The 494,094-nt window shown below is 41.1% G+C and overlaps 22 protein-coding genes, 1 long non-coding RNA gene and 1 other non-coding gene across 41 annotated transcripts in view; 10 read left to right on the forward strand and 14 right to left on the reverse strand.

The window, feature by feature from the left end:
* The window catches only part of LOC118119198 (inactive rhomboid protein 2), a 28,504-nt gene extending 20,393 nt beyond the window's left edge, over positions 1 to 8,111 (forward strand). For all 4 annotated transcript variants that reach the window (XM_035172942.2, XM_035172951.2, XM_035172959.2 and 1 more), the window contains 2 exons: positions 1 to 16; positions 5,629 to 8,111. The exon at positions 1 to 16 is cut by the window's left edge and continues 138 nt beyond it. In XM_035172942.2, coding sequence (XP_035028833.1) covers positions 1 to 16; positions 5,629 to 6,060 — 448 coding nt within the window. In that variant the 3' untranslated portion in view covers positions 6,061 to 8,111. The remainder of the gene's footprint in view (positions 17 to 5,628) is intronic.
* A 426-nt stretch (positions 8,112 to 8,537) lies between these two features.
* aanat1 (arylalkylamine N-acetyltransferase 1) lies at positions 8,538 to 12,174 on the reverse strand. The gene is made up of 3 exons (XM_035172969.2): positions 11,863 to 12,174; positions 11,218 to 11,372; positions 8,538 to 9,775 (listed from the first exon to the last, which is right to left on the reverse strand). The coding sequence occupies exons 1-3, from the start codon at positions 12,008 to 12,010 to the stop codon at positions 9,470 to 9,472; spliced, it is 609 nt and encodes a 202-aa protein (XP_035028860.1). The 5' UTR covers positions 12,011 to 12,174; the 3' UTR covers positions 8,538 to 9,469.
* Positions 12,175 to 15,171: 2,997 nt separating this feature from the next.
* On the forward strand, positions 15,172 to 49,479 carry ube2o (ubiquitin-conjugating enzyme E2O). Of its 2 annotated transcripts, XM_035183543.2 has the most exons (23): positions 15,172 to 15,660; positions 32,571 to 32,630; positions 33,067 to 33,177; positions 33,463 to 33,560; positions 33,825 to 33,888; positions 34,766 to 34,909; positions 35,512 to 35,621; positions 35,865 to 36,015; positions 36,125 to 36,182; positions 36,498 to 36,657; positions 37,218 to 37,373; positions 38,551 to 38,705; positions 39,053 to 39,165; positions 39,323 to 39,451; positions 40,128 to 40,217; positions 40,315 to 40,627; positions 41,078 to 41,445; positions 41,577 to 41,757; positions 42,239 to 42,375; positions 43,002 to 43,205; positions 44,321 to 44,378; positions 45,010 to 45,844; positions 46,214 to 49,479. In XM_035183543.2, exons 1-23 carry the CDS (start codon positions 15,244 to 15,246, stop codon positions 46,239 to 46,241), a joined length of 4,140 nt encoding a protein of 1,379 aa, XP_035039434.1. In that variant the 5' UTR covers positions 15,172 to 15,243; the 3' UTR covers positions 46,242 to 49,479. The 2 variants fall into 2 exon arrangements, with proteins under 2 accessions (XP_035039434.1, XP_035039443.1); XM_035183552.2 differs by having other exon boundaries at positions 45,010 to 49,479.
* A 5,811-nt stretch (positions 49,480 to 55,290) lies between these two features.
* On the reverse strand, positions 55,291 to 87,579 carry LOC118122090 (sphingosine kinase 1). Its single transcript, XM_035178550.2, has 5 exons — positions 87,062 to 87,579; positions 71,299 to 71,448; positions 61,744 to 61,838; positions 60,825 to 60,940; positions 55,291 to 56,539 (listed from the first exon to the last, which is right to left on the reverse strand). Exons 1-5 carry the CDS (start codon positions 87,483 to 87,485, stop codon positions 55,648 to 55,650), a joined length of 1,677 nt encoding a protein of 558 aa, XP_035034441.2. The 5' UTR covers positions 87,486 to 87,579; the 3' UTR covers positions 55,291 to 55,647.
* LOC118122099 lies at positions 60,592 to 64,565 on the forward strand. Its single transcript, XR_004698431.2, has 4 exons — positions 60,592 to 60,687; positions 61,753 to 61,863; positions 62,627 to 62,808; positions 63,601 to 64,565. It is a non-coding gene; the product is annotated as an uncharacterized LOC118122099 (long non-coding RNA).
* Positions 87,580 to 114,255: 26,676 nt separating the features above from the next.
* cygb2 (cytoglobin 2) lies at positions 114,256 to 133,063 on the reverse strand. The gene is made up of 3 exons (XM_035167063.2): positions 132,381 to 133,063; positions 122,155 to 122,386; positions 114,256 to 119,885 (listed from the first exon to the last, which is right to left on the reverse strand). Exons 1-3 carry the CDS (start codon positions 132,563 to 132,565, stop codon positions 119,721 to 119,723), a joined length of 582 nt encoding a protein of 193 aa, XP_035022954.1. The 5' UTR covers positions 132,566 to 133,063; the 3' UTR covers positions 114,256 to 119,720.
* An 8,253-nt stretch (positions 133,064 to 141,316) lies between these two features.
* LOC118100175 (myosin-10) lies at positions 141,317 to 197,355 on the forward strand. 2 transcript variants are annotated; one of them, XM_035144959.2, is made up of 45 exons: positions 141,317 to 141,478; positions 144,584 to 144,965; positions 150,834 to 150,990; positions 160,955 to 160,982; positions 162,937 to 163,039; positions 163,879 to 163,908; positions 164,145 to 164,159; positions 165,081 to 165,098; positions 167,383 to 167,475; positions 168,462 to 168,525; positions 168,786 to 168,884; positions 169,188 to 169,331; positions 169,414 to 169,509; positions 170,349 to 170,467; positions 171,188 to 171,340; positions 171,491 to 171,664; positions 171,890 to 172,063; positions 173,247 to 173,361; positions 175,805 to 175,998; positions 176,283 to 176,404; positions 176,507 to 176,576; positions 176,996 to 177,156; positions 178,461 to 178,569; positions 182,200 to 182,331; positions 182,420 to 182,626; positions 183,019 to 183,156; positions 183,417 to 183,540; positions 184,054 to 184,225; positions 185,874 to 186,086; positions 186,280 to 186,424; positions 187,277 to 187,483; positions 187,605 to 187,709; positions 188,631 to 188,783; positions 191,024 to 191,272; positions 191,364 to 191,576; positions 191,732 to 191,944; positions 192,063 to 192,224; positions 192,374 to 192,502; positions 192,641 to 192,729; positions 192,871 to 192,994; positions 194,731 to 194,820; positions 195,231 to 195,349; positions 195,559 to 195,667; positions 195,794 to 195,966; positions 196,334 to 197,355. In XM_035144959.2, exons 2-45 carry the CDS (start codon positions 144,621 to 144,623, stop codon positions 196,479 to 196,481), a joined length of 5,997 nt encoding a protein of 1,998 aa, XP_035000850.1. In that variant the 5' UTR covers positions 141,317 to 141,478; positions 144,584 to 144,620; the 3' UTR covers positions 196,482 to 197,355. The 2 variants fall into 2 exon arrangements, with proteins under 2 accessions (XP_035000850.1, XP_035000870.1); XM_035144979.2 differs by lacking the exon at positions 164,145 to 164,159.
* A 2,828-nt stretch (positions 197,356 to 200,183) lies between these two features.
* On the reverse strand, positions 200,184 to 220,412 carry LOC118100191 (ubinuclein-2). Of its 3 annotated transcripts, XM_035144997.2 has the most exons (17): positions 219,781 to 220,412; positions 218,647 to 218,763; positions 218,127 to 218,225; positions 217,223 to 217,333; positions 215,933 to 216,036; positions 213,094 to 213,652; positions 211,191 to 211,261; positions 210,720 to 210,849; positions 209,772 to 209,878; positions 209,307 to 209,417; positions 208,504 to 208,647; positions 207,268 to 207,318; positions 207,087 to 207,129; positions 205,042 to 206,559; positions 204,757 to 204,964; positions 203,893 to 203,961; positions 200,184 to 202,986 (listed from the first exon to the last, which is right to left on the reverse strand). In XM_035144997.2, exons 1-17 carry the CDS (start codon positions 220,108 to 220,110, stop codon positions 202,940 to 202,942), a joined length of 3,819 nt encoding a protein of 1,272 aa, XP_035000888.1. In that variant the 5' UTR covers positions 220,111 to 220,412; the 3' UTR covers positions 200,184 to 202,939. The 3 variants fall into 3 exon arrangements, with proteins under 3 accessions (XP_035000888.1, XP_035000908.1, XP_035000898.1); XM_035145017.2 differs by lacking the exon at positions 218,127 to 218,225; XM_035145007.2 differs by lacking the exon at positions 203,893 to 203,961.
* Positions 220,413 to 223,437: 3,025 nt separating this feature from the next.
* On the reverse strand, positions 223,438 to 233,232 carry ttc26 (tetratricopeptide repeat domain 26). The gene is made up of 18 exons (XM_035145219.2): positions 232,833 to 233,232; positions 232,285 to 232,425; positions 231,561 to 231,653; positions 231,310 to 231,424; positions 230,183 to 230,232; positions 229,716 to 229,861; positions 228,787 to 228,958; positions 228,119 to 228,193; positions 227,911 to 228,013; positions 227,080 to 227,135; positions 226,738 to 226,791; positions 226,577 to 226,640; positions 226,405 to 226,493; positions 226,067 to 226,150; positions 225,890 to 225,959; positions 224,800 to 224,906; positions 224,012 to 224,145; positions 223,438 to 223,796 (listed from the first exon to the last, which is right to left on the reverse strand). Exons 1-18 carry the CDS (start codon positions 232,833 to 232,835, stop codon positions 223,682 to 223,684), a joined length of 1,671 nt encoding a protein of 556 aa, XP_035001110.1. The 5' UTR covers positions 232,836 to 233,232; the 3' UTR covers positions 223,438 to 223,681.
* A 343-nt stretch (positions 233,233 to 233,575) lies between these two features.
* trnar-ccu lies at positions 233,576 to 233,648 on the forward strand. The gene has a single exon. It is a non-coding gene; the product is annotated as a tRNA-Arg (tRNA).
* A 1,636-nt stretch (positions 233,649 to 235,284) lies between these two features.
* On the reverse strand, positions 235,285 to 244,331 carry slc25a38b (solute carrier family 25 member 38b). 5 transcript variants are annotated; one of them, XM_035184501.2, is made up of 8 exons: positions 243,923 to 244,331; positions 243,520 to 243,621; positions 241,035 to 241,159; positions 240,331 to 240,415; positions 239,713 to 239,892; positions 238,615 to 238,783; positions 237,746 to 237,909; positions 235,285 to 237,614 (listed from the first exon to the last, which is right to left on the reverse strand). In XM_035184501.2, the coding sequence occupies exons 2-8, from the start codon at positions 243,532 to 243,534 to the stop codon at positions 237,492 to 237,494; spliced, it is 861 nt and encodes a 286-aa protein (XP_035040392.1). In that variant the 5' UTR covers positions 243,535 to 243,621; positions 243,923 to 244,331; the 3' UTR covers positions 235,285 to 237,491. The 5 variants fall into 5 exon arrangements, with proteins under 5 accessions (XP_035040392.1, XP_035040409.1, XP_035040400.1 ...); XM_035184518.2 differs by having other exon boundaries at positions 241,035 to 241,263; XM_035184509.2 differs by lacking the exon at positions 243,923 to 244,331 and having other exon boundaries at positions 243,462 to 243,591.
* A 572-nt stretch (positions 244,332 to 244,903) lies between these two features.
* Positions 244,904 to 270,772, reverse strand: LOC118120525 (myosin-9). Of its 3 annotated transcripts, none has more exons than XM_035175567.2 (43): positions 270,617 to 270,772; positions 265,285 to 265,475; positions 264,977 to 265,117; positions 264,702 to 264,858; positions 264,330 to 264,357; positions 263,830 to 263,923; positions 263,369 to 263,389; positions 261,988 to 262,080; positions 261,401 to 261,464; positions 260,901 to 260,999; positions 260,501 to 260,644; positions 259,842 to 259,937; positions 259,619 to 259,695; positions 259,228 to 259,422; positions 258,142 to 258,315; positions 257,743 to 257,916; positions 256,714 to 256,828; positions 256,133 to 256,323; positions 255,788 to 255,909; positions 255,268 to 255,337; positions 254,994 to 255,154; positions 254,767 to 254,875; positions 254,325 to 254,456; positions 253,902 to 254,108; positions 253,679 to 253,816; positions 253,428 to 253,551; positions 253,091 to 253,262; positions 252,638 to 252,850; positions 251,820 to 251,964; positions 251,525 to 251,731; positions 251,297 to 251,401; positions 250,565 to 250,717; positions 250,164 to 250,412; positions 249,559 to 249,771; positions 249,232 to 249,444; positions 248,938 to 249,099; positions 248,411 to 248,539; positions 247,775 to 247,863; positions 247,523 to 247,646; positions 247,198 to 247,406; positions 246,997 to 247,105; positions 246,662 to 246,834; positions 244,904 to 246,381 (listed from the first exon to the last, which is right to left on the reverse strand). In XM_035175567.2, the coding sequence occupies exons 2-43, from the start codon at positions 265,468 to 265,470 to the stop codon at positions 246,273 to 246,275; spliced, it is 5,886 nt and encodes a 1,961-aa protein (XP_035031458.1). In that variant the 5' UTR covers positions 265,471 to 265,475; positions 270,617 to 270,772; the 3' UTR covers positions 244,904 to 246,272. The 3 variants fall into 3 exon arrangements, with proteins under 3 accessions (XP_035031458.1, XP_035031467.1, XP_035031477.1); XM_035175576.2 differs by lacking the exon at positions 270,617 to 270,772 and adding an exon at positions 269,213 to 269,423; XM_035175586.2 differs by lacking the exon at positions 263,369 to 263,389.
* Positions 270,773 to 274,925: 4,153 nt separating this feature from the next.
* map2k7 (mitogen-activated protein kinase kinase 7) lies at positions 274,926 to 293,641 on the reverse strand. Of its 2 annotated transcripts, XM_035169177.2 has the most exons (12): positions 293,426 to 293,641; positions 291,101 to 291,148; positions 287,811 to 287,955; positions 286,807 to 286,873; positions 285,201 to 285,314; positions 283,931 to 284,050; positions 283,645 to 283,752; positions 283,366 to 283,545; positions 283,085 to 283,165; positions 282,598 to 282,740; positions 282,469 to 282,514; positions 274,926 to 282,362 (listed from the first exon to the last, which is right to left on the reverse strand). In XM_035169177.2, the coding sequence occupies exons 1-12, from the start codon at positions 293,547 to 293,549 to the stop codon at positions 282,219 to 282,221; spliced, it is 1,320 nt and encodes a 439-aa protein (XP_035025068.1). In that variant the 5' UTR covers positions 293,550 to 293,641; the 3' UTR covers positions 274,926 to 282,218. The 2 variants fall into 2 exon arrangements, with proteins under 2 accessions (XP_035025068.1, XP_035025069.1); XM_035169178.2 differs by lacking the exon at positions 291,101 to 291,148.
* Positions 293,642 to 295,310: 1,669 nt separating this feature from the next.
* pkn1a (protein kinase N1a) lies at positions 295,311 to 345,545 on the reverse strand. 3 transcript variants are annotated; one of them, XM_035174209.1, is made up of 23 exons: positions 344,708 to 345,545; positions 315,553 to 315,747; positions 314,052 to 314,157; positions 312,041 to 312,189; positions 311,566 to 311,686; positions 307,721 to 307,866; positions 306,734 to 306,947; positions 306,162 to 306,356; positions 305,509 to 305,618; positions 305,247 to 305,390; positions 304,799 to 304,874; positions 303,525 to 303,654; positions 303,100 to 303,223; positions 302,323 to 302,402; positions 301,535 to 301,610; positions 300,815 to 300,906; positions 300,416 to 300,592; positions 299,966 to 300,028; positions 299,115 to 299,191; positions 298,879 to 299,021; positions 298,237 to 298,344; positions 298,042 to 298,122; positions 295,311 to 297,214 (listed from the first exon to the last, which is right to left on the reverse strand). In XM_035174209.1, exons 1-23 carry the CDS (start codon positions 344,726 to 344,728, stop codon positions 297,011 to 297,013), a joined length of 2,832 nt encoding a protein of 943 aa, XP_035030100.1. In that variant the 5' UTR covers positions 344,729 to 345,545; the 3' UTR covers positions 295,311 to 297,010. The 3 variants fall into 3 exon arrangements, with proteins under 3 accessions (XP_035030100.1, XP_035030109.1, XP_035030091.1); XM_035174218.1 differs by lacking the exon at positions 344,708 to 345,545 and adding an exon at positions 316,701 to 316,888 and having other exon boundaries at positions 303,142 to 303,223; XM_035174200.1 differs by lacking the exon at positions 344,708 to 345,545 and adding an exon at positions 316,701 to 316,888.
* Positions 345,546 to 347,325: 1,780 nt separating this feature from the next.
* On the forward strand, positions 347,326 to 352,585 carry c2h19orf67 (chromosome 2 C19orf67 homolog). The gene is made up of 8 exons (XM_035172788.2): positions 347,326 to 347,370; positions 347,691 to 347,901; positions 348,052 to 348,250; positions 348,831 to 348,978; positions 349,724 to 349,824; positions 350,401 to 350,619; positions 350,782 to 350,922; positions 352,096 to 352,585. Exons 2-8 carry the CDS (start codon positions 347,703 to 347,705, stop codon positions 352,220 to 352,222), a joined length of 1,134 nt encoding a protein of 377 aa, XP_035028679.2. The 5' UTR covers positions 347,326 to 347,370; positions 347,691 to 347,702; the 3' UTR covers positions 352,223 to 352,585.
* A 46-nt stretch (positions 352,586 to 352,631) lies between these two features.
* si:ch211-214c7.4 (platelet binding protein GspB) lies at positions 352,632 to 383,034 on the reverse strand. Its single transcript, XM_035172777.2, has 6 exons — positions 382,787 to 383,034; positions 368,928 to 369,603; positions 368,685 to 368,778; positions 361,999 to 362,180; positions 359,075 to 361,708; positions 352,632 to 357,127 (listed from the first exon to the last, which is right to left on the reverse strand). The coding sequence occupies exons 2-6, from the start codon at positions 369,502 to 369,504 to the stop codon at positions 355,992 to 355,994; spliced, it is 4,623 nt and encodes a 1,540-aa protein (XP_035028668.2). The 5' UTR covers positions 369,505 to 369,603; positions 382,787 to 383,034; the 3' UTR covers positions 352,632 to 355,991.
* A 4,134-nt stretch (positions 383,035 to 387,168) lies between these two features.
* Positions 387,169 to 402,223, reverse strand: LOC118122579 (mucolipin-1). The gene is made up of 14 exons (XM_035179385.2): positions 402,052 to 402,223; positions 395,673 to 395,941; positions 395,142 to 395,309; positions 394,418 to 394,574; positions 393,716 to 393,797; positions 393,010 to 393,106; positions 392,325 to 392,424; positions 391,782 to 391,888; positions 391,361 to 391,510; positions 390,626 to 390,727; positions 390,373 to 390,495; positions 389,600 to 389,806; positions 389,253 to 389,383; positions 387,169 to 388,797 (listed from the first exon to the last, which is right to left on the reverse strand). The coding sequence occupies exons 1-14, from the start codon at positions 402,080 to 402,082 to the stop codon at positions 388,761 to 388,763; spliced, it is 1,761 nt and encodes a 586-aa protein (XP_035035276.2). The 5' UTR covers positions 402,083 to 402,223; the 3' UTR covers positions 387,169 to 388,760.
* A 3,184-nt stretch (positions 402,224 to 405,407) lies between these two features.
* Positions 405,408 to 409,092, forward strand: LOC118122585 (N-acetylmuramoyl-L-alanine amidase). The gene is made up of 4 exons (XM_035179399.1): positions 405,408 to 405,592; positions 406,057 to 406,917; positions 407,423 to 407,633; positions 408,207 to 409,092. Exons 1-4 carry the CDS (start codon positions 405,520 to 405,522, stop codon positions 408,505 to 408,507), a joined length of 1,446 nt encoding a protein of 481 aa, XP_035035290.1. The 5' UTR covers positions 405,408 to 405,519; the 3' UTR covers positions 408,508 to 409,092.
* Positions 409,093 to 412,843: 3,751 nt separating this feature from the next.
* Positions 412,844 to 414,295, forward strand: LOC118122592 (lysozyme g). The gene is given in 12 exon segments (XM_047342311.1): positions 412,844 to 412,864; positions 412,958 to 413,037; positions 413,437 to 413,471; positions 413,474 to 413,497; positions 413,650 to 413,750; positions 413,752 to 413,781; positions 413,783 to 413,836; positions 413,838 to 413,861; positions 413,939 to 414,000; positions 414,002 to 414,126; positions 414,187 to 414,210; positions 414,213 to 414,295. Coding segments are annotated over 12 exon segments (663 nt in total).
* A 6,261-nt stretch (positions 414,296 to 420,556) lies between these two features.
* On the forward strand, positions 420,557 to 421,224 carry LOC118100433 (lysozyme g). The gene is given in 9 exon segments (XM_047344553.1): positions 420,557 to 420,711; positions 420,713 to 420,766; positions 420,850 to 420,874; positions 420,877 to 420,910; positions 420,912 to 420,975; positions 420,977 to 420,998; positions 421,091 to 421,114; positions 421,117 to 421,181; positions 421,183 to 421,224. Coding segments are annotated over 9 exon segments (471 nt in total). The 5' UTR covers positions 420,557 to 420,570.
* Positions 421,225 to 422,383: 1,159 nt separating this feature from the next.
* Positions 422,384 to 429,587, reverse strand: LOC118100429 (zinc finger protein Gfi-1b). Its single transcript, XM_035145519.2, has 6 exons — positions 429,217 to 429,587; positions 426,758 to 427,047; positions 425,439 to 425,674; positions 424,099 to 424,224; positions 423,461 to 423,626; positions 422,384 to 422,441 (listed from the first exon to the last, which is right to left on the reverse strand). Exons 2-6 carry the CDS (start codon positions 427,020 to 427,022, stop codon positions 422,422 to 422,424), a joined length of 813 nt encoding a protein of 270 aa, XP_035001410.2. The 5' UTR covers positions 427,023 to 427,047; positions 429,217 to 429,587; the 3' UTR covers positions 422,384 to 422,421.
* Positions 429,588 to 430,368: 781 nt separating this feature from the next.
* Positions 430,369 to 463,208, reverse strand: evi5l (ecotropic viral integration site 5 like). Of its 2 annotated transcripts, XM_035145561.2 has the most exons (20): positions 462,825 to 463,208; positions 451,042 to 451,424; positions 448,909 to 449,098; positions 447,613 to 447,837; positions 446,960 to 447,034; positions 446,552 to 446,677; positions 446,239 to 446,382; positions 446,034 to 446,123; positions 445,463 to 445,560; positions 442,576 to 442,636; positions 442,400 to 442,453; positions 441,839 to 441,871; positions 440,661 to 440,801; positions 438,944 to 439,060; positions 438,604 to 438,744; positions 438,354 to 438,521; positions 437,716 to 437,862; positions 437,396 to 437,491; positions 437,206 to 437,301; positions 430,369 to 435,298 (listed from the first exon to the last, which is right to left on the reverse strand). In XM_035145561.2, the coding sequence occupies exons 2-20, from the start codon at positions 451,281 to 451,283 to the stop codon at positions 434,981 to 434,983; spliced, it is 2,562 nt and encodes an 853-aa protein (XP_035001452.1). In that variant the 5' UTR covers positions 451,284 to 451,424; positions 462,825 to 463,208; the 3' UTR covers positions 430,369 to 434,980. The 2 variants fall into 2 exon arrangements, with proteins under 2 accessions (XP_035001452.1, XP_035001462.1); XM_035145571.2 differs by lacking the exon at positions 441,839 to 441,871.
* Positions 463,209 to 465,207: 1,999 nt separating this feature from the next.
* LOC118119898 (ATP-dependent RNA helicase DDX39A) lies at positions 465,208 to 470,556 on the forward strand. The gene is made up of 10 exons (XM_035174355.2): positions 465,208 to 465,342; positions 466,349 to 466,556; positions 466,733 to 466,860; positions 467,128 to 467,404; positions 467,708 to 467,826; positions 468,606 to 468,737; positions 468,948 to 469,057; positions 469,414 to 469,558; positions 469,851 to 469,998; positions 470,299 to 470,556. The coding sequence occupies exons 2-10, from the start codon at positions 466,349 to 466,351 to the stop codon at positions 470,313 to 470,315; spliced, it is 1,284 nt and encodes a 427-aa protein (XP_035030246.1). The 5' UTR covers positions 465,208 to 465,342; the 3' UTR covers positions 470,316 to 470,556.
* Positions 470,557 to 470,814: 258 nt separating this feature from the next.
* Positions 470,815 to 477,193, reverse strand: LOC118119899 (CCN family member 1). Its single transcript, XM_035174371.2, has 6 exons — positions 476,983 to 477,193; positions 475,876 to 476,089; positions 474,847 to 475,094; positions 473,608 to 473,719; positions 473,080 to 473,261; positions 470,815 to 472,110 (listed from the first exon to the last, which is right to left on the reverse strand). Exons 1-6 carry the CDS (start codon positions 477,031 to 477,033, stop codon positions 471,805 to 471,807), a joined length of 1,113 nt encoding a protein of 370 aa, XP_035030262.1. The 5' UTR covers positions 477,034 to 477,193; the 3' UTR covers positions 470,815 to 471,804.
* Positions 477,194 to 494,094: the final 16,901 nt, after the last annotated feature.

The following is a 494,094-nucleotide window of genomic DNA, read 5'->3' on the forward strand; positions in this document are numbered from 1 at the left end:
GCCCTACAGAGCTGAGGTGAGCTCTTCACATGATTAAATGCACCCACAGACCTTTTTTGCATAAGGAAGTGTTAAAGCCCCTACCAGGAGTTTAGGACGGTCAGGCTGGAAAAGACAATGTTTAGGTGGAGGATACAGAAGCGGGGAAGCGAGCCAGGCTACAGGCTAGGCTAAAGGCTAACCCGTACAGACCAGCGCTTTCGAGTCTGTTCCTCGCCAACTTATAAACAAGATGGATGAGAATGAGAATTACGATACATTACCTCATCGCTCTGCATCCTGTAAACAGCTGTGTGTAATGGTGTGGTTGGATATACCAGTCAACTTTAAGGATGGCAGGACATGACGTATGAATTGCGCTGCAGAAACCACGCTTTTGTTAAGAGCACGTTGATATTGGCGTCGACCCTTATCACCAAATTTTCTGCAATCTCGTTGCCTTTCCAAGTTGACATCTTTGTCTACTTCTTCTTTGTGTATAGCACCTCTTTTTCATCCTGAGATATTTGTATTATTTGGGGTACATTTTTTTTGTTTTGCATCCATTGCGTCATCAACATGGCGAGTGAGTGGGCGTTGCTCACTCACCAAGAATTTTTCCGGAAAAGTTCCTGCTGTATTCTCTCATGGACTCCCTCGGACATTGTCCGGACATTTTACTAGGGGGCTGGCAGGGAACGTTCTGGAAAATGTCCAGAAAGCCTCTTCCTCCGAAGATGGTTCTTTAAAGGGCAGAGTAGTGTCCCAAGACACAATTTATAGGGCCCTGAAATTATTATACAGTATTAGCAATTCAACATTATTAATTTCTGTAAATATGTCTTCAAGAAGTGATATTGTCTGGGTTTACACTACCATTTCAGGCGATACTCAATGCGTCATGAAGACAATGATATCTGACATGGTTTGAACCAGGGTCTTTTCTCATAGATGGGTTTAGTTTTGCTTGTAATCACCAAACATGTTTGTGTTACACTGACCTTTGTCAGGATTGCCAGGAAAGCTGATTTATTCTCATTACTTAAGCACTTGCACATACGCACACACTCGTGCTTTCACACGGTCAAATACACACGTCATCCTGATCTGTGAGCTGGTCAAACGTCAGGGGTGGTGACCCGTGAGGGAGAGGTTAGATATTATATCCTTTCATATTCCTTGAATGGATTTAGATCCATCATTTAACAGGCTTTTGATAGATTGATACATCCTCCCTTCTTCTGAACATTACTTATATATATATTCCTTGTTACTTATGATGTGAATATACAACATTTGCAAAAACAACCTTTACCGTTCTGCAGGAGTTTTTTTGATGATGTTTTAAAATGTTGATGAAAAGGAAAAACATCTCAACACTTCCAGTATATATTTCCACTGTATCCATAGTTTGTTTATGTGCTGTTTTCACTCAGTGGCTTAGCTCAGCTTAGCTCAGCTCAGTTACTGAAGGTGTTTCTCTTGCTGGGGATTATTAGAGCCCACCATCTCGAGAAGTCTGGAGGGGGCAAAGAAAACACCTCATGGAGTTAAGTAAGTGGAAAAGCTCAGCTCAAGCTGACAGCACATTATGGGTTTATTGTACCTGAGCCATTCCAATGAAGAGAGCAAGGCAAGTGCACTGTTCATCAAATGGTTTTCAGACCACAACGTAACACTCACGTCACATTTGTGTCAATAGAAAACATTCTTATCCTCCGTTTTTGTTCCTTTTCAGAATATTTGCTGCATTAAAGAGACAAATGGGAACTTTGATTATCAGACTAGAAGATTTCAATGGGAGAAATGTTTCCTTGGTTAACTTCAGTTGTCAGTTTGGTTTAAACGTGGTGGTGTCATGAATCTGTCTTACACTTTCAAAGTTTGATTTGGACATTATAACCATAGTTAATCCACCCCACAATGTCCTCATGGATGTGATTAAGGAAACTTGGAGCAATCAATCCTCTCGGTTTACAAGATTAAGTGTGTGTGTGTGTGGTGTGTGTGCGTACGTGCGTCAACTGCAGTTCCTTACTATCTTCGGTGATGCCTGTAGGTGCTTTTAAAACACAGTTTTTTTCTCTCTTTTCTTTTACATGATATCTTTACATCAGTTTGAGGCAATGTCTGAAAATTTTGTACAAACTTTCACTTTGACTCAAAGATGAACTGATTAGAGTTTGGTGCCTGGAGATCAAAGGTCAAGGTCACAATGACCTCATGCTAATGTGTTTCAGTTGTCAAAGGTAATGGTTACAGTGACCTTTTATATGAAAAAGTATGCAGAAAAATATATACAGAACTGCACTGGTTGGTGGAGGCATACAGAAGCATCACCAGGAGATCCACTGAATATTGTACTTCTGAAGAAGTACGATATTTATAATATTTATAATTCATAATGTAATGTTTGCAGAAAACATCCTGTTGATTTGTTGATACAAACAACTGAGTATGTGAACAGAACACAGTCTGGATTACCTACTTTCTACTGGCACGGCTGTTGTCTTTATTGTGTCTGTAAATCTCACTTTCCCCATTAACAGATTAGCCTAATGCCATTGTACAGGTTAGAAAGGCCACTGCTACAGAGTTTAGTGGAAGGGATTAGTTTTTTCTTTCTTCTAAACAAAGACAATTGTTGCAAAGATTAGATTTGTCGGTTGGCGCTTCCAGTCTGTAAGCCTGAACAACCACTTTAAATTTGTAATCATTTAATTTTCTAAGTTCACAAGTGTATTTAGAGTGACTCAAAATCCATGTTTTAAAAGCTGCACTAGGCACATTGTTCTTGTATTTAATGATGGATGTGTTTCAAGGTGTAGCATGCAATAAACCAATCACAGTATTAACTCTTATTCCCTTTAAAAGCCAGGTGAGCTGACACCTTTCCAGATTGCTATTTTAAAAGGCATTTTCCAGATAGTGAAACGGAATGGATCTGCTCATCTGTTAAAGCTCGGGTTGGCAATCCTGGAAGAGATAGCAGGAGCAGGCTAAACTTTGAAAAAATGCATTGGTAGGTAGCCTCCAATTCATTCCACCCTGCCCTCCCATTGGCCCTCTTGTCAAAGCTATGCCCCGAAAACAGATGAACTCACACTGCCTGTCAACTTCTAGAAGCTGACTTTTCTGTGACTGGCTCGCTAACTTATACATGAGAGCTGGACAGGTAAAACAGAAATACATGTCAGTCTGATACTACCAAAGATATTTGTGTTGCGCTTAGTGCCGCGTTGTGCATTGTGTAGTTTATGCCCTTAAAGGTTCATCCTTTCTCACCTTTGAAAGAGTTGTATTATCATATAATGGTCAATTTTAATGGACATTATATCAAACATTGGCAATGACGAAAAGTATATTTTGTTAGCCTTCTGTATTTTTGTCTTGATGTCATCGAGACATCTATTATCTTCTTCATAAACCGACCCCAGCTGCTCTCATCTGCAAGGTATGACATGAGGTGACTCTCAGATTGACGCACCTTGTCGTGAGAGTCAGAAATCCCACCGCCCAGCTCTCCTTAGCACCAACCAGCTCACAGATCTGAACATAAAGTTTTCTTAAAGCATCTGACAAAATAAATGCCTTTCTTAAGTTTGTGGCAATTTTATAGAATAATAATTGCATTGTAGGTTTTGACACAACAAACAGTTATACCTTATTGTTACATCACTGAGACTAGTGGTTGGTTTAAAAGGTTAACGGCCTCTGAATTCATACTACAGTGATCAAATAACAGATATCAATTTTGATCTTTAAAAAAAAAAAAGCCACAATCTTGGTTGAACATGCGAACAAGTTAAAATCATTCGGTGATCATCGAGGTTTAGTGAGACAAACTATTACTGACAACACAGATATTAGTCAGGAGAAACTACTCATCAAACTATTATTCAGGTATCCAAAAAACATGTAATGAACTACAGTACTATTGTAAAAGATACAATTGTTCTGCACTGTCTTGCATTTCCACTGACTGAGTGGATATATGTAAAAAATAAAACGCTGAAATGTAATCCGTAGCTACTCTGGAAGAAGTCCTGCTTTGGCTAACTAGCTGCAGCAGCAAGTGATTCTCCACTGCTCTTAAGGTTTAGTACAGATACATGCGACCTGGGCATCAGTTTATACACCAGGAATAACCAGAGGAAGCACATGGGAGGCACAACTAAGGGTTTAAGTGGATTATCCTTAACTGTTGAGTAAAGGAGACCCTGTGGTTCCAGCATACATGACTCAAACAGCAGCTGTGAATGGCATCATTATAATTCACAGATCGAAAGAATAATTACAGTACAATAAACTTGAGTTTCTATATCCTTAAAACTCTACAGAAACATAGGTTTCATAGCTGTGAATTCTGGATTTGATTGAAAGTCCTTTGTTGTTGTCTCTTGGTCGACACTCTGTGTGAGTGGTTGGAAATGTGAGCTGACAAGAGGCTGAGCTGTTGTTACCTGGTAATATGTGACTTTATTATGTTAAAGAATGTATTATCTTTACATTAAAGTTTTGTAATCTATAAATAAACATCCTGAAGTAACATTCCAAAAGTTAATCATTACTAACAGGTCGTGACAGGCTCACAGAAGTGCCCCCCCCCCCTGTTTCTGCCCTTTCAATATTTTCCATCTCTGCCAATAGAGAGTGACGACTAGCACATTAGGGACGTGTCAGCCTGTGTGTCTGGGGCGTGTGGGTGCACTGCTGAGCCATGCTCTTCTTCGTTTGCAGGAGTTTAATGTCTTCACAGATTAGCCATCTGTCTCAGACCAGGCCAAGCCTCCAAACTCAGCCCTGACGTCACTCTAATCTGCTCACCTTTACTGCCTGACCCAGGGCTCGTATCGCACCTCTACCCAAGAGTGTATGTCTTCATGTGCGAGCACGGACAACATCAAGCTTCATGTAAACGACATCAAGACAGACTATTCCCAGAACCTGTAATCACTGTGATGATCCTGGGATGATCACCCTACATTAATTAATTAGCAATTGATACGGTTTGCCCAGGTCAGGTTTATTTCTCTAAGCGATGGTCACCATGAGTGACTTAACAGTATCTAAAATAATCGTTTCATGTAACACAATGCTTTGTAAAAATGTGGTGGAGTAGAAAGTTCAGATATTTGCTGATATATGTAGTGGAATAAAAGTCAAAAGTACCTGAAAATAAATCTACTTAACTAAATTACAGACACATGAAAAATGTACTTAAGTACAGTAACTAAGTAAATGTACTTTGTTACTTCCCACCACTGGTTTAAGAAAAACAATTCTTTAATTTGAAGCAAACATAGCTGAACAGCAGTGCTGACAGCTCACATAGAGGTTACCCAGAAGCCCTGTGTCACCGGTAAGCAGGATGTATAATTTGATCTCCAGCACACATCAGAGATTATGTGTGTCAAGCATGTGTCCAGTGCTCGGTCAAACATGTAAGTCAGTTTGCAGGATGTTTTCTATTGGCTATAAAATAATTAATTGATAATAATACATTTTATTTCATGGAGCCTTTACATAAAGAAGAACTCCTTCAGCTTCCTCTCTGGACTAAAACCAACCTGTCCTCTTTTTTAACTTTGTTTTAAATGTAATGAATGTGATAATATGATAATGTACTGCTTGTTTTTCTCCCTCCAGGTGGGTCCAGCAGGGTCTCAGTTTGGTCTCCTCGCCTGCCTGTTCGTCGAATTGTTTCAAGGTTGGCAGATGCTGGAGAAGCCGTGGAAGGCCTTTTACAAGCTGTTGGGTATTGTCCTCTTTCTCTTCATGTGCGGCCTCCTGCCGTGGATTGATAACATCGCCCACATCTTCGGCTTCATCAGTGGCTTGCTGCTCTCCTTCGCCTTCCTGCCCTACATCACCTTCGGGACTTTGGACATGTACCGGAAACGCATCCTCATCGTCGTCTCAATGCTGGCCTACATTGGGCTCTTCTCATCCCTCATCGTTTGGTTTTACATTTACCCCATTAACTGGCACTGGCTGGAGCATCTCACCTGCCTGCCCTTCACAAGCAAGTTCTGTGAAAAGTACGACATAGACCATGACATTAACGATGTGGTGCACTAGTCATAAGGCTCTTGGTGCTGTCTAATACAGGCCCACTAGTTTCTAGCCAATATCCAGGGCAGTTGATTATTCTGAACACATTGCAATCATGTTTTTTACTCTCATTAAAAGACCAGGTCCAAGTCCACGAGAAGGGAAACTGAATCAGTCTCCTCTTGTCAGCCTGCTGATGTGCTTACTTCTGTAAATTTTTTAACCTTAGTCAAGTCTAGCATTTCAATTTACTAATGAGCTTGAAGATTCCCGGAACCAGACGACAGGAAAAGATAGGGTGTCAAAGCTGCATGGAGCTGGGTGGACCGATAGGAAAAGATCAACAGGATGGACAGACTTTTTTCCTGCATCCATCCATCCGTTATCTATCATGTAAGGATACATCAATCGAAAAAAAGCCAAAGGAAAGAAGAAGACATGGTCATCTCAGGTCAGCTTTTCCGTTAATTCTATGGACGGCAAGAAAGTTTGATAAAGGAAGAGCGATGTCATAGGTACGTTTCCTGTTTCCCGGTGAATTTAAATATATCAGTTTCCTCCCTCCAGTGACTCTAGTTATCATCACCACATTAACACATTTGACATGGCCTTGGATGGAGAGATTGAATTAGTCCAGTGTGTCTCAAGGAACGGAAACAGCTCAACACTGGAGAACCACAGCACTTCGGCTGGTACGTCTCCATCACTTCATACATGATCAATGTGAAGACGGAGACTATAACACTTTGAAGACCGTCAGTCACTGCTGCTGCCCCTCCTCGTTTCAAACAGAGTCAAAGCTGTTTTTTATTCCGTCTTTTTGTACGTATGCACTCGGCATGTCAATATTCAAGGGAGTAGTGAAACACTGTGCTACATGTAACAAGTATTAACTGTTGGGCTGGAAATATCAGTGGTCAACTGAGGCAAGATTTCTATCTAAACCCACTAGTTGCCTTAAACAGACTCTGACATTTTAGAGATGTCTGGTTGTTCTTCAGCATACAGCTCGTGATCGGCCTCCTGAATGATGATGAACACGTTTCTGACCCGAACCTACCAAAGCTACTTCACATGCTGCTTGTGTTTGCATGTTGTTGTTCCACAGTCACTTAGTTTGTTTATGTACGTCACCAACACCAACGAAACATTTTCAGTCTAGCTCTTCTCTAAATGCAGTGGTGCCTCAAGCATTTTGTAGATTTATTCTGAAAAGGTCTGAAAGTAGTATTTATTCTATAGGAGCAGTTACCTAAACCAGGTGATTTTTGTTGGATCAGAGCAGGTTTTTCTGCTGTATTTTTTCACTTAGTGAAAACAAACTGTCACAATCGTAACCAGAAGTTAGCGAGCGAGTCAAAAGTTGTCTTCTCGCAGTTGTCAGTCAGTGCACGTTCACCTGTTTTGGGGGCGTATCTTTGAAGAGAGGGGAGATGGGATGCATCATTTGCATTTTTTTCAAAGCGACTCCTGCTCTTGCTAGCTTTTCCCGGATTACCAACAATAGCTTTAATAAGGACATTTTTCTTGTCCCTATAAACATCCACTTTTTCCTCCAGATTTTCTGTCTGAACCCGACACCCAACTTGTTTAGGTTGTGGTCCATAACCCGTGAGTTGGATTTAGGGGCTGACTCACTCATAATCTGGTGTTGAAAACATGAGTTTGTTGGACAATTTAAATATCTTTAACTACTTTTAACACCACTGTGTTCTGACGGTAAAGGTCAAACTGTTTTAAGCCATATGAGTCTGCGCTCATACAGTAAGTCTGACAATGATATGCACTTCTTTCTGTGCCTTTTGACATGTGAGCGTGGGAATGTAATGTTTGCAACAACTCACAGCTTCAATCACAACAGTACTCAGCAGTTACACTACTGTGCCTGCGTCTGCATTGGGACCAAATCATTTCACCCCTTCCTCTATTTTAATGGAATAAAAAGGGAAATTTAATTGTTAAATGAAGTTCAGGGCATGGTGAAGGTACTCTTCTGTTTTGCTTCAGTTTTTTTATGTGAAAATCTATGTGTGCTAAAGCGGTCATGTCAAAATAAAAGCCCCCCTGGTAATGAGGTATGTGTGTCTCTGTGTGAAGCTTAATTTTGTCCATCATCCGTTTCTCTACCCTTTTTAACTATTGATCCACACCAGTGAGAGCGTTAATACTAAAAGAGAATTTAAATATGTGAAAGTTTTGTCTTATGTATCTGTTAAACTATAACATGAAACCCTTATTCATAACATAAAAAGTAAGATCATGTGATATGATAAAAAGTTGTTTTCAGCTGTAAAGAAATCCTTAAACTGCTCCAAAATAAAAATGGAAAACTGGAACATCAGCATTTCCACAATGACAGTGCAAACCGCATCTGCTGATGAAGACCATGTTATGGAACTGAAAGCTCTAGAACAGCTAGTAATGGATCTTGTGGATCTCTACAATGATTGGAATAGCTACTGTTCTGCCAGTAGATAGTAAATAAAAAGACCTAAGAGCAGATGTGCTAAAAAATAAAATCTTTATTATTTTCAGAGCAAAACATTGATAGAAAATCAAAGTCTTGATTCAAGACTGGGAGGCAGAGGTGGTGACGAGAGGAAACTAAAGGAGAGATAATATATTTTCATATATTTAGGATATTGAAACACAATATTACATTCTATTACAGGCTATATTTTGTTCTATAAAATACATGAAAGCACATTACATGCTGTACAACCCATACAAGCTTTTCACTTCAATTCTTCCACTGTTCAAGTTCTTCACTCACGCTCGTGCTGATATCCCTCCATCTGTTTCCATGGTAACTGAAGGTGGATGGGTTACTTTGGCATGTTACTGTGTAGTTGTAAAATCACTATGCATGCTTTAAAAGGCATAATGTTAGAACAAGCTATAATGAAAACATTAATAATGGATATATACCAGTTTTACTGTCTAAAAATGATCCTTGTGGCTTCATGAGTCGGAGACCATGTTATAGACTGGTTAAATAACAAGAATAAAAAACAAGGCAGCTCGTTCTAGTGAATATGATGATAAATGTCCAGCATTTATCATAACAAAGAAAATTGTTTCATATAAAAACATGTTGAGAACTGAAATCAGGGTTTATATTCCTGCTCTAATAATTTGGTTTATATGTCCTAAATAGACTAAAAAGCAAAGAAAGATTTTGTTTTGTTATTTTCCGAAGACTTTTCCAGACAGCTGTTGCCGGCAGTTGGATGGCAGCTCTCTGTTCTCAGCTCTGTGCAGACTCCCAGTGAGAAGACACACCACACCGTGTGCTGAACAAGTCTCTCTCACAGTGACGTTCACAAACACAACCACTGTGTCCACCGCTCACGAACAACATGGCTGCTCAAACATCCCCTCGTCCGGTTCCCGTGGGGATAACCACAGGTGAATCCACGAAACGTCACGTATGTCCTCAACAACCGCTGTTACGTCGCATGAAGGCGTGGCCCCTGACCGGGTACAACATCTCGATGAACGTGAGGGGCCCCACTGTGATCTTACTGGGGCCCTGCACCTTGAAACCCGACTTCTGGTAGAAAGGAACCAGGAAGTCCTCGCACATGAGCACGGCACGGCGGACATAGGGCAGGCACCTGAGGTACTGCAGGTAGCGCCACATCAGGATGGAGCCTTTGCCCTGCTGACGGAAGGTCCGGTGGACGGCCAGGACGTGGATGTGCACGGTGGGGCCGTGAGGCTTATGGAGAGTCAGGGCCTCCTGAAATGTAGATAAGGAGAGCAGAGTTGTGAGATTATTTATATATGGTACTGTTATGTTATTTGTTGGACTTGAAAAGAAATGTTTAAAGCGATAATTCACCCAAAAATGAAAATTCACTCATTATCTACTCGCGACTTTGCCGATGGAGGGGTGGGTGAAGTGTTTGACTTCACAAAATACTTAAAGTCCTTTGTGATCCTCCTCTTGAGCTGCGTTCACACATGGATCACACAGGACATTTAGGCTAAAAATAATTTTTAGTCAGACTTAGATGACACCACAGAAGCAGTATGGAGGCAGAATTGGTCATTTACTTCAATTGTATTGGATTCGGCTGCAACAGTTTACCCCTGAAACTCCAAAAGTGTTTTGTGGACTCAAACATTTCACCCACCCCTCCATCGTGAGTAGTAAGGTAGTGGTGAGTAGATAATGATAATAGATAATAAGAATTTGCAATGATTCCTACTTTATCCAACCCTTGTGAAAAGAAAAGCAATTGAGGCTTGATATTTTACAGTTTGACCAAACTTAAAGGATTAATAACTATATATAAAAGAAAACACAAATACGACAAAATATGTAGAGCTTGAGTTAAGAAATTACATCACATATTTTTATGTACAATTTTAATATACTCATTGTTTATTCTGTAAAATAAAAGTTTTCATCTCATAAACACTGATATTGATATGTCTGTGAAAAGCTAATATCAGCCGATATCAGCAAATTGATATGTGGGTCAGGTTCTCATGACATATTACGAAGTCCTTTAATAATGAAGCTGGTTGAGATCATCTGAACTACTTTAATATAATATATATATTTATAATATATATATATTTAATATAATGCAACATTGCTCAGTTACTTGAAGTGGAGTAAAATATGATATAACACTGAAATGTCACGGACAGGGATAAGAATAGAATACAGTATAAGACACATTTCCAAGTTGTACTTGAGGACTTGAGTAAATATGTGTAGTTACAGACCCCCGGCTGTTTGAGAGTTTGTATTTGTCTCAAAGAAAGACCATGTAACTCTTACAATCAGAGGCAACATATATTGCTTTACCTAAATGATAAAAGTTAATTTCATTGGCATTCATTAGTCGCTAACTCAGGGCGCACCACCCTGCATTTTATTGCATGTTGTGTGAGATAAAATCTTTGAAAAGTTTTGTACAGTTTGTACTTTTGTGACCTGACTTGTTGCACCCTGTTGCAAAAAACAGCTCGAGCCTTTTTAGTTTAACCTTTTCAAAACCACTCCTGAAGTGATATTTGAATCACAGGCCCTAATGTTAAACTTATAGAATTTCCGAATATATTCTACCATAGAAATGCACTTAAAACTCTGCTGTTAATCTCTTTTGAACCGTGTCTTGTATTTTCCGTGGCCAGTCAGCCTGCAGGTAAATCACTAGGTGTCCTCACCGTGGTAAGCCTCTCCTGGTCCCACAGAGAGCCGATGACAAAAGCCACCAGACGTCCCTCCTCGAACCAGCCAAGAGACAGCTCTGGACACAGGGTGAGGAAGTGACGCACCTCATCCAGGTGGAGGGGGCACTCACCGGACACTGAGATGAAGGCTGCGTGGAGGAGGAGGAGGAGGAGGAGGAGAGTCAGTGATCACTACCTCAACTAAATGCCTGGAAGTGAGCAGGATGTTTTCTACTGTACTATCAAATATATTACCTTTTCATAAGGGAAGAAGGTAAATCACCAATCTAACTTAATGGTGGTTGTGGGCCACACAACAAGTAAATGGAAAATGTGAAGAAATGTTCACTGGTAAAGAGAGAATCATCTGGAAATGTAATTTGTGTTCATGACATAATGGATTGACCCATTACCAGAGAGTTGGGGTTATTCATTTTAAATCAAACATGTTCTGAGGCTGCTGATACATGACACTGAATGAGTGAATGAGTGTATGAGTGAATTACTGAATGAATGAATGAATATGAATGAATCTTCCCTGTGTGCGTAGTTGCGCACAACACCTGTCCTAAAGTAAACGTGGAAGTCATATCAAGTGATAAATAACAGGGCAAAATAAAATCCAAACCGTTTTCTTACCTTCTCTCTCTATCTCGAACACGCTGATCGCATCCTCCGGGCTGAGGGAGCGGAACTCGCTGGCCGGTAGCGTGTGGCGGCGGCCCCGCGACACCGAAGAGGGCATGTGGAGAGGCCTCATGAACGGCAACGCGCTGACCACTGACATGGTCTTCTTGTCAAAACGCCTTTTAAAGTGAATTAAAAGCGCAGATACTGAGATTTAAATCTTTAACTTTCTGCTGGTCTGTCCTATAAGTAAAAACGTCTGCTCCTCCAACAGCTTGACTCGTGCGTAACTGGCTCCGCAGCGCGTAAAGACTGAGAGCAGAGAGACGCACGTCCAGTATTTATAGCCTCGGTGCGCGCAGGGGCTGGCTGGGTTATAATCCTGGAGCGAACTGACCACACCATGCACGCCACTCACCCGTGAGCAGGTTAAACAACAATCCACATATTTAGCTAGGGTCAGGCGGGGTGTTTGTGTGTTGAGGATGATCCTCGTCACGCCTCATCAGACCCACAGCAGATTAAGTTTTTACTAATCATGTGTTGGATTTCCCACAACAACAAATCACCAGGTTATTATCATGAGCCTGATTCCAGGTACCTGATAGCACTGAATAAAAGGACTCACCTGGAACCAGTCATGCTCAGATAGTATGAATTATTGTGATTGATTAACTATAATAATGTCAGTATCGATTAATAGTGTTGCTTATGTGTGTGTGTGTGTGTGTGTGTGTGTGTGTGTGGGGGGGGTAGGTCTTAAAGACTGGACCTACCACTCTTCATGTGATTTTCCAACAGTAGTGTTTCCATTGTTCCCATAAATCGAGATCACGCTTTTCCCCACTTTATTTTCCATATGATCTGTAAGAGGATCAGGGCATAGGATGTGTATGGGGTTCGTTTGTCACCTCTTCAGTGTTTAAATAAACTATGTTAAGAATATCAGAGTGTTTTGATCCATGGACATAAGAACATTTATTTCTCCCACTTTTATAATCTCACACAACAGCAGCAGAACTGTTTTAAGGATTGAGTCAGCGCCAACTGATTGAGTCAGCGCCAACTGATACTAAGAGCAGGTAAACTTTGTGTAAGGGTCACAAGACTGGAAATAATCTCCATCTCAGATAAACACGAAAGCTTTTCAAAAGTGCAAAGCCTTTCCTGCATGGTGCACACTTTCATTTCGGTCAGGAATCCCAATAAGTCAGCCAATCCGTTTGCCTCAAAGAAAGTAAGTGTTCATATATACAGTAAATCATCAGACCTTCAATAAACTGACCAAACCACAAATAGTTAATGTGTTTATCTCAAAGAAAGAAACATTTTTTCCACATGGATCATTGCTCATTATCATAATCACATTGGGAGCAAACCATAATTTTCTTTAATGAAATATCCAAATAAGAAACTTTCAGTCTGCTCATGTTGCTTTACAGTCTTCATGACTGGAGAAGATTGGCTCGGGTCTAAATGATCGTCAGTGTCTCCCATGTGTGTGACACCTCTTTCTCCTCCTGAGATATTTGTATTCTTCCAGTATTGCGTCCAGTCCCATGTTTAACATGTCATCAACAACATCTTGCTTGCTGAGAATATTCCTGCTGTATTCTCACAAGGGTTTACCTGGACCTTTTCCGAACAGGGGCTGGCAGAATAAGTTATGGATTTATTCTGGAGCAACTGACTCGAACATTTATGTTGTCACATAAAGCCCCTCTGGAAAGTCTAAGGGAAGGTGTGTAAGCAGCTAATGATTTCTGTAACAGCTAACCTGCAAGTTGATTTGCAACCAGATGTTAAACAGCTTTTAAAGAGTCTCAGTACACATCCTAGTGAACACTTGACTTTTTCTCTTTTGTTTTTAGGTTATTATATCAATGCTAATCTTTATTTATTTATTCAATAAAAATGCATTTCTTATGTAATTATTAGGGCCCGAGCACCTCCGGTGGGAGGCCCTATTGTAATTTGAAGGATTTGTATTTCCCTTTTGGGGCTTTTTCAGGGCCTAGACATGCTCAAATTGTTACTAAAGTTTGCAGGGAATTCAAAACCCCAAAAAGTAATTGTATTCTGGAGTAATTTGAAATGGGCGTGGAAAAATGGCTCAACAGCGCCATCTAAGGCCCTCAGTTAGCTTTCACCGATCTTCACAAAAATCGTAGCCCAGGTGTATCATGACAAGACAAACAAAAAGGGTCAGAGCTGCAATGGGAAAAAAGCAACAGGAAGCCCGCCATTTTGACTTTAGTGGCCATATTGGCCATTTTCCACATTTTTACTTTGATGTACTTGTCCCAGGGCTTTCATCAGATCAACTTCATATGGAGATGCGTGTCATCACAACAAGATGGAGATGAAAACGACCGCAAAGATCGATTTTTCGTCACACGGTGTGACCGTGGCATGGCGTCAAACTTTGATTACACGCTATCAAAACACGAGGTTCTGTATCTCTGACATATTTGGTCGAATCGAGTCCAAACTAGACATGTAAGACAAAAGTCCCGGCCTGATGACATCTACACAGAAATCATGACTTAAAACACAGCGCCCCCTGGTGGCAACAGGAAATGTCTTGTTTTTTGCATGTCTTACACTTGGAAGTATTCCTCCTCATCTACTGACCGCAGCCATGTCAAACCTATGTCAAAAGGGTTTCAAGACATTGATAATGTAGGCATAAGATTACTGTGACTTTTCGTCAAACGCCATATTAATGGCGTGGCGTTAAAGTTCATCGACTCGCTGTGACACACGAAATTGCTGTAACTTCCGTGTTCATGGGTCTATCTCCCTCAAACTACATTTGTGTAGCAACAGCCCCCAAAGGAGACGATGTTGTCATAAGTCCAGTGTGCATTGTCCTATCACCGCCAAACTGATGTCTCATGATCAGAGACCAAGCCTGAACAGCTCTGTGTCAATATTTCTTCAGTACTAAGTACTACTTTTGTACTTTTAGTTACTTTTTAGTTACTTTTGTACTTTTAGTTACTTTTTGGTTACTTTCGTACTTTTAGTTACTTTTTAGTTACTTTTGTACTTTTAGTAACTTTTGGTTACTTTTTAGTTACTTTCGTACTTTTTAGTTTTCTCTTTTGTATAAACACTTACAATGCTTTATTATTATTATTATTATTATTATTATTATTATTATGTGTTTTCTCTCCTTTATAGACACTTTACATGTGCTGCCAACCATATACCTGATTTCACAGCGCCGCTCAGTGGTGAGAGACGATACTGCGTGATGACGCTGTCACACTGCACTAGTTACGCACAGCACGTTAGTTACGCAGCGACGTAAACACGTGCTGCTTCCACTGTTTCTTGTGTCCACCGTCATCCTCGCTCCAGCAGCATCACTCCCTGACAACAGCAGCGATGGCGGAGCCCGTAGCATCGGATGCGGCAGCATCCCCGAGCCCGGGCCTCTCTCCCGCAGCCAGCCCGGTCTCCGAGCCTCCATCCCTGGCTCTCTCCCCTACGGCGGACGGCTCCCAGCGGCTGCTCTTCTCCCACGACCTGGTCACCGGGCGGTACCGCGGCTCAGTCCGGTTCGGCCTCGTACGGATGATCCACGGCGAAGAGGAATTTAACTCCGACTCGGACCTCGACGACGGCGGGGGGAGACGCGGCGATGGTGGCGGCGGCGGTGGAGGAGGTGGAGGAGGAGGACGAGCCCCAGGTGGTTCGGACACTGAGAGCGCCGTGGACTCCCCGAGTCAGCCGCTCGGCAGGGGCTTCGTCCGCGTCCAGTGGTACCCCGAGGGAGGCAAGCAGGACATCAGGGAGACAAAGGTACCACACTGATGTTTCCACGCTGATGTGTCCACGCTGAGGCCGCTGCTCCCACTGTCTCCTGGGCAGAGGACAGCTGTTAGCCACTCGGGGATAAGCTTCATCTAATCCGTCTACCGTAGAACGCACAACCGGCTAACTGGCTAGCATCCAGACGCGCATGCTAACTAGCGGTTTAGCTCGTAGCCCTCATGTCATTGAGCTGGAGCCGGCTAATCAGGCTGGTTGCACCTGTCTGCGTTCAGCTAGCCGCTCTCACGTTCGCTCCACCCGGCTGACAGAGCTGTCTGCTCCGGGGATGGAGCTCCGGGCTGTGGCAGGTGCAGCTCTCTGCTGTCGACCACACACACACACACACACACGCTGGGGTTTGGTCCTCTTGGATTCAGTGTGCGAGCTGGGAGTGACTCTGTCTGAGAATATTGTTAAAGACTTTATCATTAAAACGACTAAATATCACGAACCTAACATCTCGAATACACCTGCCTCCTATTTCAATATTCATCTAAAGCTGTCACCTGAACTCTGAGCCTGCAGAACAAAGGGCTCAAATTCCTCCGTAAAGTATGCAAATGATTTTCTGCTGAATTCAGCCTTAAGCACATTTCAGTAGAAAAGGAACCTGAGGATATTTGCAGCTTATTAGCGATGATCACTTGCTGCTGTTGTTTAGGAACTTTTTCAAACAAAATCAGAAAAATGTAAATAGTGTCTAGGCGAGTTAAGTATTAAAGGTGTATATGTTTAAGAATGGGCTTAGGGTTTTATGGTTATTTCTTATAAAAGACACAGTCGGCGGTTGCTGGCGGGATAAAATAATTCAGATTGTATGCTTGGTAAAGAAATGGGGAACCCTGCCGCCCTGTGAACCCTCTGCCACTTCTCTAGATTTCTCCCGGGCGTTGTTGAAAGAAGGAGTGACAGAGTTTGTAGGAGGACTGATCTGGAACACGCTCATATCAGCTCATTGTAGAGACACAGGATGGGACCAGAAGGAGCCTGGTTCATGGCCCATGTTGCTGCGCTGCTTTGTCCTCTTGGCTCAATGAGTAAAGTTCTGGCCAGAGCTTCATTCAACCTTCCTCACAACAGAGACTTGCGAACAATGACACGGTTGTTTCGACAGAACGTGGACGGTTTTATGCTGCGTCATTGCTAGTTTGTGTCCCTAAAGGATCTAGTTTGTGCCAGTGTGAACAGGTTTGGAGTTCACTCTGTAGCTATGTTTTTGCTTATCTCCGTGCACCACGTCCTGTGTCGACAGGCTTCCTCTTAGTTACGTATATTCCGAGAGCACAGTGATGATTCTGATGAATAATTCAGAATTGCTTCCTGCAGTAATCTTGAAGATGATATTTCCTCAATATATTGACTTGTACTAGGCTTTTTTCTCAGCAGTGATAAGTGGAGGGAGAACAGGTGTTTGAAATCTGCTGCACTTTCTCTTGAGATTAAAAAAACTTGCATTTTCCCTACAAAACCTATGATTGAAGTTTATAGCGCAGCGGCAGCCATTAGATGCAAATTATAAACGATCCAAAACTATAAGTCCAATGAAATCATAATGTTTTTATTGCTTCTTTTGTATTGCATGAAAATCGAGGAAGTCGAGGAAGAATCGAGGAAGTCAGTGCAAATCAGACCCGCAGTGTTAAGAAAGCTCTCACATGAGGTGCAGTGAACCTGCAGCTCATGAGCTATGTAAAATGTATGAAAAAAATACGTCCAGACATTCTCTGGAGTTTGCCTTCCATGCTCAGTGCCTGGCTACATCCACACTACTCCTGAGTTTTAGAGCCACTTGAATTTGAAAACGCTGTTGACCCTGATACGTTTTAATCTACAGGCAGAAACGGCGATGTTTGGAAACGATGATGTAGCCTTTCGGTCACGATGTAGCCTTTGCTGGTTCACCAGGCTCCTATCACATGACCCCCTTCCAGAAGAAAACAACCGACTACCAGCCTCGACTACCAGTGTAGAACGCAATATGAACAATCAGTTACATCATCGCTGACCCTCTTGTCTTTGCGACACAACTGTTTACATGTACAGGAGACAAGCTATTATTTGCGCAATCCGAGACAATTCCCGTGCCCAGCGGGACCTGAGCTAGACGTGCTTGCCTTCCTGTCTACACTGGCATGCGCATGCCCGGTGTACGTGAGTGGTCACGTATTTTCAGGCGTGTTAGTGAGGATGGGGATTCAAACTGATGCAGAGCCAAAACGCTCATGTGCACAGTAATCGTTTTAGTGTGAAACCGTCTGAGCCTCCTGTGTGTTTTAATAGGAAGATATAGAGACATGATCATGTAGGAACAAAGACAATTCGAAGACTCTTCCTCGTCAATGATTGTAGAACAAGGTGATTATTTTCCTGACAGACTTTAAATCTACTGAGTCGCTGCAGGTTATTAGAAGGACTAATGCTGCTGTCCACTCCACACTGACTCCATACATCTACCTGGCACTGTAAAGGATCTCCTAGACAATAGAGACATGAGGAACTCATTCATATTAGGGATGTTAGTCAGGTAGGAACATGCAGTTCCTTCAGCATCATGTGGAGAAATACCTTTAAGTTAAGAGTAGCTTAAACATCACATAAGTGGGCTGACATGACATTTAACAGCTGAAGGTGTTGATGAAGTGGTCTTTAACATGCAGCATGTGTAGCACAGGATTTTCTGTACTTCAGTGCATCGCAGAGCTTTGGTTGCTATGGCACCAGAGCAGATTTTTTTCCCCCCCAGCTTTGGATTTTGATTTAGTTTCTTTTTTTGTTTTCAGTGTTGTTTTTTTTTTACATTGGAAATATATTGATTTGCTTATTAATTATACTAATGATAATTTATACCTATATACCAAGGGGGTTATGTTTTCATTAGCGTTTCTGTTTGTTAGCATTGCACAAAAAACTATTGGACGGATTACCTCAAAAGTTGGTGGAAGGATAAGATGTGGGTCAGGGAAGAAGCCATTATATGTTGGTGCAGGTCTATACATTTTTTTTTTTTACTTTCTTTAACCTTGCAAGATGGGGGTTTTCCTTCTCTTTTGTGGTATTTGTTCTCTGAGTGCCATTGTGGTTAAAATTCTAAATCCATTATTATTAAAAGATTAAAATTGTAACCGTCTCTGAGCATTGAAAACCAACTAACAGACCTTGTGCCTCTGCCTGCTCTGGGCCTGCCACAGTCACCAGTCAGTTACAAACACACAGAGAGCCCTGATGCTGCAGCACAACTGACACATAATTTCCATCCAAGCACAGAGGTGCAGCAGTGGGACACTCTAAGGCAGCAGCAGTTGAGTCTTAGCCTGAGATGTCCCTGCTTCTATCAGTTACTGGGTAACTCAAACACCCATGGGAGCACTGTTAAGTCCCTAAATGTACTTTACGGAAACGCCCGGTAAATATGGTGTGATGAAATGATGCATCAGTTCTTATCTGCTGTGTTAGGTCACAGGGGTCGAGGTGGGCTCTGATGCTCTGGGAGTGTAGGGGTGGAGGAGGAGGCTGGTGTGGTTAAATGATGACAGGGTGGGTGTAGCAAGACCCACTGCTGCTGACTGCCCTGCAGACAAAGATGAGGTTTGGAGGGAGGAGAAGTGAGAAAGGAGGGCAAGGAAATGCACAGTGGGTGGTAAAGATGGAGAAAACAAGTATCGAAAACCAATTTAAATATCACCTTGATGTCAAAACCAAGAGGAGAATGTAAAATGAAATGAAACCACAATCCTGATTGGAAAGGAGGTAATGAGACCAGCAGACAGTTCAGTACCAGCTGGCTGTTATGGTAATGTGCAGGCTCTCAGTCATAGAAATGCTAAATTCCCACCTTCTGCTCTCTAATCCATTTAAAATTCCCAGTCCACTATGGCTTGTCGTCGCAGAGGGAAATCGGCGCTTTGCTGCTATTTTAGTGCACTCGGGTTTGTACTCCTGAAAGAGGCACATTCCTCAATACTGCAACCATCAGACTGACTACCTCCACCAAGGAGGTTATGTTTTCACCCCTGTTGGTTTGTATGTTTGATTGTAACCTAGATTACACAAAAACAACTAGATGGATTACCACGCAACTTGGTGGAAAGATGTGTTATGGGTCAGGGAAGAACCCATAATATTTTGGTTTAGATCTGGATCAGGGGATTGTTATCTGAGTGTTTGCAGTGTGGTGCAGCTTGATTTGAATTTAAGGGGAATGTTGAGCGTTAGTGAAGGTATGCGCTCTCTATTTTTGTTTAGTAAATTCCACTTGCAGGCTATTGACCCAACTGTCAGTGTTTGGGGGAAAGATCATCACAGTTTGTAGCCATGTCACATTGTTCAGTAACACCAAGAGGCTTGGTGAGTTGATTTTTGTTTTTCATATGAGGTTTTATTGTCTGTTTCACCACATCAATGTTTTATTAAGCGAGTAGGAGGCTCCTGTGGTTTTACTGCATTTATCTTTGTCCTGGTCCATAGTTGGACTTTAAAACAAACCAGTTAGTTAGGGAAGCTTTCTGTACAGTTCAATAAAACAGTCAGAACAGTGATGAGAGATGAAATGGCTGCTGTGGTTTTGTAACAGCAGATATGTTGTGCATTGTTGTGTTACTCCCCCACCGTCCTTACCATGCAAAAGCATGATGTCATACATCATCCATCAATCTTTGGCTTTTTATCCTATCTACACTGGAGCAAAATGTTTGTGTGAAGTCATTCTGTAAAAGTGAAAATGTCCATTCTGCTCTGCACATTGTTTTCCTGACTTGACTTACTGATAATATATTTGAGACTGTAAAAATATATCTCTAAATACAAGAGGAAGGAAGTGGGAGAACACTGCAGTTGCTGAGTACTCTGGCGGCAGGGTGACTCCCATCTGTCAGTCCGGCCATGCCTGCCCCCTACCCCCATCCTTCCAACTACAGACCTCTGGTCACAACCCCATTGACCCACAGAATATGACCTCTTTTGTCCAAAAAGGCTTGACTGCTGCATAAATCTTCAAGATACTTCAACACACAGATTTATTTCAGCATCCTCCACCATGCATCCTGCAAGTATGATCACAGAAATGTTTTTTATTCAAATCCAGGCCTTGGCTCTTCAAAAGCATTTTAGCTGGTTGATTAATGCACTTTATGCATTTAATATCCATAGATGGAGGAATCAAGTTGATCAAAAGAATCATCTTAAGAACAAGATTTCAAAGACTAAACGCATCATTTGTCTATATCCTCCATTCCCCTATATTCTCACCCAGATGAGCTTTTAAATGAGCATTTGGTGTGTATGTGGTTTGAAGTGGCTGTCAGCGTTGTGCACTGGCTACTGCAGTTTCCTAAGAGCAGACTAGAGCGAGCACATTAATGATTTCTGTTTCTTTAGTCTGCAAGTTCTAATTAACTTAGCAGCTAAGCCTTTTATTATGTGAGAGTGGATCTGCACACCATTCTCTTTCAAATATTCACACTGCTCTTGTGTTTTCTTGTGTAAACCTGCCACATAGCATCTGATTAGAAATACATTTTATTGTCAGGTGCTTTACTAAAATGCTTGTGGTGGTGGAAAAAAATCAGTGGAATTCACGGGACTAGTGCCTGATGGTGAAAACGGTCACGATTAGATATTTGAAACTGAACATTCTGCCCCAAATCTGCAGCGTCGACGCCCTCAGATAAGGTTGATTGATTTCATACATCGTTCTGCAGGTGCTCAAGGTAGGCTGGCAGACGTTGGTGTAATCTGGGACATGTGGCCATTGCCCAGGCCCGCCCAACTGTGTTTTGCTACGCAGAGCCTTAGTTATGGGTTTGTGCAGGTGCCAGGCAGGCCCAGGAATATACACACAACACAAACACACCAGGACACTTCAGAGGCACTAGGCATTTAGTTTTGTCACCACTGAGCAGCAAACAATGCCTCTAAAAACAAGAAAACCAGCTCCCGTGCTGCATTGCTGTTGTACAATCATGACTGAAGTCTTCACGATCAGAAATGGATTATTAATGCAAACATTGCTCAACACCAGCTGCTGTATAACAACATATTTTGACTGCAGGGAAAGCTCAGGCAACTATAATTGAGGGAAAGACATTAACCTGTATTTTGACACACACAGGTCTAATTTTAGTTCCTGGTTGGCAGCTCTTGCCTGTTGCGATACTTTCCGCCTGCAGACTGTATGACTTCATCTGGTGTACAACATTCATTCAAACTTTAAGAAGTCACAGTTTTTGTTATATTAGAAGTAATGATGCTTATTTAGTTTTGACATGCTGACTTAAAGTTGACAAGCAAGAGAAGGCAAACTGAGTCTCCTCTTTGCTGTTTCATTACAGAAAAACACCAAGTAGATCCCTGCTAACATCCTTTATCCATACAAACAGGGAAATTCAACAACATTATGCACTAATTGCATTAATTTTGATGGTTCTAATTCAGTCATTGCTGGACCACTGATAATAAAAAAATTATATCTTGCAGCAGTTGATTCATATACTTGATGATTTAGTCATGCATTACATTTCATAAGTTTAATGAAACATATTTACTTTCACTTTTAAGGTTATGTTTTCATCTGTTTGTTTTTTAGCAGGATTATACAATAACTACTGGACAGATTAGCATGACATTTGGTGCAAGGGTGTGCTATTGGTCAGGAAAGAACCCATTCAATTTTGGATCAGGAAGCGGATCTTGGGATTTTTCTGCATTGTGAGATGTGTTTTTCAACATCTTTGTGGATTCCTTATGAATTATGTATGAATCTTGATGAAAAAAATTGTGTATCGATTAAGTGTAAAAATCTGGATCTAGTGGATTTAAATGTGGTTTCATACAGGGTGTATGGATATAGTAACAAATAGGGATAGAAACCTGTAACTACCACCAATGTGTAGCTGAGAAACATAATGGGGCCTATAGCTATAAGTCTTGTTTTAATTGAAGGACACTGTTGGGCCTCGTCGGAGGTATGCTCTCTACTGAGTTTTGCATATAGTTTTAAATTGTCCAGTTATTCCACCTCTGCTACTCAATCAGACACATTTGCTACTAAATTTGAGGGTGACTCTGTTGCACCCATGTCGCCTGATTCCTTGCTCCCTCTTGTTGCACGCGCTGCCCTCTTATAGGCAGCTGAGATTGTGTCATTGTCGACTGTGATGAGGTGATGATTCCGCTCAGCGGGTGGAGGAAGAGGCGCGGCAGCGGAAAGATGCAAGATGAAATGCATGTTTTGGCCTTTTAGTCTTTCCTCTCTGGGCTGTTAGAGTGAAATTGACTTCTTATCCAAGTGTGAAATGGGACAAGCTGTGAAACTGGTGTGCTCTCTGTGTACTTGTCACCTCCAGGATCCTATTTTTCCGTTATCCTCCCTCCATTCTCGGGATATCACATTACTCTCACTTTCTTTCACCTCAAATATGTTCATGTTCCTCACTCTTGTTCATGCTTTGACAAGTCCAACCATTCCAGACCGTAAAGGTTGTTTAATGTCCTTTTGTAAAAAAACAACAAACAGATCAATATTTTTTTTGCTGCTAAAAATCATCATCGTTATTAAAGTCATTAAAGTAACCCTGTCCAAATATGAGGGGCTCGAGGCATTGTTCTAAGTTAGCACTCTGGAATTAAAGGACACTTATCTGTGCCTTAATCAATATTTCTAGATTTCTCCAATAATACCTCAGCAATAATAAAACCCAGTGTCATGATTTACAGGAGTAATGAGCTTATGAAAAGAGAGTGGCACACGTGTCATCTGTTGCTACCCTCACACAATTAGGAGATTGGTTTGTCCGTCTGGCTTTTATGTGACACCAACCAATCAACACTCTGTTTTCACTGGGTAGTCCCTGGACGGAACGCGAGAAGATTCCTAAGAGAACAGCAAAGTTTGCTCCTGTTGAAAATCATGTCGGCCACGATTGGATCATTCAGCGTTGCATTTTTTTTTTTTTACCTCAGAGCAGTGTTTTTTTGAGAGATGAGGAAAACTCTACAAAGGGTGAAAATCACTGAAGTCGTTGGGAAAGGATAATTTGCAATGGGATGCGTAGTTTCTTCACTCCTAAAATTATACCTTGTATCTTTGCCTCTTTTGTTTAATGGTCATGATTCATCTCGAAGCTGGTCGGCCTTTATAAGGATTTTCTGAAATGTCAATGGAGAAAACTAACAGGAAATCTTCTTCTGGAACCAGAGCTGTTGCGCTCTAATGATGCTTTTAAACGCATCATTTCACACTTGTTCATGTGGAGGCCAGTTTTCTTGGCCTGAGAGTCGGTCATCTTTATGAGGTGGCCGGGTCTTGATTAAATATGTGTTGAATATTTCATTGATGCACATCTGACATTAAACAAATCCAACGCAATGTATTTCCACTCGTACCACTTGGAGGATGATGTCAGCATCTTCTATTTCCTGTAAATCTGATACGACATGGACATCACATGACTGCACATCAACCCTTGTGTGCTCCTCCTTTAACCTCTATCTTCCCTTTTTCTTATCCCTCTGCTCCTCCTCTCTGCTCCCTTTCTTTCTCCACAGCAAGCTCCACCTTTTCCTCCATCCCATCTCCTCCGCCACCACTGTCGTGTCACTCCTCTCTTACCCTGCTTCATCTTTTCACCCTGCCCCCCACACTCTCCTCTCCTCCGAACCCATCCCGTAAACCTCTTACTCATGACTGGATGGTCGTTCTGTTCCTGGCCTGAGATAATGGATCTCATTTCATCCTCTCTCTGTATAGACCACACACACACACACGGGAATAGACAGACTCTGAAGTGACTTAGCTGCTGGAGCCTGCACCCATCCCACTAGTCAGCTCTCCTTGCATCTCTCCTCTCTCTCTCCCTCTCTCATCTTTTCATCCACCCTTTTTCCTCTGCAGTGTTGGCCCTGCCCAGTTGGGAGATAGTCTCCTCTCTCTCTACTCCTTGTTACTTCCCCTCCTTTCTCTCTATCTGCTGTTTTTTTTTATGGCTCTCGTCTATTTTTGCTCCTGCTTTTGCTTGTTACCTCTCTCTCTCCCCGGGATCTGTCTCTATCTCCCACTTTTTCTGGGTTTCTGATTGCTGTCTCCTCTGTGCCTTGTACACCACTCCTCTTCATTTATTCCCGTTACACCCCGTCTTCCTCTCAATGCACCCTCCACCCTCTTACCATCTTCTCCCCTGACTTGTTTCACTATTTCTTAATCTTCATGATTGCCCCTCTTAAGTATCCGTATTTCCATCTCCTTCTCCTTTTCTCCATCTTATACTCTAAGCCTCTTTGTGACTGCATCTTCTTTACATTTCATATTCTGCTTGTTTATGACTCTTTTCTCCCCCAGTGCACACCTCTCTGTCCTGCAGCCGTCCTTCTTTTTCTGTATCTGTTATCAATCTGTCTTTTGGTGCATCATCCCTCAAACTACACAGTAAGGTAACTGTTCAGTCATAGATCCCTTGTGCTATTCGTTCCGTTGACCTTCCCCCATGGTCTCATTGGATAAAAGGCCATGTGCCTGCTCTCTTTTTAATAGAGCTGTACACACCCTTAAGCATCCCAATCAATAGCCTTCAGTCAGACAGACCGTCCTGCAGCAGCAAGAACAAAGTGTCAGGGTGTGAGGATTGATGCTTCACTTGTTTATCTTCATATCAACCAGGGCTCCAAGGACTTGATATTGATTTAGTATTTTATTTTTTGCTTCCCCACATTTAAGGAAATCTACCTCTCATTTGATTTATTGCAATAATTTTTTTTTAATATATAAAAAAACCTATGTAGTAAGAAACAATATCAGGTATGTCTTTTCAAATGTATTATAATTAAAAATTATAAGGTGCTTGCTTAGATGAAGTCTGGTATACATTTTATTCAGGGAGTGCAGTGTGCAGCACCATTAAAAGAGAAGCAGGTGGGTTAAACTGAAGCACACCCACTCTTGACAGTTTTGTAAATGAGTATTGATTTTGTAACCGTATATATCACCACATTTTTCGTTTGGAGGATGACTACACGGATGAAAAGCAGAGAAGTGCATTGTTCTGCAGTGGTTTAGGGATTTTTAGACCTCCACCAAGTGTCTGTTAGCAGGATTACGCATAAACTACTGGACTGATGACGCTAAAAAGAAGGATGTGATATGGGTCAGGGAATTACCCACTACCTTTTGATGCGGATCCAGACCAGGCGGCGGATCCAAGAATTTGTATGCATCCGTGTGGGCAACAGCCTTTGGCCGGAGGCATTATGTTTTTCGGGTTGTCGCATCCCATTATTGTGAAAGTGATATTTCAAACTGCCTCGTACAAACATTCATTTGGACTCAGATGATCTGATTGTATTTTGGCGGTCAAAGGTCACAGTCTATGAATCTGGGAGAAAAAAATTTAGAAGACAGAAACTGCACTGGTTGTCAAAGGGATATAACTGCAGTGCAATACAAACAAATTTGTGAATTCCACATTTCATCCAAAACAAATACTGTCATCCCTTTTCTTATGCTGCTTATTTAATATTATTTCACTATTAAGCTACTGAAAAAGGATTTAAACAACCAGTAGTTCCTGAATGAGTGATCTCCAACTTGGCTGGAGAGTTTCAGGATTTAGTGTGTCTAAGTTAAATTAGATTCAAATCTGTGTGAAATAGACCGGGCAATTAATGGCTCGCAGCAAATACATCTCGCTCCAGTCCTTTTTTGAAAAGAATTGGTCTGTTCTCCCCTTGGAAAAAAAAAAGGAGAGTAGTGTAGTTTTCATTTCCCCAAAACTGTAGTGGTTCAGCAGAAAGCTGATTTGTCAGAGGTTGAAGGCTGAGGTGCAGGGCGTGGCGCTGTCATCATGACTGCACAGGACAGTATCTGCGAGTGGAATTTCTCATAGGATAAACATTGAGTACAGGCATGTGTGTTTGAGGCGAGAAAACCTTGTATTGCACCTGTTACTTCTGAATCCATTTGACTTGTGTATGTTGATCTGAAGGATTGTCAGTATAGAAATGACGATAATGAGAAAAGGACAGAATCCAGAATGAGAGAGCCTGGCGTAGTGAACTATCAGAGTGGAGAACAGGCGTGGCCCTGAGCTGCAGTCCTCTGCAGTGTCTCTTTCTCCCCCTCTTCCTCTTCCTCCTCGTACAGCACCTGAATAATGACTTGTGTTAATTAGGCCGGGAAGTCCAAGCAAATACCGTCCTCCATCGATTCTTGTTATCAGTCCGGGCCCTTCTACCACTGCAGATTGAATGGAGAAGCGGCCAAGATTGTCTTCCATCACCGCACACAAATAGACACAGACACTCTTGTATCTATGTGTGCAAATAGGCAGGTCTTTTTCTTTTGTTGTCTGACTCCTTGCGCACCACCACCTCACCGCCTCTCTTCTCATCATCACTACATGAGCCATAGCAACAGTCAGCTGCTTTGTTGTTCTCGAGCCGTCTAGTTCTCTCATCATTGTGCAGTATGTGTTTGCAGTAATGCGGTGGGTACGTGTGACGGAGGATGCATGCGGATGAGGAGGGGAAGTGTTTGAGTCCTGTTTTAATGAGGGATGTACTCTGTATAGAGTGCACGTGTCTACAACTCAAGGTGTTTTGAAAATGCATAAATATCTGCCGCTATATAGTCTGGGCATGTGTTTGACAGAGCTTTGTTTCAATGTGCCTTGTATGCGAGTAACATGGAGAAGCCTCCTACATTAGACAAGCATCTGCTTCTTTTGCAGACTGTAAAAACTCAAGAATTTCCCCTTATCTGTGAATCAAAGAGCCCAAGTCAAAGCTATCAAAGGTCACCAGGCTGCTCTCACAGGTTAAACAAAATCTTTTAAATTCTTTACCAAAACCTTTGCACACATGTGTAAATTCCCCCTGAACGAGTGATTCACATAACAAACCCAGATAATGCCTTATCCTGGTTAGATAATCCCTTATTGAGAAGCCTTAATACCTGGCATGTAAACACCCTATTCAGGGTTCTCATCATTATCTACCATGATGGCAGATGCTTCCTCAGCTTGAGTTGTATCAATTAGTTTAGTCACCAAAACCAAAAAATAAGGTCCCACAGAGAGAGCATTCCTCTGCCCAGGCTGATCGGCCATTTTATCACCATGTTGCAAATACATTATATTATTATGATCAGATACATAAACCATGTACACAGAAATGTTCTGCCATCTGCTTAGGTTAAACACAGGCAAAATATCCATGCTATGGTATAGTAATATTTGTTACTCTACAGTAACCCACTAAAAATACTTATTTTGTTACTCAAAATCCAGATCATTATCCAGATATGCACCAAAAGTTCATCTGCATTATTCATTAAGAAATTCACAAAAAAACCTGCATCCTGCAAAGGAAGTGAAAAATATCCTTTATCCACCCTCTTAATCGAATCTTCTCCACAAGTTAATGGTTTCTTCCTCAGCCCTTACCTCCTCCTTTCACCTAGTTTCAATAAAATCGCTTGGACAGTTTTTGCGTAATCATTAACGTTTAGACAATCTTCATTCCAAAGTGAAAGTGAAGTGAAGATACGTAAACGAGCAGTAAATACTCTGGAAATCAACTAAAGCTGATTTCTTCCTGGACTGCTGAGACAATTCGTTAGTGGCAGTAGCCGTCTCTGCTATGGAAGGATCCACATAATGTAAAGACAAATTCCACTGATTACTTTTCACTTATAAATTACAGATTCCTTTAGGGAGCAGGAATTAAACATTTTTCACGATAGCTTATTGTTAATAATACAAGCAAAAAACAGGGTGCTCCCTCCATCTGCATATTGTGAAAAGTACGCAAATGTAGTCAGTCCTCTGTTCAAGCAGCACATTGGACTGCTGACATCCCAAAGAAATCCCTCCCACTATGAAGAAAACTGTAATAGATTTTTTCATCACTATGGTTTGTGGAATAACTGCATTCTCTTCTCGCTCCTTTCTTCCTGGAGAGGAATCACACCCACTGCAGAGACATGTTGCTCTGTAGCAGAATTTGTAATTTACATCATACAATTACAAGATATCCATCATCTCTGTATTAGAAATTAAAATTACACAATATTAGCCAGTAAGGCCATTGTCAACCAGCCACTAACAGCTGTTAGAAAGGTCCTATTGAGGTCCTCAGTAATATAGCTGTTATCTAAGGTGTCGTAATGTTGTATTTATATATTGATTTTAAACAATGTTTTTGATCTGGTGAAGAAATCTGCCCATGTACTGCACTGCAGCATGATGCACTGAGAGAATATTAATGAAGAGATGTGCGTGTGCGTACGTGCACTAACCCCCAGCAGTAGAGACATGGGGAGCAGACAGGCTGCTGTTTAATAGATTACAAGGGAACATGGCGACTCATCGATCGTACACACACTCTTCCTCTTCCAGAATTCAGTGGAGTAGGGTTACAGTGAGGCAAAGCAGAGGCTGCCGTGCGTGCGCGCGTGCGCGTCAATGTGCTCACAGGTCCATCACTCCTATAATTGGATGTCTTCACACAGTCTCATTTCAAGAGTTGATATGACTTTGCAGGAACTTTCTTCTTCTTATAATCGTTTTCACACATTTAGGTAAAATCTGCAAAAAAGGTGATTGACTCCTTTCCCTTTGTCAGTAGAGGAGTTTTTCTTTCTGTTTTTATGTTCTCCTGGTGAATCACGTTATACGTCACAAACAATCCTGAGGTCAAATCATCGAAAACCTTGCTGTCTTGCCAGTGTTGCACCTCTATCTACATCACTCTAGCTCACGTTACCACAAACTACCACGTGCTGGCACTATTTAGTGCTGGTGTTACGTGTTCTTGTGCTATGGTCCATAATATTTTTACCGTCCGTAAAGCAGTTTGAGACCGAACTTTTGGAGGCTCATGCTGCTTGTTTTGTGATTGTTTGTGAAGTATGGTAAAATATTTCCTTCTCTATGAAGTCCAGATTGTGCTTGTGTGGATATGACGGCACAGTTAAAATCTATGATAACAGCTCGACCAGCTAAAACTAAAAACTTCTTCCCCTCATGCTGCTTTATCATTCCTGATTTTAGGATTGAATCATCAGCTGCCCCGCAGTCTGCCAACATGTGCTCCTCCACTTTTCCCAACTTTAGTGACATTTTATTGAAAGTCTCTCCTCTCCAGTCATTACTTAGTCGGCAGCAGGCCCCATGTTTTTAATTTCTTCAATCTCTTTACTCCTAATTACTTTCTCCTCCTCTACCTCCATCTGTCTCTCCCCAAACTCAGAGGCTCTGGCTGCCACTGAGCTGTGAGTGCTCTGCCAATAGAGCAGCTTGTGCTGTAGCTCACAGTGTAGAGGTTGGGCCTCCTACAGGTAGATTCTTGTAAACACTCTTCTGGACAATTTCTTTTTTGCTACTAGTGCAGTGCTCGTTGAAAACCTGCCTGTTTGGAACGGGCTTTTCTCTTGTCCTGTGTTGATGCTCTGGAGCTGCTCCTGAATTATTCCTTGTCATTAGTGAGTCCTCCTCAGTTCTTTAATATACGGTCACATTTTATTGTTCTTGTGCTGGACGTTGTGTGCAGAGCTTTTTTATAAACAGTCTATGTTGCAGAGTCAAGTTAGAAATCATCCTACCTGGTTTATCTGCAGTGAAGATTTTATAGTCAATGTTTTTCATATAATTAAACATCAACCATTATTTTTTTTTCTTATCTTTTGGTAGAAACGAGTTTTAAATGTAATTTATTACTTCATTTGACTAAAGCAAAGTGCTGCAGGGAGTCATCAAGTCTTTACAATTTGTGTAAAGACAAAGTAATGAAACCAAGCTGCAAATCAAGTTAATCACATTAATCAAGGTAATAAAGGGGGGGATCAGTTAATGAACATGTATAACTCTGCCCACATCAATCAGCTGCCTTAATTCATAATATTATAGCTGTTTAAAGTTTAGTTAATCAGGGAACTTATCTTTCAAACACCATAAATTGATATTGATATTGCAGAGGTTGGAAACGCTATATAAGAACATCATGATTTACCTTCCCGTTCAATGATTGATCTCCGTGCTCCTATGACTTTGGTTGCCTGTACATTCTTGGGTAAGATCGTCACTCAGCAGTGAAGACAATAAAAGTTGATGACTTGCAGAGAGGCTGTGAGGAAATAATAGCAGCAGTTATTTGTGCTGAAAAGTAAATGGATGATTTATTGGTGTGAAGGCTGGGTGACTTTCAGTAGAGCTGCGGACCTCACTACTTTTTGTTTAGTAGATCTGTACAACCTGATTCAGCGTTAGAGAAGCAACGCTGTAGTGTGAAAATCTTCCCCTTTCACTCTGTTAAATTTCAAGTAGGTCAAGTAAAGTAGACTCAATATAAATGTGTTAGTGATGGGATTCAGTATTGTCTACACCTTCCTCTGTTGTACATTATATTATATAACTTATACAGAAGTGCTGAGATCAGCAGGATCACTGTATTGGTTGCCTCCACTGAGGAGGTTACTGTTTTATTGCATTTTTTATTATTCTTACAATTATTTTATTGATTTTTGTCTGTTTTGAAAATGTGTGGGGTGGGATATGACCCAATGATGAACCCATTGAATTTTGAAGTGGATCTGGAAAAATGGGTTGATCTTTATTTTCCTGTTTTTTCTTTCTTTTTCATTCTTTCGTTCACTCTCTTCACCATGACTGATGGGGCGTGAGCCTTCGTGTATCATGTAGTTGATGGTTTTGGATGCCAACTCAGGATAGTGCTCATGTACGACATATAGTTTGCTTTCATAGACCTTAAGCTTAATTATTAGCTGAGTGTGAAACTTAAGTATTGACCATGGACACAGAACAAACTGATGAAGACGAGATGATGATATGTGGTTGAAAGTTTGGGAAAATGTCAGGAAGTTCATATTTCAAACTTTTAAAGAAACTAATAGGTGGAACTGGAAAGATTTTTTGTTATGTTGATTATTAGTCTTTATGCTTCACATCATGCAGGTGCATTTCCTCATCTGCCAAATTCAGACAGACTACAGCGCTGCATGAAAATATAAAACAGCTCCCCGTTCCTTTGTAATGAGAACACAAGGCTGCAGGTGTTGACAGGATTTTTGCCAGAAGGCAGTGTGATGCATCCGTCAATCCGACGCTGCTCTGAATAGTTCAATATCTTTATATCCACTCTGGCTCCAAATGAGGTATTGATGCAAGATGGCAGCGTTCGTATCCTGGATATTCTGGCCTCAATTCTGGACACTACGGGGAAGTGAAGATTGTCGTCCATCTCTATATACAGATGGACGGCACTCATGCAGGCCTGTGCATGTTTAAGTTCTGTTTTTTAATTCTGTGTCTTCAGTCTGAACAGTTGCTATCAGGCTTAGTGTGACGCAGTGAAACTTTGCTCACAGGAACAAGGTTTTTTTTCTCAGGGAGCTGAGCTTGTGCCGCGTTCTGCCCTCGTTCTCTCTCTCTCTGGGCTTGTAAATCTTGATCAATACAGGTTTTGGCTTCATCTGTCCCTCAGTCTGCTTTTCCAGATCCTATTTATAGGTCCATGTTGATGAATTATTTATCGTGAAAATGTGTTTGACATCTTCAGTGGTCATCATGCTGCTGGATTCTCATGCTGGCCAGCTCAGTGAAATGTGTCTCTGTTTAGACGACAAAACCATATCATCTCCTCTCGGGGGACATCTTGGCTCTGCTGACTGTGCATGTCGCAGTCCTCATGGCTCTGACAAGGGTGTGACAAATCCGATCAGTTATATCGTCATGGACTGAGTGTGAACAGTTCAGCGCAGGGTCACTGAACTGCAGTGAGGGCCATAATAAGAAATGATGATCCAGTTTCAGTGACAGCAGCTTGTGTTGGTGTAGGACGGCTTAAAGTTGAAGTCATTCAGCATTTCTAAAGTTTCTTCATTCTTTCTTTTACAGCTGAAGCTTGAAGATCGATCCATTGTCATCAGAGACATTGTACGACGGAACCATTCCAATGTAAGTGAAGTCCTCAGTCTGCATCTTTTCTTTGTCTCTAACTCTTCTTTTTTCACTTCACCTTTTCCTTTTTTGTCTTGTTACCTTGTTCGCTCTTTTTCAATCATCTCTCTCCCATTGTCAGTCATGTCACTGTTCATCGCTCCGTTCCATTTGCTGCATCAGACATGACTGGAATACAACTGCAGGTTGAAGCTAACAAAGGACTAAACAGAGGCTATGTGTTAACACAGTGCAACAGCTCAATGTGAATAAAAACACATTACAATTTTTATTTTCTTATGGATCAAAGTGTTGTTTGCTAAAGATGCTGCTTGACACCAACACCAACATTTAATAGCTTACAAGTGATACCTTAAAGTGTCTGTTGATGGACAGGATATTACAATGCAGATAATGATGACACATTGTTGAGCTTGTGTTTGTTGCATTACAGGACAACCAGTGTGGTATTGTGACCAACATTGACATCGAGTGTGCAGTGAAACTAGTGGGAACAAATTGTGTTCTGTATCCAGTTAACAGCAAAGACCTGCAACACATCTGGGTAAGAGACAAACATTTTATTTTGCAACCAATGAGTAACAAGTGTGGCAGTGCTTTATTTTACAGACCTGTCATTTCTAGTTACTTCACTGGAAAAAGTCAGTGTATATGTAAATACATATATATTTTTTATAGGGAAATGGTCAAAGTGTTATAAAGCAATCAGGTGATCAGCCTCGGATGAAACAAAATGCTTGGATTGGAGAAAAGTTATTGTTTTAATGATTGTTGAAGTTTGATAAAAATGTAAAACTGATCATTGTCCTGTTGTGATTGTGTTCTCAAGTCTTTCATGTATGGCGACTACATTGCCTATGACTTCTGGCTGGGGAAAGTGTACGACCTGACTAATCACATCATCCTCAAGCTCTCCAATGGAGCCAGGTAGACTGTGTGTGTGTGTGTGTGTGTGTGTGTGTGTGTGTGTGTGTGTGTGTGTGTGTGTGTGTGTGTGTGTGTGTGTGTGTGTGTGTGTGTGTGTGTGTGTGTGTGTGTGTGTGTGTGTGTGTGTGTGTGTGTGTGTGTGTGTGTGTGTGTGTGTGTGAGATTATAAAACATGCACTGTGACCATGTGTTAGTCTGTCGCAGTGTGTGCATCCTGGCACACGTTCATCACTGGATGTCAACCGGCTGTCTGTCTCTCTGCAGGTGCTCCATGAGTGTGGAGGACGGTGCCAAGCTTTACGACGTCTGTCCACATGTCAGTGATTCGGTACGTAGCCACAAGCTCTTATCTTTCACTTCAGGTATACTCCCCTTTTTAAATTCTCTTCTGCTGCTGCAAGTCAGATCACTGAGACATAGTGGAAATGAGTTGTCTGATAGTAGCTGTTAATAATTGTTCTGCTGGTTTACCCTGGGATACATTTTATTCATCTGTAGTACTTATTTGTAGGTTTAAGTCCCTCTGTCCACTGTGACTAAAACTAACTCCATTGCTTTGCTATTTGTTTACAATCCATGATTTTGTGGTTCTCTCCGAATTTAAATAATAATAAAAATGATTAAAATGTTATTTCAAGGTAGCCAATGCTGCTTTACAAAGTAAGGAAAAATTAATGAAACAAACCAAGGACAGAAAATAATGAGAAATGTTATACAGACTTACTAACACTTAATGTATACAAATGAGTTTTCCCTTTTCTATGAAAAAATATTTCAAAAAGCAACATTATTTCCACATGAAATATCAAACTGTCGTTGAACAGTTTATAATCAGAAATGTTAAATTTCTAGTTTTCTTGACAGGTTTGTGGTTAGCATGTCCTCTCTAATGTTTGTTAATGATATGTAAGACTTTACACTGTCATACAATTCTGGACTGTAATCCTAACTAGCTATTAGAAACAACTAGAATGTGCTCTGTCTAAAGATCAGAGGTTTTTTTTTACAGGTCACTGAATTTTCTCCCAAAAGTTTTTATATAAGGACTTTCTAAACAATAACGTACAGAAGAAGTGCAAGATAGAAATGTATATGCTGCATTGAAATCACATAGGTCCATATGTGTTTAAAGGACTTCTGTTATCAAGTGAAATGTTTAGTTATTCTTTTTTTTGTTATACACTTGTTACTGTGCTGCTTTCCAGGGTCTGTTCTTCGATGAGGCATATGGTTTCTATCCAGGCCAGGTCCTCATTGGTCCCGCCAAAGTCTTCTCTAATGTACAGTGGCTGTCAGGGGTCAAACCTGTCCTCAGCAGGAAGTGCAAGTTCAGGGTGGTGGTAGAAGAGGTAAGACAACAAGATGATAATGATATATCGCACCTTATTTACACCATCATTTATTTGTGTTTGAGAAATGGAACAACCAATTTCAGAGCATCTATTCATTGTATTGAGGTTTCATCACTTCCAGCTGCAGTGGAAGAATTTCCATAATGAATAAATGTGACATTCAATACTACTAAAGGAAACTGTTCGATGCCATTTACGCGCAGAATGTGAATGGCCTACATATCCCACTTTAAAGACTCATCCAAACAATGGTGGCAAATCAGAACTGTGACCACTTAAAATTAGAGCTAGTGTGTCGTGTATTTTGTCCTTTTTTTCCTATTTGTGTATTTGTACACTGGTGTCTGCTCTTGTTGTTTTTGCAAATGACACAGAAGCATTAAAATCACTACAGTGATATCAGGATAATACAATCAGTTTACACTTATTAAATGCTACTGTGCTGACTTGTAGAGCTCTGCGTGGACACACTGGTCTGTGTAAGATGGAGGGAAACAATGAATACATGAAACTCTTTTTGTCTTTGTAAATTTGATGGACTGCTGCGTGCAAAGCTCTTCTCTTGTTGATAAACTGTTGTGTCCTTGTGTTTCCCTCAGGTAAAGGTGGTTGAACTGAAGGTCACGTGGATCACCAAGAGCTACTCCCCGAAAGGCTCTGACAGCGTCTATCCACCTCCCTCCACCATCGCACAGGAGAATCTCTGCAGGTCAGTCAAAATCTCAGTCTGTATTTATGTATACCCTCCTCTAGTCATAGTTGTGAGTTTACGTTTTATTTTCTTGCAGCTTTAAGAATTTAAATAAATTAGACAGCTACAGTATACTTTTGTTTCAGGTATTCCACAATATTGTCAGTGTTGGGTTCAGTTTGAGTTGAGGTCTGAATAACAGAAGAAACTGTTAGTGTGTTGTTCCTCATGGTGTAATACTATTCTCCTGGTTGCGTTTAGGGTGAGACGTCTGGGCTACTACGACCACACCCAGAGGCAGCTGGGAGAGAGGGCCCTCTACGTCTTTCCCGCTAAGGGGGACGCCACACGCATCACCTGTGAGGGACCCGAGGGTGCACCTGTCCTGCCTGAAGACCCTGTGGCCAGAAAGGTGTGGATAGAATGTGTTATCTGTTCATGTGTGTTTAGGTAAATATTTTACTGTGCTTTCTGTTGTAAAACACATTTTATATTTATATGTATATGTGTGTTTCCTGCAGCTGAAAAGGATGTTCAAGAAGGATTCAGGAAAGAAGACGGAGAACGCCGACACAGAAGGTACCAAACAACACACAGCAGAGAAAGCAGTAGAGGCGCGCGCACACACACACACACACACACACACACACACACACACCCCTCTGCTCCCTTAATGTTATCTTTTTCTTGAACTCAGTAAGGCTTTAATGTTACAGAATTTCACTATCTTGTATCAGTGGGACGGACATGAGAGCCAGTGCAGTTGACTAGAGGTTTAAATGAGAAAAGATAAGAATAAAGAGGGTATAAAATGTCTCCGCACGCACAAAGTGCTTGGTCATTTATCATCATTTTTATTATCAGACAAACTTTTTTTTCTCTGTCCATCACAAGCTGAACACAAATCAGAGCAGACAGACTCGTCTCACCCCAACAACAACGGTCCTGTGGTGTCCATCCCAAACCCCCCAGACTCCCAAAACACTGACACCTCAGCTGAGCAGGGGGACCAGGACGCCGATGACGAGGCTGCAGAGGACACTGACGATACCAGGTCTGCTTGATTGTTCCCTGTTCTAAAATGTCGTCATTGTGATTGTAACAATGCAACAAAAACTTTCTTTGTAGAGATTAATGCTAAGCCGTTTCTAAGCTTAGCATGTTTGGCATAAAAAACACAACCACAGACTTGAACCACCATCTCAAAGTGTTCAAGTGAAAAGCTTAATGAGCAGAGTAAATATCACAGGTCCGTTTCTGGATTTCATTATATAACACAGTTTCACAGTTTGTTGTGTCTGTAAGTCGTCATTATCTGGAGACAAATCTTCACTAATGTCCTGAAAATCAAACCAGTAAATCTGATAATTTAAGAATTCCTTGAGGGAATTTCTTCAAACAAACAGTACCACAGGACGCTGAGTCTAGTTTTACAAAATACTTTTAATATAGTCTGTTAATCAAGAAAAAAGAACAGCAATAAATATAAATGTCAGGTTCTGTAGTTTTTGTTCTAACCATCCTTAACCTGCAACATGAAAAACATCCTGTATTTGTATATGTTTTCAATGAGATTTCTGAATAATGACCCTGGCACTCGAACTGTGGTTGCAGCTCTTTGACGTCGTCTGCGAGCTCCACGGCCTCATCTCAGAGCGGCGGGCTGGGAACAAACCGAAAGAAGAGCATCCCTCTCTCCATTCGCAACCTGAAGAGGAAGCACAAGAAGAAGAGAACCAAGTTCTCCCGGGAGTTCAAGCCTGGAGACCGGTGGGTGCACAGCAGAGGAACACACCAGTACAACACATTTCCCTCCGGCCTTTTTTTGGCTCTTTGATGCTTCCTGTATCTATTCAAACTAAAGCTCTTTCATACTGTAATCCTCTGTAGATAAAGATTATACTTTATTGGTCCCGAAGGAAATTTAGGGATAAAATGACTGCGTCTCTGATATAAGGCTGATTGGTAAAGTGACATCACCTGCTGCTCCATGTTCACATTATACCAATGACTTCACCAGTTACCAAATGTTAAATCAACCAATAGCTGCTTTTCCTCTGTTGGTCTTGCACACGCTCAAGCATTCATGCATGCACGCACAAGTCTTTCACAGTGGACTACTGGTCAGGTCATTGCCTCAAGCACAAACTCACACACACAACCTCAGCTCATGAAATAGCGACAACACACACTAACACACTCTTGCTAGTTTTAAGTGTGAGACCATAGTTTGGGCTGGTGACGACAATTTTAGTTGATACTGTGTGAAACATTATATTAAGATTTGAGACTTTCGCACCTTTGCTGCTCTCCTGTGTTCTGTGATTCTGACCTCGCCCTAAACATAAGCATCAGAATACACCTCCACCGGTCTGGTTTGCTGCCAGATTACCAGACAGGGACCACCATTCATAGATGATTCACAAACATCTCCTAGCGGCAGGGCAGTGAACAGGGACGCCTCCCTGACACTCCCAGAGCGAACCTCTCTCGGGAGCTGCTGGCTCCCAAAGTCCTGCCCTCTTAACCATAGCCAGAAGCTGTCTGCCTCTGCCTCTTCTGAGAGCTCACTAGTGGTTTTGTGTAGCTCCTTGCCCTGTAGCCCTAGGTCTGGGAGCAGGTGTAATGTTGAGTGATGTAAAGAGCTGGGTGTCAGTGAGGCAAGCTAAAGTGATGAGAGGAAGAATTGAAGTAGAAAGGGACAATGAGAGGGAAGATTGTGGTTCCAACACGGTCAACACAGAGACATGTAGAGGGAAGATAAATGGTACAGAGGATGAAGAGAAGAAGAGAGGAAAATAGCTTTCTTTTTGTGATGAGTGAACAGAAGGTGAGAGGAGTTGAGGAACATCATTTAAATGGTTTTAAATTGTGTCTAACTCTATAAACTGGAACATCTTGCTGTAGCAACATGCAGGTCTAATGTGTGTCTGTGTGTGCTGTGCAGGGTCGCAGTAGAAGTTGTATCCACTAAGACCACGGCTGATGTGATGTGGAAGGACGGGCGGGTGGAGAAGGGGATCCGATCAAACGACCTCATCCCGATCCAGCACCTCGACGGCCATGAGTTTTGTCCCGGGGACTTTGTCGTAGACAAACGATGTAAGGAAGATTTTATTCAATAAAAAGCTCTGAATTATGAAGTAGGATTCGACTTGTTTAGACCTGTGAAGACGTAGCATGTGTCTGTGAAGTGTGATGAGGTGTTTTATAAAATCTGCTCTGCCACCTAGTACTGACAGTATCTAGGTCATGTGCTGAAACTGTGTGTGTCTGTAAGTTGCTCTGAAAATATTTAAAGGCTGCAGTTTTACAGCCAGATAGATTTTCCATTTTCTTTCAGACAAATCCTTTTTCCAGATAAATCTTTTTTTATTGGTATCTGGTGTGATTTGTTTCCTTTGTGTTGCTCTCTAAACTGTGTACATGTGTTTGGCTGCTCTCCTCAGCCCAAGCCCTCCAGGACCCGGGAGTGTACGGTGTGATCCAGTCGGGTGATCACAAGGGCAGAACATGTGTCGTCAAGTGGATCAAACTCAACACCACGAGTGACGACGTGGAGGTGAGTCGGCAGCACAAGACAATACCGTTTGTGCTCTAATGTCAGAAAATGTTTTAGTTAGAGAAGGTGAAATTGTATGTGGTAACCATAGTAACTTCACTACATGGTATTAGCAGATGGTCTTTGTCTTGATACAAGGTTGTCTGTTTTAATCCAGGTTATCGGTGTGGAGGAGGATGTCAGTGTGTATGATATCGCTGATCACCCAGATTTTCACTTCCGCACCACTGACATCGTCATCAGAATATGGAACTCAGAGAACGGAGAGAACGACTGTGAAAATGAAGTGAGAACAACTGAAAATACAACCTGTTATTTCATGTCTATTTCAGCACAAACTAAACATTATTACATTACAGCAGGGGTGTTGCAACAAGGTCAGTGAAGCAGGCTATTGCGTGGGGCCCCAAGCCGAGAGGGGGGGCCCCCCTGAGAATGGATGATTGTTAGTCCACATAAACGACAATATTGTGAGAACCCCTTTAAATTCTATGATCAACGGTGTACAGGGAACAGCAATGACACCATGGTCAGAAACCTCCTAACGTGGCCCCATTTCACCAACTTTCTGCTAAACGCTTTATAATTTTAGACGTTTGGTTTAAAAGTAAAAACTCTAAATGCTTGTGTATGCACTTTTTAAAAGTTTCATAATACAAGAATAAAGGGGATGGAGGTCAGTTTAGTTACAAGTAGGGCCCCTTGGTCCCTTTTGCCTTAGGCCCCCAAAGTCTTGAAACATTCCTGACTATATTGAAATGTAGGATTGATTAAAGTACTTTTTGTGCTAAATACTTTGATATTCGTCCAAAATGTCAAAGTCATGCTCTTTTAAGCAAAGACTTATTTCTTAGCTGCTTGAGGTAAGACATCATTATTTTCTTTCATTTTACTGTGGGTTATCAACATATAATAAGCTCAAACCTTCTATTTGTTGATTAGTATTGTTTGTCTCCCCCCAGACGTCAGTGGGCCAGGTGTCCAGGGTGGATGTGAGCAGCAAAGTGGAGGTGGTGTGGGCAGACAACTCACTGACCGTCGTCCTGCCACAGGTAAATGTTTATCCTACAAACAATTCAGTGTCCTTTTTGCTTTTAGAAGTTAGATGTCTGTCGCTGATGGTCTCCTAACTCACACACACACACACAGCACCTTTACAATGTGGAATCTGAGATCGAGGAGACGGACTACGACTCCGTGGAGGAAACCAGCAGCGTCCTGTCCACTGAGGAGTGGGAGGACGAGAGCGACAGCTGGGAGACGGATAACGGACTCACCACCGAGGATGATAGCCACATCCACAATGCCGATGCGACCCCAACCCCCACGCCCACTGGCTCCACAAACTTCATCATCCCCCCACAGGAGGGCAGCAAAGGCGGCGTCACCAGCCCCACTAAAGCCGTCTCTGGAGAGGAGGGAGAAGCGGCTGTGGCTGTGGCCAGTCCGTCTTCTGGAGGAGGTGGGATTCTTTTCTTACAGCATTTATTAGTTCTTAATTTCAAGGGATTAGTGTCAACTTTCTCTTCTCAGTCAACAGAAACGCTACAGTGCTTTTACTTTGAAATAGGCGCAGAAGGTGTTGCAAATATTTATATTTATTTGTTTGCGACATATTCAACAGATACACTTTGAAGACAGAGGTCTGTTTTGAGTAAATAGGTGAAACCCCCTGACTCTTTAGAATGAGAGTGGCCCAGACAAAATCTACAGTGTACACTTTTGATATATATTTGTCTTTTCACAGGGATTGTTGTCAACAACAGAATAACATAACTATGTTTTATCATTTGTGTTGTTCACATTGGTTTACCGACAGCACTGACTGTAGGTTTTCTGATGAACCTACTGAGTGATGGTGATGTGGAATTTAATAAAAGACAATAAACACTAATTATTTCTGCCTGCTCAGGAACCACTCCAGCAGGCACTGTCAACGGAGCCGAGAAGCCCAGTAAAGATGGAGCCTGTCGGGGCTTCAGGGAGTTGAAAGAAGCCATGAGAATCCTGGAGAGCCTGAAGAACATGACTGTGGAGCAGCTGTTGACCACCGGCTCGCCAACGTCTCCGACCTCGGCCGAACCGGCCTCCGCAACTAACGTAGCAAGTACAGTGACACCCACTGCCCCGGAGAAGCCCACCAAGGAGAAACGTTTCCTGGATGACATCAAGAAGCTGCAGGAGAACCTGAGAAAGACGCTGGATAACGTGGCCATCGTGGAGGAGGAGAAGATGGAGGCTGTGGTGGAGGCAGGCGGGAGTGGAGGAGCAGGCACAGAGGTCTGTGTTAAATGGAGTTACCACATGGCAAAGTTGATTTATTCCAGTGTAATCACAATAAATAAATAAGTGCAATGTTGTGGTACGTCCTGCCGTTACATTTTTTAACCTGCTGCTGTGTTACTGTGCAGGTGGAGAGAGCTGGAGAGGAGAAGCCCCAACAGGAGCCTCACACACCGGTTGGTGGACAAGACTGGCCCAGCGAGTTTCTCAGTGACACACCAGTACTGTGCCAACAGAGCGGCGGCAAGCCCGGCGTCACATTCACCAGTGCCAAGGGAGAGGTGTTCTCTGTGCTGGAGTGGGCACCAGGTGAGATATCAGGTTTTACAGTATGTCTTAGTGGTTTTATTGAACCTATTAAAACCTAAGGTGCCAAAAAAAACATTCTTTAAAATCTTTATGTTGTTTGAAAAGGTTTCCTTGAAACCTGAGGGTTTTCTGAAGAGGTGACAGAATTGCCAGTGTTTACAAAAACTAAAATCTCTCAGCCTCTTAAGCAGATACAGGCATATGTTGCATATGACTGTCTATGTCTGGATGGCTTTAACTCATGTTTTGTGTAAGCTTCAGTTTCAGCAAACAGACATTTTTCATTGTCAAACAAAAGACCCTACAGCTCTAATTTCTACATTACTATGAGTGACAGCGGCTGCCTCCCATTTCCATTCTGTAATCATATCTGTTCGTCTCAGCTCGATGAATTCCCTGCCCACACAAGTTGAGTTGTATTTGTACAATTATATGATTTCTGTATTGCTTTGGAATCACATTTGTCTCATCTCTGTCTCAGACACTCACTCCTTCAAGAAAATGGAGTTTCAACCGGCCGAGGCCAGGAAGTTCTTCAGCACAGTGAGGAAGGAAATGGCTCTGCTCGCAACGTCACTACCAGACGGCATCATGGTCAAAACATTTGAAGATCGCATGGTGGGTTTCTGCTCAAACTCATTTAAAGTCATAAAAATAAAGAACCAGAATTTATTAATTTGTTAATACTAGAGGCTCAAATAAGTTTTAGTAACATTTTTGAGAATATGAAATTATGTTCACAATCATTCTACACCCTGTGATCGTGTTTTATTCAGTTTAAATGTCTGCTTGAGAGATTCCGGGTTAGAGATGTAAAGAAAAGAATCATGGTTGTTTCAAATAATGACATTGAGGCGACACAAACGGCACATGCACACGGTTTGTTCCTGATTTTACAGGAGAGCATGGGGCCTATTTTATGTGCACAAATTTCCCTTGCTGCATTTCCCCACAGATAAGGGTGATGCAGAAATGATTCCTATACATAATTTCCCAGGTTTTAAATCGTTTTGAATCTCTGTGAATCTGTGAGCTTCTCTGGGTCAGGAAAGTCAGTAGTATCCTCAGTGTGTCAGAAAACATCTGGGATTTATAGTGAATGTAACATACTTCACTATGATGTTCAATTTTTGCTTTATTACCATATTCTCTGACATTAACGTCAGTGTTGTACATCAGATGATCTTTACATAACACTCTTGACACACATCAAGTCAAACGTTTCGTTACTGTCTCCTACACAGGACCTTTTCTCCTCTCTGATCAAAGGGCCGACTCGTACGCCCTATGAGGACGGTCTGTTCCTCTTTGACATCCAGCTGCCCAACATCTACCCAGCTGTGCCACCACTGTTTCGCTACCTGTCGCAGTGCAGCGGCCGCCTCAATCCCAACCTCTACGACAATGGCAAAGTCTGCGTCAGTCTACTCGGCACCTGGATCGGCAAGGTGGGTGTTGACTGAAGTTTAGAGATACAGTGACAACCTGCAGTTCTATAGTGATGGATTTTGATCCAATTTATTTGTCATCAAAAGTTAAAGTGGAAAAGCTGAAGGTACGTTTAGTAATAAAAAATGGGAATGCAGAGCAAATGGTTCGTCACACATATGAATAGCCAATTAATTGATAAGTCGGTGAACAAAAAAACGATTGGACCTGTATTTTCTTCTCGTCTTTGATTATATCGTCATAAACTGAGTATCTTTCAGTTTTAGATCGTAGTTAAATGAAACAAGACATTTGAGGACCTCATCTTGGAAAGTGTGATGGACATAATGATGCTTCCAAAGAGTGGGGGCTGTAATTGCGAAAGCACAATCACCCCTGACTTTTAGTAGTTGTTTTAGTTTGTGCGTGAGTTAATAGTATATAGTAATAGCAGCTGCATTTCAGACAAACTGGAGCCAAAACAAGTGTGTTTCAAGGTTGTGAACAGTGAGTTACAATAATCAGGACGGGAGGAGATAAACATGTTGTTTTTGTCTGATCTTGAAGGGATGGTAAAATTTCGATTATCTCAATGATTGTTATAAAGAGGAAACATAATATGGATTACTTTAAAGTTCATATGTGTTAAGCCTTGCTTAAAATTTGCTGATAAAGAACCAATACAGTGTTCCTTGTAAATGCAGTTGGGGCCTATGATGAGGACTGTCATTTTATCAGGGTTAAGCTGAAGGAAATTAGCTGACATCCAGATTTTGATAGCTGTTAGACAGGGGGAAAATAAAAGGACCAAGGATTAAATCTTGGGGCACACCACATGTAAGTCGAGCAAGAAGAGATACAGTCATCAATGGGCTCAGAAAAACTTTCTGACACATGAGCAAGGGCCATTTAATGAGAAGGGGAAGGGTTTTGAGGAAATGAATGTCTCAAAATGAGAGAGCAGGAGAAAGGATAGAAAAGAAACTCCAGACCGTTCAGTTATGCTTTGAAACTACTTCATTAGAGGCTAAAATGCAGTAGAAACTTTGCTCTGTCAACTCTTTCTTCAAATTAGAAACGTTCCTAAGAATCTGTGCTGATTTGTTTTGATCATTTTTGGTGATGTGATTCACAGGGCACAGAGAGGTGGACCAGCAAGTCCAGTCTGCTGCAAGTCCTCATCTCCATACAAGGTACACACACACACACACACACACACACACACACACACACACACACACACACACACACACACACACACACACACACACACACACACACACACACACACACACACACACACACACACACACACACACACACACACACACACACACACACACACACACACACACACACACACACACACACACACACACACACACACACACACACACCCAGACAGACAAATAAATTGAGTCCAGATTTGGATTCACTCATCACACAGTGAAATAACCTCTCTGATGCTGCGTATGTAGTTTGTTGGTCTGATTTATTTTTGAATTAGCTCAATTAGTCTCGTTCATCTTATTAAGCACATTTAATATGTTTAAATATCTTCGACACACCATCACTGTGGTTTGTACAGTTCAATATGCATGTTAATAAAATCAAACTATATGAATGTATATCTGAAATCTGTACAGGCAAGCCTAGGCAGCTTTATTGATATGGCACATTTTAAACACCTTTTACACAAAATGAAATCAAAATCCTTGACTTTTGTCTTTTACTCTTGTGGTTTTCAGCTCTGCCATGTTTGACACATTAATCGACAGGTGTTGATCTTTCATCTGTGCTCGTACATGTGTATTTTCCCTGCAGGCCTTATCCTGGTGAATGAGCCTTACTATAACGAGGCTGGCTTCGACAGTGACCGAGGTCTTCAGGAAGGGTATGAGAACAGCCGCTGTTACAATGAGATGGCCCTGATCAAGATGGTCCAGTCTATGATGCAACTTCTGCAGCATCCTGTGGAGGTTTTCAAACAGGAAATCCAGGAGCACTTTGTCTGTAACGGCTGGCGCCTCGTCCACCGTCTGGAGACGTGGCTCGAGCTGAGCGAAGCCGCTGAGAGGGGCCATGCAGCACACATGTCCTACAGGGCTTCACATTCTAAAGACCGACCGCCATCAGTGGAGCCTCTTGACGAGCAGCTGCCCCTGGGATCAGGGCCCCTGGTGGTGGCCCACAGCAGCCCCAGTAAGCCTGGTGAGGAGGGGATCACAGGAGGAGGAGTTACCAGTATTATGGAGGAGGAGCTGGAGGATTCAGGGCTCAGTCCCTCCACCACAGCAGCCTCTCAGCAAGAGCTGAGCCAGATCTCAGACTGTGACAGCAGCCAGGGTAACGCCTCTCTGTGTGGTGAAAGCAGGGCCCCCTCCACAGTTCCTGGCCCTGTACGTGGTGGGACATCAGAATCAGGTTCTATCACGGTTAGCGGAGGAGGCGTAGTCTCCACAGTAAGCCAGCCAGTGGTACGACCAAAGAAAAGGAGAAAGAGCTACCGGAGTTTCCTCCCAGAAGGCAGCGGCTACCCGGACATCGGCTTTCCACTCTTCCCACTCTCTAAGGGGTTTGTGAAGAGCGTCCGAGGTGTGCTGCTGCAGTACCGAGCTGCGATGGTCGCTGCCGGCATCCCTGAGCACACAGAGGACAAGTAAGTGCCTCCTCGCTGTTCCCCGACACCTCTGCACTGCTTCCCGCTCTTTTCTTCCTCCATCTCTTCTAACTTTTCATCTGCCTCAAGCTGTAGAGGAGGATCCATTACTTCTCTGGGGGGAGTTTACAATTTTCAATCTCCTGTACTCCTGTCCAGAGCTGCACTGTGCCCCCAGCACTGCCCACATTTTTGACCTTTACCTCCATTTCTAAGTCTGTACTGCTCCTGCTGCCCCAACTCCACAAGGTTGAACCTTTTTTTTCCCCATAAACCCTCTCGATCGAGCCGCGACTGAAGGAGGGGAGCATCTTTGATCAGGATTTTTGGTTTGGATGCAACTTGATGATAATGTTTGTTTTCCCTCAGTATCCCTGCAGATGAGTGGAATGGATAAAGATGGGTGGAGCTACCCTGTCTCATAGAAGCCCTCATCTTTTTATGGACGCAGGTAAAAACACAGAGCTTTTACTGGAGGCGATCAAAGTTTCTCTCAGCCTCAGCAGGACTTTGACTTCAGTGGCAGTGGTGTGGATGCAAAATGGACTAAATGAGATGGAATATCAGTGCCATGAACCCTCTACCACCCCCCTCCTTCACCAAGCCTCTTCCAAGCACCTACCATATGGGCGGGGACTTGACGGATAACCACTCAGCCTGGGAAATATTAAGCAGACTGGTGATCGGCTAGGTTGCACTGAAAAACTGCAAATCCCAGCTCTCCTGGCTGTTGGGCTCACTGCGGCTCTCTGTAGCACTTCTGATATTATTACTGAACCATCCTGCACTACAACCAACAAATGGACAATTTGGTGTGCAAGAGGTGACGTATAAATACACTGACCGAGAGGGTTCCTTTTTTTTTTTAGTAGAATTCACTGGTTGTACGCTTTCTGCCAAATTTCTCTATTCACACAAACACACGTATTCAAGTAGAACGTACTGAATGTCAGTAAAACTGCCAACCACAACAGCTTCACCACTTCGTCCACCACACTTGCTGGTACTTTCCTTCGCCAATCACTCTCGCACAGAACCACGCGGCGAACATCGAGTGACAAAGTTTACATACGAATCCCCTCTGGAGGTCAGACTGCTGCAGCTGTTTGGTGTGTAGAGGAGCCGGTCAGGTGCAGGGCGACAGGGAAGTGGCTGCGTGTGAACGTGTTTGTGCTCTAATTAAAGCTTACAGGGGAATCCTGGTATCTTTCAACCAGAGCCCGATGTTTATAAATGTGGGTGGGTAAATGAGGGGTACTTGCAAAAACTTTTAGAATCAGTTCTTTAGATCGCCAGCTGCCACGTCACATTGGCACTGGCTATAATGTAATCTCACCTGCGACATTTCACAAAATGTTCACTAATAGCGATTTTCTTTTTTCCACTAATAAAGGGATCTTTGCTAAGAGTGTGGTAACCTTATACATGTAAACCGTGAGGCAGCTCATTGTCCCTCCTCTTCATTTTGCCTACCCCCCCCATTCGCTCTTCAATTAGCATGAGCTCTCTGTCCATGTTCTCCGGCTCAAACAAGTAGAGACGACCATTGGAGACAAATGCTTCATGGAGATTGTGCGCATCAGAAAAAGATTCAGTCATAATAGTTTCTCTCTGTAATATCCAAACTCATCTCTCCAACTCTCCCCCTTCCTCAAGTTTCCACCTCTGTCTTCCTGTAACAACCCAAGTCTCGCGTGACTTGGAGTGAGACGTCTCATTGAGTGAGATGTGTGTAACGTTGCCGGACTCTTAGCAAAGTTATTGTTAGTGGACATTCATTGGATTGGCGCATTTACCCCATAAGGTTCTGTTGTAGCCACTGTTGCACACACACATTTACACACACACACATTTATAAACATAGAGCCCAGGTTGGAAAATCCCCAAATTCCCCTTAAACTCAGCTGCCGCCTCAACATACAACAGTAACATTTACTTCCTCTAGAGTTAAGCAAAGCTGTTCACTAAGATGGAATCTGTTTTTTGGTGTTTCGATATGTTCAAGGTTGTTACACTCACAGAGGCTGGACTGTTTCAAAGTGGAGCTTTACCCATGATGCTCCTCTTCTTTGTGACAAAGGTGACGTCACTGCAAATGAAGCAATTTAAAGACTAAATAAAAAATTCAAAAAAACATTCAGCGTCCATTCCGTCATCTCATGTCAACATGTTGCCTTACTTGAAATGTTCTTAATGATCTCAGACCATTGTGTACAGAGCTGCTTGTGTCGTAGTTTAGGCATTAACCTACACAGACAGAACCACATGGTAAAAACCACTAAAACCCTGCTCCAGTGTTTTCCTCCTTTTTAAAAGTGCAGATCTGTGATCAGTTTCCCACTTTTATCAGTTCTTTAACACGAGCGATCTATTCTGATGTTCCTCTTCAGATTGCACATGCAGAGTTTAATGACATCGTGATACCCGCCTCATACAGTGTGATTCTGAGGGTTTGTTCATAATTAACCTGCTTGATTTTTTGGTTATTGTTGGAAAACGACAATTTCAGCGCGAAGGCCAAATGAGAGCATTAGGCTTCTGAGTGAGTGGGCACACTGTGCTGATCTGAAGCTGTGAGTGATGGGAGAGGATGAAAGCTATGAGCCAAGAGTTGCTGCGTTTAACTAAGAAAAAAAAAAAAAGAGGGGTCAATTGTTTTGCTTTGTCTTCCATGAATTGTTTCTCTTTTCCTCTCTGAATATTGGTATTCCTGTATCAGACGTGGTAATTGGGCATCCATGACATTTTGTCCTCTTCTTAGATTTTACCAAACCATCCCTGTTTCTCCGCTGCCTTTAACGCTACAGAGGGAGAATGTGCCGCCGTCTTCACTGGCTGCTGTAGCTGTAGCATGTAGCCTTGTTTGCTTTACTCAATTTTTTTTCTCCCCATACACACACACACACGCGCGCTGCTGTTTGTAAAACGTCCCCTTCACAATTCTCAGAGGAAGGTGTTGTCACTGGTCAGATCTCGGGTAGAAAGTAAGAGCCGCATTGACGGTGTTCTGGAAAAAAAACAACACTCTGCTCCTCCAGGAGTGTAGAGGTGACGTAACTGCTCGGTCTTTCACTCGTTCATTTCATTCATCAACTGTCACACAAAGAGAAAAATGTCAAGCTATTGCGCGAGATCTCGAAAAGCAAAAATCCGACAAGATATCAAGCACATGATGCTATGTACAATTTTCTGTGTGTGTGTATATTATTCAGAATTAAACTATTATTAATATCATTATTATTATTATTATTATTATTATTGCGAGAAGTTTGTTTTACAGCCAAAGCATGTAACATGTTGCTTTAAGCCTTTTGAATGGGCTACACACAAGACTTGACTGTACGATGTCTACATTTCCACAGTGGCCTGTTCTTGATATATATAGAAAAAAAGATTTGTAGCCTGATTCCCTCTGTACAGACGTCATGATTATATTGAAATATATAAATACATACAGTATATATATTTAACACAAACTTGAGTTCTAACAAGTCATGTGGATGCTTGGGGCATATATGTACAAAATGCTGAGTGTGTATTGTACTTATTATTTCTTTCATTTTTTTTAATGGTTTCATTTTGTTGAGTTCAAACAACTGTATAGTGATGTATTAAACTTTGCAAGCAGCACCATAGAGACATTGTGGCTCTTTTCTATTCTCATTCAGTACTTGTATAGACGGCAGCTTTTCATCACAATGACGAGAAGTGACGAGGTGGTATATATCTTTATTTTTTTGAATTATGTTTTCTTGTCAAATCCCAAAAATGAATCCAACATACAAACAAATATCTGTCGAGCCAAAACCTGATGTTCTTTTACTGTGATCAATGTGGACACTACACTTTATTTTGACTCGAGCCAAAACACAGTTTAGGCTGCATTCACATTTCTCACGAGAGCAGCAAAATGTGTATTAATCCACAGATGAAAATAGTCCCGAACAAACCATCTTTCACTTAGATTTTAGTAACATTTTTCAAGGAAATGTGCCTTTTAAACATATTTACCTATACACCAAGGTTTGGTTTTCTGCCCTGTGTGTGTGTTTGTTGGCACCATTATGATAAAACCACGAAACCCATTTCCACAAACTTTAATATTGGAGCAAAATGATTCAGGGATCTTGTTGGGGGGGATTCAGGCACCATAAGAGACTGATGAGTCTAATCAGATCAGATTTTCCTCTGTCATTCTTTAACAACCCGACAGTAAAGTTAGTAAAGCAGTTTTCATGTTTAACACCAGACCAACTCTGCTTTCAGGAAACAAGTCTGTGTCATAGGATGCATTGTCTGCTTGATATCTTTTCTGTTTTAAAGTGGATCTAATTTGATGCACATTGTCTCCTCTATTCGACCCAGGTTCACAATTCACTGAAGAAAAAATGCTCTCAAAAGTTAAATGGGTTTATTGACTTTTTAGTCCGTTGAAACATTATCCTGCATTTGGCCTAAATGATTAGACCTACAACAGTTCAGTGGGTTGAACATTAGGATATAAATGCTCATAAAATGTGGACAAAAAGCATCAAATCCAAAAACTGATAAAATAACTCAACCTCATTTTCATGAACCGAATCTCACTCGGGTTTGTTTGTCATTGTTTATTTCATTTTTCAATCAAGTACACTCCAGCAGAAAGTTCGATTTGATGATCGAAAATTACAGACATTTGTCAAAATGGAAAAATAGATCTCTCTTTGAATAAAGAACCATTCAATATTCAGTGTGCAAGGAAAAAAAACATTCTTCCCTTCCCCATAAACATGTAAACACAAAACGACAACAGTTTTGATGCAGCAGGTAAAGACGAACAGCAAATCAACAGTCAGTCGTGGGTGTGGTCAGAAGAACGTCAGCTCCTTCATCATCATCTTTTATTAGTTTGATGAAAGTTGGACGACCTGACTGTCAATCACACAGAAACCACACTCTGATGAGTTTCATTTATTATCTGACCTGACGACACTTTCTATTCATTCAACTCTTGTCTCTTCCATCTCAAAGTTTTTCAAAAAATGTTGGTGACAAAACTGATGAGCTGATATAAAAGAAATTCAGCTGGTTGCACTTGATGAATCAGTGAAAGCACCACCGTGTTCAAACCACCAGGAGGCAGCACAGTCAAGGCACATGAAATAGTTAAAACAGACCAAACTGAAATCTTTGCATAGACTAAAAAAAAAGTGATAAATGGTCTGTAGCACTCTGTGGTGTAAATGGAAAAAAATATCTTTCTCTTGAGTTTAAAAATCTTCCATCTTTATGGTTCTATTTTTGTCTTATGCAACAATCACAGCAGGAGAAACTTCGAACTTTTGTTGCTACAAACCACATTTGTCCTATAAAACGACGACGTGTAACACGCATGTTTTCAAGTAGTGTTCCATCTCATGTGCTTGTCCATACTCAGCTGTTGTCACAAGCTGTTGTTAAACTAAACTAGTTAATCGGTTGAAGGGGCAACACACTTACACTGTGCAAACATCAAAGAAAAAGTATTAAAAGAAGAACATTTTTTGAGGTTTTGGTCTTTTCATTATTCTGTTGTTTACAGTGTCAAACATAGTCGTGGCATTAAAACACGAGACATGAAAATCATTGCATTTTAACTGCAGCCATGTAGCCTTCTCCTCTCTTACTGTTCACATGGAAAGTGACAGCGATCATTTCCACCAGCAAATGGTTATTTTACATCAGATTTCCTGATGTTACAGTTGCTGCTACCGTGTGTGTGTGTGCGGTGCGTGTGCGTGCGTGCATGCGTGCGTGCGTGCCCGCACGTGTGCGTGTGAGACCCTTGGTTCTCTTCTTTTGGTCAAGCTCCTAAATGATTTCTAGTGTTAAGAATGAGGACGCCCTGTCAGGAGAACCACGCTGTCGACCTCATGCAGCATTTAACAGGCGGATACCCCCCCCCTTCTAAACTTCCACCCCAACCCCCCCACTGTTTAAGACATGAATACATTTAGCTCCTAATAGCAGCATGTATAACAAACTAGTGTCCAGATTGGATATTTTTGGATTTAATTAAAAATAAACCACGAAAATTGTTTGATTTGGATTAAAAACATTTAAAAATCTGTCTTTGCTTTTAAATATTAGTCATCAGTTCCTCAATGTGTAAAGCTCAATGGTAAGGACACCTTGGTGATGTTCATCAACAAAACCCCCACAGGGAAAGCCTCTTTGTGTGTGTGTTAGTGTCTGAAAAGCACCGGTGTGGTAGGACTGCTCTGCACTGCAGTGCTCTTAAAGCAGCAGATGAGAGAAGGATGATGGATGGAGGAAAGCAGCAGGGGAAGAATAAGAAGAAGAGTGGTATGGATGGAGGGATAGGAGGCAGTAAAACATTTCAGACCAGGACCAGAGCTGCCGCCACCAGAACATGATCACATCATCATCAGTGACGTTCAGCTCGTCCTCATTCAGAGCATCACTTTCTTATTTGTGTCGACGTCACTTCAGTGATTTCTTACATTAGTGCCCATGAAGTGGTTGCTGGTGATAAAATGAACCATGTGATTACAATGAGAAGCTGGATTAAAGGCTCAGTTCACCCACTTCTTTCTTTTTCCTCTCCAGTTATCTAGTCGTGCAGTATATGGTTTTGGTTTTATTCGAGCAGCTTTGATATCCGGCTGTGAGATGTCTGTCCAATCTCCAGTGAGGTGGTCAATGGTATTTTGTGGTGAATGGTGAACTGACCCTTTGAATGTGTTGACGTCCCACTGGTCACATTTGTTTCACTGTGCCTGTGTTTGTGCAGCACTCTGGAGACTTTAGACCACAGAATGAAATGGAAATATAAAAGTGGTCTGACGGATGCAGATCTGTTCTGTCACTGTGGTTTGTTTATGAAACAAGGACAAATCTAACAAGACCATAGCAGTGAAGCCAGATGGCTTCACAGGCTGTTCCATTTTTAAGGCTCCTTCAAACGCATCCTCCCATTCCCGACTATCTAAGGATCCAACAAGTGGATGATTCTTGGGCGAAACTGTCCCAGTAATCGTTGTGCGTCAGTGACCATGATAGCTACGTGGTGGCCGAGCGGCAGCGGCTTCATGTCGCTCACAATGCAACAGTCAGGGTGGAACAAGCTGGTGATGCAAAAAAGAAATCCTTCCTGGAGATTCCTGAATGCAGCTTTTAAGGCAACAAATCTGAAACTGTGTCAGTTCATGCTGAGACCATCTCATACAGTCTTAATATGAGGAAATAAATAAAATATAATAAAATATAAATAGTTATGATATATGATGCCATTTGCTTTTTTCACCTTCCTCCACATGACTCAGCAGCACCATCGTCTCAGAAACAGTCACAATGCCTGATCACCTCAGTTCAAACCAGGGTAACGGCTCCATGAGGACATCTGCACTACCACACAATAACTACACATACACACACAAAAACATAGTCTCCATCATAGTGCCAAGGATCCATGAAGGTATAAATTCAATCATTTTCTGTTGCATAAGATGCCGCAATTCAAGCTGAGATGTGGATTCAGGACAGAAGAAACGTACCATGCAGTAATAGACAACATGAGAAACTGGAGGCTAAAGACGTGGCTGGATTTATTACTGCGGAGGATAAACACTTCATCATGATGATGATGAAACGTGTTTGTGTCTGAGGCTGACATTATCTCCGACAGTACGCTCAACTGTCGCTATGGAGACCCCAAAGTGTTCAATGTTAAATAAAAGATTTCAATTAAATAGTGAAATAATCATACTTTTTCTTTTCACAGTAAAAGCATTGAAACAGTAATTTGCGTTGTGAAATTAAAACTTATTTTTGCCAAAAAAATAAAATCCTGCAATAAAACCTCTTATTGTAAAGTAGCGCATACTATATATATATATACACACTACCGTTCAAAAGTTTGGGGTCACTTAGAAATTTCCTTATTTTTCAAAGAAAAGCACTGTTTTTTTCAATGAAGATAACATTAAATTAATCAGAAATACACTCTATACATTGTTAATGTGGTAAATGACTATTCTAGGTGGAAACGTCTGGTTTTTAATGAAATATCTACATAGGTGTATAGAGGCCCATTTCCAACAACTATCACTCCAGTGTTCTAATGCTACATTGTGTTTGCTAATCGCCTTAGAAGACTAATGGATGATTAGAAAACCCTTGAAAACCCTTGTGCAATTATGTTAGCACAGCTGAAAACTGTTTTGCTGGTGAGAGAAGCTATACAACTGGCCTTCCTTTGAGCTAGTTGAGTATCTGGAGCATCACATTTGTGGGTTCGATTATACTCTCAAAATGGCCAGAAAAAGAGAACTTTCATGTGAAACTCGCCAGTCTATTCTTGTTCTTAGAAATGAAGGCTATTCCATGCGAGAAATTGCGAAGAAACTGAAAATTTCCTACAACGGTGTGTACTACTCCCTTCAGAGAACAGCACAAACGGGCTCTAACCAGAGTAGAAAGAGAAGTGGGAGGCCCCAGTCAACTCAGCAAGAAGACAAGTAGATTAGAGTCTCTAGTTTGAGAAATAGACGCCTCACAGGTCCTCAACTGGCAGCTTCTTTAAATGGTACCCCAAAACGCCAGTATCAACGCTTCTACAGTGAAGAGGCGACTCGGGATGCTGGCCTTCTAGGCAGAGTGGCAAAGAAAAGCCATATCTGAGACTGGCCAATAAAAAGAAAAGATTGATATGGGCAAAGAACACAGACATTGGACAGAGGAAGATTGGAAAAAGTGTTATGGACAGACGAATCAAAGTTGGAGGTGTTTGGATCACACAGAAGAACATTTGTGAGACACAGAACAGGTGAAAAGATGCTGGAAGAGTGCCTGACGCCATCTGTCAAGCATGGTGGAGGTAATGTGATGGTCTGGGGCTGCTTTGGTGCTGGTAAAGTGGGAGATTTGTACAAGGTAAAAGGGATTTTAAATAAAGAAGGCTATCACTCCATTTTGCAACGCCATGCCATACCCTGTGGACAGCGCTTGATTGGAGCCAATTTCCTCCTACAACAGGACAATGACCCAAAGCACACCTCCAAATTATGCAAGAACTATTTAGGGAAGAAGCAGGCAGCTGGTATGCTGTCTGTAATGGAGTGGCCAGCGCAGTCACCAGATCTCAACCCCATTGAGCTGTTGTGGGAGCAGCTTGACCGTATGGTACGCAAGAAGTGCCCATCAAGCCAATCCAACTTGTGGGAGGGGCTTCAGGAAGCGTGGGGTGAAATTTCTACAGATTACCTCAACACATTAACAGCTAGAATGCCAAAGGTCTGCAATGCTGTAATTGCTGCAAATGGAGCATTCTTTGACGAAAGCAAAGTTTGAAGAACAAAATTAATATTTCAAATAAAAATCATTATTTCTAACCTTGTCAATGTCTTGACTATATTTTCTATTCATTTTGCAACTCATTTGATAAATAAAAGTGTGAGTTTTCATGGAAAACACGAAATTGTCTGGGTGACCCCAAACTTTTGAACGGTAGTGTATATATATATATTATATTTTTATCTGCATTTATTCAACTGTTTATCTAATATTGGACACTTTGCGTCTCCATACACAGCACGTGTTTGTTGTAATATCCCATCAAACTTCAAAGTATTTTCTTTAAAAAACGATGTACCTGTTTTCTGCGTACCACTGACAGAGAACGTAGCGAATAAAAGTGAACGAGTGTAACATCCATTTGCTCCTGCACCTTTTCCATTTCTGATTTGAAATGGTAAAAATGATCTATTAAACATCATCAGCCTTTAATATCAAAGATAAAAGCTGGTGGTGTTTGTTTCTTCAGTTCATCCAGTGATTAATCTTGCCAGACCTCTGTGCACTTCAGCTTGCATCGGCCCATACTCCACCACTTCTCCATCTACTGTTATTATTCCTTTGGGTGTATACGGCTCCAGCCTGAGCGCCTGCACCTCGGTGTGCACCAGATGTGGACAGTTAGAAGTCAGATGTGTGCCCTTCTCCATGGCTAGGAAGAGCCTCAGCAGAGCGCTGCGGGATATTCCCGCTGTGACGTAGGTAAGATGGATGACGCCGTCGTCCAAGGTGGCGTTCGGTGCTGCCATCAGGTCCTCCGCCAGGTGGGACTGGTATATGGCCAGCATGAGGACAAAGTCTTCCTCCTGGACCACCACCCAGTCACTGGGCAGCGGCTGGTCCAGGGGCAGCAGCCGGGAGTCTGGTGGGCTGGGGAGACCTTTGGTGGCGCTTCTGGGGGGCGTGCTCTCCGCCTGCCGCACTTTGAGGGAGTTGTTGGAGTGGCAGGAGTTGTGAAGGGTGTTCTGACAGGGAGAGTCTCTTGACTGGCGGCGCAGCAGCAGAGAGGCTGGACTCAGAGAGGGAGCCTGATTGTTGCAGTGCTTCGTCATGTTGTTTCTCAAACCTCCCTCTGTGTTGCAGTCCTTGGAGGCTGGCAGGTAAGCCAGCTTACCTTTGTAGATGCGGAGAGAAGCCAGCCTCACCAGCGTGCCCACAGTGAACCTGGCAGCTCCAACGTGACGGTACTTTTCGCTCTCTATGTCCACGTCCGCTACGAAGCCCCAGGCCAGAGAGAGGAAGGAGAAGAGACGAGGGCCGGAGGAGAGCTGGATGGAGACCAGGTCCATACGAGACAGCAGGCCTTTACAGAGCAGGAAACCACAGCTGATCAGGAGCTCTTCACCGAAGACTGGAGAGGCTCTGTAGGAGAAGAGAGGAGAGTTAACGTGTGTGTGCGTGTGTGTGAGCGTCGAGGTCAAAGGTCAACAAAAATATGGTTCAAGTTCAATGAATTAATTAAAAGCCAACTGCAGGTCAGACTGTTTATTCTTTGATCACATATTTTCTTAGCTTTATGAGAAAACTCATCCAAATTTAAACTGCATTTCATTTCAGGGACACAGGAGGAGTTTGGCAAAGCATATTAAATGGAAAAAAGTTTGTTTTAAAATGTATCAGTTCAAATTTTAAAGTTTATTGAGGGCATCAAAAAAAGGAAGAAAGAAAGAAAGATTACATCTGAGTAGTAATGAGTAACATACGAGTACATGAAGATTTATTTTTAAAATAAAATAACAGTCACAATTGAATTAACTCCATCTTTGGGTTGAGTTGATATTTCTGATCAAATGTACTTGCATGTGTAACCGTTTTTTGTATTTATAGCCTCTATATTTTAAAGTAGGTCGTCTTTAAGGCTCTTTAATCAATTGTTCATTTACTCGGCAGAGATAGATGCACCACTGCATGGAACAGCAATTAATGATTAATTAATAATGAGATGAGCTAGTCAGATAAATCAGATGATAAAATTGTCAGATAAAAATGCTCATCACAATGTCCCATCATGTAAATTGATGTCTTTATATTCTGTCAAACCCAAAACCAACAGAAATTGGATTTACAGAAGTATTCACGTATTATCAGAAGCTGGAATAAAAAAATGTCAATCATTTCAGCGTTGCAGAAGGAGACACAGTTAAAAACCCAGATCCAAAAATAAGCTGCAGATCAAAATGAAAACAGGAAGGTGCACTTAATATTTTGGGGTTAGGAAGTGTGTCAAGGTCTGTGTGTGTTTTGGGGGTGAGCTATGAGAGGAGTGTTACACAACACCGGGGTAACTGTGACCTTATAGTGTTACTATATGAAAACAGAGGGAAGAGAGGAGGTGGATGAGAAGGGTGGAGCCCCGTGGGGATGGGGGTGGGGTGAGTGAAAGGGGCCAAGCCTCTAAACCTGGATGGAGGTGGGACACAATCAGCTCACGGGCCCTCAGACATGACAGGTCAGTCAGACAACAAAGACAACCCCATCTGGGAGAATGGAGATAGGGGTGGAGGGTCACTACAACACACACACACACACACACACACACACACACACACACACACACACACACACACTTCCCTGCTGTTACCACCCACAGCCAATTACAGTGATGACTGGGTGTCTCAGTGGAGTTGAGTGGCTGTGGCCCTGCAGATATTTCCATATTCATCATCCTGAATGAATTCAGTCTGGACAGAAACACTTTCATCTCCATTTCCACTGCTCTCTTTCGTTTTAATCATCCACTTGTTAGAAGGTCAACAGGTAATAAGTTCTCCAACTCGCCTCCACTCATAGTTTGTCTGTATCATCACTGATGGAAAGTACATTAAGGTTTAATATTATCCATAAAACAAACATGATGCATTTATAAAACATGACAGATTTCTTCAATGTTTTATTGCGGTCTCCAGCCTTTTTGTGCTATTATAAAAAAGCAGTGTTCATTCTGGGAACCTACTGTTACAGTTGTCTACTGTACGTAGTAATCTTCAGAGGTCAATAAAATCGTTTAATTCTAGAAACATTTTATTAATTAAATCTTAGAAAAATTTAGGGCAGAGGCTTGGGTCCTCCTGCAGCAGACACAGGTTGGGTAATGATCCTTCCCTGCTCTCCATTCTCTCACTCTTTAATGTGAAATACTGCCCCCTCTAATAATAAAAGGCATAAAAAGCCCCAAAATTATCTTAAATTTAAAAACATAATCGAAATGTTTTTAGCAGAACAAACAAATCTCAACTCATTTGGACTTTACATTATTTGGCATCGTCCTGGGTGGATAGTTGATTATCTTTACTTTTGATACTGAAAGGGGCTAAGTGAAGATTAACTCCAGTTTAGAACGACTGTTGCAAGTTGAGCATAAATGTTTATTCCTCTACTCATCAAGACAAGTCTGCAGTGGTGGAAATCAAAAGCATCACCTTCTTTGCTTCTTTGCTTCTACTGAAGTTAACATGCTAACAGCTAGCTAGCGCCCCGGCCTCAAACCTCTTATCTTAAATGGCGGAAGCTGTTCACAACTGACCGTCATCACCACCTGCTTCAAGCAAGAAACCGCATTCTTTCATTTTTTCCGCAGAGAAAACAAAAACCTGTTCTTTCACAATGAACCAGGCCAAGCAAGTTCAAGATTCATGCTGAAGTGTAGATCACTTAAAAAGACTTGGAAGTCACTAAAAAACTGAATTTATTTCCAATATTCAGTCAGGAAACCTTTAAAATGTCAAGAATCCTAAACAGAGTTTTCTGTATTTGTTACCGCAGCAGTTCTTCTGGTTTAGGAATCTCAACCGTTACGTTGTGTTTCATTTCAGTGAGTGGGACTAGACAGTCAGAGCTTTGTTTTTTTTCTCTACATGAAAAGCACGTCATTGCTCGGACACAGACCCCAGAGAGTTAATCCTCACATCTGGCTGCAGAGGGCGCTGTTGCTCAGTAAACGTTACATAGTGTTGCTTTAAGTAAAGGGTGTTTTGCTGTCGAACTAGAAAAGCTTCTTACTGTTTCAGAATCTATCCATCTATTTCCATGTATGTACCTGTAAACCACCAGGTGAGGGAGACCCAGTCACACCTGTCACTTCATAGAGCGTCAGCATTCAGCCTCAAAGATGATGTTTCAGCTCCTGTTCATTATGTTTGTGTAGGGAAACACGTTACAGCCTCACTCAGCGAACCTGTTCACTGCATTACATAATAACAGATACATTCTAGCTGTCACTTGTTTGATCCACGTAGCCTCGGTGAACCCGTTCGGAATAATACCAAACCCACTCTGGCCAGGGCCACTGTAGGGCAGCCAGGACCAACCACACACACACACACACACACACACACACACACACACACACACACACACACACACACACACACACACACACACACACAGAGAGAGAGATGTTTTCTGGATGCCCCGGGAGTGTGAGAGGAGAGTAAACAATACAGAGTCTGGTCTCTTCCTCTCATTGTTGCTGCCGCTGTGGGTGGACGACCATTGTTTGATGAGAAGCTGATTGGCAAATGCACTAAAAGGGATGAATGAACGCAGTGTTTTCCTTCATTTCATCATTCCGTTATTTAAATTAACCTTGTTTCAATCAACTGAGAAAAAAAATCTGCAGCACAAAGGTTTATAGAAAGGTCGTCATCAGTGACACTTTCTTTTCCTCCTTTATGTCAAAGTGTCTGCTGCGAAAAGGCCCATTACTCTGTTATTGTTCATTCATTCATTTGCTCTCCTTTCTGTCCTTTGCTCTGATTGAACAAACTGCAAACAGTCACTGAAATGAGCAAATCATTAATAATTCATTCAGTGGAGATGAGTGTGTTTTACACTGAATAGCAGCAGGAAGCAGGACTGTGTGTGTGTGTGTGTGTGTGTGTGTGTGTGTGTGTGTGTGTGTGTGTGTGTGTGTGTGTGTGTGTGTGTGTGTGTGTGTGTGTGTGTGTGTGTGTGTGTGTGTGTGTATTCAACTTTACTATTGAGAGAGAGACTGTAGAGGGAGAGAAAGAAAAGACAGGAAACAGCCTTGAAGTGATTGATCATCATAATAGTTGCTGATTGTGTGTGTGTGTGTGTTTATGGGGACTTGTCTTCCTTATGAGGACAAAAAGCAAGTCTCGAAAATGTAAATCATTGCATTTTAAGGTGAAGACATTTAAGGTGTAAATTAAGATTAAATTTAGGTTGAGATTAGATTAATGGTTAAGGGTTAGGATTAGGATTAGGCATGTAGAAAGGTTAGAGTAAGTCCCAAGGAAATCAATTGTAAATCAATGTAATTTCCTCTGAAGTCATGGAGACACGAGTTTGTGTGTGTTACCTTCTTGTGATCCCTCATGTTGTGTCATTTCCTGTTTTATTTTGAAACTCTCTTCTGGTCTAGTTTTAGGTCACTTCCTCTTGTTTCCTGCTTCCTAGATTACCTGCACCATGTGTGTTTCCTTCCTGTTTGTCAGTTTAAAAATGGAGTCTCCTCATGCTCCACTTCTGTTTTCCTGCCACCAGAGACAGTGAGTGTGTTGAATTTATTTTTCTCACTTAATTGACCTCCGCCAGCCTCAGCTCCTGTCACCTGTGTTTGGGTCCTCCTAGCTAAAGGTGACCGATACAACCAGAGATCAGATTTTTAGATTCTGCAGTAGCTCACCCAGAGTAGTGATGTATGGACGCAGCCAAGGCGTTGCCTGATCCACCAGGAAGGAAACCCAGCGGCGTCTGAATGGCCTCCTCCCAGTCTGCTCTCTCCAGCAAACCATTTATCACCTGACACACACAGAAGATACAGATTTGATCACTCAGCACGCTGGGTATCCAACATCGATAGTTTTATGCTATTGAGCAAAGAGTTTTTATGGAGAGTAACAAAGACTGACAAGTAGTGAGAGCCGGTGAAATTCAGTCATGTTAACTTATTGATAATCAGCAGCTGGACTCAAATTGTAGCTTCTCTTCACCGGCTTCCAGTAAATTTTACAATTGATTTTATTGCTGACTTTTAAGGCTCAATCTTAACTTGCACCTACGTACATTTCAGATCTTTTGACACCATATGTTTTCCTGTCGTAACGAAAGGTGACCGGGCATTTTCTTAGGAATAATCTCCCTAAGGAGATCTGTAAGTAGAGTCAATTAAATTTCCCAGAAACAAGTTTGTGGATCTTGATTTTAAAAAATGAGGCATATTAAGGGGACTGATATTTATGAGTTTGTGAACTTTGGTGCAGATCCAAATAAAAGTGTGGATCTAGTGAATTTAAATGTGGATTCATAAGGGAACTGTTGGGCCTTAGTGGAGGTGTGTGTTCTACAGAGTGTCATTGTAGTTTATTCATTGTTTCAGCTCTATTTATAAGACTTAATCTAAATTTAGGTTTATACTTTGAACAGGTGTGTAAATTAAAATACCCACAATACATGCTGTTTAGTTTATGGATTTGGTTATCAGGTCAGTTGATGATTTCAAGAACAGAAACTACAACAGTTTTCATAATTGCTGATGTTCATCTTCATATGCAACAGCAGGAGACAGACATTTTGGTTTAAAAGTCATTGTTTTGTCTATTTACCTCGTACAGGAGTCCGTCTCCCGACATGATGACCACAGCGTTCCACTGCGACAGGTCGGCCTCTCTCACCAGCTCTCGGGCGTGATTCTGCCGCTCTGAAAAACAACACACACAGAAAAGGTGAGTGTGTGTGTTCATGCCGGTGTCCTTGCTCTGATTGATAAAAGAGAATCAGTCCTGTCTGGTTCCTCCATCCTCAGTGAGGTCAGAGGTCACGGTCAGCTCTAACACAGATGTGACAAACTGCAGCGCTCTCTCTCAAAACCAATACTTCCATACTCACACTTGATATTGTGACTGTTCACACTGACAAGTAGAGCAACACTCAGTGCACGTTCAGCACCTGGATGGTACAGTCAAAATGGTCAAATGCTTAGTGTCAAACGCTGGCACCTCACCTCTAATGGTCACCACCGCGGCTACACAGTAGAAGGGGAGGGACCACCAACATATTTTAACCCTTCGGAGTCCTGGGCTACATTGTCCATTGTTGAATGCTTTTGATTTTATAAACCACATCTCAAAGGTCTTAACCTCGCCAATATATTGTATTGTTTTCAGTACAACATTGCCTTTATGACCAGACCACAAATTATTCACTTTGACACAGTAAATCAACATATTGGACCCAAAAACACACACATCACATGATTTGATCACACTTGCGTAACTGGCAACTTGATTTTCAAGTAAAGTGAGCAAAGCAGCCAGTAGATCTGACCACAGGTGACAATCACAGTACAAACTGGCCTGTGTGCGTTAAATAGTTACACAGATCCAAGGCTGGAGATAAACTTAGGAAGTCATAACAAATAACGAACATTAAGATCAACAGAAAAGTCCTTGTCCTTCTTACTGTGACCCTTTCTTTTCTTCCCTTCAGTTTCTAAATGAAAGTGTCACCGTGGGACGGAAAGCTGATATATGGTGTTAAATGAGGCGTCTGCCACACTGCCAATAAGATCGGAACAGCTAAATTACCCAGAAGCACTTTGTCAAATTAATCTGGGACGGTGCAGTCTGATGAGGTGGGACAGCACAAGACCGACAACTTTTGACTCGGAGGTAGAGAGGGTGATCCACATTGTGTGTGTGTGTGTGTGTGTGTGTGTGTGTGTGTGTGTGTGTGTGTGTGTGTGTGTGTGTGTGTGTGTGTGTGTGTGTGTGTGTGTGTGTGTGTGTGTGTGTGTGTGTGTGTGTGTGTGTGTGTGTGTGTGTGTGTGTGTGTGTGTTATAAATACAGTCTATGTACCATATTTACTCCAGATTCTGTGTCACCATGAGTCTGCACACGGACTGAGAAACAGCACAAATTAAATGTGAAGCTAAACAGAATATTATAAGGAAACATATAGTAATAATGAAAAGTAAAGGGTAAGAATAGCACTATGTCAGAGCTGGGTTTTGGGTTTTTAGCTGAGCTACCAATTCATAATTCCTTATCATAGACTTCTACTCTGTCTTTAATTTTCAACAGGTTTTCTGGGAAAACTTTGTGAGAGCCTTTAATTTAGTTAATTGTTATTAATAACATGCATATCCTAAAGTCTTCAGTCAGTGGAAAGCAGGTTAGACACATAAATCTGTCCTAAGGCAAGCATTATTAAATTCACATGAAGAAATAAGTGCTCATTAATAATGGATTAATTGATTAATATTTATTTAGAGAAGGAAAAGACCAGTTTCTTTTATAATCATATTTGTGTTTAGGAAGCTACCTCGTCTTATGTACAAATATCAAATAAATACCACTTGCTTATCATATTTTAACATAGTCTTTCTTGCACCAGTCTGTTGTTTTTCTCTGGAATCAGGTATTGAATATTGATTATCCGTGTCTGTTTATTGTGTCTATAGACGGATGTGTTTCTCAGTCTGTGTCGTCTTTCTGAAGGTGAAAGGGCAGTCAGTGCTGTGAGGTGTGAAGAAAAGTGCAACAGCCCATCATGACTTCAGTCACGATTCTCTTTGTTTCTCTCGCTGATGCTCAGTAACACTTTTATACTGTATATGCAGCACCATTCATTCCATACATTCCTCCTTCATTTTCTTTCACTTTTTAAAACATCCAGACGTTTTAATATTATTTTGTTTCTGTTGTCTCTTTGTGAGAGAAGCACACAAGGGAAGGCGGTGTAAGACAATATAGATAATACATGAGAATGAGGAAAACCAGGCCATGAGGTGATGAAGTACTGGAGGTGAAGCAGCTGCAGGTGTTTTTTTTAATTTTAATGTATTAGTCCAATGAAGTAGTGGTTTATCAGAGTGAATGCTCCTCTTGTTTCGTAACCACCAGACTGATCTTTTTGTATCTAGGCTGAGGTTCTCGGATAGCACAGTTCACACAGCTCGAGCAACAAAACCCTTTAGACTATCAGGCTCCTGATGGACAGGTGACCTCTCATAACAGCATTACAGCAGCTTGATCGGTTCTTGACAACTTCCAGGTCCTTGTCCTGATTATTCCCTGAACAGAAGAAAGTTCAGCTACAGAAAAAGTTGATAATTTGCTGTAATATCATCATGGTATTATGACCAGAATCCGAAACTTCAGCCGTTTTGAATTGTTTTTGAATGCGCCAAATACAGCAAAGACGCTTCGGCTTCTTTTTCTTCTATTTTTTAATATTGTCTCAACTTCCTGCAACTGGTCCTAAAGTCAGATCTATTCAAATGTTTTCACACTGCAAACAAACAATGTAGCGGTAACACACTTTAAAGCCTTGCAAGTGGTTGCCAGTGCAATATTTTGTATCCAACATTAAACTGTCTGTAGCTGTAGCTTTGCCAAACCTGGCAAGATAAATTGTAAAAAAGTATTTCATGACTGTTTCGTTTCTTTTTGAGGCCCACAAAAACATTTTTATACTAACCAGACTTCAAAAACCTGTGGGGAAAGGTACCTTAAAACAACTTGTCCTCTTTTGTGTGTCTTTCTACTTTGTTCTCTCCTTTAACGCTGTAATTATGTTAACCTAGAAGAACAGCAATGTTACCCCATCCAACACAGGGCGTCCTCATTCTTAACACTAGAAATCATTTAGGAGCTTGACCAAAAGAGGAGAACCAAGGGTTTCACACACACACACACACACACACACACACACACACACACACACACACACACACACACACACACACACACACACACACACACACACACACACACACATACACACACATACACACACATCTCTGGAGAGGGATCTGATTTCTCCGCCTCTCTTCTTACCTTTTCTTCCCTAAACTCTGCAGGATGAAGGAATCGATTCCTCCTTATCAGTCCAGTCACATCACCTTTACTTCCCTTATCTATGCAGAGACTGAGCACTTAAAAGGATTGAAGGGCCCCAGTCAGCAGCAAAGCAGGAGCACTGCAGTGTGGAGGGAGGAGAGCTAAGAGCAGTTTTAGTATGCAGCTCCCCTCATTAGTTAGATTGATGGTAAAATGGAGCAATGTGGCCAAATAAATAGCAGGGATGCAGGGATGAGGAGAGGATTTTCTTTTGTCCAGCTGAGTTTCTCCCTGTGGGTGAAAGCAGTGGACTGTGACTAAGTCATTACAGTCATGCAGATCTCTGCTTCATTACTGGCCTCTGGTCACAGCTGCAGGACTGTGGTGATTTCAAAATGTCCTCAGAAGGATGCAGAGATGACTAACACTCCCAAGAGAACTCCAGAAAATGTCCAGAGCCTCTGACTCAGACGTTGGACTTCTCGCATAAAGCCCCTTCCGGATAAATTCAGATTTTCCAGGGTTCAGTGCATGTCTGAAAGCAGCTTTATTGTTAATTTAAGGGCAATCTCCTCAAGGCGAGTGTATATAGAGGAGGAATGATTTCAGCCCCAAATGTATTTTCTTCCTACATATTAAATGCTTCATTAGTTAGTCAAGCCAAAGACATTTATACAGCACCAGATCATGGCATAAGTTACTCCAGGACACTTTTTACATAAAGTGGGTTTCGACCCACAATGTGATATCATTTACCTAAATTCCTTCATGAGCAAGACTTTGGTGAGAACTGTGGTGAGGAAAAACTCTTATATGATACGATATGATACGATATACTTTATTGTACCGTAGGGAAATTAGTTTTGGACACAAATGCTTCCATATTTACAAAACAAGTTTAAACGTTTAGAAATCTCGAGCATAACCCGGCTCTGGATGGTCGACATTCTGCCACAGCCGCTTAGGTTGAGTAACATTACATTTTGCAGCTTTCTAATGTTTACATCATGGCAGGTTGAGGACATGTAAGGTAACAAGAAGCTCTGGCCTCATGCTGACCTCACGTCGCTGTGCTAAAGGAAGATCCAGCAAGAACCTCCAACCAGCCGTCACACATCATGGCAGAGGTTCTCTTCAAGCAGCACTCGTCCACCAGCATGACAAGCAGGTGATGACGGTTACGTGTGTGTGTTTTGTGATACACTATAAACACTGACAGCTTACTCAGCTGCTTGGACATGCCTGAGGGCGTAGACTCACAGGTAAACACACACATTTGTATTTGCACACACACATACACACAAACACACCAGGTCTGAATGTGACTCTACGCTGACATTTTCATGATTTTTTTGGGGTATTTACCCAGAATTATTCTGATAAGACTGTAACTTATGTGTTAAGTGATTTTGTACTGTCTCTAACTGAAGCTCAGTCGTCCTCAAAGCTGAAATATCTTTGAGAAAAACCTGAACATCAATTGCATTTAACAAACTCAGACTGGCTTTATTTGGCATTTGAGAGGCTAAATGGTTGGTTTAAAGTAACAAAATATGCCATTCATCCCATGTCTTTCATTTCCTCTGAGCACCAGCTGGCCAGTACACACTTCCACAGTCTCCATGTATTAATCCAGTCTGAGGCTACATCCACAGTATAACATTTTAGTTTTAAAACGCATCACAGTTCCGCTATCATTTTCGAGCGCCTAAAACGGAACGTTTGGATAACTGCTGGCCCTGATTTGGTTTGAAAACTCCAAAAGTGTTATAGTGTGGACAGACAAAAACAGACGTTTGGAAACGAAGATGCAGTCACCTGAATTCGCTTCCTGATTGGTTCACATCAGTCACGCCTTGTCTACCAGCGATGAATGCAAAGCGTTGTAAAGAAGCAAATGTGCCGTTTACGTGAATGGTCATGTGATATTCGTTTTCAGGAGTGTTAGTATGCACGGGGATTACTGAGCTAAAATGTGTAGACAGACGATTTTAAAATCAAAACTTATTAATATGGATGAAGCCTTAATAGGAGTTGTCTTCTCATAAAATTCATGCATAGATTTGTCACAAAAAGGAGGTATACTTTCCCGCCACTAACCTGCTGCTTAAGACTAAAGTAGAAAAAGAAAACTTCAGAGTGAAGTAAAAAAACATCTCCAGTGGGTTGAACTGATAGACACGTCCTGTTCTGACACTGTCCTCAATATGAAAATATTTACTAAGACTTACGAACAATACGAACAAATAAACTAAACACGATCAGTGTTCTTTAGCCTGAGAGTGGGGGAAAGTACCTACGATCACAATATGGTTAAACTTTAGGGAGTATATTTACACAATATGATGTGGTAACAACCACATTAAACAAGCAAGTACTGGAAATTATGATAGTTTTGAGTCACATAGTGGCAGCGGAGAGAAATGCCAGATTTCACAAACCATGTGTCTATAAACACAGCTGTCACATTTATGTTATGTTGGTTTCTTCCTGATTTCAATGCCTGGACTTTAAGTATCGACCAAAACCAAGTACTGATCCAATACCAGTTATATAATCTAACATCTTACACTCACTCCACCTCTTTCTTTGCTCCACATCAGCCTCTTTTTTTAGGTTAAGAAAGAGACATTTTGCTGCCAGGTGCACCATGGGAAATCAGAGTGCTGCTGATCATTTTAGGCCGAACTGTTAGATGTAAAATGTGAAACACGGAGGCAGTGTTTATGCTCCACTGCTGCAGCCTGACCAGAAAACTGACTGGGACAAATATAAAAAATTCATTTGTGGGCCAGATCTAATTTTGCATGAGAGGCCTTATGTTGTCTCATGGGCCACATTTGCCATTGGGCCATGCTGTTTGCTGTAGAATAAACTGTTATCCTGTGTATATACATCTATATGAAATTTTAAAAAAAAACAGGATTAAAAGAGAAGTGCAGAAACTGCTTCATCCGAAGAAAACTGGAAAAGATGTAAAATATTTCTCACTGAACAGCCAGATTTGTACACAAGTGTGATGTGTCAGATTTCTTGTATAACTTTGTTGCTCCAGTGAGTTTTCCTGGACATTTCCTAAACATGATTCTGTTAAATTCATCAGTTGGTAGTGGGACTGAACTATTCTGTCTGTCGAATCAGGTTTTCAATACAAATATTTAATGATTCATTCCTTTGTTTGTCATATAGACTAACAAGTAATACTTTATTGTACTGCTGGGATTTTTAAATGGGGGTCATTGAGACGTTCAGGGTCACAGATAAATTTGCCTAATCTAGTAACAAGCCAAGATATCACTGAGATATTTAACCACCGTAAAAAAATATTAAATATATAATATGTATGCGTATATATAACAACGACTAGACCTGTTATATATTTTGTTGACTTGTGTACTTACATTATCCAAAATGTTTCCAATAAAACAATCAATAATTATCACTATACACAACTGATCAACCTCAGATTTGTTAAATGTTTGGCTCTTTGCCAATTGTTTGTCAATGTCTTCTCATAAAGAAACTTTAATCAGGAGCAAAGATAATAAATGTCACAATAATGTGACATTTATTGTGCTAATTACTTTAAAAATATTTTGTAAAATCTATCTTATTATAATCCTCCAATGGACGGAAAGGGTTTTCAACACCGTATAAGAACCGTGAGTTATTCTTTTAAAGGTTGCATGTGGTCTGTTGACCTGAACAGAAGAATGAAACACATGAGGAAAAAGAGAGTAGCACAGTGAGGTTGTTCGAGGGTATCTGTATCTTGAGGAATCAGGAGGGGAAGACGAGCTTGTTGCTGACGTTCAGATCAATATCAGGATTCTTGAGCATTGAAGTCTATGTGCCCTCTTTACTCAAACAAATACACAAACACACTAACAAACACACACTCTCTCTCTCTCTCTGTCTGTAATGTAATGTAGCCTCTCAGCAGAGCAGTCATTCTTCATCTATCCTCTACTCCTGACACTGCCCACAGCTGCCACACAGCCCAGCATCCAATAATGAGTCTGTCTATTTCTGTTAGCATCCTCCAGTCATACGCCTCACACAGATGCCAATGACACACAACAGAAGACATAGACACGCTGCTTTGGAAATCTATTGCCAATCATATATCATAAAACATATTATTTTAATGTTTTTCACTAATGGAGTGAACCTATCAACATTTGCTAAAACCTTCAGATGGCGACAATGATGACACTCGAATGGTTTCCTCCATTTTGAGAAAAATGTCATCAATAGCTTATAACTAATCAATAACTAACTAATAAGGTGTTATTAAACTAGAATGACACTAAGCAGAGTACATACCTCTGCCAAGGCCCAACAGTCCCCCTATGAAACCACATTTAAATTCAATAAATCCTGAATTTTTATTTTATTTACACTTACAAAATTATTATTTATTTTTTTTATCATAAACATCATGAATTATTCTCTGAGAAATCAATGAAAATGTTGAAAAACCACCAACGATTCTCACAATGTGAAAAATAATTCCTGATCTGGATCCGCACACAAATTTAATAGCTTCTTCATTGGGTTATGCTCAACCCCTCCACAACATTTTGAAATCAACAAACAAACAAAGGCGTGGTCTTCACTGCAGGTTGGAGAAGTGAAGATGGGAAAGACGGGTGTGACCCAACAAACACCATCAACATTTCTCAACAGAAAACATTCCAGACTTTAACACCCACTCAGAGGACATAATACTAATGTGTGCTATTGATCACAAACACTGCAGGTTTCAGATTTAACACAGTTGCTTTAGAACAGATAGATAATTGTGTGATTTCGATCAAACTGTGTAAATATATTTATTTCTTTTGACTGTTAAACTCAGGATTGTTGAGGAGCTATTTAACTACACATAAACCAAACAAACGTGTCTGGTGCGGCATTACTCAGGGATTAAATCATTCTAGAGGGATTAAAGAGAGAGATTTATTTTAGAATAAATAAAATAGTCAAACATAGTCGGAGATTCTCTGACACTGTTAGTGAAACTTCATTCGCAATGGCCGTGCTCTTTCACAGATGTTGATTTGAGGATTAAATCTATTCTTATATATTCTCCAGGATTAACTTGTCAAAAAGTACATCTCAGAAATCTTGTCAAGCACAGGTTTTGTGTTTTTTAGCACAGCACCAGTGAGATGCCTCTTTGTCTGTCTTCCTCTCTGTGATTCTCTCTCTGCCCTCTTTTCTCTGTGTGTTCACTTCCCACTGTGATGAAAGTCGTATTTTCTCTCTGACACTGCAGTGATTTCTGAAAAAACCCAGGCAGAGGGTTAAAATAAAAAAATAAACGACAAGGAGATAAGAAACCTTAAGAGTAACCGACGTGATCCGGCTGCGAGCATTTACATCTGTCCGCCTAACACAGTATGGGATGAGTATGACCAGTGATGCGCTATGTAATCATCACCACCCAGTGTATGTAGATTACAGTTACGACTATGAACACGTCACAAGATTATATCTTTACAATTCCTGGAAAATTGGGATTGTGTGTGAATGTGTGTGTTTGCGGACGCGTCTCTATCCATATGTGTGTCTGACTGTGTGTACACATATTTATTACATAACAGCTCTGCATGCATATGGATCAGAGGCAGTTGATCAGCATAATGACGGTGACAGCAGGAGACCAAGGATTTACACCAGAGGAGGGGGACTGGGACTGGGAGAGAAAATGTGTGGGACATGATGGGAGATGTAACTGTTGGTGTTACTGTAGCCTCTGAACTGTGCATGGCAGTGAGTGAGTGTGATCATTTACAAGATTTGTCTGAGCTGAGCTGAATGTTGCACATAACTCAATAATGTGTGTATTCTTAGTTTGTGTATCGGTGGTCCTGGTCTGACCTGGTATTAACATCTGTCCTGAGAAATCTGATCACCAGTGTTAGGTTGTGTTAGTGTTAAAATGCATTCTGAATGTGTGTCCAGTGACCACTTGTGATCAGGTCTCACTTCCCCGCTCTATATACAAATACACACAAACGTCATTTCTGCCCGTTAAGACCAAATGATGTTCTTACCCAGTCTGAATTTATAGAAGTGTCTGGTGTGTGTGTCGATGCTAGAGAGGACGATAGAGAGCGAGTCAGGAGGGGCTGAATGAATGAACACCCAGCAATGAAGAAAGTTTTCACCAATTAAAGAAAAGTTAAAATTATTATATGGTGATCAGTGTTGATTGTGACGGTGGCTACGAACTACTTACCATATGGTCATTGAGAAGCGCAAAATGACATTGAAACTGGAGTGTGTATGTTGTGAGTACGTCAGCTCACCAGTTATGACCAGAGTGTGTGGGACACCGGCCTCGTTGAGCATCGGTTGAATGTGGTTGTTGTACAGGGTGAGCGCTTGTCCTTTCCCGCTCTGTGGATTCACGAGCAGCATCATTCGGCATGGATGAGATAGCTCCCACAACATCAGCCCTGCAGAGGTGAGAGAGGGAAAAAGCTTGAGACACTCATCTCATTAAATCTGACACCTCGACTAGTCTTACATTTCTTTCACACCTGTGGTGGCAATTTCTGTTTAATAATACACAATTACACATTGTCTCTCGGTAAGTTCAATTCTAACACCTGCAGGTGGGCTCACCCCACACAGCCACCTAGTGTAACGTGTATGGAATGAGCACAGAGAAGAGTAGAATTACTTCAGTTATACAAGAAGAAGCACCTCCCTGCGAGGAAGAAGAAGTTCCTCATCTTCTTCACTGTCTGTCCAGGGTGGGTAGACATCCTGTCTCTATCTCTGTCCCAAAACCCTGGTGTGACTTCTGGTGTGAGACAATCTGTCTCCGAGATCCCTTATCTTCGTTTACAAGACAAAAGACCCCAGTCCTGTATACAATACAGGATCCCCTCACCCATCTATATCAAACACACTGAGTGACTCCTGCCGTGACCATTTGCCCAGTGGGGGCAGCCATAAACATTATTACCTTAAGCAACACTCGTAAAGTTTAAATTTAAACCACGAGAACCACATCTGTTCCTACATTCTTCTACATACATGTCTGTTCTTATATTAAACATTACACAAATGCAAAATCTGCCAGTACACACCAAACTGAGTATACGCTGTTTTTTTTAAACACAGGTAACGCGACTAAAGAAGGGATTAGCTCTTTTCATTGCCAGTAAATTAGTTTACCTCTCTTTTACTCTTTAATTCTTACTCTGTTTAATGCTGTCTTGCCACTTCTACACTTATAAAGATGGATGAGCAGATAAGTGGTCGGGTTAATGCAAATTAAGTTTTTTAAATCTCTTGGGGGCTCGAACAGATTTCAGACGGTTACACAGATCTGACAAATACTGATCTCTTTAAAAACACACACACAGCGAGGGGCCTAAAGAAGAGAGGAAGCCGCTGGGTTTGACTCTCTGTCCCACAGTGTCTGAGGAAGATAAATTAAGACTGTGATTTACCAAAATAATAAAATATAGGAAACACTTTTATATAAAATAGAAATAAAGAAATATACATATAGGAAACTGGTCATTCTGAGAGGGAGGGAAGCAGGAAATTAAGGGGATGGTATCTCATATGTTATGATTCCGGTAATAAATGTTGATTCTTGTGAGAGCAAACTACTTTAACAATGTTCTTTACTTTCTCTGAAACAAGTGTGACAAGAAGCCGTCAGCCACATTTGACTCACAGCAGCAAATCTATGGGGAAAAAGCCTGCTGGATCTTTTTTAACAATCAAACCACAGCGAGGGTGAAGGGAGGTGAACCATCCAAACGAGTTTGACAGCTAATAACTGAGTAACTATGGGCGTGAACCACCTACGTGTAAACGCTCGCGGGATTTAAACATTCCTGACTGGTTTAGAGCCTAAGTGGCAGGTTTTGGGTTTTAATGGATGCTGCACTTCCAGAGATTCTGCTGGAATGCAGTCGGTCAGGTCTGAAAAATGTTAACGCACCTTTAGTCTGTTCGACCTGAGAGGAACTTTTCAGTGTCCCAGGCTTCTTGTTCAATTATGATCCTGAATATATCTGGATAATTTTTTCTAATTATTAGGCTTAACTCCAAATACTTCATCTCAACTTCAAATAATGATGTTTGTCCCTGAGAGCTGCATTTCAGTATTTCAGGTTTTCTATCTCTATGTCTATCTCTCTATTGAGCCTGTTTTTCAGTTCACGTGCCGCGGAATTCATTTCATCATTAAGTAGATTAATGTGATCGTGAGAGAACTGTTGATGTGTTCATGCTAGAACTGACAGTAATTTGAGTGTAAACATGGTGCTAATCTTTCTGATGAGAGGTGAAACATCAGGATGACTGAGAATCTTCAGACATGCAACAGAATATTTTTCTTATCCAGAAATTGTAAATAAAAATATATACTTTTAAAATGCAAAATAAATCAATTCACATTTCCTTGTATGATTTAAACAGGTTCATAGATTCCAATGAATCATCATTTGAAAATCAGAAAGACTGAACTTCCGAGGGGATGCCAACAAAGTGCCCTCATTAATCAGCTGCCATGGCAGCTGGCAAGGCCCTGACCTTGCTGTCCTTGTGCCCAAACACCCACACAACAGCTCTTGTTTGCTATATCTAACCCACGCCACTTCCTGTGTGCTGCCCTCCCCTTCGCAAAACATTCCAGAGGCCACTATCTTTCTACCCGTCTCCGTCTCTCCTCTGGATCAAACATACGGCAGATTAAAGGAAACCAAGAGGAAATCTATTTTACAACCCTACCAGATCTATAACTAGACCTTATCCACCATGCTGGACTTTAAGGCACATAACAGCAGATAATGTGTCTGGTTTGTTTGCATAGGGATGGGTGTAGCCCTGACTGGTGACTGATGATGTTGCTGCTCGTGAACATATAAGGTCACAGACACTTATTTTAGTCAAGTCCTGGTGACAATATTCAGTTTCTAGTTGGTTGTGTTATCATTTTGTTGAGGGAACCAAACATTATGACTAATGGGAACAGAGCTGAGACAGACATAATTACACCCTCAACAAAACTATTGTGGAAAAAAGAGAATTACTGTGAATGAGGTAATAAAGTGGATGACACTGCTATAGATTAAGAAGCCGCTCACTGAATCATCATCATTGTCACAAACAGCAGCCAAGAACAAAGAAAAAAATATGAAATGTGAAAAACAACAAGGCTCAGCTCCGCATCTCAACGACACCCGCTTGATCTGTGACTACAAGACGCCTCATCTGCTCGCACAAACCGAGACCATGGGAACTGTCCCAGATCTTAATGGAATAATCACTACTGAGGTATTTGCCATAGGAAATGACAACTTAAATGAAAGGGGGAAAACCCAGGAGCCGGAAAAAACACACTTTCCGTCTTATAATAGCTATCTGGGTGCATATGGAAAAGACAACTTTCTTTGACTGCTTTGCATAACAACTCTCTAGTAAAACTAGCAGCATGTCAACACACGAAGAAGGTTTAACTATGAACTCTTTTGCAAAAAAAAGTTTGTTCAATTCTCAACACAACAAAAGAAAAAAATTATATTGTTATTCCTATATTTTTCCTCTGCCAAGGACGGATTTGTCTGTTAGTAAAATTACAAAACATCTACTGGACACATAGAACTTTTTGGAAGGATGCTGTATGCACCAGGAAGGAACCCAATACATTTTGGTGCGTGCGTGTGCCCAAATAAAAATCTGGATCTAGTGAATTTAAATTTGGTTTCATAAGGGGACTGTTGGGCCTTGGTGGAGGTATGTGCTCTACTGAGTCCCTTTCTGGTTATATATATATACAGAAATGCTATGATATTAACTCAAGGTTTCTCGCTCGAATCCCTAACTTTAACTTTCTTTCTGTGCAAAGTTTGTACGTTCTCCTTGTGTCTTTCTGCCTTGTGGGTTTTCTCCTAGTACTCTGTCCTCCCCCCCACAAGACATGTAGACTGGGGTTAGGTTAATTGGAGACTCTAAATTTACCATAGATGTTAATATGAGTGTGAATGTTTTTTTGTCTCTGTATGTTGGCCTTGCGATGGACTGGTGATTCTGTCCAGGGTTTACCTTGCCCCTCACCCAATGTCAGCTGGGATTGGTTCCAGCTCATCAACCCTCAGGATAAAAGCTAGAGATAATGGATGGATGGATGATATTTATATTAATGATGTCCAAACATTTTAAGTGAAATAGGACCAGGGTAAAATACAACCATTATAATTCATGAGCTTGTATGGTCACTCATTCTGTCCGAAGCATCATTGTTGCTTGACGACTCACACAGACTCACTGTGACGACCTGTGCATGAATCCATCAGTCACGGTTTTGTGTTTCTCAACTTCCTTTACTGTAAATCAGGTCTACATCAGCAGCACAGCATGACGAAGCATCAACCGTCATTAGGGAACAAAGCAGTGATCTTGGAACAAACTGCCTTTTCTGGAAATCACCAGGCTTTCACAACTCTTCGCTGAGCCCCCGACACACAGCACTCAGCCGGCATAAATTTGCAACACAGATGGGACCAATCCAACTCTGCCCAGATCTGGGGTTATTGCGAAAAAAAAATTGCCACACTGCAGGTTTATGTCTTTGTCAAACAGGATTCAATCTACAAATATTTTTTTCATCTTTCCAAATGATAACTGGTCAAAATTTGAATGAATTCCCTAAAAGCAGACTGGAGATATTATGTTCAAGAGGCCAAAAACCTGTTTTGTGAACCACTGTGACCTTGACCTTTGACCACCCATATCTAATCAGCTAATCCATGAGTCTAAAATAACACATGTACCAAATTTTAAAGGATTCTCTCAAGGCATTATAAAAATAACACATTCACAAGGCAAACAAGGGTTTTTGTGTGGTCACAGTGACCTCGACCTTTGACTTTAAAATTGTAATCCATTCACCTCTGAGTCTAAGTAAACATTTGTGTTACAAGGCAAAAATCTCCTTTGTGAGGTCACGGTGATCTTTGACCTTCAATTCTAATCAGGTAATCCTTGGGTCTTGGGTGCTGGATGTAATAAAATTCCTTATGGCTTTACCTGGTTACATGAAGTCACCGTGACCATGACCTTCAATCTTATAAGTTGTTTTTCTAATTTAATGTTTTTACCAAATTTGAAAATATTCCCTTACGGCGTTCCTGAGATATCGTGTTCACATGAATGAAAAAGACGGACTGACAACCTGAAAACATAATGCCACGTTCCACTGGCTGTTGATGACTTTTAGGCATAAAAAACTCTAAAATGATTATGAAGCTTGCACAATTTTGAAAAATGAGTGAGTGCAAAGATAGTTTTTTTTAAATTGTAAATGGATCTTAAAACACTTTTTTTTCCTCATGTATAAACTAACCTATAGCAGAGCAACAGAGGACCCCCACCTCATGGCCACATACCAACCAACAGATCAGAGTCCCATGAAGACTGCTCCTACATTTCATGTGTTGCTCAGTAGTGATGTGGGCTCTAAGCTTTGACAAACACCCATTAGGAGGAAATCCAGTTTCCACATTAAAGGGATTAATGGATTAACATGTGTTCGACCTGGTACTGGTGTTCTCCCTGTCCTGTGTAACATGACAGATACGTCCCGTCGCTTTGTCACAGGCAAGCTGAGGGCAAAAGCCACACTCTCTAATATACAGCGCTCTGCATCTCATGTATGTGGAGGCACTGAAGAGGACTTAAACTATTGAGCTGTGTCCATGTTATCTTGTAACTGAGCATCTGCATCTGGCCAGCTGTGCTGAATTCCTGAAGACATCTCCCTTTCAGCAGAAATGGGATTGTTGTTTGATAGCAGCACAATGTTTTGCCACTAAACCGAGCTTCATGAGCAAACTGCAGTTAACTACATACCAGCTGTAACCTCATGACGGCAAGAGATGCAGCAACTCATGGTCAAACATTCACACATTTTCAGAGATTAAAGCAAAAAAAATTTGCCTGACTGACAGAGTTGTGATTCAAGTGCTGGGGTAAAGTGAGTGGGGGCTAATTACACTTTTTTTGCTGTGCCAGAACCACAAAGGGTGTGGAAGGAGGAGGAGAGGAGGTGGTGCTGGTGGTTAGCCTGCTGTAGATCTATATAAAGAAAGGCGGAGAGTTTACGACATTGAGGTTTTTATTAAAATCATCCTGCGCGGCCTGTCGTGTTACTGTCCCTGCAGTATCCTAAGCTCTGTGCTGAGAGACAGGAGAGAATGTAACCACCGTCTGCCACTCAGTGAAGCGATGTGCGTCCTTCACGGTTATTTTAGGCTGCAGGGTCAGATCAGGGAGGAGAGGTTAGGCTCCTGCATGAACCAAAATATCCAAAGCAAAAACTTTCCAAAAGTCAGCCACTTAACATCACCACTAATTTAATGTTTGACATAAGATGTATATTAAATTGAACTATATCTTTCTTAACTAAAATCCGATCAGTTGGCATTTTTGACTGTATGTTAATTGGCTTCTGTCTGAAATGTGAATTCTCTCCCGGGTCAAATCAATCTGGAGACATGGGTTCTTATCGGCTCTGGCTGTGTTCAGCAGTGATAAAAAGATGACACCCGGGTGAAGGCGCTGATTTGGCAAGACAGCGAGGTGAGTTTTCGGTGCCTTCATGTTGTTGAACGTGACGCACTGGATAAAAACAGGCAAACTTTCTGCTGGCAATCGGAAAGGAGTTGATCACCTTATTTATTCGGATTTACCCGCGTTTAAAAAGCCCACGTAAACCTGCAAATTTTGGTGTAAAAGTTTGCAGTTTTAAGTACAAACATTTATAAGCTGTGGGAGCAAAATATGAGATTACTGCTGCAAACGTTACACATCAAAAATGCAATAAGTGCCAGTGTGTGTGGAGGAAATGGACTTTCCACCATAAAACAACCACAACCACATGTTCTTCTACCACGGAACCTTCTCTGAAGCAGCTGCTCTATAGGCTGAATGGTCATTTAGTGGTTGTTGCTGTTGTCGGCGTATCATAGAGGCTGTTCCTGAGAACACAAACTGGGTGTGCACTGGGTGTTTTTTATGCTTTGGTGCTATAATGCACAAAAAGTCAGCATAGATTTTCACATGGAGATATTTTGATACAAAAAGCAGAATCTGAACAAAATCTGAGAGGGTTTGCTTCGAGTGTGCAGCTTTCATCCACATCCTCCATTCTTTCAGTTTATTAATGATAGACAGACAGGGCGGGGCATCATCGTTGCAGACACAAAGCTGCAGTGTGCACCCCCAGAGCCAGAAACCGCTCCAGGGAGGCTAAATCCGAGGTCTGGATAGTACGTCAAGCTCCATCTCAGTCTAGTCCAGGAGTCCTCAGGGAGAGGACCGCTGCTATCTGACCACACACACACAACAGCCTCTCGCAAGAAAATGCACATGGCACTGTGCTGCTATTCTTATTGTAACCTGGTTATATCACATATTTTATGGAGAAGAGGTAGGAGGTATTGTAGCCAGGGTATTTGTAGGCAGTTATCAGCTCCACATTGTTTGTAGTTTTACAGCGTGCTGATATATGTCTCTGGGAAAGAAGGAGACATGAAAAAAAAACATGCATGCTGCCAAAACATTAGGAAAAAAAGTTAAAGTGCAACATAATATGCCTAAACCTACCAAGTACTTAATATTTGAACATAATATTTGAACATAATTGGGACTTTTTAAGGCCTAAAGTTCCGATTATTTAAATTTAGACTGTTTAAGACCCTGCAGAAACCCTGGTTGTATGCGAATCGGGAAGTTTCATTGATCATGAAAACTAATGTGATCCTTAATGGGATCAGCTGCATCACTAACCAGATTACTCATCTGTTATTACCTCCTTACACTCACACAGGTAGATTGAAAAAGTAAGTACTATAGGCTGTTGATGAAATTTTATTCTACAGAATTATGTAAATATTTGACAATTCAATCAGGTTCAAACATCCATGAAAAACAGAGAAGGTATTAAAATGTTGCAAGCAAAAAGGTTATTTGGTGTGAGAAATATTAAAAGAATCAAATGATCAGATAATTTAATATAAACTTGCTCTTTCTGCTTGCACTTCTGAGATCGTGTGTAACAAAGCATACATACAATTGTCCCAGTTTCACCTCTCTGTCGGCCAGAGGTAATGTATTAGTAATAGCATGGACTTGGCTGAGAGAAGATTAAGTTTCACTGCCAAAAAGGAGCAACACTGGTCCTCCTGAGGATGTCGAGCAGGTGAATTTATCTTACTTTCATCACTGCCGTTTCCATGGTTTTACACTTTTACTATTAGCACGGTCTCAGAGGGAAGCAAACAAGAAAGGAGCTCATAGCTGCAGCAGAAGTTGAAAGCAGAATTTCAATCGTGCATTGTATTCAAATGGATGAGGAAACTATAAATTTACAGTGTCCCAATCTGAGATGATGAATAGACTGACTGTGTGCTAACTGTGAAAACCCAGCCCAGTTCCAGTATGTCCGATAGAAAATGTAACTGCAGCAAGGAACAACAAGCGGCACCTACAGCTCTCTGACAGCAGGGTGGGGAAGCTTGAATTTTGTCACCACATTGTCCAAAGACAGATTTTCCCACACAAACTGAATCCCAACAACAACTCTTATTGGATAAGGGCACAGGAGTAGCTTTAGATTTTAGAATATATGAGCTTTAACACAACAGAGTGTGCTCGTAAGTTTGGTTTTGAATAGTTAAAGTGGGTGAAACGTCATGATTGACAGCCCCCCCATCCCCTGATCGCAACTGCGCAGACTCACAGATGCACAAGGCGGCAGCGTTTGTGTCAAGGGATATTTTGGCTTCATTTCTGGATAGTCGAGATATCACCAATAATAGAATAGTTTAAAAAGGGGCCTTAACTTCAAATTCATTTCATAATAATGCTGATCATACTGCTACTGAATTCATTGACCCATTAGATGACATAGAACTTACAAAAAATGTCACAGTGGCTCCACATCATAACGGTAGTGTGGCCTTTAAAATGTTAATGATACAGTTTCTTACTAATTGCTAATGCTAATGCTTGACCACAGTGCTTGTGACTGAGCCTGCGTTTGCCAGGTGTTGAGTTACTAATAACATATATACCTGAAATAACTTATTTTCATTATCTGGTCATGTGAATTAATTCATTGTCACTGTCCGTTCTAAAACCAGATGTCAAGCCAGAGTGATTGATTTAATCAGAGCCGGTACTCTCTCTGCCTGGTGCTATCACCTGACACATGATAATGCTGAATCCAATCCAATTATTGACAACCTTGGATCAATGCTGCTTAGGAAATACTAGGCCATGTATCTCAACTGTCAATTGTACTTGTCAAGAGCAGGGGTGAAATTTATGGGGAACTGTGACACACAAGGCGGATCACACAGATGTAGAGCAGGCACAGAGACAGAAGATTGAAGTGAAACCTTCTATCACTTCAAATCTTCTGTTAAAAGCTGCACTCGAACCCATCCCAAGACAGACAGCTGACCCCGACATGCAGTGTAATCTGCAAACAATATTTTAGAGAGACAAAGCTGACACATTAACCATTTTCACACCATTGTCAGTAAAAGCTGTCTTTTAAATGTTCCCATGCTTTGTAATGCATCACCAGTCTGTGGTCTGCGACCTGTCAGTGTGAAAGATTATACAAAAATGGCCGGCCAGAGGAGGCCACGGGCAGCCAAGCCATGCACAAACTGACGGCTTATTTCATCCCAGCCTGAGCAGATGCTTGAAACTGACTGATGCCATGAAGAGAAAGGTTGAGTCGATCCTGCTGTCTAAAGCTTGGAGGTGTCATCTATTAGAGCACAGAGGCCATGCTGGGGGCCACGGTTGAGCACGCGCAAACATACACAAACACACGTTAGCATTTGTTCATTTAATAGCACGACAACCAAATGGTGAACGAAAGACTGGAGTATTAGAAATGGCTTCTTTATATCAGAAATCTCAATCCAAAACTGTAATAGTCTTTTTTTTTTAAGGTCGTGTTAAGAATCAGAAACCATTATCAGCAGGCCTCTACCTGTCAGAAGTCAATGGATCTGGAGAAAACAGATGTATTTGAATCAGGTAAATGGCACACACACCAGTATTGATGGAGAGGTCAGATAGACTGCACTGACCTCATTTAGACTAATGGTTTGAATGGAGAGCTCCTGAACATGATTTTTTTTAAACGGGTCGTCAGCTACAAAAGAGAGGCCTGATTTTGGTGATGCAGACCCTGCATGCACTCTGTATATACCACAATCAGGCAATGCTTTCTTTTTTATATCGTGATGCCATTTCAAAACGACTTCTTGATGACTCCATATGATGAGGAATAATATTCTGGTCCATATAAGCTTTATATTGTGTCTTTATCCCTATTGACTGCAAATATCGAGGGCAATTTGTTTTTCGGACCGTGTGTTAGTTTGTCTTTGATCGATTAGCTCTAAAAGTGGATCGTTTGGAGATACCCTCCTAAGTAATCTGTCCATGCATTGTTGAGTTAATACACACACATACACACAGACAGGTGTGAAAAAAATACTCTAGTTGTGCAACTACGTCGATGTGCAGGGTAACAATAAATAAATAAAATTGTTTCTGCAAAAATGGTTGCAGATGTAAACTGGATTGAGAGTTAGAGGTGTATTACAGAAAAGGTGTTGGGTCATTGTCTGAGGTTAGGTCCCAGGCAGCTGACTCACAACATGTCTCAAAGCAAATAAGACTGTCTCGGGTTACTAAAAGTCTAGTGTTTCTTCTTCTGATACTGACAGGAGGGTATAGAATGGCTGCATATTTTCTCTCGTTAGAAATATTTTTGTGCAAATGAGGAAATGCTATCTGGGTCACAGTGTAGAGGAAATGTTTGTGTGAGGCAAAGAATTGCGTTTTGGGTTGGGTTTTTTTCTCACTCAGTCAGGACAGCTTGGTGAGGTCCACAATTAATGAGAGAACTTATCTTTAGAAATCTCCAATTACAGAAAGTTTCCCAGTGGAATGACTGAACCTCTTGGCACTACATGAACTCAACAGCAGGAATATTGCCCTGTGTCTCAGGTGTCTTTATTGTAAATGCGGTTTGTTTGCTGAAATATGACTCTCTGGACACCACACCAGTGTATTGTTCTATTCAGATAAGCAGCAGGTGAAAGGCAGTTCCATACAGTTCTATACCAGCTATACCACTTGATATGACATGAACTCAGTAGCATTAATACTGCCATGTGTTTTTCACTTGTCTAATGTTGTGTATGCAGATGTATGTAGTCGCTCCTTGTTTAAATCAGACTTTTAGCTCCAAACTGCATTCACACTCTGTAGTTACCATACAGAAATACTAATTCATGACTTTCTCCAGCACAAAAGGTGATCCAAAGGTGGATAGCATTAATATCAAAACTTTAGTAGTAGCTGAATTGGCAATACTGCATTCCTTATCTCAGAATTTGGCTTATTTCAATGACTTATTGCCCATATTGATGCTGTTGGCTAGGAATTCGATTTTGGTGTTTAAAGGTCGAAGTTAATCTGATGTCACAGATTTTTTTTAAGGCTATCATAATGCACTTATTCAAAATCTTGGAAGAAATTTTATAAAACAACATTCGTATCCAAAGGTCGAAGGTCAACCTCATTGTGACAATAATGTTCTGCAAAATACCTTTCTGGCTGTTATTCAACATCATAACTATATTTCCTGCAATCTGATTGGTTGATGGAGGTAATTCTACTTTTCATGCTTTCCCTTTGCAGAAAGAAAAACATACCTATTTCTCTCTTAAAGCCAAACCTCGGGAAACGTCCTGTTCACGTTAGTGTGTTGTTGTTGTTGTGCTGTTGCTTGTGACTTTTGTGATATGTTCGTCGCATAAAATGTGGAAATTTCACATCAAAAGCTTATGATTCGTTAGTGACGAGTGGCTCAGACGTTCCCTCGGAAGTGATTGATAGTACTACAGAGAAGATGAAATGCTGCTTGGAGGATGTTTCACCTGATCCATAGAAGGACGTCAATGTTTTTATTTAACCGGAGAGGACTTTTTTCTGTTACCTAAGCTTGAGGAAATCAAGCACCTCACAGTTATTTCCAAAGCAACTGGGATTGCAGTGTCAATGACATGGCTTGACAGCTCCATTCAAGACGCTGAAATGGAGCTCACCGGTTACTTCATCTACAGGTGTGATCGCAACAGAAATGGAGGTGGGGTATGTTTTTTTTATCAGGAACGAGCTATCATTCAATCCACGAGCTGACCTTTAGGTAGCTGGCATGGAAACAGCATGGATAGAACTCCTGGTCCCTAAAACTAAACCCATTATTGTTGGTGTTTGCTACAGACCCCCTAAGCAAACAGATTGATTAACTTTTAGAAAAGGCTTGTGTTAAAAGTGATATATTATGTATGGAGAAGGAATGGATTGCGATTTTACGGACATGTTATTACATCTAAGTAAGAGTTTACTTTAGTTATTTACTTTAGTTAAATCATTTTCAAATTTTTGTAAAATGTTTGGTTTGAAGCAACTTATAACTGAACCTACGAGAGTGTTGTTTAATAGCCGTTCCATGCTGGACTTATTTTTGGCATCCGAGTGTGAAAAGATCTCCCAATCAGGCGTCCTTGATATTGACTTAGTTGATCATAAATCATTTTTTAAACTAGTACGATTTTTAAATCTCAGGTGAGTGCTGGACATCGCTCTATTAGCTTCAGATGTACAAAACATTATACAACTGAGGGGTTTGAAAATAAGCTTTCTGAGAACGAATAGCAGGGTGTTTTTTGCAGCATAGGTGTTGATAAAGCCTGGACTCTTTTAAAAGAGCCCTTCCTAGCCACACTTGATAACATTGCTCCAACTAATGAACCTAGAATTAAACAGAAGATGACAACAGAGATAATTGATCTTATCAGGCAATATGTATATGTTTAAAATAAAAAAAGTAAAAATTGTCAACGGTCTATGACAGAGGTCACTAACAGGCGGACCGCGGTCCGGGTCCGGATCCAGAAGCCGTCCCGTACGGACCTACAGCCAAAACAGAAGGTTAGGATTTAAAACCTGACGGGGCGCTTCTATATGTAATCAGCGCAGCTTTTGTAGTCTTTACGGTAGTTTAGCGGATGAGGAAACGCACAGACCAATTGCATGCGAGTTAAGCCATCCCACGTGATACTACTCAGCCAATCAAGTCTGTGCATTCCAGGCGGTAAACATTGCGACTCTACAGTGCAGACAGATGAGAGAGCTAGAGGCAAGTTACACATGAAGAGACGGTAGAAAGAAAAAGAAAGATAGAGATACAGGTAGAGAAAACAAAGGGAGAGATACAGAGGAGTGAGACAGAGAAAGGGAGAGAAACAGGAGTGAGACGGAGAAAGTGGAGAAACAGGAGTGAGACGGAGAAAGGGAGAGAAACAGAGGAGTGAGACGGAGAAAGGGAGAGAAACAGGAGTGAGACGGAGAAAGGGAGAGAAACAGAGGAGTGAGACGGAGAAAGGGAGAGAAACAGAGGAGTGAGACGGAGAAAGTTGAGAAACAGAGGAGTGAGACGGAGAAAGTTGAGAAACAGAGGAGTGAGACGGAGAAAGGGAGAGAAACAGAAGGAGGAGAAGGAAACAGAGGGTGAGACGGAGAAAGTGGAGAAACAGGAGTGAGACGGAGAAAGTGGAGAAACAGGAGTGAGAGGAGAAGTGGAGAAACAGAGTGAGACGGAGAAAGGGAGAGAAACAGAGGAGTGAGACGGAGAAAGGGAGAGAAACAGGGTGAGACGGAGAAAGGGAGAGAAACAGAGGAGTGAGACGGAGAAGGGAGAGAAACAGGAGTGAGACGGAGAAAGTGGAGAAACAGGAGTGAGACGGAGAAAGTGGAGAAACAGGAGTGAGACGGAGAAGGGAGAGAAACAGAGGAGTGAGACGGAGAAAGGGAGAGAAACAGGAGTGAGACGGAAAAGGAGAGAAACAGAGGAGTGAGATGGAGAAAGGGAGAGAAACAGAGTGAGACGGAGAAAGTTGAGAAACAGAGGAGTGAGACGGAGAAAGTTGAGAAACAGAGGAGTGAGACGGAGAGAAGGGAGAAACAGGTGAGACGGAGAAAGGGAGAGAAACAGAGGAGTGAGACGGAGAAAGGGAGAGAAACAGGAGTGAGACGGAGAAAGTGGAGAAACAGGAGTGAGACGGAGAAAGTGGAGAAACAGGAGTGGACGAGAAAACAGAGGGGAGATGGAGAAAGGGAGAAACAGAGGAAGACGGAGAAAGTTGAGAAACAGAGGAGTGAGCGGAGAAAGTTAGAAACAGGAAAGGGAGAGAAACAGAGGAGTGAGACGGAGAAAGGAGAGAAACAGGAGTGAGACGGAGAAAGGAGAGAAACAAGGAGTGAGACGGAGAAAGTGGAGAAACAGGAGTGAGACGGAGAAAGTGGAGAAACAGGAGTGAGACGGAGAAAGTGGAGAAACAGGAGTGAGACGGAGAAAGTGGAGAAACAGGAGTGAGACGGAGAAAGTGGAGAAACAGGAGTGAGACGGAGAAAGGGAGAGAAACAGACGAACAAAGTGGGGGAGTGGGATATAAGAGGGGAAGAAAGTGATTCTAAAACTGTTCAATTGTTAAGATGTGTTGAGATTTATTATCTGTAAAATTGGTTGAGACTTTTGAGTCAAGATGTGAAACAGAAAAAGGGAAATTCAAGCTTTTTCTCCCTTTTATTTTATTTTTCTGAAGTTAAGCCCTTTATTTGAACATGCACAATTTTCACATTTTATTTATTTTCTCTTATTTTGAAATGCAGCCCTACTTTTATTTAGTTAATGAGAGAACATTATACATATCTGCAATCATACATATATGTTCAGTTCTATGTTATGTGACAATAAATACGTTTTTGAATCGTACTGAATTCATTTGATTTGACAGTCAGGTATTTAGTACATGCAGATGTTGATAGAACTACTAGGCTACTTAAATATATATCACACTAAATAGTTAGACATTATGATCTTCCGGACCTTTGCTTCAAGAAATTTTCTCTAACTGGACCTCTTGAATACCCCTGGTCTATGATATATATACTTATTTTAGAAATCAAGCCAGGTATAACACAGAGAAATCAAAGTCCCACTTTTATGTTGATGCTATAGCCAAAAATTCCCATCACCCCAAAAAGTTGCAACATTGGACTAGTCACTGAGGATAAGATGTGTTTTGACAAATGGAAGGTTGCTACTTATTTTAATAGTTTTGTACAACCATCGTTGCCTGTTTGGTTTCAAAATGACCTTGTGGTTCAGGGAGATATGGTCGAGCATTTGTGAAATCTTTTTCTAAAGATAAAAATGTTGTCCCTGATATATTTGAGATTAGTCCTGTCTCAGAGGAAAGGGTGAGGACATGTCTATCCACATTACCCAGAAACAAAGCAACTGGCTTGGATCTTATTCCAGCTTCAAGGTGAGTTAAAAAGGGCTAGGGTTATCCCCCTCTATAAGAAAAATTGTAAATCAGATGTTGGTCATTATAGGCCAGTATCAAGCTTGACAACCATGTCTAAGACATATCTATGTCAAACACACCACAGCAAAAGCCATGTATATGTAAACCTACTTGGCGATAAACCAGATTCAGAAACCTGGTTCTGATACTGGTGTGAGTAAGTTAAGGAGTATTTGGTCCTATATGAAACTTTAGCTATGAAACGTCATATATGAAAATTTTGCTATAAAATGTCTTATATGAAACCTCAGCTAGGAAATGTAAAAAATGAAACGTCATACTGTCATAGATGCCAAACAAAACATCAAATCCTTCAATGTGAGAAGTTGGATTTTTGCTCAAAACACAAGTGGAACTATTACTAGACCATGGAAATATCGACTAACCGTTGAATCAACTCATTATTGCGGGTTTACTATTTACAATAAAGTCCCCACATACAACTAACTAATTAATGCAGTGCACATCAAGCAGGAGAAACCATCACACCAGTTGTGTTGTTTTGTGTGTCCTCCGCTCATCGTCCCTGTATTAACAGGAAACTTCTCCCCTCTCGTTGCTAACCAACACTCACCGTCTCTTAGATACTGTTGCCGTCCCGAGCGCTCCCGGACGGTGCGAGCCCACTTCTCCGCCTCCTCCAGGTTAGCGCCGGGGTCCTGGAGCGCGGTGAGACGGAAGCGGTGCTCCGCTCTCTGCCGCGACACCCCGGAGCTCAGCCAGCGCCGCTTCAGCGGGTAGAAGTAGGCTGACAGGTAGGCGGCCGGCTCCCCGCCGCCATCCTCCCGGTAAGCCCGGCAGCCGACACAGTCCTTCAGGCTGAGCACCACCTTGTTCCGCCCGACAGGTGCCAACGGGAGCCTCTGGACGATGAGCTCCTTCTCGGTCAGGTTCACGGCACACCGGACTTTTCGGGTACCGATGGCCGTGAATTCCCCGTAAAGCGTGACCGGGCTGCTGCCGGTGCCTGGGTCCGGTTCAGCGCTCCTCTGGTCCATCCTGAGCGGACTGAGGGAGACCGGGACGCGGCCACACTGTCACATAGCTCCCCGCCTGGAGGACGCGAGCAAAGTGGAGCGGAGCGGACTGACACTGACAGTCTGCTGCTGGGACGGTGACAAGGTGGAGAAATCAACTGCACCTTATCCGGCTACATTTCAAAATAAGAGACGTGTGCGGAGGAACAGTAGTTAGACCTGTGGAATGCCTGTTTTTTTTCATCAAGATCCACGAATCGTTATCTGAGAAATCAGCGAAAATCTGAGTCTTAAAGAAAGGGAAAAATAAATCCACGGTCCACTGGATCTATTCAGATCCTCATCAGAATGTAATAAGCTGTTTCTTGATTCCACCTGATCCTTTCCCTAAATTTCAAGGTAATCCGTCCAGTAGTTTTTGCCTGATCCTGTTAACTAACAGACAAATAAAATGATAATTTGGTGGGGTGTTTTAATAAACTAGAATAGTTAAATAAGATATGATAATACCTTATAAGAATAATAAACTTCACCTGCCAACAATTTGGTATTTTTGCTGCTGTATCCCAATTAAACCAAGTCATTCCTCCCGCTATCTATGTAATCTGTAGCAAGTGGATATTTAGAATTATTGATGCATGTTCCAAAACAAAATTTCAATTAAATTAGTAGAAACTAGTTGATGCAGCGTAAGCCATAGAGTATTTACAGCCACTGGACTCCTGGGGCCTCTCAGAGGTTGCTCATTGGTTGTTGTTCTTGTTATTTCAAAGTCCATTTCCAAACTGTTATTTGTAGATATAGTTAACCTGTACTGCCATAATTCACAGAGATCAATTCGCCAATTGACAAATTCATGCTTTTATTTTCAAGGTCGCCCAATTTTCCAGAATGACTGTTGGTGTCTCTTGGTGGCTTGACGCATTTGCAATGGACTGCAGATGAAACTAAACTTCACTGTGGTTCTATAGCTGCTCTTCCAAAAGTGGCCGTATGCTGCCTCCCTGTGGTAAAAAGGTAAAAACAAAACATTTACCTCACGATGTTAAAGATTGTGAAATAGAATCCTGGATTAGACCCTTTGTCAATCCCAAAATTCAGCAGGTTCTTTCTTTGCCCGTGTTCCATACTTCCACTAAGTTTAATGGAAATCTGTGCGGTAGTTTTTGCATAACCTTGCAAACCAACCAACCAACCAACAAATAACTTGATGGAGAGGATTTTCTTCTGCCATGACATAATACAGTTATGGTTGGTGTTATGGAACCTTTCTGGAAGCTGGTGAAAGGAAAACTCAGACAGCAGCTGATGTCTTATGCTGAAGATTTTAATGTAGACTTGATGCATCAAGGAGAACAGAAGGTGAAACAATATACAAACGGTCACAGAGTAATATGAGCAACTGTCACCCCCAAGTGTCCTTACGTCTTGCCACTGGTGAAATACACAAAAGAGTTGAAGTTGGTGAGAGTTGAAGTTGGTGTCTCCCTGTCTGGGGCATCTGAGTTAGATATGAAAGTCCCTCAACGTAGACACTACAATGCACTGTTGGTTGGCCCTTTATCTATAACTTGACCTTGGGTCCTGCTAAGAGACAGAAGGAAATATCTGTGGAATTGAGCCTGGCACTATTCTCCTGTTCATATATAATGTGTAATATACAATATACATTAATATATAATGGCATTTACAGTAATGTGCGAGGATATTAAAAAAATCCTCAACAGTTGTGTATCGAATGTTATAACAGATGATTCATGGATAGAATTTCACAAAGGGCTTTATTTCCCAGTTGTTCTGGGTTTGTACCCTCATGGTTGAATCCACTTATTGTAAGTCACTTTGGATAAAAGCGTCAGCCAAATGAAATGTAATGTGACAGCAGACACTGACTGTCAGGAAAACACAGGTATCAATAAGAGCAGTAACAGTGGCACTGGGACAATGGCCTCGTTTTGCACAATAAAACTGTCAAATTAAACCTATGGTGATATTCTATCAGCTGTTATAATATGGTGTACCCAATTATGTCATGATAAAATAGTTGCCTACACTAAGTAGGTTATGTATTTCCCCCTGTCCATAGGTGTGTGATTTGTTTGTTTGATTGTCAGCACAATTATACAAAAACTACTGAGCAGATTTCCACGAAACTTGGAGGAAGGATGACACACAGGCCATGAAAGAAACATTTACCAATTTCCCTGCCTATAATCAAAGGCTCTTGATGAAAAAAGTTAATTTAAGGGGACTGATGGGCCTTGGCCGAGGAATGTGCTCTACTGAGAGCTATACTAGTTTATTGTGTGTTGCTATTTTATTGTAAACTTTGGGTTGTTACTTTGTATTGAAGAGGAAGCTGGAACAATTCAATTCAATTTTCTTTGTATAGCGCCAAATCATAATATGCATTATCTCAAGGCACTTTACATAGAAGGTCAACACCTTAAATAGTTTAGAGAAACCCACCAGTTTCCACAATGAGAAGCAGAACAGAAGTGAGATGTTGTACAGACGTCCATCAGACAGGAAAACAGCAGGGCTAAAATTAAAACAAAATGCATTTCCACCTACACTAATGTGGAACTTCTACCTACTGATCTTATAATAATAATAATAATGATTAATATTATTATTATCATTTTATATATTGCCTGTATTTCTTAACAGGACAGTATAAACAAGTCAAAATCAAAATGACATCATTCATGACCTATTTCCAAAATATTCAATTTGAACGTTAACATATTATATCAGAATAGTCAGTAATTAAATTCACTTCAGAAATTAAATGAATGTCACAAGTATGAAAGTATTGCTTTGTCTGAGATGATTGTTGCATATTAAATATAAAATCTTGTCAGAATCTACAGCAACAAATGACCTCAGATGATTAGAGAGTGCGCCTGCCAGTGTTTAATTAGGTTTCCCATATGAATACGAATACACTTTGATTAGTGTGAACTGAGATGAGAAAAAAAGTGTGATAATGCTTTCATTATGTTAGTGTCCTTAAATATGTCATTGAAAATCACTGCACACAGTTTTCCACATAAGCATGCATGCAAGTGGAGAAAAGGGCCCGATGCAAAATGAATGGAAATCATGATTTTATCAAGGGATGATTTACAAAGATTTGCAGCCTAATTATGGTCCAAATGATTTCAGTTGAGTTCATCTTCATCCCTCAGATGGGCATGATGATAAGAGTGTGGGGGGCTCCAGCTGCACAGGATGAATGAATCCAGAAGAACGATTATATGTGCAGCACACAGAAATCATCTCCACACAGCAAATTAATTTCAATAAATCCCATAAATAGGGGCCACTATATATATGCCCCTACATCAGGAGTACCATTGCCATTTTTTGTTACCTATAGGATGATACATTATTATGTTATCACCATATATGTTAATGATGTATAATTAATATAATTAATTAAGAAAGTTATATAAATATGTACTATGCATGTATGTGTAATTTGTATATATACAAATATATATGTATATATATATGTTACAATAGTTTACTGTTTATTTAATTGAATAAAAAGCTCAATACTTCAAGCATATTTTGCTGATCATTTTACTATAGAAAACCAACATAACAGTTATCGTGTAAATGGAGCAGGTGCTTTGGTCAACCAGCAGATGTCGCTGTTGGATTCAGAAAGATGCCGCTCACACGCATCATGCCACAACCTCAGGATGTATTTTCAATTACTCTAACCAAACAGAAATGCAGTACAGCTACACTACAAATGAAGCTTTGCTAAATCTATTGATATAAATTTTATATTTGCCTTAAAAAGCAAAAAGATTTATGTCAGTACAATTTTTTTATATACAATATATTATTGTAACAGACACAATAGCTTGATGAATTTCAGCACATTTCCATAATAATAACTTTTAACCACATGTGACGCCTGACACATGTATGTTCAACAATATCAGGTGTTTTTATTTCTATTCGGCATTTTGTCTGTAATTCTATTAATTCTATTCCTAGTCAAGGATTTGATTACTTTTCCTAAACTGGTACATTGTGCACTACAACCATATCTCTGTGTTTTATCATCAGTGCCACTATCAAATTAATTACTGGTAACATCATTTATCTTCATCACTGAAACAGCGATGTATCAGAGCAGAATATTGCTCAGAGGAAATAATAAGGAAGAAGTTGTCTGACTTCTCCTTGGTCAAATAAAAGTCATCTTTGCATTCTTGTTCACCTCCAGGCAATGGCACACGATCCACAGAGAGGAGGAGGAGGAGGAGGAGGAGGTAAGCATATATGCAGATGGGAATTAGTGGTCCCAGTAAACACCTGGAGCCAGAGGGGAAACAAGATGATCTCATTCACATGCAAGCCTTGTGCGTGTAAAGTGTACTGGCATCCAAATCACACCAGGAGATCGCTAGGTAGGCATCACCTTTATTTCCTGCTTGGGCTGTGAATGCAGCTTTCCTCCAGGCCTCACTTCAAACATGAACACATTATGTAATTTGCTGCAATGGAAGGAAAACGCCTCTGAAAAACATGCACGTTTCTTCAGCGTGCGATCATTCTACACACTGTCAGCTTGGCGACAAAAGAGGCCTTTCATTTCAAACTGCAGGGTAGATGCTGATTACCTAAAAGCTATTGATTGGAAGTGGCACAGCTGAGGAGTGGGAGAGGAGCCATGAATGGAGACAGTAGACTTCCACCGTTCTCCAGCTGTGAGCTCTATTGCTGCCTGGCCATGAAGGGGGGAAAGTGGGCCGTCCCCACATATGGTGTTTTTCATGGGGATTTAGGAGACATTGCTGTCACTCCCCTGTACGTGCTTGAGCGTATAGCTTTGAGAGGTTTCATCTCAGAGGGGCAATGAAAGCAAGCGAATTTTCACTGCATACTTTCTTCACACATGCCCCAGTTTGCACTAATTGCCGTCACTGGCATTCCTCACCATCTGGTTTCATCTCCTGAACATGAGACTATTGACACAAGCTTAATAACTGATGAGCAGCCATTATCTGTTGTTAGGAAGACACAGCGCAGATGTCAACTCAGTGCATATAAATACAGTCACTACATTAACCTCATATTTGCTAATATAGCATAGACACAGGACTTGCTGAGCCCGTTGCCATCCCACACCCTTGACACACGCACACTGACAGATAACTTGAGTGGGAGGAAGGAATGTCATATACCTCAGCATTTAGTTAGCATCGGCATCACAACATGACAGATTCCACATCTGGGTCGCTTAGCACTGATGGCTCGCAGAAAGGTTTCGCCTCTCTGCCCGGCTCTCCTTCAGTTGCCCCTTAATTCTGCTCTGTTTCTTCAGATGCCCACCCCCTGTGTCAAGGCACTGCCATAATTATATAAGAGTTATGCAAACCTGTCTCTTGCTGGCAAACGAAAAAATGTCAAGCTCTGAAAGGAGAGGTCCAATGTTGACGAGCATGACAAATATTCAGCCGCATATTGTCATTTGTCATCTAAAACTAATAAAGTTGTCACTGCCAGGCTGCTTCATGGAGAATTATAGCATTTTCTGTAATTTCATGCAATATCCATCTTTAGAGCTACTATGAAAACTGAAAGTGTGATTCTAAACAAGACTGAACACACAGAATCACAATGTGATACACTGATGTTTAGCTGGTATGTTGTTCTTCATTTAAATTTTTATGTCGCAAGTTAGCATGCTAACATTTGCAGATTGGCACTAAATACCAACCCCTACATATGCAGATTCATTCACACAACAGCACGCTTTGCTCCTTTGTGAAGAACACAAAGATCATAAAGGTTCTGAATTGGCATTGGCAATATGCACGGAGGGCCCTTAAATGCTGCTTGCAGCTTTAATTCAAATGGTTTTGTCTGACTAATCGTCCAGAGCCCAACGTTATCCAATTTGACATCTACCATATATTCACATTTTAAGTGGTTGTACCAGAAAACCTTTAGTACACTGGATTAGAAAATTTGAATGATTCATTCATTCATTAATTGAATTAGACTTTTTTTGTCCATTGATAAACTAATTTGAGAAAGGAATGTCACATATGGGGGAGGGGCTTTTGTCTCTGTATGTTGCCCTGTGATACTTCGGCGATCAGTCCAGGATCAGTACCCTGTCTCTCGCCCAATGTCAGCTGAGATTGGCTCCATCCACCCGACCCATGACCTGAAGCGATATAGATAATGGGTGGATGGATGTTGCATATAAAAACGAACGATTACAAATGTCATGTTAACCGTATGTTGGCGTTATTAAGTGGACAGATATCTTCACAGAGACCTGCAACCTGTTTGACCTGCAGCACAAGAAGCCGCACATTTCAACATCCCAAAAAAAGACTAGCAGCTTGTAGGACCCACCACGCCATCTTTAATTGAACGCTTTCTCAGCTGCCACGCCGCCGCCACGGGACAACCAGAGGGCTGAGTCACTCGTTGAACTGAAGACATACAAAGAGGATGAGACAGGGGTAAATCCCAGGCCTCTCCCTCTGCAGTAGGGGGAATCACTCCTCATTATAAGTAGACGTGGTTTATTAGGTCACCTCCATTCTCATGGCCTGGTTGTCGGAGCATGGTTTGGGGGCCAACTTGATTAGAATGATGATATGAGCACTGATCTGTGTCACAGGGGGCGATACGCACTCTTGCAAAATGACTGAACCAAGTTGCCTGACTCGATTAGAGGGAGTCCATGTAACTCTTGAAATGCCGCGTTGTTGTAGAAATAAACTGAATATTGCTGCCAGTGGGCTTTACTGACGTGTCCTGGGGCTGTGTTTGCTGAGATGTAGTCAAGTGTGCTGTACATGGTGTAATCTGTTGGGATGCAGCAGTCAACTGTCTCCATCTACACTGTCAGACATTTTTGACCAGTAGGCCTATTCATGTGTTATTGCAACATAAAGATGAGGCTCTTGGGAATGTTGTTACAAATTGAAATGTTCACCTGAAGGAGGATCTATTGCACTTCTGTCTAGTTTCCCCCCCTGTGTTTTTTGGTAGTTTGGTGGTAATACTGTGCACTACGGAAACCCTAAACGGACAAGGGATCATACATTTGATTTCCTCTGTTTTCCCGTGATAACTACTTCATTTTTACTCAAAATCGAATTAAGGTTAAAGCATTTATAAAGCACAAAACGAATGAAGAAATAGGCTTACCCGTATACATTAGTGTTCAAATGACCATCAGTCGTTGATTGACAAATATTAGATTGTGATCTCAAATTAATTATCCCGTTATCTCGGGAAAACAAAGGTTCGTTATCTTGAGCTAACGAGTTAATTATCTCGTTAGCACAAGATAACAACTAAAATTAACTCTTTATCACGGGAAAACAGAGGAAATGTAATGTATGATTCCATGTCTGTTTAGGGCTTCCATAGTGCACCAATATTGATGAAGAGATACTTTTTTTTTTTGCTGGTTTTGGAACTTAAACTGTACCACATACGTGTCAGGATGATAGTTTGATAAACTGCTGCAACAGCTGGAACAAAGATCATAGTTTTTTACAGTCGACTGTAGCTTGATCCTAGCTACATTATATCCTTTTGAAGTGACAATATATTAAATAAATCATTTAATAAATCTTATATCAGACTGGAGGAGGAGGAAGTTGTTGTTCTTCTATGACTGCTGCTTCAAGATGTGACGTTGACAACAACACATTCTGATTGGTTAGACGTGTACATGTCAGAGGCACAACCTTGGAAAAATCCACCTCTGTTTGAAAAATTTAAACTGCAATATAACTTCATTTTCCATCGCTGACTGGATACAGGTAAAAAGAATATTAATAACCTGCAAACTACCACTCAAAAAAGCATCTAGTGTGCAAAGGTCTTAAAATGTCGACTGAGTAAGGTTTTCTTCCCTGTGAAAAATCGTTAATGCGGCGTATCAGCTATTTTTGGCAATAATGCATCAGGCGGCTCGCTGCTGTGGCGCCATCATCTCATTTCCTCCACCACAGTGTCAACTGTAGGGTCAGGTCTCATGATGCTTATACATGACATTTCAGAAGTGGCTCCTCTGTATATCACCTCATTTCCTGAAGTGGTGCCCTGCTGGTGTTGAGAGAAGAGAACAAACATACTGTATCATGCTGGCTGAGGGGACACCTTGTTATCCTCACAGCTTCTCCAACCCACTCACCCCCCCGACAAAACCCCAACCTGTAAAAGAAAACTGGAGAAAGCGAGACTGTGTGTATGTGTGCGTGCATGTGCATAGGTGTTTATAACTGTGTATGTCTGAGGGGGCTGCTTGGTAGCTGGGATTGTTGCTGGTGTGTGCTAATTGCCTCTGAGTGGAATCCTGTCAGACTTTTGCTCTCACTGCAGGAGGCTGCTGTATCAACCTGCTGCTGATTATGAGGCGCTCCCATCACTGTGCAGTTTACCTCAGAAGCTCATCTATTTGCAGGCACCAAAAGGAACAGAGATGTTGCTTCGACACAAAGATGAAAAAAATGCCCACACTGCCATCTGACTCTATATTAAATCAAATCTATCAATCACATTGTATTTGTATAGCCCATAGTCACAAATCACTATTTGTCTCATGGTGCGACATCCTCTGTCCTTAACCCTCAACAAGAGTAAGAAAAAACTACCCCCTAAAAAAATCCTTGTAGAAAAAAACGTAGAAACCTCAGAGAGAGCCACATGTGAGGGATCCCTCTCCCTGGACAAACAGAAGTGCAATAGATGCTGCGTGTTCCTGAGAACATCAGCTAAAGAAAAGTATTTACAACACTGATTAGAAGAAACAGTTTGCGAAATAATGGAAAGTAAATTAATTGAGGAGTTATTGTCAGTAATGGTATATGAGTAGACATATTGTATATCAAGCAGTCTGGTTGAAAATAATAGTCTATGATCAACGGCCACCACGATCAGGATCCACCACCACAATCAGATGCCACCATTAACCACAATACATCATCAGGATCCACCATCGTGATCCAACATCAGCTGCCAACACGATCCACGATCCGCCATCACGATCTCTGATTCGCGATCCATGATCATGATCCACGATGTGGCCACAGCTGTGGTCCTGGATCTGCAAACGATAAAGCACAAGGACTCCGGGAAGAAGTCAAGTCAGTAACATGTATTGATGAGGAATTAATGTAATAAAGAGGGAGAAAAGGAAAGAGAAGCTCCATGTGTCGCCGGACATTCTAGACCTAGCAGCATAACTAAGAGCAGGTCCAAGACAAGCCTGAGCCAGCTCCAACTATAAGCTTTATCATAAAGGAAGGTTTTAAGCCTTCTTTAAACGTACAGAGGGTGTCTGCCTCCCGAACTGAAACTGGGAGATGATTCCACAGGAGAGGAGCTTGATAGCTGAAAGCTCTGGCTCCTACTCTGCTTTTCGAGACTTTAGGGACGACAGTGGCTTCTCTAGGGGGGTGATGTGGTACTATGAGTTCTTTAAGGGCCTTGGTGAGGAGGAGAATTTCTATTCTAGATTTAACAGGAAGCCAGTGTAGTGAAGATAATATAGAAGATATTCCACATTTTATTAGGAAAATATGCACAATCATGCAATTATTGCGAGTGATTACAGAGTAGCCATGTGGCTATCACAACAACATTACAGCAATACTATGCACACACTTTACTTTAAGGTACAAAACACATGCCGACAGTGCTGCGTCCTTAAGTAAAGCATAACTCATGCATGAGTCGCCATGATTTGATTACTGCTGGGTGTATCATTAATTCCTGTCGCTCACGCTAACGTTCAAGTCGCTAAGTGTTGATGAGATTAGTTAATGTTAAATTAATGTATTTTATTTCAGTTATTCCCTATATTAATTTACACATCGACAAATTAGTTGTTACACAACAGGGAGAATTAAGATTACAACATTTGAAGAGTGGGCAGAAAAAGTAACTACAGTTTTCTCATGATAAAGATTATTCTGGGGTGACAATGATGGTCCATCCGTTACTTCAGAGGCTATCTCTGGATATCTCTAATAACTATACCTGATAGCGCTGTCACCATTTAGCCAAAATTTTAGCATTCCTTTGAATGTGGGGGGAAATTTTTGAACTGTGAAGACCTGCTCAAATTCAAATAAACCGTATAAAAGCACTCCAGACCGTCTATAAGTAGTTATCCTCGTGATCCAGGAGAGGGCGCTCACTTTCAGCTCGACCTTGCATCAGTAAGCCAGTAATGTTACCTTGTTTTGTAAAGAAAATGGAGGACGCTAGCAAGCAAATCCATCCTTAGCGGACAATCTTGAATATTAAAGCAAGCCACTGTTTATCACGTGTAAAATTACATCAAAACATATCCACGGTGCAACATAGAACATATAACGTAGGCTGTAATTCTGTAAACATTCACTTACTAGGGAAAATTACGCCTGACCTCAGATACTGTCCTAAAACTTTTTTATGACTGTAGATTTTTAATATATCAATATATATGGACAAAATATATAAATTTCCACCATGCCTACATGGCATAACTAACACTGGCAAAACTGACCCATGGTAAAACCTCATTGCTGACGCCTGCTGTATGGCACAGTATCATGAATGCATTCATTAAACAATGCCTGTGGGCTGCGATGATTCATAACAGGTAACTTTAAAACAGGTCACAATATTGACTTGATGTCTAAATGACCTGCATCCATCTGCTTGACTTTAATCAGCTTCTCAAGAGCCAATAAGTTTACTTCTGTTTGTTTGAGTCCTGCCAGTCCTCACTCTGGGTTCTCTCTATATCAAAGCAGTATGACAGTGCTGCCAATGATTGGGGAAGAAAGTGAGCTCTGTATTAGAGTCTCCCTACATCCCTGCTCCTCTGTCTGTCTGAGGCCATTAGGGATCATAGCTCTCTCTCCCCCATCATTAGATTAACTCCCATGCTCTGCCAGAGTGCGCAGGAAGACCATACTCATTACCCAAGCTGCTCTACTTTAGCGAGCACACAAAAGCCCCGCTTTCACCTTGTAATTTGAGTCAGATAGGCACATCAGGGCAGGAGGCAACAGCGAGACATGGAAGTGCTGCCGCCACTATCTGCAGATATTTGTGCCCTATACCGCCTTGATTACACAGGCGGATTCAGAGTGCACACTTGGCAGAGGCAATGTTCCAAAGGACATATTAGGCACATTAGGTCCTCGGCTTCTGCCAGTCGTCTACTGTGGCTGGAGGATTTGGTGCACAGTTATGACAAACAGAGACTTTTACAATAATAGAGATCTTAATAGAGTAGATGCATGACACTCGGCCATATTCCTGTCACAAATCGTGCTTTTGGTCCCTTTTCAAAAATAACCCTGTGTCCTGGTGGCCCCAGTGGAACGTAAATTGAATGCACACACTAGTGTCCCCGGGACAACAAACAGGAAAACAGCCTTAATATCAACAAGGATTCAATCATAGAGGAAATAACAAGATCACATTTGTCGGCAAAGGAAATGATCCAGCTCATAAGAAGACATAAAAAACAGCATCGATTGCAGAAATCCTGCACACAGGGGCCCAATAGTTACTTTATATGACTGTGCTGGTCATTTCATCAGGTGATTAAAGGAATGAAGGTGTCATCAGCATGCACAGAGTAAAATGTCAAATGATATAAAAGAATAACCGTGGTAGCTTGTTTCTTTGTGTGTGGAAGTGGATTTACCTCAAAATAAAGACATAACCAACACAATGAACGATGCAGAGAAAACTTGTTTATTTCTTGTCTGGCAGCAGAGTAATGACAAAATGTTTAACAGCCTGGAGGTGGAAACTACTTTTCATTCTTCATGAGGCAGTTGAGAAATGGTTCACTCTGGTGTGAAGTACCTTCCTTTCTTGAAGGTCAAACAACAGCATAATTACATTCAGCAGAGGAGGTTTTGTTTTCATGGCCATTTGTTTGTCTGACTGTCAATAGGATTACTGGAAACTAAACCGCTTCTCATGATATTTTTTTGAGGGGTGGGGCATACTTCCTGAGAAAGAAACGATTCAATTTTGGAGCAGATCTGTTTACATTTTTGGAACCGAGAATTTATTTGTTTACTTTCTTTAACATGGCGAGTCCCATTAGCCTTGGCAGAAGTGTGCACTCTCCAATCGACCTTCTAGTTCAGAGAAGATCCTCATCCTTGCATGAGTGAGTGAAGCAGTGAGGTTTGCAAAGAAAACTGGCTTCAAATAAAGTTGTCTGTTTCAGTTTCGGTGTTAATGACACAAAGCCAGTGTCGCCCAAACCATTGTCATACCGTTATTTGCTGCATTTAAAACAATTGGACAAAATCAGTGTGTCTGTTTGGGCGTATATACTGTAATTTGTCATGAGTTCTGCTGTAAAATAGTTGATCAACATCTAACAGTGGCTGTGTGGATCATTGGAGCGAGACCTGCTGTGGTGTAGAGATGATGGAGAAGGACGCACTGGACTGTTTCCACTTTCACACTGAGGATATTTGGCCAGAGAAGCATTCTGGGGACAAGAGAAAGTGAGTTAAGGTCATTGCTCATGATAAAATATAAAAATCCCGAAACGCTTTGTGACTTTAGAATAATAAGGTTCTATCTGATAATCTTTTATCAAAAGGATTTTCTACATAACACCAACATGAAATTAGATGCTGTAAATGACACTGTTACAGCTTTCATTCAAGACAATTTTTAAAAATTTATATGATGAAATTATTTTGTGTCTAAAATGAAACATGTTAATGAAATGTTGTCTAAAACTTTTATATCAAAATTTCATTCAGTGTATTGAAACAATGACTAAACTCCTTTGGTCTTTTGTTATTTTTTTTACAATTCTGATATAAATAATACATAACATTATCAAGTGTGATCAAAGGCTGTAGGCTGCCTGTGATCACAGCTAAGTAAGATAACTTTGCTGTACAACTGCTGATATATAATGTGAAAACTTTGAAGCTCACTATCTTTAAACCACATACAGTATATTACAGATAGAAACAATATAATTTAAACGTCATGACTTATACTATATTATAATGCGTTCGGTAATAATTAGTTTCAACAGCTATCATATAGCAAAAGGTTTAAAGGAGACATGTTTTGGGGTTATAACTTGAGAATGTTTACATGCTCTAGTGTTCAGAAACACTGAATCAGAATCACTGTCCTCATACTGTCCATTGCTGCAGCTCCTCTTTACAGTCTCTGTCTGAAACACTTGGTTTTAGCTTCCTCCTGATGAAGCCTAGTCTGCTCTGATGTCATCCTTCACTCTGGCTTTACCTGGCTTTGTTAAGACCCGTGCCACACAAGCCACTAAGCGTGCATAATGCAAATTTGGTCACATGACATCACAATGATGCAGAGCTACTGACAAGGTGTTTTGGGAGCTTCAGTGTTTTCTGTTGTGGAGAAGAGCTCCCTTTATCACAGACTTTGGGTTCTTTAACTTTTCATTACATTACATCTCATTTAGCTGACGCTTTTATCCAAAGCGACTTACAATAAGTGCATTCAACCATGAGGGAACAAACCCAGAACAACAAGAATCAAGAAAGTAAGAAAGCCAAACTGCAAAGTGCTGTAAGTAAGTGCCATTTAAGTGCTACTAAATTGTTAGTTTAAACTTTTATTCAAGGTTTTCAGACCTATTACATTTACTAAAACCTTTATAACACACAAGAGGAAAGCGAAAAAGACATTATATGTCTCCTATAAGGTCTATGTTGGACTTGGATCAACTCACCAGCTGTATTGCCATGGACCTGAGGACACCCTCTACGTCTAAAACCCACATCTGTGTAGAGGAGAGGGGGTAAAAGGAAAGTGACACATGAAGTATTTCATCATTTAGAGAGACATGTTGCAAAGTGGAATTGGCTCATGCTGCTTTTGATCACAGCAGATCTTCTGAGTAAATACGGCCATTTCACACTTTGGTTTGTAAAATATTAACCAAGCCCCCAGGAAGTGGTCAACCTTGCTGCAACAGACTGGAAGATAGTTTAGTTTAGTTGAGTTTAGTCTTTATTAATGAATGTAATAACTATAACCAACAGACTAGCCTAAAAAGGCAGTGAAGACAAATTGTCTTTTACTTCTGGACAGACGCTTATGATGAAGTAGTAGTGCCACATTAAAGCCCCTACAAGAAACTGTAGTGTATTTACAGTCACCTGTTATAAAAACTTTGGTGTAGCCAGAATGTACATTAGCTTTGGAAGGGGTAAAAGAAAAGACAGGCAGCTTTTTGTAGGATGCGTAATGTATCTTTGTGTTGCTGTGTAATTGATAACTGTAATATGACAACCACATCATTTGTTTGAGTATCGTTCATAAACTAACCCTAACCCTGCCGTAAATCATTTTGTTTGGTCCGACCCGACCATTATATTGAGCAATAACAGACAGCAATATTAAAATTAGACCGTTTCATAACCAGGTAAAAACTCCTAGTAGTGCGTTTAAGGAAAAATACTTCTGAGATTTTGAGAATAGTGATATGATATAATATATATTCTATATATTAAAGTAATATTGTGAGTTTATTCTCAAAATCTCTGATTTCTTTTTCCTTCAAGTGGCTCTAATACTTTGTCTTAGATATTTGGTGACACCCTGATTCTGTCATGGAACCCCTTCATCTTTCAGCCAATGTCACTACATGTGATGATGTCTTACATGTAGAATATTTCATGATATTGGTTTTATAAAAGGGACTTTAAAAAAGGGCGGTGGTTTTATATCAATATGTAATAATTTGTGTGGCAGCCATGTCAGCTTATGGATAACATGATCTCTACGTGTCAGCTACTCAGATGGATAGACGTTATGCTATTTTGGGTGTTTACTTTCCAGGAAATAATTAAACACACACCCTGTTGGAGATGAGTCTTTGCCGACGGGCAGATTTGTCCTCCTTTTTGTAATATGTACAGTTAGCAATGCAAGATGAGCTGACGCCTCATAATCACCGTGGTTTAATAAACACAATCATTTGTGCTAATGGGTTCAGTAAGTTTGCTAATTAATATACAATCTAATACATATTATTATGCAAGTTTGATATTAACTATCTGTCACAAAGCATAAGAGAGATAGAGATACATGTATGTTTATTCCTTTGGGTAAGAAAAAATCTATGTGATAAGCAAACATCTTACAACAGTTGCAATTGGACTCAAATGTGAGTGTCAGTGATTATTCATTATGTTTTACTCAAGTCACGTATGATTTTCATTTTTGTAAAAACGTACAAAAACTAAATAGAGCTGTTACACAAGAGATGCAGCAGTTTAGAGATAAGTAAATGTGCACTTCCACTGATTGATCAGCTGGAAATTACCCAGGGGCGCTGTACATAGAATAGCCCATAACAGACTGTCTAAATGACTTAGTATTGACTGCACTCAGAGAAAACGCCACACACCACGCAGCTCTGACTTCAGTCTGTTCGCACTTGAATGTGCACGAGCTGTAAGAAATGCAGTTCCTAGAAAACAAGGCCGCAAAATGTTCGGGCCATTGCGTGTGCAGAAAGCGTCTTACTCTGTGGTCCTGTCTCTTGTCTATGCTCCACTCCCGCACATCCCTCCAATGCTCCGGCAAACATGCATCAGCTGCCCGGCCGTCTCCCCTGCCAGCCATGATATCCCCCCTCCGCCAAGCCTGTGTGCCGGGTCACTACACTGACAACGTCCACCCACTCAAGTGTCCAACTCGGTTTCCTCTAATGAAACTCAACTCTAGTAACTGATACTGTTCAACACAAAGCGGAACTGTGGGTGGTCACTGTGTGCAGGATCAAAATCCCCCTGACTGTAAGATACTGTGTAGGTTAGCAGAGAGTGGTATCACCCTTCAGTCCCATTATCAGTTAAATAAAGGCTGAAAATATAAATTTGTCACTCTCCATGACCTCTCACCGCTGTGCTTCTGATTAATGGGAAATGTTTTTATAGTATTGTGCTGTAGACAAAGGAGGCCTGTGTGCAGGGTGTTGGTTTATTTCACATCATGTCTAAATGGGACGTCAGTATATTTGAGCTATAAGTTCCTCAGTTGTGCATTTGTTATGAATGTGCATGTTGTTATTTTATACCTCAGATGTTTTGTGTAAAACCTAAAGATGTCAGAGACAATGGAGGTGGAAAAATGTACCTTCAGTTTCAAGTCTCAGTTTCAGAGTCTCAGGTTACAGGTTCAAATATCAACGTTAGACAAATAACTACAAGGCTTATAAATACAAACAACCCGTTTGTTTCTATCACTTCAGAGGACATACAGTACTTAACCCTAACCTTAACCACCACTCGCATAACCATTAAACATGCCCTAACTTTAAAGGAGACAGATTTTTTCGTTTTTCTTTCCTCTCATTTGCCATATAGTTTTGTTGTGTCTGTAAAAGGTCTGCAAAATGAAGAAGCCCAAAGTCTGTGGTAAACGGAGCTCCTAAATGCCTCGTCACTAGTCCAGCCGATACTTCCACATCATTGTGATGTCATGTTACAACATGATACCCCTCATCAGCAAAATGTACTCCCAGCAGCTAGTCTGGCACAGCCCCCATCAAAGCCAGGTAAAACGAGAGCAGAGGCCCACAATTTTCCAAATGGGCTAGATGCAGTTGACCAATCACAACAGAGTGGTTCAGCTGGCCAATCAGAGCAGGTTGAGCTTTATCAGGAGGGTGGCCTTAAAGAGACAGGAGCTAAAACCAAGCATTTCAGACAGAGGCTGAAAAGTGCAGCTGCAGCAATACTAGGAAAGTGGTGTGTTTTCTGAACATAAGAGCATGTCAATCTTTTCATGTAATAACACTAATTAAATTAGGAACCTGAATATGAGCATAATGTTTTCAACCTAAACTGATTTAAGTAATGAGGATTTGCTTTTCACCCCCAAAAAACAAGTTAAGTTTGCGCACACACACATTCACAGAAGCAGAATCCCCAAATCAGGTAAAAAATAATAAAGCAAAAGGACTGGACAAAATAATAAAGATCTTACAGTTCTTTTCAATCTAACACCACCAAAAGTTAAAGCCATGAAATTGTCCAAAGACAACACACATAAATTGAATTTCATCTTTTTTTTTTTACCCCTGCAGTGCTGTCTCTTCCTAAATTGGTTTCCAGTTCTTAATTCAAGTAAAGCTGAAAAGTGAGGGGGGCTGTTGTACTGGGTTGCATTAGATTGCCCATAGTGTAAAGTTACCCTATTCACCCATTGCACCAGTATAACTGTACTGACCATATGGATGATGATTTTATTATTTTGCCCAGAATAGAAACTCAATCAAATAAACATAACCAGGTTCTAACATTCACTTTTATGTCTCTATTGCACAGAGGAATCACTTTTATAACTGCATATCATTACATAAAGTGTTGACAGTCTATTTAATGTTTTGAAAAAGCAACCCCCGATCTCTTCAACAATCAAAATTTTTCAGGCTTTAAAAGACCAGAGTGTGATCTGACCAACTGGTTGAAAGAAAAAGGCGTTTTAATCCACAATCAACAGTTCCCAGAGTCGACACTGACATTCCAACCTCATCACAAAAATAGAACAATTTATTTATTATCCCGTATACCTGTGATGGATGCCTGGTAACACACTGAGCCTCATTTCTCAGAGTCTCTGCTGCTCTGCTGCACCCGGGACGCCTCCTTCTCCCCTGAGCCTTTTGGAAAGCTGAGAAGAGAAAGTGATGGAGGTCAGGGAGAGGTCAGCGGAGTGGGGAGTGGGTAGAGCTGAACATTACTAAGATTATGATAATTTAAATATGAGAGACGATAATGAGAAACAATAGGGAAGGTGATGAGGGATGATGGTGGGATAATGATTATCAGCGAGTCAGGGACAGTAATCTGCTGCTGAATAGAGTTATGAGTCACACTTTATCAAAGTGTGTGTGTGTGGGGTGGGGGAGGTTTTGGGGTATGTGTCTTAATTTTCCCTGTTTAGAAGTTGGGTTTTTTGTATTATGACTTTTTTGTAGCAGGACTTGGCTGATTATTACAATTACTCAAAGAGCCCTTTCTATTTTAAATTCACTACAATGTGTCTTTTTGAGAAATTAAATTGAACTCGTTTTTAGAGCTGGACTGATAGCTTGGCCAGGGCGTATATATATATATATATATATATTCAGTTGTAGATGTACATGTCAGCAAACAGGAACATTTTGCAGAAATGCTAAATACACGTTTAAGAATGTTACAAATATCTAGCCAGGATTAAGGACACACTTGTGGCTTGGCTCTATGGGTCATATCCATTCGGTTCATCACTTTGCTCAACCCAAAAGTATCTCAACTATTAAATTAACTTTAACCATGAACAATGTAGACATTCATTGTCCCCAGAGGATGATTTTAATAACATGCATAATCTTTATACCTGGTAATCCCTATACCTGTTGAGCTAACTAGCTGGATGTACCGCAGACTGCTCTCATGATTCCTAGTCTTGTTAATGTAAAAGGTCACATTTATATCATATCTTTGACATTGTTAGCAATCTAAATTAAAGAATATCAAATTATAACCATTGTATTGGTATATATTAAATAGTAAAAATATGATGCCTTGAAAACATAATATGTGCGATCTATTAAGATTACTAAGATTCATAACTTGACACTTGACATTTAAGTTTAAAATGAATAACAATGGAAGAACTCAATGGCCTAATAATATTTTATCCAGCAAACAATATCGGGATGAGAAATATGAAGATGTTGACATTTTGCAGATTCGTTTAACAGCATATATAATTATATTTTCTTCAATGTGAATATTAAATGTTCATTAATTGCGGTCTACAGCCATGCTAATGGAGCTGGAGTCTGTACTTTGAGCTAAATGCTAACTTCAGAAAGCTAACGTGCTGTTTAACATGTGATTATAAGATGGTCATTGTCTTAGTTTGGCGCGTGAGCAACATTTGCTTATTTACAATAAACACAAATCATAGATGAGACCACGTTTTGTTTGATGTGAAAATGTGTCCATGTGTTGTTGAACATTATGTCTGGACTACAATATTCTCAAAGTACATTTAGGTGGTGCAAAAATAGTTAAAGAGTTAGCCTATATATAAATGTAATTAAATTAATTAGGCATTGTTAGCTGAGTGTGGAAAGAATCCATTAAAAAGACAGCAGTGTTATTTTATGGTTGTATGTCTGATAAAGAAAGAAAAGAAATGTTTTTCCATCTCTTCTCTCTCTGAATGTCTGATTCAACCGTTCAGCAACTGAGTACATTACTTATCTGTTATTTAGTTGAATGTTAAACCAAAAGCTTGGCTATTGATGGATGTACCTGTGTAGTATTTGAAAACTATCACTTGGATTCTGTGGAATTTTATTTAAAAAACAAATTGCTCCAGATGGGAAAAAAATCATCACATACATTTTGTTCAATCCGTCATATCATATATTGAACTCTTTTTGAAACAGCATATTTATCTCTGTTTTTGATTATACTGACAGTATGTCATTGTATTTAAAATCCTAAAAATCTGTCATGTGCAGAAGAACCTTTCATAACGAGAATCTTGACTCAGCAGCAGCTTTTTGAGTCCACCAGTGTTTCTGCTGTTCTGAGTCTTGACATCAGTTTGCAGCTCAGAATAACATCCAGTTCTCGGAGATTCCCTTCAGTGACAAAACAGTCACTGTGAGGCTGACGAACCAAGACAGACAAAAACTTTTCACGGTAATCAGCACTCGTTTCCCAGCACAGAGTCACCTCGGAATCAGTTCAAGTCCCAAACCGTGGTGTTATTCACACCGTATAATTGCTTTGTTCGTCTTTAGATGTTTAATGTCATAATGAGGTAAAGATCCAAGGATAGACCCTGCCTGGGGGGTCAGGCAGCTGAAGGCAAGGAGGGCTCTCGGAAAATGACTCACATCATGGTGGTACTTGTCATGCCCTGGCATAAGACCAGATCTCCAGCCGAGGCACAGTACCTCATTACACACAATTACGTGGAGAGGTCAATATCTGACAATCTGAGAGATGATGACATCTAAAGCAATTTATTCTCAAACATGAAAATCCCTGCACATGTAGAGAATCTGAATAAACCAGACGGAAGATAAATAGAAGTTTGCAATGCTACTTAAAGACACTGCAACAGGAAGACAAAGGCCAGAGTGTGTATGCTTATCCATGTGTATGAATTTAGTCAAGAAAAGATTTCAATCTGTTTGTTTTCTTGAGACTACAAGATAATTCTAAATTGTGTAGGATTCCCAACAAAAGAACAACTTACGTCTTGGTTTGGCTGGAGAAGTGCTTGCGCAGTACAAGAGCCAGAGTGGAGAGAAACATGATGGTGGTGCACATTGTCCCTCACAGCCCACCACCCTGCAGCCAAAGACACAGCAGAGTTAACATGAACCCCCCATAGTGAATCCACTCACTGCAGCAGAGGGAAACCTTTTCCAGCAGCCTCCAGGTGTTCTCTCTCTCTCTGCCTGCCTGCCAGCCTGGATCGGGAACGTTAGGGGATTAGTCAATCCCAGATTAGAAAAGATGACATGGTGCATTATTGAGGCACAGCACTGCTGCACGACTAAGCCATACGTATGTGTCTGCCGCATGTTGTCATGTGTGTGTGCAGTTATTGTGTATGATGCAGATATTTATTTCATAATCTCCAGTTGAAAACACCTGCCTACAGGTTGATTTTGTAGCATTTGAGTTATTTTTTGCATATTATCATTTTTGACAATAGACGTCTATGGACTAGTCAGATTGTTTTTTAGCCTCACCTGCTCAACCTCTGTGTCCATGTGGTACAGCAAAAAGGTTTGCGACTGTGATCTTCTAATACCTGTTGATAGTAAATAAAAATCATTGGCCCACAGTGCTAGACATAACTTTTCACTGTTCATTTGCTGTTCATGTGAAAGATATTTCCATGTGAATCTGTGAAATGGTCGAGGATAACCTGCAGGGGCATTTACAGCCACAATAAAAGCTGTTTCCCACTGAGGTACTTTTGTATAATGACCGTTATTAAGGGAAACAAGCCAACAACCTGGCAACACAATGAGGATGGCATAGTGAAAGTAGCTGTAAACACACACAATGGATAAACACACACACACACACACACACACACACACACACACACACACACACACACACACACACACACACACACACACACACACACACACACACACACACACACAAATCAAATCAAATCCTCCCTATTCTCTGTCTCATTCGGCTGAAGTTATGTTTCTTGCAGACAGCAAGACGTGGATATTCTCAAGCCTGTCATGACATTCCCCGCAAGAGCATCTGTGACTCTGCTGTCACCGCTCTGTCAGGGAACCTGTGGTGCGTGGACAGATGGATGTTCACACAAGTCGCTGTCAGGAATGTCAAGTTGCAGTGATGTGGCTGCGCATCTCATCTGCAGCTTTGAGACGAGCTCATGCCGCCTAATTGGAAAAATCTTCAGGCCTCCTCTCGAACTTTGTGTTAAAGGAGAGCTGCTTGGGCTCAGCAGTGCTTACAAAACAGCAGGGTGAAGTGTCACTGAGCTGTTATTTGTGTTGACCTGCATGTACTGGCTGGCTCAGCCGTGCTCTGGCCTTGTTTGATGCAAAGAATTAAGGGATTTATTGCAGCAAATTGGACACCATGTTGAGCTATTAGCTCCCAGGTTCCTGCTACAAACAGACCTGCGGATTTGTCTGTGCACACCTTTGACTGAAATATCTCAGCAACTATTGGTTAGATTGCCATGAAATTTTGTAGCTTAATTTTCTACATAGACTGTAGATAAAAATGTCTGCAGTCTATTAGACTGGAAATCGAAGCCAATGCCGATGTGCCTGAAGCCTGTTGTCTCTTAACCAACAGAGGGTGACTCCACTGGTTGCAAAAAGAAGTTTCTGTAGAAGTGTGTGAGAATATGAAATAGTTTTTTAGTTTAAGGTCTCAATTGGTAGTTTCAAGTCTTCCTCGAAACAGCATGATGTTTATTTTGTAAATTATGGTCCCATTTTGAGTAATTTAGAAAACAAAGTACAGGTTGCATTGAGGCGTGAATACCGTGTTACGGTAACAGCTGGCATTGTCCAATGGGTGCAGGTTGCAGATGTAGGTACACGTGTAGTGTCCTCATGTCTCAGTCATGCTTCCCTTCCACTAAAAATGGTTTCTTCTGGTTTAAATAAACCCAAGAAGGTGCTGACCAGAATGCCAAACCCCAGGCTTCAAATCAGCGGTTCATAATCCAATGGATGGCGTCATGGTGTGTTGCCACTTGGTAACTACATTTCTCTTATGTTTAGTGCGAATAAGTAATTCATGGTGCCAAAATTTACAAAGGTGCGGACAGTATGCAGAACTCTGAGGTTGCACTCATTGATTGCACATGTGCCAGAAAAAATGTAAATAAAAATTGGGCATCATATGTAGTCACTGTGCTCTTTGTCCAACTCAGTGGTCACACAATAGACAACATGACAGCTCTTCAAACATAAAGCCAAATCATCTCAATTGCCCCCTGGTGGCTGGCTGCAATTAGTGGATTTCATGTAGTTGCTATCAAAGTGATAGCAACTTTCAATTGCTAATTTCTTCCGGTAAGTTTAGTTGTAATTAGTTATTTGATGTTATAAAAACAGGGTGAAACATCGTGATTGATAGCTGAGACTGAATTGCACTAGCGCAGGCTCTGGCTCCAAATGAAGTCCCTGCAAGATAGAAGCATTTGTATCAGAGATATTTTGGCTTCATTTTTAGATAGTGGGAGGAAGTGGAGACATGTTGTTCACCTTTATATACGTCTGTGGTTCACACACACAGTTTTCATTTCTCTTTTTTTATGCTTGTTGTCAGGAGTTCATAAAAAGGTTTTCTGGTGTCAGCATGTGTGAAATTCGCTAACTTTGACGCTGTTTATGCTGAGAATTAACCAAATAATAAAATCAAAACAATTAGCTGAAAGATGCTAAAAGGCTCTGTAGCACTGAGAGGCAACTGTTTGTGGGTTTGTTTATGACCACCATCCTCTTTCACATTACAAATCAATATTTGACCCTTTTTCAACATTACAGTTGAAATACATGGCTCACTTCTACCGTTTACCCTGTGCCACCAATGATACAAATGTTATGGCTCAGGAGGGAGAGCGGGTTGCCCACTAACCAGAACGTGGGCTCTGGTTGGATCCCAGTCTCCCCCATTCTGCGTGTCGTAGTGTCATTGGGTACTACTGAACCCCAAATTGCATCACCCCTAAAGACTGTGCAACTAATGTGTCAAAGAGAAAGTGCTGCACATAGATGTACTGTATGAATGTGTATGAATAGTGAATCTGTACTGTCATCAAGACTAGAAAACCTCTTTATAAATACAGACCATTTACAATTTGCAAAGCTTGTGAATTTTCAGAGCTGATCTCCAGCTGATCTCCTCTGTGTCAGTTTCCACTCAGAATAACTGGTTAATCTGAATATCTCATTACCTGCCGAGAGACTCATATACGTGTGAGTGTGTCTGCACTCATTATTAAATGATGATTTTTAATGCATCTTGAAGCTTGAAATATTTCTGGCCTCTGATACTGAGAAATGGGTGAGTCTAGTTCCTTTGCCAGTTTAACCAGTTGTTTGCCTCTGAGTGTGTTTTCAGGTCCGTGTCAAAGCAGAGTTTGTACAGGTGGGTTTGCACATCAGTCCCCGGGGACGTGATGAGACCCTTTTACCGCTCTCCAGAAATGACACTATCTGGCCGCGGGGGAAATATGTCGCCATGGTTACAAGTCAGTGTCCTGTCGACCACGCTGTGCACGGTGGGAGAATGATTATATTTTCTGACTCTCGTAGTGCTGTTTACCTGCTTCCTGTTGCTTAAGCCAGGCTGCAAGAAGGTATAATGGATTCCCTGTGTGACTGTAAATGACTGAAATTGTATTAGCTTGAATAGAAATCAAAACAAAAATATTAAAAAACACTTCCTGCATTCAGAAAGCAGATACAACAAAGTCTTCCTCTCCCATTTGTGACAACATGTACAGTCTGAATAAATTATTGTATAGATTTGAAAAATCAGTGTCTTCCTCCCTGCATGAACCTCCCACTGGAGCCTTAGATAGAGTCTCGCCTGGAGCATCAAGCAGTGAACAGGCAACCATTAATCATTGATTAGGAACATTTACATTTCATTCCTTTTAATTATCTCTTGTTCACCAAACAGTGGGACTGCCAAGCAGAGTATATTTTCGCTGATGATGTGCAGGCAGGAGACTCGTGTGATGCTGGGTTATCTGGGTCAAGTTCACTTTGGTTTGGGAGATTTAAGACAAAAAAAAAGATGTTTTAAAAAACAGGAATAGACCAAGAAAGGCAGAAAATATACTCAGTTGTCCTTGAAGAACAAGAATCATTGTTATTCATCAAAAAGAATATAGGAAAATAATCCATTCTCTTCACTTTTTCACTGCTACAGTCCGCTCAAACACAAGAAATTGGAAAAGGTCATGGTAGTTCTGTGTGTCAAACATTGATTTTAAAATACTACTGGTCTATAGAAAAGCACACAGAGGTTCAGAGCCAAAAAAACGTTTCTCTGCTCTGCTGCTACCCCATGAACCAACCATCCTCCCATGGAGGATCAGCATTCGTTACCTATCAGCCCATATCTGCAACACCCTCCAGCTCTCAGCTCTTTACAATCAAGGCTTACAACTTTTTTCTGTTCGTCACTTTTAGTTCATGTGTCTCAGTGGAAAATTTAATTGTATTGTTCTTTTTTTAAATCTTGTTTTGTTCTTTTCCTTCCCTACATTGTTTTGTCATTTACATTTTTTTGCTGTATTTTTTAACTGTCATGCAGATTAGGGCACCAAGGCCCTAACTTTTCATTTGTTACAAGATACGATATGAGAAGATTAGACAAGATAAGACAAGATAATCCTTTATTATTCTCACTACAGGGAAATTTGTCACAGCAGGAAAGGGGATAGTGAAAATTTCAAACATCATTAAAAGTAACCATACTATATAAACAAAACAATGTCAAATTATATAAAATGAAAAAAATATATATGCAATACAATGTAAAACATTGATTAATTATTAAGGACTAACAAAAGTTTTTATGTTATGATATTGGGGTAAACTGATTTTAAAGGCTAAACCATACCTAGACTGTCTTCCTAAGAAAAACAACAGAATCAATCAACAACCTCAGACTTTAACGGAGGGGGCTGCTGCTCGTTTCCTATCACCATTGTAAATCTATATTTTTCTTTTACGCAGGACAATGATTGTTGCATAACCTTAACTACATAATCAATATGGTCCCCATAACAACAAGGGGCCCTAAACTACATAACAGAGTCATTATTATATCCAAACCACCATCTTTAATTTCTGTGGCTAAAAATATCCACACATTAACCATAATGCTACTTTGTACCAATTTTAGAAGATACAGACGTAGGGTACGTCTGAACAGAAACCTCTACTATGTGTCATGGGTGTATTTTGTTGTTTGATTTGGGGCTCTCAAAACAACAAATACATAGGTTATTACCCAGCAATCTTGTCAGCTGCTTCGTTGCCCTGTTGCTCTGTATGTGGTGAAGTTACAAGACTCTCCGCTGCTGTGTGCGTTGTCATTGGTCATTTGGTCTCACCTAAGCTGGAAAAGAGGGACACCTACCCCGTCAACTTTCCCTAATGCAGGAAGAAAGGACTGAGTGTTTGTGAGCTGTAGTTTCTTGTAGTTTAGTTTTTTAATAGTTTCTAATTTACCTGTGCAGTGCAATCTATATATAAAGATGGACGACATGACAGCTCGCGAAAATGAAGCCAAATCATATCGATTACCCCCTGGTGGCTAGCTGCAGAGCATGGCATATAACCCTGCCTCCTGCAAGTTAGTGGATAGGACATGAGCCAAACTAAAAAGATATACATGTCAAATAATGTATTTCTCAAAGATGTTTTTTCTCATTTTAGTTTTTTTGTCACAATGATGTATAAGTTTGTTTTTAATTAGTTATTTTATGCTATAAAAACAAGGTAAAATGCATGATTGACAGCCGGGACTGACAGGATTGGTCAAGCGCTCGTATCCGAGGTAACTCAATACTGCGGCTCCAGAGTGAAGACATGTTGTTAATCTTTATGTACAGTCTATGGTACAAATGTAATAGCACAATGGGCTCTATCAAATTTTGGCAGTTGTAAATGGACAGACATGGGGGGGGGGGGTTCAAAACCCACTGTATATCAAATTCTTACATGAGTACTTCATGAAAAAGTGGGAAGAAATGTATTAATCAACATATTAGTTTGTTTCCACAAATATTTTCTAAAACAGTTTTATTGTCCTATGAAAATTTGATGTGCACAATGGCTGCAATATCTTTTTAATATTTATTCCATTACAAAAAAGAGAGGATTTTAACTCCTTGCTTTCTGTCAGTTCTCAGAAACAGAAGGTGGGTGAAGTGAGCCATTACGAGGGAACTAAATTGGTGGTTCAGCTTTACACATTTGAAGTGACTCATTTTGGCCTGATCTTTGTAACTTGCAATTATGGTGATCGAGGAGTTGCCAACACTCAAAATCATTCTGGAATTTAGAAAAGGTGGTGTTGAATTTACAAATGCATTTTTTTTTCAGGTGATGTAACCTGAATGTAACATGTTTCTGGCAAGCAGCGACATTTACAACAGCCACACACTTAAATTAAAGAAAACATCACTCAGGATCGGACACAGAGACTCATTTACCAGTATATTTTATTGATGGGTCTTGATCCATTTTCACCAGGTCTGCAAAGACACAAATTTGTGGTAGGCTGTGCAAACATGCTCAAAACACTTAAAAGCCACTGCACTGGCTCCCACCAACAACGCGTATACGATGATATATTCATATACAGTATTCAAATACATAGATTCCATCTCCTAGATATATTTAGAAAAATATAGAGTCCTAACTTTTCAACTGATAGACAGAAACATTTCACAACAAAAACACAGAGTTCCCCTATTATGCTGTGATGCCCTTATGTTGCTGGAAGAGAATGACCGTGTGAAATAAATGAATGACCAAAGGAAAGTTTGTCTGACCATACATTGGATTAAGAGCCGCTGCGGTGCACTTGACATGCGAGGACATGCCCAACCCAACATAGGGTATGCAAGACCAAGTGTGTGCGTGAGAAGAGTGATAAAGAAATTGATTGAGCGTGATCAGGATGTGTCTGCACATAATTGTTTGTGTGTGTGTGTGTGTGTGTGTGTGTGTGTGTGTGTGTGTGTGTGTGTGTGTGTGTGTGTGTGTGTGTGTGTACGTACTTGTATTTCTATCTTTGTAAGGACCAGTGATAAACCTGACAGAGTGAGGACATTTTGGGAAAGTAAGGACATTCTTCTTCTTCTTAGTTCGGTTTATTGGGGGGGGTTCAGTTTTGGGCATTCCTCAATTAATAAGGGTGAAATCCTGGACCATGGTCTGAACCAAGGTTCATGTCTTTGTTACATTGTTTACCTTTGATCCAGTTAGCTTTGGTGTCACAGTGCAATTTAGGTAGCGGACTAAAGAATTGTGAATGACATACATGCATCCTATCATCATTACTTATGTGGGCTGCGTCTGCCTGTACTTGACATTGATAGATTAGCAGACAGGCATGTTACTGACATTGGAGTGTTGTCAATCCCTCTGGTATAGTCTTTCCATTTGTATAGAGTGAATGAATGAACTGGTTCATTTAGTTACAATTGCCACTGTAATAACATTATGGTACAACTATCAGCATCACAAACACGGTACTCATGGTTCTCAAAAGTGTCGAATGAACATCCTTGTCATTTAAAATGTCTATAGTCTGAGAGGAAGACTGCAAGCAATCCTGCGAGCCTCTTCCATGTCGTTTCCTTTTTTTTTTTCTGTCTAAATTTCCTTTAATTTGATGAGCTAAATTTTTGTCTGTTGATCTGGACCATGGTCCGAGGCACCTTTCTCAACTGTTGTTTTGGTTCAGACTAAACCAAAAAGTTCGAAAGTCCGGACGAAGCAAGGTAGGTTTGAAAAATGGGTTTAATGGTTCTGCTTATAATCAGGCTTGCGTTAGCATGAGTTTAGGTATTAGGGTTATGCATGTAGTGTCCTAAGGGATACGAAACCTGCAGCTTCGAAAGAAAAAAGAGTGTCTCCGTCTTGTGTGAGTGTGTTTATAAATTGGCTTCACACCACACACTGTTTAATAAACAAGACGTCAGGAGAACTCTGCTTAACAAAAATATTGCTGAACCTCAGGCTACATGAGGTCTGACCTCAAAAGGAACATGAACGTCAAGAGTCAGGAATGGTGTGTATTTTGAAATGGATCCTGGCCTGAAAACAGCTTTACGGCCTCCAGATGTATTTGAGCCAAAGTGGAAATGGTACAGCTTGAGGTTTGTTTGAGTCCTCTGTAAGTTTTTCTTTCCACTTGTGTCACTTGTCATTGGGTAACACAGGCTTATGACCGTCCAGTTTAACGTGAGTGGCACCTTATCTTAATGGGAACTTCTGTTAAACTTCTGCAAGTGAGTTGGATGCAAGTGGCCAAGTGTTATGCAAAAATCAACAAAAGAAAATGTGACTTAATACAAGTTTATACAAATATTAGAAAAGAAAGTTGATGACAAATACACAAAGTTTTCTACAGCCATATGTAAAGTTTAAAATGGAGAGATAATTTTTGCCCAAATTGTGTGAACAAGACCAGGTAGATGAAAACATACTTTTGATGATGTAACCATTTTGTCTAAGACAGTGGCTATTAATTAAACTCTCAATTAATTAATTTGTGTAAGATAATGAAGCATGCATGCTCAGGGGTCAGGTTAGCAAGATGCATTCAAAACAAAAAGCAAAATACAGAATCAGCAGATGTTTGACAGTGAAGAAAAACCATGGGATCAAGTTTACTGTCAATACAGCAGTATCTCTTTGTGTAAAGACTTTTTTTTGCAAATTTTAAAATACACTTACGCGAAAGGAACAAATCAGTTAAATAAATAGAAAGATGTAGTTCACATTGTTAACTTTAACTTGGCTTCCTTTTTCTTTCTCTTCCTAGTTTCTCCAAAATTCTCCCTGGCTGTTACAAATTCAAGCATTGTTCATAGTGGGGAGAATCTTATTAAGTACTGTTGTGAATGGGTGCCATGGTGTGGTGGCCTTAAGACCATCTGTCCAGTCATAATTGTTGTCAGTGTCGCGCTGGGCCCTGACTGAGGCACTAGGAAGTTACAGTAGATGAATGAGCAAATGAGGAGGAGAGGAGACTCATTACTTCCTCATTAATGCCAGATGCTGATGCCAAGGGGGTTCAGACAGGAGATACAGGACGTCACCGGAGCAGATGCAAACTCGAGATTGGATCAAATGTCCGTCCTAAACAGATTTGCTGCGTATGTTTGGGAATTGACTGGACGGAGAATTGCAGATGGGGACTGCAAACAGCTGCGCACGCAGTCCAAAGACTCTTGATTAGCAAAGTTCTGGTGACAGGAAGGCGAGGTTAAATAAGGTAGGGGAAGTTAGTTTGACAGTGTGCAGCATGCTGGAGGATGGATAAATATGATATCGGGAGAGTTTCCGGATAAATTTGTAAGGAAAAATAATCTTGCACCATTCACCTGGTCAAATATGAAAACAAAACCCATGTGTTAGAGCCAATAACTGCATATAAAGATAAAGATAGCTCGAAAAATTGAAGTATCAAAACATATCAATTACCCCCTGGTGGCTGTAGAGGTCATAAACCCTGCCTGGACCAAACAATTTTTTAAAAATAAACATAAAATAGATTTTGGTTACTATCATTTACGGTCATTCTTATCACAGTGATGTACGTCAGAGTGTTGTTGTTTTTTGATAATTTGGATTTCAATTTGTTAACTGATGTTATAAAACCTCATGATTAACAGCTGAGATTAACTTGCGATAGGTCAGACATTTATAGCAGGACCTCGATACCACAGCTCCACTCCCCAATCAGTACTACTCTGTCTTCAGATGACGTCACCAGCGCAAGATAGCTGCACCCGCATCCGGGGTATTTTAACTTAATTTTTCATCAGTGGGCAGAAGTGTAGAAGCATCATCCATCTTTATATACAATCATTGGTTAGGGTGTAAGCAGCACAATTCAACTTATACATTTCATATATTTGTACGTATTTTGATATCACTGCTAATGATGGACTGGTCACAAGTTTAAAAAACAGACTGATGGCACTTCTAAAGCTGACATGTTTTCCGCAGACCTCTAAAGTGAGATTTTAAAGCCCTTAATGGAGCCTTTAATGCAGCACATCTCTCTGATGGGATTTTGAAGAGGTAAACTAAGTGACAGTCCTGTAAATATTACCACAGAGGTGGTCTCATAGCATGCCTGTGTGTGAATCTGTACATGTATGGTTACTGTCTGTGTCCACCTGCTGATATTTTCCTTGTGTAAGGAAAGTGATAAAGAAAAAACTTTAGCCAAGAAAAAAAAGCCCTCTTCAACACATCAACAGACCCACATGCCAATGAGGTGTAAACAAAGGCAGAAGAGTATGCACACTTGCCCACTGTACACTTATACAAACAACACCCCAGTAAAGTTAAACAAGACATTAAGAGCACGCAATGCATCAATAGAGATTTAAAGGGGTGCAGGTCCCCTAAACATGAGGATATATTCTAGTAGGACACAAAGAGAATCTATTAACAGTCAGCAGCTCCATGGTCCCGTAGCCGGGGCTTCAACAACTAACTGCCCCCGTCCAAAGCTTGAAAATCATTCCTTGTCTAAACATTTCTTAATCTCTCGCCTTCAAATATCATGAGGTGTATTTATCTGTGCGGCTCAGACTGGAGACGCTTCTTTCTCCGCAGATTTCCACAGAAATGAACTCTGTAAAGTAATAATCCGCAAACATTTCTGTTTAAATAAATGTCTGTCTGACATCCTCAAGTGAACATTCAGGAAAACCCTACCCTGAACAGAGATTGTCCAGTCATAGCTTAGGTAGCATGCTTGTCAAGCCTTGGAATGGCTTAACAGTATAGAAACTGCTCTAAACATCAGCATGTCTTCCTAACAAGCCTACTATATACAGTAGTGACCTCAAACAACCATTATTAACCAGTTACAAGTTGTAGTTACATTTTGTAGTATTTTCCAAGTATGGGAGCCAGGTCCTTTTCCATTTTCCTTTAAAATAATTTACTAGAATACAATAGTTTTCCTTTGATTTGTATCTTTCATGCTTCTGCATAATGCTATTGCTCACTTATTTTCATTTCTTCTACATAAATCATGTACCATTAGTTTTAGCTTGATCAAAACCTTTAAGTGGATATGTGAGACCATTTCACAGGGTTTTCTAAACCTTTTAGAAGTCAGTCTGAGACAGCTATTTAAACTGTAAACTTGCAGCTGGCATGGCATGCCAGCAGAAACCTGCTACCAATAATTGTATTACAAATGGCAAAGTCATTTAGCTAATTATTTGCCTGCTTTTGTTTATCTCTGTCTGTAGTCAAGAAATTACAAAGAATTTAAATTGGTAGTCTGTTATCATTGTAACGTTTATGTGCTATGCTAAACTGGAAAGCTTGACAGGCCCAGTAACAGACCAGCCTATTGAAAGGTCTATTGTCAATGAAAGTTACAGACCTGCAAAGAAAAACATCTACTAGTCCATTAAAGCTTTTGTATTTGTCTGAGGACTTCTATTGTTTATGGCGAAGATCCCGTGCTACAGAGGAAGTGAAGTATTACATGGTTTTGGTAGCAGTTTTTAGAGTTTTTAGAATGAAGAGGACAGAACAGGATCGAAGCACTGATCGCCTCAGTGGCTGTAAATACACTCCAAAGCACCACTTACACAAACTAATATTTCATAAGCAAGGTTAAATGACATGTGGCTACATTGTTTGTATTCAAGTGGTTTCTGGGAAGTGCAATGCAGACAAACCACAGCAACGAAGGTTTAGCACCAAATTGTCACCAAAGGAAAGAACAGAGTTGCACGGATTACCACGTTAATCTCATCCATGTCTATGGAACATCATCACACAATCCTTTCAACACACTGGTCTACTTCCGCATTTTACATGATCACCAACACATCATTTAACTTTTTTCATTTCATTAAGTCCATTGGAAACTCCTTTACCCTCCTCTTCTCCTTGATTCTTCAAACCGCTGAGCTGGAGACCTGGAGCCAGCCCACCTCTGTGTAGGCCCCTGTGACGTGCCAGTACACTGCCGCCATCAGTTTGGTCCACACCATCTGCACCTCTGCTGTGAAGAATTCAGGGAAATCTTCAGCCAACACCTCCAGCATCACGCTGCTCAGGATCTGGGAAGAGTGGGGGATCAAAAAGAAACGTGATCAACATTAAAAAAAATAAGGGAAATGGTATGAGAAAGAGAGGAGGTTAGAAAGAGTGAAAACATTTGACGACCAAGATAATGGCAGATGGAGGTAGGAGAGAGTAATGCAGAGAAATAATTCTCAGTAGGTACAGCGGAGGCAATGTGGTGGGAAAAAAAGAATGCAATTTTACCATTACAGAAAAGTGGGCGAGACAGGTGAGAATTGAAAATGATAAAAGTAAAACATGAAAGCAGTGGGTAGGCAGGAAATACAGAGGGAATGAAAAAGGAAAAGTGGAAAGAAAAGGACGACACAGGTGGGCAGAGAAAAAGTAGCAGATATAAAGGGAAAGCAAAGACAATGTTGTTGATGGGCAACAGTCTTCAAACACAGCAATGAAACAGTATCAGTGATGTATGAGGACATGTAAAAACTCCACATGTCTCAATTAAACTGTAAATTCAACTGTGACAAAAACATTTAAAAGAATAACATGCATTTTGGTAAAAGGTCTTCACGCAATATTAATTTCCTATGTATTTCCAAAACTTTTTACTGATTGGGTTAACGACAATGTGTTTTTAAACTGTGATCTACAGGTGCTGGTCGGACTTATTAGGTGAGATTGTAACCGCTGGCAACTGTCAGCTGCCTCCTTCATGTTTTTCAGGCTGTCAAGGATCATCACCATATTTCACCTGTTCATAGATATTAGCACTCTACAAATGCCTGTTATATTTCCTAAAGATCTCTGCAGTATTACTTGAGACATTTTATAAAACTTTCCTATCTCGCTTTGTGAAAGAAATGACTATCTGATTCTACTCCAAAAGTTAATGGGTTCTTCCTTGGCCCAAACCAACTCTTTTACCTAGTTTCAATAAAATCCTTTCCGTAATTTTAAGTAAATTGCAAAGACCAAGGTAACAGGAGGTAAAAAGCACACTTTCATTCAACAGGTGGCCAGAAACACCACTTCAAATGAGTCATAATATTGCTCTGTAACTGCTGGATGCATAACACAGCTTCAGCTTTAACAGTGTCCAGGTTTGTTTCTCCTGCTCCTAAGTGGCAAAGAATATTAACAGTTTGTTATTTTTCTTGTTCGGTCCATAAAATCCAGAATCCAGAAACTATTGTAAGTTGTCCCCTAAACAACTATTTGAAGGTAAAACTAGATTCAACCACCAAAAGTGTTAAATAATTTATATAAACTATCTAAAAATGCCTAATGAATAAGGAGAAAATATTCTCAATTAATACGATAATCGTTTTGAGAGCTACTAATGATATACAGGTAATACATTCACTACCAATGTGATCACCATCATCTTAAGGCAGGTAGTCACCTTTGTACATGAGGGGGTTAAAACTTTAGGAAATACACAGAGGGACTAATTAATTTAATGATTTATTCACAAACCGATCAATTAAATCTTAAAACATATTCTAAAGGCAGTCGGAAGTCGGTGTTTAAATGGTGGCAGCATGTTCTCCTCACAGCTGCATTTATGAACCTACCGCAGATGACATTCAAAACACTTGAAGAGGGGAAGCATCAGCATTCAATCACATGAAGACGGAAGCATATTGGATTTTCACATAGAAAATTGATTTGGTTTAAGAATTAAACGTGGGGTTTTTCTGATTCTACTGGTAACCAGCACTGCTACCTAACCCTGAAATGATTTTAAAATGTAATAACTTGTTTCTGCAATTAGCTGCTGAAAAGTACTTTTTGACATCCTAAATGAACATCACTGTGCTACTGTTCTGTTCACCTTGGCTGAATACAGGTGAGACACATTTTGTGTGTTCATGTGTGTCAGACAATGTCCCACAAGCACAAACTGATTATAACTGAACCATAATAAAGAGATAAGAGCAGTAGAGGAATATGATTTTTGGCTTGACTAGATTCAAATAGGCAGAAGAATCCCCTTGTGACAAGACTGTAATGAGAACATTTCTTTAGGGTGTAAATAGGGTAATTTCAAGGGGCTTCGGAAGCAGGAAAATACTTCCACTATGCTACTTATGCAGGAAAGAGAGAGGCTGATGATTTTCTTTCAGAGAGCAATCTGCTTTATATCATGGGCACTCCAATCAAATTGTTAAAAGAAAAGAAAACAATGCCCATGTGTCAATGTAATCATAGGGATTATTGTTGGCAGCACCAATTCTGTGAAATATAGAAAATCAGAAGCAGAAATGTGGCAGACTAAACTATACCCGAGAGTGGATTTATTACCTTAAAATACATGGGCTCCACCTTGTGTTTGATAGCATGGGCCTTCCCCACCAGGGCCAGCACTGCAGACACTTTCTCTGGGTCATGGAGGTTTTCCACCACAGTATTGATGGCGTTCATCACCCTGCGGGCATGGTGCCGAAGTTGGCTGCTTCGCTCCATCTCCTCTGGGTCATCCATGTCCTGGAACTGGCTGAAGTACTGTTTGGCTGACGGGAAGTTCACAAAGAACCTGAGCAGACCAAAGAAAATCATCCATTTATTATCTATACCGTTTTTCCTTTGAGGGAGACTGGACCCAATCCCTGGTAACATAGGGCAAGAGGCGGGGTGCACCCTCGACAGGTCGCCAGCGCAGAGAAAAACAACCATTCAAGCTCATATTCACACCTATGGAACATTTTGAATCTCCAATAAACTTAACCCCAAGCTGTATGTCTTTGTACTGTGGGAGGAGGCCAGAGTACCTGGAGAAAACCCATAAAGACACAGCAAAGTCCTCGGTCAAACCAATTGAGTTCGACTGACAAACCTAAAAGACGACTTGTCGAGCAGTGTGGATGTTAGGATCGCAGTTTTGGTCGGTCCACTACTTTGGTTCAGACAGACTGATTATCTCCATAGCTACTGAAGCCATGAGATTATTTTTCATTAAAGTCAATTAATCTTAATGCCTTTAATGAACCTCTGAGTCACAGCATGTCAAATGTTTAATTATCCAGTGAAATTTCAGTATCTAGGGATGAATTAGGGAAGAAATTAGAACAAACAGGTTCTGTGAAGAGCTCTGACGTGTTTGATTAACTTCTGACTTTTCCCCTGACTTCAGCTGTCAATGTTTTTTTTCTCTTTTTTCATTCAGAGTGAAACTTGTCTACAACTACTAATAGCAGTGCCATGAAATTTGGTATTAGCATTGCTGTTAACTTGTTATGTGGTTAGCCAGTTTCTATGCCCTAATTCTATTCCTTGTAGTTTTCTCGACCTATTAATTTGCCAAAAGCTTCCAATTCATGAGTTGCAACCGTTTGCAAACATTTCTCGAAATTTTTTTGTTGGCACCGATGGCTATGGTTATATCGCATCCAAGCTGCACCAAAAGACTTGACACCTGGTTCGGTCTAAGGTTTTAAACAAACCCAAATGCATGACAATTTGGCAGCTACATTTTTACCAAACAGACAGAAGCAAGGTAATGTGACAATACACCGTGATAGAAATAATGGATTTAAATTGTAAAAATCTTTTTTAACTATTTGAGCTGATTATTTCTCAATTGGTTTGTAAGTGAAGAAAAGTGAAAGGAGGAAGAAAAAGAAACAACAGAGAGAAAATGTGCCCGCTTCATATAATTTTCTGAACGTTAGAGTGTTAGAGCAGACACACTATAACCTATAAACTCCTGAGTACATCGAGCATTAAAGCCACAAACACTTCACGTGGGCAAGACAGACATCCTCACTTAACATTGTTGTGAGTCTATATTCTTAAATTGTTGTTGGAAATAAAGATGACAGCTATGACATTTGTTAGGCTTAACTGAGACAAATTCCTTCAGAGTCCCATTATAATCCAGAGGAAATCTACTTTAATGGGAATCATGCCTGTGTCACAACATTCGACCAAATGTGGGGAATAATGCTGGAATAAATATTAACCGAGAAATGAATGATGCTGGAATACAATGTCTTTCTATTTCATTTACAAAGAATATGAAGAGTCAAATGATGCAAACAAAGCCTTTAAATGCACAGTATGACATGAATACTGATCAGTTTCTTTCTTTGTAAGCTTTCGAAGTGCACACTGTGAAGTCTGTAATGTCTGTGTGCACTCCACCTCTGCACCATCTGAATCACAGGTGGTGTCTGGCAGGATCCTCAAAAGTGCAGCGGCACCAGTGAGACTCTGATGGTTAAGTTTGATTTGATGCAGGTGTTAATTTTCAAGCATGTCTGGTTCTGTTAATGCTACTGGATCAACCTGAAAAACACCCACTGAAAGGCTCAGATTAAAAAGCCTTACAATGTTATGCATTTATGGGCCTATTATATAATGTGTTTTAGCTTCAACAATGTAATGATCATGAACGTTAGTAAATCTACTTAATCTACTTAAATCCTTCCCATTGAAACCATAGTCTGTGTGACAGCTCCCAAAACTGAAGCCAAAGCATCTTGATCGCCCCCTGGTGGCTGTCTGCAGTATAGGTCATAAACTCTGCCCCGCCATGTAAGAGGATGCGACTTGGACCAATGAAAAAAAATTTAAAAACGTAAAATTAAGTTCTTCTTAAAGTTGATGTCTATCCTTTTAGGTAGTTCTTATCACCACTGTATGTCCAAGTGCAGTTTGTCCAGTAAATTGGTTTTAATTGGTTTATTTGATGCTATAAAAACAGGGTGAAACATCATGATGACAGCTTAGACTGACTCGTGATTGGTCGAGTGCATGTATAAGCAGGACCTCGCTACTCGCAATTGCAGACTTCAAATGGTTGGTGTCATTGTCAAATCATTGATGCTCAATGGCAGCGTTCTCGCATCCAGGATATTTTGGGAGGAAGTGGAGACGCATTGTCATCCCTCTTTATATACAGTCTATGGTCGTCTATGGTCACTAACCAGAGGGCCGGTGGTTTGATCCCTTGCTCCTCCTGTCTGCATGCCTTGGGAAAGATACTGAACCCAAAATTGCTCTAAATTGCAGTGTGATAGAAAAAAAAGGCAGCACAGTAGCACTGTGCCACATAAATATTGTCCTTTTACTATTCATTTTAAATGGCCATACATATATATTTAAATAATACAGTGTTTATCTAAAAAAAATAAAATAAATGTTATGGTCATTTTAGTTCATCTTTGTTGCTAATTGACAGGTTTATGGTAAAATTAAAAAAACGATGTCACTGCATTAAAAGTCAGTAGAATTCCTCTTCTGGGTGCCATGAACGTCTGTACCAAATTACACTGCAGTCCAATAGTTGTTGAGCTGTTGCATTGAGGACCAAAGTGATGGACACTAAGAGTTTGCTTAGGATGAAAAAGGTAGTGCAGCTATCCTGTCCTGATATGCTCCTTATAACTGTTTTTCTGTTAAGAAAAAAACTGGTGCCAAGCTTCACTTTCAAAACTCTGCTCTGCATCAAAGACTCATGATGTGGAAGAACCTGACAGTCGCCTTTGATGTGTCTGGAGTGTGTTTAAGAAGTTATTTTAGCTGCAGATGTGGTGAATTCCATTCTTGAAACCACCATGGTCGATGTTAGCCGAGAGGTAAACAAAGAAAATGTAAATTGACTCGTGGGATTCTAGTTACGAAGATTTGTTTTGGTTCAGGGGGTTTGATGGTTTTCATCGCGGCCGACTATGTGAGCTCATAACAGCTCAGTATGAGAGAGGAACAAGTTTACACCCAAGAAATAAGAAAATGTCCACAAGCTCCGCTGGAGGGGTTTGTGAGGAATGTGTCAGATTAGGAACAATGACAACAATGCGACAACAGTGGAGTTTATAGCTATCACACAGCTTCAGAACTTCACAGACAGCCACTGACTGACGGATTTATGTACACACACACACACACACACACACACACTTGTGCTCTGACCCACTTTAAATCTTGTCAGTCCTCCAGCTGACTAGAATTGCTAGTGCAGTTATTTCCCAGTTGGAGTTTGGCCGTCGGCAGCACTACTACACCACATCCACATCCCTCCAGATCTGATGTCATGCTAGGCCTACAAAGGCTCAACTTGCCCGTAGCACTTCTAGCTTGGCTGTACCAGCTGTCACGATACGTACGCACACTTTTTTCTTGGGTGACAGGAATAACACAGGCTGTCTAGTAGCTCTTGTTCTGCTTAGACAAACATGAAAGTTAACTGCAGCGCTTTAAGAAACAGGGTGCCGCTCTGATGCCTTCTTTGAAGAATACAGAGTTCTTCTTTTTGTGCCTGTCCTCTTGTGTTACAATGAGGAATGTTTAATCCCCTGCTACCTCGGCATGGTTTTACAGAACAGTGAAAGAAAATACTCAACAGGCACATCACAAAGAACAGCTAACCTTGAGGTGACGCTGGAGGAGAAGTCAGAGGAATCTTTGACTGGGAACCATGAATATCTGCAGCAAATTCTATGCCAATCCATTCAATATATGTTGAGATGTTTCACAGGTTGAGTGCAAACTTTGACCTGATGGTGTAGAAGTCACTAGAATCACAAGGAATAACCCTCTGAAAACACTCATTTCAGTCTGGACCTAAGTGGTGGACAGCCCGACTTAGCAATGTCCTCTTTTGGAGTTTTAAATGCTGCTAGCATATCTAAAAGATGGAGGTAGCAGTGACATCAGTGGCAGTTCTAGACCAATTTTACTGAGGGGGCCAGGCTGGGGCCACTTGTTTTATAAGAGAGGCACATTCAATCAGGGACAAAAGAGACAAAGACAGTGTTCAAGCTTTCAACATTTTTAGTTCAGTAGCCTATATACAGTAATAGTGCACACAAAAAAAGCCAACATATAATACTTTGATTTGTATTTGTTACAGTTATGTCTGCAGGCATAACAATATGCAGAGTCCGATAGTTTAGAATATTCAGCCAGGGATGAATGTCTTGAAGCTCCTTTTCCTGTCCCCCATCAAAGTCCTTGGAAACAATTTCAAGTTAGGCTGCATCGGTGGGTCTTCTTTAAATTTGCTGATATCTGTGGAGAAAGGCAAGCCCAAATATATACAAGGCACATATAGCAATCAAAAAACACCAATAGGATATCTATCTTGATTGATTAATGACAATGATGGAGCATTTTATTAATCTCAATCATAAATACAACTATACCAATACTACATGGTTCTACATGTACAACCATTAGAACTCTAATGAAACTGCTTTAAAAGCAGGAAAATATCTTTTCAACATCACAAACCTGATGGTCCAGTGCTTGTGAGTGTGTCTCACACTCTCCTTGCATGTCACCCTCAGCCTCACTCTCAGGATCTTCATCCGTCTCTCCTTACTGCTCTGTGCCCTCACAAAACAGTCTCTCCAACTAATAAGTCGTCTGGCTTTCCCTCTGTCGTGCTCTACACTTTCTCTTCAGCGCTCTCAACTCCAGGATCGTCTGGCTTTGTCTCAATGTCTGCCCCATTATTGTCTGTTTTATTTTTTGGGGGTGAAATAGGACATAATCTCCCTTTTCCTCTTCATTTAGATGATAGCTATTATTTAAAGCAAAAACAATGGAGAGTAGCACACATGCAAGTTAGCAACACAGAGTATTAATATACTGTTGCTGTCTTGTTTGAATTATTTCATGTTGAGGTAGCCTTTAGGCTAACAATTCACAATTAGATTTAAAAAACACGATTGAGACGAATGTAGAGCATGCCATTAACTCAAGCAAACAATTCATGGAGAGATACATTTTCTTCTTAAACACTATCATTAAGCTTATATCGAGTATAACTGCAACCAAACTCAGCTGTTTACACTGGCTGCTATTAAGTTAACTAGGTAACATTTCCTGAGCAGAAGTCTTGCCTTGTAACAATTACATAAATACGATAGTCATGCTCACCTTCAACTCTTTGTGGTAGTCTCACAACGTCTTCTTGCTTCTAGTCAGAGCTGACAGGTGGTAAGCAGCATACTTTTGCATCGTGCCTACATTTTGTCAGACAGCGGCGATGCGGAGCTAAGGGATCTGACTTGGATATAGAGCCACACACATTTGTTCTGCCTTTCGCGTCAGCGTCATATAATCACAAGAGAGTGACCATTTCATTATTATTGTAGTCTTCGGTCGAAGGGGGGCCACAGGGGGTACAAGCTCAGTGTTACAGGGGCACTGGCCCCTGTTGGACCCCCAAAACCGCCAGAGTGAAATCTTGATCCTCAATATGACATGTATTATTGCATGATGGGAAACATGTGGAGAGGAGTGCTGGTGTTAAGTAATTTGGAGATGTCACACTGAGCACATCCCTGCACCTGTCTCTGCATTTAAATGAATTCATCAGAGCCATTAGTGGAGCCTGTTAATCACACTCTGATTAGACTCCTTTTATTATTTTTTGGATAATTCTTTGGAGTATTGTGAACAACCTTGAGCCGTGGTACTAGAACTACTAGAACTACTAGAGTCTTTTTTTTTCTCAAGACAAACTCAATAACTCCATACAGCTGCCTTAATTATTGACAAATAAACACACAACCCACATGATTTTAGAATACGTAAAATCAAATAAGTCATAAAATCAAACTCTAGATGTTGGTCCTGTGAGGCACTTGGATGGATGGATGGACGGATGGATGGATCTGTATAAGTGAAGTGTTTGGATGGTGATTGCCTCATCAGATACCACTAAGCATTTACAGTAAACCAGATCCAGCAGGCAGCTGGTGAGATTTCTTTCAAAATTCACTTTCATTGCGACACTTCAATGTCTTTTCCGCTTCATGAAAATGTGCCTGAATCCTCCCGTCTTCACTATTAGAGTCAAAGTACGCAGAGTTTAATTGTATTCACAAAGCTGCCATATGCACTGTTCCACTGATGCCTGGGGTGTACTCACTCTTTGGTGCAATTGCATTTGCGCGCATTGGTGAGATCAACTGAGGCTAATGTCGCTGTCTATTCTCTCCATGCATCCAGGCAGATGGATCGAGATGAAAATGCAAATCCGTGTGTTCACGTGGGGGATGTTGTGCACTGATCTCAAATATATGATCTCAACCGTGCAAGGCCCTGACCCAGAGTCAGCCTCAGGTTATGTTAGGTAACTGAGGAACTGCCAGCCAACTGTTGATAATTACACCCTTTGTGCATCGCACGTAGACAGAATGATTCAATTGGCATGTGAGGCCTGGAACAATCAGTCAAATCAATAAGAAATTATTCGAAAACACTTTTGATGGCTGATTTGACATTTTGGTTAATTTTACCAAGAAGAAATACGAAGCATTCACTGATATTGGAAAAATATCAGTGATTGCAGCTTTTAGCAACCTGAAAGCATCCCCATGACTCTATATATTGTGATGGACATTTGTACGTTATTCCTTTACCAATCCGCTCAGGGTGGAATGTGGTACATTGGGAACTCAACATATGTAAAGAATTAAAAAGAGCAACAGTGGAGAGGATGGAGAGTGAGTGAAGCGTGGGGGGAGATATTTAGGTGCCAAAGCTGTCATCCACAGATAAGAACACAACACACACACACACACACACACACACACACACACACACACACACACACTAAAGATGCTCTCTGCCCCTTCCACTCACTCCCTTCAGGGATTCTCATTGCCCCCAAACTGAAAATCAGCTTGCCTCGCTCATATCGTTCTCCTTGGCTGTGACTTGCTGTCCATTTTAACAAGCTAGCAACTAGTGGACTTATTAGTGTAACACTGAGGCAGTTTAGCCGGGGACATTCAAACCAAATCAAGTCTTTTTTCTTTGATGAAAACAAGCATGAGAAGAATAAGGAAAAAAACACAGACAAGTTGTGTTACATCTAGTTTGTCTACAGCTCTTTGCAGTGAAGCTTCACAGAGCATTACTCCCTGTTAAAGATTCTGTTTACAATTCAGATTTAAATAAAGACAGCAGCAATGGATGAGTATGAGGGTTATGAAAGCAAGGTGCTTACATGTCCAAAGATGAAAATGTATGTCTCCTAATTTGAGGAACAAATTCAGCATATTAACCATCTCAGAGACCTTGTGGACTGTGGAGTATTTCTTCAGCATTATAATGAGAGGAATGCCATGTTCCTTCCCTTCACTTGTCACATCTCAGTTATTGGTGAGAAGGTGAGGGAATGAGTGCAGAACAGCAGAAAGTGGTGTGTGTGTGTGTGTGTGTGTGTGTGTGTGTGTGTGTGTGTGTGTGTGTGTGTGTGTGTGTGTGTGTGTGCGTGCGTGTGCGTGCGTGCGTGCGTGTGTGTGTGTGTGTGTCCGTGTGTCCGTGTGGTGTGTGTGTCCGTGTGTGTGTATGTGCGTGTATGTCCTATGCAGAATGCAGCATCCGTTAATCGTTATCATTGCATTTCCTACATCTTTCCTACACTGCGTCAGTGTCTCCTTAGAGCCATCACATCAATAAGACACACAAATGACTCAACAGATGCACAGACCATGACCTTCTCTGTCTTACTTTGTTTATGTGTGTGTGTGTGCGCGCGCATATTCGTGTGCAGGTGTTACTCTGCGCTCCTGTCACTGAACAACAAAAAATCCCTAAAGGTGTGGTAACATCATAGACTGAATACAAGAGACACGTCTCCACTTCCTCCCACTATCCAAAAATGAAACCAAAATATCTTGTGCATTTGGAGTCGGAGTTTGGGGGATGGAGCCATGGTGGCAAGATCCCACCAATACCCCAGCTTGACCAATCAATGAGTCAGTCTCAGTGTGCCCCGTGTCCCATCCACTAACATAGAGGATGTGTTTATGACTTATACTGCAGCCATCCAGCAGGTGGCGATAAAGGCTACAGTTTTGGGGCACAGTCATGTCGTCCATCTTGAAATACAGTCTATGGGTAATAAAGGACTATTTCTTCAAAACATGGTGTCAGTAGTGACTCCATCATAATCAAAAAGGTATCAAACTATTTTACAGACTAAGCTCATAAACTCAGTGATTAATGGGGCAACTTTAATTAAATGTATAATATTTATAGCAATATAACTGCCTTCTATGATTAAAAGTTTCAAGTCTGATGTACCTGTAACTCCACCCCACGAGTGAAGACACAGGGTATGACACCAGCACAGTGACCTTTAATACACTGTAGATCTGCTATCAGAGTCGGATTATTAGTCTCATTACTCACAGTTTATAACAGTTCATCACAGTCTCATTTTACACATCTGAAGTCGAGTGAAGGAATGTTTCAAACCATCTTACTCAATTCACCTGAAATTAGTTTTTTTCCCTGAGATTCTCAGATATCTCAAAAAGGATTGCCAAAAAAATTACATCAGTTTATATTAAACCAATGTGGCTCCACCATGACTGGTACAACTGAAACCGACACTTATGATGCACTGCTCAGAGATAGTTTGTTTTTAATTTACATTTTAAATTCTGTATGAACCTGACAGCTACAATTTTATATATGCAAGTGATATCTACAAACAAAACAACCAAAGGAGTGAGGTTGATGAGAAAGTCATTTTACAAGGTTATGCTCCATACAGCACAAAACAAAGTCAAAATGTCTCTCAGCATTTGGTAAACATAATATGTGTCTCATTTCTAAACATAATCATTTATTGTTCTATAAACCTTCTAAAGTTAAGTTTCGTTAAAGATTCTACTTTTTCATCTTCTTCGTTTGGTTTATTGAAGGGTTGCAAGAAACATCTAGGTGCATTACTGCCACCTTCTGCTGTGCCTCTCTTTCCCTTTTCATTACTTTACCTTGGGGTGACAAATTGGCTTCTTCTTCTTCTTTGTTTGGTTTATTGGCGAGTGGCAACCAACATCAAGGTGCATTACTGCCATTTACTGTGTCTTCTTGTTCTTGTTCTTCAAACTTCTTACTCTATCTGTGTTCTCCTTCTTCATATTGGTTTTCAACAGATTTCTACTTCTTCTTCTTTGTTTGGTTTATTGGCAGGTGGCTACCAACGTCAAGGTGCATTACCTTGTTTGTCTTTTGTACCCTTCACGTCGTCTTCATTATGTCTTTGATTCAAAGATAGACAAGATTTCTGAGGACAAGTTACTCCTTTACTTTTCAACCTCTAGTTATTATAAGATGCACTGGATGATGAATTAAAAGAGAGGGGCCCTAGCCCCCTACGGAAATTCACCTTGACTTTGGTTGCCACCCGCCAATAAACCAAACAAAGAAGAAGAAGAAGCCACAGTAGATGGTGGTAATGCACCTGTTGGTTGCCACCCAACCGACTGCCAATAAATGAACAAAGAAGAAGATGAATTAAAGAAAGGGAAGAAGAGAGGACCTGTTGATTGCAGTCAGGAAAAAGAGGCACATCCAGTAAATGGCAGAGTGCACCTTGACGTTAGTTGCCACCCAGCAATGAACCGAACAAAGAAGAAGAAGAATTAAAGAAAGTGCCTCAGTTTTCACTTTGAGAGTAAACACTCAGAATTACAAGATGTGTTCACTCATCTCTTGTTCATCAGTTTACTCGCACTGAGAAACAGATGTTTGAGTCTGCACCTCTTGACCAAACTCACCTTATGAGCACGGACACCCCCACGTCCTCGCAGTTCTTGTACACCAGCCCCCACGTGCCCTGGATGATCTCCCGCTCGGCGTCGGACAGCGGCTCGGCGCGCTCCGGACGGTCCTCCCCCCGCTGCACTCCCAGCAGCTGCGGCGGCGGAGGCGGCGAGGGCGGCGGAGACTCCCGGCGAGACATCCTCCTGCGGCGCAGCAGCCCGGAGGCTCCCAGCAGCGCCCGCGGGAGGTAGGGGATGAGGGAGGGGGGGAGGGAGACGGAGAGCTGAGACCCCACGGCGGGAGCTGGGAGAGGAGAGCCTGGGTGAGAAGAGGAGAGGAGCGGAGAGGAGGAAGAAGAGGAGGAGGAAGAGGAGCGGAGGCAGGCAGCGCTCACAGGCTGAAAGAAACAAGGGGGAAATTGATGGAGCACCCAGTCCCCCACTGCCACCCACCAAGCTCTCTCCCTCCGAGCTCTCCCACACTGGTCCTCCCTCCACCTATAAACTTATTCCTCTCACTGTTCCTCTCTCTCCTTTCTCTTCTCTTCACTCTTCCCACCTCTCTCTCTCCCTCTATCTCTTCCTCCCTCTCTCCCCCAGTGGGAAGATGCTTGTCAGTGATGCTGATGTTGCGCCTCTGTCACTTCAACTCTCCCTCCTTCTGATCCTCTGCTGGAGGAGATGAGGCGTGTGTGTGTGTTGTGAAGACCTGATGGAATGAGGGATGGGGGAGAGAAAGAGAGAGAGGGGAGAGCGGTGGGAGGGATTGGGGGGTGCGAGAGGGTGAGGGAGGGTGTACTAGAGAGAGGGAGAGAGAGAGAGCTAGAGAGACAGGGAGAGAGCGTGTAAGAGAGAGGGGAGTGTGTACCAGAGAGGGTGAGAGAGAGGAAGAGAATGTGAGAGAGAGAGAGAGAGAGAGAGAGAGAGAGACAAGGAGAGAGAGTGAGTGTGAGGAAGTGAGTGCATGTGTAAGGGAGAGAGAGGGGTTGGAGAAATCTCAAGATAAATAGAAGGAGAGAGAGCATTAAGGATCTCTGACAACACACACACACACACACACACACACACACACACACACACACACACACACACACACACACACACACACATACACTGCCTCTGTACATGTGTGTGCAGGCATTGACAGTCAAAGTGTGAGTGTATTCATCATTTAGAGATACGCACTTCAAAACAGTTATCATTATTACTACCATTTTTATAGATTGTCTTTGCATGTGTCCAGGCAGTTTTTTGGTTTATTCCAGCTTTCTGCACACATTACTGTGTTTTGTGTTTCTGATGCTATCCAATTAAAGAAAACTCTAATTAACATTTTAACAAAAGACCCACAATTCTGAGTACAATATGAAATATTTTCTTCCGAGCATCTTTCAGCTCATTGTTTTGGTTTTTGCACTGTTCTGATTCACTCTCACTTGCTCTCATCAGCCTTATTACAGCAGCAGCAGTGGCAGGCAGCTGTTAGAGGTCTGATAAACACAATATGCACCATTCACTCAGAACCTAACAACACAGACACAGTTATAGACTATCTGCTAAATGGAGCATTAAGCAAAGTGGACTCCAGGTATTTTTCTCTGGAGGAGAGCAAAACGTACTGCTTGTGTGGTGGATAAATTGGCAACTGCATCAAAACATGTTATCAATCATTTGATCTTCAATCTCATTATGAGTTGATACGGCCATATTTGTGTATTTACACACCGGGCAGATGTGTAGCAATATTATGTTGTGTTATGGTTTGCAGTCGAGATTCTGGTCACCTGGTGAATATAAATATTTTTGCTCTTCAGCCAGACTAGGTGGGGAAGATGTAGCAGCTTGACGATGTTACTCAGCTGGCGGCTAACTCTGTCTGCAGTTTTCTGTTTAACAAGTTAAGTGGATTTAAGTGAGTGTAAACCAAAAGAGTAAAGTAAGGGGCCAGAAAATGAAAACAATGAGTTGAAAAATGCTGTAAAGCTCCTCGGAGCTGTTTATAACTGCTGGTGAGGTAACCCATTTCATGCACATACTGTGGTCATTTCATCCCATTTGTTGCAAATATTGATTGTAGCTGTATCAACTTTGATATGTGACGTCAATGTTGGCTAAAAATAAATGAATGCAGGTTTAATACACTGAGATGATTGTATTAATTTTTAAATGAGTGATACAAATGTTCTATATATAATGAAAATAAGTGAATTTCTATCTAGACTATAGATCCACAGATATAGATGACAATCAATCGCATTTCATCTCACTAAGATCAACCTATCTTGGTATCTGGTTTAATAAGAAGTTTGCATTTATGTTTAGGGACAAAGCAAAGTAAGTAACACATGTATTTAAGTCCAACATGTTAATGTGCCAGATTTAGCCATGCAGGTTAGTTTTACTCTGCATTCCCTTGCAGGTTGATGGTAAAAAAAACATACAGTGACAGACACAAGTTTACAAAACACAGAAGTGCATACACAGACAGTTATCATGATTGATAAATCAATGGCATATCTGTATGACATGTGAAAACATGGACAGAGGCACATAACACATGTACACAACAAAAATTATAAATTATTTTACAAAGAGTAAAGACATATGAGAATCAAGAATAAATGCAAAAACAATCGAACATACACAAAATTATTAAAATGTGTAGTAATACAGTGACATATCCAAACTAATACTTAATGATGGTATGTCAAATAACCATTGATTTAAAGAATTAAAGAAGGAGTTAGTAGTTCTAATCTCATGTGATGTGCTATTGTGATTTAAGTATTAGCAACTGTGAGCGTGGCCTGTTGTACAGAAACTGAACCAGCCGTCCTCTGACTAGTAAAAAGAAGATTGTTGCATCAGTTTCTCTCTCAGTTCTAAATTCAGGGCGATTTCAACTATCGACACGCTGCTGCCTTCACTCTGAGGCCCCTCCATTTCATTTACCACCCTGCCCTCAGGTTCATCACTGCTGATAATTACAACACACACACCACACCATTTTCTAAATGAGGAAGTTGGCTGGCCCTCCCCGTCTGAGAGATGTAATAACCACTGGTACTGATACTGAAAATTGTCATTTCATATCTCATCTTTTCTGGCTCCTTGGCCCGTGTCTAACCTGCTCCACGAGCCCTGAACCAGAACTGATGTCGGAGAAACTTGTTCATGCAGCATGAAATAACAAACCATGTCGCCTAAAAGTCATAACATTCAGACTTCTCTCTAACTTCAAGAACATACTGGATCTCTGCCCGCCTCTCATTGTTTTCATTGAGACTGTAATAAACAATATCATCAAAGTTTTGAATAAATAATTCCAGACCATGACAGATCATGAAAAATGTCCTTCTCTGTTGTGGTAAGACAGAAACACTTGCAGCTCAGTTTGTCACCTGCTGTCTCAAAGCAACGCAGACGTACTAATAAATAAGCTGTAAAAACATCACCTTAAATGACTTATAATGTGTTTAAAGTTACCATATATGGAGCTTCTGACACAACTGAATGTACAACTGGTGAGCGTAACACAAAATGTTAGAATGCAAGATGTCATATGATTCATATCTGGGGGGGGGGTTTATTCACTGTTTATTTCCTGCACCACTATGTTTTCATTGCTGTTTATCTTTCTGTTTGCAGGATTATGCAAAAAACTACTGAACAGATTTCATTGTAACTTTGAGGAATGGTGGTGTATGACCTAAGGATGAACTCATTAACTTTTGGAGCAGATTCAATTAAGGCGTAGGATCCAAGAATCTTTTTTTGTACTTTTTTTAGTACTGCGAGATATGGTGTTTCTCAACACTTTTGTGGATTTTTACAAGAAATAATATAATATAATAACCAAGAGATCTTTATGAAAAATCGGGCATATATAGCATGCTGACACCTATGAACTAATCTCTATAACCAGACTCTGCATGTGAATATGCAGATTCGTCATGTAGCTGATTGCCTCTCAACAGGTGAAATTTGATGCAGATGTAAGCAGTTTGCAGAATATTTCTTTGTACATGGTTTAGGTAGCTGATCTCAATACATGTATATGCAACATGGTGATGAAGTGGCCAATCAGCCCTGACTGAGGTATTCAGACTCCAAGTGCCCGTCTAGTTAGGGCTGTAATCAATAATTTAAAATGATTACTGTGATTATTAAAACATTAATTACGTAGCACAACAATTACTTTACCCATCAAATGGCACACAATGTGAATAATAATTATACACAGTCAAAAAAAGACAGAAACTCCAACTAGCAACTGCTAGAAAAATAACAGAAAAAGGATTTATCAACATTGTATTTTCTGTTCTTTTTTAGCTAAACATAAATGTATACCCATGATATTCCACTAAATCGATATACCACTAAATACTTGGCATTTCATGTAACCTGGTGCCATGATCAGAGGCCACACGCTCAAATAAGAGACACACAGGCTCCTGGTTTGAGACACAGTGACACAGTCAGACACAATGAGGAGGTTCTGTTTTGCCACAAACTCTCTGTGGACATTGTAACCGACAGTACGCAGGTTAAGTCGCATGCTTAGAGTGACCTGAGGCAGGAGAGGAAATAGATAAAAATGTTGTTACCGTCAGTGCACTGGCTGATACATAAACACAGCAATTTACCCCATAATCTAAGTATAGAAAAACAAACAGTGGCTACAAAAGATCAAATTCGAAACTGTTAATTTCAATTGAGAGGCAGTGCCTGGAATTTTAGAAATACTGAGGTCATGAGTCCAGTGAAGTTGCCTTGACATTTTTCTCCACAGACAAAAAGTACTGTAATGTGTAAATGTTGAAACTATTGGGGTTTGTTGTATTTTTTTTTTTTTTCAATTAACTTGTATTTTCTTTAGATAATGTAGCATAACCTGCTTCATACTGACTGGAATGTTTAAATAAAGCAAAAATAATCAATGTATGAAATAACCCCAAAGAGCAATATAAACTCTCTTCAGAAAGCTAAAATGCCCAAACTCAGTGGTAGCTGCTGAATAAGTCATTGGAGAAATGCTTTGTTGCAAAATCAGGACAGAATAACAGATAATATCACAAGAAATTACATCAATATTTCAGGTAAGATGAATTGTATTGAAACCTGAAAAATCAATTTCAACCCAACGATGGAAATATAAATATGTTTAACCTTGATTGACAGTATTACTCATTGAGATGGAGATTTACCAACACAGAACACCAATCTATACCTGCGCAGAAAGAATAGTGCCCAAGGAGGTCAAACATTTATCTCTATCTAATCTGTCATAGTGGTATTGAAAACGTCACATTTGACATTCCTTATCTGTGTTTCCAAAAAAAAAGAGAAAAAGATAGAGATGTTTGATAAACTGCTGTCTAGACAAAAGCAGGAGAGGGATTGTGGAGGACGGTGCTGATGACAGGTCTATTATGCCACAGAGGCGACTGGAGAAGCCAACAATTGAGGGATGGAGCTGTCACAGCATTTCGCAAAATGGCACATTTCTGCGCCACATAGGGTGTCACTCTGTCACTCGTCAAGGCAAGATGAAATAACTCACTCAGACATTGTGCATCTGTCACTCGAGCTGTGTCAGTGCTCAGTATGCAACATGAAATCTAGATAGAAATATGCTCAGGCTACTAGTTGTGACTGATGAATCTGTGTGACAGTGCATGACTGGTGCTCATATGAAGTTAATGTACACTGAAAAAGAGGATAAATGGGGTTAAAAAAAGAGAGTTCAAACAATTACATGACACATATGCGTCTGTCATGAACAATATGAGTAAAAGATTTACTGTTCAACATACACAACAGTATATCATCATGCTGTATGTGTGAATTCTAACCTTAGATGAATCTTTGTCAAGCTGAAGGTTGGCAAAGTTTTACTGTTGCTGCCCTCTAGTGTCTGCTGTACATCACTAAACATGAGGGAATATAGTCAGATAATTGGAGGCATGTATACAGTGAAACTGTACAATATTGAATATGATATGAAAGCTGATATTAACAGAGGTGGGAGGTTTATACCACATTCTGAAATTTGCTCTTTTAATTTTCCAGCTAAAAAGTTGTCTCTTTGTAATGATGTTTTGTTAGTTACATTACAAGATGAGTCAATAACTGTCAAAATCACCAATACAATGAGACAAACTCCCTTATGGTGAAATTGTACCTGTAATTATGATGGGCATTTATTGAAATGTTCTCAATTTTTACAAATCAATCAAATACTTCAGCAAGGAAATAATAAGCAGATTGCTCCATAATGAAAAGCAGAATTTTAGAAACAGCTCCAACCAACCAAATACAGTAAATCTTTCTTATATACTGTTTTATTATTAATAATAATTAAATACTTAATAGTTCAGTAGTTCAGGAACAATATTCCAACATTAAGGTTTAGGTTCAGCTAAAAAAAATTTGGTAAATAGTTTCATGATTATACTGTGTTGTATTTCCATTGCAGGACTGTTTGTGCAACAGTATTTGAGTATTGATTATTTTTACTGTGTTCTATTAGTAATTTTACCTAAGTCAAGGATATGAACTCTGTACTTTCTTCAGTGGTGCACTTCAGGATCAGTGGGACTCTGGGTCCATCTGGTGACCAGTTAGAATTAGTGCATTTTGACTTGTTCATTTGAAAATACTTAAATAGGGTTAGGAATATTCCAGAGTGAATATGTTATTTTTTCAAGGACATGATTAAACCAAGAATAAAAACTCCACACATCCCTTGTGCTCATATCTGAGTAAATAATAGTCCAAAATGAAAAACTGAACATCCGGAGGCAGAATCTCAGTGCAAGGGGAATCTGGTTTATTACAACATCCATATTTATAGTGTGTGTGTGTGCATGTTTGTACTTATGGGGAGTTTTCTCACAATCTCATATTGTGTGTCTGTGTGTATGTGTTTCCTGGAAACCGTGTGTATAATTAGACATGTTCTTTTGGATTGGACATTGATGAATGTTTAGCTAGATATTAAAGCCAAGTCAACAAGTTTCACAACATCGTTCATTCAGAGATCAAACTAACCCCAATATAATCCTCCCTTTTGGGTCCCTAGTCCCCAAACTATCTGTTTAGCAAATCACTCTTCAATACTTAAAACAACAAAATTTCACTTCAACAATTCAAATTAAATCAACTATCTTAGACTTTTTTCACACTAAGCATGAAAATACATAATGTATACATTCCAAACTTCAACATAACATTGACACAAATGTCAAAAGTTAGGAGAGGAACTAAGCATTAATGAGTGGGTGTGCTGTTATCAGTGGTGTTTGTCTGTCAAAGTAATAACAGCTTTTTTACAATTTGCAAGTTGCTTTGTGTGTAGAGTTATAAATATGGACGACCTGCACATACACAACAAAATAAAAACACAATTTTACAGTGACATTATCAGTGAATTATTATTTTGCTGGCCTGAATGTTGTCAGTAGTCATGTCTGTCTTTAGGCAACAGAGGGCACCATTTATGCGCAGCAAAATATTTAGCTTGAATGAAAAATATTTGCTAAGCTCAAATGCAATATGGCAAAAAAGATGACATAAACTGGGTTTAACAGTTTAATGATTTTCTCGGTGGAAATAAAAGATATACTGTATATGTATACAGATATACATAAATAAAGAAATGAAAAAACGTAGTGAACAGTGAGTATAAAACTACATAAGAAATCGTATATATAGGATCACAGAATGATGAGCAGTAGTATCGGTTAGAGTGGTAAAAAATAACATTACACTGATATGATTGTAGTGGCAGCTGATCGTGGATCATGATGGTGGATCCTGATAGTGGTGGTGGATCATGATGATGGAATGTGGATCATGGTGGCATCTGATTAGGGATTATTATTTACAACAAGACTGCTTGATATACAATATGTCTACTCACATGTTCTACCATTACTCACAATAACTCCTCAATTAGTTTGTCATTACTGCTCCCTTCATCTCTATAAGACATTTTCTTATGTACAAATAATTTAAACATTGACCCACTTCTCCATTATGTTACAAACTGTTTCTTCTAATCAATGTTGTAAATACTGTTAAATTGGTGATATTCTCAATTGCACTTCTGTTTGTCCTGGGAGAGGGGGATCACATGTGGCTCACTCTGAGGTTTCTACGTTTGGTTTTTTTGGTAGATTTTCTTTACTCTTGTTGAGATTAAGGACAGAGGATGTCGACTAATTGTGATTTGTGAATATGGGCTATACACATACAATTTGATTGACTGATGACAGTAAAGTAATTTATGTGGATACTGTAGTTCTAGTTTAATTGATTTCTAAAACCACATGTGTCTATATGGAATCGATGAATACAAATATCGTTATAGATATATTATACAATAGAAGCTTCCTGGTGACACCAGCTCCCTGCAGCAGCAGCAGCAGCAGCAGCAGCAGCAGCAGCAGCAGCAGCAGCAACAACAGCTCCATACAGCAGCAGCAGCAGCAGCAGCAGCTCCATAAGCAGCAGCAGCAGCAGCAGCAGCTCCATGCAGCAGCAGCAGCAGCATCAGCAGCAGCAGCAGCAGCAACAGCTCCATACAGCAGCAGCAGCAGCAGCTCCATACAGCAGCAGAGCAGCAGCAGCTCCATGCAGCAGCAGCAGCAGCAGCAGCAGCAGCAGCAAGGCTCCATGCAGCAGCAGCAGCAGCAGCAGCAGCTCCATGCAGCAGCAGCAGTAGCAGCAGCAGCAGCAGCAGCAGCAGCAGCAGCAGCAGCAGCAGCAGCAGCAGCAGCAGCAGCAGCTCCATGCAGCGGCAGCAGGTGTCGGTATCTTCCTGAAGTTTAGGGATGGAAATAGTTTTTGGACCAATCACGACGAGGCGTCACCCTCCACAGCCAATAGAAGTTTAGATTTGGCGTGTGGGCGTGCACGACCCACCCACCCAGAGAGCGGAGAGAGTGCGGCGGTGCGGCGCAGCTCCGTGTGTGACCGGCAGGAGTTCGGTTGAGAGTGTGATGGTGGGGGAGTACCACTGATGAGAGAGCGGACCCACTGACTCTGCTACATTCACCTACTGGACACTGTTCAACCCCGGGACACGGCTTCTTCTCCCCCTGTGTGCGGTGAGTGCAGCGGGAAGGCCCGGGCCGTCACTCCGGTCAGAGTGTGGTGGTTAGCAACAGTGACCGTTAACGTCGGCTAGCGGATTATTGTGCCGTGACTTTACAATGATGGAGGACCGTCTGCTTCTGCTAATGTTAGCCGGCGCCGCGGGACCTCTGCCCCGCTCCCATTAGCTGTGTTGTGATAGCAGGTGTGTTGGTGTTTGTGTCGCGGTGTTTTTGAAGTTGAACGTGGAAGCGGCTGCTGTGAGACGGTGTGGTCATTGTCCGCCTGCCGTTATCCCCACCCAGACGCCTCGGAGCCACCCACACCCATGATGGGGCTGAGGAGGCTGTGGAACTCCCATCCGACACAGACCCCTTTGATTATATCTCTCAAACTGTGATGGCTCGGAATAACCAAAGCACCGGTGTGGACCTCCAGTGTGTTGCTCCGCTGGCCGCTCGGTGCTGGATCCCTGCGGGCATCGCTTTCGAGCGGGCGGGATGAGAAAGCACAGCACGCCAACTTTGAGCTAAGGCTAGCACGCTAACGTAGCCGCTGCGGCTATTTGGCCTGGCTCGGGGTTTATCAGTCCACGACTAGCTTTTTGTTACACCTAATGTTATCATCCCAACTGGGGGGTGTGGTGTGGCTTATAGACGCATTGGTCTGCGGTCGGATGAAGGCTGGAGAGAGTGTGTTTTCCGGCTCAGAGTGAGGGGATGCGGTGACACGGCAGCCACACTGATTCCCCCATCCCGTGACCTGACCCAGATTCACGTCTCACCAGCGCCTGATTTAAGCACGGGACCCGGTTGTAGGTGAAATAAACGTGAACAATAATCAGCTGAGGTTGTTGTTAACTAATAATAACTATGTATGAATGGTTGTGAGGAGGCTGGAGTGGCGCTCTCTGTCAAACGTGTCTGTGCATCAGCTGTCGAGGGCATCAAGTGCCAAGTTTCACAAAGTTATCCCATGTTTGCGTCCAGAACCGTTTGACTTTTCATTATTGATGGCGTAATTGCGTCCTCCGCAAACATTTATGCATTCGCCATTCATCTTGTGCTACACGTAGGTCTGGAGAAAATTAGAATCTGCTGAATGTTAACTTTTCATGATAAGTTAGATTAATTGTCTCTAACATGCAAGAAAATACTGGAAAATGCCACCTACTGGTTCCTTAAACCCAAGAACACATCTTCAACTGCAACAGTGATTTTCATTATCATTCATAATTAGGTGTTTCTAAGCAGGACTTTGGTTGAAAAAATACCCAAATAAGTTATCAATGATCACAGTCGTTAATATTCTGTCAATTATTGCGTATGTGTGTAGATTATTCGTAATATTTTAATTGTGTAAGTCATTCATTCGACTCACATGAATGGAAGTTGACTGTTAGAGAAGAAAACATGTTCTGTCGATTAGGTATTGATTAGTTATTACAGATTTAATCACATCATCTGGTAGTTAAATCCAAAGTTATTTGTCATGTTAAATACATTGTTGTTTATGAAGTAGATTCCTCTCTCATTTTTATTACGCAACATAGTCAGGGTTTTTGCAGAGGCTCAGATGGTGATGCTATTGTATGTGGGCTGGTTATGCACAGGGATGGGGGTGTAAAGGCCTGACACTTGCACACCAGTCTGTGTGGGCCTTTCGTGCATATATATCTATGAAGATAGGTTTGCACACATTATTTTTGTACCAAAAGGAGGAAATGCTGTGGTTTGTTAGCATTTTTGGAACAATTAGAATTATCTTGGGCAGCACTGAGCCTAGGGTGCAGCGGTGGTGCCCCTAAAAAACTGTGTCTGGGGATTTGAAATTGTCTGCCATCTCAAAAAAACGGCTTGTCTGAGTTTTTATTTCTTGAAGGCAAACACATTCATCTTGGGCAGCACTGAGCCCTGGATGCAGTGACAGTGCTGCTGCAATGTAGTGTTGTCAGGGGGGACTTGTTTAGTTGGAACATTTGCATGTGGGAAGGAGACGAGCATTGTCATTGAAATGGCTACTTCCCTGCAGAGAAAACATGACTAAAAACTGTAAAAGATGTATGTATTACTCAATCTAAATCTTAGTCCAGACCTGCCATTTATAGCTTGTAAGTTTCTAGCTCTGAGGTTGCACTACAGAAAACTCTAGCTAGTTGGAAGTGGAGGAGAATGCTACCTGAAATAGGCACTAGGCTTGTACCTGCAGTCTACATCTGGCGTGTCACTAGTGTGGACCAAACACAGGCAGCAAATAAACACAACCATGAGACAGAATAAACATAATTCACTTTTTTTCTTGAAGCAGCAGCCGCAGCCGACTGTAATAAACAGAGCCACCCATCAGTCAATCAGACATGCCCTAACCCTAATATTTCCTCAGTGATACAATAATAATTGTCAGTCAAACTTGGAAACAATGGCATTAGCTATTGAGACCAAAAATGCATTCTCCAGCATTAAACAGCCATTAGAGTAGCTGCATCATCATGTAAGCACTTACCTGCCGGCTTCAACTTTCAGCTCTATTGGTCGCAGCTATGTTGAATCAATAAACTTACTAGTAATGGTCAAAGTGTAAGTTATTCTCCTACCACCCATTACCTCACCCATCAGAGATTTAGCTATAACGTCTTTTAGGGCTGTGTGATGTTTCTTGATATAGGTCCCTTCATATCCAAATATCATACATTTCTTGTAAATCAGTAAATAAATAGTTTCTATGAATGGCCACATGGAAAGGCACATTTCATTTTACTTTTAATTTTGGCTTGGTATTGTGTACCTTGGGTTGATTCTGTCACTCACAAATCCCCTGAATCTTGACCATGTAAATTGAGGCCACATCTTTGCACATGTATTTTGCAATTGCAGCAATAATCCCTTCCATCTTCACAAATCTTTGCCATATAGTGTGTCGTGGGCAAAAGCCTCTCGCAAATACATCTGAGTCTGGGGTTGTTGCAGAGACTCCATTTGTACTGTTTGATACAATTGGTTTCAAACCCGCTTTAGCACAACAGTCAGTCACACAGACGACTTCCCTACAGGCTGAACTGCTTTACATTAGTCAGCTGCATGAATTGTAAATGTAGCTTCTTTTTTCTCTCCTCACTACAGGTGGCCAAGTGTGTTTTGCCTCTGGTTCCCAGCAGCGATGTCACAGAGGAGTGGGCAGGAGGACCCGGAGCGGTACCTCTTCGTGGACCGTGCCGTGGTCTACAACCCGGCTGCTCAGGCCGACTGGACCGCCAAGAGGCTAGTATGGATCCCGTCAGAACGTCACGGCTTCGAGGGCGCCAGCATTCGCGAGGAGCGTGGGGATGAGGTGGTGGTGGAATTGGCCGAGAATGGGAAGAAGGCTGTGGTCAACAAGGATGACATCCAGAAGATGAACCCACCAAAGTTCAGCAAAGTGGAGGACATGGCAGAACTCACGTGCCTGAACGAGGCATCTGTGCTTCACAACCTCAAAGACCGCTACTATTCTGGCCTCATTTACGTGAGTAGTTCATAAGAAATGCAATTACTTCGAAAGAATTGTAATCATCTTCTTTCACATTCTAGAAACTGTCTGTAAATGATAATTTAATTGATGTATCACTCTGTCAGCCTAAGAATTAATGAAAGCTTTGCCATTAAATTGTTGTTGACAAACAGAGAGATCAAGTATTATAATGCAGTCAATAACATTTTACAATAACACTGCCCCAGTAATAGTTGAGAGCTGAGTGGTGTGTGGTCAGCAACAATAACTTATTCCAGGCATACGTGGCATGTTTATTTAACACATCGTATCCATTCTGAACAAAATCCCTACATATCATATCCATAACATCTCACACTTGTGCCCCCGAAGAGGCTCAGAAACAAATGTTCTTTGATGAACAAGCCGTTATAAGCTGCAGATATCTCCTGTGATTATGCCTCACTTAGTGACATGCATTCCGGGAATAGTCTAGACACAGAGCTTGTGGGACACTTGAGAGCAAGGGAGGAGACATGGGCCGAGGGGTTCACACTTAGAGGCCCAGTCACAAAGACAGACGTGAACTTGGCTAAACTGTATTTTACTTGGCCGAATTTGAGGACGATTAATATTTGCTTATCCAGTCATGTAACTCGATTATATACATGGTGAAAGATATTCGAATATTGACACTACAGATATTATTCATCAGCAGTTTGAGTAAGCAAAGACAATTGTGTTTTTTCTGTGTAAAAATATTCCTAAAAGATTAATTGATTTTGAACATTGATGCAATTATGTTTTTGTTGATTGACTAATGTAGATGGTGCCGCTTTTTAGTTTAAATTATGATTATTTGTGATTATTTGCACAAATATCATACAAATATTAATTCCAGCATAATAAAGGGAAGACAACTCAATAAGAAATAATACATCATCAGTATGTAAGCATTTATCTACCAGACTCATAAACATTCAACAAAAGCAACACAATAGACCCAGAAATCTGAGGTACATTTTCACTGGATGTTCGGTTGCTAAGATTGTAAACATCAACATAGTAAAATGTTAATAAATGTTAATAATTTAGTGTTTGCCTCTCACATTTGTTAAAAAAGTATTAATGACATTATAAGTTGTTGTTTTGTTAATCAAAGGCTTACCCTGTTGACGTCAGCACGGTGTGGGGGATGTTAGGAGCAGACCAGGTGTAGCAGTGTGACCTCTGCCATGTGGTTAACTGTCTACTCAGGGCTCCCTGCCAGAAAAGCAATCGGTTTGCTTGTATCTCCTGAGAGCAGAAGTTGTGAACACAACGTTGACCTTACAAGAGTTTTCTAAGGGAGTTTCTTTGACTTAATTCATTGTTTATCTCACAGCTTATCTCTTTGTAGACATGTTGACAAAAGTTAAAAATCTGTTCCAGTTTCTCACTTGGGGTACAATATGTCCCCTCGCGCCTTTTTGCAACATGAGCTACAACAAAGTTATTATCAATTATCTTTTTTTTTAATTTAATTAAATATACAGCTGGAAGAAGAAGAACATCTGTGTATATTTTTGAGAGTAATAGAGAAATCAATTACCCCAACCCCATCTCTTAGCTCAGGCAGCCCAGTGCTGAGTCACATTGGAACCAAACTGCCTTAAAAGAGTTCTTTGTGTTTGCTGATAAGCAACAGCTGTACACTCAAATAACTGAAATGTTTTTCAGTTTTGTTCTTGGAAATGTCTTTCAGTTTTGTTCTTGGAAATGTCTTTCATGTGTTTATGTTTAATTACAGCTAATCCATGTCAGCATTTGAATGTTTTTCCTGTTCTGCAGGGTCAAAGACATTTTTTTATTCTGGCCCAGTTTGCATACTCATTAATATGTTTTTTATTCTTACTCAAAAACCCTAAGTTTGAAGGTATTGAACCAGGATTTTGAAGAGAATTTAATTTGCATGCATGAAAAACTCTGTTGGTCAGCTGCCTTTGCATTCCCGGCTCTGCATGTTTTCCTGTTCTGTTTTTAAAGATTACATGACCTTTTAAGTCAGAGCAATGTAGCAGAGCCCTGACATAACCTGCTTCATGACTCCCATCCATTCAGAGAGCAGCGGATGGAAATGTGATAATGCTTCAAAACTAATTACATTAGAACATAACTTTGCATTAGAAGATAGGAAATAACCACGTTTATGGATTGGGAGGGATGAGAATGGTTTGGAGCTTGAAAAAAGTTTTTTAATGGAATACAGTCCTTTATCATGCCTGGCTTTTCCGATTAGTGTGGATGATGAAATATGATTCAACCCAGTAGCTGAGGAGAAAGCAGCACTAGATGTAGTAATGATGTCACTATGATGTATTATTGAACGCAGGTCACTATATGCACATCCTTTGTTGCACTGGTTGTTCAGAGTGTACAGAGGACGATGAGTGGCTGCTCCAGGCTGAGCGCCTTGTGGTCATTAAGCCCTGCAGCACCAGTCTTTCTGTCTATTCATGAGAGAAACATGGACAAGATCTGTTCTCTCTCAACTTCAAAAATCAAGCGTGTGCCAGGTTTTGATTTCTTGTCCATATTTAGATAATGTGATAAGTTCCTTATCTTCACATGGTTATGTCACTGGTTACTATTCACATGTAGATCAGGATTCATGATGCTGCAAGGTTTCATCAGTTGAAATTAGAGATGCTCCGATACCATTTTCCCTTTCATATACCGTTTCTGATACCTGCGCATTTGCCTATACTGAGTATTGATCTGAAGCTCTGTCATGTGATGGTTCTTCAAATACTCTATGAGAATGTTAGTGTTGTAATTGGCAGCACTGGTAACCCCCCTCAAAACTGAAGTCATTAGCTAGCTCTGGCTAACGCTACACAACTTGAAATCACTTCTTATTTGCTGCTCAAAAAACTTGCCAGTGGCAGCACAGAACGACTGCTGTTTTGGAGTGCCGAAGAAATTTGCTGTGTTATCTGAGTGAAACTATAAGACCTGGTATCCGATAGCTGCATTTCATATGCAGCTATCGGAACATCTCTTGTAGAACTCATTACTAATAGTCATTACAAATCAATCTCCTCTCTGTCTTGAGAGTAGAGAGTGATTCACACGTCCCAATTTCTGTGCAACATCACACTCCCCTGTGCACACACTAGTAGAGTTATAATTGATGGAGGCATGGCAAGACGCATCACGATTTATTGGCATTCATTCATTGAAGTAATTTGTGTGTGTGCTGTGATGCTGCACCTCCCCAGCAGCGATGAAAGATTTGTCATTTAAATCAAATGACGTTAAGTTATATTAAGATGCAGCTCAAGATTTAAAGTAAATATAGAGCTGTGAGAATCTTCATGGTCCTTCTGGACATGATTGGAAATGACTAAAAGGTTTTGTAAATTTTTGCAAAGGCATGTCTTTATTTGCTTGGGAAATCAATAAAGATACTTGCACTGTTTTCAGGGTTTGAAAAGGCGTTGTAAAGCCCACTTAGCCCAGTTGTGTCAGAATGGAGGGCATTGATTCAGAGATCCCTGAAAATGTTCCCCTCTTTTCCCATTGAGAGAGGCCCTGTTGCTAAGCAAAACACTTATTTGGACATTTCCAGACAGCTGGGAAGCCTTTCAACTGTGTCAGAGATCTTGTCTATTTGCCATAGAGTACTGGGCTCAGGGCCGTTTTACCGCCTCAAACCCATTTATCAGCTAAAAGTAACCTGCAGAGTCATATGTGTTTCCGCTTTTAGATGATGTTGACTGACCAGAGTTTTCATTGTGCAAACTCTGCATTTTGACAAAGGAATGAACCACAACACGCTCGCTGGCTGGTACCTTGTTATGCCTGGTTTTTCAGGCGTCCAGCCCCTTTGCCCTCAGAGTACCACTAATCCCCCCAAATACCTTCTGGGGTCCACCGTCAAGGACAGCCAGCTGAGTCATCCCTCTCCCCCAGTGCCTGTGGCCCATGCTGGGTCAGGAGCACTGATCTGTCTGCCTGGCACTGTGCCCACCGTAGGGGGCCTGGGGCAGGGTTATTATAGCAGCGGCCAGACTGTACATCCTACAAACTGAAGTTGATGTTTACAGTCAATGCCAGTTAGCAAATAGTGAGTATCGTTCCTAGTAAGGTCAGTAGCAAACAGCAATGTAAAGCAATGTAAAGAGTGACTGGAGTTTCCAGGGTAACAAATCTCTGTTGGAGCTGCACAGAGTTGTGTCTAAAGCATCTGCGCACATGGAAGAGGTTGAGAGGGGGTGTGATGGCCATCTGGTGATCTCCCCTCCACCTTCCACACATGAGCTACAGCACCACACACCCTCCACCAGTTACAGCCTTTCTGTGTCACTCTTACAGTTATAATGCCAACCCCTTCCAGTATCTTAAAATCAAACAGTGCTCATTTTAAAGTGGGTTTTGGCTTTAATCGGAATTTGTAAAGTTATACTTTAAGGTTCATTTTGGGAATTGATATCATAATAATTATTTTTATATTTAGCTATATATATACTACAGTTTTCAAAATTATTCTTTTGCTTGTTTATGTCTTACCATAGTAAATGTTTGTGTGTTTTACTTGAATATTTCCCAAACTTCTGTCATGTTATGGTTGCATAGACATTAAGTGATAGGATTGAGATATTGTTCAGTCCAACATTGCAGTAACCGTGAATGTCTAGTGTGAACCTTCAGACAGGTGACAGTTCTATTTTTAGATGTCACTCACTCACTCTCTCACACACACACACACACACACACACACACACACACACACACACACACACACACACACACACACACACACACACACACACACACACACACACACACACACACACACACACACACACACACAAACACACACAATCCACTCTGCTCCCATAGCATGCTTTGGTCATGTCACCATTGTTCCTGTTCAACAACTGTGTTTGCAGGCCCCGGGCCCCCAGCAGTCCACTGGCCAACCACAGACAACATAATTAAAAGAATGTGGCTTTGCAGTCCGGCCTAAAGAGTAAGGGATTCAGTGAAAAGAGGCAAAGAGCTGTAGAAAGTTGGGACCACACCACAGAGAAGAGGATATGTGCAGTAACATGTCAGGCCGGACTTGTTATTAAAGGGAGAAACAAGGAGAAAGATAAAATCCGATAGACATCTTTTATTTATCTTAATTATAAGCATGATCAAGAGTGGCGAGAGAGCTGTGATGTATCCCAAAGTTTTGTCAGTTAAAAAAATAAAGACTTTTGATCTCAGCCATTGATACGTGAGCCTTAATCCGACAGCATCTGCTGTTTACTGTGTCACCCCTCAGTTTGTGCACCAGAAGCAGCAGACATGTCAGGGATTAACCCTGTCCTCCACTCTCTGTCTACATGTCCGTCTGTATTATACAGCTGAGCCACTAATATACTGTTGTGAATGAAAATTTCCAGCCCTTCATCTTGCTTTCAGCTGTTAGTCAAAGGATGTCTGGTTAAATATGAACCAGTTTAATGTTGAGATGGGAAATACTGTACACTGTCACACATACTGTATGTGAGCGGAGTAAGAATCTTAAAGACTGCAGGACGCTTGGCAGTGAGCCAGCTGTCATAAGCCGCTTTCTGGTATGACCCATGAATAAGTGAGCAGAAAAACCAAACATGAGTTGATATTTTGTTCTGGATTCACCATGCTAACTACACCAACTGTAATAGCAGCAATGAAACAATCTTTATAGGTAGTAATAGCTGCACCCAGTAAAGTGCACTGTTTCTATGACAGTCCACTTAAAGCATCTGAGTCTTTTTTGTGCTTAGTCATTGTCCATTTACTGTAATCAATGCATATAAATAATAAAATATTGTAAAGTATGGTCACTAGGCATACTGTGTGACCACCATGTTTTCTGTTCTTTTATAGACATACTCCGGTCTCTTCTGTGTCGTCATAAATCCCTACAAAAACCTGCCTATCTACTCAGAGAATATCATTGAGATGTACAGGGGCAAAAAGAGGCATGAAGTGCCCCCACACATCTACGCTATCTCAGAGTCTGCATACAGATGCATGCTACAAGGTAAGTCCGTGTTACTGTTACTGATTACGTCAGTCCACCACACTTACAGGAATTAGCACTTAACCTGACATTGAAATGTCATTGATTGTCAGTGTATTGGTTTCAAATGTTTTTTGTTAGATTGTAGCCTATTGTTGGTGTTTAATTGTCATTATTAGACTCTGCCTGCTGATCCTCCTTTAAAAGGTTGCTTCAACTCACCATATGTTCAGGTTACACATGATGGGATTATCACTTTTTGAAGGGTTTTCTGTGTCCGTGTTGTGTAAATTGTAAAACCAATGAATGTCTCATTGTCACATGAGGAGACGTTACTTGTGTGTCTCTATCTCCTTGTGACTCAGGCTACATACTATTAAGAGCTGATTGTTTTAATCTGGGATTATCTGTGCTACCGTGTCTGCTTTCTTTGCTGTGCTATTATTTGTGCAGGACATTGCCTTGGGATCTATAAACATCGAAAGATGTTTTACATAGAAAATATATTTATGCAATTTCTGATGATACCTTGACCCTGTTTAAATAATTTCAAATGCATGTTGAGCATTTTTCTCAAAGATGATTTCTATCAATTCAGGTTCTTATGAAAATAAGTATGGATTTTTCCAGTGAGTTTGGTTTGTTTTGGTCAAGTGCATGTATAGTTGGAAGTTCTAACTAGGAACCTCAGTACTGCGGCTCAAACCTCCAATCACTTCTGTGCAGACAGAATTATGACTTCATTTCTGGATATTCTTCATAGATGGTTAATGCCAATCCTCCTGCATGGTCTTATAGAAGACCAAATCGGAATGGCTCCACAGCATTTCTGTCTTCCACATCAAGATTTAGATTGAGTCATTAATTTTAGAAATGCACAGAGCAGCGCCCTAAACTATGTTGAGAAAAGCACTACATGTTGATATTATTTCACTAACCAAAGCATTTGGTTCAATGAAAGTTTGTTTTTTCAGTTCAGGCCACAAACAAACCAGTAATTTTGTTATTTTCAAGCCCCTGTATCAACACATATGACTGGTTTCACTGCTCGGAAGTTTTTACAGATCTTTCTCAGTTACATATTTGGGTTAAATCTTTTGAAGTTACCCATTAACTGTTAGACATTGCTGTTGTCTGTGATGTCCATTCTGCCCTGGTTTTCATATAAATTCATTTTGGAAAATAAAATCTTGTAAGTGAAGGCGGTTCACACTAGATGATGTCTTCAGAGATTCTTGTATCCTGGTAGTTGGCAAACTTCCAGGCTCTACGGGCAGTGACTGACTGGGATCAGACCAGTGAGAACAGAGAGGGTGACCCCATTGCACTCCACAATAGATCTTTTGTGTGATTTGCGAGGGCCGACCAGTGGGTTGGTGACAATCTGGAGAGTCCCGTCATTTCTTTTAGACTTTGCTTTTCCCATGTTGGTACACAGCAGGAAGTTTAAGTACTGTTAACATGTAGTCTTGATGATACCTTGGCCCCATTTAAATGAAAATGTTTTCAATAACTCCCTTTTTACTACTCAGAATTTTTTAATGCCGAGCATTCTTAGTATTATGCTTTCCAAACTTGTAAGTCTAGATATCCTGGTCGTGATGTTGTTTCAGTAGTAGCCTCGCTGGAGCTGTTGTAGAAGTCAGCTCACCATTTTGTCCTGCTAGGTTGTTGTTGTCGCCTCCCCCTCTTTTCTCCACACTCTCTATTCATGTTTTTACAGGGATGATCATGGATGGTCAACATTTTGTTTTTGTTTTCATTTCCACATATTTGTGCATTTTCTTGCATCTTCATCTGGAATGAAGCAATGACCTCTTCCCTCGAGCATTTCAAATACTGCATCCACTTACTATACAATATGTCTCGGAGAGCAGAGGGCTGACCTGTCACTGCTACTCCAATCCTATCAGAATTAAGAGTTGTGGTTGAAAAGGAGGTTTGTAGGTTGGAGATTAGTGGTGGACAGCTGCTGCTTAGCTCTGGCCTTGAGCATTTCAGCAACCTGGTTAATATAAATAAATATCCAGCTGTATAGATCACCACTGGTGTTTTTTTTTTATCTCTGGTTGAAAGTTGAAGTTGCATTTTAAAGCTAAATACTTGTGTCCCTGCTTGGGGTTACAGGATTGTTTATGTTTTGGCTCAATGAGCAAATTAAAGCCCTGACAAATCAAGACAAAATCCTGCATCATTGTCTACTATAGTTTGATATAGTACTGAAACAGTACATCTGTTAATTGATTTGTCAATGACCTAAAAATTTCAATAACTTATCTAATTACTTTAGTCATTTCTCAGTCATTAACCAACATGCGTAATTTTCGTCCACAGAATTTGTTATGATTTGGTTTTGGAGTGGTAGCTGGTCAAAACAAGCTATGACACATGGGTCTCCTGAGATTGTCATGATCATTTTTAACAAACATATTTCATATAGGATAAACAGTTAATTGATAAATTGTAAAAGCAAAAGTAATATTAAGATAGTTATCAGGGTATAAACTGTTGAAAAACAATTATCACCTTATATCATGATATGTCACTGTAATGCCATCTCAGAATGATTCATTTATTTTCACTGATTAACACCAGTCTTTTCACACTCCATGTTCAGACCCTCCAAGAGAGAGAACATTTCGGCCAAATAATTTCTTGCCTCTAATTTACGACCTTTGGATCTGTACAGATGGGCAATTCATACATGAGGCTGAAGGGTGTCTGAACCTTGCAGCAGTCTGTTAATTACTGCAACATTGCTGTGAAGCCAGTCAGTGCTCTGTTGGGAGGTTAAATGAGGTGTTACCTAACAAAGACTGGGTGTGTAGACAGACTTCTAGAACTTGGTGCACATCTGTCATTGATTAGAGGTCCACATACTTTACATTATTTTTCCTCGCTGCTCTGCTGGCGTGAACTCGCTGACGTACAAGAAGCTAATTTGATCATATCTGGAAATGTGTAGTAAGAAAATGCTGCTGCTTGATTGAAAACATGTGTTGACGGAACTGATCATGTCAGCAGTTGTGAGGGATTCCAAAAGTGGACATGCATCAACAGCACTGCAACCGTCCCTAGGTGTGGTTGTGAAAGAGGGGGTCTTTTGTTTTGGTGGAAATGGAAAAATACCTCCTTCTTGAGTCTCTCCCGAGTGTTTAATCAGGGCAATAGGTCAAGTCCAGCTTGGCTTAGTGAAGCCTTCCCCAAAACAGCTCTTTACTTTCCCTTAAAGTAATAAGCAGTTTTCCTTATCTCATTTGTTGATAGTATTAGTATTAGTATGAGTATTAATAAAAGATCAAATTAATTTGTGACTGATGTATCTGGCATATTGCGATTTCTTTTTAATATATTGCAGGAATGTGCATAGCTAAATCAGACACTACCATTGAAATGCAGAGGTCTGCTGGCCTGTCAAGTATGGTAAAAACTTAATGGATGTTTAGATGGTCCATCTATGACAGACTTTTTGTGTTTGTGAGAAAAGGATAGAGACTGAGAGATGACGATAGGGCTGCACATAGCTCTACAATGAAAAGCCAAACAATAAGTTAGAGATCTTTTATGTTATTATGAGATGTTTAAAATTGTTTTTGGATCATAATGAAAATGTGGAGGGACAACTATTCGCAGTCTATGTAAATAATGGGAAATACTGAAAATATAATATTGGCATTATACATCGACCATCAGTCGTCCTACCCTTTAAACATCAGCATTGAAAAATCCATATCGGTCAACCCCTGATATTAATTGTTTCAAGAATGTTAAGTATGTGCCACAAAGTCCTCAGTGAACTGTATAGTGTAAACAATACTGTCAGGAATGTGTGATAAAACAGGCTTGGGAATGTTTATATGGCACGGCCTACGGTCTCAGCAGCCGCTGGCCCACCTGGCATCAATCAGGTACATAGCAAACAATAATAGCTTTTTGAACTGAGGCTTAATACAGGGTTCTCTCAACCGCAAACCTCTTCCTGGGCACACCAGAGCACATTAAGCACACTGGACATTTTTCCTAATCTTTTGAAAAGGTAATCCACCACATTTCAAAAAGAAACCACAAGAAACTAGGGATTGGGTACAGATTTACTGTTACTGAAAGTTGTACCTATAACAATAATTACACTAAAAATGCTTCTGTCCCATTTAAATCGAATCTAATTGGACAGGCTAAAACTACCCAAAGAGGACATCTAAATACAAGTATATCTACACTGTGTCGCTGGAATTAAGTAGTTCATAGAGACGTTGCGTGCGTCAAGATAATCCCTGTTATCAGAGACAGACAGACATGGACAACCAGCTCTTTTAAGAAGGATTTCATGTCATTTAAATTAAATCAACTAATAACCAGAATCCATAACTTAATGTTCCAATAAAATAAAAGATCTGTCCTATTATATGAGTAAGATCAAACATGGTGGTTCACACATCTGAGCAGTGACTGAATATATAAGAATTCTCGGCTCGTTCAGAGGTAGTGTTTTATGTCCATGTAGCATTAAGTCAAGTTGACGGTTGAGCATAAACCTTGTTGACATTTTGTAATGAAATGTCTCTTCAAAGAAAGCCCACCAAGTTAGTTTTGATTGCCAGAGCTGCTAAGTTGAGGGCTGCAGTCAATCAAAGAAAATCTTGGTCGAGCCAAATCATAACTAATCTTCAACCAATCGATTTGAACATACATCATCTGTTAACTAAATCGGTCACAGTGGCTGAGTGCATGGTACCAGGTAGCAATATGAATCTAAAGGAGTTATAACATAAAACTTAAATACTTACTTCATATTAAATCATTTGAAGATAATTATTAGACTTAAAAACAATACAGTCACAGTGTATAGAGTTATACACTAAGTTGACACAGGATCCAAATGCAGATGTTATGTACCTGCAGTTTTTAGATAATGTATCATGTTGGTTATCGCTGTTACCTTTCTCATTTAAGTCCCATGTACAGACATCACCTGGTGTCTTTTTTTGTATCAGCTACTCCAAGGGAGATTGTGTATCAGACCCATATTTTATGATATGATATTATTTTCTTCTTCTTCCTCTTATGTGTATTAAATATATAACCTTCAGTATGGCTTATTTTCACTTTCCCACTCAGGGATTTCCTGGCCTCTTCCCTATACTCACCTTTATTTGGCTGCCACACTCAAGCTGACTTTAATCATTTATTTTTCTGATGTAGACATTAAGTTCAGACTGCCTAAACAATTTACATCACTTGAGTGCGCATGAATATCTTTTATACTAAATCTGTTGTCAGTGTTGCTCACACACAATTAATCTCCAGATCACATTTCATTACTTTCCTTCCAAAATATGCTCTGTGTAAGAAACCGAACTCTCTGGATCTCTACTGCATTTGTTTCCATCTGTAAGTCCTCGGCTGAACTATCAGTCCCAGTTCTGTCCACACCAGAGCTGTTTTCCATTAGAGCCCCAAGAGGAAAGGTTTAAAATCATATTCTAGTTTGACCTAAACTATACTGACAGATACTCCTTTGACCAGGGAAAGTCCCCTCCCTTTTGTCCAGATTTACATGGTTTTCTTATGCAGTAGTAAGAATTGGTTCAAGCCACTGAAAACACATTGTAACCAAAGTCTTTTTAGTCTCTGAAGCCCCTTTGGCACTGTGTCATAAGTGTAACTGCTCTGAGGTGTTAAACTAAGAAACAATCTCAAGCCTATTCTGCCTTATACAGTTTTCTGAATGCTTGAAAAGACACTACAAATCCAGAAACAAAAAATCAACAGTAATTGATATTTTATTTTGATGTTGTTTAGGTTCATTCCAATTCTCCTGCTCCCTCTGTTGTGCTTAGAACCCCATCCCATAATTCTATCAAAGAAATCCACCATGTGCTAGTGCATGCATGGTCATCATGTGACTGTAGCAGTTTTCTGATATTGTTCACCGCAGACTTAAACCAGTGCAGTGACTTCAGATCTGGAAATCATGACAGTGCCACCCTGTTTGATGCTGAACAGGAAATGTGGTCTTTGATTCAATTCATTCATTTTACAGTTGACTAGATGCTCGAACACTGAAAACATTTATAACTGTTGGTTGTTAACTTGGGTAAAGTCTTTCTCTCTGTACTGAAGCAAACATCATGAGTGACAATAAAACACCTTTTTTTTTAATAGACTCCACAAAGACTGAGACTGATTTCCTCCTGTTTACAAGACAGGATCATAATGCTCATTGATTTTACATTATTACCCCAAACATTTAGCTGATGTGCAAACAGCCACGTAGGCATGAAAGACAGGTGTCTGAGGTGAGTGTTTGTAGTTTATTGTCACTCCTAAAGGCATTAGCCGTCGGTGGCAGACACAAGGCCGGCCCAGCGTGCCACAGACTCACAATGAGCTCACTGTTGTGAGCTGAGATCAGCTCCCCCTCTCCCCCCTCTCCCCCTCTCTCCTCTCCCCTCTCCTTATAGGAAGAAACACCACACGCAGAGCTGCTGTGTTTATGTCAAAGCTGCAAGACATCCTCAGATTTTTCACAACTACTCTGCAAAGCTGTTGACGCAGACATTTTCTATTTCAGATCAAAATCAGCTATTAAAAAAGTAATGAAATCTTCTCAGCTGCTAATACAATAATATTATATGTCATAGAGGATTCTTCATTACCCCTCCAGCATGATGGAGTCATGTGAAGCTGGAAAGAGCATTATCAATCATGTGAAACCCCCAAACGAGTCCTTATGACCATCAAGTAAGGTTACGGAAATAACAGCCCCTGTTTCGGTAGTTCTCATCTGCACAGACCAGAGTCCTCTGCTGGTAATCAGCGTTTTACAGTCTGGACAAGAGGTTGTTAAGGTTGCAGCAGTGCTGGCAAGTTGGTGAATGGAATTGAACAGTTCCATCAAAGAGGGGATCATATCTTTCCTCTGTGTCTGCAGCCAGCCTGATAAAGAAGACCCGCTTTCTGAGTCAAAGAGGTGGGGGCTAATGGGGGGGGGCTTGTGCTTGCATGCGTGCTGTCATGCATAAAGCAGCAGTTGACGTCATGGCTGGTGAGATCCTGAAACATCGGAGTAGCCTTGGCGTGCGTGTGCGGCTGCAAGCATGTGTCAATCCTCCTTGTTACAATGCTTAACTGCAGGAAGTGCCTGGTCGAAGCCAAGAAACCCAGGTTGTTCCTAATGAGCCATCCAGCTGTGTTGTCAATCAGATAACCTTCCAGCATTTTGCCCCAAAGGAACACAGTCAGCAGTTCAGTCCAGGAAACCTTCACCTCCAGCAGAACTGTCCAGCCGGGGACATTACGTTTTACGCAATAAGCTGAAATATTTACAGCATTTGGCTTTGAGTAATGATGTGACCCCCCCACGCTAAAGCAATGTTTTCTTCTTAAGTGCCAATGTGAATTGTGAGCAGTTAAACCAGAGTGATTTTTCTCTTTTGGATTGTTTTACTTTTTGTATTTTAAGAATTATCAGATATTTCACAACAAAAAGTCAATATTTGAGAAAAACAGACATACATTCTTGCTCTCTCACTAATTGGTTGTATACATTATATACATTGAGGTAATTCTGCATATTGTGAAGTAATCACGAATGGAACTTAAAAATATGTAAGTGTGAAGAGTAAATCAGGGAGCCATCAGACTGAAAATGCAGAATTTGTACTGTCATAACTTACAACATAAGCATTAGACAAGTTGGTTCTGCTGCTCCACATGGTAAAATAATCAGGTCCCTCATCCAGCCAACTCTGCTTTTGTGTTTTCACCTGCAAATTATATGTACAACGTCCATGCACAATTCCTGGTTTAGAAAGTAACATATTTGAGTAATTTCTTATTTACCCTAACCCTAACCCTAACCCTAACCCATCAATTAATATATTATGAAAATTGTTCCTTACTCAAGTTCAAAAAAGCATAAGAAGCAAATTGGCATATTATATTGTTAGTAGGTGACTACTGACAGGACAGGGGGACTTCAGGGGCCAAACCAGATTTCTGCTGGGGCCAGTGCCCCCTGGTCCTGCCCCTAGATTTGCCCCAGTGCAGGTCTATTTAATCAATTTAGGTTGTTTATTATGCATTAGAGTGGTTTGCATCCATTGATTCATGAACGAATCACAACAAATTATATTTTAATATCTTCAATATTAAGCTAAATTCATTTTCATCATTCACAAGGTCTTGTTGTCTTTCAGCCATTTGTCCCAGGAAATATATGACTACACTAAAAAACTAACTAGAAGGTCTTTTTTGAATACATGCCTGAGTTATTGATGGCTTACCTCTCCTCAGTAACTCTACTTATGTCACAGCTTGCCAATCACTATTCACTGGTAACTGCTGCAATTATCTAACATGCAGACTCTGCAATACAGTATTAATGGCCTGTGAGCTCAGCCCCCTCCATAAACAGACTCTTGCTCATCAGAGATAAAGGAAACTGTCTTCTCTTGAATGAAATGGAGTAGATGCACATGCACAATTAATCTGATTACACGTATGTTCCTTTGCAGCACATTTAGAGGAGCTAATTTCTGCTTCCCTTGCAAGTTTACAAATTAAATCATTTTGTTTTTGGGGATAAATATGTATGATTTATCACATCTCCTATTGGCATCGTTATAATTAAGGATTTTCAGATGAGACTGAGACAATTTTTTAGTTTTTTACTTAATTGAATTTTAAATCATATTTTACCTGAATTGCAGGTGTTTCTAAAGGCGAATAATCTTAATAGATTTCAATATTATCTTAATCACAACATCCCTGATGTTGTTCCTGATTAATTGACACACAGTTGCTGCTCTGATTGACTGAGATAGGAGACAGGGCCACAGTTTTAACTCTGAATATAGAGTTCAGCATCAGGTCTGCAGAGTACAAAGAGTCTGATGACCTTTATCTAGTATTCCAACTTCTTGCTGCTCAGTCAGCCATGTGACTGGACAGGAGGCCTAACCCCTAGGGCGGGGGGCAGTAAAATACAGTTTTCCCATGACACCATCACACTTATTTTCCCCTGTAGGGCCTCTAGATTATCTATTTAATTGCCACATGACCACAAAGTGCGCTCAACACAGAATGATGAGGATTGATGCCATTGATTGATGCTATGTTCCGTTTTAAATTCTATTTATTTTACTAATCAAGCCTATATTTTTATATGTGCTCCATTATAATTGATAAATCCTGTCTATCAAAACAAATAACAAAAGCACAGTTAAGATTTCATTAAACTTCTTCAAATCTTAAATCTATTCAACTCAATGAGACATGCATGGTTGTAATACATATTTTTAATAAAACAGTAGCATAATTTACCTGACATTCATTAACTTATCATATGAAATAAACACATATATGACTGTGTATAAGTGTGTGTGTGTTATCATTTCCACTCACTGAAATGGACCTTTTGTGTTTATTATTTTATGATCCATTTCTGTGTGAATTGGTACTTTAAATGTTTTTTTTCCACCATTGAGTGATCTGAAGTCGAACTTTATTAAATCAGGGATTACGGGCTAGAGACCAAGTCTCAAACTTGCACTCATAATGCTTCTATGTGCCCAAATAAAGCTGACATTATAGTTGCCTTATCTCTCCCATGCAGTGATTTGTCTTCACAGTGCTGCTTTTCTGAGTGATACATTTAAGGAAATACTTGAAATGCTGTGATGTCTGAGCCTTATGAAAAAAAATGCCTTTAGAAAAGTAATTTGGTTTTTCTAATAAAAACTAGTCTCAGGCTGTGAAGAAAAAAAGCTTTACATGGCAAACTGCGATGCACACACTAAGCTCGACTTTGACCTTTAAATCCACAACCTGCTGATAGGCTGTTTAAGATGTACAGCACTGTTTTTTAGTGATGTTGGTGTCACTCAAACCCTGTGACAGCAGAGCCTGAATCAAAGACAAGCTGCTGAGGTTCCACTTTCTTTTCCCTCATCGCCTTTCTTCCCTCTTCTTGTCTCCACAGATCGAGAGGACCAATCCATTCTCTGCACGTGAGTATGAAGACTTATTCCATTGCTGCATGACAAGGCTAGTTTGTGCTCCCAGGTCCCACATTAGGTTCATGCTTCATTCATTATTTGCATTCATGCATCCTTTCCACTCAGTAGCCTTGGAAAAAGCATCATGTGTTGCATTATATTCCACTCAGGCATTTTTGTCTGAATTAAATGAAATGACGATAAAACATTTACCAACTAGTAATTTACCCCTGTGCATTTTTAAAGTTATTTTAAAACGTGTGTCTCACTGACACTGACCAGACTGCAACTACTTGAGAGATAATTGAGAAATACAGGGTCTGAGAAATGTCTGGCATGTCTGCTCCACAAACAGCATCGTCTCAGTGACAAGTGACAACAGATGACAGGAATGTCAACAAGGAGATGCCAGAGATAGAGGAAAGAGATAAGCCATACCAAAGCCTGGTTCTTCATTCTGTGTGAATAGCAAAGTGTTAGCAATATTTTGTTCCATGTTTATACATACAGTCAAAATAACTTGAATATTTCCACCACAGACAAAGGCTTAAAACACATTAAAGTGTATTGTTATTTATCTTGAGACAAGGAGAACTTTCATTTAACCTGTACATCAAATTAATCAAAGCTCAACTCATGTAACCTGATCCTAAACAATGATGTAGTATGGACATTGACATTGTTCCCTTCATTTATGATGTCTTCACTTGGCCACAGCTAAAAGGCAATTTGTTGTTGTGGTAACATTTGCAAACTCCCCATTACCATTATCCACAATTTCTCAAGGATGTTATCAAATCTTTAATGCATCCACACATAATGGTAGTAAGTTTACTACATTTTGCATTTGTGAATAGAACATAAATAACCAGATTACTGAGGGCAACAGGCTATGCAGTACAGTTCCACTCAACACTGGAGGTCAAGACTTCTGCGAATTTTGAGCTTGGATTTATTTAAAGCACTAAAAAGTTAGGAAGTGGTCCATTGAGTTGACATTTATTTTGACGCACACATTTTAATTTTGAATTTAAAGACATTTTTCTGGTAGTCTTTATTTTTGAATGGATTATCCTAAAACTTTTACAAAATTTACATAAAGAGTTAAAAAGTCCCACAATCAGTAAAAATATAGAACTATGTTCATTAGCATTTATTTATTTATTATTTATTGTGTTTCTGTTGGGTTGAATTGTGTAGCACAAAATAAGGATCATGCACATTATCAATGGATTCGGCTCTGAGTTACACAAACTGATTGAACTGGTATCTAAACACAAAATATGAACAAAATGTCTCACAAGACGTGATTAAGTCAGCACTCCCTGTTTTAAATGACTTCTGAAGTGGGGGAGCTGAAGAATGTCACACCCGACAGCCCAATACCAACACCAGAGACATTGACACAATCCCTCCATGATAACCCTCCGTGCACAGCAGCAATGACACTGACACACCACTTTCTCAGTCCTCATTCTCAACCACATCACACTCCCTCAGTCTGAAAGCAAAACAATATTTTGCGCATACTTGGTGTATGTGAGTATGCACTTATTATAAAACCTCAGGTATGCTCTAAATCTAAACTGCTCCCACAAAGATTTTTGCATTTTTTGGAGGATTTGACATGATTGTATTCCTGGATTTTCTATGCCACAGCCACTGTATGGCAGCAGTGATAAGCCGGCTGACTATTCACACGCTCACAACCAATTTGAGTTTACGTTTGTATCTATCATTTTTCTATTTATTTATTTTCTTTGGTGAAAAAGAGGGTAGGGATAGTGTTCTGTGCGCGGTCATAAGCACCTGCAGATCTGTAAAGCTAAGTAAGAGCAGAACATTTTCGATCCAGTATCACCCGGTGGCTTGGGTATAACCTCTAGGGCTCATTATAAAAAGTTTCATGTCTTGTTATTCTCAAGATGCCTGTCTTTTGTTTGTGTTGTCTTCTTTTGTCTCACAGAGGTGAGTCAGGAGCTGGCAAGACTGAAAACACAAAAAAGGTCATTCAGTACCTGGCACACGTTGCCTCTTCCCACAAAGGAAGAAAAGACCACAACAATCCTGTGAGTATTCTTCATATTCATGACTTTAATTCAGACTGAAATAGGAATTACTGTCATAATTCCCTTTTGTATGTCTCTATGCACCTACAACTCCGTAAGGATATTATGAAGCTGCTTTCAGACATGCTCTGGAGCCCACACATTTTCCTGAAATTTTCCAGAGGGGCTGTTTGTGAGAAGGCAAATGTCCAAGTCAGCTGTTCTGGACATTTTCTAGAACTCTTCCTGTCAGCCCCCTAGTAAAATGTCTGGAAAATGTCAGAGTGAGCCCATGTGAGAACACAGCAAGAAAATGACCAGAAAATTCCCAGCGAGAGAGTGGGTGTGTTATAATGTTTCTAACAAGCGATGGACGCTAAAAGAATACAAATAACAGGATGATAAACAGCCATACACATAGAAAACAACCAGATTTGAGAGCTTTTGACGACAAGGGCAGACGCCTGTGTTGATGTGCTGTAAACAAAAAATGTGTGATTTCTCCAGGAGAATTTATTGGTCATGTCCAATTTGCCCAGACACCCCTCACCTGAATGTGCCAGACATTTTCCTTTTGCTGTGAACATGTCTGACTCCTGCTGCGTTCTTCATTTGTCAAACTTTTTCCAGTGTTCATGTCTGAAAACAGCTTAGCTTTTCTATAGAAATAAAAACTCACATGTGGATCATGAGAATGCTGTAAATGGAGTAACAATAATTAGAAATAAGTACTGTTGGGTGGGTTTGTTTCGGGTTTCGCAGTATAAGTATCAATACCTATAGTAGGCAACATGACTTTGTGCACTGGATATGTGTGCGTGCAGTCTAACAATTTGCATTTGTTTATCTGTAACAAACAGCCAGAGTCACCTAACCAAGTGAAACAGCAGGCAAGTCTTTATGCTTTTTTATACACCCATGTTCATGTGCATGCTACACTGACATTTTCCAGTCAAATAAAAAAATGTTATGCCCTTGGCTCATAATATATCTGTTGAGTATGAGCCTTATATGAGATCATCAAATGGTGTCAGTAATTCCAAGGATTACACTAATTAAACTTTATGGTTTATTTAAAGAATCCCGAAAAAGCATAATTAGAAATGACTTTGTCTCTCTCCATCAGGCTCAAAATGCAGTTGTAAGTACATTTTAAAACTGGCATGATTATTCAAATTAAATTGTGTTTCATGTTAATGTGACATACTGTAAATTTGCCTGCTTTTATTGTGATTCACCCTCAATGAAACATAGTCAGCTGTTTGTTTTTTTTAACTGTTGTCACACATTAAGTCTAGGCTGTCATCTTGTGTTGTGTGAAGCATCATTATTTTTATATAGGAAAAATGCTAATTGTATTCAGTGCAGTTGAAAGTGTTATTGATCTGTGTTGTGCACTGTTAAGACAGAACTAGTGGCCACACCTCTCTTTCTTTAAAGCATCAGCTTATCAGGTTATGTTTGAGTTTACCTTCAGTACTGCAGTGATTCTCAGTCCTGGCCCATTAGAACCCAGAGCCCTGCAGGTAGCCCTCACAGCTATCTCACCTGTGACTGAGGCTCTGTCCGCAAGTCACAAGTACACTGGTATTTTTTTTAAACACAGCTTTTTCTGTGAGTTTTGGCTTTTTGTCTACATGCAAACAATGTTTTTTAACGTCACTGAAAATAAGTAAAACATTAGTAAAACAGTTTAACATCCTTTCATGTGGATGGAGATTTTTCATTTTAAGAACAGAGGAGAAAAACCTGTGTTTAGATAGATACCTGTGTACGTGTGGACAAGGCGTGAATACTGGATGCAGACAATGAATTATGTGTTTACCAGCAGGACACCAGCAGTGATCTTGGTCTCGAGGGCCGGGATCATAGACCACAGAAATAGTATAATATCACCTTTTGCTAACTCAATTGACAGACTGCTGTAGGTTGTTGTAGATTGTGACACTAATGTATAATTTTTAGAAATATTCAGCGTAAATTACAGGTTCACTTGTTTCCATGACATTAATGCAGTTTATTATTTTCCATAATAACAATTGAATCTCCCCATATCCTACAGAGTGGATCCCTGTTTTATGTGAGTAGTATGTAGTTTCTCACCTATCTCACCTCACTTACAATATGAAGGGGGCACTTTACCCACTCTGTCGCCACCTACTCTTTAACCTCAGAATAACTCACTAATAACTGTTATATTCACTGACTGTGGGTTTTAGATGCTTTCCATCCACTTTAAGCCTACAGTACAACTTGCTACCAGCTATAGCTATCAATGTGTGTTGATCCAACATGAACATACAGAGAGTTTATTAAACAGGATATGTCCTAAATTTAGTTTTTGTCTTTTTTTGTTTCTCTTTTTTTTTGCAACTCACAGTAATTATGTTAATTAACTACAATAAAATTGCTAAATACACTTATCATTACAGGCAGTGAAATCAACAGCTGCTGGTTTAAACTTTCGCTTGTTAAAGTCTGTTAATTCTGTTAAGAATGTAAGTCACAGAACTTAAGATTTGGGGAAAAAAAATGCTCATCAGCCCTTTATATTTTACACTAACCCTCCAGTTAAAAGAAACTAGATTCACCACAGATTTATTAACCTACATTTATGCTACATATAATTTAAATGGTTTGCTGGTTTTTAAGCAAGCTCAACTTAATCACTTGATGTAGTAGTTGACCTATGTTACATTAAGTAGGAATCAGCCCAAAGAGCATAAATGAGTTCTCTGCATCAGCTTGTTTCCATTTAGATCTAAACACTTCGTGCCCTTTCCCCAAGATATGCCCTAATTTTTCTTAATATTTGCTGCACCTCGTGACCCCTGCAGCAGATGTTGAGCAGTGAAAACAACATCCTCGACTGGCCTCTGCCTCCGAGGATTTAGTGGGACAGTTTTGACTGATCTTCTTTGGCTTCACTCGGCCTGTCCTAAAACACTGCTCTGCTTTGTGGCCTGCCAAACACGCTGCACGTTAATAAGAGACAAACTTGTAGCTATCAAAGTTTACGAAAAAAATCGTTTGAGGGAGATAATTAGGATTCTTTTTTAGCTTCAGAAGCTTTTGGATATTAATAGTGTTGACTTATAATGAGTCAGATTGCTTGCAAAACAATTGGCAGTCTCTGGTGGAGGAGCCGGCTCTGACGCTGTCAGATGTCTGACATATCCACTTTGCTATAGAAATGTGGGTCAAACCTCTAAATGCTGCTGAGCTGGACCCCCCCTGGTGTTTTTAATCTGCACATTGTGTGTACAATAGACCACACAAATGGGCAGAGGTTGCCAATGGATAATTTTAACCACCAAATTGCACCACAGGACTGTGTTTATGTAGAAACAAGGGCTTTTGGGTTAAATCCTCTGGCCTCTGTGGGATTTGCTTCTGCTCTGATAGCTGGAGAAGGTCCAGGTTTATCCAGTTCAGCCCTGCCTCATTCGAGCTGCTCAGAAACTCAATTAAAAGCAGCCCATCATGCTCTCCAGCCAAAGATCACATTACATGTCTCACATACTAACCAAATGCTGATTCCTCAGTTCCTTTTTGTGGAAAATGGCCTCCGCAAACCTCCAGTGAGCACAGCTATTTTTGACGTAATGGGAAAATATTTCACTTAGCCACAAGAAGAGAAATAACGGAGCAGAAAAAATAGTATTCTCTCTCTTTCGTGTTGGATTCTCTGGTCATGACAAAGCCAACAATGAGGCTCAGATGGAAACATAGCGGACCACCTGTTCAAACATCTTTAAAATGTGCTTTTTTTAATTCAACATGTCAAAGAATCCAATTTGACCAAAAATAGTGTTTCTGTTGAGCGTTGTGGACACATTCCCCCTGACATGATAAATTACATGTCTGGCTTTTGTCACAGCAAAAGAAAAATTCCCTAGAGCAGATCCCAGATGGAATTTTCTTTTCCATCTAAACTTTAGATGATAAAAATGTGTTGGCTAGGTTTTTGGAAGGTTTGAGATATAGTTTTACAATATCCATGATCAGATCAAAAGCTTTTCTCTCAATTGTTTAGTCTATAAGCCCCAAGTGAAGTCTCAACATTTGACAGTCAAAAAACAATTAAGTTTCATATCCAATGTTATATAACATAGAAAAAAAGCAACAGTTTTAAAATATTCCAATCAGGTTACTCTTAATATTTCCATAGACTGTCTTTATCTGTGTGCGTGAGTTATGAAACCTTTTCTTTGTTTTCCTGTATAAAACACACAAGTCTTCAGATGTCTGCTGTCTTTGTCTGCATGTATATGCCCTTTTCAGTTGTCAGTGAAAATCAAAATTAATTTCTCTTCTTTTTTAGACTTGATTTTCATATGGTAACGATTCACCCTTTTTTTCAGGGTGAATTGGAACGTCAGCTTTTACAAGCCAACCCCATCCTGGAATCGTTTGGCAACGCGAAGACAGTGAAAAATGACAACTCGTCACGATTTGTAAGTACAGAAAAATGATATTCAAAATGTCTACTGTGGTGTCCTCCTATCTTTATATAAAGTTGAAAGACACTTCCAGAAATGAAGCCAAAATACAAACACTACCATCTTGCAACAATGCTGTTATTTGGAGCCAGAGTCTGTACAGTAGCAATTGGGGGAATAGAGTTGTGGTTCAGATGTCCTGGCGATACATGCGCTCGACCAATCAACAGTTAATCTCAGATGTCAATCATGATGTTTCACCCTGTTTTTATATCATCAAATAATTAATTACAACCAAACTTACTTGAAAATAAGAAGTTGAACAAGTGCGTTGAGAACTACCTTTAATGACAGAAACCATCTCTGAGAAAAAAACCTTAAGTTTGATCCCTCCCCTAACATGGAGAGGGCGGGGTTTATTACCTCTACTGCAGCCAGTAACCAGGGGGCGATCAAAGAGATTTGGCTTCACTCTTGGGGAGCTGTCATATCGTTTATTTTTATATGCCGTCTATGGTCTCAGCACCATCTTGGCTTTTTTTATTTTTTTTAGAACAAGTCAAGAATAAACTGATTGAAAGTAATTGAATCATCTAGTCTTTTCTGTTACCAGTTACACAGGCCATACAGCCAGACACACGTGCCTGTTAGTCATTAATGAGGCCTTTGAAAGTGGAGCCTTTCAGACCAACCGCACTCAGCAGACTTCTGAGAAGGGAAGCAGGACATGAGTAAACCCTCGGCTTACAGTGTCCCTGTGGCAGATAAATCGGTCAAATTCAATAGAGATTATGCTATTATTATGAAGTTACTGCGAATACTGTAAATATAATGTACTGTATGAAATATCATTATCAGTCCTGTAAATCTATATCAGTGTTCATATTAATGGAGGAGGGGCCTCAGTGTGTGTTTAATCAGAGTCATTAAGTTGCAGATTGATTCCTGCTTATCTTGACTTGTGCATTTCCTGAGCATTTATCTTGTGTTGATCTCTGCAGGGGAAATTCATCCGGATCAACTTTGATGTCACCGGATACATTGTTGGAGCCAATATTGAAACTTGTATCCTGTTTTAAAAAGATTTACTAGAACTACTAGGTCAAATATGTATAAGGAGGTTAGTCAGGACTGTTGCTAATGAATCCAACAGGAAATTTTCATCCCTGCATGCCATAGAACTTTGCCGTTTGTAGTGAAGCAGATTTTTTGTTTTGAACCTGTAATCTTAACCAATTTGAACTGTACAGAAGGAATGGAATTTTGTTTCTACATCAAACTAACTGACCAAGAAGATATTTTTGTCCTTGACCAGTCTGTGTTAGACCTACTGGAGAAATCCAGAGCTATTCGTCAAGCCAAAGATGAGCGTACCTTCCACATCTTCTACCAGCTGCTGGTTGGAGCCGGAGAACACCTCAGATGTGAGTAGACGGAGCTTGAACTGTTACACTATATAAGAGCTCTTTATTCTTCTCTGTCTGTCATAACTACAGACTGCAGCTGATCTTTCCAGTGTGATTACTGTATGTGCAAGGGTAACATAATTTATAATATTCAGTGTATGTGTATATGTGAGTGTATATATATATACACACACACAGTAAGTATTAACTATTAACAATGTATACAAATTAAAGTAAGTTAAATCTCATCAGAATCCTCCACAGTGAGTTTGGGCTGATTTAATATCATGGATAACAGTGACTGTGTTGTTTGGTGGACAGCGGACCTGCTTTTGGAAGGATTCAACAACTACCGTTTCCTGTCCAATGGCAACATCTCAATCCCGGGTCAGCAGGACAAAGACAACTTCCAAGAGACAATGGAGGCCATGCACATCATGAGCTTCGGCCATGAGGAGATTCTGGGTATGTAATCTTAAACATTAAAATAACACAGCAAAGGGGAAACTAAACTGATTTGATCTTCTCCGGATTCTTTATCTTATAGGCATGCTGAAGGTCGTGTCTTCGGTGCTTCAGTTTGGAAACATTGTCTTCAAAAAGGAGAGGAACTCTGACCAAGCCTCTATGCCTGATAATACTGGTAAATATACACACACACACACACACACACACACACACACACACACACACACACACACACACACACACACACACACACACACACACACACACACACACACACACACACACACACACACACACACACACAGAAATCCTTTGACATCTGTTTCACAACACTGTAGCTTGGAGATCACAGGTCAAGACACTGCCCTCCTCCTTTCTCTCTTCCTATATAACACTTCAACTTTTCCTGCCTCCCTCACACTGTGCACCTCATCCACTGAACAGAGGGACCAGTGATTTACATCTTTTCTCTCCCCGAGCGTTGTCAACCTGCCATTGAGCCACATCGTTATGAGGATTTACTCCTAAAGGAAATGGGGCACAGCCTTCCAGTTCCTCCACATGTGGCACTCCATATTTGGCACTTAAAGGAGAAAGAGAGAGAGGAGTAAATCTAATGCCAGTGATGCAGCTCAGCCAGATTTCCCCAAATGCGATGAGCAGAAGCGAGGCCTGAAGCGCATGTTTTTTTTAGAAGTGAGACTTGGCGGATCAGTCTAGATCCTGCTTTTCCTCCTTTTCCACAAGCTGCAGCCATGAAAAATAATGACATTTTCCCCATCAAATTTCATATTAAAACTTAACATCTTAGAAAGATTTGTGGTAAGATCAATACGTTTGCAAGAATATCTGTTAAATGACATCATTGTCAGACAGTTGTGTCAAAATAGCACTGGGAAAGCTTTCCTGGGTCGACAAAGCAAATAATATACATAGTCTCAAATCTCTTACTTTGGCATTTTATTCTACTTTGAATTCACTTTATTTTCTGTTTTTCCGTCTCTTGTCTACCAGCTGCTCAGAAGCTGTGTCACTTGCTTGGTATGAATGTAATGGAGTTTACCAGAGCAATCCTGTCACCAAGGATCAAAGTGGGAAGAGACTACGTCCAGAAAGCACAGACTAAAGAGCAGGTCAGTTGGCTGGGCATTTTTTTCTGTGTACGTACAGTAATTATTTAATGAAAAGAAATGGAACTGAAGTTTGTTTAGTTGGAGGCTTTTTTTTATTGTGTCTCCACCATTTAGTTGGCAAACGTTTACAACTCCCAATGTGAATTTGGATAGGAAACACACTGTACAATCAATGAGCATACATTTCAGTTATGTGCTCCACTAACAAGGAGCGGAAACTAAAGATTATGAATGAATCCTGCAACTAAGGTTTTGTATTCTCTTCCCAATGACAACAATATTTAATCTATAACTCTTCATGCTTCTTCGGAACAATTGATGGAAAAAAACCATTATTGCAGAACAATTGATGTTCAAAACAGTGAAGTCATGCTGTCAAAAGGCACAAGGCAAAGTTTAGTGTACTGTCTGTTAAAGCACTCACATGTTTTAGTCATTAATTGCTATTTTAAGTGCAGTACTTTGATGATAATGGTCAAAGCTTTTTGGAGATGGCTGTTGTCCCAAACCATTGACTGAGATATTAATGAAGGTCTGACTCAGAACATTAAAGTTATTCTGTACAGGCTCACCAAGACGAAGAGCCCATCTGTCCAGGGAAGAATAGATTTCATCGTGAGGATCAGGCCGTCTGATGTGTCGTCATTCTCTCTTCCTATATTGTCTTACCATTCATTCTTTTTCCACTCCTCCTTTCCTGTCTCCTCTGGCTCCCTCCAGGCTGACTTTGCTGTCGAGGCCCTGGCTAAAGCAACATATGAGCGTCTGTTCCGCTGGCTGGTCCATCGCATTAACAAAGCTTTGGACAGAACCAAAAGACAGGGTGCCTCCTTCATCGGCATCCTGGACATTGCGGGTTTTGAGATTTTCCAGGTTTGGATTAAAGTCTTGTGTTTCTTAACCTTTGAAGACTATGTCCAGTTGTGGCTAGAGAAAATTAGCTATCTGCATTTGATTTGTGGTCATTGTGGGGAACATTTCCAGTAAAAATATTGTTCTTCCTTTGTTTTTCCCCTTCAACAGTTGAACTCGTTCGAGCAGATGTGTATCAACTACACTAATGAGAAGCTGCAGCAGCTCTTCAACCACACCATGTTCATCCTGGAGCAGGAGGAGTACCAGAGGGAGGGCATCGAGTGGAGCTTCATCGACTTCGGCCTCGACCTGCAGCCCTGCATCGACCTCATTGAGAGGCCGGTCAGTCTGAATCACTACGTTGTAACTGAATAATTGAATCAAGGATATTATTTTATTATGCCTCCCTTAACTATACGTTCACAACAAAATAATACTCACTTAACTTTTTTAAACTCTCTCCTTGAATTGTAAATAAATATTGATTTGTTGATGGGTAAAGATGTATCACATTTATCGTACATACTTTCTGAAGTCTGGCTCTGACCCACAATGTTGTTTCTTCAGGCACACCCTCCAGGTGTGTTGGCTCTGCTGGATGAAGAGTGCTGGTTCCCCAAGGCCACAGACAGGAGCTTTGTAGACAAGCTGATCCAGGAACAGGGCACACACACCAAGTTCCAGAAGCCCCGTCAGCTCAAAGACAAGGCTGACTTCTGCATCATCCACTATGCCGGCAAGGTATGCTGGTTTGCTCACACTATTTGTGTGGATGTGTGTGTGTGCACTTCTTTTCAAACCTGGAAGTCTAATCCTTTTGGGTTTTCAAAGGAAACAATAAATTAGGGCCTTCCTTAGAAATTACAAATTAAGGAAGGATGAAGTTTTAATTTCGTGGAGCTTGTTTTGATCATAGCTGTTAGAACTGATGACTCCATCATGCTAATGTTTCATTATAACTATATACACTCCAATTCAGTTGTTTTAGTTTAAGTATGTCAACACATGCCCTATAGTTAAAGCGCTGATTCACTTCCTTGAAGACTTGCACATGGTATATATAACTTACACTACAATCTTATTTTCCAAGATGTCTCTTTTCCTGCCTGATCTTCTTATGAAATAATAATAACAGTTAGTTAAAAGTTTATATCTGTCAGAGCTCAGGTAAAAGAATGATTTATGGTTCTCTTGTGGTGAGATTTCAGGGAAATACTGAATTCTGGGTAGATTTATATGGCGTTGTATTGGAGTGGATTTGGATGATGTCAAGGGTGTTATGCAATAGAAGAACACAGCATTTGTCTTGCTGTGAGACCTGCTGAATAGCACATCTGCTTACGATTACATGGACTGTGTCGTTTAACTCCTAATCAGTCAGAAGCTCAGAGATTTGAGCTCTAAGAACGAAGCTGTGGAGAAAGTCTGCAGCGCCACAAAACCTGATGTTGCGAATGTTGTCACAGAAACAGAAATAAATAATTTCTACCACTACAACAAGAAGTGTGGCCGCATCCAAGTTGTTAGTTGCAATGATGTGTCAGATATACACTTACAGTTTTAGATATCTTCTATTAAATTAATATTTTCAAAATAAATAATTAATAAGTTCAAAAACATCTTTGTCTGCTGCATTACGCTTGACTGGCCAGTAATTGGTTGCAAACCCTCAAACGTCCTGTTAGAGTCCAACTTCCTGTTTTTCTGTCTTTCAACTGAGCCGTCATAATATACACTGATTGTGATATACAACAATTTTAATGTTGTTTGTTCATGTGTCTTTAGCTGATACTGATATTGTTATCCGATTTTTCAGAATCGTTAATATCAATATCTTATCATATCAAAATTCAGTATCAGACAGAATATACTTATATTATTGTTTTAAATCCTATCACTAAGTTGTACCTCTATGGGTTTACAGGTGGACTACAAGGCAGACGAGTGGTTAATGAAGAACATGGACCCTCTGAACGACAACGTGGCCACTCTTTTGCATCAGTCCACGGAGAAATTTGTAGCTGAGCTTTGGAAAGACGGTAAGCTAGTACCTTTTCATCTCCAAATACTGCAAACACTACAAGGTACTCAAGGGTATCATTTTAAAGACTTATTGTCTGTCCCTCTAGCCTTCTAACAACAGCTGACTGCCTTGTTGTCTCAGGCGCAAACATTTATGGTTTCTAAGGATTATTGTAACACCACCTCCCTCCCTGTCTCTCTCTCTGTGTTGTAGAGATTCAGACCATTCAAAGAGCTTCATTCTATGAAAATGTCACTAGTCTGGATGAGCCAGCAGGTGAATGACTGGGTCGTGCTGTAGCAGACCTGGGCCAAAATAATAATAATAATAATAATAGCTGAAAAAAGTAATGGGTTGTGGAAACATGTTGCTCAAAAGCTTGGGAAACCAAATATACGTGTTCCACAAGCAGGTTAACTTCTTCAAGGTGTATTGGTATATTTTTGCCCAGATCTGGTTGTATGGTTCATGCTTCAGCTAGTGCTGCGTCTGTCATAGCCCCCATTCGCTTTCAAGCTGCATGGCTCGCTCGTCTCAGCCGAAGGCAGTATAGTGCTAAATCCCTAAATACTGTATGTTCAAGTAGGATATAGTCAGTTATCCTCCAACCCATGTGCTTTAATTTGTCTCAGGCTACATCCACACTTCTACTTTTTCGTTTGAAGAGCATCAAAACTGCTACAGATACGCCTGGTTTGGCAGAATTACACAATTACGTAAATGCAATCATTTAATGATTGGGTCTTTTCGGTCACGACATAGCCTTTGCTGATTTGTCAGACTCAGACCACATGACCCCTTCTCTCTAGAAAACAACCAGCATTCTCCTGTGGTGTGCAGTGTAGCCCACAACATAAGATAATCAATTACAAGCATTGCGTACCCTGTTGTCTTTGCTATTGCATTTTACAATACAACTGCATACATGTGTAGGAGACAAGCTATTATTAGAGCATTTCCTGTTTACAATGGCACGCACATGCCCAGTTTACGTGAGTGGTCACGTGATATGCAATTTCAGAAGTGTTATTTTGGGCTGGGATTAAGACTGATACAGAGCAAAAACGCTCTTGTGGACAGATATTGTTTTATTTTGAAAACGCATTTTCCAACGAAAACGTAATAATATGGATGTAGTCTCAGTATTTCTGTGGGCTGACATTGGTCAAATGGTGTTTGTATGGTCGATAACCTTTAGCACGTGTTTTAGATCTAGTGCATCTGTTTGGAGTGTTTGCTTATTTCTGTTTTCGTCCATCTTCTGTGACGTGATACATCCATGAGCAAATTAAGAATTTGAAGCTTGACTGAAAGATATTTAATGACATTAATTCCCCTCTTCCTCCCTCCCAGATAGGATCACAGTAGCAGGGAATTGAAACCAGATGTTATTCTCTGTATTTACTTTGGCTCTGAGCTCAGACATTAGTGCAGAGCGCCCAGACAGCCGGCAGAGCATCTCTTCAGTTAAAACTCCAGTTTTCCATCTCATCAAATACTTACATCTTTAATTTCCTGCTGGGACAAGTGATATTGTATATATTTAATAGTGTTAAGGCATGTGCTGTGTACCCTTGAGTGCTGGGTAATTCTGTGACGCTGTTTTAGAATAATGCTGCTGCTGACATTAAAGCCAGATTATATGAATATGTAATATTAATTGTATAATTCTGGTGATATATTGTATTTTATTGTAAACCAACAATGAACTGATCTTGTTAACTAGTGCTGTCAGAGCTTCGGCCTCAGTGATAGAAGCATAGGAGGGAAGTCAAAGTGTTCGAGTGACGGGCTAAAACATTGTTGATTTTTGTTCTTGTAAATATAATATAAAATAACACCAGTCTTACTGTGTAACTTTTGACAAACCACAAATTCATCAATTCTTCAATAAAAAAATGACTTCAGTTCATTCAGGGGTTTATTCTGGTAAACTGATATGTAAAAACTATTAGCTATTAAGATTAGTATTAGAATATATTGTCTTGTGTTTGTGGTATGTTGCTAAATTTAGTTTGAACAAACCGAATGTAGATTATTTTCTCAGCAGGTTGTGTGTCACGAAAAGTGAAATGTTAAAAAGCTGTCATATATCTGCTAGCAAGCTTTGTCTCTCAATCATTAGGACCAGAGTAGAGCTTTAGTTCTTGCACTTTAACTTAAGTCATTTTGCATAGGTTCCATATAAATGTGCTTCCCTCTCAGTAACAGAACATAGAGCCTTGTATGTAAGAATAGATAATGTGCTCCACCTCCATCGCTGATAGCTACAGAGGCAAGTGTTAGCTCTACACTTTGAATGCTACTTTGTTAGCCTGCTGCTGTTGACAATAGTGTGCAATGTCTCTTTCATCCATGTTCACTTGGTCATGTTGCTACATTACGTTACTGTGCTGCTACAACCCTTCCCCTGTGAAGTCTTCCCACTCTAACCACTTCTCCCCCGTCTCCCCTACCAGTCGACCGCATCGTGGGCCTGGACCAGGTGGCAGGAATGAACGAGACAGCTTTTGGTGCTACCTATAAAACAAAAAAGGGCATGTTTCGTACTGTGGGACAGCTCTACAAGGAGTCGCTCACCAAACTCATGGCCACACTGAGAAACACCAACCCCAACTTTGTCCGCTGCATCATCCCTAACCACGAAAAGAGAGTAAGTACATACTTTAAAATTATATGGGAAAAGCTGAGTTTCAACCTGTGGAAAGTAAAGGACCTGTAACTGTAAAGATTATATTGGACTCACTTGTAGCATATAAAGTGTCAATAGTGTTGCAATAAAGTTATTTTCCCTTTTTCCAAACAAATCCAGTAATTCTACCCTGTCAAACTAAAGAAAAAGAGAGAATAGAAAAGTCAATGGCCTTTGCCCTTTACCCTACTTTATGTATATGTTTCTGTTTCTGTTCTTAATGGTGTATGTGTTTCTTCCTTCAGGCTGGTAAACTGGAGCCTCACCTGGTTCTGGACCAGCTCAGGTGTAATGGAGTCCTGGAGGGGATTCGCATCTGCAGACAGGGCTTCCCCAACCGCATCGTCTTCCAGGAGTTCAGACAGAGGTAACAGACAACAAAGATGTTTTTTAACTCTGTAAATCCATTTTACACAGAGGAAAGATTAGCTTCATTTTCAACAAAATGTCTGTTCCTTTTTGTTTACAGATACGAGATTCTGACACCCAATGCAATCCCCAAGGGATTTATGGACGGAAAACAAGCCTGTGAAAGAATGGTGCTGCTCCTTTTCTGTATTTTATTTTTCATCAGCTATTTGATATAAGAGTTACTAATGCTTTTAATGCTTGCTAATAAGTTAGCCTGGTTTCAGACCGCTGAATTGCCACATCCCAGTTTTCAGGGCAGAATTTAGAAGATGGGATTAAGAATTTGGTTGATATTTACTCCTGTTAATGTAGTAAATAATCCAAATCGAGGATCTAAGAATAGCTGGTGTGGTATGTTGCAGAATTTTAAGTCTCTTGATTTGTGACAACCATATGTTAGATTGATACAGCTGCTCAAGTTGATGGAAGTCCACATTCAGAGAGAACTCTATGATTTGTCATAGAGGAATGCTAAGTTAAACAAAATGTGAATGTAACCCTGTCCACAGAGGTTATTTCTCAGCAACTCTCTGTGTCCAATTTCTAGATATATGCTCTGGAGCTGGACCCCAACCTGTTCCGTATCGGTCAGAGTAAGATCTTCTTCAGAACAGGGGTTCTGGCTCACCTGGAGGAGGAGAGAGACCTGAAGATCACTGACATAATCATCTACTTCCAGTCTGTGTGCCGTGGATACTTGGCACGCAAGTGAGTGTCAGATCCAGTATTTTTGTAGATTTGAACATTTACTGTAAATGTCTGGACAGGTCTGAAACACATCTGTCATGTCTGATCACATGTTTCTACTCCTCTGTGTAGTTCCCATCTTGTTCATACAGTGTGTGATGCTGCAAATGTTTCTGTCATTCTTTAAAGGGGAAATATCTGTTTATTAATTTAAAACATTGAAAAATTCACTAAGATTATCAACTGATTGGGAAGAAATTACATTTTTGGCATTAATGTCAAAGTTGACTTTGTATGTATGTTTGCAGAGTTATCTACTGAAGCATGCTAACGAGCTAGCGCCGGCCCATTCAGTCTCGTCATACCACTTTGTACCTCAAGTGGCGAAAGTGAGTTACTGTAGTGTTCAGCCTGCCCTCAGTCTTATCTGAGAGGATGAAGAAGAAATTAGACTCTAAGGCAGTCATCCTCTCTCTGCCACATTCCTCCACTCTTTCTTCAACACCTTTTTGATCATCAGCGTCTGCCCCGACTGACGTGCAGACCATTTGTGAAATCACTGTCAGTCTAACAATAACTGAAGCAAACTACCAGTTATATAATAAACCTGTAGAAAACATTACTCCTCAGTCCATGTAGATTCTGCAACATCTCAACTGCTGCCCCCTGTTTCTGAGGTTAGGTTGATTCAAGAAAGGCTACCACAATATGTGGGTGAGCCCAAACCCTTAAGACCCACAGAGCATGCTTTCACATGCATCCTGAATGACAGGTACACACAGAGAGAGCCAGTAAAAACGTTACTGTTTTTAATGTCCCTCCAGGACTCCATTACACCTGCCAACTATGGCACAGGGGAAGGAGAGGGAGGAATTTCCTTGTTTCTTACTATTGGCTAATTCTTACAAACTGCCCCTTTTAATGACCTGCAGATTATCACCTAATAATCTTGACTGGATTTTATGGAGCTCCCCTGTGGCGTTCAGTTTATTGTTTAGCTGGGCTGACCACAAATGTACTTCTTTGGCTCCTCACTGAGCAGTTGTTTTTAGTGGAAAAGCTCTTAAAACTGACTGTAAACTACCTACCCAACATCAATTAACCTGCTGGTGAACACAACTGAAGCTAGAGAGCCAGCTTTGACTCTCAGGAGTCACTCAGGACAAACCAGACCTAATGTAGTGTTTAATGGATAATGGAAAATTGAAGTAGCTGCTTGCAAAGTTGGGTTCAGAACTTGCTTCCACTGCCCCAAGTTGCACAAAAATCATAGCAGACTTTTCAAAAACACTGATTCATTATTTGTTATTGTTTTCTTGCTTTAGAGCCTTTGCTAAGAAGCAGCAGCAACTGAGTGCCCTGAAGGTCCTCCAGAGGAACTGTGCTGCTTACTTGAAGCTACGACACTGGCAGTGGTGGAGGCTGTTCACCAAGGTGAGACTCCTGATGACAACAAAGTTCACATGTGCTACACAGATGACGCACAGCTCTACAGCTCTGTCTGTCTTGGAAAAAGCCTTTCAAGAAATACACAATTTAGATGGCCTTAACATTTCAGATAAATAGACAATACCAAAGTCTTTCACACAGTCTGGAGTTTGCTTAGTTGCAGTGGAAATGTAGATAATCTAAATTTGGACATCTACATTTCCTTTGGCAGTTGAGAAAACTCCATCTGCTGGAAAGAAAACCTTCAGGAAAATTCAGGTTTGAAGTAATATTAAATGACACTTGATTAGTTTCTATAAATTTAAATAGCGACTTGGATGCAGCTTATCCCTGCATATAAATCTTATCAGTTATCCCTTTTAATGAGTTTCTAACAAGTGTGCTGAATAGTAGGTTGTCAGACGGGTTTGTAAATTTCACGCTGCTCTGCTCGTCTGTGTTGCTGTTGAGATTCTCTGCTCAGGACGTCTTTACTTATTAGTGACCTCCGTTTTTGTAGTCAACACAACTGGTTTAGTTTACTGATAGGCAATAGGGCATGTCATTTCCCAAGCTGATGGTGAAGTAGTAAGGCGCCCTCTGCTGGATCACAATGTAAAGTTCAAATCTCAACTTTTTTTTAATGTTAGAATTTTGAAAAAAGAGTGGCAGCCCTAATAAAATCTTATAAACTATAAATGAGACTGATCAACAGTGGCTTGTGCTGCAGGAGGTTGATCAGTACACTATCAGTAATAGTAGACTAATAGTAGTCGATTTGAGCACATACTTAAATTAAAATAAGTTTATTACTTTTTTAATTTGTTAATCCATCCATAGATTTTCTGCAGTTTCTCCAGATCACATATACTTATTTATTATATTATATATATAGAAATTGTGGTTAAATGCAGCTGTGAACTGTTAACCTAAATCTTAGATAGATGATGTAGAACAGTGGTCACCAACCTTTTCGAGCCCAAGAGCACTTTTTAATTCCAAACGTAAGCCGAGAGCTACCACCCTGATATCTTCCAAAAAACCCACTCATATTTATTATTTTTTGCAATTTCTGTTAAAGGCTGAATGTACAAGAAATAAATATACACAAAGAGAGGCAGTTGTGCAACTTTTTCTATTCAATGACAATATTCAAATTAATATCAATTCATATTTACAATGCAAAATATGTAGCTTCTCAGTTCCACATCATGTTCTGCAGAGGAGCTGCTACTGCAGCACAATGTTGTTACATATAGGCTTTGATTTTAATATGGCCACAAATATGATTATTGCCTTGTATGAAAGAAGTCCCTTGTACTCAAATAAATACCAGTACTACACAGTATGAAGCCGTGCATCTTTCCGCTCCTGCAAATATTTCACAATAAAAAAACATTTTTAAGCAAGGGAATGGATATCATTAACAAACTCTGGAGTGCTTTTATTTTGAAAAGGCTTACAGAAAGTGTTGCAACCATTTGTTTGTGACATAAATTCATCAGATAAGCATTAAAACTCAGGTGAAAGATCATTTTCTCTGTTTATTCTGCTGTGAACCAAAATGTTTATCTGTCTATGACACAAATGTATTTACAACACTTTACGAACACGTTTCAAAGTAAAAGCACTCCAGCGTTTCACTTTCTGAATCCACTCATTTGTTCCAACGGGGCTTTGATTGTTATCGACAGACCGAAAGATGCGCATCTTCAGACCGTAGAGTCCTGACATCTAGTCTCGTACATAATCCGACTTGTATTGAAGGAAATGCAGGAGATAAACCAGCAGCTCCGCCGCCAGTAACAGACACACAGCGCGTGTGAAAAACAGACAACCGACACACAGACAACCGACACACAGCTGATCTGCGGCGCGACGACAGCCAGTGAGTCCAGAGAGTTCGGGGACCGACAGTGAAGACTGGCAGATCAACCGGTAGATCGCGATCGACGGGTTGGCGACACTGCTCCACATTGTGCCGCTTTGCCGTCGCAACAGTTGCCCCGCAAATGAGACACACACATTTTTCTTTCACTGTCGTAAAAAATAACTCTTCCTCCCAATCATTATGAAAATAGTATGTTTTCTTTCGTACTTTGTTTTCTTTAGTTTGGGGGGTAAAAAACACATCTAGCTCGCCATCGTTGCTGCTCCCGCTAGCTTGTCTCAGCATAGTGAGATGGCGGTTTGACTTTTTTTTTCTTTTGTACTTTTAGTTACTTTTTAGTTACTTTTGTACTTTTAGTTACTTTTTAGTTACTTTCGTACTTTTAGTTACTTTTTAGTTACTTTTGTACTTTTAGTTACTTTTGTACTTTTAGTTACTTTTTAGTTACTTTCGTACTTTTAGTTACTTTTTAGTTACTTTTGTACTTTTAGTTACTTTTTAGTTACTTTTGTACAAACAAATAAGTCTCTTGGATAGATATGCTAGACCAAACAGGAAGCCCGCCATTTTGACTTTAGTGGCCATTTTCCACATTTTTACTTTGACGAACTTGTCGTACGGCTTTCATCAGATCAACTTCAACTTCTGGGAATGTCATCTCAACAAGATGGAGATATAAACTACCTTGGTATATTTGATTTCGTCACACGGTGTGACCGTGGCGTGGCGTCAAAGTTTGATTACACGCCATCAAAACATGAGGTTCTGTATCTCGGACATATTTGGTCCAATCGAGTCCAAACTAGTCATGTAAGACAAGCGTCCCGGCCTGATGACATCAACACAGAAATCATGACTTAAAATCACAGTGCCACCTGCTGGCTTCAGGAAGTGACATGTTTTATACTTTGATGAACTGCTCCTGGCTGCTTTACAATATACAGCTCAAAAGAGCTCAGTCAAGTCATTGGACCATGGTCAGAATTGTGACATTTCCTCAAACCGTGTAAACATTGAGGTGCGGCGAAGGTTCATCCTTCGCCAAAGGAGACGATGTTGTCATAAGTCCAGTGTGCATTGTCCTATCACCGCCAAACTGCTGTCTCATGATCAGAGACCAAGCCTGAACAGCTCTATGTGTCAATATTTCCTCAGTGTCATAGTGATTCGCCATGAAACAGGAAGTCCTTTGTAAATCTACTCTGCACTATCCAACCGGCTCTGAACTACTGACCTATGATCACAATCCTGACCTGAACAGCTCCATATATTAATATTAGTTCAGGGTCATAGCGCCACCTACTGATCAGTGTGATAATTAAGTTGTTGTAACATTGTCCAATTGACACAAAATTGCTCAAGCTACATCAGAGCCCCTACTTGAACAGATATATTAGTCTGTAGGTAATAATAGTGATGGCGCCACCTACTGGCAACAGGAAGTAAGCTTTGTTTTACAACTATCATTCGATTTACATAAAATGTTCACAGTGTGATGTGCAATTGATAGCGTGGACCGTAATGAGCAATTAGCAGGCAAGGATCGACATCGCGTGATGGACGCAGGAAGTGAAGCGTTTACCTTGCCGCAGTGCGCAAAACGCATGCAACGCGGAGACGTGCGCTTGGTCATTGATCGCTCTCTCCACCGACCGCAACAGGCTTCGAAATGCGTGTGCTCGGGCCCGTCAGTGCTACAACGTAGCCCTAGTTTAATTTATGTTCTCTTTCTCCATCTTTCTCAGGTGAAGCCTCTGCTACAGGTCACCAGGCAGGAGGAGGAGATGCAGGCCAAAGACGAGGAGCTGGTAAAGGTGAAGGAGAGACAGCTCAAGGTGGAGAATGAGATGGTGGAGATGGAGAGGAAACACCAACAGGTAATCATGTTGTCTGTTGTGGAGAGTAAATAATTTCATTTTGGTAAGAGGGCTGGGTGCATCTTCTCAAACTGTTCCCTCCCCCCAGCTCGTCGAGGAAAAGAATATTTTAGCAGAGCAACTCCACGCAGAGACGGAGCTGTTCGCCGAAGCCGAGGAGATGAGAGTTCGTCTGCTCTCAAGGAAGCAAGAGTTGGAGGAGATCCTTCATGATCTGGAGTCTCGGGTGGAGGAAGAGGAGGAGAGGAACCAAAGCCTGCAGAATGAGAAGAAGAAGATGCAGTCACACATCCAGGTTTATATCGTATTACCCTCTCCTTACTTGTCCATCAGTAAGGTTCACTCATGTGTGTTACCATTACCTATTTGATTTTTTTTAATATTTGGTATAAAAATGCTCTTTTGCCCTCGTAGTTCTTTCAAAACCAAAATGTCCTCTTTCCTAATGTTATTCTAATCCTGTGCTAATATAACATCTTAATGTTGATTATTTAGTCATAAATATTTGATATTGCAATTAAATCCTGATTACTATTATTATTATTTAAGTGTTCGGGTTCTGTAAAACATTTTCTGTAGATTCTGTATCAAGTTTCATTAGTTTATAAACTTCTGTGTTTAGACTTTGATCTTTGAGCATTAGATCGGTTTTGGATATTTATATGTTTGATGTTTTTCTCTCCACAGGACCTGGAGGAGCAGCTTGATGAGGAGGAAGCTGCACGACAGAAGCTGCAGCTGGACAAAGTGACCGCTGAGTCAAAGATCAAGAAGATAGAGGAGGATATTCTGCTGCTGGAGGACCAAAACTCTAAATACCTCAAGGTGAGGATATTTTCTCTGGAGAGATTATGTCAAATAAGAAGCAATAACCTGTGACACATTTTACACATTGCCTGTTTTCAATTTCAGTGGCAGTATCAAAATAAAACATTGTTTATCAATGGTTTGTGTTTACATAGTTGGTGACTTTAATTTTAATGGTAACAGCAATAGAAACAAAATCTTCATACCTTTTCACCTCCCTATATTAGTCGTGTCTAACCCATACTTCATTTATTATTTTATCTGATTTGATTTAACAGGAAAAGAAGTTGCTAGAGGACAGGATCGGCGAGATGACCTCCCAGCTAACTGAGGAGGAGGAAAAGGCGAAGAACCTCAGCAAAGTCAAGAACAAGCAAGAGCTGATGATGGCTGACCTGGAAGGTAAGAGACCTACAGCTGTGTATGGCACTAATTTTGGTCCAAGAATGTGGAGCATAGGGACGAGGACAGACACAAAGTAGGTTGCTTAAGATGGACAGGCACAGTCACATAATTTGAAACTGGAGACAAGGGTTGAGTGAAGACACTTTCCTTAAACGATCTGTCCTTGCAGCAACAGGAAGAATAAAAGTCTCTATGAAAGAGAAGAAACAAAGGTCAAATATAGGACACACAGTATGACTGTCTATGAGCCTTAATTGGGTGAAATTACTGTTTACGGCTGTACAATGATTTAATGAGCTGCAAAGCAGGTAATCTGATTGCTCTTAGTCGTGTCAGGCTGTCAGCCATTAGGTGTCACTTTCTGTGACCTCTTGAGCTCTGTTTAACCCCTTCAACTTGTGACTTTGCCCTTTTACCTTTTCAGAGAAGGTTATATTTCAACATACAGTTTACATAATACATTTTTATTCGCTTTGCTTTTACGTTTGATTGATTTGTGACTCCGCTCAGAGCGTTTAAAGAAGGAGGAGAAAACCCGTCAGGAGCTCGAGAAGGCCAAGCGCAAACTGGACGGTGAGATGACCGACCTGCAGGACCAGATCGTTGAGCTCCAGCTCCAGGTAGAGGAGCTGAAGATCCAACTGACCAAGAAGGAGGAGGAGCTGCAGGCTGCTCTGTCCAGGTCAGTCATAGTCATAAAGAAAAAAGAAAAACAAACAAGTGAAAACAGGGAGGACTGAAGCAGACATCTTCTGCAAAAAATAAAACTATTAGACAAACTAGCCCGGGACAGATAACTAGCGGATAGGTTCAGGTGGGTGAAATAGGCATCATACATCATTAATGTGGAAAATATTCATTCCATTCTCTAAAATGTTGACAACAAACACAGAGAATCTTGTGCATTCCTGCAATGAGCGCTCATTCAGCGCAGCCGGGTGCATCATTGAGGCCAGATGGAGTCTAACTTTTTGTACAGTTTACAATTAGGCCTCAGAGTCATTGTATACAGTGTGTCAAACTAAACCCATTATATAGGCTACATCATGTGATTAAGTGAAACAGTTCATCTCTCATCCAAGAGGCAGCTTCAGTTCAGTTCACCAGGTCTTAAAGAACAGAAAGTTTCACATCTGAGCCTGGTGCTAAAGCATTCAGTCCACTGGCATATGTTTTTAAAAGTACTACCATCACTACAAACCTAAACTGGTGTGGTAAAATACTGCGTCAGTGTTGTTGCTCATTTCAGTGTGTAACATACACCACACACATCCTCTCACAAGTGCAGTTCATCCCATTTCCATGACAACTGCACTCTACGGTGGTACAGCTAATAGGAGGACCATAAATAGGCACAAGAAAACAGACGAGTCAACCCTGAACTCCGACTTATATCCTTTTCAACAGATGCAGTGCGTGTTTCAGCACACACACAAACACACACAAACACACACACACACACACACACACACACACACACACACACACACACACACACACACACACACACACACACTCTCTTTCTCCTCAGCACTTCCCTGCGTTCCTCTGTTCACTGCTACCAGCTGCAGTGTTTCCCCTCAGCGTCTCTCGCTGAGATCCTTCATCTCGGAGACAGCCGTGTCTGATCACAGGAAAATTGATGATAACTGATGCTCTCAGTACTGTTGTCGCAGTAGTTTTTCCACACTAAGCAATGAAGAGCTGAACTAATTGATGCTGTCATTGCACAGTGGAAGAGAAACTGTTAACAAGCCTTTTTTTTTTCTCGTTAGCCGTTTTTTGTCTCTTGGTTGTAAAAGGCCTGTGTCTTCCCACTCAGAACCATAGACTTTAAATAAAGATGGACGATGCGTCTCCACTTCCACTTACTATGCAGAAATAAAATACCTAATTAAAACTAATCTGAGCGGATAAATTAGACGTGCGCTTGGTCATTGATTGCTCTGTCCACTAACCGCAACAGGCTTCAAAATGCCTGTGCTCGGGCCCGTTAGTGCTACAACGTAGCCCTAGTTTTATTTTATTTTTTTCGTCCGTCTGTCTGTCCGTATTGGTTTTTTTTTTTTTTGGACGGACAGACGGACGGACATCTGTCTGTCTGTCCGTATTTTATGTGCTGCTGTTCAGACAACCAAAATATCCTCGAAGAATCTTCTACCCAAAGTTAAAAATATTGAAACTTGGAAATATTTCCAAGTTTCATTTGTGTAAAAGAAAGTCACATCCTCAGATGAATATGTAAGCTATGGATATTTTCCATAATTAGTAAGTGATGAGATTAGAGTCTGCTCAAAAAAAACTAATTTGTTATTTGTGTCTCCAACCAGGAGTGACGAGGAGATCGTCCAGAAGAACAACGCCTTGAAGCAGGTTCGGGAGCTGCAGGCCCAGCTGTTGGAGCTTCAGGAGGATCTAGAATCAGAGAAGTTGTGTCGAACTAAAGCGGAAAAACTGAAGAGGGACCTGAGTGAGGAGCTCGAGGCTCTGAAGACGGAGCTGGAGGACACGCTGGACACCACCGCCGCCCAGCAGGAGCTCAGGTGCTTGTTTCATCAGTTGAGCTTAACGGATCTCTTGTCTTTCATCACAGAAAGACAAGAGATCCTCTTTGGTGCCTGAGACATACGTGGTCATTACTCAGTTAAGATAATAGACACAATAAATGTGTCTTTATATTATATCCTGATAGTTGTCCCTTTCTCCTTAACCCTCCCCTTTGTGTCTGATCTCCAGGACCAAGCGAGAGCAAGAAGTGGCAGAGCTGAAGAAGGCCATTGATGAGGAGACCAAAAACCACGAGGCTCAGATCCAGGAAATTAGACTGAGGCACGCCACAGCGCTGGAAGAACTCTCTGAACAGCTCGACCAAGCCAAGAGGGTGAGTGGGTCACACCTGATTACCGATCTGATTTTTTTATATTGTGATGTACATGATCTATCCATATCAATATTTATTTATCAAGTGTAGAGTTTATAAAATGTTATGATATCTACCCCATCTACCCTTATAACATATCCATGTTTGGCCTAATTTTATCACCTGCCTCTGTAATGTGTGACATATTTGAAAAGCAATTCAAGATGAGCTAGCAGCATGACATGAGGAGCTGGGGCCGAGAAAGGTCAGAAGTGCAGCAGGTGTTCAGCTACGTACAGTCAGGTGTTCCTCAAAGCCAGGCTACCTTTGAGCTTTGTAAGGTCGGCACTTCCTGAGGTAATACGAGAAAATGTATTGAAACACCAGGAACATGTCAAGAGTGTTTCACTCAAGTCGGGAGAATTGCACTCATCTCTATTTCACAAAGAAACATTTTTCATGACTTTGTGAAATAGAGATGAGTGCAATTCTCCCGACTTGAGTGAAACACTCTTGACATGTTCCTAATACGGACAGTTACCGTCGAAAAATGTGTGTCTTTAATTCTATACTATGTTGCAAGGATGTAAATAGATGACGTTGATTGGCTGGTTCGAATCTTTTTTTTTTTTAAGTTCACCAGCTGCTTCTTGAAAGGCTTTTATTTGCAGACATAAAACTTTATAAATCCGCCTCATGTATTGACACATCTATCAGTACAGAGACAATGGCTGTGTATTGTGATTATAATATATTTTATAATCATATAATATATATATTTCTTGTCTAAATCCAGACCATTCCTCAGAAGCCTCTAAACAGTCCTTCTACTACAAACAAAAATCAATAAAAGCATTTTCTTGTTCCATACAGTTCAAAGCCAACCTGGAGAAGAACAAGCAGAGTCTAGAGACTGACAACAGAGAGTTGGCCTGTGAGATGAAGAGTCTGCAGCAGACAAAGACAGAGTCGGAACACAAGAGGAAGAAACTGGAGTCCCAGCTGCAGGAGTTTACGACCAGAGCCACAGAGGTAGAGAGGACCAAGGGAGAGCTGTCTGAACGCTCACACAAACTCCAGGTAAACTCCTCCATGGCGTGGTTTTCAGATTTTTTTGTCAACATTTGCTCAGTTTCATCTCATACTGTGGATCAGTTTATTGTACTTTAGTCATAATAACCCTGTATTTGTCTTTTATCAGACTGAGCTGGACAACGTTTGTGCATTGCTGGAGGAGGCGGAGAAGAAGGGCGTCAAACTGACCAAAGAAGTTGACAACCTGAACAGTAAACTGCAAGACTCGGAGGTGTGAACGTCAACATTAGCCTTCCTGTTAAAAGTGTAAAGAGAAAGAAAACATGATTTAGAAGTAGGGCTACGTTGTAGCACTGATCGGGCCCGAGCACACGCAACTCGGGACCTGTTGCGGTTGGTGGAGAGAGCGATCGGCGACCGGGCACACGGCTCCGCGTTGCATGTGTTTTGCACACTGCGGGAAGGATAAACGCTTCACTTCCTGCGTCTGTCACGCGACGTCGATCCTTGTCTACTAATTGCGCATTACGGTCCACTCAATCAACGGACAGAAAAAGAAATAAAAATACGGACACAGACGGACGAAAAAAAATTAAACAAATAAAATCCGTCTGTCTGTCCGTCCAAAAAAAATGTATATACGGACAGACAGACGAATGAAAAAGATAAATAAAATAAAATCCGTCCGTCGGTCCGTCCCAAAAAAAATATAATATGGACGGACACGTTGTAGCACTAATGGGCCCGAGCACACGCATTTTGAAGCCTGTTGCGGTTAGTGGAGAGAGCGATCAATGACCAAGCGCACGTCTCCGCGTTGCATGCATTTTGCGCACTGCAGCAAGGATATACGCTTCACTTCCTGCGTCCGTCACGCGATGTCGTTCCTTGCCTGCTAATTGCTCATTACGGTCCACGCTATCAATTGCACATCACACTGTGAAAATTTGTCAATCGAATGACAGTTGTAAAACAAAGCTTACTTCCTGTTGCCAGTAGGTGGCGCCATCACTATTATTACATACAGACATATAGATCTGTTCAAGTAGGGGCGTGAGCAATTTTGTGTCAATTGGACAATGTTACCACAACTTAATTTTCACACTGATCAGTGTTAATAGCAGATTATGGGAATAACACACACAGGTCTCCCTTCTTTTCTCATGCTTTTTGTTTCTGGTGCGGTGTTTAGGAGCTGAGGCAGGAGGAGACACGCCAGAAGCTGAACCTGAGTGGCCAAATCCGGCAGCTGGAGGTGGAGAAGAACACCTTGTTGGAGCAGCAGGAGGAGGAGGAGGAGGCACGACGCAACCTGGAGAAACACCTGCAGTTGGCGCAATCTCAGGTATAGTTCTTCATCTTCACAAACTTGAACTAGCAGGTCGTATATACATACACAGACACAGGTCTGACACACAAACATACATGTTTGAGACAGGCACACCTTTCCCGTTCCTACTGATGCACAACTGAGTGCTGAGAGAAAGACCAGGCAAGAGTTTACAGCTGTGAACATCTGTCCTTGACATGCATAGCAGCTGTAATGCATTGAGGCTGTGCACCAAGTTAAGAAACGCCAAGAAATAAAAAATGTGTTTATGATTTTAGCAAGTGCATGTTTCTCGCTATTTTCCAAAGAGCATTGAGTGTTTAGTAAAATTAAAAGCACTGGAGAAGAAGCAGATTTATGCTTGTTGACTGCAGTGAGCTTATAGACTGTTTGTAAAAATGGACATAGACTATGGCTCCGCAAAGTGAAGCCAATGCAGGATTACCTGAAACCTATATTCTCTCGTCTGTCTGTCTGTCTGTCTGTCTGTCTGTCTGTCCGTCCGTGTGTCCGGACGGAAAGAAATGTGTGAATGAGGTTTGAGGTTTGAGAACAATGCACAGAGGAGTTATAATAAATCCCTCTTTTTTGGGGAATCATCAAAATTCTACGCCACGGTCACCGTGTGATGAAATCATATATACCAAGGTAGTTTATATCTCCATCTTGTTGAGATGACATTCACGGACGGACAGACAGACGGACGGACCGACCGAACTCACAGTAATCTTATGCCTGCATTATCAATGTCTTGAGACCCTTTTGACACAGTTTGACATGGTTGCGGTCAGTGGATGAGGAGAAATACATCCAAGTGTAAGACATGTTAAAAACAAGACATTTCCTTTTGGTCTCTGATCATGAGACAGAAGTTTGGTGGTGATAGGACAATGCACAGTGGAGTTATGACAACATCGTCTCCTTTGGCGAAGGATGAACCTTCGCCGCACTTCAACGGTTTGAGGAAATGTCACAATTCTGACCATGGTCGTATGACTTGTCTCTGCTCATTTGAGCTGTATATTGTAAAGCAGCCAGGAGCAGTGCATCAAAGAATAAAACACTTCCTTTAGCCAGCAGGTGGCGCTGTAATGATGAGTCAATATTGACACATGGATCTGATCAGGGCGCGACTGTCAATGTGTGAATGAGGTTTGAGGCTGATAGAACAATGCACAGAGGAGTTATAATGAATCCCTCTTTTTTGGTTTATCATCAAAATTCTACGCCACGCCACGGTCACACCGTGTTATGAAATCATATATACCGAGGTAGTTTATATCTCCATCTTGTTGAGATGACACTCATCTCAATATGAAGTTGATCTGTTGAGGTGATATAATAAATAGTCATTGTTGATTTTCAATCATGAATACTGACGTCAGTAAATACACACTTAAATACATTTCCCATATTATAACACTCATTCTTGCCAGAAGTGCCTTTTGAGTACTTAAAGCTTTATGTACTAAAAAAATTTCTCGATTTTAATTTCAGTCCGTCCGTCCGTGTGTCAGTCTGTCCGTCCGTCCGTCCACCGTGTGACGAAAACGCGAAATTCGATGTAGTTTATACTCCATCTTGTTTAGATGACATTCACCTCAATATGAAGTTGATCTGATGAAAGCCCTGGGACAAGTTCGTCAAAGTAAAAATGTGGAAAATGTGGAAAATGGCCACTAAATCCAAAATGGCGGGCTTCCACGCCCATTTCAAAATACTCCAGAATACGTACATTTTCACCACTTTCAAATTTTCTGCAAAGTTTGGTAAGTATTTGAGCAAGCCCTCAAAAAGCCCCTTCTTTTGCCTAAAAAATTACCGTCGGTGCTCGGGCCCTAATAAAGCACAGTAAATCCATTTGGCCCTGGATATCGTGTGGTTGACAGCTGCTACCATCCAATTGGTACCATCCCCAATAATAAAATGACAAACTCAAGACTTTAAAATGGCAGTTCATGAACTGCCTTGATTGAGACTGAATTAGGACTCAAGGAATGTCACAAAGATGCAAAGAATTCAAATTCAAGATTGATCGCTAACTGGGTCTAAAATGTGAGTGTGGTTTGTGTGGACTGAGCTGCTGCTGCGACACATAAACAGGAAGGCGATATGTTGCCTTGTTTGCGTTTTGTTACATTGAGTGAAATCATATTTTCATTCTGTTCCCACAACTTTAAACAGTAAAGCAAGATGATGACTTCAGCATGTCTTATCTTTGTTTGTTCATTGATATTAAACAATATTTCCTGCAGCTGTTAGAGACAAAGAAGAAGCTGGACGAGGACGTGGGAGCGATGGAGGGCCTGGAGGAGGCAAAGAAGAAACTTCAGAAGGACATGGAGCTGACCAGCCAGCATCTGGAGGAGAAGACCATGGCCATGGACAAGATGGAGAAGACCAAGAACCGACTGCAACAGGAGCTGGATGACCTGATGGTGGACCTGGACCACCAGAGACATATCGTCTCCAACCTGGAGAAGAAGCAGAAGAAGTTTGATCAGGTACACTGGATCTCTAACAGTCTTTCAGAAATGATAGACAGAGGCTGTAGAGTGTTTTCAGAGGATTAAAGGCCACTGTTTTTCTGCACAGCTGCTGGCGGAGGAGAAGACCATCTCAGCTCGTTACGCTGAGGAGCGTGACCGTGCCGAGGCGGAGGCCAGAGAGAAGGACACCAAGGCTCTGTCTATGGCCAGAGCTCTGGAGGAGGCTTTGGAGGCTAAAGAGGAACTGGAGCGGTTTAATAAGCAGCTCCGTGCTGAAATGGAGGACCTGATGAGCTCCAAGGACGACGTAGGAAAGAATGTGAGTGACCTTTGACCTCCTAAATGACACTGCTGACACCTTTTTAAATTTACATCTCTGTTGTTCTCTGTGAAGAGTGGTTGTTGAAGGACCCTCAGTCTGACTTCATGTGACTTATTTGCTTGACGTATTCTGTGTATCCTCACACTGAACAGGTCCACGAACTGGAGAAGTCCAAGCGTATGCTGGAGCAGCAGGTGGAGGAGATGAGGACTCAGCTGGAGGAGCTGGAGGATGAGCTGCAGGCCACAGAAGATGCCAAACTGCGTCTGGAGGTCAACATGCAGGCTATGAAGGCCCAGTTTGACCGAGACGTGCAGGCCAGAGATGAGCAGGGAGAGGAGAAGAAGAGGGCGCTGGTCAAACAGGTACAAGGGGGGACACAAGGCTGATATAGGATGACATATTAGAATCCTCAAATCAGTATATGGAGTACTGAAACCCAGGATTTAACCTGACGTACTCTGTGTTGTTGTTTCCCTCCAGGTGCGTGAGATGGAGGCAGAGTTGGAGGATGAGAGGAAGCAGAGAACTCTGTCTGGCGCCGCCAAAAAGAAGCTGGAGATGGACCTGAACGAGCTGGAGGGACAGATCGAAGCTGCCAACAAAGGCAGGGATGAGGCCATCAAACAGCTCCGCAAACTACAGGTACAAACACAAACAGACATCCGGTCCCTGCTTCCCTCCTCGTGCATCACAAAATGGGAAATATGTTTCTGATGGTAGAACTGAAAACTGCTTTCACCAGCTCTGTTTGGCTTATCTCTCTGCTCCACACTGTCTGTGTTCTCCTGCAGGCTCAGATGAAGGACTATCAGAGGGAGCTGGAGGATGCTAGAGCCTCCAGAGATGAGATCTTCACCCAGTCCAAAGAGAACGAGAAGAAACTCAAGAGTCTAGAAGCTGAAATCTTACAGCTACAGGAGGTGGAGATCCTGATTTTTATTATATCAACTATTGATCAGCTGATTATATCTGATGTTCTGACTTTAATACCTCACAAGCATGGGAAATATCAAAATGGTGGAATAAATGACTTAGTGTGTTTGTGTGTGTTTGTGTAGGACCATGCAGCATCAGAGAGAGCCCGACGACATGCTGAGCAGGAGAGAGATGAACTTGCTGATGAGATCTCCAACAGCGTCTCTGGAAAGTCAGTGTCACTTTGTTTGTACAAATTTTCACATCAATATTGGACCATTTTTGGGGATGGGCTGGTTATTTGTTTCGGTCTTAGTGTAAATGAGAATTCAGCAGTCAGTAGAGAGATGTAATCTGTGTAACTGTGTGTCAGGTCATCGCTGCTGGAGGAGAAGAGGAGGCTGGAGGCTCGGATCACGCAGCTGGAGGAGGAGCTGGAGGAGGAGCAGGGGAACATGGAGATGCTCAACGACCGCTTCAGAAAAACCACAATGCAGGTAGAGTGACCACTGTTGTGCAATAATGCATTAAACGTGATACCATAAAATGGTGTGCCTTTCGGCATTCAATAAATTTGGTTATCAAAATAAAATATTAAATATTAATATTTTATTATTAATATTAAATAATAACTTTAATTGATTAAAGTTACCTCGGGGCACCACCCTTCAAAGGAAGGGAAAAGATAGCCAATTTATTGATTAAGTCTCATAAAAGTACTAACTACAAATTTGGAACTCTGATTAACAATTAAATTAATAACTATAACCAAAATTACCATATAGATAGTTGAAGGATATAGAGTTCTTGACAGTGTAGAGGTTGGCAAAATTCACTTATGCAACATTAATGAAAAACATTTGTGAAAGGAAAACATTTATTATGAATATAATAAAGTATAAAAACACAAATTACTAACGGTGTAATTACTAAACAAAGATGTGTATATGTCTGTGTGCTTCCAAAATGGCGGCTGGCCACTTTGAAGATAACACCCTTCCCCCCCTATTGGAATGTTTACGACATGTAGCGGGGGCTCAGAGGTAATTAGGTGAAAAGATATGCGTATATCACAACCCCACAAATCAAACTTATAAACATCACACAGAATCGAATAAACAGTCTTGCTTAGCCTAGTATAATTATTAAGCCCAGTGTTACCCGTCCGTGGAAACGGGAAAAAGATTTGCTGTGCTGTTCGCAGTTCTGTGAAGTGGTCTTGCTGGTTTGTGGCTCCTGCCTTAGTGATTCTGTTGAGCTGTGCAGCTCAGTTGCTGGTTGAAGTTCTCCTGCAGGACATTGCGTCGCTGCTAGGACGTTGGTAGAGCTTGCGAGGAGGTTTCCTTGGTGAGATGAGCTGGAAGCTGCAACTCTCCTCCATGAAGTTGCAGGGAAAGAGCGGTGTGCTCCTCTTGAAGAGGTGGATGGAAAGAGGCTGGACAGCCTACTCTCCTTGGAGGGATTGTAGAAAGAGGGGGAGACCTGGCCTTATATTGGCCCGGTGACCTCACAGGTCATGGGGTCCAGAGTGACCAATGGGAGTTGAAACCTGTCTCCCTGGGGGGGTTTTCACACCTCTGTGTGACGTTGATGCCCCCTGGGAGACTGAGTTCCGGAGGGTCTGGTTTTCTCCGGAACAAAGGGACATTTTGACTTCAGGCTTTTGACTGCCCATGTCGGCCGAAGTGTAGAACACAAATACCGTGTCCCAACACCACACATTAAATAACTGTAATCATCTTAATTCTCGTGTGGAAAAAAGATGGTGAACACAGTCAGACAAGCAGAAAACAGAAATGTTAACTGAGACTTTGTCAACACTAATATGTTTTCATTTTAAAATGGTGTTTTAGAAACATCTCCGTCCAGACGAGCGTTTTTGCTCCATATCAGAAACAATCTCCGTGTTTTTGTCTGGATGATTTTTTTCTCATCCAGACTAAAATGAACCATAGAGTTTTCAAATTAAAAAAGGGCAACAGCATTTTCAAAAGTCTTAGTTTTAGTAGCTCAACAAGTGTGGACGCCTGGTATACCTGCAGTAAATGATGTGATTTAAGACTAAAACGTATTAGTGAGGAGGTATTCTGAGTACTGTTGCTCTCAGATCAATCAGTACTCTGCAACATTCACTGACAGTTTGTCTGTGGTTTAGTTAATTTTGTCGCACATTAGGTAGATGACCTTTACATCAACATGCCTCTGTCTCTCACCCCCTTTCTCTCTTTCTCAGGTGGAAAGCCTGAACACTGAGTTGACCGGAGAGCGCGGCACTGCACAGAAGAGTGAGAATGCTCGACAGCAGATGGAAAGGCAGAACAAGGTCCTGTATAGTTTGTTACATTAGAACATATGAATATTCACTCACCAGTTTCTGAGGGTTGCAGAGAAGCTTGCTACCATAGTGAAACATCTCACTCATAATACACAGAGAACATAACCTTAAGTTTCTAATGTTTCCATCTGCATCAATGAGCTTCACCTCAGCAGATGGTCAGCGCTCGTTCTAATTTCTCTTTTATTTCTGGACATAACAGAGGAATTACTGTTGCAGTTCAATATCTTTATTGTTTCTGCTCTGTACATGCACACAATCCTCTGTTCTGTTGCTCACGTTGCTGTTCTCATTTACTGTGGAAGCACTTCACCATGGAGGGATAGCTTCAGATGAAAAGTCAATATTTGATCATATTTAATGCTCTGGATCCTAACAGTTGCATATCATGAATGTAGGATTTGAAAGTGAAGCTGGCCGAGTTGGAAGGGACGGTCAAGTCGAAATTTAAAGCGTCCATCGCTGCCCAGGAGGCCAAGATCCTGCAGCTGGAGGAGCAGCTGGAGCAGGAAGTCAAGTATGTGTCCATGAAGTGATAAAGTCATTGTTAACTTTAATGTTTGTAAAGTGTCTTGGAGTTCTTTGAAAAGCGCTCTATAAATCAATTTATTATTATTTATTATTATTAAGATTTCCTGTTCAGATAGTAGGATACATGATACACTCGTGAGGGAGGAAGATTTAGCATGTTATGCAAGTTATTTAAAGTCTGATTTGAAATTCCAGGGAGAGAGCAGCAGCCAACAAAATCGTCCGTCGCACGGAGAAGAAACTGAAGGAGGTGATGATGCAGGTGGAGGACGAGCGTCGTCATGCCGATCAGTACAAAGAGCAGGTATTAACTCATGATGAGCAGATTGATTTGCATAGAAAGATTCGCTTTTACTTTTTGTTATTCTGTCAGTTGACAGAGTAACTATCCAAAAAGCACGACCTCTCACCACGTTCACCTTCCTGTCAGATGGAGAAAGCCAACTCTCGTATGAAGCAGCTTAAGCGTCAGTTGGAGGAGGCAGAGGAGGAAGCCACCAGGGCCAACGCCTCCCGCAGGAAGCTGCAGAGGGAGCTGGATGACGCCACCGAGGCCAGTGAGGGTCTCACCCGGGAGGTCAACTCCCTCAAGAACCGCCTCAGGTACGAGGAGGACTCTGCTAGCTCTGAAGCAAGATGCATTTATAATAATAACAGGCAACTTTAAAACTGAGTGTGTAATATGCAATTCTGTCTGCGTGTGTATCTACTTTTAATGTGTCGAACTTCTTTAGAGACATATGTATCTTTATTTGATTGATTCCAGTTTGTACTTGGAGCTGGAGCTAGCAGTCGATTAGCTTAGCTAACAGATTACAGATAAGGAAACAGGTTTTCTGGCTCTGTCCAATGTTCAAACATGTGTAACAGCTCCATTGATAGTCCATAGCTTACTGGCATGTAGTTTGAGATGTTCCTCTTCCTTTATGCAGCAGAGGTTTAAGATTTTCAATTGATTTGTCTTGCCCAGGCGTGGAGGTCCAGTCAGCAGCTTCTCCTCCAGCCGCTCAGGCCGCCGCAACCTCAACCTGGACGGTGCCTCTGTCGACATGTCAGACGACGACGCCGACAGTCGCGCCAGCGACTTCAACGAGACTCCAACCCCCAACGCAGAGTGATTCCAGCTACACTCATTCCTCGCTTTTCCCTTGTCACTCCCCACCTCCAGTTCACCTCATTCACCTGTGACCCTTGGCCCACTCCTCCCCCCCACCAAGTGATCCTCGGCAGAGTGCCCCGGCAGTGCGACTCTGCCCTTTTTGTATCAGTTAACACTGCAGGGAAAAACCACCGCCCTCCCCCAAAGTAAAACCTCCAGGCCTGGAGTGTCACAGGGGCAAACGGACATTTCTGCCTTACTCTGCTCTCATTCAGCAAGCTGCTAGTCCTGGTTCATCTGTCAGCCATGTATCTTCTTAGCATCACAACTTCACCCTCTGATGTACGGACTGCAACACTACAGGAACGACTAACATCCCGGGGCTTGCAATAGAACAAAGTGGACTAAATTGAAAATGTATTACTGTGACAAAAAGGTGTTTTATTTTCTCTGTTACTTCATCTCAACGATTAACGAAGGAATGTCTCACTGAGGTTTTAAGTAAGAATCTCACAGCTCATAAGGTTAACTGCTCTGCACTGTTGACCACACTGGTTATCGAGTATCTCATAATCCAGTTTGGACCGACTGGATATGTTGGAAAATGCACAGAACTGCACATGAAGATGTTTGAATTTTTAACTGGAAACCAACAGGGAAAAAAAGCTCTTACTGGAAACACTAAAGTGCTCACTCAGTGACACTAAATGGTTACAGCTTAGATTTACATGTGTACTTTGATTAGAAATTGAGACTGATTAATAATAATGATCTTCTCACTACATTTCAGTGTTTGTGTCCCAGTTTGTATTATTACAATCACGTCACAGAGCTGAGTCAGTCAATAAATCCCCGGCAATCTTTTAAAACTTAAAAGGTTGTTTAGCACTTAACATCTGTTCTGAAGTGTTTTTTTTCTCATTTAACCATCTGGATAAAAATACTCCATCTGTTGCATGATAACATTTAGAACATGAGCCAGCATTGACAAGATGTCTAAAAGCACTCAAAGATTTTTTTTTTTTTTACTTTCAATATTTCATGGAAACTGGTTTTTAACCTTTTCCCGAAGTTGTGACTATTTTCTAATTCAATCAAACAAAGTATGTATATATTTTATGGTAATTTATTTTATGGTAAAGCAACACAATGTAAGAATTGCTCTTGGGTGCACTCGGGGGTAAGGTGTAATTCATGTTTTTATCACTATCATAAATACAAATCTCAGTTTGAGCCTCTCCATACACTGAGGTACACATGTGCATTAGTTGACAAGCTGACGGAAAATTAACTGACAACCTCAGAAGCTAAAGAACCATAACAACTGACAAGGTAGAGTGATGTTACAGGATATTCGAAAAATAGTTTTATTTGATGAAAGCATCAAGGGGGCAATGTATATAGGCTAATACACTCTAGTATATATAATATACTATAATATATATTATAGTATATATGTAGTGCATATGCACTACATATATACTATATTTGTCCCGTTTCATAAATGATAAAAATTGTACACAACATAAAGATCTTAGTGTTGTGGGCTGTTGCTTCAGTGTAGAGCTGTGAACACTTCCTCTCTCTCTCTTTGTGTGTCTCACACACACACACACACACACACACACACACACACACACACACACACACACACACACACACACACACACACACACACACACACACACACACACACACACACACACACACACACACACACACACACACACACACACACACACACAGCACCGGGACAAGGACATGTTAAAACATCCATAATCTTTTTACCATCCTCTGATGATATTTTATTTTGTGTATCTCGCCTGTCGCCCCCTACAGATGATCAACCAGGTTGGCACCTGTCTTGCATTCTTTTGTATCTTTTAGCTCTCGCCACCGAGTAAAAGACCGTATTTTTGTTAGCTGTGCTTTTAAATATCCAGGTTCAACGCGACCATTCACTATTTGTTTGTACCATCATTCTTATCAAAAACCATTTTTGGATTGTACACGACACTGTTACAGGAGTTCTGTTTTCAGCACTACCATGCTGACTTCTTTACCGTGCAGAATACATTTTCATCCAGATGGTTGAATTCAATAACCTTTTGGGTTTTTCAAATTGACCTGGATTTATTTACTTTTTCAGATATTTTGGGGGCATTAAGCCTTTATTGAACGGACAGAGTTGAAATGGTGAGAGAGAGAAAGAGAGAGAGAGGACGGGCCAGAGCCGAACCTGCGGAGGACTCAAGCCTCCATACATGGTTTCCTCCTCCACCAGGTGAGCTGTTTGTGCCCTTGGATGTTAACCTTTAATTTGCAGCTCTGTGACACGTTTGTTATAATAAAACGTAAAGATGAACACAATGGGACTTGTCTGTGCTATGATTGTGCGAGTTGAAGCCTGACTTCAGACTACTGACAGACAGGTGGTGACAGGAAGTTTCTCTTATTCTTTCCTCGCAACTTGAGCCCAAGTTCTCTTTCACTTGCATCGCTACTGAGGTGAAGCAGGCTCTTGTTGAAATACAGCTGCAAAGGGAATCAGTTGAACCACTACAGGGTTTGTGTGGAAGGGGATTCGTACCCGTATCCATCCACCATTCAACTGTTTTATTTCCTGGTTTCATTTTTTTTCTGAATACGCCGATTGGGCCGGTCGACCCTTTGCCCTTCACTCAAATGTTAACAATTAACTATGTTTCTTTAAAAGTGCCTTAGACACTAATTAGGAACATAAAGGGGCAAAATATTTTACTACAGATGTGAAACAAAACTTTGAGATGAAATCGGTACGTCCAAAATATATTCAACACTTAATTTTTTTTTTTTTGTATCGTTGCCGTGCTTCCTATCATATCCGCTGTGTTATGTTCATAAGAACTTCCTTGTTATAACTAGTATTACAGTGCTGTGATTAACTACAGGAGAAGCCAAGCCCTCGGCAGCTGCACGTCCCAAACTTCTTTTTGAACAAAAACATTTATTTTCCTGTAACCACTCTTTTGGGAAGCGGTGCACTACACAGGATTTCATTTGGTTGGAAGCTTTAACATCCACAAGTAGTTAACTCACTTTCATTTTTATTATCCAGCTGGCTGTTGACAACCAGCATTGGATTGCAAATACTCCCCATCTTATTATTTCTTGTTTATCTGTATTTCTAGATGGTAATTTTGTTCTGTTTTGTTTTTGTAAAAGGAAAATAAAACATTCATTGTAGCTGCGATGCTGTTGTCGTTTGTTTTTGGAGCTGAATACTGACGCCTGTGCCAGGAAGCAGAATCTATGCTAGTGAATTTCTGTTATAGAAACAGACAAAAGAGACTTTTAATAAAGTGAAATATAAACAATATGATCACATAACTAAAAAAATAAAAGGAAATTATTTCTGATATTTAAAGCAACACCATGTAACTTTTACCAAGCAACAGCGCCCTCTGCAGCAAGGTGGGATTAATTCTGTCATTTTGTTCAGTGTTAATGTTCTAGAAGCCTTTTCTTCAGTATGAGAAATCATGAAACTAGAAAACATTAAACTGAAATGACAGAAAAAAAAAACCCCCATCAACACTCAAATCCTTTTCCTCTGGCGCCCTCTAAAAGGTGTTTCCAGTTCACCTAGCCCCACCCACCTCATCCAGTCCAGCCAATGAAAAGCATGTAAAAATAGCAGGTGCAGCTCTAAAAGCTTTGAAAAGAAACAAGTCAATAACAGTCGTCGTGAAAACCACCTGTTTTGTTTAATTTCATAATTGACACACAAAAATAATCTACAAAAGACCAAATTAAATTATAATAACCAGTTAACCACGAAATGTCATTTTTATCCTCCCCCACCCCCAAAGAAAGCACAATTTAGAAGACGTCACCCACTGCTCCGGTCACGACTTCACTAGGACACTCATGGGTTTACGGTTATGGGGAGTAAAGTCAAATCACATACACACACACACACACACACACACACACACACTCACATACATACATACTCTCTCACACACACACACACTCACATACATACTCTCACACATGCTGACCAGCAACACCCCATCTAAAAAAAGACAACAGTAGCAATCTTTGGCGTCGTTCTCGGCGCTGCGGGTCGGTCCAACACACATGGGGGAGGTGAGGAAGAAGTAGGAGAGACTCAGGAAGAACGGTTTTGTTAACGGAGGTATTTAACAGAAGGAAGGTTTCTCCATCACGGTGTTCAGACCGACAGCGAGGGGAATTGTTGCTTGGAGTTTGAATGTTAGCATGTTTTTGCAGCCGCCATGACGTTCGCTGTAAGCTAGTCACCAACATACGCAGAGGCCATTTCTGCTGATCTGCGTTTGAATCAGCTGCCAAACTCTGGTTCCTGTTAGCAGTTATCTCTTTTAGTTATTGTTTCTGAATGTTAAAGTATTTTTATAAAGCCCAACGAAAAGGCTTTGCTCATGAAAAACATGTTCACGCATTACTCCAGTTTTAAGCCTCAAATTTCCCTGAACCTTAAGTTAGCTACTTGCGTCATTTTAAGCAGTTCATTATTAAGTGTAACCAGATATAAAATTTTTTAAAAAAAGATGCTAAGCAGTCTGGCTAATGCCGCAGACATCAGGTAGAGTTTACAAGTGACAACTTGTAAAAAACATTAATTACTCGCAGATGTAATTACAAATGTGAAACAAATTTTCTCCTTGAAAGCTCTGATACATCCGAGTCTGCTCCGATATGCAAGAGCCTGAAAACAAACAAATATGGCCGCTTAACATCGCCATTTTTACTCAACCACATTTAATGATACAGTAACATAGTTACTGTCAATGCACAGTATTTTAACACTGCGTAAAACAATAGATTCAATATATCAAAAGAATGCTTATGCATTGTGTAAGCAGTGAGGAGATATAACATATCGACCTCAGATTTGTTTGATGTGACATTTATCGTCACATATTGATATAATCGTAGGCCTTGTCCTGCCCTACATGAAACAGCATCTTGAATTGTGAGCTCATGAAGTCGCAGACATGGCAATATTGGAATAATGCGTGAACACTGCTGCCATTGCGTTAAAGCAGCATTATCATGTCAATGTGGCATAAAGCAGAAACATTTAATTCACACAGACAAAGCCGAATTGCACCTTGTACTTAATCGCATCTTTCCCGCGATCTTGCGTGCAAACAGTCCGCTTCTAAAATTCACTTCCCAGTCCGTCTGAACACACGTGAGAAATGAAGGAGTCTCAAGTGTCACAACAAGATCATCTACACACATTCACAACTTCAACAACAAAAAAAAAAAAAACGTGCTGACAAGTTGAGTAGAGGTTGAAAGCCAAGCGACAACTTGCACTTTTGCATTGAGCGTTTTACAGTCCTGCATAGATCTTTTTCATACTTTATCAATACAAACTAAGGCGTTGTGTTATATTTAGTTGGTTTGAGTCAATAAGCAGAGAAAGTAAATGAAAAATCTTAAATCACAAAAAAAAAGAGAAGAAAAAAATTAAACAATTCAAGTAGGCTACAATCTTGACGTTTCCCCCTCTCTCACAGGGAGCTCATCTCTCCAGAAGAGGAGCCCGAAAATTTTTCAATTCAAGTCTTTTTTCCAGAAAAGGTCCAGTGTGATTAAACAGCACCAAAAACACACTGAGCGAGAGAGGGGCATCAGATACACTCGCTCGTTATTGTGAAAAGGGGGGTTTACACGTCCTTGCCCTTTCATACAGAATTATCTGGAAAGAAATTAACAGTATATTGTGTATTTTTATGTACATACACACACATTCAAATCAACTTCAATGCTCGCTCGCTAGCTCTCTCTATAGCGCACACACACACACACACACACTATAACATGTTGTCCCTGTGTAAATTACAAATAATTTATCAATATTAATTTAAGCTACTACTTAACAGTCATTTGTAGGAGCAGAGGTGACCAACAAAATTTCTACAGACACGACAAAGTCCCACATCTGAGACAAAAGACAGAAAAATAAAAATTCATTACTCAGTCTGTTTTTCTTTTTTTTTTTTGTACTGCAAGAACAAGAGTCCTGTTACTCCGCATAAGCTTAAATACAAATTATATTACGTAGCGTACTACTACTCTTGTCTGTACTGCCACCACCTCGCTCACGCTCATTCCACAGTGATCAAGGTCTGTCATATGTAAACATGTCGACAAAAGAAATTAAACAAAAATAAGCCGAACAAAGGTAAGTGTTCTCGTCATTCACTCCGTCTTGTTCTCATACCCGGTTCATTAGAAAATACAGTTACATTAATTCATCATTGCCACTTGTAGCGAGGATAAACTGATTCTCCTATAGGTCCGTTTTTAAAAGAGACAGTGGAGCTCCGCCCCCCTCATACCACATCATCATGTCACTCAAAGTGAAGATTTCTATTGGTGGAAGTGTCCAGGAGGTGGTGATGTCACCCCACTGGTGTCTGTCTACTGTGCTGCTATTGGTCAGTGGGATTTCCTCTTCACATCTCCTCCCTGGCTTTGGTTCGCATCTGCGTGAAGAAAGACGCAGATTTCATATTAATAACTCTGTAAGAGATCCAACAGCCTGAAGCATCAACTGATTCTGCTACTGGGCAAGTTCACACAGTGCTCCTCCTCATACCACTCAACAAAATTACAAATATAATAACTGATTAATCATTTTAGTCAGACTTGACAAATCCCATTGTCAACATATCACATATTATACCAGTATATAAGTAAATACTTTATACTAGTATACACTATACTGTATGCAGTGTACAATGTTAAGAGGTAATTTAAGGCAATTAGAAATAATGTCTCTGTTACAGTTTGTCCTCCAGAGGGCGATGACAAGTTTATTTTATCTTTAAAGCTTCCCATTCACAACATATTCTTATAAGTGCTCTTAATAAAAACTAATTAAAGTCATCAATAGCTAAAACGTTAATTTATGATATGTGTTCATTATGAAAGAAAATGTATTGATCAATATTTTTTATTGTTATCAATTTGAAACCCTTCAGTATGTGAACGGGTAAAGGGGAAACTGTCCCTGAGGCACAGACAAGTAAAAGGCTCTTAGTGGTTGTTATGAGTCTGTGGGTGTGTTGTTTAACGTTCATTTACATCTGTGGTCATTTATTTCTATTTATTTTGCATCTCTTTGTGCTACTTCTGGCCATTTGTTTGGTATTTTTCAGTGTCTTTGTTGGCATTTTGCATCTATTTTTATTTGTTATATCTTTGTGGTTGTTTGAGTGATTTACCAACTGTAGCCAGAGCTACAGAGGACAAGCCAGAGGCATGGCAACACCAGCAACACTGAAGCAAGAACAAAGACACACAAACAACACAGCAGCTGAGCAGGGGACAACAAGTCGACCTGACACAGACAGATGGAGGTCAGGGCGAGGAGGAGAAATGCAAATTACCTGAGAAAGCAAGCTGCAAGTGAGGAGGTAAGGCAGCCTGCGACCCTGACTGGAGACTTTTATACAGATCTGAGGAGAGATGGAGGGAAGGATGGACAGATGAGGTGAGAACAACAACAATACGGGGGGGGGACATGTTAAAATGGAAGCAACAAAAGAGAGAGGAGGGGATCAAAGTGAAGTGGCAGCAAGGAGCACAAGTACAAAAGGTTGAGATGACGGAGACAGACACAAAAGATGGAGGGAACAAAGGTGAGAGACAGTGGTGCTTCTTGGGGAGCAGTCATGTCGTCCATCTTAATATACTGGCTATGATTAAAACCATCCTGCTTCATACTCAGTATATTCTCATAAATCTTCACAGAAATGTGAAGAAAAAATTGTGAGTTTTTTTTTAAACTGTAAAAGGCCAAAAGAAACAAGTCACAGCAGGATACAGCCCAGAAACAATTCTATTACCAAATATAATCTATTAAACTGTAGTTTATTCCTCTGTGAAATCGAACTCCATTGTTGTACAGAAACAGGTAAAAACTCACTGAGTATGTTTACACCGACATGTTCCCTCATGAAAATGATCATTGTCACTGTCGTTTATTTTCTGTTCTGTTTCTGTAAAAACTCACTAGTGGACCAAAATGTTTAATAATGTGCTGCTGAAAATACTCAAACTAATCTAGTATTAACTCCTGTCTGAAAATACACTGATATAGAACCTCACTAAGCTAATCTTTGATAAAACCAGATTTTTTACCAATATTACATGCGTCTTGTAAAATGTCCATTCACCAATGCTCCTCTCTAGCCTTTTTTACTACGGGACTCCAAGAAAAATCACTACATGTGACTTGTGTGTCTGCTCACCAATTAGGTCGCTCTGTGATAGGGGGTATCCTGAGTTGGAGCTGGGGGCCGAGCCCATGCCAGCAGCCCCTGGGGCTCCAGGAGGGCTGAAATTGAGCAAGGGGGGGAACTGGAAGGGTAGTGAGACAGGCACCAGGCCTCCCAACATGCCAAAGCCCATGGGCAGAGTGGAGGGGCTGCAGAGGAGGGAGGTGCCTGCTGTTGTTACCTGCAGAAACCACATGCGGTCAGATTATGTTCTCTTGTACTTTGGTTCATATTCTTCTCATTAGAATGAACACTAACCTGTGAGAGGTGTGACGTTGTGGAGGATGAGGCCAAAGTTCCTGAAGCCATCCAGCCGTTTCCCGCCTTCGAGCCGGAGTTGACCCCACCTGCCACCCTCTGCCTCGGCCCATGATTGGCTGAGACTGAAGGTGAAGAAGACGGTGGTGTTTTGGCCGGGTGACTGCAGACAACTGACACCACTCCCTTGTTGTTGAAGTTGATGATGCTACTGTTGCTCGTGGAGGACTGAGGTTTCTGACCTCCAACAAAGCTACAACTGCCCTGTGTCTGCTTCATCTGCCCACTGCCCAACACGCTGAAGGGCAGCCTGAAGGTTTTGGGGGAGTACTGGTGGTGTTGCTGTTGACTGGGGATTATCTGATGGGAAAGAGGGAGCGAGGGCGAGGATGAAGGGGAAGGGGAGGAGGAGGGAGGTGGAGTGGGTGCAGGAGGCCGAGGGGTGAGCTTGATGATGGAAGAGGAGTTGCTGCTGTGGGAGGACTTTGTGAGGGTGGCCTGCATGGGCGTGATGAAGTTGGACTGGTGGTGGTGGTGTGTGTGAGATTTAGCTTGAGAGGAGTGTGAGGTATGGGAGATGGGGGATGGCGAGGACACCACTGAGGAGGTGGGGCAGAAGGACTGCAGACTGGGGTGGGAGGTAGAGTTGGAGCGGGACTGGGATGAGGGGGAGGAAGAAGGTGTGATGCTGCTGCTCACGGCGCTGCCGTTGCTGCTGATGCTACCGGCTTTGGCACTGCTCTTAGCCAGTCCTTGAAGAGTTCCCATAGTTCCCAGTATCCCCGCAGGGCTAACGAAGCCCTTCTGATGGGGGGGCAGCAGAGGGGAAGCTGTGGGCGGAGGCCGTTGCCTCTGAGGTGATGGGGAGGGGTGTAGGTGCATTTTGCTACTCCCACCAATCATTGAGCTTGTTCTGTGACTGGGTGATACCAAGGTAACGTGTCTCTGATTCTGGGTTTGACTCACGATGGCGGATCCTTTGATCATACCATAGGCTGCATCTGTAGTCCTGGGGGCCAATGACAGGCCTGTAGCCTGCAACCGAGCCATGGAGGAAACAGCTGAAGACGAGGAAGAGGAGGTAGAAGAGGAGCTTGGTAGCATTGTTATTGTTATTGGCAAATTCCCAGCAGACCCAGCTGCCAGTGGAGCGGCTTCCACCTTAGACAGGGAATGATGCTGAGTCGTGGATGTGACCGAGGCAGAGAGCTGAGACGCTGCAGGGTAGTGAGGGGTGACGGGAGGAGGAGAGGTGGTGGGGATTTGCAGGGGTGGGGGCGACAAGGGGCTGTCTGAGGGCCCAAGGCCCTTGGACGCATTGCTGAGGAGGGCCAGAGCGTGGGAGATGGAGTCCAGAGAGGGAGCGGTCAGATCCTCATCCAGGGAGTCCGACAGACAGATGGGCTCCGAGGGCGAGGAGGAGAGGGGCTGGCGGTTGGAGTTCAAAGCAGATGTGGAGGTGGACAGAGACGGTGTGGACATCATGGTGAAAGGTGGTTTGTGGATCCAGAGACCCTCCTGAAGAACAGAAGCGGTTTGTTGAGCATCAGTAACAAAGAAAACGACCAGTTTATTCTCAAGTTTACCTCAGTTACATCAGAAAAAACTTTTTGTTTCTAATTTCTTTTGTTCATCAGTTAACGAAACTCAAAACAGCATCAACAAGGTTTATCTGTTGCCTTGTTTAAAATGTTATAGCCTTCATTTTATAGTTTGGCTTTTAATGTACAAAAAAACATCCCAAAGTGATGAATTTTGTTGCCAGTAGCATAATATAAATTCAAAGAACAGCAGGTGGAATCATTGGAATTAAAACTTGGAGCAGCAGAATGGTGTGTATAACATGACTCTGCTGAATTACTGATGAAAGTAGTGGAAATGTGCATTATACAAAATGAGCCACATGAGCTGTTGAAGTAGGCTACAGGCCGTCATATTATATGAAATTAATCAGAGTTAGTCTGTATCCAGAACTGAGCCAATGTGATACAATGGTGTGATACTTTTTAGATAACATACAATGCATGGTCTGAGTTATCACTTACCTTGGCTTTGGCCTTGGGCCCAGGCACCATTCTCCTTTTGACACTGTGAAAAAAACATCAGCAGATAAATATTCAGCCTTTTTCATTTACATTTTGAATTCAAGTTCAGTCTCTGAAAAATCCCACAGTGGTTTGTGTGAGTGAGGAAACACAAGCTGTTTGAGATAAAGTTCATACTCACAGGTTTCCAGTGAGGTGACTGTGAACAGCCAGACTCTCCTTAAATAAAATCCTGAGCAGAAGAAACACAAAGAACACTGTTAACTGTTGACTGAACAGACAGTGAGTGCATTCACCTGCGGCTGAGATACTAGTTTACCCATACAACCACAGTATTTCCTACATTATGAATTAGCTACACTGCACATGATAACAGCCACATGTCTCCAGCCCACAGAGGACAGAGTGAGAGTGTTAGATTGACCAGTCATGTATTATGGTTGGTTTTATGTTTTGTGTGTGATATAACAATTTTAATAACTTTTAAACTATTTCTATTAACATCTCAATAAGATCAAAACTATTGGTTGTTGGCGTTTTACTATCGATTGATTCTACCTTCTGATCTCATTACGCTGCATGACTTATGTGTACAAGCTCTGTACTACCTTGGATGGATCCATGTGCTGAACAGTTCATATCTTATACTTCTTCATGTTTCCCTTGCAGGACTTTAACACTGTCTTGTGCAAACGTATTTTGTTGTTTTTGCTGCCATTTCAGTGACTTCCCAAACACCTGCACTTAAGAATCAGCCACTAGGGTAAATGTACATTTTCTTAAAAATGAAACTGTTAATTGAGCTCAACAGTCACAGCCTCTAAATTCAATTTCTAAATGAAACTTCTAAAGCTAATGTTTTTCAGTGTTGCAAGACTTTACTCTTTAACACCTCATCACTCATCATTCAAATCAGTACAACCTAAGCTTAAAGGTTTTGTAAATCAATAAACCTTAATAAATAGGAAAAGCATTGAAATTATATTATAAATTAAAAAGAAAGAATCTAAAAACATGTACAAAATATATCTTAACACTACATTAGTTATTTTAACTATGGTTTGAACAGGATCATGCAAACATTAATCTCCCGTAGGCAGATAAGGGAAATCCCCCGGTGCCACAACCAATTGTTACCAGACTTTACATGACGTGATGAGCATAAAACATGATGAAGACTAAGGCCTTAGCTTTCCAGAAATTTTTTTTTTTGTAGCTATTATATTTCAGATTAATTATAGCAGGATCATACAAACAACCATTAACCACGCCCAGTTAGGGGCCACCTACAAGACATCCATTCTCGGTGGCTTTAAATGTCATATCAACATGCTATAACCCTGTCTTTGGTTGAAATTATTTTCTATAGAAACTAGTGATTGTCTGAGCCAGTAAATACACAGACACACACACAGACCTGGTCTGCATCCAACCCTTGGGCCATAGTGGTTTGACCTCATTCTCTAAGAAGGCCTTGAGGTACTCCTCCACAGACAGAGAGCACTGGTTCTCCATGTCATAGCAGCTCAGCTTCACTCGCACCAGGCTGCACAGTAGGTTCCTGCAAAAAAACACATCTCCAATGAAACACATTCAAGACTATTAAAATCTAAACTAGGCTGCAGGTGCAGAGCACATAATGATGGAGGGAGTCAAGTGTGAGAATCACTGTGTGAAAAAAAATCCTAAAATGTCAACGCTGTTGAGAAAACGGATGATGATTGAAAAGTAGATGTAAGTGAGTGTCAAGGTTTTTGTCTTTTCATTGGCCACTGATTCTTTATTCAATATTTCCACTTTCATGTGGACATAAAATTCCGGAATTGCCTCAGTGACAATAAGGATCCTGTTTGGTGAAGAAATAAATCTGTCATGGATTTATACATAAAAAGTGAAGCAATGCTGTTGAAATATTCAAAAATAATTCTATATACAAACCATAACAGGTTTTCCTGAGGATGTTTATCCTGAGACTTCACCAACTAATACTAACAGATTTACTTAATTTCACCCCTAATTGATTTTCATAACTTTCAAAACCTTATTTTTCTCCATCCCAGTAACTTTGAGGAATCTGAAAGGCCTGTGTAAGTTTACGTGATTCAAACACCAAAGGTGGAGGGCGACAGGAAAGATAAAAGTGAATGGGTTTGAGAGAACACTTCAAAATAGAGTGTCAAATCATCAAGCGCCAAACACAAACTGCAGCTACATCTTTACCTGAGTTTGTCATCCCAGACAAACTTCTTCCTCGGGCCCATCACCCTTTTCCCAGGTTTCTCCTCATCCTCCTCCTCGGAGCCGTTCTTCTCTCCCTCCTCTGACTGCTGCCTGCAGGACCCACACACACCGTCAATAACATACAAACACACATACATAAAACAAATGTTTGAAGAAACTTAATTGGAAATTCTTAACAATAATAATTACATTCTTGTGTTTGTATGGTCTGGTGTCCAGATTAAAAGGAAGAACTATGAAGACACCAAGCTTGCAAAAAACATGTGGGCTAAAATTCGAATACAATTTTTAACTATTCTCTCAACATTTACTTGAACAATTGTCCAACTTTAATTTTTGTATGTGTTTTTTCAACTGGTCAAAAGGAAGGAAGCAGTAGACAATGAAAGTCAAGACAAAGTTGTTTACTCAACCGTTTTCTGAAAGAAAAAATTAGTTACTCACTTTGCAACCTTGGCCATGCAGTCCATGTTGTATTTCGCTATCTGCTCTGGCATCACACTGCACACCGCCAGCTTCAGCTTCAACAGTGGCGCCCGTACTCGGTCATCCTGAGGGAGCCAAGAGGAGGAGGAAGAGTTAGAAGTCAGGGTGAGGAGGAAGTGAAAAGGTAAAAACAGCAACAGTGTGAAAAAAGAAAAAGAACAATGAGATAAACAGAAAGTTAAAAGGAAAACAGAGGGTGTGACAGTATGTTGATGTAATTTGTCAATAATACTTTAATGGTCCATGACAAAAGACATTTGGAAGCCTGTTTGTCAGAGCCAGTCGTTGTCGCACTTGTCTGGCGACACTGAGATCCCTGCACATTAACCACTGAGGCAGAGAAGGTATCCACCTTCTCTGCCTCAGTGGTGGCGATTAAGCTTTATAACAAAATAATGTGGAGACACTAGAGGATCAGATTCGGGGTTTGACCACAGGAGCTAAACAAAGCAACTCAACTGCTCAGAAACATGAAATACAAATCAGAAAATGGAGTGATGCGTTTGTTATGAAAAATTCCCAAAGAGCTGAAATGTTGTGAACAAAGACGAGAATTAATTTGTTACCAAATGAGACAATAAAAAAAACAACACTGGTGTAAATCCAGACATTTTCCTGAAATTTTCTAGAAGGGCTGTCTGTCTGTCATGTCCTGTCTCATGCATGCACTACCCAAGTGTCTCCCCTTGCCTGTCAACATTGTCACACTTTTACTTTTTAGGCAAAATTCCTGAAAAAGAAGTGATTCTATGACTGTTTCTGCCATGACTGACATCAGCACCTACGGTACCTGTGAATGTCTGAATCTGACTTCTAGTGACTAGTGAGCTATCAAACAAACAACCGCAGGAAAGATTTGTTTTCTAGTAACATCCTAAATCAATGTGATGTGGATTCCTCACTCACCTGGATGTTGAGGCTGAGCTTCTTCAGCCGTTTGAGGAGGGCTTCTTTGTTGCACGGCACAAATGCCTCCATGTGCGAGTAGATGTCTGAACGCGCCTCGCGAGGCTGCTCCTGGACCTGCAGCTCGATACTGAGAGGAGGAAGAAGTCAGCATGGTGGGATACACCAGGGAGAGACAAATAAAAGGACGGGATGTGGTGAGGGAGATAAAGAATAAAAGAGGAACTGAGGACTGAAGGGCAGTGACGGAGGAGTGAGGAGGAGGAGGATGAACATAAATAAAGTTGGAGGAACAAGAGACTGGAATGGAAATGAGTAGCATGTCATTAACACAGACAAAGGGAGAAACACAGAGACAGCAGAAGAGGTGATGAGGGAAATCTGCTGAAAATGAGTGAGAAAGACTGAAAGGGAGGAGGAGAGAGTGAGCTGGGATTTGGCTGACTGTGATTTAAAAGCTGTCCTACTCACTCCAGGAGAATGTTATTCATGTCCAGGGTGAAAAATTTCTTCCTGCCCTCCTGATCAAACTGCCTCGAGGCCTGTGGGAGAAAGGGTTGAGTCAGCAAACAGCACTGTTCCATACAGCACATATAAATATACATATATCTGTGGAGCTGAGCCTCTGAGGACATTACCGACAGACACAAATACTTCTTCTCCACCTGCCTGATCCTGACCTTATTCACCAAGTTCTAATTTTAACTATACATCTCATAAATACACTCTGTCCACTCTGCACTGCTGAGAAAGTTCTCCATCACTCAGATTAAATGAGGAAACCAAACGAACAGGGAGGTCTCAGTCCACTTAAAGGGATAGTTCACCCAAAAATGAAAATTCACTCATTATCTACTCACTACTATGCCGATGGATCACAGCAGACATTTAGGCTAAAAACATGGTGTAAATGACGACGTTTCAAGTCAAATTTGAATGTTGGGGCTTACGGACACTTGGATGCAACCACAGGAGCAGTATGGAGGCATTTTATGATGTTTTTCTGTTGTATTTTTTACTTTTGAAGAAGTGGTCACCATTTACTTCAATTGTATTGGATTTGGCTGCAACACTGTTTACCGCTGAAACTCCTAAAGTGTTTTTTGGACTCAAACACTTCACCCACCCCTTCATGGGCATAGTGGGGAGTAGATAATGTGTGAAGTTTCATTTTTAGGCGAACTAGCCCTTTAAGCTGCTTTCAGCATTTTCTTGAAATTTTTGGGAAATTGCTTATGTGAGGACACAAATGTGGGAGTCAGTTAAAATGTATGAGTGAACCCATGGGAGAATACAGCAGGAAAATATCTGGAAAATTCCACACGAGGGAGTGGGCATGTTGATTTCTTAACACGTGATGGCCGCAAAACCGAACATTATGCCCCGTCTCCTGTATGCTCTACCCAGACAACACCCCTTGGCTGAATGTTCTGGACATTATCCTGTTGTTGTGAATGCGCCTGATCCGAACAATCTTCTGTTGCATTGTTCATATGTGAAAGGCAAATTCCAGAAACTACCTTTTCCAGATCTCATGTCTGAAAATGGCTTTAGAGGGAACTCTGTGTGGTTCACTTGTGGTGTGAAGCCACAGGATTTGTTTTTGATAGTAAATTTGTGGTTTTAGCTCATAATCATAAGTCATAATCAAAATTTAAACTACTGTCAAATCCACCTTCTGATCACAGGAAGTGTCCTGATCTGTATAAAACAGTGGTAACATGTGTGCATCATCAAGTGCCTGAAGGGATTTTTTTCTGATTCATCTGAAACAATAAAGGAATTGCAGTTGTTGTGCTTTTGTTCTTCTCTGCATGTCAACAGCTCAAGTAAAAAGTTAATGGAAAAAGCTACACTGTAACAAACAAACCAAAATCTATCAAGATCTAAGAGGAAATATTGGACGAAATAAACCAAACTACAGGTCAAGTGAAGTGATGAATCTCCTTCCTATATGCTACCTACCTATTTCATTCTTTATTTCTCCTCCTCACTCTTCTCTTCATCACCTCAGTAATCCCTCACTTGCATCTCTCTTTTTAATTGCCTCTCTCTGCCGCTCTTTACATTTCTACCAACAACTAGAAGAGATTTCTCAGCTACAGTTTGACTCTGTTGCTTTGAGATATAGGAGCAACAAAAACATGAAAACTTCTTCAAAAGTAGAAATTCCAGCCCTGTTACAGTTACATAAAAACCCTCAGGGTTATGCCTGGAGCCAATACCTAGAAAAGAGACTATTCTCATTGGTCTGAACAATAACAATAACACATTTTATGCCACTTTCTCCTCTGACTGGCATTTGTGTTAAACGTCAATAAAAAGGCTTCGCCGGTAATTGCAGCCACCCACAGCGAGGCTACAGTCGACTCACCGCCCGCAGGTCCTCGATGCGTTTAATAAGAGGAGCAGGCAGTCCGTCAGGAAGCGGGGGCGGAGAAAAAAGTCCGCTGGAGGATCCTAGGCTGCGCCCTTGTCCCCCTCCTCCTGTTGTTGTTGTTTTATGACCCGGAACACCAACTCCCAGAATGCCATTCTCCCTGGCCGCCACCATTGCGTGCTGCTGATCAGAGTCCGACAAGCTGAAGTCCAAGTCGCCTAGGAGATCCTGCAACTCCTTCTCGTTGGCTGAGCCCAGCAGTGACATCACAGCAGGGTCTGAGGTGAGGTCTGTCAGTGAGAGGTCGTTGCTGGCTGCATTGCCCTGCGGGTGGGCAGAGTTAGAGGCTAACAGGTGGTTCGTAGAGTTGGCAGAGTGTGGTTTGTTAGCCAAGCCTCTTGCCAGACTAGGGTGAACCATGGTGGGGTTTCTTTTCTTCATCTCCTCCTTCTCCCGGGTGAAGCGGCGGAGCATGGCTGCCAGATACAGCGAGTCCTTCATCAGCTTCTTCCTCTTCTTTTTCTCCGGTCGATGGAGGTTGAGAGTCGTCACCCTGATGAAGTGAAACACAACAAAGCCTCTTTTTTAGCAAAATGTTAAACGTTCAGTGTGTATGATTTAGGTGAAAGGGATCTATTGGCAGAAATTAAATATAAATAAAATTAATATAAAATAATCCTTGTGATGCTTTCACTAGTGTTTCATCTAAACTGACTGAATTGTTGTTTTCTTTACCCTAGAATTGGCCCTTTATATTTAAATACTTTATATTTACATCGGGAGCGGGTCCTCTCTACGGAGGCCGCCATGTTTGTTACAGAAGTCCAAACTGGACAAACTAAACACGTTTTGAGTTTTTATGACAACTGAAGACTACCACAGGTTCTCTTTCATGTTTGGAAGGGGGGGCATTCAGCTGCAACATTCAAATTCACCACTAGATGTCACTAAATTCTACACACTGAACCTTTAAGACATGTTTTGACCTCAGACTGCATTAGCATTTTGTTTTCAGCCTGAGCTCAGTTTTTTCCTGGTTCGGATCAAATTCAGGATATCTTTACATGGAACATGACAAATATGTTCATCTCCCTCTATACACAATTCTAATCGTATCCACATTATTGATCATCTATATGAAGTTGCATCTTAATTCCTTACCATTCCGCTCATATAAACCATATCCTATGTGACCTACTTCCTGCCAAATTAATATGATCACAAATAAACAACAAATATCAAATAATACTCAAATACAAACCCATTACACCTTGTATCATAACCAAAATAATAATAATAATAATAATAATAATAATAATAATATTCTTATTAGACTTATTCCTGGCACCTACACCCATGTTAGCTGCTTTCTTTTTTGGGAGAAGTTATATCATTTTGTTTTTGCCTCAAGAAATACATCTGTTCTGCTGAAGTGATTTCAGTCAACACAAATGCTGCGCTAGCGGTTGCTATGATCAGTTACATTTTTTCTTTTTTATCAATTTTATGTTGACTAAGTTGATAGTTCTGCAAGTACACTTACGACTAGTTCTTTGAGAATGCAGAGCAATATGAGCGTCAGTCCAGGTCCCTCTGTATTAAACATGTCCCACAGCTTGTCTGCAGTACACCATGCTTTATTATCTCAATTAAAACATGGTGTACTCAACAAGAGTCCTGCAACATGTTACAATCGATTTAATCGACTTGTACACTTAAACTTATACATTAAAATTCATGCAGTCGACAAACTAAGCAGGAAGATGAAGTCCACCTTAACCTCTAACCTATGATCGGTAAACAGGTTCTCTGGCTGCTGTTAACAGTTGTAAATGGGCAGATGTGAGAACTGGAGCCAGACAACTTCACTCTTGTATATTTTTCATAAATCTGCTAGCCCACCTTCAAAATCCCAGGGAGCGAACTAAGACATTTCAAGACGAACAATAAATGAAATTCCTGCTACGAATACAGCAACACACATTTTCAGATGGCAAACTGAGGCATCAACACACGCTGACAAAGACGAGTCAGAAACACGGGAAGAGCATGGAACCGTGGGGATTCTGAGGGATTAACCTGCAGTCTGCTGAGAGAGAGCTGACACACAAACACACACACACACACACACATATATATATATATATATATATATATATATATATATAAAACATCCATTTCATAACAGCACAATAGGAATAGCTGCTGCTATTTTTGGATGTTGTTTTCGTAATGGTGGCATGTTGGAGTATTGGGCTTATTTGAGCGTGGATAATGGACCATTTTCTAGAAGGAGGCTCTGGCTTGTCACAGCAGAAAAGAGCAAGACACAGTCAGCATCCCTGCCTCATGATAGATGTATGAGTGGGTTTGCACAAAGGCAGAGGAGTATAATGTCACACAGGGTGGTGGATTATTAGCGGAGTAAAGAGCGGACGAATGCGTCATCACATATTCACAGTGGCCTACAAATCCATGCCTGTCCAAAAGGTTGACTTTTCAAAAACAGGAGGAAAAACTTGGCTATTTACATAACAGTGTCTGTGCTTTTTTTACATTTTGAAGAGACTCGTTTTCAGTCGCTTCGCTTAATGGAAATGATGCATTTGATTAAGTGAGAGATTTTTTCCCGAAGGTCTATTTTACAGATGCATGGAGAGTGATGACTTTAAGACAAGAACTTACCGACATGGCAGGAGTTTCAGCTTGCTCAGCCACTCAGGAGCCATTAATTCCTCTTTTTAATTAATATAAACCCCAAAACTTAAATGCACAAATCCACTTTCACCAACTGGAACAAGACAACCACAAAAATAGAAGCCATGATTCTTACCCTTGTTTGGGTACTCTGTTCTTTTTCAGGTTCTTCTCTTCCAGATTGTTAACTTCTTTCTTTTTTCTCTTCTTAATCACCTGTTCCTTGTTGTCATTTGGTTTCTGAAACAAGAGCACATAGATTCCGTAAGTCTAAGCAGATGACGACAATGCACAATGGAAAACATTTCTGAAAATCAATTCTGCTTTAGAAACACACACAGTGATGTGTGTGTAGCAATGTATCCATAAAAAAAATACTCTTGATGCTATGAAAGATAATGTCTACCTCTATCTCACTGAAATGAAAATCAATGACAATCAAGCTCTTGTTGAGAAGACAATCGTGTGTCTCAGCAGGACTCAGCAGAGATTCACAGTGCGTTTAGGCATTGAACCAAAAAATGTATAAGTTCTGTGATACATTACAATGTCCTGAACTTGGCACAGGTACAGGTAGCTGTACCTGTACACTTGGCACAGGTAGATCAGGATATATAAATGGGATGTCATGAATTAAAAAGATACACTTCAATATAATTGCATCACCTTACTTTTTGTAACAAAATAAGTTACTTTGGCCGTCAAGAGAAACACTGCTCATTCACTTTGATTTGGATGACGGCATGTGTTACTGAACTGCATTGTGGTTCTGATGTGTGCCGGGGCTTGTGCTGCTTACCGCATACGTTTTCATGCAGCAACAGAGTCATCGCCAATCAAATTGTGCTTAAACTAACTTTCAAGTGCAGCTGCGGGCCAATAGAATAATTTTGATGCAAATAGGAGGCAGCTGGCTAACCTGGTGTGTGGATTCCCCCCGTGTACATCTCTTTAGCACTGAATTGATAGCTATCATGGCACAAAAGCCAGATATGTTGTGTGTCCCAAGCATGACACTGATTTGTCACTATGACAATCGTGCCACCACCAGTTGTTGAGCACAGCCACTATCCGTCATTAACACGGCGCATACGCATGAGTCCAGCATAACTGGCTGCTGAAAACCTTGAGGTGTTAGAAATCCTCCTGTCATGAAGGTTACAATGTGTTGATTCAATTGTATGGTTAGTTTGGAGGCTGCAGTTTGTGGTGCAGATGAATTGTATTGTCTTTCCCTGAAATAATTGTATTTTTATGTGCAACATACTGACATCAGTGAGGATTAGCTAAATGACAGAAACAACTCTATGTATAAAGCAGCAGACTATGTGTAATCCTTATTTCTTATAGATACGTGCTTTCACGAACCCTTTCTCACAATGTCAACATTAAAAAACATGAATAAAAACAAAAGGTGTAGTCTCACCTTGTCCTCCTCGCCCTCTGACTCAGATGCAGCTCTGAACTGAAGCGTGCCAGTGTTGATGTAAAATCCCCCCAGCTTTGTGGTCAGGGAGGCCGGCACCAGCTCATCATACTGAGAAAAATAACAACAGAAGACAGTTTGTGGTATAAGATCACTGGACACCCAGAGACAAGAAAGGCTCTTACATTAAAAAGATATGTGGATATCATCTCCCTATTTCAAAACATGCTGAGTAACTGATAATGTTTTTCATCATGATTTCACAAAGCAGCCCAAGCTCTTCTGCGGGTCAGTGAAAATGGACAACTTAGGCGCCAAAATAAATAATATCACTGAGAAGAATCACAGAGCCTCAGGCCACAGATGAAAACATTTTTCCATCATGGAGCAAATCCAAACAGAAAAAGGGTCAAACAGTCGCTGCCAATGGGAGAGTGCAGAGAGAACAGCTATCAAAACAAAATAACAAATATCGTATTATGGCAGAGAATCAATACAGAGAGCATTATCATAGCTATTATAGACAGATATCCACTGAATACTGAGCAACAAACACTAAAACATAAACAAATACATGTCAGTGTGTGGACGAAGGCTGCACGTATGTTTTCATGAGTCATGAAGACGATTTTAGACTGTAGTTTCAGGTTGGTTTTAATTAGGGACACGTGTCTATCTTTAGAAGTGTCTCTGAATGCACTATTGAAAACAGCAAGCCGGGAAATGAACATTTAACCAGAGGAGAGTCATATCTGCAAATATATCAGCCGGTAATGAGGGAGAAGGGAGATCAAGGTTCGATGTCATTATAAAGACTACATAGAGATATCAGACTAAATGAAAGTGACATCCTGGGAATAAAATACACACATAAGTTAAAAATCATAAAGCAAAGAAGACTCACAGCTTCTGAGTTGTCGATGAAAGGGTCTGTCTCGTCGTAGCCAAAGCCTATATCGATCAAATCTTGCATTCTGTCCTTCTTCTTCTTCCCTATATTACCCTAAAAAAAAAAAACATACCCAAATACTAAGTTTTCAGTTCAAATATAAGTTGATTTAAAGTTTGGCCCTTTTCATTTGGCCCTTTTGTTGCAGCGATTTGGTTTGTGTTTCCTAAAACGTACAAAGAAGACAACTACAACTTGAGCGATATTGGCCAGCCCAATATGTAGGCCGATATCAGTGAGAGACATTATTTATTTATTTATGTATATATATATATATTGCTATCAGCCTAATAATTGAGTGTTAATTTGTCTGAGTTAAATGTCCCAATCTTGCTTTTTGTTATTGTATTTATTTGAAAATAAATATTTATTTGATTTTAAAAGTTAAAGATAGATGTCGATATATCCAGTATTAGTCAGTGTATAATTTTAACACGATCAGATGTTTAACAATTGCAATAAAATAAAAACTCACATATTTGTTTTCAAACTTTTTCGCCATTGCCTCCACCTGGAGCTGCTCTTTCTCGTCGTCGTTGAAGGGGTCGTTAGGATTTTGGACTGAGGTCACTGTCGGAGGTTTCTTCTTTGCCTGGAACAAATATTGAAAATGTTATATTAAAGATCGAATGCATGTTAAACAGGGTTAAACAGTTTCAATGCTGGCCACAGTGAAACACTATCAGCTTCAGCAGGGTGTCACTGAGCATGTGTTTACATCTCAAAGAAAACCAATTATTATATATTATTATTGCCATGAAACCTAAATAACCTGCACATGTGGTATCTTTGTAAAAACGCTGACATCCAGTTTACATGCACAGCATAAAAATGTTAAATCAATTAATTTTACACAGCTGAGTCCATAATTGAAACAATCAATATCATTATTATTATAATTAGTAGTAGTAGTAATAGTATTGCCATGAAACCTAAAATAACCGAATCCAGAAAAAACAAAATATACCAAACATGGTGCAGAAATGATCGTCTTATGAATTCCAATAAGAAATGTTTGATTATGCTGTGGTTCACAAACTTTTCTTTTTGTTTTCTTTAATCCAAATTCCCTTTTGAATAAAACAACATTTCAGCCCTAAACAAAGTGCGCAGGATCCAGAAGGAGCCCGCGTTTGATGCCTGAGCTCTGACATTTGCCATCATGCTACATCCTGGTACTTCCATCATCAGCTATGCTCTCTCATCTATCTATCACCCGCAGCCACAGGGCCAGGCTGCATGTGGCATTCCCAAGTGCAGAAATGGCTGTGACCGGGCTGTTGCTGGGCAAGTCAGCGTGAACAGGACACAGGTAGCGGCACGGGATCCGCTTGATGTCGGCATGAGAAGGAGCAGGAGGCGGTGTTTGGTTAAAAGGCTCCAGTGTGTTAGAGAGCGGCTGAAGTTGGAGAAACACAGCGAGAGTCGACTCTCCGCATGAGTGGAAATAGAACACAACAGTGCCGCTGACTAATGGTCACTTTCAAACCACCTCCTCCTCCTCCTCCTCCTCCTCTTCTTCACTCAGCAATGACAAGTCCTCACACTTCAGCCATTAAACCAGCTCCACTCGGCCTCTTTGACTCCACTTCCACAGGCGGCTTCCTACCTGCAGGTTCTGGATGAGTTCTCCGTAATTAAACTCGACGGAGGAGCGGTCGTCGGGCTCGGACAGCGGCAGGTTGAGTCGCATCGTCGTCCGGCTCTCGGCTCCTCCTGCCTTGTCCATGTCGTCGCCGTCGGTCTTGCCGAGGCGACCGTTGCTGCTGGCAGCGCCGCCGCCACCTCCACCTCCTGCCCCGGTCGCCGCCTCGACCTCCCCGGCTCTGCCGAAGCTGACGTCGGCCCCATCCTCCAGCCGTCGCTTCCTGGACTCCGCGGCTGCCCCGGCTGCGAAGGCCGAGAGGGTGACAAATTGCACTTTTCTCGGTTCGGCCATTTGGATGAGCCGCCTGCCTGAACCTCGCTCCGGACAGACAGCGACAGCGAGGAGACGAGCTACTTCGCGAAACTACTCCGAATTGGTGGATTGAAGACGGAGCTCCGCCGGCTGCTCGGTGCCTACTCACGGCTCAGGGCCTCCTCCGCACCATGCGACCTCTAATCCAGGGGATGCGACGGTGGCGGAAAAGTAGTTTTTTCGGCAGCTCCTCGCATCCTCAATCTGCTATGGGACCGAGACATTCACAGGAGCCATCTTGGGTTTCGGGAGTAAATAAAATATCAGGAGAGAGGGGTCGCTGCGCATGCGCACACGCACCGAACGGAACCATCGTGACACGAGGAAGGGGCGGGGGGAGCGTCGCCTCAGCCAATCAGCGCGTGCCCCGATCTTAAACCCGCCCCCGTCACAACAGGCGATAATAACAACACTATTAGTACTATTATGACCTTTATAAAGTGCACACAGACACACACACACACAGCTCCCACTTCTCTTCTCTTCTCTTCCTGTCTGTCTGCTGGAGAAAATGCAGAGCTGTGCGTTTTTCTGTCCTACAATGGCAGCAGCTCACACGCACCAAATCCTTGAGGGGAAGCACAGGTGACAACACCCTAACACAGCTCATCAACTTCACTTACACTGATCTCCCCCTGCTGATCGACCCCCACCACAACGGTGATCTGCTTGGATTAATGATGGTTGATGGTGCAATTGTCACATAATAACGTTCAAATGCATGGTTAGACTAATGTGGGCCTCTCCATCTCCTCTTCGGAAAAAAAAAATCCCAATCTATGTGAATATATAAATATTTTTGATTCATTTATTTTTCAAGTGTCATCATTGGGTCAAACCTCTCTCCCAATGTATGTGACTTGGTTTCCACATTACACAGAATGATCTGATACTGCCACCAGAGATTGCTGGTTTTTTTTAGGTGAATCTCAGATTGCTCTCTTTTAGAGATAGGATAAAATAGATCAGTAGAGTGAATACCTCCTCCAAGGCACAACAGTCCACTTAAATCCCATCAAACCATACCAAATTGCACACACTCATAGACAGCCGTTACCTCAATGTGCCGTTTGTTTTCCATTGAGATCAATGACGTATTGCTTGAAAAATTCCCTATCTCTCAATACTAAAGAGAGTGAAAAATAAATCCTGGATCTGCCCCCTGATCCAGATCCACACCAAATTCAATGGGTTCTTCCCTGACCCACACCTCACCCTTCCATTAAGTTTCATGGGAATCTGTTCAGTTGTCATATACTTGCTTGCAAACATACAAACCAACAAACAAACAGACAAGGGTGAAAACATAGTCTCCTTGGTGGAGGTTAAAAAAAAAAACTTGACGAGAGTGTGCAGGTTATTGAGAAATCAAATTGAAATCACCTTTAGCACATTTTGAAGGACGGGGCCAAGGACTGATGTGATGTGACACATCATGTTCACTGGTACGCTCATTAAAGTCAGATTTAAAGTGAGCTCAGAGAAAATCTTCACCTCCACTAGATCCAGGGTCAAACTCTGCTCATGCATTTTCTGCACAGTGATGGTCACATCACACCACCAAAATACATATTTTTAAGTGGAAGAACCAGACATGCTCCTATTTACAACAAATGGTGTGAATACATTTAACCGTGACAGTGATATTTAAATTTTCTGTTGTTCTCTGGTAGAAACTGTAACTGGATTAACCTGTTGCCAAGGCCCAGGGCAAAACAATCTATGGTTGGGGCCTGTTGTAATGACCACCTGCCACATACAAGGTGGTAAATCCTGCCCTGTTACCTAGTTTACAATTGAAAGGACATTTCACCAATTTTACACATTAGGACCAGTTCAACCGCCATTGGGTGTGTAATGGAAAATGTTACCATCATACCACACTATATATTATCTCTGCTTATGCATACTATTTCTGTTTGTGTAACTGTCAAGATCAGGGCCACAAATATGAGACTGTTCGTCTCCCCCCACCAAGAGCTCGAAGAGGCCTTCAACCTGTGTCTGTGTCTTATCTCCTGGGATTTTACTATTCACTCAGTTCACACACATAGTTCACATACATACACACACAAGTAGTTCAACTCTTCACACACCTCTTCCCGCATAAAAAGCACACGCCTGCAACTGTTTCTTGGTCATTCCCTCTGCAGAATGCTCTTCGCATGCTGTATGATTGTCTGACCTTCCTTGCATAGAATAAAGAATACTTAAAAGACTATTATTCTCAAATCTCTTTATTTCAGAAGTCTCACCAGGTCAAATTTCCATCACAGGTGTAAAACTCAGCATGAAGAAACGGTTGTATAGTGTTTCTCTGGAGCAGCTCGGTCAAGTATAATGTCATCAGGCCAGGTAAAGGTTGAGGGGGCGTAAAGTTTACACGATTTAAATTGACCTTTAGGTTTTATTGTAGGATGTAACTTTTGCTAAGCCTGAACTTTAGGTACTAAAATTCTGGATTTGTGAAGCTCTGCTGCTTCAACTGTCTCTCCCAAAACCCTGCATTTATGGATGTAAACCACTGAATCAGAGTAGTGTCCTTTAACCTGGTTAAAAACATGTAATCCTTATAGGACACATGGTGCAATTTGTGTGCTAGTGCATGTTACTCAAACTGCAACTTTAACATGTCAATGCCAAGTAAACGTCACTAAGAGAAACACAGTATAGAAATAGTCTTCTAAACATGTACATACTCAAACCTATTGAAGAATACCTTCATCTGGTCATGGTTTCTAAAATCTGTCATGATTGTCTGTTTGGCTGAGGGAAGTTTCTCCACTTCCATCGTTCCATGAAATGTAGGATACTCAAAATCAACAGCCCTCACAGGGTTTTAGTTTGATTACTGACCGCTAACCTTTCCTTTTTTTCCAATGACAACATACTGTTCAGACAGGCATCTAGTAAAGAATTGGGATTTGACTCAGTCATAATTAAACAGTGTGAGGAATTGTATGTTTCCTTTAAAGTTGTCTTTCAAAAATAATCTAGATAAATCACTTCCTTAATCTGATTTATTAAAAATTATGAGTATCAAATACACATTTTTAATTCTTCCTATCAGCTTGATTCTGTTAATTCCATTTGTATCAAAGATTAATACAAAACTGAAAAACATTATATTGACATTAATTTTGAATATAAATATATTTATCTTGCTCATGATAACCTGATTTGTTTGTCATGTTACCTTTCATTTTTCCTACCTCTACAGTTTAGACTCATATCTTGTCTGATTGTAAATTTGTATTAGTTGATAAAATCAGAGGGAAAAGTTTTTAGTCAGTTACTACACTGAAATTCATACAAATTAGTCACTTTAATTTACAAAACATGGTCATATTTTAATGCAAAAATACAAGTACATATTTGCAATTGAAGACATTCAAAAAACAAAACAGTACATTGTCTTCATGATAATAATAATAATAATAATAATGTCTTCATGTGGCAGAGATATCATTCATACAGTTGAATGAAGTTAATGCATAATGTAGCTTCTCTGGATGCAGGACTACAGTGAGGTGGATCCTGCTGACGGTCGTCATGAGAGGAGGACTCGGTTGTCTTTGGCCCACTTCCTCAGAGCTCGGATGATGTATTCAACCTGGGGGTTTCCTGAATTTCGCAGCAAGGGCAAGACCTCTTTAAGTGTCTCCCTAGAGCGCAAACAGGATACGTCAATAAACAAGATTAGATCAAGAATGCACCAACTCTTGTGTGTCTACTCCACACCAACTCAAACAGACCACAGATGTTTGATTTGTGAGTCCAGATGTTACATGGTAATGACAGGGATTATGAAGAAAACGTTTTTAAATGTGTAATCAAGACTTAAACTATTGCACAAGATAAAAAAACAAAGCAAACATACTTGGACTCCTTGTTTGCCAGTATGAGCTGGAAGATTCCAACACAGGCTCCTCTCTTGCCCTCCCAGTAGTTTGACTCTGGGTCCAGCTTCTCCAGAGCATCAAATGCTTTGGCTGCATAGTAGAACTGGCCCATCTGAAACAACATGTTGTAACCGTGACCCACTGCAACATATTGATTTACAAGGCGTAGATGAAACTGCACACATCTGTGACGCCTGCTCACACGTTCGGTTGAGTCTGAACAATATAGAGGTTCTTCTCTAATCTATAATGCATCCTTCAACCAGTAGTTTTTGCGTAATCTTGCTATGGGTAAAAAAATGACCTCTTTGGTGATTGATCAGAAAATCATCTGCAGATTAATAAAAAATGTACATAATAATAAATTTGCAGTGCTAATGTTAAATTCACTGGAAAAAGGAAAATGAAGCTTCATACTAGGGCTGCAACTATCTGAAAGTATTGATTATTTTTATTAATCAATTAATTGTATGCAAATGTTGTACCAATCCAAATTTCCCATTTTGTCTTCAAATTGCTTGTTTTGTCCAGACAAAGTGTCCAAAATCTAAAGTTATTAAAAATGCAACAAGATAAAATAGTCAAACTTACATTGGCAAAGCTCAAACCAGACAATATTTCACATTTTTGCTTGAACACTTAATTGATTGATTGATCAATTGCTGGTGAATCATTTTCTGCCGATCGACAAATATTTCATACATCTACACAGGTATTTCTGAGGTTTTAGGTGATAACCTGAGGTTATACGAGATGGTGGAGTCACCTTGTAGCAGTCGTTGGCGATGAGCTGAAGCAGACTGAAGGAGTCAGAGGAAGTGCCCATCTTCAGATAGAGCTCCCAGGCAAGTCGACCCTTCTGGTTCATTACATCTGACAAGGAAAAGAATCCAATAATCCATCATCACAGCCACTTTCAGCAACCTCAGTAGATTAAGATTTGAAAAAAAAAATGAAATGCCTGTAGGCAGATTTTTATTGATGTAGATTAAGACAGGAAGGGGAATCTTTTAAGGAAGATTTCCATTTCTAAGAGCTTCTGAGTGAAATACTAAGCGAGTGCGAGAGTAACCCTAAATTCTTTACAGGCCTGAGGCAAGAAAATCTGGCAGCGAGGTTTGACTCTGACCTCAGCTTCAGTGAGCGAGAAAATCAAAAGTCTTGTTTTTACCAGCTCGAGGTTTCTGAGAGCACCCACTCTGCTTTTATGCCAACAGCTGTAGAGAACTGGAACTTTTTTCATGTCTACCTGTAAAGGCCTCACCTCTATGAAGCTGCTGCCAAATGTAGCACAAAACTGAGAAACTGGATCATATTCCTCCTGTTTTCACTTCAGTTATAATAAAATGTCAAATCCAAACCCTCCAACACTTCACCTATATTAAACTTTAGGAAAAAATTATCAATCATCCAAACGTTTTAAGACATTTTAAGATGGATCTTAATCCATCTGTGCCTCAGCTGAGCCTCAGATCTGTTCAGAGTTGAAGAAGTAAAGGTGCCTGGTCTATGCTGGGATTTATCAAATCTTGTTTTTTAAACAGATTTAGTTTATTACTTTAATTCATCAATTTATTATATCTGGGCTTTTTAAAAACCCTACTCTGACTTAAATTGTATTTTTCTTGCTTCACAGGATTTTATTAATCATTTCAGTGAACTTCAGCTATTTTTACTGCCTTTAAACACTATTTTGTTTTGTTTTTACAGCTCAATTTTTGTAATCCTTATTTTCATGTAAACATGAGGAATTAGATATGATATATGTTCAGATTTTCTTTTACAGTTTGTTTTTAATTTAGCAACCTAATGTAATGTTCTGTGCAGAAAGATCTTTCAGTCACTATTATACGTACAGCATCGTGCCAGCCAGCTGAGGTAAACATAGTCATTCTTGATCTTTTCACTCTGAATCAGCAGAAAAACCTGAAAGAAACATTATGATTAGTGCAACACAATATTCAGTAACTCCAGTCAGAATGAATTCAAGTTTTAAAAAAGCAGTTCTGTAGATTCTTGCTGAAGTGAGGTACCTCTTCAGCTTCTTTGTAGTTGCCTAGGGCTGCTTTAGCCTGAGCGTAGTTGAAGTTGAATGTATCATCATTGTAGAAGTAACCCTGCAAAAAGAAAAGAACAGTTATATCTGCACGAAAAAGGATGATCGGCTATGTGTCCGGAAATAAAGAGCATGCCAAGTGTCAGGGTTGGTCGTACAAATCACGGGGAAAAACACACAAATACACACCTTCATCTGTGAAGCACCACTTGTCATCTGAAGTGACACTTATCACCCAGTGTGTGGGAGTCTTTTGTTCAGCTCCAGGTTACACACTGATACCACAGTAAAGTAATAACTCTATGCAACACCAACCTTGACTGAGTTTAGATAAATGAGAACATCTTCAAACTGCCGCAAGAGGAAGAAGCAGGAGGCCATGCACTGTCTGCCAGGAATAGTGTCTGAAAGGACAAAACATTTTTTTACATGCTTGCACTGGGTTTCTGTAAAAAGGTCACATTGATTAAACTTTCATTCACTGTACCGCATTCGCTCGCCGAGCCTCCAACCAGCTGAAAGAATTGCTGTGCGATTTTCAAGTGATCCCTCTGTAAAGAGATAAAAGTGCATGTTTGTCTCACACTCTCTGTTCTCATGATCACATCCATTTACATGTAACTCTTCCAGTTTAACACAAATACTCACTGATCCAATTTCTTGTCCCAGTGCGGCATTCACCACTCCTTTCAAGATATACTCCTGAGAGAATACGAAATGATCAGACAATCATTTGATACGCTCTGCTTCTAAAACCTGCTTCAATCCATTGCAACAGGTGAACAGATGAATGGAACATTAAGATGAAGATACGAAAAACTGTTACGAAGAAAGAAAAAGCAATTCATGAACTCTTAAGTGGAACAAGGAGAAGAGGTTTAATAATAGGCGTAATTTCAATGAGCCCGGTTAGTAAAACACACTCTTGTTTAAGCCAAGTAGTTACAACAACATACTCGAAACAATCATTGTGTCACTGAGAATCGTCACCTGAGGTGTGGTTGGTACCAGATCTTGAATGAGGTTGAAAGCTTCTTGGACATCGTCTGGAAGTGAAGAATGGAGCATGTGATTCTATATACTAGAGCAAGTTTTCAATAGAATGTAACACTTAAAACAACTATATATCAAATGAACTGCAGCATGAAAAAGATGCAGAGAGTACATTCATTCTTGTTTGAGTAGAGAAGGATTTGATTACCTTGTTAAGGAGGTTATGTTTTAATAAGCGTTTGTTTGTTTATCTGTTAGTTAGCAGCATTACACAAATACTACTGGGTGGATTACCATGAAACTTGGTGGAAGGATGGTATAGGTCAGGAAAGAACCAAGATCCAGATCAGGGGGAGGATCCGAGTTTTTTCACTGTCTTTAAAATTATGAGATAGCCTGGGTGTTTTTCAAATTGCTTCACATAGAACTTGATTTTAAAAAATCAGGCATGTAATGGGGATGATATAAATTATTGTGTGCAATTTGGTAGATTTGCAGATCCAAATAAAAATCTTTATCTATTGAATTTAAATGTGGTTTCATAAGGGGACTGTTGGCGGAGGATCTAGTTGTGTTGCATATTATTGTATTGTTTACAGTTTGGTTAAAACAGATATAAAACCCATAGACTCATAGAAATAGAAATGTTCTTGTATTATATTTGGGTATTATAAACTCTCTGTGATAAATAGGTGACTCCATAAAAAAAAAGAAGGTCTAAATACACAGCATTTTCAATTCTTTACATATAATTTTACAATAAAACCTTTGAAAAGGAAAAATTAAATATATTTTCCTTGTTTTGAGAACTGCAATGCCGCCACACACCTTGTCTGAGATAGTAGATGACCAGGTTGAGTCTGGCCTCGGGGATCACATCGATCAAAGGAGGCAGCACCTGCAGAGCCCCCTCCCCACCACGAAACACCACCTGCAGTACACGGGAGGAGGGAGAGATTCACATAGTGGAAATCTAGCATATAAGTCACTCGTGTGTGGACACACCTACACACTCACAGTCAGAAGTTGAGCTTACCAGGTTGTGTCGGATAAGCTCCTTAGCAAACTCAAAGGAGCAGGAGGAGATGTCGATTAGGTTCTTCAGCTCAGCCTGAGAGGGAGAGAATGCAAACATCCAGTCCAACCTTACTCTACTTAACCTCCACACAGAAATGACAAGGATGAGCAGAAAATTAACAAGAAATAAAATATTAAAGAAAGATTTCCAATAAATGCGCAAATATTACCATATTTGCGCATTTATTGGAAATATTTTATTGGAAAAATATTGACCCCTAAAAAAGATGTTTGATTTTTATGTTGCTATGTGACATAGGAACAAAAAATTGAAAACAAAAACACAATGACATAAAGACGACAACTTCATTGTAAAATCAACGTAAGCTGTGACTTATGTTTGACATCCAAATAACCAGATCTTGTGTTGTTATCTTTACAACAGATGCAAAGGAGACATATTTTGCTTTTTTCAGTTTCCTTTGTCATCTAGTGTTTTAGAGGTTTTTGTTTATGTAAAATATCTGCAAAGTTAAAAAGCCCCAAGTCTGTGGTTAAGGGAGCTCCTCTCTCCCACAGAAAACACTGAAGCTTCTGAAAACCAGTCAGGCTGATACTTCCGGGGGAATTACCTGCATTTGCAAAATGTACACATAAAACAACCAGCCGTAGTCAGACATTGTTTACCTCTGCTGCTTTGCCATTGTAGAGTCTGAAGTGGTTGCAGGCCTTGAGGTTCAGGGCGATAGTGGAGTCAGGGATGCTCTGCAGGTACACGGCCAGCACCTCTTGAGACACATCGTAGTAATCCAGCTTGTAGTAACACAGAGCCACATACACTTTCAGGGCCAGGAAATCTCTGAAAACACAAGATGTAATATGGACTAAAAATTGATTTCTGGTTTATTTCCTATAGTGGGGGAAATAATGTGATACAATAAAAATTGTATCATGTATTATTTGAAAACCTAACAAATTCTTATTCATGTTACTAGTCACGTCACTATTATCTTATATTGCTTGATATGACATAGTACAATGTCTTAAGAAAACATAACAGATAAGGCAATAAAGATTCATTCTAATATATGACCTGACAAAAGTGAAGATCTGATGGGACGGACTGCTCATATTAAAATGTGATGAGAGGACAATATAGAATGAATTTGCATATCATAATTTTTATATTTTTGCATGGTAGGTAGCAGCAGTTGGCAGCAGTCTAAAGCATTAGTGGTAGCAGTAAAGCTAATTTGGATTTCAACAAGTGTGCCATCAGCTGCTGAGGAGGATTGTAACAGACGCTGTTACATCTGCTGCCATGCTCTTAAAAAAATATATGCCTCTTAGACCAAAGATGCCACAAACCAATGAATAGACCTCTGAGAGAAGTGGCCAGGGCAATTCTGTGATAGGCTTTCCATTTCTTACCCTTGATACTACAGATACAGTATATCAGTGTTAGAAGAAGCCAGCTCAGCAGGTCCGCAGCACTTGAATTATCTTTATGGTTCAACAAGGGGTGAAGCACATAAAATCTCATTCTCCCACATAGACAAAACGAACACCGGTCTAGGTGATGCGCGAATGGTACATGTTCCAGGGAAAGCACAGACCTGTTCTGCAGCAGAAGCCGTTTGTAGATGTCTATAGCCTCCTGGTAGTGGGAACGCATGTAGTGAATGGATGCCAGGCTCAACTGGTCCTCTGTCACATCCTCCAGGTTCTGGTGGAAACCCATCAGCCTCTTCTCATCATTGAACTGAGACACGAGATGAGGACAACGGGAACATTTCAAACAGGGATCTGATCAGGTGGACAAAATGGTAAGAGACTGGAGGGGAAAGCAGGAAGACAAAAACAATGAAATACAATTTGGAAGACATGGATCACAAACAGTGAAAATATACATGTATCTGAAGAAAAAAAGATAGCAGATACTTTACAGTGTACAGACCTCAAAGTTTACCTCATATTAGAGACATAACCTGACCCACACTGTTGCTCAGTGAACTGTTTGTGAGTGAGTGACAGGAGATGAACAAATAAATACATCACAGTAAAACTTCATTTATTTTCTAACCTTGTGAGCCAAGTGGAAGAGGAGCCGGTTTTGGAGCGGGGACGTCGGTGCTAAAAAGTTAGACAGCAAAGCACATGGGAATAAGATGCTAATTTTATTAATGACATAACAGTGTAATAAGAGATTGTAAATTGATCATAGAAATTAGACAGTGATTGATTACATTCTAAAAATGTACAACAGACCTTGTGACCAAAATTTGCTAAACCTACGAAACAGGGTCACACTGACCATGTTGGTAATGGACACCAATGATCAGACTATTGACCTTATTCTGGATGAGAAATAATTTTGATTAAGATCCTTATAGAATATTCCATTCTATTGTCATACACATGCAACTAAGATCAGAATACTCTGCATATCTTCATTTAATTATTGCTTATTCCCAGTATGACCTTATGCGGGTTAAGGTAATCAGAAAATGCTGTTTACATGACAGTCTCTTATTCAGACTTTTGTATTAATCAGGTTAATATCAGAATATTGGTTTCCGTGTAAACATAGTCAATGAGAGATCAAGGTCATAAAAGTCTTCAGAACTCAACCTCCTTCACAATAGAAGAATACAGGTAAATTACTAGACAAGTTAAACAGCAAATGGTGCACAGAGGAAAACTCGGTGGGAAAATTGGGTGTGCATATCAAACCATTGAAGACATTTGGCTTATATTCGGTTGAGTTTTATTTATTTATTATTTTAATGACAACCTATGAGCACTGGACTGAAAAACTGAAGAGATACTCATTGATACTCAGACTCCAGTGAGTCTGTGTCCAGTGTTGCTTTGTTGCCGTAAAACCTCAGACTGCCTTAATGTTATGAAAGTTATAATTTGGCATGTTAAAGTTGATATACATTACATCTGAATGCTGATGAAAAAACTCAAATAATATCCTTAAGTCAAATGGTGAACTTAGAATGAAAGAATTCATACAAAATCCGTATTTGATTCCACTGTGACCAAAAGTATTTCACAAAAATCGGTTCCCTGATTTTATAAAAAATTAACTTAACAGTACCACAGAATACTGATGGTCCTTTCCCCAGATAACATTGTAGAATATTTAGGTTAAGAGGCAAAAATTCAGTACAGAGTACAAATTTATTGGGTTGCCATGCCTACCCTTTGACGCAGCCTCCTCAGCATCTTTATAGAGACCCAAGAAAAACAGGACACAGGCGAGATAGACCCACACATCAACAGGACACTCAGGCTTCATGGTCAGAGACTTGTACTCCTGTCAAGGAAATTATTACAAATATGATCAGAACCTATCCATTCATTAGACAAGCATTCAGAATTTATATACTGCCATCAGGGACCTTTATGTACAGAAAGTGTGCATCTCTACACAAACTCATTCAAGCATCTACCTCCATAGCTTTCTTGTAATCACCCAAGTGAAAGGAGCAGTACCCAATCCAGAGGTCAGCATGCTCCTCTTTCTCTCCGACATTTCTCTGAAACTGGAGATGACAGCAGCACATCAGCAGCAGCACTTCAGTCATAGTGTGTGATAATGTGTGAAAGAGGATTCTCCTTACTCATCTGGTCCCACCCCTTTCCTGTAAAAAATACTTATTAACTATCATGAATATTTCATCTTGTCCACACCTCATATATTTACCTCTATGTTAATGCTCTCTATACTCAAGCTTTATGATATTATCAATATCAGCAGGCGCCATGTTCTTGAGACAAACAAAAAAGAACCATCACTTTGGATATTGAAATTTTAGAAAAATATCTGATGATAGACTGGACTTAATAAATTGGATTCATTTCCCTGAACAACCCTTTTCTGCCTAAATGTTGTGCATTTCTGTTTAGTCACAACTATAATTACATCGCTAACTTCAATTAGAGCTGGGAAATATGGTCAATAATTATATCAAGATAAAAACTCTCATATTAGTTGAAATGTCCCATTTGTGTTTCTTTTGTTTAAAGACAGATTTTTGCTCCTGAGTGAATGTGTTATGTGGTACACGCCTCACTGTGCTTGAACAATGGATAAACATTATAATTATACGGTTAACCACATTAACACTGGAACAGAAACTTGTGATTTGATTGGAGCTGGGGTCGTGTGTGTACCTCCAACAGTGTCAGGGCCCCAAGGTAGTCTCTCTGTTGCAGGTACTCCTCCAGCCGGGGAACCTTGGTCTGGTTCTTCTTCTTCTCACTGATGCTCACCTGTGTCTCTGCTCCCAGCGCTGGTTTCACACGAGAGAGGATCTACAAAGATAAAGTGTGAGCACCGTTTTTGAAGGGTAAGAACTTATGTGACTATAACATTAAGATGAGTCTAAAGCACTGACATAAGTCTAGAGCATAAATATTACTCTATAGCAGTGAAATGACTCTATAACATTAAGATGAGTCTAGAGCATTAAAATGAATCTACAGTATTAAAATGAGCCTATATTATTAAATGAGTATATAACATAAAAAATTGTCGATAGTATTAAATGAGTCTATAACATTAAAATTACTATAGTATTAAAATTAGTCTATAATAGTAAAATGAGTCGATAGTATTGAATGAGTCTATAACATTCAAATGAATCTATAGTATTAAAATGAGTCTATAGCATTAGATTGGTCCTGTGGGTACATGGAAGTGTGCTGAAAGGTTAACTCACCATGTTGACCGGGACCTAGGTGCGACTTGTTTATCGCTAACCAAGGTAACGTGGGGTTTTCCTCGCTAACGCTAGCTTTAGCCCCCTAGTTCCATGTTACAGTGAAACCAGCTGAAAAATCAATGATAATTAAATCATCTTAAGACAAACATGACCGTGATAAATTAGTAAAAGGATGAAGTTTCCCAGGATTCTTTGAGGAGTGTTGCTCAGTAGGATCTCAGTTTGTGTTAGCTAGCTCTGGCTCATAGCGTTCATTTAGTTTACGTGCGGAAAAGATAATGTATTCCGCTCTATTATTTTCAAAATAAAGGCGCAAGCGAAGGACCCGCTAATATAGTGAAGCTTGTATTCACGGTGTTTTGCTAATATGAGCCACAACATGTGTCCTGCGAACAAGCTCTGTACCACGTTTCAGACGGCAGCGGAAATATGAGGAACTGCATGGCAACAGTTTTATTACTCGACATTTATTTTTCAGTAAAATAGATAAACAGGAAGTAGCTTGATTCTTCTATGACGCACTTGACACAGTGGTGTGTTCTTTGTTGCCTGGCAACGACGAGAGAAATGGCCGCGCGCATTAAAGTTTTTTTAATGTCGACATCTGCCAAACAAGAGACAAACAGAAATAACCTCCACACCGGTGACACGCTGCCTTATACAGAATATATATATACTCCAGAAAATGTCATAAAATCCGTTTAATGAAACTGTGAATCGCCGAGTAGATTGCGTCACGCGCCCCAGTGGCCTAATGGATAAGGCATCGGCCTCCTAAGCCGGGGATTGTGGGTTCGAGTCCCATCTGGGGTGGACACTTTTTGAGCTCTGAATGTTAACGACAGCTGATGTCCTTTCAAATATCGAAATTAAGAATTGAATATGATTGATGTCATTCATTCCTGGGTTGTGGTTTGCTGAACACCTTTCATAATAATTACTGTTTTATTATTAAGTACATAAGCTGTTCACATCTGTTATGACTCAAAACCGTACATATACTTTGATTCCTGTTAAGAGGATTGAATGCAGTCCCGGTAGATCAGGTATTTTCAATCTACTTGTTTAATGTTGTTCCATCTTTGTCATGTATCTTTTTTCCCATTGAAATGTACATTTGTATAAAGGTTCATCTTGGGACAAGTGTTGCAAACTATGTTGTAAACGCTGTGTAAACAAACTATGTCTTAACGATGCGTAAACAAACTTTGTCGTAACGATGTGTAAACAATGTTATAAATGCTGTGTAAACAAACTATGTTGTAAATGCTGTGCGCCGGTCTTTTACCAGATGCAGGTGATTGACAGCCCATCCAGCCCTCCCTGAGAAAAGCTTGACAAAAGACGAAATCTTTCGTTATCATCAAAACTTAAATACGTTTTTCATAAATCCACTTTAGAAAACAAGCTATTCACAACAAATGAGCTTCTTTGGGTGTTTGGGACCAAAACTTTTGTAAATTCACTGAAAACCGGCTAAATTAATTGCAAATCACATGTTAGTGGAGAATGAGTGGACACGGCTGTGCAGTGGTGCTATTCATGTGTTATTTTTGGTCAGTTTGTGCTTTACTGTGGACCAGTGACTTTTTTAAAGTCAGCATGCTAAGACCTTACACATGATAGTGTTCAGCATGCTGGGACAGGACTTAGCTGTGTTAGCATGTTGATTAGGTTTTATCTCAGACAGCTCATCCAGACAGAGTAGGACACTGATCTCATGTGGATAACAACTCAGGATTCTCTCTCTTTACTGCCCTCCCCTGGTCATACACACATCTGTTTTGTGGTGTGTAGTAACACTGGGTTCTTGCTCTCTGCCCTGTTCTTTGCAACAAAGCTAATTGGGAGATGTTTGAAATTTCACCCTGACAACCGAGCTTTTCAGATTCAGGTTGACTTTGTGTGAAGCTTTTATGTAAAGATATTTCTGTCTGACATTGTGATTCAGTGTGATTGTGCTTTGAATCCACTGAAGATATTTCCTGACTTGGACATGTGATGATTGTCTGCATTTGTTTGTCTGTTAGTCTGTAGAATTACGCAAAATGTCTGGATAGATTTCTATGAAACCTGGTGGAAGGCTGTGATAAGGGTCTGGGAAAACCCCATAAACTTTTGGTGCGGATCTGGATCAGCGGACAGATCCAGGATTTTTCTTTAACATTGAGAGGGGGTGTTTTTCAAAAAAAAAATTGTTGATTTCTTAGACAATAGCTCATGAATCTTGATAAAAATTAGGCATATTAAGGGGATTTTAAACATTTAAACAATTTTTAACATCTATACACTGGGCCCTGCTCTACTTGATGACGCAGTTCCTGGTGACATCACATATGTAAAAATTACCCATCAGGCTTTATTTTGGAACAAAGCCACACACCCACAAGCACATTTTGAATGGCAAAGTCTAAATCCTCTTGATTTCTGCAACAAAAGTCAAAATTACTTTGAAAAGAAAAGCAAGGGTAACGTTTATTGACGTTAAAATCCAGGCATAGGAAACAAATATCCAAGTATCTACAATCACAATAACCATGTGCGACATTGTCACAAGAAAAAGACGATAATGAGGAGTGGTGCAATGATGAGGATAATCCACGAGGTAAAACATTAATGTGAGAAGTATGGCACATGTAGAGCAGTTAGATACAACGATTATGCTACACAGCAAACACAGGAATTTAGAAATCAATCCTGTCACACTGCATTAACTTTCACATAAAAAAAAATAAACTGCATCGCCTCACATCTATTCTGGAGACAAGCAAAGGCTCAGTCTGAATATACTGAGCCTTTGAATGCCATTAGACCTTTCCAGTGTTGTTTTTTAATATTTTTATGCTGCACAAGTTTCCCTGTTATATCACAGTGCGTTGGGTGCCTCCATTTTATTCACACAATGAAATATCCACCATTTGGTATTGTCTCTATAAAGTTTTATATTTGCAATATATAACCTATCTTTTGCTCATATCAACACTAATAAACATCAAAGAAATCATACACTGTACAATCAACATAAAAATATGGCCTTCGTTGTCTACAACCAATAATTCTGTTTGTAGTCAATTATTTCGAAAGAAGCCAGAAAGAAGGAAGAAGGTGACAGGACCCATGTCTCTTCAACACTATATGGATATGAATGCTGTGTCATTTTTATAAAACCATTAGCAAAATGATTAAGCAATGCTTCACTTGCAAGTGTAATGTCCCAGATATATGCACAGGAGGTAACTGACTTCAACATCTGAAATTTGTAGAAAAGAATTGAACTTATAAAAGAGCAAACATAAACTCTTTGATTGAAGGTGCCCTCTGGAGTTTTCTTCTTTCAGTTTTTGTTACCAATTGTCTGACAAACGTGTTTAATGCATTTCCAACCACATTTGCTAAGTAAACCCTTATGAAAATTTAAACACGTTTGTTGTCATCTTCTTTTCCTTTGCAAGAGCAAAATAGTGTAAATCTGACTTTAACAGAACAGGCTTTGAACCATAGACTGTATTTTAAGATGGACATGACTGATGCAAACTGTCTATAAGAATAGCGTGAACACGGCAGCGTGACTAAGTGCGGTGTTGCTCCTGCTGAGAGCACAATACACAATAAAATGGGATTCATAAAAAGCTGCTCCACAGCGCTACTAGTGGTCAGAACCTCCACAGGGTACCTTAGTAATCCTAAAAAAAAAAATTATATTAAAAACATTTAAAAAAACACAAAATCCTGATGAGACTGAGAGGCCCACACAGGTCTGAATATATTTTAGCTACAGGTGTGACTGTTATTACTTTTAAAAGTATACCACAGTTGTGTATAAATTAATTTAGCGTAGGTTTGAGTAATATGGCAACAAAGGCTTTATTGTGATTGTTGAAGTTAATGCAGATTTGCTTAGCATATTCTAACTGTATTAGAACTTGTGATTGTCTGAGCCTGGAACAAACACATTTCCCCCTTAAATCCACTTGTCAATTAAGATCTATTGGCAAATGAGAAACATTGCTCAATCTTAAGTTTCATAAATATGGCAGAAACCAGAGGTCATCTCTTTCTCTGCAGTGCTTTGTTTTTGGTTACCTCCACAGAGGCACAGTGCACCAGCCTGCTGAATGTCCTGTTTGTCTTGGAGGTTTCTTCAAACACCTTGTCCAAAGCAACTTTGTTGTCGAGCAGGAATACAGGCCCTCTGTCAAGGGCATCTCTTGAGTGGTGGCTGGTCCTCAGGGTGTCCAGGCATAAATTGTAAGATGAGGAATAAGTTCACTTTACAGCACGGAGTGTCACTTCAGTCCAGGACTGATGTAAGAGTGTGTCAGGTGTATTATTGCAATATTACAAACTTACACACACACCAACACCAACAGGCACATTTTCACATTTAAACATTTAAATAACAACACACACAGACACACAGACACACACACACACACACACACACACACACACACACACACTCATACATACATACATACACGCCCACACACATGGCACTTGCACTCTTTTTTCAGACCTCTATCCACCTGGTTCCTCTGCTTAAATCCTATAAGCTCGGCTGCCTTTTCCTCTTGCACGTGTGTCTTTCAGTGAGAAAATAGATTATCGTCCACTTATATTCAATCTTTTTTTTTTTGGTGTCAGCACCGTTGCTCTTCAGGACTTGAGACCCATCTGAGCCATCAACTGCTCATAGACAGTCCAAGCCATAGCAGCCATCAGAGTGCGCCGCAGAGACCTGGGTACGGCTCCACGAAAAAAACCACCCATGCCGTGCTCCTGAGGAAGAGTACAGAGTACAGAGCAGGAAAGTTCAGCATGATTGGCATCGTCATACCCCTCATACCCTTCAAGTGACGTGCACATACAGTAAGACTAAATCTGCTTCCTGCAACTCTACGAGCACTCACCTTGTAGATGTAGCGAATAGCATCTGCCGTGCTCCAGTGAGACGTGCTAACTTGAATGTGGGTCTTCACCACATCTGCAGGCTGTGTGACCAGCGACGCCAGGACACCTGCCACAACTCCACAGCTGAAGTTCGCCAGCGGAGCATAGGGCGACGATGAAACCTCTGAGAAGAGAAAAACAAGAGTAAAGGAAAGTACACGAGCAAAATGATTATTACAGCAGTTTGTATTTTTGATGATCCACAAATCCTTTACCCTAGACATTTAAATCAGTTTTTTTATTTTGCTGTGAGATGATGTAATTAAAATTGTATCAGTCAAACCTAAAACACAGGAAAACTCTGAGCAAAGCTGTGGAAATACCGTATCATCTCAAAAGTGACAAATGACTCTTAAAGGTCCAGTGTGCAAGATTTAGATGAAAGGGATCTATTGGCAGAAATTAAATATAAAATAATCCTAATGATGTTTTCACTAGTGTGAAAATTTTACAAATTGAGAATTGGCCCTTTATATTTAAATACTTTATATTTACATCGGGAGCGGGTCCTCTCTACGGAGGCCGCCATGTTTTTTAAAGAAGTCCAACCTGGACAAACTAAACACCTTTTGAGTTGTTATGACAACTGAAGGCTACCACAGGTTCTCTCTCATGTTTGGAAGGGGAGGATGAGGTGAGGGGTGTTCAGCTGCAACATGCAACTTCACCACTAGATGTCACTAAATTTAAAAAAAAGAATTAACTGAACCTTTAAATCATGTGCTAATAGCTAGAAAATAGGGCTTCACATTTTCATGAACATGTGAAGGAAGATTTGTGCATTGAAAATGAACATCTTTGTGGTTTGCTGATGCAGTGTGGCTCTCACCTTGCGGCAGAGCCTTCTTGGCCTGGCTGTAGAACATGACGTAAATGCCAGAGAATGGAGCGTCTCGGAGCAGCGTGGCCGTCAGCCCCGAGAACAGAGTCCTGAATCCCTCTGTTTCATACACAGTCCTCAGAGCCATGACCACACTCACATAGTTGTAGCAGCCACTCTGAAACACAATATAAATACCTCAATGAACGTGGAACTTGTTCATTCACACCATTCGTTTTATAAACACACAGAGCTGGATACAGATTATTCAGTTGTAAACGGTGGTCATTCATTTATAGAAGCTCAGTGTAAGGATCATGCAGTGTGTACAATGTCCCTAACTCGTGATTTATTCTTCATAGTTCAATAATTTTTGTTATTGTCATTTACTCAGCGTGATATCAGCCAATGAGCAAGATATTAAGAACATATGAATAAGACATTACCTTATCTCCCTCTTTGCTCAATATATACAGTACTTGCAAAGGAAATTAAACAGCTTAAAGAGAAAATGTCATTAAAAATATCCTTGTCAAAACTACTATTAACACCCTCTTCGATTATCTAACCCTGTAGACTGGATTATGGAGAGCAAAGTCATCTGAGTAAAGGTTTATGATTAGTGCCTGAAGACATTAAATAAAAATCACGCAACATATTGGTGAGCCAACAACAAAGGAGCTTCCTTGGATCAATACATTTGTTATTATAGTCACTTGTTTAAAAGCATGTGTCTACTGAAGGCTTATTATTCCAGGACTAATAAAGACTTAACATCCGACAAAGTGACTGATAACAAAGTGGATGCAAATTCAAAAATGGACGACGAGGACAAATCATTAATCATTGCTTAAAACTGCGCCACCAACATAAGTTAGGTAAAATCAATTGTATTCATAAAACACAAACAATTTGACCAAAGTGCTGAAGGTGATCATTAACAACAAATGCTTTTATTTGTAACCTGCTCTGTTAACATGTAAACAACGTTAACTGGAGCATGACGGAGGAGATGATCAAAACAAGTCCACTAATCTAACAAACACATCTCAGGTCAGAATGGCTCTGAGACGTCTCTGTGTCTTACAAACAAAACCTGCCACTCACCTCAAAGCGTGTCTTGATGACAGTGAATGGCAGCATGCAGACGCCAGCCACAGCTCTGGCGCCTGCGCCGAGAAGAACAGCCTCACCAGCGTTGGGTGCGTGGTCCAAGAAGAAGTGCTGCTTCAGGGAGTAGAAGGTGCTAAAATAAATGCCGACCCCCGGGATGCAGCGCACAAATGACTGCAAGAGAGAAATAAAAGTGTTAATTTTATGGGAAAAAAATGAAAAGAGTTTAGAATATTTATCATAAAAATCTGAAAACATTTTTAGTTATTGTATAAGGTTTTAAATTGTCATGTTTAGATTTGTTTGACTTACCAATTAGTCTAGTTTATGTGAAGTGTGAACAGATATAAATGTTTTTTGAATATAAATGATATATACAAAAATAAACAATATAGATAATAATTAATCTACATAAATGTGTATTAGTATAACCTATTAAATATAAATTCTGCATTCTGACAGGACCACAGCTTTGTGATATTTAAAATGAATGGCAGATAAGTGCTGAAGAGGAAAAGCTCTCACTCTCTCCTGCCTACATGTAACAATAGAATTTATAACTGTAGAAATGGTAGTAAAAGATGAAAGTGTTAAACAAAATCAGAAACTCACTGGTGTAACCCCCTTCCACAGACTGAAGAAATTCTCCGTCCTAATAATATTGACGAAAACACTAAACATCCCAACCTTTGGAGCCCTGCAAGATGGAAGAGTCAAGGAATGGTCACAAACACGTTGAAAGGTGCAAGCGTAAAAAAGAAGCAGTCAAAGACTGACGATGATACAGAATTTCAATTTTTATCATGTGAACATGAAACCCTTGAACAATCATTGAATCCTGTACTCCATCTGTGGATCATTTTTTAAAATAAATGTTTATTTTTAACCCTTAACATTTCATGTTTCTGTCTTTAGTGGTGGTAATTGCATCCACGCAGTGTGACAGCATGACTTCATGGTGCTGGTGTGACTAATTGATCTATATGGGTCATAACAGCAGATTTCGACTGGTATTTCCTTGAGATTTTGTTCTGCCATGCTCTGTGTGTGTGTGTGTGTGTGTGTGTGTGTGTGTGTGTGTGTGTGTGTGTGTGTGTGAGTGTGAGTGTGATTGTGTGTGTATGTGTGTGTGTGTTTCATGCCTTGAGAAGATCAAAATGTGTGTGAGTCAGACAGAGAAACGTCAGGGAGTAAAACAAAGATAAGACAGGAGGGATACTGATGTACATGTGTCTGATAGCATACAGGTTGTGTTTGCATGTTTACACACACACACACACACTCAAAATTAGTTTGCATATGTTTGGTCCACACACCCCGGCTTGGCATTGTTCTGCAGAGTCTGGAGACGTGTCTTCACCAGATCCAAAGGCTGGAAGAGCAGCGTTGAGCAGGTGCCACTGAGAGAGCCACACATAAAGGCTTTGAGAGCCGGGTGAGCCTGAGGACGAGGTCGGACAGACAGAGGGACGAGGGAGGAGGGAGACAGAGAGGGATGGAAAGAGAGGGGACATAAAGGAGAGAAGTGACAGGGGAAAGAAATGGCTGACAGAGAGTGGACGGGGAGAGGAAGGGGAGGTTGGATTTACAGACAGAGATGAGGGGGACAGAAGAGGAGGAAGGGGATGAGGCAAAGAGAAATAACAAGCATTAGTCACACTGTAAAAGGTTAAAACAAACCATTCAACAACATTCTCTGTATTGGTCACCTATTGTTGAGCTCCAGGGAAACATTACAAAAACAAATACCTGCATTAAAAACCCTGCCACAGCAGAGACGTGCCCCGAAATAATGAACATTACGTCACACACATACTGGATTAAACAGGCTTGTGTTACATTTCTATCACTACAAAAAAATATAGCTGCAAACAGAGGGGGAGGCCCGGTTCCTACACAGTGGAGATGATGAAGATGTGCAGAGACAGTCCACACACACACACACACACACACACACACACACACACACACACACACACACACACACACACACACACACACACACACACACACACACACACACACACACACACACACACACACACAGAGAGAGAGAGAGAGAGGCTGTAGGGTTGAATTATACTGCGACTCAACATTATCTGTGGTTACATGTCTTATGGACAAACAGGCAGAGATGGCATGACACACATATGTGGACAGACAGAACAGTAAATTTAGCTGCATTTGAGGGTAAAGACAAAAACATAAGACAACAACAATAACCACATTTACAGCGACAATAAGAAACTAAATAAACAGTTATGACACAAATGTCACCTATACACACAACATTTAATATGTACTACAAGCAGCTTCTACACTCACACACACGTCCCTTTAATGCACACATTACTCATAAACACACACTCCTACCTTTCCCAGGATGCTTGTGGCTTGGCTCGGAGAATCCTGTTTTTCCTGCATTTTGCCCTCTTTCAACTCCCTATCTGCATGAGGCTGCTGTTACAAATAGCATAATACAAAATAAACCTCCATCTCTCTCACAACCTTCCCTCTCCCCTCTCTCTTCCGCTCTCCCCTCTCCTGCCAACCCACAATGGCTTTCTCCGGCTTCTCCTCCCCCCCCAACATTTTGCAGCCAAGCCAAGCTTAATCTAGCCAGCGTTTTCTATGGCCTTCTATCTTTATCTTTCAGAGACACACTCACACATCTGTATTTCAGCGACCCCCCTCCCCGCAAAGCTCACTGCTAAATTACATCTTTGTCAAACGGCATGAGTCATAAAGTGGCTGTGTCTGTGTGTGAGTGAGTGTGTGGCGCTTTAAATATGGGTCACTGAACATGTATCTAGCAGGAGTCTATGTGCAGAAGTTAAGTAGCCATCTAAAAATCAGCTGGCAGTCATGTAACTCTGTGAGGTGATAAGAGGGTTCAAGTTCCTCACTGTTATATCTGATCCAAACTCCAAACTCCATCTATCCAGTATCTGTACAACTTGTCCTTTGATGGTCACAATCGCAGACACTGGGAAAACATGCAACTTCTAACAGGAAAACCACGTCTGAGCTGGGATTCAAACCAAGAACCTTCTTGCCATGAGGCGACAGGGCTAATCTTTGCACAACTGTGGCACCTTAACACCAAAATATCCTATGAGAATAAACAAAATTAAACTTTGAGAACAAATGATCACTGCCACTGTGGACAGTAGCTTCTAGCGTGCATGGCTGGGTGAACCAACGATTCAGAAAGATCGACCCTAACTTTCCATAACAGCCTCCTGTTTGTTCAAGTGCTCCCTCTTCCAGTAAGTTTGGTTTTAATAAGTTATTTGATGCTATAGAAACTGGGTGAAACAACACGATTACAAGCTGAGACTGACTCTCAATTGGTCGCCTGCGTGAATCACCTCGACCCGGCTACTGCACAGACGACTCTGGCTCACGATGTCAACATCTTCTCCGACATATTTCTGCTTCATTTCTGGAAAGTGGGAGGAAGTGGAGACGCGTCGTCCATCTATATTTACAGTCTCTGGTCTCAACCAAATGTCACCAGCAACCAGTTAGAAGGCTGATTTTCTCCTTTGGTCTTAACAAGGGTCGGTCAACACTGAGACAATTTGAAATGTTCTCACAGACTGGAACTTTGTCATATTGCTTGTGACATGTTAGGTCAATGTTGTGAAATCAAAGAGCAGGACAATTACATGACGCACGCACGCACACGCACACACACACTTTAACTTAGTGTTCATTCACAGATCCTGGTCATTACCCACCTGTATGACCATGTCACACAGCAGCCAGCAGGTTTGAGTTGATGCTGGACTTACTCACCGCGGCTAACTCCATCTTTGAGCCGGCTGTTGAGCTGGACGAGTCCAGGTTCTCCTCTGCTGCTGCTGCCGTTTTGAAGCTGGTTGATTTCAGCCAACGTCACTAAAGGAGGGAAAAACAAATGGCAGCCACGAGTCACTCATTGAAACGGTGATCGTGTCTCAAGAAGCCGGGTAGCAGCACGCTACTTTCGGCTAGCTGTCAGACTCTGTGATGACGGAGGCAGCGGGACACCAGACTGTCAGTGCGGGACACACCAACACTGACAACCCGGCTGATTAGTCTGCGATTCAAACAATAATCACAGGAAAATACCGTAAAACCTGATGGTTTGTTTTAGAATAAAAACCAGCATCGCACTTCACCAGCTAGCTAACATAGCATGATAGCTGGCTTCTCTTACCAGACTTCGAAGTGTGCTAAGAAGTGATGGAGGAGATGAGCACTCCCGTTGGCTCCATGAACACCATGTTATATATCCAGTGTGACAACCTGCAGATGTGTCCTTACAGTCTGTCTCCGGGAAACACTTCTCCTGTCAGGCTGGACGCAGAACTTCCCCCCACAGCTAGCTAGCTAGCAACAACGTTAGCGACACTCACATAACAACTTTAGTCTGACTCCGTTCTCCAGGAACACGTGACCCAAACAGTATCCTGCTGGGATCCTGCTTTTCTCCTGAGATTTTTAACCGCGGTAAAGTCTGACCTCATAATAACAACTGACTGACCACTGCTGCTACCGGCGACTGTTAGCATCTGGCTAGCTAAGTTCACCTCCAGCAGTGACGCAATACACACGCACACACACCACTCACACGCACACACAGTTAGAACACTGTCTCTTTCAGACACTAAAGGCAAAATCACATTTTCCATGATTTGTTGAATGTTGTTATTGTTGATTTTCTTATTTTTAAAAAGGACATAAAGTCAAAATTAGTATTTTGACAGGAATCAGTTATTTACACCAAACTTTCCACTTTTGTTCTCATCTATATTGTGAAGTTTTTAACATTGGGGTGTGTTCATATATCTTTCACCAGCCTCATTTATCGAACATTGTATTACTAAACACGGTTTTAAAGGCGGTTGATTATATCTTTCTGATTTATGGAGTAATAAAAACGGATATTCAACATTTAGCCCTGATATAAATGTTAGTGGATATACTGCTACAGAGTTGGTCCCTGTTGTGTATATGTAGTAATACATGATGCTGATTGGGGATCAGACCAGGAAACACCATCCTTTGTTCACTTTTTGTTACCAATAATAATTTTAAAAAAAGATGTTGGTGTACTTCAGTGCTTGAGTTTATTAAATGAAAATATAATGCAGATATTTTTTGTAGCGCTTTTACCATAAAAACACGAGATGCAAGATGCCATTAAAATCTTTAATGTAATTTCAGCCAATGCATCACAATTGTAACAATTTTTGATATCCAGATTAAGAAATACAGTACATCTAACATAAAACAGAAAAGGATGATTTGTCGCCTTTTTCCCTCTCCGTGTCAACACAAATCACTCTTGTTTTCAGTGTCTCTAAGTGATCGATTAGAATCGGAATTGTAACATCACTAAGGGAAAATTGGCACAGACGCATAAAAACATTTTTGGAATGAACACATGATTTGTAGTTTTTTTTCTCGGATTACTTTAGAATAAAATCACATAGGGAACTTTTTAACAGCCAATGAGGACAGGAGGAATTACTGCAGTGACTAACAACACATTAGTCAATTCAACGTGAGCATTGGTTTAAGACAGACTTGGAAACAATGTAAACCTCTCCTTCCAGCCTATAACTGTTCAAATTGAGATTATCTACAAAAGAGATGAGGTTGCATTCATTTGATGGTTTTTTCAATTAATTTTATTAAGGCATTTGATAAAATACAGAATAGCCTTAAAATATTGGCATCAATATGTTGTGTCATTTCTTTGATAATACAGTGTTATGGTATCGTATTGGATTTAACATTCACAGGCTAATGTGCCGATAGCAAAGCAAAGCACAGCACAAAAAAAATACAGTACAGTGAGAGCTACTACATGATGACCCACCACCAACAATCAATGAAGTGTAAAACCAGTGAGTAAGGATACATCAACTGTGCTATCATAGATTATGGTTAAAAATAAAAATGTACTAACATTTTCACCAACATTTCTATGATTCAACCATTTTGCAGTGAAGAGGTGAACATTCTCCAATCTCGTGTGTGGCATTGTGCAGTTTTGGTTGAGGTAAGAACATTGAAAGGATAACAGTGAGAGTAACAGCATACAATACAGACTTCTACCGACACTAGCAAATGTGAAAGCACTTTCTAACAGTCATCACATCTAAACTAAACAAAAAAAACAAAAAAATAGACCCAAATTTGTGTGCAAAATAAGCATAAAATGACCAGTGTTTCTCCTCCAAAATGGTCAAGTAACAGCACATAAACCTCAAGCACAAAGGAAACGGCTGGTCAGAGGAGCACCATTTTATAATATACCCATTACATAGAAGAAAAGACCTAGAAAATTATCTGTAAAGCCTGTGGAGAAAAACTTTGCTCACATTCACAAAGTACATTATTTGGCCAAATATAAATGCATTATACAGGAAGTAACAATATGGGTAAAAAGTCTGTTAAGGGGAATAAAAGGATAAATCCTCTCAGGTTGCAAGGCTACTGATTTATTATATCTGCATGTTGACTGTGGTCGTAATATTTCCCTCTTGGTGCTCCTCTGCTCACTCAACTGCATTCTCTGATGTTTCAGTCGGCACGTCCACCTCCTCGTCACTTTCCAGGCCGGTGCGAGAATAGGCACGACGCGTGTTTAAATTCCCATCTCCGCGTCTATAAAATAAACAATGTGTGTGGGACATTAGTACCAAATATAGACTGCTGGCATTTTTTTAAATTTTTCTAACAATGCCACTCACCAAGAGGCACATGTTCAACAGGCATATTTAGAATAACAAGATAGGGAGTTTGGACTTTTTCACTTATTTCACACGGAATCATTTAGGGAACTGACATCTATGAGTGTGAGACTGGGGAGTCTTGCCGGAGGTATGCACTCTACTAAGTTCCACTCTGGTTTATTTTAGTTAAAAGTAAATGTTGAAGACTCTACCTGAGCCTGCTCTTCAAAGTGCTGACTTCACGATTCATAACGTCTGTGGACTCCGTGGCTTCTTCCACCTCCCTCTGCAGCCTCCTGCATTTGGCGTTGACTCGTGTCACCTCCTCCTCGGCCTCCTCCAGCTGACGCTTCAGCTGACGCATGCGGCTGTTAGTCTTCTCCGCCTGCAGACAGAGGGTTCACATTGTGATGATTGACAATTTCCCAAAACATATATTCAGAGGACCAGGAAGGATTCAAGTCAGGATCAACCCACACAATAAATCTTTTGTTCTTTAACAATCTCTAAATTAAGAAGTAACAGGAGGATTCACATCGAGGCTTACCTGGTCTTTGTATTGATCCGTGTTGCGCCTCTCATCATCCACCTGTAGCAAGACCTCTTTCAGCTTCTTCTCCGCCCGTCTGGCCAGCCTGGAGGCCTGCTGACGCTCCCTGGAATAAGCAGAGAAAAGCAAATTCCATAATGTAAACCTTTTCATTTTGTTTTTTGAGAGTCCACAACTGATCTTCACACTGACACTCACTTAGACTCGGTGTCGAGCTGTTCTTCCACCTGAGCGATCTTGGCCTCCAGGACGGTGATGGAGGACTTATACTTAGACTTGATGGTTCCCTCAAGCTCCTGCAGCTTCAGTTTCAGCTCTTTATTCTGGCGATCGAGCTGGGAGCGAGCCCCCTCCAGCCGCTGAGAGTTGCTGCGCTCGCTTGACAGTTCTGTGGTCAACTGTTCAGTCTAATACCAGAGAGAAAGTAGTGATTTTTTGTTCTTATTCTGTTGTTGTTTTGATTAAATTGGGTTTCCTTTATATGTTGCGGTCATTCAACATATGAGATACTGCACGCCCTCACCTGCAGTGTGGTTCTCTTCAGACGGTCATTCATCATCTCTGTGTTGAGCTGCTCTTCCTCCACCTCCTCCTCCAGCTGGGTGATACGAGCATCCAGTCTCCTCTTCTCGTCAGCCAGCAGAGAACTGGCAACAACATGTGAGTAGGAGGAGAAGTGATGACTTACATATACAAACTTATGGATTTGCTTTTAATGCATAAAACGACCATGCATGCAAGTTCAAATCGATGCCGTTAAGTGTCTGGTTCATACTTTTTGGAGTTACTGCCGTTAAGCTCTTCCTGGAGCTCATCTCTCTCTGTCTGGACCTGTCTCTTGAGTTTCTCTGCAGTGGCTATTTCCTGGAGGAAGTAGAAGATACATATTGTATATTAAGACTTCAGATGTTGTTTGTACAGTTTCCAGTAAAAAAAAGAGATATGTGGAAATTTGAGCCAAGTTAAGACAAAGTCAAAAAAGAAACTTGAATGACAGTGTTCTAATGCCATTATAAACACATATCTTGAGATATAAATCATCCATTTACGTGTTTTGTGACCTGTCTGGTTTTAATGCAGCATTTCTTTCAATCCAACACAAGGAAAACAACCTGGAAGCTTGACACCAGATGGCAGTGTTTGATTGTGGCAGTTAGTATTAAATGATGAAGTGCATATAGTTATTGTATATCAATAGGAAATGATGTGCTATGATTGCCATACATCAAACAACAGCTGAAGCAATGCAACCAGTAAATACATTCCTAAATAATTTCCTCCTGAGTCAAATGATTTCATGTCCATGATGGTCATTTTTGTATGTAAACTTAATTGGAAGTAACATACACCGACCTACTACCTTCTACTTTATCCAAATACAGCCAGCTTGTTTCCATAGTTACATACGTACCTCCTGGAAGTGCAGGGCGTCTGCCTCCATGGCCTTGAGCTTCCTCTCAGTCTCTTTGGCTCCATTGATGGCTTCATCTCTGGACATACGCAGCTCCTCCACCTCCCTCATCTGGTCTTTCATCAGGGCCTGGAGAGTGGACATGCACACACTGAAGTTAGACACCAATCACTCTGAAGGGTATTCAATCTGTGTATGTAAGACTTTATTTATACAGGCCAACTGTCCAGTGTTCGCTAGGGAGTTTAGGTTTTCAACCTTGTTTGTCAGCAGCGTAATGCAAAAAAATACAGAACAGTTATGCATCAATTTCTAAGACAATAATGTATGGATGTTAAATTTTACATTTATGGTGTTATAATACAAAAATTCAGCTTTAGTGTGTGAAAATGTTTGGTCTTGGCCGAGGCATGCACGCTACTCTCTGCCATTCTAATAAGGGCTTCTCTTATAGATGATCCATCTTATTTATTTAGTTTAGCTCATGTATGTGTGTTGAAATGCGTAGGCATACGCGTTTATTTTACCTGGAGTTTCTTCAGCTGTTTGAGGGCCTCATCACGACCCTTGTTGGCAGTGTCGATCTGGACCTCAAGTTCTGCCATGTCCAGCTCCAGTTTCTTCTTAGATGAGAGAGCCTGTGAACGCTGCCTACGTTCATCTTCCAGCTCGACCTCCATCTCCCGCACCTGAAAGAGTCAAATCACGATTCACTGCTTCTTGCAAACAATGAAAATGTTATTTACAACCCTTCAAGTATTTGTGGAAAAAGAAAGAAAACTAATAGTGCATGTCAGACAGTATAGGTTCGTGTCCTTTACCTGTTTAACAAGCTGTTTCCTCTTGTCCTCTCCCTGCTCATCTCTGGCCAGCAGGTCTCGGTCAAACTGGGCCTTCATTGCCTGCATGTTGACCTCAAGACGCAGTTTGGCATCTTCTGTGGTCTGCAGCTCATCCTCCAGCTCCTCCAGCTGAACTTTCATCTCCTCCAGCTGCTGCTCATTAGCACGCTTTGACCTTTCCAGCTCATGAACCTGACAAGGATGCATCGTACATATTCAGTATTTTTCTCGGGCAATAACGAGAGGCAGTAATAGAGCAACAACCTACTCTAATTTTTTTTCAAAATTGCTAGTTTTTTCTCTTACGCTCTTGCCGACATCATCCTTGGAAGAGACCAAATCTTCCATCTCAGCTTTGAACGTCTTATTGGCCCGGTCCAACTCGCTCTTCAGGTCTGTCATAGTCTCCAGCTCACGGGCCAGCGTCAGCGCTCGTGTTTCCTTCTCCCTGGCCTCAGCTTCGGCCTTGTCACGCTCCTCAGCGTACTGAGTAGAAATGGTTTTCTCCTCTGCCAGCATCTAAGAGAGGGACCAGATTAGGAGGGGCAGTTAAGAATCTACATGTCAAAATGTACATTTTTGATAAGCAACAATCCATTTTTCTAATAATCGAAGGGGACATATTTTTAAATCCATGTAGGTACACTTATCAAAAACATACAAGGTAATTAGAGATACAGGGTTTTAACTGCCGAACAAAAAATGTGGGATATTTAACTAAACTACAAAAGTTGCTGACTGGTGGTTGAGATCTTAAACCATTACTATAATCTATAATCAAAAAAACAAGACCTCCTTATTGTTTAAAACATCAAACTGGGCTCACGTGGTTAAGAAATGTTACTAGAAACAAAGAAAACATGATATTATCAACATTTTCTATGAACGAAACCACACGGTTGACATGATACCTGGTCAAACTTCCTCTGCTTCTTCTCCAAGTTTGAGACGGTCTGCCTCAGGTGGTCCTGGTCCAATAGGAGATCATCCAGCTCCTGCTGCACACGAGTCTTGGTCTTGTCCAGTTTGTCGTAAGCGGACGACTTCTCCTCCAGCTGCTGCATCATACTGTCCACCTCCCGCTGGACTCGCTTGCGGCCCTCCTCTGTGCCCTCCAGGTTCAAAGCCTCCTGTTCCAGCTTCTTCCTCGTCTCTGCCAACTAAGGACATAAAAGAGGAGGAATCAGAAGGGCTGAAATATGGGAAAGTTAAGCAGCATAGTTGACTCTTGAGGAAAGTATCAAAGCTAATGTGCAATAAGAAGAAGTCCGACAGTTATCCAAAGACTTAAAAGATGACACTGTGGACCAACCTGGGCCTGCAGAGTGGAGACCTGCTTCTCCACGTTCTTCTTGCTCTCCTCCTCTTCCTCCAGCATGTCCCGCAGGCTGTTCTGCTCACTCTCCAGCTGCCTCAGCTGGGTGGAGAGCGCAAGCTTCTGACGAGTCTCCTCTTGGAGCAACTCCTGGAGTTCAGAGAAGAGAAAAGAAGAGTCATGAGAAGCTCCTGTTTGCAGTTTTACCACTGTCTTAAGCCTTAAGGAGCATGGATATTTATCTTCCATGGACACTCAATATATTGAAAGTTATATTGAAAGTGTATGATTAATAATAAAAAAAGAAGCTCTGTATGTTTTTGTATTCAGATTTGACCGAGTTAACACTGTCAGAAAAGTGACTTTTAATGCAAATGCAGTCAATTATGTGTTAAGTATTAGAGCCTGGACACCCAACCTGCAGACAAATTTAGAAATGGTAGTCAAGTTCAGTCATGTTGGCTGAGCTGTCTACCCTTTCGGGTTTGGGTCGGGCTCGGTTAGTTTTCTCTAAAAAATATTCAGTTATTTTCACATGTTGCAAAGTTGTGTCACAATAGTGTGTCCAGTGTTTACAATGTAAAAGAGAGAAACAACAAACCATCTTTTGAACTAATGAATGTTTAGTGTGTTTTGTATATATTTATTCTATTATTACAAGATGTACATGAATGTGTTAAAGAAAATAGTAGCAATAGTAGTGACCACCACATGTGGATGTGTTTGTACCTGTGTGTCCTGCAGCTGAGACTCGAAAGAAGAAAGGTCTTTGCTGGTTTTGACGTTCTTGCCCTCTGCTTCACTCAGGACGCAGTTCACACTGTCCAGCTCCGTCTAGACACCAAACAGAAAAAGACAATTGAATTGGGGAATATCATCACAAACATCACATTTTAAACACCATCACAAGTGCTCACACACTCCTGCACCTGTGAACCACCTCTCAGAGATCAGTACCTGTAACTTTGTCAGCTTGCTGGAGAAATCCTGCCTCTGTCGCTCACTTTCTACAAATTTGACCTGCAGCTCTTGAACCTGGGACTCGGCCTTCTTGCGGCGGTGTTCGGAGTCTCCCTTTCCTTGCGTCAGAGTCTTTAGCTCGATCTGCGCTTCGTTCCACTCGCTCTCCAGGGCCTGCTTGGCTTTATCCACCGATACCTTGTTCTACAGGCACACGTGAGGCATGTTACTGGTGCTGTTCAGAACTGTGTTAAGCTCAGGTATCGTTCTAGTCGGACACAACACTAGTTACCCTTTTAGCCTGTTCCAGCTGCTCGTTGAGCTCGTCAAATGCCTGGTTGTGCTTTTGTCTCATGTCAGCCATCTGCTGCTCGTGGATCTTTGCCTCTTCCTCCACTGTCTTCTTCAGGCTGGTGACCTCTGACTCTCGCTTCGACCTGGAGAGAGAAAATGTCAACGAATAAAGAAAGAGATGAGGACAAAAGAGAAACAAAATCTATGTAGCATGTTGCCCTCAGTCTTTGTAGAACATAGATAGTAAATAAAGATGGACAATGTTTCTCCACTTGTGCCGATGACATCATTAGGAGCCCCGAGTCTGTGCAGTAGAAATTGAGGGATGGAGCAGAGGTATCAATGTCCTGCCGATACACATGCTCCACCAACCATGAGTCCATCCCAGCCGTCGATCATGACGTTTCACCATGTTTTTGTAGGATCAAATATCAAAATAAAACCAAACTTACCAGGAAAGCTGAGCATAAGAAAGCAATTGAACATTCAAAACCATTAGAGAAAAATTTATTAGTTTGGTCCATGTCCCCTCCACTAACATGGAGCAGCCAGTGTTTATGACCTATGCTGCAGCCAGCGACCAGGGGACAATGGAGACTCTTTCGCAACACTTATGGGGAGCTGCCATGTCTCCCATCTTTTTATACAGTCTGTTTATTCCACATGATCACAGTCTGTCCATCTAACTCTGTGTGGAGTAGTATACAGAGCCATACAGTATGGTACTCTATAAATTCAGTCAACTAATCATTTAGGTGTTTTCCAAAACTTGTAAATTGTAAAAATGTAAAATGTCTACATAAGCTTGATGGTTACCTGAGCTCCTGTTGTGCTGCCGTGGAGTCCAACGTGTCCTCCAGCTCAGTCTTGAGAGCCTCCAGCTCCTCTCCCAGGTCCCTGCGGTGTTTCTCAGCCTTGGAGCGTGCCTGCCTCTCCAGCTCCAGATCCTCCTGTAGCTCCGAGATCTGGGCCTCCAGCTCTCTGATGTTCTTCTGGGCTGTGTTCTTGGCCGCAGCCTCCTCCTCTATCCTGCAGGTGAGGAGAGGGAGAGGAGGAAATGAGACTGACTGGCACTTTGAGTGAATGTTGGATGGGATGGGAGATATTCAAATGGAATGATGTTCCCAAACAAGGGATTTTTAAAATGCAAAGTTAACATTTGTAACAGTGGGGGTCATTTTTTTTTTATTCTAAAGTTTGCATCCTGCAACTGAAAGTAGATTTTTCCACTGGAACGTTACCTTACAGTTAAATCAACAGAAAGCTAACCTGGCCAGTGCAGCATGCAGTTCCTCCTCCTTCTTGGCCAGTTGAGCTCGGAGTTCAGCGATCTGAGCCTGCAGGTCTGCAATCTGGTCGTGGAGCTCCGTGGAGTCTCCCTCAAGTTTACGACGGTTCTTCTCCAACTCCTGACGCACTTTCTCCTCTTTCCTCAGACGATCTACAGGAGAGAATACACAGAAACACAAAAGGTTCAATTTACTATTTTAATTTGTAATTATTGCTAGGGTATAATACGAGCATAATACTTTAAAATTTTTAATGTACTGGTGTACTTTGTTGTTCAGTGTCCAAAAATATGAAATAATGAAAAACAGATGCTTGCCTTCCAAATCAGTGATCATGGCTTCATGTTTATTTTTGAGTTTCTGTAAACTTTTAGACTTCTCTTCCTCCTCAGACAAGTTAGTGGTGAACTCAGAGATCCTGTCCTCCAGCAGTTTCTTCTCCTGAGGTCATATAAAAACAAGCAAAATTGCATTTGTTTTCTCAGGTGCAAATATTTGTTTCTGATATTTCTGGTATTCACAGAAATACTCTAAAGCACTGGTTCAGAATTAGTGTGTTGTACAAGACCTTGTTTAGTTTGCCGTTCTGGTCATCCAGCACCATGACTTCCTCCTCAATCTTCTTCAGCTTGGCATCCATGGTGACCTTCTCCAGCTGAAGCTTCTGTCTGGCCGCCTCCTCCTCATCCAGCTGCTGCTCCAGATCCTGGATGAACAACCCAAATAATCGGCATTGTTAATGCATTCAAGAAAAAATAATAAAAATACATTCTGCATCCCAGAGTACTGACCGTGATGTTCTGCTGCATCTTCTTCCTCTCTGTGTGCATCTGAGTGCCTCTCTCCTCCTCCTCCTCCAGGCGAGACTCCAGGTCATGAAGGATCTCCTCCAGCTCCTGCTTCCTGGTGGCCAGACGCGATCTCATCTCCTCAGCCTCGGCACACAGCTCTGTCTCTGCCTGGAGCTGCTCCTGAAGAGCCAACTTCTCAGCACTCAGCTATCAGAGGGGAGTCGAAGTCAGAGAAAGAATGGATTATAACATCAGAATAATCCAACAATTGTCATAATGAGGTGTGTTAGTGACAGATTTTAAGATCTGCCACAATCTCAGAACTCTCGGAAGAAAACCTGCAAGTAAATTGTTCTTCTTCACATAAATCTAGAAAACCAGACTGGATTACGCTCACACGGGCTCGGTTACATGGGCTCCTACCTGTTGCTGCTTGGTTTCAAACTCTTTGAGCTGAACCTCCGAGTGCAGTTGTCTCTCCTTCACCTTCACCAGCTCATCATCTTTGGCCAGCATCTCCTCCTCCTGCCGAGTCACTTGCAGCAGAGGCTTCACCTACAGGAAAAAATAAAAGTTCATCCAACATTACTGAAACAGAGGGATTGTGGGGTTGAAATAGCACTCTCATGGGAAACTATTTAAAAAGACTCAGATAAAAAAAAAGTAGTTTCAGAGGAAAATGTCTTATTTATGTGCTTTTTGTTGTAAAGAGTTTTTAATCTGTGTTTGCAAAATAATTTATCTAACTATCAAAATGCTGTATATTAATGAGATTTGTTATGGTCATGACCATGACACTAGCATGGTCGGATCTACTGCTGCTTGAAATACAATTAAACTGTAACTTCCTTCATTCATCTCTTACCTTAGTGAAAAGCCTCCACCACTGCCAGTTCCGGAGTTTGAGATAAGCTACACAGTTTCTCTGGATAACTTTCATTGCTGTCAGCTGGTGCTGTCTCTTGGCAAAGGCTCTAGAGAAATAAAAAAACAAAACACATCATTTAAACATAATTTAAAAGAGTACAGTATAAAGAATTTACATATGTTGACTGATAAAAATATATTTTGGTGCGAGTTGATTTTTCATACTTGCGGGACACATATCCTCTGCACCAGGCCTGGAAGCTGATGATGACATCAGTGATCTTTATGTCTCTCTCCTCCTCCAGGTGAGCCAGGACTCCAGCTCTGAAGAACACTTTACTCTGACCGATGCGGAACAGATTGGGGTCCAGCTCTAAAGCTTTAACCTGATACGGAGAAGAGAGAGGTGACTTAGCGAAGAGTCCTGACAAGGTAAAGAGAAGAAGTTTCCCCTCATATGATGAGCTGTTCACTTCTGAAAATGAGAAACTGTTATTACCATGAGCACACAGGCCTGCTTGCCGTCCATAAAGCCCTTTGGGATAGCGCTTGGAGTGAGAATTTCATACCTGAGAGACAGACAAGCAGAATTAAATAACAAAGGAGTATTTTTCTACAAAAAGTATACAGACTTTTTTTGTTCATGCTTATTGGGCTGGGTTAAGCATCAGTATGTGTCACTATTAAGTTTTAAGTTATGTAAATGTTTGTTTTACTTTAGAGGGATATAAACTGAAAGTGAAATTCCTTTTAGTGTATTTAAGTCTCTTTCAAAACATTTTTTTTTGACATTTCCTGATGAAACCTAAGTTGCTGTCATGCTGTGTCCGTCTATATGCTGTGTACACTTCTTACATGTCATCTGATATTCTTGCATTTTCCCTCCTATGTGTTTTTGTGTGGTCTCATCTATACCCTTGGAAGAAGGGACAGGTTCTTCTTTCAACTATCAGTGTCAACCAGCAGCCCTGAGCTGCCTCTTTTGCAAAAAGAAAAAGAAAACATCTGCTGTTCGTTACCTCTGTCTGAACTCCTGGAAGACGATGCGGTTGGGGAAGCCCTGTCTGCAGATGCGAATCCCCTCCAGGACTCCATTACACCTCAGCTGGTCCAGAACCAGGTGAGACTCCAGTTTACCAGCCTAGTGGAAGAAACAAACAAAGACAACAATCAAAGATCTGTTAATGTAATGTCTCCTATTGTTTTATTGGTGGATGTTTAAAAATACATTTTCTTTAATACAGTTCATTTTCTGCCTCAGACAGGCAAACGTTCACATTATTAGTTCATCAAATTTAATTTTGCGTCACAGTAGAGCCCGACACTCCTGTATTGATTAGTGAGTGTCGACCTTTGTTCAGTACCTTCTTCTCGTGGTTGGGGATGATGCAGCGCACAAAATTAGGGTTGGTGTTTCTGAGTGTGGTCATCAGGTTACTCAGCTGCTCCTTGTACAGTTGGCCCACAGTGCGGAACATGCCCTTACGGGTTTTTAACGCCCCATGAATGGAGTCTGACATTCCTGCCACTTTGTCCAGGCCCACAATACGGTCCACTGTGAAGACACAACAAAAAGAGCAATTATGTCTTAACCATGTGTTTTATGAAAAAAATCTGTCTTAGTTTCTCAAATAAACATGTTTGAATGTCAAACATGTAGAATATAATCACAGTATGTTCGATCTAGTATTGATATTTTCCTAGCAATAAAATGAGGGACATTTTAAAGTCACGACCTTATGTTGTCTAGTGCACAGTAGAAAAATGCAAAACATCTAGTTAAATTCTTGTACACCGTCAGTAGTAGTCTGGATTTAATAGATACTTTTTAAAAATCATTTAGAACTTAGTTAAGAAATTCAACATTTTCTTTTGTTCGGTGACATTCTCAAACGGTGTGATACCTGAGAATGAGGGTGTGGATAAATTCAGCTACAACACTTACCGTCTCTCCACAGATCAGCAGTAAACTTGTCAGTAGACTGGTTGAGCAAAGAGGCCACACACTCATTCAGTGGATCCATGTTTTTCAGCAGCCACTCGTTTGCTTTGTAGTCCACCTGCAGCAGAGGAGAGCCACGTTCATGATGAAGAACTGGACATAGTGCACAGTGCATGTCAGCATGTGTGAGCCATGTCATTGGAAAAGAAGTTCCTGTTTGAGCCAAATATTGTGTACTTGTTTAGCCATAAGTATGTCATTACTTTTCAGCCATCTAGTGGTGAAAAGTAACCGAGTACTAATACACTATACCACAGAGTATTTCACTTTTATGCCATTTTATACATCTACTCTTACTACATTAGAGTTAAATGCGCAAGATTTACGACAGTTATCAATACTAGTTAAAGCACAGATGCTCAAATAAACAGCTTATTAAATTGTTCTTGCAGATCACACTACTTAAACATATAGAATGTAGTTTGCTTTTTAAATGTTTTTGCACTGGTTTAACGTGTGTATTTTTACACCGTTTCATAACTGCTTTTATGCAAGTAAAACATCTAAGAACCTCTTCGGTTACCATGGAGACAATCGCCAACTCTGGACTTGTAAAAACCAAGATGGTAACTGCGCAACTGAGTAAATTACTAACTTAACCTGCGTTTACTGGCTTAAAATTTGACTTTACATCCACTCCTGACCAGACGTAATATTTACAACTGGTCTAAGTGAAAAGAAGACTTAAGCTTAGATGGTGCAACTGGCGTAACTATGAAGTTAACCTTAGAACGCCAAGTTACACCTGACTTAGCGTGAGACCACGCATGAGACTAGTTGGTGCAAATGGCCTGAGAGATTAATATCAGAGAATCTTTTAAGAGCCCTCACAACAGGGATGAAGGAAGTGTCTCACCCTAGTGTTTTGGGTAGGGGGATGTGTGTATCAAAGTGTAAATGTTCATGTTCAATGTGTTAGAATTTTTCCAAGAAAATATATATTTTTTTTTATAAGAAGTTATCTTCAGTAACCTTTCCAGCATAGTGCATAACGCAGAAATCAGCATCGTCCTTGAGTTTCTTGGGTTTCTGGAACTTGGGGTGCGTTCCCTGCTCCTGAACCACCTTCTCCACAAACGACTTGTCTGTGGCTTTGGGGAACCAACACTCTTCATCCAGCAGAGCCAGGATGCCTGGAGGACCGGCCTGTGAGCATCAGCAGAAAAACAAACAGGAGGACATGTGACATATACGGCAGTTTGCAGTCCATGTGCAGGTTCATGCCTCAGCTTGTGTTACACAACTGTTTTCTGCAGAAAACGAAAGTGACTTCTGCAGAAAGTTTGTAAATCTGAAGTGTAATGACAGGTGAAGACAGATGGGTTATTTGTATCAGCCTTGAGGAGGAACAATAACAGGGGGACATCTTACATGTTTTTCAATGAGGTCGATGCACGGCTGCAGGTCGAGACCAAAGTCGATGAAGCTCCACTCGATGCCCTCCCTCTGGTACTCCTCTTGCTCCAGGATGAACATGGTGTGGTTGAAGAGCTGCTGCAGCTTCTCATTGGTGTAGTTGATGCACAGCTGCTCAAATGAGTTCAACTGTCGGAGAGAATTAGAAAAACAAAAAAGGTTTTTGGACGGTCAGACCAAAATAATGATTTTCAACTGTCATCTTGTTATTCAATTGGCATTTTTGACCATTTTCTCTATTCAATAATGACAATAATTTAGTTGTAAAATTTGTATTTAATATCTGCGATTATCTTTAATTTGCTTAACAAATATCATAATGTACACAATATTAAATACCACACCGAAAATAGATTATTTGTATTTTAAAGAAAGTGATAACTGGATGGAGCTACAGTACAACATGACTGATATACTGTACATCTATGGTAGAAGAGGAATGTTTCTCCTTTTGCTCCAAACTGGGAATCATCTTTAAGTTTTGACCCCTTTCTAACATTTCCTCCTGCTCTCTCTGTTCTGAAATTCATTTAGGGACCAGTATGTTTAGTTGTTCAGGGACCAGTATGTTTATTCACTTCTGTAGTTAAGTGCGCTGTCACAGAGATGGACAAAGCAGCTAAAATGGGCTTGTATTCAAGAGACGTTTAAAAGAAGAGAGCAGCTCAATCTTCTTGACATTATTATCAATGGCTCATCAGAACCACATTATCATAAGTAGGGTTAGGGGTTAATTAAACCTTTTCTTTATTTTATTTTGACTTTAGTCTCATAAAGTCCAACTTTATTCTTGAAATCTCAGAATTGTTTTTCCTCAATATGGATCCAATAATTTGTCTGACCAAAAAATGCACAATGGAATAATTTAAATAAATTGAAGGAGATGGTAAAAGCAGCATTAAAAACAGACTCCATCTTTTCTGGTACAAACACACATAGACAGTGTCTGAGCCATAACAGCCCCACTTAACGGCTCTGTCTATAATCATAGAACCACAGTTATAATTCATAACCAGCAGGGTCAAATCGTGAACACTGTACCTCAAAGATCTCAAATCCAGCAATGTCCAGGATGCCAATGAAGGAGGCTCCCTGTCTCTTGGTCTTGTCCAGGGCTTTGTTGATTCTCATCACCAGCCAGCGGAACATCCTCTCGTACGATGCTTTGGCCAGAGCTTCGACAGCAAACTCAGCCTGCTCCTGAGTCTGGGCCTTCTGCACGTAGTCCCTGCCAACCTGGAGAAAGAAATATACCAGTGTCATACTGTAATACTAAATTTATCATTGCCTGAAAACTTCTGATTACATAGTCTTTGTTTATTTTGAACCAAGAAACAAAGTAAACACCAGGTTGAAACTAAAGTTTGAAAACTATCTTTCAATGTCCAGACAATACCTAAATAACCCTTTGTGTATTGATTAGTGTACAGACCTTGATTCTGGGGGTCAGGATCGCTCGTGTGAAGTCGGTTACATTGATGCTCAGCAGGTGACACACTTTCTGGGCAGCTGGAAGGTAAAACATCGGGGTCACAATGGAGGATGTACAAGAGGGAGATGACTGAATAAGGAAGGTTTTGCAGATGGGGTGAGACAAAGAGCAATGCAGAGAGGAAAAGAAGTTGATCAGTGTATGTCTGTGTAAATGTGTTTACCGGTGTCGTCAGGCATGGACGCCTGGTCAGAGTGACGCTCCTTCTTGAAGGTCATGTTCCCCAACTGCAACACAGCCGACACCACCTTCAACAGACCTGACCAACAAACATAAGAGGTCAGTGTCTTTTTCTCTGCCCCCGGACTCAAGATGATGCATCTTTACATGTTAAGGCGAATTCATAGTCTCCACGGCCTCTGGGGTCCTCCATGGTCCTTGTGACATAATGACGTCATCTACCCATGTCTACTAGGGTACACATGAACCCATATGAGGGCGTCCATGTGCAGCCCAAAATTTGTGACCTTGCTGTCTGTACAATATATCCAACCCAACACAGACCCTCGTTTCAGTATGAATGGACCCTTGGGCACGTACGTGTGACCAGAACGAGTGTGCAACGCTCAGTGGCCATGGAAGTATGGTCAACTCTTCACTGTGACCTGATGATCAGTGTAGAATGAAGCCATTGGCAGAAAAGTGTATTGTGTCATACATTGACATGTGTGTATCATGTACAGGAGATCAACAAAACAGGAGAAAAAACAAGTAATAATAGCTCTAAAGCACCACTAGATGTCACAGGGAACCTTTAAATGACAGCGAAAGTAAATTGTTACTTATATATAAAAAAAAAAAAAGAAAAAAGGAGGAGGTTACCAATTCTTTCCTCCTCTGGGACGCTCATGATCCCAAAGGCGTCCATGGTCTCAGTGAACATGTCCTTGTCCTGCTGTCCTGGAATCGTCACGTTCCCATTCGACATGAAACGGTACTTGCTGTAATCCTCCAGACACAACTCAGCTGGAGAGAGGAACACACCAGATAATCATTTTAATAATATTTTTGTAAAATTAACTTGCTGCTTTGCAGCAGCCACTATAGTAACTGAACAGAGAAAAGGGAACCTCAGTCATATCGGCCCAATCAGTTATTTCACATGCACTTCTACAAGTTTCTCATGGATTCCTGTTTCATAGGTGTGGCTGCTCTTGAATTAGTCTGTCACAAAGCCCAGTTTAATGTGTTTACATTGTAGAGAAAAAGTTTGAGTGCTCACTGCGCAGCTTCTCCCCTGCTCCTGACAACATGTAATAGAAGACATGGAAGCTCCTCTCCTCTTTAGCTTGTCTGATGGCTCGAGACTTCTCCAGCAGATCTGACAACATTTAGTCAAGGACACAAATGCAAATGCAACAACATGTTTAAAGTGCAGTGAGGAGGTCCCTTGATTGTCTGTGTAGCAACTAATTTGTGGTATTTCTTTGGTTATATGGAACACAAGGCATAATCAACAACTAAATAACTTTATACATCCGGAGTGTCAGACACTATTCTTCTTTTACTTTTAATATGTCAGTTCACATCATGGTTACATGGTAAATACTCTATATTTACAGAGTCAAATGAAGTAAACGACAGTAAACATTGGGCAGGAAAGCACTAAAGCTCAAACATACTGAAGGGATGTTCATTTTTGCCCCAGGGTAACCTAGCAACCCCGATGGAAACTGCTGAAAAATTATAAAAGGAATATATATATATTTTTTAAAAGGATACAAGTTTCAATGTTGGCCCCAACAATATATCCATTGACATCAAAGTTGATCCTGATGAATTTTCCCTGTAAAAGAAATTAAAACATGTTGATAGGCAGCACTAAACTTAACCTTTTTTTACGGTTGACCCTTAAAACCTAGTTTCTCAATCAGCTCTTACAGTCCCCCCAAAAAAACTTTCCATGAAACTTAGTAGGATGAGACAAGAGCCAAGAAAGAACACATCAAATTTAGGTACAGATCCAGTTCAGGGAGTGCCTCACAATGTTTCAGTTTCTTTAACTTTGCAAGATGGGGTGCATTTTTACCTTTTCACAGACTTTCCAGAAAATAAACTGGGAAAAAGTCATATTAAGGGGACTGATATTTATAAGCGTGTGCGATTTGGTGCAGTTTAATTGAATTTGAGGGGACTGTTGGTCCATGGCGGATATTAGCGCTCTACTGAGTACCATTCTAGTTTTAATATCAAAGAGGTTTGTAATTGTTTTTCTGCAATTTAAATAAAATGACTCAAATACTTTACTTTAACTTTTTTTTTTTATGCAAGACTTGAAACAAAGATAAGGGGCTTGAAGTCGATCTTACAAATCTTGAGGAGTTGTCGTTCTTGACGGTCTTTGCGTTGCCGAAGGCCTCAAGGATGGGGTTTGCTTGCAGCAGCTGTTTCTCCAGTTCCCCCTGATGGAAAGGAGACAAATCAGAGCAGCAAACTAAAGACTCTAATAGTCCTTTGTCATGACTCTGCAAAGCACAACTTTCAAATCATGCAGTTTCTTGCAGCGCTGCAAATCTTTCATCAGCAAACAGGCATACACCATCAATTCCATGAGCTTATCAAATACAATTCAGGCTTCGGATTAAAAAGAATTACCTCAGGGTACACTATCGTTTCTCAGGCAGCCACACACACACACACACACACACACACACAATCCTGCGCATTCCAACACACATTCCCGCAGCAGAGCAAGCCTACTCAGGCACAAAACCCCTGTAAGACCATCCCTGTCCATGCATGCACAAACAAGAGGACACAAGCAGCACACAGGAAGGTTAGCCAAGATCCCCCAAAGGAAATGCAGGAGTGCACTGTAACACTCCACACGTACGCATAGTACTACATAACAATAACAAAAATCAAGTCTGACCAGATTGAGGAGAAAAAAAACCCATAGCTGCAGGGTAAGTGGGTCACTTTAATCTTTTTCCGACTAAAACTAGGCACAGGTAAGTCCAACCTCAGATAAGGTTACTGCTTTACTACTTCTATTCAGAGCAAACGCCTCTCTTCATTCTCTGAACCCACTTTGATTAATGTGGTGATTTGCATTTTAAAATGATTCATCCAACTCACATCTAAAACAAAAATTAATTTTGAGGGTTTTTTTTTGATTTTAGGAAACGCATTTATTTACTTTCTTGCCAGGAGATGAAAAGATTGACACTATTCTCACCTCTGCACAGAAATAAATAAATAAATAAATAAATAAATAAATAAATAAATATATACTGTGCAGAGAAGTCAGTTGAGTTAACATAGCATAGAGCCTTGGAACATAGGGAAACAAGAACATGCTGCAGATTTACGAGAACGTATGCGAGGACCTATTTCTTCCATTTTCATGTTTGTATGGATTTAACACATTTTGTTAATCATTAAATTTCAGAGAACCAGAATCCACTTTGGATTCACACAGGCTAATGTTTTTTTCTCCATTTCAAGTGTTTATGCTAAGCTTACAGTCAGAAACATCATATACTGCACAAAAATGAGGGTGGTTTCAATCTTCTCATCCCGCTCCCAGCAAGAAGGTGAATAAGCATATTTCTCAAGACAGACTGTTCCTTTGAAGGAATATTCCAGTAATTTGATGCATTTCCTTAAGCACCCAGCTAAGGACAATAAAACCTTTTCTGTTAGTAGAGTCGAGACTCCATGAGTATGGAGTCAGAGAGATGAACTCACGTGTGACAACACTGCGTTACCCTGGAGAAGAGGTGAAAGAAAAGACAAACATAAACACATTTGATACCAATGTCAGAACAGATTAAATACATTACTGCAGAGTAACACCTCCTGTCACCTTATGAATCAATAAGAAATGATTAATGAAACTTTAAATCTTGAGAAACACACACACAGATCTGTGCTCTGCTTCACTTTGAATCATCTGTGACGGAGGTGAGTCAGACACATCGAGGACACGTTGAGGCCTGAAAAAGGAATGTTTAGTAGTCGCCTCACAGCTCGCTCAGATACACACCATTACAGAGACGGACAATCATGGAAATCTACAAACAAGAGAGGAAGAGGAAGGCCGGAGAGAGCAGGAGATTCAGGAGAGGAAACAGAGCGAGGGTTCCGTCGTGATCTGTGGACACTCAGAAAATAAAGAATAATATAAAAAACTGCAGGACTTCACTGACCTGATCTTTCTTAGATTTGACAGATGAGGCAACATGGGCGAGATACTGAATGACTTTCTTTGTGTTTTCCGTTTTTCCTGCTCCAGACTCCCCACTGTAGAAAAATAAGACAATAGTCGCATCAATCAAAGGGATACAATATTATTTAAAAGAGATATTATGTTGAACTTTGTGGCAGGGGCAACATTGATCCTTATTGGGCATTAAAAATTGTATTCATCAAAAAACAAGGTTTCTGTGGTCAATAATAAATTGATTAAAAATCCTGCAAGTGCTCAAAAAACAAATGTCATTAAAATATCTAGAATTTAATGAAAATTAGGCAAATTGTATCTGCTGATAAAAACCAAGTAATGTGATCATTAGCTGCTGAACTGCTAGAAAATGAAGTTGATTGTTTTTCTGGGGAAAATGTGGCTCCCTTGCACAATGAAATTTGACTTATTATACAGGAATATATATATAAATCCGGGCAAAAAAATATGACAGAAAAGACCTACGTGCAAAGGATGGATTGGTCCTCACGATCTGTTGGAGAAAAAGAAAAGAAAAGTCTTAATCAGGACCAAAGATGAAATGAAGTGAAGCTCATTAATTAGTAGAATTGGTGGTATAGTAAAAATGTGTTAATTAACTGCTATTTACTCTATTACGTTATGTACGAAGAAAAGAAAACCTGGATCCAGCAGCTCAAAAAAGAAACAATATTTATTTGTTCCCAAATTTGTGGACTGTTGGTCCCCAAAAAAAATATAAATGGATACAAATTTGGTTGCAGCTTAAAACCATATACAAATTAACATATACACACTCTTAGTCTATCTTAGCATACATTGTCGACGACAGCCAAAGACAAAAAAAGTCTGAGGTACCCTGCATCATGCTCCTGTAGGCGGTGTCTGTGATGGCATAGATGTGGGGGGGCATCTCGTGTCTCTTCTTGCCCTTGTACATATTCACTATGTCATCGGTGTAGATAGGCAAGTACTTGTACGGGTTGATCACCACGCAGAAGAGACCAGAGTACGTCTGGGTGAGACAGAAGACAGTTAATGTCAGGGAGGAGGCAAACATCTTCTTTCTGTTTTGAATGCAAATGCACATTCTTAGTGCAGCTACACAAACACATGCATCCACCCAGACTCACATAGATGAGTCCGGAGTAGTATCTCTCCTTGAGGTTGTGCAGCACCGAGGCCTCGTTCAGGCAGGTGAGCTCGGCCATATCCTCCACCTTGTTGAACTTGGGTGGGTTCATCTTCTGAATGTCGTCCTTGTTGACCTTCACCTGAGATTTACAGGAACATGTCAGAAAATCCCTTTGATCAAGGAAACACTGATTGTTGCTTGTTTTAAGTACTTGAAGCACTGTGTTCCAACAACAATAACTTTTTTAAATCATAACGCTACCATATGAACAAGTTCAGACTCAAAAGAGAAATTCAGCTTTTTCACCTTCTTGCCAGAGTCAGCGAGCTCCACCACACACTCATCTCCATGCTCCTCTTTGAGAGAGCCGACCTCGAAGCCCAGCTTCTCAGAGGGGACCCACACCAGCTTCTTGGTGGCCCAGTCGGCCTGGGCCATTGGGTTGTTTACCCCGCTGCGGTCCCCATACAGGAATTTATCTGCGTCCGTCATGGTAGCTGTAGGCGAGAAAGAGAAACATTAACTAGCTGACAGGATTTAAAAACCTTTCAAGAACATCTCTGATTCACATTATCTACCAATTTGTTTGCAACAGTTATTTAACCACTTCACCAACAATTAATTATCAGCAATAATAATAATACAAAGGTTTACTTTAATAATCCTTAAGAATATTTGCGTTCTTCCATCCCTCTCAACTAATGCTGATTCCTAAAATGTGATCAACATAAAGTGCCCTAAACATTTATTTGGTGAACTGTAAACTGCCAAATGAGATGGTGCAAGAAACACAGATGTGAAAACAGCCCCATGATAAGTTCAAGTGTCCACGACTCACTGCTGAAGGAGTCACCAAAACATTTTGTACATTTCATTCTTGCACAAAATAATTTTATTCTTGGGCAAGAATCAGGATTTGTGTATTTAGAAAAAATATATATTTCACCAGCACCCAGTCCTCACTGCTGTCTTTGACTGTGTGTGCATGTAAAATGATAATTCACTTGAATGATTTCTAAACATGAGGACACTGACAATACAACTGCAACATTTCGACTCCTGCAGGGGAAACTCCTCATCCCTCATTTCCTGGCATCCATCTAGTGTTGAAGTCAAATAAATGTAAAAATATTTCTATCGTTAAAATAGTTTAGTAATATGTAGAGTATTGTGTATCCTTGATGGTGTCATTAGTTTTACTAGTGTTTCTTACACTGCATCATTCTCTATGGTGCTTTGGACTGAGTTATATTGAAGCGAGTTTGCACATCCTCCTCCCACTATCAAGAAATGAAGCCAAAATCTCCTAGATACGAACGCTGCCATCTTGCACATTTGGAGCCAGAGTCTGCGCAGTCGCATTCGGGGGATGCAGCGTTGTATCAAGATCCCACCGATAAATGCGCTCAACCAATCGCAATTCAGTCTCAGCTGTCAATCATGGCATTTCACCGTGTTTTAATAGCATCAAATAACTAATTAAAACCAAACTTTGCGGAAAATAAATGTTTTTGACGTATTCTTTGACTTTTTAGTTCGGTCTATGTCCCATCCACTAACATGGAGGAGGCGTGATTTATGACCAATACTGCAGCCAGTCACCAGGGGGCGATCAGGACACTTTGGCTAATCTTTTGGGTAGCAGTCATGTCGTCCATCTTTATATCCAGTCTATGATTAACATAGAGAAGGAAGACAGAAAACTGTTAACAACTTTCAGTTAATGTGTGAGAAAGTTAAGTGTCAATTTTAGACTGAATAAGCAACTGACATGTCAATATTCTAACTACGGTGTGAGCACTGACACACACACACACACAGACACTGACACACACACAGACACTGACACACACACAGACACTGACACTGACAAAACTTTTCAAGGTGATGAAATGTACTGCACCGTCATGAGGTAAAGCACAGGTTTGGGCACATTACCTCTGCAACAGATGTCACCTCATGTTGTTCAACTGCATCACTATGAGCATCATGCAAATTATTTTCCTATGACCCATACACCTGACTGCACTGAAGCTCTAAAGGGATAGTTCACCGAAAAATTTGAATTTTTTTCGGTGAACTATCCTCATGTTACTTCCTGACCAGGAGAAAAACGCTGTAACCTAAAATATTTTTTATACTTTCAATCCATGCCTGTGTTTATGACCCGTGGCTCAACACAGGCAGACAAAATTAAGTAACTTTTCACCTGAGCGCTACAGTACCACCACTCCATCTCTTCTTCTTCTACCTGTCCATCCTTTATTCCCTGTGCGGCCCACATTCCTTCCTCACTAGCTCATTATACAGAATTCCACAGATTCCAGCCTCCGTCTCCCACCGTTCATCATCATCAATCCTACTATAACATCACCAATTTCCAAACGTGCAGCCATTACATATTCTACTTTAGGATGAAGAGGGCGGTTCTATGCATGTGAAGCCTCTGGTTGTGTAAAGTAAGAGTCCTGATAAGAGGTCGGTGGAGGGAGTCTTTGCAGTGGAGGAATGTCTGGGGCAAGTCTGGGCAGAGAGAGAAATGTCATTATTCCCCAACCACACCCGGGAGAAAGACTCAATGCCTCATCAGAAAGAGTGGAACATGTCCTCAGATAGATGAAATCGACCACCTGGATTCAACAGCATCTTAAATAAAACCATTACAGGATAATCTGCTAAATCATTATGGTTGAATGAAAACAGTCTTCAATGATATTTAAGAAGTCGATGTGTGACAGGATGTTATTCCATAAACCTTTTAAATCCTATCTGTTCAAACTAAGGCAGTGGCTCCAAATCATTTTAGCTTTTGACTCTTTTAAAACAAAGCAGCGTTTGCTTTTGACTCCTTGTCTATAGCTTTCAGTTAGACTCAAACTAATTAAGTTGGTTCCCTCAATGGATTGTTTGATTAACCATGATTTTTACAAAAAAAGGCAAGATGTATACGAGAATTTTTTCTTCTTCTTGACCTCCAGGTTAGGAATCACTAGACTGAGGGAATAGAGAGGGCTGTAGGTCGCTCTCTGAATAAACTGGGCGACTGATATGAAAGCTTTTAATAATGAATATTAATGATGAACTGTTACATTTAAAGACAACCAACTATGCATACGTTACACTTAACCGAAACTAGAAAGTGCATACCTCAACCAAGGCCTAGTCCCCTTATGAAACCACATTTAAACTCCTACTTCCTACTCCTAAACATGTCATGTTCCTCATACAAATCCATGAATCAATCTCTGAGAAATCAACGAATATGTTGAACGCCCCATCTTGCAATGTTAAAGAAAGCAACAAAAAAATAAATCCTAAAATGTTAAATGGGTTCTTTTTAGGGACCTGCCCCACCCTTTCACAAACATGAATGAAAAAAATTACTCAGCTGGGTAATATTTGTATAATCCTACTAACAAACAAACATACAAAAACATAACCTTCAGTCCTAAAGGATTCATATGTGACAAATGTACCCAGCCTCTATCCTCATACCGCCCAGATACTTTATAACAGAGGGGGAAAGAATATATATATGCATGTTTATATATAAATGTTTGTCTAGATAGAGCAGCTGCTTCCTTGTGTGGGTGTGTGTGTGGTGTTTATAGAGCGAGGGATAAAAGGGATCAGTGCACAAGGTGTCATCTGTGTCTCTCCTAAGTTCATTATGAGCTCAGACTCTTGAAGATCAGTGGGGGAGGAGGGAGGACAGACACACCGACGTCTCCCGGTTTCATCATGCAGCACTGAAATCCTGCAGAGTGAAGAAATCGGAAGCTTCTCTGCATGTCAGGGACGAGGAAGAACATCGTGCATTTATCACACTTTAAACGAGGGCATGAACGCAGCATTAATAAGCCAAAACCACTAAAAACAATGACACGCTAAGGCCATACAGAAAACTTGTGACATTCACATGCAATGGGGCTTCACTGCTAAAAGTTAACCATTGGCAAACTTCCTCAGGAAGTTGCACAGTCTCTGCATATTTTGACACTGTGGTTCAAAATGACAAAAACGACTTCTACGTCCACTATCCCTTGAATCCAGAGCAAACAAGAATTAAAATTAAAACAAGCAGTAGAACATCCATCACATCCAGTCAAACCCCAGCTGACATCAGGATGAAAAATTTATTCTTAAGAGGCGTGTGTTTCCATGAGGATTTCAACCAACATGTAAAGACTAGTTCAACCACGTCTGGAGACAGAATCCTCCCAGATCTCCTTACCTTGTTAACACTCATCCACCTTCTAGACTGAGTTTTCGCTGCACATTCGGTCCTATTGTCTGCACCTATCTAAATTCCTCCGTCTTATCCTTCACGTTTATATCCAGCATGTCCACTCTCCTGCTCTCCTGTTCTTGGCTGCCAGTCAATCCCAGCTTTATCCGGCCTTCCATGGCTCTTACCTAACGCAGAGAGCCCAAGCCCTGCCATCTGCAGCCCGTGCTGCTGATACGGGGCTGCTGGGGTGAAGTAAAGAGATAAAGATAAAGGACATGGACATTGTTGTGCCACAGACACCAGGGATTAACCAGACTGTAGAGCAGTGAGGAAGAAGATGTTTGATTTCTTAAATGTTCAGGGTGGGGCCAGGCAGGAAGGGCACAGAACATTTGAAATAGGCAGATAAGTCAACATATTTAAGATGTTTTACTTGTATACAAAGTGACCGGAGGGTGTTATGTTCTCTTTCTAAAGATGCAACAGCGTGCGATTTCAAAAAGAGGAAGACTCCGCTCTTATCACCAAACTATTTTCAAACGTCAAGTTGAAATATGTCTTTCGAAAGATCATGTATAGAAGATAAATCCTCCTCAGAGAATACACAACAATAATGTATCCTCAGGGTACACACACACGCACACACACAGACACACACTGAGCAGGGTGTGTGCAGATTGTATTAAGAGGAAGAGAAAGCTCACCTCACACGAACCACTTGACAAACAATGCAGACAATGTGCACCACAGGATCCAAACTAGTTAAACACGAGCTGAAGTCTAAATGGTGAGTGGCTGAGACGAAAAGTTACATTTCCATAGCACAGGATGGGCCTGTTTTTCCTGCTGAGCTGCTGAACCACCACCACCACCATGTTATTATGATGTCCTTGTAAATATATGCAGCCTGTCCTCGAAGCTGAGGTTAAACATGTGTCCCTGCAGGTAAACTCCACAGAAACACAGGGTAGAGAACAGACTTCGTTTAGCTCTTTAGCTCAAATGAAGTTAGTAATGATTCTGAACTGGTGTTGTTGCTGGTCACACTGGAGGCTGTTTGTCTTGTGAGCATCACAGAGAAAGTTGCTCTGCGCTGTAGCAGATGCCCAACAGGTGGTTGAAGGGTGACACATCTTGTGTGAAGCGTAACGCCTGACAGGAAATAGAAGTGGGAGACTATTCGGAGAGACGATGTAGTGAAGAGGGAACACGCTCAGGTTTAAATGGCCCCTCTCTCTCTCTGATGAGAACATCTGTCCAGGTGCAACAAACTAAACATTCTCCTCTTTCTTCTTCACCCACGACTCACTTTTTAGACTCAACTTTAAAACAACGTTGATTCCTCCATAGCTGGTTGTTGACATTGTACCGTTACCTGTAGAAATGTAATAAAAACAGCGGACTCACCTGGTTCTCAGCTGCAGGCACTGTGGGTGAGTTCGGGTCTACTTCCTGTGTCCGTGGTCTGCTCCGCTGTGTTGACTGCTCAGTGTCCGGCGGAGGGAGTCCGTCATGCGGTCCAGCAGCTGCTCGTCTGCGCTCTGAGGTGTGAACCTCCGCCGCCTTTGATCCGCCCGCTTTTATTTTTTCACAGGTGAGTCCGAGGCCCCGCCCCCTCCGCGTGGCGATGCGTTCAGGGGCTACACGTAAAAACCCGGATTTAAAAGGCGTCTGAATCAAACATAAAGGTCCTACACAGAAATAATAACAATAATAATAATAACAATAATAACAATAATTGTAATATTAATAGTAATAGTGATAATGATAATAATAATACTATTACTACTACTACAACTTCTACTACTACATAAGAGATAAATCAGTAAAAAGGATTAAAACAAACAAAAAAACAGTAAAAAGATATATTTAATTCACTCTTCATTAAACTAAGACTAATTGTCTAGCTTCTTTTAAATCCCTCCTTAAAATATTTCTTGTTATGAAAGCTTTTACAAAATGATACATCGGCTCTTATTTACCCTGGACTAAACCTATTTATTTATTTATATAATTCTATCGTGTTCATTTTTTCTCTGTTATTGTTCCTTTGTTTTATTGTCATTCTTTGCTTGTGGTAGAGCACTTTGTCACATTGTTAAAAAAGTGCCATATAAATACATTTCTACTTCTTCTTCTTCTTTTTCTTCTTCTTCTTCTTCTTCTTCTTCTTCTTCTTCTTCTTCTTCTTCTACCTCTTCTTCATTTTATTATTGTTATTATAAAAGTAGGCCTTTAAAGCAGATAGGTTTATTTATTGTGTAGCTCTTGTGTCATTAAATAAATCATTTGGGATGAATATTTGTCACGCATTAGCCACAGCAATAAATGTCTTTGACTTTTTTCCATAGTGAGAGTGCCTTGATTAATTAAAATGTTTACATCAATAATTTTAAACATTTGAACACAAAATATCAAGAATGAGCTGTTGACCCAATGTCACTTTTACATGGAGTAATCTGTCAGAAAAGTCTCTTAGCATTTTTTTCCAGGCTGTACATGTGTCCCTGAAGGCAGCATTTACAATATGAATCAGAAAGAGCAAGAAGACTTTATTATTGAGATACATTTATAAAGTTCTGATGCCAGTAATGAATGTGCTGTCGACACGTGGAACAATATTCTCTATTTTAAATAGATTTATATATAGAAATAGAGCTACAACTTTTATATTTGAAATGTTTACTCCTACTACTATTCAGTATTTTCTAGTTTTCTGAAAATGGATAATAAAGTTTTGAATCTTGAATCAATCACTAAAGAAATTCAAGTAAAACTCATTGATTCCTCTGTTCTTAGTGAACTTTTTCCGATGAAAAAAACAGAACATATTTCATCTTTCTGACATTTCACAACCAAAACACTTAAGGGATTAATGAAAACAATAAACGGAGATAATAAAAATAGTCATTTATTGCAATGTTGTTCTGAATATCTGCACATAACCTGTAACTTGTCATTTCTACTTTCACATCTGGATACGTAGGTGGCTGTGTTCAGTCTCTAAGCTCTTTTTAACATGGCTTTAAAAATGTTTTCATTTATAAATCTAATAAAACCAAATAAACATTGACATGAGCTGCTCTACTCCTGTTCCTTAAAGTTTCTGAAAAATAATCCGCAGCCTCAGACAGAGGGAGTATGTTGAGATATGTTCATTGTTGTAGCTGCAACAGGAGCAGGGGTGTGGCACCGCTGATGTGTCCGAGGTGGAGATTTGACAAAAAGAAGTTGTGGAGACAGGAAGTAAATCTTAAGAGGATAAATCAACATGTTTATTTGCTGTCTGGGAAATGTTTTTGTATTTTATGTTTCAATTGTTTTATAGTTATCAATCAATGAGTGCAATTGCTGCACAACTACACTTCAGTATATAGACTCCAACTATTCTCCAGTGTTGTAATCTCTCTCTAAACACAAATCAAAACTTACAGAAGCAAAAGAGACCTAAGGAAATCTCCCAAACAAGGAGAGATGGATACCTGCACTCATCCACCAATGAGCTTTTGGTTTAATTTCCTACCATATATGGTCAGAGAGAGCCGACAGAGAGTAACAGATCTGCAGAGAAGAGAGGTGGAGGGAGGCGTGGACTTTTGTTGTGTTTTTTGTTTTTTTTGCTGAGGTGTAAAGTTTCTTTTCAAACCCTGTCATTACCCCCAGTCCTGTTGTAGATCCATCTCACTCACACACACACACACACACACACCAAATATGGGCTGCTCGAAATGTAGGAGCAGCGTGTTGCAGCATGAATGAAACAGAAGGACACACACACACACACACACACACACACACACACACACACACAGAGTTAACATTATAATGTGTAGTGGAGACACACTGCACTTTATGGTGTTGAATGATGTTTATGACTCTTATCAGCTCAAGTTTTATTTCTCCAGATACAAAAGCCTCATTTGTAAAAAAAACATTGATTCAGCCTCTTTCATTACGGACCAGAAAACTTCCTCAGTAGAATCTTTGACCACTTTTACACAGAGGGACCCGTTATACGTCATAAGGGGACTGTTGGGCCTTGGAAGAGGAATGAGCTCTACTGAGTGTCATTCTAGTGGTTTCGGTTTGGTGCAGTTGTGTTTTAACCTCATGTGTTTAAGCATTATTCCTCATTCTTATTTAAGTACTTCATTACATTTACACAGCTCAAGCTGTGGTGAACTTAAAATGAAATTCTCCTTCATACTGCGATGCATATTATTTCAGATAATTTACATCAACAGTAGTTACATCAACTCCCTCTTTCCTACTGAAAAATGCAGAATCTATAAAACATGTTTCACAGTGGAAGGTGTTAAACTTTTTATGCAGCGTCGACTCCCATCTTCCTGTTGGTTCATTTCTGCAGCCACAGGGCACAGACTGTTGTTACACCACTTCATGTAGAAGAAGGCAGCTTCCTGCAGCTGACTTCAGGACTCACACACCTCATAAAGGCCTCAGTGAAGGCTGATCCCATCTTTTTTCTTCTGCAACAGTGTGGATACCCTAACCGCCCCAAATATACCAGAGGAAGTGTTTGAGCTCATTTCAGATCTACATGCTCTGTTGTTGCATAAGGAGCTGCAGCAGAGTCATGTCTTGTCAAGTCATGTAGTTACATTTCAGTGAGGGGGAAAGTGCAGAGGCCACAGCAGAGGAGGAGGGATGGGACTGTGTGTGTGTGTGTGTGTGTGTGTGTGTGTGTGTGTGTGTGTGTGTGTGTGTGTGTGTGTGTGTGTGTGTGTGTGTGTGTGTGTGTGTGTGTGTGTGTGTGTGTGTGTGTGTGTGTTTATCCAGACGTGTTTGAGCACATCAGCCTAGTGTTGAACTGACATGGAGTAGATTCTTATCTTGTTAAGTGTCACCTATTTTAGACGAACGAGGCAGGTAGAAGATCAGGGACTCACACTCACAAACACACTGTTGCTTTTTGCAGATACAACCCAATCAATCTCCACTGGACGAGACATGAAGGATTATTTAACAGAAGTTCGGGAAATGTCAGATGTGAAAACACCAAACTGAAGGCGTCCGCCTCAGGTTACAAAAACAAACAGTGAGTGAAGGAGTGCTGCTCCCTCCTGTGGACAACACTGGAAACTACAAGCTGAGGTGTGAAGAATATTTGAGCTGCATATTCCATTTTTAGTGTTGTCAATCATTTGTATAAAACATTAGAGAAACTCTTCAAGTCAATAGTTTCTACACTTTTCACTTCAAAATTCCAGCAGGTTTTGATTAAGACAGAATTATCATAATCCGGTTTCATCTTTACTGTGCACTCAGCGAATAAAGCTTCATGAGGAGCAGCACCCAGTTCTTTTCTGATGTTTTTGGCCGTTAAGGATTTTCACAGGGGTGACTGCCCTCTCTCTGACTGGTGGAGGTTGTGCAGTCTGAGAGGAAACAACCATTCACACTCAAACCTAGGATTTAGAGTCTCCAGTTAACCTAACCTGCATGTGTTTGGACTGTGGGAGGACGCCGCAGTCCACGGGAAGACATTCAAACTCCAAACAGGAAGGCCCTGGCTGAACCGAGGTTCAAACCCACAACATACTAGCTGCACACCACTGCACCACTTTGTTTTATTAACACATTTATCAGATATTGTCAAATATCAGCTTACTGAAAACTGAACGATTCTTTTGTCCTGAGTTTTTCAGTCTTAATGAAACACCCAGTTGGAAAAGAAAGACCATGACCCATCAACTTTTTTATGAGTTTTTATTTACTTTATTTTTAAGTGTTTTGTTGTTTTTATTCTCCAAAAAATCCTGAGGTATTCACAATATAATGGCATTTATTCTGTTTGAAATGACACTGGGGGGGGAAATAAAATACAGCCAAAAACAAAACAATCAAACAAAATTCATAAAAGAAACGGGCAGTAAAGCTGTGTGGACTGATACAACCGTTGAGACAATATATCTGAGGTGACGTACGCACGAGAAGCCTTTTGGACTGCAACAGCGGTGAATGAAGTCGACCCCCCCCCCCACACCGCTAACTAGCAAATTCATGCAATCTAGACGGAGAACGACATGTTAAAATAACCAAGCAACAAACCTCAATGACACGTCAGAGCAGGTGAGCCCCACATCGCTAACAGAGGGAGTGCAGGTTAATAACAAGCCAATCAGTCCACTATCGTAGTAGTTATCATCAGCTCAAATACATTAAACCTTTTAAAAAAAATAAAAGAAATAAATATAGTCTGCTTTGTAGCCGGTATTCATTCATTACTGATTAAAAACCATCAAAGTTTCAAACAATACAGAGTTCAAACACACCGCGCTGTGGTTTGAAACCATCAGCGCTTTGTGTCAGACCATCTCAGAGGGTGATAATGGAAACGGTGCATCTTAATGTGAAGCAGGTTTCTATTCTCACCTGTTACTCTATAGAAAATATGTTAGTGTGATGACTTTGATTACATTTTGCTTCTCTGTACACAATGGTAAAATGTCAACCAGAGAGACCACTCCTCTACCGTGAGTCTTGTTTGCCCCCCACTTAAAAAAAGCAATACACATAAAAAACCAACCAAACAAACAAACAAAAAACAACATACAAATGACCAATAAATAAATATCAGTGAGAAAAATACACTGTTGAATCATTTTCTTGTTCTGTGCCACAGATCTATATGATTGATAAAATAACTGCTGTGACTAAGTCAATAAGGAAAACACCCGATATTCTCCTCTCTGCACAACAATCCCCCAAATCTGCAACACAAAACAAAAATGAAAATAACAAAATCAAACCCATCACAAGTGCAACATCAGTCACGACAGTCTCAGCATTAAGGAAATAAAAAAGCTCTGGTATTAGACCAATCAGCTCAATACTACAGCATCAGACAAACCAGAAAGAATAGAAAATAATAATTCTCAAAATAAAATCCAAAAAGCAGTGGGCAGGGATGAACGGAGGGGGAAAGCATAAAATAACAGCACACGATTTATGACCCTAACCGGGGTAACAAGAAATAAATTGATCATGATATCTGATCAAAAGGAAAACAATATATAATAATAATAATTATATAAAAAAAATAAAAAAATACTATTAGACTTTCAGTTCAGAGGTTATCTTTACGTGGCGGTTTAAATTCGGTGGAAAAACAGCGTAAAGTGAGAAAATGGTGATGCCACCCCGCCAGTGAAAGAAACCTTTAGACGCTCTCAGCTCTGTCTGGGATCACCCATTAATTTCTTTTTTCAATTTGGTGTCATCTTTGCCCTGAATAATAATAATAATAAAAAATTATAATAATAAAAACAGTTATAATAGTAATCATAAAACAAAAAAATCTACATAACAACAAACAAAATGAAAAGCTAATAATAATAATAATCACCATCAATAAAGACTTTTGGTAAACGAATAAACATCACACACACGCTCTCCGCTTGCTCACACTGCTAAATGAAAAGAAAGACACACGGCACATGAATGAGGGGAAAAAGGACATTTTTCAAACAAACACTGTCTGCTAATAAAGATACAGCTCCTCCTCTTCGTCATCTAGTAACGGGTCCAAAGTGAAAACAAATATAGCAAAATTTGACAGGAAAAAAAAGGCAAAAAAGTGTGTCTTTTCCTAAGAACACAATGAAGTCGACATTTTTGCAAAAAACTACAAACACAGACTATATGTGTAAAAATCATAAATAAGGATAAAGTTTTGTGCATCCCCGCCCCAACCGACCAAAACAAAACAACAACAAAATAGCAGTTACAGCATGACAATAACATGCAATCGATATACTTTACAGCATTGATCTGTATCTCCCAAAAAACTACAAACCCCAGTCTAACCCACATCCCTCCCCGACCCCAGTACAATCCTTAAGTATTTGTCAGTTCATTCAAAACATATCTCTCGCTCTGGCATTTCTCTGTGAGCTAGCTGTGGGCGGTGGGGGCAACAAAACCAAAACACGGCTTCGCTAATTGCGGTTTATCTGTGTATGTACAGGAGGCTTTTTTCCCCCATCCAGGCAAGCTGACATGGTTTGAATGACTGCATAGTGAAAATGATATTTGGTTTACTTACAGATGTGGTGACAACACACGCACACTCTCACACACACACACATTCTCGTTCTGTGCCAAGGCACAGCGCAGGTACACACTATGAACTAGCTGTTTTTATACACCGCTGGCCACACAGCAAGCTAATATACACAACAAGCCACTGTTGGCAGTAGCCAGCATTGCTGTGTAGAATGGGTTGACTTTGTACATTTGGTGTATGTGTGTAGACTGGTTATCAATTTGTTTCCTCACACAAGTCACATAGATGTGTCACAGGCACATCTGGGTTGATTGGTTTTACAGAGGTGTAGCGTGGCACCATCGCCCAGTCAGGTGTTTGGATGGAAACGCACGCTAGCAGCAAAGTCGAGTGAGCGTGTGCGTGTGTTAATAAAATACAACATCAGCTTAATAACAGAGAACCTCAACAGTGGGAGACTGGGTCCATCTTTGTGTCAGGACACTTTAGCCGAGACACACAGACAGAGACTGAACAGTGAACACTACAGTGAGAGTGGGTTGCACCGTCTCTTAGCATGATTAGAGTTAAAATTGCACCAATGATACAACCTCAGGCCGTGCTGCCAGCGCAGCACAGCTGATGGATGCTAAGCACCAGATCCAGATTTATATAACAGTTTGAATTAGAGGAGGCTGAGCAGTGAGCTGTCACTGTCAGCCCCTGTTAGATGGAGAGTTTAAGAGAGCAGAGCAGCCCCGATCACTGCTGAAGGTAAACCGTGGCTTTAGATCAGGTCCAGGGTCACAGCCTGGCCTCCAGATTAAACCAGTCAAAGGCTGAGCTAACGGAGTTGCGCCAACTCTCTGTCCCATCTGCTCAGGGGCCTGTATCACGAAGCTGCATGAGCTATGTGTGGTTTTTAGGGGTAAATCTCCGTGGTAACAGAGAGCGCTATCGGAGCAGGTTAACTTTAACAGGTTAACAGACTGCCCAATCATCAGAGATATATCTGGGAAATGTAGGATCAAGTGATTTTGGAGCTTGACCCATCTTAGGGACTTACAGTCAAAGTGTCTCTGCCTGTAAAGCTTCAAATGGGGCCATTGTAAAAAAGAATCTGTCTTTTAGGGACAGAAAATATTGAATTGCCAGAGTTGCTCTCTAAAAAGAGTGTGATGATATCGTATAGTAGTTTTTTTCTGATTCTATAACATTTGATTGGCTTGTAGCTGAGCACTCCTAAAAGAGAGCTAGCCTAACATCCGGGCGGCACTGGGAGCGTGTTCGCTGTGAAGCTGCTACATGAGGTTTCTGGTATGTTTCTGTATTTGGCTATATACACACACAACTAAATGCCAGGACACTACGGTTTGAGGCTGTGCATCCTCCAGTCCTGCACTAACAATAAAAACCTTGTTAAATCAGATGAATTGATTCAGTCATATGCTTGAGTGCTTTCCTTTTCAACAGGCACAGGAAGTGTTGCAAATATTATTGTTTGTGACATAAACATTGAAACTGTGGTGAAAAGATCATTTTGCTGTGAACCGTGCATGGTATGTGGAGACAATAGAGAAGACTGACTCTCTAGAAGAGCAGCGTGTCTCGGGTGCGTCTCACGCCGGCAACGAGGTTGCTCTAACCTGATAACAAAGCAAGATGCTCTGTGACGTGCACGTGTCGCTCACGCATCCAGTGTGGCCCGGGTGCTAGTCTAGTCTTACTTCCTGACACAGGTCAGTGGCTAGTATCACTCACTGAGCAGAGAGATGAGTTGGCTGCTTTTATTGCTTGGCCCTTGGCGTGTGTTAGCGCTCCAGTCTCCCCCTGTACAGTATATGACACAGACACACAGACACACACACACACACACACACACACACAGTACTGCTATACTACAGCACCCCCACCCCCCCCTCTCCCACTAGCTATAGAGAGATTTCATATATATAATCATAGCTGAGAGTAATCAATTATAATGTCAATAACAATAGTCATAACAATAACAACAACGCTTTCGTATTTTTGTTGAGTTGTGGACACCTTTGGTGTGAACTGTCAAGGTTGTCAAGCTTGCAGGCGACCTGTGGACAGACAGAGGGATGGATGGACTTGACAGAGCATCCGGACAGACAGACATCCCCTCTAATCATATCTACACTGTACAGACATGTAGCGTGACGATGGGATACAGACAATCAACTACTACCATGACACACAAAGCTACATCTGAGGTGAGGTGTGTGTTTATAATGTGTGTGTTAGTTTGTCTTGTGAAGCTAACCTCCCAGCACTTTCTCTTCTAATCCATCTCACAACCTCTCACTTGCCCTCTTCACACTTGCTCTTCAGTATTTGGTAACACGTGTAGACTTTGCATTATTTCATTTATTTGGCTTGAAAGAAAAATTTATAAAGTATTTATGCTTTGGGGAAAAGAGGTGACAGCAGCGTCTAAAGCAATAAAACATAGCAGCAGTAGCAATGTAATAAATAAAATTGTTTCAACAGAACATCATAAACACAAGAAGGTAACTTACTCACTAGCATCAAAATTGGTAGGTTGGTGTAACACAATGAAAGCTTTTTACAAAATCCAGCTGGCCTCAGAGCTCAGCCGCCCTGTGAAACTCAGCCTGATGTTTTCCTTCCCCGTTTCCTGTCTCCATTTTCAAACTCTTACTTCCTGTCTTCCAACTCCAGCCTGTTTCAGACTTTTCTTTAACATCCCTTTCCACTTTCGTAATACTCCCCATCTTCCTTCTCACCTCACTCTGTCCTCTCCGCTCGTTTTCCTGTCCTTTCATTTCCACTCATCTCTTCTGCCATCTTGACAACATTCCTGCATCTCTCATCCTCTCTCTGTCACTTTACAGTTTCCTGTCTCGATCAACGGCGCTCCTCAGGTCTCTGTGTGTGGCAGTGATTTGGTTTGGTGCATGATGGGGGGGTAGGAGGTTGGAGTCTGCACATTTAGCAGGCTTTGGCTATGGCCCTGTACCAGGGGAGGCAGTAGGACTCTAGTCAGTCAGTCTCTGTAAACCAGTGCTCTGAAGTTACGTTAACCAGTTCAGTTCAATTCTTCAGATTCAGTGTCCATGCCAGAGTCAAGTACACTATGCTAAATCTGAGAGCTGTAAATCTCAGCTAATAGTAGGTATGTATCCATAGCTTGATCAATCAGTTTAGGTGATCAACAGAAAACTGAAATTATTTTGATAACAATTACCTCCACCCAGTCCATTTGTTTGTTGGTTATCTTGTTTGTTAATGAGCAAGTTTACACAAAATAACTGATTGGATTTCTGATCGTTTGTCCAGGGGGAGAAACAACAAACAAACAATTATGACCCTGAGAATCTGTAGAACTTTACATTTTTAACTATTTTCCAACACTAAGAAAAAGAGAGGGAAAACAAACCATAGGCCTACAGTGAGAGACTGACACACACAAGAAACTCAGGGAAAGGATAAAACAAAAAAACCCATGATAAATTGGTGGTGTTTAACAATCAATTCTTAACCTGGGCCGGTTAACTGAATCCCCTGCTCTGCAAAAAACACCAAAATATTCTGTCTCAGACTGTGTCTGTGAGGTTGCATAATGTCAGGTCTAAATCTCTCGGCCTCCACCAGCAACAAGCTACGCGCAGCCTTTGGTCTGAAAACACTGTGGAGCAGTACAATACTCTAAACAGCAGAGGCAGGCAGAGAGGTGGACAAAGAGGAAGAGGTAGACAAACAGGGAGTGAAGTCAAGAAATACTCCACAGGTTATAAGATCTGCTCCATTTAGATCCTTTGTACAAGATACGCTCTTGTCCGAATGCCTTCTCAATCAAAATGCACTTCTACACTACCTCCAACCTCTCTCTACTTTCTTGCACCAGTAACAAATATTCATTCCTTCAAATGGTAATCGACGAGCGTACATCTCCCACCCTCATTTTTTTCTCCAGCACTTCTAAAAAGAGTTGGACTCTACCCTCTCCACATCCTCTTCTCTCTTTTAAATATCCCTCCATATCTCTTTAAGTTCTTCTAACTCACAAACGAACACAAAGCAAAACTGGAATGCAACACTAATTTTTTTGTGAGTCTTTTTCGTTGTGTTTTTTCCAATTATGCAGCTAAATACAATGATGATGATTCTAAACATCTTTCATAGCACAGTTAATAAGAATTACTATTGTTATGTGTTAAAAATGAGCCTACAGGTGAATGTGTTAGGGCTGTAGTGTGAAGATGAATAAATGACTAGCAAATATAATCTTATAAAAACAACCAGTGACTGTGTCAGGATATCTCTCACACACGCACACACACATACATGGAAATGCTCACTCACAGACACAAACACACACAGATACAGCCTGAGAGTGTGTGATAGTAGAAACACCTGAAGAGCCATAATTGCACTGCGGTGTCCTCCTTAACGTTTATGTACAAGAGTGACCCGTGAGTGCTAATGTAGCAGATGCTTTGTTCCAGTGTGTAGAGACTACGCTGTTTACTAATCCAATGGCTTGGATCAATGCTGGAGACAGACGTGTAGGTGACAGACTAATGACAAGTGTAGGAAATGTATAAACACATAAAAGACACACACATGTTTGCATTTAAGTGTGTGTGTGTGTGAGAGACATAGTGTAACGAGACGTAACAGTGGGTACATAAAAGAAGCTAACTACAGTGTCGGGCCCTTTTCTGCTCCCTCCTCCCCGTGTCTGCCTGTCCAGATATGATGTCGTTACAAAGAGAACCACCTGTGTCGTCTATCCATCCTTCATTCCATCTCTTTGTCCATCTGTCCATCCAGAGTCCTCCGTTGCTTCCTCCTCTTCTCCAGGCTCTCCGGTGGACAGATGGACTGGTGGGCTGGGTCTAACGCTAGGCTTAGCTGATGACGCTGGACTAGACTAGGACAGACTTGAGTCTGGGCTTGGCAAAGCTAAAGCTAGGCTAGACTAGCGTATGGCTAAGCTAACGTCGGGCTAGGCTACCTACTGAAGAGCGAGTGGAGCTGGTGTTGATGGCTGTAACACTGGCTGCTGCGAGGCGACTCGGTGCACTCCATCACCGTCTGAAACCAACCAGCCACGTCCACCTCCAGCACCTCGTAACGCTGGATGAAACTCAGCTCCTGGACAAGGGAGACAGACAAAGAGTGACACAGACGGTTTAGTTAAAGTGGAGCCTCGAGTAAATCTGGTTATTCTGGAAATTGCTCACTCTGACTGGTGACTTACCAGCAGCTGGTGATATTTTGGCCTTTTTCTGTGATCCTTTGTGAGGCTGTGGATGGACATACACATCAAGCGAGGCGGCAAAAAATACATTTTAAAAATGATCAGCTTTAAGGATAGTTTTGGACTCACCAGTCTTTGACGAAGGCCTGGAAGTCGAGGGAGAAGCCCATGCCGAGAGGCAGCAGAGGAGGATCTTCCTGCAGCACTTTGGTCAGAACCTCGAAGTCTGTCTTGCAGTTCTTGTAGGGAAACTGTCCTGTAGCCAGCTCCACCTACAGCACACAAGGAACCATTAACATCCACTTCTGCTGACAACAAATGCTTGGCTTTTTTGTAAAGAGATTCTGTTTAAATAAACCACACAAAAAGTTACTTTTTACTTGATGAACATATATTTTGGTTTTGTCAATTGTTTGATGAAATAAAGTATCTCACTTTCATGTTCAAACTGCTGTTTTTTAAACCATTGACTGAAACACAGTTATTCTAGTTGCTAGTTTATTTCCTGTGGTCCTATAGTTATTGGAATTATTAAATCGAATAAGTGCTTATTATTGACCTAATATTCACATTTAAGCACTTTTTCTATATGGTAATAAAATGATGGTAGATTTACCAGAGAGATGCCAAGACTCCACACATCTGCTCGGATGTCATAGTCAGGTTTGGTTGGATCTGGAGGGTCTATTCTCTCTGGCTGCAGGTATAAAAAAAAAAAGACAGGCAACATTATTTTTTCAGTAAATCTGTGTCTGTATCATGTGCAATCTATAAATATAAAAAACATTTGTAAGGCTAAAAACACAAACACATATGAAATACATTTCTATGTCTATGCAAGTCTTTAGTGAGCTTGTAGGAGTGTTTTGAATGTATTGTGTGGGGGTTTTCACTCACCGCCATGTAGGCGGCACAGCCAGCACTGCGGGTCTTGGCCTTGGAGTCGACGAGGCGTCCACTGATGCCGAAATCACAAAGTTTGATCTGACCTTTATCATCCAGCAGGATGTTGGAGGGTTTGACGTCCCGGTGAATGACACCGTGTTTCTCTTTTAGGTACTGTAACGCTTTTACTATCTGGAGCAGAAACACACACAAGATTAAACATTAACAATAAAACACTCGAGTGAGCAGTGTGACACTTTCCCCATCTCTATACGAGTTTCTTCCACTTACTGCAACTGTCATCTTTCCTAGAATTCGCTCTGGGATGGGGCCCTGGATTCTCTTCTTCAGCTTCTCCGCACATGTTCCCATTAGCTCCATGGCAATGAAAACATCCGTCTGAACATGCACACAAACACACATACACATGTCCATCATTTACCAGGTCAGGAGGGGAGTTTACTGAGTTATAAGTGTTGTGTAAATTGTATACATGTGCTGCAGTTTCTTTGTCTGTAGCTGTGACTTTAGTTTATTGTTAAGCATACAGACAGTAATGTATTTTGGGGACACCTACGTTGGTAACTATGGCGCCGTAGCATTGGATGATATAAGGGCAGTCGTGACTTTTCAGCACCACGTCCAGGTCCATCAGAATCCTCTTGTTCTCATCTCTGTTTCCTGTACGACGCATTTGCTGGTGACACACACACACACACATTAGGAAAACACAAAACATAGACCCCAGCAGTGAACTGACAGCTAAATTGTTAAATGGCTTGGACGGCTACAATTAAGTCAACTCTTAAATAGGAGGGTTGTTATGTGGGGTTATTAGTGCTGCTGTGTTTGTAAACCAGTCACAATTAAAGCACAACAGAAAATGAGAGCGTGTGACTACGACGGGATGAGCATCGCGCTCCTACCGTGTTTGGATCACACTGACTGAAGGTCCCTGTAGGGACATTTTTGGCTACCTCTTCAAAACAAAGCTCACTGTAGTACTCTAGTACTCAAACTATTCTCTGAAATTTATCTGAAAAACACTGTTCTGATCAGAACCTGTTAACAACCCATCTCAATTATATTACTATAGGTGATATACTTTTTATGTAATATTGTCATCATTCCTCGGGTCGTGTCCTATCTCTCTCTGGGTTACGAACAAATTCAATACATGTTTTAAACTAACTGTGTTACCAATCATTTAATTGGTGATGTATCTCATATTCCTCAGGTTATAATTTTCATCTTTAACTGTTTCCCATTTGTGTGTATTCATGATCCCAGGATGACTGAAGCTAATGGGAATTCATTTAACAATAAACAATCAACTTAAAATGAAAACATTTCCCTGGAGTGCAGAGAATTAATTCCACAGTAAAGAGCTTGACTCATATCAGCAACATCTTAATGTGTATTTGTGACAACCAGCCTGTAGATTTCTGTCTGATTCTTTTCAGCCACACCGGCTCTGTGTTACATTAGCAGAATCCAATCAAGACAAAATATAAAAAGTGGGAGTGCTGGAGAACAACAGAGCATCTGTTCTTCAGCAGCACCATCTATTATGTTGTTCAGAGTTGTTTTGCCAATATCTTTGTTAGGTGTAAAACAAGCGAAATTATAGGTTTGCAGCTGATTTCGTTGTGGTGACTGATGCTCAGCAGCTGTTCTTGAACATGCCAACGGTTTGTTCCATCTAACTTCCTCTGTCATCACTTGAAATAATACATCTGACATAATTACCAACTAAGGAGCCATCATCAGCTTTTGAAGCTGGATCCTGTGCACACTGTACACTGGTTTGTTAACAATGAAAACAGGCAAGAGCAGGTGGGTCTTACTTTGACAGCGATGACATGGCCCGTCTTCTTGAATCGTACTTTGAAAACCTGTCCGCAGGTCCCACTGCCGATCTCCCCCTCACTAATCAGGTCTGTCACCTCGGCTGGATACCGCTGTGGATGCACAAACACAACAAAACATGATTATAGATCCTGCTCAAAATATTTTTACTGACAACAAAGGCCATTCTGATCTGGTATTAATATCCTTCCTGAGAAATCCGATCACAAGTGGACAGCGTTAAGTATGTATGTTCCCACCTGCCATTAAAATGCATCCTGAATGTGTCTCCTGTGACTACTTGTGATGAATGTTTGATTTTTTCCATTGTGAAACTGCAGGGGGTCAGATGATGCCAGCTGAGTAGGTGGTCATTCATATGTGGCCCAGGACCCAAAAAGAACTTGGCGACATGCGTCCCACACCACCTCCCAATGTTGTACCAGTGATCTGATCTCAGGATGCAATGAGGACACATTTGAGTGCATCCAGACCTGAACAGGTCTGGATGCACTCAAAGCTGACCACTTGTGATAGGATTACTCAGGACAGATGTTAACACCAGGTCTGAGCAGGGTCACAGTCAACTGCTTGGTGTTTCTTTGCAAAACACTTCAAGCTGAAAATTGTGCAGAGAGACCAATTCTGACTTTCTGCATCGTAAGGCAACGATAAAACCCTCTGGGTAACTCAGTAAAACATGTTTTGATGTGTAATTAAGATGCTGCCCCACGGGCCATGACTCAGAATACCAGCACTAAGTGGGAAGATGCATCATTTTCCATGCTTTACTAACAACAAATCATCGGTGATTCAGATACTGTGAGTGACATCTCGCTGACAACATTATGTAGCAACCCCCTCAGCTAATGAGAGGAAGTGAAAACTATCTGGAGTGCAGCGATGAGTCACATACTTTTCTCAATCTCCAAACCCCGACTGGCCTTGACTAGGTTACTGAACCTGAAGGCTGAAAGAGATAAAAACTAAACTACTAAATGAGGCCATTGCAGTCAATCTCCTTGATTATATCTCGTTCAAAGAGGGAAAAAATGCAAGGAGGAGGCTGTTGTTCTTCTGTTTGAGAAACCCTCAAGGACACTTGGGGTTTGGATGTTTGCTCTGACAGTGTTTTAACCTTGGCCTATTCAAACAATGGTCTCTGAGCTCACTACACAAACATAAGTCAGAAACATCAGCAGCTGACAAGAAATGTGTGAATGTGTCATGTCCTAACAAACCTGTTAAGTGTTAATGTTTGTCCCCAGTCTCAAGATAACACCAAAGCCAGTATTGTTTTAATTTCTCATTTATATCTTATCTATCTCGTAAGTACCTCCGCCAAGGAGGTGGGGTTTTCGTTGGAACATAATTTAATTTTCTGTGACACAGGATCAAGCGTTTTCAGGATTTGCCTTAACAGACAATTCTTAGTATGATAAGTATTTATTTGTTTTGAATATTTTTGTCTTTTCATTGGATTTGTTCACAATGAGGAAAATAAAGAATATCAACAAACGTATGAACTAACATCCAGGTTTTTAGGTGCAGAGGATTTGAAATTCCAGACCTGAAAAACTTAACGTGTCTGTGTGCACAACTCACCTGACCGTCAATCTTCAGATAACCAGTCTGTTTCATGATCTCCTGCAGTTTCTGATTAATCTCTGCACTGTTAGGACACAAGAAGACACAATGTCACGTGACTCGAATGCATTATGAGGTATGGTTTAGTGTGAAACACCCACAGCGAGATGAGATAATTCTGACTCACAAATGGATGCTGTGGGTTTCTGTGCATCTCTTCAACCCTACTCTCTCCATGTGGATCCATTCGGTGTAAAATAACCTGCTCTAGTTTAAATGATCCCTCATCCTGCTCAGTCCTCAAAACAGAGCTGCTTTCAGACAAGCACATAAGTCTGTACATTTTCCTGAAAATATCTGTATGTAAGAACGTAGTCAGTTGTTTTGGCCATAATCAGGAACTTTTCCAGCCAGTAAAAGGTCAGAGTGAGTCCATGAGAGAATGCGGGAGGAAAATGTCTAGAAAATTCCCATCGAGCGAGTGGGCGTATCAATGACTTATCACACGATGGACTCAAACTGGAGGCGGGAGCCGATGAGCTATAAACAAAAAACACTGCAATTTCCACAGCATAATTTATACGCCATGTCAGGCCTCCTGCATTCTCTAACAAGACGCCCCCTCTCTTGAATGTTCCTGATCGATCTCCTGCTGCGCGCAACACATATGTGAAAGGCAAATGTTCGGACACTATTTCCTGGAATTCACATCTGAAAACAGTTAAATTGTTTTGTCTCCATGTTAAAAAACATTCTTCTCCACTGTACTTAAAAAACGTTTATGACCACAAATCCCTTAATTTTACTTATTATTTAGCTAACAATCCCAGAAAGGTTTTTATTTATTCCCAAAAAAATTTTAATCAAAAATGTTACCACCCTCTTACAAAAGCAGTAAGTCATTCAATTCTATGATTCTACACTTTTTTCCAACAACAAAATCCTTGTGGCTGTTCCAGCATTACAGTGAATGCAGTTTCTCATTACTTATTTCTGACATGGACATCAGCATTTCGACATACTTCTCTAGACTCTTCTGTAGGCCGTACGGGGGTGTGGGCAGGGTGAGCATGTGTCGCGGGCGGCTGGGGTAGGGGTGGTGCTGAGGCGAGCTCTCTGAAGACGATGACCGGCTGCCTCCGTCGTTGGCCAGTGGCAGCTGGAGCGCTGGGTAGGGGGGGCGGGGGGGAGACACGAAACATTAGAGAGAGACAGGAGAGCAGAGGGCAGAGTGGTGTGTTCTACACCAGAGGCCAGCATGCCAGAGGGTATAAGATGGCTTTGTTCATTCATGCATTTACTGACTATCTTATTTTAGTGATTGTATGCAAACAGACAGAGGTAGTGACAATGTATTATTATTTGTGAACTATCTGCTTTAACTTTTTGTGCATCAGTTCCACTTCAATTGTTTCTCACAGTAAAAGTCTGAAGAGAAATGAACGTGATCCACGACATCCTGTGTAGAACTCACTCAAAATTATTTCCCATGAGACAAGAGAAAAACTGGCCTTGGCAAGGTCAGGGAATTCTTTCACTGCAACACTGCTGTCTAGGCCCTGCACAGTATTTTAGCAGCATATTAACTTGTTGGTTTTCTCTGCCCTCAAGGTTACAGCATTGTTTTATTTCCCCTGATGTCCCAACCCACCGCTAAGAAAACAGGACGGTTATCTCAAAAAGCAACACCATTTGCAGTCAGAGAGACGGCACAGGGTTAGCACACAGCTTGGGGGGGATGTGGGTGTCCACAGGTTATTTTTAGTAAAAATATGGTTTAATTTTTAGTTAATAGTTTGTGAGGTTACACATAATGATGTCATAACTCGTTGTAAAAGAAAACTGTAAATGGGCACAACTATGAGACTACAGTGGATCGGAGTTGAACCAAGAAGTGTAATTTTTACTATGGACGGTTTGGCAAATAATTGTACTGCTCAGCTTCCCTTCAAAATACACTTGGCTAACCTCAGTGTCTTTTTTACAACATGTAACAGCTTGCCTTTGTTGCACCACATCTTTTCATAGACAATCAAAACTTAAATCAAAACGATCAAAGAAAATGAAACTGAAATTATAATAAACTGTAATCTGCTGTCAAAGAAAGCCACACGGCCTTACCAAGACACATAGGACTTTATGACACTGTATGGCAAATCGACGGCTCACAAAAGACTGGCACTGAAAATGCCAACAGAAGTCATATGCTTCTGGCCTCTTTAAACGTAGGTGTAAATCATGAGCATCAGAGGACATGTGTTGACCTTGAAACATCAGGCGTGTGTGTGCAGGCACTGGCTCATTTTAAATCAACTTCTCACACAGAGGGTTAGCAGCTATGATGATCAATTACTGACACTGCGTCAATTAAGCTTCAGATCCCTGATTACTTAAGAGTTTAACTCCATACTAATCATCAGTGTCACATCAGCAACTTTTAAAAATGCTCAAAACCAGTTTGAAAAACGTTTCAAGGACCACATAAGTGTTGCTATTATCAGACTTCTGATTGTTTTTGTGGTTCCAGGCTGGCAGCTCCACTGAGACTGTTTGGATCCATGAGTCACCTGTGGATGGACCAGCCTGTAAATGGAGAATCGGTTAGTGAAGGGGACAAGGGGTTAGTGGAGAGAGGAAGGAAGACTCAGGCAGTCGTTGGCACAGATCATATCTCCACAGTTCGGCTGGCTCCAGATGGACGGATGAGAGGATAGACGGGCAGACAGCGAGAAGACGGGGAGACACATAAACACACAAGATATTCACAGGCACTGCCGCACCACCTCCTGCTTGCTGAGTGACGCTGGTAGAGGAAGGAGCAGCGAGGGGATGCCAGGAGATGAATAACAGACAAATAATATCAAACAGTCAGATGTGAGAGAGGAAAGGAGAGGAGAAATCCAGCCAAGACTACATAGCAAAGACTAAGCTGGAAGTCAGACAGTCAGTCAGACGGTCAGACTCGGACAGGAAGTCAAATCTTCAGGCGCCACACAGAGAAAACAGAGAGAGAAGCCCGAGTGTTCACAGCACTCCTGCAGACAGACCAGTGGAGAAGCTGGATTAGAGACTGTTTCAAACAAAAACACAACCCATAACATTGTGCCGTGCAGAAAAGCCACATGCACCGTGATTCTCTGCCTCCAGCAATACAAAGGTTAATGATCTGACACATGTCAACACACGCACATATACACTGTGAAGATCAACACACACCAACACTGCCCTGCCACTGGCAAAGACACACACAGCCAGAGAGAGAGATTGAGAGAGAGAGAGAGAGAGAGAGAGAGAGAGAGAGAGAGAGAGAGAGAGAGAGAGGAGTAGGGATGGAAAGATGGAGAGAGGATGTGATTTGGGAGGAGGTGTGAATAACTGCGCGGCTAAAATATTAGCATCTGGTCATGGACTGGACCTGATTCACAAACATGGATTAAACTTGTGCCCCTGAGCAGTAAAAGTAAAAGGACAAATAATTATTTTGACACTTAGTTTCTCTTTCTAAGACTTAAAATGATGCACCGAATGTTAGGAATTCTCATAATAATGTTAAAAATCAAGCAGGATTCCCACTCTTTTAAAGATATAACATATTTTCCACAAGTTTTTCCTGACACTTCTGGACAGCGGTTGGTCATAAACGGTCATATAGTTTAACGGTAGGTCTAGTATTAACACATTCAACCCTATTTTGATTTTTTACTTTTTCAACAATGCAGGGTTCATGTAATTGAGGCAGGAAGTGTCTCAACTGCAGGCGATGTCTACATCCATCACATAACTCTACAATAAGGTTGTGTGATCTCCTTACGTTGGTTGTAAACATGTTTTTGTTACTTGAAAGACTTGTAACTGAAGTGTGGCCAAACAATATCTTATTCGCAGAGACGTTTACATAGGTCCATTTACATATGGAACTAAAGTACAATACAACTTTTTCCAGGATATTTGGTCATTTTAATCAATTTCAAACTTGTTTCCAAGACTGGGAAAGAACTCCCTATAATTCCAGGTTTTCCAGGATGCGTGGGGACCCTGACAAGCATAATTACAATCAGTGAAGAAGTTCTAGTGAGAGTCTTTCCGGCAATTTGGAGCAAAACAAATGTAACTAAATCGGTGAGAATGTAAAGAACTGCCTGTGTTTTTGATATATTCAGTGACAAACACTGAGGGTTATGGGTGGTATAAGTAAAAAGACTGAGGGAGGAGGGTATCAGAGGTGAAACAGGGGACACAGGTGGTCGGGGAGAGTTGGTTGTGGTGGGGGAGAGAAGTGCAGTGGCAGAGAGAGCGATGGATTGAATGATACCTGCACGCTGGGAAGGGGCTGGAGCAGGACTGAGCTGGATCACGATGACTAGACAGAAGAAAGAAAATATACACACACACGCACATTACTGCACTGTACTACAGAGACGATCACACGTGTGCACACACTCCACCATCATTGCAAAAAAAACAACAACACACAAGCTTTCAGACTTCTATAAATCACACAAATTTGAGCAGTGAATAAAGTATAATTCTGGCGTTACTCTCTTTTTCTCTTATTGTTTGCAAATCCTATGGGAAGACCAAAATCAATGCTTTAGTAGGTGTCTCAGTACCTTCCAGCCTTCCTACCCTGCCTGTGGCACTCGGCCCCAAGCTCACTGGTTCCTACTGAAGTCATTAATCTTTAAAAACAGGTAAGAAACATATCGTTTGTCCTGTAGACCGCTAGAGACTGTGGTTTTTACTCAAACACGAGTGAAGATTTCTTGGGGGCTATTGTCAATTGCATTTGTTGCTCTGGTGGGTATTTATGGCAGTAGGATGGTGTATATGTTTTCCCTAGATATTTTATGTCCAGACAACATTTTGGCAAATCTCTATTAACAGCTGTCTGCATATGAATGAAGATAAATTCAAAAGCTGATATTCGATGCATTTCGGTCAATGTGTTCTGCCTCTTTTGCTTTCCACTTGGACAGTTTACCTGCCGGAAACCAAAGTCTGCTCAAATGTGATTGGTCAAACTAGAAACAGAGAAAGCTTCCTCCCACAAAATCTTGATCCTCCCTCGCCTACAGATTCTGCATATTCATGCAGAGATTATCAAATAACTCATGTAATCATCAGATTTTTTGGAATCTTTTGCTGCTTATCAAGAGTTTGTCATTTTCTGCTGACAAAGAGATTAAAACCACGACCTTCACTCGGGAGCAAAAGTCAGTCTTTGAAACTTAAAAGAATGAATAATGTTACATTTATCGTGACAATTACCGATATCAACTGACAAATGTTTTTATCTTATCCAGCTCTAATGAAAGCACAGATTCACCCAGTGCAGCAGTGTGGCGCACTGGTGTGTTTGTAACAGGGATGTCTCTATTTTTCCCAGATTTATAATGTTATTAATTACATTGGACTTAGTGGAGCAGTAATCTGCAGGGTGAATTGAGGGGAGGGATATGTGCTGCACTAAATATTGAGTCAGCATTCGGCTGTGAGCGAATGAAGGCAGCGAATGTTTCGTTTTTGGTCCATCAGTTCATCCGTTGAGTCTATTCTTGGCTTCTGTTGGCAATAAGAGAGAGAGAGAGAGAGAGAGAGAGAATAACGCCAACCTTACATTTCACTCATCCACACTTTCATTCTCACATGCAGCTAATGTGACCTCTCAATACAGTACATTTAAAAAGACCATGAGGGGAGGAGAACGAAGCATGTTTGAGGGAAATGTCTCTCAAACCTCACATGGATGAGAGAGATGATCTGTGGGAAAGAATGATCGGTGTTCATCAGTGACATTATTGTGCAGATACAATATCACAGGCTGCTAATAACAGTTAAGATGTGTGTGTCTCCATCAACAGTGTTTGTCTGCATGTCCCTGAGAGGCTTCCCTGCTGAACTGTACCTCTGAGTTCTCTCCTCTCACACGGTTCCAGCGTTACCGCTTCACCACTTCCTTTAACACTGAATCCCATGAGAGCTGCGAGGGGCTTTATTCAGAGAGTCGTGTTCGCTGGAAACCGTGTTTACAACGTCGCACCAGCCGACGCTGATGTTTGACGTTAGCTAAACGTTAGATGCGGTAGCTGCTGCCACAAATTAGCGTCTTGTTCGTTAAGGGTCAGAACCGGCAGGAAAAAAACCGGACTGCCGCCAACAGCCATGAACAGACACACCACGTAATACTTGTAGGACACTGTGGAGACGCCTGGGCGGAATGGCACCTCTGTCCTGTCCACATCCACAGTGTAGGGACACCATGCAATGTTCAGACTGACGCTGGGCCTGCCACCGACTATCACTCAGGGTGCTAGCCCGTTAGCCTAGCATGTTTGACAGCCCTGAATCAAAACAGATTTCGGGACGTGACTGGCAGCAACATATTTCATGACAGCTCGCCGGGGGTTTTCGTTTTTGTTTGCACCTCTGCGCGAAACGTCCCTCTGGTTAATTACGGGATTTAACCCCCCAAAGAAATGTAGCGACCCAGTCGGTGTTTGTTTATGTAGCTAGCCTGTTAGCAGGTAGTAGCTAGGAGCACCCCGCACTCCCTCCCCTCCCTCCCTCCGCCTCTGCGATCTTTCCCCGGCTATTCTGGCCGTTACCGACTCCCCGGTCCGCCCCGGTGGACACTCACTGGGCCTGGGACGTGACCGCTGCGGGCTCATGTCGATGTTCAGGTCGATCCTCCGGCGAGCTTCTTCATTCTCCAGCTTGAGCTTCTCCTCGATTCGCGACAGCCTCTGCTCCAGCGACGACATCTTGAAAAATTGAGCACCATGTAGTTCCCAGCAGAGTCTCTACTCCCCCCTCTCTCTCTCTCTACTCCCCCTCTCTCTCCCTGTGGCAGGCAGGGCACGCACACACACGCACACGCGCACACGCACTGCAGTATTGTCACACCTCTGTCCTCACGCACCTTTATTACTCCATATTACACAGTCATTCCTATACAGTCAATAACAGCTTATAGTCGCGTCTTATATATCATAATAGACATGTGTGTTGTATATGATGTTAGTCATGTTGTGTTACATATGATAATAGATATGTTTATTATATTTGATAATAGTTGTTATATATGATAATAGTCTTGTATTATATGATAATAGATGTGTATTATATGATAAGTCATGTTGTGCTACATATGATAATAGTCCTGTGTTATATATGATAATAGATATGTATATTCTATATAATTATAGTCATGATATATTTAAGTCATGTTACATATGATAAGTCATGTGTAATACTGTATATGATAATTGTCATGTGTTATACGCAATAGTCCTGTGTTGTATATGATAATAGCCGTGTTATATATTATAATAGACATGTCTTATATGATAATAGTCAGGTGTTATACTTTATAATTGTCGTGTTATACATTATAGTCCTGTATAATATATGATAATGGTTGTGTGTTATATATGACAAAAGTCATGTGTTATGATAATAATTGTATGTTATATATGATAATAGTCATGTTATATTTGATAATATTTAATATGATAATGTTTGGTGTTTGTTAAATCAAGTATCTATTCATAAATTGAATTTAAAAAAACGGTTATGTACATAATCTCCAGCCCCAGGTGCTCTCATGTCCCCTGCTGAGATCTGAGAGCCAAACCTCAAACAGCTGCTGGGTCGTGGAAGTGAGGAAAAATATCAAATGAATGACATCTCATCACAAATTGATTAGTTGATCAACAAATTAATCCGATTTTTTGATAGTCAAATAAATTGTCTTTTTTTGGTTCCAGCTTCTGAAATGTGAGGACTCTTTTTGACTACAGGTGACCTCTTGGTCAGTGTGTTGTAAGTGGGACATTCAGTAGAGTATGTATCTCTGCATGTGGCATTAACGTAGTATTGGAAACTTTTTCATTATCACAGAGCTGAGACTTTTAGGCGGTCACTTGACTAGTCAATAAATAGATGTGCAAGATGTGCGAAACTGTGCAACTCTTTAACTGACTTGGAATCGGGAGAATGGAGCCTTCTTGCTCTATGTATCTTTGTTGAGTGGGTCCGATCTCCTGTGAGAAGTAACTGACAGATAGCCACAGCTTCAATTGTCAGAAGCACAACCTGCAAGTTCAAGAGTAAGGCTGAACTGTAGATAAGTTAAAAATACCAAGAGGTCATTAAAAAACAGTGTTTATCTCCAATATTCAGCCAGGATACTTTTAAAATATCAACAATTCTGAAAAGAGTTTGGTGTATTTGTTACAGTGGCAGCTTTTCTGGTTCATGAAGCTGAGGATCATGGGTAATATCCACTGTTCAGCTGTGTTTCAGTTCAGTGAGTGGGACTAGAAAGTCAAAAGATTGATAGGCTTTTGGTTGTTTCGCTACATGAAAACCACGTCATAGCTTGGACAAGGAGCCAAACATAATTAATCAGCATGTGAGGCAGCAGGGGGCGCTGTTGCTTGGTACAAAGTGAAAGAGTGTTGCTTTAAAGTTGATCAATTATATCGAGTTATTGTTCAATTCAAATACAAGTCAGTGACCAGTTCAGATCCCAACACATTGATTTAAAATGTATTTCTGCACTCGCAACCATCACAAATACACAGTACACACAAATAGACATTGAGTAGTGTTTTTGTTTTACTGAAATGTATCCGACGTGTTATTGCAGGATTCTGGTCTTCACTCTCCAGTATCTGTACGTGAATGAAGATCTCCCATGAACATCAAACAGCTTCTCTCCAGATTTTCTTTATAAAATGAGTCATCTCATGCTCTCAATTGGTTTTGTATTGTCTTACACAAGAGAAGGTAAAATCGACACCATCATACCAGCTTCACATCAAATGTCTCCTGTACTCAGGAATATTTAAGTGTCCGACATTTATACCACTGGCTCATGTTTCCAACACTTCCCGCAGATGATAGTTTTCATGTAGAAATGTATTGCTAAGGGAACTCGTTTGCTCCGATCTAAGGCTGAGTGCACTACAGCAAACGCTCCAATTCATTCTACTGTGGAAAAGTGGCTGGTGAGGTTTGTTTTGCTTGTGGTGCCACCAAGATTTTTCAAAAACAGTACTAAGATATAAGTAAGTTTCAGTTAGAAGAAAGAATTTTATCGCTCTGATGAAAACCAAACCCTGCAGCAGGCAGATTTTAACCTGTGGTTGGCTAGATTTCTTAAAAACAGTCATTAAAACAAATGCTACAGCCAGTGTTTGATGAGTTTTAAGTCTTCCTTCCTTCATGTTAACAAAAGTCGGTAACATCTAGAAAACAGGATGAATGTGTCTCAAACCCATGAAGGACAAGCTCTTACTTTTTCAAGTCTTAGTGTTCAGTTATTTCTTTTCAATAAAAAAATGTAATAATGTTTGCAACATAGCTCCAACGCCAATGGTTGTGTGTGTGTGTTTGCTACACGTTTATATCAAATGTGTGTAATACCCAAACATCCCCCAAAAATAGCACACATTAAGTAAGTGCAGGGTATTGAACAATGCATTGACTGTCATCAAATATGACGCATGAAAAGTCCACCATCAGACAGTGGTTTTTTTACCCTATAGTTCACTCAAAATACGCAGAGCACGAGTCTGCAGGGATGAAGGTCGTCATGATACGACTGCTGGAAAAGCTCCGAGCATATATTTACTCTGAACATCTCTGATTCCGCTCTGACGAGCAAATTTTCTTTTATAATAAAAGGATCAGAGTATTTCTGCAGCACGTCGCCACCGCTCCGCCACAAAATTAAAACAAAATGCTTTTCCGTGGATAAAACACAAGTACAAATGTAAGGCATCGGTATAAGAGGCCACTGAGTAACCTCCAAACAGTCAACAGTAAAAAGAGCTCGTCCCCTAACAGCTGCACAGGTGACGACACTGACACATAAGAGGATGGGAGGAGGCATGTTTCAAAAATAATGTTTGTAAGATACACAAGTCACTGGTGTGTTGTACAATGATTGTAGAGGGGCTCTTTGTTCATCCTTCATTCATGAGAGAACATTTAACCCCATCAGCTATCTGTCCCAACCTTTACTTCCTCCGTTCTCAATCTTTAAAACCTTCACAAAAAAACAGACTGACTTCTTTCTGTCTCTCCACATTCATTCACAGTGTAATTAATGGCAGACAAACAGTCAGTGGACAGTCAGACTGGACTGTCGGTCCGCTCTGACAGAAGCCGTCATGAAGCTCCAACATTCCTCAAGGTGTGCGAGGCGACAGGTCCACTAGCAGAGGTCTGAGACGTAGTCAAAGTCCCGGAAGCTGTCCTGGTCTTTGCTGGAGAGCACGCGGGGCTCCCGGGGAGGCGTGAGGGTGGGAAGTTCGGTGGTGAACTCCTCATCGAAGTTACTGACGTCTGTTTTGCTGCGGATGGAGGGGACGAAGGGAGGGGGCAGCTTTCTTTGCAGCAACGCCTCCCAGTCCACATTCTGAATGGAGATAGAGAAAAAGAGATGAAAAATGCTTGAGAGATGAAAAAAATGTACTGATCTTTCTTACTTCTTCATACATTTGCTTTCAAGAGCCAAAAAAACAACTGAAGCTGCTAACTCTTTAAGGTCTCTACTCTCAGAACTGACATGTGCACGAGTGGAGTCAGTGACTGTTCCACCAACCTTGCTATTTATGAATGACTTTGCCAACCTCCTGCCTTCTTCACAAATGATAAGATCTGTTACTGTCCCTACAAACTGATAATTTCCTGCTGCTGCTTCACCTGTGAACAGGTCTATACATTAAGATCTCTGCAATTTTTACCTCTGGCTATGTCTGTTAGTTGGCAGGATTACACAAAAACTACAGAACGGATTACCACGAAACCTGATGTGGTACGGTAAGAATCCATCAAATTTTAGTGCAGATCCAGATCAGGCGGTGGTTCGAGGTATTAAAAAAAAAAACTTTAACATTGTGAGATAAGACTTTTTGAACATTTTGGTTGTAGAAAATAATTCATAGATCTTGATTAAAAAAAAAATGTGCGCATTTGGTGCAGACCCAAATCTGGCACTAGAGAATTTAAATGTGGTTTCATGTGGGACTGATGAAACCTTGGTGGAGGTTTGTGCTCTCTGAGTCCTGTTCTAGTTTTGCTCGTAGATTCTAAACCAGAGCACCTGCACCACATCTAGGTAACCACTCTCTTCAACCCTGCCATGCTCCTCTGTGGATAAACCCTTGCACTGGGTTAGCACAGTTTAAATGCTTAGTGCTTCTTCTCATCCATATAAAAAAAAGACAGCATGCGTGGACTTACTCTGAAAAATGGCTGCTTCTTCACCTCCTCTGCATCCTTCTCACCAGAGCCCAGTCTTCTCTCTGGGTTCCTCCTTAATAGCTGCTCGTGACAACACACACACACAGGAATATGAGATTATTGACTTTTTTCCAGTTTGTCAACTTCAAACATGTGATTAAGTTTTTGTTGTGACTGTGTTGTGTGTATTCTCACCCTTCTCATGATGCCGATGGCCTCAGTGGAGAGGAAGCGTGGGTAGCGTACTTCATCATTCACAATGCTGTCAAACACCTCCTCCTCATCGTCTCCTGGGAACGGAGACTACACACACACACAAAAGGATACACAAAGTACACTTAACTCAATAAAATCTACATTACAAATTTTAAATCCACAAATCAGTCTTAACCACAGTGGACATCACATGTGATGTATAGAGAGACTTGTCATATCTTAGACATACTGTATACTTCCATTCCTCCTTGCACATGTATGTGGGAAGAGAACTAAAGCATTTAGATTTAAAAAAAATCTTTTATTTCCCCATTTTAAGATCAAATATAATTTGATAATGAAAATTAAATACCATATTCAAACTTATAAATGTATAAAAGGTTTGACAACAACTATTTGCTCAGGCCAACAGTGAATTCACAACGCTGAAGATATTTGACCTAATTCTTGTCAACAAAACTTTTTTCTTATCTTCACAGTCTCAGCTGCAGTCTCTAACTCAAAATCCCTGTGATATCAACCTCACAACTTTGTAAAGTGTGTTCACATGAACATTTAGTTAGCTATTAGCCCATGGACACTGTAAAAGCTTTATGTATGTGAACGTGAATTAGTTCTCACCTCTCCCACCAACATCTCATAGATGAGGACCCCCAGTCCCCACCAGTCCACTGCTCGGGTGTAGGATGTATCCGTCAGGACCTCAGGGGCCAAAAACTCAGGGGTCCCACAGAAGGTGCTGGTCCGGTCACCGTAACCCATTCCTACACACAGAGGCAGAAAGGTGAAATTGTGGCTGAACCCTTTAAGGCAAACTGAACTCAGACAGTCCATCTGTCAGTGACATCAATATCCACCTTCTTTACACAGTCCAAAGTCAGCGATCTTCACATAACCATCTGTGTCGAGCAGCAGGTTGTCAAGCTTGAGGTCTCTGGAAGAGAAGGGAAGTGAAAAGACGTGGGTGAGGATCAGTGTCTGGTTACAGTATCACACTAAGCACAGCACGGAGTACACAAAGAAGATATGAAAAAATGTAATAACTCTAATTACTTGATGGGAAAAAAGAATCAGACACTGATTCAGATATGAAGTCAAAGGGACAATTGAAGTACAGAGTTTAAGAAGTTATTTGGAAGATTATTTGAGTTTGGTGAAGGTGTTCAAGCTTCTTTACTGTCACAATTTAATATTTGTTTAAGTGAAGGACTTTTTAGCCCCCTCGGTGCATGGGTATAAATTTAGATCTGTGGATGAAGCTCTGCTGGTTATTGCCAGATCACAGTTGGTTACTAACGCTGACTGGGCCTTTTGCTTTTTTAGTCCCTGAAACTGTGGAACTGTTTACTTATTGAGATCAGACAGGCAACATCTTTGGTATCTTTTAAAACATTTCATCACAAAGCTTTTATGAATATTTGACATACGTTGTGTTATATTTGTGTGTAACTTCATTTTATTCCTTTCCATTCTATGAACAGATTATCCTTTTTCTTTTTTAGATTGTTGCTCTTTTAATTTCAATTTTTTAATCCCTTAGTAACTTTGTTAAGAAAGTGTTATATAAATAAAGTTTATTATTAACATTTGAGTAGGTAGGTGTTTTCTTCTTGTAGTCAGAATTTTGCTCCTGGACATAGAAGACGTGAAAGTATTTTTGCACCTCAGCTGTTGAGTGGTCAGCGAGGTATGTTTTGGTTCCACTCACCTGTACACAATCTTATGGTCATGAAGGAACTGCAGTCCAAGAACCACGCAGGCAGAATAAAACCTGAGGTCAAAGCAAAGAAACACTATTAAACAGCTGCACTAACAAAACAACACTAACTTTGCTTTCAGGCCACAACCAAAACTACTGTCTGAAGGCTGCCAACCAGCTGCTTGCCAGCTGCTGCACTGAACTGTTACTGCTTTGAAAAGGGCACTGGTGTTTGAGCTGAGGGGCACTGCTTGTGTGGATGTAGAACAAAAGATGACACACTACTTAAAAACTATTGCTACTATGGTTAACACATGTTTACTGAAAAGAAAATGAGACTCAAAGATTTACAGTTTAATGCACTGCAGTCAAAAACAATACTTTTAAATGTCTGAGTCATTTGCTCTGGATGTTTTTCACAACTTTTCCTGTTAATATATTTTAAAGTCAGTTACGTACACAGCTCTTGGCTCTGTGAAGACGTCTGTGTGGATGTGCATCATCAGGTCGCCTCCTGCTGTGTACTCCATGACAAAACACACGTGTTCTGATGTCTGGAAGCAGGCAAACAGGTTGACCAGGAAGGGATGGTGCGACATGTTCACGGTCTCAAAGATGCGCTTCTCGCACATCAGACTGGGGAGAGAGACAAAAAGGATATTTACATATAATTAGATGGTATTTACTGTGGTCGATGACACACCCACACTCAGCCCACAGATGAACTGTTATCATGGTGATACAAGACACGGCAACACAGATTAATACATTGAAATACAGATGAGGAGAAATGCAGTGAGGATTCAGGATGAAAAACAGGAACCAAACACACACAAACACAGGAAGACAAACACGCACCTCTCCACCTCATCCCGGGATACGATATCTCCCTTCTTCAGGGCTTTGATGGCAAACATTGTGCCGGTTTTCTTGTACTCTGACAACAACACCTAGAGATAGACAGACACGAGCAGCAAAAAGGGACTTAGTTTTTCTCTTTAAAAAATGTACAAAACCTGTAAAGGTGAAACTGACGACGTGTAGATGTACAAGATTTTTGGTTTAGTGACGAGGAGAAACTGAAATCATTAAAAACCTACCAATACTTTTCAAAGAAGTCTGATTTAGATGCATTAAAACCACAACCTTTGTTCTGTTTATAACAGTTTTCGAACCCAATATGATTGATCTGTATGAAAAGATGAATTTCTATCAGTTTTTCAGGCTCTTGCAGCCATGACAGTTTGCACAAAGTTTTTCACAAAAAAGGAAGGAAGCCATTAAATGCAGGGTGGGTGGAAAATATGCTTAATGTGTTAATCAATACAGGAACTTTATGGGATGAAGATCGCAAAAAGGCTATTTTTGTTTTTTACACTTTCTTATGTGTATGAGTTTTCTGGTAATGAGATAATTATTATGCCCCTTTCAGTCCAAAGCTTTTCGTGGCATTAGGTGAATAAATTGGTTACCACATTGAGCAGCTTTCTTCTTTGTCTTAATGCTGACCTGTCTTTTTGATTCCAAGTTACAAAGTCTCATTGATAAAGAAAACAAAGCTCTACTAAAAAAGTGTACCTTCCCAAAGTGTCCCCTGCCCAACACAGCGATCAGCCTGAAGTCCTGCAGGGACAGAGGACCTTTTCTCTGCTTACTGGAGAGATGGACACACACAGTCAACATGATTATTTTACAGTGGCTGATAAAATACAAAAAAGCAAAGACTAGACACATATCGACTGCTCATAATACATGCCAGCATCAATTGTAATGTGAGACATTGGGTCGAGTATTCTGTGCACAAAGTATTTAAATATAACAGTCTCAGGAAAATAGATTGAACTGGTCATAGCATAAAAAGTAGAGGTGTAAATTAGGAACCTTCATGGCTCCCTCATCTGTTAAGTGTCTTAATAAGCCCTGACAGTATGACAGTGAGCAAATATGACCAATCACAGGATCCTGGAACTGGAGGTCAGCCATTACTGATGTTATTTGATTATTTTCTTACAGTGACATGTCAAAACGTTGGCTGTAAAAAGTCCAAATGTGCAACTTGAAAAGTGAAGAACAGACAAACAGAGTATATACAGAAAATATGAGACCTGCGTTTCGACAACTGGAACTATCCCGGAACAAGGATCCTTTGCAGGAACTCCTTGTTCCGGGTAAAACTTTGTACCCCGAAAAAAAAGCCCCTGGTTGGCGCATAGTACTTGACTTTAAGTGCCGGAACCTTTGGATTGGGGCTTGCAGTGGTCAACATACCTGAGTTTGAGTACACCAGCATTCTATTTCAGCCATCATTTTTATATATATATATATATAAAAAAATGAACACATTGTGACTGTGTGCGAGTGTGTACCTGCTAACGGGTGGGGTTCGGACAGGGCACTCAGGGGTGAGGTCTGGGGGGGAGAAGGGCTCAATGACTGGAAGCTGGTCCTGGTGGGAGACATGCGAGGAAAGAAACAAACGAAAAAAGATGCAGAGAGACACAGGGACGGAGAGATGAGAGGACACAAGAAGGAAAACAAGAGACATGGTTTTACAACAGCTTGGATGTGACAGACAAACGTTCACTGATTCACACGTGCTCCGTATTTAAAACCTGACTGGTTAGACCCAAGTGCAGTTTCTGGAGACACTGTGGTCAAGAACATAACTTGAGGACAATCACACCGGAAGTGTTCTGTCATATATGCGTCTCACAGAGGAGATCTAATGTTGTCATCCACCAACCTGCTGTCATATTAACTAAAGGTATGTAATGATCAAGACCCTTTTCAGTTTGGGCTAACTAACATAATTTAACATGTAAATATAACCAATAATACATTTATTTATTTATCAACAGTTTTATTTCTGTATACTCCTCATGGGGCCCACCAGAAAACTATATTTGTCCCTTTCACTTGTAATAATGACAACTTCTTTAAAATGTTTGTACGAACAGAAATCTAAACCACATTTGTTTAACTTTAAAATAAAGTCCAATCTTAAACTGAATTGTTAATAAAAACCTTATTTATATTTTTTTAAATTATGGATTATTATGTTCATCACAGTTAAAAGGGGTTGGATTTTCTTTGTCCCGTTCCACAGTGGCTTTACTACAGTAGACCCAACCTCTCAAACACACCTCCCCCATTTCCTGGGCGTCCTCTGTCTCTGTCTGTCTCACCGGAGTGTGTGTGTCCGTGTCTCTCTTGTAATCGCCTCTTATTGGAGAGTCGTCCAGACTCAACTTCTCCACAGAGATCTCCCTGAAAATTTCACACAGACACACGCACACATGCACAAACAGGCCAACACAGCGAAGCAGACGGACAAATGAACAGACAAGAGCAGAACACAGAGGGGTTGTTAGACACGGGGCAGACAAAGCATCACATGCTTTATTCTCTGCCAGGAAACACAAGGAATAAGGTTCAAGGAAGGCTGTTGCTGTTTGATAGCAAAGTCTTGCTGACAGCTATCAAACGTCACATGTAGATGATGAATGTATGTGTGTGTGTGTGTGTAAACACCTGTGTGGCTTAGGCACGAAGTGCATGTGTATCTCACCCGGAGTTAAGACTGTGCGCGTTGGGACTGTAGGTTCCTGAGTTGTTGACAGTCGGAATGGCGTTTCGAAGCAGCCTCACCCATGTCCCGATATCAACATTCATTTGGCGAGCCCGAAGGAATGCCTTGCCTGAAAGCACGCACGCACACACACACACACACACACACACACACACACACACACACACACACACACACACACACACACACACACACACACACACACACACACACACACACACACACACACACACACACACACACACACACACACAAATGTGTGTCACACAACAGATACCATCAATATATTATTCATTGTTTATTACCTCTGCCAAGAAGGGTATGCTTTCAGCCCTGTCCATTTGTTGGTTGTTTGGTTTGTAAGTTCATTTGTAAGTGAGATTATACAAAAACAACGGAACAGATTCCTATGACACTTGGTGGAATGATGGGATAAGGGCCAAGGAAGAATCAATACAATTTTGATGCCGATCCGGATTATGGGGCAGATCCATGAATTAATTTCCCTTTCTTGAACATTGCGTGACATTTTCATTAATTAATTCATGGATCTTGATCAAAAGAATCAGTCATGTTTAGGGGACTGATGGTGCAGCTCCAAATCAAATGTGGATCTCGTGAATTCAAATGTGGTTTTATAAGGGGACTGTTAAGCTTTGGCAAATATACACTCAACTGAGTGTCATTCTAGATGTCCAAGTTAAAGAAGTCCTAAAAGGGCCAGGATTGCTTATTAAAAAAAAAAAAAAACTACAATGAGATAGTGAAAATGTCACTTTATGCGTAAAAATTGTTGCCCGATATTCACAAGGGAATTTACAATATTCATGCATCATCCCTCTCTGGAATACTCTATCTAAATTAAATGATACCCCCGAAATTTCATGATCGCTGGAAAGCGTCAGTAGTCATCGACCTGATTAGTTTCTGCTTTTAAATATGTCTGTTATTTTTCTTGTTTGAGTGAGGGACTTTATAACTGTGTTTAGACAAATGCTACATAAATAATCATGAAGATACATTGTCAGACACCACTAGAAGGTGCTGTGGTCTAAATGAGAGTACAGTGGACTTAGGGACAAACAGCAGCGTGCTTTGCTTCTGGTCAAGAAGATAAAACCTTATTTGCACTAAATGCTTCACTGTATGAATTTTTCTAATAATGGTGAGCAGAAAAATAAGATGGGAAACCCTGTTATTTCTCAATTCAGATTATTTGTCTTTGTCTTCTGTCTGTTCTGACTAGTCCTCACCTTGCTGTTTAGAAAAGACTTTCTTCTGCCTCTGGAGACGAGGAACTCTGTCAATTACTGGGTTGAAGAAGGTCACCTGGAAACACACACACACACAAACATGAAACGTGGGAACTACACAGCAGCCACGTATCACACTTAGATGGTTGTACCTTTCAAGTAAGCTATATCAAAGCAGTGTTTTTGAGCACAGGTGCATCTGACAGCCTGTGTGTGTGTGTGATTGTGTGTGGGTAGGTGTATATGTGCACATTTGAATATCTTTGTATGTATTTATAGCACTTTCATAGATGGGTGTCATCTATGCAGGGACATCTCATGTGTGTGTGTGTGTGTGTGTGTGTGTGTGTGTGTGTGTGTGTGTGTGTGTGTGTGTGTGTGTGTGTGTGTGTGTGTGTGTGTGTGTGTGTGTGTGTGTGTGTGTGTGTGTGTGTGTTTTGGCGTGTACCTCAGCCAGCAGCAGGCCGTGAGGCTCCAGCTCCAGCTGAACTCTGTGTTTCTGGTTGTCCAGGAACTCCTCCAGCTTCAGGTACTTCAAAGCGCACAGCGAGCGGTAATCCTTCCAGTAAACTGCGATCTCCATCTCTCGCGTCTGAAACATACACAGACACACAACAGTGGGACACAGGTACATACAGACCGACACATGGAAAGAGCAGTCTTACTTTATTGAAAGGACACTCTACTAGTTGATGTGTGTATCTACTAACCCTTTCCAGCTCCACGGTAAAGGTCTGGTCCCAGGCCTGTTCTCCCACAGTCCTCCAGGATGTCTGGCCAACCACTGTGTTATCCAGCTTCAGCACAGCACTCACCTCAGCTGCACGACACACATACACACTTATTTCCTCCATAGGCAACCTTCCTATACAGCCCTTACCAGTATAGAGATAAAAGCTATAGGATGCTTATGCAATTATACATAACACAATTTTAGTATTGATTAATGAGTGTCATTAATATCTCTGGAGAAAACACAGGACGTGCAAGATGTTAAAAACATGGTTTGTGAATTGCCAACTCAGGACATTGAGGTAATCCAGATAAATTTGCTGATGCTGCTGTGCCCTGATGTGTGAGTGCTGAACTGCAGTGGCCAACCTCAGCAACCTAAAGCACGTACTGGCTCAGCCATAATGACATCTACATTTAATGTAGTTACTATGGATTGGTAACGTCGCTATATTGCCCTGAAAAAGACACTGACACAACAGGGTATATATCTGTAAAGGAAAAACTGTTATTTAAATCACCCTAAAATGAATTTAGTATATAAAGATGTACAATATTAAGTAAAATCAAAAGGGCTTATGTATTTTTAAAGCTGTTGAACTGAATGCCCCTCAGATGGAGATACACTTACATGAGAGCTCATCTGTTTTGCTGGGCGTCTTTCCACTGACTGAGCCGCTCCGTCCGTAGAGTCCCTTGCTACCCCTCATGAAAGACCTTGTGTCTCCAGGGCTGTGACAGGGCAGCATGACGGCCATCCCTTTATTGCGACCTGGGACCACCTCCAGCAACCCCACACAGCCCAGCAGCTGCACCTGCAGGGTACCTGGAGACAGAGGAAAACTACTCAGGTGCAACCAACTACGGACCAAAACACCAGCAGATCATAAATGGAAACAAAGAAAGATGTGAAGTCTTTTAATTTGTCAAGACACACTGATAAAATGTATATAAACAGCAATTAGAAAGAATCAGCCTGAAAATCAATGACCAGCCATTACGGACATCTCATACATGAACATATGGGTTCACATAACATACATGGGTTATAATGCTCATTTTTACTGAACTATAAGGCAACATGGCAACTTTATGAATCATACGTTCTCATGCTAGAGTAAAAACAAGTATGAAATTAAATTAGATAAACCTACACACTGAGTCTTAACAGACTGCTGTATAGCTTATTTTTGTGTAACATACCAGTGAGGGGTGAGGGTTTGTTGAGGGTGCTGTACTGGTTGTGGCGGTAGGGGGCACCGTGGCGGGGGCTGAAGGCAGGGGAGGAGGCCAGGACCAGCTCCTCTTTGATGATGTTGGCCTTGGGGTGGTCCTCTGGCAGCTCCGCCAGACGCTGGTCCAGAGCGTCTCTCAGCAGGTCCAACCGCTGAGACGCCTCACTCAGGCGAGACTGCGCCTGCAAAGCATCAACACAGTGTTGGTGTGACACACCTTTACATCCACTGAGTGATGGCTTAAATAGTTGGATGGACCCTCAATGAACTATTAACTCTTCATCCAATCCCACACAATCCATCCCTACCGTCATATTTTAGTCACATTTCACAAAACACATTCAAGAGGAATGGTTTAGACAAGCGATCAATACCAAAGACTAGAACTAATGCCTTGTGGTCGTTTGCTCCGCCAACCAAGTTCCAGCACACAATCATGTCCATCCAGACCTTAAGTCTTTTAATACATATAATTTAATTGTATTTTTTATATAATTATTAACATATGAATCTGTGAGTTATGTCTAAAAAATATGTTTTATGAGTTCACAGTCATCTTTGACCTTTAACCACTAAAATCTAGCCAGTTCATCCTTCATTCCAGTCCAAGAAATTCCCTTATGGCTTTCCTGAGGTCACATTCACGAGAGTTTGATGGGCAGATTAACAGACGGACATATTCAAAACAGAAATACCAGCAGCCATGGCCGTCACAGATGCAGATGCATAATAATTTAAGAACCAATTGGAAGGTAAAGTAGTAAAACTATGAGTACATACACACAAATAGTTGTTGTACAGGGAAACTATGAATTGGTAGAAAAACAACAGAAGGTCATAGGAGTTCAAATGTGTTTGTCCTGAAGTAAAAGTAAAACAAAGAAAAGATTGGAAGTGTATGCTTTGAACTGAGCAGGGTGCGTGTTTGCGTGTGTGCGTGTGTGTCCGGTCTAACCTCAGACAGGGCTTTCTTGTCCTGAACCTTGCTGGCCCCCAGAAGTCTGAGCACATTTTTGGCCCCCTCAGCAACAGCATGTTCCACCCTGTAGTGATGCCTCAGCTCTTCAATTCGCAGCTCCACCCCGCACATGTCCTGGTTACCTGCAACAGTGGAGTGGACAAATACCATTACTGTGGACGGAAGATATTATACAATGCACATTGCAAAGGACTCACTGTTTCATTTCTGGATCTTTTAATCAGTTATGTTCTATAGTTAAATGTTGAAATTCCAGTTGTTTGTTTTGGCAGCAGAGTGTTATAGGGGCACACTAAGTTAGGTTAATGCCTTAATGCATGTCATGCATTACAGAAGAATCAGTCAGAGAAAACATTAGCAGTGCCTGGAGGGAGGTAAACAGCCTCTGACTTCTCTTCAGTAAGCAGCATTAACTTAAGCTCCAGCCTCTGTTTCCAAATGGTTTTCCCCTCTTATCTCCCAACTCGAAAATCAAACAGAGAAAAAAAGATATCTAACTTTCTTGTGAATTTTTATTTTTATAACTTTATCTTTACAAAAATCACTTCCCTCAGTTTATCCAGTAAACACTTATGCCATACTAGAAAAATCTGATCTTGACATCACAGTTAATACAATATATAAATAACAAATTAATCACATACTGGAAACATATAAGGCATTATATAAATCTTCATATATCCAGTGACTTTCCACTGTAAACTAATGCCCTCTCAACAATGCAACTTCTTCCTTAGATGAAACACTGATAATTCTTCATTTCACTAATTTAATAAAAAAGACCTGGTAACATTAAGTAGATTAAAGCAGAATCAACAGAATCGCTAAAAAAGAAAAACACTGGAATTACCGCCCTGTGGTTGTATGCCTCTGCAGACCAGTGCAGTTTCAGGCTTCTTCATACATTTTTTTCCAGAATCACATGAGGTCACAGTGACCTTCACCTTTGACCAATGGAATCTAATCAGTTAATTTTTAAGTCCAAGAGACAACTGGTCAAAAGGGAGATTTGAGATATCATGTTCAAGTGCCCAAAAACATGTTTTGTGAGGAAAACTGTGACCCTTGAAGTTTGACCATCCAAATCTAATCAGTTAATCCATGAGTCTAAGTGAGCATTTGTGACAAATTTGAAAGGATTCGCTCGAGACCTTGTTAAGATAACATCATTCATGATAGACGTTCAAGGTAAAAAGGTTTTTTTTGAGGTCATAGTGAACTTGACCTTTGACCTCGAAATTATAATCGTGTCATCGTTGATTCCACGTGAATGTTTATGCCAAATGTAATGAAATCCCCTATGGCTGTACCATGATTGTGACCTTTGACAACCAAAATCTAATCATTTCATCCTTGAGTCCAACTGAACATTCTTGTCAAATTTGAATAAATTCCCTTAAGATGTTCTTGAGATATCATGTTCACAGGAATGGAATGGATGGACAGACATGGAGGCATCAAAAAAACCGGACAAAAACAACCTAAAACTCTCTCACTTGGAAAGACAGACATGGGGTCAGCCTCAGAGTCGCACCCGCAAAGCAACATAACAGCCAAGTGGTTCGACTAATGGTACGGTAGCAGCCTCTCACAGTGGGCAACACACACAATGGAGAACACACAGATAAGGAGAGGAGGCGTGAGATAAGGTTCAGGAAAATAGGATAAATAATATTCAAAAAGGTGCATTTGACTTTCAAATGACTGGGTTAGTGAGGAGGAAGGACAGAAGGACACTGAGGAGTGATTAAAATGACTTTTATGAGTTATGAGCTGTTCAGAGCGATGCATGAGACAGGAGGAGAAAGAAAGGAAAAGAGAGGGGGGTAGGGGTGGAGAGGGATATGGATGCTTTTATCTCCTAATAAGGTGTTCTGCCTGGAGCCCAGACCCTGCTAGATGACCCCTCCACCGGGTGTGGTGCCTGGAGTCTGTCTGTGTACACTACACACACAACCCTGTCTCTGTGTGTGCTTTAAAAGACAGAGTGAATAATCAAGAAAGATCCAGAGACTATGTAGGACACTGGCACAACATTATTACTTTAAGAAGAACTAAGCTATTATAAGGGCACTCCACTTGCTTTAACATCACAAAAATAAAAACACGATCAAAACTGATGCTGCAGAACTAGAGACATTCACTCTTTTTATTCTACAGATCCTTCTTTCTTTTCAAAACCTGGCACCTAACAAACCTACATCGTTACTTACAATGCAGTTCATAGTTTGCAGCCCCGACCGATGCTAACTGAAGTGACATCGCCTGAGGCTGTTAATCAGATTTCACGCAGCTTCCTCTGGAGTCACAAGTCATGGTACTCTCCAAGAACACAAAACAATTGCCGCTCTCACTGGTCATTTACATCCATACTATTTTTATCAGGTTACAACACAGACAGATACAGTATGGCCTTAAAAGGCCCTAAAATAACTCTTCCAAAATAGCCATTATCTTTTTGGCCTTAAAAGACACCCACTTCCCTCCAGCCATCAGCTCCCTCAGTCTGACATTAGCAGTAGGGTCCCAAAGGGAACACACAATCTTTCAAATCTGTGTTGTACTTCTACCCTCTCCCAGTGCTCCCTCCCTGCTGCAGCTCTCTTGACCGCCAGAGGGGCCATATGGCTCCACAGCCCTACAGAGACTCATTCACCTGTTCTGAAATAACAATGGAGGAGGAACTGGAAGTCACGAGTTTGCTTGTTTGGATATTTGACCAGTTTAAGAATACACTAGTCAAATGAACACATTTGTGCGTTTTGCATATTGTGTTCAATTATATCAAAACTGCACAAGATCACAATCTGTTACAATGTTGCTGCTCTACTTCTAAAAACTGTGTGTGTGTGTCAAAGAGACTATTCAGCAGCTGATCCTTTTGTTGGAAGGTTGTTTTTAAATTAAAGAAAATATATATTCTACATACGTGTGTGGATTTGACTGATGGTGGTGACATGCCAGCTGAGCCATTTCACAGGCCTTAAATAACACACACACACACACACACACACACACACACACACACACACACACACACACACACACACACACACACACACACACACACACACACACACACACACACACACACACACACACACACACACCTTCTTCCCCACAACAACCAGGCTGGGAAATATGAAAACAGTGATACAGCACTTTGAATGATCGGTCTCTGTTATTGTGTGCCTGTGAATTTTGGAGCCACTGCTCAGAACAAAATGTTTGACAAGCAGAGAAAAAGGATGCAAGACTGCAGACTCCACCAGGACATGAACAAGATCCAGTGAGGAGCATCCTGTCAATGCCAGCTGCCCACTGTCATAAACCACACAGGAAAACTTAGCAGTTTTACATGTCTTCTATCACAGGAAGCGTCTGAAATTTACAGTTGCGCTCACTTGACATCTTCAGTCGAGGAATAATTACAACATGTTTGTTTAAGTATATTTTGTAGATATGTCACTTTGTCTGTTCCATGAATTATGTTCAGTATAAATATACAGTATTATGATGGTATGCAGGTATATTTTTCCAAAACGACTGTTTATCTTGGGTACATGCACCTAATTGTACTTTTTGAAAAACTTCAATTTTAAGATCGTAGCCATTTCCCATTGCAACCACATACATTTAAACAAAAATATTTGAATGTTGACTCAAGAATTTACCAGCCACCATGTGAATAACTAAACATGATGTAAACTTGTTGTGCAACACTATGGTCACAAGTGTGTTCAGCTATACTGGTACAACATTATAAATTAAGTGTCAGCAATACTTTGTATTCACTCATTTACCCGGTCACTCAAACTTACTCTGTGTGTCGTCATTGTGCTCGGTGGCCTGCACAGCCTTGCGGATTTGCATGCGGATGATGTCGATTTTGGTCTTACTGTCCTGTAGCATCTGCTGGGCCGTCTGCAACATCTTCTTATCCTGATTAAACCAGGAACAAAACAATGAGCAAATTAGATGACTGGAAGCTAAAAAAAACACCATAAAACTAGAAATATGTGTTTCAATGACAGAGCAATATGTGGTGCAAGGTGAAGTGAAACAGATGCTGCTTAAACAAGGGGGAGGGGAAATTTGAAGTAACCACGTGATGAGGTGCGCACAGGGGGAAGGGTTCCTATGTGTCAGAGGATGTTTGCATTCAGAGATAAACATCTGAGTTAGCAAACTGAAAGGTTGTGGATCATGACTGTAACACATGAACACACACTGGCAGTTAACAGCCACTTGCTGTGTATATTGTAGGTGTGTGTGGACAGAGTCTGAATCCTGTACCTTGGTGCATCCATTGGCGTAGATGGGGATCATGTTCTCGACCCCCTGTTTGACTTTGAGCTCAATGTTGAGCTGTCTCTCCAGGGCAGCGATGCGTACCTTGTGGGCTGACGTTCGGCTCTCTGCCCCGGGAGACTGAGGGCACTCATCTGTGGAGGGAAGAAGTTTGATGATGATATAAAAAGGAACAAGACGAGGATTCACACACATGGGTTTAAAAATGTTAAATGCTCTTGAATGAATCTTATTTAATGTCAAACAATATTGTTTCATTCCAGGTTAATGTCCTTAAGACTGAAGCAATTCTTTGGTCTCTCCAAACGGTGTCCCACCCAGATGGAGCATGTAAAGTCATGAGTTCATTTTATTTTTCGACTACTAATAGGCAGCCAGGATTCATCAAGGATATGTTAGAAAGAATCTGAATTCACTATGAGGTTTTTTTTAAAGACACAACTGTAAATTATCTGCCATGAATTATGTTAAGCAGTATTTATACTTCATGTCTTCAGGTTCAGCAAGTGTCATTTACTAGAAACCATTAAAAAAAAGCCTTCAATGTACAATTTATGATTGGATTGATGCACATGAAATATCGTTTATATTAGGGATGCACCGATATGGAAATTCTTGGCCGATACCGATATTTAAAACAACAATCTAGCCGATAGCCGATACCGATATTTGTTTATTACTTGCATGTGGCCTTCTTGGTGTGTAACGCCGGGTTTACACCGGGCGCTGAAGCGCTGCCCCGCGCCGCGCAGCGTTATTCTCAAGCGCGCAGCCGCCTGGCTGTTCACACCAGACCCGCATTTCTCCGCGTCGGTCAGCCCGTGATTCTCCGCTTGTTGTTGTATGTAACCCGCTCAATATCGGGTGTCGGGGTAAATGACGATTCTCCAAGCAAGACTTTAGCCCTCTCTCTCTTTTTATCTATATGACTGCTTGTGTGGCTGTAGTGGATGGGCAGAGGGGACATTTAATTATGTGATTGGGAAAATTAAAACTCCAGGACAACAGAAGGGAATACAAAGTATGGGATGCATATTTGATCATTTATATCATATCAAATATGTCATTTATATCGCTTAAAATCATTTTTCAGTCTGTTTCCTGGCGCGATACGCTGCCGCACGCCGAAACCATCGGTGAAGGCGCTGGCGCGCGCGGCGCATCGCAGCCCATGTGAACCGCACAAAGGTTTAACAGGGATGGGAGGCGCCTGGCTTTCCTTGGCGCTGCGCTGCGCGGCGCTTCAGCGCCCGGTGTAAACCCGCCGTCAGTGTACCATAATCTGGATGCCAGATTGGCAGGCTGCAGAAAACATACCAATGAATATCGGCCAATGTTATCGGTGAAAGTCAAGTTTATTACCGATACGCCGATAGCAGTAAACGAGGCGAATATCGGCCGCTACCGATATACGGCCGATACATCGGTGCACCACTAGTTTATATATATCAAATTAAGTAGAGGCCCAAAAAACTCCTTGGCAAAAAAGAAAAACTTGGGGCACCCCACACTCAACGTTCAGAGGGGGAAAATGATCCATTTATATTAAGGGCTTGCATTCTTTCAGATAATTGGGAATAAATCCAGTCCAAAGCAGATTTCTGGAATCCAAAATGAGTTTTTTAGAAATCAAACCAATGCACCACAGATTTTCCCAGATCAATTTGTTCTATCCATTGATCTGTCATTTTGAAGAGGCCAGTCCCTGGAGAATGGTCTTTGTGATATGTGATCAACTGACTGACATTAAATCATTAGTTTTCGTAAACAACCAAATCTGTTAACTTATAGTTTTTTTTTTCTAAATGTGGGAATAAGACAAGTTCATATGATGAGCAGCACACCTCAATGACAAATCACAACCTGTAGCTTTACTAACGATGTGATTCTAACGAATTGCGATTTTGTGTATTAATGTGAAACATTAGTGGTTATACCAAACTTAAGGTAACAAAAGGCCATGTTCGATATGATGACAGAAGTTTTTAAAACACACCTTCATTCTCCTCTCCTCCCTTCACCACAATGTGGGCATCCAGTTCCTGCAGCTGAGCATGCAGATCGTCCAGCCTGCGGTTTGAAGACCGTAGCTGACTGTCCACCTGCAGACAATATTTAAATGTTTTACTTCTTTTTAATGAGATTTCAATTATTAAGAGTGCATCTTTTTTTCAGAGTACCAGTAAAGCACCAACCACAACCAGTTCTACAAAAATGCAATAATAATAATAATAATAATAATAATAATAATAATAACATACAAACAAATCAACCAACCAACCAGGACAGGGGTGAAAACAAACCTCCTTGGTGGAGGTAATAAGACAGAGCCCGACCAATCTGGATTTGTGAGGGCTGATATCAAATGCTTACAACAAAAAAATGCAATTGAGGCTTGAATTCATTATAAATAACTATAAATAAAGAGGAACACAAACAACCAAATATATAGAATTTCAATGAAGAAAATAAACACATATTTCACTTTAAATGTTAACATTAGACTTTTCTGCATTGTTTGTGTAAAAAATGTTTTCATATTGGCGCTTAGCAAATATAAAAACTGATGTGAATACAATGTCTATGAAAGGCTCATATTGGCAAATTGTTTGTTGCCAACCGATGCATCAGTCATGCTCGAATAAACATAATGCATTCTGCATTAGGCAAATAGCCTGAGCCTTTTTGAGAAGTTCTCGATGATAAAAATGCTGTACGGTAATTTGTCAAGCAGAGTTTGTCCTTCTGTGTTAATTCACTTTAAATCAAACAAGTTTAATGACACTGGAGTGAATTATTGTGCCTAAACTTTAAACAATCTCTACTTCTAATAGTTTAATGCCAAAACAACCTCAGACTTTCTGGGTAAAGGTTTTTACCTATAAAAATGTGCCACTAGAATGATCACAACATGCCTCTTAAATTCTCAGTGTGCTGTGGCTTAAATCTTTAAATTACATTTCAGACTGCAGGCAGTATTCCGGAAATGCTTTTTATTGGCAATTACAAAATCTAAGTAACTGGCAGAAATTCCTCCCTTAATACCTATAATTGCCTATTAGCCGAGCATTTCATCCTCCAAGTGCTCGAGTGGTGCTGCTCACTTGTAGCAACAGACAGAGGCTGATTGCTGTTGCTGCCCAGCAGTTGTGGTGTGTAGCTCCAGGAAGTAAACATGTGAACCTGTGTGATCATGAGGCAGAGCGCTGTGGGAATATCCCGGCCTCATAATGTGGAAATTTATGCTCTCTGCTCAGTGAGCCTTGTGAAAGATTTCTCATCTGCGGATTTAAAAAAACATTCAGAAAGACCTAACTTTCTGTAGAGACAAACCAGATAAGAACATTCTCGTACATTCTGGTTGATTGTCTTCTTAGAAAAATCCCTGACGATTTCTGATGATACAGAAAACCGCTTCAAACATCATATGTTGGTCACCTTTTGAAAAGAAAAAAAAGAACAGGGATCTGCAGAGAATAAAGTGGCTGTCGGCTGACCTGCTGAACATTCCTCTTGTCAGTTGTCGCCCTGCGCAGGTTCTCAGCTCCTTCCTTGATCTTCAGTTCCTTGCGTATCTCCCTGCGGATCCTTTCGCGCTGCTCGTCCAGTAGTTGCTGCACACTGGAGTCTGAGAAATCTGAGTTCTGGTCCAGACCGAGCTGCTCCAGAACCGACAGCCCACCTGGGTCACTCTAGAGGGTTGGGTAGAGACAGAAGGAGAGAGTGAGGAATGGGGAACATGTGAAGAGAAGTTAAGTCAAAGTGAATATAAACTGAAGGAAAAAAACAATCAGTTCCAAAATTGAATCATCTGGAGATGCCCTCCTAAGTAATATTCACACACGCGCGCGCACACACACACACGCACGCACGCACGCACGCACGCACGCACGCACGCACGCACACACACGCTTCCAGCTACGCCGGCGCACAGGGTAATTAGAACCTTTGTCATAAAAATACAAGGCTTAATTTACAAAAGTCAGCTTGGTAAGAGGCAGTGTTGACAATGAGGCAGACATGAGAGGAAGAGATGTTGAGCAGGATAAGGCAGGAATGGAAGGAAAGCGATACAGAGGGAGAATGGAAACTGATAGGTGGCAGAGGAAAAATGGCAAAGTTGGGTTAAAAAAATAGACAAATGAAGCAAGATGATGAGAAAAGAGAGAACAGGAGCAGTCAGGAATGACAAATCCTGTTCAGTGTTTCTAATAATTCAAAACAAATCTGCAGCGTTAGAGCTTAATACAACAAGAATTGTTTAGAAATACTGAAGTCATCATTAGAGAAGCCATTTTCAGGAAAGTCTCCCTGCCCAATGGGGTAGAACTCAATACTGTACACAAACATTAAAGTCAAATAGAAATTGTCCTCTTTTCAGACATTTCTCATGATCTGGTTCTTCTCTGTGAGAAATGAAAGTCTTAACTTGATAAAATACACAAATGTGTTAGAACTTTCCCCCCCCCCTGCCTTAATCATAATCATGTGCGTTTGTCAAAATCACCTCTAGCAGAGTGTTATCTGGAGACACACAATCAGGAACACAGCAGGATCCTGAACGCTTTAATCACTACAAATCACAGCGACACGGCCACTATTACAGGAACACACAAATCAAACAAACAAGTCAATAACACTTCACCTCCGAGCTGTCCTCATCCTCTTCGTCGCCATGCCAACACATAGTTCCCTCAGATTGTATTCTCCCCCCAAAAAATGACAGAGGAACAGAACAGAAGTCTGTAGTTTGCTCTCGAGCTCAGCCAAAGAGTTAATGCCACACCGAGAGCTAAACGGGTTTGGGGGGACCATAAAGAAGAGATAAAGAGAGGGAGAGTTAAGTGAGGGAGGAGGGGGAACGCCTCCAAAAGAGGATATCCGTCCTAACACCAAGCTTCTCAGGCTTTTCCTGTTTCCTCTGCAATTTTGCTGCTGTCAGTGGAGGCCGAGCGACACAGACTCTCCACATCAAGAGCACATCCTCCCTCTTGAATCCTTCTCAGATCTATGGCACTAAGCCTGTATGATACCAAGTCATCCTCAGCTAATTGTGTTAAACACTTTATCAGATCAGGCTTGAAGAGAATTTGTGACAGATTTTTATTTTTTAATTTGCACTCACTTGGGTTGGTGATAAAATCTTGAGGGCGGAAACATGGGAAGGATGCGTTTTCTAAGTATTGGATCAAAGCCAGAGAGTAACTGCGATGCATTTCTGTTGCCTGCTTGACTTCTTGTTCCCTTTGGGCTCTACATTTACAAATCCCAGTGGTGATTCCCCTTCCCCTATAGAAAGACCTTTGGATTGAAATACACCATCATCTGAAAATATGATAACATCTCTATATAAGCAGCAGTGGGTGGATTTATTGTCCTAAGGCTCGCTTCAAACATCATCCTACAAACTGGTAAATGATTATTCAAATGAAGGCCTCTTTACACTCTAAAATACAAATGAACTTACAGGTGTACTGCAAGTCCCTTCACAACAGTGTACAGGCTGTTTTTTTTGTTCAAAGTTCAATCAAAGTTGTCTAATGGGGGGATGTAACTAAGTACATTTACTTTGTTATTGTACTAAAGTAGTGTCTTTACTAGAATTATCTTCCATTACTTTACACTTTTAATCTGCATATATCAGCAAATATCTACTTTCTACTCCAGTACTCCTGTAGCTTTAGGGAATGGCTACACTCAAGTACTGTTTTACTTTTACTAAAGTAGAAAAGTTATTGTAGTATTTTTACTTGAGTTCTTCCTCCACTGCAGGAATCCCAATTGAGATAGAGGCTGAAAAGGAAACTATGACAGAAATGATGCCGCTTGGACAGAGGGCTAAAAAAAGAAAAAAGAAAAAAAGCTGGAAGAAGTAAACAGCTAACAGCTAGCCTTGTGCTACAGCTACAGCACATTAGCCCAGTTACACCCCGGGCTAATGTCTGCTCTCCTCTGACGGCTGCACAACAGAGGGAAAAGATTAAGGAGTGGTCTGTGACTCCACTAAAGACAAAGACATGACATGACCGGCCATTCATGATAAAAGACCCTTACTGACCACTATGATGACTGGTTGTCTGGTTATATTGTGGAGGAATAAAACGAGATATAGACGAGTTAAACGCATTAAACGCTGACACTACTGACACTGTTGTCATGGTCACAGCCAACTTTTGAGCTTCGGGAAAATAGTCCAAGTTGGTATTTTCTTCACTGCATCAGAATCTGGTCGCACAAAGAATTTGCAAATAATGTCTAATTTTACAGTGGTTTGGTGGTTTGTCCACATGACAGTGACTCATCTCTCTAATCCTCACAGATCTGTGTAAGCCCATAAAAAGAAATGTGACATCAGCTGAAGAGGGAGAGGCTCTGGGACTTTAGGGTGAGCAGAGGCAGACTGTATCTTACTAGTTCCAAGTCCATGGCAGCTCTCACTCTATATTAGAGATACATAACCAATGACAGATAATTATTCTTAGCACCTGTAGTGAAAACTGCAATAATTGTTATTTCAATTAGCATGTATATTGAAAACAGTTAATTTACTGCCTCTCCGGTAAATAAAAAAGTGCTACGTATTTTTTCATTTAAAAAATATAACTGCCAAAATGGAAGGTGGCAGAGATCTTGTTATATGTAAGAAAAAGGGTGATTTAGAAAAAATGTGTGAATTAAATTATATGTGTATTACTGCAGCTATAACAGTAGAACGTGTTACAGTTAGATTTTTTCAATTCAATTTGTTTTATCATTGCTCTTTACATACATTATAGGGGTGTTAGAAATTGCTTCTCAATATGCAGTCCAGTTCAACACCACCAGTAATTAGTACGTCAAACATGTATACACATATACACTATAGGCATCATAATAAATATAATGTAAAAAGTTTGTCTAGTTCGGCCATTTCATTATCATAACTTTTAAGATAGTACGGTGTGATACAATAAAGAAATAAGACACTAGACTTGCAATTTAAAAGTTAAAATAAATTCCCATTAACCCTGTGTATACCTTATTTATGATAAATACTTACTCCCTCAAAAAGTGTTGACAGTTTGATTATTGATCCTATTGAAATGAATGGGATTGTAGGATGCAAACTTCACACAGGATTTACACTTAACATCTTTACCCATAACTGTGGGGCATTACCCTCAATGTTCTGGAAGAGACTTTTCAATAGATAGAAGCAGGATATCTTGCCTGTAGAACAAACTTTGAAAAAAAAAATCTTCCTGGGAAGTTTGTAATTTTTCATCTTGAATACCTGACCAGGCCGTGACCTTTCTTTGATCCAGACTGACAGATGAGAAAAAGCTGACTGCAGCCCAGATGCCACTTTCACTTGACACAGTTACTCCCTCCCCATCCCCATGTCTGTGCAGTGACCTAAACCTGCTACTAAAAGAAACACTGAGGGAGTGACTGATGTTACGTAGAAGAAGTTGGAGTGTATCAGCGTGGCTCTGGATTGTTCTGTTTGTGCTGAGTTACAGTCTCACTGCCAAGTGATTATGTGTCAGATGTTGAATTGATTGTGTAACTGAACTGAAGAGAGGTTGTCCGGGTTCATCAACGTGCTCTTTTCCAGATTCTGACTTCAAGCAGAAATCAAAAGCAACTACTCACTAAATTAATAGCTAGTGGTTCTAGTTTTACTTTCAATTTAGTTTCAATTAACTGAGCTGAGCTGTTTAAGAGAGGAGACGTATACAACACTCAGCCTCATCCCCTCATTGCTGACCTCATGTAACACCACAGAGATGGCGAAAGCTAACAAACAGGAGTGACACATCCCACGCAGCTCGTTAGTGAACTTGCCCTGGAAGGAGCATTCAGCAGCGGTGTCTGCAGAAGTAATGACGGGCTAATTCAATAGATAACAGTGCTGAGCGGGCCTAATTTAATCAGACTGTGTGAGCAGCGTAGAAGAGCCCAGGGCTGGACCGAGAAGGACAAGATAGAACACGGGCAACATGCAGTTTTGTGTGTCAAGTGTGTGTGAGGACTCTGTGGAGATAATGCCTGCAGTTTTTCTGCTGAGTGATAATGACCCGCCAGGACAGAGGCAGTGTCCACACGAAGGTCATGGAAGGCTTGGTTGTAAAAGCGAGTTGGAAAAAATAAGAGATGTACTCGCACGCACACACAAAAACCTCTCTCACTTTTTAGCAAACACATGTCTGGGAAGAAGGCCACAGAGCACAGCCCTTTTCTGAGGGAGGCCTGTGTTATTGTAGGGCAGAGGTCACTAACAGGCAGACCGCGGTCCGGGTCCAGACCCAGAAGCCGTCCCGTACGGACCCGGACCTACAGCCAAAACAGAAGGTTATGATTTAAAACCTGACGGGGCGCTTCTATTTGTAATCAGCGCAGCTTTTGTAGTCTTTACGGTAGTTTAGCGGATGAGGAAACGCACAGACCAATTGCATGCGAGTTAAGCCATCCCACGTGATACTACTCAGCCAATCAAGTCTGTGCATTCCAGGCGGTAAACATTGCGACTCTACAGTGCAGACAGATGAGAGTTAGAGGCAAGTTACACATGAAAGGAGTGAGACGGAGAAAGGGAGAGAAACAGGAGTGAGACGGAGAAAGGGAGAGAAACAGAGGAGTGAGACGGAGAAAGGGAGAGAAACAGGAGTGAGACGGAGAAAGGGAGAGAAACAGAGGAGTGAGACGGAGAAAGTGGAGAAACAGGAGTGAGACGGAGAAAGTGGAGAAACAGGAGTGAGACGGAGAAAGTGGAGAAACAGTCAATTGTTAAGATTAGGGATGCACCGATATGGAAATTCTTGGCCGATACCGATATTTAAAACAACAATCTAGCCGATAGCCGATACTGATATTTGTTTATTACTTGAATAATATGAAAAGTGACAAGTGTAACTTTAGATGCCATGTTGAAATCCTTGGTGGTATTACCCCCTCTTGAAATGTCGGCTGAACATGTCTTGCAAATTGCTAAACGGCGATCTTTCTCTGAGACAGTGAAGAAATCCCACAGAGCCGACGCTGCCGACATTGTCTCTGCTGTTTGTATGTAGTACCTGTTGCGCATGTGCACACCGGACCCGCATTTCTCGCGCCCGGTCAGCCCGCGATTCTCCGCTTGTTGTTGTATGTAACCCGTTCAATGTCGGGTGTCGGGGTAAATGACGTATTCTCCAAGCAAGCCTTTAGCCCCCTCTCTCTTTTTATCTATATGACTGCTTGTGTGGCTGTAGTGGATGGGCAGAGGGGGACATTTAATTGATTGGGAAAATTGGGAAAATTAAAACTCCAGGACAACAGAAGGGAATACAAAGTATGGGATGCATATTTGATCATTTATATCATATAAAATATGTCATTTATATCGTTTAAAATCATTTTCAGTCTGTTTCCTGGCGCGATACGCTGCTGGCACGCCGAAACCATCGGTGAAGGGCGCTGGCGCGTGGCTGTGCCACATGTGAACCGCACAAAGGTTTAACAGGGGGGTGGATGGGAGGCGCCTGGCTTTCCTTGGCGCGGCACTTCAGCGCCCGGTGTAAACCCGCCGTCAGTGTACCATAATCTGGATGCCAGATTGGCAGGCTGCAGAAAACATACCAATGAACATCGGCCAATGTTATCGGTGAAAGTCAAGTTTATTACCGATACGCCGATGGCAGTAAACGAGGCGAATATCGGCCGCTACCGATACACGGCCGATACATCGGTGCACCACTAGTTAAGATGTGTTGAGATTTATTATCTGTAAAATTGGTTGAGACTTTTGAGTCAAGATGTGAAACAGAAAAAGGGAAATTCAAGCTTTTGCTCCCTTTATTTTATTTTTCGGAAGTTAAGCCCTTTATTTGAACATGCACAATTTTCACATTTTATTTATTTTCTCTTATTTTGAAATGCAGCCCTTCTTTTATTTAGTTAATGAGAGAACATTATACATATCTGCAATCGTACATATATGTTCAGTTCTATGTTACGTGACAATAAATATTGTCAAAAAGTTTTTGAATCGTACTGAATTCATTTGATTTGACAGTCAGGTATTTAGTACATGCAGATGTTGATAGAACTACTGGGCTACTTAAATATATATCACACTAAATAGTTAGACATTATGATCTTCCGGACCTTTGCTTCAAGAAATTTTCTCTAACTGGACCTCTTTAAATTTTAGTTGAATATCCCTGTTGTAGAGGGTGTGTCCGGTACAGTCATTTTAAAGTCTACAGTGTCGTGTTCTCGAGAGGCTGAATTTGAAGTTGGGTGAAAATGCCATTATAACTGTCGCTTCAGTCTGGAAAGATGAGGGACAGTAGAGCTTTGACTGTCACAGTTAATGATAGAGAAACAAAAACTAAGGAAGAAAAAGACCTAGTGCTGGAACAAATCAACACTCAACAAAGATACAGGATGAGAGATAGCTCTTTTAAAGCAACAGACGACAGGGGAAAGAGTGCCAGCTTGTTTGAGGATCCAAATTATGTGACCACTTTCAGTAAAAATCCTCTAATCACCCCTGTTTTTTCGGGTTTTTTTCTCCTTTTTGTGTATTCTCTATTCAATATGTGGGCCTTAATTCAGACTCAACATGATTACTGCAGTTCTTTACGTACTAAACTTGGTTAACTTAAAGACTTATTTATTCAAAAAAGGTGCCAGGGACAGTTATTGTGTCAGGTGCTTTATGGAATTATTTCAGAGGAAAATGTACAAATCTCTATATTAGTGATTTGTGGACAAGAGGCCCTAATGCAGAGGAAAAAGTTACAAAATATCCGCAATAGTGTGGACACGGTTTAAGAGGCTGATTCAAAAGGTAGTTCTGCAGGAGGTTGCATTTAATGAATCTCAGGGGAGTAAGAATGTGCAACGATAGCATTGGCATTTTACAGAATATGCAAAATTATGAGAATAAGACCTGGATAGAATAATACCAGAATTTGGCTCTTTTGATAGAAAAGGCTGCCGACCCCTGGTCTAGACCAAAGTTGGTGGATTGACTGATAGTCAAACCAAAATTTCCATGTGTAGAGCTGCTGTCATGGCTAAAAACTGTATGAATGGTAAAACTATCACGTTTCGCTGGCAAATACACTCAGCAGCACATACAGTATGACAGAAGCATGAGTCTCCACCTCTCATATTTTACAGTACCTTGGCACATCATTTCCTGCAAATGTCTTCCACTACCACATGGGCCACTTTGTATTAATTTGCTGAAAAGACAAACCTGCGGGGAAACACAATTTCCTTTCCTCGTCAGATTGACGGACTGCATACATGGCAGAGAGAGGGAGCGAGGGTAAATAGTGCAGTGTGTGAAGCACACGAATGAAGAGTGGACAAGGAGGGAGAAATTAAAAACATTTACAGTTTCCTACAAAGGAAAGGTTGTTTTAACAGTGGCCTTCATGTGTAAGGAAAACACTATGATACTGATTAAATAAATTCCCAGTACACATTGTACAATCATAAGCGAGAGGACCTTTTGCAATGGAGACTGGAAAAAAATATACTGGCGGGAGCAAAAGCCAGTTTGTCCAGTCACGCTCATGAAAAGAGGTTGGTGAGGAGCTGAGAGGGAGAGAGCGATAGACGAGGCAAACAAAGAACGAGCAGCATGGGGACAGGAAGAGAGGGAGGAGAGAGGCCGACGAGGCACAACTGAGAGGGTCACAGGGTTGAAGCAGAAAGCAGACAAATAAGCAGGAAAAGAAAGAAGGAGATAGAAATGGGGCAGAGAACAGCGGTGAATCAGCAACTGTGCCACTTGTGTTCATCAAACAGGACAGAGAAGTAGTAAATGACTATGTCCTTAATATATTCAAACCAATAATATCGCAACATAGGCAAGACATTCAATTTACTATCATATAAAGACAAAGAAAAGCATCAAATCATTGCATTTGTGAAGCTGGGACCATCAAATCGTCTGCATTGTTGCTTGGGAAATGACTACAATTATTAATTAGCTCAATCAATATTAAACAAAACAATCAACTTCATCAAGTAATCGTTTCAGTTTCACGTGATACACAAGTAAGAGGAAACAAATAAATGAAAGAATCATGACCGGGTGACCTGAACCTCTGCAAACACACTCGTGAGAATGAGGGCAGAGACAGCCAGTGTTGGACATTTAACCCCTTCAGCCATGTTAACCACCTCCAGGCTTCTCTCTTGGACTTATCAACTAACCAGCAAATTGTTGCAGCTTTAGTTGACTTATGTTGGACCTGGTAAATGGAGCTGTGATGTAAATTCTGCAAATCCAATGTTACTTATCATCTTCGGTCTTTGAATCTACAACACTTATGTTGTAGATTGAAAGAATAGAAAAAAACATCCCCGCTGCATTCAGACATACAGTGATCAGGATGAAAAAGAGGTGCCATACCACTGAAGACAACAACTTCGACACGATTCGAGGGCTTTTCGGCGATAAAGGTGGACGCTGGTTTTGATGCGTTGTAAACACAAACCATGTGCTTTCATCAGCTGAATTTATACTTTGTGTACTGCTTCCTGCATACCCCTCATCTCAATGTTCCAGAAATGTTCCTGCTGCTGCTTCGCGTTTGACCTGAACAACCTGCTGCTGCATTCTTCATAAGTGAAAGGCACTGGAAAATGTCCGGACCCCGATTTTCATGTCTGAAAACAGCTTATGTTTATCCTCTAAGTAGAGATAGAGTAGATAGAGTTGATCGGAATCAGAAAAAAGAAAAAGAAAAATAATCTCATTCCAACTCTCCTGACATGTGCTGGAGCTGCTGTTTTGTTAAGCAAATCTTGGGTGGAGTACTTAAATTTCACCTGGATTATTGCTCTCACGCTGCAAGAGACACAAACAAAGCCACAGCAGAAATATAACGCGGTTTGGGCAACATCAAGTGCAAAACATTCCAGTAAGAATATTTATCCGATTTCCTCAACGTGACATCTATACTAAAACAATAAAATCACATGATGGAGGTTTGTAAACAGTGAGTGAGTCTGTCTGATAATTGGATCCATTCAATCAGACTGTAATCAATCAGTTCGACCAGAGGAAAAGTACAATGCAGTTCTTCCAAAGCATTCAAAGAATTTAAATTAAAGACACCATTCTATTATTGATTATCGTAGACCAAGTGTAACCCAGAAAACAAGAGGAGTTCAAATCACTGAAATTCTTTTTGGCACATACATCTGCAGGATTCTTTGTTACCCTCCCATGATCCTGATCTCATCTGGGCCTCATACAAATCCCATCACTGTCAAACACACTTCAAGTGCGCACTCTGACCGGACATCACTGTGAAAATCATAATTGGCTTCCTCTAAAAACATTGTCTACTGGGCCTCTGATCTTGGTCAATGGATCAAAACCTGCTCCTTCAGTTTCCCTGACACAACAAGGAGCAGAGTGCATCATTCCGGGTGGATCCCTGCTAATTTAGAGTGATGAAGAATTCAAGTAACCAGAATGCATCAAAAACGAAGTGAGAATATTCACTCGGCTCAATGGTAAGCTACGTACAAGATCAGAGCGAGACTATAAACATAAGAAGGTCCAGAGGATACCCTTATCTGCCCATATATTAAGAATGGATGACACTTCCCTTAGGAAACTTAAAAACCCAAAATACAACCACACTTCACACTAGGTCTTCTTAAGGCGTTTTCACACCTGCAAGTCTTTACCAAGGTCCAAACAAAGGTTCATGTCTGTGTTACATTTTCAAACACCAAACTAACCAAACCATTGTTCAGTTCGATCTGGAATGAGACCCCCTTTTTTGGTCGGACAAAATTTTCCTTGATCTGGACTGTGGCTCGAGGCACCTTTCACACCTGTTATTTTGGTCCAGACAAAACTAAACAGTCAGAGGGTGAAGACCAAACAGGATAGGTTAGATAGCAGAAAAACCTCCAGGGCACCATTACTGCCTTCCACCATGTTTTCAGTGATGCAATGCAAACTCACATTACGCTGCGCTTGAATGACTTTGCAAAGTTTGAAAGAAGCATAATGACAGTATCTAGTTTTCCAAAGCACGGTTTTTAAACATCGTTTTAATTGTAATTAATGTTTGACACAGTAATGGTAACAATATATATTTTTTCCCCTTAGTTTAACATAAAAGCAATAGCCTTTTTTTATACCAAATGAGAATAATTATTAGTAGGAACTCTCCATACAACAGATCTAGAAGTAAGAAGAAAATGTATAAATAAAATGGTGGGCTTGAAAATGTTGAGAGAATGACTTCAGGATGAATCAATCATAAAAGAGACTGTGGTGTACAGAGGTGGATGTTAAATGACAAACATTCCCAGGTGGGAATGTAAACACTGTCGAGGGTGAAGTGGCTCCACATGCATAACCACTGAACCTTTTCCATGAAAGGGAGTGAGCTACTCCAATTTGTTCTCCTGAGAATATACAAACAGAAGCTGACATTCACTTCGGCTGCATTAATCTTTCTCATCAGCAGGGGAGGATCCTCGACACAGCTTGCCACCTGTCGATCACTATACCTGCTCCAGACATGGTAAGTGTTAGGGCCAGACACATGTCAATCATCGCGCAATCCCTGTCTTTGTGAGTAAGTGAAGAGGCTTTAGAGCTGACAATCATCCTCAGACTAATGCCCATAAAAGGCCGACATACAGTGGGAGGGGCTTAGAAACAAACTGCTTTGATTCTGCTGAGCATAGATAACACAGACACAACCTTTTCTGTAATAGGCTAAAAATGAATCCAGGTGGGAATGTAAACTTACTCAGCCTATTTGAAATATTTGGCTTTTACATCATGGCTACATTTTTGGGATCCATTTATTCAGGGAGGATTAACTGAGTATGCAAACTCCCTGCTTCTCATAACACTGGTTCTTAACATACACATCTGCACAGAGATGAACATGAAGACAAGAAGAAGAATATAAGATCACATTAAGGTTAAAAAAAAAAACTGTCAGAAGTTTGTACAGAGACCACACAGACACATGAAATACATGCTGTCATGTCTTCAAAGTGGACTCAAGAGTGATATTTTCTGTGTCATTTCTGATTCAGGGTAACATTTCTGATAGTGAAGTCATTACAAATGTTTCTGGTTATCCTGTTACACTGTCTATCGGACAGGAACAAAAGACAACACACAGACTTATAATGTCACGAGTAACAGAAGTGTATTTATAGCCATAGATGAGGAACTAAAAGCACCAAATCACTCCAGCAATGATTCAGTTTTGAAGTGAAGACAGTTTTAAGTTTTAATGGTTGAAGGATAGATGTTAGTTCAGGGACAGAATGTCAAAATCACACATTAAAACAGAGGTGGGGGATACATTTTTCTATCAAGGGTCATTACAATTTTCATAACATCTTCTGTGGGCCATTCTAGATCATCACACCAACCTCTTCAATGTTATGCCTGGAACTGCTACTGAGGTGCCTGATCATGGGTGTAGATTTGGGTTTATACAGTAATCAAGGTGAATGGTACTTAAGATATACAAAAGATAAAACTAAACCTAAGCCCTTGCACCTGATGTCAAATGGTAGAGGTGATGTTGCTTTTGGCTTAAGCAACTTGCTCAAACAAATTCACACCTTTAGTGCTTCGTATTCCTAGCAAAGTCATTCCTACTTCATGTCAAACTCTGCAGTGAATTTGCACACAGAAATGACTAGTTGAGCAGTATTTGTTACTTTGCTTTTTCATCAGGAGCATGTCCCCATAAACACTAGGTCGTCTTTTACTTCAACAACAAAAAGATCCAATCAATCAATTTCACTTGGAAAGCACAAGATTCTGCATCTACTTTTCTGTTCTTGAGAGTTGTCTTGATGCATGTCAGCAATGACACGTAACAACTATGTGCGTTTCCTTCACACTGACCATGACCTGACAGGCATACAGTTTGAAGGGACCATCGTGAATGACACGTTAGTTTGTAACTTTGTTATTTTCTTTTAATCACATAAAAATGTTTTGCTTTCATGTGAAGTTTTTGCATTGTTGAGTTGCTGAATTTTCGGCTGGATCAAACAGGTTATATACAGCCCAGGGGCCGGATGCTCCCCACCCCTGGGTAAAAGATAAATAAACTAACACAGGATAATCAGTTCTTTGGTGCTATACTGGTTTCTGTAAGAAGTCTGCATGTACTGTCTGTGTATGTGAGCAGCATTAGTAGAGTTGTCTGGGTAATTGTTCTGACAGGTCTGGGGTATCTGCCTAGCTGAGCTTTGTGAAAAGTAAGCACTGCAGAGCTGCACGAACCACACAGATACCACTGTATTTTATGTCTGCGTGTGTGTTTAACTCTAAAGTGAAGAGATGGAAATGGGTCTGCATGGTTGACTTGCTGTGAAGCACTGATCTGATGTCAGTTTGGGCTTGTCATTCCATATGAAAGGCTTGAAAAATAGAAGACACAGGCAGTTCCTGGGTCTGTACACAGCAAAGGGATTTGAGTGCAAAGGTTAGGTACAGACTTCCACCTGAAGTCAAAATAATGGTGTTTCAGGCTGTTTATGTGCAAAAAAGAGGAAATGGCCCCAGAGACTGACTGAGTGTGAGTGTGAGTGTGTGTGTGTGAGAGGCTGAGTCATATAAAGAAAACATCTGGAGGCATTCCTGAGACGCCTGAGCAGTGACAACAGCCAACCTGGCAGGAAAGAAGGGGAGAGAAAAGGGAGGGATGAAGGGAAAGGTAAACTAAAAGCAGGGAGAGACACAGCGAGGCGTTGAAGCGATAAAGTCATTAAGATACAAGTTCTTTCACTGCACTCCTTACAGTATGTCTCCACCGCATCAATCTACACTTACTTGTATATCATTAAATTCCACAAGGGTGATACTGAGACTATTTAAAAGAAGAGTGTTGTGAGGTTATTTTTCTGAAGGTTCAAGGAATGGAATTTGCTCTTATGCACACCCAATGCAAAGTGAGGACACCTGCTTAGAACTGTTTGTTTGTTGCAGAAACTAACAATGTTATGCCAAATTCTGCCTGCCTGTAGACGATGGTAAAGACTTTATGGATGTTTTTTAACTGGCCACTGACATCATCAGAGAAAAAGAGAGCTCAACAGATGGACAAACAGTGCTGCACAAAGCTCTACAATGCAGTACTGGTGCAAAACTGAGGTCTTATTATGAGAAAGGTTAAAAACATAGGTAGATATTGGGATTCACTGTGGCGAGTTACCTGCATTCATGATACATTTAGATGGTTAATTGTAAGTTGACATTAAGATTGACATACATACATACATACATACATATATATATATATATATATATATATATATATATTTCAGTGTGTAAACATTACTACTCTTTGCAACTACTACCACAGTTTCTGCAGCAACTGGGCCTTCATGATACATGATCATTCCCATTTATATACTATATTACACATACCAGTCCTATAAATGTGCCTTTTTTTTCTCCATCATTTCAATCAATAATTCCCTGGGAAATTTGTGAAAATGTCAAATGCCTAATATTGCAATGTTAAAGACAGTAGTTTTTGTGTAATGCTGCTAGGTAACAGATAAACAAACACACACAGATTAAAACATAACCTTCCTGGCAAATGGCGAAAAAAAACCTCAACACTTTTACTCTGAACTCTCCATGTTGCTCCCACTGACAAATCTGCAAGGGGGAAATTTTTCACCATATTGTTCCAAGCAGCTTCAGGTCCCTTGCTAACACTCCTCTTTTTCATCTCTTTCTCTGCAAGCAGAGGGAGGGATGAGACCGCAGGGAAGAGGAGAAAAGAGACAGATCCTTCCCCACGAAACAAAGGCCATGAGAGCAGAGACAGACAGATGGGGTGGACAGTCAGACAGAAGTAGACAGGAGGAATGGGAGAGCAAGAGGGAGAGGTGGTCAGCCAAAACGTGACATGGAAGCAGGTGGACGAGGAAGGGAGGGCGGTTGACCCACAGTGCCGGAGGCGATTGATGGATAAAAGCGCATGTGAGAGCATGCTGGGAGGCCAGACTCACTGCCAAACACACAAATGTCAAACACACGAGGGGAAGGAGGAGGAAAAGGGAGAGAGAGCTTGTGTTCCTGGGTGGAGAAGAGTTCAATGAGAGCAACATTAGGCTATGAACCAGTCAACACAGGGCTGCATATTAAAGCAACTTCCTCAACAGTCAAATCAGTTTCCAATCCAGAAGCTGCCAGAGTTTTCATACATTTTTCTCATCCATGATTTTGACCATTTATAAAGACTTGAATCATCTCAATAACTTGTATTTTGCTAATTTATTATTACACTCACAATAAAGTAATTTGTGCCTTAAGCCTTCCTGAAGCTCTAAGGCAGACACAAGTCACACTTTGTACAGCATATGTGTTGGAAAGCAGCAGGGAGTGTAATGGACACAGAGGGGAGGAGGGGAAGGATGAAGCCCTCAGAGAAGAAAGGAGGAGGAAAAGAATGAGGTCAGAATGATGTTCACAGCTAAGTTTAAAGTCAAAATGAAATTAAAATCATTAATTTCTTTAAAAAAACAATTTCTAACTACTATAAGCTGGAACCTACAAATTTTTGCCATTTTTCCCTTTAAGAAAATAATTATTTGATAATCAAAACAGCTGCAGATTGATTTTCTGTCTCCCCAAATTTGTATATTGTTAGTGTTATGACAAAGTATAGTGATCAATGATGAATGAACACAGGAGTGTTACTATGATGATTTATATAATTTTTTTTAAATACCTAAAATATTCCTTGGGACATTAGTGAAAATGTGAAAAAACACCCCATCCTGCAATGTTAAAGAAAGTGACAAAATATATATAAGTTCGATGGATTCTGTCTTAGCCCATGTCTCAAGTTTCGTTGAAATCAGATAAGTACTTTGTGTATTATCCTGCTGACAAACAAACCAATGGACACGGGTGGAAACACAACCTCCTTGGAGGATGTAATAATGAATGCACATTAGAACGTGTTCAGATCAAATTCTGGTGTGAATGTTGATGCATTTGGGTGGCTGTAAGTCTTTCTTTAAAGAAGTAGTTCAAATGGTTCAGATGTGTTGCACAGTGAAGTGCAAGACAATAGTGCGAGTGTGTAAGAAGCTGGAGTGCTGGTGGTGAGGCAGTGAGTTTAGCTGAGATTAACACACTAAGCGGTCTGATTGCTCGACACAGGGTCTAACACCACTTCTCAACAAACACTGCTTAAATGGCAAAAGTTCGATGAGCTGAAAAACCTTGTCTGACGTATAACTTCAGAGGAAGGTTATTTGTGTTTCATCTTTACCTTATAGGATCAGAGACGGTTAAGTTTCCTGTGGTGTCACATGATGTCTGTATAATGTTTCTACAGTGACTGTACCATATCAGTGGAGTGAGGAGCAGTTGAGACATGGATGTATCATCCGTTAGGTGCACATTAGTGTTGCTCACATAAAGTAAGGATGATATAATCTGCACTCCTAAAAAAACGATCCATCACAAATGTTGTTCATAACAAGACGGCGTCAACAGCCTTACTTCACACTACTGCTCACACTGATGTTTAACAGGTATTGTACGATAGACCCTAGACCCAAGTTCTCAGGATTCACCAGAAATCTCTGCTACAATCCATTTAATAGTATTTTGGACCAGTGCAGTGGACTGACTCATTCCATACAGCCTACTGCTTGTAGTACTGCTAGTGTGGCTAAAAAGTAAAGCCAGCAAAAGATTTCATGCAAGAAATATAGTTTCACTTGGTGTCTCTTATGGTTTCTAGTACCCAGGTAAATGTCAATATTTATGTATTTCTATGTGGCTTTTTTTTCATTTATTAAACTAAATATATATATATTTAGTTTAATAAATGGAAATATATATATTGGTGACAGTACAAAAAGGGGCAGAGAGCGAACAAAAGCCCCTGGCTGAACTTGAGCTAAAAATATTGCAATTACATGGTCAGCATCTTGAACCTCCAGAACACCAGGAAACTCCAGTTTCAGAAACTGAATTATTGTTACTCCGCATTATCTGTAGAAAACACTACTACTACAAACTGCATCAGGACCAGTTCCTGGGTACAATACAATTGTAATTAAAACTGTTGATAGTGATGTAGTTAGACAATAACACAATACACCTTACAAAATATTACTGTATAACTGCCACTGCCCTACTTCACATAATTGTAATATGCAACATGTAATAAAACCCCAAACATATTTTGTGGATATTAATTTGGAACAAGATTAACCTTTGGACTCAAGCAAAATAAGCTAAGCTAAATAAACAGGTTGTCTGCTTGTTCTTTGGTACAGCTGACAGCGAGCAAGTCACACTGCAGCGGAAAAAGATTATGATTGTATGTGCATGTGGATAGAGACAGAAACTGGCTACGAGAATATCATATTTGTGTGTTGAGAGCACCCAGGGGAAACTAAAGGTATGTGGATGTTCATAGAGAATCTAACAGAGAAAGACAGAGCATGGAAGTGCATATTAAAGTGCCACATTCACTGCGTTAACGGTTTTGACAGTTGGGCTCAGGTGGGTTGGCAGCAGCTGAGACTAGTGCAGCAGGTCTGTAGTTCAGGGTGTGTGTGTGTGTGTGTGTGTGTGTGTGTGTGTGTGTGTGTGTGTGTGTGTGTGTGTGTGTGTGTGTGTGTGTGTGTGTGTGTGTGTGTGTGTGTGTGTGTGTGTGTGTGTATATGACTTGCAGAAACACGTTCAGCTCAACAGCAGTGTTTGTGAATATTTGTTATGTAATAATGTTAGCTGGCTTTGGCACAAGACACTGGTGCACTGAATCAGACAGTTAAAATTAAAAAGTAAAAAAATACTTCTATCTTTTAATTTTTATGCTATTTCTATCTTTTTGTTTTGTTAAAATAAGAAATGTGAGAATGAAAAATAAATTTAGTGATAATAAGGTTTAAATGATATCTAATGCATAACATCTTTGCAACATGTTGGCGAGGTTGTGCAAGAGCAGTTTTTGGGTACAATAAACAAGCAGCTGTTTTTATATTAAGATTAAGCTGTTACATCACTCTCGAGCAGATTAATCTGACAAAATGTCCATGCTTAATAATGTAGAACGCACTCAGATTTGCACAGGCTTATATAAAGCAAGAGACAATAACTTTAAAGGTTTGGCTTATGAATAAAGTCATGTTTTTGGAGCCAAGTGTAGGGCGACAGCAACACATTCCTTGAGGCAGCAGAGAAAATGGGTAAATTCTCTAGGAAATTGGTGTGTTGGTTGAAAAGAAACAGAAACCATCTAAGTGAATTAGGTTTATATCTGGGTGGGTTTGAATTAGGTTATACAAAGCAATTGGGGATAATGGCAAAGTCTAGGCCTGATTGAGTAACCACAGTTTAATGTAAGTAACAGCTTAATCTAGTGGGGAGACAAAAAGGCATTTCATCCAATCTCTAATAACATAGCCAAATATAATTTTACAGCCTACGCTCAGTTAATTGTCCTCCCGGAGGCAGCTCTCATCAAAGCTTCCAGAGAAAATTGGTCATATGTATGCAGTGTTGGGAGGAGAACGCTCTGTCTCTCTTTACCTGTGACATTTGTACATAAATACTAAATGCTCTATTGACTGAGCAGGGAACACATCCTGAACTAGACAATCATCTTCCTGGAAATAGGTGCGTGTGTATGTGTCTGTTCTGTGTCCATAAAGCATAAGGGTGGAAAATCTATGACCTCATTCTGCTGCCAGCATTTTCTATGACAGCCCAGCCTGCAGGTAACACACGAGGAAACACCTTTCTCCTCCTTCACCTCAGCTATCCGTTTGTCCAACACTCCCATTGAGTTCAGGCTTGCCAACAGTGCATGAGCTGAATGACAGCTGGATGTCATACGAGTATGAAGTCAAATGAGCAGAGTTATGGAGGTTCTGGACGAAGAAAACACTTTAGAAGTAAACTAAAGCATCCCCCACAGAATTAATTAATTTTATGGAAGAAGCAGGGATGCACAAACATCACTCTCATGTGCAACCGATTTCGAATGACAGGTACACAGACTAAAGAGTAAAAGACAAGTTGTCAAGTGTGAGAGAAGTACATTCCATGCCATTTGCGGGCACATGCACAACCTTTAGCTGAAACTATGACTTTGACTAGTTACTTGGACAGTAACAACTTTATGGACAATAGCTAACCCGCAACCTACCCTGCGACCATCAAAGAATAACCAGCATATAATGGATGGAATGGAAATTACTTTAGACATCAATTAATAATTTCAGTCCTCAACAGGACATCTTTATACCCATAACTTTTTGCCATAATGTCCAGATGTGTAAAAAGCCGATGGAGAAAAACTAATCTCACATCTGTATCAAGGAACTATGTCCTCCCCTCACCTCCTCTGTCTGACTGATGAAACTGTGAGACCTGATGCAAGTAGACATACTACCATGTTTCAATGTAGCTTGTCACAGAAAAATGTTCATAGACTATGATTTCAATGTCAAATCAAGTACTTTTACAAGACTCTGATAAAGTGGTGTAACCATGACAGTATACATTTCCATATTTAAATCAAACCCTTTATTTCTTTGTCTGAGCTCAGGTCACTTCTAAATATTTACGATAAAACATACTTATCAAATCACGAGTAATGACGATACTGATGCAGCATCCACGTTGTATAAATAATGTCTTTTCATGTTTTGGACTGATTTTATTCAAAGTGATTTGACTGCGTCTCCACTCAGCTATCCAACAGCTCAACCATCGAGTTCTCAGCTCAAACTGGTGAACCTCCCAGTAGGCCAAATGTTATCAGTGTAACTTGATCTCCAACCCTTTCTAATGAGAGGGATTGTTTGTGGGGAGACTTTAATAACTCCCATAGCCTATTTATATCTTACAAGTTACACCCTCTGTGTATGACACACACAAAACCACACATGCGAACCTAACACACATCAACTTTCACAAAGACTGTCTGTACTGCTATGGAGGATCAAAAGCAGGCAAGCAAATATTTGGCTACTTGACGCAGTTAATCCAAATATTAAAAAAATACACACAGATCCTTTCTTTCAAATCTAACAGTTTACCTAAGCAATCATGTAGTGACGTATTAATTATTTGTAGATGATGATAGCTGTGGTCTACAACATGAACAAAATGTATTCTGTCTGTGAAGAGGTCTTCAGCCATAAATATTCAGAGACCACGTTTGTAGGGCTACATGACACCAATCGCTTGATGGAGGCAGGATTAAGTTATTTAACAATTTAATCCTAAAAGTGTGTAATCTTGTTTGGTTGTTGACTTAAAAGCAGAATGTTTTCCCTTCTATTTATCCCCTGTAGAGGACAGCCCTTGTGGTCCAACTACACCCAAACAGGAAGACAAGAGGGAAGGCTATGAGGGGGAGAGAAGGGGAGGAGGGGAAGGCAGAGGACGGAGGCAGCAGCTGGTGCGTATAGCCTGGGCAGGAGGGAGGGAGAGATAGCGGGTGAGAGTAGACTGGAGGGAGCAAGATAATAGAAGGGCAACATGGTGGATCACTTTACACTCATGTCTGTTGCTGGTCCACTCCACAACCATCCAGAGCGAGTTTGGTCCGAGACTAGCAAATGTTTCTTTGGAGGTGTGGAGAGACCTCAGGAAGTAAGAGTCACTACACTATACGACACAATAATACGACTAATGACAGGAGCGGTATCTGGTGTGGTACTACACAGTCTGGCAAGTGTTGTGTGAATGCAAACCTGCCTCTGACAAACTGTGAGACACTTGGAACTCAGCCTGGCAGAGAACTGCCAATCATGGATAAAGACTGCTGGGCAACCCTTAAATCACTTGCCCCTGGTAACAACATTTAGACCATGGTAACCGATTCCCTCACTTTCTGTGCAGTGATGTACTTCCGTTTCAGAAACATCCTCTTCTGGCCTCTTCTTACGATCTTCTGTTTTATTGACAAAGCTATTGTCTTAATGATTTACAATACGCTACTCAAAATAGCAAAGCCAAAGAAGCAAAAACAAACAGCACATAAAATAAGAAAACAGAGCTCACAAGTAACTCAACTTCACTGCCTATTGAACATTACTTTGAAAAGTAAAGATATTTCAGAAAATTTGTTACAGTTCAGATTATTTTGTTCCAAGTGTAAGAACCAATTTGAATACACAACCACAGGACTGCAAGGGCTCGCACAACGTACATTTTACCATCTACCCACATCCGTGAGTCTGCGAGGCAGCCCAAAACTTTACAACCATGCAGATCCTAAATGTGAACTGTATGTGCCGACATACATAAACATGTCCATGTGTGTAGACACCCAGGGGAGTATAAACAGAATCCTGTGCATGTCCACATCCAGTTTTGAACTATATCTGCCCTTTGACAGTATTATTTAAATATAATGTGGGGGAAAAAAGTTTGTGTATATTTGAAGACCACCCCTAATTACTCGGTTATAATTATTTAAGGAAACGTAGAAGCTTTGTTAGTAGCTCTATATTTGTTGTGTGCTGCAACATTATGCTGACACACAGACAGATGGCCTCCCACCTAGAACCCCATTCTGCCCAGGGTGTCTTCCTATTAAAAGGGAGTTCTTTCTTGCCAATGTGGCCAAATGTTCGCTCATACGGAAAATCTGGGTCTCTGTAAATAATATAAAGAGCACAATCTAGACCTGCTATATAAGCCTTTATTGATTGGACAGTTGTGAGAAAGGGAGAGATACCCAATGTCTTTCTTTCTTCTTGGTTCCACTCTTAGCTCACTCTACATGCACCATTTAGTTTAAACTATGTCAATTTAAAATCATTGAGGCCACACCCATCACTGACTTTAGAGGACAGAATTTGATTTGACAGAAAATTATTTGGAGGCCAGAATGTGGCACTGGGGAAACTCCATCAATACTGCATCATCTTTTCTAAACAGATTCACCCAAGACTGTAGAGAATCATTCAACAGTTTAGACTTCACTCAAACATTTTTAATGTCAAAGACTACTTTAATGTCAAATGAAGACAAAAATTTAGACACATTTTTCCAACCATCCTTGCGCTCCACAAGGGAAAAAACTATGTTCTAATGGCTATGAAAAAAAAACGTTTTTAAATAAAGAAATGATGGTTTACTACCTGTAAAATCAAAAGCTGTATGCCGAATAAAGTAAAACTTGGCAAGTGTGATATGTGAGGGAGGGGAGTTTCATGAGAAAGGAGGAGCCTGATTGTCTACTGAAGCTTGCAAATATTAGCAATGTGAGCTTCATGCCTAGTTTATCCCACTTACTTAACTGATATTGCTTTGTTCTTGAACTGTTTACCAGCTGACCCCCTGCTGTGGGGGAAATCACAATGCTTGAACCACCACAATGTGTGCAGAAGGATGAGAACATTTTATATTTCAGGAACGGCTTTCAAATCAAAAACACTGAAATACGTCGGAAAATGTCTCCAGTGAACATGTAACCACAGCGCTGATATTTCATCAGCTTCTGTCAACAAATATCTAGAGTACATTTCTCCAAAGTGAGCACCCCTCCCAGAGATTACAGCATAATGCTCTCTCTTCAACTAGTTTTAGTAAAAATGTGTTTGACCTTTTGATGCAAGAACTGAGAGCATGTGACAGCTCAATGTTTTACATGCACTATATTTTGAAGCAGACTAAACAGTTGTTTATTTGCTGGTGAAAACTGGGAGATTCGCCAGAGCATTGAATTAGTTCTTGCAACATGAATACTACCTAGTTATTTAGCTAGAAAGTCTAATTAAAACCAAAAGCAACAATCTCTATAATAAATTATTTGTCCTGTTTGTCTGACTTTACAGTTACAGAAACGCTGTAACTCTATTTTTAGTGTCTTTTTCTCTGTTCCCCATACACGCATTACAAGCTGTCAATTTATGCAGCAATCCCCTGTAATTCCAGAGATAGTTAACCTGACTGAGTGGCTGTTTAAACAGCACGGCAGCGCAGACTGATGGAGCTGGGATCGATGTATGTGGCCCGGGGGCCCTGGGCACTGCCATAATGACGAGGGGGGGGGGGTCAAGGTTCAAGGTAAGTTAAAGTGCAACGCTGCTGGTGTTGACAAGGCCAGGACCTGTTGAAAGGATACGTGAGGATTTACTGGACTAAAAAGGGAGTAATGCCAAATGTGTGTTGCAGCAGAATGATTAAACACTTCATTCTACATTCATGTTTTGTCTGTGACCCACCCTGTCCTACTTGCTCCTGTACATCTTCTCTCTGACCACTCCTACTTTTTCCAGCCCTCCCAGAATGCTGGTAGGGTTCACTGGAGATCAGTGATAGGTGATGTCATGACAGTGTGTGCATTCACTGTGGTTGGCCTCTGAGTGTCTGTGTGTCAGGGGAGAGGGAGGGGTCCTACTAAAGCTGGAATGCAGGGGTACATCACTATGAGGTCATGAGAATGATGGGATGTTTGTGCAGAGGGAAGGCGAGCCGTGAAAGAGATTTTTAAAAAACTGGGGAAAAAAACTGACCAAAATCCAAAAGGTGAAACATTAGCTTGCAACAGCTGCCTGGCTCAAACTATTAAGCATGATTTCAGTTTACACGTAAAATTTTAAAGCTCAAACACTCCCCGTCCACCTAAATCAACCCAATCACCACTGACCAAACTTGATTAAAGGGGCTTGGGTTATGGGTTGGTTGGGTTGGTTAGCGAGGGTGTGGTCACTAACATGCTCCAGCCAGAAAGAGGAAAATGAACTCACAGTGAACTGAATGTGATCTGGGCTGCTAGTGTTAGACAATACAAGCTATTGTACTGCTGCGGCTGTGCAGCCTCATCAACAACATAATGCCCTTTAGATCTCCCCTACCCTCCACCCTCAGACCCCAGCAAAGCCATGCCCACATCCGAACTGATTCTATCAGAGCAGCAACGATCAAACTACAGCAGCGCTTTTCAAATGGCCAGGCCACAGCAATGAGAAAATACAATACTATGGAGAAAACTGCTGAATTGTCACTTATTATGTCGGACAATCACTGACCGACGAACAAACATGTCATGGTTCTTCTGATAGGTTACTGCTTGAACTACTCATCACTAAAGTCATTACACGTGCAGAGATGTGTTTACAGCAATATGAAAGATAGAAAAGGGAATCGGAAACTGTCCATACAAGGGCTGCAACTTTTTGATGTCAAACATCAGAAAATTGTGAATAATGCCATTTATGTCAGTGTCAGGGAAAATAATTTTGGGGCTCAATGTAACGTCATCAAATGTCTTGTTTTGTTCAAGAAACTGTTCAAGACCCAAAAACATGCAGCTTACTTTGATGTAAAAGAAGGCAAAGAACCAAACTACCCAATTTTTCCTTGAAAATTACTTTGAATTAACATAGTAGCTCTACTCAAGAATAAACTAAACTAATTTCCTCTTGTACAAATTAATTCAAATTTTAATTTCACCCATACAGTTATGGCCTATTAGTGGTTTTGGCTGCCCCATAAAAGCAAGCCCTACAAATGTGAATGTCCCTTACTGACTGACAAGTAACATCAATGGTTGGCTGGCTTTTTCCCACTGGCCCTTGTTCTTTCAAAGTGATGACCACATTATGGGGAGTAGGCCTCCTTTTTGGTGGCCACTGATACTCTCAGCTCTAGTGTCAGGCATGAGTAGACTCTGCCTCTCTGCTGCATATCCATCACAGGAACATGAACAGCTGAAGTGGAAACTATTGGTGTTATGCTGCATTCCTTTTTACATCGGAAGTAGGAGCTGGGAATTAGGTTGGTTTTAGTTTTGTTAATTTTATGGGGTGGGGACAGTTTTCTCTGGCCAGCTTAGCCACTGTTAGCAATACCAGTTGATAACAATGCATTAAGCTGTGTTTTGTGTATACAAACACTGTAGCAACTTGTCCACAGATGAAAGACCTTACAGTGTGTATAACTGATATGAGACACAAATAAGACAGAACTGCTACAATCAGTATATTACAACAGCCTACACCACTGTTGGTGTGTGTAGAGCAGCCATCTTGGATTTTAAAAGTGGGGTTGGTGAGGATTCTATGACTTTCTGAGTCAGACTTTCATCCTTTTTTTTTTTTTTTACAACTGGGAACTTTAGAAAAATCCACATTAAAATGTAACGCAACATTGTGCAGGGTTCAGATTGACTGACAGGGGAGAGACACTCTATGGTGTAGCAGGATTTCCTAACCCAGTGATTGTACAAGACCCCAATTTTATGTTGGGAAAAAAGGAACAAACAGACGAGTTTTACATTAATCGAATCAGAGCATCAGACTGATTCCCTCACATCAGTGGATCCTCACCTCCTCTCTGGGATATTATTTGGAAAGTGTCTTCATTTCTTGCAAGTGATCTCCAGGTCGCTCTGTGCGCCTGATGGCTCAGTCATGTTCACTGCAGTGATCTGATGATACATGCACAGTGTTAGAAGATATTATTAAAACCTATTAATGACTCGGCTCCGTAACTCCGCTGTTAAATGGAATCTAAACGTAATTTGCTGTAAATTGACTTATATATATGTTTTAATTAAAAGGTTCGTGGGGAACAGAAATGTCGCGCGATCAAAACTAAGCTGTTGGTTTTAATGTAAATGATGAATTGGATCAATAATCTGGCTTCAGTTCACCACCTCACGCCTGTGTCGCCACTTTCCCGTCTCCAAAACATTCGTACGCATGGGTCAGAGTTTGCGTGGAAATACGCAAATTTTCCCGTCAAGTTTGTTTTTAGAAATCCCAACGTTTGCGTGAGAAGTGGCGTACGCACGTTTCAGGCCCCATTTTGTGCGTATGCAACGGTGATAAATGAGACCCCAGGTCCCTATAGTAATCGTTCATTAATTGTAATCAAGGTAAAAGCTTGAAATCATATCGCCCAGCCCTATACAACATTTTGGTCTCAATGGTTTGAATTTAGTGCAAGCATGACAGACTACAACTGTATTTTCTTGTTGATTCCTCTAGATGTTGTGTTGCAAATCATTTCTCTGAGACAAAATAAAGCACACAGTCAGTTCAGCCAATATGAGGTTATGATCATATGTTACATGCCTAAATATAGCATTATTCATGTGAGAGATAGTCTCACATGATAGGGAGCAAAGGAAGTCATTTTAGACTACATTGCTTTATGAAACTGAGATGCCTACCAGAGAAATTAAAGAGAATATTAGCTCCTTTTCTCTCTCTCTGGTTCTTCAGCTGTTCCTTGATGCATTATTGTGGATTCTGTCTGCCTACATGGCCACAGGGCAGCGCTGAGAAAAGCCTACTTTGGGTGCATAGCTGTCTCCTTACGTCATGGTAAGGCTTATGGGAAGTACTCCTATGCATTCCCTGGAGTGTCTGACTCTGGATGCATTTGTGCTTTTGCAAACATGTCAATTTGTGCTCACGGACATTGTTAAACCAGCGGTGTGTGCCTTGGTTGTCTGGTATATTTTCCACTGAACTTAAAGTGCAAAACATGTTACACAAGCAAACAACCACTGCACAATCCTCCACAAACTGTACAGTGACAACCCCGAAATTGTGACGACAACATAGAGACCCCATGTGGGAAAAAACTGAAATATCAGAGCTGCATTCAAGCACATCATATTTGTCTGCTGATCTTTTCAGTCTCTGCCTCACTTCTGTCCTAATTCAAATGTAAAACTTTCAATCAAGGACAAATCTCTCAAACTGGTGGAGGAGGCACATTATTGAGAAACAACCAAATGTATCTGTTTGGAATAGATTTTCCGACCCTTGTTGTCACAGGCACAGAGCAAGCGTAAAGGCAATTTTACATTTGTTAAGTAACTAAGCCGTCTAGCCAGGGGGACATCAAGGCACCAAGGCTAGAATTAGACCCGGTTGAAGCAGAAAAATAACCAAGCACAAAGCTTTTAAAAGCAGTCAGATAACATGTTGCATTTAAGCAGCATAATTAAACACAGACTGTGGTTCATTTTATTACTGACACGTGCTGGGGTCCCTCATACACGACACAAATTATAAACGAAAAAAAAACAAGATCAAAAGGAGTCAGTAGAGACATTGTGAAATATGTACTGCGGGTGTGGAAAAGATAAATGTTGAATAAAAAAAGTAAAATAATGACTGTCTGCCAATACGTTTTTTGATTAATCTTGTGGTATGTAGTGTCAGTTTGTTCGCTACAATTTACTAAAGCTCCTTTCCTTAACATTATTACTTGATTGTTTTGTTTGACGAACACACTAAACCCCAAAGATGTTCCATTGAGAATGATATAAAACAGATAAAAGCCCCAAATGCTTTAGAAGCCAAGGACCAGTGCGATTTTACGTGAAAATGACTTAAATTCTATGATTATCAAAACACATGCCCATTAATATTTATACTACAAATCTAAAGTGATGAGTCATTAATCCACCAACTAATTAATTCACCCTGAAAGGTTAAATTTCATACAGGACAGAGGCTGTGAGCAGAGCAAATAACAAACACAGGGAGAGCATACTGCTCAACTGAGTCAATAGTGGTGTGCAGATTAAGTCACAGGTAAACTTTAAGTCATCCCCATGTAAGTCCTGTGAGAACAAGAATTTCCATGTGCACCTAAAACAAAAAGGAAACAACATAGCTTACTCATTTATAATGCAGCAGAGGAAAAGGCCAAATACAGGTGAAGAGGGAAAACGAGGACTGTCAAGTGTTCAGCCAGTATTTTATGTTTTCAGATTCACACACAGGTTCTGAAAGTGGCATTTCATCCAACCATTATTCTAATCATGGTGATGATGACTACTCTTTTGTAGTCATTATTACCTATGTCCAAATCCTGCATTTCCATGTGCACCTGCTCCTAACCTGGTTACTTCTTCTAACAGGACATATTTCATTACTGACTTGTCACCCGTTTCACTACCATTCCTTGTCAGCTGAATGACATCACGGTTCCTAAATTGCCAACAGGTATGATCACAGAACAAACAGATCAAACGCATTCACTTACATGACAGCACTAGCTCCTGCATATCTGAACTGTATGCAACTCAACCTGAGTAACAGCTGATACACAACACAGGCTTGGACTTAAATGTCACAAGCTCCACTGGAACAATGGCTCAGCAAGTTTAAAAGCTATGACTTTCATTATGCTCACCTGCCTCCTCATTGCCCTTCAAGTTCCCAGTCATGAGAATATGAAAAAAAACTGCATTTACTGTGGATGTTTTACTTGATAAGGTCACTCTAAGCTTAGTGACTCTTGAGAGCAAAGCAAAGATCAATTACCATAGATAATATATAGCCTACATGCTACATCAGGAAATCCTCTGCCCATTCCCTGTAAGATGCAAAGTAGGAAGTCTTCCTCTTACTAAAGCTTTCATAAAGAAACCAAAGGCATATGGGAGTTGGGAATGTGGCTTGTATGATGTGTTATTTCATAACAAACACCACTGTTGTGTGTTGCATGCACCCTGCATCTGCACACAAAACATGTAGAAGGCAGAAAGCTACAGTTAAAACCAAGGGACCCGCATCATGGAAAATACAACACAATACAGTAAAACAGCAAGGTCACCGAGCCACGCTGGAGCGCTGTGCACGAGCCCTCTCCACAACCAGAAAGAGTCCCGTCATACATTATTAACAAGGGACAAACTATCTGTTTCAATTCTACTGAGTGGTTGGTGGACCCTCACAGTAGGGCCCTGGGGCCACCAGAAAGTCCTTGAGAGGTCTGAGAGTCCCCCCCCTAAAGCTAGCTCCATTAATGCATGTTATTATACCGTTTTTTTAATGGCTGTGCAGCCACGTCATCAACATAATGCCCTTTAGATCTCCCTTACCCTTCACCCTCAGACTCTCAGACCCTCAGACCCTCAGATGCTCTTCTTGTAGATGATTGCTTGAATGTCCCGTCACTAAAAGTACTTTTAATAAACATCTATAGAGATTTATTTAGAACAATTTAAAAAATAGAAATGGGAAAGTTAAACTTTCCATCAAGTTATATTTCTACAGCAGTGGTTCACAATTTGAAGCTTGGGACCCTAAATCAATGTGATCTGGGAAATAAAGCTTGACCCATTTATTGGTTGACCGATAATACCGATATGAGCCTTTCCAGACATGTCGGTATCGGTACGAAATATGTGCAACATTTATTCTGTAAAATAAACGTTGCTCTACAAAATTAGGGAAATTAGGGATCATCGCAAATATTTTTTATATATCTATTCAGTATAATAATTTTTTTTACCCTCCAATATCTGTATCCGCATTGGCCCATCAAAAAACGTATTGATCAGGTTTTACTAATAAGGAAAATTAAGTGTATTTTACAATTTGTTCCTCTAATTTGAGCTTGTTTACTTGTAACATACTAAAAACTTTTACCTCTTCAGTCAATAACAGCAACTGAACTGCTCACAACTAAAGCCATGTGATGAGAGGTCACAAGCACATACCGCTTTATTAAAAGCCACAAAAAAATGGTAACCACTGATCTAATATTTGTATTTTAGTGGTATGTGATGTGGAGAACTTGCTTCACCCAATACACTGTCCAACATAAAAGTCTGCAGGCCACTAGACAGGAAAGTTAAACAGAGTTATAGATGCTGGTTTACAGGACATGCAAATCCATCCACTTACTTGTATAGAGTCGTTCGCCATCGTTGTCTGTGCTGCTCTGATCACAGACAACCTGTGCACATGTGGGGCTCGTCCTTCAGGTCAACGGGCTGTCTCCTCTCCCAGGACAGTAAAATAAGATGGTGGTAGTTGTAAAGGAAGACGGCTATTGCTGAATGTTATCTTCACTTTATACAAACAGGCTGTATAGACACAAAGGCAAACAAGTCAAGAGGTAATCCGCATTGTTGGGTTGCCCGGCCGCGCCTGAACTGATCCTCCCAGCGTTTTCCAATGTGTGAGGTCCTCTCTTCACTCACATTAAAATGCCTTGTGTGTTGCGTTTTTAAAAACAAAGACGAGTCTTCCGCTGCTGAGCTACACACTCATTGTTCATCTTATTCCCTGGAGGTTCGTCATTCAACAGCTAGCAGCAGCAGCAGCAGCTCCATTAAAACACACGCAGCGGCAGCAGCTCCTGCTCACACACACCACATGAAATAAAAGAGAGACCCTTCCTCTTCTTCTTCCTCTTCCTCTTCTTTTCCCGGTAACATCCGTGAAACACGCCTCAGTCTCTGTATCACATGCCACACACACACACACGGAGGAAGGAGAAGAATACGCCGCCTGTCAGTCCTCCAGTGGCCGCTCACACACACAATGACGGACAATGGCCAGCTCCTCTGTCCGGTCAAGGTTCCGCTAACTCCACTCAGACGAGCTCCGGCGACATTGAGCTGAGTCGCGTCTTCCTCGGTGGTTTGTCGCTCAGCATCTCCTCACGTTCAAACTGCGGCCAACTGACGCCACGGGGGCACGCGCACCACACCACTTGTACGACAGACACTGCCGCGCGCCCCCGACGCTCTGGCAATGCCGCCCGGCCGCTCATTGGTCCGGGGCAAGGCGGCGGGGGCGCGCCCGGATGTGCCATGTGACCCGCACTAGCACAGTCGTGGTGAACTGTAACTTATAATGAACCAACTGTTGAATACACGCATGTGAAGGCAGTGACAACAACACAGAGCCATACTCACAGACACACAGTACTCACATCGTGTACTAGTATCACACAATATTTCAATGTTTAAGGTAAAATAATCTGAAATAAGATAAAATGAGATGAGATAAGATAAGATAAGATAAGATAAGATAAGATAAGATGAGATGAGATGAGATGAAATGAAATGAGATAAGATAAGATACGATGAGATAAGATGAGATGAGATAAGATAAAATGAGATAAGATAACATATGAATATGAGTATACGTATATGTATATATGTATTTTTACTTAACATACAGCAATGTTGATTTTAGTTATGGATATGGTTTTAATTCCATGCAAAGCCTAACTGTTGCTGTCTTATGACTTCTTTTATTTTTCTTACATTTTTCCCTTTCAAGTACCATCTGAAGTTCTCGTTTTTGTAGCTTCATCATTTCTCTTCACAGACCGCTACACTTATAAAGACTCACTTGAATACCTTTACCTGCTGTAACATATTATTAAAGATAATCCAGGTACAAAGCGTAGCTAAGTAAACCAATTAAATAGTGTGTTGAAGGCATTAAATGAACCAGGTCCAAGCTTTAAGTCTGAAGTCTAGTACAGGGCATGTCTCTTTTAAATAAAAGAAGCTCCAAAGCACAACTGAGGCTGAACTCATCCGGACACATTCATAACAAGCCTGTGTTCTCATGTGTGGAGGGGAGAAGGTGAGAGAGGAAAGCTCATCACAGGGAAAAGCAATGCCACGGTGGTGTGAGTGGGTAGATTTGATAGAGAAGGTGATCTGGACTACATTTGCATAGCTGATTTGCAAAATGAAAATTTGTCAGCAACAGGATAAGTAGGAAGACAGAACAGAGCGTAACCCAAGTGCTCTGAGATACACACACAGCACATATCCTGTATACTGGCAAATCTGTAAATGTATCCACATGAATTGATTCAGTGTGTGGATGTGTTGAGAGGGGAGTAATGATTTATAACTGGCTGACAAGATGCCCTTCTTCACATTTCCAAACAATCACCACTGTTGTCAAATAAATGTCAAGCTGTAAATTATGTTTTGTTGGGTTACTCACATTTTTATAAAGAAGCTGATTGATCAGTCTTGTCAACAACATGTTTCATATCATAATAATAGTATTTTTTATTTTAAAGTAGTATTTTAGAGACTTGTTTTCATGTATTTCAGTGCACAGGGATTTTTCAACATCTTTTTCTACTGTTGTGACTGTTGTATTTTTCCTGGTACTCACATGTTTTCGTAATGCCATCTTAAAAACTGTCTTTGTAAATCTCAACCCAAAACAGGCTAGTTATGATCATTTATATGGCTAACTACAGATGTACAATTGATTTAGACTATTGCATTGTGCAAATTGTGGAAAACAACATTACACTTCTCCACAGACATTCTTTTACAATTTTGAAGTAAAATCCATCAAATATCTGAATGACAAATAACAAGTATTCAATTATTAAAAATGGTTGTCGATTATTTCACTTATCAATAAAAGGATGTTGGATTATTATCTAATTCGGAATTTGCTCCAACATTTTTTGTTTGTAACGTGAACCTCGAAAAAAATAAAACTTTTTTTTTACTTTATTGTTTTCTTGTTGAGTCGCAGTGACCGTTGACCTTCTGACCGATCCTCCACCAGAGATGGTAAGTTAGCTTAACCGCTAGCTACGCAGCTAGTTAAAGTTCGTTCATCTGTTATTAAAGCATAATAACCTACACTCTGCTTGTGGTTGGATATTTAACTATGGTGGGATGCATTCGGTCAACAAACTAAACACACGATACGTGTACAGTCTTTATATGAAGGTTATTTATCTGCTTTGACTCGGGTGTATGTTAGCATCGGCTAGCATTTTTGGAAATTAGCAAACAGCTTCGTATCAGCTAACTGACTCTAACCGCTCGTGCAGTGCAGGGCAGCGTCCAAACAACCGTTAATGTGGCGTTTTGTTGTTTTTCAACAGATTTCCGTATAAATGCGGACTTTAGCTACAGCAGAAGACATGACAGGTGTCGAGGGTCGAGTTGAGCTCCAGCTGGAAAACTCCCCTCCGGGACATGAAGTGATGGGGGAACGGCCGCAGGAGGACGTGAGCGCGGCTGAGGGGCCGTCAGAGTCCGGGGAGGGCGAGTCCAACTCCGGCCAGAGAGGTCGAGTAAAGTCTCCCATAGCCGGTGGGTGCATGCGTGTCAGATCCTACACATCTTTAAGAGTTTAAATAAAACAGACACATAAGACACGGCCTCTTAAAGGGGCTTGATGCTGTTTGTATTTTTAAAGGATCCACTTTCCTCTTGTTAACATTGATATTGAATGGGTCTCAGAGCTGGAGGAGGAGGATGACGCACCGCTGTCAGTACTGGCTGACGTCGCTCCGGCGCCACCCCGCGGTGATACTGCGACCTGCAGCTGGGACAGTGAGGCCCGCAGCTGTCCTGAGCTCGGACATCAGGAGACATGTGTCCAGTCCATGCGGCTGCAGCTCCAGTTCCTCCTGAGCCAAGCCGATGACTTGATGAATGGGTGAGTGAGGGTCTCAGGTGACCACAATACACTGGCTTTATCTATTTGACTTAAATCTCTGCCTGCTTCTTCCACCTTAAGACTTTCTCCCAAAAATCCCATCAATTGCTGCTTTGCAAAAAGTTGCACATGCTTTCATATCACCTCACCTTGAGTAATGTTCTGCACTTTACTAAGTTTTCAGCCAGTGCTCCCTCCATTGTATTCAGTTAATGCAAAATGCTGCTGCCCGGCTTATCACTTGAAAAGGCATTGACCACATCAACCATGTGCTCTCCCCTTTTGTCAGAGTTCGCTGCCCATCAAACTTAGACAAAGTCATTCTCTTGCTTCTTTTAAATTCCTTCTTTAAAGTTGACTTGATTTTTTCAAATGGTTGAAATTGGCCGTTCTCTTTTCTCTGTGGATGTTACATGGTTTTATTCCCATTTGATCTGTCTGGGATTGTTTATTTCTTGTAAACTTTGTAACATTGTTAAGTAAAGGGCGATATAAATCAAATGTATTGTTTTTTTTATCTATTCATTTATCTGTTTTTAGATTTGACAAGGATTGACATTCTGTCGTTGTGTTCTGACAGGCAGGATGATCGAGAGAGGGAGGCTCATGCTGCTGCCGTACCAAACTTCCTGTGGACCTGTCAGCCTTATTTTAACTATGTGGAATCCACAGCTCAGAGCAGCCTGATGTCCCAGCACACCCCTCTGCCTTATGACATCCACACAAAGGTAAATGCTTCCTTTTCTCCCCTGTAGGATGAAGCCGTTTTGGTAGCTTTGGTTTCATTTAGCTCAGTTAGCAGCTTTTGTATCCAGAGGATGTTGAACTAGTGTTTTGCATTAATCATTCCCTGTCTGGTTTTACACTTTCATAATTTGTTTTATTTTTCTAATCACTTGGCTTCTAATAAAGTTGGTGTACAAAGTTGCGTAAATTGTTTGCAGAGCTTTTCCATGTAATGTAAAGCTACACACTATAAATATTCGGACACTGTGCTGACCGACTAATGTATTTCCCATATTTTTGTTTTCTGTATTTGCCAGTGGAGAAAAATGCTGTCAAGAAGATTGACAGATGATTTGTTCCTTGAATTTCAACTACACATATGACTAAATGTGACACATCCAGCTTCATTTGAATGCTCACACTATACGCCTTACTTTGATTAAAAGAAACAGATGCTCTCAAACATTAAAGACTGGAATCCTGGGAACGTAGAAATTACACTTGGGTGCATGAAACCTATAAACCATAAAAAAAACTTCATTATAAAAGACTAAAGCAATTTACTTGACAGATCACAGAGAATTTTCACTATAACAGACATATTAGCAAACAACAGGTTTAACTGCTACAGCTTGACTCTAAACTTCTACTCTGTGTGTGTGTGTGTGTGTGTGTGTGTGTGTGTGTGTGTGTGTGTGTGTGTGTGTTTTTGTGTGTGTGTGTGTGAGTTTGCTTGTGTGCGTGCAGCTGTTAGACTTCTCTCAGCAGCTGTGTGACAAGTTGGAACAGCTGGTGTTAACCCACGCCAGACACAGTCTCCTCTGTTTGGATGAATCTAATCCTAACAGGTACAAACACACACACACACACACACACACACACAGGAACAAGATCTAGAATTTATGAAATCTTCATACATATATATATATATATACATACACTTTTCTCCTGGAAGATTATTGTCATTCTTATCCTTTAATAAATGTTGTCTGTCCAGGTATCTTGGTCCTCAAGGTACATCACATTACAGTTGTGTTTATTGATTTATGTCCATATAAATACATACAGTATAATAAAACCTTAAATTTATGAGGGCAGGTATATTTTGGTTATAGTTTATAAATATTTAACTTTGTACATTTGCATACCTTCAGAGATTCAAATTCTAGTTAAAGAAGTTGCTTCAAATAACACAAGCCTGTAATCATCTCTGCAGTGCCCACATTATCAACAACACAACAAATAAAACCAAAACATTCACAACTCTTACAGATTGTAGAAAGTATAAATGTTTTTAGCTGTAAATGTTGATTCACCCATTTGTGACTTTCACTACTGTAACCGTCTCATTTCCCAGCAGGGATCAGTCTGTTTTCATTTCTTTTACCGTCTAACTCTCCAATCTCTCCCGTCTGCGGCCCCAGCTTGTCTCACTTCTGCATCGGTCAGACTCAGCTTGGCCAACTGAGGCTGACGGCGTTTCGCTACTGCAAACCCACTCCGTACCTCGCCCAGGTTGACACAGGCTTGTACAAACGGATGCGGTGGAACGTGGAGACGCTCCCAGACAAACCACAGCAGGCAGATGAGAAGCAGGTTGGAGAGAGCGAGGAGGAGGCAGAAACAGTTAGAGAGACAGAGTAGTGAGTTTCTCCATCTTTTATTTCCTATGTCCCTTCAGTTCTCGCTCGGCCGCTCACTGATGAGAATTCTTCTTTTAAAAACCTTCTGCCATGATGACATGATGTTCATTGATCTCTAATTGTCAGCTTACTTTCTTACTGTTGTGTTTGTGTCCCTATTAGTTACTTCCTGTGCTATGAGGATATTCCCAATGCACATGCAGATGCTGAGGATGAGAGCCAAGGGGACGTGGTGAGGATGTGGTCCATCGGTCGGTGGGTGCAGGTGAAGCCAGACCCTGACACAGAGGACATCCATGACTGGTATACTCGTATACATTCTTCCTTTTAAACTGAGAGTTGTTCTCCTAAAGCTGGGCACAGACCACAGGAATTATGGGCCCATTTAACCCTGATTCTGACATCCTGAGAATTGGAGGAGAAATGTGGTCTGGAACCTTGGTTGATACTGATGTTCGGCCCAGATGATGTGAGGGCTTACAGAGCCATTCTTTAACCTGCCAAACTGCCTGCAGAATGATCAGCGCTGCCCCAATTTTACATTCTACTTATCAAACATAGTTGATATTTAGGATTTAAAATCAGGATGATTATGTCAGTTCTTTCTGAGCAGAACCACAACAGCCAATGAGAGAGATAGGGGCAGTAGACGAGGCTGCCAAGCAACAGTAAACAATCTGAGGCTAATGCCAGCTAATCTGCTACCATTGACAGATATTATAACTGAATATTAATATTTTCTCCTTGATCATTTTGTCATCCTGACCCCCCTTCTGCTTCTGTTTATCAACATAAGAGGAAGTTGTCACTCCACGCCACTCTCCAATTTGTTTACATCTGCTTCCCCATGAGGTCACATGAGATGTAAGATGTCGTGTCGCTGCCTGTGGAGCAATAATCGTAATAATATCCTGTACTGTGTGATGCACTGTTATTTTCTAATCTTGTAGCGTGTGCAAAAAACCTACAGGACGGATTAACATGAAACTTGGTGGAAGCATGTGGTATGTGCGTCAAGAAAGAACACATTCAATGTTGGTGCAGATCCACATCAGGGGGCTGATCCAGTATATTTTTTACTTTCCTAACTTAACAAGATAGGGTGTTTTTGAAAATTTTTACTTTTTTGATGGATCTTGATGAAAAAAGCAGGCACATTTTGGGAACAGATATCTGGGAACTTGGTGCAGCTTGATTGAATTTAAGGGGACTTGGCTTTGGCGGAGGTATACGCTCTATTGAGTGCCATTGTAGTGTTTGTTAGGTTTTTAAAAACTCCTGTTGTCTGAACTTAAATACTTGTATTATATATATATATATATATATATATATGTATGATATATATATTGCTAATTGCTACAAAAGAAAGTCCATCACATTCAGGATCCTCATTAATATCTATGACACAGCTTCTCTAAATGAAAACAAACTCTTGATATGTTGTCTGACATTTGTTTGTATGTGTTCATGTGGTAGGATCACGTGTGAGCTCCCTCAGGCCGACTATCACAGGCTGTTGTTCCTGGGCAGTAAGGAGCCGTCCAGCTGCAATGCTACAGAGCTCCTGAAGCAGCTGCTGTTGTCAAAGCAGACAACACAGTGACGCTCGGCTCTGTAGGAGTGTGTGTGCATCTGTGTTATAGTGCACATGACATCTACATTGAGGATTCACACAGCATGTGGAAATGGACTGGACCAGTTTAGTTCACAGAGGTCGTTGAAGGTAAATCCTGGTTTGAAATGTGTGTGGCTGCTGGCACAGACACCTGAGCTGAAATCGCCTCACACAACCTCAAGCCAATTCCATCTCCTCTGTCAGTTTATGTAAAAATAGTTTTATGCTGTGCACCGAGTGTGAGGTTTTTCTGCACAATGTTTGTCACTTTAATCTGTTCAGTGTTCATGTTGTAACCTTCAAAAATATTTGTATAGTTTTTTAAATATTCTACATTTTAAGTGTTCACACTTTTAAGAGCATTTTGTTGTGTTGTAAATAAATACAATATCTTGTATTTTCATTAAAAAAAACATTTTATTTACATTAAAAGTTGCCTTGAAATAATTACACACAATCACAGGTTTTTGTTGTTCAGAAAGTCAAAGACAATAAGGAATTTCTTTACACTTTAAAACGAGCTGCCATGATTTGGGCCCCACAAGTGAGAAAGCCCAGTTAACTCCATCAGGTTCATCATCATCGTCATTTAAATTAGTACACATGAGCCTCATTTCATGTTTAATAAATTAATATCCAAAATGTCAGATTCAACACCTTACACTGAGTAATAAATGACAGTGTTTTCCCCAGAATTCAGCCTGCTGTGTTCAGTTTGACCTTACAACCATTCAGCTCATCAGTTCCAAAGAGAGGGCATAAAAAAAGGCATTTTACTTAGAACAAAGAATAAAATCTACCATTTACAACCAACATCATTCATTCTCTAATTCATTACAAATCTATATCTGACTCTTAAAGGGCTGCTATACTTCTAAATCTCTCAAGTACAAAAGTAAAGTGGAGTTTCCCTTCATTACAGTGATCAGTCTTTAAACAATATACACAAAAAAAAACTACTCGGGCATGTTTGCGTGAGCACATTTCAAAAAGTCCAGCTTTGTCAAAAAATACAGTGAGCGTAATGTTGCCCTGCCTGGAGGAACAGGAAAGCAGTTTTTATAGCTTCTTCACAAGCTCCGATAAAGAGACTGGACAAACTAGCGTGCAATGGTCAGGGGGATTTTTCTTCACAGTGAAAAAAACAAACGGGTATGAATCTGTCTGTTGAGTCATTAAAGATTAAACACTGGATTCCGAATCTTCTCTGTTTTCACTTCAGCTGATAAACAATTCAGCCTTTATACTGTTTAACACCGGAGGGCAAGACAGCAAGTCAGGAAGTGACTGAATACAAAACATGGATGAGACATGGGGGAAAATAAATGTCAAATTTTCTGACACTAGTCGCTTATAGTCTCCAGATTTTAGAGCCCTTCGGTCACATCTAAATTTGTGTTAGGAAATTTGGCTTTAAAGAATTCCCCAGTCTTTAAACCAGTGACCTGAGCCTGTCTTCAACACTGACCGACCAATACACAGACTGACGACGGCATACAGCACAGATAAGAACATTTACAACCAGTGAGAGACAGAGACACACACACAGAACCGTACTGTAGCTCATCACAGTCAACAGTGATACACAAATAATACACAGAATAACCTGATACCAAACCCTTCTCCTCCTCCTGATATGACACAGTGCGCTGACCCCTGACCTTCACACAAGTGTTGGTTCAAACCTAGAGTCTTGTTTAAAGTCTGTGTCCGATAGAATTACAGACTATCATCTGGCCGTTGCCTGTGACTGAAGAAGCGTCATCTATCATGCGGGCGTGAGAATCTAAGGAAGACTACACCTGTGGAAAAAAGTTAACGTGCGGCTACAGAACAGTGACGTCCACCAGAGGAGAAATAACCTTCAGCAGTATAAACCTGATCTCAATCATGTGCTCGTTGACTCCAACCTCAGTAGTGCCTGACTCCAGTGTGTCAGAGGGAAATGCTTGCACGTCCTAATGACCTTTAGTAGGGTGATGATTCTGATTTCCTCGACCTCCAACAGAAAGATGACGACAGGGACTTTGTTTCTGGGCCTTGATCATCAACATATTTGAATCAGTAAATATTGTAAGACTTGAGGAATTCGAATAAGTGCAACTTCATGTAAATCTGTGAGCATCATGTAGTTCTGTTTTAGTAATATTCAGTGGTAAGAAATCTCCAGTGTATTCCCACTTTTAAATAACATGAGATATGAACAGCTCTGGCTTCAGTCAAACAAGCTACAACCAGTGTGTTTACCTTCGACTAAATGTAGCCATTTGGCATCATCAGGATGAGTGCGTGTGACCAACCATGGCACAAAGTTTTGGCATAAAGCAAAGTGACCAGTTACACCCTGATTGGAGTGATGCATCATGGGACTCTTGTCAATAATCACATGGTTTCAGGTGTGTGTGGGTTGAGACCTAATTTCAGTGTGTGTTTGTTTCCATGGTGTCGGATAACGAGTGTGAGGTAAGAGAAGGGCTGAGTTTCAGTGAGGTGTCCTTTTGTGTTCGTCTACTTAAATTTCCACAGTAGAGAAGAAACAGGTTTCCTTTATCATACCTTCATTTGGAGAATATATATGTTTGATCCCTTTTTTCAATAACAAAATAATTATTAACCACTCAACGCATCAGTGTTAGATTAAAGAAATATTTGAGAAGAATAAGTATTCGAGCATAACAATATAACCAAATATTCAACACCTAACACTTTGGATAAGCTTGTTTGTTTTCAAGTTTTGTTCTTAAATGTAGAGAAGGATTTAAAACAGCATCTCGAGCTTCATGATGGTTCAAAAAGATGCACAAATGACTTATTCAGTTTTTGAAATCTTAAAACTAACCATTTACTTTGTTGGGGCTGGAAACTAGTTACCATCACCGGAGAGTCTTATGATGAAGTCACCAACGGCTTTTTTTTTGCATCAATAAACAGCTCACATACTTGTAAGAAACAGTCAGCTGTTCAGCTGTAGCACCAAGAATTAGCATCTGTGAAAAATGTGCTTGTTCTTCCAGTAGTTAGAAAACCCGTGTCTCTCAGGTGAATCTACAGCCGATGTTCTCAACCTTTTGTCTCCTGTATACAGGCTGTGACCACTTCAACTGCAAGTGATGCATCTGTCTCAGGTTGTTCCACCACAACACTTTTAAAAGCCACAAAAAAGGTAAAAGATTTCAGTAGTTTAAAAGGGGGGGAAAAGCAAAGCATTTATCGGGAAAGCCTGAAATATATACATCTATTTTCCTGCTCTTTAATCGTGTTCATTCTCTTGCGACCACTTAGATTTAGCTTTAGATTTGTTTGAGACCAACTGGTCCACAGGTCTACAGGACTGGGCAGTATTTGATCCTTTCATTGATTTTTTTTTGTACATTGCGAAAACAATTATTGATTTGTCTCAGGTGGTTATTTTTCTAAAATACTTGGCTATGAGATTTGCGACCTTCATTACAATACGATGGTCATCTAAGTGATGTCGATTATCTTCTTTTAACAGGTATTGTCTTGTCATTTGTTCTGGTAATTAGTTTTTCCCAGTGCAAACCTTTACGTCATCTTTTACAGCTGTTCTCAGAACTCATTTGCTTAATTGTGTGTATAGTAACAATAAAGTCAGATAAATTGGGCTGAGTAGCTATTTGTGTATCACCCTGTTTGTTTCTGTTTGTGTGTGCGAGTAGACAGCATGTGTGTCATCATCCCTGTGTGTGTTATTAATGTTTAACAGTAGTGGAGAGTTAAATCCCACACTCGCTCCTCAGTGATGCGTCTCCAGCTCTACCACTGTCCACTCTCCCTGTGGGGAGCTTCCAGTCGCCTCTGGAGAGAAACTACTGACGGAGGTGACGGTGGCAGAGGGAGGGGTGAGCGGGGGCAGCAGGGTGGGCCACAGGCTGCTCTCCAGGGGGCTCAGGGTGCCTCCTGCACACCCCGGCATCCGCAGCAAGGACATGCAGCCGTCTCCGTTCAACAGCAGGGTCTGATTGATCAGCTGCTGGACAATGTCCACTTTCTTGCCCCAGTCCAGGTCCAGGGGTGGCGGTCGCTCTGGAGACTCAGGAGGGCACGGGGAGGAGCTGTCATTATCCTGGGAGGGGGGGCTGGGTGTCTCAGGGGGTTCTGGGTGGTTGTTGGTTGATGGCAAAGAGTCTTGATGTTTTTCTTTATCTGACATCACTCTTTCAAAGTCGCTGACTATCTTTAAATTTGACATGTCTTTCTTGGGCTCCTTCTCTTTAGATGGATTCAGCTTGTTTATTCCCATTTCTTCATCTTCAGCCTCCTCTTCATCACTGTTCTCAAGAGCTTCATAGATGGTGCAGAGCCCAGAGGAGGGGGACAGCAGCACGGTCTGACCTGTATTAGACTGTTGCAGCTCTTGTTGCCACTGCATGATCTGTTGCCTTTGCTTCAGCTCCTGTTGTTGCTCCTGTAGTTGTAGTTCCAAGTCTCTCCTCTGCTTCAGCTCCTCTTCCTTCTTCGTCATCTCTGCCTGCTCTCTCGTCTTCCTCTCCTCATTTTTTTTCAACTTCATTTCTTCCTCTGCCTCTTCCCTCTTCTTCCTCTCCTGCTCTTTATTCCTTTTTATTTCTTCCTCGGCCTCCTCTTTCTTCCTCCTCTGCTCCTCCTCCTCCCTTCTCTTCCTCTCCTGCTCTGCCTCCTCCAGCGGCCGGTTCTGCTGCTCCCTGCGCTGCTGCATCTCCAGCAGGTGTCTCTGGTGTTGCTCCAGCCTGCGGAGCTGGGGGCTCAACGCATGCTGCCCGAGACTCCTTGGCGGGAGGTCGGCACAGGTTAGCTTTGGCGAGGTGACGGCGGCGCAGAGAGGCTTGACGATGTCGCAGTAGGTTCTGGGGTACGCTGCATGCTCGCGGCGGTGCGGTAGTGCAGTAAAGCCTGTGTGTGAGAGGAAGTGGGAAGGAAGATTACAGAAGTGTGATGTTGTAAAAACAGAAGTGACAAGCAGCAGGACAGTGATGGCAGTGCAGTGAGTACAAGCAGAAGGGTGTAAGAGTTAAGGGTGTTGGGAGGCCTTCAGGGGCTCATACTTGCTGACAGAACAGTAGAAGCATTGGGAAGACAATCACAGCGGTGTGACAGTAGAATACAGCACCAAACTGACCCGCAGTTAAATGTAGTTTTGTACTTTGAACAAATGACAGTGGGATATTGTTTGCAAGCTGTGCAGCAGCAGCAGTAAATATTCATAGCATTGGAGTAACCAGAAAATAGTGACCCATGGCGAGGTTACTGGGGGTGGTGACCAAGGTCAGGGTTGGGAGATTTGTGCAGAGAGCAACTGTGCGTATTTAACAAGACTTTTTTTCCTCAGAGGATTTTATTTAATGTGCAAAAAAAAAGCAGCCAACTTCCTGTATATGCAAAATCTATCAACTATGGTGAGAAAAACTCGTCACCCGTGAACGGAGCTTGTGGTTAGTCATCCAGTGATACATGCAGAAGCTCCCCATGCATTTATAGACATCCAGCATCACAGGAAAACTGAAATAACAGCTGGACTTTAGAAGGAATCAAGTCACAGCCAGACATTTTATTCTAACCTAATCTAATTTGATGACCCTGAACAAACCAATCCATAGTAATGAGATGAAAAAAAGAAAAGTCATAATGCAACTGTGACATGCGCAAGCTAACAGTAATACGTCAATGTGGAACAATGCAGCAAGAATGCTTAAAAGAAAAAAAACAAGTCAGTAGAGAGGAGCTAAAACAGCAACACACCCAGTCGACTGGAGGGAAATTAAAGTAGCAGCAGAATGAGCAGCTGCACGTTCTTCTTGAGACTTCACGACGAGGTGCCAAACTTCTTCACCGCTCCCGATGCCGGAGGTGGATCCGCGGCTGTAAAGGTCTTGTGGTATTGACGATCAGTTCATAGCAGATTCTTTCCAGTTATGTGGTTTTCAGACCAGTCAAATATTTGAGGTTGAGCATGAGTTCCAATCATATCAAGATATGTAAACTTATGTATGAGTGTGTGTGTGTGGCAGCAGTAGTAGTAGTAGCACTGATCGACTGCAACTTTTGACTGAGTGAAAATATATTATGAGCTGTCTAGAACCAAAGGGTGTGAGACCTTGTAATGAAAACCAGTTGAGTTTGATTTGTCTTGAACATAGTTCGACAGACCTTAAATAGTCCTATCACTCATTTCAACAAAACTGTACGGTGAGAGTGCGTCATGGTAAAAAAAATCTAATCTTTATTTAAAGTTTTAAGGTTCAATACTCCAAAAGATGGATAAACACAACACAGGAATAAGGAAGATTTGCCTGTATTGTAAGGTAGGAGAAATCAAACATGAATACACAATCAAAACTCATCGTCAATTAACAGCTTTGTTCTGTAAAAAGTTTACGGTTAAATACACATGAAAACATGTTCAACAGTTCATTCCACATTTCTTTTTGTTAAGGCTGATTTTTTTGTTTTCCATCTTAAAGAGCTGCAAAGTCCTATCCATGTCAGTTCAGATCAATGACATAATTTCCGTGTTAAATAAACAGAAACCCAGACACGCTCACACATTAGGAGTAAATAGTAGTAGCTATTGCACATACAGGAATTTAAGCCATATATTCGTAATATAAATGTTATATCAGAGGAAAGAGCCACTGCTCTCCTCTTTATTTCTTCCCTTTTTTGCTCTCTGTTTTGTTTTTTAAGTTTTTAACTTTGATTACATCCACCCCCAGAGATTTCTCGACAAACATTGACAACAGGAACTACAGCGTGATATTATTTTGGGGAGAGTAGAACAGGGTCAAAGGGAGAGGAGGGACGTTATTCAGGCTGTTAGGGAGATGATGAGCTATACGTTACCTGCAAAAGAGTTCTCAGTCTTTTCACAGATAGCAGAATAGTAGGCAGGCTGGATGTCATCTGGGTTTTCCTCTGGTTTCTGCAAAGTGCACGGAGTTGACAAAACGTCCAGGGCTTCATCCAACCCAGACGCGTTCTCCCGGACAAACTCAGTTGACCCTGCTTCCAGTTGGTGGCACTCTATGTACTGCTGCTCTGCTAGGCACGCCTGGGTGAGAGGCTGTGGGATGAGACCGGGCTCCTTGGCCTCCTCAGGGAGCTCTTCTAGGGAGAAGATGCCAGGGCTCTTGATGCAGCTCTCCCCGGTGGACTGGGCATTCGAGTTTGAAGCTGTGGTCATGGTGTCAAAGCCGTACGACGCCAATGAGGTTGCTGATGCTGGGGTGGTGTCTCCCCGTGCGCTGCCTTCCTCCGTCTCAGCCTCCTCTCCTTCTTCCACAGTGGACAGGCCACGCTGCGCTAGCGGCTGGCTGTCGAAAGTCATGTGGCTGAGCGCTGGACTCTCCAAGGAGTCGTCCAGTTGTGCTTCTCCCTCTGTGTCGCTGGCCTCGTCTTCTGTCACTGAGGATGAGGAGGGGTTGGAAGTGGGGGCGGTTGCAGGTCCTCCCAGGACTTCATCAGCTGGCAGGGTCTCTGCCTCATCCTCTGCCTCATCCTCCTCCTCCTCTCCTCTGTACATGTGGGTGCCCAGGTCAGGCTGGGGAGAAAGCATTGGGGCTTGTGCATTTCGTGACTTGAGCTTCTCATCTCGATTGTAGTCACAGAGTTCGTCAGGTGTGCTGGTCTCACTGCTCAAGGTGCTCGACAGAGACATTCCTGGGGCAGAAAAGGGAACTGGGGCCATGGTCTGCATCAGGAGTGGGCTGGACTGGTCCAACATCAATTGGGCTTCCAGATTTATAGGCTCATCTTCGACAGAGGAACGATGAGGGGCTTCTTGGTTGTCAATAAAAAAAGGAGCAGAGCCGAGTCCAAGCCAGGCTTGGGCTGGGGCCTGAGTTGGGGTTTCAGAGTCTACTTGAAAAGGGTCTGCCAAAGGGCTTGCTGCTGCAGCTGCTCCTGCTGCCTGTGAGACATGCTCAGGAACCTGCTGTGGCTGCAAAGACTCTGCCCAGGCATCAATAAAGGGGTTTGGTTGGTCCCACTGAGCAGCTGGGGCAGAGGGCAGCAGAGGAGGGGCAGGCGGTGGCGGCTGGGCCACTCTGTTCAAGTTGTCCAGCCTTTCATCCTCAGCAAAGTCATCCTCATCAGCATTCCCATAGCTCTCCAGCCCACTCTCTGTCACCCCCTCACTAGCCATATCCACATCTTCATCCTCCTCCTCCTCCTCCTCCTCCTCATCATCCACATCATTGTCATGCCTGGGTCTCTGCAGATCATCTGTCCGCTCTGAGCCCACATCCATATCGCACACCCGATCGTTGTCATCGTCGTCCTCATCTTCATCCTCATCGAAGTCGTTAACTGGTATCTCGGGAACCCTCTCAAAGTCGGGAGATCCTGCCGAGGCTCCTTCCATGTCCATGGCTCCTTTGAGACTGCCATCGCCCAGGTCGTCCATGCTCTCTGTGCCCTCCAGGACACCAGGGGCGCTCAACTCGGACGCTCCCTGCTGGCTGCCGCTTACATCTTCAGAGTCCAGCTCAGAGAGCAAGGCGCCACCGGCTCGCCAAGCAGACCCCGCCACTGGTCCAGCTGAGCCGGGGCGGGACTCTTCTGTAGGCTGGGTGGTCCCACTCATTTCAGACAGAGAAACCAGCTGGCTGCCCTCCCTCTCCTCTTCATCCTCCTCCTCATTTAGATTGATGGGAGGAACTATCTGAGGGATGACATTCGTTGCAGCTGGGATGGCTTTAGATGTAGAGGGGGTTTGGTTTGTGAACAAGTAAACAGGCTCTTCACATAGGTTTGGAGGGGAGGCCACAGGTAATGCAGGCTCTGCTGGGGCAGGGACCTGCCCCTGCGTTGTGAGTGAGGAAGCACTGCTTTCCAGCTGTTCTTGGGGTGGAGAGGTTTCTGGTAGGGCTGTCCTGACAGGGCTTTGCGGAGGAGAGGGACCAGCGGCATGGCTTTGCACAGTGTCTTGAGGTACCTCCTCTGGTGGGGGATCCTGAGCCAAGACAGGGGGAGGGACCTCCTCTGGTGCAGCAAGTAAGGATTCTTGTGGTGAGGTCACTGCAGCCTCTGCTTGTGTTTCTGCGAGAACAGTGGATGCTGTGGCAGCTGCTACCACTGCACTGGCAGCTCTCTGTGCTTGTCCATCAGCTGTGTTTGTACTTGAAAGCCCTGTCTTCTTAACAGAACTGAAGGGTGAGACAGCCTGAGTGGGTTTGGTTCCACGTTTTGACAGAGAGGTGCTGCCGTTTGCAGGTCTGCCGGCTGGAGAGGAAGGTGGGGTTCGACCAAGGGGGGGTTTGTTGAGGGCTGGGAACCTAACAGTCGTGGTTGGTTTTGTTGCAGGAGGTTTTGCAGGCTGTGACACCTTGCAGTCCGTTGCTTTTGCAGGCCATTTGGATGCAGAGTTGAGCTTTGTGGCAGCTGTGGGTTTTGAGGATTCAGGTTTTTTGGTAGCAGCTGATGTTGTAGCTGTTGTAGGTTTTTTAACTCCTGTAGCGGAAGGTTGTCGACCAACATCTGGTGCAAAAACAAAAACAGTCAAATTCAATTCTCCCAATACTGTCAATAAAAAAAGGTTTTGTGAATTAAAAACTGACCATTTATGATATTTTAGCTCAGACCATGTAAATTAAAATGTTTCTATGAGATACACTTTTTAGGTATTTAAAACATTGTGGATTAACTGTTCAGAAATATATAAATTAAAATAATCATACCATAACGCCATTCAAATTCAAAAACTTATCTGAAAGGAAAAGAAACCTAGAGTATGTGTCTCCGGGTCAGAACAAAGAAAAACGTCTAACCTTTCTTAGCTGCAGTGGATGTTTTGGGAGGCTGTGCTGCTGTGCTCCTGCCAGTAGAGGGTACTACGGTGACTCTTGAAGCAGCAGTTTTAGCAGTTGCAGTGGCGGAGGGCCTGGTTGCAGCTGTGGGGGGCCTGGATGTGGTGGGTGCAGGTCGAGCGGTTGAGGGAGCGGTAGTAGGCCTGGAGGCAGAGAAAAAGAAAGTGTTAAGGCAGCTAAAAACCACAACAATGAAAGAATACAACAAAAGCAAACAGCTAATGTTCTTGTTGGCAAAGGTCCAAACATGAAATGTGATGCTACACCACCACACGCATTTACGGACATAAATACATGACCTGTCCTGATGTAAATCACAATTTCAAAAAAAGCACCTTCCATTTATTACAAAGAGAAGAAGTAATGCAAAGGTCGAAGACAGCGAGGCAATGGAAAGTGACGGGAGCCAAAATAGAGTTTCTGTGCAGAAGGAAGGGATTGGTGAGTGGAACAACAAGAAGGAAATGAAGAGCTGAGAAAGAAAGATGACCAGGGAGAAGAACGGGTAAAAGAACAGAAATCAAGGAGTTAAACTGCTGTCAGCATCAAACAGTGGCCCACGAGAGAGGACAGCCCTGCTCTGAACAGCTTCTGTGCATCAGACTTTCAGTGCAGCTAATGATGTGCTATACTGGGCTCTGTGAAATTGTCACACAATACATTTGTCTTGTCAGGCTCCAAGAATTTGACATGGTCTGTTCTGCGACGCAGTGCTGCACTGGCTAACCTACAAACAGCTTCAGTCGGTGAGATGAGCGAGTAGCTAACCGCAGGCGGCACTAGTCCTCATTTCTACACTTGAATTCTAGTGTTCGAAAACAAAAGGAAAACCTCAGTGCTGTAAATTATCTGTATGACATCTGTTTCTATTCAAACAGACTGACTTTCACAACAACAACAGAAGCATAATCAAACGCAACTGCCTTAAGGAAACTGTGTGACCCAGCTGCCAATTACAACAATGTCTTCTTTTGAATTTGGTCTTCTGACATGGCTGATGATGAACGCAAGAACCGACAGAGATTCGCAGACTTTGATGGCTTTCAGTGGAATAGCATGCCTGCAGACGGATGCCGCTCCCACATGACAATAACCAATACAATGACCATTTGTTTCCTCCTGAGATCACACAGCTACTGCAGACAAGTACTCACTACAGTGGGACAGTGCAATTGGCATTATGAGAGTTGGATTGAAATGTGAAGTGCAGCTAATGAAGGTCATTTTTTATATCCAATCTTGTATTTCAGCAAAATCTGAATAGACAAGTCTACTCAATTATGAGTCGATGCAGACGAAACTGAGTGAATGGCGTCTTCTAAGGTTACATCCATACAACTACATTTTCATTTGAAAACAGCATTCTCAAATTGAAATAATCTCTGTCTACCTCGGTATCAAATTTAATCTCAGTCCATACTAACATGCTTGAAAATGCATATCACGAGACCACTCACAAACACTAGGCATATGCTTCCAGGAGGACAAGGACATTGTTGCAGATTGCTGGAATAGCAGCTCATCTCCTACACATGTAAGCAGTTCCATTGTAATAAAGAATTTAACAGCACAACAGCTGTTAGCAAAGACAACAGGGTCAGCAATGCTTAAAATTGGTTATCCATGTTGGTTCTACAATGGTAGTCGAGGGTAATGCCAGTTGTTAGGCTTTTTCTGACACTGAGTCATGTGATGGGAGCCTGATGAATCAGCGATGGGTAGGTTTTGAAATGAAAAAGAACCAATGAGCAAGCTGTTGCAAGTGTCCATGTCATTGTTTTTCAAGTGGAGCCTGTGAAGAGTTAAGGATAATAAAGAGAATAGGGGGAGGTCACAGACACATAAGCCTAAACAACCCTTACCCCTCCTTCCTCCCTTTCATGGGGAGTCATAATTCATAAAGGTTTGATCCAGTGGGACGCCATGGAGAGGAATACACATCCACACTAATCCCCCTACTCCACACACCCTCTGTGGGTGGCGGCTGTGGTTCTGTTGTTGGTGTATTAGTATGGATTACATTTCCTGCCAACACAGGGTTGAAATCAATACAAATCAGAGTGGAGAGAGGAGGAGGGGAACTACACAACCATCTACCGGATTTTAATGACCAAACACAAGGTCTTCTTCAGGGCAAAGGTCAGCACAGAGACACTGACACTTTATGGGCTTTCTTCGTTTTAAAAGTCAATATTCACAAATGTTTACGACAGATGGAAAACAGTGCACGCATGGCATTAACATGCTGAGCAGCTGCAACATCTGTTTGGCCAAAAATCAAAGTGTAAACATGAGCCAGGGGAGATTTGCTGAAGCCACTCTCCATCCATGACTCTTTCCTCTCGTTCTTCTAAAAACACAGCTGGGAGGCTCAACTCTCTTGGCATACCCAGGCTGGTGGATTAAATTATACTGTTTCAATCAAGCCCAAGAGAAAGGAGAGGTCTTGGTCAGGATGTACACTTTATCCCTGGTGCAGTAAGCTCCTCCTACAAATACAAATGCAGTTTAAGTACATGCTCATCACTTCAAGAGCCCCCTCTGAGATAACAAATGAAAATAAAGCACCCTAACAATGCCATGTTTGGCTTGTAGGCCGTCCAAAACCAGCTGCTTTACTCCCTTCCTGAGAAGAGCACACATTCCTTGGGCTTGTGTGGGCCCACAGTTATCTCCTTGACAATAAAGTGTGGCCTGAATCAGCTCAGTGGAGGGTTGATAGGAAGTGTTGCAGCCTAGCAATAGCAGGAGCAGACAGGGTTTGGCTCTTACAAGGCCCTAGACACCCACTGTCACCGTGATGGATGACATTGGTCTTCGCTGTTGGGACAGTAATCCTGCTTCCCTGCCAAGTCTGTCAGGGAGAAGTGACAGTTTTATGTCCAACAGAGCAACACAGAAGAAAATCAGGAGACGAGACATTGAGGGGGAAAACAAAATTAGCTGATTAAAGGGAGAAGAAAGTGTGTTGGCCAAATAATTGCCTTGTATTTGGTATAGTTTTAATAAATTATCCAATACAGCAGATTCAGCTTTAAAATAATGAGGGTAAGTTCTATATCCGAGACCAAAAAATACTATCCTACTGCAATTACACCCATTCCCAATAATATCCACCAACTCTTAAAATGAATCATCCATTCTGACTGCTAAGCAACATGAAGGCATAATCACCGTCCTTCTCGTGTTCCACAACTTCACTTAATTTTTCAGTCTCTGTATGAAGTTAAATGATGAATGAATGGGAGCACTACATGGAAGCTGTTAGGGGGGTTTGAGGAGATCCTGGCCAAAGGCCCGGAACTGTACATGCACAGACGGCAGAAAAGAGGGATGAAGGGGGAAGAGAGATTGAAATGGGGGCTGGGTGGACAAAGACTGATTGCTCAGTCAGTGCGAGGACACCAGAAGTCATCACTGGAGGAGAGCAAAGCCAAGCAGCAGCCAGATTTGACTCTGAATCCAGTTACCAATGTTTCTCATGGATCATAGAGATGTCCTGCAGATGATACGTCTGCACACAATTTTATTTAAATGCTGTAACCAAGACACAGAAATAAGCCCAGAGCTCAAACTGTACAGCCTCATTACCAAAACCAATCCAGCATTTTCCACCTTCTCCATCATATGTCAAATCTTATTTTCACCTTCCTTTAGCACAAACACTATTCCCAGGATATTACCAAATGTTATCTGCCTTTCATGAAAGAGACTCTGATAATAAAGGAATATGGTTTCTCCTTTTGGACCAGTTAACATTAATGCTTCATGAGTTGGGGTGGTCTTTACATTTGGACACAGGCAGTGTGAGCTACTACAACATGTTTGTTGTACAATATGCCTTATTGTCTGTGCTTTATGCCAAAACAGGTCTACACAAGATGAGGGACTTACTTGCATGTACTTGATTGGAAAAATGTTAATGTGGGTTCCTTTGCGACAGTTTGGGCTGCTATGACTGCTGTTGTCGCAGCAACATGAAATACTTTATGGCACAGCTGGAATTACAGACAAATGCCTGCAAAATTACAAGGATGAAGGATGGAATGGACCTGTTGTGTTGCAACTTACAACCTGTCCACACTAATGTGGACACTTTTCCTCCATGTTTGGCCTCTCGTCCACACACAAGTCAGAATAATTTCTGAATAACAAAGTGCAGATTTTCAAAAACTCTGGTTTCTTTGTATCCGTATGTAAAACGGAGTGTTAGGTAAACAATGATGTCACAAATTACTTTGCATAGGTCCACTGTTGTAATGAACATACACAAGAAACAACAGCAGCTATATACCGGGACAGGAGAAAAGCTTACTGAGCAACCCAACAATGTTCATCTCTGGTATTTGATGGATCATGGATGTTGACTTCAGGAGCCACCTACTGGCCTTCAACGCTCAAAATGTGTCGTCAATTTTCATTGACGACACAATTTTCATCTGGATTGAAATATTTTGAAGAACGGTGATGTGGATAGAGATTTTTCTTTTAAAACAGAGGGAAAAATAACAGTTTAAAAAAAATAGTACCCGCAGTAGTGTAACCAAGGCCTTCAGCTGTTTATTTGGCACTTCCTTGAACACCATTAAACATTGTTGCATATGTTGCAATGGAAGTATGCAAGTCATTGCTTGAGCTGAGAGAATGTTAGTGCCCGACTCTGCCAGACAGACAGCACCAACCAATACGGACTGAAACGCACACCACTGCTGCTACACAAAGAATTTGACACGCTACCGACTTGGCCATCGCACACACGCACCACATACAGGTGGCACAAAATGCAACATGCATCGTCTGTCACAACGGCAGACCACCTGCTGCTCTGTTGTATTCCCCGGGTCTCAAACTAAGCAGCAAGTGCCCAATGTCACGTCCTGAGGAACAAGCCACAATAAGGATTATGTGTTACTGTAATCAGCCTCCTACACTTGAAATGCCTCATCTGATTAATTCAGAGGATGAGCTTCTGAGTACACACCCTGGCACTTACACCCAAATTACTAAATATAATATTGTTAAATCCAAAAGATACTTTTCCATCACTGTCAGGAGGATTTTTAACAGAGTCTGAGAGCTGAATTAAATGATGTATAAAGTAATTTACCAATCAAAAACTGCAACTATTCTCAAGATTCCAGTGAATTCATAGAAATAAATAATCATAACATTAAACAGAGAGAGGTAACCGTTGGTTTCAGCCATAATTAAACAAATGGCTCACTCTACTCTTTTAAGTGAAAGTTGGAGCATCTCTGAGAGGCACTTATTTTGATTCTTGGAGCATTGGACAGAAGTCGATTGCCTGCTGCTTCTTCAGAAAACAGTGACATGGCAGAAAGCAGCACATCATTCCTTTATTTAATAAGAGGACATTAAGGCGGAAGACATGTGGAGACAGAATCTAATCAGACCTCTCAGTACAGAACACTACATCCTGTGGGTAGATTGGTGTATTATAATCATGACTTCAAACTTTGGAGACCACTTCATTTACACGAATGACTGTCACGTTAATAAAGTTAAAAACTTATTACACATTTTAAAAACGTTTGAAGGAAAATGATTTGTCGCTATAGCTTTGAGCTCCAGCTGATAATATTTGGCAGATGATAGAAGCCTGGATTTAACCTGATATCTTCAATATCTTAACTAACAAAAGCTTCCAAGTTGAAAGGGCAGTAAATGACTGGGTCAACTATGAAATTCAGCCAAATGATCATTTGAGAGCAGCACTCAAGCCAGTTCAGTCTGACTACATCACAACCTATCCCAACCATTGGCCCATTATGGGAGCTGAGTCAACAGTGCTCTGCCCTGGGGAGGTGGGGCTGGTTGCTGCCAGGGGGTCTGTTGTGGACAAAGCCACAGTACTTCATTATCATTGGCTCTGATAAGGGCCTCTGTCTCAGGTTATTTCTGTTAACATGACTCACACTCTGAAAGCGAAATTTGACTCAATAACGGCCCAAAGACCATAATGGACTTCATTATCCGCTGCTCCCTTTCAGGCCATCAAGATAAACAAAGTCACCCTCTCATCCAGTTTTTAAAGGGAATTCAACATTAAGATTTCAGAGAGAAATAAACACAATGAGGAAGATGATGGGTATTATTTATTTTGTCAATAAAATAAATTGCTTTCCTAACCACATAATATCTGTACACAGACAAGATTTTGCCAGAAGCCTTCGGTTTGTAGTTTAAACAATCATGTAAGAGCAGGCTTTAGTTTCCCGCAGGCAAACAGTTGGTGTGGAGAGCAGAAGAGGTGGAACACGTAGACCAAAAAGCATTGGCTAATTGCTTTTTTAATTTATCTGCGTTCATAAGCAGCTGTTAAGAGATTGGCCAAAATGTTGCCTGGAACCTAAACACAGACAAAAAGCATCGCCGTTTGCATCTTACACAGAAAAACGTTTAACTCACGTGGACTCGTAGGTTTGTAGAGAGTGAGCAGTAAATTAGAGTCAGCCTGGATATCCAGTGTTTACACTGGAAGTTGGAAAAATATTGGCTGTTGCCTCCAGAGGCTAACTTGTCGTCAGAGGATAGCCGATAGGCTCTGAGATTAGCAACCATATAACTTGATTCAAAATGTACACTGTTTCATTAAAGCATTTGTTGACTGTTTGTGATGGTAATACCTTGTGGTCCTTGAAGCAGGAGCAACACCAGCTTTTGTTATGGTTGAAGTGCTGGGTTTAGGGGCAGTGGACGCTGCTGACCTGCTGGTAGAAGCTGCAAAAAAAAAAAAAAGATAAGAGACCAGGTTGCGTTGAAATAAGAAAACAATCAGGTTTTCAGCAAAAATCAACATGACGCTACATCAAGCAGGAAATTTTAAATCACATTTAATTTTACTTATCACGTTCAGATTTCAGACTCACCTGTGGTTTTGGGTCTTGCTAGATTAACAGTCTCAGCCACAGGTTTCTTCTTAGGAGGAACATTCACCGTTGTTGGTTTGGTACCATTTGTTGCTGTGGCAGCAGCAACCGAGGTAGTCCTGGTGGGTCCAGCAGGCTTCTTGTCAGCCACTCTGGTTTGGTTCTTGACCGTTGAGGAAGGTGCTGCTCCACCCAACGGTCTTTTAGGTACAGCTCCTGCTGCTGATGCTTTTGCCGCACTTGCTGTTCTCTTGGTCGCAGCAGCAGAAACACTGTTGGTGGATTGGACGTCATTTCTTGTGCGGTGTGAGGCAGCACCTGGCCTTGAGTTGGATCCAGAAACCCCTGCAGGTTTGGGCTGTGTTCTACTTGCAACACCTATTGGTTTGACTTTGAGCTCTGCTGCCACTGGCTTGTCACTGGTCTTTGGAGCAGGCCCGGCCGCTGCATCGCTTGCAACTTCCTCTGGTTGAGATGATGCCTGCTCTGTTACATTGTCCAGTGACAGGGATGGTTCTGGTATTGCTGCAGCTTCGGTGGGTTCCGTGGATTCCATGGTAACCCCATCCGGTTTCATTCCCTCCTCCTAAGGTGTGGACACTGATGTTGCTGCCGATAAGTCGGGCCCTGCGGCTCACTCGTCTTGGATGACCAGTTCTTCTCTCACTTAAATGTCCTGTAAAAGAAAAGTAGAATTAATTAAGACGTAATCTTCAGGCTCTTAAAATGAGAGCTAAACCATGCTGCACGCCTCACAATGTCACGAGATAAACATGTCACTGTTAGCCACAGGATGTGCCATTTATGGTAAGAGGCCTCTGTGGAATTTAAAAGGAGTCGGAAAAACAGGAAGTGAGCAGCGTGAGATGCCAACAATTCTATAAACCCTTGTTCTTCTCCAAACTCATCTAACACAGAACTGACAATACCACTTCATAATGCGTGAGCAAGCAAAATTAACTTAACAATCGCTATTAAAACACCACAATAAAAGAACAGTGGAATTTTTTAAACAGTACATTTAGGGGCAAATGCAAAAAACATGACTGTGCTCCAAATGGCTTCCAGCATCTTGAAATTAAAAAGGGGGAAAGCTGTGGTTTGGAATAGTGAAAGCCAAGAGGCTTCACAGTTTCCTGCTATGACACACAACCCACAGAGAATGAAGAGAGTGGGGAGATGACAAGCACTGAATGGCCCTTTTTGCCAGTCATTATCTTCATGTTGAGCAAGGGCAGATGCTAATCATCAAGTCACCGAACATTTGCTTTACAGAGATCTGTGTGCTGAGAAAGTCCTTCATTGACAGCTTGAGAGGAACACACACACACACACACACACACACACACACACACACACACACACACACACACACACACACACACACACACACACACACACACACACACACACACACACACACACACACACACACACACACACACACACACACACACACAGCAGTGAAGAAAGGGCTAATATGTGGAGCATGTGTACGAGTCAGAGTCATAAAGGTTTTGAACTCATTAACCTCAGTCAAGTTTTCTCTTGCTCCGACTGGACAGAGCTCTTTCCAGATCCATTATGGGTTTATTCAGCTCCCCCCCCAATCATGGTCTCCACCCACACTCCCTAGTCCTCTGCCCCTCTGACCACATTAGCCTCAACCCACCCTCTTCCCGATTACTCCTCTCCCTTGTCGTAGAGGCACTTGTTCTGCTCCTTGCTCCCATAACTCCCTTCCTCCAACTGCTAGTAGATTGGCTTCCAGTAAATTGATACACAGATGGTCTGACCAGTAGCAGCTCTGTACGGCCCAAGAAACAAACTGTGCAAGAGATTGACTGAAGAGGAAATAAAAAAAGGATCAAGGTGGATAGAAAGAAAAACAAACAGCAAAGAGCTGTTTAAGTAACTTCAACATCTTTCAAAAAGGGAGGAAAAAGATTCATAAGAAAACTAAAGTAAATGTAAACACACAGATTAGAATTACAAGGCAAGAAAAGCAGAAGTTATAAGTAAAAAAACAAACAAACCATGACAGGAAAACAAAAAGAATTGGCCACTGTTGATGCATAATATGTAAGCCATTAAGCATTACAATATAAAAACAAAATAGCTCTCAGGAGAGCACATACCTCCGCCAAGGCCCAACAGTCCCCTTATGAAACCACATTTAAATTCACTGGATCCAGATTTTTTTATTTGAATCTGCACAAAATTGCCCAAACTCATAAATATCAGTCCCCTAAACATGCCAGATTTTTTTCATAAAGATCCATGAATTTCATCTTTAACAAAATTTGATTGGTTCTTCCAACAAGTTTGTTGGCTTTTCATTCTGTAGTTTTCACATCGGCTAACTAATCGACAAACAAACCATGACAAAAAATATAACCTCCTTGGCAGAGGTAAAAACAATCTTAGAAAAAACAAATGTATCAATCACAATTTTCCACAGATATGAGTCAACCGACTGCAGACAGTGTCAAATAATAATCCAGTACAACATGAACCTGGTTTTCTCTTAAAAAATAAATGCAGTTATTTAAATCATCTGTATTTATCGCTAACTGACAGACATTGGAGGATAAATGATTTTACGAGAAGCCGCACACATTCCATGTCCAGGGAACATTTTGCTCAACGGTTACACATTAACATCTGAGGTAACGTGATACTAAGGTGCTTTTCTCCCATAATTTGTTTTACTTTTGCTTTTATATTTGCAAAGGAAATTTACTCCTGGACATTAATGCACTGGGGGTCAGCTGAGCAAAAAGAGAAGATTCGTCAGATGATTAACGAATGGATCAATGGATCCTTTGTCACCAAAACCGAACTAACTTGTTTGCCAGATTAGCTTTGAGAAACTTTGAATACAGAAACTCACAACCCCCACCTGTCGTGTATAAATCCATTCACACCAACCTTTCGGTTCAGTAAAGTTACAAGCTGAACACAGTGCTGCTTGTGCTAACCTCTGCTGTTGTAGTTGTTTTCTTGTCTCTGTGGTTACAAATCTCTCACAGGCAGGTTACTCAGCTTCCTTTCCAACAATGCGATGTTTGCAGTGTCCCTACTTCTGGAAAATATTTAGCCTTAAATGATGATAAAAAAGCTAATGTGTAGAGCCCTCTGGAACAGAGCTGTGTGGCTCAAACCCATTATCATTACTTCAAGGACTGAGAAGGTTACAAAGCCATTAGCAAATTGGGAACCATGCCACCAAGTTTATTTCAAATTGCACTACAAATCTGTCTCTTTCCTGTTGTCAATGTTCAGTCAAACAAGTATTTAAATCAGGTGAATCTTATTCTGTGTAGGGTTTATTCAGACAGGAGGGAGCTGCTCCAGACACAAGGTGCCGTGAGACCGGGGGTTGGGATGGCACTGTGCATGACACGGCATAGTTTTGCCAAGCCAGCTTCTAATGCCAGGGGCTTAGCAGATAGCAGCATGAATCACATTGCCCATGTGATGACCCCTTTCTGGGCAAATAAAGGCATCATCTCTGACCAGCTGAAAACTGTAACAGAGCGCATGGAGGATGTGAAGGAATCATTAAAATCCCATCCACACACGCAACCACAGATAAGTGATGTTTTACTAAATAACAGTGAGACTGTTGTGCAGCCCTGGCATTTGTCTTCATTTCAAATAAATGCCACACTTGACACCAAAACTATACCTCATTTAGGGATTTCTTCAAGCTGATGACACATAACGTGCTGGGTCAAAGTTGCAGATGTTATGCTCAGAAAACTGACTGCACAACACTAGCAGCATTTTTTATTTGAAATGGTCATTTTGGTCGAGATGAACAACCTCATGCATTTTGATGAAACATAAAGAACACCCCCTCTGTCTGCCACTCTCTCACTTCACATTTGCATAACAAATACTTGTCCACTGAAGATTTCAAACCATATTCAGGACGCAGCTTCACACTGCCTATGTCACAATTAGCTCAACACCCATGGCGACAATTACAATGTGTTGCAAGTATTGTGATGATGAAAACAAAAGACACAACGGCTAAATCAGCTACAGTGGTGGATGTTTAGCCAAAGCGGGAGAAGAGTGTGTGTTTATAAAAGAAGATTGTTAGAGGGAGTCTGTCTAGACGTAGAAAGAACTCAGTGGCCCCAGTGATATTTACATTCCACCTCTAATAAAGAAATATGGCCTTCTGCGTCATTAAATCCTACTCCTGACCTGACTTAAGGCCGTTTGATTACGTCTGTCATACCCCATCTCTCAGTCTGTTACGCTACACATCCAGACACCAGTAGTGGAGCCTGACAAAATGGGTCACTTTTAATACTGTGTCTAATACAAGCAGAGAGGGATTTAGCTGTGTTGAGAGCATGGCAGGGGTTTGGAATGCATGCTGCTGGATGTGCTGGTGGTGAGGGGCTGTTGATAGTGATGCTGGGGCTTAATGTCATCTGAACATTTTACCCCAGACTGCTGTCACAATTCTGCAACCCAAAGAACAAACAAACCAAAAAAAAAAACAGCTAAACGACAATACACTGCAGGTAAATACCAAAACACGCCAGTTTGAGACATATTCCAGACATTTAAAATCTTTTTTTCTCCTTTAGTACATTTTTGTAGAGATGAATTCCTTATCTGATTGACAGAAAATTTTTTGGCAACAGTTCTTAGAAGTTAATGATTTAAACAAGCTCATTCCAGCTGTTCAGTTGTGACGTGTTTTGTTCTTTTACAAATGTAAGAGTAAGATTAATGTTTTGCAATTTTGCAAACAGGTAATCAAGTAAAAATTGAATAAATAGATATTGGAAATAAAACCTTATTGCTGACCTAGTTTGCACATGAAACTAGCCTCTGTACTTTCCAGTTGCCAGTGCTACATCTGCTCCAAAATGATTCATGGTAGAAAGTGAATGCCTTCAGCAGCAGCAGTTTAAAGAGAACATTTGACCCATCCACATTCCAGCCCTGCTGACTTCCTCGAGACGCTTCAGGGCTTCACAGTGACAGTTGGCCGTGTTGTAGTCATATCATGACTTTAATAATGTTATTTATTTCACAATTAACACACAGGTAAATCAACTAAATATAATTGGTTTAAATTAGGACATGCTCTAAATTTTGTAAATATTCAAAATCAATTCTATTTGCTTTCAACTGCATGTTTCATGTGACTATATTGGTCTAGTCACACCTGCAATAATAGTTAGCTCAAGATGGATAATACTAGATTACAGACTTTGAACTGAAACTCATAAAATTGAGGTCTAAACCAAACTTTGGAGAATCGTCACACCCTTAATGTGTGTGGGTGTATGTGAAGTGTGAGCGAGCACAGACTGTAGGATTAAAAAAAGTTTGCATGTGAAAATGTCTTTTGCACAAATTTACAAGCTTTTATATCAAAAATGTAAAAAACTGGAAAGAAGGGGCCACTTCCTGGATTCTTTTATTTCTACAGAAACATGTGATTCAGTCTAAATTCTTACCACAGCTTATGACATTTTAAACAAACAAACACAGGTCTGGTGAAACTGAACAAAAATAAAGTTCTGGGGGAATTTGGCAAACAAGATATGAAGCCCCACTGTCTGTCTGTTTGTTCACTGACTTTACTTTGGTGTGTGTCCGAGTGAGACACGTGTGCAGGAAGAAACATTCAGTGTGAGTGTGGACTTGTAACGGCGAGAGAGGACTGAAAATGTTAAGTGGAAGAGGGTTGATCTGTTCGCAGTGGAATGAGGATCAAAACAAGAGATTTGTGAAAAGAAGGGGGTTTTCCTAACCTCTTCCTAACGGAGCAGAGGCAGAAAACTGCTCAATTTGACCATGTTTTTATCTGATGTTAACTTGAGGATCTGATTACAAGTAAAGAGCTCCAAGAACACAAGTTCACCCCTTGTGTTAAACTATGTCTCCACATGTGTCTCTGCCCATGACAGACAGGTTCAATTGTCAAAGTGTTTGTGTGCGAGAGACAAACAGAGACAAACAGAGACAGAAAGAGAGAGTGGCTGAGTGAATCAATATTCAGCTTTCAAAAATAGGATTTTACTGATTTCAAATCATTTTAAAAATCAATACGTGTTCGTCAGTCTTAAAGGGGACATAGCATGCCCATTTAGGGAGACTTCCAGTTCCTTGTTACGACACAATACCCAGGAAGCGCAATCGAGTCGCTCAAGCATGACGTTTCTGACTTAGAGGAACTATAACAAAACGCGCAAGTGTTTTTTCCCCAGAGTTTTTGGGTTGGTAGACATGCCAGATACCCACATTAACCTGTAGAAGCACTAACAAAGTGGAATTTGCATGCTATGTCCCCTTTAATATTGTGTGGTGGCCACGAATAAATCCATGTATAGCTGCTTAAAGACATGCACCTAATGGAACTTTTCCTGCTAGCCCGCTAGGAAGTTAGCAAGTGGGCGTGTTTATGACTTTTCTAATATGCATCAGACAAAAACTAAAACAGAAATAATACAATTATCTCAGGATGAAAGAGTTGTGCAATACATATAATCTCAGGCTGCATTCTTCAAATGTGAAAGACAATCTTGGAAAAGGCCTCGACCCAATGTTCCAGTCATTTTCTGGAGTGCATGTCTGAAAGCACAGAATGAGGCCACCCTCCGAATGTGGTCTGAGTGATGGGATCTCAAATCTCTCAAGTCTCCACAGTGTGTCTTGGATGTGTTCATAGCTGTACTTAGAGCTGTCCACTTATGATCAGATCACCTGAGACACATGTCAGGTCGGAACTGGGCCCTCCACTCCCATCACTGTGCGCTACTACTACAACTACCATTACCAAAACCAATGAAGAATCTAGAAACTAATTCTTGTTAGTAATGGGGAGATAAATTGACTCCAGCCGCTGTCTGTGTGTGTAAAAGCTTGCTGCTCCATCTGACCATACAAGGAAACACTGCTGTTTCAAGCACGTGTTTTGTTCACACACACACACACGCACACACACGTGTGTGTGTGTGTGTTTTAAATCATTGAGGTAGAAGCTAAGGAGAAGAATGCACCATTAAAAGGAGAAACAAATTAAAACATGAATGCACTGTGTTCTCTGGCCAAAAAAGGTGAGAATGTAGTTTTATGAAGCTACCAAAAAAGGCAGCGACACATTCAGGCTTTTAAACAAAGTCAATGGACATCTGTGTTACAACCACAGTCGTTCTATCACACTGATTTGTGTCCAACTATATTATATTTTAAAATCAAATCACCTAGGAAAACGTGTGGAAAATGTGAGTGAGATAATGTGAAAATACAGCAGGAAACTTTCTGCCATACAAATGGACAACTTCAGAAGACAACAAAATTTGCGAGCTTTTGGTGATAAAGGTCGACACCAGTGTCGATGTGCTGTCTTATGTAAAAGGAAAACGTATGCATTGTTTTCCAGAGTTCATGTCTATAAACTGCCAGTGAAAATTCTCTACAGTACTGCAGCTGCTGTCATGAAGAAATACAAAATACAATCACTTTCATTTTAAGAGTTTTTGTATTAAAACAATGCACAAATTTCCACCTTCCACTGAAACACACAAATATAACACTTAGCATTGATGTGTGGTGGACAATTAGTTTTTTTCCCGACAGGAGTTAAGTGTTTAAGCCGCATGAAGAAAGCACTCAAACTTTTTCCAGCCTCTGTTTTCAGTATCTACAGAATCCCTGTATTACTGACCAGCAATTTATCTGAAGTAGAAACCAAAAGACAAGCATGACCCCATCAAGCTAATAGCCCAACTTCAGGAATTGGCTGCAATTGCAAAGTCCAAACCACGGTTGTGTACTTTAAAAGTCAATATATACTCTGGTTCATTGAATGTTTAATGATTAGCCCAGCTTGTAGCAAGTATGCCCTCCCCCGAGTATGACTCAGACAAAGTTTATAACTATAACTGATTAGATTAGTGGATGAATAGTAATAGTCTATTGAAAAACATCTGAAAAGAAGTTACTGTGCATTCACATGCTGCTTGGAAGCTCCCATTACCCTGGGTTGTGAAGTCATTGTTCTGACGTAGGTGTATTCTTGTGCTTTAAAGTCAGAATGGGGAAAAAACTGACGCTGTAAAATGTGTTGTATTTATGGGTTTAAACCATTTAAACTACACCTTGACTGCTTTTTCCAACATCTGCATCACAGCAAAGGATCAGATGTAACAGGTTTATGCATAATATCAAATGTGTGCACGTTAATAAAAACGTGATGACGTCAGCATTTCTGCAACTCATGTACCAAAATTTGAGTTGTTGTTCTGACTTAGGGTGGCATTCACGTGAGCTATTCCACTTTTCCCAAATTTTTCTGATTAGTCTAACACCACATGTATGCACAGTGCAAGATCCTCCATGGAGCAACACATACAAAGCCCAAAAAACATTTTAATAGGTGGGTGTTGATGGAGGGGGCTTGATGTTAAGCCTGCAGCTGACTCTAATCAATTCCATGAGGGACATTAACCATGTGATAAGTGACTTTAAGCTACTCAGTAAAGCCATTAGGAGCAGGTGGTTAAGTGTGGCTACAAGTAGAGTGGACCGAGTCAGTTAGCCTTTAAGGGAGGCGAGAGAAGGGGGGGGGGACAGATTCACGGCTACTGGCAGTGCAGTGGTCTGCAAGAGCTGCAAGGGAAAGGGGTTACAATCTGTTCTAAGCCTGGCAGGGCTTTCAGAGAGAACCAGGCGCTGCTTCCATCAGAACAGCCTGATGGGGGAGTAAGGCGAAGCATTTGGGTGGTATCATCATCAATGTAGAACAAGAGTGTCCAAGTGCTTGTATGCATGTGTTCAGAGCTGGTCCAAAACGACAATGATGACAACAATGATCATCTTAAGTATTTGTGAGTTCCACATTGGGGTAACTATGAGGGGGAAGGGGGAGGCAGACAAGCCCTATTGTCTGCACTTCGCACCATGTAACCCCCTCAGGCGTGGTGCCGAGGGCAGTGGGGGTGGGTGCCTGTGACTGGATTAACTGGTGCAACGGGGCAGAGGAGCAGCTGGCACTGGTAACTTCACCCAAAAGACCTCAGGGATATCGAACAGGCCGCAGGGTGAAAGAGGGCAGGATGGAGGAGTCACCTCTTTCATACAGTCGATGCACATATGACATGGATGATGTAATTTTTTAACCTCTTCACTGAGGTCTGCTGGCCTGTCAAGAGATAACTCTTACCTAGTAACACAGTTCAGACTCTCAGGTCTGCAGCTAGTGTCATACACCTCACTGCTATCGTATGTATAAACATAAAATATGCTTTGCCTTACTTGCCTTTACTCAAAAACTTGTAAACTCATTCCGTGTCACTTTTAGACCAGTGAAGTCAGTTAAATTACCAGTCATATTTTACTACATTTCTCAAAAGTCCAGCAATGTCCACCTGCCTTCTAAAAAGGTTTTGTGACAGAAGTGAAAAGAATGGCTGTGGAAGGCCTGCTAAAAATGGATTGAAAACAAAATAAAGGGAGAGAGCTGAAGGTTGAAATCATGTCTATAAAATAGATTTAGACCAGGCATACCTGTTTCTTGCCAAGGACCTTTGTCCCTTGCAATCTTCTTCTCTTTTTCCATATTTCCTGTTGCTCTCCGCTGTCAACCAACTAATAAAAGTGGAATGGGGCTGGATAAGACTGTGCAGGCATGAGAAAGAAAAACACTGAATCACTGCCTCCTACTGACATCGTTTTTGTGTTAAAAGCTTTTGGCTTTTTCAGTGACTTCAATCCAACATAAAAGCTAAAAAAAACCATAGCAAGTCATTCTGTCGAAAATGGCTGGCTGAAGACAAGCCATAGCTGACATCAGTTTTCCTAAATTAAAAGCCAGCCAGTAGCTACTCTCCTGCACACCAGCCAACTGGCTATAGACAGTCAGGCAGAGAGTCAATATAATGCTGGAGAGCCTGAGGGCCAGATCAGTTACCATGCCTATGACCAGGCAGGGTGAGCCGAGGCCAGATGGACACTGATCCCTCACCTCGCCTGCCATGCCACTCTGACAACCACACCCCTGAACTGTACGGAATACACACAAACCAATTACTCAACACACAGAATTGATTTTGTCATGCCCAAAGAGGTAGAGCAGAGGATGACAAACAAACGCAGGCCCTCACAGCAGGGTATTTCAATAAGCAAATAAATCAAATGCATAGCACTGTTTCAGGAGTGACAGCTGCTACATGTGACAGACAAGGTCCAGTTAAGAAAATGTCCTTATTGTACAAACACACTTCTCATGTCCCTTCCATATCAATAAGTTATTAAAAAACAATGGAAATTCAAAGCAAATTATGTCTATGAGGTGGCATTTAAGGAGACCAAAGTGAGCTAACAGACTATGAAAGTGCTGAGTTACACTTTCAATAATTACAGTGCACTGAGTCCAGCATTGTAAGTTTTAAAAAATGCAGTGTCAGCGTCCACCACTTTATCCTAACAGGCAGGAGAGTGCCAGCCTCCAAACCACAGTGATGAGTTACAGCACCGCACCACCATCCAAAAGCTCTACCGCTGAGAGCGACACAGGAGATGCACAAACAAACCTGGGGCGTGAATGATGAGATGTAGTTTAAACCTGTGTGTCACCCTAAACAGATGCAGCAGAGCAGGCCAGCGTTAGGATTGAATTTCCATGGGTGTGGGGACGGAGGCTGACACTGGTTGCAGGCAGTAAAAAGCAGCTGACTTCCAAGCAGATGCAAATGGAAATGCTCAGCGCTGTACAGGGGTTGGGCTTTCTATTCAGCTGCCCTGACTTTTGACTGAGTCCCCAGACAAGGGACAGGCTGAGAAGTGCCAACAGGCCTGTAACACAAACAATGGTCTTTACAGATTTAAGTCCAGTACCAATGCATTCAAGTAGAACTTCAACAAACGTTAAGCTGAAACAATGTCCCTTATCAAATGTTTTATAATTTGACATCAACTAGACAAAATAATCAAAAAAATGTATCAACAGAATAATCAATAATAGAAAATCATTAGTTGGAGGCCTGAACCAAAGGCTAGTAAATTGCAACAATTATTCACTTCAAGGTTCAGTGTGTAAGACTTAGTGACATCTAGTGGTGAAGTTGCAAGTTGCAGCTGAATACCGCTCACCCTCCCTTTCCAAACATGAAAGAGAACCTGGGGTAGACTTCAGTTGTCATTAAAACTTTGTCAAGTTTGGACTACCATAAAAAACATGGCGACCTCCGTAGAGGACCTGCCCTGGATGTAAATATAAAGTATTTAAATATAAAAGGGCCCATTCTATGGTAAAGAAAACAACAATTTGTACAATTTAGATGAAACACACAAGTGAAACGAGATCTCCTTCACCTAAATCGTACACACTGAATCTTTAAATGGAAATGTATCTACAGATCAGGCTGAGACCTTCCCTTTCTACTTTCATTTTTTTTTAAAAACTGTATGTTTCAGATGCAATTCAATTTAGCTTTATCAGCTCCATAATAACTATAAATATACCAACAGACTGATGCCTGTTGAAGGCAGAGAGGAACTGTAGGTACATTCTGTTCTCACACTGCGATTGTGGTGGAGGGGAAATTTGAGCCCTTGACTCCGACATTCACCATTACCTCTCACAGCTGTTGCACCGATGCACAGGAACTCACGCAAATCGGAATAAACAGCACAACTCAAGCATCAGACTTATTAATCCTCCAGTGTATCACACCATACAAAAGTAAATGTCTGTGACGACTCAATAAAGTCAACAAACGCAAAAAAGAAAAACAGATTTCATCCATGTCCCACCTCAGACGGAAAATTGCACTTAAGTTTCTTTTCTGCTGGTAACAACGAAAGACTTTGAGTCTTTGCATAAAGCTGCACTTTCATTTTCTTCACTTCCATCTTATACAACCCCCTTGACTTTTCTCTGAAGATTAAAGAATGCACTGAACTATTTTAAGCTTCCTTTCTGGCCTGCTTTGGCCTTTAGGAAGAGGGAAAGGAAACAGAGGTGTGGACCGCAGGGAAGTGGCTGTATCCCAATGCAGAGGCTGGATATGGGAGAGGATGTGGGTCTTCCACGGGACCTGAAGGGCAACCAAATACGTTCCTGGCAATAAAAACCTGTGTCCAACGCAGACTCATTTGAGCCAGGAGTGAATGTTGTTTGTATCCTTTCCCATTGCAGACAAAGGCCAGATGTTAGTGTTTTTTTTGACCAGTGGAAAATGGGTTACAGTTAATATGCTCTGTATCTTTCATAAGTAGTAACAGTACTTCATACTCAGCACTATCCCTTCTTAATCCCATAAGAGGTTTAATAGGAAGTTAGACTTCCCTTAAGGTGCCAACATTACCAATGTTCCGATGGTCACGTTTTCATGGGCATTTTTGCACTATTTTGTTTTTACAGCCAACGATTGCCTTATTGCCAGAGATGATAGACTAGTTGAATCCTTATAATTGAGGCAAAATAAGACCAAATCTCAGACCTTGTTCTTGTTGGATTTGGCTCCAGAGATGCGACTCGCTGAATAAATGATCCTGCAATGAGGCCTCTGAACTGCGAGCAAAATGTCAGAAAAGGCATCGGGGGAGCATGTGTCAGTCCCACTTGGTTTCACGCCGAGGTGACGATAAACCCAACAGCAACAACTCACACGTCCTGGCAGCAGCAGCATGAGGGTTTTCAGGAGGCGACACACACTCTCTCTCTCTCTCTCTCCTGTGAGTGTCTGCATGTCACATACCTCTCTGAAGCCAACGATGGAGTCATAGCTCCTGCACACAAACCCAGCCCACTACACCCACACAAGCCAGAAACACACCCCACTATGTAATGCAAACTCTCGGCCAAAACCTGACTTGATAAGCGACATCCCTCCATCACTGAGATCAGCAGACGATGCCGTCCGATAAGTCTCTGAGCCGCCGAGCCTCCCTTTTCTCTCACTGAGCTCTGCCAAGTAGAGGAGGAGCAGCGTGCATGGGTGAAAATATGAAAACAGATGATGGTGAGGTTGGCGGGAGACAAGTGTGAAGGCATAAAGAGCAGACAACACATCCAGGGTGCAGGCTACTTCCAACATTTCTCATATCAATATAAATGATGCATGACATGCTGCTGATGCAAAAGCCAGTGACCTCAATAAACAAGAGGCATCTATGCAAGATTTAACCTCCTGCTCCTCAAAACACTTAAAGAGCCACGGAGTGTTTCTGATGAGAACATGAGCAGGAGGCCTGGAGCACTGTCTTGAAGATGTTATCACCTTAGGGTACAACATCTCCATTATTGTCAGCCTGATCCTCGTGTTGTGTTGGGACCTTGTCAAACACCATTAAGTGCTGCCTGCTCCTCGCCTGTGTAGCCATTGTTTGGGGGGGTTTTCACGAGTTTCGGGGTGTTTGTCCAGGCCTCGGGACAAGTGGAGCTTCAATAACACCGTTTGTCTCTGGGAACAAACACGCTGAATTCACCCCCGGTGGTGGCGAGGAGGCCGAGTCCAGCCTCGCGGAACAATAGCTCGGTGTGTGCGCACCGAGGAGGGACGCATGGGGCCAGGCAATAGACGGAGCCAGGATACGGGGCAGCTGGTTCCACTGTCCCCCCGAGGAACTGGGGAGCGAGACCCACGTTGAAACCACCGCCCCGGTCGCTCCGCTCCGTGCTAACGTTGCACGTCCATCACCACATCTCCACGTTTACAGAGAGGACGTTCGAAACACGTGTTTGGCAAATTAAATTAAAACGACACCGCCGAGGAACGGAGCTTTCCTGACACCGAGTGTCATTTCGTGGGTGTCTGGCGGTTAAAGTATAGTAAATAAAGCTGATAAAACGTAGCTGAGAACGTGACCGTCTTTACCTTTTTCAAGCGCCGCCCCGGCTCCTGGACACTGTCTCCCGGCTCCGGCTCGGAGGTGGAAGCCGCTGAGCGCGTCGACAGAACCGTAAATATTCACCGGACCTCACGACAATGGAGCCGCGTTCTTTCCCTCCACGTTTGAGCGGCGGCGCTGCTTCTGCTCCGCTTCATAAAGGACGTGGTGGAGGGTGGGGTGAGACCCGGGGTGTGAGGCTGGAGACGGGGGGAGAAGCGTGGAGGAGGAGGAGGAGGAGATGAAGGAGAGCCAATATGCAGATTAATCCCCGCGCGCCGTCCAATCAGACAGCGCGAGACCGGAGGTTTATGCAAAGCAGCAGTGACGTCACATTCAAACGTAGCTGTTGTCCTGTGGCGCGAGCGCATCAACACATGAGCCACTCATATCTACACACATTTATAACTGTCCACATTTTGAGATGGTGAATAAAAATCCTACAGCATCTTTCACACACTTATTTCACCACTGTATCCATTCAAATATGTTTTGGATTCGATGGAAGAATACCGCTCTAAACCTGCTTGTTTGGAATGTCCTGTTCTTGTCTCACGTTGATGCTCCGGAGATTATTCCTGGTCATAAGAGGGTCCTCCTTAAAATGTTCTACAGGATACTGTCACTTTTATATTGTTTGTGTGCTGGACGTTGTGTGCTATGGTGCAGAGTGAAGAGATAGTTAGAAAACTTTGTGTTCATCCTATCTGGTTTATCTGCAGTGATTTTATAGTCAATGTTTTTCAATGAAATGAAACTGAATTTGCTTTATTACTGTTTCACATGTGTGTGGTTTATATGTAAGTTTGAATGGTTTTCTGTTATCCTCCTCCCAGTTATCAGAGAGGACTTTTAGGCTAAAAACTTGTCGGGGCTTACAGACACTCGGTTGCACCACAGGAGTATGGAGGCATTTTATGATTTTTTTTCTGCGTTTGAAGACGTGGTCACCATTTACTTCAACTGTATCGGATTTGGCTGCAACGCTGTTTACCCCTGGAAGTCCCAAAGTGTTCTGTGGACTCAAACACTTCACCCACCCCTCCATCGGCATAGTGCTGAGTAGATAATGAGGGTATTTTCATTTTTGGGTGAACTATCCCTTTAATGCTCCATAGCTACTTCAGAATTATTCCCTTGTCATTAATGAGTCCTCCTTGGACAAGATACTGTCACTTTTTTATTGTTTGTGTGCAGAGCTTTTTATAAACAGACGATGATGAAGAGGGAAGTTGGAAAACTGCACATTCATTCTACCTGGTTTATCTGCAGTGAAGAAGACATGTATAACTTGGTCCACAGACTGATGGCACACTGTCCTGCTGGTCTCCAGACTTTAAATGACATTTTTCTGCACTCATCGTCTAATACAGTGTTCACTTCCCTATGGTACAGACCCACAATAGCTGCGAGTTGAATGCTTGTGTTGGGCTGCAGCTGCAGGCTCTACAATAGAAATCGATGAAAAGAGGGGGAAGACATACAAAGACTTCTGCAACTCACAGAGAGAGGAAGAGTGAATGGGCTAAGACGTCCGACATCAGCTGTTGTTTTCTCTAACAAGACTCAGAGAGGAGGAGAAAGAGTGAAAGAAAAGGCCCTGCAGGGAAAAGAGAGAAAGAAATCTTAAACTCTTGAGGGGTGAGGGGAGGAATGAAGGATTACCAGAAGTCGTCAGAGCACACGTTCTCAATGTAGCTCACTGAGGAGTGAGAGTGTGTGTCATGTCTCAGCTCTGCCTCTCTCTCCATCCCTTCTCTTTACCCTTTCCACTCATCCAGAGGCCCTGCGCTGGAGCAAGGGGGGAAAACCCAAAACTCCCACTGAAGTTTCACCAATTCCTCAACTTTGGTTATTGCTACGAAGCAGTTTAAAGGCTAACGTCTGGAGCTTTATCACCTGATCATTTTAGCTGATACTGAAAATAATTACCAATAATTTTAAATATTTTTTGTTTATTTATAGGTGAGGTGTGGCTCTACCAGGAGAGTGTCAGCAAACCATTGGATCTTTTATTTGACTAAACTAAGCACTAATGGAAGCCATCGTTATATCACAGGGCTCGAAAAGCTCGTAAATCCCCTCACATCCTTCCCATCCGTCTCAGATTGCTTTGTAATGTTGTTACACGAGGGTGTGGCTCAGCGCCTGGCTCTGCTGAAACAGAATCAGGATGGACTGACAAGCTCAACACAGACCTGGAATCTTCAAAAACTGTTTCTTCAGTGTGGTCTGGGGACGGTCACCCATCTGCCCTGACATCTTTCTGTGAAGACAGCTGCACACACCGCCTGTGGCGCTAAACACAACCTGCATGCAACCCCCCCTCACACGCACATACATGCAAACAGACCGGCAGACACACCAAACATAAACTCAGTGACTCATTGAATAAGAAATAAGAAAAGAAAGGAAACAACTAATGCTGGTGCTGCAGGTCCGTCTTTTTTCATTCTCCAAGGAGGTTATATTTTCACTCCTGTCTCTTTGTTTGTTTGTTTGTTTGTAAACAAGATTACACATAAACAACTGGACAGATTTCCACAAAACCTGGGGGAAGGATGCGATATGGGTCATGGAAGAACCCATTCAATTGTGGTACAGATGCAGGTTTCCCCCCTGTGCTTTCTTTAACATGCAGTGATAGATAGACACACTCTCAGAAAGTTTGAAAATAAATAGTGTTCTGTCCAGCTTGTTGGGCATTCACACCAATGGCATCCATTTCAGGTCAGCACAAACAAAATTCATCATGTTAGCGTGCCTTGCAACAAAACGTTTAATCCCCATGATCTGGAAAATCCGAAAGGTCAACTATTTAAATTGGCTGGAGAAGGAAGAAGCTGCATCACCCCTGATACATCCAGATAGGGCTGGTCATGGCCTGTGGGTCATGATAAGGTCGTTCCTGGACTCACAGCATGCTCTCCTCTCTTAACAGTGTGTTTGCTGGATTAAATATTTCAATCCTGATCCGCTTTTTATATTTATATATATATATTTATTTATTATTTAAAAAAGTGTCTTATGTGTTGGAGCAAAGTATGTGAAGAGGAAACATCATTTGTATGCATGCGTTCCAATGGTCACATGTGTCAAATAGAAACAAGCATGAAATAATTGTTTTAACCTCTTTTTTTGTGTTCTCTTACATTTTGTTTTAAATGGTGCTGTCTGATTTCATTTTTTAAATTTTTATTGTGCCTCTGTGTTGTTTTGAAATGTCCCTGTACAGCATCCTGAATCTGTGTATGAAAGGTACTTCGTAAATAATACCACCTTGTCTTAAATAACACTGTAACACTCCATTACCCCCTCATTCAACGGGTTTGTCTTGTGTGTATAAGCTATGTACATGTACTGTTATACTGTCATTTTGTTTGTCTGTATGTATGTTATGTAAAATCTATGATAAAATTTGAATATAAAAAATCCTTGTCGAATAAGCTAAGGGTGTTTTTCAACATTTTCGTTGATTTATACTTTTCTATGGATCTTGATAAAATGTGGTTTCAAAAGGAGACTCTCTGAGGGCCATTCTAGTTTTTATCTGAGGTGCTTTCCTAATATAAAAAGCCCTGAAGTTCAAACAGCAAGTCACAATTGAGTAACTGGTGCACATTTGAATTCAAGCTGAGATCAAGCTGGCAGTAACAAAAGGCACCGACCTGACATCAGCTCACCGAAACTAAAAACATCCTGTACACACATTATGTGAAACACAATGTGTGTCAGAAAGGTAAATAAAGACATATCTATGAGACGCTTTCATAGAACTATGAACTCCACCTTTGCTTGTCTCTCACACACTCCCACATGAACCATTGAGGCATCGTCGGAGCAGTGCATAATGTATGGTAATATTAGGTTAAGTGGGTGGAAAGCGAAGATGAGCTACATCAGCTGCCAAGCCTCACTCGAAAAAGCTCAATAAGCAGGAAATGAGCTCATCACATTGGTCGGCTCTGGAGAAAAAAAGGAATTTTAATTTCTCCTCGTCTGAGAGCTTTGTGCTGCAGCGTCTCAACTAAAACATGCAGGAGATTCACAACAGCTGTGTTTGACTGTGTCGGACCGAAGGATTTATTGGCAGAAATCAAGAATCGTAGTTTTTTCCTTTAAACTTTCAATGTGCCTTTTTTCCTCTGCCATCTTTTATCAAGAAGAGAAATAAACTTGTAGTCCTCTGATACAGTGTCCACACTCATGAACAACAAGCTCCCTCTTCTGATGAGTCAAAGGAACTGTGTTAGAATGAAACAAAATAATCTGTCCACAACCAGCTTAATTTTCAAAGATGATCAGGGAACATTTTCTCACTAGATTGGCAAGACACAAGGCCAAGAAGATGACTTCATATTTGCATTTCTCAGGTAAAAGGACTGTTTTTTTTAATAAAAACATGATGATCTTCAAACGTTAGGAAAGGAATATCAAGAAATACAAGTACATGCATGTAAAATCAACAATAAGTTAAGGCCATTGATATGTTTGGCACCGATTTTTCAATCTAAATCCCAAAATAAAATAAGTATAAACATGACAGTGTTTACTCATCAGACAGAATATGAGATGACAGAAAAACATTCTGTCACCTTAGACTCAAATTTACCTGCAACTGCTCGGATCAGAGATCATCTCAGACATACAAAACATATTCACGAATCCAGATTACGGGACTCCGGAAACTATTGTGCGTTTTATGCAGTATATAGACAGAGAAATGTAAAGTTATTCAAGCACTGGACTGCAGTTTCAGACAAGACATAACAATAAAAACTGCAAATAATGTGGCTACGGTATTATTGTAGAGAAACAAATATAGGTCTGCCATCATTATATCTTCTTGTTCTCAACCCTAAACCCGCTCCATTTTGTAAGGCATTTAAAAAAAATGTCTTCTCAAGATCATTAAAAAACAAACAAACAAAAGTCATATAAAAGTCTAACTTCTGAACTTTGGGCATCGTTAAAGAAACACACAGTGCATGCACATCGCCCTGGAGATTAGCTTTCCTCGTAGTAGCTGACCACAGACAATTTTAAGTGCTTCATTAGTGAGCGAGTGCATCCCATCGCATCGATCATTACTCTGACAAATGCAACTCAATCCACTATTGCAATCGAGTGTGGCAAACAAAACGAAACAAAAGATACACATTTGAAGGCAATGTGATGCTCGTGCAGTGGGACCGGAGCCAAAGCATCAGTTAGAAACGTTACACTCTGTGGGGAGCGAGCAAATCAAGTCAATTCAACACCTGAAACCTCGTTCTGTATTTCTGTTTGTGGTCCTGTCGTCCTCCCTGATTGTCTAAAAAAAGACAGCATACTAGAAGGTGGAATTCCTCCTCTCATTCTAGTAGTTTGCGCAGTAGATTCATGTTAACGCTATGTTATTATGAAATAAAGAGTGTGAGGTTGCTGGATATGTTTTGTGGGATGTACAAATGCCTCATTTTTAGAGCCCTGCCCTCAGGAGGTAACCAACTTTGAAATACTATAAAAGTGAAAAACACAAAAATTACAACACCATGTATGTACTTCTGCGAGTCCCCAACCTGTACCTGTTTAGTATCTCAACAGCCGTCCCTGCTTCTGGTTCAGCCTTGTGCATTTTTAAATACATAGGGGAGAAAAATACTGATTTGTTTGGAATACCAACAAGGATCAGAGAAATGTCTTTGTATTCATCAGCCATGATGCTGCTGAGTCTTCCTCTTCACACAGAGGAGGAGTCCTGTCCTTCATCAGCCTTCAGTCCATGGAAATGAAGACAGGCTAAATAAGAGGTCCAATAAAAAGACTGGTGTTATATATTCCTTGTACAGAGTGCTGGTCCAGCTGAAGGCAGTTCCTCCTTAAGAATTTGACCCAGACACAGTATGTTGGCGTCAGGAGTCTGTGCAATGTGTCCCTGTGGCCAGCAGGGGGCAGCTAGTGAGGTCACTGAGATCAACCTCAGTTCACCAGCAGGACGTCTTCATATGTCGTTGTTCTGTGGGGAAATCAAAGAAAGATGATGAATTTTCAAAAGTCATATATTCTTATTTAGAGTCACACAATTGTGGCAAATTAGAAAATGAGAAAAATTATGAAACAGGATGAAAATGAGAACAAATTTCTGATGTTCCCTCCACCTCAAACTATTATTAAAATTATGGGGTAATGTAAAACCCAGTGAATATGTATATATACATTTTTACATTTAAAAAAATTTAAAATTTCAAACTTAAAACTACATGTCTAGAAACAAGGCAGGTGTTGTCATCTGACACAACCAGGTAGCTCACATAATGTCTATTATAGCGTCTTTCCTCTGATGCTTGTGACTGTATTCAATTGGTCCTGCTGCAGAAATGTTTAGATCAAATTAGATTTAAAATAATTATTATTCAGGCTGCGTGGACCAATCATCTGTTGTGTCTCTGACGTGAGCCGTCTCCTCCTCACCTGTCGCAGCAGCAGAAGAAGGAGCACGGCGAGGTTTCCAGACCCCTGAACTTCCCAGAGCTCGGTGCGTCCGTACACTCTGCTATGAAAGCCTGTAGGTCCGTGATGTGGATGGGTTCATGGGTTTGGTGCTGTGGGAATTGATGAGAATACGTTATTATTTAAACCTTAGGGGCTTCTTTAAAAAAAAAAATCCTCTCAAGCACCTATGGGACAAAAATGTCCACTCCATGAAACTGCGATATAACACTACATTTATTAATATTATTTTTCACTTTCATTTACTTATTTTAACATCAGTTTTGGTCATTAATACCAAATATTCAATATTCATATTCATTTCCTACCTTAATGGTCTCGTAGGCTCCTGTGATGAGAGCAATGAACAGCGAAAGCACCATGTAGATGAAGAGCGAGATGAAGGTGTACAGGTAAACTTGGCTGAACAGCCACACCAGAGTGCTGCTCTCCTGCATCCCTGCGAACGTCACAAACATGTCGTCCCCGTTGATAAGGGAGAACAGGCATTCCGACACCATGGACAGGGAGCGGAACTGAGGGACAGAAAACAGACAGCGCCAATAAACCTCTGAAAACATTAGGAAATGACAAACTGAAATGTGCTAACATTGCTCTAAACTGAAGAAATCTCATTTCAGCAATTTGTTGCAAATAATACTCCAACTCAGCAATTCTACAGTGTGACAAAGACATGGTCTTGGTCCGGACTTTCAGGTGTGAAATAACTGAAATAAAAGATTTTAATACAGTACAAATCATGTGAGACAAATTACCATGCAGAAGTTGTGTGAAATAAGGTAAAGCCAATATGATTTTAAGAGGAATATGCATGTTTAAAGAAAATAAAAAAGGCTGTTATTGCTTTTGCTATGCCGCAAAAGCATAGCTGAACCTGTAAAATATGGTTTTATGTATGTCTGAATCTTACAAATCATGATACATTTAAATTTAATTTAAATCTTTAAAGACAGGTGATGAGCATTATTTGAGGTAAGCAAAGAGCTAAATGTGAATAGAAATGATACTTTAACATTCAACTCTGAAGAGGTTTTACTTCACCAAATAATAACATCACTGAGAGAGTTTCCGTGTTATTCACCTTGACATGGTACGGTCCCAGGACGATCCAGCCACAGAAGCAGTAGCCCAGATAGATGACGGCCACACAGAGGCAGAACCGAATCACGTTGGGCAACGCAACTCGAAGTGTGATGATCAGAATCTAAAGTTACATTGTGGGCGAGAGCAGGGACAATATATTAACTGAATATATTACAATACATCAAAAACATCATCAGAAATTAAATCAGCCGCAGCATGAGTTGATTTGCACCACATGTCCTGAGACTTACATTGTATTTCTGGAAGAACGTGAGGTAGCGAATGACTCCCACCCACACCAGGAGGGTGGAGGTCCCTAACAAGATGCCACAGAGGTCATAGGAGGACATATTCTGTCAGGAGGAAAGAGATGAGATCCATGACTTTATTTATATCATGGCCACCGAAAAAGAAATCAGCCTTTAAAGTGAATGCTCCTGTATTAAAATGTAGGTAAAGACAGCTACAGCTCAGCTACAGACTGGAGTCATATTTGTAAACACTAGCAAAATTCATAAAAATAAGGATGAATAGCTGCTCTCACTTATTTAAACCTGTAGCCTCTCATTTTTACTAATGGTAGGAAGAGGAATCTGGGTTAAATGGACTTCAACAGAGGAGCTAAATAACGTTATTTGGTGATGTTATTCAGTCACAATGAGAGCATTTCCTCAGCAAAGGAAATGTGACTCAGTGAGTCTTTGTCAGAGGAGAGAGGCAGCCAGTATATACAATTATTTGTATTTACAATCCCTCCAGTTCAATGTGTAAACTCACAACAAAATACTTTTAAAAATATGATTGTGTTATACATCCTTTGATTTGACAAGACGTTGATGCATCTAATATTCCAATATATATTGAACTAAATCATAAAAACTAGTTAAACATTATGATGATTCAGACCTTTGCTGAAGGACATTTTCTCTACCTGCACCTCTGAATTTGGACCGAATACCCCCGGTGTACTGGTTTGCAGGACATACCTTAGCCTCAATACCAACTTTGATGACACTCCCAGTGATGGTGAGGATGTCACTGATGATGAGGAGGATGTACCAGCCGTTAATGAACTCCAGCCGGTCTGCCCAGCCCACTTTACGATCCAGAGTCTCTTTAAAGAACTGCACAAACTCCTGGAAAACACACAGAGACGGTCAGAGGAATGAACCAAACCTGAAGAGCGAGGGATACATGCAGGGTAGGAGGTTTATTGACTGTACATTCATAAACATTAACTCCACGCATCAATTTGAAAATGACAAATCCTCGGTCTGCTAAAGGCCAGCATCCTCACCATCCAAAGCATGAATCTGCTTGGCCTGGGTTGATTTGACGCTCTCTTATTCAGAACTGTCATTCTGTTGTATGTTTTCCTCTCTTGTGACTGTAACAGACTTTCCTCACCTGCTGCAGCGTGATGCCTCGCAGTATGGAGCGTCCGCAGAGAAGCAGTGACACCATGCACACCAGAGCCACCACGATGTCAAAAGCTACACGAGAGTAGTTCGAAGCTGGTGTTTTAAGGGGAAGGAGGAGAAAAACAAACAGAACTGTTAGTGATCTTTCACCTCAAAATGGGGATGGTGCTGTACACCTCCATTGTCAAGTACTTCTGTATAAATAACTTAATGAATAGAAACTTCCTGTTGGTTGAGTAACTGTAACCTTTAACATCCTCATGATCCTCAACACAGTTTCAAACATTGACTGTACAAATATGGTGAAGCCAGAGCATCTTCGATACTACTACTTGCAGACTCTGGCTCCAAATGCGCGAAATGACGTGGAGACATGTCGTGCATCTTTATATACAGACTATGGCTTGAAACCGGTTTCTTCCCCTTGTACATTACTGCTGACATATTTCTATGACTTCTATGAGTCTCATGTCACATGCTGCTCTCTCCTCTGTCAGAGTCCCAACCCTCCTGTCAACTGGTGTCTCACCCTGTCCAGACACGCTCGGGTCTTTACACTCCTTAATCAATGCCTGATTTTCTAACCGGATCTTCACCTTGCCGCTGTGCGCCTTGTTGTCCAGAACAATCTGGAAGAGTGAGGAGACAACACATCAGTTCATTTCCCATGAAGCTGTACATATATTCTAGAAAATGAATGAATGTATAATCGAACAGAATGTGAAACAATTTGATTTGTTTAAGTAGTCAGATATATTGATGCTAATTGTCACTGACACAGAATCCTTCAGTTAAGATAAATTGGATCAGTGTTGAAGAAACCGCGATGTCTATACTAAACAATGTATAAAATGTAGTCCCTTTACTCTGTCAGTAGTTAACATAATAACTAGCACATGACCATATGGCCAAAGAAGTGACTCTCTATCGCAAAACCAAGGTCTTCAATAGAAAACTCTTACTCAGTCCCAATATATCAAATAGAATAAAATAATACACTCAAAATATTGTAACATAGCGAAGGTCAGGGCTGTCTTCTCACAACCCCTTCAAATAAATGCAGAAGGCAAGAATATATACTTTAAATATCCGTGTACTGTAAAAAATTAGATATCGTAAGACAATGCCCTTCACGGTGCTTGAACGAGGCAGCCTCTCAAATCAACCTGTAATCCATCAGCTTCGGATCAAGCCTTCGTAGGATTTGTTCTCACCATTATGTAAAAGGTGTAGCAGTCTGGGATCTCGTTGTTGATGATGGTCTGTATATTGATTGCCTTCAACTGGAACTCTATTGTGACATTAACGAGCCTTGAAAAAGAGAAAACAGACATTAAATAAATCATTTTATTTTAGTTCAGCTAAAATGAGAATATAAGTTTGAAGATACTAACACATTTTAAATTTCACAACTGGTAAAAGTCCCTTTCATTCAATTTTACCAAGTGCATTAGAAAAATAAAGACCCTCATGAACAGTATTGCTGTGTATTACAAGAGTGTAAGAGGTTGCTCAATAAGCAGGCATACCATTATTGTACCAGTGTTAAATGCAATGTAATGTATTTGTATTGGTTAATTCATTGAAGAAGGTTTTCAATTCCATATGTGGGTTTTATTCATAACTTGAAATATGCAGATAATAAAAGACTGTTTACGCGTTCAACAGGGAGATTTGTATGTTTCAGACAGAGGCAGATTACTGATCTTATTGATTGATGTTATGCAGCAAACTATGCAGACCTCTGTGTGTGTTTCTGTAAGTAAACCTGTGCAAGTGTCCCTGTACAGATGCTTGAATGTGCGTGTGCAGCAGAGATAAGTGACGTGTTGAATGTCATCATCCATTACTACAGAGATAATTTCAGCGGCGGAGGCCAAACAAGGAGAAGCCGAGGTCATGCAAACAATGAAGCCTTACTTGTGGAACTTGAGCGTAAAGTTCTTGTAGCTTCTGCTGAGCGAAGACGGAGGCACGGACAGAGGGTTCACACCTACACAGTCTGCAGAGGATAAAGAACAGGCAGAGAAGCGTCCTGCTGAGGTAATACTGGCTAGTGCTGAAGTTACAATCAGAGACAGGGAAAACATCTGAATTTCTGGTCTCTGGCAATTTCCAGTTTGCACACAGAGAAGACAAAATAAAAACATTATGAAATCTTGTCAGCAATATTAGACGTAACAGACAGAAATACAATGTGGCATAAGTTGGAGAAAGATTTAAACGTGATGTTATTTCCACTGCTGAACTCGCTTCCTCTTAGTTTGTTAATATCTGACTCAAACACATTATGAGGAAGTAAGAAACTCTGAGGGTATGCAACAACATTCATGACTGGAACTGTTTGACATTTTAAACTTCATATTAAAAACACATGCACAAACGCTGCCGGTGCACATGAACTCTCACATAAATGCTGTAACAAAGCTCATACTCATACATGCATATTATCATACACATCTCCTTTGTTGTGTATCTGCTACAGCTCCCACCACTTATCACAGAATCAACAGCTTGTCATGGACAAAGAAAGTTCACACATTAGCACAACACAGAGGCGAGAGCAGAGAGCTTCGAAACCCTGACCAATGCTAATCATGTGGTACAGTGTAGTTCATGTACCTGTGGAGATGTGTGGGTCTATAATAAAGGTGTCGTTGGCTGGGTCGATGCTTCCCTTCTTGTAGTACTGCTGGCAGAGGGAGAGCGCGCTGCCATTCACGCCAACATCGTACACGTATGCGTAGCGTCCCACTGTGGTCTCTGGTAAGGCCAGATACTGGAGGGACGAGGAGAGGAGAGTAATGAAGAAAAAAATCCTGTGGCTTCATGAATCTGCCTCATAAACACACAGAGTTGAGATGAAAAAGGACTTGAGGAAATATAACATAAAGAAGTGAACTTTCTGGTGAGAAGCTGAGATGAACTGCTAGTTCCATCGAATGCAGCAGCTCATCCAAAATGCAGCAGCTCGACTGGTCTTCAACCTACCTAAGTTCACTAATACCACACCCCTACTCCGCTCCCTTCACTGGTTACCAGTGGCTGCCCGTATCCACTTCAAGACACTAGTACTTGCGTACCGTGCTGCGAACAGATCGGGCCCAGCCTACATCCAGGAAATGGTTAAACCTTACACACCAGCCCGTCCACTCCGCTGTGCATTGGACAATCGCCCTGCTGCTCCCTCACTGCATGTGGTTTTATAAGGAAACATTTGGGCCTTGGTGAAGGTAAGGGCTCTACTGAGTGACTCTCTAGTTTCAAACTGAGAAATAAAAGTTGGAGCAGTGTTAATAAGTAGTTTCATATATTTAAGCAGCTTTCCATCTGTCTCAAGGCTTACCTGCTCCACGGCATAGAAGATGTGCTCATAGACATCGCTCTGCGTGTAAGCCGCAAAGGAGTCATCTGAGGACTCATCGTAGTCTTTGAGGAAGAGATGCTTGAAGGTCATCGTGTTCTCCTCCTTGAAGGTCGCCACCACCTGGTTACTGAGGCCAAATAGCACCAACTGCAGTGAAAAGGGGGGGGGGGACAAAGGGAGAGAGGCAAGACTGAGATATGTCACTTGGAGGACACAGGACAGAGGCAGCTGTGGCTCAGGAGTTAGAGCGGGCTGTCCTCTAACCAGAAATTTGGCAGTTCAATCCCTGTGTCCCCCATTCTGTGTGCCAAAGTGTCCTTGGGCAAGATACTGCACCCCAAATTGAACCCCTGACATCTGTGCCGGCAGTGTATGAATGAGGTGTATTAGAGAAAGTGCTGCACATAGATGCACTGTATGAATGTGTGTGTGAATGGGTGGATGGCAAAACTGTGCTATAAAGCACTTTGGACCGGTATACACTTTCACTAAATGTCTGGGATAACGTACCTGAGCTGTGACAATGATGATCTTGAGCAGCTGCAGGCCCAGCTTAAATGGCTTGCGGCCCTTGGCATGATATTTATCACAAGGACTCATGAAGAAGTATTTCAGCTTCCTGCGCAGGGCCTCCTCTCCCGGATCAGCCCCGATCCAATGACCTGCACTCGCCGCGGGGAACTGATGGTTGTTGCCATGACTGTTGCTCTGGTGCTCATGCTCGCCGCTGCTGTCCGTGGAGCCGTAGTGCTTCACCGAGCAGGACCGGCTTTTTTGCTCTGTAGGGGAAAAAAACGAGAGAATGTTTAATTTCTCAGTCGAGCTCATGAAACTTTTGATCTGTGAAGAAAGTACTGAATAAATGTATGATTACGATTTTTTAATCAGGTAAGTTTGGTTTTACTTCGTTATTTGCTGCTATAGAACAGAGTATATATATATATATATATATATATATATATATATATATATATATATAGGTTGAGACACTCAGGTTGAGACACTCATGTTCCCCACTGGATGATTCTTTGCCATCCCTTTGGCTTTTCATCTTTACACCAAGTCATAATTTAATTTAGCTCAATGATAAAGTTCATGATCAAAGAAGCGTATCAGCATTGTCAAAATAGAATAAAGTGATTAAACAAAAGACAAGAAGAAAGATTCCAAGAGACTACAGTTGTGACTATAACAACTGGCTCAGCATGAACTGAACTGAGTTTCCAAAGTGCTGAGCAGGAGTTGAGTCATTTCCTGAAAAACTTGACTCCACTCAACACCTCCTTCTCACTTCCAGCACCACATGTGCCAGAGTCTGAAGAGTCTGTCTTCAGCTTTCACTGTTTCACCTCAGTCTGACATCATCTCTTTGTCTCTCACTGTGTATGGCTTTACTTCTCTTTGACCCCTCTGGCACTTTGAGCATGTGCTCAACTCAGCTAAACATGTGATTTAACCCCTGTCACTCCAAAGCTAAAACTACAAGTGGGAATCAGTATGAAAAATGATCTGAAGTCAAGTTAAATTTTGAATGATAGGCATATGTATGTATTTCAACCAGTGGCAGTGAAAAGGAAAAAAATCTTTTTCCAAAGATCTGTTCTTATTTGGTCATTACCCCAGACGCTGAAGTGTTTCCTTATTGTGTTCTTGTGATTATTCAATGAGGAAGTGTGCCATTCCCGCACAAGTGACAATGATTGTCACAAGCCGGATTTTACTGAGTGAAACTCTGCACTGAGTCAATGACCCCACTTTGAGGGTATCGGTGTATGATGTATCCCATCACCAGCCTGTGATCGGATACAAAAACACACTATAACAACTATACTGGCCAGAGAACAAATAAGACTTTTGTGAATTATATTCAAAACTTTTTACATATCTTTTTGACAAAATTTGATTCAATTAAAAAAAGAGGACAATCTCTGGAGCCATTCTTTTGTTGTTTTTTTGCGGTGAATTCTTTGGACAATTTCCTTGCTGTATTCTCACATGGGCTCAGTCAGACATTCCCAGATGACCAGACTGGTCAATTTAACCTGGATTAAAATGTGTGACTAAGCTAACAGAGCGGGTGATTTATGGTTGGAAACAAAACAGGTCAGTGTGTCATGTCTCTGCAGGGATTGACCCTACCCAATAAGAAAACCACAAATCACAGGGTAGGCTATTCATCCTGTCACATGTTCTAGCTGGCTAGACCAGGAAGAACAAGGTCACTCAGTTTGTTCACTCACAATCAGCAAACAACTGAAAACCTGACATGGCTTATGATATTGGGCAGAGTTGAGGAACTTCTTTAAGTCTTACTATGTTGTCAAAGTCAGCATGGCATGTTCAGAGGAACCGCTGAGTCAGGATGACTCCAAACTCCAAACAAACTCAATAAGTCAGCAGAGCAAACCAACAGCTTAGCAGAGCTGTCCCATGGAAATGAGAAGTGAAACAGGAGGAACACTCCGCTGGCGTGCAGTATTAGTCAGCACCAACTGTAAACAGAGGAACCTTCTGCAGAAACACTACGGATTGGCACACTGGCAATCAAACAATAAAACAAATGGTGCTTGACAACTTTTCCTGTTTTTCAACATGGTGCAATACTTAGTCAATTTAGTTTGAGAGAGGACCAGTTCAGCAACTGTAACTAAAAGAGAGGAGTTCCTTATAGTTACATAAAAATCCACAACAAACATTTCTGATAACATTAGAGGAGTAATCAGTATTTTTTTGTTTGGAATCTTAACCTTCAAACTGTTTTACTCAAAACAGTTATCCAGTAATTCTGCTTCATGAGACAAGCTTATTATAGGGATGTGCAATGTGGCTAAAAATTACATCAAGATAAAAATGTTCTTAATAGTCTTAATAGTCAATTTTTCATTTATTTTAAATTTCAGATTCTTTAGATTCAAGTTATAACCTGAAAGTCTATGATAAAAAAAATTGTTTACCTGCACTAAACTGAATCCATATTTAAAAGAAATATGAACATGAACATCCCCACACACACACACACACACACACACACACACACACACACACACACACACACACACACACACACACACACACACACACACACACACACACACACACACACACACACACACACACACACACACACAGCTGCAGACACTACAGATGTGTAGTAGCTCTCTCTATGTTCAGACCACTTGGAGGATGTATGTGCAGTTGGTGCACTTGAAGAGTCACAACCAAGACTGGTGTTATACTTTCTGCCCCCGTGTCTATGCAAGGTCCGAGAGACACAAATGACATCATCAGCTGATTCTCATCATGTAGTAAAACACAAGCCTTAAGGTGATATGAATAACATCCAGTCAAACACTTGGCTTTGACAAAAATAGCCGAGAGCGACAGCATAGTAATTAACTCAGCTACAGCGGAGGCAGGTGAGGGGCCCTAGCTTCGACGGGGGTTGCGTGCGTTGGTGAGAAGAATGAAAACCAGCTAAAAGAATCCAACCACTTAACATTTCGTGTGGACAATAGCTGCAGAGACCAAGTGCACACATATCTCTGATCAGAGTGTGTCGAACGTCTCGGCAGATAGCAATCGGACAATCAAAAGTGGGTGCGAGCCGCCGTGTTTGACAGCGTCGCTCAAGCTTTATTAATCTCAGAAAATATCTGGCTCTTCCGGTTCACCACCGCCTGTGGAGAGTTGGCGGAAATACCGATGTAGCAAACTCTCTGTCAAACAAAATCTTTACGATAAAGGGGAATCTGTCAACAACTTGATATCAGTGCCTGGATCTAGTCTGGCAGTCCACAGCAGAAGGCCACCCACAGACAGACAGTCCCAAGTCACAGTCATACCCGAGCTGCAGGAAACGTCTTGAACACAAAAAAGATTATATACCGATAAATACGTTCTAGGTTATTTGTAGGTAGGAGGTGATAATTTTCATGAACAGCACATTTATGGCAGCAAAGTGTTTAAGTAGAAAGTAGAAAGGGGCGTCCACTAACCAGAACTCAGTAGACTATACATCTGGCAGGGTCCAACTGTGCCCTTAAATGTAGCAACAAATTTCACACTCAACTGTTTGAAAATTGAAATAAAATGCCTCTTGCGATGTTAAAAAAAGTGACAAAAGATTCCTGGATCCACATCAAATTGTAATTGGTTCCTCACCCATACCAAGGTTCATGGAAATGTGTTCAGTTTTTTGGGTAATCTTGCTCACAAGCAAACAAACAAACAGACAACAAAGTTCAGGGGGACCTTGACTTTAAAATCTCTCTTGTAATACGAATGTTACAGAGGCCGTGAATGAACTTTCACGTTCAAGTCAAATCCCTCACAGGGACACAGTCAAAATTCATCTACACCACAATCGCAAACCTGCAAAACACTGCAGACGCAACCATGCGTAAGACGAGCTTATGAAAGAGCTGTTATTATGCATGACAGAGTCAGGGCCTGTGGATGCACTTCAGGAGATTTGTCGGCGGGTGGGGGCTGATTTTGGTGGAGCAGCCTCTTATGGGGAGAGAGGCTTAACAACAGTCTCATTTAGACCAACAATTCACACAACCACTGCGACCTCTGAAATGAGGGCAAGGACTTGGATGTAGTAATTAAGTTCTACAATAAAGAGTAAAGTTCCGTCAAATGATTCTGAAATTCCAAACACTTTGTCAGTCACTGAAAAATGCCCATCAAAAGGTCAAAGAAACCAGAATGCATCTTGAGAGAAACATTTGTTAGAGAAATCTAATCCATTTAAGGGACATAGCATGCAAATTCCACTTTGTTAGTGCTTCTACAGGTTAATGTGGTATCTGGCATGTCTACCAACCCAAAAACTCTGGGAAAAAACACTCGCGTTTTGTTATAGTTCCTCTAAGTCAGAAACGTCATGCTTGGCGACTCGATTGCGCTTCCTGGGTATTGTGTCGTAACAAGGAACTGGAAGTCTCCTACATGGTCTTGGCCCACCCCCCCGTCCCCGTCCCCACACTCGTTACTTCCGTGTTTACACGGAGGCAGCGCAGCGCCGTTCCCAAGCACGCAGCGGGCTGTTCACACGGGCGAGCATTTCTCCGCTGGTCAGCTCGCGATTCACTCACATGTGGCATTTGTCTGGATCGTTGGGACCGGAGGCTGCAGCAGCTGCTGGAGCGACCGCCGCTCTCCGTGCGTGAGCTGGAATTTGTGTCAGCCACGCAGCAGTGTGGAGGACTTCGCAGTGTTCAGCCTACTGTACCCCGAACCCGACATTCAACGGGTACAACAACAAGCGGACAAAGCAGAATCGCGGGCTGACCTTATATATACAGTCTATGGGGCTGACCAGGCGAAAATGCTCGTCCCTGTGAACAGCCAGGCGGCTGCGCGCTGAGCAGCGGTCTTCCACACTGCCAGCTGTGTGGAAGACTCCGCAGTGTTCAGCTCTACTGTATGCCGGGTTACAGTAGTTCCCGGGTTACAGTAGTTGCCGTACGTTCCGCCGGTTACAGTAGTTCCGCCGGGTTACAGTAGTTCCGCAGTAGTTACGCCGGGGTACGGACGCGAAGTGCGCTGCGAGCAGCGCAGCGCCGTTCTCCAGCACGCAGCGCCTGGCTGTTCCACGGACGAGCATTTCTCCGCTGGTCAGCCCCATAGACTGTATATATAAGGTCAGCCCGCGATTCTGCTTTCTCCGCTTGTTGTTGTACCGTTGAATGTCGGGTTCGGGGTAAATGATGGTCTTCATAGCCCCCCACCTCTCTTTCTCTCTCTGTCTGTCTGCTTGTGTGCTTGTAGTGGATGGGCAGAGGGGACATTAATTATGTGATTGGGAAAATTAAAACTCCAGGACAACAAGGAATACAAGTATGGGATGCATATTTGATAATTTATATCATATAAAATATGTAATTTATATCGTTTAAAATCATGGGGGAGAGGGAGAGGGAGCTGGCTCATTAGCATTTAAAGGAACAGGCAGTCAAAACAGGTCACTCGGTGGAGGGCTGTTTTATACAGGTAAGGTGCTGTTTTATATGATCCTTGTGGTATTTTGACCAAAGTATGTTACAGACATTTCATTAAGACCCCAAGGAACCATATCAACTTGTGGTAAAAGGGCATGCTATGTCCCTTTAAGTTATACTGTGCAACCGGATCATAAAAAAACTTATATTGCATTTATTCTCTGTAAGTATTTGTTTTTGAATGGGTTAACCTGAGCCAGGCTATACAACAATGATAGCAATCATCACTTCCATGCAGGGTTAGAGTTGATAAGGTCCTGATGTATCACTTTCATTCATTCTAGCATCAATGCTTTCGCCACTGTGCGTTTCCGTTTTTTCTTTTTCTTTTTCTCAATTTGTCATTTACAGGACATAAACTACATTATTTTCATAATAATAAGTGTATGTTGCCCCTCTTGCCTCTGTATGATTGCTGCCATTGCAATATATACATTACTGTCCATAATAAAATTCAACAATCAGTATCAGGAAGAGTAGACATGTCTGACTTGGCAGGCTGACATTAAGTCCTATGAGGAAGGATTTGTAGCAGTAAAGTATAATTTAATACCAATCTCTCACTGGTATTTAATAGTTTTACTCGGTTGACAATCAACAGGTCATGTCCTTATAACTTCTCTGTTTTTGTGTCTGTGTGAAGACTTGACTTGTGGAGAGGAAAGAAAAACACCCGGGATTTAAACATAGGAGTCATCACAGAGACAGAAGTGCTTCGTGATACTGAAGCTCACAAACACACTGAGGTGACAATAATGTCTCAGATGAGCAACAACAACAACACGATCAAACAACAACAACTGTGTCTAATGAGCAACACAACAGTGTCTTCTTGTGTCCAGGCGACAGCGTTAGCTAAAGTGAAATGTTGAAATGTGGTTTACCTGGTGAGTCCTGGAGTCCTGTCGTAGCCATGAAGTCCACTTTTTAAAAGACAGATAAATAAGTAGATCGCAGCTGGAGCTAAAATCAGCTGTTGTCACTGTGTGTGCGGTGAGTGTGTTCGAGAGCGTCACAGTGGAGCAGCGGCCTGTCCGCAGCGCTGTCACAGCCTGACTTCCGCCTGCGTCATGTGACTGACACCACGTGACCAGAGCAGCCAGCGATCACACCAGATTCACCAGAAGCCTGAAGCGACTCTGCTTTGTCCTCACAGTCCCATCTATAGGCAGGATATACACATTATTACACACTTACAGGTGTATATAAGTTCATTTTAATCTGTGTATTAATCTACAGAATTGGTCAGTAATTATAAACTCTTATAAGATGTATTTTACATTATTGAAACATTAATACTGCAGACTCCACGCATGAGTGTCCACATAAAGAGGAGTTTTACACAAATAGTGTAAAACTATTGAATAAAAAAAAAAATGAATAAACACTTATATCTATATCTATATCTATATATATATATAAATATATATCATTATATCTTTAAAATAAGCAATAAACCATTTGTTAAATGATTGCTTAAAAAGTCTGAACGGTGGGACTTAAAGTGAAGTGATGCAACCAAACCAAACACGTGAATTTAGGAAGATCTTCTTAGCAACAGTTGAATCACATGAAAAAATAATGAAGAAAAAAAAGATCTTGATGTCGTTTTCACAGCTCATTGACTAATAACAAAACAGATGACAAACAGACATGAAGGAAATCTTCAGCCATGTAGCAAATATCTCTGAACTGAGCGTGTGCTAGAAATGCACATTTCAACACACCTCACACCATTTCAGTATTGTTCAGTGGTTCTCAATGTTTTGCACATCAAGGACCCCCAAACTGACACAAATTAGATCACAGACCCCCATTTAACAAGACTTTTATTGCAGGATATATAATAGTTCAACATTCTGTCAGTGTGTTACTAATAGATGACATTATAGTGAAAATGAATGATTTCCCTTTTTGTCAGGGACACCACCTCCAGGACCCCGGACCCCACTTTGAGAACACCTGATACAGGGGATTTGTTACTCTGAGCTGAGTCTGAATATGTTTGGAGATGTGATTTTTTCGAACTATGTGCTTATACTATGAAAAAGGCCTTATTTTATGTACATTTAGTCAATTTATTAATTTAGATTTCTTTATTCATTTGTTAACTTACCATTGCAGTTCGAAATATGTTTATACTATTTTATGTAATGCCAACTATTATTCCTATGGTTCTAAATAAAGTTATGAAAAACTGTCCGATGGTTCAAGCATGACCGCATTAAGCTGACAGTTTCAATATTTTTAGAATATGACTCAAATGGATGTTTTGGGGCCAAGATGATATTAGGGAGTAAAAAAATTGCCAATACCAATATATTGGCTGATATATAAAGAAAAATCATTGACAAATATTCCCAAAATGGCATTAGCTACATTGCAGTATCGGATTCACACTGAGGAAAATAACATTCTGAGATTTTGAGAATAAAGTCCTAATTTAACGAGAAAGAAGTCATTAAATAACAAGAATAAAGTCATTATCTTATATAATTTTATTAGAATAAAACAAAATTGGGGGGGGGGGGGAATAAGCAGCAAGGAGAACTCGTGCTCGTTGGATTTCCACTTGAAGCAATCTCATTGTTTCTTGAGAAACTACGAAACTAATTGGAATAACACGCAGACAACGATAGTTTTACATTCGACCACTAACAAAACATTTCCTCCTCCACAAAAGAAGCTATTTCCTGCAAGTGTGTGTGTCTCTTTCTTCAGAATAGACACAGTTCTTTTTAAAGTCTTATGATAATGTGTTGCTGATGTATTTCATATTTCATTATTTGTAAAACTAAAGTAGAACTTAAAATGTACCACATTCCTTTATAATGCAGGACGACAGGTTAATCTTTTGATATTCTCTCTGAAATGAAATGCATTCTAAAATTATGACTTTATTCTCATAATATTTTTACAACTTTATTCTCAAATTTGTTCCACTTTAAGTGGCCCTTAAACTCCATTGTGTGATACCAATATTAAGTATCGTACGTTATAACCTTAAAGATTTAGATGCAACCAAACTCAACTGTGGCATTAGTCCGATATTCCTTCCATCACACATTTGTGGTTCACAGAAACAGGAGCTCAGTGATGTGTTAAGAGAAAAACCTCTTAATCCAGAAACACCTCTTCATGATATTTATTGACATTTCATCAGAACAAAATACAACAGACGGCAGAGTCTTTGAAGGGTTTGACCCCATCAGGCCTGTTAATACAGATGCAGTCAGATGTTTATCTGACTAATATTGTAATATGGGGAAATGGAAGGTTTTCCATAAACTGTTGGAATTGGTAATTGTTGATGTCAGCCTAATGTGATATATACAAAAACAATCTTCTGGATTTGTCCAGGAATGTCTTACTTACTACTGAAAAAAAGTGGAATCAATGAATATGTCTAAACAGCAAAGACATTCAACACAAAAGATGCCTGGTTTGAATTTGAAGAGTTGATATTTTTTATGTCTGTGAAAACCAAATCTTTTGATTTCAGGCTGTGGATCAGAAACCATCGATCTTACTAATTTTTAATTGCAGTCATTTTCATTTTGTAACCACATTGTGTTGTCTTGATTTGAATTAACAATCCTCCATGCTTTCTCCACACACACACGCACACGTACACACACACACATGTGTACACACACACACACACACGTGTACACACACACACACACACACACACACACACACACACACACACACACACACACACACACACACACACACGACACACACACACACACACACACACACACACACACACACACACACACACACACACACACACACACACACACACACGACTTCTTTAAAAGTAGTTAAGAGTGTGGTATTTTCTTGATTTTGTTGAAGTTATTATGGCTGCATGTTTACGTTTTAACAGCAGTTTTGTCACACCAGCTTCGTTGTTCATCAAAACCTCAAGTCAGGACTGTTCTGTTTGTCAGTAATTCCTGCAGTCAAAGTGATGAAAAAAACAACAATATTAACCTTTAATCTGCTTTGGCATCCATTAATCTGTGCTAACGTCATATTGTAAGATTAATCTGAGGAAAGAGTAACAACCCAATATAATTTGAGAAAAAGCCCTGATTTATATGATTTGTAATAAACCTTAGTGGGCGGCCCATGACACACTCAAACTCTAGGCCAAATCAATATTTGGAGTGTACACAGAGTACTATCCTATCGTGAGTCACAACACCGCAATCATGCACGTACACTTACACAAACAGCCACACAACTCATTTTAGACGTCATGTTGTAAGGACCACAACTGTACTGAGTGAAAGCCCGGCTCTCAGATTTTTAGTTTGGACGCAACAACTTGGAGAAGCAATATGACTTTTTCTGGTCTATCAGTTCTTGTTCTTGCTTCATTCGGCTTCTTTTCTGTCTGCAGCAGGTCGGTAGGTAAGTTCAAAAGAGGTAAACATCTGTGTTATGTTGAACACGTGTACAATGACTATCATGAGTTAACTAAGAATGATAATAACATTATTTCTATATCACATTTCAAATCAGCTGTTACAAAGTGTTTCATAAATTGGACAATTAACAAACAAGGTAACAAAACATCAAAGACAAGAAGAAAATTAAAGTCATTTAAACACTAATTATTTAATACAAAATCTAAAATCAAAGACAGCAGATAAAGTCATACAACATGATTTAAAAATAATGGCAATAGAAAAGACAAAAAAATAAACAAATAATAGAAAAAACTGTGTCAACTGTGCCAAAGACATTTGAGGGGCTGTCAAAAGCCCTTCTTCTTTCTACAACCCATAATGCGATTCAGTGTAACTGTTATTTGAAGGAACTAAAGAGTTTGTTCACTGGCTCATGAACGTACTTCACTGTTACCTTCATATCAGGTGTCCACCTACGGAACATGGACAGTTTCATTCGCGCTGTGCAGCAGGTTGAGGACTTTGACCCTGGCCTGTCCCCTCTGGCTTTGGTCAGGGCCCTGCGGAGGACAGCTGGCCATGATGATGCAATGACCGTCCATTTCCTGGGTGCGTCAAATAATCTCAGTGATGCTGAGGTCCTGGAGACAGCCATCCTTAACGCCTCGTCTTTCAGCTTTTTTGACAAGGCCATCCACCACATTGTGACAGACTATGGAGAGGAACGTGGGGTGGTTCTAGCTCCAGACGGCACCACAGTCGCACTTGCTCCGTTACTGCGGGGAATCGAGTCAGGACTGAAAGCAAAGATTGAGGGGAAGCCAGCCGATGGCATCTTCCCTCTTACCTTGGCCAGGACACTTGGTCTGTCCTTCCTCAGCCTCCAGGACTTTCCAACACGTTATCGCATGGGGCCGGGTGGGTGCTGGGACAATGTAGAGCACCCTCAGGTGTTCAAGCTGTCTCGGCTTCCCACTCTGGCCACTGATGCTATGATTAATGGTGGCATGGATGGAGCTGTACTGGGCATGGACCTCAGCAATCAAAGTGAATCTGAAAAGCCGAAGGCCCTCAGTGAGATCTTGAAAGGATACTATAGTTTTAGTTTGCATGAGGGGCAGGGCCTTGATGCTGTGACCAGGCACATTAGCCCGAGGCGACGGGAGATATCTAGATCCCTTCTGGAGCCACTTGATCTCCACAGCCAGGTGATGGAGACACTGGCATTGGTCTGGAAGCTGGAGAAGACAGAATGGATTGCTTGGGACACTGGAGTGGGGCAGGCAGTGAGGGATGGATTGCAGGCATTTGTTCACATATTCTGGGGTAAGTGATCACAAAAGTATACTTGACTGCAGTGTAGGGCTGAAACCAAGGTCTATAAAATGGTAGCAAATTGTGAAAATTGTCCACATTTGAGAAGGTGGAGCCAGTTTATTTATTTAATAATTATTTTGTCATTAAACTAATCGATTAATTTACTTATATTGATGCAGCTGGAGAACATAAGTCCATAGAATGATTAAAGAACCAAATGTAAAATAGTCGTTTTGTTATTATTCAAAACTGTATTGTCATTGTCTATGGTGACTTGATTTTTTAGCCTGCTACAATTTCAAACTGAAAACATAACAATAAATCAGTTGATGCTTTAAAAAATATATTTTTACATAAATATGTTATAAAACTTTTTGATTATCATCCCCTTTACAGGGAGCACATCAGTTTGTAGTAAGACACCCAGAACACTTCTATCTGTGGCAAGATGCCGAGTTAAACCACCAGAGGTCAGCAGTGTCTTAACCATCATCCTCTCTCCTCCTCTCCTCAGACTGCCCTCAAATCATCTCCCGTTGTCAGTGGGGGGCAAAATCTTACCAGGATACCCCCATCCCGCTGTCTTTGCCTCTCCACTTCCTGTATGTGCACCACACCTACGAGCCATCCTCACCCTGTCTGTCCTTCCCACAGTGCTCTCGTAACATGAGAGCCATGCAGAGGTTCCACCAGGAGGACCGCGGCTGGAGCGACATCGGATACAAGTAACCCAAAGAAATACATAGCTGATTGATTGATTGGTAGATAGTTAGGTAGGTAGGTAGGTAGGTAGGTAGGTAGGCAGGTAGGCAGGCAGGCAGGTCAGGCAGGCAGGCAGGGGTAGGCAGGCAGGCAGGCAGGCAGGTAAACAGGTTGGTACGTAGGTAGGCAGGTAGGTAGGTAGGTAAATAGGTTGGTACGTAGGTAGGTAGGTAGGTAGGTAAGTAAGTAAATAGGTTGGTAGGTGTGTAGGTAGGTAGGTAGGTAGGTAGGTAGGTAGGTAGGTTGGTTGATACACCTGGAGAAAGAAAGGCAATTACTCCAGCTTACCATTAAAACTAGAAAAAGGGGGAACCAGCCTGCTCTGATTTAACTCTAATGCTGCTGATTAACTTACATTCATGCACCTATGCATGTTGTCGCATGTATTGTACATTAAAATGTATTTGCATGACTGAATATTTATAACATTTGTCTCTAAACATCACATTCTCATTATTTTTGCATAAATGTTGCTGAGCTTACTTTTGTATTGTGTTTTGTATTTGTATTGTGCGGCACTGTCTCTGTGCCCTCAGCTTTGTGGTGGGCTCTGACGGCTACGTCTATGAAGGCAGAGGCTGGACATACCTCGGCACTCACACCAGGGGCCACAATAGCCTCGGGTATGGGGTGTCAATCATTGGTAACTACACTGCCACCCTTCCCTCTCGTCACGCCATGGACCTGTTGCGCCATCGTCTGGTCCGTTGTGCAGTAAATGGAGGAGGACTGTCTGCCAACTTCACCATCCATGGCCACAGGCAGGTGGTAAACACCTCCTGTCCTGGAGACGCCTTCTTCTCTGAAATAAGAAGCTGGGAACACTTCAGGGTCTGACAGGAGGTCCACTGCCACTTTAGTCATCTTACACATCATCACATTAGCAATGCTTTGTTAACTGTTTGATTTAGCTAACTTTTGAAATTGTTTCACTACATGAAATGGACATTTAATCCTCCACACTTTGGACTAATTGATCATTTTAATGAAGATGAGTTCAGATCCATCTATTCCAGTGCAGGATTAATAAAAATCAAATGGATCTCCCTGCTCATACTCACATGTGGGGCACCAATGATATAATAGTGATTCTAAGGCACTGACCTCAGGACTAAGATGAATTTACATCCAACACACATCGAATGTACTGAGATCCTCAGGATGTAAGGTGAGGTGAACCTCTTGATTCAACAGCTGTCACTATTTAAAGCTTTGAGTTTTTGCATCATGGTGAGTAGTACGAGACATATATGTTTTTTTTCCCCGAGGCAAACAAAGCATAAATAGCTGGATTTCTGATGTACTGCTAACTGGAGGTTTTAATAACCTTTCAGTTGATCGATGTCATGAATCATCAGGGATGTATTCATGTAAAATCATCTTTTTTCTCCTCCAATAAAGAGTCTGCCACGTGTAATAAAAGAGATTGTTTTGGTCATTTGCACCTTCCATCAAAAAGGGCGGGTTGTCAGTGTAAGTGCATAATGAAAGAAATTCCGTTGCTTTACTGCCCTTAAGCAATAAATCTACTGAGCGCCCTTCAGTGCTGGATCATCTCTATGGGTGCGTTCCACTGAATCAGCATCAGTGTTACAACAACCAATCAAAACGCAAACTGACCTAAATGTTGCACAATATTTTAGCCTATAGCTGACCCACGTGACCTTACAAACAGACACAGAAAAACCTGTTTACTCTGCAGAGTTCACTGTAACATGGGTGGATGCAGCAGATTAAGTATAAAACCACGTAGTTCAACAAGAGAGGTCAGCTTTATGACTCAAACAGCCTCTGGCTCCAACTCAAGACAAAAAACTTCATATGACGTGTTTGATTATATATGTCAACATGGTGCATAAGAAAGAAAGTGAGAGCTAAGTGATTTTTTACAGCAATATTTTTGTTATATATATATGCAAACATTTTTTAAACACTCACATCCAGTATGATATGATTATGGGTAAATAATCAAATATAGGCCTAAAAATCTGCCTGACACGTTTAGTTATTTTAAAACAATAATAAAACATAGAAAATATGAAAATCATTAAAGTATGGACACTGGACAATTTTTATGATGGGGTTCTGTTCCTTTGATTCAGCCAGAATCTATGTCTGATGCATCTAGGCCTTTCCAAAACAAAATACACATGCTCCATGTTTTTTTTCTCCATGTTTTTTACTAGGGATGTACTGTTCTGTCTAATAGAGATATTCTAATGGGCTTCATGTCATTCACAGCTCCCTAAAATTCTGCTAGACATGTTTCACATCCAGGAAAACTTTAGAATCAGATGACTGAGCAGGATATGTGAGGGCATATGTGTGTGTGTTGTATTTGTACCCTTTCGAACCTCTTGTACTTTGTACCGGTTCACACCCATAGACTCACACCCTGTACTGTCTTGTGTCCCCTCTGGTTCTGTTTGTTTATTCTGTTCCTGTTACCTGCATGTCGGAAATGTTGCTTTCAAGTGCTGAAGACAAAATAGATAGAAATAATGAGGATATATATAATGGAGGATATATATATATATATATATATATATATGTATATATGCACAGTGCCTTGCATAAGTATTCACCCCTTTGACTTTTCAAGCATTTTGTCGCGGTATAAATCCTCACAGATTAAAATTTATTTCATCGTGAGTTTATGTAATGGACTAACACAAAATAGTATCATTTGGAAGTGGGGGAAATATTATGGATTTCTACAATTATTTACAAATAAAATCTGAAAAGTGTTGAGTGCATATGTATTCACTCCCTTTACTGTGAAACTCTAACAAAGATCTGTGCAACCAATTGCATTCATGTCACATTTGCAAGTCACATAATTAGTAAATAGGGTCCACCTGTCTGCAATTTAATCTCAGTATAAATACACTCTGTTCCCAGACGGACTCAGAGTTTGTTGGAGATCATTACTGAACAAACAGTACCATGAAGACTCCTCAAGGAGCTCACCAAACAGGTCAGGGATAAAGTTGTGGAGAAATATGAAGCAGGGGTTAGGTTATAAAAAAATATCCAGAGCTTTGAATATCTCTGAGCACCATAAAATCCATCATAAGAAAATGGAAAGAATATGGCACAACCGCAAACCTACTAAGAGGAGGCCCACCCTAACTGAAGAGTCGGACAAGGAGAAAATTAATCAGAGAAGCAACCAGGAGGCCCATGGTTACTCTGGGAGGAGTTGGTGGTGAGATCCACAGCTGAGGTGGAGAATCTGTCCACAGGACAACTATTAGTCGCCTACTCCACAAATCTGGCCTTTATGGAAGAGTGGCAAGAAGAAAGCTATTGTTGAAAGGGATCCATAAAAATCCCGTTTTGGAGTTTGCCAGAAGCCATGAGACACAGCAAACATGTGGAAGAAGGTGCTCTGGTCAGATGAGACCAAATTGAACTTTTGGCCTCAATGCAAAACGCTATGTGTGGCGGTGTCTCCAACACTGCCTATCACCCCTGAGCACACTCATCCCAACAGTGAAACATGGTGGTGGTAGCATCATGCTGTGGGGATGCCTTCTTCAGCAGGTGCAGGGAAACTGGTCAGAATAGAGGGAAAGATGGATGGAGCCAAACACAGGGAAATCCTTGAAGAAAATCTGATGCAGTCTGCAAAAGACTTGAGACTGGGGCGGAGGTTCATCTTCCAGCAGGACAATGACTCTAAACATACAGCCAGAGCTACAAAGGAATGGTTTTGATTAAAGAATGTTAATGTCTTAAAATGGCCTAGTCAAAGCCTAGACCTCAATCCAATAGAGAATCTATGGTAAGACTTGAAGATTGCGGTTCACAGACGCCCCCATCCAATCTGACTGAGCTTCATCTTTTTTTGCCACAAAGAATGACAAACCTTTCCACTTAGATGTAAAGTTGGCAGAGACATACCCCAAAAGACTTGCAGCTGTAATTGCAGCGAAAGGGGGTTCTACCAAGTATTGACACAGGGGGTGAATACTTTATGCACCCAACAGATGTCGAACTTTTTTGTTCTCATTATTGTTTGTGTTACAATAAAATTTATTTTGCACCCAAAGTACTATGCATGTTTTGTTGATCAAACGGGAAAAAGTTTATTTAAGTCTATTTGAATTCCAGTTAGTAACAGTACATAATGGGAAAAAGTCCAAGGGGGAATATTTATGCAAGGCACTGTATATATATATATATATGAACCCCAAAGTGAACTCATAACGGCTACTGAAAATGAAAGTTCGGGCTTCTCCCGAGGTCTGAAGTTTAAAACGTTTACCACCAATGAAATTACACTCAGACAGAAAGTGAAGGTGATGACTTCAGATAGTGTTGATGCGAAAAATACTGAACATGCTTGCTGCAGTTTTGAGGTTCTGACCATCAACATGATACATCATAATATAATATATATGTTTTACCATAGTAATATAGTTAGTAATATAGATATGTAGAACCAAAGAGGACAAAAAGTATAACATTGTCTGACCTTTCTAAAATTGGAGTGAGGTATAATTATCCTACTCTAGGTAATTAGAAGACAACAAGAAGAAAACAGAAACTGAAATGTTAAATCCTCTACAGAGCTGTGTGTGTGTGTGTGTGTGTGTGTGTGTGTGTGTGTGTGTGTGTGTGTGTGTGTGTGTGTGTGTGTGTGTGTGTGTGTGTGTGTGTGTGTGTGTGTGTGTGTGTGTGTGTGTTATCAAAACTTCACATGCATCAAATAAGAGGAGTTCCCCTGGTGGATGAATGGCATGCATCCTGCATCACATGCTTCACGTGACAGAGGCATTAACTGCTCAGCCTGAACTCAGCCAAGTTAAACAGTGAAACTGAAAGTATACAGATTCATATATATATATAGCTTCTCTGCTTAGTTCAACACCACAGACAGATCAGACGGTACCAAACCCCACATTCCAGCGCCAACAGGACCATCAGAGGAGTAACAAGAACAATGTGGGTGAGTTGTTTTACTGCTCATTTAACTTTTCTGAGATAGAATATTTATACTACACCTGATTTCTAAAGCTTACCTAAAAGCTCTGTATAAATGAAGGTGTATTATACATATTTTATATAAATGATTTCCCTGTTATGGCTGCGCATTGCTCCATTACCAAAGGTTTGTTAAGTCTGACTCATGTCCAACAAATATACTTTACCTTGTTGTGAACACCCAATGTCGACACACTTCCAGGAGGTACATCTTGAAAGGATTTATTTTCCAGTTCCAGCACAATTTTACAGACACACCTTATATCGATCCTGATTGCTTATTGCGATCCACTCTCAGACTTCGCAGTCACCACGACAAGCTCATGCGGTCAACAACAACACGTTACGCACTGAGCTGCATTACGGCATCCTCAACGGGTCGCAAACAATGGGTTTTCGCAAACAGCACCCAAAACAGAATATAATTAAATACAGCAGACACACTATACAAAATATATTTTAACTGTATAAAAATACAACTACAAACCTGGATAATTTAAGAACATATCAAACCAACATTAATATGTATTTACACACAGGCAGGCTGCATGGTGGCTCTTACACCTGTTTTTAATTGATTATTATTAAACAAGCCTCTTTTATTTCTAGTGTTGTAGCTTTGCCATTGTTGTGGCTCTCCTTTGTGACAATGTGTTGGATATGTGACTGTTCAATCCTGTCAGGACTTCATGCTTTGTTCTCATGTCAGTGCAGGTGTATACACAAGAAAATATAACCTAATAAAACCTGGGTTAGGTGCAGGTTATGAAACATCAGATCGGTTCAGACCAGTGGAGCTTCAGAGGAAACTGCTCACAGGACGGGCTGGGATACTCAGGTAAATCACTGCAGTGGAGAAACACACCCGGCTGATTCGATCACCAATTGAGAAAAAGGAAAACAGGAAAATCTAAACCATTGCACTGACAGGTTAACAGGTGTCTTTGTTGCTTGATGCAATAATCAAGTGTTTTTTCTTCTCTCTACAAGGTGTAATGCATCACAATAAAATGGCAGAAATGGACAGTGACAGAATGAGTCAGTACAAGTCCACAATCAGAGCTCGACAGAAACACGGAGTCAATTCGGCCTCTCATAGCTGCCATCTCGAGAGAGTCCAGGGGCCGGAGAGGCACTGAAAGACGGCTGGGGAGACTGGAACCCACAGAGAAATGCGTAACAACGCCTGGGGACTGATGCAGGTTATAACAACTACTACGGTTTTACACGTCCTCCTAGTAGAGCTTCATATTACAATACAATAACGTGTTTTTTCTAGGTTGATGTTAATCCCAGTGGAGGTGGACACACTGCTGTAGGTGAATGGGACAGTGAGGAACACCAACCAAGGCACTGGGATCTTGGCTGATTTTATTGACTTAATCAGTGAAAAGTTTGTTGGCAAAGAGCAGAAGCTGAAAGGTCTGCTTGCCAGAATTTGTGGAATTGTACTTGACTTCGCTCTTGGTTTAACTTTTGTTTTCATATGTATGTTTGTGTCTGCAGGAGGATAGCAGCCTACACCAGGGGATGGGAATGTGCATTCCTATAATAAAGTGATGAACACACAACAGGTGGAGACTACTCCAATGACGCCACAGCTAGAGCTCAGTGGTACAAAGACCATGGGTACTGAAGTTGAAGAATTCCCCCGTAAGTCATCAATGAAACATCATATTGTGTACTGTGTCAAAAACCTGGGCCAAATAAACATGATGCAAAGAGAAACTACAATGCCTGTGTCTCATTGTGATCATTTGTGAACAGTACTGAGATTCAGGATTTAGATCAGAGGTTCCTTAATCTTTCAAGTCTCTCAAAATATCGATGCCAGAGACTCAGACCCCAGTTATTGCAGACGATATCGACTAGAGCTGGTTGGCAGTAAGTAAAAATCTCTGTGCACATTTATGCTATAAATCAACCTGCTGCACCTGACACTATAAAATATGCCATTTTTAATTGGATGTAATATGTATTTGAGTTATGGGAAACTGGCTTCCTGACCCCTCCTCTGTGGGTCACTCCTTAAGGGTGCCGTGTGGTTTGGAATGGCTGATTTTGATAATTTACACCATTCTGATATCTTTGTTTCTAAAGGTCCAGCACATCGTGGTGTGCGCTTCCTGGAAAAAAGATTTCCCTTCATCTCCTTCCTTTACCTGCTTAGTCTGCCTAGTTGCTGGACCCCTATTGTATCGTGATTGTGCTATTTGATCCCAGACACTCAAACGGAGCCAAGATAGCCTCATATTGTTGATCTTCCATGACTTCCATATGATACCAAATACATACAAAAGGTCTGTCCTAAGGCATTTATTAATGTCTGACTCATAAAAACAGTGAAATTCCTGTAATAATCAATGTGATACTTTTTCAATTCCATTCTTCGAGCCTTCAGTGGCTGACAATCACCATTTTCTCAGCTTTGACGTGCTGCTAAATAAAAATCACCAACATCCTTGTATATAAATAGCAAACAGAACAGAGAACAGTAGCACAACTACATTTTTACAAGTGAACAAGTAAAGTAAGTTAACTGCTTTGTTTGAAATAATCTCCCACCACTGTGCTGGATAATGAGCAGGGTAAGAACAGCTTGACTTCAGCAAATACAACAAAGTCAGTGGCTTCCTTGTCCTGAAGGCGCCTCCCACTGCTTATAGGAGGAGGCTGAGACTGGAGTCAGTGGTAGGTGCAGTGGAGCTCCTGAGGTGCTGCCGCAGCTCCACTCTGTGCTGAAGCTGTAGGGGCAGCGGGGCAGCGGTGGGGACGGTCGGCCCCTGTGCTTGCGGCTGTGGGTGATGAGGTTGGAGCTCTGGCTGAACGCTCCCCACATATCTCACACACACGGCTTCTTTCCTGGGACAAGAATACAGGATATTTAAACTGCAGAGCACCTGATGAAATGATACGACTTATGTGGAATTCTGTACCCAGTTCTTTTAAATTCATTTCACATCGATAGATCATCAGATCTGTCCAAGTTACTGAAAGCCAGCAATACTGGCTGCAGTTTTTAGATTAGATTCAACTTATTGTCATTGTAGAGTACAAGTACAACGTCAATGGGATGATTGGAAAAACTCTTGTAAGCATGAATGCTGATTATCTTGTGGTCTTAAGTCAAAGTTGCGCAAGTTCCCAGCAGCTTCCTACTACATAGTTCTGTGTATGATGTGGAATGTGATATTTACGGCAATGTTCTAGTGCTGTGTTGATATGTAGAACCAAAGAGGACAAAAGTATAACATTGTCCGACCTTTCTAAAAATCCTCTTGATGTTAGTAATACGGTAAAACATCCTTACAGATCAAATGACAGATGAGGATGCATGCACAAGCAAATATTCTTCTGTGCAGGATTAGTAAGTGTAAAGATATCTCTGTTCAGAGCACACCTCTCTATACTACCTCCTTGTGGTCAAACTACAAAAGAGCAAGCTTAAAGCAAGTTGAAGTTGCTCAAAATGATGCTATGAGAGTATCACTGAAGAGACCTAGATGTTCCTGTGCGAGTGAAGGAGTCTCTACTTTACAATCTACCTCTGAGAAATCTCAATGACATTCATTTGCCGGGCATGACATACCTCGTTTACCGGTAGTTGAGTTACTTACATTATACTTATATTGTACATGCCGTATATCTTGATATTACTTTGTTACAGATTAAGTATAAAACCACAGCCGTTCAACAAGAGAGGTCAGCTTTATGACTCAAACAGCCTGTGGCTCCAGCTCAAGACAAAAAAACTTCATATGACGTGGTTCGGCCGGCATATGTCAACATGGTGCATAAGAAAGAAAGTGAGAGCTAAGTGATTTTTACAGCAATATTTTTGTTATATATATATGCAAACATTTTTAAACACTCACATCCAGTATGATGTATGATATGATTATGGGTAACAATCAAATATAGGCCTAAAATCTGCCTGACATGTTTAAGTAGTTATTTTAAAAAACAATAATAAAACATAGAAAATATGAAAATCATTAAAGTATGGACACTGGACAATTCTTATGATGGGGTTCTGTTCCTTTGATTCAGCCAGACTCTATGTCTGATGCATCTAGGCCTTCCAAAACAAAATACACATGCTCCACGTTTTTTTTACTAGGGGATGTACTGTTCTGTCTAATAGAGATATTCTAATAGGCTTCATGTCATTCACAGCACAAAATTCTGCTAGACATGTTTCACATCCAGGAAAACTTTAGAATCAGATGACTGAGCAAGATATGTGAGGGCATATGTGTGTGTGTTGTATTTGTACCCTTTCGAACCTCTTGTACTTTGTACTGTTCACACCTATAGACTCACACCCTGTTTTCTCAAGTGCTGAAGACAAAATAGAAATAATGGAGGACATATATAATGGAGGATATATATATATATATGTATATATATGAAACCCCAAAGTGAACTCATAACGATACTGAAAATGAAAGTTCGGGCTTTCCTCTGAGGTCTGAAGTTCCAAAAATCACATGTTTACCATCAATGAAATTACACTAGACAGAAAGTGACGGTGATGACTCTCTGTGATAGTGTTGATGCGAAAATCCGAACATGCTTGCTGCAGTTTTGAGTATCTGACCATCAACATGATATATATCATAATATAATATATATAGCGTACTATAGTAATATAGTTAGTAATATAGATATGTAGAACCAAAGAGGACAAAAAGTATAACATTGTCTTAACCTATAACCTTCTAAAAATTGGAGTGAGGTATAATTATCCTCACTTAGGTAATTAGAAGACAACAAGAAGAAAAAACAGAAACTGAAAATTTTAAATCCTGGCTCCAGCTTAAGACAAAACTCATATGACGTGTTCGATTATATATGTCAACATGGTGCATAAGAGAAAGTGAGAGCTATGATTTTTTACAGCAATATTTTTGTTATATATATATGCAAACATTTTTAAACACTCATATCCAGTATGATATGATTATGGGTAAATAATCAAATATAGCCTAAAAATCTGCCTGACACGCTATTATTTTAAAAACAATAATAAAACATAGAAAATATGAAAACTAAAGCATGACACTGGACAATTTTTATGATGGGGTTCTGTTCTTTGATTCAGCCAGATCACGTCTGACGCATCTAGGCCTTTCCAAAACAAAAAATACACATGCTCCATGTTTTTTTCCACGTTTTTTACTAGGGATGCATGTACTGTTCTGTCTAATAGAGATATTCTAATGGGCTTCATGTCATTCACAGCTCCCCAAAATTTGCCAGACATGTTTCACATCCAGGAAAACTTTAGAATCAGATGACTGGAGCAGGATATGTGGAGGGCATATGTGTGTGTGTTGCTTGTACTCCTTTTCGAACCTCTTTTGTACTTTTGTACTGTTCACACCCACAGACTCACACCCTGTACTGTCTTGTGTCCCCTCTGGTTCTGTTTGTTTATTCTGTTCCTACACTGCATGTCGGAAATGTTGCTTTCAAGTGCTGAAGACAAAATAGATATAATGGATGATATATATAATGAGTATATATATATATATATATATATATATATATATATATATATATATGTATATATGTATATATGTATATATGTATATATATGAACCCAAAGTGAACTCATAACGATACTGAAAATGAAAGTTCGGCTTCTCCTCTGAGGTCTGAAGTTCTAAAATAATATGTTTACCACCAATGAAATTACACTCAGACAGAAAGTGACGGTGGATGATTCTCTAGATAGTGTTGATGTAAATACTGAAATATTTGCTGCAGTTTTGAGTATCTGACTATCAACATGATATATCATAATATAATATATATACTTACTACAGTAATATATTAGTACATAGATATGTAGAACCAAAGAGGACAAAAGTATAACATTGTCTTAACCTATAACCTTCTTAAAATTGGAGTGAGGTATAATTATCTCACTTAGGTAATTAAAGACAAATAAGAAGAAAACAGAAACTGAAATGTTAAACTTACAGAGCTGTGTGTGTGTGCGCATGTGTGTGTGTGTGTGTGTGTGTGTGTGTGTGTGTGTGTGTGTGTGTGTGTGTGTGTGTGTGTGTGTGTGTGTGTGTGTGTGTGTGTGTGTGTGTGTGTGTGTGTTATTATCAAAACTTCACATGCATCAAATAAGAGGGAGTTCCCTGGTGGATGAACGGCATGCATCCTGCATCACATGCTTCACGGCCAGAGGCATTAACTGCTCAGCCTGAACTCTAAAAGCAGCCAAGTTAAACATTGGAAACTGAAAGCATACAGATTCATATATATATATAGCTTCTCTGCTTAGTTCAACACCACAGACAGAACAGACGGTACCAAACTCCCACATTCCAGCGTCAACAGGACCATCAGAGGAGTAACAAGAACAATGGGCAGGAAGCACAATACCCATTTAACTTTCTGAGATAGAAATATTTATACTACACCTGATTGCTAAAGCTTACCTAAAGCTCTGTATAAATGAAGGTGTATTATACATATTTTATATAAATGATTTCTGTTGTAGTGGCCGCTTTACTTCGTTCCACATTACCAAATGTTTGTTAAGTCTGACTCGTGTCCAACAAATATACTTTACCTTGTTGTGAACACCCACTGCCTATTAACACTCTCCAGGAGGCAGGTACATCTTGAAAGGGTTTATTTTCCAGTTCCAGCACAATTTACAGACACACCTTATATCGATCCTTATTGCTTATTGCGATCCACTCTCAGACTTCGTGATCACTCACGATGTTCATGCGGTCATAACAACAACACGCATGTGCACTGAGCTGCATTACGGCATCCTCAACGGTCGCAAATAACAAGCCGCAAACAGCACCTAAACAGAATATAATTAAATACAGTGACACACTATACAAAAATATATTTAACTGTACATAAAAATAAAACTACAAACCTGGATAATTTAAGAACATATCAAACCAACATTAATATGTATTTACACACAGGCAGGTCAGTATGGTGGCTCTTACACCTGTTTTTAATTGATTATTATTAAAGGGGACATAGTATGCCCATTTTACCACAAGTTGATGGCCCTTGGGGCCCTAATGAAATGTCTGTAACATACTTGGTCAAAATACCACAAGGATCATTTAAATATAACTTTTTTTTCCCTATCTAAAACAGCCCACAGAGTGACCTGTTTTGAGTGCCTGTTCCTTTAAATGCTAATGAGCCAGCTTCCCCTCCCCTCTCCCCATGATTTAAACAATATAAATTACATATTTTATATGATATAAATTATCAAATATGCATCCCATACTTTGTATTCCCCTTCTGTTGTCCTGGAGTTTTAATTTTCCCAACTAATGAATATTCCCGCCTATCCACTACAAGCACACAAGGACGAAACCCAGGAAGACACAAAACCCAGAAGCCAATCGAGTCGCTCAAGCATGACGTTTCTGACTTAGAGAACCATAACAAAAACGCGCGAAAGTGTTTTTTTTCCAGAGTTTTTGGGTTGGTAGACATACCAGATACCCACATTAACCTGTAGAAGCACTAACAAAGTGGAATTTGTATGCTATGTCCCCTTAAAATGCCTTTATTTCTAGTGTTGTAGCTTTGCCATTGTTGTGGCTCTCCCCGTGACAATGTGTTGGATATGTGACTGAAAAATATAACCTAATAAAACTGAACATGTGCAGGTTATGAGCATCAGATCGGTTCAGACCAGTGGAGCTTCAGAGAAATTGCCCAGCAGGACAGCCTTGATACTCAGGCAACCACTGCAGGAGAAACACACCCGGCTGATTCGATCACCAATTGAGAAAAGGAAACAGGAAAAATCTAAACCATTGCACTGACAGGCCAACAGGTGTCTTTGTTGCTTGGATGAACAATCAAGTGGGTTTTTTTCTCTACAAGGTGTACGTGCATCACACAATGGCACAGACGGACAGTGGCAGAATGAGTCAGTACAAGTCCAGAATCATCAGAGTCGGACAGAGACACGGAGTCGACCCGGCTCTCATTGCTGCCATCATCTCGAGAGAGTCCAGGGCCGGAAATGCACTGAAAGACGGCCAGGGGAGACTGGAACCCACAGAGAAATGCGCATAACGCCTGGGGACTGATGCAGGTTATAACAACTACTTGACGGTTTTGCTACACGCCCTCCTAGTAGAGCTTCATATTACAATACAATAATGTATGTTTTTCTAGGTTGATGTTAATCCTAATGGAGGTGGGACACTGCTGTAGGTGGATGGGATATGAGGGAACACCAACCAAGGCACTGGGATCTTGGTTGACGGATGGACCTAATCAGCTTAAAAGTTTCCTGGTTGGAGCAGAGGAGCAGAAGCTGAAAGGTTCATTTGCTGGTGAATTTTGTGGAATTGTACTTTGACTTCGCTCTCTTGGTTTAACTTTCTTTGTTTTCATGTATGTTTGAAGTCTGCAGGAGGGATAGCAGCCTACAAACTAGGGATAGGAGTGTGCATTCCTATAATGAAGTGGATGAACACACAACAGGTGGAGACTACTCCAATGACGCTCACAGCCAGAGCTCAGTGGTACAAAGACCATGGGTACTGAAGCTGAAGAGTCTCCTGCAAGTCATCAATGAAACATCATATTGTGTATGTGTCAAAACCTGGGCTAAATAAACATGATGCAAAGAGAAACTACAATGCCTGTGTCTCATTGTGATCATTTGTGGAACAGTAATTGAGATTCAGGATTTGTGATCAGAGGTTCCTAATCTTTCCAGCCCCCTCAAAATATCGATGCCAGAGACTCAGGACCCCAGTTATTCAGACTTATATCGACTAGAGCTGGTTGGCAGTAAGTGTAATCTCTGTGCACATTTATGATGCTATAAATCAACCTGCTGCACCTGACACTATAAAATAAGTGCCATTTTAATTGGATGTAATATGTATTTGAGTTATGGAAATCATTTCCTGACCTCCTCTGTGGGTCACTCCCAAAGGGTGAAGCGTGGTTTGGAATGGCTGATTTGGATCATTTACACCAATCTGATATCTTTGTTTCAAAAGTCTGTGTTAACATCGTGTGTGCGCTCTCCTGAAAAAAAAGATTTCCCTTCATCTCCCTTCCTTTACCTGCTTAGTTCGCTCAGTTGCTGACCCCTATTGTATCAAATGATTGTGCTATTTGATCCCAGACACTCAACAACGAGCCAAGATAGCCTCATATTGTTGATCTTCCATGACTTCATATGATACCAAATATATACAAAAGGTCTGTCCTAAGGCATTTATTAATGTCTGACTCATAAAAAACAGTGAAATTCCTGTAATAATCAATGTGATACTTTTCAATTCCATTCTTCGAGCCTTCAGTGGCTGACAATCACCATTTTCTCAGTTTGACGTGCTACAACAAAAAAATCACCAACATCCTTGTATAAATAGCAAACAGAAACAGAGAACAGTAGCACAACTACATTTTTTTACAAGTGAACAAGTAAGTTAACCAAGCTTTGTTTGAAATAACTTCCCACCACTGTGCTGGATAATGTGAGCAGGGTAAGAACAGCTTGACTTCACAAATACAACAAAGTCAGTGGCTTCCTCTGTCCTGAAGGCGTCCACTGCTTATAGGAGGAGGCTGAGACTGAGTCAGTGGTAGGCAGTGAGCTCCTGAAAGGCCGCAGCTCCACTCTGTGCTGAAGCTGTAGGGGCAGCGGGGCAGCGGGGACGGTCGTCCCTGTGCTTGCGGCTGTGGGGTGATGAGGTTGGAGCCTGGCTGAACGCCTTCCCACATATCTCACACGTGGGGCTTCTCTCCTGGGACAAGAATACACAGGATATTTAAACTGCAGAGCACCTGATGAAATGATACGACCTTATGTGGAATTCTGTACCCAGTTCTTTTAAATTCATTTCACATCGATAGATCATCAGATCTAACTGTTACTGAAAGCCAGCAATACTGGCTGCAGTTTCTAGATTTAGATTCAACTTTATTGTCATTGTGCAGAGTACAAGTACAACGTCAATGGGATGATTGGAAAAACTCTTGTAAGCATGAAGTTGATTATCTTGTGGTCTTATGTTAGTAATACGGTAAAACATCATTACAGATCAAATGACAGATGAGGATGCACGCAAGCAAATATTCTTCTGTGCAGGATTAGTAAGTGTAGATAGTCTCTGTTCAGAGCACACCTCTATACTGCCTCCTTGTGGTCAAACTACAAAAGAGCAAGCTTAAAGCAAGTTGAAGTTGCTCATAATGATGCTATGAGAGGTCTACTGAAGAATTTTAGATGTTCCTAAAGAAAGGGAAGGAGTTCTTTACTTTACAATCTACCTCTGAGAAATCTCATGTATATCTATTTGCCGGGTACATGACATACCTCGTTTACCGGTAGTTGAGTTACTTACATTATACTTATATTGTACATGCCGTACATCTTGATATTACTTGTTTTGTCCAAATTACACATTTTGAAACACAAATATATTTAATCTACATTGACATGAGGAAATCTTTGATTTGAGAGGCTCATATCAATGGGTGTTTGACTTTTTTGCTGAGAAATAACTTTAAGTGATTCTAACATTTTAGGAAATACACATATATGCTGAGAAAAAGATTGATATCACTCTTATATCTAACTAATATATCTAATTTGTTTGGGTCACAGATAATGCTGCTAATTTGAGTTTACATGCAGGGCCGGGCTATGTGTATGCGCTGGAAGCCCTGGTGATGTATAGAGAATGAAGCTGCACTTCTCTTGAATCATTTCATATGAATGACGTCAGCTGTGGACTTTTAAACATATTAAACATAAACCCACCGGTGTGAATGAAGGTGTGTTTCTTCAAGTCAGACTTCTGGTGGAACCTCTTGCCACAGTACTGGCAGGGATACGGCCGTGTGTCTGAGTGTATGAGCAGATGAGTGGAGAGGGTGGAGGAGCGCTTGAACACTTTCCCGCACACGGCACAGCCAAACGTCCGCTCCTAGAACAACGGGCAACGTGGTAATGGATTTACGAATGTAGCACATTGTACTTGCCAGGGGTGGATCGGGGGGGGGGGGGCACTGGAACATGAAATCTGATTGGCCCATGAAGTACCCCTGTCCTGTCACTTACTAACAATATTAACAATAAATATCACACTTTGTTTAGACTTTATTTTCTGAAGTACACAATGTGCTTGTAAAAGGAACAATTTTCGAATATATTCACTGATGTGTGGTTTTGCTCAAAGCTATAGAGCTAACAGTAATCAAGGAATAACTTAAACGTGCACCTTACTGAATCAGGAACTGTGCATGGATGTCAGACTAATAACTGGCCCCTCTGTGTAAATTGTGGCCCCTTTATGGCCCCTGACCTAGACAAATCCTAGATCTGCCACTGATTCATGCATTAAATTGCCTAAAGATGAAACAGGAAAATACAGCACAAGAGGAAATGATGATGCTGACCTTGCCCCTGCACGGTGACCGCAGAGTATTTGTCCTGCTGGACGTGATGTGTGCTGGGGAGAGATGTGCTCTGCTTCCATGACTCCTGCATTCGTGAGTCTTCAGACTGGACACACAGGAAAATATCTGCAGGGAGATTAACACAGGTTTAATGGTGAAAAAGTGAAGGGATGATGGCAGACATCAGCAGAGGATGAGGTGGGAAAAGAAAGATTACATTTCTTTGCACTACAATCTTTTTAGATGCTTTCTGTTTTTTGGCCGCTCTGCATGTTCTGCCTTGTCCCCTTCCTGTGTTTCCTTCCTGTTCGTGTGGCGAGATGTGATTGGTTCAGCCTCTTCCCGCCGCACCACCGTGACCACACATCAGACTATACTCACTGAGCTGCTGCAGTATGTAAGGACTAGGTTGAACACTACTACTCTGCCAGAACGTCATCTTCCTTAGTGGTTTTCACACGGCCAACCTCTGCTTCTCCTACTGTTAGTTTGAGATACTCACCTTTGGTGCCTGCCTGCCTGGATCCGTACCTGCTTTGGTTTTACCTGCTTTGTTTTACCTCTGCCTCAGGATCATCTGCAGCCCTTAGCCTCCTCTCAGCCACACTACTCCCTGGATTCCCCTCCTTTCACCTGGACTTATTCCAGAAACCCTATGAACCATTTCTGGAAACAGCTGTACTTCCCCTTTGCCACCAGTTTGCTTTACTGGCTTTCTTTGTTTATAATCCCTTGCACTAGTTTCTGTACAGAAATATGTGTCACTATATAATGACACATATTGTGTTTTATTGTATTAAACACTCTGTGTTCGTTGTTGTGTTCTGCCCAGTTGGTAAATCCCAACACAATTTGTGCGAGTGTGGACAGCAATGTTTACAGAACCTTAAGGTTTTATCTGACATTTAATGATGACACTCAAAAAATGACATCATGTTTTGAAAGTTTTGGCTTTGGAAAGTGCTACATTTCTTTTTCATTTTGGATGGTTGGATGGCAGATTTGGACTGTGACACCTCAACAACTATTGGATGGATTGCCATGGAATGTGTTGCTCTCACTCACGTCTCCTTTAGAGCAATCAGTCCCTTATGTTTCCCTCTAGCACCACCCTCAGGTCAAACTTTCAATTTGTCCAACACTTTGGTTGATGACCACATAACCTGCAAAAATAACTCCCATCCCTTCCCATCAGCCGCAGCTGTACTTTATATTTGGCAGAAAATTAGCAATAATAACTTAAAACTTTTCTATATAAATCATGAAGCAGTGTCTTAATTCTTCAGTTTTAATTTCTCTCTAAAACAAATAAATATACAGTAATGAGGGATTGATCATACCTTGCTACAGAGTGGACACTCTTGCCTCGGAGCACTGGTCTTGGAGCAGCCTCCGCTCCTGGTCTCCCTCAGGATCAGGGGCTGCTGAGTCAGGTTGCCTAGAACTGCTGAAGATTTGTCAGGATATCCTGAGCTCACATGAGGTTTGGACCAAGAGGCTGGTGTTAGAGCGTCCGAGTCCGCTCTCTCCACAGGGATACAAGTTATCGGGCTAAAAGGCTCAGCAGGTCCACAGTCTGAGAGGAAAGACAGAGAAGATTCTCAAAATGTGGAGTCATACACATTTGAATCATTTTCACAATCTCTGTCCTCTCTTCTGCTTTCAAGTCATCTCTGCATGCACTGTATATATCTTTTTTTCCTGTCTCTGGAAACCCTTTGAGACATTCTTCAGAAAAAAGTCAAAAATTATTTATTATTATAAATTAGAATTATGTGATCCAAATACATTTTAATGCATTTATTTAGTAATGCAAGTATAAATTCAATTCAAATTCATTATATAGTGACACATATCTCTGGTCAAACAGATAGACTGGCTCTGTGTAAAAGTAACTAAACACAAGTAAATCCTAGACTGTAAATAAAGATGGACAACACTTCTCCACTTCCTCCTACGAACCAGAAATGAATAGTGTTTCACCTCTTTTTATAACATCAAATAACTAATGGAAACAGAACTCATTAGGAACAGGGAAACTTTCATATCAGTGTGATAAGAGCAACCTAAAATTTAAAGTTTCAGTGTGTAAGATTGAGGTGAAAGGGATCTATTGGCGGAAATTAAGTATAAAATAATCCTGGTGATGTTTTCACTAGTGTGTTTCATCTAAACTATACAAATAGTTGTTTTATTTACCCTAGAATGGTCCCTTTATATTAAAATACTTTATATTTTCATCTGGAGCGAGTCCTCTCTACGGAGGCAGCCATGTTTTTTACAGTAGCTCGGACTGGAGAAACTACTCACCTTTTGAGTTGTTATGACAACTGAAGGTTACCACAGGTTCTCTTTCATGTTTGGAAGAGGAGGGTGAGGTGACGGGTATTCAGCTGCAACATGCAATTTCACCACTAGGTGTCACGAAATTCTACACACTGAACCTTTAACAAAAATATATTTGACCTGTACTTTTACTTTTTAGTCTGATCCATGTCCCATCCACTAATGTGGAGGAGCCGGGGTTTATGACCTGTACTGCAGCCTGCCACCAGGTGGCGATTGAGACGCTTTGGCTTTACTTTTGGGGAGCTGTCATATCGTCCATCTTTATTAACAGTCTATTAAAAAACTAAAATGAAGTATCTCTGTCACCCACCATAAGTTGTGGGACTCAGTGGCTGAAGGTGTCCTCTCTCATGTGAGTGAGCGGCAGCAGGAAGGTCTGGCTGCAGTAACGTGATGGACTCTGTGTTATCATTGGGGGTCTCTGTTGTGGAGTCCTTCAGTCTCGTCTCCCAGGAGGACCCCAACTTCTTTTCTAACTGGTTGAATGTCACTGGGGTGGATCTGGGGCTGGGTCTTCCTGCTGCGGGCCGAGGGTGGATCAGCCCTCCTCGCTTCACCAAGAAGGAACGAGGCATCGTTCAGAGGGAAGGAGGACGTGCTCTAGACCAGATATGAAAAGTTATATAGATGGTAAAAAAGAAAAAGAAAAAGAATGACAGTGTTAATGAAGGCATTAAAAATTATGTTTACATTGGCACAGCCTGTTGTTATAGAAAGAAAGCTGAAGAAATTCAAATTTTTCTGAATCTTATTATTTTTATTATTATTATTATTATTATTATCATATGTGGTCTTATTTTTCAGACTCTGATTTTACCTCAAGTTTTAATTACTGGGTTTTATTTCCATCTTATGTTCTACAACTTTTCTACAACTGTTTTTATGTTCATTGTATGTATCCATGTCTTTTATATACATTTTGCATTGTAAATACCTTTTAACGGCATTTTATGTATTAAAGGTGCTATATAAATAAACTTTTATTATTATATCATTATTATTATAAAAAACATAATAGTGTTTTTCTCCAAATATTAGTATATACTGTATATGTGCTCTGACGGGCTGTAGCCGAAGGCAGGCAGTACAATGATGAACCAAAGTGTTGCACAAGATGCTTGAGTTGCCCAGACGAGGGCAGCAGAACTGTACATTTGATACTTGGTTTCCTGCTTGAATGTAAATACTGGTTTAACAAACATGATCTGTTAACATGGCCTATTTGGGATTAAAGGCTGCAGAGACTCTGGCAGCTGGAGTCTGAGCGAAACTGACATTGACAACTGACCAAACTGTTACTCGAGAAAAACGGAAACTTTTTGTTAATTTCCTCCACCAAGAAGGTCCTTCGTCTGTAGTCGTTGTTAGTTTGCAGGATTACATCAAATATACTCAACCGATTTCCATGAAATTCTGTGAAGGAGATTATGTTTTCACCTCTGTTCGTTGGTTTGCAGGGTTACGCAAAAACGGATCACTATGAAATGTAGTGGAAGAATACAGCATGCGTCATGGAAGAATGTATTACATATTGGTGTGGATCCGGATCAGGGGGCAGATCCAGTAACCTATTTCCACTTTCTTTAACATTGTGAGGTTCGAGGGCATTTTACAACATTTTGGTTGATTTCACAGAGTGAGTGAATCTTGATGAAAAGTTTAAGGGGTTTGGTATCAATGAACGTGTGCAGTTAAGGATCCAAACTAAAATCTGGATTTAGTGAATTTAAATGTGCTCTCAGAACGGTTCTAGGCCTTTTTCAGCTGCTTTATGGTAACAAATAAAGTCTTGTATGTAACTACCACCAATGTGAAGCTGAGAAACGTAATGTGGCCTTAGGCCTGTTTTAATTGAAGGAGACTCTTGGGCCTTGGCAGAGGTATGTGCTCGCTTTGTGTTATTTTTGAGCCTCCCTAACCCAGGAAGACAGTACATAGAGAAAATGGGTTTCTGCATAATAACACAAAAACATGGTGAATGTAGATAATCTTTCTCTAACTTTCCTGATCCTGGTTACTGAGGCTCAACAATAACACAATGCACACAAAGGGAAAGGGAGTGAAACCGAATTAACAAAATAGACCTAAACCATAACCATCCACACCAGTTATAATGACCGAAGCCGTCACTTCACACATTTTTTAAAAGAATGTTTGATTTGTTGTTTTTTTGTGCACAGACAGCAAAAATACAAGCTCACTTTAAGTCTGTCAAACTGTAAAATGTACTCAACACTTTTAAAAATGCGTATGTGTCAGTATATTAACAAAGAGAAAAGGAGCAGCTTTAGTACAAACAACTGTGTAAATTAAATTGTTTATCAAACAGTACCTAAACAGTTATATACAGGAAGTATATGAACATGGAAAAATGATTGGTTACTCAGGGTCACCAAACTAAAATGGTTTGATAATAATAATAGTAAAGATGATGATAATAATAATGTTAATGATAGTAATAATAAATAAACCAAAGCTGCACTGTGTAGCTCTCTGGAAGTGTAAAGATACTGTAGATCAATAGAAGACATTATGATAACTGACTGAGCCAGTTCAGAAATAATCTCACACAACTTGTTATTTAACAAAACCTCAACAAAAAGCGTCACCGGAAAATGGAATGAATAATTTAATCAGAGTTACCAAATTTCACTGTTTTTCAATTAATAATAATAATAATAATAATAAATGTATGTGCATATACATAAAGTGAAGACGCACTGTGTAGTTAATGAAGATAGTTTTCAGAAATAAAAGTGTAAAACTTACCAGTTCTCACATTCCTCCGGTGCTTCTTAAAGTCGCACAGAACCTTCACGCTGGTAGCTTGACAAAGGTAAGAGACTTTTTCAACTTAAATAAGATGATATGGAACCAGTGTGTCACATACAGTATGAAGCCAGTCTGTTCTGAGTTGGGCCGTGAGTCGTTGATGTTGAGAGTAATGAGAGTGAAGCAGGATGAGGAAGTGTTTCAGCTCTGACACATCCGAGCCGAAACACTTTAACCGTGCTGCCTCCTCCTTACATACAAAGTATACAAACACTACACACTCATATAGGAACACAGTGTCTGTCCAGCTCCTGCTGCACGCTGTGGAGCTGCTGCAGAAATGCACAAGCTGATCATCAGACTGACCAAGGTAAGGCAGACGTAAGAGGAAGAGGCGACTGTGCTGAAAATTACTCAGAAAGTGTTGACACACTATGCTGACATGGTTGTGTTTCAAAACCAAGACCACTAAGGTCAGGTTTAAAAGAAGCTGTCGGGTGCAACAGCAGATTTCCTCCCACAGTATTGGATGGAAGTATTGATGAGAAAGAGTCAGAGCAAGAGAACATGTGAATACGTTTAGTATGTTTGTAAAATAACTGTGAGAAACCTGAGGATATGTTTCAGTCTCTTTTTCATTGCTTTTATTTGATCTAGTCCATCTTCAATGTTTATATTCTCAGATTTTAATCTTACTCTGCACAAAAATCTACAATAGACACAAAACATAATCTACACATAGTTACCTACACCAAGGAGATTATGTTTTCACCTCTGTTTGTTGGTTTGCAGGGTTACGCAAAATCGGATCACTATGAAAATTAGTGGAAGAATACGGCATGGGTCATGGAAGAATTTATTACATTTTGGTTTGGAACCGGATCAGGGGGCAGATCTAGAAATTATTTATTTTCCTCTCTGAAAAAAAGAGAGATAGGGCACATTTGTTTTACCTATTCACAGATTTCCCAGAATATAATTAATGGATATTGATGAAACAGATCAGGAATATTGATAACTGATATTTATTAATGTGTGCAATTTGGTGCAGATTCAACAAAAACATCTGGATTAATTGAAGACTAACTTAAAATTTGTGCTAAAAGAAAAGTATCGGCCGAGTATTAAACAACACAGTCAGGCCTTTGCAAAGGTGCAATGTCAAAGTTTATTTTGTATCATTTTGCAGGATACAGAACACTGAAATGTATTCCCCCCCCCATCAACAGGAATTTATATAATCTTTACTGTCATTTAATATATTTGACAACAACATCAGCTGAACTGCTGGAGAGAGAGGGTGGACAAGGTCGGGTATGATGCCGTGGATGTCGCACGCAGCACAGGAGAAAAAATCCTACACCAGACTAACCAGGAGGAGAACGGTCTGTGAGGAAAATGCTTCTGTCGTTTGGTGCTGCGTCGCATTTCCCACATTGAACACGTGGAGGGCGATCATATTTCAATCCACGCTGAATTAACCTTATATTACAACGCTTTTTAATGAACAGCTGGAGTGGCTGACTTGTTGATGAAACCTTTATTACATCAAGACTTTTAGCATAGAGTGTAAATCTACCTACTTTTATGGCACATTATGCTTGTAATGTTTTGATCCTCATCATCTTAGCAGGAGAAAAACAAAGTACTGATGGTGATGTAAAAACAATAGAAAAGGATGTGAGCTCATCAAAGGTAATTCACAAACACTTCAAAATGTCACGTCACAGTCGAGAGACAGTTGTATTTAGACAGTGGTGAAAACAGAGCACCATCACTGAGCAGCAGTGTACAGATGAGTTGTTTAAGCACTGATCTGGTCCAGATTGGTTATATAATATCTTTGTAAGTCACTGTGTAGTTTATCACTGATATCCAAATAGAAATATCAAATGATTACCTCTAAATCTCTTTTTTAGCAGGATTAGGCAGAAACTACTGAATGGATTACCATGCAACTTGGTGGGAGGATGTGCTACAGCGCAATTCTTGTGGATCCCGATCAGATGTCAGATCCAGGAACATTTTTCCCTTTTCACTTTAGTTGATTTCTCATTGAACAATTTATGGATCTTGATGAAAAGAATCAGACATGTTAAAAGGACTGATAATTCTGAATGTATGAAATTTGGAACAGATCCAAATAAAAACCAGGATCTAGTGAATTCAAATGTGGTTTCATGTGGGCCTTGGCAGGTATGCACTTTGTTGAGTTCCCTTCTAGTATTATAACATTATTATATTAACTTCAAGTGTTCATTTATGGTAGATTTGGCAAAACCTATTGTTACTGTTGGTCATGACAAAGACTGAAAAATGCTTTAAATGGCCCTCTGAAATGCAACAGAAGGGCAATTTCTTACAGTGCAGACAAACAAATAATGGGATTAATTGACCACCTTAATATTTAAAAAATAAAGAAAACAAAAAAAAATGTCTACAATAGTCACGTTTACAGAGCCAAAAGAGAAAGCAAAAAAAAAAATGCTGTAATTGTCCAGTTAAAAGCCAGTAAATCAAACCACTGGAGAAGAAAGGTTGGTGCAATGAGATGATGTTGTTGAAAGAGCAACAGTCAAACCTCAATCTGTGAAAAACTATTTAGAAAACATGGAGATACAGTATTTATGTTAGTTTCATGTATCAACACAGGGAATATGTATATCATGATTTATTCACTGTTTCCATCACACTTGGTCACACTTTGTGTTAATCTACACGCAAACATTCCCAACTCACTCAAAAATGAATTTGAGATATCTTTTCACTGAAGGTATTTTGATTTTTAACTTGCTCATGTTCAAACACGTGGATGCAAACCCACCTACTGTTTTGCGACAAAGATGACGTGAAAAACATGCCTGACTTGTGTCCCCCGCATCAGACCCAGTATATTTTCTGTTAATCTTTTGAATCTTGGTAGTACGAGTAGTAGACAAAATGTACCCACACTGGATAGATTTTGCTGGGGAAAAGATATAATCACAAATGGGTAAAAATGTGAAGGATTACAACTCTTTCAGCCAAAGTAAACGATTTAACGGCCTAAATCTTGTTCTGTACATACTAACAACTCTAAGGAACTGAAGTGAAATGATGAATACAACACATATGATATGGTCTGATGATACGCAAACACTGATTCCAGTGTACAGATTTCAGCTGCTAAACCCACCAATGACCACTAAAAGGCTGTTATTTGCAACATAATGGTGGGCAAACGAACATCCTCTTTACTTTTTAAATGGCCATTACTGGAAGATCCTATTTCCTTGTTTCAGAGAAGATTGCATTAATCCTCTGTTCCTTACTGTTCGTTCATTACTGCTGCACAAAAATGCCAGAACAGTGAAGCATGAAGTGGACCTGATGAGAATTTAGGGAAAATCGTTAGTCCGATGAAAACATGAAGCACAGTACGAAGTCAGGATGGTTCATCTCAGAATGAAGTAAACGTTAAGGTCCGTCCGTAAAGTAAAGAAATGATCCCACCATGAGTCCGCACCACATCTCACTGCTGAATGTCCAGAGCAGAGTTTCTCTCTCTGTTGTGCAAAGAGCAGAGATCGTTGTTCTTCATACAACATCCTGTCAGACTCTTCTCCTCACAATCTGACTTGACTGACAGTGATACAGCTTTAAATATCATCTATATACTTTTCTTCCTGTCACACCGTATACCTCATATTTCTCCATACATTTTACACCCTTTTCCCCCTACACAGAATATATTATTGTTTGATATGTAAAATATTTCCCACCCACACACTCTCCAGTCATGATGTCAGCCTTTTTGTTTGGCATCGTTACAATATGATCGACTCTCTCCACTTTCATTGGGCCACATGCTGCAGTTTCCAGTTAGCTGTCCCAAAGTGATATGAGCGCATGAGCTGGTGATTCCACATCAGCACAGATACCTGGATTATTCTTTTTGCTTCTGTGGGACACTGACAGTTAAAAGGTATAGTCTGAAATTTTGGGAAATACAATTATTCATAACACTCAAGTCTGTTTATTACGACGAGTATCAGAGCCACTTAAAGAGGAGATTTCAAGAATAAGGTCATAATATTATGAGAATAAAATCGCAATATTATGAGAATAAAGTTGTAATATTATGAGAAAAAAAGTCAGAATTTTAGGCTATGTCCCATTCTAAGGGGGAATATCAAAAGATCAATGTCGTCGGTGTGAAAATGAGGAATGTAGAGGTTCTTAAGTAATACTTTTGTATAGGTTTAAAAAAAAAAATACAACTTTATCCTTATTAAATGCTGACATTTTTTCTCGTAATAATATTGACTATTCTTGAAATTCTCTGAAATGGGGGCAGCTAACTAATGCTCAATAGTTATTTAGTGATTAGTAGATTAAGATGTAAAAAAAAAAGCTGCCTCACTTTGTCTGGAATGATGTTGGCAAATTGTGGTGTACAAACAAATTGGGGTGTAATGAAGGGTGTGGTAGTGGTGTGCTGGACTACTTACTTACTACTTACTGTGTGTAAGTTATAGAAATAACCATCTATCCCTGCAGCTCTTTTATCTCTCAGACAGTGAATAAACTTATTTCCCAAAATGTTCAACAGCTCACACAGATGCAACCAGTTATTGGTTTTGATGGATAAATACTGAGAAGCTCCAGGGAGATAACACGTTAGACTGCTCACACAGATTAAGATGAAATAATAAAAAGAAAATGGAAGAAGCTAAATGTAAAATCATAGCAGCACTTTTCCCATCTCAGAAACACTCGGTGTCACAGTAGAACTGTAGTAGTTGGCACAAAGGATGCTGTAGAAAGTTTGGCCTCTGTAGGTTATCTCTACGCTCCTAGTTTCATTTAGATATATAAAAAAATAAAAAAATATTAAAATAAGTTACAACATAAATAATTCAAAAACAAAAGATTTGGCAACATTGGGTATCTTCCTTCCTTTTTTGTGGTTTATGATGAATATGAGTTTTCGTATGAACTCGCTTGCCTTCTTGTTGCCACAGACACAGATGGAGTAATGTCAAAGTGTTCACGGATCACCTTGTGATAACCCCACAGTTTGATGTGTACATGTTCATACACTGTACCTTCATTTCTCGTCGACATTTTGAATTTTCTTTTGTGAATTGATGGCAGATTGTTTGTTTTTATGAAGGCAGTGAAGATGGATGTGTGTCTTTCTAAAGAAAGGCATTATAAGGGGAAACAATTAAGATGGATGTAATACTGAACCAATCAGGACAGAGAGTTATATAAGGGTAGACAGAGGATACAGTGTCTGTTATTCAGTTTACAGGGAAAGAGACAAGTTCTATCTGTCTACCCATGATTCATTCCTCGTCATGGTCACAGGATCAGGTCCCGGTGTTGATCTCAAGCAGCGAGCAGCATCAGTCTTGTTAGTCCAGAGTTTTTTTTGTGTACATTTGTGTTTGGATGGATATGGCAAGAAAACAGTTACACATAGGAACAAGGAGAGAGGCTTTATACGACCTCGTTGGACAGGGTACGGTCAGTGGGGGGGAACAGGGTGGAGGAGGCAGTCACAGGAATGGAGACTACAGGTAGTGACCACCAACTGAGGTCTGATCAATGCCATTATGTCTGCATAAAGTAAAAGATAAACACTGGAAAAGCTGCGGAGGAGGACTGGATTGGATAGAACAGTTCTGGTTTACAGAGGCAGTCCTGTCCTGTAGAGTCCCAGCGTCTCTTTAGGTCAAAGAAATCCCATAGGAATCTTCGCACCCCCTCCAGATGTTCAATTATCCAGCCCCTCTGCGCACACCATGCTGCCGTACAGCTGCTGTGGGTCCGGGTGTGTCCGCATGCGCTCCTCCGCCTCGCTGTCCGTGCTGCCCTCGCTGTCGAGGCGGTCCGATGGGTGACACGGACCAGACAGGGTGGGGTAGAGTGCGTTGGGAGGCAGCGGGCTGGGGAGAAGATCGTCGTCTGAGCTCAGGTAGTCCCCCTCGGCAGAGGCGGGGCTGGCCAGGCAGAGATCCTGGTAGTTGGTGCTTAGGCCTCCGCTACTGATGCCAGAGCTGGGAGCCAACCTTTGCCCTCGCATTTGTCTGATCTGAGTACAGGGAAGAAGGTTTTCATTTGGTGGGTCCTACAGGTAGATTTATTCTATATTTCAAACAGCTGAAATCAGGAGCAGCTTTCAGACATGCACTGAAAACCTCCTGACATTCTCTGGAGGGCTGTATGTGAGAGCCTCCAGACTTCCTCCAGAGTTTCTCCACCAGCCCCCTAGCAAAAACCCAAATGAGCCCATGTGAGAACACAGCAGGAGATCCTCTGCAAGATTCTACAAGTGAGTGGGCACTTGATGACGTTTCTAACATGCAACAGGTGCAAAAGTAAAAAGAAAAAAAAGAATACAAATATCTCAGGATGAAAAAACGGTGCCATACACGTAGAAGATGCTGATTTCGTCTGTTCATTTCTCTCTCACTACATCTGCCTTTAGGCTTGGTGGTAGATAAATTAAACATATGTAAGGGAACGGTCACCTTGACCTTTGACCATCTGTCTTGTCATGATTTAAATTTCACAAAGGAGTTTCAAACATCAGCTGTGCTGTGAGAGAATATGGGGATTCAGTAGCACAGTTAATATTTTCAGTATTGATGACAGAGTAAGAGGTAATAGTGTGTAAACTGTTTTACATCTGCTTTTGCAAAAACCTTGTTGCTGGGGGGGGGGGGAATAACTGTGAAACCCACTGATCTGTATCCTGCTCACCATAGAGGTTTTGCAAATAGGTCAATGGGGTCTTTACACATAAATCAGAGCACAGGAGGTTTCTCATCTGACTGTGATGTCAGATACAGGAACTAAATCAATAAAAAAATAAATAGGAGATATTTGTGTAAGTTCCTCTTCCATTATTCATCGTTTCATTTCTTTGAGCTTTTAGATTAAGGTGCAGCCACTCTCAACTGACATAACAGTTCATCTGCACACACATGCTTCTCGCATGCTAACCTTCATGTACCACAGTGACTCATGACAAATGAGGTTTTTGTTTCCCCCAAATCTTATACTCATCAGCAGGGTGGGGGGAGGGGGAAACCAGTGGTTAACCAATGGAAATGTTTTGAGTGAGCCTGACTGCTCTTCACGCTACAGCAAAAAACATAGGTCAAATTTTTTTAATTATTTTTTTTAATTTACATAATAATGTAAAAATAGCAACCGTACTGCTTCAAAGCATGTCAAAAGGCTAAATGGAAACAGCTAAATGAATCCCTAAACTGAATCACAACAAATAATGTTATAAATATATATAAATATTTGCATAAGAGCTGCATTATGTAGAATAAGTTGTGTATCAGGACTGTCAGTACGTCTCATAATCATAAAGTGATCGCTTAAAGAGGGCCGCTGCTGAGATTTTTCGATAAAGGTCAATGTTTCCTCATCTGCACCGGTACGCACGCAAGTTTCACTCTCATTTCATAAAACCACAGCGTTGATGAAAAGCAAAGGAGGTGGGGAGAGGGAGAAGAAAAGGGAAGGCCAGTGTCATCACACACCTCATTTAAAAGTTGAGCCAATTCTCTCAGTCACGCACTAGTACTCTCTGAATGAACAAACCATGAGCTTGTGTTCGGTGAGAACTTTGCGTCTCTCAAAGAGGGTTGGAGAGATTCAGATCATCTTTTAATCCCACTTCCCCCACACTGACTGTGTGTAGATGCCACACAGCTGTGTGTTTACTTGTGACAGATAAAACTGATACACGCCAAGTCTTTTGAAACTCACTCATCGTTCACTGAGAACCAAATGATGAGAGCACACAAGTCTGGGAGGAGCGGTGGTCTCTTCTTACAAGAAAGACATTGACACTACTGTGAATGTGTCAAGGTGGAAGTGGTGTCTGCTGTGACACTGCACAGAGAGGATATTTTTGTGGTGGTTTCCAAGGCTGCAGTATGGTGTGCGTATGCGTGTGAATGTGCTTGTGCATGTGTGAACCTCGTTCTTGAGCTCAGCAATCTGGTCCCGGAGCTGGGTGATGTACTGTCTAGAGTCGGAGTGGTTCAGCTGGCCCTGGATCAGCCCTTCCTCCTTCTGAAATACATTCGACACAGACATGTTGCAGGTCAAAGTCTCTCTACAGTCACTTCATATACTGTATATTAATGTTAGGCACATAAACACACACCTGTATCTCAAGTTCAGCGTTTCTCTGCCGGAGTTCAGCCATGGCAGCCATACTGTCTGCTTCCCTCAGTCGCACCGCCATCACCTCCTCTTTACTCTGCATGTACGAGGGCAGAGGGAGGGGAGTCAACAGAAAGACAGACAACAAGAAAGCAACATTTCTAATATATTTTCTTCTTTTGTCTTATTGCTGTTTTCCCATCTAGTTATTAGTGTCTTATCACTACTATATATGTTCACGTCTTTTATATTTCACTAAACTGGACCCGGGAAAATGCTTTCTTGCTTTTCCTTAACTCTCCCTCCGCTCCCCACTCAGACCTTGCAGTCGAACTCGGCCTGCTTCCTTTTCATCTCATTGAGTTGGCCCTGGAGAGCTTTGTTCTGATTGGCTAGCATCTGGAGCCGGTCCTGCAGTGCGGAGCGTTCCTGCTCATTGCGACCAATCAGCTTGCCGTTGATTTGGTTCTGGAGTAAAAAAAAGAAGTAAAAAGGCAAGAGTGTGAGTGCGGATCCAACAAATCTTTTCTGGATGAATCAATTGATCGGCTAGTTTATGAAATGTAGAGCCCTTTCTTTCTGAAACTTTAAAAGTGACCTGCAGTAATTGAGCTACAGCAAGTAGACCTGCTGTTGGACTCCACAGAAACCTGAAGCTGCACCACCGCTGCTGCACAAAGAACTGTTGACCTCATTATCCATACACCACAGTATGCACAACCCCGAACTGGAGAATCAGTGGTTGTCGTTGTTTTTATTCATATTGATCGTAGTGCATGTCTAAATCGCAGTGCATTTGATTTTAACCTTAACAATTCTCGAGATATGCGTTCCACAGACAAACGGACAGATTTCTGGAGTTATTTGATTGATTAATGATTATCTGACTAATCACTGGCACCACAGAGGAGAAATTATACTCTGATATTCACAGTGTATAGTTGTGCTGTGTGTCTAACCTGGCTCTCCTGCTGCAGGGATTTTAGTTTGACCTCTCGGAGCTCAGCCTGAGCCTGCGCCTCCCTCAGTCTGATCGTCATCAGTTTGTCCTGCAGTTCGTTCATGGCGTTCTTCTTCGGGGATTCCTTCCAGTGGCCACCTGTGCTGCTGCCACGGGACATGTGATGCTGCGGGAACAGGAGTAAATAGTGAACAAACAGACACACGCGTGGTTTATAGAGAAACAGCGCCAGTCTGTGTGTTTGTTACCTGCCAGCGCTGGTTGAGCTCAGTGACGTTGTCCTGCATCTCTTTGAAGGAGCGCAGCGTCTCCAGCTCCCTCAGCTTCATCTGCTTCACCTCCTCCTGCAGAGCTGCCACGTTGTTCTCATCAGGCAGGCAACTGCTCCTCTGGATGGCAAACATTACTTAATTACAGTAAAACGAGTTCACAGCCATGCTGGTGGCTCTGTGAGGCCAAATACAACCAAATATATAGAACTTGAATTTAGATTTTTTTTAAATGTAAATATTAATATAAACACACAACTTTTCTGGATTGTATATTTATTAAATATACAAATTGAATTATTCCATATAATGAGCCCACCTTCTCCAGGTCAAGCACCTTGTCTTGCATCTCCTTCATCGCTCCGAGCAGGTCGGCCTCTCGTAGTCTGGACTGCTCCAGCTGGGTCTGCAAACTGCTCACGAACTGCTCTGTGTACTGAGACAAACATCGCTGGTAAGAAGGATGACTGGATCTCAGGTCTGTGAAAACTTGGATCATTTTGTTGATCAGCTTTCCTCTGAGTTTGCTGATGTACTAATATCTACTCACAATTGAGAATGTTTATTTCATAGTTCTATGTAGATTTTGTCATTATGAGGGGCTCAGCCGAGCTAGGAGTAACACAGTGCATTAATGGGTGAGAATTATGACACCTGCTGCTCTCTTCCTGTTTTTTTCTGCTGACAAATCTAACAATACATTCAATGTTCACTATACTGACATGGGCTCCTGAATCCTTTTTCTTTATTTCTGAAAGGCGACACTGTCATCATCAAGTTTTCTGCACACAAGCTACATTTGAGGAAGACAGCAGAAAATTTGCAGCAACACACGAGTTACTGCAATATTCCTCATTTGTGTAACCAAAAAAAAACAAGAGCATGGACTTCAACATGCCACTTGAACAACATGATAAGAAAACTGTTAAAAAAAAATATGTCAGCTGATTTGTTTGCCCTGTGACTAATCCCATCTGTTAGCACACTGTCTTTAAAGCAGTCCAACTTCAAAAACTGCTGATCAACAAAAGGAAAGGCATATCAAGCAACACTCAAGAAACTGAAAAAGCCACTGTACATTTTCATGTCACCACATCAAGGTGAAACTGCAAATGTATAAACGTGAGAAGGGCGGGAAAACAGAGAAGGCTGAAAGGAAAAATACTTTCCTACGAGGCAAAATAAAAAAAACTTGAAATTGGGCAAGTACATAGCGTGAGTGAAAGAGTCTTGATTCGTTATTTCGAGCATCACGGTCTCTGTTATCGATGCGAACTGTGAGTGTGTGTGGAGCTGTGTGAAATATGGTGGGTGATAGGTCCTGGCAATCTTCGGTGGAATAACATGACCTTTCACAATGGGAATAATTTAATGATATAAATACAACTAATTCATTTTTTATTTTAGTTTTTCCTGCTCTTAATTGTGTGTGAATGTATATAGCTTTAAAAAAGAGTACTAAAGGAAAATGTATGAATTTTGTCACACATTTTCAGAGAAGCGTGATTTGCTGAAGTGAATTTTAATTGTATATCCCTTTATAAAGACGACTAGTCCTGGCCACCAGGGTTTGTTTTTTCTAGGGAAACTAACAGGCTTTCTCCTGAGTTTTTACTTTGGAGCTGGCAGGAGAAACTCTTGAGAAACTCAGAAGCGTCTGACTCAGACATTTGCATTCTCACATACAGCCCCTCTGGATCATTTCAGGGGCTTATCCTGAGTTCAGTGCAATCCTGAAAGCAGCTCAAGAGAGAATAAATGTATTTACGAAAAATTGTCCTTTAATTAGTTAAGACTAAAACTATGTTGTCATATTCTCTATGTTTTTACAAGCACTTGACATGATCTGTACTTTTGTCCTTTTTAGAAACTGGGATTAAGTGAAACAGGGCAAGTGTGATTTTTCACACAAACTCAGACCCAGCTTTTTAAAATCACTTAATAGATTGCACAGAGATTTGCAGATTAACTGCTTCTACCATGAGAGGAAAAGTCATCGCATTAGTGTCTGAGCAGACTCTGGGTTGAGGTCTTACCTTCTGTTGCTGCAGCTCTCTGATGGTGTCCTGCGCTTTCTCCAGGCTCTCGTTGGCCGTGTTGCACTGCTGCCTCACCACTGCCAGCTCACGCTTGATCACATAGTTCTCCTCTGCTTCCTGTGCCCTCGTCACCTGACCCTGGAACAGCAGGTCGGAGCGGGAGAGGGGTCACGATCGGCTGTGAAGTGCAAACTTTATAATGCAGAGTTTATATCCATGTAGGGAAAGGATAACTGTGGGCATCCAGGGAATGCAATCTTATTTTGCTTAAGGGGAACTTTGCAACATGGTACATGGCTGATTTTCTAAAAGTATATTTTCTGGGATTTTGGGCCTTTATTTGATGGGAGAGAGAGTTAAGTGTGAAAGGGGGAAGAGAGCAAATGGGGGGTGGGTGACATGCAGCAAAGACCTGCAAGCCAGAATCAAACCTGGGCCACTGCAGAGGCTTGAAGGCTTGGTATGGGGCGCCAGCTCTACCAGGTGAGCTATATGGCCCCCCACATGGCCTTAAAGCAAAAGTTCAACATTTCATAAAATAGATTAATTTGCTTTCTTGCTGAGAGTTAGCCGAGACAACCTACCTGTCAGCCTGGTTCTGTTTGAAGGTCACAAAAATCCATCTAAAAGCACCTCTAAAGGTCACATATTAACATGCTTTATCTATTTTATTGAATTCTTCCAAATTAGGTGGTAAAATACAAGCCTGCAGCAAGCTAAGAAAATAGACAGGTTGTTTCCTGTTATTATGCTGAGCGAAGACAATAGTCTGCTGGCAGCAGCTTTATATTTAACACACAAAACACATTTCTTCTTATGTAAAATCTCTGCAAGAAAGTAAATACTTATATTCCTCAAAATGTATATTGTATTTTATTCACATTTTGTTGAATTATAGGCATTTATAATAAAAAATTGGTAATAGAAACATGAGTAATAATAAACTTTTACATGCCACATGCAGGGATAGTTCTGCCTCATTTAAATTTTCATCATGGATAAATAACTGTACATGCATTCAGGGATGACAGGACGTGAACTGATAAACTACATAGAAAATATTCTTTTCATGCACATTTGCCTGGGGATTGTTAGGAAGAGGGAGAGAAGCACTGCAGGAGAGCAGAAAGAGGAGGACAGCAAGCTCAGGAGGAAAGTGGTTTACAGTACTCTACCTGAATCAGTCTGTCTGCCAGAGCAGCGCTCTCCTACAGCGTATTAAAGGAGAGGAACAAGAGGATGAAAAAAAAGAGAAATGAAGAAAGTGAAAGAGAGTGGGACACCGGGGAGGATAAAGGGTCACAGATTGAGGAAGCGGACATTTGAAACAAAAACAGAGGAGTGTAGAAAAAGAAGCAGCAGTGAGAGCACTCAGAAAAAAAGTGTTTCACAGAGGAGAAGCTTTAAAATGACAGTGAGTCTCTCTGGAGTGCTCAAGCAGAGGGAAAAACCTTGTGTGCAAATAGCCCCAATCAACACACACACACACACACACACACACACACACACACACACACACACACACACACACACACACACACACACACACACACACACACACACACACACACACACACACACACACACACACACACACACTGCAGAATGATCCTGTCACAGTGTTTAACTTCATCAGATCATAGTGTGAAGAGTCCTCTGCTGAGTGATCGGGTTGTTTGATACAGCATAAAACCGATTCATATTAGCATTTAGATGAGCTGGAATCCACCTCTTACCTTCTCCAGCGTCTCAATCCTCTGCTTCAGCAGCCGGTTTTCTGTGCGTAATCTCTGTGCAGAGAGGAGGGGAGAAGTACTGAGGAGTAATTTTGTTGTTGCATTCATTTTCATACTAAAACTCTTTAATGGAATATCCCTATTGTGCACAAATACATAATAATGCGTAAACACACCTTGATCTCAATCTGCTCCTCCATCTCTTTGTTCTTGATTGTGGTGTATTCTTTCTCAAGTCTAGTGGAAACAGGTTACGCAATGTTAACTTCACAACATTCATATGATAAACAAAAAAAACTTCCTCCTTCTTGCTTCAATAATTTCTGCTACATCCGACTTGCTTGAATAACAAAGCAGGAAAATGCCTCTTCCTGGTGTCTCATCCACTCATCACAATAATTAAAGAGATACTACACACTGTAAAATTATATGATTTTTCTCTAATGAAATACAATAAAGCTGGCTTTAATATATATTTAATATCACATTTATTACCAAATTAATAAAATAGAAAAAATCATGACATCATCAAAAACATTCATGGTTGACAATGTTTCAAATCGTCTTGGACCTTGCAGGGTCCATGCATAAGGACATGCCAACCGTTTCTATGTCATGACATCTACACTGCCGTTCAAAAGTTTGGGGTCACTTAGAAATTTCCTTATTTTTCAAAGAAAAGCACTGTTTTTTTCAATGAAGATAACATTAAATTAATCAGAAATACACTCTATACATTGTTAATGTGGTAAATGACTATTCTAGGTGGAAACGTCTGGTTTTTAATGAAATATCTACATAGGTGTATAGAGGCCCATTTCCAGCAACTATCACTCCAGTGTTCTAATGGTACATTGTGTTTGCTAATCGCCTTAGAAGACCAATGGATGATTAGAAAACCCTTGAAAACCCTTGTGCAATTATGTTAGCACAGCTGAAAACTGTTTTGCTGGTGAGAGAAGCTATAAAACTGGCCTTCCTTTGAGCTAGTTGAGTATCTGGAGCATCACATTTGTGGGTTCGATTATACTCTCAAAATGGCCAGAAAAAGAGAACTTTCATGTGAAACTCGCCAGTCTATTCTTGTTCTTAGAAATGAAGGCTATTCCATGCGAGAAATTGAGAAGAAACTGAAAATTTCCTACAACGGTGTGTACTACTCCCTTCAGAGAACAGCACAAACGGGCTCTAACCAGAGTAGAAAGAGAAGTGGGAGGCCCCGGTGCACAACTCAGCAAGAAGACAAGTAGATTAGAGTCTCCAGTTTGAGAAATAGACGCCTCACAGGTCCTCAACTGGCAGCTTCTTTAAATGGTACCCGCAAAACGCCAGTGTCAACGTCTACAGTGAAGAGGCGACGCCGGGATGCTGGCCTTCTAGGCAGAGTGGCAAAGAAAAAGCCATATCTGAGACTGGCCAATAAAAAGAAAAGATTGATATGGGCAAAAGAACACAGACATTGGACAGAGGAAGATTGGAAAAAAGTGTTATGGACAGACGAATCAAAGTTTGAGGTGTTTGGATCACACAGAAGAACATTTGTGAGACGCAGAACAGGTGAAAAGATGCTGGAAGAGTGCCTGACGCCATCTGTCAAGCATGGTGGAGGTAATGTGATGGTCTGGGGCTGCTTTGGTGCTGGTAAAGTGGGAGATTTGTACAAGGTAAAGGGATTTTAAATAAGGAAGGCTATCACTCCATTTTGCAACGCCATGCCATACCCTGTGGACAGCGCTTGATTGGAGCCAATTTCCTCCTACAACAGGACAATGACCCAAAGCACACCTCCAAATTATGCAAGAACTATTTAGGGAAGAAGCAGGCAGCTGGTATGCTGTCTGTAATGGAGTGGCCAGCACAGTCACCAGATCTCAACCCCATTGAGCTGTTGTGGGAGCAGCTTGACCGTATGGTACGCAAGAAGTGCCCATCAAGCCAATCCAACTTGTGGGAGGTGCTTCAGGAAGCGTGGGGTGAAATTTCTACAGATTACCTCAACAAATTAACAGCTAGAATGCCAAAGGTCTGCAATGCTGTAATTGCTGCAAATGGAGCATTCTTTGACGAAAGCAAAGTTTGAAGAACAAAATTAATATTTCAAATAAAAATCATTATTTCTAACCTTGTCAATGTCTTGACTATATTTTCTATTCATTTTGCAACTCATTTGATAAATAAAAGTGTGAGTTTTCATGGAAAACACGAAATTGTCTGGGTGACCCCAAACTTTTGAACGGTAGTGTATATATATTTGAAAAAGTAAACACCTAATCAAAAGGTGGGCAGCCCCTCGCCACCAGGGACCGCTCATGAGTGAGAGTCAGGAGACTCTCACTTGAAAATGAGATGCTCATTTTCAAGTCTATGCTGAAAATAAACCCTCTTCTACCATTCAGAGATGCCCTCCATCCTCTCCTGCCCTGAAATGCCCTTAGTCATGGCTGCTATCTCACACACACACACACACACACACACACACACACACACACACACACACACACACACACACACACACACACACACACACACACACACACACACACACACACACACACACACACACACACACACACACACACACACACACTTTTACGACTGAAATGTCGTTTGAAGTTGAGGGCTCGGGACCACCTTGCTCCACAGATGTACCACTGGTTCAAATAGCTTGGGATGACCATGGTCTCAGCCGTCAGGATAGAGGCATCTACTTCATATTGATGTTTCTGCCGCAAAAGTTTGCATGCTGCAACTGAAGTTGTTGCTCATAGCATAAAAACATAGATAAGCTAATAGGTATGTTTTTGTGTGTGTGTGTGTGTGTGTGTGTGTGTGTGTGTGTGTGTGTGTGTGTGTGTGTGTGTGTGTGTGTGTGCGCTTTGTAAAAGCATTTCTACATTTACAGGTCACCCAATTTGAAAACCAAAACAAACACATATCTAACACCAGGTATGAGCGTACTTCGCTGTAAAAACCTCAGCATTAGTAAGACGCAAATACAAATCCTCCAAGTTTACATGAAGCCTGAGTCACAAATGTTGTTAGTCGAGTATTAATGGCTCTTACTTCTTCATCCTCTTGGGGTTATATTTGACCTGGTAGGCCCTGAGGATCAGTTTGTCGGTACAGCTGTCAAACTGGTGGGGGATCACCTTCTGGAAATGCTGGCAGGGCGAGAGGGCGACAGACAGAAGATTAGAGCTCAAGATTGACAAAGACGCTCATTCATATTTAATGAAGGTAGACACATTTTGAAAGAGCGAACAAGAGCCGTACAGGCATAGGAGGGTTTTGCTGAGAGCCAGCAGCTGACAGACAATACATTATATTAAAATGTATTGCTGATTTTCCCATGTATTACCTTGCCTGTGGCAGGCATTATTGTTTAATTTGTTCCACTACAGTTTCATAATGATCAACGTCATGCCAGTGCTTGACTTCATATAATTAATAATCAAAAAGCATATCATGTATCATTAAATGCTGTTTATGTTTAAGATTACTAGAGGCAATCGAAGCCTCCTTTTTAGAGGACATCCATACTTCATAAAGTTTGCTTGCAAACGGAAATGTGGAGCCAGTGACTCATGAGTGAATCTGAACAGTAAACTCATTTCTCCCGAAAGTGTCCGTTTACCTGCGACATGCCCTCCATGTCCAGCTGAATGAGGTCAGTCTGGTTGTACTGCAGGATGGCCAGGCCCACGCGGAAGATAATCTCTAGACCCTGCAGGTCATAGATTTTATTATAGAGCTTGGCAAACTGAAATAATATGGATTAGTAAACCGAATATACACTGTCACACAAGTAAAACACATCTTCGGATACTTTTGTTTCCTACCTCATACATGAAAATATCAAAGATGCGAGTGGCGACAGGCAGAGGGAGGAAGGTGAGGAAAAGGGTGAGGAACCAGGATGATGCGTACATAGATGTATGGAAACTCTGGGACCGGAAATGGACGTTCAGCTCTGGAAGTTGCTCCTGTTGTAACAAATGATTTTAAAGTTGACATAACTAAAATAAACTCGAAAGTTTAAGTCACAAAAGAAGGTTGTTGCTGGAGATATTAAAAAAAAGTAATTTACTGCCCCTCTATGGACAAGTTTCACACTGCACCCCTCATGTTGGTGGACACGTGCTTCCTCTTTACCTGCAGCAGATATTCAAACTGGTAGATGCAGAGGCCGAGCTCCGCCATGCTGGGCTTGAACAGTTCCCTCAGACGGTACTCTTGCATCAGACGCACAAACACACAAAAGGCCTCCTCCTCGGGCATCTGGGAGGAAATGACATGGGCGAGCAAAGTTCTCTCATTACTATAAATTAGACAAAGCTTATGTTGAAACACAGTGACTCCCATACTGCACTAATCACTGACTGAACCTCCAGAGATGACTTAATTGCGTTCCAATTTTTCAAAAATGATCAACGGATTTAGTTGTAGTAATCAGAGAAATCTAGTGGGACAGATCATAATAAACCTCATAACTCTCAAGGTGAAGTACTGTACAGAGCTTTTTATGAATAATGAACTAATTACAGATCCTTTGATCATTACCTGCATTAGGAGCAAGCCTACGATGAATGCACTGCCTTGGCAGTAGCCCACCTCTCGATCCACCAGAGAATATGCCTGGATAAAAAATAAAAAAAAGTCATCACAGGTGGTTTTATTTCTACAGGAAACAGCTACTAAAATCGCTGCTGTGTAGACGGTTAACAAGCTTGTTTGAACAGTGATCAATAACAATCTTCCACATTTCCATGTCCATATAGACGTTTCAGGAACAAAATCATATTAGAAAGGTATGAATCAGAAAGTATGTTAAGATGTTAATCATGTTGTTGATGTTTTCAAGTGTTTTTTAATAATGGTTGAAATGTAAGACCTGTGTCAACTACAAAAGATTTGAAGGAATTTAAGATTCTCAGAACTATCTTCTCTTTCCCATAATTGAAGATAAGGTCAAATCCCTGACTAGAGAATAACCCTTGAAACGACAAGCCAAGCATACTGCAGTAAACTCTGACCACAGTGTTTGTAGACTTGTTATTACTTCCATATTGGTCTTGTTTTTATATTTATTACACCATGCTATCATTCATCTGTATCATTGGGGGCGGAAAAAAACACAGAATTATTCCAAGAGACACAAGTCTCACCTTTTCATATTAAACAGAGAAGCTCAGACGCTGATGTGAAGTGCTCACCTTCATGACATTGAAGAGGACTTCCTGCCCCAGGCTGTCCTGGCCTTTGAAGAACTCATGCTCGGGGTAGGTGCGGGCAATGTCCCTACGGATGAGCTTCTCGCAGGGGGAGGACATCTTTAGCAGCTCAGAGTACTGGTTCTTCACCGGCATGTCAGTGGCGTTGCCTAGCAGCTGCCAGACGATGGCCCGGAAATGATGAGGGATGCCCTTCCTGATTAACTCCTGATGTGCGGAGAGAGGGAGAAAGACAGAGAGAGGTTTCAGAGCAGAGATGCATATGGTTCAGGGAAGAACTCATGTTAATTTTGGTGCGGATCTGGTTCTGGGGGCCGGTCCAGGAATTTTACCATTGCGAGATTGGGCGTTTTCTAAATTTTTACAGTTTTCTCAAGAAATTATTCACGAGACTTGATGGAAAAATTCAGGCACATATAAGGAACTGATATCTCTGAGTGTGTGAAATATGGTGCTGCTTGATTGAATTTAAGGGGAATGTTGCGCCTTGGCAATATTTGCTCTGCTGAGTGCCATTCTAGTTTTGACTGAATTTGTACACGTCTTCTGAAAGTGAAACCTTTTGAGAAGAGACTTTGGGAGTTGGTGAGAAACTACAAGTACTTCACCTGACCATAGTGACAAAAAGGTACATCATCACAACCTCCTTCACCGTCGCCATGTTTGTTGTTCTCAAAGACTCTAACCTCAGTGCTGCCCTATAGTGGACGTATTGCCTAACAACCACATCACTCTTTACATTAATTCTTAACCTAATGTTTTTCAAAACCTAATCATTAAACTCTGTCTGTAGAATTTGTAGGCAGCTAGCAACATTTTGCTTTTTTCCAGTGACTATTTTTTGCTTTCCCTTCTCTCATCCATTTTCTTTTCCCCTGGGTTTTTCCTCTTTTTGTCAAAGAGGACACAGCGGGACATAAATCCGTAAGTTGGGAGAGAATGTCAGCAAAAAAAAATAACCCTAGGCTCTGACACACACATGCACAAATAAAAAATTGACCTGTGACACAGTCTGTGCGTGTGAATACAAAAACCAGCTCCTGCATAGAAGGTGCAATGAGTCAGGGATTTACAGTGTCCTGTTTCTGTTCTTTTCTACAAGGTGATCCATTAAACTTCCACTGAAACCTGATAAGGTACCTGAAAACCTGAAAAAATAAGGGGGCTGACAATCTTCTTACTATGCTCTCGTATAGATTTATACTCAAAATTACTCATTCTTGAGAAAGTGCTACATGTGACAGCTTTCCTATGCCATCTTTACTCCCCATAGCACACCTTCAGTAGTTTGTCCTTCTTGCGTCTCCACTCCTCCCACTCGTTGACAATGCGACCCCACAGGATCCAGGTATCCTCCTCCAGGTGTGACAGGTTGGAGGAGGCTGAGGAGCTGGAAACCAGTGAGGAGCCACTGTTGCGCCGGGAGCCGCTCATCGACCGCATGGACTTGGAATCGGCCTCCAGTAACCTGCATTATGAGACAGTTTATAGGGACAAGAAGCTCATATTAGAATGAATCATTTCAGATGGAAAAGATGCATGTAAACAGGAAACATAGAATAGCATGATATCTTACAGAAGATGGTACACACACTGGAGAGTGAAAGGGAAGCTGAGGTGAGCATTAACATACTATGCTTTTTAAGTTTGTATTTCCTGTGGTGTGTTATATATGGTTTGTGTATGTAAAAGGTCTGCAAATTTAAAAAGCCCAAAGTCCACAGTAAACGGAGCTCCTGTCGACATGTTTCATTTTTACGCCACAGGTATTGTACAGATTAATAAAAACAAGGGAAATGTGCTAATCTGAGAACTACTAGTTGGAATTGTTTTTATCTGTGGGCAGCTAGCTATTACTTGCTTAATAACTAAGCTATTACAAGATTGGTATCAAGGTTATCACCTAAATCTCAGAGAAGCTAAATGCTGAATTTTACCGTAAGTGTAAATATTTATTTTTTCATCCTTGTATTCCTTGGAGTCTGAGGCAGCAGGACAGTGGGAGGCAGAGATGATGTGATTAAAGAGAAAGCTCTTCACGCCCGAGGGTTCAGTCACACTTTGACCTCAAATGTCTGATTCCTTTTAGTCACTTGACTCCTACGTCCCACAGTCTGACCCTTCTGCTCAAACATGTGATTTGTAGATTAAGAATTTTATAGCATGTGGCTCCTTAAAAAAAACAATCACACTAATCTTGTGTCATCTTTCTGGTCCTATTGTTCTTGCTTAGTTCTATGAACAAGATAATATTTGGCTTTTATTGCAGATTACTTTCTGTGATAACATCAAATAAAATGTAATGTTCCTGGATGAAACTTTCAGGATGACAAACATTATTATAATAACCATTATAGTTATTTTAAAAATAGTCCCTAGAAACCATATTTTTGTATCCTTTATTATGAAGCTCTAATTATCTCTCATTAGTCCATCTCATTAATAAGCTGCTGTTTTCATGCTAACTTCAGCTCATTGTATTCTGCACTTGAGCTTCTGCAGCTGAAACTTTCAAGGAAACTTTTAACTTGACCTATTTGTCCGTTTTTTCATCTATAGTCTAGAGTTTACACTCTTGTTTGATCAGGAGAGTTTTACTTGAGGCATCAGGTAGCTGTGATTTAAAGTCTTTTAATGTTTATTGTATGAGTCTTTGGTTCCCAAATTATTTCTATAATTTTTAGGTTGTGGTGTTTTATTTATCCTACTGAACAGGCTAAAACTGTGCTGAGTTGACACACTGATTACTTAGTTATTGTTAAAAAATATCATGCATGACATAGGTATTTGCCAGGATGCTTGTGCATCAGGTTGGAGTAGAAGAACAGATGTCCTGCTCTTTCTTTGGATTAAGGAAGCACCAGCCAATCAAAATGTGTTTAAGCAAATACCCAAGCGCAGTCACTAGCCAATCAAGTCACTTTAAAACTAAGGTTGGTAATCCTGGAAGAGCTAGCAAGAGCATGCTATAGTTTTAATATTTGCTACCGATACATCCCAAAGCCTCCAACTGATCTCAAAAAACACATGAACGCACACTGCCTGACAACTGCTAGAAGCCCACTTTTCTCTGACTCGCTCGCTAATGTATTGTCTCTGCTTCAGTTGTGTATCTCTCCAGCTTGTTAAGAGTTCAGTCATGTGCACAGGAAGGCAGGTTGGTTAAGGTACACCAGCCAATCATTTCACTTGGTCCAAAATGTGTTTATAAATCTGTACATCTCTTATTGTTTTAAAAATCACTGCCATATATTAAGAGGTAAATCAGCCAAACTGCATTTGTGGTGTGTGAGAATGGAAAGCAAAGAGTCAACTAACTGAGCCTGTACAAGTGAACTCTGGACCCGACTCAGTCATAGTGAAAATGTAGCAACTGTTTTGTTTTCACACAATAAGAGCAGCTACTGTCACCTGTTCTGTTCCTCCAGTTTGGCCAGCAGCTCCAGTTCATCAGGACTCAGGTTCTCCGAGTCCGCTGGAGAGGCTGCTGGTGCTGACAGCGCTGCATCGTGGGAAGAGGAGTCTGGGCTGAGCACCGGGCTGCCTGTGGATGAGGGGTCTGGGTCCATGCCGGGAGGGGAAGAAGGGCACTCTAGCTGAGGGAGAGCCCCAACAGGGCCTTCTCGTTCTGGGCTGCCACTAGGTAAGGACATGGCAGTGATGATGGAGTGGAACGGGTGAACCGGGTGTGGTAAAAGGGTCTCACTGTTGGTCTCCCTCCTCAGGGAACCTTGCTGTCACGTGATTGGCCACCTGGCTGGCCGTGGAGCCAATATGATCCGAGCTCTTCAAACCTGTGATGGACGCAGATAAAGCAACATGTCATCAAAAGAACTGAAGAGACAAATACATGTATGTCCTCCATTTTTTCCAGACATATCTCAAGATAACATAAGACAATTCACATGCACCAGTCAAACTTCTACAGCTTCCAAAGTCCCTACAATGTTAAAATAATGCTTTTAACAAGAATGGCACTACGTAGAGAGAGCATACCTCCACCAAGGCCAAACAGTCCCCTTAAGAACCCATATTTAATTTCACCAGATCCAGATTTTTATTTGGATCTGCACCAAATTGCACACACTTATAAGTAATAGTCTTTTAAACATGCCCGGTGCTTTTTCATCAAGCTCCATGAATTATTCTCATTATAAAATGCACAAATTCCTGGATCTGACCCCTGATCGTGATCCACACCAAAATTTGACAGGTTCCTTCCTCACCCATAACACATCCTGGGTGGACGACAAACAATGTAAGCTGCCACACTTGGCTATGAGGATAGAAACATTCATACTGCTCTAAACTACATTAAGATGCAAATAATGGTGCTCCACACCCTGGATCAAGTAACTGCTTTGAAGGAGCGGCCCTTAGTCACCGTAATGACATCATTCTGAATGGCATTGTGGTCAAACACTTTCGACAGACGCTGCTATCAGGGAGGTGGGTTTGTTCTGAGACAGACAGCTGCCCAGTGACACCTCACACAGAAACAACGCTGCTAATATGACCTAGAGAGAGCCTCCTCACATTATTGTTGGATTATTTTCACTAATGTAAAGAGGAGTGAGAGAATAAAACTGTTAGCGACCACACAAAGCATTTATTCATACACAATATGATTCAAGTCACACTAACTGAATCTGTCACACACCAGTTACACTGGTGTGGGCGGTTCTCGGAGCTCATTCCTTAGCAATTCTGTCGGGTTAAGGTCTGGGCTCTGCACTGTACCCATCTAAACTCACTATGAAATCACTAAGTCCAAATAAATCCCTGTCTTGAATTCAGATATATTTTAAGGTGATGGTAACTACTTCATACACTGCTAAGTTGTTTAAAGTGATTATAATTCAATCTTCATTTGCAAATGAACTGTAGCTGTACAACAAATCCACTGGAGCTAAAGACCAAAATCAATGAACCATGACTTTCTTGGTCCTAACCTAGACCTTACAAAGTGCCGTTACTGTAACCCAGCCTTTTTAGCATTGCCAGCACTCTGTTTTCAAATAATTAGTGATTTTGCTTCATTTACATGTTATATTTGGCTTCTTAAAATATGACAAAACACTTGAGGAAAAGATGTACAGATTTTAAGGGTAATTATAAAAATTCTTGCTCATCTATGAGCATTATCGATTCCTTATATTGTTCTGCTTCTCATAGAAACCCAGGTGTGCTTTCACAGTAGGTATACAAGCTTATTCTCCCATACAGTGTGAATGAATTATTGTTTTCACAAATTTTTATTAAAAAACAATGTGTGTGTTTGAATGTTTCAGGTTAGATGACTTACTCACTGTGATTAAGGGCACACAAGGCATTTGTGTCTAGCTTAAGAAAACAAACACAGCTTGGACGTTGTGTTGAATGTGATATAGCTTCTAAAGCAGAGAGGAGATACGGATGACAACATGTTCCGTATGAACCGTATGCACAAGAACAATACAGTGACTAGGTTATCATATACATAATCACACTGTCCTTGTATTAGAACATTTTGAAAAGAATCAGATGAAGAATTGATTGCAGTCATGTTATCAATCACCAAAGCTGAGAGGAACAGTCACTAGTCAGTGTAATATGAAAAACACGACCAAAACATACACATCAAAAACAAGAAGAAACACTGACTGCAGCAGAGGAAAGGAGCAGGGAACACGCTGCATGGGGAAGAGACAAGGAGCACATTCATGCACAGAAACCAGTCCAATCAAAAGAGCCATTAACAGGCCAATGGGACCAATCGCATTTGTAAAAAGCTTGGTCAGAAGATAAAATAACCCTTTCAAATTAAAATTGATTAATAATAGAACAGACCTTTAACATTACAGTAGTTACTCAAGATAATTTGTTGAGCCCGACTAATATATATATATATATATATATTTTTTAAATAAATATTTTCAGCATTATTCATTCTGTAAAATAAACGTTTTCAAATTGTCTCATGTTAGCAAACATAAACACTATAATGTCTGAGAAAGGCTCATATTGGCCAACATAATTCAATCTTTATTCATATGGGCCGCTATTCAGCTACGTCACTGTGGTCAGTAAAAGGTGTGAGTCATGCAGGACAAGACGAAGTCAAACTGTCCATTAAAGGGGACACACACACACACACACACACACACACACACACACACACACACACACACACACACACACACACACACACACACACACACACACACACACACACACACACACACACACACACACACACACACACACACACAAAAGGACACTGTGAAGGTCTCTGACAAAGCATAACAAGCCAGATTACCTGAGTTTGGCTGTTATATGACATCAGGCTCTAATGTCATTGTATACTTGGAAGAAACTGCAGAGGACTGAGAGAGAAGGGGTGAGGGGGGTTCATTGTAATCCAGCATGTTTAGCGTGAGTGCAGACTACAAGAAAGGTTACTATTTAGCATGTTCACTGACATGCACTATATGCTAAGAACATAAAAGGGCAACATAAACAAACTTAAGAAAAACTGTGATAAGTTGAATGTGCAACAATCTGCATTACAAAGGCAATAACAGCAAAACAGTCCTCAGTCTATTAAGGCTGTACACAATGGTATAGACATTAAATCCAGGCAGACAGAACCAACTGTGCATCGGCTGTACAGTGCAAGGCACTTTTCCTACTGTTGATTAATCATTTCACTGTGTACAATGGCATAGCCAGGACATTAAAAACCTTACTGATGTTTTAATGGGCTGTTGACGTGGGCAGGATTTCTGCCAGTGGACAGACGTGTCAATGTGTTTGTGCGTGAGAGAGAGACAGCTGCACAGAGGTGCAAAATAAGCATTGATGGTTCTTAAATTGCAAAGTGACCACCTATTCAGCATAGAACCAAATGTCACACATCCCGTATCCCTAGTTCAGTCATTCATGCGCAAACAGAGTGTCTATGGGAATGTTTATTTATTATTAATTATATCATTAATTTCTTTTAATACATATCCCTAGTAACAAAAGTTATTTGTTCAAAGTTAGCAGGATGGGCGAGTGAGTAATGTGGGTGGGTCGGTGCAGCTCTGGCCTATTACTGGCTACATATCTGCTGTGAAGGCGCATAGATAGATGGATAGTCTCTCTGTGACTGATATCACCTCGCACAACTACGGTATTGTGCACAATCTATGCCTGAACGCATCCTCTCTGAGCTGTCACTGTCTACATAAACAAACAATGCTCTTGTATTCCTCTTCTGACACACACACACACACACACACACACACACACTGAATGTTGCATCCACGGTTTGCACACAATATATCTGATTAACAAAACACTTGGTGTAAAGATCCTTTTTGGGGCCCCCATCTGGGTTTCGCGAGGAAAGAGTGAGCTGGCCTGGGGCAATAGAAATGAGGAGGATTAAAAAAAAGAAAGGAAAAACATTGCTTTATGTAGACCAACTAAAAGGGAGATGCATTCATATTTTCCCTTTAGCAAATAAGCAAGGAAACAGTAAGATTACATGCTTTCACAGACATTCTGCGGTGTAAATTATTTCCCCTCACCAAAGAAAAAAACTGTAACACAAAATAAACCTGACCAGCATTTTATGAAAGAAAAAACTGAAATATTAGCTTGTTTTAACTGACCTCCCCCTCCCTGATCTCGCTGATGTGTCACACCCTCCCTCTTCTCCTCCTCCATCTGTGTGTGTGTGTGTGTGTGTGCATCTTGCCCCCGGGGGCCTTTCAGCGCAAACATCAAGGGCAACTACTCCGTTAATCTGTAGCTGCTAACCTCCCTGTTGTTCTAGTAGCTCGTGCTCTCATGTTCAGTCATTGACACGTGGACTCTTCCATTTCCACTTCATTCGTCTCTTGTACCCACTGTCCATGTGACTTATGCAGGACTCAACACTGCTCAATGAATCCCATTGTAAAGAAGGAATTTATTTTTTTCATAATATTGCTGCTCAAAGCTCCCTCACTGTTTGTGAAAACCATAACTGGAGTGAGAATGACTATTAGCTAAAACCAACGCACTGATGCTGACATATTGACATCTGAAACACACTCCACATTAAGAGAAGAGGGGCAATGGTGTGTTAAGTAGGCCAATCAATTTGTGTATGTCTGTCTGGCAGTACTTATAATACATTTACTCATGTATTGTACTTAGAGATGGTCTTCATGCCTTGCGTTTAGTTGAATATTTCCATTTTATGCTACTTTATATTTCTGCACCAGAATAACATTTTACATATAAAGTATGGTAACACTTAAATCACACATCAGATCTTGATGAACAGATTATACAAGTTGAAAATCTTTACTGATATACATTGTATAATAAGTTGAGAACAAACTGGAGTAACAACGGTCAATGGAAACAAAAATCATCAATGCATTGAGGGCTGGATTCAAAACCACACCGAAAATCAAATTAAAAAATTGAAATCCCAGGCTGATCCAACTTTCGTGAATTTCATAATGGCAACTCATAATGTGACTCAGTAGTGTGTATGGCCTCAGCGTGCCTGTATGCACTCCCGACAACGTCTGGGCATGCTCCTGATGAGTCGGAGGATGGTGTCCTGGGGATCTCCTCCTAGACCAGGATCTGGGCATCAGTAAGTTCCTGGACAGTCTGTGGCGGTACTTGACCGCGATGGGTACACGATACATAACGTCCCATAGATGTTCAACTGGATTTAGGTCAGGGGAACATGAGGGGCTGTCAATGGCATCAATACCTTTGTTATATAGGAACTGCTTACACACTTTGGCCACATGAGGCCAAGCATTGTCCTGCACCGGGAGGAACCCAGGGCCCACTGCACCAGCAACGTACCTAACAGCAGTCAGGGTACCGTTAGCAACGACATGGAGGTCTGTGCTACCCTCTCAAGACCATCACTGACCCACCGCCAAACTGGTCATAATGGATGATGTTACAGGCTGCATAATGTTCAACACAGCGTCTCCAGACTCTTTCACGCCTGTCACATGTGCTCAGTGAGAACCTGCTCTCATCTGTGAAGAGAACAGGGCGGCAGTGGCGGGCCTGCCAATTCTTGTGTTCTCTGGTGAATGCCAATCGAGCTGCTCGGTTCTGGGTTGTATGCACAGGTCCCACTAGAGGAAGTCGGGCCCTCATGCCACTCTCACGGAGTCTGTTTCTGACCATTTGGACACCATTAGCCTGCTGGAGGTCATTTTGTGTTCCTCCTCGCACAAAGGAGCAGATACCAGTCCTGCTGCTGGGTTGATGCCCTTCTATGGCCCTGTCCAGCTCTCCTCTTGTAATGGCGGGTTCTCCTGGTATCTCTCTTGAGACTGTGCTGGGAGACACAGCAAACATTCTTGCGACCGCATGTATGGATGTGCCATCCTGGAGGAGCTGGACTACCGGTGCAACCTGATTGGGCTGCAGGTACCGCCTCTTGCTACCAGTAGTGACAAGGATACTATGCTTCTCCACTTTGCTTCTCTATTGCACCTGTTGTCCCTTTCATTTGCACCAAAGGAGTCACCTCAATAATTGATTCATAATCACTTGTGCTTCCTACTGAAGTTTAACTGACTTGACGATTAAGTGTTCCCTTAATTTTTTTAAGCAGTGTAGTTACAAACACTGCTTAAATATTGATGCATCAATAACAATGGTAATCCAATGAGATTATAACACAATATTAAAAAGGGACCAGTTAGCATTATGAGTACTATACCTTTACTTTTCATACTTTTGCATTTTAATCTGATTATTGTTGTGGTAGCACTTTTATTTGTAATGTGGTATTTTTATGTTGTGGCATTGGCCTGCATGCTTAAAGGGGACATAGCATGCCCATTTTACCACAAGTTGATATGGTTCCTTGGGGTCTTAATGAAATGTCTGTAACATACTTTGGTCAATCACGATCATTAAAACAGCACCCCTATAACAGCCTCGAGACTGTTTGACTGCCTGTCTAAATGCTAATGAGCCAGCCCCCTCCCCACGATTTAAGATTAAATTACATATTTTATATATATAAATTATCAATATGCATCCCAACTTTGTTTCCTTGTTGTCCTGGTTTAATTTTCCCAATCACATAATTAATGTCCCTGCCATCCACTACAAGACACAAGAGACAGACAGAGAGAGAAAGAGAGGTGGGGGGTAACCATCATTACGACATTCACAACAAAAGCGGAGCGAATCGCGGCTGACCTTATTAAGAGGGGCTGACCAAATGCTCGTCCCGTGTGATACCAGCGCCGAACGCTCGCTGCTAGGCACCGGTGAACTGTAACCGCGGAAGCAACCGGCACAGACTGAACTCACAGCGCAGGGCAGCGACCGCCGCCGGCTGTGGGGCTTGTCCCGACTGTACATAAGGTCGCCCGGATTTTCCTTGTTGCCTGAATGTGGAGTGCTGAACATAGTCTTCCACACTGCTGCTGTGGGCGATCCCCACGCGGGAGAGCGCGCGGCAGCGCGCGCCTCCCAGTCGTCAGACAATGCACATGTGAGTGATCCTCACGAATGTCCAGCCGCTGTGGAACGCGGCCAAACCGAAGTGGGGGGGACGGGTGGGCCAAGACCATGTAGGAGACTTCCAGTTCCTTGTTACGACACATACAGGAACGCAATCAGTGCCATACGTTTTGACGAGAACTATAACAAAGTCCCAGAGTTTGGTTGGATGCAGATACCACATTAATAACATAACAAGTGATTGCATGCTATGTCCCCTTTAAGTAAATGATTTGTGTAGTTTACCACTGCTGCTTGGGCTATTCTTTAGTGCACACTGACGGCATCATGGATTATGATCTTGTCTCTGTGTACCAGGAATGTTACTTATCAACCTGGACAACAACGTTTCAGCATCTTCATTACAGTAACGACAGTCTGTTCTACAAACGAGCCACATGCACAGGCTGCACTGCATAAATTATTGAGATGTAATTACCAACTCTGATAAATTCGTGCCCTGCAGCAGATGTTTTCTGGGATTTGTCGAATAAGAATTTAGTGTGACATTGAGCCTGAATGAGGAAGAGACACATTCGGAGCAAGAGAATCGACACTGCTGATGAATATTTTTCCTTAAACCTACTAGCCCCTTTGTGTGACTAATGCTTTCCTGCTCTAAATTTAGTTAGTATTCCTCTCCAGTTGAGTGTCACTGTGAAAGGAAATTGTCTTGAAATAGCCATCACCACAACCCATCAATTATTTTCCAGAGCATGTGACGATGTCGCTCTGTTCTATATCACTAAATAGTCAGTGCATTACAACCAGTTCTGGTCAGATTACTTAATATCTTGCAACTGAAACCAATCTGAGTGCTGCCACAGGCACACAGCCATGGTTGAATGTGATGCTAAAGCATTAGTTTTTCTGCTGCATTCATTATATCATGTTTTAATTTCATAGGTTCTCAGCAGCACCGTCACAAACTGCAATCAGTAGCTGAGCTGCTGTTTAATCACTTGCTCTGATTATAAACATCTGTTGTTCGCCTTAGAAATAGCTCAGAGGAAATAGCCATTCCACAAACAACATCTCAAAAAAGAAATTCCTTTTTAAAAAAGGGTTAGGGTTAGGGTTTCTTGTATTTCATAACTTCGTCAAGCCTGCTGGGAAAAATGGGTAAACCATTCAAACTGTTATGTAGTAAGATGATCTGGGCAGGTGTTCTGCAGAGACTTAACTCCAGTGGCTTAGAACAGCATAAATTTGAATCCAGGAAAATCTTAACTTCTAAAACATGATTTGCTGCGTTCCTTTATTCAGGCATGTATGGAGAAGAAAGTAAGGCTTGTTTGTATATAAACCAGACTTACTATATTAAAATTCTACATAATCTGACCTACAGAAACTTTTTAACGTCCAGATTATTCACCGCTGAGCAGAGGCATGCTAATGGGCCATTAGCTCAGTGGATAAATCGTATCACAGGTTCATCGTGTAAAGGAATCATCATCAACACCCTGTGTGATGACACAGCCTCTCACAAAGTGAAATGTCTGTGTTGTTAATCATCCGTCCATAGATTCACCCTGCAGTACATCATTCACTCACTTTCACATTGTCAACAACAACGACAACCTGACTGTGCTGATGAAATGATCTCCACAGTACAGAGAGGAGCATGTTGCAGAAATCACAGAAATCCTAATTATGACTCCTGCATTTCATCATATGATGAAATATTCATCCTGGATAGTGAGTTTGCCTAAGGTAAGAATGTCAGGCGCAGAGACATCTTCAATTACCATTCAAACAGGTGAATAAATGGAAAGGAAGGGGATATTCTGAGTAGAGCTCATGTGATTTCAAAATGGATTCAAACAAGTTCATCTGTAACATTTATGATTGTATAATGTATATTTCTGGCTCATTATTTGAACATAATTTGCATGTTATATATAAAATCCAACATGTAGCAGTCTGATAATGATATCATGATTAAGTCAGTGTAAGATCTGCAGATCCAGTTAGGTAGAGAGAGGAGAGCTGTGGAGGAGCTGCATTCATATGGAGCTTGAACTGTAGCGGTTAAGTCATCAAGCTGCTCCCTGTTTCCATGTGTCAGCAAAGAAGACAAAGTGCAGTGCCGTGCACGGGCCAGGCCAGCACCAAAACAGTCCACCAGCAAAGCCAGTCTGGGGGACGAGCACAGGCTGGGGCTGAGGACATTTAGGCCATAATATGGATTTTGTTTTAAAAATAACCAACTCTCGTGTGGATGATGAAGATAAAATGGGCAAGAAAAACAAATTAACATTTACTATTCCAGAGCAGATACATTTATTGTCATTTTTGTTGAAAAATAATGTATAGAATTATTAATAGTGTAATCTGCAGATCAATCACTGATGGCAGTTGTAGGCTTTTGTTATTTTTCATAATTTTGCACTTTGACTAGGGGACCTATGCGTCATTCATAGACCCGAGTCAAACAGTGAGACACCACGACATCAACCTCATCACTTAATAAAGCTTAGAGTAACATTACAAGGCAAAGTTACACTGGAAGAAGAAAAGCATCTGAGGACATAGTTGATTAATAGATTAGTTGATTGACAGAAAATAAACTGACAACAATTTTGATAGTTGCTAATCATAATCAATTCTCTTCCAGCTCCTCAACTATGTATCCCTCCTCATGTTCTTGCTGGAGGCTGCACACACACACACACATGCATGCACATTCAAATGCTTGAACTTACACACACAAGCTTACAAACAACTCAGAGACCGCTTATCTTGACGACACTGTCCAGAGCCCATTAGCTTACACTGTCTCACACAGATGAATAATGTGGCGGCAGCAGCAGTAGGTGAGTGCGTTAGAAAAGGTGAGCTGGGAAAAGGTGAGGTGTTTACGTACGTCACAGTGTGCAGTCCTGTGTGTGTGTGTGTGATAATGGGATCAGATTAAACAGTTTCGAAGCTGAGCCACCTAAAAACAAGGTCACCAGGATGTGAGAATCAGATACCTGTTTCCTTGATGGTGAAATCTGCGAGAAGTATTTTGCATGGTGAGTGGTTTTCATAGATAAGCATGAAGGCGTCCTCAATGTGTCTCATAGGGGGATTTGATGAACCCATTACTCATGGGTACATGTCTTTAGTCATGGGGTATTTAAGCCCTAATTACAGTCAACACAGTGAGATAATTAAATCTTTGTTTACCCCCCATCCAGAAAAAAGGTAAGTGCCTATGGGAGAGCTTTTATTTTGTGACTAGTCAGCGGTATCCCTCATCCTTCTTCATCATAGTCCAAAAACTGTCAGTCCTCTACTTTTTATCCAACTTGGGAGGTAGAAATGATACATGCCTGGCCCAGATTTAAAGCACAGAGTCATTTCACTCAGTGGTTTTCAGTCCTGGTCCTCTGGGGTTTAGAGTAGTAGTGCTGGTTTTCTGTCTTACAAGCTAGTCACGCATGTTCAAAAAGGATTCACCTGCAAATCGCTCTCTCATTGGATGGATACAACAAAAACAGTTGGATATTGGCTCTATACAAAACGGACAACCATTTACTTAAATTACAGTTTTAAACCGAGGTGACTAATGGATGGGCAAACATTTGGACACACAAACGATAGAACCCACTCTACTGTCCATCCACTGTTGTTCCAGTTGGCACAGCTATCCTTTTAGGACTTTGTATCATGGACAGCCTAACCAAAACCTTATCGCTAACCTTAACCATGACCAATTCATACCGTATCCTTTACCTTAATTTCAACACAATTTATATCTTACCCCTATCCTTAACCAGGACCTCAGAAACCGGACCGAGCGGGCTTTAGTCCCCATGACGTCTACTGGTCCTGAGTGACAAGTTCAAAGTTTATACTGGAAAAGGTCCAAAAGAGAAAAATGACACACACACACACACACACACACACACACACACACACACACACACACACACACACACACACACACACACACACACACACACACCATGATTTGGTCCCCATGAGGTCTACTGATGCTGACAAGGTCAGGATTTATAATGGGAACGGTCCAACAAAAACGAGTACAGACACACAATTTTAAACTAAGGTGACTAATGGATGGGCAGGACACACACACAAACAGGTCCACACAACATAGCAGTCACTCTACCGTCCATCCACCGTTGTTTCAGAAAAATAAGAGCTATTTATGAAAGATGAGTGAGTCCAGTAATCCTCTGTCCTTTACTCCCATTACTTGCGGAGGCTTTAATCCTATTGACTGTGTTGTTTGGACATGACAGCTCATTATCTCGGTCAGACATCCTCCTCCAACAGCAGCAGCAGGAGGAGGAGGAGGAGGAGAGGGATGCCTGAACAACAGGCCTACATGCTCTGCAGTCGACTCATGGCTCGGCTGGCCCAACATCTGTGGCCAAAAAACAATGACACATCATCCCTGTCTGTCCCGGCTTCCAGCGGTTGTGTAACGACATTAAAAAAGGGGGCAAAGCGGCAGCAGCACGCTATTCCACAGCGAGACGGCGTCCAGGCTAATGAATGGGCCGTGTCTCCGCTGGTATGCTGCACAGTGGAATTTTACACTGAGGTGAACGGAGCAGACGGAGGAGGCTGCTGTTGATGGGGCTTCACCGCGAGGGCCTGTTATAATACACACTCCCTCCATACATTGATGTTCCATTTGACAATAAACACATGAAACCCGGGACACTTACCTCCGGTCCCATAGTCCGAGCGCCGCGCTCCGTCCTCGCTCCCACACCAGTCTCCGTCGTTAGCCTCAAGCTAGCAGCTAATTCAAAAAAAGAAACCTTAACGGAGCCCCGCGGAGGAACACGGAGACACAGTCCAGCGCAGAGCCATCCTCCTGCCGCCGTTCAACCGCGGAGGCGCCGCCGCGACGCACCGTACAGCTGCTCGCGAGCCCCGGCGGAGGCTCGAGCGCGTGAAACGGGAGTTACCGGAGGGGGGGAACGTTAGTGGAGATGTCCGTTAAAGTAACCATGACAGCACCGGGAGAGGCAGCCTGCGGTTCAACCGGTACATGGCTGTAGACGGCTGCATCAATCACTACGAGGGCATCACACAGAATGGCTGGCGTTCCGTGCACTCTGTCGAGCACGAGGCTGGACGAGCCAATCACGTTGCGGGATGAGAGGTGATTGGCACGTCGTCGACCAATGGCCTGCCAGGTCTACGGGATTCCTATGGAAGGACAGCAAGGACAGCCAATTACCGTAGAGCTTTATTCTGTGAGGAGGCGGGACCCGCAGGTGTGATACAGCGGCGTAGGCTTAAACGGATTTGTCTATTAATGACAACTAAATTATTAATAATGTGATGTCAAAAAAGTTCTATATATATTCTCCTTTTTTTATGTTTTAATTTTATTTTAATTTTACATATAGTAAACGTCTATATAATATATATTGTATATAAAATAGGTATTATTTGACATATATTAAATATAAAATAAAATTGTGAATATCAATTTTTTTATTCACAAGTTTATTTCATTCATCGACCAAACAAACAATTTAAATGCAAACACAAAATGTCGAATCTTGAATGAAAAGGAGCAGACAAAATAATAATCTTATATAATCTGCTCCTCTTTCACAAGACATTAATTAACAAAGCAAATAATTGTATATAATTATAATGATACATATATGTATAAAAAAAATACATATCTTATACACAATATATATTGAGAGAGACCGATTATACCCTGATATACCACGACAGCTGTAGTTTTGATGAGTTCGTGGTATTAAATTGGCCTATTGGTTCCAGGTCAATCTGTTAGTATTTCACAGTATATCATAGTTTTAAATCTGATATCTGTGGCAACATTCCTGCCCCTGGCCCACTGGTAGCAACATGTTTAATGTCAACCAGCAAGCATGCCAGAGCTGAAGAGAGGAGCAGCCATGGTGACTGAGACACAGTTGGCTACAACAACAAGTGAGGTGAAGCCTGTGGTGGAGAAAAAACAGAAAGTGTCCAGGAAAACTTTCTTATGCTTCAGATAAAAAATCAATTTAGTATTCAGAGGAAGGATTAGAGTCTGACTTTTCCTTGTTGGAGAGCACCGTTTGCGTGATTGCTCTCGCTGCCAGAAGGGGGAGACAATAGTTCCACACTGCAGGTTTATTTGGAAACAATTTTGGTAATTGACTCTACATATTACCTCAACTAAAAAACCAAAACAAATCAGACTTCTTTAAATGTCTTCTCCTCGACTGAATTTTTTTAACAATCTTGAACAGATGGTCACTTCAGGACCACGGGACACAACATTTTCAACAACAGGAAGCTCAATAAAACACTTAGATACTGCTCTTCAGGAAAAACTTAAATCTGCCAACTTCAGCTCCCAGCTGTTTGGTACCTGTTCTTGACAGAGCACACAGGGACCTCTGCCCTCTCTGTAAACTGCATACAGACATACAGACATACATACATACATACATACATACATACATACATACATACATACATACATACATACATACATACATACATACATACAAGAATATGGTCGTCATGTTGTCTCTCTTTAAAAACAGCAGAAACAAACATATCACTGTGAACGTGTTTAACATTAATATACATAAAAGGGTATAATTAAATCTCATTGAATATCACACTTGACCTCTGTGACACTGTCCAATCACAGCTGCAGAACACAGGACGCTGTTGTTTCCTCAGGCGCTGCTGTGCTGCGACTGATGCCTTCACGTACTGTTTCCCCATGTTGTAATTAGAATACACAGAATATGGACCGGACTATTTAGACACCTGTAGGAATAGTTTTTAGGAAAGTAAAGGTTTTTGATCAGAGTCTCACTCATAGGTACATTTGAAATGGAAAACATCGGAAGCCCTAATCTTAAACAAATAATTTAACCATTTATGATTGCATTTAATCATTTGTTGAAACGAATCACAGCTCAAACCTCCCTATTTTCTTGACATGATGTAAAAAATAAAACATTAGCAACATGATTTTTTTCTGCGTGGTTAATTTTGTTATTATTGTGCAAAAACGTTCTGGTTTTAAAGCCACTGGTCCACCGCGCAGTGAACGCTGGTGATTGTTCCCAAGTGTCCCTGAAGGCAGCATCCATGTGTGCTCCTTTGCTGTGGACACTCGCTAGTTCTAGCTAGTTCTCTGCTGCTGCGCACACAGACGTCGACAGGACAAAAAAAAAAAAACATCACATCAAGGTAACGTTTTGACGCATTTGTGCTTTTCACAGCAAACCCACTACCCACATAGCGCTTAGTTGTTATCAGCGAGGAAACGGTTTGGATGCTTTGTCGCTGGAGTCAAAGTTGTGCCTTGGAAATTCGCTTTGGTAGCTAACAACGCTAGCCGCAACATCGTTAGCTTAATTTTAAAAAGCCAGTTTTTCATTTGAGTTGGTCAAGTAGCTCCAGCTGCTCACCAATGGTAAATAACTACCGTCTCATTTTCACCGAAAATACCAAATGGAGCGGTGCGATGTTGGAAAGTAACGCGTGAGTCCCGATCAGCGGTTAGCCATTAGCTTGCTCACTAGCCGGTTTGAATGAAGGAGAATCCGGAGAAATCTATTGTCGATGAGTGCGCTGCCTCCGCCGGGTCCCCCACCGGCCCGCTGGGTATGAGTCAGCGCAGTTTAAATAGCTCAACGTCCTCATATTATGCCGTTTTATTAAAGATCATATTGATATAAGAATTAATTCATTTTGATGTGAACCACCGCTGCGGCCTTCTAGTATTTGCCGAGCGAACCGTGCAGCCAACAGGCAGACTCCGGTTTCTGCTCATTGTAGCATGAAGCTAATGCCTAAACTTTGTTCTGTTCAGTGCATCACTAACACAGACCCTAAATGAACTGTTGTACAGTACTCCGTAAGTACTGGTGGAAGTGTGAACATGGCATTAAGAGATAACATAAGATAAATATGGCATCGGTAAGTAATACGTACCATGCAGTACGTAAGTGTAATGATAATAATACTTAACTTTAAGGAATATCAAAAATAGAAAACTATGTATGGAATCAAACGAATATATACAGTTTAAGAACAGGGACGATATGTGCAGTGTGAGAATAAATATACTGCAATCAATAAAGATTCATTCATAATATTCTTACATTTCAAGTACATTTAAATCAGCCTATTTTTTTTTGCAAATTCTGAGTATATTTATGAGATCCTCCCAATTTACATGTAACACAAACAGATGGCTGAGAACGACGTTGATAATGAACTTCTGGACTATGAGGAGGATGAGGAGCCACAGGGAGCCCCTGAGAGTGGGACCCCAGCGAACAAGAAGGAGGTGAAGGGGTCCTACGTATCCATCCACAGCTCCGGCTTCAGAGACTTCCTCCTCAAACCAGAGCTGCTCCGTGCCATTGTTGACTGTGGTTTTGAGCATCCTTCAGAAGGTGAGTGTTGAGTTGTTAAAAAGGTCAAAACCATGGCTTGGATACAATCCTCATTTTAAACCAACAGTTTAACACTTTAAATTGAGAGTTGCTCCCCCACAGAAACAATATCATATTTAATACAAGTGTTTTTGACATTTTCACTCATTTACAATTGCCATTTGTTCTATTTACAGTCCAACATGAGTGTATTCCTCAAGCTATCCTGGGCATGGACATCCTGTGTCAGGCAAAGTCTGGTATGGGAAAGACAGCTGTGTTTGTACTTGCCACCCTGCAGCAGATCGAGCCTGTGGACGGTCAGGTGAGTTGTTTAAACAAGCTAATACATCCTCCATATTTTGTATACTTTGTTTTTCAAGGTGGGATTCTGTTAAATACATTTTTAATTAGCTGTCAGATGTTGGGCTGTTCTCAGTCTTGAGACCTCTTCCGTTAAATAAGTTAAACAAATATGTTTGCAGTTTTCCTGCTCAAAAATTAGTATGTTTGAAAACAAAATGAGAGAGTGGGACTTGAGGACAAGTACGGCCCGGAAGTAAAACTAATGTTCTTATTCCCTGCACTCCAGGTGTCTGTCCTTGTCATGTGCCACACGCGAGAGTTGGCCTTCCAGATCAGCAAAGAGTACGAGCGCTTCTCCAAGTACATGCCCACTGTCAAGGTGTCGGTGTTCTTCGGTGGCATGGCCATCAAGAAGGACGAGGATGTCCTGAAGAAGAATTGCCCTCACATTGTCGTGGGAACTCCAGGACGTACCCTGGCCCTCATCCGCAACAAAACCCTCAGTGTGAAGAACATCAAACACTTTGTGCTCGACGAGTGTGATAAGATGCTGGAGCAGCTCGGTGAGTGAGAGGAACAAATATGTCTTACAGAAGATGGCTGAGAAACTTGATTCCAAATCGGCCTTTTGTTTGTATTTCATCTGCTTATTTGGTCAAAAGCTATCCTGGGGCATTTAATGTGAAAATGTTTTGTCTATGAAATCATCGCACAGTCATCTATTAGTACTTGTATATTGTAATATACAGTTATCAAATTAAACATTAACGAGTGAAATTGCTGCCTTAAATCTAGAGATAAAGAGCAAGTTTATAGTAGTTTCTATTTTTCAATAATAAATGTCTGCTATTTGTTTTTTGCCACAGACATGAGGCGTGACGTCCAGGAAATCTTCAGGCTGACACCCCATGAGAAGCAAGTAATGATGTTCAGTGCAACATTGAGCAAGGAGATCCGCCCCGTTTGCCGCAAGTTCATGCAGGATGTGAGTTATCATTGACCTTTGTCTCAAATTGAACTTGCTGCTGCTCAAAGCTGAGAAAATATACATTGAATTTCATAAGATGGGTTTGTTTTCTTAGTCTTTCTACTTTTATTCAATCTGATCGATCAAAGAGGTGTTAATAATTTCCAAGTAGCTCAGGTGTGCTGGAACATCTTTCAATTTGTATTCTTGCTCTGTTGCATAACTTTCCCTCCCCTTTAATGCACATATATACGTTACTACAAACATTAGTTCAGTGGTGACATAAAAGTTAGAAGTGAGCTTTTCTTTTTTTTATATACAGTATTACATCCATGTCATCTCATGGCTATTGCAGTTTAGTGTTTTGTATTGAAACCCCTCACAGCTTTGCCCACTTGTAGCTGTCAGTGTCATAAGTGGCCATATGAGAGGGGGAAAGTGATCCTCCTTAACAGATTTGACTCGGTCAGGACATTCACCCCTTCTGGCTCTGCTGCAAGGAGAACAAGTTCAGTGAGCCACCAGGCACAGTTCATCTAAAAACTTGGTGCAAGCTCATTATGGAGTTGTCATACGTAGAGCTCAGAAAAACATGAACCAGGGGGAACTTTAGAAAGACGTTTTCAGACTTCCTTTTAAGTTTTCCCCTCATGTAATCCTCCTTACTTTCTTCATGCATGCTTCACGGCTTCCTCTGTATTATGACATTTCTGATGTGGTCTGTAGAGGTGGTTTGCGTGTGTTAATGTGTTTGTGAGAGAGACACTCAACATTTTGCTCCTGTTTTTGTTGTGTAGCCCATGGAAGTGTTTGTGGACGATGAGACCAAGCTGACACTGCATGGCTTACAGCAGTATTACTGCAAGTTGAAGGACAGTGAGAAGAACCGAAAGCTGTTTGACCTGCTCGATGTGCTCGAGTTCAACCAGGTACAGTTTGTAATCATTTCAGATGACTCAGAATGAGTCATGTACATATTAAAACATTTAAAATTTTTCTGAAAGAAATGCACTTTTCTTTATCTTTTTGGTTAAACCACCCTTTTAAACTTGTATCCCTTCTCCTGTAATTCCAGCCTATTTTGTTGTTTATGCCTTTCCCAGTAAAAAATGCAAGCGTCTTGTTTTGGCTCCTGCTAGGTGGTGATCTTTGTGAAGTCAGTTCATCGCTGTGTGGCTCTGTCTCAGCTGCTGGTGGAGCAGAACTTCCCGGCTATTGCCATCCACAGGGGCATGGCACAGGAGGAGAGGTAGATTTATATTTCTCTGCCATAATTGTCTTTTTGCTTAATCTGTATTCGACGGGCACTTTGCTGATTTCACTATCTTCAGAATGCCAAAATGTAGGGAAACAACATATCACTGTGCTGTAATTTGTCCCTGGTCAGCTAAAACTTTTTAATATTTAACTTTGCTTGACAACAACAGCACTGTAGTTAAGCTGGCCCACTGGGCAGTATCAACTATAAAGTTGAATTTACAAGCAGTTTTATGTGTAAGATTAGATTGTATTACAGGTTTGCAGTTAATGTTCTTAGTCACCTTCACTTGAACTGGAATAAAATCTTGCTTATTACTTTTCCTGTTGTTGCCCATTCCTCCCCAGGTTATCCCGGTATCAGCAGTTTAAAGACTTCCAGCGGCGGATCTTGGTTGCAACCAACTTGTTTGGCCGAGGCATGGACATTGAGCGAGTCAACATCGTCTTCAACTACGACATGCCAGAAGATTCCGACACTTACCTTCACAGAGTCAGTCCAGCTATTATATAATTTTGTCATGTGTTTCAGAAATGTTAACATTTTCATGTCCAAAGCATCAAGACAATCCTGATTTGGTTATATATAACACTGTAAAAAGAACCAGCAACCTGTGTTCATTTGAAGGCTGTATTTAATGCTACACAATCAGAACATTGTGATCTGAACTATGGAGTTGGAATGAATTCCAAACTTTGTTTCCTTTCGTATGGAAACCTGTGGTATTTCCGTTTCCTTTCAGCTGAGCCTCTTGTAAGCTCAACCTTTTTTCTCTGCCCCTCAGGTGGCCCGTGCTGGAAGGTTTGGGACAAAAGGTCTGGCCGTCACTTTTGTGTCAGATGAGACAGACGCCAAGACCCTGAATGAGGTCCAAGACCGCTTTGAGGTCAATGTGGCAGAGCTACCAGAGGAGATTGATATTTCCTCTTACAGTAAGTTCTCTTGTCTTCTACAGCCGTCTTACACTTGACCTTTCAGTAAGCAAGTTGTTTATGAGCAACAGGTATACAGAAACCATTTTCTTTCTACATCATCTCACTACTCTTCAAGGCTTTTTGCTCGTGTCACTGGAGAGAAAATGTAGAGAAATAAAGCAGTGGTCTTGCAGCCAAACAATATCACACAAGCACATTGCTAGATATTAAAAAAAACTCTTAATGATGAATTTGCAGAACATATGATTTCTTGGCCTTATGTAATAATGCCTAATTCTTTCCTTTTTCTCTTTTCAGTTGAACAGTCCAGATGAGCCTGAAGTCGTTCCAATGAAGATTGTGTTTGAACCTTGGTATTGCTGTATTTTGATGGAGACAAAAAAGCTCAATGTTTAATTTTAAAGTCCCCCTCCCTCCATATTTGTTTGCAAGTTCATGAAGGTAAACCATTTCTTTTTATTTTATGTGTTTACGGGGTACTTGTTTTAGTGTTTTTTTTCTTGTTCTACCATGGATATATTGTTTTGGTTAAAGAAATAAAGTTTTTATACCTCGTGTGATGTTGTTAGATTTAATTTGCACTTGTAAGTATGCCAGATGTTGCATTAAAGAAAAAGACACAAACACCATCATCAAACACAATCTGTGTCGTCACTTTTGACTGTAGGTAATTCTTCTCATAAGCAGAGGGTGCTGTTGTCGCAGTTTTAAATACACAGTCACTGTTTCCCAAACACTTGACTGAAGTGACTGCCAGGTAGGATCATTTGAAACTGAACAAGTTGAGTTAAATAAAACCACATGAAACCTGAGTCCAGCAGCCATTTTTATCCGATGGATGGGCCAACAAAAACTTGTGACAGCTACACTGGTGTCTTAATGACCCTTATAAAACCTTCAAACAAAATAAAGAAAATGCATCAACAGAGTCGAGATCCAAAATGCAATAATTAAAAAAAAGTAATTTTCATGAGCTGCATTTAATGCACAAACAAGAAATCCAATGTCTAGGAAAAGTGTTGGCATTGTTCCAGTCCCAGCTGACATTTGTTTCAGTTCCAGATAATGTTTCTTATCTTTGATGAGTCAGTGTCACGAGGAAACAGCGTCATTTCTTGCTGTATGTAAATAAAGTTCTAGATGGCTTAATATGCCAGCATGTCAAAAACAGCACAGTTGATGCAGTCTGTCTTAATGTTCATAATATGCTTAGTCCACCTTTTGCATTATACTCAAGAGTTTTCTACAGGAAAAACTGCAGAAGTTATTCTTTTGCTGCTTGTAACGAGCAACGCGTCTTGGGATATGAAGACATTACCATCTCAGTATTTGAGGTTATCGATGCAGGTGAAGGGATCCTTTTACCCCTGCTGTCAAACGTTATAGTTCAGTAAGTTTCAGTGCTAAACAAAGTGCGCTGTTGCTCTGGTAGTGTTTCACTTCTCAGGCTGATCTGAGGGTCTTAATAAAATATCCCCAACACCTGAACCAGCAATCGGTCCAGAGGGGAGGAAGTCGAGGGGCGCTTCAGGGCTCTAGTTTAGGTCCCTCGTCTGTTTCAACTGGAGTGGGTAAGTGTACAATCCACTCTGGTCACACACATTACATTAAAGGTTGCCTTCAGGCTTGTGAATTAAACCGGGGCGGCTCTTCCCGCCTGCAGTCTCTGTCGTCAGGTTGGAGCCTGTGGTCTTCACTCACTTGGAGCCAGATGAGAAAAATGACCCCTCGTATTGAAGTGTCTTCCTTTATCAAGAAGGTCGACCTGATCACATTCAAATAAAACAAAAATCCTCCTCAGTACTAGTCTATGAACTTGTGTGTGTCTCCGTACATCCAGTGCTGTGGAGGAAGGGCCACTTCGTTGAGGTGGCTACAGTCATCGCTGCATTTACATGACTGGATGAACATGGCCGACCTCTGGAAACGCTCCCCGTCCGGGCAGACAAAGGTCACAGGTACAGTGCGCGTGTGGCGTGGCGAGCAGCACCTTCCGTTCGTGCATGTACCACAGTAGTTGGGTCGGTACAGTCGGACACTCACACATTCTCCATAGGACAGCCGGACAGGCTCGGGGGCTTTCTGGGTTGGGGAGCACTTCTTCCCTTTCTGTGGTTGGATGATAAAAATCGAAGAGATGAGTGTCATAGTGCGGAGTATATTGAGTGTGGTCCCTAACTGGATTCAGTAGAGAAATTGACCAAAACGAGTCATATGAATATTGTTATTTTGGAAAATCTAAAAGCTTTGCCTCTTATCTGCCCTGTCCTTTTACACAGAAGCAGATTTAAGCGGCTTTGCACTCAAACTCATTAGTTTCACATTACGAGAACGAGACTTCATCTTGTTGTGCCAAAACGGGGATTGAGCGAGGGATTATTTTTACACTTAAGTGATTAATTTTAAGATTAAACCTGTATTAACCATTTTAGTGTCTTTCTCTGTTAAACACACGGACACCTGTCTGGCCACCAGAGCTTTTACTCAGCAGAGCAGGAAAAGAGCTGTCGGTGTGTGTCCAACATGGAGGATTAATATAGACACACCACTTCCCTGGACTCTGAGTACACAGATGGGGCCTAGCTATGGACAGTTGCTTGGCAGGAATGCCGGGGGTGGGGGACTATATTTAAAAAGGCGCCTGCCTGTCACCAAAACACAGCTGAGTAAATCAGCACTGCCCAGTTCCCACTGGATGTGGAGCTTCCAGAAAGTACCGCTACGATAATCTCTGTTCTTAAGCTTGGGATAAAGATGGTTTTAGCACTCAAAGCATATTTACTCAAGGACACAACATCTAATTTTTTTTCATTCTTTGTTGCGCAGATTAGATTTTTTTCAGCCTCAGCTCTTTTTTAGTTGAGAGAGGGAAACAAGGAGGCAGAGCAAAAATGAGCAGGTATAGTTTTTCTCCATAGTCAGTAGTGACTCAATAAAAGGTGAAATAATTCCACAGTGTTATCACAAGGCGTCCAGGTTTTACCGTCTGAGACAAGTTGTTGTGATAAGAAGTTATCTTTGCAGTAATGTGGATATTTGACCTTTGCTCTCCCTCTCCTTTCGTTTAGTCTACTTCACCTTGGCTGGGACGCTCAGGCCCTGGCACGGCCGTACGGTGCAGATCCTCGTCTCTCGCTCCAGCTTACACTCAGGGTTCTTGTTGGTGATTCGGGACGAGACGCCCATCCCGCAGCTGCGAGAGCACTGGGACCAGTCTGTGGTCTGCACTGGACAGTTCTTTTCCTTCAGATGGTTCCACACTGAGGAATGTGAAAAGGTGGCAGGCAGGGAGAAACAGAGAAACGATACACAACAGTTAGAACAGTGGTTCCCAACCTGGGGGTCAGAACACCATCAAGAGGGTCAATAGAACAGAGAACAGAAAAACTGTATTTCATAGTTGTAATTATTGTTGTATTAACTGCATCACAAAATCAAATATTATGGACAACAAAAACTCATACACAAAATAATCAGACTGCATTCTGGTTGAAAATATACTGAAGCCGTATAATTTCAGTGTCAGTGAAAATTTAGCACCCAACTACCCAAACTAACAGAACAAACTGTTATGATAAATTATAAAGCTTTTTCCTGTTCTCTCACCAGGCAGGTGTTTGTAGCCATGTTCACTCTGCCAACCGCTGGACTTCACATCTGTGAGCTCGTTGGCCAGAGCCTGATCAGGTCTGGGCAGGTGGTGTTGTGGTGGAGGCACCTGTGATAAGAGATAAGACAAGACTATGAAGATTGTTGGGGATTCATTTGTGCCGCGGCCATGTCCATCTTTTGTTTACTCTTCACAATGTTATCACCACATTGACCTGATTACCAAGGGTTACTTTCGGCGAAATAAAAACTTCACTCTGTAACAGCAAGAAGTATCTAACAGTGACAGTATCTCATCTATGTAAACAGTTGCAGTTTGGTCTATCAGAAAGAGGAGGATTTAAAAAAAAAATGAACACATTGTGTGGAAATAATGTGAGGTCCCAGTAAACTTAACCTTTTACCATCTAACCACTTTTTCCATGAGTCCAGGAAAGCATTTCCGCCAAATATGACGCAATTGCCTGAAGGTGTTCCTGAGTTATTGCGTTCACAAGGACAAAAATTCGATTTTTAAGGTCACAGTGAACTTGACCTTTAAACCTTAAGCACCAAAATCGAATCAGTTCATCCTTGAGTCCAAAGGGAACCTTTGAACCACATTTGAAGACTCAGCGTTCCTGAGCCATCATGTTCTTGAGAGATGGCTGGATGGTTGGTTAACCTGAAAACATTACGTCTCCAACCACAGCTGAGCTCATCTCATTTCCTTGCCCTCTGTTTCTACATGTTGAGCAGTGCATGAACTACTATTAGCTGCATCCCAAGCCCCTTAACACAGAATTTAACAATTGATCAACAGAAAAATAATATGGAAGACAAGGAGGTTTTGTTTTCATCTGCGTTTGTTCATTAGTGAGCAGGATTATATAAAAACTACTTGTTGGAAGGATGAGGCCTGGATTGAGGAAGAACCCATTAAGTTTTGGTTTGGATCTAGATCACTTTCTATGGCACTGCGATGCATTTTTGGGGTTTTATATTTCTGTGGATTTCTTATAGAATAATTCATGATGAAAAAGAGCAGGCATGACCGCACTGTTGGGCATGGCAGAGGTATGGGCTCCATACTGAGTGCAATTCTAATTATGAATGCAAAGGTGTAATCAATTAATTACTGCCACTTGTTTGAGATTTATTTTGTCAAAATGTGTCTTTCATCCTCACCTCCCTTGTTTTCTATCCAGAGGTTATAACAGTGGCAGCTGATGAATTGTGACTACATCAAACACACACCTGATGCTTAGGTGGCAGGCGCCAGGTGCCCTTGAGGCAGTCCACACTGAAGCAGCACTGCCCGGGAATCCTGACCAGCCGTGGGTAGGGGCAGGATGGTGAAGCCGGTGGCAGTTTGTTGTTGCAGAGAGGAGCGCAGCCAACGGCGCCATCGATGCAGGTACACTGGTGTTTACAGCCGGCACGGAAACCCTCGCCGTTCTGGTAGATCCTGCTGTTGTACTCGCATGACCGTCCCTCAGATTTAGCTGGAAATACACACATTATTACTCAGCTGACACCAAACATTCAATGACATGCAAATCAGTCGTGGTAAGATGTGCACAAACTGGCTGTTGTTTTGCACAAACCATAAAGCAACAAAGTTATTCTGGGCACAAACCACAGGTTAGGTATTTCAGAGATGCATCTCTTTGTACAGGACAGGACATGCTTTTAAGGGACCAATGATAAAGCCTCAGCCTGCATCAGGTATGTTTAGAAGAATTATCTTATTGCAACACCTTGAATTAACCCTGTTGGGCAAAGCTTCTCTTTGCCAAAACAAACACAACACACACAAAGTCAAACAGATGATGGCTAAGATGGAAAGGTCAGTGGAAATAAGGACAGGAAGTGTGAGACTCCTTGTCTCCTTAGCATGGAAGAACCAGCTATTCATAGTTTGTGGGGCAGCACTGGCATGGTACAGATGGGGGGGTGTATTTTTATCTCTGAAACCCCCTGACATAAGCCATAAAACATCTACTACGTGTAGCGTGACACCTTCCTTGATTCCCAAATTGTGATGCCTTTGACTTAATGGAAAGGAGGCTAAATTAATATCCCTATCCTTGACGTCTTTTCTACGTTGCTAGACAAGTTTCATGGCCTTTTAACTTTTATATAAAGTATCACATTCACCGTATTCATTTTAAATATAGGACACCTCACACCAAATACAATATTTCCCCATACTAGGCACAAGTCAGCTATGATCTCAGTGAAATTCCTCCCCTGCCAACTTTACATTGTTCCTTCCTCCCTCACCTCGACAGATGCCCCAGTCCATGGCAACATCATTGCCGTAATTACACTCCAGCCCTTTGTGATGGTCACAAGGCCTTATGGGGCTGCAGTCCTGGTTGAGCTGTGCGGCACACACCTTGCAGCACCCACATCCATCTGGCACAGCGCTTACCCCGGGAGGGCAAACCAGAGGCTCTGCAGGGCAGTCACACACTGCAGGGCAGCTAGCAGTCACCTGGAGGGATGAGGGGGTGGAGGAAGCAGAGGGGGAGGTCACGTCATCAGAGAAAGACCCACATGATTTAGTGTCAAGGTCATGTTATGTTTTCAACAAATATGGAGAGAAAAAGACTGCACATACATGCTCATCAAACACCTGTAGTTCTTTACCAAAATGTTGAAAGTCTTGCAACGCCAACACCCACTTGATTAAAGAAAAACCACACACAATAACTGGAGAGTTTAAATCCTCAGCAGGGGTGTTCAGTGCACCACTTTCAGCTTTTCTTCCAACATCAAAGTGTGTGGTGGAGCTCTGGCACATTTATCCTCCTCAGGGTTTTCTCATTTTGAATCCCTCCACAGACAAAGCAGTGCGGTGCAGTAAAAGTTAAGTTACTGCTGGCCACTCGTCCCTGAGTGTCTAGACAGCTGCAGGGTTTGTGACCAGTCGACTGCTGCCTCACGATTTGAGTCATCGCAGCGGCACTAGAGCCAACTTGTTCCACTCCGTAGGAATCAACATGTCACTGTGGCTGCGAAAGTAAGACATGAGTAGACACGCTTATTACCAGGAAGGACAGGCAACTTCAGAGGGACTGGGTTCATTGTTATTACAAAGCACAGATGAGGATAAAGGATACAACCCCACCCAAGACTTTTTATTTGTTTTAAGACTAAGCCTCTTTGAAAAACGAGTTAACACCAATAAGTCTAAGATCTAAGACTGAGATCTTCAGCAGTTCATATGATGAAGATACCATTAAAAGACGACACATGGCTGAAACCTTTGATATAAATACTTTTCATAAGGAGTTGTTTGTGCTGGAGGTCAAAGAATATTTTGAACATTCTTAACAATTTAAACATTTTGAACTTCAAAATAACAACATAACATGAAAATCTTACCTGTGTGATGACGGCTGTTGTCAGTACAGTCAGGTAGATCAGTGATGCCATAATTATCCTATGAAGATGTTCAGCAAAAATTATAAATAAATACAAAACCTTGAGATCAAACTACTGTCTTCTTAATGTCCGTCTCAGGTAGTTGTTCTCTGGCTATCTGTCTCTATTCGGACCTTGGTCCTTGTCCTTCTACCGGAATAAACTGTCTTAAACTCTTTATACCCACTGTGAGCCTTGGTGACACCACGCCCCCAGCCACACTTCTGACCAATCAGCGCACAGGAAAACAGCCCGGGACCGTTTCCACGTGGGCGGGTCCCTATCGCCAGGGTCGCTTTCTGATTGGTGGGCGTGTTTTTTTGGATGTGAATGCGGCCATTCATAAAAATCTGCAGGACCCGCTCTGTATTTATTTTATGGGTTAAAAATTAAAATGTAGCAGCCGCTTTCAAGTCACACTTAGGCACATTCCTGCTTTTGTGGCCTCCGCTCTCCAAACACTAAGTAAATATATTCAGCTGGGGTTAAGACCTCCACCTATTGGGGGAGAAAGAAAGAAAGAAAGAAAGAGAAGGGGGAGGAAGTCCTTCTGTTTTTCCAGACTAATGTAGGTGCCAGGGCAGAAAATTAAAGTGGAGTGCATTAAGAAAATAGTAAGATAATAGCCGTTGTCAGAGACAGGGAGAACTTTGTCGGTTTCCATCACCGACTGAGAAAATGTGTTTTCCATACTTTTTATATGTAGATATTGATTGTTTTGCTCTCCATGAGCTTCATCTTGAATTCAGGTGGCCTGGCTCTTTCTGACTATTATTTCTAACCACATGGTGCTGACATGGGAATGATGAGGATACGATCACTTGGAAAGAACGGTCGGCGGAGTCGAGGGTGAAAGAAGGATTATTGTTTTAAGGGCAACTCACATGAGGGCTGGCCTCCTCCTCCTCCACCTCCACCTCCTCGCTGTCTTCCTCCTCAACCACAGGTTTATGGTTTTCAGCCACACCTGCCCCAACACAGAGAACTCCTTTGATGAAAGAAATGCGATATGCAGAGGGTTGGAAGTCAGGTTCCTGCTATGAATGTCCATACTTGCACATTTCTGGCTCGGACTTAAAAAGGCCAAACATCTAACATGGTTTCTCACATGGGCTGTGTTTATGTGAGCTGCTGGGAACTCTCTGTGCTGGTGAATAGTTAAACCTAATTCTCAGCCAGGAGGTAATGATCAACACCCCATATTCAGTTTCAGGCTTAAAAAAGGTAAACATGCATCACTGTTGGCTCTCAGCAAGTTGTGTCAGATAAATACTAGCTTTTTGATAGCTTGAGCAAAAGTACACAGTATTATGCACTTTGCCTGGTAAATAAACAAATATTTCTCAATATTTATGCCGTGTCCAGATTCACTTTTAACCCTATACGTACATTCTACCTCTTTCTACACTGTACGTTACTTTTGCTCAAATCATCTTTTTTTTGGTCTGAATGTTTTTATAATGTTCGTATTTAAAATGTATTTACCTTTCTGTTGATGTCTTTTGAGATGGCATACACTGTATTTAACTCCACCAAGGAGGTTATGTTTCAGTCGGTATCTGCTGTTATTAAACAGGATTACCCAGAAGAATACTGAGGAGTGGAGCATGATCCAAAGAAGAGCCCATTCAATTTTTTTGCTGATCCATGTTAGTGGGTCGATCCAGATTATTAATTTTTTTTCATTTTCTTTAACATTGTGAGATGTTTTTCATTTCTGTTGATTTCTCAAAGAATAAAGCAGGACTGATATTTATGAGTATGTGCATTTGGTTCAGATCCACATAAAAGTCCTGATCTAGTGAATTCAAATGGTGTTTCATGAGGGGAATGCTATAGGCCCTAGTGGAGGTATACGCTCAACCAAAAGTGCCGTTGTAGTTTACAATGTACTGCAGACTGTGTGACAAGAATAACGCGTGCTACAGATGGATGACCCTCTTCTTCACCTAAGACCCTTTAGACTGTGCCATGTGACAGATGATGGGTGTTTAAATGGTTGTTGCCAAGTGATGCTCTTGCAGTTTGATGGTGATTTGACAGGTCTTATCTCTGTCCTCCTGCAGCTGCTACAACATGAATAACTCCCAACAAGGGAGAGACAGAGGACCATGAGTTAATTACGCAGCGAACTTCCACAGAATCTTGACCAGCTTTTGGCAGATTGGCGATTTTTGTGTCACCAGCTGATTTAAATCCTAGTAAAACCATGTGTCCCTTACCAGAGTAAATAGCTTGGCAGTTACAGTGATTTCAAAATCAATCTCAATCATGGATAAAGAAGGACAGCTACTGTGACTGACAAGTGCTACCTGGAGTTAATTATTAGCTGGCTAGCCAGCAGCTTACCACCTTTTGGACAACATGTCTTCACAGGCAGCAGTTGAAAGGCAGCCATTCATAACAGTCGATGCCCCCAGCAAAGAAAAAGCACATGATTCTGAAACTCTTAATAATTTACACTTGTTTGGTAGTGATAAGGTATAATGTGCTAATAAGTGAGCTTTACAGGTGCTGGTTGACAGATTTGATCACCTTTGGACAGAACCAGGCTCGCTCTTTCCTGTCTCTATGCTAAGCTAAACTAGCGGTATCCTGGCAACAGCCTCATATTTAACAGATATGACCATGGTAGAGACAGTTGTGTTAAAGGAACATAACAAGCCGAAGAACTACTCCTGAATCACACAACAAAGTTAGAAAAATATGAAATCTTAACTGACATAGCTGGCAGTGTTTTCTTTCTGAATCTACTTGAAAGAAATCCATCTAGCTGCCTGGTTAGCCCTCTTTCACAACCTTCATCCCTCTGTGCACTGCAGCTACCTGTTTGACTGTTGTTTCACTGAAAAAACACAGCAGAGGTTGTGGCCTGGAGTCATGACTCTCAATTTAAAAAAGGAAACCACCCCAGGAAGCTGTCAGTCACCACTCTAATGGTGTGACCTTACAGACAAAGTCACGGCCCATCCATTTTAATCCACTGGTGGTCACGGTGCAGGCCGAGTTCTGAAAAGTCCTGTGACTGCTTCTGTTTTCAGCTTCTCCACTGATGCTGAACAAAAGAGGAAGCAGCGGAGGAGCCCCGGTTTGACGGAGATGTAAAACTAGTCTTCTGTGATGAAGTAGACCTGTCACTTTAAGATAGGGGAACGATTTACTATAGGCAAGCACTTGTCTGAGAGAAGTTCTATGGTTATTTCTGTTAAGTCTTTATCGTTTTAGTAACAGACATCTAACAAATGCTCTTGCACAGCCCAGGCTTTTTAGGGAAACTTTTCTGAAGAAAAAGAAAAAGAATGTCTAAATTGTAGTTGGGTGTTCTTAAACGTACGGAGCTGTTGTCTTCACCAACACCGCAGATTTAAATCTACCTTCTGATTAACATGTGTGCCGTTGGCTGTTCGATTGAGTTGAGGCGGCTCGTCACTTGCCGGCCCCACAACCTCTTTGAAAAACGGGTTAACGCCAATAAGTCTTAGGATTGGTTGGGCCAGGAAGAATGGACCCTTTGGAGCCTTTGTTTCTCTGGGATGATGGGAAGCAATTGTCTGAGCATTTGCCAAGCGTGTTCCTCAGGTAAGAGGGTGGTGTGAGAGAGAGAAAGAAGAAAGAAGCGAAGGCAAAGGGGGAGTAGACGTGTGGAGAAGGAGGGGGTGACAGGTGTTTCATGGTAAGAGAGTTTGTTGTTTCAAGGGGAGGAGTGCACAAGTTTCCCGCTGCCTGGTCTGGTCTGCCCTGATGGGGTCTGGCAGTCTGGCTGTATGGTATTTCACACAAAAACAGACTGCTGGTATTTCAACCCGCACCACTTTTAAGGTCACATGAACCAAATTACAAGATACTAAGGTCATATATTTAGAAAAAATACATAAGTACGTTCAGACAGACATATAGAAATACACGTTACATAATATAATTCCAATGCAATTATCCAAATGGTAGCATGAAATTGAGCCTTGTGGAGAAAGGTCCTGAGAGAGAAAAGGGAGGAAGAAAGAGTGCGAGTGGTGGTGACAGGGTCCTTAAACGGCACGGTTTCTCTGCTTTCCACTGCAGCAGTGGAAAGAAAGTTAAGCATATGGGAACCTCATTCATGTGTGAGTTTTAAGGGTGACACCAAGGAGTGTGTTTGTGTGTCATTTGAAACAGTAAAACAATAGCGCAATTATGTATTATTGTCTTTCCCGGTCAGACACAGAAAAGCCTGGGAAAGCTACGGGTGAGACTGGGTTTGTGTGCATAAGCCACACGCCACACTCCTTCTATAATATCATAATGTGTAATGGGATATGTGCTAAATCTGGCAACAACATGTGGTTCCTGTGTTAATGAACTGTGAAGTTCAAATTCACAAAGTATCGTAAAGTTATGTAAGAGAGAGAGCAGGACTGGGCTTTCTGGAGAGGAGAAATGGCCTGGCAGAGTCAAAAACTAATTCTTGAGAGGAATTTCTCCCCCTGGTGGAAGTTGTGGAACAAAAATAATGAATTACATACTTATATTCTCCTATGAGAATGGTTTCCAAGAACGTAACTGTCTTTGATTAACCCTCTAATTACCTATACGCCAGTTAAAGTTATATTTTTGTCTGCATTTGCAGGATTATGCAAAAACTGCAGGACAGATTACCACAAAACCTGCTGGAAGGCTGCGGTATGGCTTAAGGAAGAAATCATCAAATTTCGGTGCAGATCAGGGGTCAGATCCAAGAAAGGTTTTATTTCACTTTTTTAACATTGTGAGATAGGGAATTTTTCAATATTTTCATTGATTTCTCAGAGAATAATTCATGGATCTTGCTGAAAAAAAATCAAGCATGTTTAGGGGACAGATATTTATGAGTGTGGGCAATTTGGTGCAGATCCAATAAAATCTGGATCAATGTGAATTTAAATGTGGTTTCATAAGGGAGCTGTTGGGCCTTAGTGCTGAGTGTCATTCTAGCTCTGGGATTTAATCGTTTTCAACATCTTGTCAAAACATCAGTATCTATCCACTTTTCAAAATAATTTTTCCCATTAACCTGACTGATTTTCCTTAAATCTCCACAAGATGGAGCCAAACACCACAGGTTACAAAAAAGATTTATATTTGATTTAATACTTGGCAAGAAGTGCAGACACAGGAAAGCCCAACAGACCGTGAAACCCATCAACCCAAAGAATATCATTCCCACCCGTTCTTGGGTTACAGGTCTGCACGATCATATCTATATCAGATGATTTCATGTGAGCACCCACGGCTACATCACTGTTCAATATTTTGTTGCTTCATCCTCCGTCCTTCACTCGCTCAGCATCCCTGATCTTTAATTAAACTCTTATCAACAGACTGTGAGTAGGTGGCAGAGCTAATGAGGGATACTCATCTCTCCACATCCACCTGGTTCTCTCCGCCAACCCTATTTGCCCCCCCCCCCAATTCATTTCCTATACTAAACCTCTCAGACTCACCTTACCTATATTCTTCACCTCTTCCCCCCTCTCTCTTGTCTTTTTACAGACAGAGTGCGGCATTTGTGAACCCGGTTTTATTCGCTGCACACTCTTGTCTCCCATCACCCATGGTCTCCTGATTAGACTGCACCCCCCACCCCAGCAGTTTACTGGAGCTCACAGCAGCTGACTGACAGCGAAGGAAAAAGCTTTTCCCAGGTAGAGGAGCAGCACTGCCTGAAGACTTGTAAGCCTAAATTATCCTGCTCGTCTGGGAGGTGGGGGATTACCCTTTGGCCAGCTGCTTGATCCTTCCTTTCCCATATGGGAATATTGGATTTTAAGAGCATAAATATGGAAGCTTGTGTCACATGTACTGCCGTGTGGGGAGGATGTATAGTGTATGTTTATTTGATGTTTATTTTAGCCCTCAGTAATAAATATCTAGTTACATTCAAATTTACACTGAAAAAACAAATGATCTAATGTCGGCTGGAGACATATACTGGCCTGCTGGCAAATGTGCTGCTCAGTCCATGCATACAAATCAGTTCATAGTTTCTCAGCTCCCTTAAAGCAGTGATTAGCCATGCATTTACCTGCCTCAAATATTCACCACAGTGTAGCGCTGGAGCACAGTGTAACAAGAACAAATTACTTTTGATGGATGACTCCTCCAGGAAATCTTTGAACATCTCACCTCTTGTATCGAAAACCTTTCCATACAACATTTCTTCTACGCTGACCATCACGCACTCTTTGCTTATTAACACCCCCCACCCCATCTTAACCTTGAGCACAGGCAGGAGCTCCTCATGGGCGTGTGCTGGGGCCCCCTTCTTTATTTTGCTCTGGCGTGACTGTGTGCTTGTTCTCTAAAACTCCAAACACCATCATTATGTTTCAGATGACACCACGGTGCTGATGGGATGAGCCCTTTGCAGCGCGGTGCTCTTAAAACAGCCTCAACGCCAGCGAGACCAAAGAGATTTCAGGAAGTCTTAAAGCTGCAGACACACACCTACTTACATGAATGACACTGCAGTGGACCCAGCCTAACTTAAACTTCTTGGGTGTTTACATCTCAAAGGTAAACATTATCCCTGCTTCAAGAATTATCAGCTTATTAGCATTTTAGCATTATCATTGTGAACATGTTAGCATGCTCACATTAGCTTTTAGCTGAAATTACGCCTGTGCCCAAGTACAGCCTCAGACAGTCACTAGGATGCTGTTGTTACACGTAATATGTACGTATTATGTTAAGTGTAAACATTAGGACACACAAATTATTTTGCCTTGTCAAAATATTTTTTTCCGTATTTTATACTCGTCTTTCAGTGTATACTTAGATTTACATTATCTTAATTGTCTGCTAATGTAATGACAATAACGCTGTGCTGACTTACATTTCATCCACTCCTTAGCCGTCCCCCCTTGTTACTCCTGAGCCCCCTCCCCTCTCTTCCCCTCTATTCCCAGCTGTGCATCCCACCCTCTCTGGCTACGTCTCTCCTTGTCCCTTTCCTCATTTATCAAATCTTTTCATTTCTCACATTCCCACATCCTTTTCTCCTCAAGCGTCATGGAGATGCTCTGCAAACTGACAACTGAACCCAACCTTCCTTCAGCAGCGGCAGACTAGCACAAATATCTCAGTCTGAAACATTTACAGATAACCCACATCTCTCTTTTCCCTCCTCTCCCTCCATCCTTGATTTCCCTCTCGTCTGTTTCCTCTTCCCTGCACCCTCTACCCTGACGGAATGAGGGTCTTATGAAGATAAATGCAGCCTCTCAGCTTCCTACTCCCATCTGCTTCCTTCGCTGTTGTGGTGGAGGAATTCCCTTGGAATGCTCTCATTCTGCAGAGTGTCTTGCCTGACAGGTTCACAGCATTATTTTTTTGTCCACGAGGAGCAGAGAAAAGGCCCACACATGGTCGGCTGGAGTAGCTGAACACATTAGGCTGCCGTGATAGTGACTCAGAGGCTTGAAGCTCATCAAATTTCAATTACGGAGGAAATGAAGTGAAAATCTAAAGAGGCTATTTGATCATCTAGGTTACTGAATGCTTTATTTTTTTGGGCACTACACGTCTGATACGACTTGGCACATGGAGGGACAATGCAGTTCAAATTTACCTTTGGTATTCGATGGGACACATAAAGAACAGTTTGACCCTATATAGTGAATTTAAATTTAGCGTAAGCAGCCTCTTTATTTAGCTTAGCACACCGGGAAACAGCTAGCCTAGCTAGCAACGCTAAATCTCTCCGGTCTTTATGCTATGCTAAGCTGATGAGAATGGTATCAATATTCTCATTTATCCATCTTCTCCATCCCCTTAATGTTTTTATGAGCTAGATTTCAGAAGTCTATCATTGAGTGCCAACTACCGATCACACAATAAAGTAGGATAACACTCAGTAGAGCACATACCTCAGGCCAACGTCCGACAGTGCCCTTAAATTCATCAAGCTGGACCATTTACACACTCATAGATATCAGTTTCAAAAATGTGCCTGGAAATTTTGAAAACTGCCCAATCATGAAATGTTAAATAAAGTGAAAGAAATTCCGGGATCTGCACAAACATTTCATGTGTTCTTCCATAACCCACACCACATCCTTCCATCAAGTTCTGTGTCAATCTGTCCAGTAGTTTTAGTTTTAATCTTGGATAAAAACAGACAGTGGTGAAAACAACCTCCTCGACATATTTTGATGTCAAACTTGTCATGGTGAGCTGAGCAGGTGGACCAGGAGCTGCAGCTTGATTTCACTGACCAGAAATCAGATCAAATTAAATAACAAAATATGTACTGAGCCTGTGCTCTCGATCATTTATCTGTGCCATCTATAACTGTTTGAAGAAGATATCAGTAGATGAAGCACTGATTAAAGTTTGATTAGGTTAAGAAGAGATCATTGTTTGGGTTAATTTAAGTGCTTTGTTAGAGGGGCTTCTTTATCATGGATGCAATGATAAACACAATTTCTAAGGTTAAAAACTGATCGTGGTCATGCTGAAAACAGAAAAGAACAGTCTCCAGTGTTAAAGTTTGACAGTTTTTTGACTTCACTTCCTCCTTTGCTCCTGCTACGATTCCTACAACACCTTACAGGACTTATCCCTCAGCGGGGGAAACATTTTTTGATTTGAGGCAATTGCTTGTTCATGTATTTCACATTATACCTACAGTGTGTACTGTACCTGTATTGGGTTTCACTGTGAATTTGATATTTGAGCGAAGCGCTGAGACAAATTTTGAGCAGAAGGGCATGAATAAATCAGTGAACGAACAAACTTCTTACGAGACACCGGGGCTGGTGTGCATGTGAGGGGTATGTAAGCAAATTTATGAGCTGGAGAGGGGATGTTTAATTTAAAATGAAGACAGAGAACCGCCTCTGAGAAAAACAGGCTATTCCACTCACCCTGACACCTTGAGCTACTTACAGAAGCAGCAACCCTGAGAGGCCAGAAATGTATCAAGGACAATGCAGCCGTCTTTTGCTTACCAAAAAATTTATAATACATGCACACCACTTTTTTTAGAGTGAGGCAGTAATATGTCACAGGTTCTCAAGCATGTATATGAACCGGTGTGATCCGTGAATATCAGGGGTTAAGTAGCATGATAAATACAAAGCTTTTCTGTGTCATGGATTGTTAAAGATTGGATTGTTGCAATGGTGTATCAGTAGGATACAGAAACAGAACACCATCTCTCAGTTTCTTTAGCCGTTTTCACGAATGACTTCACCTTTCACATATGAAGAACGCAGCAGGAGATTATTCAGGTAAGACGCGTTCACAAAAACATTTCCAGAACATTCAGGCGAGGGGTGGCGTCTGGGTAGAGCATGCAGGAGGCACGACATGCCGATAAATTCTGTTTTTTTTCAGAGCACATCAACAAAGGCGTCATCAAAAGCTCTCAGACCTTGTTGTCTCTCCAAGTTGAGAGTTATTCATCTTTGTTATTATCTTCTACTCTTTTTCACCCTGAGATGTTTGCATTCTTTTTTTTCAGTTTTGCGCCCGCCCACAAGTTAGAAGCGTCACCAATGCACCCACTCGCTCTTTGTGACTTTTCCGCATATTGTCCAGACATTTTACTAGATTGGAAAACTTAAAACTTAAACTTAACAGATATTAGTTTTTTTTTACATACAGAAGCTCCACAAAAATTCAGGGAAATGTATGGACTTCAGTGCATGTCTGAAAGTATTAACCAACCACATCCCTCGATTTCCATGTGCTGAGTCTGAACGAGGATTTCTGATTCGCAAGGACACAAAATATTATGGATTGCGTCCTTTAAGATTTTTTACCTACACATCACATTTTGAACAAGGACAATGTTTCAAGGCCAGATAGACTCATGTGGTTCATGTGGTATCAAACCCTGTTGCCATTTGTGTTTGACTTTATACCTTTAATTGCTTTACCCCCATTTTTTTCATTATGCATAATTCTTGATATTTCATTCTTGTGAAATGTTTTCAATTGATTTTTTTGCTTTTGTGGTACATTGCCTCCGTAGATAATATTAAATGGAATGGTACGACTAAATCGTTTTCATCAAAATCCATGAATTATTATCTGAGAAATCAATGAAAGTGTGAAAAACGTCCTATCTCACGATGTGAAAAGTAAAAAAAATGGATCCATCCCCAGATCCTGATTGTTTTCTTTTAATGCACAATCCTTCTAACTAAGTGACAGATAGACAAACAAACACATGCAGATGAAAACTCAACCTCCTTGGTGGAGGTAATTATGACTTAATTCGCCCAATGTCAGCTGGGTCTCCTGCTCACACTGCTACCCTTGGAGGATAAGCAGTAAAGATGACGGATGGATGGATAAATCACAGGGGTTGAACCACATTGAGATCATTAGTCTGGAGTTGATCTTAATTGTCCTCCTCATAAACTTTTAACAGTAGAGGAAAAATGAGCTCGGGAGTGACTTTGGGTTGTGAATCTTTTACATTTTCTAAATATAGTAATGAATGAGTAAGTAAATAAAATAAGTATGGGGAGCATCTCAGAGAGCTGCAAGCTGCCTTGGGAAGCAGAAATTGTTCTCATATTGGTTGAGGCCTTGCACCAGTGATTAGTGCAGAAGGGGATGAGTTGGAGGGAAGGCCTTGGTTAGTTACACCACTCGATGAACACCTTGGGACATCCAATATATTTTATTTTCTCTTTGCAGAAATGGAAACATAGGGGAACATACATAAACATAAGAAGGAATTAATGAATTGAAAAGCTAGAAGTATTCAATAACATAATGATTGGCCAGTGTAGTTAAGTGTTGAATGTACTTGAATACTTTTGTGCTTTTTACAGAAAATGTTTTAGGGTTTGAGTGTCTGTGGGTATAAGTAGAGGTTTAATGAAATGTAATGCTGTGTGATGACTGTGAGGAGTGTTTCATACAGTATTTATTTTGAGCATGCACAAAGCAAACAATAGGAGGCTTAAATACCAGCTCTGCAGTATTTGATCTCTGTGTCAAGGCCTCCTTTGCCAGACAGAGAGAGAGAGAAGAGAAATATACAGTGCTGAAGGATTCTTGGCAGCTCTTCTCCTCCTTTCGCTCTGAGAACCGTAGAGCTGTAGGAGGCAGACCACAGGTGAACGCACACAAAAACTAACCTAATAGTTGGGTGATGAAGAGCAGTGAGAGCAGGGATTTCCAGCCTCAGCAGCTGCCAGGGAGTTTTCTGTTCCATCTGATTACACATGTCTGAAATCAATGAAGATACATCTGTTGGTCTGTCAAATGAAACCTTTCCCTTGATGTTACCTTTCCTCTAATTTAGTGGCAACAATAAACAAGCCATTTATTCAATTTACTATTGTAAGAAGGAAAAACAAATAATGAGGTGCGCCGAGTAGATAATGTATGAATCATTTGTTGAAAAGTAAAGTAAGTGATTCAGGTCAAAAACAGCCCGACTCCGTTCAGACCTGGAATTAAAATTCGTCCTGAGTGATCTGATCACAAGTGGTCAACGCTAAGCTCTGAACGCACCCAAATGCGTCCTCAATGCGTCTTGCGATCTGATCACTCAAACCACATTGGGAGGTGGTCTGCGATGGATGTGGCCACATTCTTTTTGCCGTGTGAACCCAAATTCATCCTTGGCCTCATATGAAGGACCGCAGACTCAACGTCCTCGGACTCTCTAAAGTTATAACATCTTTTTACACTTCTCAGGCTCCATACGACGCCACCACATCATCTTTCTTTGCAGCTGCGCACATTCATTCATTCAGTCCCTCTTGAGTCTACTTGATTTCTGTCTCACAAGTGGCATCGCACACATCTGTGAACTCAGACTGGGTAGAAACAACATCATTTGGTCTGGGCACAGACAAAATGACGTACGTGTTTATTTGCATATAAAGTGGATAACTGAGACCCAATCACAAGCAATCAAGGGAGACACAATCAGGACACATTTTAATTCTACGTGTAAACAGATGAACTTAACGCTGTCCACTTGTCATCAGAGGGAGTATGAGATGGTAAATGTAGCACATGCAAATATATAGTGCCAATTTACGGATTATCATGGGATGGAAACGGAGCAATCTACCCTTTCGTTGTGTGTGAAGTTATGGATGGGATTGACTTCAACTGCAGATGAGAGGTGAACCAAATGCGTGGCAGGAACGTCCACTGGCAGCGGTGGGATGTTGGCGTGATGTTGGTGTGTACATGATGACATGACATGATGACATTTCTGATTTGGATTCCTAATAATTATCTGTTCATGATGAATTCTGCTCACTGAGCGATGCAATTATTTTTAAGTGTCACAACACGGGGCATCAAAGATTAACCCAACACTGGAGTTGATTTTTCCGTCATTACACAGGAGCACACCTGAGTGTTTGTGGTCGCGGTGCGTTGCATGCGAATTCAGGTGGTGCTGACAGCTGCTGACGGAGAGATATTTTAATCTGTCAGCGTGATGAATTTACAAAGCCTGTCATTTATTTCACAAAAGAATGTCCTCAGACTGACCTCAGCCTCGAACAGAATGAACAATTTGTTTTTTAGAAACAACCCAACGCTACATATACATACACACCTTTTACTGTTTGCTTCTTTTTTTTTTTATTCTCTATTCCCTAAATTACAAGTGTCCAGGTACAGTCGCCAGAAAATAAAATAAAAGCAGCACAACACATGAGCAATGAAAAAAAATTCTTTTTATGTCTTTAATATTACATCTTTAGACATTTAAATAGTATCTGTACTTGTATTAACTACATTTTGTGTCTGTTGACAGCTACTGGCCTATATTCTATATGTTGCAGTTTCTGAATGAAGAGAATATTGAAAGTTTTAAATAAGTTTAGGCTTATTTACCAGATATAATATTGTGAATTTCTCAAACACAGATGAAGTTCAGTTTCTCCTGACAGTCCCACTTCTCCCACGCGGCCGTCTTGGTTAAAGCGCCACAGCGTTTTTGCACTGGACACTGGTGGTCTTGAGCTTCTCCTTGGGGCCAATCCTCAAATGTCAGAGAGTCGTTGTTAATCCACAGCCAGCGGTCATTCAGGTAACGTAGGCCGATCCACACAGGGTCAGTGAAGTCATCTGGCTGGATCGCGTTCTGGGCCTGAACACGCTCCAATTTCGAGATCAGGCTGGGGAGTTCGGTCTGTGTCCCTCGGCAGTGCTCCAAAGCCTCCTCCCAGGACTTCCTAATTTTCACCACGGTAATTTTGATGCAGTAAAAATGCTTGGATTCTTCCATGCAATCATCATTCCATTTCCCATTATCCAAGAGTCCTACAACGTCCTCTACTCCCTTATAATTATCTGGTTTACCACTAAGCCAGTTTTCGTATGTGAGGTGTCCCCCTCCGGACCACTTCCAGTGGGTGATATTGTCGCGCTCTCGGTGGAGACCGATCCATCCGACAGGGGTGTTTTCACCTGCAGCTTTTATGAGCTTGTCTTGATCCATCTGGCTGCCAACAAAGGAAAGCTCACTGTAATGTTTTCTACAATAAGCTTGAGCTTTTCTCCATTTCTCATCTTTCTTTATATATGTGTGTTTTCCTATTTCGGCCTCAACGGCAATACAAAAAAAAATGATGAGGATGGTTTTATCCATGGTCATCGCTCTGTGGCACAAGCTGATAGTTCTGTCCCTTCTCTGAGATGTTGTCACTTCAGTCTCAGTGTTAAAAAGGAAATATCTTTGCATGTGCTTTGGTTTGTTCAGTCAAGCAAAACACGTTCATGGTAGACTTCACACCTAAAGAGAAAACCAAATTACTTAGACAAAAACATTGTTTGGTTGTGAAACCAGACATTGAGCGTGTGCTCATCAGTTGTTGACAATGGGAGGAGTTGTATCATGGCACAACGGGATTTTTTTTCATCAAGATCCACAAACTAATCCCTGTGAAATGGATAAAAAAATCTGCACCAAAATTCCATGAGTTGTTTCCTGACCCATACAGCATCCTTCCTCTAACTTTTGTGGTATTCGCCCAGTAGTTTATGTGTAATGGTACAAACTAACAAGCAAAGAAAAGCTAATGAAAAGATAACCTTCTTGGCAGTTTATTGCAGCCACTTGTTCCGTCCCTCCTATCACATGATGTAGCCTGAGGTCTCCAGCTGTATCTGGTCTTCAACAATCACACATCCTCGCCCATGTCGACCCAGTCAGGGTTAATCATGCCCTGGTTTGCGTAGCGTGTGTTGTCCACAGACCCCACTTCTGCCCTGTTTATTTCTCTGAATTCCTATCGTAGACTGTAACAAGAAAGATGGACAACATGTCTCCACTCCCTCCCTCTATCCAGAAATGAAGCCAAAACATCCTGGATATGAACTTTGCCGTCTGGTGCATTCGGAGAGTTGCCGCAGATTCGATCGGTATGGTAGCGAGGTCCCTCCAATACAAGCGCTTGACCAATCGTGAGCTCAGCTGTCCATTATGGTGTTTCAATTTGTTAACTAATCAAAACTTAACAGAAAAATGAACACTTGAACATACATCGTTGTGATAAGAACTCCCTTAAATGACAAAGACCATCTTTGAGAAAAAAAATATTATGTTAATTTGGGACCCATCCACGAACATGGAGAAGGCAGGATTTACCTATACTCCAGACAGCCACCAGGAGGCGATTGGGATGTATTGGCTGGACTTTTGCGGAGCTGCCATGTCGTCCATCTTTATATACAGTCTGGGATTCCTATTAGGTTGCTGATAAGCTCCCAAGCACATCACCCAGTTTCCTGCAACAGTTTTCATACAACACTGGCTGTTGTTTCTGCGCTCCCTGCTCACGCTCTCCTGACCAGGTTTGGGTGCTTGTTGACATGCATCAATTTGTAATGGGGTTCACAATTATGTAGCGAGGACAGGGTATGAAATACAAATTTGATTATCCCTAAAAAGATTTGCATTGTTCCTGCCAGACAAGGGGTCTGAGTCACTCCGCAGCTTCAATTGGGCAGATACCAGATCAGTGAGTGGGCGTGAGCCATTAGATTAGTGTCACTTGTTTGGCGGGCATCAATTCCCACACTCTCACATGCACATAGGAACAAAAGAACTCATGCTGATATGATTGAGGTCATTCAGTCAACTCATGCCATCTCTGCAAAATGAACACAAGTGGCTCTACAGAGCGAGCCTCTCTGTGCTCATGGACGTGAGTCAGAGTCGAGTGTCAGTACCCAGGAGTAATATGATTCAACGCTGCCTCTGCTGCAGCTGTGAACTCCTGCACCAGGACCGATCGTCGTTTTGGAAATGGAGAGCAGGAGATCAGACCTTACACTGTTTGCTTCATATGAATGAATGTATCAAATGTTATTGTTAATGGTATGTTTTCTTTTAGAGTTATGTGCACCAATCCATCCACAGTCCTGTGTGAGGAGTGCAGAAACAGATGACTGTGAGGGCCCAAGTTTATTTTGCTGTTGGGTTGTCGCAGACACAGTGGTTAATGATATGATAATCCGTGACTTAAGTCCATTTAATTAAAGGTACACTATGGAATTTATGACCACTAGTAGTGCTATAGAGCTCGATTTTTGTCATTGAGCCCCTATTCCGCTACATATTCCGTTCATAGAACTGGTGTCGCTATTTGAGTTAAATGCACGAAAGAAAGGGATCGTTGGAATTATGGGATTTGGTGTTTGATTATGGACTCTACGCAGACGGGAAAAAAGGTTTTACCCGCTCCATAGACTACAGCTAAATAGTAAAATAGCAATGTGTGATCAACACATCTTACTACAGCAGTGAATTCAGTGTTTTTGCAGCACTTGCAACATATATTTGTCAAACTGAACGGCCTGGAGTCCATTCAGGATATAAAACACTATTACAACTTTATTTGACTGAATTGAACTGTTTGTTTATGTGAGAACCCCACAGGGAACTCACAGTATAACTTTAGCTAATATGGGAAACACTTTCAGCTCCTGTGTTGTGCTAAATTTACAGTAGAACTTGTTGAATAAAAAATTGTATACAGACAGTCCACCATTTAGCTTTGGCCTCTGTGCTGATTCATTTACAATGACTGTGGGACCATAAATAAATGTTGGTTGTAAAGTTATCACCACAACATAATTACCTTACACTGCTCTGAAAAGAACCCATACACTTAATTATTTTTTAAAACTGCTATTACATTATCTCTGAGTTTACCCCCATTACTTTTAAGGGTGCACCAGCACCAGTGCCATAAATATACATGTACAGGATGAAAGAACCGCTGCTTCAGGTCTCACAGTCTCGCTCTATTAATATGACAAGTAAATCACACCAGCACTTAAGAGACCCATGCTCTGCTCTGGATTTACAGGCCAACTAGGATGGTTGACAAGAAATTGACGATCTCCTGCTCTCTGGAAAATATTTTTGAATAATGGCTCATGTTGAGGAATCTAAAAGAAAAACCACAATGGGCAAAGATAACGTATTCAAGTAAGTGTTATTAATATTTTTGAATCTATGAAATTATGTTTAATTGTAAATCACATTTTTGTGTGCTTATGAAAAATAGTACACACGTATCTTAAAGAGAAAAATCATACGTCTGACAAATTCAAGTTTTGCAGCTGTAGAAATATTTCGTGCACTTCTGAAAAAGTTTTGTTGCTTAGGTTTGTTGTTTTGGAGATATTTTGTGTATGCGCGATTAAAATGAGACAGAGAGATACACAAATTTCCTATGTGTGTATATGACAACAAAGTTACAAGCTACAAACCTTGACTCTGTATTTAAACCATGTACTTAGATCTGAGCTGGCACAAATACACAAAACCTTTAGATGAATGACATGTACAACATATCTCAACAGCTGAAAAACGAATACACTTTTACAAACTACAATTCGTCAGAATTCGTCACATTCAGATACGCGAATCACATTTTTTTTTATGCAGCTGCAGGTTTTGAAGTTGAACATCATTTCATAAACTGAAAATATTAATGACCCTTATTTCTCTCCATAAAAAATGAAGTGATGTTATAAATAATGGAGAAAATGTAACATGAATAATTGCAAACAGACAGATACAAAACCCTGCTACAGACACAAAATACATCAAGAGTG

The sequence above is a fragment of the Hippoglossus stenolepis genome, chromosome 2 (genome assembly GCF_022539355.2).
Source record: "Hippoglossus stenolepis isolate QCI-W04-F060 chromosome 2, HSTE1.2, whole genome shotgun sequence".
In the NCBI taxonomy this organism is placed as follows: domain Eukaryota; kingdom Metazoa; phylum Chordata; class Actinopteri; order Pleuronectiformes; family Pleuronectidae; genus Hippoglossus; species Hippoglossus stenolepis.

What these genes read in the sequence shown, in the direction of transcription:
- aanat1 (XM_035172969.2), bottom strand. Translation starts at nt 12,010, where the DNA reads ATGTCAGTGGTCAGCGCGTTGCCGTTCATGAGGCCTCTCCACATGCCC. An exon ending in GTTCGAGATAGAGAGAGAAG is followed by an intron (nt 11,373 to 11,862) that starts GTAAGAAAACGG and finishes TCCTCCACGCAG; the next exon opens with CCTTCATCTCAGTGTCCGGT. An exon ending in ACCAGGAGAGGCTTACCACG is followed by an intron (nt 9,776 to 11,217) that starts GTGAGGACACCT and finishes TCTACATTTCAG; the next exon opens with GAGGCCCTGACTCTCCATAA.
- ube2o (XM_035183543.2), top strand. Translation starts at nt 15,244, where the DNA reads ATGGCGGAGCCCGTAGCATCGGATGCGGCAGCATCCCCGAGCCCGGGC. An exon ending in CTTTGTCGTAGACAAACGAT is followed by an intron (nt 38,706 to 39,052) that starts GTAAGGAAGATT and finishes TGCTCTCCTCAG; the next exon opens with CCCAAGCCCTCCAGGACCCG. An exon ending in AAACATTTGAAGATCGCATG is followed by an intron (nt 42,376 to 43,001) that starts GTGGGTTTCTGC and finishes TCTCCTACACAG; the next exon opens with GACCTTTTCTCCTCTCTGAT.
- LOC118122090 (XM_035178550.2), bottom strand. Translation starts at nt 87,485, where the DNA reads ATGGACCAGAGGAGCGCTGAACCGGACCCAGGCACCGGCAGCAGCCCG. An exon ending in ACACACTCTGGTCATAACTG is followed by an intron (nt 61,839 to 71,298) that starts GTGAGCTGACGT and finishes GTTGTTTTTCAG; the next exon opens with AGCGGCAGAATCACGCCCGA. An exon ending in GAGACGGACTCCTGTACGAG is followed by an intron (nt 60,941 to 61,743) that starts GTAAATAGACAA and finishes TGTGTGTGTCAG; the next exon opens with GTGATAAATGGTTTGCTGGA.
- cygb2 (XM_035167063.2), bottom strand. Translation starts at nt 132,565, where the DNA reads ATGTCTCGCCGGGAGTCTCCGCCGCCCTCGCCGCCTCCGCCGCCGCAG. An exon ending in GGGGTGTCCGTGCTCATAAG is followed by an intron (nt 122,387 to 132,380) that starts GTGAGTTTGGTC and finishes TGGTCTGCTCAG; the next exon opens with GTTCTTTGTGAACTTCCCGT. An exon ending in TGGAGCCCATGTATTTTAAG is followed by an intron (nt 119,886 to 122,154) that starts GTAATAAATCCA and finishes CACTCTTCCCAG; the next exon opens with ATCCTGAGCAGCGTGATGCT.
- LOC118100175 (XM_035144959.2), top strand. Translation starts at nt 144,621, where the DNA reads ATGTCACAGAGGAGTGGGCAGGAGGACCCGGAGCGGTACCTCTTCGTG. An exon ending in AGCTCGACCAAGCCAAGAGG is followed by an intron (nt 186,425 to 187,276) that starts GTGAGTGGGTCA and finishes TGTTCCATACAG; the next exon opens with TTCAAAGCCAACCTGGAGAA. An exon ending in AGAGGGCGCTGGTCAAACAG is followed by an intron (nt 191,945 to 192,062) that starts GTACAAGGGGGG and finishes GTTTCCCTCCAG; the next exon opens with GTGCGTGAGATGGAGGCAGA.
- LOC118100191 (XM_035144997.2), bottom strand. Translation starts at nt 220,110, where the DNA reads ATGGCCGAACCGAGAAAAGTGCAATTTGTCACCCTCTCGGCCTTCGCA. An exon ending in CAGAGGGCGAGGAGGACAAG is followed by an intron (nt 216,037 to 217,222) that starts GTGAGACTACAC and finishes CTCTTGTTTCAG; the next exon opens with AAACCAAATGACAACAAGGA. An exon ending in AGCTCAGCCTCAACATCCAG is followed by an intron (nt 209,879 to 210,719) that starts GTGAGTGAGGAA and finishes TGGCTCCCTCAG; the next exon opens with GATGACCGAGTACGGGCGCC.
- ttc26 (XM_035145219.2), bottom strand. An exon ending in ATTACAAGAAAGCTATGGAG is followed by an intron (nt 231,425 to 231,560) that starts GTAGATGCTTGA and finishes TTTCCTTGACAG; the next exon opens with GAGTACAAGTCTCTGACCAT. An exon ending in TGGTACCAACCACACCTCAG is followed by an intron (nt 226,792 to 227,079) that starts GTGACGATTCTC and finishes GTATTCTCTCAG; the next exon opens with GAGTATATCTTGAAAGGAGT.
- slc25a38b (XM_035184492.2), bottom strand. Translation starts at nt 242,142, where the DNA reads ATGCAGGAAAAACAGGATTCTCCGAGCCAAGCCACAAGCATCCTGGGA. An exon ending in CAGAACAATGCCAAGCCGGG is followed by an intron (nt 240,416 to 241,034) that starts GTGTGTGGACCA and finishes TCCATCTTGCAG; the next exon opens with GGCTCCAAAGGTTGGGATGT. An exon ending in TCATCAAGACACGCTTTGAG is followed by an intron (nt 238,784 to 239,712) that starts GTGAGTGGCAGG and finishes ATTGTGTTTCAG; the next exon opens with AGTGGCTGCTACAACTATGT.
- LOC118120525 (XM_035175567.2), bottom strand. Translation starts at nt 265,470, where the DNA reads ATGACGGACGCAGATAAATTCCTGTATGGGGACCGCAGCGGGGTAAAC. An exon ending in TCCCCAACCACGAGAAGAAG is followed by an intron (nt 255,910 to 256,132) that starts GTACTGAACAAA and finishes TTCTTCCACTAG; the next exon opens with GCTGGTAAACTGGAGTCTCA. An exon ending in AGAACGGCAAACTAAACAAG is followed by an intron (nt 253,552 to 253,678) that starts GTCTTGTACAAC and finishes ATATGACCTCAG; the next exon opens with GAGAAGAAACTGCTGGAGGA.
- map2k7 (XM_035169177.2), bottom strand. Translation starts at nt 293,549, where the DNA reads ATGTCGTCGCTGGAGCAGAGGCTGTCGCGAATCGAGGAGAAGCTCAAG. An exon ending in GCGGTCACGTCCCAGGCCCA is followed by an intron (nt 291,149 to 293,425) that starts GTGAGTGTCCAC and finishes TCTTCTGTCTAG; the next exon opens with TCATCGTGATCCAGCTCAGT. An exon ending in CAAAATATCACCAGCTGCTG is followed by an intron (nt 282,363 to 282,468) that starts GTAAGTCACCAG and finishes TCCCTTGTCCAG; the next exon opens with GAGCTGAGTTTCATCCAGCG.
- pkn1a (XM_035174200.1), bottom strand. Translation starts at nt 316,742, where the DNA reads ATGTGTTGGCATGGCGACGAAGAGGATGAGGACAGCTCGGAG. An exon ending in ACAAGAGGAATGTTCAGCAG is followed by an intron (nt 314,158 to 315,552) that starts GTCAGCCGACAG and finishes TATTGTCTGCAG; the next exon opens with GTGGACAGTCAGCTACGGTC. An exon ending in CAAAACAGATGAGCTCTCAT is followed by an intron (nt 305,619 to 306,161) that starts GTAAGTGTATCT and finishes TGTGTCGTGCAG; the next exon opens with CTGAGGTGAGTGCTGTGCTG.
- c2h19orf67 (XM_035172788.2), top strand. Translation starts at nt 347,703, where the DNA reads ATGCGGACTTTAGCTACAGCAGAAGACATGACAGGTGTCGAGGGTCGA. An exon ending in GCCGATGACTTGATGAATGG is followed by an intron (nt 348,251 to 348,830) that starts GTGAGTGAGGGT and finishes GTGTTCTGACAG; the next exon opens with GCAGGATGATCGAGAGAGGG. An exon ending in CTTATGACATCCACACAAAG is followed by an intron (nt 348,979 to 349,723) that starts GTAAATGCTTCC and finishes GTGTGCGTGCAG; the next exon opens with CTGTTAGACTTCTCTCAGCA.
- si:ch211-214c7.4 (XM_035172777.2), bottom strand. Translation starts at nt 369,504, where the DNA reads ATGAAACCGGATGGGGTTACCATGGAATCCACGGAACCCACCGAAGCT. An exon ending in CCTGCTTCAAGGACCACAAG is followed by an intron (nt 362,181 to 368,684) that starts GTATTACCATCA and finishes CTCTGCCTCCAG; the next exon opens with GCCTACTACCGCTCCCTCAA. An exon ending in ATCCACTGCAGCTAAGAAAG is followed by an intron (nt 361,709 to 361,998) that starts GTTAGACGTTTT and finishes TTTTTGCACCAG; the next exon opens with ATGTTGGTCGACAACCTTCC.
- LOC118122579 (XM_035179385.2), bottom strand. Translation starts at nt 402,082, where the DNA reads ATGGCTACGACAGGACTCCAGGACTCACCAG. An exon ending in GCTACACCTTTTACATAATG is followed by an intron (nt 392,425 to 393,009) that starts GTGAGAACAAAT and finishes TCACTCTTCCAG; the next exon opens with ATTGTTCTGGACAACAAGGC. An exon ending in GAGGCATCACGCTGCAGCAG is followed by an intron (nt 391,511 to 391,781) that starts GTGAGGAAAGTC and finishes TGTGTTTTCCAG; the next exon opens with GAGTTTGTGCAGTTCTTTAA.
- LOC118122585 (XM_035179399.1), top strand. Translation starts at nt 405,520, where the DNA reads ATGACTTTTTCTGGTCTATCAGTTCTTGTTCTTGCTTCATTCGGCTTC. An exon ending in ATTTGTTCACATATTCTGGG is followed by an intron (nt 406,918 to 407,422) that starts GTAAGTGATCAC and finishes TCCTCTCCTCAG; the next exon opens with ACTGCCCTCAAATCATCTCC. An exon ending in TGGAGCGACATCGGATACAA is followed by an intron (nt 407,634 to 408,206) that starts GTAACCCAAAGA and finishes CTGTGCCCTCAG; the next exon opens with CTTTGTGGTGGGCTCTGACG.
- LOC118100429 (XM_035145519.2), bottom strand. Translation starts at nt 427,022, where the DNA reads ATGCCTCGTTCCTTCTTGGTGAAGCGAGGAGGGCTGATCCACCCTCGG. An exon ending in ACTGAGTCCCACAACTTATG is followed by an intron (nt 425,675 to 426,757) that starts GTGGGTGACAGA and finishes CTTTCCTCTCAG; the next exon opens with ACTGTGGACCTGCTGAGCCT. An exon ending in GGTCACCGTGCAGGGGCAAG is followed by an intron (nt 423,627 to 424,098) that starts GTCAGCATCATC and finishes CCGTTGTTCTAG; the next exon opens with GAGCGGACGTTTGGCTGTGC.
- evi5l (XM_035145561.2), bottom strand. Translation starts at nt 451,283, where the DNA reads ATGTCCTTACCTAGTGGCAGCCCAGAACGAGAAGGCCCTGTTGGGGCT. An exon ending in AGTTTGAATATCTGCTGCAG is followed by an intron (nt 446,383 to 446,551) that starts GTAAAGAGGAAG and finishes TTGTTACAACAG; the next exon opens with GAGCAACTTCCAGAGCTGAA. An exon ending in AACCCCAAGAGGATGAAGAA is followed by an intron (nt 442,637 to 445,462) that starts GTAAGAGCCATT and finishes TGTTTCCACTAG; the next exon opens with ACTTGAGAAAGAATACACCA.
- LOC118119898 (XM_035174355.2), top strand. Translation starts at nt 466,349, where the DNA reads ATGGCTGAGAACGACGTTGATAATGAACTTCTGGACTATGAGGAGGAT. An exon ending in TCGAGCCTGTGGACGGTCAG is followed by an intron (nt 466,861 to 467,127) that starts GTGAGTTGTTTA and finishes CCTGCACTCCAG; the next exon opens with GTGTCTGTCCTTGTCATGTG. An exon ending in GCCGCAAGTTCATGCAGGAT is followed by an intron (nt 467,827 to 468,605) that starts GTGAGTTATCAT and finishes TTTGTTGTGTAG; the next exon opens with CCCATGGAAGTGTTTGTGGA.
- LOC118119899 (XM_035174371.2), bottom strand. Translation starts at nt 477,033, where the DNA reads ATGGCATCACTGATCTACCTGACTGTACTGACAACAGCCGTCATCACA. An exon ending in CAACAGCCGTCATCACACAG is followed by an intron (nt 476,090 to 476,982) that starts GTAAGATTTTCA and finishes TCATCCCTCCAG; the next exon opens with GTGACTGCTAGCTGCCCTGC. An exon ending in GCCTGCCACCTAAGCATCAG is followed by an intron (nt 473,720 to 474,846) that starts GTGTGTGTTTGA and finishes CTCTTATCACAG; the next exon opens with GTGCCTCCACCACAACACCA.